At 39.1% G+C, this 576,716-nt stretch overlaps 24 protein-coding genes, 1 long non-coding RNA gene and 1 pseudogene across 44 annotated transcripts in view; 11 read left to right on the plus strand and 15 right to left on the minus strand.

The window, feature by feature from the left end:
• The window catches only part of LOC109044372 (beta-1,4-glucuronyltransferase 1), a 12,234-nt gene extending 10,029 nt beyond the window's left edge, over nucleotides 1–2,205 (plus strand). Inside the window, exon 4 of the mRNA XM_019062079.2 lies at nucleotides 1–2,205. This exon is cut by the window's left edge and continues 137 nt beyond it. Within this exon, the coding sequence (XP_018917624.2) occupies nucleotides 1–73 (73 nt within the window). The 3' untranslated portion in view covers nucleotides 74–2,205.
• Nucleotides 2,206–6,650: 4,445 nt separating this feature from the next.
• LOC109044201 (uncharacterized) lies at nucleotides 6,651–10,246 on the minus strand. Its single transcript, XM_019061781.2, has 2 exons — nucleotides 10,148–10,246; nucleotides 6,651–7,228 (listed from the first exon to the last, which is right to left on the minus strand). The coding sequence occupies exons 1-2, from the start codon at nucleotides 10,215–10,217 to the stop codon at nucleotides 6,762–6,764; spliced, it is 537 nt and encodes a 178-aa protein (XP_018917326.2). The 5' UTR covers nucleotides 10,218–10,246; the 3' UTR covers nucleotides 6,651–6,761.
• A 20,366-nt stretch (nucleotides 10,247–30,612) lies between these two features.
• Nucleotides 30,613–46,202, minus strand: LOC109044354 (protein tumorous imaginal discs, mitochondrial). Of its 2 annotated transcripts, XR_002010282.2 has the most exons (9): nucleotides 45,964–46,201; nucleotides 44,783–44,991; nucleotides 42,734–42,994; nucleotides 41,054–41,222; nucleotides 38,777–38,908; nucleotides 37,157–37,350; nucleotides 34,617–34,827; nucleotides 33,587–33,725; nucleotides 30,613–32,831 (listed from the first exon to the last, which is right to left on the minus strand). XR_002010282.2 is itself a non-coding variant. In XM_019062058.2 (8 exons), exons 1-8 carry the CDS (start codon nucleotides 46,130–46,132, stop codon nucleotides 33,643–33,645), a joined length of 1,428 nt encoding a protein of 475 aa, XP_018917603.2. In that variant the 5' UTR covers nucleotides 46,133–46,202; the 3' UTR covers nucleotides 33,586–33,642. The 2 variants fall into 2 exon arrangements, 1 of the variants encoding a protein (XP_018917603.2); XM_019062058.2 differs by lacking the exon at nucleotides 30,613–32,831 and having other exon boundaries at nucleotides 33,586–33,725; nucleotides 45,964–46,202.
• A 2,430-nt stretch (nucleotides 46,203–48,632) lies between these two features.
• On the plus strand, nucleotides 48,633–101,523 carry LOC109032162 (cubilin). The gene is made up of 9 exons (XM_072305490.1): nucleotides 48,633–49,950; nucleotides 57,792–57,907; nucleotides 67,555–67,720; nucleotides 79,831–79,959; nucleotides 88,420–88,556; nucleotides 90,990–91,164; nucleotides 92,544–92,657; nucleotides 94,836–94,957; nucleotides 96,665–101,523. Exons 1-9 carry the CDS (start codon nucleotides 49,910–49,912, stop codon nucleotides 97,657–97,659), a joined length of 1,995 nt encoding a protein of 664 aa, XP_072161591.1. The 5' UTR covers nucleotides 48,633–49,909; the 3' UTR covers nucleotides 97,660–101,523.
• On the minus strand, nucleotides 100,543–111,578 carry LOC109037214 (uncharacterized). 3 transcript variants are annotated; one of them, XR_011900691.1, is made up of 3 exons: nucleotides 110,684–111,578; nucleotides 101,530–101,707; nucleotides 100,543–100,682 (listed from the first exon to the last, which is right to left on the minus strand). XR_011900691.1 is itself a non-coding variant. In XM_019051768.2 (2 exons), exons 1-2 carry the CDS (start codon nucleotides 110,822–110,824, stop codon nucleotides 105,926–105,928), a joined length of 1,914 nt encoding a protein of 637 aa, XP_018907313.2. In that variant the 5' UTR covers nucleotides 110,825–111,547; the 3' UTR covers nucleotides 104,383–105,925. The 3 variants fall into 3 exon arrangements, 1 of the variants encoding a protein (XP_018907313.2); XR_011900692.1 differs by having other exon boundaries at nucleotides 100,549–100,682; nucleotides 101,540–101,707; XM_019051768.2 differs by lacking the exons at nucleotides 100,543–100,682; nucleotides 101,530–101,707 and adding an exon at nucleotides 104,383–107,698 and having other exon boundaries at nucleotides 110,684–111,547.
• On the plus strand, nucleotides 108,509–138,963 carry LOC109037211 (uncharacterized). Of its 6 annotated transcripts, XM_072305491.1 has the most exons (7): nucleotides 108,509–110,601; nucleotides 118,887–119,015; nucleotides 126,007–126,143; nucleotides 128,708–128,882; nucleotides 131,002–131,115; nucleotides 132,563–132,684; nucleotides 134,375–138,963. In XM_072305491.1, exons 2-7 carry the CDS (start codon nucleotides 118,948–118,950, stop codon nucleotides 135,367–135,369), a joined length of 1,611 nt encoding a protein of 536 aa, XP_072161592.1. In that variant the 5' UTR covers nucleotides 108,509–110,601; nucleotides 118,887–118,947; the 3' UTR covers nucleotides 135,370–138,963. The 6 variants fall into 6 exon arrangements, with proteins under 6 accessions (XP_072161592.1, XP_018907311.1, XP_072161594.1 ...); XM_019051766.2 differs by lacking the exons at nucleotides 108,509–110,601; nucleotides 118,887–119,015 and adding an exon at nucleotides 123,955–124,684; XM_072305493.1 differs by lacking the exons at nucleotides 108,509–110,601; nucleotides 118,887–119,015 and adding an exon at nucleotides 124,744–124,951.
• A 6,197-nt stretch (nucleotides 138,964–145,160) lies between these two features.
• On the plus strand, nucleotides 145,161–155,670 carry LOC109044423 (uncharacterized). Its single transcript, XM_072305494.1, has 6 exons — nucleotides 145,161–146,449; nucleotides 150,379–150,637; nucleotides 152,410–152,659; nucleotides 153,421–153,540; nucleotides 154,167–154,301; nucleotides 154,905–155,670. The coding sequence occupies exons 2-6, from the start codon at nucleotides 150,379–150,381 to the stop codon at nucleotides 155,089–155,091; spliced, it is 951 nt and encodes a 316-aa protein (XP_072161595.1). The 5' UTR covers nucleotides 145,161–146,449; the 3' UTR covers nucleotides 155,092–155,670.
• Nucleotides 155,671–161,182: 5,512 nt separating this feature from the next.
• Nucleotides 161,183–175,393, plus strand: LOC109044588 (UDP-glycosyltransferase UGT4). 5 transcript variants are annotated; one of them, XM_072305482.1, is made up of 8 exons: nucleotides 161,183–161,333; nucleotides 162,308–162,536; nucleotides 165,023–165,262; nucleotides 166,132–166,387; nucleotides 168,434–168,758; nucleotides 171,519–171,744; nucleotides 172,982–173,201; nucleotides 175,079–175,393. In XM_072305482.1, coding segments are annotated over exons 2-8 (1,563 nt in total). In that variant the 5' UTR covers nucleotides 161,183–161,333; nucleotides 162,308–162,535; the 3' UTR covers nucleotides 175,374–175,393. The 5 variants fall into 5 exon arrangements, with proteins under 5 accessions (XP_072161583.1, XP_072161585.1, XP_072161584.1 ...); XM_072305483.1 differs by having other exon boundaries at nucleotides 161,198–161,333; nucleotides 162,323–162,536; XM_072305484.1 differs by lacking the exon at nucleotides 162,308–162,536 and having other exon boundaries at nucleotides 161,197–161,333.
• Nucleotides 175,394–176,268: 875 nt separating this feature from the next.
• LOC109044587 (venom carboxylesterase-6) lies at nucleotides 176,269–198,732 on the plus strand. Its single transcript, XM_019062397.2, has 10 exons — nucleotides 176,269–176,639; nucleotides 182,661–182,813; nucleotides 184,393–184,537; nucleotides 188,347–188,532; nucleotides 189,486–189,682; nucleotides 190,198–190,351; nucleotides 195,489–195,676; nucleotides 197,115–197,253; nucleotides 198,080–198,218; nucleotides 198,496–198,732. The coding sequence occupies exons 1-10, from the start codon at nucleotides 176,445–176,447 to the stop codon at nucleotides 198,647–198,649; spliced, it is 1,650 nt and encodes a 549-aa protein (XP_018917942.2). The 5' UTR covers nucleotides 176,269–176,444; the 3' UTR covers nucleotides 198,650–198,732.
• On the plus strand, nucleotides 177,222–179,473 carry LOC140225586 (tigger transposable element-derived protein 6-like). Its single transcript, XM_072304919.1, has one exon. It carries the CDS (start codon nucleotides 178,206–178,208, stop codon nucleotides 179,169–179,171), a length of 966 nt encoding a protein of 321 aa, XP_072161020.1. The 5' UTR covers nucleotides 177,222–178,205; the 3' UTR covers nucleotides 179,172–179,473.
• Nucleotides 198,733–198,874: 142 nt separating the features above from the next.
• LOC109044395 (UDP-glycosyltransferase UGT4-like) lies at nucleotides 198,875–213,871 on the plus strand (annotated as a pseudogene).
• A 129-nt stretch (nucleotides 213,872–214,000) lies between these two features.
• On the minus strand, nucleotides 214,001–235,868 carry LOC109044397 (protein phosphatase 1L-like). The gene is made up of 8 exons (XM_072305354.1): nucleotides 235,521–235,868; nucleotides 231,305–231,528; nucleotides 229,126–229,285; nucleotides 226,894–226,983; nucleotides 224,833–224,952; nucleotides 221,504–221,650; nucleotides 216,493–216,500; nucleotides 214,001–216,041 (listed from the first exon to the last, which is right to left on the minus strand). Exons 1-8 carry the CDS (start codon nucleotides 235,732–235,734, stop codon nucleotides 215,490–215,492), a joined length of 1,515 nt encoding a protein of 504 aa, XP_072161455.1. The 5' UTR covers nucleotides 235,735–235,868; the 3' UTR covers nucleotides 214,001–215,489.
• A 7,388-nt stretch (nucleotides 235,869–243,256) lies between these two features.
• On the minus strand, nucleotides 243,257–246,023 carry LOC109044440 (uncharacterized). The gene is made up of 2 exons (XR_011900645.1): nucleotides 245,793–246,023; nucleotides 243,257–243,756 (listed from the first exon to the last, which is right to left on the minus strand). It is a non-coding gene; the product is annotated as an uncharacterized lncRNA (long non-coding RNA).
• Nucleotides 246,024–254,380: 8,357 nt separating this feature from the next.
• On the minus strand, nucleotides 254,381–263,723 carry LOC109044638 (UDP-glucosyltransferase 2). Its single transcript, XM_072305075.1, has 6 exons — nucleotides 263,324–263,723; nucleotides 261,361–261,602; nucleotides 258,570–259,156; nucleotides 256,654–256,879; nucleotides 255,738–255,957; nucleotides 254,381–254,668 (listed from the first exon to the last, which is right to left on the minus strand). Exons 2-6 carry the CDS (start codon nucleotides 261,497–261,499, stop codon nucleotides 254,383–254,385), a joined length of 1,458 nt encoding a protein of 485 aa, XP_072161176.1. The 5' UTR covers nucleotides 261,500–261,602; nucleotides 263,324–263,723; the 3' UTR covers nucleotides 254,381–254,382.
• A 663-nt stretch (nucleotides 263,724–264,386) lies between these two features.
• On the minus strand, nucleotides 264,387–288,897 carry LOC109044379 (uncharacterized). Of its 2 annotated transcripts, XM_072304965.1 has the most exons (10): nucleotides 288,617–288,897; nucleotides 288,024–288,108; nucleotides 286,297–286,429; nucleotides 284,686–284,863; nucleotides 281,782–281,889; nucleotides 280,608–280,725; nucleotides 271,114–271,257; nucleotides 270,428–270,609; nucleotides 269,097–269,273; nucleotides 264,387–264,988 (listed from the first exon to the last, which is right to left on the minus strand). In XM_072304965.1, the coding sequence occupies exons 1-10, from the start codon at nucleotides 288,764–288,766 to the stop codon at nucleotides 264,599–264,601; spliced, it is 1,665 nt and encodes a 554-aa protein (XP_072161066.1). In that variant the 5' UTR covers nucleotides 288,767–288,897; the 3' UTR covers nucleotides 264,387–264,598. The 2 variants fall into 2 exon arrangements, with proteins under 2 accessions (XP_072161066.1, XP_072161067.1); XM_072304966.1 differs by lacking the exon at nucleotides 281,782–281,889 and having other exon boundaries at nucleotides 264,388–264,988.
• Nucleotides 288,898–289,237: 340 nt separating this feature from the next.
• On the minus strand, nucleotides 289,238–310,100 carry LOC109044399 (uncharacterized). The gene is made up of 10 exons (XM_072304967.1): nucleotides 308,561–310,100; nucleotides 306,503–306,587; nucleotides 304,954–305,086; nucleotides 303,517–303,694; nucleotides 302,701–302,808; nucleotides 301,471–301,588; nucleotides 300,561–300,707; nucleotides 299,155–299,336; nucleotides 293,940–294,113; nucleotides 289,238–292,392 (listed from the first exon to the last, which is right to left on the minus strand). Exons 1-10 carry the CDS (start codon nucleotides 308,693–308,695, stop codon nucleotides 292,084–292,086), a joined length of 1,569 nt encoding a protein of 522 aa, XP_072161068.1. The 5' UTR covers nucleotides 308,696–310,100; the 3' UTR covers nucleotides 289,238–292,083.
• Nucleotides 310,101–313,323: 3,223 nt separating this feature from the next.
• Nucleotides 313,324–326,612, minus strand: LOC109044400 (bone morphogenetic protein 1-like). The gene is made up of 9 exons (XM_072304968.1): nucleotides 325,470–326,612; nucleotides 323,838–323,970; nucleotides 321,402–321,579; nucleotides 320,138–320,245; nucleotides 318,302–318,419; nucleotides 317,384–317,530; nucleotides 316,941–317,122; nucleotides 314,915–315,088; nucleotides 313,324–313,937 (listed from the first exon to the last, which is right to left on the minus strand). The coding sequence occupies exons 1-9, from the start codon at nucleotides 325,534–325,536 to the stop codon at nucleotides 313,554–313,556; spliced, it is 1,491 nt and encodes a 496-aa protein (XP_072161069.1). The 5' UTR covers nucleotides 325,537–326,612; the 3' UTR covers nucleotides 313,324–313,553.
• Nucleotides 326,613–347,827: 21,215 nt separating this feature from the next.
• Nucleotides 347,828–358,047, minus strand: LOC109044597 (uncharacterized). 3 transcript variants are annotated; one of them, XM_072305029.1, is made up of 4 exons: nucleotides 357,863–358,046; nucleotides 354,453–354,672; nucleotides 352,834–353,400; nucleotides 347,829–349,974 (listed from the first exon to the last, which is right to left on the minus strand). In XM_072305029.1, exons 3-4 carry the CDS (start codon nucleotides 353,365–353,367, stop codon nucleotides 348,982–348,984), a joined length of 1,527 nt encoding a protein of 508 aa, XP_072161130.1. In that variant the 5' UTR covers nucleotides 353,368–353,400; nucleotides 354,453–354,672; nucleotides 357,863–358,046; the 3' UTR covers nucleotides 347,829–348,981. The 3 variants fall into 3 exon arrangements, with proteins under 3 accessions (XP_072161131.1, XP_072161130.1, XP_072161132.1); XM_072305031.1 differs by having other exon boundaries at nucleotides 347,833–349,953; nucleotides 357,863–358,042; XM_072305030.1 differs by lacking the exon at nucleotides 354,453–354,672 and having other exon boundaries at nucleotides 347,828–349,974; nucleotides 357,863–358,047.
• A 19,668-nt stretch (nucleotides 358,048–377,715) lies between these two features.
• On the minus strand, nucleotides 377,716–384,879 carry LOC109044609 (uncharacterized). The gene is made up of 4 exons (XM_019062430.2): nucleotides 384,717–384,879; nucleotides 383,181–383,361; nucleotides 380,410–380,627; nucleotides 377,716–379,055 (listed from the first exon to the last, which is right to left on the minus strand). Exons 1-4 carry the CDS (start codon nucleotides 384,774–384,776, stop codon nucleotides 378,234–378,236), a joined length of 1,281 nt encoding a protein of 426 aa, XP_018917975.2. The 5' UTR covers nucleotides 384,777–384,879; the 3' UTR covers nucleotides 377,716–378,233.
• A 32,104-nt stretch (nucleotides 384,880–416,983) lies between these two features.
• On the plus strand, nucleotides 416,984–427,566 carry LOC109044601 (probable cytochrome P450 6a13). The gene is given in 7 exon segments (XM_019062421.2): nucleotides 416,984–417,138; nucleotides 419,158–419,643; nucleotides 421,397–421,518; nucleotides 421,521–421,808; nucleotides 423,337–423,564; nucleotides 424,835–425,086; nucleotides 427,266–427,566. Coding segments are annotated over 6 exon segments (1,521 nt in total). The 5' UTR covers nucleotides 416,984–417,138; nucleotides 419,158–419,179; the 3' UTR covers nucleotides 427,433–427,566.
• A 3,209-nt stretch (nucleotides 427,567–430,775) lies between these two features.
• LOC109044615 (alpha-amylase-related protein) lies at nucleotides 430,776–445,240 on the minus strand. Of its 2 annotated transcripts, none has more exons than XM_072305481.1 (11): nucleotides 444,978–445,240; nucleotides 444,018–444,212; nucleotides 442,447–442,607; nucleotides 441,828–441,999; nucleotides 440,697–440,812; nucleotides 439,635–439,765; nucleotides 438,821–438,937; nucleotides 437,598–437,716; nucleotides 434,413–434,620; nucleotides 433,334–433,461; nucleotides 430,776–432,291 (listed from the first exon to the last, which is right to left on the minus strand). In XM_072305481.1, exons 2-11 carry the CDS (start codon nucleotides 444,195–444,197, stop codon nucleotides 431,935–431,937), a joined length of 1,689 nt encoding a protein of 562 aa, XP_072161582.1. In that variant the 5' UTR covers nucleotides 444,198–444,212; nucleotides 444,978–445,240; the 3' UTR covers nucleotides 430,776–431,934. The 2 variants fall into 2 exon arrangements, with proteins under 2 accessions (XP_072161582.1, XP_018917983.2); XM_019062438.2 differs by having other exon boundaries at nucleotides 444,018–444,201; nucleotides 444,981–445,239.
• On the plus strand, nucleotides 435,315–458,967 carry LOC109044626 (hatching enzyme 1.2). Of its 2 annotated transcripts, none has more exons than XM_072305488.1 (6): nucleotides 435,315–436,427; nucleotides 450,182–450,344; nucleotides 452,246–452,419; nucleotides 455,117–455,431; nucleotides 457,707–457,846; nucleotides 458,658–458,967. In XM_072305488.1, the coding sequence occupies exons 1-6, from the start codon at nucleotides 436,299–436,301 to the stop codon at nucleotides 458,736–458,738; spliced, it is 1,002 nt and encodes a 333-aa protein (XP_072161589.1). In that variant the 5' UTR covers nucleotides 435,315–436,298; the 3' UTR covers nucleotides 458,739–458,967. The 2 variants fall into 2 exon arrangements, with proteins under 2 accessions (XP_072161589.1, XP_018917994.2); XM_019062449.2 differs by lacking the exon at nucleotides 435,315–436,427 and adding an exon at nucleotides 446,134–447,144.
• A 9,172-nt stretch (nucleotides 458,968–468,139) lies between these two features.
• Nucleotides 468,140–478,471, minus strand: LOC140225701 (uncharacterized). The gene is made up of 4 exons (XM_072305394.1): nucleotides 477,498–478,471; nucleotides 474,455–474,610; nucleotides 471,440–471,696; nucleotides 468,140–469,118 (listed from the first exon to the last, which is right to left on the minus strand). The coding sequence occupies exons 1-4, from the start codon at nucleotides 478,324–478,326 to the stop codon at nucleotides 468,810–468,812; spliced, it is 1,551 nt and encodes a 516-aa protein (XP_072161495.1). The 5' UTR covers nucleotides 478,327–478,471; the 3' UTR covers nucleotides 468,140–468,809.
• A 19,930-nt stretch (nucleotides 478,472–498,401) lies between these two features.
• On the minus strand, nucleotides 498,402–530,947 carry LOC109044403 (uncharacterized). 3 transcript variants are annotated; one of them, XM_019062107.2, is made up of 33 exons: nucleotides 530,763–530,947; nucleotides 530,095–530,375; nucleotides 528,978–529,040; nucleotides 526,854–526,941; nucleotides 525,632–525,785; nucleotides 524,873–525,047; nucleotides 523,354–523,528; nucleotides 522,416–522,582; nucleotides 521,532–521,676; nucleotides 520,221–520,387; nucleotides 519,064–519,240; nucleotides 518,548–518,655; nucleotides 517,675–517,827; nucleotides 516,796–516,963; nucleotides 515,834–515,956; nucleotides 515,312–515,443; nucleotides 514,405–514,566; nucleotides 510,807–514,099; nucleotides 510,225–510,381; nucleotides 509,641–509,845; nucleotides 508,673–508,773; nucleotides 507,664–508,041; nucleotides 507,037–507,159; nucleotides 506,082–506,213; nucleotides 505,034–505,302; nucleotides 504,289–504,459; nucleotides 503,948–504,108; nucleotides 503,265–503,395; nucleotides 502,566–502,753; nucleotides 500,479–500,708; nucleotides 499,766–499,944; nucleotides 499,093–499,193; nucleotides 498,402–498,622 (listed from the first exon to the last, which is right to left on the minus strand). In XM_019062107.2, exons 2-33 carry the CDS (start codon nucleotides 530,278–530,280, stop codon nucleotides 498,442–498,444), a joined length of 8,343 nt encoding a protein of 2,780 aa, XP_018917652.2. In that variant the 5' UTR covers nucleotides 530,281–530,375; nucleotides 530,763–530,947; the 3' UTR covers nucleotides 498,402–498,441. The 3 variants fall into 3 exon arrangements, 2 of the variants coding, with proteins under 2 accessions (XP_018917652.2, XP_072161629.1); XM_072305528.1 differs by lacking the exons at nucleotides 526,854–526,941; nucleotides 528,978–529,040; nucleotides 530,095–530,375; nucleotides 530,763–530,947 and having other exon boundaries at nucleotides 524,873–525,073; nucleotides 525,632–525,933; XR_011900698.1 differs by lacking the exons at nucleotides 498,402–498,622; nucleotides 499,093–499,193; nucleotides 499,766–499,944; ... (1 more) ...; nucleotides 502,566–502,753; nucleotides 503,265–503,395 and having other exon boundaries at nucleotides 503,967–504,108; nucleotides 505,038–505,302.
• Nucleotides 530,948–531,085: 138 nt separating this feature from the next.
• On the plus strand, nucleotides 531,086–557,781 carry Cat (Catalase). The gene is made up of 10 exons (XM_019062381.2): nucleotides 531,086–531,266; nucleotides 550,135–550,306; nucleotides 551,484–551,625; nucleotides 552,369–552,519; nucleotides 553,637–553,816; nucleotides 554,364–554,555; nucleotides 555,415–555,567; nucleotides 556,110–556,342; nucleotides 556,660–556,792; nucleotides 557,323–557,781. Exons 1-10 carry the CDS (start codon nucleotides 531,213–531,215, stop codon nucleotides 557,419–557,421), a joined length of 1,509 nt encoding a protein of 502 aa, XP_018917926.2. The 5' UTR covers nucleotides 531,086–531,212; the 3' UTR covers nucleotides 557,422–557,781.
• Nucleotides 557,782–562,695: 4,914 nt separating this feature from the next.
• The window catches only part of LOC109044405 (BBSome complex member BBS7), a 21,613-nt gene continuing 7,592 nt past the window's right edge, over nucleotides 562,696–576,716 (minus strand). The window contains exons 7-15 of the mRNA XM_072305355.1: nucleotides 574,998–575,082; nucleotides 574,428–574,545; nucleotides 570,126–570,243; nucleotides 569,201–569,353; nucleotides 567,528–567,730; nucleotides 566,779–566,943; nucleotides 564,285–564,394; nucleotides 563,640–563,873; nucleotides 562,696–562,852 (exon numbers count right to left, since the gene is read on the minus strand). Of these exons, the coding sequence (XP_072161456.1) occupies nucleotides 562,722–562,852; nucleotides 563,640–563,873; nucleotides 564,285–564,394; nucleotides 566,779–566,943; nucleotides 567,528–567,730; nucleotides 569,201–569,353; nucleotides 570,126–570,243; nucleotides 574,428–574,545; nucleotides 574,998–575,082 (1,317 nt within the window). The 3' untranslated portion in view covers nucleotides 562,696–562,721. The remainder of the gene's footprint in view (nucleotides 562,853–563,639; nucleotides 563,874–564,284; nucleotides 564,395–566,778; nucleotides 566,944–567,527; nucleotides 567,731–569,200; nucleotides 569,354–570,125; nucleotides 570,244–574,427; nucleotides 574,546–574,997; nucleotides 575,083–576,716) is intronic.

Below are 576,716 nucleotides of genomic sequence, written 5' to 3' on the forward strand. Positions count from 1 at the left end.
CCTGCAGTACAACAGGATCGTGAAAGAGGCCTCAAAAGAATACGGTGTGAATGAAAAATGCCGAATTCACTGAGCGCTCCGCTTTCATTTCGACACATCATCGAGACATCGCACTAGAAAATGTAATCGCTTTTCCCAAGGAGCATTTTTCGTCGGAAAGATCGCGATATTTTGAAATTGAGTTGCAATTGTTTCACGATTTTTTGGCGGTAAAATCACTAGGTATCAAACCGAGTTTGAATGTCTGAGCCAAACGCAACAGTGCGGCCAGCGCGAAACGCGTAGCGCCTACAAGACTGCGCGGATACTTCACGCATTGCGCGTACGGACTGTGGTATTCGTGCAATGCGTGAAGTATCCTCCGTGGTGTACGCGCAATGCGAGAAGTATCCATGCAGTCTTGTAGGCGCTAACACACGTTCCGGTCGTTCCGCGCTGGCTGCACAGGGGTGTTTGGATCTAATATTCAAACTCGCGGAAGCAGAGTTTTTCAACTCATGATTTTGAAATGTTTATGCACTTGGTATGGATTATTGTCATTTGGAATGATAATGTAAGTAAAATGCAACTAAATTCCTCTCTTTTTTCACGTGTTTATTAACGCACACGAGAAAAGTTCCACCTAGCTACATGAGAGGATTTCCAGGGCTAGAGATAAAAGAATAAAGAAAGGAGACGCGGAAGGGAGGAAAGACCCAGGTAGCATTTTTCAACGGAAAAATCGCGATAATTATACATTAAGTTGCGATTTTTTAAAACTTTTTTGGCGATAAAGTTGCTAGAATTATCAACGTCAGAGTGATCATCCGCGATCTTGTCGCAATTTTTTCGCATTAAAATTGCGGTCGATACAGTCGAAATTTTATCTGAATTTATTAAGATTTTTTGTTCGACAGGTAATACTGCGATGAATCGCCGTCAATAAAATCGTGATTTTATTGCAAATTTATGCGGTAAAATCGCAGTTTTTCATCCGATAATATTGCAACAAGTCGACATCGATAAAATTGCGATACATTCGTCCATCGAATCGCAACTCACGCATCGCGATCACTGCTATCTGGGATATGTAGATGGAGCGAAAGGGCTGTAACAAACATTTTGAAAAATTGAGTTTTTTTACATTTTCAATTAGCCTAGAAAAGGCTTCATAGTGTGCAAATATAGGCCAAATTAATTGTTTAATGATATCTAGCCGCAGACCAAAGGATGCATAGTTTCAAAATCGCGAATTGTATCACGTCTGAAGTGATAGGGCCTAAATCTTGATGATAGGGAAGATTAAGCCATTATTCGCTCAGTCGTCACACAGTGGATCGAGTAAATGGGAGGGGTCGGACAAATTGTGGAAACTTTAAACGCTTATAACTCCTTTGTTTACGAAACTTTGAGGTTCTGGCAGTGGTGACATTGGTTTCCCCGTGAAATTTTCTCCGAGAGGCACCCCTTGAAACTAAAAAAGTGAATTAAACATCAAAATTCGCAGTTTTAGTCAAAAATTTCATGCGCAACCTCTCTGATTGGCTCGATCCACTGTGCGTCAGTGCTGCACGGATACCTAATCCTTCCCCGTTAATGTACCTTCGGTACCTAGCTTTTAAGCTCCGTGATAAATTCTCGATCCAACGAACAAGTGCCATGAATGGTGATCTATTATCAATATCTGTACGACTTCAAACTAAGAAAGTAAAGACTGGAAAACACCAATGAATGTAGGTCGCACAATGGCATAATACCGATACGCGACCTTCCAACTCTGGGAGATAAAGCGAACAATAGAATTGACATTTGTTTTTTGACAATGAAAGCAAGCGTTGGAGCGTATTTATTTCACTACCCTCGACCGCAAACAGCATCATACATTTAATTACGTCCGTAGTGCAACTTTAGGTTTTTTTCTTGAAATTTCCTGTTTGGTACCTTGAGAAGCATATAACTTCTAAAAATATTCATATACAAACTGAATATTTGTAATTTTTAGGGTTGAAGAGAAAAATTAATTGTTCACGAAACCCTAGGTTTGATAGTATTGTAAATAAACTTTTTATAAACACCAAATAGCTGAATCACGAAACCCTCCAATTTTTACTGTTACCTATCGTGTGATATTTTAATTTTTTATTGGCAGGAAAACTATCGGTTTAGTCATTATTAAATTGTTTCAATTGCAACGTATACAATAAAATTAGTTATTGTTAGAACTGATATGGTTTCTTCTTGTTCTTCTTGTTCTTATTTTTTTTATTTTTTCTTTTTATTTTTTTTTTTTTAAAATCCCTTCTCCTCATATTCTTTGAATACTCTCAGATATATCGAACCCCTTTAGAAAACTGAGCCAGAAATCGTATTTTTGTTCTCAGAAAGGTCACTAATTTAATCGAAACCTCCTAAGTGCATTGTATCGTTACAAATGGAATTCAGAAATTTTCACGGTTGATGTATATACAACAATTAGCCTGCGCTGGATTTATATTACTCGTTTGCCTCGTCTCATCCATAAGCGGATCCAAGGAGGGGGAGGTGTTAGGGAGCCTCCCCCCCCCCCCCCCCGAAAAAAAGGAGGGAAAGAAGGAAGGAACGTGCGGAATGTTCGGAATGTCTGGATCCGCCTATGGTCTCATCTCCGAGTACCTCAAATTTTACCTCTGAAGTAAATGGGATGTAATGCGCAAAGCGCCCCCCCCCCCTGCTCTGTTTGCTGTATTTACTGTAATGTTAATAAAAATAAATAATAAAAAAACGAGAAGAAAAATCCAACATGAATATGTTGGAAAGGAGTGCCGAATAACTGAAATATTGGATACATACCTACTATTTTCACGTCTTTGCTATTTGTATCAATTGGAACTTTTTACTAAATTTGGGAGAAAATATTGATGCATGAACGTTGAATGTAAATTAATTTTAAAAATTCCGTAGAATTATCTTGATTATAATCTGATATGCGGAATTTACGCGCAACCGCGATTTGGACAGCTGCCGTGCATCGAAATCGCGTTAAGTTAATCTCTTTGGATTTCGAACTGTACCCAACTTCTCTCTTATTCGGCCGATTTTTATAAATGAGGCCTCTTTTTATTTTTATTTTGACGGAGAGTGAGGAAACACTCGCGAAATAGACGGAAAACAATTTTTGTGAAAATTTGGTGGATCCTGGCGTCACGGTGAGTAGTTGACGGCGCTACACATCGCCGGCAACACGGCGTCTTTTATTGCCTTGCTCGAAACCGGACACCCAAAGCGAAATCGGGAGATAACTGCAGTGGTTTAAGTGGATTTCTGCAGGAGCACATGGTATAATGAGTCACGTGAGGCTCATCACAGATTGCACTTACAGCGCAAGACGCTCATTGGCTAGAAATTTTTGGCGGGAAAGAAGCTTTTAAAGTTGAGTCCTCCGAGCGTGGTAAAGCTTACATGAGTTTTCTGTCGAATGAAATAATACGGTTTTGACAGGAAAATATTTTCAAGGGTTTCCAATTAGCAGTTCATTCGGTTTTTTGGTAAAAGACCATCAGGGCTTGACAGTATAACGGTTCAAAGACAAAAAACAGGTCCGAGGAAAAATATATTTGGACGGCCCGTTGCGTTGAAAAGCACTGGTTGATCGGTGTGCTGCACTATGGTACATCCGAGTGATTGCAAAAAGCGAGCCCTACTAGCACGCTTAAAAAACCCAAATAGCGCAGATTCATTAGCGGATCCAGCAAATTGGCAACATTGTCTTTTCTCCATTTAAACCTATGGAAATGTATCGATTCTTGGTGGGGCCAGGTGTTCCTACAAGAATCGATTATTAAGCATAGGTTTAAATAGAGGAAATCTGGTGTTGAAAAATTGCTGGATCCGCTTCTGGATTTCAATAGATGAGCCCCGCTAAAAATGATGAGTAGGCTACTCAGAATTTGCCGACTCACATTGGTAGAATTTCCTACTTATATGAGTAGAAATCCTACTCATATCACTAGAATATTCTACTCATAAGAGTAGAAAACTTCAACTCGTATGAATTCAATTTTTTTCATTTTTCAGAAGAGGTGTTTTTGACCAGGAGACACCGACATAACATATAAATTTGAAAAATAAGAACATTTTGTTCTTAAAATGTTTTGATGCGGTGACTAGTTTCTGAGATATCGGACACGGTAGATTCAACGCTGAACTCATGTGTGTTGAAATCTCTACTGCTGTGATAGCGAAGAGAGCCGTAAGTGCAAAAATGAAGTTCTGAGAAAACGGGCTCAGAAGCTTCTGACCGGAACATTTTATTGAAAGAAGCCTCCATTCTTTGTCAAATTGCCACTAATCGTCCGGAAGACTCCTAGAAATCGTATGGATGATTAAAAACCGACTGATTTTATTTCCATTATGCAAAAAGGTATTTTTCATTTTCATGCTAGGTTACTGTTAGGCAAGACAGCCGCAAGTGCTATCTTCTGCATGCTTTCGTGGTTGAATTTTGGACGCACAACAAACACAGTTTCAGGTTAGAAATTGGCAGAAGAGGGCGGCACTTTACTGTAAAGCACTGTTTTCATTGGCTCTCATGCACCTGTCGCTGTCTTGAAAAAACTATGTCATTTTTTGAGCACTTACAGCTTTCTTATACGTCTCGTTTTCATTGAAGTAGGATGAATTTTGCTGTTTAAGCTGTCTCAGTAATTTCATCTAGAAGAGTTTAGACGAATTTTGAAGAAAACTCGATTTCGAAAATTTTGCACTTACGGCTCTCTTCGCTATCACGGCAGTCTAGTCATATGAGTTGGAATCTCTAGTCATATGAGTCGGCGAAAAGTGAATAGAGAAATTCTGCTCATGGGTGTTCAATTCTATACACATAAGTTGAAATTCTATTCATCTGAGTTGGAATTCTACTCATATGAATTGAAATTCTATATTCATATGACTTTATTTTCTACTCATTTGTACTCACCATTATTGGCAGGGAGGACGTTTTTGAGGGTGATGGTAACGGCCAACCATCTCGCGAGGACAGAGAGGATCTACCAACATGCAAATGGACGTATTTCTATCAAACAGACCTATGTGCAGGTGAGAAATATAGGGTGTGCTCTAGAAAGCTGCATAAAGGAACAATGTAAAAGAGGGCGTGATTCCTTTTGAAGATTGGAAAAGCGGGATATTACATTCTATCAAACAGACCTATGTGCCAACTGGACGTATTTCTATCAAACGGAAGTAAGCGCCAATTTGAGTTCCTTGTGAGGAATTTAGAATGCCGGATAGCGCGTTCTGTCACTGTCAAACGGACCTAAGCGCCATGGAAAAGCATTGCGAGTATAGGACGGAATAAGCCGAATACGTCCAACTGAATGCGGGATTCATGAGCCGCGGGCATGGGATGAGAGCGTTATGGACAGGGCTCATGAGTTAAAGCGCCCCGACGACGATCCCCCGTTGCGCCTTTGCTTTTTCATTGCCGCTGACGTCACTGGCGCTTTATTATTCCCATTCACTCTTATGGCCAGAGAACTAACGAGCACACCTCACCTGGCATATTTCTCACCTCCACATAGGTCTGTTTGGTAGAAATACGTCCAAATGTATCAGGTAGCAATATTTCCAAACTAGGGGGCCGTGCCCCCTGACCGCTACGCGGCCCAACCCCCGGGAGGGCGCCTTGCGCCCTCAGGCCCGCTTCGCGGGCCCTATACGCATATGTATAGGCGAAAATGTTCTTCCATCTTAATACACCATTTTGTGTTCGAGCTGCATCGATTTCAAAATTATTGACGTAACACTCAGATTTGTAAATGATGAGGAATAGCTGGATGTACATACTTTTACAGTCCACTTACTGGATAAATTTCCATTTATTATGTTACTTTTAAATACTTAATTAAAAAAAAAAATCGGATTTCGACCGTTAAGAGTTAATAATATTTGGTCCGTCCCGACGCGACGCAGTGCCTGCCTTCTCACTTTGTATCTGCTGTTTATCTGCCGTAAATATTAATAGAAATCCAGCAATCAAGTGAATTGACCAATGCTACAAATCGAAGCCGGAAGAATGCAGGAAAAATTGAGTTAAACCTTATACCTTGGACCTTGAACCTTGAACCCTGAGCGATGCACAGTTCCTCAACTCTTCGAATGAGGAGCCCTTCACGAGATTTTCCATTGTTTTATTGTTCATTCGAGTCACTCAGGTAGAATCCCACACCTTGACGTTTCTAGCGGAAACGACATATCTCTCACGCTGTTAACATTGGACTTGTGTGACACGAGCTTTAAAAGCTCTACAACATAAAAAGTTCGGGGTTTTATAATTTTTGGCGCATCTATGTCTACTACAGATGACATACATATGAAGATCATCCTTATCGGTCCGGCAGTTCGTCAGAAATAGTGCTTCCAAGATTTTGCTTGTAGCTGTATAATATAGAAGACTAGAAATTATTTTCTTGACTTTTCAAGCGGATTCACGTAAATTGAATTTACGGGAGGGGCGGGGCCAGTGGCGTGGCGTGCTTTGCGATATATCGATTGGCATGCCGTTTAAACCTATGGAAAAGGATCGATAAATAGGGTGTTCGCAGCGAACACCTTAATAATCGATTCTTTACCGTAGGTGTAAATGACATAACAATCGATATATCGCAAAGCACGCCACGCCACTGGGCGGGGCGGAGAAATGAAAAGAGGTAGATGGATGTAATTTCTAAGATTACAATATTTTATGTTAAATAGGTTACACTACATACTACCATTATTCCGACACACTGCACTCTCCACATATATTATTTTCCATATCCTCCAATTCCTCCAATTCCTCCATTTCCTCCATTTCCTCCATTTCCTGTATATCCTCCATTGCCTCCAACTCCTGGAGATACATACGTCGTTTTCGTGTCTCCGTTGTTCCTATTGTACATGTAAGGTGCTGCTCCGCCTTGCGAAATTGCTCCGCTGCCACTAGTGATTACATTCATACTACTTGAGTTATCCCGAGAACTCGTATTCGTGTTGTCATTATTAGAATAGCTCGTATTACTGGACTCGGAACTGTTCATTGCATTATACCCAGTGCCGTTGGGAGTATTAACATTGTTTGAGCGGGTGCCCGAGGCATTTTCAGCCGTGGTTGTCGTGTCCGTCGGAAACGCCCCGACCGTCACGAGTGCTGCCACAACCAGCGTCAGAACAGACCAACCCGACACATACATCGTCAGCAGCGAGATATCCAGCAAAACCAATGTTTGTTTCTCTGGAACATGAATAAGCAAAAAACGTACTTCGACGGTGTAGGTAAGTCTGGAATCGCATAACTCGGTTAGAGACGTCGCAGGCTTCCTGTCATACATTATTTTTCAAACGGGAAACTACCATAGGCGGATCCAGCGATTTGGCAACACCGGATTGCTTCCATTTAAACCTATGCTAAATAATCGATTCTTGTCAGAGCACGTGGCCCCTTCAAATATCGATACATTTCCATAGATTTAAATGGAGAAAAGACAATGTTGCCTATTTGCTGGATCCGCCAATGGAAACTACTCAACGGCAATTCTTTAAAATCGCCGTGATTTTTCTTCTCTATGCGAAGAAAATTCTGCAAAAACCTCGAGGAATGATGTCGATTTGTTCTCTTTTAAAATTATAACATAGAGGCGGGGGATTTTCAGACACTGCAAACGAATTATGCGATTGCCGACTTGCACCGTTGACTTGCATATTACCCAAGTAGCATTTTACAACGGAAAAATCGCGATATTTTGAAATTAAGTTGCCATTTTTTGGCTATAAAACCCATAGGATCATCAACATTTGAGCGCGATTATCCTCTTCTTGTCGCAATTTTGTCTCTAAAAATCGCGTTCGGTGAAATCGAAATCTTATCTCCATTTTTTGACCGATAATGTTGCTATAAATCGCCGTCGCTAAAACCGCGGTTTTATCGCAAAATAATGTATGCGATGAAATCACGATTGCTCGCAATTTTTTATCCGATAATATTGCAATAATTCGACGTCGATGAAATCATGATACATTCTCCGATCAAACCGCAACTTATTACGATCATTGTTACTTGTTACGCTTTTACGAGGGTCATTCCTTAAAGTAAGGTTTCATCATCACTATTACCTAAGCTCTCTGATTCCCTATATTTCTCACTTTTTGTCACGGTACATCCTACCGTTCTACAGGAGCAATGGACCACTAGACAAGGTACGAATTTCAGCATTCTGATACATGTTTCTCAACCAAAATTTCACGTAAAACACGATGCACACAACGAAAATTACAAAAATCAACTTCTTACGAAGCTATTTAGTGATTCTTGATGCGTGAATTCAAACCACCCGCTCATGAAAACTCAATGCTCTACGTGATTCACATCGCTCATAAACGTTATCATGAACGTCTCTGCGATAAAAAAATCTGGCAACTTCAATCTTGACACTTTGGCTCAGCTATAGCAAATTACTTATAGTTTGAAAAACACATGGTGGGAAATGAACATTGCTCGATTGAGATGATTGCTGAAACCGTTGTAGTGCGCGATTTGACTCAAGTAGAGCTTTGAGTTTCTTGTGAGCGGGCAGTTCAAATTCCCCGTAACCAATGAGAAATAAAAATGTTAATAGCTTCGTTAGGAGTTGTTTTCAGTAATTTTCGCTGCGCGAATCGTGTTCTACGTGAAATTTTGGTTAAGATGCATGAATCAGAATGCTTAAATTCGTACCTTGTCTAGTGGTCCATTACCATTATTTTTACGACTATCGACGGGCGACAATGGACCACTAGACAAGGTACGAATTTCAGCATTCTGATACACGTTTCTTAACTAAAATTTCACGTAGAACACGATGCGCACATAGAAAATTACCGAAATTAACTCCTTACTAAGATATTTGATGATTCTTGATGTGTGAATTCAAACCACCCGCTCATTAAAACTCAATGCTCTACGTGATTCACATCGCGCTCTAAACGTTATCATGACAGTCTCTGCGATGTAAAAATCTGGCAACCTTAATCTTGACGCTTTGGCTCAGCTGTAGCAAATAGCTTATAGTTTGAACAACACATGGTGGAAAATGAACATTGCTCGATTGAGAGGCTTGCTGAAACCGTTGTAGTGCGCGATTTGACTCGCGTAGGGCTCTGAGTTTCTTGTGAGCGGGCAGTTCAAATTCCTTGTAGCCAATGTGAAATAAAAACATTAATATCTTTGTTAGGAGTTGGTTTCAGTAATTTTCGTTGTAAGAATCGTGTTTTACGTGAAATTCTGATTAAGAAACATGTATCAGATTGCTTAAATTCGTACCTTGTCTAGTGGTCCATTCCTAGATAAGTCCTCTCTATTGAAATTGTGGAAATAGGACCCAATTTTTTTAATTTTACTTGATGCAATTGTAAATTTTTCGAGGTTACAGGGGGGGGGGGGGGCTGTCAAAAAACCGCAAATTTAGCGTTACTAATTTAGGGAAGGCTCCCATGTGGCAAATAATATATTGTATCGAAGTAATATATATAGGTACAATAATCGGAAATGTTTTTGTAAACCCACGGATTACAAAAACGTTGAGTGATCAGCGGAGTTTCACAGTAGGTATATGTATTTTTCTGAAAATTAAAGAAGTTCTAGGAGGAGGAGATTAAAGTATAATCGGCCGATGAAATAAGTGAAAAAAAGGAGCGTGCACACTTCACCGTAAACGTGACATTTAAGGCGTAGCATTGTAGAAGGTGAATTTTTGCAAACTCTGCGAATGAAATAGACAACTTTGATAAAGAATTTGAATCGAGGAATACCCCGTCTTTTATGAAAGTTTGGTATTAGAAAACGACACAAGTAAGAGGTAAATTTTGGTGACGTAGTTTATTTCCTCCGCTGGACTATGTTGAATTCATTGCCAATGGTGTTAAGAGCTAATCTTTCTTTAAAAATGTAGGGCACTTTTCTGCCATCTCGGAAATGAGCTTTTCGCTGTATAATCGCCTCAACATTCCATTCTACTATTCTACAACACGACTCTAGTGGCGAGTTGAATATGAATCGCGCTCGCTATGAGTTGACCACTGAAAAGAAAAAAAGAAGGAGAAAAGAAATGTTTCCGAACATTTCAGTTTTCTTCATAAGCCAATTGATAGTAACAGAATTTCAATAGTGTTTACTTACCAGCAAGAGACACCAAAACCACTAATCTGCTTCTTGAATTTCCCTTCTTTATATAGGGGGCGTTTATCATCGGCTTTGTTAAAGTTAATGAAACGATGGTTACCTAAGTGCGTCCGAGAAGAGATAGATCCGTGCAACCATGAACTACATTCCTTTTAGTATTATCTCGTGGCATTGTTCCTCTTTCTGACCCTGGAGACATGCATTCTTCGGAACTGCCCGCCCCTCCCCCTTCTCCATTCTTCAAGATTTGCAGAGATAGGTACTTAAAATTCGAAGGAAAAAGTCAATGCAAAATTTTAGCACTTAAGGCAATCGAATGCTAGTGCTCCCATTTCCCGGAACTAGTTCCGAATTTCGGAAATTTTGAGATTCTCCTGAATTTTTCCCGGAGCTTTTGAAATTCCCGAAAGGTTCCGGATCTTTTGAATTTTTCGAATCTTTTGAAAAAATCTAAAAAGAACCCCGGAACTTTTGACGGTCATTGAATGGGAGAAATTGAAACAAAAAAGTTCCGAATTCCGGAACTTACGACGGTCAAGGAATAAGATCATTGTCAAACGCTCTTGAAAACATTACGAAAAGCTGCAACTATCGGGTTGTTCATCATGTTCAATTTGAAAAGCAATGTCCCCTTGAATGGACCAGTTGCGTAAAGGACCATTCAAGTATTACGTGACGCACTTTTTCTGATTTTTTAACCCCCATCCCTCCTTGTAACGCACCCGTAACAAAGCCATACATTCCCCCTATAAATTACGTAAGACTGACCTGAATGGCCTGACCCCTCTTCCCTCCCTCCGTTTAAAAAAATCAAGCAAACGCTCTGAAAACGGCTTGAAAAAAAACCCGGTTTTTTGGAGTTATTTCGCTGAAAGACGAAGGGAAGTTATCGACAGAGAAGAGAGGTGAGAGGGTGAGAAAGTGTCACACGCGGTGCGTCGGCTGGGTCACGCGCCGAATAGATTCGATCGAGAAGGGCGCGGGATTTTTAATTTTTTTCACGTTTTTTTTGCGAAGTTTTTTCCCCCCAGTACGCGGATTTGTTATGTAACGCTGGGCTTGACTCCCCTCCCCCTAAGTGCGTAATGTAACACTTGGGTTACTAAATTGCGTTTTGATCATTTGAAATTCGCCCAAACGCCCACTTTTCTACATGCCTTAGAGACGGAATATATATCGCCCTTCGGAAAGCTTGGTTTATGACATCATGTGCCGTGACAGTACACACCACGTTTTCTTCCACCTTGGATCCATCAATTAACTAAAAATACGTTTGTACTGGTTTACAAACCTGAATCACGGATGAAACCAGGGTGGAAGAAACCACGGTATGCAGTGGTGTAGCGTGGCGTGCTTCGCGACCCTGGTAAAAATTGGCAGTAGAATCTATGTTCCAAAATACCATAGACCTACAGCCGGCTGTAAGATTTCCAATAGCTTCAATAGCCGGCTACTTAATTTCTTATAGCCTTTTATAGCCGATGGCGATTAAGCACTAGCCCGGCGATATAGTGTATGCTAAACGTTACTAATTACGGATGCTAGGGCTTAGTGAGTTTTTGGAATACTGCTCTCTTTTTGGGCCGTAGTATCTTGATTTATTTTGCGAGGAAAGCTCCGTACTTTTGATGGATGCCTGCCATTTCTAACATATTAGAGCGCCTTCAGTTTCATATGATACTGTGCAATACCTCTGGTGTGAAATAGTTGCTTCAAGCGCCGTGGTACGCTGCGGCGCGGCGCGGCGGGCGGGCAGCCAGCGCGGAGCGCACATTGGCGCCTACAAACTTAACAGGGATACTTCACGCGTTGCGCAATGCGTGAAGTATCCCTGTTAGGTTTGTAGGCGCTAGTGCGTCGCCGCTCCGTTTTGTGTTAGGCTCTAATATTTAATCTGGCGGAGTCAGCTAGCGTTATTCAACTCATGATTTTGAAATTTTTGCACATCCTTTATGGATTATTCTCATTTTAATTGATGAAAAAAAATATGTATTAACGGAAAATATAATGTGTGTTTTGTAAATATTAAGGTGGTATTCCGGTTCAAACTTAATGATTTCCAAAGCACACGAATTTCTACACAATTTCTTATAGCCTTTTATAATCGATGGCGAAAAAGCAACAGCCAGGCGATAAAGTGTAAAGCCCGGCGATAGGAAATATAGCCCAGTTGCATAATTTTTTATCGCTTCTTGTAGCCCGGCCGTATGATTTTCTCAGCATTCTACAGCCAGCTATATGATTCTCTGTAGCCTTCTTTAGCCGGATATAAGAATTCCTATGGTATTTTGAAACGCAGCTCTTATCGCCAATTTTTACCAGGGGATACGGCGATTCATCTGCTATCTAAACCTATGAAAAAGGATCGATAAATGCGGTGTTCGCAATGGACACCTTAAAAATCGATTCTTTACCACAGCTCCAAACGGGGAAATATTGATAATCGATCATTCACGCCTCGCTACTGACGGCAGGCATCACCGTGATGGAAGGCGACGAACTAGATGTTTTTTGAAGGGCATTATCTTTGTTTATTTTGGCCGTGGGAACTTGGTTTTTGGACGGATCTTATCATTTTTCGATGATCAATTTTAACTGAAATAATCAAAACACGACTCTATGACTAGTGCATCTGACCCATTAATTCTAGCAGTATCGTCCATGAATCCTCATGCATCACCAGGTAAATCTTAAAGACCCACAATTACCCACTTAAAGACAATCAACCTCCCAAACCACGTATCTCGGTTTAGTTGCGACTTCCTGCAGTCTTCCTGTCATACTTTAATTTTTTATTGAATAACTATTCAACGTCAATTCTTCACGACTTTCTCGATTTTCCCTCTTAGTACTAAGAAAAGTCTGAAAACTTCAAGAAATGATGTTGAGTTGTTCTTCTTCAAAAAAGTAAAAAAGGAGCGAAAATTTTGAAACATCGCAAACGAGATACGTGATTTGAGCGTCTCACCGTCGAAACCCGTTCTTGTAATGCTATCGTGCTAAGGAAGAACGCCGTATGAATATTCGAGAGTTGCCAAATTTCCTTCGATAAAATGTTCTTTTCCGAGGAAACTTAGCACCCTTGAAATTTTCAGAACTTTTCGGAAGAATTGCGAGCAAAATTGTCTGAAAAATTGGCAGACAAATATTCATAAGTTGACCGAGAAATTCGTGTTTTATCAAGGGAAATTTGGCAACGCCTGACGGTTCATACGGCGTTCTTTGTTTAGCACGGCAGAATGGACCACTAGACAGGGAATCAATTTTAGCATTTCGATCCGATGGATCGACAGCGAAAGTCCGCAACCACGTTCTCGGAACACCTATTTTTTTAGGAAAGCGAAAAAATTGCGTCCACATTCCTCATCTTTGAAGGAGGAGGGAGAATGATATTCTAATGGGATGAAGATTGCTTACTTTCAATCCACGAATGAATGAAGAAATGGACATGGCTGAACTCCTTTGCATGGAGGGATATGCTGAAAATAACAAAATTAAGACATATTTGATATGCGATTGCGTTTATATCGAGTCACTTTCTTTTCAATAACGGAATTTACTACGGTAATACGGTGATTTGGCCAGTATAGCCCCAAAATTCCTTTAAATCGATTGTTTTTCAGGAGCTCTATAGAATGTTTTTCATTTTTTGCTTAAATCACTCAATAGACACTGCTCTTCAAGAATCCGAAAAGTTTTTGCCTATGGTACTTAGATCAAAAAATTTAAACTCGTTCGAATGGCTTTCTAGGTTCACAATAAACGGTCTTGTGGAGGTGTGCGGTAGACCTCGCAGCGTTGGATCGTGAATTCCCCATATCGACGGTGAAACTACCAAACCACGTATCTCGTTTGCGGTGTTTAAAAATCTCCGCTCACATTTTATTTTTTTGAAGTAGACCAAATCAATATCATTCCTTGAAATTTTCACAGAATTTTCTCCGCATGAAGAGGAAAAATCACAGAAATTTTCAAGAGTGGACGTTAAGTAGTTTTTCATTTAAAAAATAAAGTATGACAGGAAGTCTGCGACGTCGCAAACCGAGATACGTGGTTTGGTAGTTTCACCGTCGATATGTGCTGCTCATGTGCTAATTAGGTTGATACATACGAATCAATGACGAACCTTATCAACACATTGTGTTGGCGTTCACAGCTTGTTAATTTGTTTGTTTGTTTGTTTGTTTTTTTTTTATTTACGATACAAATGAATTGCATTTTGCAAAAAGGAACCAGGAGCTTACAATATTGCAGCTCCTTTCGCCTTGGAAGGAACACCTCATTATCTCTAAACAATTTATATTTTACTCACTACCTAACTGTAAATTTCGGACAAAAATTACCATGTAAATTTCATATTTTTTCAGCATATAAATCGTTATGCCGCAATGGGTTAAGTTGCACAATCTAAGCAACATTACAATGCTCTTGGTTTCTTTTTGCAAAATACAATCTGGATATGTACCACCAAGATACAAAGAGCTACTATATCGATTGAAAATTCGGGTGTCTCCAAGAGAAAACAACCGCGTTAACTAAATTAGCACTTTTAATGTAGAATCCCTGCTAAAAATGTTCCGTGTGGATGATTTCCATGAAGTTGATTTCCATGAAAAAATGACACGGAAAAATGGAACAGGAAATATTTCCATGTGGCTGATTTCCGTGTGACTGATTTCCATGTGGCTTATTTCCATGAAAATTTTTCATGGAAACGAAATCATTTCCGTGAAAATTTTTCATGGAAACGAAATCATTTCCGTGACAATTTTTCATGGAAAGAAAACCATTTGCATAAAAATGATCACAAGAAGGTTTCAGTACCATCCAAATTGCTCACGGAAATTAAATAAATCTTAGAATCAAGACAAAGGAGACAAGCGTCCCAATGGGAGCACATGATATTTGGACCATGCAGACATGCTCAGTAAAATAGAAAATGAACAAACAACACTCACCAACTCGCTCAAGTCTGTAATCCACTGGGTCAGAAAAATCCACTTGAAGACAATGAATCCAAATTTCCGATTAGAACTGGTGCAGGTACGAAGGAACTTTTGAAAACACGATGAGTGCATTGTAAAAATATCTAAAGCACTCTTTAACGTAAGAGAAAAATTAGCACCATGATTTAATAGCTGATCGATACAGAACACCACTCTCAGAAAAGCACTGACACAACACGATTTTTCAGTTTAGTTTTAGAGGAGAAAGCATTTTTCAAAAGATGCGACATCATAGATCCACAGCTTAAATAATTTCACGATTTACTACGATCATTGATGATATTAAGGTAGCCATCGATTCTCTACCCGACGTTCCTTCCACACATGACAGGAAACATCTACAGGCATAGAGCAAATGGCACTGAGCAGCAATGTACATCTGATAAGGCAAGCTCCTGGAAGTGTCGATCTGCAAAAATACAAAGCGGGAGACAGATCATCAAATTGATCTACCTATGGTTAATGGCCGTCCTTGGAGACAGACAATAAACTACGTAACAATATATCAACCACCTTTTGATAACAGAACGAATTTAAAATGAGAGCAAGACCCTTCCTTATGGAGGGAGGGCCAAGAAACATTTAAAAACGGAACATTTTACAACTTACAGGTCTGAGCCACTGAATATAATACATTCCACCAGTCAATAAAATTTTAAATTTTGAATGTTGATGGATAACCTGATTGCCAGTATACATTGAGTTGAAACCAGTTGAAACATCTGATACGTAGAGCGGTTCATTCTTATAGAGGCTTCCGAAGTAGTTCCAGATAGGTACTTTAAAATTAGACACCGGTCAAATGTAGTACAAGAGAGGAAATGGGTGCAACAAAACTTTAATTGTCCTTGATTCTTTTGAAGACACAAGGAAAATGCAGGCAGTATGAGGATGTTCCAACAGACTACCTATAATAGCACTCGCCTGCAAGAGTTGGGAAGTTTCTACTTGTGATGAAGTCCGCGGATAATAAGATTTGCACTTAGAGAGTGCAACAGAAGATCCACCATCTTGATTCTGGTCTTTCCCTTCAATGCTAAATAGATGAAAGATTATCTCCCTTCCCACGGAAGGAGTGGATAGATTTATTAGACGTAGACTCTTCGATCAACTTCGTAACCACGGTTAGGAATAGCACATGGTAGTAAATGCATTCGCAAACCAAGAGAATAGAATTCACAATTACCTCGCTCGTTAGAACATATCGACTGAATCGTAAATCGGCAAAGAAAATTAAACTCGAGTTACTTGATCAGTATAGCTTGACATGACAAATGTGTAATGTAAGTACAAGGTGACAGGCTCATACTTAGGTGTGTCCGTCGTCAAGAAGTGAGAAGAGAGATAATTTACCTGTGTTCGATGAAACTGAGTATAGTCAAGTAGACGCCGATAATACAATCGATTCTTCGTTAAGAATCATGAAAAGTAGATCAAATTAAGTTTTCATTTTGAAATTCACGGCATGGCATGGCTAGGCTGGCTGGGTGGATTGAATTGAACAATGGTCCGGATCCGGAGTTCCGAGTGCGAGTTGGACATCGAACAGTTGGACGAGGGACCATTCCGCGGTTCCGCCTTTTGCCTTTTTATCGAGGTTGCGTATGAAAATGAGTGAAAATCAGCCGCTATAATGATTATAGAAAGCCAGTTTTTGTATTTTAATCCTTTTGAAAACATTTGCCTGATAATTATTTAGATAATAAATACAACCCTGGAAGTATCGGCAAGGAACGATTATTCCAGGAACTAGGAACATCTTCACAAAAGTTAGGTTATATTTATCAATTTACCTCTCACTCACATCACCACATCACCTCAAGTAAGTAATTTAATGAATAATTTTTCACTTTCACACCTTTCACAAAAGAATCAAGGACAATTAAAGTTTTGTTGCACCCATTTCCTCTCTTGTACTACATTTGACCGGTGTCTAATTTTAAAGTACCTATCTGGAACTACTTCGGAAGCCTCTATAAGAATGAACCGCTCTACGTATCAGATGTTTCAACTGGTTTCAACTCAATGTATACTGGCAATCAGGTTATCCATCAACATTCAAAATTTAAAATTTTATTGACTGGTGGAATGTATTATATTCAGTGGCTCAGACCTGTAAGTTGTAAAATGTTCCGTTTTTAAATGTTTCTTGGCCCTCCCTCCATAAGGAAGGGTCTTGCTCTCATTTTAAATTCGTTCTGTTATCAAAAGGTGGTTGATATATTGTTACGTAGTTTATTGTCTGTCTCCAAGGACGGCCATTAACCATAGGTAGATCAATTTGATGATCTGTCTCCCGCTTTGTATTTTTGCAGATCGACACTTCCAGGAGCTTGCCTTATCAGATGTACATTGCTGCTCAGTGCCATTTGCTCTATGCCTGTAGATGTTTCCTGTCATGTGTGGAAGGAACGTCGGGTAGAGAATCGATGGCTACCTTAATATCATCAATGATCGTAGTAAATCGTGAAATTATTTAAGCTGTGAATCTATGATGTCGCATCTTTTGAAAAATGCTTTCTCCTCTAAAACTGAACTGAAAAATCGTGTTGTGTCAGTGCTTTTCTGAGAGTGGTGTTCTGTATTGATCAGCTATTAAATCATGGTGCTAATTTTTCTCTTACGTTAAAGAGTGCTTTAGATATTTTTACAATGCACTCATCGTGTTTTCAAAAGTTCCTTCGTACCTGCACCAGTTCTAATCGGAAATTTGGATTCATTGTCTTCAAGTGGATTTTTCTGACCCAGTGGATTACAGACTTGAGCGAGTTGGTGAGTGTTGTTTGTTCATTTTCTATTTTATTGAGTATGTCTGCATGACAGATGTCATCCATTATTACTTTGCATGATGCATATTTAGCTGAAAGATTCTCTTTACACATGCCTAGTGGAAGATACATGTGGGTTTGGAACTGCTAACATGCGAACTTTGAAAAACTACGCTGCTATGATATAGAAAATCCTACAAGTCCAAGAAGGTCTATGCGCTGATATCAATTACATACTGACATATACCCGTCAAACAAGTTCCCATGGCTGTCATAGATGGCCTGCCCACAAAGTATGTCTGAAAGGGTGGCCCTAATTTTCATCAGGGAGCTTTGAGTACACCATGTACTTTTTAAGATTATTGTGCTTATTATTGCTTTCACTTGAGTGTAGATGTAAGTACATACTAAGCTTTTATCCATCATACATTTTGGCACATTTCTTTAATTATTGAGCTTCATAAAATTTCAGGTACTTGATTTTCAGGGGCTGAGATCGAAATCATATCATTAAAAAAAATTGGTTCCAGCAATTCTTTTCAAATTCTTTACAAAAAAATTTAGAGGATTTAATAACTGAAGATAAAAACATAACATGCTAAACACTACCTTCTGATGAAAAAGTACTTAAGTGATGACCAAAATTGAGACTTTTTTCGATCACCCTGATATGGGGATCTTCTTCACCTCCTTTCTAAACATACGCCTGAGAAGAAAAAATTTGACTGCTAATGCAACCCGCAACAATGATCGTATAGCTCTTCTTTCGGTTTTTTCCTTTTTCCCTTCATTCCCCCCCCCCCCCCCCTTCCAAAACTTGAGATTTTTCCTTTTCATGTCATAATGAGCCCATAGCACAGAAGTTTTCAAAAATGATTGGAATTCACGAAATTTCATTTTATGAAGTTACATATAAAATCTTGCATCTCTGGTTTGAACCGTATACCGAGTATAATTCCTTGGCGCGCACCTTGCGGAGCGCCTTCAACATCGTAGTTATGCTTCAAACGCGACACTCACGCTCCGATGTGTAATTTTCGCATGTTGCGCATGTCGGAGCGTATGTCCAATTTAGAATTGCCCAAAAATTGAAAGATTTTAAAGCCGCGAAATTCATGTTTAAATCCGCAATTTTTATTTCCATGCCGAACTGAGAAGGGGATTTTCAATTCCATGAAGGCTTGATGGAAATGACTTGGTTTCCGTGTGAGTTGCATGGAAGTGCTATGAGTTCCATGTCGAGCTCACAAGGAAATATTTTCATTTCCATGAAGACTTGATGGAAATGACTTGGTTTCCGTGTGAGTTGCATGGAAACGTTATGATTTCCATGTCGAGCTCACAAGGAAATGTTTTCATTTCCATGACGGCTTGATGGAAATGACTTGGTTTCCATGTGAGTTTCATGGAAACGTTATGATTTCCATGTCGAAGGACATGGAAGTCAGACGATTTCCATGAAATCACATGGAAATCGGGTCATTTCCACGTGAATCCACATGGAACATTTTTAGCAGGGATATACTAAACAGATTCTTTTTCATATTCCATTTTTTTCATTTTTCTGAATTACTTGCTCAGGTGAAGGTGTTATACACGCAGAGGCGGAGAGAAGGAGGAAATATGACGAGTGTCTCGTTCAAAAATGACAGAGGGGGAAAAAGTAAACAAGCAGGAAGCTCCAACGCATTGGCGTCGGAGAGCGGCTCTGGGGGCAGTAGTTGTAGTCAAGAATGAGGGCCTAGACACATTTTGTCATTGATGTACAATCCGACAACTGTCGATTCATGTTTTGTAACTTAGCAGATTTACGTAGCCGGTGTATAAATGTGTATTGGGCTTTGATATGGCGAATACATGGCATTATCACTTGTTGTATACTTTTAATTTTGAAAGCTCTTTGGAGGTCCGCTTCCTAAAAAATCTCTGGTTGATAAGTCGTTTAGCGAGGCTGCAAAAAATTTGCATTTTTATATCTGAAAGTGTAGGTATTGGTTTTTTTTATATGTTTTTTTTGGATTGCTGGAAAAGTAACGCATACTTCTATAATTTAGGACTGAGTCAGGGAAATATAAGGTTCGTTAAATAGTAAATATTCCTAGTACCGTGTGACACTATTGTTAACGAAAAGTTTTTGCAACTTGTCAAAGAGGTTGTTGAATGATCTTCGAATAACTTTTGATGAGCTAGAGGTAATGGTTCTATCTGCAGCTCGTGGACTTCTGTACGATATTGTCCAGAATCATCTAAATTTTCAAAAAGTGTCCGCTTGTTCGATACCCAATTTGCTCATTCATGCATACAAGGAGAAGCGCATGAAAGCTTTAGCAGACATTTTGGAGATGAATCAAGAATTAGATGAAGAATTTATGACTTAAATCACGGCACCTTAATCACGGGATGACCTTAATTACGGCAACTATTTATTGTCCATGAGATGCAGATGGTTCCATTTCCCTAGCTCATCAAAAGGTATTCGAAGATCAATTTCATCAGCCACCCGTACGAACCACGTTTCTAGTGACCCGTACTTGCTTCGCACGTATGAAACATACAATCAGAGAAAACAGAATTCATCTTACAATAATCAATAATCAGTAGGACATGAATCGTTGCGATGTATAATACGACATTATAATGCGGCATTACTATTGTAATTCATTTTAATGTTTAGGGGCATTATAAATCATTATTGCCACGTCGGAATGAAATGTTGTAGACTGAATTGAAAAGCATGTTGGCAAAATTTATTATAAAAATAGTATAACATGTAGGTACATAACATAAAGGTAATACAAATTAAATGATTAGAGCGTGTATATTTCATTACATTATAGGTATATTACAATCATTTTTGTCATTGTTGGAAATTTTGATAGTTTGAATTTTGATAGTTGATAGTTGATAGTTTGAGAGTTGAAAATTTGGTTATTTTATTTAGTTAAGGTGATTCGATAGACGCCATATTTTGTGTCAGAATGGCATGCGACATATCCCATCAATTGGTTCCATTTTTTCATTTACTCATCATTTTTCTCCAATTTTAAGTTTCGCAATTCTGTTTTCAGGAGACTAAAGCACTCACTTATCAATTTGTATATTTATATTGAGTTAAGGGTAGAGACGTATTCCTCACCGGAATTGAGGAATGGAGGTGTTACAGTAAGTCCGGCATTAGGTTCCATTTCGACATCAGCGACGATCAACGCTACGATACTGGAAGCCAGTCTTCCGATATTAAATCCCTAGCGGGGAAGAAAAAAAATGCCTAGATTTCGCTAAAAATCCCTAAATCCCCAGATTTGCTCAAATATACTTAAAAATCCCTAGATTTTGCAAAAAGCGCCATTTTTTTATGAAGAATCATGATGTCATTCGATGTAGCGATTTGCAATATTTAAATCTGATTGGCTCGTTTGAATTTTGGCGCTCTCTGAAAGCAGTGCTAATCCAGACCAATAAAATGAAAGAATATTAGTTGATTTCTTATTATTAACAGGTTGAATGCAGTTGAATGTCAAGTACATCGAAGGACGCAATCGTTTTAATTTCCGGCTTATTTGCGGGGAAAATAGTGTTGCCAAAAAGGCCTACAAAATATAGATGAAAAAATGTTTTCGATTGTCGAAGCTAGAATTGAGGTTAAAAAGTTGATTTTTGGTAACTTTACCTCATCAAAAAAAAAATCCCTAGATTTCCTGAAAAATCCCTAAATCCCTGGAAATTCCGGAAAATCCCTAAATCTAGGAATAAACTCTTAGACATCGGATGGCTGTTGGAAGCATTAGAGTCAACATTTGAAACGCTGCTGCAGAATTTGCCGGGAGTATAATCGAGTGTTGAAAGTCAGTAGAATTGAACAATGTAATAATTGCTTTCCGAAATAAGCGTTATAATAAAAAAACAACGAATCTGAACTGTTAATACTGGAACACACCTTCTGTAAATGTACCTTGCGAGAGATAAGTAAAAAAATAGATGTACTGGAGGAGAAGTGCTTCTCCACAGAGTTTGAAGAAGGAAAAAAATGCCCAAATTTACTTACTTCAGCATTTTCGGCAAAATCACTGCAATTTCCGAACCTTTTTCTGGCCAGGGGCCAAAATTAAATGATTATGAAGGGCCACTTAGATGTTGTAGATAAAAATAGGACTGTTGAAAAAGTCGCCGTTTTCAATAAATATGTACCCGGAATGGAAGACATCTAGGGGAAAATTGTTACGATTTTCCGATGCAAATATTTTCCTACAATCTATTTTCCTGCGTTTTGGGATTATACGTACTAAGCAGGCTAAGGGCCCGTTCGCCAAAACTAATCGGAACTGTATGAATGAATTGCTCCTTTTAAAAATCAAAACAATATCGAATTGCGATATATTACACAGTTAAGATAGGGCTATGTCCTGTCGTAAGCGGCGACATAAAGTCGATATCATTTCAATAATCGCCCCAATGGCCACGATAGTTGTTAGACGTTTACGGTTTCCCTGGTAACCTTTGTTTGCTATCAGCTGATATCGAGTAAATGACTAGGAAGCTCCAACCCAGTGGTTAAAGCTTCCTTAACCGCGAAAAACTTTAAATTCAAATTTTCAAATTTTGAACGTAAAGTACATTTTTTCCATCACGAGATAAAAGCACAAACAAGTTTTGAATTGTTGACTGTATCACCATGATTCCAAAAATACAATACACAACATAGCATTGACTAACAATAAAACAGTATGCAATAAAATAAAGTCATGACAAGGAACATAGCCGAAAATGGCGCCGATTCCCATCAACCAACGCGCGGTCTCTACAATGTAACATGCTGCATTGATACTCCCCAGCTGGGACCGTCCGGAATAGCAGCTCTAGTGCAAGCACCAGAGCCGCTAAAATGTAAGAAAAAAATAAAAGAATGCACGGAAAAGAATGGACCATTGATGATGCCATGGTTCACGCGTGGCTGTGCGAGGTCGTCTTATTGTCTTTATGACGCGCCTTTCGGTGTCATTTTTTGTCTTATTTCGCATATTTTTGTATTGTTTGAGAAGATAATTTGGATTGCATTTTGCGAAAAGGAGCCAAGAGCATCCCAATGTTGCTATAGGATTGTGCAACTTACATTCTTTGCAATAGATCACTGAAATCATCATCCAAAAATTAAATTTACAAAGTATTAATTTTTGTCATGAATTTATAGTTTATTGAGAGTAAAGATAAAACTTGTTTACAAGATCAGCTTAGCAATGTTTGCAAGGTAAACAAAGTTGCACGATCTTAGCGACATTTGAATGCTCTTGGCTCCTTTTTGCAAAATGCAATCCATTTCATCCTCTACAATTTTGCATTTGTGGTTGTTTTCTCAAACTGCCCAAAGAGTTACGTCATTTTGACGAAATTAAGGTACAATATTTCATTTTTTGGAATACTGCCCCCTCTGGTTTTGACGCCCTTTCGGAGAACTAACTTTAACCAACTTCAATGCTCCTTAAAGCGCCTTTTACTGTCCCCTCGAGGGTCAAATTTTAAAAAACCAATTAAATGCACCTAAAATCTGTCTTATTCAACATTCAAATGTCCAATCTGTAAGGTACCTATCGACAATTAGGTACCTGGATGTAAGGAAATTTTACCCCTGATTTTTTCTTAGCTTCCTCAGCCAATTTTTTCCCGACTCTTCGCTAATATGACGGTTTTTGTCGGATTATTTCGTATTATCTAAGGGACAAGCACTAGCGTATCCTTTAAGCAACTTTTGAATAATGGGAGTGCACCAATGAAAAGCTCGTCCCCCAATAATTCATTAAACGCCGAGGAAAACAGTCATTTTCTGCGGAGAACCGCGAAGCCATTGGACGACTTTTCTACTTTTCAAATTTTTGATTGAAACCAGGTGAAAAGAACCCATGGCTTGCAAAAATGGAAATTTCCTTGAAGGATAGTTTGGTAGAAAATTGAAAAATTGGACTCATCAGCGTTGGCAATGACATTTAAGACTCATTGACCTTCAACCGCATTTCATACAATGTAAACCTATCCGGTTACTAAGCTATAACGTCTTAATCAGTTCTCTATGCAGATTTCCTGTTTTTTGTTGTGTTTCAGGCGCCCTTCGGTCAAATACCTTCGGCATATTTTTTGGGAGGAAAAGTGGAAAAAAAGTACTTGAAGTCAAAAGATAATAAAATTAAATGAAAAAAATCACTCAGACGTGTTAGTCCGTGTTTATCCACATGTGTCGTGTCTCGGGTAATAATACGCACAGTAATTTCGAAGAAAACTTCTGTGGGGAAGGGAGTAGCAGGCGAGAGAGCGGCTTAGAGCTTTTGAAGGGCTTTAGAAATTTTGAGATTCTTTGGGTAACGAAGAGACTTCCAGGGATGTAGAGATTTGAAGTAATTTGACAATTTTTTTTTTTTTTTTTTTTAGGTCGTCAAATTTTTAGGGGAAATTTTTTAGGATTGGGCTGGGGTGGCTGCCGCCACCTAGAATCATTGAAGGATTTGAATGGGTTAGTTACGCTGGTCACCAAATTGTTTTGATGCTTGATTCTTGTAGACTAGCAATCTGTCCAAACAGCAACTTTCTACTTATACAGTATTAACCAAAATATCGCCCTTTGAAAAGTCGGATATTTGACATCATCTACCGCGGTAGTGACACCCTTGGTTTCTTCCACCTTGCTTTTACACTGAAAAAAATGGTATGCTGTTTTTGCACCTAGGATGTCAAAAATGTGTCTGGTGATCCTAAGATGCTGCCTTGATTGCCCACGCAGTTGAATTTGCATTCATAGGATGTAAAGTTAACTGCGGGGGCAGCAAAGGCAGCATCTTGGGATCACCGGACACATTTTTGACATCCTAGGTGCTAAAACAGCGTCTTATTTTTCATCAGTCGGTGTGACGCACATTTGCACTGGTTGTTCAACTTGAAACTCGGATGAAATCAAGGTGGAAGAAACCAAGGGTGTCACTATACCGCGGTGGATGATGTCGAATATCCGACTTTTCAAAGGGCGATATTTCGGTTAATACTGTACGTAGAGAGTCGTTGTTTGGACGGATCGCCAGTGTACAAGAATGAATCATCAAAACAATTTGGTGACCAGCGCAATTGATCCATCAGGGGATACAAAGTTAAAGTAAGAATTTCCTATGCTTTTCCCATTAATTTCCCCTGGAAACTCAAGACATACTTATAGTTGCCATATAAAGTTGCTCTCTGAAGTTGCCGAGCACAGGACATCTTCAGAGAAGGTCCCTCGTGCTCTCCAAGGCTTCAGATTTTCTGACCCCCCCCCCCCCCCCCCCTCCCTCCTCGTAAAGCATTTCCCTGGTAAAAATTGGCGACAAGAGCTGCGTTTCAAAATACCTACCATAGGAATTCTTATAGCCGGCTAAAGAAGGCTACAGAAAATCATATAGCTGGCTGTAGAATGCAGAGAAAATCATACGGCCGGGCTATACGAAGCGATAAAAAATTATGCAGCCTGGCTATAGTTCCTGTCGCCGGGCTTTACACTTCATCGCCTGGCTGTTGCTTTTTCGCCATCGATTATAATAGGCTATAAGAAATTGTGTAGAAATTCGTGTGCTTTGGAAATCATTAAGTTTGATACGGAATACCACCTTAATATTTACAAAACACACATTACGTTTTCCTTTAATACATATTTTTTTTCATCAATTAAAAGGAGAATAATCCATACAGGATGTGCAAAAATTTCAAAATCATGAGTTGAATAACACTGACTCCGCCAGATTAAATATTAGAGCCTAACACAAAGCGGAGCGGCGGCGCACCGGCGCCTACAAACCTAACAGGGATACTTCACGCATTGCGCAACGCGTGAAGTATCCCTGTTAGGTTTGTAGGCGCCAGACGCGCCGCAGCGTGCCACGGCGCTTGAAGCAACTATTTCACAGCAGAGGTATTGCACAGTATCATATGAAACTGAAGGCGCTCTAATATATTAGGAATGGCAGGCATCCATCAAAAGTACGGAGCTTTCCTCGCAAAATAAATCAAGATACCACGGCCCAAAAAGAGAGCAGTAGTCCAAAAACTCACTAAGTCCTAGCATCCGTAATTAGTATTGTTTAGCATACACTTTATCGCCTGGCTGTTGCTTAGTCGCCATCGGCTATAAAAGGCTATGAGAAATTGTGTAGCCGGCTATAGAAGCTATTGGAAATCTTACAGCCGGCTGTAGGTCAATGGTATTTTGGAACACAGATTCTACTGCCAATTTTTACCAGGGTTCGACGGTGTTAGTCGGCAATAACATATAGGTAGGTTCGCGACGTCACATACTTCCTGTCATACTTCATTTTTTAAACGGAAAACTAATCAACGACAGTTCTTTCAAACTGCGCCGTGATTTTTCTTCTCTGTGCGAAGATAATTAAATTCTGCAAAAACTTCAAGGAATGATGTCAATTTGTACTCCTTCAAAAAAATAACGAAGAGGCGAAGATTTTCAGACACCGCAAACGAGTTATGTGATTGCCGACTTACACCGTCGATTTATGTTGTAGGCACCTACCTTTTCACCAGTAAAAGTTATAAAATGGTATAACACTCGAGCCTCGACCTTCCCCCTTCTCCGGAGCGTCATATATTTTATGAACGGACCCCACGCTACAGCGTAATATTTTACTTGATGTGACAATGCGCAATTTTCCTTGAAAAGAACATTGTTTGAAAACTTTGTTCGCGCGGCTTAAAATTCTGAGTCAAAGATGCTGTTCCTTCCTCTAAAAAATTCTCCACTAGCACAGCACGGGGCACGAGACACGACAAAAGCACAGATAGATCTGAGATTAATTTTGCAATTTCCCGCGAAGAATTGTGTTCTTCAATGGGTGCCCGATAGGGAGCGAGATTTTTTTAATCCGTCAATCCACTTGGTCGAAGGCTGACGACATAATCTACCGTGCTAAGTAAGAGCGCCGCGCCGTAGATCCATTAAGATTTTTCTTCGTTTTTTGGAACTTAACGCTTTATAAAATTGAAACTGTTTTACCCGTGCACCTAAAATTTTCAGGTTAAGTTCTTGATAGTATTTGCGAAAGAATTCTGTAAAAACATTGTCCCAAAGTACACAATTTTTTCTGCTATGATACATTGTTTCCAAGAAATGTAAAACGGTGTTAACCTACGGCGTTCTTGCGTTGCAATGTGGTCTGATTTGTTCAAAAAACCTTTCACTGGCAGGGCCGGATTAAGGGGGTGGCCACATGGGCCGCGGCCCATGTTGGCAAATTTGGGGGGCGGCAAATTTTTCAATTTTTTTTAAATGTAGGTAGGTATAAAAAAAATCGGATTCAGAAAAAAAATTTTCAATAAGAAAAGGAAACAAAATATCTTTTTCCTAAGAGTATAGTCATTTCTAATTTGGTCGTTTTTCGGCGATACAAGAGACAGTATCTTTAATTAGTCGAGATAAGAGAGGAACTAAACACGCAATTTGGCCTGCTGGAGTCCAGCGCAGAGAGGAATGATGACGAGGACTTGAGATGAAAAGGACAAGCCCTCGGCGGCGCGGCGCGGCGGTCGGCATGTAACACATATTAGCGCCTACAAGACTGCATGAATACTTCACGCACCGCATCAAAAACAGTGCGGTCAGTACAGGAGCGGTTGGCGTGAAACGCATAGCGCCTACAAGACTGCAGGAATACTTCATGCATTGCGCCAAACACAGTGTGATCAGCGCGGCGCAGCGGCGGAAGTTAAAATTATTAAACCACGCATTTATGTTTGTTCTTTCATAATTTTTTGGTTCATTTCTTATAAATGGAGGAACTTGCCCACACAGAGATAGGTTTACGGAACTTAACTTTCGCGTCAAGTTCCGTGGAATTTTGTAACTTTTTGAAATGTATCCAACACGAGCAGGTAAACGCGTCTTATGCACCCCTCCCCCTCCGGCACGTTCACTTGATGGTTTTTATTGATGTTTCAAAACGAATGAGAGGAGGCCCTAGTAGCAGAACCACAGAAGGAAAAGATAAATATTACGTACGAAAGTTAATTTTTTTATATAATGCATGCATACAAAAGTGTTAAAAGTGAACATTTTTATGTAACCATTATATAAAAAAATGTTATAATTTTCGTGAGCTTTTCGCGAACATACTAAAAATTCTTCTAATTCGCGAAAAGCTCACGAAAATGATGACCTATTTTTTTATATAATCGTTACATAAAAATGTTCACTTTAACACTTTCGTATGCATATGCGTTATATAAAAAAATAAAAAAATGTGTGTTTAAAAAAAATTACCTTATCTAGCTTTTATCATTTTTCATATATTACGGTCAGGTCTGAACTTTGATTTTTCTTTTATATAAGCGTTACACGTTTTTTTATATAAAACGATCATTTAGATAACAGATATGTTTTTTTTATACTTTTTTTAGAAAAGCAAAAATTTGTTGTGCTACTAGGGGGGCGGCAAAATACAGGCGGCCCATGGGCGGCAAGTAGGTAAATCCGGCCCTGTACACTGGTGGGTTCGTTATATTTTCCACCGCGTATTGATTATACGGTCGTGAACCGTTGAAGAAAAATTTTCCTGTTCTATTCCCCAAGTCCGCCCATTCCTGGAGTTTTCCCTGACATTTCCGCGTCCCTTAAAATTTGCCCAATTTTCCAAATGTGTATGCATTGTGATTAACGTACCATTGATCTGATCATTGTGATTTACGAATATTTCCCTTCCAAGTCAATCTTTGTTCAGTATTTTCATAAAATTGTAGGGTCTCTGGTAATTCTTTATCAATACCTAAGCGAAATATTAACCACATTAATTGGTCGCACTCACGTCTCTTTTTCAATTTGAATAAATACGCAAAGCTCCCTATTTTTGTGCAACGGCGACTTACGAAATGCAATAAGTGCCGAATTTTACTATCACAAGCTGAAACAATTGAAGGAGCTCCGGCGTTTTCAATGACTCGGTTCGGATGCAACTATTCGTGTTCGCTGGATGTCCGTGTTGCATACATAAAAATTGCAGGCGCTTTGGCCCCTTTAGGCACAACGTGAGAAAGCGGTTGTTAATGGAGATGATGAATGTGTGAGGAATTTGCGATTTGACTGTTGATTCTCATGTAAAAGTTCGCAAGAAACACGATGGTGCCTCTGGTTTTCTCTAAAATTAACTCCCAAGCTCAAAAAGAAAAAGCAAATACATTGACAGGGCTGCCACTTTATTTGGGGACTCCAAAACTGAAAACACGGCAACCCTGCTGATGTATTTGTTCCCTATCTTTGCATGGAGAGTTTGTCTTGATGTAGAGGTGGACTCTCAGGATAGCGTGGGATATCCCCTCCATTTTGACCTCAACTTGAGAGCTTTTTTTGGGCTTGGGAGTTAATTTTAGAGAAAACCAGAGGCGCCATCGTGTTTCTCGCGAACTGTTACATACCTAAGAATCAACAGTCAAATCGCACATTATCCTCACACACGCAACATCTCCATTGTAAATGTTAACGAAAATCATTCAACGAAAATATTCCCACCAAGGCTTTGCGAGTGTCAACCCTGCAAATTACGATTGATGAAATGTCCGCTATTTGCGCTCAGAATGCGATTAGTGATCAGAATTTCTACCAAAATTCATGCTTAACAACAGTGAAAAGTCCCCCCCCCCCCCCGAGGGGTGGGTTCCTTGGATGTCAGGTCGGGCACCCTCGGGGGGGGGGGGGGGGGGGGTTGGGCTCCTTGGATCACGAAGGGGGCAGGCCTGGAGGATTGGGTCATACTTGGATGTTAGGTGGGGCAGCTGACGGTAGGTTGGGCTCCTTGGATGCCAAGTGGGGCACCCCTCAATAGGGGTTGGACTTCTTGGATGCCAGGTGAGCCTCCCCGGAGGCTGGGCTAGTTGAATGCCGGGTGGGGCACCCCCGGAGGTTTTTCTCCCTAAACAAATTGCAAATTACATTGCCGAAATTCGTATCCTGTTGCCTTGGCCAATAATGCCTTCAATTACCCGGGTATGCAAAATGACTGTCGTGACGCACGAATAGTGGTATCAGAATTTTGCATTAACATTACGGAGTGGGTTGAAGGCGCTTTTCCGTATCCTATTTGAGTGGCCTCGCACGATGATGTTGACCAAGAATGTTCAGAATTATGGAGTCTTCAATCCATCTGTAATTTTGAAAAATGTCCGAAGGTTACCTACTATTTTGATTATTAAATAATAATATTTTTTTTTGTCCGCAAGTCTTCTTTGAAAAAAGAGAGCCGAAAAGCTCGGTTCAGATCGTGGTTTTTGAGTCTTCTTGCTTTGGCCATCGTATTCTCATGTCAAAATGAGAGAGTCGCCATTCACAAGATCGCAACTTACTCAAAAGCAGTTGTGATTTCAATAGGTAAGTTTTGCACGGATAAAATGAGCTTTCGTGGATGAACTGGACTGTGAATAATCAAAATTAACAACAGGAAAAACAGAAAGAAACTCTACCGAAAACAAGTCAAGACAAAAATTGAATCTGACTCCAAAGAAACGATAGGCTGTTCTTACCAAATTATTTCATACATAGAGCGTGGAATTATGGAAACTTTTTGGAGACAGAGAATTCCTGGAAGGATAAGCAAGCTAGAAATATCATCCGCTAAATGCAATACTACTAGAAAAATTGGAGGAAAAAATGAATGGGCGTTGAATGACAGAAACTAAAACATAAAGAAAACTTGACTTCTTTATTTTGAAAAATTAGGTATTTACAAAATTCAACAATTTCCAGTTTTGTTGCTATCTAGGCAATAACAGATTTTACAGTAATTACAAAAGAAATCATGATTTGAAATAAACATTGATGTAAAGAACAGATAATACTAACACCGGTTGATGGTAACAAAATTTAAGAAGAAAAAGTGTACAGTTTGCGAAAGAGATTTAAAGAGATCACTCTAGACACTTATTTTACACTAGATCTCTCTTGGTGTTCTTCTCAAAAAGGCGATTAGTTAATAATCTTGGCAAGAATAATCTTCTTGGCTCTGGAGGAGTCAAAATATTTTTTCATTCATCAGAAGAATTGATTTTTAAAATTACTGCGACATTTCACAATCAATAAATTTTTCTTAATTTCTGTGTCGTACTTTTACTAATTTCTCACATACCTAGGTATTCCTTGTATTTTTTTGGGCATGAGGCTGGAATTTACAAGGATTTCTCTAACTGAATTTCAGAGATGAAATTCAGATCTTCTGAGACTGAAAGGTACTCAAGCATATTACTGTTATAGGTTCTGCGATTCATAAATGGATAGGGTTACGCAAGCAGTCATGCCTACATTGCAGGGTTTCAAAATCTCATCTCCTACATTAATTTTTTGGAAGGAAACCAACCAACATCCCCACTCGACAAATTTTGTAATTTTCCTTGCCCATTTGAAAGATATTTTCATGAAATTATCAGAAAAAATTTAGACAGGAGATGAGAATTTGAAACAATGCCATGTAGATGTGACTGTTTTGCTGAATTATCTACAAATGCTAGAGGTGAAATTCATGCCCAGTCAAATGGGCAACACATTTTTCTACATCAGCGGTGAAATTTCCAAACCTTATACCTCCGTTTGCAACGTTGAAGACTTCCTGTAATACTTCATTTGTTTAATAGAAAACTACACAACGTCAATGCTTGAAAACTTCCAAGATTTCTTCTCTTTGCGAGAAGAAAATTCTGTGAAAACATCAAGAAATGATGTTGATTTGTTCTCCTTCAAAGAAATAAAATGGGAGCGGTAATTTTAAAATAATGCAAACGAGATACTTAGTTTGGAAGGCTTCACTGTTGAAATGAAATGCAGATGGAAATGAATGTACAAGTTTTTGAATTTGGAAAGAGGGAAAAATACTCTTTTGCAAATCCTTCCTCCTTGCAAAAAGCAAAAATAGGGTTTTTGAAACAGAGAAGAACAAACCATATTTTTTAAAAACACACATTCATGGAACTATTCAGACAGACAGAATAATGCCCACTTTACGAAACCTTGTACCGAGAAACCGTAGAATAAAATTATTTTAGAGTCCAATTTAAACGGTCAAAATTTTTGTTCAATTTATATAAGATGGAAAGCTGGACCATGCAATAATGACAAGAGAACATGACAGTTGGATGAAAAGTAGAACGGAAACTTGAATCAGACATCAACTTCATCTTCCATCCACAGAATGGAAACTTGAATCAGACATCAACTTCATCTTCAATCCACTTAGCGCCGAAAATTGGTTGTTATGTGGATATCGCATGGCAATGGTTACCTATTGAATAAAATGTTCCTGTGTCAAACATTCCATTAAACTTTTTGCTCGCTTTTGTTGGATTAGAGTTCACATTGGGCTTAGGACACAAAAGAAAAAATTCTTTTGGTGAATTTTAAAGAAGAGTTTTCTTTTCAGATGAAGATATGATTATACAAGAAAGTTAACTTTAAAATAGACGTGGTTACTTTTAATTACTAAGAAATCTATGCATAACATCACAGCCAAATCAAATAGTCTAGATCTTAATAGTTAAGCTTGATAGCTTTCCTGGTTCATTATAGATTAGGGAGGTGTACATAACTACATACATACATTAAGAAACCAAAATATTTGACACAAAAAATGCCATAATATATGAGCTCTGTGGAGATCTACTCTTCTACTAAAATCACTGAAAACTAATTTTTTTTAATGCATTCCTAACTTTATTTTTGATGCATCTTTAAACGTTTTATCTTTTCAAAAACATTGGAGGGATTGCAAGGTTTTGCTGCGAAAAAAACTTTTTCCTTTTTTCAAAAAGTTTTTTTTCAAAAAACCTGACATTCAGTGATTTTTGTAACATCAACGCATTGCTCTGAGAATTGCCTGAATGTAGAAAGTCTCCTGTGGTTCCGTAATATTCTTCCTGAAAACAAGAGACAAAATTCATTAATAAAAAGTGAAATTAATTCTGATGCTCAGGAAAATTATCACTCAGCCTACTAAAATTACTATAGAGCAGGAATTTTATTTGTCTTATGAAATTAGTAGTTGAATGAGGTTGAATTGGTGGGAATATACTAACAATGACTTTTTTCCACAATTACAATTAACTCAAAGATAAACTATCCTATTATAATAATGACTGAGGTGTTGTGTCAAGAGTTTGAATTTCCGGTAAAAAGGCAGAGAATATTTTACAAATCAAAGAAATGATTTATTTAAGAAAAAATAAAACAACACTGGACCTGAAAGAATGTTTTGACTATGATAAAAGTTCACTCGCACACCTATCGTAAAAAGTCCGAACACTCTCTTGATAGGCTCATACTGCTCAATTACACAACCCAGGAGACAATGCCCAGGAGGCGTTCAGACCTCTTAAGATAGGAAAAGATTTTTTTGATAGAATTAAAGTCCGTTTAAGAATAGGTAGATTCTATACTATACGGGTATTTCCCCATGCCTGGGAACACTAATTATAGAAGAAGTCTGTTGGGAAATCTTATTTCATTCATTGAAGGCTTCTTCAAATAATGTAGATGGTATACAAAACACAAGAGGAAGATTTCACTAATGGACAAAAACTAAATTTAGAAACGGAGACATCTAAAATCACACTTAATAAGAACAACTATAAAATTTGAACTAAATACAAACTGAGAGGTTGTACGCACTTACCATTTTGATCTTGGGTAAAATTTTAAAACTAAAGACTAGCATTATTCTGTTAACAATTAGCCGAAAAGAGAGTTCTTTATCCTCTGTAACAAGCTCTTGGACTCTTTATCTTCACCAGCCATACTTTTTTCTTCTTTACCTGGTTGTCAAACAATAAAATGGAAAGAGTAAAGTGAGTTTGTGATGACTTCAAAATCATTATGCATAGGCCTGAGCTAAGTAATTTATTGGATTAGGTTTTACAGAAATTATTCTCTGAATGCGACCTGAAAAGGGTCTCAATCAACAGAACCAAAATGGACTACAAAACAAGATACGAAATCAAGCATCACAAATTATTTCCCTGTCTAGATTTTACAAGGAATGCAGTGGATACCTGACAACTTTTTAAATTCAACTCTTAAGTCATGCTCATGAGTGAGGGAATAACATTTTTCGTTTCAGTTAATTCAGTTTTCAGTCGAAGTGAGCACTAAACTATTTTTGGTGTATTTTACAATGAACAAATTTTCCTGTGTAATTCCTTCTTTTTTAAAGAGGATTAAGGATACCTTGCATGGACATAACAAGGGGGGGTCACGGGGGCCTGGCCCTTCCCAGAATTGAAAATAGCATAATTTGCCCCCTCTCCTCGTAAATCTGGATGGTGGGAAAAAGCCTTCATCAAAGATATTGTAGGTTGAGTTTTAAATGCAAAACACAATGCTCATTCAGTTGGTATTTTCTAAAATGTGTGTCATAGGAGCCTCAAAATGCGCCCAAGCTGAGTTATTATTTCAAAAATTTTCCAAGAGGGGCCCGCCAGACTCCCATCTGAACTGGGACAGGGGGTTTTCCATATTCCTAGACCCTCTAGTTGCTAGGGAAGGGGCAGCAGCAAAATAACCTAGCTACATATATGGTGCCTTGATATAGACGAGGAAGGAAATGTAATTGAAACTGAGCTCTGGTTATTTATCTAGTGTACAGGTAGGTCGATTTCAATGCCTAATTTGGCCAAAAATTGTTTTATATACAAAATTTTAGTTACCTTTGGTGGCATCAACGCCTTGCACATGACCTGGAGTATCTTCTTCCAGCTCTGCGTATGCTTGTATCAGCGCCTTTTGTTTTTCCGTTAAAGACCCTGGTGCTTTGATTTTTATTTGCACCGTATGGTCACCGTAGCCTATGGCATCAATTTTTTTCAGACCCTTGTTTGGTAATATGATACTCTGATGTGAAGAGGTCCCAGGTTTTATCTGAAATGAAAGAGAAAAACTTACATGGCAGGTAATGAAGAAAAATGTATTGATTATTATGGTTTAAAAAAAAACCTTGTTTATTTTCTTGAGTTTGGAATTTTTAATGAATCCATTTTTTATACTCATAATTTTTACAGTGATGTTCATGTAACAACCACAGTATCTTTCACATCTAAATTTTGATCTCAGTTCGGAACCCCTGGGCACTCATTTCCTCCAAGGCAATAGAAAATTTCAAAATTGTCCTCTTTTTCTTTTTCCGGAGATGTGAAATGATAACCTGTAAAATCACGAACTTACATTGGTTTGGAATGGTTGAGGAGGATGTTTTTTTATTAGAAAAGATTACATTCAATGATACACTTGGACAAATGTATGCCAAAGGGAGCTACGTAAAAATTAATAAATTAAAGGGAACTATGTAAGTTCCTTTGCAAAACATATTGACAGTGAAACTACCAGACCACACATCTCGTTTGCAATTTTCAAAAATCTCCGTTCCTATTTTGGCTTTTTGAGGGAAGACAAATAAATGTCATTCCTTGAAGTTTTCACAGAAGTTTCTTCAAGGACACAAAATCGCATGAGTTTTCAAGAATTGACGTTGAGTGGTTTTTCATTTACAAAAATAAAGTGGGACATGAAGTCTGCGATGTCACAAACCAAGGTATATGGTCTAAATTAGAGTTGGGCCGAAATGGAATTTTCGCATCACCGGAACCGGATCCGGATATCGGTTTTTTGTATCCGGCCGGATCCGGATATCGGAGAATTCAAAAAAGTATCCGCGCGAAAAATGTCGCGATTTTTGAGGTTAAGTTTACTCGACTCACGATCGGTCGTAGCTAACAAAATTCGGGCCTTGAATTTCTTTCCTTATTTCTAGAGTCACAATTGCAATAGTACAAAAATCATGGTTGACAAATAATATGTGTCATAAATATAGCAAGGCAGTTTCTAGCTTTTTGCAGCTGTGCTCATATGTTCAGCAGGAGGGTGTTATCAGAAGTCAGAAATGTAAACAAAACAAAAGTGGAAAACAACGCTGCCAATCTGACACTTTTGAAAGCACCGCCGCCACATGCCAATCCAAAGTCACAGCAAATCAAAGCCTGTCTTGACGGAAAATTATTCGGTCAATTTCTGTTGATGAGAATCTCTAAATGAACGAGAGAAGTGGATGTTTCAACCGATCACAAACTTAATTGGCCTTTGTTTTGATATCCGGGTCCAAAAACCGGATAGCGTGATTATCCGGCCGGATCCGGATACTCGCGAATATCGTATCCGGCCGGAGCCGGATATCCGGTATCCGGCCGGATAATCCGGCAATCCGGATAATCGCCGGATACCCAGCCCAACTCTAGTCTAAATGTTTCAATGTGGATATGCTTTTGCTTTAATTCATTTGTACAGAGTTCCATTTAGCATAAATACACCCATTTATTGTTAGTCAATGGAAACTGAACGTAACCTATGGAATTCCTATTATTATTGTGAGCCCAATATTTATCAGGGATGTATTTTTAGCGTTCTGTGTCATAAAACAAATAGAGAGAGAATAACACAACTTCAATAAGCTTGAATAGATGATGAGCAGTTGACTTTCACATGAAAGTATAAAGGTAAACACAATACATTTTTATACATTACTTTGAAGTAACCAATTTTTTTGGCAAAAAAAAGGTTTGATTCTTCCATTTCTTTTCATGTGTGACATGAAAGAAGATAAGTTCCTCAGAGAGGTCCTCTCAAGAGGAAATTTTTTAACAGAGACACAATGGAGCTCTTGCATGTGTCAGGAACTTGCGGTTTAAGTGCTGATTCCGAAGTAAAATTTCACGAGAAACACGATGGTGCTGCTGGTTTTCTCTAAAATCAACTTGAAAGCTCAAAAAAAGCTCTCAAAGTTGAGGTTGTAATGGAGGGGATATCTAATGCTACCCTGGGAGTCCACATCTATAACAAAACAAACTTTCTGTGCTAAGATAGGGAGCAAATACATTAACAGGATTACCACTTTATTTGGGGACTCCAAAACTGAAACACAGCAACCCTATTAATATATTTGCTCCCTATCTGTGCATGGAAAGTTTGTTTATCATATAGAGGTGGACTCTCCGGGTAGCTGGGGATATCCCTTCCATTACAACCTCAACTTTGAGAGCTTTATCATGAGCTTTGGAGTTGATTTCAGAGAAAACCAGTGGCACCATCAAGTTTCTTGCGAAATATAACAAAAGTGTAAGTACTTGAACCGCAAATCCCTCGCGCATGTAAGAGCTCCATTGCTTCGAGCAAAAACAATGAAATATTGAATAATTACAAATATTGTGTGGTCTTCATAAATTCCTTCGATTCGTATTGTGCCGCCAAGGACTGCCTGAGATATGGATATTTCTGCATCTGTAAACACATTTGCTCCTTCTCGCCGGAAATATGCGGATGGGTCAACTTTAAATGTTATGAATAATTCGTTGTCATTCACTGACATTCGTACTGTCTGGCCATCTGCCACACCTAAAATGTTGAAAGAAAAAGACATAAGACACAGTTGAGGTTAGAATGATGAGTTTGCCAAAAATTTATTTAAAAGAGAGAAGGACATGATTTTTTAAATACTTTTGGCTCCTAATCTTACTGGACTCTCTTCATGATAGTGTAAACATAGGAATTACTTATGAAGGCTGAAAAACTGAGTGAAAGATAAGTATTTTGATTGTCAAATTAAGGAGACATATCTGGATTGCAGGGTTTTAAAATTTTTGCACCAAATCAATTTTATGAACAATCTTTGGTGGAAAAATTTCTAAAAATATTTTTCAAACAGCAAGGAAAAGCAAACAAATTTTTGGGTAGTAAAAATGTTTAGACATCCTACAAGAAAGTAAACTAGGAGAAAAAATCTGTAACACCTTGCGATACAAGAGCAAGTTTTATAATAGTATCAAAATCTATTTTATCTTGTAATGTTGACTGAGATTCTTTGTGGCCTTAACACTTAAGATCAAAGTATATTCTGAAGTTTCTGACATAATTTTCTGTTTTCATCTTTTCCACCGAGTGTAAACTTGTTGAGATTTATAAAAAAAGAAAAAAAAAATCAGGACGGATTTTATATCGATCTTATTTTTTGGATATGAGAGTTTTTATCATGCTAATGTTTCAACTAGCCTAAACATTTTGAAAACTCCTTATATTCTCTACTTTTTTTTATCATGGTACTCACATCTCTTTTTCGCCCGATGTGAATTTTCCTTTGATTTTCAAAATTAAAACACTACGGACAATTCACATCGGGTGAAAAAGAAATGTGAGTACCATGATACAAGTGCAACCTGATAAAGAAAAAAAAACAAAATCGACTTTTTATCTTTTTATTTCAAAAAGGTGACATTTTCATATTTTTTGCACCTCTTTCCGAGCAATCACCGTTCACCTCGCGGTGATTAGATATAGAACACTTACTTAGATGGAAATGCTTACTTTTAAGACACATTTTCATAGCTTCCTCATTACTTCACACAATGTGCAGGTTGAGAACTCGACAATCTCAATTGAGACTTTTGCTTCCAGAGCCTAACCATCAATCTTTATTGCTCTAATTGTTTGAATCCTCTCCTGAAATATAGCTTTATAACAACGTAGAAAAACCAAGCTGTTTCAAACTTAACCAAACGAAGACTTATCAAAAAGAGGCCAGGTGCTGAAAAGTTAATTTCAAGCAAGACGCATTTTTATTCCAGAGAACCACCACAAGACAGTAGCAGTACTGATTATCTTTCAGATATTATACACACTTCTTGAGTGTTGGTAGCTTCCAGTCTTTCACGCAGTGTGCACTTGGAATATAGTGCCATGCCTGACTTAATTTTCGATTTTCTGGCACTTTGTCTGTTGTTGATGTCAAGTATCAAATTGAGAACCCACATTACGGATCACTCACCGGGTGGTACAGGTATTTTAACAATCCTTTTTGCTACAACTTTGCCTTTGCCCGCACATTCGACACATTTGAGCCCGATGAAGACACGGCTGCCTTGGCAATGCCCACATGTTTGTCGTATAACGAATGGACCTGTTGACAATATGAAGCACAAGTAAAGAATGTTACGTCTCATTGCCTTGATTCAAATGTTGACTAGAGGTACAGTTAAAAATCACAATAGTTACAAAATACAGTCTTCAAATTGTTGATACAAAATTCACCCCTTTCTCAGTAGAGAAAAATATACAACTGATAGGCCCTGTCTGTATTTTGGTATTAGCTTTGTAAGAACTGAAACTCGAAAGACCGTACGTTTCAGGTTTCGAGAGGAGAATCTTAAAATCAATTAGTGAGAACAAGATGTTTATTCAGGATATAATAGGTGACTCCATGAAGTAAAATACCGAGGAAATACACTATTTTTGTGTGTGTGTAATAATGAATATTTTTTAGAGAAAAAGTAGGAGAAAAGTAACTTATGTCATCTGATTGGCTCTTCATTTCAATTCAAAAAGTTATCAGACAAACTAAAGGCTCTTGTGAAATTGAGGCATTCCATCATTTTAGCTGGTGCTACATGTGCACAGCCTAAAACTTCAAATTGTCATAATTTTATTCAAAATTCCTGAAAATTGAATGCGAGGGCAACAAGAACTTTTCTTATAATTGCTGTTTCAATACCCGAAATTGGATTCCATGAACTCTTCGTCTCTTTTGCAAAGGACCTTGCCCCAACTGCATTTTTCCAGTATTTGTAACTTACGTTTTGATATTTTGTGAGAGAACCATCACATAAATTATTTGGCCATTTTCGTTGAATTTCTTTATAAGTAATTTTGAGAAAAGACACTAAAATATTAGGACCGATTTGTGCTGAGTTTCTCTCATGAAAAAAGAAAATGTTAAAAGAATACTGTAACAGGGCAAATGAGATACGTTCCTTTGAGAGAAGACGATGAATTGATTAGATCAAAATATTTGATGAACAGGGAATCGGGGTTCACATTTTTTCATCAATTTTAAACGTCAAGAAGAAAAAAGTAAAATTCAACACATGATGAAGTTGAAACAGGTTTCAAAAATATGCAGGGTACCCTCAAGTGCCTATGAGATTCAAAATTGATTCTCTCAGCCTCCTATTCAATTTTTTTTTCCATCAACTGAGCCCTGAAGAGTCCAAATCCAGCATTCTAGGTAGATCATAAAATATTTTGGAAGGAGTCACAACTATTTTTCAATTTTCAAACAACTTTCGGAACTTTAAGAGGGGGCAAAATTCATCTAACTTTTTGTTAAATTGAGACAGGTCGACTAAATATCAAACCAGAGAGAGACTTAGAAGTTTGGCTATTTTCCATATTTTAGGTATACACTTACAATTGAATTCCATGGCTTCTTGGGAATATTTTAAACATGTTAGATAGGATTTGTACTGCAAATTGTTTCCAACCACCTCTTACACTAAGAAATGTCCTCATGACCAGTGTCTGTTCCTTTACAACTTGTGAGCCTAATGTAGGACTTATAGGAGGAAGAAATAAAAAAAAATCCCTGCCTTGCATTACTCTGGGCTAAGGATGACCTGTTACGCAACTTTAACAAAGGCTGTTAGATATACATGATAAAACTAGAACAATTCTTTCGCGAGGGTTTTTTTTAAAGTTCTGCTTAAACTTTATATCTTTAAAAGGAGACTCACATACATTTTTGTATGATATTTTTCACAAATATTTTTTATTGGCTGGAGAGAAAATCACGTTGAACTTAAAAAATGAGAAAAAGTTAGTTTTTATGTATTAAAATAAAAAAAAGGAATTTAAAATACTTATACAGAAAGTTTGCTACGTTGTATACTGAGCAATGTTTTATTATGGAAACCTTCGTAACTTGTTAGGCTGAACAATGAAAATAAATGAACTAAGAAAAAAAATGAATAAACTCAATAATTGCTTAGATACATTGGATTACTCAAAACCAGATGGATTGAAAGAGTGGGATAAAATTTTCAGAAATAACAAACTACATATGCACAGAGCCGACTAAAGCGCTACAAGAGTGGCATGATAGTAGTAGTAGGGTACTACATACTTAAAAAGATAAAAACAAAACAAAAAGAAATTATCAACAGACGCCAAAAATTCAGATTTTTGAAAAATCGGGACGTTTCAAGGTCCAGACTACTTGGGGCTGTTGCGTTGTTTTCATTGTCCCATGAAATAGTTAAAATATACACACCTTTGCTCATCGTCACAGTCCCAGTGCCATCACAATAAGGGCACATCATGGGTTTGTATCCTAATTCACACTTGCTTCCTTTACACCTGGGACAGGGGTCAACTACATTCACTTTCACTTCTCTTGTACAGCCTCTAGCAGCTTGAACGAAAGATAGCTTTAGTATGATCTGTGAACAAATAAACTAAATTAAAAGAGACACATACAGGCTTTTTGCAAAAATAAGGAGTTGAAGCTTTGTTTTGCTCAAAATAAATTTTTTATTTTGAAGAGCATCTGATACCTCGATTATTTTTGAAAGAAACTTGTGCCATTTGAAGGTTTTCCCTAATGTTCAAAATTCTCTGGCATTTCCCTGTACCTTCTGACTGTGGTGATCCTGCAATTTGCGTGAAATAAGAAAAATAATTTTTTTCTTGGGTTTATTTTCAACTGAAAACTTCATAACATGGTAGCAGCCATACCTTACTTGAATTAGAAGCTCAACCATTAACGAACTTCTTGCACACATCATGAGGTGTAGAGTAACTTTCAGATTTGGTCGGTGCGTTCACCAAGATTTTAGAGCCATTTTCTTTCGGAAAAACTCTAATTACTGCTCTTGTTACAACAGACCCATTTTTTTCTTGCATTGCTGCAAAGTGTCAAAGAGCTTGTGTTTATGAGCATGGTTTCCTCATCCAGTAAAATTTCCTATTATGATTCCTGCATTATCTGTCTTCTTGGTCACCATAAGTAACCTCGAATTCAGGGTTGCCGCAAAATTTAGGAAAATGAGAATCCTTTACATTCCCTTAACACACTTTGGTAAAATTCCCTGCCAATGGGCCTGTTGCAAACTTTTGCTGGAGTAAAATTGGATGTTTCTATCAGTAAATGGCTCAAAAATCACGGTGAACGCATTGGCAAAGTTTGAGGTACACTCCTAACTTCACAGTCTGCGTAAGAAATTTGCATTTTTTTGAGCTTCTCACGTCAAAAACGATACTGCGGCACAGGTCAACATTCTGTTAGAGAAGTCGTTCCATTCAACCCTTTTGCGATTGCAATACCCAACATAGCTGACGCTTCCGCACGAAAATCGCAATCGGGAGCACAAGTTCAACCAAAACTGATCTTTAGCAGTGCACAGAAATCGTGAATATAAACACTCTGGGTTGTTAACAAATGGTTAGAATCTCGTCCAGGCACATGTGTTTTAGCAAATTGGTGTCGGCCATTTCAAATATTGTGTAGAATCCTAGTACACAGGGGTTGGATAGAACGACACTTCTAACGAAATTTTCACCAATGTGGTATCGTTTTTGAAACGGGAGGCTCACAAAAACGCAAATTTCTTACGCAGATTGTGAAGTTAGGAGTGCATTTCAAACTTAACTGATGCGCTCATCGTGATTTTTGATATATTTACCGATACAAATAACTCTCATTTGTGCTCTGGCAAAAGTTTGCAACAGGCCCGTTGAAGATATGCCAGATGGTTGAAAAGACAAAATTTGAAATAGTCTTCATGCAAAATTTGTGGTTTGAAACGTCAAAATTTTTTTAGAAAGCGAATAAAGGTAACTTAACAATTTTTCTCTGACACTTCCATAATTTTTCGTGACATTTCCTGGTATTCCCTGACTTATGGGCAATCCTGTGTGAGTGAAAAAGAAAGCTTAACTATCCAGAACTAACCTCTTGAGCAGGACCAAAACCAAAATGTGACCTAGAAAAATCTTCCTCTGATACAGAGAAAGGACCTCTATCACCAAAGATTTTCCGAAATAATTCTTCCGGATCTATGGATGAGTGAAACTGCCATTCACCGTAAGTTTGGTAGGATCCCTGTCTCCCTGGTCCTTGGCTTCCTGGAGATGAGCGCCCTTGTCTATCCATTTCTTCTGAGGTCTGACCCCATGAGTCATATTGCTTCCTTTTTGTATCATCACTCAAAACCTAAAAAATTAACATACAGTATCAAGTATTGAAACAAACAAATCGATGGCGTAAGTCTGCAATCACATATCTCCTTTGTGGTGTCTGAAAAGTGAAAATCTCCGCCTCTATGTTATTTTTTTAAAGGAGAGCAAATTGACATCATTCCTTGAAGTTTTGGCAGAATTTTCTTCGCACAGAGAAGAAAAATCACGGCAGTTTTAAACAATTGTCGTTGAGTAGTTTTCCGTTTAAAGAACTAAGTATGACAGGAAGTCTGCGATGTTGCAAACCAAGTTATGTGATTGCCAACTTACACCGTTGAAATATGCTTAAACTGTACAAACATAAAATTGCTTTGAATCGCAGGAATTTGACTTGAATGCAAGCAAAGAAGTTCAACAAAAAATGGATGGGTTTAGGAATGTAGAAAATGCCCAATTTTGCAATCCTCACATTGCAGTAAACATGAGCAATATTGAAAAATGATCAAATTTTTTTCTTTCTCCTTTGATAGGTACCCCAAAAAGTGGGAAAAATTACACATTTTGAAGTGAAATGGGACATTGTGCTAATAAATCAGACATTTGGTTGGGAGACTAATTGAAAATATGACCGCAAGGCAATAATGCCGGACCACAGCAAATGATTGGCATTTTAAAACTTTTTGCATCCCTGGGATGTAAATAGGCAATTATTTATAATTATACTTTCATGAATATTTCATTGAATAATCTTAATGACAAAAGAAAAATTAGAAAAACATTTTCAAGTGATTCTGTTCATTTGTTTCGCAGGAGAAAATTGAATAAGTCTCAGAAGTTAAGCATAGCTCAGAGAGTCTAAGCACACATACCACTGATGAAGTTGACCTAACTTCTTGCTCCATTTTCAGTTCCCTAGACTAGGAGGATTTACAAGTAGAAACGCGCAAGCCAAGTTCTAGCATTTGGGAATCAATGAGAATGGGATAACCATGGCAAGGGAATTAGAATTCTCACTCAGCAAGATTGAGAGATTGCTGAGACCACCTAGCTAATTTGTCATTTTTCAGACAAAGGAACGTGACCCCATGCTGGTGGTGGCAAAATTATCTCAAACAATTCTATTATTTACAGAAATATGACGGGCAGCTTTTGTCCAACATTTTGCTGAATATTTATCAGAATTAGAGGAAAAGGCTGTGGAATTTTCAGTCAGAAATGCAGCGAGATTTTTTAGTAAAATATAATTTACAAGTGAGCATTTTGCACCATTGGAATTTAGTTACGTTCTATCATCTGGGGAACAGCAAATCAGTTTACAAATAAACTATGAAACAAATAACCTATGAGGACTTGGCAGAAGAATGGTTTGTGTTCAATTTAAATGATAAAGCATTACTTACAGAAAGTTAGGCAACATCTCATATAGATAGGCTGATTCTGATTACATCCATCCCATATTCCCATTGACGTACAATACAATCTAGACCGCACATTAGGAACTTTCGGCGAGACGATAGGCAACCGGGATTGCAATACGTGCCGAGTCAATGGAAATGCCAGTCTTGTCTGTGCTGTTGCCTGGCACGCTTTGTATATCCAGGTGTATCAACTAGGCTGAAGGCGCGTCTTTACCCTGATTAACCTCCCTAGTTGTCTTACCTCCCCCGCCTAAAGTTGGGCCTTGTGCGCAATCTAGGTTGTGTTATACGTCAATGCAGAGTCCCCTCAAATGATTGATAGGAAAATGAAGAGAGGTTCATCGGCGCTTTTTGAATAACTTAATCTACAAGTTTTAATTGCCTTTTTAATAAGGTATACTTACTTCGTAAGCCTCTGAGACTTCTTGGAACTTCTTACTTGCGTTAGGATCAGTTTTATTCTGGTCCGGATGGTATTTTTTTGCCAATTGATAGTATGCTTTTTTTACTTCTTGGGGGCTGGCATTCCTCGGAATTCCAAGGATATCATAGTAATCCTTCCCCAGGAGAGATTTTGATGTGTGGAACTGATTTCTGGGGTGCTTTCCTAGTGCTGGAAACAAACATTATGATGAATAGAAGTTGAATAGTTGAATAGAAATTCAAAGCACCTGCATAAAACATAGGGTGATTTGCCCTGGGTTCTTGGGACGGTCAAACTAATATGCAATTGATCACATCGATAGAGTCAAAAATCTTCGCAGATTTTTACTTCTTAGCCAAAAAAAGAACAATAAGCTCTAGGACATGAGCCTTATGAATCATTCTCAACCAAAAAAATTGCAGAACATACAGAAATGAAAGCAGGATTATTCCTATAAAAACAACAATGCATCAACACAGTTATCGAACTTTGTGACAAATGTAAGGTTTTCTTCCAACAAGAATCCTTCTTTCAATTCTCAGAATTTTGAAATTTTTGGGTTGATCATGATCCTTAGGCTCACATACAGGGGATGTCATCTTCTGTTTAGCTAGAACGTCAAAATCTGTAGAGATTTGACTTAATCGATGCAATATACAGAATGCCAGTTCAACCAAGCCAGGAACTCAAAATGTATTACCTTGGAATTTGTTCTGGTACTCTATAGATACTTAATGGCGGAAACATTGCAATAACAATTCCATTTCTATGTCTTATGACTGAACGAGTCTCAAGTTATCAAAGAGTATCACACAGCTCATCATGACTACGATCCTTCAATGGATTGCATAAGAAACATTTTAGCAAACCATTATGAATGTCTCAGGTGCAATTGGGCCTGATATTACTTTTGCATTCTAGGGAGAATTATTATTAACCATATTTCATAGTAAATTCGGCTATAAAATGGAATACGGGGGATTCACCAGGTATAACCTCAATTGCGCACACCGCACCTTTCGAATCTTGATTTGATAAGATGGGAACTTCTAACCTGATCAAATAGACATAGTTAGCAAAAGTAGGGCTCTGAAAACCGATATCTATACAAAGAGTTTCAAAAGCTGTCACATAACGCAACTAAAAGGGCTTATCACTCACAATTTGAACTTCTGAGGGTAGCATCCTTCGGACGAGATGCTTGGGTCCAATACGAGTCACAAGCACATTTAGAAAGAACACTGAATGACTGTTTGCTAATTATCAAACTACAGTTAACGATACTTGGTTTAATAACTAAAAACTTGGTTAAAATCCGAGTTACTGCCATGGCTCGGGTTTTTTGCTCTTGTTATCAATTTTATTTACATTCGCGGGGCGCACATGTGCGATGATCGATGTTGATGGAAGGTGACGCAACGAGGGACGAATTCCAGAATATTCGAATTTTTAGCGGGAATTTTGAATTGACGGAGTTCCCCCAACAGGAGCGACAAGGCGCGGGGCCTTGTCTCCACGGGACGTTTTCATGGGATTTGTCCCAAGTTCGAATCGCAGGAATGAAACTACTGGGATTTTTCCCAGTTACCGTCTCCACGGGACGGGGCTCATACAGTCCTGCGACTAGTTTTCGCGGGAAGATAAATTGGTTAAAGTCAAGTAGGTATTTAACCGGGATTAAAATAATAATTGCACTCAATTGACAATTAGACACATTATTTTAACTACAACAAACATTAACAATGTAGTAATGAATAAAATATCGCACAATTCTTTTTCACTTCTTCTTCTTCTCTTAGTGGGTCCTAGGGGTACAAGTACCAAACTTGGTACTGGGAAAAATATTGATTAACTCAATACTTTTCCCAACTTCGTAAGTGGGATTTTTCCCTGGGACAAATCTCGTGAAACGGCTCGTGGAGACAAGGCCGAAGAATCTCACGAACCGCCCTGCGCCGTCCGCAGCGCGCATGTCGCACGACCTGCCTTTATTCATCTAGCGTTGAGAGTCCACTTATTACTTCCCACGACCAGTGTGTAATTTTAAAAGTCAAATTTAAAAAAAAAAAATTACACGATACACGAGTTTCTCCGCCAGGGAGCTCTCCCCGCAAGAAATTGCTCACTACCCGCCCGCGTCGGGGGCGCCGCGGCGCGGCGTGCTGCCAGCGCGAGACGCGCACAAACGCCTACAAACCTAAAGGGCTACCTCACGCATTGCGCAATGCTTGAAGTATCCCTTTAGGTTTGTAGGCGCCAGTGTGAATTTCGAGCTGGCAGCGGCAGCTCGCCGAGGCGCAGCGAGCCATAAACTTGCCCACAGTTAATAGGTTAGGGTGTTGAAATGTAGGCAATTTGACATCAAAGTCGAAATTAGCGACTCAAAAAACATCATTAATATGTATAGGGCTTAAAATCAACCTCGGAACATCCTCGTCGTCTTTTATACATTATGATGAATGGCATCAGAAGAGACCGTTTTGAACTAAATTGTACAATTCACAATACATTCCTCAAAGTTTACCTGCATGAAACCATCCTTGTTGCTTTTTTCTCTTTTTTTTCTCTCAGTATCATGTGTCTTATTGAGGTTTGAGTTTCCCACCTTAAAATACTCCGTAAACCATATTTTACTAAAAAAGCGCCGAGATAGGATTTTTTCTCCTATTCTGTTTCAACTAAAAATCCCAATCAGTGCATTAAATCAAAGGGAAGCACACATAGTTCCGTTCAATTTAGTTTGTCATGCATCATCGATGCCCTGTTTTAAAAATTTTCAGGAACTATTCCTGCGAGATGGAATGAGTTTTCTCAAGACATACTTAGTAACTTATATCTCAAAGTGGCTTTGTTATGAAGAGTACAAATTCGTCAAAAACTGGAAATTGAATATTTGCGGCGCTGGAATACGTTCAATTGGACCGCCTACCTTGAGCAGAAAGGAACCAAGCCACCTTCAGTTATTACCAAATTTGACCGGGAAATTTAGTTTTTTATATGAAAACCATGACCAAGCAATTGGTATGGGATGGGCATGTGCAGAGAATGGCTGATACCAGGTTGCCGAGGAAGGAGTTGGAGTGGGTTCCCCCAGGTAGGTGACGGAGAGGGCGTCTAGCCGAACGGTGGGTACAGGGCATCCGTGAAGAGATGGAGAGATGCCAGCTTCGGGAGGATCTCTACCATGATAGATTCCTGTGGAGAGTAGGCGTCGCAGAGCGCCCTAGCGCGCTACAAAAGCGGCTTAACATACATGTATGAAAACAGTTGTGCAGATAAAAGCGGCTTAACATACGTATATGAAAACTGTTGTGCAGATATTTGTGAAAATTTCAGTGAAATTTTTGCTTAGCGTGAAGCAAATTCCTCAAAATTTTCTAAGGGATCCGCACAAACGTTGTCTTGTAAAAAAGTGTTTTTGGCAATTGCTGATGTGGCTTGGTTCCTTTCTGCTAAACGCGGTCCAATTAGCCTGTCGTTCTCTCTCATCTCATGGCAACATCTAAGTACTGCAGAACCTGCTCGGGAGGTGACCCCATCCGAAATTTGGATTCGTCATCGCTTTCTGATCGAGTGATCATGCCTTGCAACCGCGCAACGGTGCCGTTTCGCGAGGGGATATTCCGATTTTAACATCGATTACAATATAAAGGAGGCGGATTTTACTGAGGAAACGGCAACGCTACATTGTGGCCCTGTGATTCGGAGAGTAAAAGTTTCCACCACTATTTTTCTTGCTTTCCCTCTCTTTCTCTCGGGGGCCGTGGGGGGGGGGGGGGGGGGAATTCTGGATTCTGCATTTCCTCTACCAGCTTACCACGTGCAGTGTTTTCCCTGCTCGCGCGCGATATCTACGTTTTGAGATTCGAGCGATTTTTGCGGAATTAATTTCCTCTCAGTTTTAAATTTCTTAGTTTAGTTGGCATAAACAGCTAACAGTGTTTGCAGTAACAGTAGAATAGGTCGATATTTTTTGCAAACCGCGGAAGCTCCGAGCACCGAAAGTCCACGCGATTTTCGACTTCCGAAATCGAAGATTCCGCTTCCGCAATTTTTTTTCACAATTTACGGGATCAGGGATTAGTTTCCAGAGATTCCAATTGTCTATTTTTTTATTTTTCTCAGAATTTTCAAAGGAGAATTTTTTCTTCGCCCCACAATTTGATCACTCAAACTTTTTGGTTTAGCTGAAGTTCGATTCAAACTTTCAAATTCGTCGTGATTTGTTTGTGCGCTCTCGCTATTTTTGGATAGCTCGATAAGAGAAAGTAATTAGAATTGGAGAAAAGCTTGAGACTTTTGTGTCACAATTTATCATATCAGAAAGTGTTTTTCAAAAGTCTCAAATTTGTGTACTTTTTGTTCTCAATTTTTTTGGATTTGGCTGTCGTTAAATCATAATTTCAAACTCGTCGTGATTTTTTTGTGTGTTCTTAATACTTTTTGGCAACTCGGAAATAGACAGTGATTGGAGGACTGAAAGTTAATGCATGTACTTAAACTAGCTAGTGTCGGAGCTTTATGAACGACACATCTTTCATTCATTCTGAAATTGAGTGAAAGTTTGCAATTTTTGAAACCAGTTGATGCTGCACGAAATGACGGACCGCTCTTTCCAGACGCATTTCAACTCTATTTGCCGCAAATTTTAGAGTACGCGAATGCAAGGATAATTAATCTCCATGTTCTTCAATTTTCTGGACCAATAAAATTAAAATTACATCAAAGCATTCGGAAAATCAACGAGAAAAAGTTTAAATTATAGATTCTCATTTGTTCACATACTGCCAAGTGTCATTTTCGAAGGAACAATTATTTTTAAAGTGGACAATATCTTCTAAACTGAATTTGTTCCCCTTTTCTTTATTTTGAGAAAGAAATATTTCATTTTTCAAAATACGTGCGCAGACTATTCAACAACTAGCCTAAAAGTTATTGAATACGATTTTGAGTGGTTTCTGTTCGAGTGCTTTTGATTTTAAAAAAGGAAAATGTGCCGGATAAATTCTGCGATCCGATGATTGACAATCCGAACAGTATTGTGCATTTGAAATTCATCGAATAAAAACGAATCGGGTATGCCCAACGCCAGAGTGTCTGCACTTCCATGAAATATACTTCAAAATTCCATGAAAATATGTCAGTATTGTAAGTATTATTGTATTATTGTATTATTGTATATTGTAGTATTATTTTTTCATTCATTAAGTATAACTCAACCGTGTTTCGCAGCAAGTAATCAAGCCACTTTTGCTATTACCAAATTTAACCGGGTGATTCAATATTTTGCAAGAGAACGTCTGTGCGGATTCCGTTAAAATGTTTAAGGAATTTGCTTTGAACTATGCAGAAAGTTCACTAAAATTTGCACAAATATCGGCACGACCGTTTTCAAGAATAAATTAAATTGCTCAATTAAATTTGGCAATTGTTGAACGTGATTTGGTTCATTTCTGCTTAACGCGGCCCAATAGATTTTAATTTGTTTAGCGAGAACACTTATCAATTTCAAGTCAAACTTTTATGTGGAATTTAAACATGTTGGGGGACAGTCACAGGGGCTTTTCATTGAAACATTTTGTTATTGCTCTTGACGATTTTTGTATGTGTACTTGTATCAACAGTTTACTCGTGTTTCGTTCGGGGCTTGCATTGCGAAAATTTCATGCAATTAATTTTTTTCATTATTCCAAAATGACACGTGTGCCCGCTACCGTGGTACCGCGGTGCTCTTCGTCGCAGCATCGGCTAATCAGAGGCGGATCCAGCAATTTGGCAACACCGGATTTCCTCTATTTAAACATACGCTAAATAATCGATTCTTGTCAGAGCACCTGGCCCCTCCAAGATTCGATACATTTCCATAGGTTTCAATGGAGAAAAAACAATGTTGCCAATTTGCTGGATCCGCCAATGCGGCTAATCGACGGTGAAACTATCAGCGGGTCGAGTATTGAATCGTTTATCGAATGCTATTGATCGATAAATCTATATCTCAGCGATGCTTTCTATCGATCATCGTCGTTCGATATCGATTCAACTGTCGAGTCACTGACCACGCATCTCGTTTGCGGTGTCTAAAAATCCCCGCTCCCATTTTGTTTTTTTTGAAGGAGAACAAACCAACATCATTCTTTAAAGTTTTTATGGACTTTTCATCGCGTAAAGAGGAAAAATCATGCAAAGTTTATAGAATTGACGATGAGTAAGTAGTTTTTAATTTAAAAAATTAAGTATGACAGGAATTCTGCATCGTCGCAAACCGAAATACGTGGTCCGGTAGTATCACCATCGAAATGCTACAGCCTGTGTCACACTATCAAAATACTCCATCAAAATGTCACGGTCAAAAGCTGCGATTGGAACTAGTCATTGTATTAGCCAATCACAACACCTTACCTTGATATTTTGATGGTTAGCTTTGATAGTGTGACACAGGCTTTTATCCGCATAGGAAGGAAAAGTTTTGCGACCCCCGCAGTACTCCGCGCCTACCTATGGAGAATGGGTATCGACGAAGGGCCTGTCTAATAAAATAATTAATAAAAATATGTAATTGAAGAGGAGAAAATCCGTCAGGTTTTATGAAATGTTTCATCAATCGAAACGACAATAATTCCAACAAACTGTACAAAAACTTCAAAATTATAAGTTCAAAACCACTTACACCGCAATTTTGAAAAATCGCGTCAAACATGGTGAGCGGTGACGGTGAGGCCCGCGGCGCGGGGCTAGCGCGTCCGGCACAGAACGCATAATAGCGCCTTACAAGACCGCAGGATACTTCATGCATTGCGCGTACAGCACTGCGCGCGCGACGCATAGTTAGCGCCTTACAAGTCTGCACGATACTTCATGCATTGCGCGTGTACCACGGTGCGCTATCAAGTCGTTGAAAAGTCATATTTTCTCGGTGTCGAACCCACCCCGGTGTACACCATTTCCAATCGGTGCACACCGCGAGCTTGCAATCCTTGGATCACAGAATTGTAGAGATTTTGCAATCCTGTATTTTTGTCCGTGAAATTACAATTAACGAGTGGAAATTGCTCGAGTTGGAATGCTGTTACGTTCTATTGCCCAAACCCAGCCAACGTCCAGGGAGAGAAAGAGGACATTTTTTCTTTTATAAAAAATGTGGCAAAATAATGCGACCAGAGGGCCCGCAGGGATGAAGTCCCGAGTCGACCATTATGGAGCGAGCCCGCAGGCGGGCGTTGAACCCCAACTCGGCGGACCCCTGACAAGCCGGGGCTCACAGCCCGGAGCCTAACACCGCGCTATCTCTGTGATACCCCGACTTAATGGCTCCGGGCTCGGACTCGTCGCTGAGGGGGAAGCTCGCCGATCGTGGTTGACGCTGTTGCTCCTCCGCAGCCGCCGGGCAGGTCCCCGGTCTGTGTGCCGGGTCGAGCTGTCGGTGGGTAGTTTAGCGTGCCGCGTAAGACCTCGGGTCGGAGCCAGGTCGTTTATGTGACACCTTTTAACGGGCCGCACGTGGTTTCGTGAGGTGAGATCTAGCCCCCGTTGCTGGGAACGGCATCGCCGGGTACCGTCGTCGGCGCCCACTCATCTCGAATTTGGCAACCTTGATGCTGTGTGTTTTGACTGCAAGGACGAATATAAAGAACTAATCTGGCCTGTTTGCAAACGTTTGCAAATCATGCGTGCGCATCCCTATTGAGGCGTGAGGCGAGCCAGGTCATCCCCAAGACCAATCCACACAGGTCAGTCATTACGCATATTTTTGAAAGCCACTTCCCCACCCGGCCCCAACTTGGCGACACTCAATGCTACGTCATAATGGGTGCTCCCATAAGAAACACATTGCAGGCACTGAATACTACGTCACTGCGCAGTAGAGTACCAAAACTCGTCCTCGGGAATGACTGACCTGTGTGGATTGGTCTTGACCATCCCCATTAATGAGGAGGACCGTGCTACCTGCCAAGCCGGCGGTGGTCCGGCTGCAGATACCCTTGAACCGAGTCTCGATGTAACAACCCAAAGGTTTTCTAGAGTACGATATCCCGTAAGTGACCGGGTTTATTTTGAACGGGCTCTTCGGAGTCTGTCCCCAACGAACCCGGCTGAAGCTCCCGGGCCGCCCGGAATCGGATGGCCCGGACGTTATGGAAATTTGGTCCGAGCTAGACTCGGCTTCTGACCCCGTGAAGCTCGGATGAAGTTCCTGGACTCATCGGCGATAAGGCACGACTTTTACGGGAATGATGATCCCGTACTGACTCGGTTCCAACGCCGGACCCATTTTTTCAGTATTCGGGGGTGTTTTGGAAACATTTTTATACAAATGATTTCGACTGCATCTTGGAGGGTCGACTGAGATGCTGCTCAGAATATACCCCTTGTGGAGGGGGGTTGGGGAGCGAAGCGCGCGACTGAACTCGAGCAGCGAAACTGGCTTGCGCAAGTCGCATTGAAACGACAGTTCCAAAATATTTTGGAGATTTTTTCATGCCAATGAGGCCGACTGAATACCCGAAGGGGGCCGAAGGTTCACTTAGATGGAGCACCGAAAATGTTGTAAGGGAAAGGAGGCCTCTCAATCCACACCCTCCGTCACAATAGGATCTCTCAGCATAGGTCTGTGTGGCACTCATACTAGTAATAAAGGGACACTTTTATGGAGGCTAGGGCGATGAAAACTGAATACCATTTCACGCATTATTAAATTTTCAGCATTTCCTGATGCATCTCAGAATTTTGGTGAGGGGAGGGGTTAGTTCCTTTAGAAGAGAATAAATAAAGAGGAGGATTACAAGGTTAATTCTCGGTAGGTTTTGCAGGAGACAACAACTGCGCCAGGGCTCAAGAGCCCAGGATAAGAAAAACCAAAAGTGATGGGTTAGACACACACAAAGGGCTTATTCACAAAAGTAACATTTTACAACCAGAGCACTAAACGGCAGGGACACGAGTACTGATGGAGGGAACCGGTATCATCAAGAGGGGACTAATCAGGAACTGTGATAGAAACAATGAGCTGGAGACAATCAATTTATAATGAAAGATAATCTAGGCCAATTTGCGTCACAGACGGCAAGTTGGATCAGAGGGGAATTTGACATTCGGCGCGAGCCGTCGAAATTGACTTAATGAGGCATTTTAGAGAAACAAAGTCCATATTTAGTGTTGATATTAGAATATTGCACTGACTAGCGGACATCGAGCAGAAGTCCGTGCGTGACAGTGTTGTTGTTTCCATAGAAAAAGGAAGAGAATATAACTCCTCCCTTGTTAGACTAAAATCGGAAGTCTAAGGAAAAAAGGGCTATCCCATTTTCTATAGAAAATGGCAGCAACAGAGTTTCAATCCATACTTTCAGGAATAATAACGGATCATCAGAGAGGCCTAAATCCGGTGACCTTTTCCGTCTATTCCTCCAGGAGGGGAGAGGGGAGAGGGTCCAAGGTCAAACGCACGGACCGCCATAACTTTTGAACAAAGCAACTAATCAAATTGATCTTGGGCTCAAATGAAAGCTCTCAACAAGACTGTTAAGGATCAGCTTGTCCACCTTCTTGCAACCCGGGCGACCGCGCTTGCTATATTCGCCACCAGGGCGCGCTCGGCGCTGTTCTGCCGTTGCGGTCCCTTTTAGGGCAAATTAAAGGCCACAAACCGCGACCTTTCGCCTTTTGGCGTGATGGGCACATGACCCATGGACGTCCAACCCGTCTTACCGGGATTTCAAGCTGAAGGGCTCAAATGGAGCCTTTTGGCAGCGCTCCGTGCGCGGCCACCCCGTCAACGGGGCCCGCACCCGTTTCACCTGGGCTCTGCCCACTTCTTTCGCCAATCACTTGCGTTCATTGTATCAAGTCTCTTCATTCTCCTGACTACCGAGTTCATTGTCTCAAGTTCTTCCTACAACTACCAGTAAGTACAAGTAAGTATTCGGAGCTGCTAAGCATTTCGGCGCTCTTTTCCTTCATTCGGCGCTACGTTCTTACGGCGCTAAGATTTCTTCTACAAGGGTTACCACGACTTTCGGTACCCTTCTTCGGCGTCACGTTCTTACGGCGCTAAGACTTCTACAACAGGGTTGCCACGTCTTTCGGTACTCTGCTTCTCTACTTTGGCGCTACGTCTCATACGGCGCTAAGACCTCTTCAACAGGGTTGCCACGTCTTTCGGTACTCTGCTTCTCTTCTTCGGCGCTAAGCTTTACGGCGCCACGAACTCTTCCTTCAAGGGCGATTCTCAATCTGACGCCCCCTCCTTTTTCTCTCTTTCTCTCTTTCTCTCTTCGTCACATTCTTTCAACCCCTTCGTCAATCAACAACTCTTTCTCACTCCACATATCTTCATCTTTCTCTTCCTAAGTTATTCTTGTTACCTTGCCTTTTAGGTGGCTGCCTGCGAGACTATCCTCGGGATGACTTCTTTTCTTCTTCTCTTTCCTATCCCACTTTTCTAGGTGTTCTCTAACAAAGACCTTTCATTTGATGTAGTTCGCAGCTAGTAAGTTCAAGATGATACTTAAAACTATTTCGGGCAAAAACCTATAGATGGTCCTCTTCAAATTCTTCGACGGCTGGTAATATATTTTTACATGTTCCGCCACTACAATTACGACATATAGCCGAACAACAGAGCCCTTTTTTAAAACATTTACAGTTTGTGCCGCAACCAGACTTACAGTTACAGGAGGTCATCTATATAACATCATCAGGCGCAAAATTTAATGTAGAATGAATAGGTAATGGAAATTTTCTTTCATCGCTTCCCTCTTCTTCCCTCCATCCCCACTCTCTCGGGTCAAGAGAACTATTTCCAAGTCAAACTTGAATTTGATAGTAAACTCTAAAGCTATGCTGTTTCGCCGCTAATGATGTTGGTGGAAGAGTTACCATCTCAATTTTAGATTTTAAGGACATTTTAGCAACTTTCCTTGAATACATTATGAAGCGCACACTACACATTTAGCATCGCTGCGCGAGCTGCCATTATCGTCAAGACGCGCCGTGGCGTTACGGCTTAATTAGAACTGAAAGTGCAAATATGAACTGGCTAAACAGTGTCGTTTCTAATCAAGGAAGCGTGCAGGGGTCTCTAAAATTATTCCCGTAATCAAGTTGAGAACGACAAATTGCTCGGTCAAGGAAGCGTCGTGCCACGTCGAGCGACAAGATGATAATCAATTGGACTACATTTTGCAATTTGGAACTTTAAATTCAGGCTCTTCTGGAAAAACACTTATGAGCATAGGGAAATTAATGGCACATACTTTGTTTTTAAACCGGGTTAGAATTTTTAGTTCCAAATTGCAAAATCTAGTCCAATTCCACTCCGGAATCTAGCGATTTGATGGTAAGTACATCCAATGAATCTTTCAATGGGCCATTAGGTAGGGTATGTAAGAATTAAGGTACCGCGAAATCTACTTTATGATCAAATTTTGGACTAGTAGACTTGTATAATATTGGACATTCCAAAATTAAGAAGATGTTGATGAAAGGAGAATTTTTGATCAATTTCTATTTGAATTTTTTTATAGATTAAGTGTTAGTTTTACTATATTTTGAGTTTATTTTTAATTTTTATTCTAGGCACATTAGCATATCGACGGTGTAAGTCAGCAATCACTTAACTCGATTTGCGACGTCGCAGACTTCCTATCATACTTTATTTTTTAAACGGAAAACTACTCAGCGGCTATTATTTAAAACTCCCGTGATTTTTCTTCTCTATGCGAAGAAAATTCTGCAAAAACTTCAAGGAATCATGTCAATTTGTTCTCCTCTAAAAAAATAACATAGAAGCGGAGATTTTCAGACACCGCAAACGAGTTATGTGATTGCCGACTTACACCGTCGATATGCTTCGTCGATTATGTTATTTATTCATAAAGTCTAATATTCTCTATATGATCAATGGATTTTTATTTCCGTGGGTTAATAGTCTAAGTTTTCTCCTAATTCACGACGAGAAAATAATGAAAAACGAGACAAAATCTTATGTAGAATTATTGGTACTTTTATGATCATTTTAAGGACTTAGCTTCACGCATCCATCTTCCAGTGACGGAAAAAAACATTTCTCTTCTATTACTTCTCCTTATTTTTCTTCTTCCTCTTTTTTCCTCTGTTCCTTTTCCCTCTCATTTCTTACATTATAAAAATTAGCTTTCTATCACACATTTATCTACGATATAACTATGCAGAGCGGCTAAAGTTGATGTGCACGTTGGCCAGAATAGTTCTTTTGGTTAAAACCGTGCTACTGAAGGAAAGAGGAGGACGATGAAAAATAAAAATAAAAAAATAAAAAAAAAAAAAATCGCGATGCTGATGAGGTGCAATAAACGTGGATTGCTTTGCGTGCCGCATAACATCGTTGTCGAGAACAAACCCTTTGTTTTCATGACACCCTCTCCAGTTTTATGAGGTGGGCACGCTGTATTTAACTACTCACTCACCACCTTTGTACAGGAAATGTTCCCGTTCTCTCTCTATAATTAGATTGAGTTTATTAGTGTAAAAATTATCCCAAGGAACTCCTTTTGTTTTTCTTTATTGCTTCCCGTAAGCTTATAGTTAACGACAAGATTCAGAATGTTCGATGCCATGCTGTGTTCAAAGATATAATTCCCAGTAGTTTCACGTTCAAATTCGGATGCGAAATTACAATTTTTGAAACATGAGGCCCTAGTGATAAACATTTTGTGTTAAATTCCACGCAGACTTCTGAAACCAGGTTTATCAATTCATAGTAAATTACATCGGCTGAGAAGTAGGAACAACCATCAAAACCAAAAATAAAGCAATTATTGTGCGTATCACATTTTTTTGTACAAAACAAATTATATACAATAACAGAAACAAACAAGCAATTTGTATTATTGAAAGAGTTTTAAATAATTTACACGAATAGGGTACTTCCAATATTGGAGGGTTTCTAATTATATATGTTCGACGCATATTTAAACCATAAGTGATTCTGACTATAATTTTTTCTGTTACAGGATTGAGGAGTCAACAATCAGATCGCAATTTTTGGCATACTTCAGCTTCTCATCGAACAGCAGTCCACAAGGGGTGAAATTTCAGCCCAAAGGTGGTCGCAGAATGCCCGACACAGGTAAGAATGAGTCAATTTGTGTTTGCATAAGGTACTTTACGTGTTATCATTTAAAACGAAAGCATCCTACAGTGCCGCGCGTGTATTATCTACCAAAAAAGTTTACATTTATCACGAATTAAGGTTACTGAAGCCTTATAAACAACCGGTTTTTGACTTTGGTCGACAATCATTGACAAACGCACGTTCCGTTTTTCCGGCCTGTTTCTCTCGACTTCTTTCCCTGTTTTCTTATCCCTCCTCTCATCTCATCTCTTACCCCGATGTCTCTTTTTCCTAGTTTCGCAAATTCTTATAGTACCCTAGAGCCAAAAGATACCCAACTCCATTTTAGTATTTTAGAGATATCAGGGGAAAACCGCGCGCCAGTCCCATTGATTCCAATTTTAATCGCAATTTTTAAAACTCTGTATCTCATGACCGGCGTAAGATAGAGCTGTCAAATTTCCCAAAAACACGGAACCGTTAATCGAGATTTTTGAGATTGAAAACGCCACTAACTTGATTTTTTAAAAAATGTGAGTTAGTTACCTTTGATTCTGGGGTACTGATATATAAAGCAGTGTGACTACAGACACCTCTACTTACCCTCTATATATTCTGTGAATACATTAATAGCCAAAGTTGCTGAATGACTAGTAATAATAACTAACTAACTTTTCCGAGAGTAACACGCTTTTTCGAATCTTCTTCAAATTTTATTTGATGCTGGATTTGATAATTTTCCCATTGAACAGTCGATCCGACGTAATTATTTTCTGAGAACAATTATTGTCATGAGCCGCCAAATTCGTACGAAGTTTTTAACTCTGCCCCCGCTACAAAACGGACAAAAGCGTTCGCAGCTAAAATCTACGGCTCGCTCAATATTTAAAAAGTTTCAATTCCCGACCCCCTTTCAGCCTTTGAAAAAAGGGAAAAGTTTCGGATGAGGGTGCAGGCGGGGTAATGAGCCACACTGAAACTAACCCCCCCCCCCCCCCCAACTGAGCCCCAACTGTTTTCATGTTTCATTTTTACCAATTTACATTTTGTGACGGCTCGTTGGTGTATGTTTCTCTACCTTTCGTTCCCCCCCTCGTCCCTTTACTTGATTCAAAATTGGCCCATTAATTATTCGAACGGTCTTTATTGTAATGCTGGAGCAAGTTGGGCTCACATTTTTCAGGAGGCATGTGCTTGCATAGTTTGGAAATAATGAAATAATGAATTTGAGAGGACAGTATTGCCACGTGGGTAACGCTCTCTCAGAAAACTATTCATACTACGAGCGATTATCGATTTTCTCCCATTTGAAGCTGTGATAGAGAATCGATTATTCAGGTGTTCATTGCAAGCACCCTGTTTATCGATCCATCCCTATGGGTTTAAATGGTAGATCAATCGATGTATCGTATAGCACGCCACATCACTGCCAAGGCTGTATTCAACTATTGGCGAATCTAGCAAATCGGCACATTATTTTCTCTCCATTTAAACATATGGAAATTAATCGATTCTTGGAGCGACCAGGTGCTCTGACAAAGATCAATTATCCACCATATATTAAATGTAGAAATGCTATTGTTGCTGGATCCACCTGTGTATTCAAATCAAAAGTCTCTTCGGTATTTTTAATCCTCCTGGAACTATAGTCCATTTGCTTACAACTTTGCAATACAATTTTTGCTTGACGACGGTTTCGCCCTATGGTTCCATCTCATCTATAAAAGTCAATACTAGAGGTAGGAGGTCCATCAGAAACAAATGAATTCCATGTGTCCTAACGCTCAGTATGAAGGAAATCCACCCCTTTCCTGTTACGGGCCGTTCAATTAATGCATAAGGAATTTTAGCCGACTTCATGAATGATCTCCCTTTCCCTTTTGTAGAGCAACCCTATAAGATAACTTTTCAGCACCTCTTTGAATTAAGTAAGCTTGGCCTCACCCCATCCTCCGATTTTTGGGGAAATAACTGAAAAGCCTGAAACAAGTAGGACAAATTATTAACATTGAAAAAATAATATTTTAAATTGGGACGTTTCTGTAAGACTGATCTCCTCTTCTCCCTTCTTCCCTCATAAGACCCGATATAGTCAGTTCAGACCCCCCTTCACTGTAATTTGCTTACATAATACTTGAACAGCCGGAAAAGCTTACGATTTCTCGTACTAGAAAATTTAAAAATTGCATCAGACCATGAGTGGCTCCAAGGGGAGGAGGGGAGGCTGCCCCCTAGATATACCTGGCCCCTCTCAAGAAATGTGAAAGATTGAGACAAGTAAGTGCGTGATATATTCTTCATCTTAGAGACGTTGTATTTGGATCAATTTTTTGGTGAAAACAGCTCAAAGTAACTCCTGAGACGACTCAATTTTGCAAAATTTTCGCAGAGAGGCCACCCTCCGAACCTCTCTTCAAACCTACGAAAATTACTCGAACTCTCATCTGGAGCTAAGGAAGTCTCCCAGACGCAGGCAAGCCTCCCCATGCGGGCTGGATTTATGTGCCCCCCCAGATTCCCCTTTGATGAGGTGCCCTTCTGCCCTCACTAAAAGTTCTTAGTTCCGCTCATGCATTACCCGCCTCATGCCTAACATTTTCCGAAAAACTTACTTAGCCTCGCTTGCCGACGCGACGGGCCGAGTATTAAAATTGATAGACAAAGCTATAGACAAATACGCGCTAAAAGGAATATGGAGGAATCCTACAGGTGGAAGCGGGTGGTTGCAATGACCATAGGTGGTAAGTAATAGACCAACTAACGGCAACCTACAAGAGACCTTATGGTTAGTCGTTCATTTTCTCCCTTAGTCAATGGGAACCACCCATTTCAACCAATAAGATTGCTCCACACTCTCAATGTCTTCTTTTTCTACTGCTTTTGCTTCGTCTATCAATTTCAATAATCAGCCCGCTGGGAGATGATTTCAACCAGGTGCAATGGAATCGGCTCTGAACCAAGAGCCCCTACGACTTGTCCCTAATCTGACATAAAGGCGTATCTTAATTTCAACCTGAGCCCTATTCTCCGTATGAATCTATACTTACCGAGGCTCATGTGAAAAAATATATATGCCCTTACGTCAGGGGACTGACGACATATGGACGTATTTATGCTAGAAGGAACTAAGTTGCATGTAAACCCCATGCACATAGTTCCTTTTAGCAGAAATACGTCCATATGAGGGACTTGGAGGACGAGGCGCATATGTGCAATTTTTGAAAAATTGAGGTATTAATGATCTAAAGTATTACTGGACTTGATGCATATTCTGTGAAAAATTCGCTCCCGAATTCTAATTTTAAGGATCAAAAAGTCAGTTTGAACTTGATTTTCGCCGTAAAGATCCATGTAATTTCAAAACTTCAAACATGAATAGAGACTTTGCAGGTGTCTTAAATTTTGTCAATTTTATCTTTAAAATGACACTGCCAGGAAACCTGAGTACGAGGATGAACTTAGTTTCTAAATTTGACAATTATTGTAGAAAATATGACAAAATAACTTAATCTGCTAAAAGACATGTGTTTAAATGGAAAATGCCGCCAGATGACGTCATAAGGCGGCACATTCTCTCAATTTGAAATCTATTTTTCTCCAATTTCCCATGCCGGAAAAAAATTATGAAAAATACTGCGAACTCAGCTCATTGGGCACTCTCAGAGGCGGATCCAGCAATTTGGCAACGCCGGATTTTCTCCATTTAAAGCTATGTTAAACAATCGATTCTTGTTGGAGCACTTGCCTCCTCTAAGAATCGATGCATTTCCATAGGTTTAAATGGAGAAAAGCAACGTTGCCAATTTGCTGGCTCCGCCAATGGGCACTCTCAGATGAAGCAATGCAATTTCTGTGTGCAAATTCTCCATTTCTTGGAATAGCAAAAACTGCTTTTATGCGCCACGTCATCCGGGCCAGGCCTGCCACAAGGGGGGGGGGGGGGGATACTGGGTCCTTGGTACCGGGGCCCGGGCCCTGGAGGGGCCCGTGACGCAGGTGACAAACCACTACGAATTCATGTGTAACCCTTGTCTCGTAAGGAAAAGTGAACAAATTACCCTAAAAATTCCGCAAAAGGTGAATAAAGTTTCAAAAACACACTAGGGCACTATAAAATTGTTCTTACTTTTTTAGAGATTTCTATCTATTTTCAAGATTTTGAATAGGTATATATAGAATGATTTTTTTAGTAACTGCATTTCATTTTCTTCCGTTGTCGGATGCTTAGAGGCTCCTGTCTGGGCATCCTCGACTTCAATGGCTCAACTCCCTCACTATAGACGTATGCAAGGGGAGTCCAGGGGGCCCGGCTCCCTCTAGAATTGAAAAGTATCATCTGCCCCCCTCAAAAAAAATGTATAGATGTTTTGAATGCAACAATTCGAAAGTATTTGGTGCTGAAAGTAAAAACAAGCAGGAAGCTCCAACGCATTCGCGTCGGAGAGCGGCTCTGGCGACAGTAGTTGTAGTCAAGAATGAGGGCCTAGACACATTTTGTCACTGATGTACAATCCGACAACTGTCGATTCATGTTTTGTAACTTAGCAGATTTACGTAGCCGGTGTATAAATGTGTATTGGTCCTTGATATGCAGAATGCATGGCACTATCACTTGTTGTATACTTTTAATTTTGAAGGCTCTTTGGAGGTCCGCATCCTAAAAAATCTCTCCCACAGTATTTTTTTTAACTTGTCGTTGTGATTGGGCGCCAATTTCTTTCAATTGAGTGATCATCTTCTTTTTTTGTCAAATAACTAGTTTGTACAACAATAAGACTGAAACTGACTGTAACTGAAATTTTGTCTTTTTAGATATTTGGTTATTTTGTATTTATTAGATTGTATATTTTCACAGCCCTGTGATAAGAAACTTTGGAATGCATGGTTGATAAGTCGTTTAGCGAGGCTGTAAAAAATTTGCATTTTTATATCTGAAATTGTAGGTAATGGTTTTGAATATCGAATTGCGATATATTACACGGTTAAGATAGGGCTATATGTCTTGTCGTAAGCGGCGACATAGAGTCGATGTCATTTCAATAATCGCCCCGATGGCCACGGTAGTTGTTAGACGTTTACGGTTTCCTTGGTAACCTTTGTTTGCTATCAGCTGATATCGAGTAATATGACTAGGAAGCTCCAACCCAGTGGTTGGAGCTTCCTTAACCGCGAAAACTTTAAAATTCAAATTTTAAAATTTTTAACGTAAAGTACATTTTTTCCATCACGAGATTAAAGCACAGACAAGTTTTGAATTATTGACTGTATCACCATGATTCCAAAAATACACTACACAACATAGCATTGGCTAACAATAAAACAATATGCAATAAAATAAAGTCATGACAAGGAACATAGCCGAAAATGGCGCCGATTCCCATCAACCAACGCGCGGTCTCTCCAATGTAACATGGTCCAATGATACTCCCCAGCTGGGACCGTCCGGAATAGCAGCTCTAGTGCAAGCACCAGAGCCGCTAAAAAGGCGTAATTATTCTGCAGAAATTGATGGAAAATCTCCATCATAAGAGCTTCAAAATGCGTCCATATAGATTTAAAATTTCAAAAATTTCCCGAGTGAGGCTCCCCGGACCCCTCTCTGCGCTAGGGGCCCAGGCCAGAAAACTGGTACCCCGAGATGAGATGTGGCGGGCCTGATCCGGGCACCTCTTATGAGAACCGCGGCAGCGCCGGAGCCAGGGCTCACATGGGATTCGAACTCGAGGAGCCCGAAAGTCACGCAATTTCATTTTTAATAATAACTTCCTAAGCAGAAGTTCCGCCGCGAGTTTTAATAACGTCCCCGATGTATCTCTATCATTTAACTCGAGCCGGGCCCCGCCCCCACCCCCTGCTCGCTCATTGGAAGTTGATGCATATTGGATCTGTCGAATCCCCCGATACCGCCGGAATTATTACCACCGCCGAGGGGGTGGGGGCGAGGGGGGGAGGGGGGGCAGGGCGGTACAATAACTTAAGATTCGCGGGTCGCAAAGATTGCGAGGGCGGTATTGTTCGTTGCCGAATTTGGCCTCGCTCAGGTGAGAGCTCGAAAAGTTTTCGCCGGCACGTGCGGGGGATAAAGACGGCCGCGACGTCGCCGTTTCTAGTGGGGGAAATAGGAGCACTTCGGGAGGGAATGGGTGGATCTGGCAACGGCGCGCGGTTATCAGGCTCGCTTCAGGTGGGTGGGTTGCGGATCCAGATCGAGAAGTTGGAAAGCGAGCGGAGGAGCGAACTCTTAATGAGGTCGGTAAAAAGTGTCTGGTTGGTTTGTATGGGAGTCGTGTCGATGGATCCGGCCGGTCGGCTGCCGAGTTTCCAGCCTGCGAATCTTTTGGATAAGACTTGTGTTCTGCCGTGCTGAGGAAGAACGCCATATGAACCTTCAGACGTTGCCAAGTTTCCTCCAGTAAAAACCGAAATTGCTGGGAAAATGGAGATGTTGCATGTGTGAGGAATTTGCGATTTGACTGTTGATTCTTATGTAAAAGTTCGTGAGAGACCCGATGGTGCCACTGGTTTTCTCTGAAATAATCTCCCAAGCTCAAAAAAAGCTCTCAAGTTGAGGCCGAAATGGAGGGGATATCCCAAGCTATCCTGAGAGTCCACCTCTACATCAAGACAAACTCTCCATGCAAAGATAGGAAGCAAATATATTGACAGGGCTGCCACTTTATTTGGCGACTCTAAAACTGAAAACACGGCATCACTGCTAATGTATTTGCTCCCTATCTTTGCATGGAGAGTTTGTCTTGATGTAGAGGTGGACTCTCAGGATAGCGTGGGATATGCCCTCCATTTTGGCCTCAAGTTGAGAGCTATCTTTGAGCTTGGGAGTTGATTTCAGAGAAAACCAGTGGCATCATCGTGTTTCTCGCGAACTTTTACATAAGAGTCAACAGTCAAATCGCAAATTCCTCACACATGCAACATCTCCATTGTGAATATTATTTTCGGAAATTTTCAAAAAATTTTGTACGCAATTTAATCTAAAATATCTGAAAGTTTCGAGGAGAAATATACATACGTTTCTTTAAAAATACATGTTTCATTGAAGGACATTTGGCAACTCTCGAATGTTCATACGGCGTTCTTTCTCAGCATGGCAGTGTTGTTGTGCGTTGCGTTTGGATCTGGGTTTCATTCCGTGTGGTTGCGCGGTTAAATCAACCACAAGAGCTATGATTTTACTCAGTTTTATGAATCTTGTTTAGGTTCTTGAATTTTTCGAGTCCTATAGCCGCACGGTGGGTCGAGTCCATAGGAGAGGTCCGACAAAATTTGGGAACTTTAAAAGCTTATAACTCCGTTCGTACAAAACTTAAACGTGGCTCCATTGATTTTCTCGTGAAATTCGCTTTCAGAAGAACCTCTTATAATTTAAAATGTGACGAATTCAACATCATTTGCAGTTTTAGTTAAAAACGTCATCTCCAACCTCTCTAACTAACTCGATCCACTCAGGGCTGGATTTAGGGGGTGGCCACATGGCGGCAAATTTAGGGGGCGGCAAATTTTGCAATTTTTTTAAATGTAGGTGTATTAAAAAAATTGGACTCAGAAAAAAAATCACAAACGAGAAAAGGCGATAGAATCTCTCATTTCCTGAGAGTGAAGTAATTTCTAATTTTGTCGTCTTTTGGTGATACAAGAGACAGAACTTTTAATTTTGTGGAGTTGAGAGAGAAACCAAACACACGGCCTGGAGCGGCGCGGCGCGGAGAGCAGTGATGACGAGGACTTGTTTATGAAAAGGAGAAACCCTCGGCGCGGCGCAGCGCGGCGGTCGACATGTAACACATATTAGCGCCTACAGGGCTGCATGAATACTTCACGCATCGCGTCAAACACAGTGCGGTCAGCAGCGGTCGTCGTGAAAAGCATAGCGCCTACAAGACTGCATGAATACTTCACGCATTGCGTCAAACACAGTGCGTTCAGCAGCGGTCGTCGTGAAAAGCATAGCGCCTACAAGACTGCATGAATACTTCACGCATTGCGCCAAACATAGTGCGGTCAACGCGGCGCGGTGGCGGAAGTTAAACTTATTAAACCGAATCTATGTTTGTTCTTTCATAATTTTTTCGTTCATTTCTTATAAAAAGAAGGCTTTGTCCACACAGAGATACGTTTACGGAACTTAACTTCCGCGCAAAGTTCCGTGAACTTTTGCTAGTAGCGTTGACAGGGCTTTCGCAAAAAATGTGTCCAACACGAGTAAACGCGTCTTATACGTCCCTCCTCCTCCGGCACGTTCACTCGATGGCTTTTATTGATGTTTCAAAACTAATGAAAAGCAAAATACAGGCGGCTCACGGGCGGCAAGTAGGTAAATCCAGCCCTGGATCCACTGTTTGCGTCTTAACACGGAAAAAATTAAATTTTTGATTTAACGATTCAATTGGTAAGGAAAGTGACTGCAATATTTCAACGTAGATTTCACCAAAAAATGCTTCTTTAACCACCCCCGCAGTTAAATTAGCTTCCAATAGTGGTTAAAGTAGCATTTTTTTGGTGAAATCTATGTTGAAATATTGCAATCACTTTTTTTTTGGCAATTGAATTGTTAAATCAGAAATTTAATTTTTCCGTGACGGTAAAACGCTGTATGAACCTTCAGATGCTACCAAATTTTGATTGATGAAACATGAGTCGTCCGGCAAACTTACAAATGTTTTCTTCCAATTTTTCAGACAATGGTGTTCTCAATGTAATCTAAAATATTCAAAATTTTTAAGGAATTCATAGTTTTCTTCAAAAATACATGTTTTATTCGGGGAAATTTGGTTGCTCTTAAATGTTCTTACGACGTTCTTCCTCAGCACGGCAGTATAGGAGCTCAAAATTGCATTCATATTTTGCACCGAAGAGATACAACCAGACGATAAAACTCAGTTATCCTTCAACTCAGTGGTTATGCAATTTTAGTTACCCTGGACAACTCCAAATAGTTGTATCACGTAGTTTATGAGTCTTGCTCTCACTGAAAAAAAGTGCTGTTGTCACAAACCAGAATTTCTGGTTGTATTTCGCAACCAGATTTTCCGGTTGATTTAACCAGAATTACAGTTGACTCAACCAGAATTTGGTAGGGTCAACCAGACGTCTGGTTGAGTCAACTGTAATTCTGGTCGAATCAACCGGAAAATCTGGTTGCGAAATACAACCAGAAATTCTGTTTTGTGACAACAGAACTTTTTTTCAGTGTAATTACCTGCGCAAACGCGAACGTGAACGTAACCAGTGGCGTGGCGTGCTTTGCGATGGATCGATTAATCTGCCTTTTAGACCTATTGAAAAGTATCGATAAACAGGGTGTTCGCAGTAAACACCCTAGTAATAGATTATTTACCACAGCTTCAAATGGGGAAATATCGATAGAGTAACGCTAAAAGAGACGTTTGCGCTTTTTATTTCAACCTTCACAAATAATGTTTAGTAAACGTCATTGTTTTACAATTTTGAATTTTAATTGACTGGATGGCTCAACCTCTGTAATATTGGTAGCAGTCTCTTTATATCTTATTTTTATTTTATTTCTACTACCTAATGTACATAGAACATGAGAGGAAGGTCAATATTGGAAATTTCGTTCTTCGTACTTCTGTCTTGTTTTCCTAGCACTTCAGATATTTACAGCAATGTTTTTCTGTTCTCAGAATGCGACTGGCTGTACCAAGACATCGGGTGCCAAGACTGCCTGCTAGCTACGCCGGGCTACCCGGGAGTGTACCCGTCGCACATAACCTGTCAATATCACCTTACGACCACCTCCATTCTCACGAAAATACGAATCAAATTTCTCTCGCTCAAACTCCCGCATAAGTAAGTGCCATGAATAATTCAAAGCCGCCTTTCTCTCATTCTTCTTGCCGAGTGTATTTTTCTCCCGAGAGCCTATTCCTATTGCAAGCATTTATTTGCGTTGACACTATTATTGTCCTATTTTTTTCTTCGTTTTTTCTACACTCCGGAAACAGTCGCAAGAATACTCCAGAGCTATTTCACCTGGAAATTTCCAGGTGCATTCGTTTCACGCACTTTGTGAACCGAATTTTGAAACTCACGCACTTATTTTTGAGACGGTATGACGAATTTGACGAGAGACGGCGTGAGGATACCACTTTACGTCGTTTCCCAAAAGAGGGGACCTGACTCCAAATTTCCCCTCGCAAATTGCCTGTTAATCAAGAGAATCTTGGGCATTTCTAACTGAAATCTTCCCTGATTTTTCTCTAAATTCCAAGCAAAAACAGATATGTTTTGGATACAAATTGCTTACGTACATTTTTGTAAAATAAATTAATTGTTTAAGTCAATTTGGCAACCTTGGGATGGAGTTACGTTCTTTCGTGCGGGAGACGACAAATTGTGAGTTGTGACGCTCGACCCTGTGGCGCTGTAGCCCAGATGCGGGAGGAAAAATAGCGGGAAAAATTGGGATACACGGTATTATTGTTTTAAGTTGTTCATTTGGGTACAAAGAACGCTCACAAAAAAATCCCCATGAATCCGAGTTTTGCTAAGCCCAGGGAAGGGAGGGGAAGGGTCAAATTGGGGTATTTTCGGGTTTTTCTTGACTTTAGCGCTTCATGTTGCTTTGAGCGCAAAAAAAAAGATTGCATTCAATTTGAACTATCGTGAAATGCCTAACAATGAGTGTGCCTAGGACTTCCGATCCCCTCGGACCCCCTCCCCCCCAAATTACGTTATTTTTTACCCTAAAATCTGGATTTTCACGTGTTCCCATCTATTGCGGTATTAATATAGGAGTCAATGCAGCAATGCTCTTATTTACTTTAAAACATCCTTGAACTTGCAACAAAAAGAGCTCCAAATACTCTTGGCCTTACTTCCGTCACCGTCCCTTTACCCCCAAATAGCCCTCCCACCTCCCCGACTATCCTCCCCTTTCCCTTAATTAGGTCATTGGAAAAAAAGTAGGTACACTCAATATAAAATTTCCGAGTAGAATAAATGTGTGCGCCCCATGCAGCCGCCCTCCCCCCCCCCCGTTCCCCAACCTCCGCAAAAATTGATTCGTCCGATTTCTGGTTAGATGACACTGTGCAACTGCACAAAAAGGTAGAAAGTGATCCTCATTTGGTTCGACGCGCTGAGTTGGATGGTGACAGGTGATCCCCGTTTTCATGCATCGCATTCGTACCGAGTGTAAAGGAAATCGCTTCGGCAAATTTTTCTCTAGGTGGGGGGGGGGGGAGTTAACCGGTACGGCAGCTTTATATAGAGTAATAAAATCTAAAAAATCTAAAACCTTATTAAAAATAAACGACTTGTCGAATCGGATAAAACAGCAATGAAATATTCAGTCACCCTCAAGAGAAGAGATGTTGAGAGAAATGTTCGGTTTCAGTAGCTCAAAGTATGAGAATCTTTAAAAGTCACAACAGAGGCTCTTTTTTTAAAAACGTGTCGGGGACTTGGAGCAGTTGGGAGAAGTTTTTAACAAGAAGATAAACTTGAGAGTCATGGTGGGGAAAAATACGGCGATCTTCTTCAGATTTAGCGGCTTAAAATACACGTGAAGCTACCAATCAAAGACCGCCAGAAATTCCAGTTCTTTTGTATTTGGGACAAAAATGGCTGATAGTGCCTCTTTTGGCCGGGAAAATCGGATTCTCCGGAAAATTAAAAGGTTATTAGAGAAAACGGTCATGGTCATATTCGGTTCAAGCAGCTCAAGATGCACAGAAATTGGTACACTGAGGAGACCAATAAATTTGTTTGTGCATTCTGAACAGGAAAATTTCCGCAGAAATACCGAAAGTGCAAAGTCAATTTTCCGATGGACATCAGCTTCTCCGGAAAACTGGAAGGTGCGAAGGCGATGCATGAAAACGGGGGTCACCTGTCACCATCAAACTCGACAGTGGCGTGGCGTGCTTTGCGATATATCGATTGTAATGCCATTTAAACCTATGGAAAAGGATCGATAAACAGGATGTTCGCAGCGAACATCTTAATAATCGATTCTTAACCATAGGTTTAAATGGCATAACAATCGATATATCGCAATTCACGCCACGCCACTGAAACTCGACGCGTCGAACTAAATGAGGGTCACTTTCTACCTTTTGTGCAGTTGCACAGTGTCATCCTACCAGGAGTAACATCGGACGAGTTGAAATCAATTTTTTCGGAGGTTGGGGAACGGGGGGGAGGGCGGCGATTGAAAAAGCTTGTAAGGTGAAACAAATAACGACTATAACCTTTGACTTCGCTACTCAGATTTTTCAGCTGTCTCTCGGGGGAAACTTTGCAAGTCTCTGAACGTTGATCGATAATGCTTTAAAACTTTTAATTGCACTAAGAGCTGAGCAGGAGAGTATGTGTTCATTAATTTCGTAGGAGATATACGCCAGGAGAAAGGAAAGCAAGTTATCTCATATATTGGGTAAATACCGCATTTTAGTATCTTTTCTCTTTAAAATGTGAGGAAATATGAGAAAATAGTCATTATAACGATTAATGCTTCTTTGCATTGTTTTCTTTTCTGTGAAAAATTTAATGAAAATTTAAAGTTATTCTGAACCAGCAAGTAAAAACTTTCACGGTAGAAAGACATTTTTTTCGACACCAATAATAACTCCACATTACTTTCAAAACATCTCTTACCTCTCTTCCCTGTTCTGCAATTGTCGCTAAAATTGCTGAGAACATAATCAATCCTCCCTTTCAAATCACGGAGGATGGGCCTCCCCAATTTTTAGAAAATAACGGAGAAAGCTTAAAAAAGGTTACAAAAATTCTTCACTGCAATCGAGAAACGTGATCTGGTAGTTCAACGTCGATATACATGGTGCAGACAATCAGCAAGCGTTGGCAATTTGCAAGCGGCACGCGTGTTAACTCACTAAATTGCAACAATTCGAATCTACATAGTAAAGGTAGCATCGACAAAGAACCATAAAATCACAACCACGGCTTGGAGCGCCTTCAAATCCCGGTGATACTTTCAGCTTTGCCAGGCAGCTAGTTTAGTTACCCATAGGAATCAAACCTAACTTATAGGTCACTGATTCCAATTCTCGTGCTCGCGAGTGTGCCGGGTAGTGCCCAGTAGCGTGGCGTATATGATAGAATCGATTATAAGGCGTTCGTTGTGAACACCCTTTTTATCGATCTTTTTCATAGGTTTAAATGACGGATCAATCGATATAACGCAAAGTACGCCATGCCACTGGTAGTACCATGCCTTTATGCAGAAAAAAGCGATTGGTTGAATTCTTATATCATAATTATATTCTCTATTCCTTTGCATCTGAATTTTACATTTTATCCCATTCAACACTGATAGATTGCAATTTGCCGGCGATTGCTAATTGCCTGCGACATATCGTCACCTTCCCGGCAAAGTATCACAAGCGCCATGCGACGTTTAAAAATTTCCGCCGCCATTTTATTTTTTTACAGAGAAATCGTTCAACGAACCTGTCCGAAAATTTCACTGAATTTTCTTTGTGCTGCCGATAAAATTTACTGAAATTTCCAAACAGATTCAACCAAAAATTTCTCAGTAAAGAAATAAAATGGCGGCGGAAATTTGTAAACGTCGCATGGCGCTTGTGATACTTTGCCGGGAAGGTGACGATATACAGCCGTGCTAAGTACGCCGTATGAACATTCGAGAGTTGCCAAATTTCCTTCACTAAAATGTTTATTTTGGGGGGAATTTATGAATATTTTTCCCTGAAATTTTCAGTGACTACGGTTGAAATCGAGAGCAAAATTAACCGAAAAATTGGAGGAAAAATATTCATAAGTTTACTAGGAAATTTTTGTCTCATCAAAGGAAATTTGGCAACGCCAGAGGGCACATACGGCGTTTTTCCTGAGCACGGCAGTATACTCCCCTCCATCAGTAACACGGCCATCATTACACGAATCGAACAAGAGAAGTTTACATTTCTTCCGGGGATGAAAGTGGTCCGACGAGGAAATTTCATTTTCGTTAGTGAGCGATGCTGTTGTATTTTTAAACCCCTCGCTTCTCTTCCCCGGTCCGACTTGATTCAACCCGTCTCTGTTGCTGATCGCTCACCAACACCGGAGCGCCGAGAGCAAACTATCTCTATCAACTGGCAGCGCATTGTTTTTATAGGAGAAATAAAAAAAACTCCCGCCGACAGTGTTGCCGATCCACACGTCAAATCCGGCCACTCCCTCCGGGTTTCCCGGCTGACCGGCAACGCCGCCCGGCGGTCTAAACCCTCGTCAAGGTATTCTTCTTCGTCCGTTGACTCTCATTCAAAATGGCGTGTCTGAACGCTTGCGTCTCTCCGGCGTAATGGTCGGTCCGAAGTCGGAAGTTTAGTGTCCTCCGTCGTTTTAAACTTTTCTTCTGACGTTTTCAGCGTGAAGATTATTTCCTCGTTTCAGCAGCCCCCTCCCCTCCCCCCTCCCGTTTCGCTCACCTTAAATTTTTAATGGTTTCTCCTCCGACCCGGGACCGTCCCGTCCGCTGACGCTCGGAGGGACAGCCGGAAGTTGGGAATGAAGGGCTTTTAAGCTGTGTGAATGGCGTTTTAAGGGACCGCGGGATCTGCTAATTCCGTTTTTATTGGTCGAGGCGCTTCTGCCATTGTCGTGAATATTTGAGTGTGGTCTGTTATTAGTTAAATTGAATCAGGGAGCCCCTTTGGTGACTCCAAGGCAATGTAATTGCATTGTTGGATACAGGGGGTTACCCCTGGTTACTTCGCAGTCGAACCCCCACACTACGGGCTTTTCGTGACCTAGAAAATCATTTTTGCTGCGTTGAAAAACCTGGGTCATAATTCGAAATTTTGAAGACAGTTATTATAGACTTTGAAATTATTAGACTTCAAGGCAATGAAAGGAAATTGAAATTGTATTGTTGAATACAGGGGGGGTCAACCCTGGTTACTTCACAGTCCAATCCCCACACTAAGGGCTCCTCGTGACCTAAAAAAGCATTCTTGCAGCCTTGAATTACCTGTGTCATAACTCGAAATGTTGAAGACAATTACAGACTTTAAATTTATTAGACTCTTTCGTTCAAAATTTAGCGAAGGTCGAAAAATATCATGGAAATTGGTACAGTGGATCATTATTTATAGCTCGGGGACACAGGCCAATCATTCAAACGGTAATGTATCCCATTTCCAAGTTAGTGAAATGATATGGTTTAGGTATTACACATGGGCAACTATTTCGACTCGGCGGTAATGCTAGGTTGCATACCACATCCAGAGCAGGGATTTTGCACGATTTGTGAAATTGTGAATGCAGCTTTATTATTACACGCTGCAATGAGCAGACAGTAAAATTATGGGCTCTATTCGAGATATGTGCGTATTCCATGACCGTAATCGAATATTTATAACTCTCCCATCTTTATTTCAAATGTCTCACTCTTGGTTTGTTCAAAAAAGTATGTGCAGGATAATTTACTGCATTCTTTGATTCTAAGGCACAATTCTAAGGAAACGATTTAATTTACGGCAACTTGCGTAGTTTCTCATGTAAATCTGATGCTGTAAAAATTGCATCTAACTTGACAGTTTTTTCAAGTAAAGTGCCCGCACGAAACATACTGCTTACAAAAATTGAACTACATTTTGCCATTCGAAACTACAATTTCGGGCTCATTATAAAAACGACTGCGTGCCATTAAGTTTCCTCTGCAGATAGGTGTTTTTATGTGGATTGCATTTTGCAAAAAGGAACCAAGAGCATTCCAATGTCGCTAGGAATGTGCAACTTTTTCTACCTTGCAAATATGAATTGATCATCTTTACAAGTTTTATCTTCACTCCCGCAATAAACTATGAATTTAACACGAAAATTACCTTTATAAATTTAATGTTTTGTGTGACTTCCGTCATTTTCTTGCAAAGAATGTCAGTTGCACAATCCTAACAACATTGGAATGCTCTTGGTCCCTTTTTGCAAAATGCAAATCCATGTAAGAACTAGACATTTTGGTTCATCACTGCAAAATGTACTCCAATGTTTGTGTTGCAGAGGGCTCTTGTAAGGTATTAGTCAGGAAGGGGTTTTTTCCGTAAAGCGAAACCCTGCAACAACAGCTTCGCTTGTCACGTGGATTACCCGGATAATCCCTGTAACGAGAGCTTGTATCGGAATTCATGCATATGAAGGAAACGCGTCTACTTCCCGGAAGAATTACTGTAAAAGGAACATAGTTAACAGATCCAGTGGAAATCGTCGCATTTTCACTCGTCGCGCCGGTGAAATGGTCTGAATTCTCCTCAGTTTGACTGCAAACGTTGTGAGTAAACACACTCACTTGCACGAAGATTGATCGCAAACTACCGACAATCGATATTTTCCCATTTAAAACAATGGTTAAGAATCGATTCAAAAGGTGTCGGTGCAAACACCCTGAAAATCGATCGTTTTCCATGGGTTTAAATGGCAGATTGATCGAACCATCGCTAGCCATAGAGCATCTCTGATTGATTGCAAAGCGGAGGGATGGTATGTACTCACATACAGCTGACAAAAAGCGCTGATGGTGAAACATCTGACAAAGCGATTTTCTTTGGAAATCGGGGATATCTGCGCGAATGCAAAGTGACACGGCTGAAAAGAAAGCTCTTTGTAGAGCTGCTATTATTTGCATTGAGAATTATACATTACTGAAAAAAAGTTTAATAGTATGAGCCGAAAGTTCCGTGTTCTATATTGTTCGAATCATTCGGTTCGTCAAATTGGGGATGAGGTTTTCGAAATTGAACTGTTAGATTAAATCAAACTGAAAATAGAAGTTCAATTAGACGAGTCGAATGTGCGATCTTGTGCATCGATAGCTCGATTGCCATATCGACGGGTAAACTCATGAAAGGCGCACCTTGGTTTGCATAGTTGTAGACAAGTAGTCATGCTTAATTTTTTTATTTGAAAACTTATCATCGTAGTTAATTGACTTCCGGTACTTTTTCATTGATATGTTTTAAGAATAATTTCGTGGGAATTCTAAGCCATGCATTTTGACTCTTGCCCTATAAACATTTTTTCGTCCTAATTCTTTTGATGCGGATGACCACAACAGTTTGAGTTAATCCAAACGTGAAATTACGCAGCACTGGAAAAAAAAACCACATTGGATCTAGAGTCCAGACTCTTAAAAACATCGACAAGAAAAAGTACTCCTGATTCAATCAGAATCTAGCTTAAATCAAGAACCAAGCCTCTTAATTTAAGCGCATTTCGTTTTGATTCAAGCTTAAATCTGATTGAATCAAGAGTATTTTTTCTTGTCGATGTTTTCAAGAGTCTGGACTCTTGATCCAACGTGTTTTTTTTTTCCAGTGAGGTGTGAATGTTATTCGTTGTAAGAGCCGTCTTCAAATTGGACCACTTTAATTAGGAAGGAACCAAGCCACATCAGCTATTGCCAAATTTATTTGTTTACATAAAAACGGTTGTGCGGATTTTTGTGCATGGTGCGAGGCACATTACTTAATATTTTCAAAAGAATCCGCCCAAAAGTTCTCCTATAAAAAATAGATTGCCCAGTTTTTGGCAATATCCGATGTGGTTTAGTTCTTTTCTGCTAAACGCGGTCCAGTTGACCTTTACTCACACTTGGTCTGAAAAAAACACAATCATGTTTAATTAAAAAAGGGCGATCACGAGACAGAAAAAAACTCACCGCTGGCAGCAAAGTGAGAGTTTCGAAATCATCGAAATCTCAGTTCTGTAACTGCCCGTAATCGCGCGCGTTAAACGAAACGATAAGCTGATTGTGAGTAGAAAACCAAAACTCCTGCATTGCGCAAGGTATGCAACCTAGCATCACCGTCGAGTTTAAATAGTTGCCGTGACCCAACTGATGGCCAGTGTTGGAAGTTCGAGAGGAATATTATTTCTCGGTGCGATCATGGGGATTCATTTTCGTTCAGGGAAATGTAAACTTCGAAATTTTTCGTTTTGATCCCTTCATTATTAGCAGCTTCGGTGAGTGGGGCCCATCTGCTAAATTCCCTAGTTATAACCCAATTTTGAGGACTGTTCTTGTTTAAATAAGAGGAAACGCAGTCGTCGAATTTTATCGCGAAACTCGACTGCGTTGCAATTAATACTGCAGGCTGTCCTAGATTGAAACGCCACTTGAAAAGTACGTTAGCCAAGTTCATTCTAATAAAATAGGTATTTCCTGGAAAACTTGTGTATTGAATCTTTTAGCATTTGCATAGAATTTCATACGCATTTTTTCTACTTTTCCTAAAAATTTTAAGGAGAAATATTGACCACATGTTCTTTTTTTATTATCCTTTTTCCTTTTCTTCTTCTTTCTCCCTCACCCTCCTCTTCTTCTATTCCTCCTCTTCCTCTCTTCTTACTGGGGATGAAAGCCGGCATTGTTTCCATTTCTCGGACGGTCGTCCAGGTATCCTCATACCTCGTGGTCGTCCAATCATACAAATTTCGGCTAGCTTCTCATCCTCCAACCCTATCTCATAAAATTCTTCATATCGTCGCCTTTCGGCCAAAGTGTCAGCAGCGCCATGCGAAGTTTCAAAATTTCCGCCGCCGTTTCATTTTTTTACAGAGAAATTGTTGGTTGAATCCGTCCGAAAATTTCACTGAATTTTATCGGCAGCACAAAGAAAATTCAGTGAAATTTCCGGATAGCTTCGTTGAACAATATCTCTGTAAAAAAATACAATAGCGGTGGAAATTTTGAAACGTCGCATGGCGCTGCTGACACTTTGGCCGAACGGCGACGATATATAAAAATTCCGTCAAGGGAAATTCGGCAAGAATCGAACGCTCATGCGAGGTTTTTCTTCAGCACGACAGAGTGTACTTGTACATGCAAAGGAAGAACGCCGTATGAACATTCGAGTGTTGCCAGATTTCCTTCGATAAAATGTTCATTTTTAAGGAAAGTTATGAATATTTTCCCTTGAAATTTTCAGGACTTTTCGGTGGAATTGCGAGCAAAGGTATCTGACAAATTGGAAGGAAAATATTCATGAGTTTACCAGGCAATTCGTGTTTTATCAAAGGGAATTTGGCAACGCCTGAAGGTTCATACGGCGTTCTTCCTTAACACGGCAGTGTACTCGTACGTGCTTCGTGCAGATCGGAATCAATCGATCGGAAAAGCGCGCGACGCTGGCTTGTAAACTTGCACTTACGCGAAACGACGCTTGTTGCCTCACGGTCGAGAGGAGAAGTCATTACCGAGTAACGTTCGAAATCATTGCCTTTTACACGGCGAGGTGTATTCTAACTGCGAACTCGGTGGCTTATAAACCCATACTGCCATGCCAAGTAACAGCGCCGTAAGAACATTCGGGTGTTGCCAAATTTCCTCTCAAAAGTAGAGTCCCTTTATACTGAGAGACAATGTGAATCCATTTCTGATCGGTTCCCGTATTTGAGGCCTTCACAGTGTCACAAACGGGAACAAAGATTACATTTTCACCGATTGCAAAGATGATAATCTGGAATGGACCAGGGAATTACGGGTTCGGCAAGGAGCAAACGGAATGAGAGAAGGAACGGAGAAGGGAGTTTGAGAATGGGCCGATCAAAGATTACGAAAAACGTTCAATTTCTGTAATCTTTGTTCCCGTTTGTGACTCCACGAGGGGATGTTATCTTGAATCTCAGTATGAAGGGACTCTACTCAAAAGTATATATTTTTGAGGAAAGGCATGAATATTTTACCTTGAATTCTACAGACGTTTTACATCGAATTACGAACAAAATCCCGTGAAAAATCGGAGGAGACATCTTCACGAATGTTCCTGAAAATGGAGATGTTGCATGTGTGAGGGATTTGCGATTTGACCATTGATTCTCACGTAAAAGTTCGCGAGAAACACGATGGTGCCACTGGTTTTCTCAGAAATCGTCTCCCAAGCTCAAAAAAAGCTCTCAGAGTGAGGCCAAAATGGAGGGGATATCCCGCCCTACCCTGAGAGTCCACCTCTACATCAAAACAAACTCTCCATGCAAAGATAGGGAGCAAATACATTAGCAGGGTCGTCACTTCATTTGGGGACTCCAAAACTGAAAACACGGCATCACTGCTAATGTATTTGCTCCCTATCTTTGCATGGAGAGTTTGTTTTGATGTAGAGGTGGACTCTCAGGGAAGGGTGGGATATCCCCTCCATTTTGGCCTCACTTTGAGAGCTTTTTTTGAGCTTGGGAAACGATTTCTGAGAAAACCAGTGGCACCATCGTGTTTCTCGCGAATTTTTACGTGAGAATCAATGGTCAAATCGCAAATCCCTCACACATGCAACATCTTCATTCTGCAGACGTTTTAGATCGAATTACGAACAAAATCCCGTGAAAAATCGGAGGAGACACCTTCACGAGTGTTCTTGAAAATTCGTGATTTGTAGAAAGCAGTTTGGCGATGCCTGATGGCTCATACGGCGTTTTGCCTTAGCACGGCAGCAGTGGCGTGGCGTGAATTGCGATGTATCGATTGTTATGCCATTTAAACCTATGGTAAAGAATCGATTATTAGGGTGTTCGCTGCGAACACCCTGTTTATCGATCCTTTTACATAGGTTTAAATGGCATAACAATCGATACATCGCCACTGCACGGCAAAATGGTGGAATCATTTTTGTAGTTCCGCCTCACCGTTATGCTCTGTTACATGAGCCCCCCCCCCCCCCCGCTTCCGCAACCCCGATTATTTCATACCTCATTTTCCGCTTTCATCGGGGGCAATAAAAACGCTTGCATTTACCCCCCCCCCCCCCCTCCCTCGAGCATTTATTTTATTCATGCAGCTTTTCAGATCTTTTACGGCGCTCCCGTCCATCTTTCCACGCTCTATTACGCCGTCATATCTCGAAAAGTCGTCTCGAAGGCGAAGGAGCGTAAGTCCATTCCAAGATTGCTTGATTGACTCGAACAATTGATTTTTTTGCAAAAATGTACCCGTGCAATTTTAATCCAAAAGTTTTCTGATCATTGCATGAGACCCGAGGAAAACTAGTGAAATTTTCAGTTTAATATGCCCAAGATTTTCCTTGTTCGTGTGAAATTTGCGAGAGGAGAGTTCGCAGCATTGAAATGAAGTTCTGTTCTTACGTGGAAGAAAAAGAGGTAGGAAAACAGCAAGAAAAGTAGCAAGAAAAGGAAATGAGGGAGGAGTAAGGAAAAGAGAATAATTCCTTCTCTCCTGACAGTTGCGTTTCTCACGAAAATTTCGTATAATGCAATCGAGAATTTCCATTGGTTAAATTGGCAGAATTTTTTATTCGACGACAGAAACTTTCTTATGCCCTTTGCACACATTGCAAGTTTTAAGTTGAAAGTGGGGGTCATCGATGAGTGATGCACCGATGACCCCCACTTTCAGCAAAATACTTGCGACGTGTGCAAAGGGCAATATCTGAAGAGGCGAAAAAATTTCTCAGGGATGCCATGGGTGGATTCTCGGGCAATTTTGGTTGTTAAACCCAACATGACATCCGGTAATTCCTGGATTTCACAAACCCCCAGAAATTTCGTTTTTCTGTGAGAACTGAAACCTGGAAAATCCTCTCTTCCTAAGAAATGACGGATTTAGCGCTAAAAATCCGCCATGGTACGTTTTTCCTGATCCTTCCCTCATTTGAACTATACTGCCTTGCTAAAGAGGAACGCCGTATGAACATTCGAGAATTACCACATTTCCTTCGATAAAACGTTTATTTTTGCGGAACGTTATGAATGTTTTTCCATGAAATTTTCAGGAACTTGAGTTGAAATTGCGCGCAAAATTACCTATCTGAAAAATTGGAAGGAAAATTTTCACAAGTTTACCAGGAAATTCGTGTTCTATCAAAGGAATTTTGGCAACGCCTGGAGGTTCATACGGCGTTCTTCCTTAGCACGACACAGTAGGCCCGTGATATGACTTTCCATTCATTTCAATATTTATTGATTTGTTTATTTTCTTCCAGTCACTGTAGCAGTCACCACATCAATATTTACCAGGGTCCAAACAACAGTAGCCACCTACTGATGACCATCTGCTCTGATAAAGAAGAGGAGCTCGTTTTCTCAGGGCCTCATCTTTTATTTGAGTTTAAGTAAGTTCATTCATCGCTCTTTTGTGTTTTAACTACTAATCGATGTGAAATATATTAAGTGACTGCATGTTAAGGAATACACTTTGTGTGCATGTCATATTCTGAAGATTCTGAGCATATTATAGGTACCAGAAAATCCCCTGGATTTATAAAAAAAAAAACTGAAAATTAATTGAAAAGGCCGAACAAATGCCGGGCTTGCCCCTTCCTCCGCCTCAAATGGTGCGTATTGACAGCACAGATGACAATTTATTGAGTACATAATTAGATCAAGGATCTCACCCAACACGAGCGTATTCAAATCACGCGCCACTGAATGTATGACCGCTGTTTGGACCAATCACAAAGCTGCATTGCGTCGCACTAGCGCATGCTGGCGAGTTAGTATAAATCGCATACACGGTAATTCATATACTGGGTGTCTGATGGGTAAATTGCATACTAGCATCAAATAGTTGGTTGGTGGGTACCGAACATCAAACTGTACTCTTGTTATGATTTGTAGCCTAACCTCATTTCGGAAAAGGCAAAAGAGCAATATAGACAGCAGAATTTGACATTTATTATTTGAAATGTCGATATTCTTGAGAATATCTGAAACACATCTCACCCTCGGACCCTCAAGGAAGAAGAGATGGTGATAATTAATTAGAGATTAATAGCCAATAAGGTGACTAGGATGGTCCGAGAGTCGTTGATTATTTTTGATGTTTGGTACCAAGCAACTTTTTTGAGGGTTTACAACTTTACAAGAGATAATTAGAACAAACTCAACAATTTCACAAGGCCGCTGAAGTTATCTTTCTATCACCTTCCAGTCTTTCTCCATGGCCATGACCAGTTGAAGTCAGCAGAAAGCGGCTTTTCAGGGTACTAAAGTGTACAAATAAAGCCTAATGATGAAAAGGAAAAATTTTAGGAGGCAGAGGCCGAAGTTTTGCTGGGGTCTCTCCAACAACTCAGGTCTCTGATAAGTTGGACAGCGATAGCAGAAAATGTAAAACCTCAAATACGAGACTATTTTTCTCTACTTCCATTGTCAGCTGCGACATAAGTTACAGGAGTTATTAACGACATAAGATGTTACGACAATTTCACTTACCTCTGCTCAAAGATAGAGTGATGATGTTAGTTACCAAGGATTGGAGCAATTGCCACTAGTGGCTTGTTTTAGAGGCTGCCAATAAGGTTTCTTGAAACCAAGCAAACCTGCAGTTTGACTTGCTGTTATCATTTATCCAAATGCTGGGTTATCAAGAAACTTTCAGTGGCTAAGCTTCCTTGTCGGGGACTCCTTATACTCCCGTTATCTCTTGATTTCTCAACTGGAGTTCGTAGGGTCTTCAATTTAAAGTGTGAACAAACTAGCGTCAAGCCAAATCAAGCTGCCAGGGCACAGGGCTACACACGTATTGAGAGGAATGAGACGTAACAAGATGATTCATGCAGGATGAACAAATTGGCCTGACTAAATTATGTTAAGTAAACTGTTGAGATCAAACATCAGACCTTTTGGAAGATTTTTAATGAAAATAAGAGTAAGCTGTTCAAGTGACTTGGAAAGAACAGATACGAATGAAGTCAAGGACGGGAACCAGAGCCGGATTTAGGTTTTTGCCGCCTGGTGCCCAGAAAATTTTGCCGCCCCCCCCCCCCCCCTCCAGGACTGGGTAATATCTTATAGAAACACGCGATGCGCACGGAATGTGAGTTTCAAACAAGTCGGTCATTTTGAGTTCACGAATGACGTTTCCAATGCTCATGCTGGGCATTGGATGTTCTCCCAGTAAAGTGTAAAGTCTCCGAATACGTACTTCACTTCAAATTAATTTTTTTTAATTATAAGGGTTCGAAAAAATGAATGATCATTTAGGTATTCCTTTGTAACCACTACAGTCCTTTTCTTTGATTATTGTCCCAGTTTGATTTTTGTTGCCATCTTGAAGTTTTGTGACGTCAGGCGGGTTCCACTTTCGCAAGCGAATCTGTTGTAGCGCACATTTCAAATCTTCGCCTGCTCTCATCAAGATGAGGACGAGAAGCAGCATTGTTTGATACATAAGTGAGATGACGATGAGATATAAATTATCCGTCACATTCCTTCCCAGAAATGTGCCTGTTCCAGCTGAATTTAGTTTTTTATTTCTGAATGATAAAAGAATCTCAAAGGATCGAAATATGACTAATTCCTAGCTCTGTAGCTTGCAAGATAACACCCTTACCTGAGTTATGAATTTTTCCAGTATCGTTGAAATATAAGTAGAGTACCTAGTAGCGGCACCCAGTGTCACAGTATGTCATATTTGATGTAGGTAATTCTCATCCAAATAAGAGAAGAATAAATATTTACCTTCATTACCACCAAGTAGACGAAAGTTCCACTATGTGAACTTAGTTGGCCAATAAAAATGCAAACAATGAAGCAATTATTTTTATTTCCTGACTCCAAATGGTAAGAATTATGGTAAGAATTCTAAGGCATAGTAAAAACTGTATTTATCATTCCTCAATTAATACAAGGTTGACTGTTTGCATGGAAATGATAGTACATTAGTTGGCTTATGTATTATTCTAAACTTTAGATTAAGTTGATGAAGGTAGCAGGTTATCGTCAGCAAGAGCCGTTGATATGAGTATGTAGTTTAGAATGGCCGATTTTTAATTCTTCCAGAGGAGCATCATTAGCATTTAATACAAAACTCTCTGGGGTCTCTGGATACTATGCCACCTCTTATCAAGAATGTTTATGCTAATTTTGTTGCTATATGGTGATGGGAGAGATAATTTCAAGATTATTTTGGTAAAAGTCGGACAAATATGAGGATGCCAAGTTTATAAGAAAATCTCACAAACCAAAGTGAAAATTGTTTCATGCCTCTGCAATTTTCAGCTTCGCGCTAGGTTTTCGCAAGAAGGTCAGCACAGCGCGCTGATCAAACTTTTGTGGAATTTCTTGGTAATTTTAGAATGTGTGCCGAAGTCACAGTAAGTATTCCACAAGAATTGCAAATCTGAAAAATCTAGAAAAATAACAAGTACCTCTCAGCCTCCGCGCAATTTGCACCCCTGCTAACTAATGTTGGAGAATAGAGAACACTTTACCCTCAAAACATTACTCGCACTGATTTTAAACTAATATGTGATTATATGTGTACGATGGTGGATCTGAGCTGTACTTACTTACCAAACTTTGTTGAGCTAAGTTGTTACTAAGGGGAAATTCATTAACTGCTGCCAAGGATTCACAAACTCTGACCTTGATAAATATTTCCGACATATACTTGAGATACAGTCAGATGTTTAGAATTCTGGACATTCAGTTATTGTTCACATACAAAAGAAATTGACTTACAAATACAACCGTTTTATATTTACATAACTGCTCGACAGAACATACCGACAGTTGTGATTAGGTTCTCAACAGCACTCTGATAGCGGTGATAGCTAAAGGATCCCTACCCTGCGGCAAAAATGGAGTTGATTGAAATTTTGATTCACATGGTGCTAATGCTGTCAAGACAAAATTACACTCCACGCACAGTCAAAGAGTATTTTGATAAGTAAGATTATCCATTAAGGAAGTTGCACAAATCACAAATCAAACCGAAGGACATGGACAAACCAAGGAGCCAGCTCAGAAACTCGGCGATTCAGTTTCTCTCACTGCAAGAGGTGGAACCATCCAAAGTACCACTAATGTTAAGTTGAAGGGGTGAATTACTTATTTAAAGAGTGATAAGTCATTTTGGGACTTTTCCGAAGAGATTTAAAGGAAAAAATTGGAAAATGTTGAACTATAAAATGAACGTAAACAATCCGCCATTATATCAAAGCTGACGCACAAATGAAACAAGCGCTAAACACAAGGGGAAAAAGTACATACGTAGATAGATTTTGATTTATAAGGAAAATGGTGAAAAAGTTAGGAAATTCATATTGGAAATTGAAGCTTTAAGATATAAAGAACTTCAGATAATTAATACAGTTTACTTAGAAACGGAGTTAAAGAAGGCAAAGTTAAGGAATCTCAGAAAGAACAGGGTATTTTGTAGGAAAGGGTTGGTAAGTCTAGTATTGAATCGACGTATCGACATATCGAACAGGGACTATCGCTAGTCTCGAAAAACCCCTGTAAAATACACACTAATACTATAAGCTGTTATGAGGAATCTTATGGGAGCGCACTCACACATACAAAAAATCGCTTTTTCAAGCGATTTTTTGCAAGAGAACAAAGCAAAACTTCACTAGCGATCGAGATTTTTGCGAGATTTTTACAATGATTAAACGGCCAGGGTGAAAGGAAAGTTCTCTCCAGTTGATCACTGGGAGAACAAAACACACGGCAAAAGCGAAATCCGATTCTCCGATAGTCAGAAAAATGCGCATCTGTGCTGGAAAGTGTTGCAAACAAATATTTTAGGCAGAGGAAATGATTCTTCAAGGATTGAGGATTTGAGACACAAAAAAGGCGAAAATGAAAAATTAAATTAAATGTGGATGCTAAAGTGCGAAACCTCGTATTTCCGTCACGTTGTTCCAGAATTTCCGCTTCTATTTAATTTTTTCAAAATGAAACAAGCAAACTTTTTATGGATTGAGATTTATAATACTCTGCTTACAGGGAAAACATTTCAAGAAATTGCGTTGACTACTTTTCATTGAGTAAAGTATCACAGGAAGCTTGGGACGTCGTAAACGGAGATTCGTGGTTTCGCACTTTGGTCATCGATGAACCTACTCAAGTTTTCGAAAAACTTACAAATTAATTTAGTTGAGAAGAAGACGGCCCTCCCCTCACAGTTCATAGAGCCATAGGCGTATCTAGGTCATTTTGCTGCATGGGGGACTGCCCCCACCACCGGGGGGTCGGGGGGATACGGAATACCTCCAGCTTAGAGGGGAGTCCGGGGGGCCTCCCCCGGAAAATTTTTGAAATTTAAAAACTCTATTTCAGCGCATCTCGAGGCATCCGTGGCGCTAATCTTCTTTCAATTTCGTACAAAAATTAGCCAGTTTTATGCATTTTAAGGTTAAAATACTTTCAAATCGTATTAGGCGGCAAATTTGCCGCCAATTGGAGTTGCCCATGATTTTCAGAGAGGATTGAGATGACTCACCCGGAGATGGAATCAATTCGAAATGGAAGTCAGTGCCCCGCCGCTGCCCAGTAGTTTTTCCCTCATTTTTTTCTTTCTCCTTCTTTTTCTACGAGAAAAAAAGAAAACTCCGAAATTTGCCGCCCCTAAAAATTTGCCGCCCGGTGCCATGGCACCTTGGGCCCCCCCGTAAATCCGGCTCTGACGGGAACGCAAGACACTTCGGTACAGGAGCTCCACATGGATGAACTTTGACGGATATCTGGAGACACAAAAACTAAAAGAGCTGACCCACTGGCAAGACACTACTGAAATTGTAGGACTGTATCTTTAACTTATTTAAAATTATTAAAAATTGGCCTCTGTCCTTATTAGGATTGACGAACGGTCACTGCCACAAAGATTGACATAAAATATTCGGGACTCCTAAACGGGCTGCACACAGTTCTTCACTAGAATTTTTCAAATTTTATGGACTCAACAATGTCAGAATGAACTAAGTTCTTCTCAAAGACACTTAAAATTTAAGCCAACAAACTGGTTACATTACCCCAAAAAGCTGGACAGTCTGTGGATAGTATCGATAATTGGCAATCCACCTTATCTAGATGTGAAATATTAGTGCAGAAATAATTAATATTCCAAATGAGAATTATTGGTGGTATTAGGTTAAATAAATTCCTTACATTATTTATAGGAAAGAAGGGCTATGAAATTATGAATGATCGGAAATCAGAATGAATTTCGCGATCGCCCGACAGTTTGACAAACTGGCAAATTATATGAATTACCCTCTCACCATCCATCTGTATATGATTTATCTGATTTCGACGGGAGTATATGATTTATCTTGTATACAATTTATCTGCCCCCCATGCTGGCGCGAGTCGACTGTTCAGCAGAGATTCCTTCTTGAGCTCGGAAGGTCGGGATGACAAAAATCCTGCCGAATTTCCATCGCAAACTGTCTGGTGCGCAATCGGGAGCATCGGTGTTTCCGTTCTGCAGACTCACTGCACTCCCCACGCGCTGCAGGATTTTTGTCAACCCTCGCCTGTCGGGCCAAGCAGGAATCTTTTAAACTCAAACCAACTTAAACGCCTTTTTTTTTAAAGGAAATTCTGCATGATTTCTATTCTATTATCTATATGATTAGGAATTCTAAGTAATAAAGACCATAAGGAATACAAAAAATACAAATAAGGGGCCGTCCATAAATTACGTAAGGCTCTTAGGGGGAGGGGGGGGGTCTATAATAGCCTTTCGGTGCCTTACGAGAGGGGAGGAGAGGGCACGGCTGAGCCTTACGTCAACTTTTTAGCCTATATTTCAAGAAAATGCAAAAATCCATTTTTCGTCAGGTTGATAATAAAATTCAAGATGAAATAGAGGAAATCAGGAAACCATCGATTGCTGACCGATCGAACCATGTCCTATCATTTCTTTTGATTCCCACTTCTCCACTCATTCTCACGATGATGAGTGGTGATTTCATCTTTACGTTAACCTTGTACTTTTAACTATTTACTCCCAAGGAAAAAAAAAATCTTCAATTTTGCTCCATATTTTTGTTTATTAAACTAATTATATCATGAATCTTTCGTGTGAACTTACTCCAGAAGTTTAATTTCACTTATAAAAATTGTGGCTTAAAAATTTCATTGTTTTCTAACGGGAAACGTAATGCTTCGATCTACGATAACTGAAAAAAAAAGGGGGGGGTTATTCGAGCCTTACGTAATTTTTAGAGGGGGGGGGTTAAGGGATGCCTTACGGTGCTGCACAAGGAGAAGTATGGGGGTCTAAAAATGGGGAAAAGGTCTTACGTAATTTATTCTAAAGGATGTTAACTGAACACTATGTTACATTAATTTCTGTCTGGAGTCTGCTTTTTCCTCCAATAAAAAACAAGTTTATTGGACGGCTCCTGTATACCCTTATACAGGCACCCTGAACCTTGGATCCAGAATTTTCTCTGAAGCAAGAGGAGCCCTTTTCAATTACGTTTCAATCAAAATGTAACCCTCACTCTTATTTTTTGGAAAAAATCCCTTCGATGCACTACGCGGCATTTATAAAATAAGATCAAGTCGTAAAAAAGTATCCTCCTGGCGGGCGCGAACCTCAATTATTGCTGCAAGCAGGCAAGCATATTTCCATCAATCCACCCCGCTACGCTGATACATTTGATGAAATTGCCAGTACATAAGGCAAATAAAGTTCTTTCTTTCTCCACCAGAGCTGAGAGTAGAGACGCATCGGTGACACGCTCTTGCTTACTGATGATCTGCGGCAGGATTTTTGTCATCCCTAACCTTCCGAGCCAAGAAGGAATCTCTGCTAAACTCAAACGCCTGCTGGCGCATGCGCACTTGTTTTGTTTGGGTTTTTGTAACTCGCTTCATGCTTGATAACAGAACTTAGTCCCAGTGATAACACAGCTTTTCCCGGTTACTCAATAATTTTACAATTAGTAATAATAAATCGTGAAGTTTATAGTGACAGTAATTGTTTGTTAGTTGACAGCACGCCTCGTGACATTATTATTTCACCATGCATACCAAGTATAGTGGCGTAGCTTAAATGTCATCTCTTTGCAAAGGTTTTCCTCATAGACCGCCTTTGAACATGAAGATCATGATATTGTACCGAGACATGATAATGAAGACCAGAAATTTTCTCCTTTTCACAAAGTTTATCAGACAGGAAAACAAACCTGACTAGCACTAAGAACCATGATTAGTTTCAAGCATTATATGCTCCATTCAGGTACCAGGTGACCGTGTCAATCAATTCATTTCAATCCATGATCAATCCCTAAATTTTTTTAAATGAATAGGTGCCGATTAAGTATGTTGCCTCAGCCAGTAGTAACCAGTCTGTTCCAGGGTTTTTTTGTGCCAAATGACACTGCTTAGCCCTCCTCTAATTTTTTCGCTAACATTCAATCTTCTCATAGACTCACTAAAAGTAATGGCTGCATCATTCTTGCGGAATTCAGAATATCTTATCTCGGTGTTAAATGGCCCCTATCAAAACAATAAAGCATAGCCTCAAGTCGGAGTTTTATGTCGAGCATTTACTTAGTTGTTTCACTACGCAATCCTCAATATTAAATCACTAAGATGTCAATGACTTATCGAAGACAAGTAACTTTGATTGCAAAAACACTCAGATGCCTTCACCCCCTTGCCTTTAATACAGTGAAGTTATGTATCTGTTTAATCAGAGCCTTCAATCAGCAATGGAACATGTAGAATGACATAGTCACTGAATCATTCTATCCTAGTCCCACCTTCTCTGTGCACTAGTACTTGTTTCAAGTCGTAAATTTCCAAGTAACCTTCTTTTCTTATTTTAGGGGAGGTCCCTCAATACCGCCTTACGACTACCGAGGATTTCTTGCTTCTGTTTCCTTCATCAAGAAAATGATACCTACAGTGATGACGACTGAAACTACTCCAGCATTAACGACAGAGCTGCCATACACTGCCAGGAGTAAGAATCCTCATTCACTTTAATTTCACGTAATTGTGGCATCCATCAAACACACACTTGTCAAATTTTATGTACTCTGCCAATATAACCATTACCATATATTGATGGTGAAAGTACCAGACCACTTACCTTGGTTTGCGATGTTGCAGTCTTTGTGTCATACTTTATTTTTTAGATGAAAAACTACTCAACGTCAATTCTTTAATACTTCCGTGATTTTTCTTCTCTGTATGAAAAAAAATCTGTGAAAACGTCAAGGAATGATATTGGTTTGTTCCTCATCACGAAAATAAAATGGGAGCAGCGATTTTTAAGCACTGCAAATGAGATACGTGGTATGGTAGTTCCACTGTCAATATTTGTTCACCAGTAGTGCTGCAAAGAATTTCAATGAACCATGTGGATTTAGAGGGATACTAGTGCTATGAGAATATGCTGAACTCCAAGTATGCTGCATCAGCCTTCTCTGTGAAGCTTTTGCCTATCTCTTTGAACAATTTGATGGTCAAACTTCAAAACCATGTCTTCGGCATCGAAGACCTCCTGTTACACTCAATATTTTCTTTTGAAAAATTGTCACCTTGATTTCTTGAAAACTTTCTTGATTTTTCCTCCTGCTCGTAGAATATTCTGTATGAGGGTGGTTTCATGATAACTGGAATAGTTTTATCGCCGCAACAGACAACACATTTTTGGTCATATTTTTAGTAGGAATGATATAATCACTCTAATTTTTTAGCATTAATCTACACAGGGTTACGTGTGATAACGCTTTTGAAAGATTTATCGCTTTACTTTTAAATTGACTTTACTTACTTTACTGCAATTTTAATATATAAATGGCCGAAAATGTGCTGTCTGTTACGCCGACTTTTTTAACCGCCCAACAGACAGCACATTTTCGGAATTTACATAATGTTGATTGAGAAGTAGAGGAAGAAATATTAGAAAACGTTATAATACGTAATCCTTTGAAGACTAATGCAAAAAAATTCGAGTGATTATCATTTCTACTAAAAATATGACCGAATAATGTGGAGTCTTTTACGGCGACAAAACTATTCCAGTTATCGTGAAACACCCATGAATCTCAAGCTATACCTACAGTTGGCCTGTTTCTCTTCAAAGAAATAAAATAGGAGTGGACATATTGAAACATTGTAATGGAAATGCATGGTTTTGTACTGTGGCCATCCAGTTGCACCCGCTTCAACAAGTTGCTAGTGAAATTCTAATGACACAAACCAAATAAGGTGTTTCAAAACGTAGGTAGGTATACATTTTATATTTCTGAGGGAAAATTTCAGCCTTGATGGTGCAGGTCATGGTTGAGCAAGTTTGCTGCCAGCACTGGGTTCCTGAACTAGATTCAATCCCGGGAAATTATGGACTTTGAAGAACATTTAGAAGTCAGTCAGTTGATGGATCACCATTGGATAATTTCTGTGAGAGGATTAAGTTTGATTTTGGCTCACTGCCAACCCTCATCTCAACAAAAAAATACTCTATTGGGGTGACAGTGCACCTACAACCGAAGGTTTTCATGTTGGTAGCAATGATTGCCACATCCAAAATTCTCGACCCAACCCTCATCTAATTATCACCTGAGGCATCATGTCCGTCAACTTAGACACCTACTGTAATAGAAAACACCAACATTTTTGTCTAAAAATTTTCCTAAATGTTCTTCCTAAAGTGGAGGAAATTCCAAGAGAAAATATTGGGTTCCTAATTTTTCCGGAAAAAAATTAAGTGTCCAAAAATTTCCTGTATCGCAAGCTGAGATGGATCCATTTATTAAGCCTTACCTACCTATGCAATTTAGTCGGTTTGAATATCTGGTTGCCCAAAAATATGTTTCTTCTCAAATGCACTTTCAAGTGAGAAAATGAAGGAGAAAACAGGAGGAGAAAAATGAATGAGTTTTTTACTTAAATTTTTTCTCACTGGATCATATTTCTTTATCACTATGAGTCACCAGTCTCTATTCTAGAGTCCTGCCGCAGAAAAGTTCTGTATGAGCATTCAAATGTCGCCAAATTTCCCTCAAGAAAATATTTATTTCTGCGGAAAGTTATGCATAATTTTTTTTTTTTTTTTAAAGTTTCAGATATTTTATATTAAATGGAGAACAAAGTCATCCAGAAACTTTGAAGGAAAATACAATTTTCCATGTTAATTCGAATTTTATTTGGAGAGGTATGGCAATGTCTGAGGGCTCATACAGCGTTTTTCTATAGCTCGGAATTATTTTTCTCTAAATAAGCTTGTAGTGCAGTCAATCATCAGATGGAGAACATCCTAATTGTTGGAGAAGTTCTTACCTCCACACCTAAAAATTCTTGTATCTTTAAAATTAAGAACTCATGAAAGTGTTGCTTTTTATATTTTTTTGGAAGTATACTATTTACCATATTATGTGTTTGTTTTCAGTGGAAAGTTACGGTAATAATTCACACAATGGATGTGGGATCCAAATTCTTGCTAATGACTCGAGAACAGGTCACTTTAACTCCCGCCCTCTGGAACACCATCGTAATTGCTCCATCGTTTTTGTGGGCAATCCCAACGATGTCGTCCATCTTTCAGTATTTAATTACAAATTGAAGTAAGTTTTCTTTGTAATGCCCTGTGCCTGGTAATTGCTTTGTGCCAGTAATTCGGGAATAGAAACGCTTTATCCACTTTTGGCGTGAGTGTATTATGGATGGAACTAAAATTAATCCTAATTTACCTTGAAAAAAAAGTATGTCCCAGGTGTGCAAGCTGAAAAGACAGGGACATTACAGGAAAAATCAGGGAATTTTGCAGGTTCGCTTCGGAACTTAAGCTGATACCATACAACTTCAGAGTGCCTTTTTCCTCAATTTAACTCTCTAGCAGTTGAGATTTTTTCCATTCAGAAGTCAGTGCAATCTAAAGAAAAAAAGCCGAAGTGGAGATTTTGATTGAAGACCAGAGAAAGTCTGAGAAAATTTATATTTCGAAGTCAGGTTAAAGCAAAAATGGTCAAAAAATCGGAAATTAAAATTTTTTTTAAAAACTCTGAATAATCTTGTAAAAAGTTTGACAGAGCCAAAGTTTACGTTTGTCTCTACTCAAACTGTGAGTCAGGTACAGTACGATGAATCAAAGAAGAATCACATCATTACTGCAGAGAGTAATCCAAAAACTTATGGAAAGTCCTAGATCAATTTCAGGTAATACAGCTCATAGGCATTGCACCTACACTGCAACTGTAGCTCTCAAAAATGATTTACTTTTGGTGCAGCTTCAAAGCATATAAGCTATATGCGTTACTCCCACCTTCTGTTAGTGCTCAGTTGTGTGCAATATAATCTTTTAACTGCGGCCTCTAACCAAAGTGCAAACACGTCTTGACTATACGACTGGCTAGCTGTAAATGGTTGCTTGTTAAAATGGAAAAATCACAAAAAGAGGACTACATAATGAAAAGTTTAACTTGCGAACCTGAGATTCATTTTTTCACATTCCATACCTACATGGAAAAACATTCTTAGAAAATTTCAAGGAAAAAGTTCATGAAGTTCTCCTTTAAAAAGGTAAAATTTGAATGGAAAAAATGGTGCCAATAGAGGCATGTACATTTCAACTATAACCATCGATATCCTCCTTTTTTTTTAAAGAAACAAATGTTACCCTCGACTGTCACAAGTTTCTTATGATTTTATTCCAATAAACGTTAACAAAAATTTTACGTACAGTTTTAATTTTGCATTTTACCTCATGTTTCCCAGTAACACGAAAACTTTTGTTTGTATTTCACAAAATTTTGATGCCAATTTTTTTTTCATTTTTTTTTTTTCATAGCTTTAAATTCTGCATCTATTTCAAATGAATAATCCACAAAAAAGTTCCCCACTTTGTATAGAATAATAATTTTCTAATTTGAAGCAACAGTCTCTCCAGGTATAAACTGTTGTCTCCTGGTATTTTTATACTTATATGTTTTTCTCTGTTTCTCAGAGCACCTGCTTGTCAGTCTTATTTGGAGCTGTATGACGGACCGATAGGAGGAAATAAACCAATGAAGCGTATTTGTAGCCCTCAGACAAAACATGCTCGTGATGCTAGTGGCAAGTAAGTTATCCTGCACCATCATTTCGGCACCAATCTGTTAGTTTGGAAGATACTGTCACCTCCCATTTGTCAAACTTTTCAAGGTTACCCATTCATGAAAATTACTATCTCATACAAACGGTGACAATTTTTCCGGCGAGGCAGGCCTCATCAGACTTGTTAAGGAAGGAGATTTACATTTTCTGACTACAAATTGAAGGGGAAAAAAAGGAAAAAATTAATGATAATAATGGTGATGTTTCAGGGTCAGGAGGTGAACATAGCTCCCTTCCTTTACAACCTTTTGCTGAATTGAATTTTTATTTTAGAAAATAACAAATGAGATAGCCTTCATTGGGTTGCGCACAATGTCTAGTGTTTTTATGGAAAAAAATTAATGAGAATAATGGTGATGTTTCAGAGTCAGGAGGTGAACATAGCTCCCTTCCTATACAACTTTTTGCTGAATTGAATTTTTATTTTAGAAAATAACAAATGAGATAGCCTTCATTGGGTTGCACACCATGTCTAGTGTTTGTATGGCCATGGCAAAAAATCTAGTGCAGCGGTCGTCGAAGTAGGAGCTCTTGCTATGAATCAATGGGCCAAAAAAAACATGCCTTATCAGTCTCTATTTTGTAAACAACGCACTTTACAAGGAAACTCAAGAGACCTTTTTTCTTCAAGAACTCTAGAACAGTCTAACTTACATACCAAGAACATATTTTTATCTATGTTAAACATAGAGGAAAACATGTGGTGGCACAAAGCATGACACTATGTATCCATGAGAGGAGGTATACTCAGTGGCTCTCGGTAACCTATAAGACAAATGTAGGAACAAAATAATAAGTACATATTTTCTTTTTTTTTTTTTTTTTTCTTTTTTGAAAATGAGGGAATTCTGCCAAAGAAAATTTAAACCAAGAGACAAAAAATAAAAACTTTAAAATTTCTACCCGGGAAATGAATTTAAAAAATATAATCAAATTTAAAGTGGCAGCCATCAGGAAAGCATGGCTTGTAATTGCTCAATAAAAGAAGTAGATAGGTAGCGCAAAGCGCTGCAGGGTGAGGACCAATTTTATCCGCAATGATATAATTTGTATTTTTTTCGTACACAGCTGTTTAAGTAAAGTATAAAAAATGAAGAGACAAAATTGTGAAATAATTCTAAGAAAATATAAAAATCATGTGCGATTCTCAGTATTTTTTTATGAGGATGGTTGAGCCACTTGTGAAAAGCACGGTCTTTTGAAAAAAATGATTTTCCTTGAAGTGTTTCCACCGACAAAATGTGTCCCAAAACAGCTTTTTGGAGTTGAAAAATTCCTACATTTTCCAGGAGGCAGCCCCCTTCCTAGATCCCTCCTAGATGCAGCAGTATCACGAGGCAAGAGACCTCTGATTACAAGGAGAATTCCTATTAGCTTATTGTTACAGGAAAACTAATAACATTTTCAGTCAAAATTTTTCTCAGCACCCAAAAAAATTATCTTTAACTGCCATAGGTATGTAGAGAGAAGAGCTCAAAATCAGCCTAACAAGGTAAGAAAAGCTAAAAGAATGATTTTTAAGCTTGCTCGATCCACTATTTGCTGACCACACTTGTTTGTGTGGATGAGGGTTGGGACAAGACTTTTGAGACAGCCCATGTATCCATGAAAATATGAACAGAAATTTTGTATATTTTCAGTACAGAATCTAATGTTCATTATTAATTTTTTAATATTTTCAGAAAGTATGTCTTTTTGGATCCTCCTCCAAAGATGATTTCCTGAAATGAGTTTTTTACTTTTCGAAGAGCTTAAATGCCAAACAATCATGAGATCTGGAATTCATGACGGATTTTAGGAACGAAAGCTTGTGAAGTTTTGGTGCTCATACTTTTCGGAAAATACTATGTTCACATCGCATCACTCTTACTTAGAGTCATTGAGGGCAAATCATAAATGCATGCTTTTGCATTTATAATTTCATTTTTTAAACAATTTTTTCAAGTACAACAAGCTATCTATCCATGTTAATTCATTTTTTTCAGCCTCATGTGAAATGAAGAAATTTTCCTGCTTTGGCTTTTATTTCTAGGCCTTTTTTTTGTACTCCTCATCATTTGCGCAGCAATATTACTCATAGTTTATTCATTTAGTTCTCCTCTAGGAATCCTTGATAATCAGTTGATGCGATTTATTTTTCCAGGTTTCACTCACATGAAACTTTGATGTCTTCAGGGAATACATTCTCTATTCTTTTGCACCGTCTCTTGGGTGAAACTTACGCAGACGTAGAACATATTGATGGAGCGTATGCCTTTCATGATGGTAAGAATTTTTACTTCAAAAGTAGTACTGCCCTAGAAACAATGCCTGTTCAAAATCAAAATTTAAAAAAAAAAAATAAAAAAAAAAAAAAACCTGAGCAACTGATGGGAAAATTCAACTGTGACGAAAATGTCAATCTTTGATGTTTTGTAAAGCAAGTGAAAGTCTTCATAGACGAAAAGAAGCTATTATTATGAATTTTATTAAAAAAAAGCCCTGGATTTTATGCACATTTTTCACAATTTTTACTTTAGTACTTAATTTTTGTCGATTTACGAGGAGATTACAAAAAACTATCTTGTAAAGTTTTATTTGAAGTTGAGTACATTGATTAGTCCAAAAATTCACTAGAATTCAATGTTAATTTTAAGGTGTGTTACAAGATTCAAGCAATATTTAAAAGTGAGCAGAAAAGTAATTTGAAATTTATTTTTCAGTCATATTATATAAAAATTAGTGATAAAATTGCTTCTTTAAGTTTTTTACTAGTTTTTTTTTAAAAAAAAAAAATTAAAATGGAAAAAGAGAAAATACGCAAGGAAAATAACGTGCCCAAACAAGCTGTGAAAGTGATAAGCAGATTATGGAGGTATAAATGTCTCCTAGAAATTCCAGTGTTTGGTTTTGAACAATAAGATTCCCCTTCAAGATATTTTCAAGAATCTTTCAGTGATCTGATGTCATCTATGAACACCAGGTAATTCAGAAAGTGTAAAATGAAACCCTCCTCCTGATGTAAGATAACTCCATTTGAAAAACACAGTCAATTAGTGCCAAGTCAAGCTTTTATTGAGACCAAAAGTTACTGAAATCAAATGTTTCTTTGGTCTCTTGACATTTTCAAAATGAACAATGTAATAAAACAGGGTTCAGGTTAATTTACACTGATTTTCACAGAAGAGAAGCTGCTTATGTTGAAGAAAAAAGCTCCAATTTTTACGAGGCTAATATTGTAAAACAGGACCTAAAGGTATTATTGGACCTGTTATACCAGAAGAATATTCAGTAAAGTTTTTTTTTTATTGAAATAATGATTATCTGCCAAAAAGCCATAGTACAATCTACTTACTTTATCGGTTTTTTACAAAACATTTCTTTTCATCTGCATATTACAATTAGCTTAAAACTAGCACAGATTTTGTTTTACTCTTGAGATGTAGTATCTAGGATTTTTCTCGTCCCACAATCATAGGTCATAGGTAAATATAGTTAAGACTGAGCGTCTTTGAAAACAAATTTTTTGACACAACAAGCTTTTACTGTAATTATGAATGTGGATCACTTTTTTTTAGAGCTAATGTTCCAAATAATTTTTTTGAAAAGTTATCTAAGATTAAGTCATCACAGTTTTTTTGGACTGTATTAACGGCCACAGTGTGAAATCATGCACCTTTGTTTGCAACAACAAATAATTTGTTGTTGCATGTACCTTTGACTTCCCGTCATGCTTTATTCCTTTCTAGGAAAACTAGTCTACGTAGTAATTTGAACATTTCTGTGATTTTCCTCTCTGTTAGCAGACAAGGTACGAGTTTGAAGCTATGAAGTTGACTCGTCTCTCTTTGAAAAAATAAAATAGGAGCGAACATTTTGAAACATTTCAATTGAGATTTGTTGTTTCACACCATCAATATTGTAGGAATTGGTGCATTTTGTTTTTTGTAATTTAAATCAAGCCCTAATGCTAAATCTGTGTTCATTTTTCAGAACAAAAAGATGGTACATTAGCACCGGACACTCTATGCAACACCGATTATTATGGTGAAAACAGCCTATCAAGTGGTCAGATAACGAATCCTGGAAACCAGCAAATATACTGGAATGTTGAGGGTCGTTTAGTATGTGCACATCGCTTTATACCAGCTCTCAATCAGAGCATCACGCTCAAAATCACATCACTCAAACTGTCAAACGAACCTGGGTGCCAAACTGAATGTGGAGACGCTGGTTGTCGCTGCAACACTGATCTCGTGTCTCTCTCCCATGTCGATCATCTGTTATTCATGCATGACAATGGTGCCCAAATTTCTTGCCTTTGTGGCAATTTTCACGAAGACTGGCTACCCGTCTCTATCAGAAGTTGGTCCCCATTGAGGCTGGTCTATTCCGTAGCTCACTACAGTTGGACTGCTCAAGGATTTAATTATAAGACTGATTATTCTTTTAATTTAGATGGTGCCTGTGGTCATCATGTCATAAGTAATCACTCAGGTTCTTTGCATTCTACACGAATCGTTGGAGGAGGTGAATTAAATTACTACTATCACCAAATGTGTTCGTGGACTTTAGATTCGAATGTGGATAGACAACTAACTCTAGAATTAGCGACATCTCAAAACCGTCCTTGTACAGCGTGGAATTTCACACTGTACGAATATTCAGAGGGCTCGTCAGATCATCTAGGGCCCATCATACATACTTTCTGCCCGCGAGACAAGCACAAAGTGTATAATCTTGCTTGGAGGCTCAATGTTGTTGTTATCAAACTGACAGCAATGACGAGGACGCTCCCGCAGTATTTCATAAAATGGCAGTCACAAGTCGTGAGAGCAAATACCCGAATTTCGGGGCAGACATCCTCAATTTTATCATCTCCCTCATCGTCCTTCTCGCACGCAATGCCCATTAGTAGGAGCCCTCTTAAAGCCATTTTTCTAGTATTTATTGTTAATTTACTGAGTTTGCACTTTGTATATAGGTGAGGTCACTCTCGTTGAAATTGTTTGACAAGAGTTGTCAAACTTATGTTTGTACATTCTAAATTGTTATTGCTTGGGAAAAATCAGGGTCCCTTTGGATTTTCAAAAATATTTTCTCTGTAGATATGTTTCCAAAACAGTCCAGCCGTTTTTTTTTTTTGTTAAAAAAAAGAACCCATAAAACACGAAAGAAAAAGTTCAGATCTGGGTCAAGAACTTGCAGCCAATCGTGATAAGATTTTTGCAAGGACCTACAGATTGATGAGCATACTTGTTACTTAGATTTTTAAGTTGAAATATACCGAAGTATTAAAAACAGTAGTTTAACTATTTCTGCACGAAAATTGCGAAAGTAAGTATAAATATTAGCATATTACCCTCTAACTTTTTTCAGACATCCTGATTGAATTATTCTATGTGGAGCGAAAAGTTAATGAAAGTTAAAAATTGAACAGTCACAATAGTTAACCAATATCAGAGCACAAAATTTTAGGTACTTTGCTGAACATCTTGTTTCGGGTTATTTAAATTTTGTTTTTTATGGCCCTCTCAAAGAAGCTGCATGATTGGTCATCACTGCTTAACGAGTATGTTAGTATACAGCTCTACCGAAGAGAGCAGTATCTAATGCTCAAATTCTCAAAATTGAGGTTCCCTTAAAATTTTTCTAATCCAATTTAGGTGAACTCACTGATTCAATTAGAGCAAGTAAATTTGTCCCCCATGTACAAGAACAAGACCTATTAAACAAAAATTGACTTTGTTTCATGCAAAATAGCAGTTAATGGGCATTAATCTACCTCGCAGCTGTACTTATTGAGTGTAATGGTGCCCTTTTCTGGCGATTTCTAATCCTAAAATTTGTTTGTTGTTAGTCCAAAATGCAACCGTAAAAGCATGCAGAAGATAGTACCTACAATTGTCTTACCTAACATGATAATGGAAAAGGCCCCCCAGATACAGTCGAAATTGAATTTGCCGATTTTTAATCATCAAACGATTTCCAAGAGTTTTTTGGATGATCGGTGACAATATTACGAAGGACGGAGGCTTTTTTCAACAAAATTTTTTCTTCAGACACTACTAGGTCTATTCTCTCGAATCTTCATTTTTGCACTTATTTTCTTTAGTAACCCTGTATTTTCGTGTGTAAATAGCAATAGGAGCTATTTAAAATTATAAGGACTCAGATTTGAGATGTCTTCGTTTTGGAGACATTGGGCTAATTGTTGAAATTGATAGACAGAGCTATGGGCAAAGAAGACAAAAGGGATGTAGAGGGATCTTATCGGTGGAAGTGAGTGTTCGCGATAGATTAACTAACGGCAACCCACGAGAGACCCTACAGTTAGTCCATTATTTTCTCCCTTAGTTTACAGGAATCGACCATTTCAATCCAAAGGATCGCTCCATACTCCCTATGTCCTCTTTGTCTATCAATTTCAACAATGAGCCTACAGAAGAATGTTTCGTTAAAAAATTATCACTTATTCTCTCCTTCAAAGATATGAGCGTTGCTACAAACTCTGTTTATATTAAACGGTCCACAATTTTTAACTATGAAACTATTTCTCCTAATGATCGATATGAAATTGATTGATTTTGATGTAACTGATGAGTTATAAATAGAAACTCGTTAATACTGAATGAATAAGAACCAGGATCAATAATTTTCAAATGGAATGCAAAGGTTTTCAAAACTGCAACTAGCTCATGAAACGTGAAAGGAGGACCAATATTTTACCCCTCCGTGTATGGCTTGGTCAGAATTTAAATGTTACGATATCTGTGATTTCTTTTAATGTAGAATTTTTCTTTGTATGCTGATGTTTTTCTGTATTTGTAAATTCTTAGAAGAAATTCGATGGCCAAAGTGCAAAAATATGTATCTCCATTTGCAACGTTGTAGACTTCCTGTCCCACTTTATTTTTCCTTTGAAAAACTAGTCATCGTAATAACTTGAAAATGGAGATTCGTGGTTTCGCACTTTGGCCATCAGATCACCCAAGAAAGTGAATTGTTTGGCGAATCATCAATTTCATTGCCACTTATAAATTTTTCTAATGTTACTCATTCAAAAAAACAAAAAACAAAAAAAACAATGGAAATACAGTGAAACAGTGAAATACAATGAAAGACAAACATACAATGTAACAGTGAAAAAAAATAATGAACCTCCTCCAGTTTTTTTTAAGTTGGTGTGTGGTTGCGGACAAGGAATAGTTTGATTTCAGTTCTTTTAACTATTGTGAGCCCTGCCTTGCCAAGGAGTAATGCCGTATGAACCTCCTAACATTGCAAAATTTCCTTAGAAAAATCTTGAATTTTCAGGAAAATCGATAGGAACATGTCTCCAAATTTTCAGAGAATTCGGTTTGTAATTTGAACTAAAGTGTCTGCAAATTTAAAAAAAAATGTTCATATCCTAAAAAATAAATATTTTCTAAGAGGACATTATGCAACATTCGAATGCCCGTACGCTGTTTTCCTTAGCACGGCAGTGCACTGATGCTGTTGCATCAATTTTATGACACACGCCTAATTAAAAGAATCTTATCTTCAGCTTAATATTTCAATCATTCCAAAAAAAGATGTATGAGTAGATGTAACAGAGATAATTTGGACCTGTAATGTATGGATTTTTCTTTTAAATGAAAAACACTCAAAGATTTACGGCAGAATATTGAATCCCGCTGTGAATCACTGATTTTCCTGGTTTTTCGACAAAAAGGAAAATTTACCAGTGAAATATTTTTATTTTTAGCTGCTCTCAAAAACAAATGTGACTATTTTCAGAATAATTCATGTTTGGGGCTCAAAATTACTGAATTGAATCGCAACTGTAAGTTTTTCACAGGCTCAGCTCAAACACTCAATTTATTCTTTGGGATACTTAAGGGTGTTGTGTGTTTAAAACTCCATTTCAGAAGTACCTCTCATAAATGTTACTTTAAAAAAACTGGAAAAGCATTTCCAGGGTTACTTGTAGTCTGGGAAACTTGGAAAGTCAGGAACTCACAGCAACCTGGAAAAGTCAGGAAATTCATTTGAAAAGTTAGGGAAATTTTGCAAGCAGCATTTAACAGAAGGCAGCATAATTAGAAGGAAAAAAGTCAAAATGGAAGGAGAGTCAGGGAACCCGACAATATTTGAATAAGGGGAAAAGCGAAAATAGTTTAGAACAGAAAATGAAGAATTTATGGAAACCTGGAAACCCTGGTTTTCCGTCTATGTAAATTTTAACATTTTCCTGAAGGAGTTGTCTTCTAAAAATAGACAAGTTTATTGTTAAAAATTTTTACTTCTGGGTAAACGGTCTTCTTGAGCTTATGATCTTCAGTTAGAAGAGACTTACAGGCACCATTATTAAAAAGAGGTATGCCCATCAATTAAATTCATGTTCCATCCAACATCTTCACCCATTGTTTCTTAGCATACCCAGGGATATCACAGAGAAAAATTCCTCATTTTTTAATATTTCATACCTAGCTGTTTTTAAACTAAAAAAGAAAAATATATGTTAAAGTTTGTATTTAGGCACTATTAATTTTAGCTGACAGAATTTCCATTGTTGAATACATTTTTAAGTGCATTTTGTCTTTTGTGTCCCTATGTAGCTTGTCGGTTTAACTCCCAACAAGATAATCTACCTGTGAGCTGATTATTGAAATTGACAGACCAAGCGATGGACAAAGAAGACATAGGAAGTATGGAGAAATCCTATTGGTTGAAATGGGTGGTTCCTGTAGACTAATCAAGGGAGAAAATGACGAAAATCATGAAAATTATGGAAAGCGGATGATTGAAATAGACAAAGGAGGTACGTAATAGACTAACAACGGCAAGCGATGCGGAACCATATAGTTACTCACCATTACGTACCTCCTTTGTCTATTTCAATCATCCACTTCCACTTCCACTAATAGGATCCCTCCATATCCCTCTTGTCTTCTTTATCTATTGCTTTGTCTATAAATTTCAATAATCGGCTTTCTGGGACACACCATGTAGGAAGCTCATCGTAATTGTCTTTTCATTTCTTTTTTGCATCTGTAAATGAAATTTATATTTTGAAATAAAATACATGATTAAAAATATATCTGTGTAAGTATAATTTGTTAAACAAAAGAGCACCCCAGTAAAAGCTTGTTGCTGAGAAGTTATCCTTTTCTCAACATTAGCTAGTGAAAATCATGAGCTAAATAATCAAAACTCTATTTTGCATTTTTCCTCCATATTGACGGTAAAACTCTAATGACATATCTCGGTTTGCGAAGTTGCAGACTTTCTGTCATACTTCCTGACAATGTCAATCCTTGAAAACTTCCATGATTTTTCCTCCCTGTGCAAAACAAAATCTGAGAAAACTTTGAGGAATGATGTTGGTTTGATTTCTTATGAAGAAATATAACAAGAGGAGACATTTTTTAACATGGCAAACGAGATGCGTGGTTTGAGATTTTCACAGTTGATATACTTTATTTCTGCACACACCTGAGAATACAGCAGTTCCTGGCTTTCTGAAGGTGCAGTGTTGAAATTAAACTCTCATAGATGATAATCTTTCCTATTGCTTAAATGGCTTAATTATAGCGAAGTAACTTCCGCGAAGTGCGTAACAGTTTGTAATGTAATGATATATGAAGCTCTACTATTTTTCCTCTAATTTTGAAATAAACAATTTCCCCTATTGTAAGAAAACGGAAAGGAAACAATTGAAACTTTTTGAGAGGTTTTAATGTAAGTATTATGAAGGAAACAGATGCCAGAAAATTATTTTGAAATTCACTGTAATAAAATTGGATTTGCTTTTTACAGATGCTTCTTCCAGATTTCACAATTTTTCACTAAAACGCATTTACATTTTTTCGATAAATTCTTTTCATTCTCCACGCATTTCCTGAAAGGTTTCATGGCATTCTTGACTCAGCAAGTTAAACTAGTCATCAAAGGTATCTTTAAACATAAGAGGATCCAGTTACATCTATCCGAAGGGTGGAGGGAGAAAAGGAGTCTATGGAGAGGAAAATTCTCGAATTTTAAAGCACCTGATAGGCAATTTGAGTCGATTTTGTCATTAATAATGACCAAATATAAATATTCTTCTTTCTTTCCTCCGTTCCGGCTTCTAAATAAATGGATATTGCACATGTTACTACCTTCTTCCTTTCTCACCTTTTTAATCTCTTTTTTCTGGGCGGAAGGGGGGGGGGGGGTGCTCGCTCTTTCCGCCCCCCTTGGTTCCTCCAATTCCTTTAAAACTGGCACAAAGAGTGAGGTAAAACCAGGTTAACTGGTGGTGAAACCAGACTTACTCTATCCCTGAAACTTTTTTACGAGCGTTGAAATGAAGATTATTTGCCCTTCTTGTTGGTTTTTGTGACAGTAATTAAAGCTACAAATCATCAGGGGATCATAAGCCTTGCAGTGCACCCTAAATAGGTATTCAATTCTGTGAATCTTACACAAGTTCCTGTTAGTAATTTAAAATGAAGACAATATTGTACAATAACAAATTACAGGTCAAACCAAAGAACACATCGAAATATAATGATGCCACATTTTTTTCATGTGTGATGATACTTTTTAAAAGATTTCTAAAAATTAAAGAAAGAAGTAAAAAAAGAAACAAAGTAAAAATATTATTTTTAAAGACCACTGATGTCAGTTTGAGGATAAACTAATTGTATCATGAGGTGGCATTTTTCACCTCAGAGTTCTTCATATGAAGAAACTGACCGTTTTTTTACCTCGTATTAGAATTCATTCACATCATGTACATCCAAATAATTTTGTCTCAACCAATGTGTAAGCATATCCACTTCTGCTATGATTTTTTTCTGTGCATTTTTGAAGATTGTGATACCTACTTGTGATTGAAAACTCACAGCAGCCCTCCCTGATCGTCAAATAGTGAATTAACGTACTTGGCGTATTGGCAATTAACAAAATTTTTGCCTCTACAGTATTTCTGGGAGTTTCCACTCCGCTTACGTCGGAGACACTTAGGTCAGTGCCACTTACATCAGAGGCACTTGCCTTTGGAACAGACTTAGGTCTGTTAACCCTGACGTAGCAGATCAGCGCCCGGCAGCACTGACATCAGTGTTTAGGTCTGTTCCAAAGGCAAGTGCTACAGATCTGAGCACTTGCCATTTTTACCAGGGGAGTGGTTGATTCAGCATAACGATATTGCAGACAATGGTAAGAGTATACCGCTTTGCTGAATTAGCATAACCACAAACTGCTGTTTCTGCAATCCAAAAATTTTGCAGCTTTAGGAAAATGCTTGGCGGAATCAGCAAACCTCTTTTTTTAGAATGAACCAAACATTCTTGCTTTTTTATCATAGCGTTCGACAGACCAGGAAACCTTGTTTTGCAGAACTTGGAAGAAAAATTTGTTGCTTCAGCAATTTTTCCCCCCGAAATAAGCAGAATCAGTTTGACTTGACGATTGAGCAAGTATAGTGATAGAAATTTAATTTGCAGTTTTGCTCAACTGGCAAAATGTGTTGTCCAATTAGCAACCTGTTGATTTTGCTGAGTCAGAAAATTGAGCTGCAGATTCAGCCATAATGATTCCCCCCCCCCCCCCTCCCAACTTCTCCCATCACAGCTTTCATTGTAATCTACTTAAAGTCAACAAGTTCATTAATAGATTGACTTTTTTCCTCCCAATGTATAGCCTACTAAACAAACATTAACGGCCTGGATGTTTCTCTTCAATAACTATTTTGCGTTTATTTTACTTATATTTTTTGTCAACTTAATTTGAAACTAATTCGTGAAGAATGGCAATACATTTTCTATTGAAAATATGACAAAAAAACAACTCAAACTTATTTATTGAACAGAAACATCTTGTTAATGTCTGTTGGATGGGCTAAGAATACAGAGAAAAAACATCAATCTATTGATAAACTTTGTATTTCCTCTGTAGATTACAATGCTACCTGTGATAGGGAAAGTTTGAAAATTCAATATTGATAAAAATACAGTTTAATTTGGTACGGCCGGGTGTAAGCACAGGAAGAATAGTCACTATTGTGAGCTACTTAATGCAAAAGTATCGTAACTCCATTATTTCAATGTAGCAAAATTTTTGTGGACACATCACTTAATTCATAAACGAGGAGCAATTCCTAATTGAATAAATGAAATTATATTTAATTATATTAATAATAATATATTATATTAATTCTACTAGTAATAATAATATATTAATAATAATTATATTATTAAATGAAAGTGACTTGCCTCTCTACTTTCGCACAAGAGGAAAGTGGGGAAAAGTAAACTCGCTTCATCACAATTTGGATACACACTTTCAGTCATTTTCAAGGAATGAAATTGATAATTGCAGATGGGGCTTAGGTAAATGCTGTAGATAAGTCGAAAAAAATTATAAAAGAAGGGGAAATTTATTAAAGAAAAAAGAAATTATGAAAAATATGACACAGTAAAAGAAAAAATTACTTGACATGAAGTCTTCAGAAAGAATGTAAATCAACCGCTATGGTTACAATTAGGAAAAACTACAAATGAGAAAGAAAATATTATCAACCTATTTTTGGAAAAGGTTAACATCTGATTAGAAACAAAGCAACAGTGTCAAACAATTAAGGGTTGACATTTTGAAACTTACCTATTTTTTTCAAAAAGGAGAATGGAAATACTTTTTTTCTCTGTTCAAAACCTTCAAGAAATTTATGAAAAAATTGAACTCTTTTAATTATTAATTACAGCCAGATTCGCAGGACACTGAGCAATTCACATTTCAAAATATTCGATCAAATTTTAATAGTTGCAAACCCGTCTTCAAGGAGTCAAAAACAAGTTGTTAAGAGAAAATGGAGACACTAGCTTACTGTTGCTAAAATTTCAGATTTACTAACACAGTGCAATGAAAATTTTGCTCTGAGTATCACATTTCATCAGTCACATGATTTGGCAGAAAAATTGTCAAATTACAATAAATTGGCAGACCCACTAAACAGGAAAGGAACAAAATTACACACATAACATTTCCAATACTTCGCAATCAAGGCTTCAAATAAGAAATTGCTGTGCCAGCAACAATTGAAACAATTCGTCACTGACTACAAATACAGTACGGGGGGAAAAATAAAGAAAACCAACTTAAGAGAAATGAGAACTTTTAATCGGGAACACGGAGAGAAAAGTGTCAAGCACTACAAGCTGTTATTTGGAAACATTTTTTTGGATATCTTCCTTTACTCTGGCTTTATGGCTTTATGGTCGGGACTTAATGGAATAGATGTGGTAAATATTGCACGATGGAATGGATTAAAAGAGTAACTTTGTCATGAGAATAAACCAAAGCTAATACTGCTACATCTACCAGATTCTGCGATAATTTTTTTTCCGCTTCTTTACAAAACGCATCCCAAAATGTTAGCATATGATTTTTAAAGCTTTCCGGATTCTTTGTCTTAAGGGAAACCCTACTCAAGAGAATCATAAGTTGGACTCCTTTTTTACTTTTTATTTCGTAAATCGTGACATTTTCACCCAGAATAATATAATGATGAAAATGCCCCCTCGGAAAGTTGTATTTGACAATATCTAGGATGCGCTCCGAAGGTGACTCAGCATCTGTCCCCGTCAGGGGAATTTCGTGAAATTCGTGGATATGCGAATAATATTCGGCCAATCGTTCCTTATGCCCTTCGAACGTCGTGTTCAAAAACAAATCGAGGGTCACATTGGAGGCACCCACGTTAATATATGTAAAAATACGTTCAAACGTTTCAATAACCTCTTCATTCGGAATCTTCACAGTGCAGTAACCACCTCGAGACTCGGAATGCTGGAATGGCGCTTCATATGTCAAGTACCCAGTCTGCAATAGGTAGGACCAAAAGTATTCTTCTCTGTCATAAATTTCTTCTAACAGCATGTCAGTTGTAAAAGGGACGACGATTACCCTCCTGTCTAGCAAAGATTTTGTTGTCAGTTGGATCTGGACATCATGGGATCTTACAAATTTGACGAAGCCGACGTAATTACCCGTTTCGACCCAATAATTATCCAGAACACCTGATAGCAGACTTTGGCTGACAGACCAGGGGTTATACATTAAATGGTTGCCCATACGGTACCCGTTGTATTTGTTTTTTAAATCGGTTAAAAACTCGGGTGGGTATGTGCCACAGGTTCTAACAAGGCTTTCGGTCTCTGCAGTGGTAAACCCAAAATACTCGCTGAATTTTGGGTTACTGATTGTTAATACTTCTTTATTGTTGAAGGATGAAGAAATGTCTTTTGAAATGTCAAACACGCCCATCAAAACACCGCGTCGAACGGGAGAATCATCAGATTTAAACAACATTTGGAGCAAGCATTTTAGAATATCCAATAAACCCTTGTATTGTGAAATATTTCGTTCTATTAATGCATGCATGATAGGAGTATCATACTCATCGATAAGGACCACCACAGAATTCGTATTATTAGTTTGCTTTTGCGAGTGTTTTTGTAGATATTTGGCGAGGTTTCTAATTGCATCAATGTAAAACATGTCCCCTTGTCGTTCACCCGTAGTGACCCTATCGTAATAAACTTTCTCCCTCCGACTTAAATATGGACTATCTAATAAGTATGAATACGTATTATATAAGTTGCGAGTAAAGGAGCGGAATGTTTCATCATTGGACGATGCTCCGAAAGTGCGCAATTCACTGAAATCCATATAAAGCACCGGGAATTTCCGGTAATGCTCATCAAAAAATTCCCGATGCTTGATGAATATATTATATCGAGTAAAATCAATTTGGTCCGGGTAATTATCCCAGAAGAAGGCTCTCATCGCAGACAGCATCAAAGACTTCCCAAATCTTCTGGGCCTCGTAATCAGAGTCGCGAAGTTATGACTTGAAAAGATTGCTTGAATGCCGTCTGTTTTATCGACGTATGGATGATTGGATTTATGAACCAGTAGGAAGTTGGGAGCTCCAATGTTTGATCCTCTTATGATGGAATTTTCCCCACAATGTATTAATGGGACATCATCGAGCGCCTGAAACAAATACAAACTTTATATTAAAAAAAAAACCGGCGCTCCGCGCCGGTTTTTGGGAGGAGGGGGAGCTTCGCCCCCCAAAGCCCCCCCCCCCAGGACACACGCTTCGCGCGCGTCTTTTCAGGGTCGTCTGCACATCTAGTTTTTCTTCTTTTTAAGTGTCCCGCGCATCCACCGCGGGAAGGAAGTGTATTTCCCGAAGTGGGATTTTTGTAGTCATAAAATCGTACGTCTGTAAGTCATTTGTGTAATCGATAATTTTTTCCAGATATTTCTTTTCCTTGGGCCGCTGTGCCACGAACAGTTCTTCTAAAAACTTTCTTCACCTGACCCACTGTGCGACGCGCAGTTCGTCCAAAAGCTTCCTCTCCCTGACCCACTCTACGATGAAAATTTTGTCGAAAAACTTTTTCCCCCTGACCTACTGTGCGACGATCAGCTTGTCCAAAAACTTTCTCCCCCGACCCACTGTGCGGCCCTGTTCTGGCCAGCTCCCCTCATGCCGCGCACCCCTCGCCTAAAACTTTCAAAGCTTGCCATTTTTAAACGGCTCAGCCGATTTAGCTCAAATTCAATACCAAACCAGTCCTAGGGGAGAACTACCACCCGTAAAAATTTCAGCTCAAAATATTCATTTTCGCTCGAGTTATCGAGTGGACAAGATTTGACCTCCCCCCACTTTCAAGCCCCACCCCTCAAAATCTATTGCCTCAAATTTCAATTTTTTTTCTCAGAATAGTAGTTCTAATGAGTCTCTACTAAATGCAAAAAAATTGGTCAAAATATCTTTCAACGTTGAAAGATATTTTGACCAATTTTTTGAAAAATACACTAGAAAGAAAATATCTAAAATCTATATAGAAAATACTTAGAGTCTATATAGAAAATACACACCAAAAAAGGAAATGCACTAATACACATTTATTGAGAGTTTATCAGGCTACAGCGTTAGCGGACGCTTTTTCTGGAGGTTCCTTGACGCTGGTCTTGGGGGCCGTTCAAGTTTTACGTACGTAATGCACCTTTTCAGATTTTGTGACTAACATGTAACGCAGCCCTACATACTCCTTTCGAATTATATGTAATGCTGGACTCCCTCCCCCCCCCCCCCGCCACAAATTCTCAAGCAAATCAAGAAAAAACTGAGAAAATAGCTTGAAAAATTCGGGTCTTTTTTTCCCCCCTTTTTTATTCAGATATTTCGCTGAAATAAGAGACTGATGGATTTGGGATAGAAGAGGGGGTAAGGGAGTGAGTAAGTACGAGTGCGACACGCATTACGTCGGCTGGGTCACGCGTCAAAAATTTTGACTCGACCAAGATGAACGAGACGAGTCCACCACCGCGAGAGGCTTCCTTCAATACTTTGACTCAATAGTCCAGTCAATCTACGATTTCACCTTGCAAATTTTGCAAACAACTTTCTGGCATATGTATCCCATCAAAAAACACTTCCGCACGGAAAAAAAATTGCTGATTCAACAATTCAATTGCTAAAAACAGTGAGTGCAATGTTTCAACGCAGATTTTACAACAAAAAATGCTTCTTCACGGAAAAAAAAAGTATGAGACACATACTCACGAATTGATTTAGATTTACCATACTGTGAGGTAAAAAAACGGCACAACTATACGGCTTTTCATAAGAACTATATCAATCATGAGAACTTCACCAAACACAGATCACGGTAACATGACCCATCGAACCCATGGTAAATCGAACTCAATTCCCGCGCGCTGCGTGACGTTTTCCCGCGCTTTGCATGCAGCGGTGCTCGTTACCCGATAGTATGGTAAACTTCCCTCCTAATTTAACGGTCACCTCTTGTGTTGTAAAACACTCGCTCAGATTATCATAGACACCTTCGAAAATAGTGGATATTTTACTTACATTTTGATTCGAAATTCCGTTACTCGGAAGCAATGGCATTTGAAGAAAATTTCAACGAGAAATAGCAGATAATCGTGTCCCAAGTTCGAATCGCAGGAATGAAACTGGGATTTTTCCCAGTTACTAACCGTTTCCGCGCGACGGGGCAAGATCTATCCATACATGGGTATCCATTTATCCAGATATGGGTCAGTCGTTCCCAAAACCAAAATGAGAATCTTCTGCGTAGGAAGTTAGTATTACCGGCGCAAAAGCCAATGGGAGGCGGCTACATATGTATTGTTGAATCAGTTAAATTTCTTAATTTTAAATTGTTTAAAACTTTTTGAGAGGCGAAAAGAACGTGTATAGACATTAGCTTTCAGGGTTTCGATTTGGCCGAATTTACCTTTTTATATTTTTAAATGATTTTTGGAGTTAGCGCTGTACGAGCTATTTTGTGAGACTCGATTTGTAAAAATGACTGCTCCAGAGTCAACTGTAAAAATGAAAAAAACAAAAAAAAAAAAAAAAAAACTAACAAAAAAAAACACACAAATTCGGCAAAATCGAAACCCTGAAAGCTAATGTCTAATCATTATTTTCGCCTCTCAAAAAGTGTTAAATGATTGAAAATTAAGAAATTTAAATCATTCATTAATAACAATTTGTATTCTCCCTTTAAAAAGGCATTGTTTCCGACACTTCTAGTTTTCGCGGCAGCAATAATGACGTCACGATCCAATGTACAGGGGCGACCCCGAGCGGGGAAATCTGCGCAATGACTGGCTTGTACTGCCGTGCTAAGGGAGAACGCCGTATGAACATTCGAGAGTTTCCAGATTTCCTTCGATAAAGTGTTTATTTTTTTTTTTTTTTTAGAAAAGCCATGAATATTTTTCCTTGAAATTTTCAGGAACCTAGGGGCTTCGGGGATCCCATCCTTTGCAGATGGTCGCACGAGCTGACGGGGACTCACCCTCCGCCGCACGGGGTCAATATCCTCTGCACAAGGTGGACTTCCACTAGGGTTAGTACTATTTGCGTAAAAAATCCATTATTGTATGAGCTTTACGTCTTTTATTTGCGAATTTGAGTACAACAGCACTCACCTCATACTGATGGAGGGCAAAGAGCGTTAAGATAAGGGGCAGAAGCTGCCTCATGTTGATACTATCAGCACCGGCCGGCGATCTCACAAACACTGAACAGAACAGATCGTGGAGGTCGTGGAGTGAGGCAGCCGAGATCATTAAGGTGGATCTACAGAAAAGTTTTCAGCGCTCCGCCACCACGTCGCGCTAGCAGTCAAAGAGGGACTACTATGGAATTATTTCCGTAAACCTTGCGCGCGTTCACGAAAAAAGTCGGCGCGTGAGCAGCAGAGTCGTCGCGTGAGCAGTAGAGTCGGCGCGCGCAAAGAATCTTCGCGCGCGCGAAGAAATCTCCCCGCGCGCGAAGTAATCTCACCGCGCGCGGAGAAATCTCCAAGGTCACGACAATACCTCGCGCGGGCGAAAATCTCTCGCGCGCGCTGCTACAGAGCCTTATCAAGGTCAAGACACGGCTGCCAAATGTAGATTTAATTTTAGTTTAATAGATATGCATAAACTGAAATCAAGTGGCATCGATAGTTTCCCGATGTTGCCAACTCATTTCGAGTACGATTCTTATTAGCGTTCACTTATTTCTGTCTTTTGTCTAAAGTGGAAGTTTTTTATATAAATTTCTACCAAGTGATCATATATATTGTCAATCCGAGCTAAGCCGTTTAAAGAAAGAATAATAAATAATCCTTTTTCTTCCCCGGGTAACCCTACCTGGCAGTACCTTCGACAATCGACTGTTACCATGCTATTACCAAAGACTTTTAAATGTGAATACCTGTTGATAAGTGAAAAGTCATATGATGCTATTATGTTGGAGTGCTTCACATTAATTTTCTCAAAAATCAGACCCAGCTACTTATAAGCCGCTACATAGACGTGCGACACGGCGACGCCCCCCCCCCCCCCCCCCAAAAAAAAAAAAAAAATTCGAAAGAGGGTTTTCTTCTTCGTAAATTTTATCAGTTCTTTAAAGAGTTATTTAAGAACAAATGGGCCACTAAACGTTGTGTTTTTATTTAATATTCTGAAAAAAGGATGTGAGTAGACTACGTGATGATTTATTGCCTGCCTTTGGAGCCAAAATCCCGGAGGAGCCGGTGATTGGTACCGGATGACATCATTCGGTTAGGCGCGAGACTAGGGGGCGTTTTACATTTGCGGAAAAGTTGCCCTTAATGAATTGGGTATTTCTCAGTTTCTCAGTTACTGCTTCGCGTTTTAAATGTGGGCATCGTATTCAAAAGTAAAAATTCTTTCATGGTTTAGTAACCCATTGTAATAACAGACGTCGCATAGGGTCGAAGCCTTCATCGCCTAATGCCGAAAGTATAGAATAAGACACAAAATGCTAATAAATTAATCTTCATTGTATGCAAATAAAAATAGAGGGGAAACGTACAGTTCCGAAGTCAATTCGAACATTAACTTAACTGGCCGGAAAAAATGAAGGCGCAAAATGGAGGAAAAATATTTGAAGAGACTAAGGAGAGAATCAATACATACTTAAATAGCCTTTCGTAATAAAATTGAATGAATTGCATGGACGGGGGGACAGATATGTGATTCGCAGAAGTCGCGACTGTAACTAAAAAATACGTAAGTAGGTATACGCAGAGGTACTCAAACGAGGGTGTATGGGAATTTAACATGCTTCCTGTGGAAATTAAGGCATCATCATCAAAGAGAGCCTTAAAATGCCTTTATAGTTTATTGATAGACTTAATGAAGATGTGGTAGAAACTCAATGTGATGCAGTAGGTAGGTATATTAGTGTATTTTCCGGAGAAAATAGACTATTGCATTTTCCCATGATGTCGGGCCCAGACGTGAAACCTTGTGAAGAGCACCGATCACGGGTGGTAGATCACGAAAATATATGCCATTCAAATTCATGTGTACATATGTATGTATATATTTTTAAGTTAGTTTTTTTTTATAGTTTGCTTAAAAGAAAAAAGGAAAAAAGGGAGAAGAAAGGAAAAACTGGGAAAAGAAAGAAGGTTAAACGTATTATAAATTCAAAGGATTTCCGAAAGAAAACAGTTTTTAAATTAAATAAGTTAAAAATGTATGCACGTAATTAATATAATGGGGGGGGGAGTAAATTGTTAAGATTGTTAAATATTATAGGTATTAAAGAAATAAATAAATTATTAAATAAAGCATACATGAATCAATAAATTAAAAAATACATTAATTAATAAATAAATAGTAGTAGTATATAGAATTTATTCGGCTCCAAAGCATGTTTCGGCTAAGGCACCTGAAGCAGGAGGAACATAAAAATTTGGGAAATTAAGGAAAGAAAAACGGCACAGGAATAAAATACAAGGGAAATAATGTTAAAGAACTTCTGAGCAAAGTAGGATAAGAGAAGAAATAAAAATTTTTAGCTGTGGAGTATCAATAAATGTAAGGATTCTTGACTGCTCTTTACTAGTGAAACTAGTCTCTTTCATTTTTAATAGAGTACCTTGTATAGCGAGAGTTATGGACAGATCGCTTGATGGAGAGCTTAGGGCCCAAAAGTGCAGCCACCCTTCTGAGCAACTTCTAACACACGAAATTTCACTGCCAGCCTACAGCTTTCAATTCTAACCAAGATGGCCAAGAATGTACATAAATGAGCGTTCTTTCGCAAAAATAAGTAAAATTGTGCAAAAAGTAAGCCAATCACATGCTTTATAAACGACGGTTCGTAACAATTGTATTTGTAAATCGCTCTGGACATTTGAAATTCATAGGTTGGCTGCATTTCTGGGCCCTAACTTTATTCGCGGAGGCATCGGTGAAGGCCTGATGACTTTTCGGAGTTTCACATCTGTCTATACTCTCGCTATACAGGTACTCTAATTTTTAACAGCTTGGCATTCATAATGTTAGCTCCAAAGCGTTTCATGGCTGTAAGGAACGAAAAAGGAATAGGGTTTAACAATTTAAAAATTAATAAAAAGCCTAGGTTCCCTACTACACAAGGATTGCCATGGTGGAAAAAATCCATTCCTTTAGTTGCCACTTTCATTTTATTACGTATAGTATCTACATACTCTTGACTTCATTTCATTTCATGTAGGGAAAATAGTTTATTTTCGTACTTAGAGAATCGTATACATATTTTTTTTTTTTTTTTTCGTTATTTAAATGATAACAGAATGTTACAGCGTATCAATGAGTTAACTCATATCGCATTCGTTGCTGTAAGAGTTCCTTTACTTACATTATTCTTTTTCATGAAAATTACATTTCCCCCTTCAAATATATACATATTCACATGTGCTCAGGAAAACACGTCGTTATTTTGAATCTCCCGCTGGTCCTATTCATATTTCCTCAGGGTTTAAACTGACATGGCAACTATGTCACTCCATCAATTGGTTAAACTTTAATTAAAAAGACGTTTGGCAACATACAACCTCGAGCCATGCGATCCTACATGGCGCGCGGCGGGTTTGCTCTCGCGCGCGTCGAGTTACACCTCGCGCGGAGAAACACTGACAGCGCGCAGCGATACCTATGTCGCGGGCGTCGAGTTTTACTTCGCGCGGAGGAATACTGGTCGCGCGCCGACTTTCTTTGTGAACGCGCGCGAGGTTTACGTGCTCCGCGCCGGGGGCGCAACCACGCGCCGACTTTTTTCGTGAACGCGCGCGAGGTTTACGGATATATTTCTATACAGAACCAGCAGAGATCGATTCGGAGCGAGTCGAAAATCGGCCGAGCTCCCGGGGCGTTATGCAACCCGGCAACGATGCAACGATGATGCATGGCAACCGAGATGGACTTTTGGCGAAGGTCTGCTGGGATATCGAGAAGAGAGCGTATCCGCAATGAAAAGGTACGCGAGATAATGGGTGTGGAGAAGGACATCGTGCACGATATCAGGTCCAAGCAGTTGGTCTGGTATGGACATGTGCGAAGGATGGCAGAAACTCGGTTGCCCAAGCAGGTCTTCGATTGGGTTCCTCCCGGAAGGCGACGGCGTGGAAGTCCTGCAGTGAAAGGTTGGCGACAAGGGGTGGAGGAGGAGATCAGAAGGTGCCAATTGCCTGATGATCTCTGGGAGGATAGAGGCAATGGCGATTGGGCTTCGCAGAGCGCGAGGCGGCGCTATAAAAGCGACTTTATGTATGTGTGTTTAATTAAAAAAGGGCGATCACTAAACAGAAAAAAACTCACCGATGGCAGCAAAGTGAGAGTTTCGCGAGAGGACATAGAAATCTCAGTTCTGTAACTGCCCGTGATCGCGCGCGTTAAACGAAACGATAAGCTGAGTAGAAAACCAAAACTCCTGCATTGCGCAAGGTATGCAACCTAGCATCACCGTCGAGTTTAAATAGTTGCCGTGACCCAACTGATGGCCAGTGTTGGAAGTTCGAGAGGGATATTATTTTTCGATGCGATCATGGGGACTCAGTTTCGTTCGAGGGAATGTAAACTTCGAAATTTTTCGATTTGATCCCTTCATTCTTAGCAGCTTCGGTGAGTGGGCCCATCTGCTAAATCCCCTATTTATACCCCAATTTTGAGGACTGTTATTGTTGAAATAAGTGGAAACGCAGTCGTCGAATTTTAACGCGAAACTCGACTGCGTTGCAATACTGCTGTTCTATAGGTTAAAATTCCACTTGAAAAAATACGTTGGCAAAGTTCATCCTAATGAAACAGGAATTTCCTGAAAAACTTGTGTATTGAATCTTTTAGCATTTGCATAGAATTTCATACGCATTTTTTCTACTTTTCCTAAAAATTTTAAGGAGAAATATTGACCACATGTTCTTTTTTTTATTATTCCTTTTCCTTTTCTTCTCCTTTCTCCCTCATCCTCCTCTTCTTCTATTCCTCCTCTTCCTGTCTTCTTACTGGGGATGAAAGCCGGCATTGTTTCCATTTCTCGGACGGTCATCCACGTATCCTCATACCTCGTGGTCGTCCAATCATACAAACGGCTAGCTTCTCATCCTCCAGCCCTATCTCATGAAATTCCTCATATCGTCGCCTTTCGGCCAAAGTGTCAGCAGCGCCATGCGACGTTTCAAAATTTCCGCCGCCGTTTCATTTTTTTACAGAGAAACTGTTGGTTGAATCCGTCCGAAAATTTCACTGAATTTTATCGGCAGCACAAAGAAAATTCAGTGAAATTTCCGGGAAAGCTTCGTTGAACAATGTCCCTGTAAAAAAATACAATAGCGGTGGAAATTTTGAAACGTCGCATGGCGCTTGTGATACCTTGGCCGGAAGGTGACGATATATAAAAATTCCGTCGAGGGAAATTCGGCAAGAATCGAACGCTCATACGAGGTTTTTCTTCAGCACGACAGAGTGTACTTGTCCATGCAAAGGAAGAACGCCGTATGAACATTCGAGAGTTGCCAAATTTCCTTCGATACAATGTTCATTTTTAAGGAAAGTTATGAATATTTTCCCTTGAAATTTTCAGGACTTTTCGGTGGAATTTTGAGCAAAGGTATCTGAAAAATTGGAAGGAAAATATTCATGAGTTTACCAGGCAACTCGTGTTTTATCAAAGGGAATTTGGCAACGCCTGAAGGTCCATACGGCGTTCTTCCTTAACACGGCAGTGTACTCGTACGTGCTTCGTGCAGATCGGAATCAATCGATCGGAAAAGCGCGCGATGCTGGCTTGTAAACTTGCACTTACGCGAAACGACGCTTGTTGCCTCACGGTCGAGAGGAGAAGTCATTACCGAGTTACGTTCGAAATCATTGCCTTTTACACGGCGCACAGTGGATTTGAGAGAGGTCGGACATGAACTTTTTGAATAAAGCTGCAAATTTCGACGTTTATTTCGCCACATTTTAAATTGTAGGGGGTGGCCCTGAAGGAAAATTCCACGAGAAAACCAATGGAACCACTTCGAGAACCTCAAATTTTTGTATAAACGGAGTTACAAGCTCTCAAAGTTTCCAAATTTTTTCCGACCTCTCCTATGGACTCAATCCACTGTGCGGCGTGGTGTAATCCAAGTGCGAACTCGGTGGCTTATAAACCCATACTGTCGTGCCAAGTGAAAAAGCCGTAAGAACATTCGGGTGTTGCCAAATTTCCTCTCAAAAATATACATTTATGAGGAAAGGCATGAATATTTTACCTTGAATTCTGCAGACGTTTTAGATCGAATTACGAACAAAATCCCGTGAAAAATCGGAGGAGACATCTTCACGAACACTGAAAAAAAAATCTCGGTGCGTATTCACTAAGAAAAGGGTACAATTGCAAGGAATTCAGGTTCTATTTGATCCCAGTTTTCTCTTGGTAAAATTACCATTCATGGAATTGGTAATCTTACCAAGAAATCTCGGTAAAATTATTGAACTTTCTCGGTAATTTTACTGGACATTGATTAAAACGCCAATATTTTTTATAGACTGTGGTAGAATTACCGAGATAAAATGGCAAAGTTATCGGGAATTGATTACCAATAAAAGTAGTATTCTTACCTGAAAAAAAAGTAAAAATACCAGTTTTTAGGCAAGCTTACCAGTTTGTCTTGGTAAAATTACCAATAATTGGTAAGAAAAATGAGATAGTAAAGATACCAACGGACCTTGGTAAAAACGCCGAGAATTTTTTTTCAGTGAATGTTCCTGAAAATTCGTGATTTGTAGAAGGCAGTTTGGCGATGCCTGATGCCTCATACGACGTTTCTCCTTAGCACGGCAGCAGTGGCGTGGCGTGAATTGCGATATATCGATTGTTATGCCATTTAAACCTATGGTAAAGAATCGATTATTAAGGTGTTCGCTGCGAACACCCTGTTTATCGATCCTTTTACATAGGTTTAAATGGCATAACAATCGATACATCGCAATTCACGCCACGCCACTGCACGGCAGTATGGTGGAATCATTTTTGTAGTTCCGCCTCGCCGTGATGCTCTGTTACATGAGCCCCCCCCCCCCCCCCCCCCCCCCTTCCGCAACCCCGATTATTTCATACCTCATTTTCCGCTTTCATCGGGGGCAATAAAAACGCTTGCATTTACCCCCCCCCCCCCCCCTCCCTCGAGCATTTATTTTATTCATGCAGCTTTTCAGTTCTTTTATGGCGCTCCCGTCCATCTTTCCACGCTCTATTATGCCGTCATATCTCGAAAAGTCGTCTCGAAGGCGAAGGGGCGTAAGTCCATTCTAAGATTGCCAGATTGACTCGAACAATTGATTTTTTTGCAAAAATGTACCCGTGCAATTTTAATCCAAAATTTTTCTGATCATTGCATGAGACCTGAGGAAAACCAGTAAAATTTTCGGTTCGATATGCCCAAGATTTTCCTTGTTCATGTGAAATTTGCGAGAGGAAAGTTCGCAGCATTGAAATGAAGTTATGTTCTTACGTGAAAGAAAAAGAGGTAGGAAAACAGCAAGAAAAGTAGCAAGAAAAGGAGATAAGGGAGGAGTAAGGAAAAGAGAATAATTCCTTCTCTCCTGACAGTTACGTTTCTCACGAAAATTTCGTATAATGCAATCGAGAATTTCCATTGGTTAAATTGGCAGAATTTTTCATTCGACGACAGAAACTTTCTTATGCCCTTGTCACACATTGCAAGTTTTAAGTTGAAAGTGGGGGTCATCGATGAGTGATGCACCGATGACCCCCACTTTCAGCAAAATACTTGCGACGTGTGCAAAGGGCAATATCTGAAGAGGCGAAAAAATTTCTCAGGGATGCCATGGGTGGATTCTCGGGCAATTTTGGTTGTTAAACCCAACATGACATCCGGTGATTCCTAGATTTCACAAACCCCCAGAAATTTCGTTTTTCTGTGAGAACTGAAACCTGGAAAATCCTCTCTTGCATAAGAAATGACGGATTTAGCGCTAAAAATCCGCCATGGTACGTTTTTCCTGATCCTTCCCTCATTTGAACTATACTGCCTTGCTAAAGAGGAACGCCGTATGAACATTCGAGAATTACCACATTTCCTTCGATAAAACGTTTATTTTTGCGGAACGTTATGAATATTTTTCCATGAAATTTTCAGAAACTTGAGTTGAAATTGCGCGCAAAATTATCTGAAAAATTGGAAGGAAAATTTTCACAAGTTTACCAGGAAATTCGTGTTCTATCAAAGGAATTTTGGCAACGCCTGGAGGGTCATACGGCGTTCTTCCTTAGCACGACACAGTAGGCCCGTGATATGACTTTCCATTCATTTCAATATTTATTGATTTGTTTATTTTCTTCCAGTCACTGTAGCAGTCACCACATCAATATTTACCAGGGTCCAAACAACAGTAGCCACCTACTGATGACCATCTGCTCTGATAAAGAAGAGGAGCTCGTTTTCTCAGGGCCTCATCTTTTATTTGAGTTCAAGTAAGTTCGTTCGTCGCTCTTTGTGTTTTAACTACTATACGATGTGAAATATAGTAAGTGACTGCATGTTAAGAAATACGCTTTGTGTGCATGTCATATCCTGAAGATTCTGAGCATATTATAGGTACCAGAAAATCCCCTGGACTTTAAAAAAAAGGTAAAAATTGAAAATTAATTAAAAACGCGGAACAAATGCCGGGCCTGCCCCTCCGAGGCCCGCCACAAGCGGGATGATACTGGGTCCCTGGTACCGGGGCCCGGTCTCCGGAGGGGGCCCGTGTTACCCGTGAAAAACCACTACGAATTCACATGCAACCGGTGCAACCCTTGTTTCGTAAGAAAAAGTGAAAAATTTACCCTAAAAATTTCGCAAAAGGTGAATAGATTTTCAGAAACACGCTGGGGCACTGTAGAATTCTTCTTAAATTTTCAAAGAAGTATACCTCTTGGAGAATTTCTATCTATTTTCAAGATTTTCAGTACAGAGGGATATTTTTAGTAACTGCGTTTCATTTTCTTCCGTCGTCAGATGCTAAGGGTCTCCAATCTGGGCATCCTCGACTTCAATGGCTCATGGCTTAACTCCCATGGCATAGACAAACGAAGGGGGAGTCCAGGGGGGCCTGGTCCTCATAGAACTGAAAATAGTATCATATGCCCCCGCCCCCCCCCAAAAAAAAAAAAATTTCTAGATGTTTTGAATGCAACAATTCCCAAGTATTTTGTGCTGAAAGTATTAAAAAAAAAACATAATTATTCCGCAGAAATTGATTATGGATAAAATTCTTTATGGAAGCTTGAATATCCGTCCAATTAGTCGTATAAATTCTAAAATTTCACGGTGGATGCCCCTCGGACCCCCCCCCCCCCTTCGTGCTTGGGGCCCGGACCCTAAAACTGGTACCAGGGCCCGAGATGGAATGTGGCGAGCCTGCATGAAGACTATATCCATTTAAATCTTCCGTCACATTCATACGGCGCAATGATACAACTATTTGAACTCTCGTTTTGCATTGCTCATATTCTGTTGTTATACTCCGTGCCACTTGTTTATTTTTAATCCTCGTAGAAAAACCACCCATTTGTAAATACAATTTTAGCTGAAGCGCACTTCAGCTTTGCATTCACCACTGCAAAAATGTCAAAAGAAATCGACACGCCCAGCGTGCATGGAGGCTATTTCCATTTAAATCTTCCGTCACATTCTTACGGCGCAATGATACAACTATTTGAACTCTCCGGAATGCGTGAGGTATCACGCCGCATTTGAAGGCGTTTTCAAATCAGCCAAGTTCCGATACCCGGATTATCGTTTTGCACAGTTCATATTCTTTTGTTATACTCCGTGCCACTTGTTTATTTTTAATCCTCGTAGAAAAACCACCCATTTGTAAGTACAATTTTAGCTGAAGCGCACTTCAGCTTTGCATTCACCACTGCAAAAATGTCAAAAGAAATCGACACGCCCAGCGTGCATGGAGGTTATTTCCATTTAATTCTTCCGTCACATTCTTACGGCGCAATGATACAACTATTTGAACTCTCCGGAATGCGTGAGGTATCACGCCGCATTTGAAGGCGTTTTCAAATCAGCCAAGTTCCGATACCCGGATTATCGTTTTGCACAGTTCATATTCTTTTGTTAAACTCCGTGCCACTTGTTTATTTTTAATCCTCGTAGAAAAACCACCCATTTGTAAATACAATTTTAGCTGAAGCGCACTTCAGCTTTGCATTCACCACTGCAAAAATTTCAGAGGAAATCGACAAGCCCAGCGTGCATGAAGGCAGGCTCGCCACAGGGGGGATACTGGGTCCCTGGTACCGGGGCCCGGGCTCCGGAGGGGGCCCGTGTTACCCGTGAAAAACCACTACGAATTCACATGCAACCCTTGTTTCGTAAGAAAAAGTGAAAAATTTACCGTAAAAATTTCGCAAAAGGTGAATAGATTTTCAGAAACACGCTGGGGCACTGTAGAATTCTTCTTAAATTTTCAAAGAAGTATACCTCTTGGAGAATTTCTATCTATTTTCAAGATTTTCAGTACAGAGGGATATTTTTAGTGACTGCGTTTCATTTTCTTCCGTCGTCAGATGCTAAGGGTCTCCAGTCTGGGCATCCTCGACTTCAATGGCTCATGGCTCAACTCCCTTGCCAAAGACAAACGAAGGGGGAGTCCAAGGGGGCCTGGCCCTCTTAGAACTGAAAATAGTATCATATGCCCCCCCCCTCAAAAAGAAAATTAAAATTTTCCAGATGTTTTGAATGCAAAAATTCGCAAGTATTTTGTGCTGAATGTAGAAAAAAAAACATAAGTATTCCGCAGAAATTGATGGAAAAATTCTTTATGGAAGCTTGAAAATGCGTGCGATTAGTCGTATAAATTCTAAAATTTCTCGGGGGATGCCCCTCGGACCCCCCTCCGTGCTTGGGACCAGGGCCCGATATGGGATGTGGCGGGCCTGGCCCCTCCCCTCTTCCTCCGCCTCAAATGGCGCGTGTTGACAGCACAGATGACAATTTATTGAGTACATAATGGACTCATTTAGTCGTGACGTCATAGCCAGCATTGATTCCTTCGACTACGGTCTCGGGTTCCAAACAATTGGCTGTCCTTGTTGCACTAATGGCGTTTCCCCGTAAGAAACGACTTTCAAATTTCAAAACGAATTTTCGACCTTTTAAACGCCGGGAACCCCAGAGGTTGCTCCCGAAATCGATTTTAAAGCGTCAAAATAGGGGGGTCCAACCTTTAAAACGCCTCAAATCGACCAATTTTACCCGAGTTATCGCAGTTGAAAACAGGTACAAAATCATCAGTCTGTCTCTCTCTACGGCCGTTTAGCTGTTTACAGACAAGATTGAGGTTAGAATCATCTTGAATTTTTCCATTTTTCTCGTTGAAACTCATGATATTCCCTCTCAACAAGTAAAATTTATCAAGAAAAGTTAGTTTCCAGTATCATCAAACTATTTCTATGCGCTCATGGATCGACAGAGTCTTAATTAGTGATGAGTATGGCTTCGTGGTGAAGCGTTACCGTATTACATACAGCATTTCTTCAATCAACGCTCAGTCTAGCCTTAATGCGGTGATTGTTGTCAATTTTTTCCTCTCTACTGCACGACTTTACGCTCATGAACGGAGACATAAAAAGGAAAGTGATGACTTGAGTTTTTCTGACTCTGAATCTCATGGTTTTGTATCTCTGTCTCCGAAATCATCGGGGGTCGTATTGCTCCCCAGCTATGCAGATTTCTTCAGATCGCTCGCTCAGTCTGCCTCCTTTGTGAAGTCTAATCATGCTTTAGTTATGACCAGTAAGATCCTCTTTTCTTCAGCATACTTTAGAGTGTATATTGCAGTTGGAAAATACAGTGTTTTTCTCGCAGTGTCCAAACTACACTTTTCTCATTTGACGGCTAATAAGAGCTCATGATGTGAGCGACTGCATGGCATAATAGATCAGATCATCCAGGACATCATCATGCTTTTCCAGAACTCTTGTTGTTTACAAGGTTAATGGGCTCCATTAATGAATGTGTAACATTGTTGTGGAAAAGCACGTCGATAGTCCGTCGGAGCATCAGAAGATGATTCTCATTCACCTCAAGCCTGTCACTCCTTCTGCAAGATCCTATGTCCTCCTAGGACAGTTCATTTACCAAGTGATTCATGCGTAGAATATACAGCATACGTCTTCTCCTATTGTAAATATATTTAAATCAATACGAAACACGTGGCAAGATGATTAGATCTTAGGCAGCATTCGTGCCAGATTGTTCCGATGCAAAACTTAATTTAAGTTTCCTCCTATTAGTTTCATGGTTTAAATTCATAGAGAAAATTTAAAGGATCAAACAATGTGTAAGTTCTAAATGCAACAACACTATTACATCATTGGGTCTGGAATACTGGGTCACACGTTGTCATTTCTGTTGCTCTAAGCTTTCAGGTGATTCGTCAAGCTCAAATGATGTGGTCGAACTGGCATGCGATATATCGTATCTTTTAGGTAAAAAATCTCGACAGATTTTGAATTTTCAGCAAAAAAAAGGACGATAGCCCCTGCGCATGAGTCCAAAGAATCATTCCAAACCCACGAATCGGCAAAATTCAGAGAAATGAAAGGAGGATAGTGTTTGGAAAAAAACCTCGCATTCGATTCAGCTATCAATTTCTGTATCGAATGCGAGGTTTTTTTTCAAACACTATCCTCCTTTCATTTCTCTGAATTTTGCCGATTCGTGGGTTTGGAATGATTCTTTGGACTCATGCGCAGGGGCTATCGTCCTTTTTTTTGCTGAAAATTCAAAATCTGTCGAGATTTTTTACCTAAAAGATACGATATATCGCATGCCAGTTCGATCGCGTCACTTGAGCTTGACGAATCACCTTAAATTTCATGCAAGTCTCTTCTCTCATTATCTTCGGTATTTTTTGCCAAACCTTTTTCCAATTTAGTTCCTTCTCTAAAGGAAACTGAATCTGATTCAAAACCTTTCAGTCAGAAGTGGAAAAATTTATCAAGTCATGGGGGAAGATGACTTTCAAAACTTATTAGCTGGTTTACGTACTTACTATAGGAAATGGCGTTTGCTGTACATTCTGGGAATGAATAACTTGGTAAAGGAACAGGCTTGAAGTGAATGAGAATCCTCTTCCGATGCTCCGACGGACTATCGACGTGCTTTAAATATATTTACAATAGGAGAAGACGTATGCTGTATATTCTACGCATGAATCACTTGGTAAATGAACTGTCCTAGGAGGACATAGGATCTTGCAGAAGGAGTGACAGGCTTGAGGTGAATGAGAATCATCTTCTGATGCTCCGACGGACTATCGACGTGCTTTTCCACAACAATGTTACACATTCATTAATGGAGCCCATTAACCTTGTAAACAACAAGAGTTCTGGAAAAGCATGATGATGTCCTGGATGATCTGATCTATTATGCCATGCAGTCGCTCACATCATGAGCTCTTATTAGCCGTCAAATGAGAAAAGTGTAGTTTGGACACTGCGAGAAAAACACTGTATTTTCCAACTGCAATATACACTCTAAAGTATGCTGAAGAAAAGAGGATCTTACTGGTCATAACTAAAGCATGATTAGACTTCACAAAGGAGGCAGACTGAGCGAGCGATCTGAAGAAATCTGCATAGCTGGGGAGCAATACGACCCCCGATGATTTCGGAGACAGAGATACAAAACCATGAGATTCAGAGTCAGAAAAACTCAAGTCATCACTTTCCTTTTTATGTCTCCGTTCATGAGCGTAAAGTCGTGCAGTAGAGAGGAAAAAATTGACAACAATCACCGCATTAAGGCTAGACTGAGCGTTGATTGAAGAAATGCTGTATGTAATACGGTAACGCTTCACCACGAAGCCATACTCATCACTAATTAAGACTCTGTCGATCCATGAGCGCATAGAAATAGTTTGATGATACTGGAAACTAACTTTTCTTGATAAATTTTACTTGTTAAGAGGGAATATCATGAGTTTCAACGAGAAAAATGGAAAAATTCAAGATGATTCTAACCTCAATCTTGTCTGTAAACAGCTAAACGGCCGTAGAGAGAGACAGACTGATGATTTTGTACCTGTTTTCAACTGCGATAACTCGGGTAAAATTGGTCGATTTGAGGCGTTTTAAAGGTTGGACCCCCATATTTTGACGCTTTAAAATCGATTTCGGGAGCAACCTCTGGGGTTCCCGGCGTTTAAAAGGTCGAAAATTCGTTTTGAAATTTGAAAGTCGTTTCTTACGGGGAAACGCCATTAGTGCAACAAGGACAGCCAATTGTTTGGAACCCGCGACCGTAGTCGAAGGAATCAATGCTGGCTGTGACGTAAGACTAAATGAGTCCATTAGATCAAGGATCTCACCCAACACGAGCGTATTCAAATCACGCGCCACTGAATGTATGACCGCTGTTTGGACCAATCACAAAGCTGCATTACGTCGCACTAGCGCATGCGCACTTGTTTTGTTTGGGTTTTTGTAACTCGCTTCATGCTTGATAACAGAACTTACTCCTAGTGATAACACAGCTTTTCCCGGTTACTCAATAATTTTACAATTAGTAATAATAAATCGTGAAGTTTATCGTGACAGTAATTGTTTGTTAGTTGACAGCACGCCTCGTGACATTATTATTTCACCATGCATACCAAGTATAGTGGCGTAGCTTTAATGTCATCTCTTTGCAAAGGTTTTCCTCATAGACCGCCTTTGAACATGAAGATCATGATATTGTACCGAGACATGATAATGAAGACCAGAAATTGTCTCCTTTTCACAAAGTTTATCAGACAGGAAAACAAACCTGACTAGCACTAAGAACCATGATTAGTTTCAAGATTTATGTGCCCCATTCAGGTACCAGGTGACCGTGTCAATCAATTCATTTCAATCCATGATCAATCCCTAAATTTTTTTAAATGAATAGGTGCCGATTAAGTATGTTGCCTCAGCCAGTAGAAACCAGTCTATTCCGGTGTTTTTTTGTGCGTAATGACACTGCTTAGCCCTCCTCTAATTTTTTTCGCTAACATTCAATCTTCTCATAGACTCACTTAAGTTAAGTAGTGGCCGCATCATTCTTGCGGAATTCAGAATATCTTATCTCGGTGTCAAATGGCCCCTATCAACACAATAAAGCATAGCCTCAAGTCGGAGTTTTGTGTTGAGCATCTACTTAGTTGTTTCATTACGCAATCCTCAATATTAAATCACTAAGATGTCAATGACTTATCGAAGACAAGTGACTTTGATTGCAAAAACACTCAGATGCCTTCACCCCCCTTGCCTTTAATACAGTGAAGCTATGTATCGGTTTATTCAGAGCCTTCAATCAGCAATGGAACATGTAGAATGACATAGCCTCTGAATCATTCTATCCTAGTCCCACCTTCTCTGTGCACTACTACTTGTTTCAAGTCGTAAATTTCCAAGTAACCTTCTTTTCTTATTTTAGGGGAGGTCCCTCAATACCGCCTTACGACTACCGAGGATTTCTTGCTTCTGTTTCCTTCATCAAGAAAATGATACCTACAGTGATGATGACTGAAACTACTCCAGCATTAACGACAGAGCTGCCATACACTGCCAGGAGTAAGAATCCTCATGCACTTTAATTTCACGTAATTGTGGCATCCATCAAACACACACCTGTCAAACTTTATGTACTCTGCCAATATAACCATTATCACATATCGATGGTGAAAGTACCAGACCACTTACCTTGGTTTGCGATGTTGCAGTCTTTGTGTCATACTTTATTTTTTAGATGAAAAACTACTCAACGTCAATTCTTTAATACTTCCGTGATTTTTCTTCTCTGTATGGAAAAAAATCTGTGGAAACGTCAAGGAATGATATTGGTTCGTTCCTCATCACAAAAATAAAATGGGAGCAGCGATTTTTAAGCACTGCAAATGAGATACGTGGTCTGGTAGTTTCACTGTCAATATTTGTTCACCAGTAGTGTTGCAAAGAATTTTAATGAACCATGCGGATGTAGAGGGATACTAATGCTATGAAAATATGCTGAACTCCAAGTATGCTGCATCAGCCTTCTCTGTGAAGCTTTTGCCTATCTCTTTGAACAATTTGGACTACATTTTGTAATTTGGACCTATAAATTCCGGCCTGGTTTAAAAACAACGTATGTGCCATTAGTTTCCCTATGCACATAAGTGTTTTTTCAGGTGAGCCAGGATTTATAAGTCCAAATTGCAAAATGCAGTCCATTTGATGGTCAAACTTCAAAACAATGGCTTCGGCATCGAAGACCTCCTGTTACACTCAATTTTTTGTTTGGAAAAGTTGTCACCTTAATATCTTGAAAACTTTCTCGATTTTTCTTCCTGATCGATGAATAATCTGTATGAGGGTGGTTTCACGATAACTGGAATAGTTTTGTCGCCGTAACAGACAACACACTTTTTGGTCATATTTTTAGCAGGAGTGATATAATCACTCGAATTTTTTTGCATTAATCTACACAGGGTTACGTGTGATAACGCTTTTGAAAGATTTATCGCTTTACTTTTCAATTTTAATATATAAATGGCCGAAAATGTCCTGTCTCTTACGCCGACTTTTTTAACCGCCCAACAGACAGCACATTTTTGGAATTTACATAATGTTGATTGAGAAGTAGAGGAAGAAGTATTAGAAAACGTTATAATACTTAACCCTTTGAAGACTAATGCAAAAAAATTCGAGTGATTATCAGTTCTACTAAAAATATGACCGAATAATGTGGTGTCCTTTACGGCGACAAAACCATTCCAGTTATCGTGAAACACCCATGAATCTCAAGCTATACAGTTGGCCTGTTTCTCTTCAAAGAAATAAAATAGGAGTGGACATATTGAAACATTGTAATGGAAATGCAGGGTTTTGCACTTTGGCCATCCAGTTGCACCCGCTTCAACAAGTTGATAGTGAAATTCTAATGACACAAACCAAATAAGGTGTTTCAAAACGTAGGTAGGTATACATTTTATATTTCTGAGGGAAAATTTCAGCCTTGATGGTGCAGGTCATGGTTGAGCAAGTTTGCTGCCAGCACTGGGTTCCTGAACTAGATTCAATCCTGGGAAATTATGGACTTAGAAGAACATTTAAAAGTCAGTCAGCTGATGGATCACCATTGGATAATTTCTGTGAGAGGATTAAGTTTGATTTTGGCTTACTGCCAACCCTCATCACAACAAAACAATACTCTTTTGGGGTGACAGTGCACCTACAACCGAAGGTTTTCATGTTGGTAGCAATGATTGCCACATCCAAAATTCTCGACCCAACTCTCATCTAATTATTACTAATTATCACCTAAGGCATCATATCCGTCAACTCAGACACCTACTCTAATAGAAAACACCAACATTTTTGTCTAAAAATTTTCCTAAATGTTCTTCCTAAAGTGGAGGAAATTCCAAGAGAAAATATTGGGTTCCTAATTTTTCCGGAAAAAAATTAAGTGTCCAAAAATTTCCTGTATCGCAAGCTGAGAATGCTGAGATGGATCCATTTATTAAGCGTTACTTACCTATGCAATTTAGTCGGTTTGAATATCTGGTTGCCCAAAAATATGTTTCTTCTCAAATGCACTTTCAAGTGAGAAAATGAAGGAGAAAACAGGAGGAGAAAAATGAATGAGTTTTTTACTCAAATTTTTTCCCACTGGATCATATTTCTTTATCACTGTGAGTCTCCAGTCTCTATTCTAGAGTCCTGCCGTGGAAGAGTTCTGTATGAGTATTCAAATGTCGCTCAAATTTCCCTCAACAAAATATTTATTTCTGCGGAAAGTTATGCATAAATTTTTTTTTTTTTAAGTTTCAGATATTTTATATTAAATGGAGAACAAAGTCATCCAGAAAATTTGAAGGAAAATACAATTTTCCATGTTAATTCGAATTTTATTTGGAGAGGTATGGCAATGTCTGAGGGCTCATACAGCGTTTTTCTATAGCTCGGAAATATTTTTTTCTAAATAAGCTTGTAGTGCAGTCAATCATCAGATGGAGAACATCCTAATTGTTGGAGAAGTTCTTACCTCCACACCTAAAAATTCTTGTATCTTTGAAATCAAGAACTCATGAAAGTGTTGCTTTTTATATTTTTTTGGAAGTACACTATTTACCATATTATGTGTTTGTTTTCAGTGGAAAGTTACGGTAATAATTCACACAATGGATGTGGGATCCAAATTCTTGCTAATGACTCGAGAACAGGTCACTTTAACTCCCGCCCTCTGGAACACCATCGTAATTGCTCCATCGTTTTTGTGGGCAATCCCAACGATGTCGTCCATCTTTCAGTATTTAATTACAAATTAAAGTAAGTTTTCTTTGTAATGCCCTGTGCTTGGTAATTGCTTTGTGCCAGTAATTCGGGAATAGAAACGCTTTATCCACTTTTGGCTCGAGTGGATTAGATATGGATGGACCTAAAATGAATCCTAATTTACCTTGAAAAAAATTATGTCCCAGGTGTGCAAGCTGGAAAGACAGGGACGTCACAGGAAAAATCAGGGAATTTTGCAGGTTCGCTTAGGAACCTCAGCTGGTGCCATTGGAGAGAACACAAACAACTTCAGAGTGCCTTTTTCCTCAATTTAACTCTCCAGAAGTTGAGATTTCTTCCATTCAGAAGTCAGTGCAATCTAAAGAAAAAAAGTCCAAGTGAAGGTTTTGAACGAAGACCTGAGAAAGTCTGAGAATATTTATATTTTGAACTCAGGTTAAAGCGAAAAAGGTCAAAGAATCGGAAATTAAAAAAATTATAAAAACTCTGAATGATCTTGTAAAAAGTTTGACAGAGCCAAAGTTATCTCTATTCAAACTGTGAGTCAGGTACAGTACGATGAATCAAAGAAAAATCACAGCATTAACGCAGAGAATAATCAAAAAACTTATGGAAACTCCAAGATCAATTTCAGGTAATACAGCTCATAGGCATTGCACCTACACTACAACTGTAGCTCTCAAAAATGATTTATTTTTGGTGAAGCCTCAATGCCTATTAGCTATATGCTTTACTCCCACCTTCTGTTATTGCTTAGTTGTGAGCAAGATAATCTTTAACTGCTGTTCCTAATCAAAGTGCAAAAACGTCTTGACCATACGACCGGCCGGCTGTAAATGGTTGCGTGTTAAAATGGGAAAATCACAAAAAGAGGACTACGTAATGAAAATTTTAAATTCCGTCAAAAATCACCTATTTCTTGTAAAATCATAGCAATAAAAAAATAAAGAGCAAAAAGATTAAGGTGGGAAAATTCATCACTGTGAACATTTTGAGAAAAAAAGGGTTCACACAGAAGAATTTCTCTTTTGAAAAATAGGAAGACTAAAAACTAGCTGCATCTTTGGTAATGTGGTTTCTTTAAGATTTAACCTTGTAAAATTGGCGTGATAACCAAATCCTTCTGTACTTAGATTGTGTAGTACTTATACTGTGCCTTAAAACTGAAATTTGGCAAAATACTGCATAAATAAGAAGTGGCATATGACATGAGGACTACAATCTTAAATTTACTTTAAATTAACCATATGAGGACATTCCTACCAGTGGAAGCACTTAAAAATCACTTAAAAGTCTTAATGAATGACTAGTAAATTTCAAGCGTGCAAATTTCTGGAAATCAATGCATGTTAAAATTTACAGTTAGGATATCAGTGGGTAAGGTTGAAAGGCACAGATCTATTGGGGTGTTTCAACAGTCCTAAGTCTTTTTTTTTTTTTTTTTTTTTTTTTTTTTTTTATTTTTAACAGAGTTGTATCTTGTTACATATAATGTTTCTCTGTTTTTTCAAGTCCTGGTCAGTCACTCCTCAATACAGGACTTTTCAAAATAATATTTTTCTTTTAATTTCTCTTCAAAAAGGTTACACTGAGATAATACTGTAGGTATTAAAAAAACAAAACAATATACCAACCTGAGATTCATTTTTTCACCTTCCATACATGGAAAAATTTCTTAGAAAATTTCAAGGAAAAAGTTCATATAGCTCTCCTTTAAAAAGGTAAAATTTGAATGGAAATTTACAATGATGCAAATGAAGGCACGCACATTTCAACTGTAGCCATCGATACCCTCCTTTTTTCAAAGAAACAAATGCTACCCTCTACTGTCACAAGTTTCTCATGATTAAATTCCAATAAACGTTAACAAAAATTTTACGTACAGTTTTAATTTTGCATTTTAACTTAATTGCAGTTTATTTCATGTGTCACAGTAACACAAAAACTTTTGTTAGTATTTCACAAAATTTTAATGCCAATTTGTTTTTCATTTTTTTTTCACTTCTAAAATTCTGCATCAATTGAAAAATCTTCAAAAAAGTTCCCCACTTTGTATAGAATAATAATTTTCTAATTTGAAGCAACAGTCTCTCCAGGTAGAAACTGTTGTCTCTTGGTTTTTTATTCTTATATGTTTTTCTCTGTTTCTCAGAGCACCTGCTTGTCAGTCGTATTTGGAGCTGTATGACGGACCGATAGGAAGAAATAAACCAATGAAGCGTATTTGTAGCCCTCAGTCAAAACATGCTCGTGATGCTAGTGGCAAGTAAGTTATCCTGCACCATCATTTCGGGCACCAATCTTTTAGTTCGGAAGATACTGTCACCTCCCATCTGTCAAACTTTTCAAGGTTACCCACTATTGAAAATTACTGTCTTCTACAAGCAGTGACAATTTTACCAGCGAGGCAGGCTTCATCTGAATTGTTATGGAAGGAGATTTACATTATTTGACTATAAATTGAAGGAGAAAAAAAATAAAAAAAATCAACGAGAAAAATGGTGATGTTTCAGAGTCAGGAGGAGAAAATAGCTCCCTTCCTTTACAACTTTTTGCTGAATTGAAATCTTATTTTAGAAAATAACCAATGAGAAGGCCTTCATTGAGTTGCGCACCATGTCTAGTGTTTGTATGGCCATGGCAAAAAATCTAGTGCAGCGTTTGTTGAAGTAGGAGCTCTTGCTATGAATCAATGTGGGATTCTTACTATTTTTTTATGAGGATGATCGTCTCCCTTTTGTGGAAAGCAGAGAGTCTTTTTGGAAAAAGGATTTACCTTGAGGTGTTTCCACCGACAAAATGTGTGTGTGCCGACAAAAACAGCTTTCGAATTTGAAAAATTCCTACATTTTCTAGGAGGCAGCCCCCTTCCTAGATCCCTCCCAGGCGCAGCAGTTTTATGAGGCAAGAGTTGCCTCTTATTACAGGGAGAATTCTTATTAGCTTGTGCGTTGCAGAAAAACTAATAAAATTTTCAGTCAAAATTTTTCTCAGCACCTAAAAAATTATTTTAAACTGCCATAGGTATGCAGAGAAAAGAGCTCAAAATCAGCCTAACAAGGTAAGGAAAGCTGAAAGAATGATCTTTAAGTTCGCACGATCCACTATTTGCTGACCACACTTGTTTGTGTGGATGAGGGTTGGGACAAGACTTTTGAGACAGCCCATGTATCCATGAAAATATGAACAGAAATTTTGTATATTTTCAGTACAGAATCTGATATTCATTATTAATTTTTTAATATTTTCAGAAAGTATGTCTTTTCGGATCCTTCTCTAAAGATGGTATTCTGAATTTAGCTTTTTACTTTTCGAAGAGCTTAAATGCCAAATAATCATGAGACCTGGAATTCATGACGGATTTTAGGAACGAAAGCTTGTGAAGTTTCGGTACTCATACTTTTCGAAAAATACCATGTTCACATCGTATCACTCTTACTCAGAGTCATTGAGGGCAAATCATAAATGCATGCTTTTGCATTTATAATTTCATTTGTTAAACAATTTTTTCAAGTACAACAAGCTTTCTATCCATGAAAAGTAATTTTTTTCAGCCTCTTGTGAAATGAAGAAATTTTCCTGCTTTGACTTTTATTTCTAGGCCTTTTTTTTTGTTCTCCTCATCATTTGCGCAGCAATATTACTCATAGTTTATTCATTTAGTTCTCCTCTAGAAATCCTTGATAATCAGTTGATGCGATTTATTTTTCCAGGTTTCACTCACATGAAACTTTGATGTCCTCAGGGAATACATTCTCTATTCTTTTGCACCGTCTCTTGGGTGAAACTTATGCAGATGTAGAACATATTGATGGACCGTATGCCTTTCATGATGGTAAGAAATTTTGCTTCAATTTTAGTACTGCCCTAGAAACAATGCCTGTTCAAAATAAAAATTTAGAAAAAAAGGAAAAAAAAAAACCTGAACAACTGATGGGAAGATTCAACCCTGACGAAAATTTCAATCTTTGATGCTTTGTAAAGAAAGTTAAAATCTTCATAGATGAAAGGAACCTATTTTTATGAATTTAATAAAAAAAAGTCTTGAATTTTATGCACATTTTTCACAATTTTTAATTTAGTACTTAATTTCTGTCAATTTACGAGAAGATTACAAAAAACTATCTTGTAAAGTTTTATTTGAAGTTGAATACTTTGATTAGTCCAAAAATTCACTAGAATCCAATGTAAATTTTAAGGTGTATTACAAGATTCAAGCAATATTTAAAAGTGAGTAGAAAAGTAATATGAAATTTATTTTTCAGTCATATTATATAAAAATTATTGATAAAAGTGCTTCCTTAAGTTTTTTACCAGTTTTTTTTTAAAAGTTAAAATGGAAAAAGAAAATACGCAAGGAAATTAACGAGCCTAAACAAGCTGTGAAAGTGATGAGCAGATTATGGAGGTATAAATGTCTCCTAGAAATTCCAGTGTTTGGTTTTGAACAATAAGATTCCCCTTCAAGATATTTTCAAGAATCTTTCAGTGATGTGATGTCATCTATGAACATCAGGAAATTCAGAAAGTGTAAAACGAAACCCTCCTTCTGATGTAAGATAACTCCATTTAAAAAACACAGTCAATTAGTGCCAAGTCAAGCTTTTATTGAGACCAAAAGTTGCTGAAATCAAATGTTTCTTTGGTCGCTTGACATTTTCAAAATGAACAATGTGATAAAACAGGGTTCAGGTTAATTTACACTGATTTTCACTGAAGAGAAGCTGCTTATGTTGAAGAAAAAAGCTCCAATTTTTACGAGGCTAATATTGTAAAACAGGGCCTAAAGGTATTATTGGACCTGTTATACCAGAAGAATATTCAGTTAAGTTTTTTTTTATTGAAATATTGATTATCTGCCAAATAGCCATAGTACAATCTACTTACTTTATCGGTTTTTTACAAAACATTTCTTTTCATCTGCATATTACAATTAGCTTAAAACTAGCACAGATTTTGTTTTACTCTTGAGATGTAGTATCTAGGATTTTTCTCGTCCCACAATCATAGGTCATAGGTAAATATAGTTAAGACTGAGCGTCTTTGAAAACAAATTTTTTGACACAACAAGCTTTTACTGTAATTATGAATATGGATCACTTTTTTTTAGAGCTAATGTTCCAAATAATTTTTTTGAAAAGTTATCTAAGATTAAGTCATCACAGTTTTTTTGGACTGTATTAACGGCCACAGTGTGAAATCATGCACCTTTGTTTACAACAACAAATAATTTGTTGTTGCATGTACCTTTGACTTCCCGTCATACTTTATTCCTTTCTAGGAAAACCAGTCTACGTAGTAATTTGAACATTTCTGTGATTTTCCTCTCTGTTAGCAGACAAGGTACGAGTTTGAAGCTATGAAGTTGACTCGTCTCTCTTTGAAAAAATAAAATAGGAGCGAACATTTTGAAACATTTCAATTGAGATTTGTTGTTTCACACCATCAATATTATAGGAATTGGTGCATTCTTTTTTTTGTAAATTAAATCAAGCCTTAATGCTAAATCTGTGTTCATTTTTCAGAACAAAAAGATGGTACATTAGCACCGGACACTCTATGCAACACCGATTATTATGGTGAAAACAGCCTATCAAATGGTCAGATAACGAATCCTGAAAACCAGCAAATATACTGGAATGTTGAGGGTCGTTTAGTATGTGCACATCGCTTTATACCAGCTCTCAATCAGAGCATCACGCTCAAAATCACATCACTCAAACTGTCAAACGAACCTGGGTGCCAAACTGAATGTGGAGACGCTGGTTGTCGCTGCAACACTGATCTCGTGTCTCTCTCCCATGTCGATCATCTGTTATTCATGCACGACAATGGTGCCCAAATTTCTTGCCTTTGTGGGAATTTTCACGAAGACTGGCTACCCGTCTCTATCAGAAGTTGGTCCCCATTGAGGCTGGTCTATTCCGTAGCTCACTATAGTTGGACTGCTCAAGGATTTAATTATAAGACTGATTATTCTTTTAATTTAGATGGTGCTTGTGGTCATCATGTCATAAGTAATCACTCAGGTTCTTTGCATTCTACACGAATCGTTGGAGGAGGTGAATTAAATTACTACTATCACCAAATATGTTCGTGTACTTTAGATTCGAATGTGGATAGACAACTAACTCTAGAATTAGCGACATCTCAAAACCGTCCTTGTACAGTGTGGAATTTCACACTGTACGAATATTCAGAGGGCTCGTCAGATCATCTAGGGCCTATCATACATACTTTCTGCCCGCGAGACAAGCACAAAGTGTATAATCTTGCTTGGAGGCTCAATGTTGTTGTCATCAAACTGACAGCAATGACGAGGACGCTCCCGCAGTATTTCATAAAATGGCAGTCACAAGTCGTGAGAGCAAATACCCGAATTTCGGGGCAGACATCCTCAATTTTATCATCTCCCTCATCGTCCTTCTCGCACGCAATGCCCATTAGTAGGAGCCCTCTTAAAGCCATTTTTCTAGTATTTATTGTTAATTTACTGAGTTTGCACTTTGTATATAGGTGAGGTCACTCTCGTTGAAATTGTTTGACAAGAGTTGTCAAACTTATGTTTGTACATTCTAAATTGTTATTGCTTGGGAAAAATCAGGGTCCCTTTGGATTTTCAAAAATATTTCCTCTGTAGATATGTTTCCAAAACAGTCCAGCCGTTTTTTTTTTGTTAAAAAAAAAAAAAAAACCATAAAATACGAAAGAAAAAGTTCAGATCCGGGTCAAGAACTTGTAGCCAATCGTGATAAGATTTTTGCAAGGACCTACAGATTGATGAGCATACTTGTTACTTAGATTTTTAAGTTGAAATATACCGAAGTATTAAAAACAGTAGTTTAACTATTTCTGCACGAAAATTGCGAAAGTAAGTATAAATATTAGCATATTACTTCCTAACTTTTTTCAGACATCCTGATTGAATTATTCTATGAGGAGCGAAGAGTTAATGAAAGTTAAAAATTGAACAGTCACAATAGTTAACCAATATTCGAGCACAAAATTTTAGGTACTTTGCTGAACATCTTGTTTCGGGTTATTTAAATTTTGTTTTTTATGGCCCTCTCGAAGAAGCTGCATGATTGGTCATCACTGCTTAACGAGTATGTTAGTATACAGCTCTACCGAAGAGAGCAGTATTTAATGCTCAAATTCTCAAAATCGAGGTTCCCTTAAAATTTTTCTAATCCAATTTAGGTGAACTCACTGATTCAATTAGAGCAAGTAAATTTGTCCCCCATGTACAAGAACAAGACCTATTAAACAAAAATTGACTTTGTTTCATGCAAAATAGCAGTTAATGGGCATTAATCTACCTCGCAGCTGTACTTATTGAGTGTAATGGTGCCCTTTTCTGGCGATTTCTAATCCTAAAATTTGTTTGTTGTTAGTCCAAAATGCAAATGTAAAAGCATACAGAAGATAGTACCTACAATTGTCTTACCTAACATGATAATGGAAAAGGCCCCAAAGATACAGTCGAAATTGAATATGCCGATTTTTAATCATCAAACGATTTCCAAGAGTTTTTTGGATGATCGGTGACAATATTACAAAGGACGGAGGCTTTTTTCAACAAAAGTTTTTTCTCAGACACTACTAGGTCTATTTTCTGGAATCTTCATTTTTGCACTTATTTTCTTTAGTAACCCTGTATTTTTGTGTGTAAATGGCAATAGGAGCTATTTAAAATTATAAGGACTCAGATTTGAGATGTCTTCGTTTTGGAGACATTGGGCTAATTGTTGAAATTGATAGACAGAGCTATGGGCAAAGAAGACAAAAGGGATGTAGAGGGATCCTATTGGTGAAAGTGAGTGTTTGCGATAGATTAACTAATGGCAACCCTTGGAGAGACCCTTCAGTTAGTCCATTTTTCTCTCCCTTAGTTTACAGGAATCAACCATTTCAATCCAAAGGATCGCTCCATACTCCCTATGTCTTCTTTGTCTATCAATTTCAACAATAAGCCTACAGAAGAATGTTTCGTTAAAAAATTATCACTTATTCTCTCCTTCAAAGATATGAGCAATGCTACTAACTCTGTTTATACTAAACGGTCCACAATTTTTAACTATGAAACTATTTCTTTTAATGATCAATATTAAATTGATTGATTTTGACATAACTGATGTGTTATAAATAGAAAGTCGTTAATACTAAATGAATAAGAACCAGGATCAATAATTTTCGAATGGAATGCAAAGGTTTTCAAAACTGCAACTAGCTCATGAAACGTGAGAGGAGGAACAATATTTTACCCCTCCGTGCATGGCTTGGTCAGAATTTAAATGTTACGATATCTCTGATTTCTTTTAATGTAGAATTTTTCTTTGTATGCTGATGTTTTTCTGTATTTGTAAATTCTTAGAAGAAATTCGATGGCCAAAGTGCAAAAACATGTATCTCCATTTGCAACATTGTAGACTTCCTGTCCCACTTTATTTTTCCTTTAAAAAACTAGTCATCGTAATAACTTGAAAATGGAGGTAGTACATGGTTTCGCACTTTGGCCATCAAATCACCGAAGGAAGTAAATTGTTTGGCGAATCATCAATTTCATTGCCACTTATAAATTTTTCTAATGTTACTCATTCAAAAAAACAAAAAAAAAAAAAATGAAAATACAGTGAAACGGTGAAATACAATGAAATACAAACATACAATGAAACAGTGAAAAAAATAATGAACCTCCTCCAGTTTTTTTGAAGTTGGTGTGTGGTTGCGTACAAGGAATAGTTTGATTTCAGTTCTTTTAACTATTGTGAGCCCTGCCTTGCCAAGGAGTAATGTCGTATGAACCTCCTAACATTGCAAAATTTCCTTAGAAAAATCTTGAATTTTCAGGAAAATCGATAGGAAAATGTCTCCAAATTTTCAGAGAATTTGGTTTGTAATTTGAACTAAAGTGTCTGCAAATTTTAAAAAAAAATGTTCATATCCTAAAAAATAAATATTTTCTAAGAGGACATTATGCAACATTCGAATGCCCGTACGCAGTTTTCCTTAGCACGGCAGTGCACTGATGTTGTTGCATCAATTTTATGACACACGCCTAATTAAAAGAATCTTATCTTCAGCTTGATATTTCAATCATTCTAAAAGAAGATGTATGAGTCGATGTAACAGAGATAATTTGGACCTGTAATGTATGGATTTTTCTTTTAAACAAAAAGCACTCAAAGATTTACGGCAGAATATTGAATCCCGCTGTGAATCACTGATTTTCCTGGTTTTTCGACAAAAAGGAAAATTTACCAGTGAAATATTTTTATTTTTAGCTGCTTTCCAAAACAAATGTGACTATTTTCAGAATAATTAATGTTTGGGGCTCAAAATTACTGAATTGAATCGCAACCGTAAGTTTTTCACAGGCTCAGCTCAAACACTCAATTTATTCGTTGGGATACTTAAGGGTGTTGTGGTTTAAAACTCCATTTCAGATCGTTTATCCTCAAGTACCCCTCATAAATGTTACTTTAAAAAAAAACTGGAAAAGCATTTTCAGGGTTACTTGTAGTCTGGGAAACTTGGAAAGTCAGGAACTCACAGCTATCTGGAAAAGTCAGGAAATTCATTTGAAAAGTCAGGGAAATTTTGCAAGCAGCATTTAGCAGGAGGCAGCATAATTAGAAGGAAAAAAGCCAAAATGGAAGGAGAGTCAGGGAATCCAACAATATTTGAACCAGGGGAAAAGCAAAAATAGTTTAGAACAGAAAATGAAAAATTTATGGAAACTCGGAAACCCTGGTTTTCCGTCTATGTAAATTTTAACATTTTCCTGAAGGAGTTGTCTTCTAAAAATCGACAAGTTTATTGGTAAAAATTGTTACTACTAGGTAAACGATCTCCTTGAGCTTATGATCTGCAGTTAGAAGACGCTTGCAGGCACCATTGTTAAAAAGAGGTATGTCCATCAATTAAATGTTCATGTTCCATCCAATATCTTCACCATTGTTTCTTAGCATACCCAGGGATATCACAGAGAAAAATTCCTCATTTTTTAATATTTCATACATAGCTGTAAGAAAAGTATATGTTAAAGTTTGTATTTAGGCACTATTAATTTTAGCTGACGGAATTTCCATTGTTGAATACATTTTTAAGTGCATTTTGTCTTTTGTGTCCCTTTGTAGCTTGTTGGTTTAACCCCCAACAAGATAATCTACCTGTGAGCTGCTTATTGAAATTGACAGACCAAGCGATGGACAAAGAAGACATAGGAAGTATGGAGAAATCCTATTGGTTGAAATGGGTGGTTCCTGTAGACTAATCAAGGGAGAAAATGACGAAAATCATGAAAATGATGGAAAGTGGATGATTGAAATAGACAAAGGAGGTACGTAATACACTAACAACGGCAAGCGACGCGGAACCATATAGTTACTACACCATTACGTACCTCCTTTGTCTATTTCAATCATCCACTTCTACTAATAGGATCCCTCCATATCGACGGTGAAACTACCAAACCACGTATCTCGGTTTGCGACGTCGCAGACTTCCTGTCATACTTTATTTTTTAAATGAAAAACTACTTAACGTCCAGTCTTGAAAATTTCTGTGATTTTTCCTCTTTGTGCGGAGAAAATTCTGTGAAAATTTCAAGGAATGATATTGATTTGGTCTACTTCAAAAAAATAAAATGTGAGCGTAGATTTTTAAACACCGCGAACGAGATACGTGGTTTGGTAGTTTCACCGTCGATATCCTTCTTGTCTTCTTTGTCTCACAGCAAATTCTGAGATAACTTGGAGGAATGATGTTGGTTTGATTTCTTTTAAAGAAATATAACAAGAGGAGACATTTTTTAGCATTGCGAACGAGATACGCGGTTTGAGATTTTCACAGTTGATATACTTTATTTCTGCACACACACCTGAGAACACAGTTCCTGGCTTTCTGAAGGTGCAGTGTTGAAATTAAACTCTCATAGATGATAATCACTCCTATTGCTTAAATGGCTTAATGGTTTTGGCGCGGAGTAACTTCCGCGAAGTGCGTAACAGTTTGTAATGTAATAATATATGAAGCTCAACTATTTTTTCTGTAATTTTGAAACAAACAATTTCGCATATTGTAAGAAAACGGATAGGAAGCAATCGAAAATTTTGAGAGTTTTCAATGAAGATGAGTATTATGAAGGAAACAGATGCCGGAAAATGATTTTGAAATTTACTCTAATATAATCGGATTTGCTTTTTGCAGATGCTTCTTCCAGATGTCACAATTTTGCACTAAAACGCATTTACATTTTTTTGATGAATTCTTTTCATTCTCCATGCATTCCCTGAAAGGTTCCATCACATTCTTGAATCAGCAAGTTAAACTAGTCATCAAAGGTATCTGAAAACCTAAGAGGATCCAGTTACATCTATCCGAAGGGTGGAGGGAGAAGAGGAGTCTATGGAGAGGAAAATTTTCGAATTTTAAAGCACCTAATAGGCAATTTGAGTCGATTTTGTCATTACCTAATAGTGACCAAATTTAAATATTCTTCTTTCTTTCCTTCTAGCTTTTTAATAAATGTATATTGCAACTTTTACTACCTCTTTCCTTTCTTACCTTTTTAATATCCTTTTTCTGGCGGAAGGGAGGGGGGAGCACACGCTCTTTCCGCCCAACTCGGTTCCGCCAAATCCTTTAACACTGGCACAAAGAGTGAGGTAAAACCAGGTTAACTGGTGGTGAAACCAGACTTACTCTATCCCTGAAACTTTTTTACGAGCGTTGAAATGAAGATTATTTGCCCTTCTTGTTGGTTTTTGTGACAGTAATTAAAGCTACAAATCATCAGGGAATCATAAGCCTTGCAGTGCACCCTAAATAGGTATTCAATTCTGTGAATCTTACACAAGTTCCTGTTAGTAATTTAAAATGAAGACAATATTGTACAATAACAAATGACAGGTCAAACCAAAGAACACATCGAAATAATGATGCCACATTTTTTTCATGTGTGATGATACTTTTTAAAAGATTTATAAGAATTAAAGAAAGAAGTAAAAAAGAAACAAAGTAAAAATATTATTTTTAAAGACCACTGATGTCAGTTTGAGGATAAACTAATTGTATCATGAGGTGGCATTTTTCACCTCAGAGTTCTTTATATGAAGAAACTGACCGTTTTTTACCTCGTATTAGAATTCATTCACATCATGTACATCCAAATAATTTTGTCTCAACCAATGTGTAAGCATTTCCAACATCAAATTTAGTAACGCTGCGCTGTCGGTAATTCTACCGTAAATTTAAACCGCTCCAGCTTCGCGCCAGACTGGATGATGATGTCATCCAACACCAATCAGAGGCAAGTCGCGAGCGGGAAAAAACTTGAACCGACGCCGACGCCACGCCATTTTCAATTTTCATTTCTCTTTGCATTTCTCCAGCGAGTCGACTGTTCAGCAGAGATTCCTTCTTGAGCTCGGAAGGTCGGGATGACAAAAATCCTGCCGAATTTCCATCGCAAACTGTCTGGTGCGCAATCGGGAGCATCGGTGTTTCCGTTCTGCAGACTCACTGCACTCCCCACGCGCTGCAGGATTTTTGTCATCCCTCGCCTTTCGGGCCAAGCAGGAATCTTTTAAACTCAAACCAACTTAAACGCCTTTTTTTTTTAAAGGAAATTCTGCATGATTTCTATTCTATTATCTATATGATTAGGAATTCTAAGTAATAAAGACCATAAGGAATACAAAAAATATAAATAAGGGGCCGTCCATAAATTACGTAAGGCTCTTAGGGGGAGGGGGGGGGGGGTCTATAACAGCCTTTCGGTGCCTTACGAGAGGAGAGGAGAGGGCACGGCTGAGCCTTACGTCAACTTTTTAGCCTATATTTCAAGAAAATGCAAAAATCCATTTTTCGTCAGGTTGATAATAAAATTCAAGATGAAATAGAGGAAATCAGGAAACCATCGATTGCTGACCGATCGAACCATGCCCTATCATTTCTCTTGATTCCCACTTCTCCACTCATTCTCACGATGATGAGTGGTGATTTCATCTTTACGTTAACTTTGTACTTTTAACTATTTACTCCCAAGGCAAAAAAAATCTTCAATTTTGCTCCATATTTTTGTTTATTAAACTAATTATAAGTATCATGAATCTTTTGTGTGAACTTACTCCAGAAGTTTAGTTTCACTTATAAAAATTGTGGCTTAAAAATTTCATTGTTTTCTAACGGGAAACGTAATGCTTCGATCTACGATAACTGAAAAAAAAAGGGGGGGGGGGTTATTCGAGCCTTACGTAATTTTTAGAGGGGGGGGGGGGGTTAAGGGATGCCTTACGGTGCTGCACAAGGAGAAGTATGGGGGTCTAAAAATGGGGAAAAGGTCTTACGTAATTTATTCTAAAGGACGTTAACTGAACACTATGTTACATTAATTTCTGTCTGGAGTCTGCTTTTTCCTCCAATAAAAAACAAGTTTATTGGACGGCTCCTGTATACCCTTATACAGGCACCCTGAACCTTGGATCCAGAATTTTCTCTGAAGCAAGAGGAGCCCTTTTCAATTACGTTTCAATCAAAATGTAACCCTCACTCTTATTTTTTGGAAAAAATAACCCTTCGATGCACCACGCGGCATTTATAAAATAAGATCAAGACGTAAAAATATATCCCGCTGACGGGCGCGATCCTCAAGCGACGTTATCAGAGGACGAGTATTTTACCACCAGTCTTCTCCAACTGGATGAGAGGGATGATGAAATTGCCAGTACATAAGGCAAATAAAGTTCTTTCTTTCTCCACCAGAGCTGAGAGTAGAGACGCATCGGTGACACGCTCTTGCTTACTGATGATCTGCGGCAGGATTTTTGTCATCCCTAACCTTCCGAGCCAAGAAGGAATCTCTGCTAAACTCAAACGCCCTTTATTTACATTCGCGGGGCGCACATGTGCGATGGTCGTTGTTGATGAAAGGTGATGCAACGAGGGACGAATTCCAGAATATTGTTGGAATATTCGAATTTTTAGCGGGAATTTTGAATTGACGGAACTCCCCCAACAGGAGCGACAGAGCGCAGGAGGGGAGAATCTCACGAGCCGCCCTGCGCCGTCCGCAGCGCGCAAGGCGCACGACCTGTCTGTATTCATTTAGCGTCGAGAGTCCACTTATTACTTCACACGACCAGTGTGTAATTTTAAAAGTCAAATATTAAAAAAAAAAATTTTAAAAAAATAAAAATTAAAAAAAATGTACACGATGTACGAGTTTCTCCGCCAGGGAGCTATCGAAGAAATCGCTCAATACCCGCCCACGTCGGGGGCGCCGCGGCGCGGCGTGCTGCCAGCGCGAAACGCGCACAAACGCCTACAAACCTAAAGGGCTACTTCACGCACTGCGCAATGCTTGAAGTATCCCTTTAGGTTTGTAGGCGCCAGTGTATATTTCGAGCTGGCAGCGGCAGCTCGCCGAGGCGCAGCGAGCCATAAACTTGCCCACAGTTAATAGGTTAGGGTGTTGAAATGTAGGCGATTTGACATCAAAGTCAAAATTAGCGACTCAAAAAACATCATTAATATGTATAGGGCTTAAAATCAACCTCGGAACATCCTCGTCGTCTTTTATACATTATGATGAATGGCATCAGAAGAGACCGTTTTGAACTAAATTGTACAATTCACAATACATTCCTCAAAGTTTACCTGCATGAAACCATCCTTGTTGCTTTTTTCTCTTTTTTTTTCCTCTTAGTATCATGTGTCTTATTGAGGTTTGAGTTTCCCGCCTTAAAATACTCCGTAAACCATATTTTATTAAAATAGCGCCGCGAGATAGAACTTTTTTCCCTATTCTATCTTCAACTAAAAATCCCAATAAGCGCATCAAATCAAAGGGAAGCACACACAGTTCCGTTCAATTTAGTTCATCATGCATCATCGATGCCCCGTTTTAAAATTTTTCAGGAACTATTCCTGCGGGATGGAATGAGTTTTCTCAAGACATACTTAATAACTTACATCTCAGAGTGGCTTTGTTATGAAGAATACAAATCCGTCAAAAACTGAAAATTGAATATTTGCGGCGCTAAAATACGTTCAATTGGACCGCCTGCCTTAAAGCAGAATGGAACCAAACCACCTCCAGTTATTGCCAAATTTGACCGGGAAATTTAATTTTTTATATGAAAACCATGACCAAGCAATTGGTATGGTATGGGCATGTGCAGAGAATGGCTGATACCAGGTTGCCGAAGAAGGTGTTGGAGTGGGTCCCCCCAGGTAGGCGACGGAGAGGGAGTCCAGCCAAACGGTGGGTAGAGGGCATCCATGAAGAGATATGGAGAGAAGCCAGCTACCGGAGGATCTCTACCATGACAGATTCCTGTGGAGAGTAGGCGTCGCAGAGCGCCCTAGCGGGCTATAAAAGCGGCTTAACATACATGTATGAAAACAGCACAGAGTACATAGAGTCGTAATGTAAGTGGGAGAGCCGGCGCCACTTTTAAGCATTTTCCAGGTCCCGAATTCCGAGACTCCTGTGTGACGCCGGGTCACTTTTTCGATACATGATCGATTGTTTGCGATACACGGGTACTCGATCATCCGATGTAAACAAAGAGGATAGGAATCACCACGTATTCCACGCCGCCATTTTGGATCGAACATGTATCGAAAAAGTGACCCGAACTCGGCGCACACCGGGCTCGGAACTCGTCGAGCGGAACATGGCAGCTCTCTCATTTACATTACGACTCTATGTACTTTATGGAAAACACTTGTGCAGATAAATGCGGCTTAACATACATATATGAAAACGGTTGTGCAGATATTTGTGAAAATTTCAGTGAAATTTTTGCTTAGTGTGAAGCAAATTCCTCAAAATGTTCTGAGGAATCCGCACATACAAACTCTTGTAAAAAAAAAATGTGAAAATTGGTAATAGCTGATGTGGTTTGGTTTCTTTCTGCTAAACGCGGTCCAATTAGCCTGTCGTTCTCTCATCTCATGGCAACATCTAAGTACAGCAGGACCCGCTCGGGAGGTGACCCCATCCGAAATTTGGATTCGTCATCGCTTTCTGATCGAGTGATCATGCCTTGCAACCGCGCAACGGTGCCGTTTCGCGAGGAGATATTCCGATTTTAACATCGATCGCGATGTAAAGGAGGCGGATTTTATTGAGAGAGCGGCAACGCTACATTGTAGCCCTGTGATTCGGAGAGTAAAAGTTTCCACCACTATTTTTCTTGCTTTCCCTCTCTTTCTCTCGGGAGCCGTGGGGGGGGGGGGGGGTCTGGATTCTGCATTTCCTCTACCAGCTTACCACGTGCAGTGTTTTCCCCGCTCGCGCGCGAAATCTACGTTTTGAGATTCGAGCGATTTTTGCGGAATTAATTTCCTCTCAGTTTTAAATTTCTTAGTTTAGTTGGCACTAACAGTGTTTGCAGTAACAGTAGAATAGGTCGATATTTTTTGCAAACCGCGGAAGTTCCGAGCACCGAAAGTCCACGCGACTTTCGACTTCCGAAATCGAAGATTCCGCCTCCGCAATTTTTTTTTCACAATTTAAAGGATCAGGGATCAGTTTTCAGAAATTCCAATTTTCTATACTTTCTCGGACTTTTTAAACTGAGAATTTTTTCTTCGCCGCACAACTTGATCACTCAAACTTTTCGGTTTCGCTGAAGTTCGATTCAAACTTCCAAAGTCGTCGTGATTTGTTTGTGCGCTCTCGCTATTTTTGGATAGCTCGATAAGAGAAAGTGATTAGAATTTGAGAAAATCTTGAGAATTTTGTGTCACAATTCATCATATCAGAAAGTGTTTTTCAAAAGTATCAAATTTGTGTACATTCTGTTCTCAAATTTTTTGGATTTGGCTGCCGTTAAATCATAATTTCAAACTCGTCGTGATTTTTGTGTGTGTTTTTTATACTTTCTGGCAACTCGGAAATAAAAAGTGATTGGAGGACTGAAAGTTAATGCATGTACTTAAACCAGCTAGTGTCTGAGCTTTATGAACACCAAATCTTATATTCATTCTGAAATTGAGTGAAAGTTTGCAATTTTTGAATCCAGTTGATGCTGCATGAAATGACGGACCGCTCTTGCCAAACATATTTCAAGTGCACTTACCGCAAATTTCAGAGTACGCGAATGCAAGGATAATTAATCTCCATGTTCTTCAATTTTCTGGACCAATAAAATTAAACTTACATCAAAGCATTTGGAAAATCAACGAGAAAAAGTTTAAATTATAGATTCTCATTTGTTCACATACTGCCAAGTGTCATTTTCGAACGAACAATTATTTTTACAGTGGACAGTATCTCTAAACTGAATTTGTTCCCCTTTTCTTTATTTTGAGAAAGAAATAATTCATTTTTCAAAATACGTGCGCAGACTATTCAACAACTATCCTAAAAGTTATTGAATACGATTTTGAGTGATTTCTGTTCGAGTGCTTTTGATTTTAAAAAAGGAAAATGTGCCGGATAAATTCTGCGATCCGATGATTGACAATCCGAACAGTATTGTGCATTTGAAATACATCGAATAAAAACGAATCGGGTATGCCCAACGCCAGAGTGTCTGCACTTCCATGAAATATACTTCAAAATTCCATAAAAATATGTCAGTATTGTAAGTATTATTGTATTATTGTACATTGTAGTATTATTTTTTCATTCATTAAGTGACTCAACCGTGTTTCGCAGCAAGTAATCAAGCCACTTTTGCTACTACCAAATTTAACCGGGTGATTTAAATTTTTGCAAGAGAACGTATATGCGTTAAAATTTTTAAGGAATTTGCTTTGAACTATGCAGAAAGTTCACTAGAATTTTCACAAATATCGGAACAACTGTTATGATGAATAAATTAAATTGCCCAATTAAGTTTGGCAATTGTTGAACGTGATTTGGTTCATTCTGCTTAACGCGGTCCAATGGGCCTGTTAGTCCAGGCGCCTGGTAAGTCTACCTGGAATTTTGGGTACACAGCGATTTTTTTGGCCTACTTTATGTTTTTTGGGTCGCTGAATCCGAATCTGAAGTTTCCGCACGCGTATCTGGTGAGCATTTTCCGCTATTTTGAAAAAATGGCCTAAAAAGGCCTTTTTTTGCGGTTTTTTTGATATAGCGGCTACGGATGAGGAAAAGTTCCGGATTTAGCTAATGTTTTGAATAGCTGACATAATTTGGAAGAAAATGGTGTATACATATGTTAGGTTTGCTTAAAAATTGAGGAAGATACAGCATCGTGAACATCGCGCCTATTCACGTTTTCGCGGCGCACCCGTCAACGCGCGATCCGGCTCGCCGCGGTCAGCCAAGTTCCGAAGCGTTCTAAAGTTCCGAAATCCGAGGTTCCTCAATTTTTGAGCAAACCTAGCATATTTATATACCATTTTCTTCCAAATTTTGTCAGCTATTCAAAACATTAGCTAAATCCGGAACTTTTCCTCATCCGTAGCCGCTATATCAAAAAAACCGCAAAAAAAGGCCTTTTTAGGCCATTTTTTCAAAATAGCGGAAAATGCTCACCAGATACGCGTGCGGAAACTTCAGATTCGGATTCAGCGACCCAAAAAACATAAAGTAAGCCAAAAAAATCGCTGTGTACCCAAAATTCCAGGTAGCCTCATTTTTAGCTACCACGCGCCTGGACTATGTTGCATGCAAGAGATACAGCCATGCGATTAGACTTTTTAGAGGTTAAATGGCACGAAAATTACGATGGTCACATTAAAAAAGTCTGAAATACACTCCTTACTGCGCAATTTGTGTTGTGAGGAACGCGCTTTTTCAAATTTCCCGCGTCTGGGGGCAGCTTTCTAACGGAAACAATAGATCGTATTCGATACATCAAACGGGTGAGATTGTATCGATATCGATTGGTTCAAAACATAAACATAGCCTCAAAAGTAAATTCAGAAATCTGAGAGAACGGATCTTTTGAAACAGATTTTTTATTCTTTTGAGTACCAAATGCCAATGCAAAGTGAAATTGTCAGGAAATTTCTCATTTGCAGCTTTTCCAATTAAAATCCTTTAAGTTTGGTTCGAGGTTAGGTTCTATTGTTTTGAACCAAACGATACATCGAACCGTTATCGAATACGGTCTATTAACGGCAACTCGCGGCTATTTCCGGTCAACTAAAACTGACAACATAACCTAAAAATCGGAGCTCGTGACATCGTGAATGAAATGTAGAAGGATTGCGTTGGATATGTAAAAGTTGATCGATTTGGTTACCGCATAAAGCGTATATGGACCACTGTAGGAGATCACGTTGGGTTTGTAAACAAACTGAAGGCAAAAATAACAACAACAACAACGACACGGCATCTTCCGGAAATCACCGAGCCCGCCGTCTGCTCGTTTTCGGTGATTAGAAAACTGCCCCCAGACGCGGGAAATTTGAAAAAGCGCGTTCCTAACAACACAAATTGCGCAGTAAGGAGTGTATTTCAGACTTTTTTAATGTGACCATCGTAATTTTCGTGTCATTTAACCTCTAAAAAGTATATTCGCGCGGCTGTATCTCTTGCATGCAACAGGCCCATTGATTTTAATTTATTTAGTGAGAACACTTATCAATTTCAAATCAAACTTTTATGTGGAATTTAAACATGTTGGGGGAGAGTCACAGGGGCTTTTCATTGAAACATTTTGTTATTGCTCTTGACGATTTGTGTATGTGTACTTGTATCAACAGTTTACTCGTGTTTCGTTCGGGGCCTACATTGCGAAAATTTCATGCAATTAATTTTTTTAATTATTCCAAAATGACACGTGCGCCCGCTACCGTGGTACCGCGGTGCTCTTCGTCGCAGCATCGGCTAATCAGAGGCGGATCCAGCAATTTGGCAACACCGGATTTCCTCTATTTAAACATACGCTAAATAATCGATTCTTGTCAGAGCACCTGGCCCCTCCAAGATTCGATACATTTCCATAGGTTTAAATGGAGAAAAGACAATGTTGCCAATTTGCTGGATCCGCCAATGCGGCTAATCGACGGTGAAACTATCAGCGGGTCGAGTATTGAATCGTTTATCGAATGCTATTGATCGATAAATCTATATCACAGCAATGCTTTCTATCGATCATGGTCGTTCGATATCGATTCAACAGTCGAGTCACTGACCACGTATCTCGTTTGCGGTGTCTAAAAATCCCCGCTCCCATTTTATTTTTTTTTGAAGGAGAACAAACCAACATCATTCTTTAAAGTTTTTATGGACTTTTCATCGCGTAAAGAGGAAAAATCATGCAAAGTTTATAGAATTGACGATGAGTAGGTAGTTTTTAATTTAAAAAATTAAGTATGGCAGGAATTCTGCATCGTCGCAAACCGATTAAATCCGTGGTCCGGTAGTATCACCATCGAAATGCTACAGCCTGTGTCACACTATCAAAATACTCCATCAAAATGTCACGGTCAAAAGCTGCGATTGGAACTAGTCATTGTATTAGCCAATCACAACACCTTACCTTGATATTTTGATGGTTATAGCTTTGATAGTGTGACACAGGCTTTTATCCGCATAGGAAGGAAAAGTTTTGCGACCCCCGCAGTACTCCGCGCCTACCTATGGAGAATGGGTATCGACGAAGGGCCTGTCTAATAAAATAATTAATAAAAATATGTAATTGAAGAGGAGAAAATCCGTCGGGTTTTATGAAATGTTTCATCAATCGAAACGACAATAATTCCAACAAACTGTACAAAAACTTCAAAATTATAAGTTCAAAACCACTTACACCGCAATTTTGAGAAATCGCGTCCAACACGGTGAGCGGTGACGGTGCGGCCCGCGGCGCGGGGCTGGCGCGTCCGGAACGGAATGCATAATAGCGCCTTACAAGACCACAGGATACTTCATGCGTTGCGCTTACAGCACGGCGCGCGCAACGCATAGTTAGCGCTGGAGACCCTTCATAGAGAGAGTTGAGACAACGCGGCTTGTGGATGTCACAAACGGGAATAAAGAATACACAAATCGAAAGTTTACTGCAATCTTAGTCTTTACTGCAAACTCCTAACGAAGATATTAACGATTTTATTTCACATTGGTCACGAAGAATTTGAACTGCCCGCTCACAAGAAACTCAAAGTTCTACGTAAGTCAAATCGCGCACTACAACGGTTTCGGCAATCTTCTCTATCGAGCAGTGTTCATTTTCCACCAAGTGTTATTCAAACTATAAGCAATTTGCTATAGCTGAGCCAAAGCGTCAAGATCGCGGTTGCCAGATTTTTATATAGCAGAGACTGTCATGATCATGTCATGATGAGCATTGAGTTTTCATGAGCGGGTGGTTTGAATTCACGCATCAAGAATCATTAAATATCTTCGTAAGGAGTTCATTTCGGTAAATTTCGTTTTGTGCATCGTGTTTTACGTGAAATTTTGGATAAGAAACATGTATCAAAATGCTGAAATTTGTAACTTATCTAGTGGTCCATTAATTGGAAATGTCCATATCATCCAACAACCTCGTGCTTTTTTTTCCGTGCTATGACGGCAGTATTTTAATCCATCTCGGTTGATGACTCTGTGCAGATGTTGTTATCCATTCTGTGGCGAGTTTACATGCTTCTGTGGGTCTCTGAAATGTGGAGCGATGAGGCGCAAGCCGGGGGTTGGCGGGTCCTCGCCGAGGCCGGCCCGGAGACGTCCACCCGCTCGGCCAAGGACTTGCTCAAGGAACACAGAGCCCACGACATCCTCCCCACGATCCCCTCCATCAGGGACAAACCCTTCAGCTACAAGCCCTTCGTCCTCAACAAGTTCCATACCAAGCACTCCAAGAACAAAACCGGTGAGTCCAGCTGCCTCCTTAAAAACGTTATATAGCCACACTACGGGTCGGTTGTTGGAATCGATAAACAAAGCTATAGACAAAGGTGACAAAAGAGGTATGATTAGATCCTATTAGAGTACCTTTATAGACAGAGTATGGCCATTTCTGTTCCGGTTTTTCATTGGTCGCGAGCGAATAGGCTGACACGATGCTCTTAGGGCCGTAAATAAACAAACAAGATGGCTGTTATCAGCAAGGAAGTTTGAGGTTCTGACTCTAGGCCAATAGGTCCCGGGTTCGAATCCCGGTGGTGGCGACAAATTTTCATGGAACTGACGAGTGGATCTGCAGAAACAGATTCCACTCGGCCTTAATCCCTGAAAATTTGAAAGCCTGGAGCATGGATGTGCCTAAATCCCATGATGTCTAAGGACAATAAATACTGTCTATCGATGGCTGTAGGTTCCAACGGAATATAAGCCACTAAACCAGCAAAAAAAAAAAAAAAAAAAAAAAAAAAAAGTTTGAGGTTATGCACATCTTACATCCTCCTGTGATAAAAGTGAAAGGCGATTTAACAATGTTTTCATGTGTGTTTCGTGTGTTATTCGTAGATATGCTAGTTTAAATTGTTACTGCCGTATAATTGATATTTTTTTCAAATTTAGCCTCTTATCAATGATACAGAGAGTCGCCATCTTGTTTGTTTATTTACGGCCCTAAGAGCATCATGAAGCCTAAAAACTCGTTGACCAATCAAAAAGCGGAACAGTTTTCCTGTAGTAAAAAGATACGAATGGCCATACTCTGTCTATAAAGGTACTCTAGATCCTATTGGTAGAAATTGGTGGTTGCATTGGACAAAGCAGATAGACGGACTAACGGTAACCCACGAGAGACTCTGTATTTTGTCCATCATTTTTTCCCTTAGTCTACACTGAAAATGAAATTCCGGCCGTGGGAGCCGCAATTATGGGTTATATGGACATACCGTCCGTTCCGGGCTCAAAGGCCGAAACTTCCGGCTGCTGGAGGCGTAGTTTCGAATGCTCCGGGCTCAGAGGCCGAAGCTACGGCTCCAGCAGCCGGAATTTTCGGCCTTTGAGCCCGGAACGGACGGTATGTCTATATAGCCCGTAATTGCGGCTCCCTCGGCCGGAGTTTTTTTTTTTCAGTGTACAGAAACCACCCATTTCAACCATAGGATCGCTCCAATAACTCCACACCAAGCACTTCAAGAACAAAACTGGTGAGTCCAGGTATCTCTTCAAAACATATAGCCATACTGGGCGAGTTCATTGTTGAAATTGATGGACAAAACGATTGACAAGGAAAACCTAGGGAGTATGGAGCAATCCTATTGGTTGAAATGCATAGTTCGTATAGATTAAAGGAGGATATGATGGACTAACTGTAAGGCTCTCGTGGGTTGCTGTTAGTTAGTCTATTACCTACTTTCTTTGTCTATTGCAACCATTAATCTCTGGTACTAGGGGACAAAAATCAATGTTGCAGTGCTTGTAGGATGTAGGGTCCAAATCTCTTTTTTTTAAGTTCAAAATTTTGGTAGTGTTTTTTTCCAGAAAATGAAGCATCGATAAAAATTTGTAACGTTACGCTACGGAGGACAAATAAATCAAATTTTCAAAAAAAAAAAAAAAAAAAAAAAAAAAAAAAAAAAATCGTTGCTACTTAAACGTAAGTAAATTGGGGGTATGCATTAAGTAAAAGGGATGATGAATTAATTTAGCATGACAAAAAACATGTTTTTTTTTCCTTATCTCTGATAGATCCATACACCCGAGTGACACTACCAAAAACCCAGGCCCAGGAGAACAGCTCGGGGAAGAAATCGACGACGCAACAGCAGTCGCAGGCGCAGCCGCAGGGCCAGTCCTCGAACGTGAAGCAACCGCAACCAACTCAGGCCGTGCAGACGACGGCAGCAGCCCCACAGTCACAGCCCCAGGTGCCCGATACCCCTCGGCCAGCCTGTGCCAGAGAGATGAACTTCTGTATGCACACCGTTGATTACCCCGAGTAGGTTCCAACTTATTGTGATATCTTTAGAAATCACTCGTTGTGATAGCTTTAGAAATCAGTCGTTATGATATCTTTAGAAATTACTCGTTGTGATATCTTCAGAAATCACTCGTTATGATATTTTTAGAAGTTACCCGTCGTGCTATCCCTGGTAAAAATTGGCAGTAGGATCTGTGCTCCAAAATACTATAGACCTCCGGCTGTGAGATTTCCTACAGCTTCTATAGCCGGCTATACATTTCCTATAGCCTTTCTTAGCCGATGGCGATAAAGCCACAACCAGGCGATTAACTGCATATCCGAGCCATAGGAACATAGGAACATTGGCACTTTTTATCTCATTGTACCTAAAGAAAGAAAAAAAAATAAAAAGAAACGCTCCAAAACGACTTCAATTAAACTTAGGAAAAATTTAGTACAGTGTGTAAGATGTCCGGATATTTCAGTTGGGTATCCTTGCATCCCATTCTGGACAAGGCTAGTTGCCAACAACGAAGGGGATCGTTTTATCGAATGCGGGAATTTTGAAATTCCTCGGAAACTGGATGATGATACATCCCAATAATGCACGCAAATAGGCCACCGGATAAGGTATATGAATCAAAGCAACACGCAATGTCTTTTCTGTTCAAAATTTTGCGGGAAATTTTGAATTCTCTGGTGCGTAATTTACTCATTTGTTCATCAAATTTGCTGTGTAACTTTTTTTAAAATTTTTGTACTTTACTCAACTAAAATTACCCAAAATAATTTTTCAGTGACCGAGTGCATGACACGATTGACAGCTACTACGATGAGGTACGAACGATCTACAATGAGTTACATCAGTACTCAGCAGAGGAGTTCATTACCGATGACAATGTCACGCATAAATTCCGGTGAGAATCCATCAAAACCGACATATTTTCTTACCCTCCACGTATGAATATGAATCTGAAATATTTCAGAAATGCTACGCAAACGCAAAATAAGCTAAATTGCTTTCAAAAAATAACGAGTATCTACATCTCTCTACAGGCACGATGATACTTGAAAGATGTTTTTGAAATATCTCGGGAAATTGATGAAATGTTTATGAGACGTTTGTCTTAGACGAGGAAAACCGAAACATCTCAAGTACTACTTTTGAAACTTTCAGGGTAAATGATATAGTGACATGCATGATGCACTTCTAAAATGAGTTACAGTCATTCTTTAGTAATTTAAAAAAAGTTTAAAAGTTACAATACATTCTAAGTTTTCATTCAATTTTAAATGTCATTTTCAAAACACACAAATTACGTCTTTTGTATCGTCTGTTTTAAGAAAAATTGTTGATTCGTTTTTTTTCAAGATATTGAAACATAAGCGACGACGTAGTTAGTAGTCAGTCGCAGTCGGAAAGACGCGTTTTTCTACTTTAACCGTCGATCTCGTAAGTATGTGCATTCGGCCCTGGCCTAAAAAGCAAAAATAAACGTATCAGCACATAAGAACAGCCTAAGTGTACATTTTTCTGTTTTAGCCATAAAGGTCACTTCGTCTGCGAATCTGAAGTAGCCTACATCAGAATCGGATGGGCTCTCAATTGGAAGAATAAATGGATGATAGTCATCAACACGGATAAGTATCCTCAGAGCGTGAGGATAGAAACTTGCAAGTAAGACAAACTTTTTTATCATTTGTGATCTCATTTTCACCTGTTCACCTAGGCCACGTCCGCCATCTTGAGTTTTGGTATTTTGTAATTTTGGCTAAGAATTCGGGTCTCTCGTAGAAAAATATACCCTGATATCGAGTTTCACAAAAATCGAACAACCAGGAGCCGAGATAGTATTTTAGGGAACGTCCGCCATCTTGGATTTTGGAATTTTGAAAATTTGACTTAAAACGAGTGACATCCAAAATCTATGCTCAGATTCGGATTCCTCACTAAAGTTCGATGTAATTTCATGTATCATACTGTAGCATAGGCCATAGCGTAAAGGAGATCGGCTGAACGTGTGCATACAAATAATAACATATCAGTCCAACATGACAACAAGGGTGAGGGTAACTAAGTGTGTACGCAGATGAGCAAGAAGAAGTTCATGTTCCAAAATTTTATAAATTATAATATGTATTTTCCAAAATAGTTCGACTAATAGTTAAACTTTGGGATGTATCGATCGCATCCAGAATGCATCGCACAAAAACTAAAGATTCACCTTAAACCGATTCGATGCTCTTTTCGACTCACCTTTGGTCTCCATCTCTTTTACAGGTATCCCAATGGAAAATGCGAATACTTGCCTCCATGCTACAAGTCGATGTGTATTCAAAGGCAAATGCCTGTGAAACTTTTGGCCATAGACCCAAACAAACCTCATCATAGACCTATGGTAGACGTCTTCCAAATTCCTACGTCCTGCGCTTGTTTCGTGGAAAATTTTCAGTATAACAGTAACTGATCAAGCCTGTCTTTATTTTCAAAGCGATGAAATGATATCTCTTTTTTTGTATAGTTAGTAGCTCTCTAAAACAAAACAATTTAAGTGACTCCTCTTTGGGTCATGATATTCTACAAAGACAATGCATTTCAACTGTAGCACATTAACACATTCACAGTTCACATGTTTAGTATTTCATCTAAATCCCAGAGTTAATTTTATAAAAAGTTTTTTCTTTTCGCAATAATCGATAGTATCTGGAACTTTATTTTGACACAAACTCCGATTTCAACGGAAATCCTCAATTATTTGCAACGAAATTCTACGCTCTTGCTAATGAAATTACTCATACACACGATTGTAGAAGCAATACTTTCAACTTCATTTTTACGAATCTCAAATGCTGTGAGTTATAGAGTGTGAAGCAACTCAGGCTATATCTCCTATATGATATGATATTTGATAGGTTACCTTTTTGTAGATACGTTATGTTCCAACGAAACATTACCAAAGATGTGGTTACTCTGCCCTTAAGTCAGCCAAATATTTTCATATTTTTAAACAGTGTCATAAAACAAATAAATGGTACTCTCATACATATGAATTTCTATTCACTGATATAATATTTTTCCCTTTCCACCCTTTTGAACCATTTTCCTCTCTGATACTATTCACTCATTATGTTTGATCCGTTTTGCTGGAACAAGTTTGAAACACAGAAGCTGTGCACAGTACGTGATCACACATGGAAAGTGCGATAAAAATATTGAAATAATGAGATGCGAAGCAATAAAATTGCAAATTATTAACCGTGGAATTGCAATATTTTTGCATCGCTAGGTCGCGGCCCAACCTCCAAGTGCATCGCGCCCTAAAAGTTGTGCGTAACGCGTTTCCCTAATGATTTCATCTTACAGAAAAGGTATAATTTGGTCAATAAATGATAATTTTAAACCATAAATAAGAAACCGTACCACGACCACGTACCCGAAAAGATGGGCAGTTTGCCAAGCAATAAAAAATCTAAACTTACTTCAATTTTAAAGCGATAAATTTTAATAAGAAGTGCCCCTTCAATCAGTAGATATGCAACATACACAACAATCCGGTGCAGTGACAATGTTTGGACCGCATTTTGCAGAGAGGAACCAAGTCACATCAGGTTTTTATTTTTAAGCAAATTTAATTTTTTCCAGAAAATTCACTAAAATTCGCACGAGAATCCACACAACCATTTTCATGTAATAAATTAAATCGCCCAATTAAATCTGGCAATAGCTGATAAGGAATTGGTTTCTTTCTGCTCAACGCGATCCAGCTCAACCAGATAATTGTAATTTATTGCAATCAGACTTCTTGGAAACCTGACTAAGAACAGTAGTCGTTATAGTTTGGCTGCAAATGTTCGTGCACTTGGAGTTTTTTGTCTTTAGACAAGTGCACGTGCTGAACTGCAATCGGAGTTTCTCTCTTTCTTTCGTTTCTAGCATGCAGTCTTTCCATTTACTCCTGTTCAGTCAACCGCGTGTTTTTTTGGGACAACGAACCATCAACAAAAACCGATCGGCTTTGAAACTCCGATTTCGTCGCTAAGCTCTTAGCGGATTATGTAAAACAAAGTGAAACAAGAGCAAGAAGCTCGACTGAGTGGAACAAGAAAGTGAAAATGGAGGTGAAATATGATGGCATCCCGAGAAAAACCCGGGACGGAGCTAACGGCAAAACCGAAAGTAATTTGGTGACTCGATGAAATCTGATCGTGTGTCAGCTATTTTTCATAATTGCTAATGAATAATTACGATGTCATCCGGCGGCGGGAGGGGGGGGGGGCGCCGAAAAAACGGAATGGAACGATTGTTTGATTGGGATTCAAAGAATCAGCACCGTGATAGACAAAACTACCGTGACAGCTCTAGAAGATTAAGGCGCGGTTGCCATATAATTGTGCGAGGAGAGTTTTTTTCAAGGGGGAGCAGGGGTAATAGTAGGAGTGAACAGATTGGCCCAGATATTCCGGACCACATTTCACCAAAAACTGCTGTTTGTCAAACCGCCGTTAACACCTACCAAGCGGCGAGTAGGCCTTCGGCCATGCTCGGCAATCTTCGTAGCCAATCAGGTTGCCGCTCGCCGCCCGTAATCTCGAAGAAGGTTCGGCTCCTACAACACCCTACACTTTTCGAATTTTGGATTTTGGCATTCGGCCTGATTCTCTTTTCCTTTTTTCCGTAATTAATAACAATAAAAAATTCATTTAATCATTACTTAGCGGCACCTTGTCCAATTTGTGCCTAGCGCCTCTACAACTTTGCAAATTTGGACGTTACCTTTTGAACATTTCATCCCTTCCCTTTGAAATTACTTTGAATAAGTACACTTCACATATCACAAGGGACTTTTATCTGCATATTTACTTGGCTTTATTCGCAAAGGATCTTTTAAGAAGTAAATTCTTTCGATAACTTATTGGGGATGGTCAAGTCACCAATTAGAGGCCGTCATTCCATGCCATTATTATTACAGGACTAGGTTTCTTACCTATAATTTGATGGGCACCGTGAGAATAATAGATAACCGTATTTGATCCGTGCCTTAAAAAATGAACTGCTGGTGGCAGAACCATCTTGGTGATGTTCATTAGGAATTTTAGACTTTATTCTATTTTTTCAGCAGATGAACCTTACATGGTAACTTGTAAAGTTTTGCCTCATTTTCCTTGAGTTCTACCTAGTTTGATGCCAAAAAACAAGAAAATTCATGGAGAAACGTGCCTTAAAGGTGATAGTTCCCCCTCATACTTACGATCAGAGTTCCAACGGGAAAAATCTTGTTGTCATAGGTAAATACGGTTTCCATTGCTTCTTCAGCTGTTAATAGACAACTATGCGGGTTTGCTGGAGAATTTGGTGACTGCTAGGATTGTTAATTAGTATCTCCGAAGCCTGGTTGTTATAGCTAAACTTAAAGCATTGGCTTCAACGCATCGCAAAACCAGAACCTTGGAGAGACCAGTGAACATCCATGAGAAAGTGAGTGAGGAGCAAGGTACCTAGCATTGTACATCCGTCTGGTTTTCACAACTACCGTTCCTAGGGATTTAGGATTCAGATTAGCACATCAACCAGTAAGCTTTTCTCCCAATCATCTTGATATAGAGGCAGCTATGCAAGGCGCAGCCAGGTAGTCCAATGCTCAAGCCACTTAATCAACACAAATATTATCCTAACTTACAACAAAATGACTTGTTTTTTCTCTAACAATGGAACCGGAAAATGTTACTTTGAATGCGCGAGAAACTTCTTTGGTCGAGATGAAGAAACGTAAATGAAGAAATGAGTCCGGAACATCTCGACCAGTTACAGGCCGCTTTGTTTACATTAGGAGTCTGGAGTATCTCGCCGCAATTTCACCTGAAATCACCATGAACAGATCAACGGGGTAACTGATATTTGATTTTACGAAAGGGATAAATGTTAGACGCGGACGAAAGTTCTTTTGTCGAGGTGAAGAAACGCTAACGCTGAGAAATTGAGTCTGGAACATCTCGAGGAAGTCCGCTCTGGGTACGCTTTGTTTATGTCCGGACTATGTCGCCGTTCGTTTGTTTACATTAGGAGCGAGTTTGACACCGATGACAGACTATGGTTTTTGATGAAAATTTGGTCTGGAATATCTGGGCCAAACGCAAAAACCCAATTGTAGTATTTCATTTCCTATTTCATAGGAATTACAGCTCAATAATAGTTGACCCAAGAGCTGATAGACCCAAGACCAATATATGCTACCCAGTGATAGGATAAAAAAAAAGAATCTGTAGTCATTTGAATATTCCATTTTTGACAGTATCAAAAATACTTAGCGAGAGCAAGGGGCGATATTTCCAAAACACAAGGAAATTGGCTTCTGACCGCTCCGCAGTCCAACAACCCCTGGTAAAAATTGGCGATAGGAGCTGCGTTTCAAAATACCATAGGAGTTCTTATAGCCGACTAAAGAAGGCTATTGAAAATCATATAGCTGACTGTAGAAAGCGGAGCAAATCATGTAGCCGGGCTATACGAAGCTATAAAAAAGTATACAGTCGGGCTATAGTTCCTATCGCCGGGCTTTACACTTTATCGTCATTGGCTATAAAAGGCTAAAAGAAATTGTGTAGAAATTCGTGTGCTTTGGAAATCATTAAGTTTGATCATACGGAACTACCTTAATATTTACAAAGCAAACATTATATTTTCCTTTAAAACATTTTTTTTTTCATCAATTAAAATGAGAATAGTCCATACAGAGTGTGCAAACATTTCAAAATCATGAGTTGAAAAACGCTGACTCCGCCAAATTAAATATTAAAGCCTAACACAAAGCGGAGCGGCGACGCACTGGCGCCTACAAACCTAACAGGGATACTTCACGCATTGCGCAATGCGTGAAGTATCCCTGTTAGGTTTGTAGGCGCCAATGCGCGTTTCGCAGCGTGCCGCGCCGCAGCGTGCAACGGCGCGCGGCGTCTGAAGCAACTATTTCACACCAGAGGTATTGCACAGTATCATAAGAAATTGAAAGCGCTCCAACGTATTAAGAATGACTGGCATCCTTCAAAAGTACGGAGCTTTCCTCGCAAAAAAAAGATACTACGGCACAAAAAGAGAGCAGTAGTCCAAAAACTAACCAAGTCCTAGTATCCGTAATTAGTAACACTTAGCATAAACTTTATCGTCTGGCTGTTGCTTAATCGCCATCGGCTCTAAAAGGCTATAAGAAATTGTACAGCTGGCTACAGAAGCTATTGGAAATCTTACAGCCGGCTTTAGGTCTATAGTATTTTGGAACACACATCTACTGCCAATTTTTACCAGGGACCCGAAGTGCTTCGTGTCTCATGGGTTACGCCTTACTCTTAAGATTTTATATAGTAGAGTAAGGTATTAATATCGCTAGTATTGAGGGAAATCCAAAAGATACCACTGCGTGTAGATTTTATAAAATATCTGTAACTACTCCAGATGAAAAATACTAACAAAATAAGTGACAATCAAAACTTACTTTCGCATAAGATATTTTAGAGAAAAAAGACAAGTCAAATGCTCATAAATTATGTAAAAAAGTGTTGATGCATTCATGAATACCTAATTCATTTAGGTTAATATTTAAACTTTTGGCAACTTTATCGAGCAAAAAATATTTGAAAAAGAGGAGAAAAATAATTAAATGAATAGCTCGAAAAATTGTGTAATAGCATCCCCGCACTTATTTTTAGTTTGTGAAATTCAATGTATAATTTATTCATTTAGTGAATTCTGCATCAATTTAATAAAACCTTTTATATTTTTCATTCCTGTCCAACGCAATCTTGAGCACTCATAACGGCGAATAAACAGTTTAGCGTCAAATTATAAACAAACATGAACAAACATCATCATCATTCATATCGGCAAACTCAATAAACACTTTAATGTAACAAAATTAGCCCCCCCCCCCCAAAAAAAAAAAAAAAAAAAAAAAAAAAAATTACATAAGAGAATTATAAAATTTATGAACAATCGAAACATCTTTAAACGGATTAGCTAAGTTGCACTAGCCGCCAGCAAAATCTCGCGAGCGATCAACCGAAGCCCGACCAGCGCCGGACAGTGGATCGCGTCAATATGAGAGATCGGACAAGATTTGGAAACTTCAAGAGCTTGTAACTCCGCCCATACAAAATTCTGAGGTTCTAAAAGTGGTACCATTGGTTTTCTCGTGAAATAATCTTCTAGATACACCCCTTGATTTTTAAAATGTGACGAAATAAACATCAAAATTTGCAGTTTTAGTCAAACATTTTATGTCCGATCTCTCTATTTGACTCAATCCACTGTGCGCCGAATTGCACCAGTGCATCTCAAACAAGACCAAACTGATATAAAATCGGATAAATGTCATCTCTTAGTCGATGCATTTGAATATCAATTAATGTTACTTCTTTTTTACCGGTGAGAAGTGTACTCGGTTCTATCTCTTAAAATTCTCCGTTTTTGAGGCGTTCATACAGTGTCCTCACCAGTAACCACGTCATCCCACTCTTCAATTTTTCTGACACCTGTGCGTGGCGCACGTTGACCGATATCTAGGAGAATTGCTCAATCTTTCGATGAGGCTGCACCAATCACTGCACTGGGTCGCGTATCTATCAGTCGAGCCTCGTTTTTATACCAGCCTCCTCATCTATCGTGCTTTGTTTGATATTACCTCGTGATAGTTTATTTACCTACGGTGTTTTATTCTTTGTATGTGACTACATTATTAAAAAAAATAATACTCTGTTCTTTTATGAAACATTAGTTGAGTCATTTGACTCGTAGAGCGAGCTAAAGAGGTTCCAACATAGACGCAAATGAAGGAATTTAAAGCCGATTAGAGTTCATTTGAACCGCGAGTTTATCAAGAAGGATTCAACCCATATAAAGTTGGAACTGAGATAAAGAGGTTTAACCCTTAGATGACTAACCATTTTTACCTACACGAATGCCCAACCCGGGCCTTCGAGGCCCGTATTGAGAATGTATGGTTATTTGATAGCTGCGATACTTTTTTCTATGTTTTTTCAAGAATTTTATGATTTTCATACTTCGTCTTCTAATACCAAGGTCCCAAATTCTCCTTCCACCCATAAACTGCCCCTTCCCCCTCTAAATTTCCCCCTCTCTCCCCAGTCACCTCAGATCTAGGAGCCGCTCATTATAAACACATTTTTTTATATTTCAGTTGTATTCCTCCAAGACTCGATGTAGAGAATAAACTTTAACTCCTCTTCTCACAGACTAATTTTTTTTCGGCTTTGAGCTTATGGCAGGAGAAAATATACGATTAACGCAACTCAAAAACACTCTCAACTCAATTATTTCAAAAATATGGGTCGGTTCCTTTCCGATAAACTCTGTCCATTTAGAGTCAAATGAGATTGATTCTGGTTCTAATTCAGATATACTTATCATCACTGGAAAGAAATGCATGGTTTATGCACGATGATTCTTAAAGGCCAACAAATATGTCTCCTTGAATCAAACATGATGTTGTTTGATGTAAGCTACTTTTTGCCGGACCAATGTCATTTAGTTTTATTATTCTGTTCCTACAGAAATTCAGCTTGTCTTGAAAAAAAAAGAAAAAAAATTCTTTGCGGAAAAACGAATCTTCATATTTGAGTCAATCAATGTTTTTTTTATGTAAAATGAAATTGAATTATGAAAATTTTAATTAGAAACTCTTGGTCAAGATGCGGTGAATGTCCGCAAATTTTGCATGACTGTGAGATCTGCAGGAATGCAGAAATAAGGATGATTCGACTTTTTCGAGAATCAAAGCGGAACAAGTGATGAAAAGACTGAAATTAGAATGACGTACATCTTCCTCAAGCAACACGACTTTAAATAGGAGTTTCGTCTCTCTTTCATCAACATTTCATTCATCACATCATTTTCCATTATCAAGTAAGCTCTGAATTTTCCCCCCTTTTTTGTGTCTATTTCGAATGTACGCATGAAATGGCAGCAAAACTTTATGAAGTTGGAGGCATTAAATTCAAAGTATAACTTTTTAATGTTTAGATCTAGTCTCCATTATGCCATAAGTCAGATTTATGAGCTTCAATTTTTCTAGAATGTCCCCCTCTTTTGCTGTTGATAATACTCAATAAACTGAGCCAAACACCTCATATTTGTGTTTATTTAATTTTTATTTTTCAGCCCCGTCCTCGGATAATTTCTTTTCTTTTCCGTGTTAAATTTCTCATGCTGATATCTATGCCATTTGATGGTGATACTCCATGGCCTTTCATTCTAGTGCTTCAATAAAGAATCTGCATGTGTCTGAAATTTGGCGAATTTCGTGTTTAAGTGGAAACTACTGAGTCAACTGAACGCGAGGATACCCTTGGTTCATAAATTAAACGATTAATGGAGAAGATATGACAAAAATGATCTAATTTGCCGAAAGAAATGTGTTTAACTTGGAAATGCCTCTAGATGACGTCACTATAGGCAGTGCATTTTTTTCACTTTTAAATCTATCTCCTACGATTCCCCATATCAGAAAAATTGTAAAAAATATAGCGAAATCAGCTCTTTTAGCACTGTCAGAAAATAAGTAATTAAAAATTTGCGTGAAAATTCTCCATCACACTACATTTTTGTTAAGGAAACATATCGATAATGTAACTCCCAAGCTACGTATCTCTATAAAATGGACTGCATTTTGCAATTTGGAACTATGAATTCTGACCCGGTTTAAAAACAACGTACGTGCCATTAGTTTCCCTATGCACATAAGTGTTTTCTCAGATGAGCCAGAATTTATAGTTCCAAATTGCAAAATGCGGTCCAAATAAGAGTCACCTTTATACCGTGCATTACATTTATTTTAGCTAAATTTGTACATACGCTCGAGGCATTTCGGGATTACCCCATCTTCAATAACTGCGTATCTCTATTTGCGACGGCGTTGACTTTCTGCCGTACTTTAGTCTTTAAATGGAGAGCTCCTCAACGTCACTTTTTACAAACTTACGGGATTTGTCTCGTAAATACGAAGCAAATTCTGAGAATACTTCTAGGAATGATGATATCGATTTCTTTCCATACGAAGAAACCAAACAGGAGCGGAAATTTTTCAACACCGCAAACGAGATACGGACGTATTTATGCTAAAAGGAACTATGTTACACATAAACCCTATAAACATAGTTCCTTTCAGCATAAATACGTCCATACATGGTTCGGGAGTTTCACTGTCGATATTGTAGTGTCAAGTACACTTTTCGCCCTGTCGCTAGCAGGGCCGGATTCACCTACTTGCCGTCCATGGGCCGCCTGAATTTTTCCACCCCCTTCTCATTTGTTTTGAAACATCAATTAATAGATCGTATTCGACAGTGGTTCGATGTATCGTTGGTTCAAAACAATAGAACATAACCTCAAACAAAAATTTTAGGATTTAATTTGGAAAAGATGAACATGAGAAAATTCCCAATACTTTCACTTTTCATTGCCATTTGGTGCTCGAGAGATTAAAAATTCGATCACATAAGACCCGTTACCTCAGATTTCTGAATTGACTTTTGAGGCTGTGGTTACATATTGGACCAATCGATATCAATGTAATCACACCTGTGTGATCTGTCAAATACGATCTATATAAAACCATCAAGTGAACGTGCCGGTGGGGTAGACGCGTTTACTCGTGTTGGGCACATTTTTTGTGAAAGCCCTGTCCACACTAACCAAAGGTCAGTTCCGTAAACCCATCCCTGTTTGGACAAGGCCTTCCATTTATAAAAAAACGAACGAAAAAATTATGGAAGAACAAACATAAATGGGGTTAAAAATTTTAACTTCTACCGCCACGCCGACTGCACCATGTTGGCGCAATGCGAGAAGTATTCATGCAGTCTTGTAGGCGCTATGCGTCTCAAGCCGACTGCTGCTGACCGCAGTGTGTTTGATGCAATGCGTGAAGTATTCATGCAGTCTTGTAGGCGCTATGCGTCTCAAGCCGACTGCTGCTGACCGCAGTGTGTTTGATGCAATGCGTGAAGTATTCATGCAGTCTTGTAGGTGCTATGCGTTTCATGCCGACCGCCGCGTCGTTCTAGGTCTAATTGCGTGTTTGGTTTCTCTCTTAACTCGACTAATTAAAGGTGGTGTCTCTTGTATCACCGAAAGACGACAAAATTAGAAATTACTATACTTTTACTCTCAGGAAATGAGAGATTTTGTCGCCTTTCCTCGTTTGTAATTTACTTTCTGAATCCAATTTTTTTCTCTCTTTTTTTGATACCTACATTCAAAAAGATTGCAAAATTTGCCGCCCCCTACATTTTGCCGCCATGGGCCGCGGCCCATGTGGCCACCCCCTTAATCCGGCCCTGGTCGCTAGTAGCCTTTTAACTTCAAAATATGACAAAAATTCTCTGTTCCAGTGATGAAATTCTTGCTCGTGTTGACCGCTCTCAGTTGGCCACTAGACTCTTGTGGTCACAACATTCTGGTCTTCCTACCCAACCCAATGTGGAGTCAGTATAATCAAGTTGAGTTACTTTTTCATGCTCTGGCTAAGCGTGGGCATAATATGACTGTCGTCAGCCCGTATCCGCCCAAAAACAAGACGACAAATTTTACGCATATCCTGCTGTCGGCGGATCGTTGGGTTAAAAATTCACGTAAGTAACCTGTGCTTTTTAAACTTCGGAATAATTGTATGAGTAAGAACTACACATACACAATATCTCCAAAAATAACCCCGAATTCTTTTCAAGTTGTTTTCTCGGCGTTTTCTTGAGTTTTTGAAAATTGGGGAGGGGATCAAGCCAGCTTTACGTAATTCCAGGGGGGGAAGGGAGGAGATGCAAGGCTACGTTACGGGTGCTTAACCAAGGGAAAGGGGTGGGATAAAACCCGGAAAAAATGCGTTACACAATATTTGAACATCCCCTGAGTTACTCTCGTGGATCACCTCAGTATGCTGCCCACGGGAAAAAATTGAATGTTGATTTAGCATTTATACTGTTAAAAAATTGTGCGACAAGTATCGAATGCTGATTTTACATTAAAAAATGCTAACTCAACATTCAATTTGTTCATTTAACTGTTGACGTAGTTAACATCGCATTTTTTTTTATTGTAAAATCAGTATGTATACTTGTCGTACATTTTTTTAACATTATAGATGCTCAGGAAACATTCAATTATTTTCCGTGCGCGCGTGCTAAAGAAGGACGCCACATGAGCCTTCAGGCGTTGCCAAATTTCCTTTAATAAAACACGAATTTTCTGGTTAACTTATGAATATTTTCCCTCTACTTTTTCAAATAATTTTGTTCGCGATTTCACCTAAAGTTCCTGTAAATTTCAAGGAAAAATATTCATAACATTCCTTAAAAATAAACATTATATAGGAGGAAATTTGGCGACTCTCGAATGTTCATAAGGCGTTTTTCCTTAGCACGGCAGTATGCTAATACGAGCTAAATAGTGTGGTATTTCCATAGATTGTTTAAACCGCCTGCCATCATCTGTTTCATTTTTCTAGCAAATCAGAACATGATGGAATGGTCTTTGTCGAATAGAGTGGCAAGCAGGAGCGAATGGAAGGACATCAGTGACATGATCGTGCCGCAGGTCCTCGAATCCACGGCGTTCCGCGACCTGACCCACGGCGACAACAAATTCGACCTCATTTTCATGGAGCTTTTCTTTGCACAAGAGGCGTTGGTCGTTCTCGGGCACTTGTTCAACGCTCCCATCGTGACGTATTCATTTTACGGCTATGATGCAGACATCCTCAGGTGCGAGATAAAAACTGAAAGTTAATTTTTTGAAATTGCACGAGGCTTGAAAATTTTGCAAATCGTCGCTCCTATGACAAACGGTGGATCAAGTCAATCAGAGAGGTCGGACAAGAAATTTTTGACTAAAATTGCAAATTACGATGTTTAATTCGTCACACTTTAAATTTTGAGGGTTGCTACTGGTAGAAAATTTCACGAGGAAACCAATGGAACCACTTTTAGAATATCAAAGTTTTGTATAAACGGAGTTATAAGCTTTTAAAGTTTCAAAATTTTGTCCGATCTCTCCCATTGACTCGATCCACTGTGCGATGTCGCAACTCACAAACCGCCCTGCTAAAAACGACTATTCATGGTAAATGGACACAGGACACCCGCCACCGCGCCAACCGGACTGTATTTGGCGCAATGCGTGAAGTATCCCGGCAGTCTTTTAGGCGCAATGCGTGAAGTATTCCGACAGTCTTGTAGGCGCTGTGCGTTTCTCGCCGACCGCTACTGACCGCACCGTTTTTGACGCAATGCGTGAGGTATTCATGCACTCTTGTAGGCACTATGAGTTTCACGGCGCCAGCCGCTACAACTGGCCGCACTGCGTTTGACGCGATGCGTGAAGTATTCATGGAGTCTTGTAGGCGCTAATTTGTGTCTCATGCTGACCGGCGCGCAGAGGGCTCCTCCTTTCCATCTCAAGTCCTCGCCATCATTGCTTTCTGTTAAATTGCTCCAGGCTAAATTGCGTGTTTGGTTTCCCTCGCAACTAGTTAAATGAAAGGCACCGTCTCTTGTATGTTACCGAAAGACGAACCAATTAGAATTACTATACTTCAACTTTCAGGAAATGAGAGATTTTTCGCCTTTTCTCGTTTGTAATTTTTTTTCTGAATCAGATTTTTTTCTTGATACCTACATTTTAAAAAATTACAACATTTTCCGCCCCCTAAATTTGCCGCCATTGGCCGCGGCCCCTAATTCCGGCCCTGATTGCATAGCCATTGAGCTGAAGAATTTTTAAGTTTTGACACTTAAATCACTTGATGTGCACAAAATGAGAATCACTTTAAAATCTCAAAGTTTTGATTTAGCGGAGTTATAAGCTTATAAAGTTTCCAGATTTTGTCTGACCTCTCCGTGATTCGATCCACTGTGTGCCGTATCTGCATCTTCATACGAGCCCTGGAAAGCAAAAAGTCGTCATACGGAGAGCTGCGGGCCGATTATTGGAATAAATCGAGAAAGTTATCGGAATATCGACAAAGTCAATCGGAGAATGTGTCACGATTTTATCGACAAATTGCAATAGTATCGGACTAAAAAATTGTATTACAATTGCAATTTCATCGTCGGCGGTATCGCAATTTCATCAATATCTTTTGTTAGATAATATCGCAGTATTATCGAACAAAGAATCTTGATATCAATTTAAACAGAAATACGTCCAATTGGACGTACTTGCAGACTTATGTGCAAGTAAGAAATATGGGGTGTGTTCTAGAGAGCTGCATAAGAAACAATGTAAAAGTGGGCGTGATGCCTTTTGAAGAATTGGAAAAGCGGGATTTTACATTCTATCCAACAGACCTATGTGCCAACTGAATGCGGGATATATGTATGAGCCGCGGGCATGGCAAGAGAGCGTTGTGGACAGGGCTCATGAGTTAAAGCGCACCGTCGACGAGCTCGTCGTCGTAACGCGTATCGTTCGTTGCCTCTGATGTCACTGGCACTTTATTGTTCTCATTCACTCTTACGCAAAGAGAACTAACGAGCACACCCCATATTTCTCACCTCCACATAGGTCTGTATGGTAGAAATACGTCCAATTGATCAACTGTTGACGATCCTACAGATTTTATCGACAAAAAACCGTAAAATATCGCGATTTAATTTTAGAATATGGTGATTTTTCCGCTGAAAAATGCATCTTCGGAAGTAAGGTAAATTCGACTGGTAAAATCGATGATGGGCTTTTCAAAAATTAATTGTGACATTGATCCAAATACACTAATCGTGGTTTTAATAGTATTTTCTATTTGTGTTCAGGTACTCCGGTGCCGCAAACGCTGTCGGATACCTCCCGTTCAAAGAACTCGAGTACGCAGGTCCGATGAGTCTCGGCGAAAGACTCGAAAACGCTTGGATTCAGTACTCGAACATGCTCTACAACGAGTATTGGTACTACCCGCATCACGACGTCCTATTGGCCAAACACTTCCCCGGGCCACTGCCTCGCATCACGGATATGCTCAGGAATGTCTCGTTGTACTTCCTGACCGGAAACGCTGTCTTGGATGGGGCTAAATTGTACCCGCCGAACGTTATCGAGATATCCGGGCTACATACTGAGGATCCAGCCCCCTTGGATGAGGTATGAACTTATCATTTCGCCGGCCAGATTCCCTGGTAAAAATTGGCGATAAGAGCTGCGTTTCAAAATACCATAGGAATTCTCATAGCCGGCTAAAGAAGGCTGCAGAAAATCATATAGCTGGCAGTAGAATGCGGAGAAAATCATACGGCCGGGCTATACGAAGCGATAAAAAAGTATGCAGCCGGGCTATAGTTCCCATAGCCGGGCTTTACACTTTATCGCCTGGCTGTTGCTTTTTCACCATCGATTATAAAAGGCTATAAGAAATTGTGTAGAAATTCGTATGCTTTGGAAATCATCAAGTTTGATACGGAACCACCTTAATATTTACAAAACACACGTTATATTTTCCTTTAATACATATTTTTATTCATCAATTAAAACGAGAATAATCCACACAGGATGTGCAAACATTTCAAAATCATGAGTTGAATAACGCTGTCTCCGCCAGATTAAATATTAGAGCCTAACACAAAGCGGAGCGGCGACGCACCGGCGCCTGCAAACCTAACAGGGATACTTCACGCATTGCGCAACGCGTGAAGTATCCCTGTTAGGTTTGTAGGCGCCAATGCGCGTTTCGCGCTGGCTGCCCGCCTGCCGCATACCGCAGCGTGCCACGGCGCTTGAAGCAACTATTGCACAATATCATACGAAACTGAAGGCGCTCTAATATATTAGGAATGGCAGGCATCTATCAAAAGCACGGAGCTTTCCTCGCAAAATAAATCAAGATACTACGGCCCAAAAAGAGAGCAGTGGTCCAAAAACTCACTAAGTCCTAGCATCCGTAATGTGACGTGACGTTTAGCATACACTTTATCGCCTGGCTGTGAGTTGCTTAATCGCCATCGGCTATAAAAGGCTATAAGAAATTGTGTAGCCGGCTATAGAAGCTATTGGAAATCTTACAGCCGGCCGTAGGTCTATGGTATTTTGGAACACAGATTCTACTGCCAATTTTTACCAGGGTTGGCGACACCGATAAAAAAGTGAAGTTGATTTAACATTATGGATGTAAAAAAAAGTAATGAGAACTTAACTTATAAGATGATGAACTACCCGCCACAGCAGATAGTTTTATATCTTGGCATTGTTAATGAAACTGCTGTGGCCGGAAATCCAGTATTTTAGAAGTTCTTGCACACTTTTTTTACACCCAGAATGTTAAATCAACTTCACTTTTTTTTCGGTGTGGTTGTTAGCGCGACTTACTCTAACAATACTGCCGTGCTAAAGGTCCAGTTACACGATCAAATTGAGCCATCAAATTGGGCCTCTCATTGGTCGCATCCTCACCTCAGGTCTTTTTCCACCAATCAGAGCTTCAGTTTGATGGCTCAATTTGATCGTGTAACTGAACCTTAAGGAAGAACGCTGTATGAGCCTTCAGGCGTTGCCAAACTTCCTTTGATAAAACACGAATTTTCTGATTAACTTATGAATATTTTCCTTCTACTCTTTCAAATAATTTTGTTTGCAATTTCAGCTAAAGTTCCTGAAAATTTCAAGGAAAAATATTCATATTGTTCCTTAAAAATGAACATTTTAAAGAAGGAAATTTGGCAACTCTTGAATGTTTATACGACATTTTTCCTTAGCACGGCAGAATAAGTCAATTGGATCCGGGTTTAAATTTCGACACATGTTTTCACGGATTGGAGAATTTGTACATAAATGATGTATTGCTTCGTCTGAAAGTGTTCAAAGAGCTAATTTTGCAGTATTTTTTATGAATTTTTCTGATAAGAGAAATAGTATAAAATTAGATTTAAAAGTGAAATGCATTGCCTAGTGACGTTATCGAATGGCACTCCCCATTTAAACACATGTATCGCAGCAGATTAGATCATTTTGTCGTATCTTCTCCAATAATCGTTCAATTTGTGAACCGAGGAAATTTTTGTACCAAGTTCTCTTAGTATAGTTTCCACTAAAACACGAAATTCATCAAATTTCATACACCTGCAAACTGTCTATTGACGAATAAATCTGCTGAAACAGATACCCATCACTTTCATAGCATACATTTCGGTGAGCAGGGCCCCTTCAATTAGTAGGTAGGCAACTGACACAACACTCCGATGCAAAAACCGCATTTTTACCACAGATTCGGAATGTATTGAAGCTGAGGCTACTTGAGTACCGCGAGAAAAGTCTTTTTTGCAATATGCTGAACACAAATTACGCCATTGGCGGATCCAGCAAATTGGCAACATTGTTTTTCTCCATTTAAACCTATGGAAATGTATCGATTCTTGGAGGGGCCAGGTGCTCCGACAAGAATCGATTATTTAACAAAGATTTAAATGGAGGGAATCCGGCGTTGCCAAAGTGCTGGATCCGCCTCTGAACGCCTAGTACAAAGGATATTACTTACGTTACTTACCTTTTGCAATAAAAAAAAGAATCATAAATGCAGCGTTCCCATTTCCCGGAACAATTTCCAAATTTCTGAACTTTTGAGATTTTCCTGAATATTTCCCGGGACTTTTGAAGTTCCCGAAATATTTCGGATCTTTTGCTTTTTCCGGAACTTCTCGGAGCTTTTGAAAAAATCTAAAAAGAATCCCGGAACTCTTGACGGACATGGAATGGGAGCACTAAATAAATGAATAAGTAAATAAAAATAAAGCGTATCCGAATGGCCTTCTTCAAGCTAGCTCTCTTCAATTTTGCCCTTTGCTTTTCCATTGCTTTATTTTTAGTCGTAATTTTTTTTTTTTTTTTTAAATTTTTTTTTTGATCTCTCTACAGGAATTAGAGCTAATTATGAGCCGATCAAAGAGTGGAGTAATTTTTTTCAGCTTTGGATCACTTCTGAAAGCAAGTAACATGCGGAAGGAGGCAGTTCTTGCGTTCTTATCCGTTTTCAAGGAATTACATCAAACAGTGCTTTGGAAGTCAGATTTGAACCCTTCCGAATGGACTATTCCTAACAATGTCTATGTGCGGAAATGGTTCGATCAGAAGAGTATATTGGGTAGGTATCCATCATGTTTCCAAATTCACTTTGGGTACCCACATGAAAAAAAAAGACTCGTAACTATCACAAATCTCATAGTGGATTCCAGTTTCAGATTCCACTTACTGATTTAGTTGAGGTTAAAATGTTACCTTCGCGGTAACAATTATTTCTGTTTCGGCAACCGGGAACGATAACAATTATGCAATGTTACAGGAACCATAATTATTGCTTATACACAGATAACATTGCAACTATGACCAGAAAAGTAGGTTGGGCCTAGCATCGACCACTTTAATGGCGTAACCTTAGATATTTTTTAGAGGACTTTTTCACGTGGAAAGCGGAAAATTATAAAATTCTTGATTCAGACCTTCAAAAGTATTCAATTTTCCGTTTTAATCCATAATTTGAACAATTTCCTAATTTTGGAGAAAAAGTTCTCTCCCTAGACTCCTAAAATCTTGCCAAATTCATTTTAAGTACCCTTCGGGATCTGGTCACTGGTTCCTACTAAACAAAATCATCTAGATTTTTTTCAGATACCCAGCCCTAGAGTCTCAATACTAGACAAAAATCCGACCAAAGCTAGAACCCACCTAAAATCCAGGTGATGCCATTGGTTCTACCTCTATACTGCCGTGCTAAGGAAGAACGCCGTATGAACATTCGAGCGTTGCCAAATTTCCGTTGATAAAACATGCATTTTTAACAAATTTCATGAATATTTTTCTTTGATATTTTCAGATATTACAGATTGAATTGCCTACAAAATTGTCTGAAAATTTTAGAAAATAAAATTCACACAAATCACGAAAATCACAATTTTCTCAGTAAATTCGGTTTTTATCAGAGGAAATTTTGCAACATCTCAAGGCTCATACGGCGTTCTTCCTTAGTACGGCAGTAAAGGCATGATCACTAAGCCGATTTTTCCAGGAAGAAGGCCCTACACTGGGAAAAAAACACATTGGATCTAGAGTCCAGAATCTTATAAACATGGACAAGAAAAAATACTCTTGATTCAATCAGATTTAAGCTTAAATCAAGAACCCAGCCTCTTAATTTGAGCGGATTTCCTTTTGATTTAAGTTTAAATCCGATTGAATCAAGAGTATTTTTTCTTGTCAATGTTTTCAAAAGTCTGGACTCTAGATCCAATGTGTGTGTGTTTTTTTTTTTCCCCCAGTGTACACTCCCTACAGCCCTTTTGATCCTACATGCTTCAGTTGATTAATTTGTCTTTCCTAACTAGCGCATCCCAACTGTGTCCTGTTTCTAACTCATTGTGGCATATCAAGCACGATGGAAGCTATTCGTTACGCTGTACCAGTTGTTGGGATGCCGTTCTACGCAGACCAAAATATCCACGTCGCTTACGTAGAGTATTTTGGTTACGGAGTCCACTTGTCCTACAAAAATTTAACTGAAAATTCTTTGCGCTGGGCATTGAAAACTGTTCTAGAGAATCCCCGGTAAGTTTCATTGAATACAGAATCAAATCTAATCTTGCCAGAAATAGAGAGCTAGAGAAATAGATAACTTCATAGAGAGGTTCCTATAAAATACCTACGTGACGCTGCTCTGAACCTGCGTTACGGGTGGTTTACAGAGGAGGTCCAAGGCCACACGGAAAAATTTAAATTGCTGATTTAACAATTCAATTGCTGAAAAAAGTGACTGCAATGTTTCAACGTAGATTTTACAAAAAAAATGCTACATTATCCACCCCCGTGGTTAAAGTAGCATTTTTTTCGTAGAATCTAAGTTGAAACATTGCAGTCACTTTTTTTAGCAATTTAATGGGCCTGTTGCAAACTTTTGCTAGAGCAAAACTAAGAGTTGTTTCTTACAGATAATGCCTCAAAAATCACGATGAGCGCATTGGCAAAGTCTGAAATGCACTCATAATTTCACAATCTGCGTAAGAAATTTGCGGTTTTTTGAGCTTCCCGCTTCAAAAACGATACTACGGTACAGGTGAACATTTTGTTGCAGGAGTCGTTCCATTGGTGGCAATACTCATCATGGCCGACGCCAGTCCGCCAAAACACGTGTGATGGGACGAGATAACACCTGAACAGGATTAAACCAGATAACAATCGGCGTGTTTACGTTCATATTTTCCTCGCCCGCCTTAATTGACCTTGAACTCTCCTCGAATTACGCGAGGAACTGCGCAAGCGTCGGCCATGATGAATATTGCCGACGATGGAGCGACTCCTCTAACAAAATGTTCACCTGTGCAGTAGTATCGTTTTTGAAGCGGGAAGCTCAAAATAACGCAAATTTCTTACGCAGATTGTGAATTTATAAGTGCATTTCAGACTTTGCCGATGCGCTCATCGTGATTTTTGAGGCATTATCTATAGGAAACAACTCCTCATTCTGCTCTAGCAAAAGTTTGCAACAGGCCCATTGTTAAATCAGCAATTTAATTTTTTCTGCGCATGCCACTTAATGACGCCTTTCGCCATATTCTTTTACTTCTTTTTATTTTCAAAGTGGGTTTATTTCATTAGTTTACTTTTCCTTTTTATTTTATTTTTATGTTTTTTCTCTTTACTTTCATCATTCTCCTTTTTTCTAAAAATGAATAACTAAACAGAGGGTCCGACCCTTTATTTTGCCTTTCATTTTCTTTTCCATTTTTGCCCCCATTTATTTAACGTTAAACCTCCATTCCTTTTACTTTCAGCCAAAAGTCTCTCAGTGCGTCATTACCTTTCGATACTTCTATGATTTTGAAGCACTGATATTGTTACTACTACTAAATTTTCGCGAAGCTGTATAAAATTTTGTATACATTTGAAAGTAGAAATGTATTTCAACTAGGAGGTCACGCCTTCTGACCGCTTTGTGGTTCAACTTCTTGAAGCGGCTAGTTTTTCAGCTGTTGTCCATTTCGCCTTACTCTCATGATTTTATATTATTTATTTCAATTTAGTTAATATTTCAAAAGTTCAAGTAAAAATCGTTATCATTCAAAGGTCTCAAATTCTTGACGCTCGGTATGATTGAGCAATCACAGATCATGGGGCGTAACAGGGGCTGTATAATGATTGACCAACTGCACACCTCGAAACACGGTATTCTCGTCGGCAGGCGCAGTATAGGCAATTAGCACATCGGCTCGTGTGTGGAACGGTGTTGCATTTGAAGTATCTTGACGATGTCGAAGGCGCTACATCGGGTATGCCTGTTGTTACCGTCGATAATTTGAATGCGCACTTGACCACTCTTGATGAACGCATGTGACTCGGTTGCACGGCCACTAATACTATGGAAACGTCCCAAAAATAATGTTTTTGGAATTAATTCTTTCACAAACTGGATATTTCTATTGTTTCAGGTTCAAGGACAACATCAGTAGGGCCTCGAAAGTGTTTTCAGATAAACTGATGTCACCGTTAGACACGGCTATTTACTGGATAGAATATGTCATTCGACACAAGGGAGCACACCATTTAAGACCGCTGGCGGCTAAGATTCCCTGGTACCAATTATTCCTCTTAGACGTTGTAGCTGTATATTTATTGGTGTTCGTGGTGATAATTTATCTCGCAGTAAAACTACTCCTGTTTTTCCTCGGACAAAGTGCACAGATACCAAAATCTTCAAGCGACAAAAAGAAAAAACAAAAATAAAACCGCGTCTTATTCCGAAACTGTGTTTTTATAACTGCATCTATACCTCGTCCTCATACACCCTGCATACCTCATCTTGCGAGTTTTCCTCAAATCTAAAAATAAGACATCTTCACGCGGAGAGAGACGGCAGTGGCTGAAACCATGTGCCACACAGGGGTCGAAATAGAAAAGACTGAAACAATTTAGACTTGAAAATTTTTTCCGGGTACCTAGCATTTATTTTTTCAAAAATTGATGGAAACTGAGAGAAAGGTTTCTTTTCAACAATGTATATCTATTAATTCAGTTTTTTTCACAAATTATACAGCAAAGGATATACCATTCTGCTGCGGAATTTGATTCACCTACATAGAAACACGTAATTAATATTTGGGTATTTTCCTTAGTAGTTACATATCTCTCAGTGCCAGTTTCTAATCTTATCTATCGCAAGTGTTTACTTTATAGACCAATTAAAATTTTTAAGCGGATTGACCTCACACTTATCAAGACTGCAAATGCAAGAATGCAACTTATTTCTGTTTTCAATTCAGATTATAGATAATTAATAATCATTTCATGGCTAAAATCGAAGGTATGTGTCACCAAGTTGTGTAAATAGCCTGTGCATCTTATAAAAGTTACGACGCGACAGTGAAAACGAATTTGACCTTTTAAGTCGTCGCTTGGCTGGCATAAGGGCGTAACTACCAATTGAGATGAGTCCGAAGAAGCATTGAGTTGAATGGACGACAGGGTTCACCGCGAAGTGTAGTTACGCCCTTATGTCGGGAGGGCAACGAATAAGTCTTCACTTTCACAAATCAAGAACTGATTAGGAACGCCAATTCATGAAAATATTATTAGATAATACATAGATCGTCTAAAACTTGATATTTGAAATGTTAATTGGTACATCTTCATTATTTTCCCTTACTCCTCTTCTTCAGTTCTTCTGACAATCTTCCAATTTTAATGAATAATGCAGTCCTCAGTTTGCTGCTCCGAGTCCAGTTTAATTCGCATTTTTGTTTTTATTTTTCAATGAGCCAATTTTTACAATTTTTATAAACAAACAAAGTTTGCATCATGGAATTGTTTGTCACATCAGTGGTGGTTTCAATTGTTTGTCAAATAGTTTTAAACACTCATGCAGTTGAGATCTCGACGCGGAGCGGTGTGGTGATTGGGTCTAATCACCTTCGAAGTCGAAGCGGAGAAGTAATTTACAGTTTTACAGGTATCCCTTACGCACAACCACCGATTGGAAGACTCAGATTCAAAGTAAGTAAGATGTAATGTAGCCAGGGGCGGACTGGGACGGAAAAATTCACCGGGAAATGTACAGTCAAACCGGCCCGCAAACCAAATGGGGGTCGGGGAGACACTCCACAGAGAAAGGGGGGTCCGGGGGCCCTCCCCCGGAAAATTTTGAAAAATTAGCACCTCAAGAAGCCATTTTTAAGCGCGAACATACGCAATTAGAGTCACAAAATATTTGCAAAGTTGGCTGCGACCGTGGAGCATAAGGCAGCCCCGTGGAACAATGGAGGCCCGTGGAGCCTCACCCTATTTTATAAGAAAGTGACAGTTCACTAAGATTTTATCCCATTTCTCCACATACTTTTAGACAATGGAGATAAAGAAAGAAAAAATGAAAGAAATTAGTAGTAGTAGTAGTATTAGTAGTATTAGTAGTAGTAGTAGTAGTAGTAGTAGTAGTAGTAGTAGTAGTAGTAAGATTAGTTTAGTTTAAAGCGGTGATTTAGCATCTACGGCCATTTACACCTCTGTGTGTTCACATGGAAATCAAGGTTACGTCAGTGAAAATACAAAAGGGTTGAGGGGGAAGAAAGTAGTAGTAATACTAGGGGGCTACGCCCCCTGGCCGCTACGCGGCCCAACCCCCTGAAGGCGCTCCGCGCCATCAATGGGCCGCTTCGCGGCCCTATTTTTACCCCCCTATCAGTGTTAGTTTTATTTTTCCCCTAAAAAATTACGATATGAGGTATACTTCAATTTTAAACTTTACTTAAAATTACTTTAAAATTAAAAGGACGCGTTTTGGAATGACTGCTTGATGAAATATTGCAGTAAAACAATAAACAATGATAGTCAAGCAAATGTTCTCATGATTCGGGATTCGAACCCACACCGAGCTCAATGTGGATGCATTCGTCGTCTTAGACGACTCGGCCACCGCTCAGCGGGAGAAATCAGGTGCGAATCTTGTGTAGATAAGGGTAGAGCTGATGCGCAGGCTTCACAGCTATTGCGCAACCTCCTCGACCACTGCGCATCCTCCCGCGCATAGCGGTAGCAGTACCGGAGCATTCTGTAAACTCACTTACTTTTATAACGTGATTTTAAAAAAAACCTGGGTCCTTTTTCCAAAATTTGATTACAGCGGGCTCATCTAGGGCCTAATACCTGTCGATTTACGCAAAAATCATGGAAATCGGCCCGGTAGAACGCTCAAACGAACTACAGTCGAACCTCGATAACTCGAACCTCGATAACTCGAAAACCTCAATAACTCGAAGAAAATGTCCGTTCCCTTCCGCAGAAGGCCAAAATCCTCGATAACTCGAAAAATTTGTTCCGTTAACTCGAAGACATTTGAGGCTCATTTGTACCTCAGTAACTCGAAGGAATCGGCGGTTTACCTCTATAACTCGAAGGCAACTATCATGTGTCAAATATGTACCTCAGTAACTCGAAGGAATTGGAGAAAAACCTCTATAACTCGAAGGATGCTTCGGCCCAGATAATCTCAAGGCGGCCGCAGGCAATCAGCGGTGGCAGGTTAATCAGTTTATCATCAGTGAATGTTGTGACGCGTTAAAAAAAATGCGCAAGTGTTCCGCGTTGAGTGTCGCCCAAAAAGTGAGCATATTGGAGGCGGTGAAAAACAGAGGTGCGAAGACAAAGGAACAAATTGCTAAAGAGTTCGGTATCCCACCCAGCACCCTCTCAACGATATTAAAAAACGAGGAGAAGATCCTTGAACTTTCAAAAAGTGACGGGGCACGTGGCTGCAAAAGGAAACGGGAGAGTGAATTTTCTGATGTCGAAGAGTGCCTGGTTGTGTGGATTAAGCAGTGCCGGGACAAGAACGTGAGCATAGATGGTGCATTATTGAAAGAAAAAGCCACATTTTTTGCGGAATCACGAGGACATGCAAACTTTCGAGCAAGCAACGGTTGGATGGCTAATTTTAAGAAAAGGAGCGGTCTTACTTTCAAAAAAGTTTGCGGTGAGAGTGCAAGTGTTGACGATGGAATTTGCATTTCATGGAAGGGTGAGCTACGAAACCTTATTGCATCATATTCACCAGATAACGTATTCAATGCTGACGAAACAGGCCTTTTTTTTAAGTGTATGCCTGATAAAACTTTAACTTTTAAAGAAGAGAAATGCCACAAGGGGGGGGGGGGAGAAGACAATGAACTAGCGGAGTGGGACTCTCTGGGCACGCATTTCATGCTTGAAGGTTGTTCATTTGAAGATTTTGTCGCAATTGATAACGAAGTTGCAGTGACTGGTTTGCTGAGTGATGAGGATATACTTGCCTCTGTTTCGGCAGATAACAACGAAGAAATCGACGAAGAAGATGACGAGCCTCTTGTCACAAAACCAGTGGTGCCAAATAAGCAGGCAAAGAGCATACTTACTACACTCCGAGATTTTGTGGAGCAACTGCCTAATGTTAGTGATGATGTTTTTTCTGCTTTGGTAACACTTGAAAATGAGGTAGATAGACACCGTTTGCAACACTTGCAGCAGAGCAGAATAACTCAGTTTTTTAAAATTTAATTCTTGATCTTTGTGTACATATTTTTTCCAATAATAAACCATTGTCCTACCCCGATCGGTTTTTAGTTCCTACTTTCATTCCCCAATATTCCCTTATTATGATAACGTAAAACAAAAAACGGTTTTTTTTCTAAATTGACCTAGCACCAACCTCGAACCTCCAACCTCGATAACTCGAATTTTTCATCTCCAAACCTTGTTAACTCGAAACCTCGATAATCTCGAAACCTCAATAACTCGAATTTTTCATCGCTTCCCTTCAGCTTCGAGTTATCGAGGTTCGACTGTATGACAAAAAGTATAAATTTACATTGTTTAAATGGGAGAATTCGTAACTTTACCACGTAATATAAAAAAACCTGGGTCATATTTTGAAAATCTAAAAAAAGTTGGCTTATCTAGAGACAATTGCCCGTCGATAGCCGCAAAAATCATGAAAATCGGCCCGGTAGAACGCTGGAACTAAGCGTCACCAGTTTCGTAAAATTAAGAGGTCTCGGAGCTTATAGTATAGATAGATAAGTTTATTTTAAAGCGGCCCAAAATACCAACCGGCCCACCGGGATTTTTCCCGGTATTCCCGCCTGCCAATCCGCCCCTGAATGTAGCATAGCCACGCATGATGCTTCGGAGTGCAGGTTAAATTTAATTTGATTGCACCCACCTCAAAATCTCAAGTCAAAGGTTTAACCAGGGTAATTTACGTGCTTTTAATCAAATATCAAAGTATTCACTGAGAGAAATCAATGGCTTTATGAACCACTTGGTGGTTCATATGGGGTTATAGGACATTTCGTCAACGATTTTTTGTCCGCGCACCTGTTTTTTTCAATAATTCGTCACCTTCCAGGCAAAGTATCACAAGCGCCATGCGACGTTTAAAAATTTCCACCGCCATTTTATTTTTTTACTGAGAAATTGTTGGTTGAATCTGTTCGAAAATTTCACTAAATTTTATCGGCAGCACAAAAAAAATTCGGTGTAATTTTCGGACAGCTTCGTTGAACAATTTCTCTGTAAAAAAATATAATGGCGGCGGAAATTTTTAAACGTCGCATGGCGCTTGTGATACTTTGCCTGGAAGGTGACGAATTCACGTCCACGCGTTTTTTCGGCACGGGAGTTTTGGTCCACGTGCCAGTTGAGACCCAAAATTAATTGGCCCACATGGAAATACAAACGACAATTGCTCACAACGTTTTTGGATGAAAATATAAAATGTCTTAGAAGAATGAGGATTTGCTTGTTTTTTTTTGTTTTGTCTGTTTGGTTCGACGGAGAATAATATATAGTTGAGAGTTTTGGTAAAATGGGGGAGCGTCAATTCCATGAGACAAAATTCACTAAAACTCTCTACACCTCTTTGGTGTAACAGGACTTAGTTAACTTTCAAGATTTTCCCACTTTGTATACCTGAACCGGATAAGCCTCTATATTTGCCTCATCTAAAGGCTCTTGGATTTTTCCAGTGTACGATAAGTATCTTGATTTATTTTGCGAGGAAGGATCTGTACTTTTAAAGGATGCCTGCCATTCTTAATACGTTCAATTTCGTATAATACTGTGCAACACCACTGTTGTGAAATAGTTGCTTCAGGCGCCGCCGCACGGCGGGCGGGCGGCCAGCATGGAACGCGCATTGGCGCCTACAAACCTAAGTGGATACTGCAAGCATTGTGCAATGCGTGAAGTATCCACTTAGGTTTGTAGGCGCTAGTGAGCCTCTCGCGCTGGCAGCTTAGGCTTATATATTTATACTCGCATGGTCAGCGTTTTTTAACTCATGATTTGAAATGTTTGCACACTCTGCATTGATTTTCCTCATTTAAATTGATGGGGAAAAATATGTATCAATTTATCAAAGGAGAATAATAATGTAATGTGTGTTTTTTAAATATTGGTGGTTCCGTGTCAGCTTTAATGATTTCCAAAGCACTTTAATTTTTTCTTTTACATTTTGTGCTTTTATTGTGCTGCAGCGAGTTGTACGCGCAACCAAACGCTCAAAATTTGACGTATTTGACTTTAAAAGATCGATGTTCATATGGGTTAAAACTAAAGATTGCGTGCGGCTTCTTGGTTTTTTCCCTCTTTTATTCATTTTTGCAGTTTCTGTCGGCACAACTGCTGCTTATGGAGATTAATGTCGCTTGGAAAAGGTTTTACAAATATTCGTCACGTTTTAAAAATATAAATAATTTCAAAATGAAGTAATAATTTCGTAAAGAAAAAATTAAAAAAATAAAAAAAGTACCTATGCATGTATGAGGTATATTGTACATCGAATATTTTAAGGATAGAAATAAAACCAAATATTCACCAATGAAAATTTAAAAATATGATTCAAAAGGAGAAAGTATTAACATTTCATTTAGAAAATTAGCAACCATAATAACACCTCCTTCTCTCTCAATTTCTCATTTCCGTATTGTCAATATAATTTTACATACCGACCAAAATATAACGCTTGGACCCAGTCACCGTTGCTTATTTTACGTGTATGGGCGTAAACTACTGGACAAAAAAGGTGCGCGGACAAAAAATCGTTGACAAAATGTCCTGAAACCTCATATGGAACTCCAATAATAGTCGCAAACGAACTAAAGATTCTCGGTCTGTGAACCATACTAAGGTATATGTGAGTTAGTATATTTTAAGACATTCAGCGTCACATGCTATAATGATTAAGGGAGGCTTAAGGCAGCACTCAAATTACCATCATAAAAAGAACAATTTTTGGCAACTTCTAGTAAAATGCAGCAGTATAACTCTGGAAATCGACCCATGCAAAGAATTCCAATAATTTACCTTATGCATAAATACAAAATACGAAAGAGATGATTTTGCGATAACTGTAAAGTTGAAGGTAAGTAGGACTCTATTGTAAAATTTTTCAAAATCAAAGAATTTGTCTCTCCGTATTCTATACTTTTTTCCGTGCCAACTCATCGTAGTCCCTCGAAAATATACATTTCCAGAATTAGGTATACTGCTGAGTATATTGAGTAAAATTTCCCTTTCTTTGATACTATGTATTAAGGGCTCCTCAAACTTCCCTTGATCACGATGTAAACTATTTATATAGCCTTCGAAGATAGGAGCTGTTTAGAAAAAAAAAAACTATGATTATGACCCTTTTGGATTTTGACTTCCGGAGAGGGGGAAATGAAGGGGGAAATGAGAGTAGGCTCAAATTTTCTCTTATGAAGAATCGAATTATAGTCTTCACAATTAATCAAGAATTACTGCATATGTGTGATGAGGTTCTATATGCAGATAGAAGCTCTTATGGATGAGCCAGAAAAAGCCAGTCTCTTGTTGCAAAATGCAGGCCAAAAGACTTGCGCTATTGATAGTTACATAAATTGTTTCCAAGATGTTTCACGCAAAAAAGTGATTGTCCCTGATCTGGAAACAATTATCTAAATTACAGAAGAGGGTATGATGTGCTTGTTAATTTTTGATTTTTGTATCGTTGTTGTGCTTCAGGTATCTGAACCGGTTATACCATGGCAAACACCATTCAACGCTACGGAAAAGTGTCCCGTATGTGCGCAGGTAAAACGGATTGGATCGACACCTGGAAAACTAGAAATCATCGGACAAGAGGACTGTCTCCGTCTCAATATATACTCACCTGCAGTAAGATAGACTGTCATTAGTTTCTATACTTTGTATGAATGATACTTTAAGAAAAGTAAATTAACGATGATGAAGAAAGTAAAAGGAAGAGCATAATATGGGATCATGAAATGGATTAATCATAATTAATGCGCGGCATCAGCAGAAAAAGCGAGCTTGATGAGATTAAAGGGAAAAGGGCACCAAATTTTTTACCTTCGGTGATAATTGTCATCGATATACCTAATGAGGCAAAACATCTTGGAAAAATGAGAGAGAAAAATTAAAGATTAATTCCGACGATAGTGATGGTGTTCTGAAGTAAATAGTGAGAATGTAGTACTTAATGTTCAAGATGATATAAAATGCCAAATATTTACAACGCGCACTTAAATGATGATTGGTCCATGCGCTGAAATCAAGCAAATTGCTGCTGGATATAAGCGACTTTACTCTTGAAATAAGCATCTTTCCCCCTTTGTCCAGGAGAAATATCTTTCTCGAAACAAATTCATTAATTTTTTCCCTTGCATCAAGGCACTATTTTCTCCAGTGTTGCTGAACGCGCTTCCAGAATTTGATTTTAGATCAAGGACTGCACAGGCAGTTCTACGTGGACCTACGTGAAACCATAAGCGGAATTGGAGGTGACACTAAAGGTGTGAAATTGTCAAAATTAAATTTAATTGAAATAAAGTGTTAACTATTTATTTTTCTACTTATTGTAAAAATTTTATATATTACATGAGCAATCGACTGTAAGCAATTTCCGATCTATTTCCTAACTTTTCATTTTCGAAAAATCGAGATAATTGGGGAAGAACAGAATAACCCGATATAAACCGTGAAATTTTTCTCCTAAAGATTACGATTTTCAAGTTAAGGTGATTCGATGGACGCCATATTTTGTGTCAGAACGGCATGCGATATATCGCATCGGCTCCATTTTTTCAGCTGCTCGTCGTTTTTCTCCAATTTTGAGATCGCAATTCTGTTGTCAGGAGACTAAAGCACTCACTTACCAATTTTAACAAAGAAATTCAACGTAATAAAGGCGTGGTTTTTTTTAGAGAGAAAACACAGCATTCGATACTGATATCGAAACTGCACTCGACTGCGATATTTTCTCTCTAAAAAAACCACGCCTTTACTACGTTGAATATCTTTGTTAAAATTGGTGAGTGAGTGCTTTAGTCTCCTGACAACAGAATTGCGATCTCAAAATTGGAGAAAAATGACGAGTAGCTGAAAAAATGGAACCAATATGATGCGATATATCGCATGCCGTTCTGACACAAAATATGGCGTCCATCGAATCACCTTAAAAATATGTCAAAGTAGCGTCCGTGAGAGATTCAATTTTCAAAATTTTCCGGAAGAGGTCCCCCAGAATCCTCTTTTACCGGGGGGGGGGGGGGGGGTTTCCCTCAGAACCCCCACTCACGCGCCAACAAGATGGTTCTGAATCTCTCGGCACCCACAAGCACAGAGGTCTATGAACCGCCTATACCAAGGAGTCTTCTTTTATTAAAATGGATCATATTTTCCCCGCTAATTTCTTTCAAAAATGCTTTTAAATTCCTCTTCGTTTTGAATTCAGCTTGATGTAAAGAAAAAACTTCCTGTCATGCTGTTCATTCATGGCGGTGCTTACAAGATGTTCTCCCCTATGGCCGAACCACAGTTTTTGCTGGATGAGGGGAACGTGGTGCTTGTTGACCTCGCCTACAGGTTAGGTCCTTTAGGTACGTAAATAACAGCGTAAATTCTTATTGTAAAAAGGTAACAGCGGGCAATACTATAATTGAATACCACCAGTTAGGTAAGAAGAAATAACGAAGCAATTCTAGACCTTTTTATATTAGGCAGGATTTTTATTTTTTTCTTAGCGGGAGTATATTTGGGACACTACTACTACTACTACTACTACTACTACTACTACTAATACTACTACTACTACTACTACTACTACTACTTCTACTACTAAAAATAATAATAATAAGTCGCTCTAACAGCGCTTCTGTGCACTCTGCGACACCCAACCGCCACTGACAGCGATCTTGCCAGAGCTCTTCTGGCAGATCGCATCTCCTCATTTCCATCCTTAATATTCCCTCAAACCACAATTTGGCAGGGCGTCCTCTACGTTTTCTGCCAGAAAGGACCCAATCCAGAACCTTCTTAGGCAACCTATCATCTGGCATCCTTTTTTGCACATGCCCATACCAGACAAGCTATTTTGTGAAAATGTCATGCACTATGTTGTTTTCGACGCCCATGATTCCACGTACCCTTCCATTCCGAAATTTGGGGCATCCTTGTGAAAAAAAAACAGTAGATTGCTTTCTCCGTGACGTGCAAAAAGTTACGTAAATGAGAGAAGCTTTTAAAATCTTCATACGTACTTTTTGTAATGCGTCTCAAGGCATACCTGGGTGAATTCAAATAAGGGTCAAATTCCAGGTTCTATTTCCTCCCAAAATTTTTTTCTGAATTTTTGGGCAAACCAAACTTTATTTTGACTATCATCAGGTGTAGACTTAGGAAATATGGCTCGTCGAGCTTAACAGTTGGGCTTAAACCCGAATTTCCACCGTCAAGTGTATCACTTCCCAAAATTTGCCGTAATTTTGCCGGATTTCCTAAATTTTCATCTCAAAGGTGACATATAATACTTTTCATTAAAAATTGAACACAATTGTCATAAAAGCATCGTCGAGCACTAAATTAAAGCATAATTGAAAACATGTAACCCTTTCATAACTTGCAGAACCAAAAAAATCAAGAAAAAATTCATCCGTCATGAAAGATATCTGGAGCTTATTCTGCTTGTCTTTTAGACAGTTCCGTCTGTTTATCAAAATGCGCACTGTTTTCGTTTCACACGAGAAGAAGCTTTTATTTCTTGGAATATTGCAATACAAAATGGATCAAAAACACCGAATTTTAAAACTTCTAGTGGGCGTGTACCCGCTGAAGTGGTGATAAAGCCAGGAAAAGTTTGAGGACTTACATTAATATAACAATTACACCGGTCAACTTTTTTTTTTTTTTTTTTTTTTTTTTTATTTTTGATTTTCCGAAGATTAGCCAATGGTTCCAGAGTAGATTTTTGGCGCTGACTCAGAAGAACACATCCATTTACCTGTATCGATGCGATTTATCCTGGGAAAGTTCGGAATTTTTCCGGAGAAATCGGAATTTTCCTTAAAAATCTAGCTTTTCCAGAAGAGTCAATTTGCCGGGAGAATCTTTGCATGATGGAAAAAACACAGGAATTTTTCGATTTCGTAGCCTAAGATACATAAGAAACCCTATTGAACCCCTATTAAAATTTCCTTTCTTTTCCTTATACCGTGGTTTTCCGGTCCAGTTTCATTAAAATCAATTCATTAGTCACCGAGATAGTGTTTTAAGCCACGGCCACCATCTTAGATTTTCGAAACTCGGAAATTTGACTAAAATTCGAGTTCCCCACTCAAAAATACCCGCGGCGCATGGGTACCAAGTTTCGCGTAAATCGATTGATTAGGCTCTGAGATAGCATTTTAGGGCATGTCCGCCATCTTGGATTTTTGAATTTTAAAAATTTGACTAAAAATTTAAGTTCCCCATTGAAAAGTACCCCCGGGTACCAAGTTTCACTTTAATCGACTGATTAGGTGCTGAGATAGCATTTTAGGCCACGTCCGCCATCTTGGATTTTCGAATTTTGAAAATTCGACTAAAAATTCGAGTTTCCCATTCAAAAATATCCCCGGTCACCAAGTTATGCGTAAATCGATTGATTAGGCGCTGAGATAGCATTTTAGGCCATGTCCGCCATCTTGGATTTTCGAATTTTGAAAATGCGACTAAAAATTCGAGTTCCCCATTGAAAAATACCGCCGTGTACCAAGTTTCACTTAAATCGGTCGAAAAGAGCGCCTACAGGGCTTAAACAAACAATTAAGTCTCAGTTGATTAGGCGCTGCGATAGCATTTTAGGTCTTGTCCGCCATCTTGGATTTTCGAATTTTGAAAATTCGACTAAAAATTCGAGTTCCCCATTGAAAAATACCGCCGTGTACCAAGTTTCACTTAAATCGGTCGAAAAGAGCGCCTACAGGGCTTAAACAAACAAGTCTCAGTTGATTAGGCGCTGCGATAGCATTTTAGGTCTTGTCCGCCATCTTGGATTTTCGAATTTTGAAAATTCGACTAAAAATTCGAGTTCCCCATTGAAAAATACCCCCGGGTACCAAGTTTCACTTAAATCGGTAGAAAAGAGCGCCTACAGGGTTTGAACAAGCAAGTCTCAGTTGTAACAGTTTTCCACTCTGTCCCACTACACTGGGACATGGGACAGGATGGAAACATATGGGACAGGATGGAACGGGACAGGATGGAATGAGCTGTTTTTTAAGCTTATCTCTAACAGTAAAGACAATTTTGGTGTTTTTTTCACGGAATATTTAGTAGCACGTCCCAGAGGATCGGAATAAGAGAAAATTTTCCCTAACGCACACTTCGAAAGTATTTTACGAGCTGATATTAGTGTGTGTGTATGCTTGACGCCCTGTTAGTTATCGTGTGTAGCATTCTGTTTGGCATCATTAATGGCGTTAATCTTGCACACAAATTTGCGAATTTCAGAATTTTTGCCATCTACGACGTGTGAACTATTCAATTAAAACAAAAAAAGTCGTTTTTGGAAAAACCTCAACGTTACGGCAATCATTTAGAGCTCATTACATCGTTGCCATGTCTCTCCTGATTGTTGCTGACTGTTGCTCGGGACAATGATTCTAGCGCGTGAAAAAGTTATTGATGGAGCGAAAAATAAATTGACATATTTTTTTTCTCAAATTCAAAAGCATTACCTATCATCTCCGATAAAGTTTTCTTAAATAATCACTCTAGTTATGCTGCAACATCGATTTAAAGTCAAGAACCAGGCACGGGGGACACGCAAATTTGGGACAAATGTAGGCAATTTGCACATTCAAAGTTCTCCTAAATTTTTATTTCAGTCCAAATAAAGTGGGAAATAGCATGTAATAGTCAACAATAGTGTGGAAAATGAGAAAAAAATTTGATCTGCCCATGTTTCTCAGATTATGACGATTAAAACAGCTCGGGACACCAAATTAGACGCTTATTTGAACTCACCCACCTAGTGCAAAATTTATAATACCGAAAAAAAAAAATGAAAATGAAAACAATAGCTTTGAAAGAATTTAAGACAAAAAAACCATATAACTCCACGGCTAGACTTCTTACGCTCTTTTCTTTTCTTGTAAATTCTAGAATTGACTTTGTGATGTCCTTTCCTGTCACTTTACTGTTCAATTTCGCATTTGAGAGCATCTCTCTATTCATTATAGTGCAGGGGGAGGGGGGCAAACGTGAAAAGTAGGTATCTTCCACCGCAAACTGCATGTCTCAGCAGAAAAGATCCTTTTATAATTTTCAAATATCTACAAATACGACCCAAAACCCATGCCCTAGTAGAAATTGCGCAATGCGCTCACAATAATTGCTTTTTTCCGAAAGTTCGAATGATATTTTGCAGGCTTCCTGACAACTGGTGATGAAGTTATACCTGGAAACTTAGGACTGAAGGATCAATTGCAGGCGCTGAGGTGGTTACACGAAAATGTAGAATATTTCGGAGGTGATCCAAATACTGTTACCGTGTTTGGTGATAGTGCTGGAGGTGCTAGCACTCATATTCTCCTTCTTTCCCCTCTCTCCAAAGGTTAGTGTCCTAGAGGAATAATCATTTTACGGTTTTTGAAAACTAAGAACTTTTGGTTATTCCCGTTGGAAATTCATTTTTCCTGCTCACTTCCGCGAGAGGCTCACTGGCGCCAACAAACCTAAGTGGATACTTCACGCATTGCACAATGCTTGGAGTATCCACTTAGGTTTGTAGGCGCCAATGCGCGTTTCGCGCTGGCCGCCCGGGCGCCCGCCCGCCGCGCCGTGCGCGGCGCCTGAAGCAACTATTTCACAAAAGAGGTGTTGCACAGTATTATACGAAATTGAACGTATTAAGAATGACAGGCATCCTTTAAAAGTACAGATCCTTCCTCGCAAAATGAATCAAGATACTTATTGTACACTGGAAAAATCTAAGAGCCTTTAGCTGAGGCAAACATAGTGGTTTATCCGGTTCAGGTATAAGAAGGTGGGAAAATCTTGAAAGATGATTAAGTCCTGTTACACCAAAGAAAACACATAAAAAATCTCGTGGAGAAGTAACTAAAATTCATTGTTTTGGTTGAAAAGTGCGCCATGATGAATTGTGTTGTACGTGCAGTTTTAAAATGCCGCTTAAATAGACACATTTTTAACTGATCTTAACTGATGCCAATAAAATATTTGATCGGTGTTAGTTCCAATCAGTGGAAAATTTAACTATTCAGCTGGCTCATCGACACTGTGCTACTGGTCACTTATTTGGGTTGTAAATTTCATTTTGCTCACCCCAAAATTGACAAACTATTCTGAAACTATACATTAACTTTGAAGGCATTCTTGGATTGGTTTTGGCCAAAAATAACTTTAAGTCTCCCATAATTTCTGTATAATGAGTCCTGCGGAGTGTTGGATGGAAGTGCAGAATTTTCCCACCGCGGTGGGGGGAAACCAAACTATTCAAAGTGAATCAATCACGCTCTAACACAGAAATTTCCGTCCTTGTATCAGGATTACTGCATCGTGGTATATCTATGAGTGGAACAGCCGCTTGTCCTTGGGCTATGGTATCTCGCGAAAGGGCTGCAGACAGAGCAAAAGCTCTTGCTCTTTTAGCCGGGTGTCCTGCTGGGCCGTCAAAGGAACTTCTTAAATGTCTACAAGCCTTGCCCCTGAGAAGCATTTTAGCGGTGGAAAAAAAATTCGGGGTTAGTATTTTTGGTAAATTTTCAAGCTGACTAATAACTTTTAGATGCACTTCTGCCAAACGAAACTATACTGCCGTAATAGCGAAGGGATCACTAAGTGTCAAAGTTTCGAAATCGAGTTTCCTTCAAAATTCGTCTAATATCTCTTTTGGATGAAATCATTAAATAGCTAAAACAGCAAATTCATCTTAATTGTGCGAAAACTAAACTTATAAGAAAGCCGTAAGTGCGCTCAGGCAAGAGCAGTATAAGTGACATAATGCTTCCAGAAAGCCGATGGAGACAGTGCTTTTCAGTACAGTGCCACCCTCTTCTGCCAATTTCTAACCTGAAAATGTGTTTGTTGTGTGTTCAAAATGCAACTTTGAAAGCATGTAGAGGATAGCACTTACGACTGTCTTGCCTAACATTAGCCTAACACGAAAATCAATTGAGTGATACTTGTTTATGTATTATATATTGATTTTTTAATTGACTCATTTTTCATTTCTGCTTCAATTGCGTTTATGTCACAGAATGAATACATGTTGCCCATCGCATCATTTGGACCAATAATTGAGGGACCAAATGCTCAAAATGCATTATTGTCGGATGACCCCGGAAAAATTGAATCGGAGATTCCCTGGATCACTGGAATAACTTTTGCCGAGCATTTGGGTTATACATCAAGTGAGACAATTTTTCTAAAATCGTAACTTTGAGATACTTAATAGTCGAACGAAGTATAAGGGGTAATTAGTCTTCATGAGGTTTTTGGTTTTCATAAAGATAAAAGAGGAATTAGTGCGGTCGCTTAGCTCAAAAATGCACGATGATACGCGGTTTCCGGCTACCAACGTGATTTTGGTCTTAAAATGACCGTTAGACCCTCCTGATTCAGAAACCACCGGGAGCCACCCGCGCTCCCCCCGTTTTCCCCCCCTTTTGGCCGCCATCTTGGAAAATGGCGGCCAAAATCGGGTTTTTTCAAAATATCTCGAGAACGGCGGCAGATATCAAAAAATTTTCTGAGTTAAAAAAGATTCAGCGTGAAAAAGCGGTATGAATGAAGTACTCATACGTGAATAATATGAGAGAAGGGAGGGGGGGGGAGGGGGAGGCCCGCCGCGCCGCTGCGCGCTCCTCTGCTCCTCAGCTGTCTTGCGAAAAACTCGCTGTTCCGGCGGGCGCGCGTCATCACCCGAGGCAATGCGCCCTCTGGTAATCAAGCAATTAATAACTATGTACACTTGAATCTTCCCGCCTTTTTACTTGCTGTGCTCTGGATAGGTTGGTAGATATAGACAAATTTGACAAAAAATAGGTAAGTTTAATTCAGAAATAAACTTTTGCTAAACAATTTGAATACAAGTGGGAGGAAAATAAGTGCCTTATCGATCTATTTCTTTTTAATGGAAACCTAATTTGAAATTTGGTTCATTTTAGACTTTAGCGGTATCATTGGATGTAGGGTTCTAAGCGGCTCAGATTCAAATGACTTGGAAACTTGTGTAAACCTGTGCACCGCTAACGTAATTGATGGAGCTGTGTTGGTGCATACCTTAAATAAATCAAATGCTAAAACATTCTCCGAATTCTCCATAAAAGTTTTTCAGTCAGCAATTAAGCGCAAACTGCAGAGCTTTGACAGGGTTGATATTGTTTTCGATAGATATCCACCTTTTATAGCTTAAAATCAGACACAAGAGAGAAAAGAGGGTCCGGAAGAGAAATTCTCGTAAAAGGTTCAATGCCTATACTGAGAAATTTTGTCTTGCGAAAAACTCGCTGTTCCGGCGGGCGCGCGTCATCACCCGAGGCAATGCGCCCTCTGGTAATCAAGCAATTAATAACTATGTACACTTGAATCTTCCCGCCTTTTTACTTGCTGTGCTCTGGATAGGTTGGTATAGACAAATTTGAAACCAAAGTAGGTAAAGCACCTTATATAAAGAATGGACCACTAGACAAGGTACGAATTTAAGCAATCTTATACATGTTTCTTAACTAGAATTTCACGTAGAACACGATTCACACAACGAAAATTACTGAAACCAACTCCTAACAAAGATATTAACGTTTTCATTTCATATTGGTTACGAGGAATTTGAACTGCCCGCTCACAAGAAACTCAAAGCTCTACGTGAGTCAAATCGCGCATTACAACGGTTTCAGCAAGCTTCTCAATCGAGCAATGTTAATTTCCCACCATGTGTTGTTCAAACTATTAGCAATTAGCTATAGCTGAGCCAAAGCGTCAAGATTGAGGTTGCCAGATTTTTATATCGCAGAGACTGTCATGATAACGTTTAGCGCGGGATGTGAATCACGTAGAGCATTGAGTTTTCATGAGCGGGTGGTTTGAATTCACGCATCAAGAATCAATATTTATCTCCATAAGGAGTTAACTGCGGTAATTTTTTTCGTGCGCATCGTGTTCTGCGTGAAATTTTAATTACGAAACATGTATCAGAATGCTGAAATTCGTACCTTGTCTAGTGGTCCATTAATAAGAAATAAATATTTAAGTATGAACCGTCATGAATGAACATGCAAAATTAGTCACGAACAGGTAGGAAATTAGAGTCAGTCCTGACAGGTTAGTACGTACGTAATTCTGCTTCTCCGTAGAAACATCAGAGTGCCTCCAAGTAGAAATAAATCAGCGTGACAAAAATTAAATTTGTATAATTATAGGTTTGTTATTACAAAAAGAAACGAAATTAACTGAATAGACCCAACGGGTTGGGTGTCTAACTCGTTGGGTGTATTGCAACAGTCTCGAAAAAAAACTAAAATAAAAGGAAATATAAAATACAAATAAATGTTAATAAAATACATTTTTGACTGAAGAGTAAATGGACTACATTTTGCAATTTGAAACTATAAATTCTAGCCCGGTTTAAAACCAACGTACGTGCCATTAGTTTCCCTTCGCTTATCCGTGTTTTTCAAGAAGAGCCAGAATTTATAGTTCCAAATCGCAAAAGGCAGTCCAAATGTTTGGCATGAGAGGATAACTTCTTTCGGTATTCATGACCTAAGTTTTGCAATAAACTAGTACGATATTAGTGCGGTTGTTTGAAAGATGGATTCAAAATTAGAGTGCTTCGGGCCAGTAAGTTGGAAATGCAAACCTTTATGAGCATTGCCCATCACATAAACAAAGTGCTGTGCACTTTAAATTAAAGCGTTGGCACTTGCAATTTTTTATACACATTGTTTTACATCCACAAGATATTAGCTCGTAGCACTCTTTCGAAGCCTCTGATAGGGTGGTCCACAGTGGCACGATGGCAAGTCCCTTAGTGGTCTCAGTTCTACTTGTCCAACCCCAAGATTTCACATCGGGAACAACTGAATTCAGCTCCAAGCAATGCTTCCAAATGTGAGTATGGAGCATTGCTCTCCGCAAATGCTGGCGCAATGCTTCCTCAGTGGGAGGAATGTCTCAACCGATCGATTTTTTTGAGTGTACAAGACTCTCCCGCATTCATTGACGGATTTTGCCTGGCTGGACGAGTCATAAATAAAAATAGTGAAGAGCTGAATTTTTTCAAAATCATTATTAGAAATTTCGTTACACGATGAAAGCCTCAAAAATGTTCCAGTTAAATCATTCTCCAATTTATTCAAGATACTCCACGCCTTCGTCTTGCCTTCGCCGTAGAAAGACGATACGGAGTCACAACCTGTAAACGCATGGAAGAATGTCAGTGCGTTGCGCATATCCGGCGAGATTTTCGATGTTATTTTAGAAATTTGGATTAAACTCCTATTTTTCCAACTCCATATTCTACGAACAGGTCCTGCAAACCGAATTCTTTCAAAGTTTGGAACATAGAAGTTGCGATCACGATGACATCAGAATCCACAGTACTGAGCAGTACAAACTTATAACCAGATCGAACAGCATTCTTAATATGAATGAAAAGTCTAGTATCTGCCTCCTCGTGGAAACACGGTGAAATATCGGCGCTTGAAACCAAATTTCCAGCTGAAACGATCGATATATGTCATCAGTGCAAATGACGATCTTACCCATTGTCTCCATAGATTCGATGTTTTGTGCGAATAATTGAAATAACTGAGTCTTGTTACGATCAACTTCCAAGAAATGGCCAAAATTTCTCAGTATAGGCATTGAACCTTTTACGAGAATTTCTCTTCCGGACCCTCTTTTCTCTCTTGTGTCTGATTTTAAGCTATAAAAGGTGGATATCTATCGAAAACAATATCAACCCTGTCAAAGCTCTGCAGTTTGCGCTTAATTGCTGACTGAAAAACTTTTATGGAGAATTCGGAGAATGTTTTAGCATTTGATTTATTTAAGGTATGCACCAACACAGCTCCATCAATTACGTTAGCGGTGCACAGGTTTACACAAGTTTCCAAGTCATTTGAATCTGAGCCGCTTAGAACCCTACATCCAATGATACCGCTAAAGTCTAAAATGAACCAAATTTCAAATTAGGTTTCCATTAAAAAGAAATAGATCGATAAGGCACTTATTTTCCTCCCACTTGTATTCAAATTGTTTAGCAAAAGTTTATTTCTGAATTAAACTTACCTATTTTTTGTCAAATTTGTCTATATCTACCAACCTATCCAGAGCACAGCAAGTAAAAAGGCGGGAAGATTCAAGTGTACATAGTTATTAATTGCTTGATTACCAGAGGGCGCATTGCCTCGGGTGATGACGCGCGCCCGCCGGAACAGCGAGTTTTTCGCAAGACAGCTGAGGAGCAGAGGAGCGCGCAGCGGCGCGGCGGGCCTCCCCCTCCCCCCTCCCTTCTCTCATATTATTCACGTATGAGTACTTCATCCATACCGCTTTTTCACGCTGAATCTTTTTTAACTAAGAAAATTTTTAGATATCTGCCGCCGTTCTCGAGATATTTTGAAAAAACCCGATTTTGGCCGCCATTTTCCAAGATGGCTGCCAAAAGGGGGGAAAACGGGGGGAGCGCGGGTGGCTCCCGGTGGTTTCTGAATCAGGAGGGTCTAACGGTCATTTTAAGACCAAAATCACGTTGGTAGCCGGAAACCGCGTATCATCGTGCATTTTTGAGCTAAGCGACCGCACTAAATGGACAATAAGGGAGGAGGGAGCGCAAGGAAGACAAACAAATAATGTACTTATTTTGAACTGTGCCCTAACGACAACGAAGATTATTCACTAAGAGATAGAAGTAAAGAGAAGGAAACAAAATAAAATTCATGATTTATACGATTTAAAGAGAACATTGGATATTGTAAAGGCTAATAATGAATTTCAGGTCTCATTTCTTTTTCCAGTTGAGTTACAATCATACTATTGTAGTAAAAAATAGTTCGATTCCGATGTTAATTCTTTGGTGCCGATCAGTGGCGAGGCATAAATGATCGATTATTATCGATATTTCCCGATTTGAAGCTATGGTAAAGAATCGATTGTTTAAAAGGGAGTTGCGACAACTCTGTTTATTGAATATTTTCCTTGGGTTTAAATGGCAGATCAGTCGATATATCGCAAAGCACGTAACGTCTCCGGGGCCAATAGAAATGTTTCATTGTTTCCAGAATCAAAATAATCGTGACCACATTTTCACTCATTCTGAAATTTTTACTTGTGACATTTTTTACCCATGGACTTTTTTACTTTGGACATTTTTGTACTCTGTATATTTATTTTGGATATTTTGTCTTATTACCGTGACCACAAGAATAACATTGTAACTAAGACCAAAAAGTAGGTGGGGTTAGTAGCAGAAATGTTCAGAATTATGCAGAATGCGAAATGTTTTTGTTGAGAAATAGAATTGACGGTGATTTCATTATTTTACAGAATTTTATGCGACAGTTAAAAAAAATGGACTGAACTTGGAAGAGGAGCTCGATGTATTCTTGGAGAGGTGGCTTCTGGAGGGATTTAATATTCCAAGAGAAAAAATTTCCTCTGCAGCATCACGGATTAAAGAATTTTATTTTGGAAATTTGCCTCTCAGCAGGAACACTCTGGAAAAAATGGATGACGTGAGAAAAAGCAAAGTTCCCTAGTTGCATGTGTTTGCGGAATTACTTTTTTTTATTTACGTTATTCCCGTTTTTCCGGGCGAAGTTTATTTACAGTGGTTGGTGATTTTGAGCAAGAAATTGTAGTTCAAAATATACAATTTCTAGGCAAAATTGTATTTCCGAATTGTAGTTCCAAATGGTCACGCCATCGATGAGCAACGATAGGGAGCTGATGCGTAAAAGTTGTCCCACTTGCATGCTTCTATTTAGAATTTTTCATAAAAATATGCCATTAAAGAGAAGAAAATAAGTTAGGTTTCATGTAATGTTTTATCATTTGAAACGACTATAATTCCAACAAATGTACGAAAAATTCAAAATCATAAGTTCAAAACCGTTCACGCCGCAAGTTTGAATTATCGCGGCAAACACAGTGCGGCCGGCGCGGGACTGCCGGGAACGGCACGGAACGCAAAGAAGCGCCTTACAAGACCGCAGGATACTCCATGCATTACGCGTACAGCACGCGGCGCGCGCGACACCTAGTTCAGCGCCTTACAAGTCTGCAGGATGCTTCATGCATTGCGCGTGTACCACGGTGCGCGCTCAAGTCGTTGAAAACTCGTGTTTTCTTGGTGTCAAACCTACCCCGGTGTACAACATTTCCGAAGAGTGCATACTGCGAGCTTACAATCCTCGGATCACAGAATTGTAGAGGCTTGCGATCCTGTATTTTTTCCGGTAGAAATATAATTTACGAACTGAATTTTTTCAAGTTGGAATGCTGTTACATTCTGTATTTTTTCCGGTGAACATGTAATTTACGAGTGGAATTTTTTAAATTTGGAATGCTGTTACGTTCTATAGTCCGGAAAACGTCGAACTTAGCTAACTTCCTGCAGGGAGAGAAAGTGGACATTTTTTTTTTTATCACAAATATGACAAGCTTCCCAGGGAGATATATCCTTGGTGTCACATTCACACAAAAATGTACGCTGGCAATCTGACCTAACCTATTGAAATTTTTACAAAATGGCTTACGTACGCCTATTACTGGTATCGAAAAATTATGGGGGGGGGGGGAGGGTCCACTGCGGCACCACGATGGCTGTTGGTAATTTCCCGGGCCGCTTTGAGGAGCCATTCCGCCTCTGACTCTTGTTAACTTCAGCTTTCAACACTTTTCTTGAAACATTCTCGACTTGAGACACCCTCAATCTCTCTCAAACAATATCTGCATAAGAATGAGAAAAGTAGATTAAATTCCAATTCAAAAGGCACTTGAATAGCCACATGAACCCTCTAATCCGTCTTAAATGCCCCAAGCAGTAACTTTGGGACAGAAGGACACCTTTACGTCGGAGATCAAGGATTCATTCTCATCTTTTCTTATAACTATTTTTTTCACTTCAATACTGCAAGCATACCTTGAAATGAACGTTTCTAAAATTTGCAGATTATCGGCGATGGGTGGTTCCTGATGGGTCTCATTGACGCTGCATCGAGGCACAAAGGGGCAACGTATCTTTATTACTACGACTACTTGCAGCACAATGTTTCTTTTGCTTCTGTGATTGGATCTGGTTTGAGTAAAGGTTAGTTTTCGTAAAAAATTCTAATTGAATATCTTACACTGAAAAAATTATGGTAACATCTACTTTATGTCTACGTGGTTTTTTACACCGTGATACTATTTAGTGAAAATAACCAGAATAGTAGTATTTACCAGCACCTTGGTGATACATACCATAATGTTGTAAATGCTACCATAGAATCTGGTGTTCATTACCATACTCGTACCACTGTGTCAGAGTATGGTAAGTAAAATATACATATTTTTTTCAGTGTAGAAAGAAGAAAGAAATATAGAACAAGTTTTCTGGAACCCATTCATAGGGAACGAGTATTTTTTGGCGGGAATGCGGATCCCAACCACTCTACTTTCTAACTTAGTCTCTTCAATTTTGTAAAAAAATAGGGGTATGATAACTCAATCTAACATCATTTTTAGAGATGAATAGGGCTGCATACAGGTACCTTACGAGAGGGAGAGAAACAAAATTGGGAAAAAACCCTGGCATTTCTGTAATCATTTGTGCAGGACCTTAAAGAGAGGAGTATAATTAAAAAATCGAATCTTTTATGCTAATAAAGTGATTAAATAAAGAAATAAACCAGTATACCAGAATACGCGTTTTGGGACCAGAAGTTTATTATCTTGGATGCGTTTCGGGAGAAAGAAGAAGAATGAAGCTTCAAAATTCACTCTGTTAGTTTTCCTCTAAAATCGTAACTTATATTCAGTAATTTAATCATTTAATCACTTAGACTCCTAATGTTTAATTATTTATGTAATCATGGTTTTATTTATTCATGTATTACATTTTGATATACCTCTGTATGATTTGATTTTTTGGGCAGAGTTGCGCGCAGGTCATCAAGACGATTTGTTGAGCATTTTCCCAATGACCTCCTTTTTCCCTGATAGAAACATGTCCGAAACTGACTTGCAAGTCTCGAGAAAAATGGTGTATCTTTGGACTCATTTCGCCAAGTATGGGTACGTTATCATTCTCTTTTTCTGTTAAATGTTTATAATAATGCCTCAAAATTAGTTAATATTGCGACATGATTCGCAGCATTTTTACTTAATGTATGTTCTCTTACATGTGCAGAGCCTGTCGTTCGAGTCCATAAAATTTTCTTTTGTCTCTTCTTTAAATAGATAAATGTCATGCAATCCAAATACCTATACTTGTTTTGTTGGTGAAAACGAAACATTTTTTTCAAATTTTTCTGGGCAAAACTGATTGATCATTTATTTTTCCTTCTTCCAGAAATGTCTCTACAAATACAATGACTCAATGGGAGCCGATCGAGAGAAATACTTCGGAATATAAGTACTTATACATTAACGCAACAGACTTCACGCTGAAGAGTGATTTATTGGCGGATAGAGTCAGCTTTTGGAGGTCTCTCAGAAACTTATAAGGAACGCACGTACATCAGACTTCGTAAAATGTCATTAACTTTTATTTAACTGTCCAAATATATATGTTGTTGGCTTCTAAGAATTTGATTTTTTACAAGAGCGAAGAATCAAGAACAAGAATCAAGAATCTGCATCCTTTGTGCTGAGGAGCATAATTGAACGGATTTAATATGGATCAGCGCGAATTCACATCTTTCATATTCTATTTTTTCCACAAAAGAATTATCATCATCCTGACTTAAAATTGTGTGGGCTTATTGTTTGTGAGTTTGAGATAGCGCACAGAAAGTTTCGAGGCATTGTATGAGATTTGATTTTCTGCTAAAAAATTAAACGTGAGAGAAAATGAGGAGGCATGAAATGAAGTCAGGAATTCGGTCGAATGCGTCAAATTCAAAGGTTTTCATCATTATCAAAGAAAAGAAGAAGAAAAAATTATTTTTTTTTTTTTTTTTAATATGACAAATGAGAATCGTTCCAAAAACTCTAGATATTTTTCTTCATGCTGATGTATTACATTGTGCACCAGGATTACATTTTGCAAAATGTAAATACTTCTCCTGGCTCATTCATAAAAGCACCTTCTTGCACAAAGGTTACTCATCGTTTCTGAGACTGCAAAAATGCGGATCGCGGTTTGCAGCAGTAGACTTCCCAGAGGCGGATCAAGCAACTTGGCAACACCGGATTTCCTCCATTTAAACCTATACTAAATAATCAATTCTTTTCGGAGCACCTGGCCCCTCCATGAATCGATACATTTCCATAGGTTTAAATGGAGAAAAGACAATGTTGCCTATTCGCTGGATCCGCCAATGAGACTTGCTGCCTTACAGTTTATTTTATCCGTGAAAAATATACTCAACATCATTTCTCGATACCTATGATTTTCCTGAATTTTCTTCTCTACATTAAAAACTCCCCTGAGAAAATTCCAAGCAATTAAGATGGTTTGTTCTACTTTGATTAAATATAATGGAAACAGAGACTTGGAAATCTCGCAAACCAGTTTCGCATTTTTTTAGGCTCCCGTTAATACGACCTAACTACTAATGTGAGCTATATTAGAACATACCTATGATATTACTTTCCTTATCAAACGGAACAGAAAAATCTGTTCCAAAATTAGATACTTCAATTGTTAATCAAACTGTCAACTTCAAAACTTCAATGACTATTCCCTCTCAAGAAATAATTTTTGAAAATTTGATACTTCAATACTTCATCAACCTGTCAATTTCAAATCTTCAACGACTCTGTAAACTCCTATGTGCTCATCTTTTCCTCTAAACTTTACTTTCAGTGATATATTTCCACTTGAAAAGCTTTCCTTCCCACTTTTAGAACATCATCGATATAAAATTATCATGAGATTCCACTTGAACTCAAAACCACACCACACACCACCCAAAACCACTCCAGTTTAAATGTATCTTCCATTCAGTTTTTTGAGCGCATTTCCTTCTTCAACGTGTATCAACTTGTATTTGAGATAATCAGCAGGTTTTGATTACTGTATAACAATGCTAAAATTGGCGGAATATGATAATCGATTGAAGTGCTTCGAAATTCTTAGTGTCCAATTCTGCTAATCATAAAAGCTGCACATGAAATGTTGGTACATTTCCGGAGCTGATTAGCGGCTGTCCATAAATTATGTAATGCTCTAGCAGAGGGCAGACGTATGAGCTTGCAAATGGGGGAAAAACCGCCCGCATCCGAAAAACTTATATTTTTCCCTGACCATTCATATGAATGGGTCCTAAAAACCGAAAATTTACTTTATGCGTGGTTGCCAAGTCATCTAAAAAAATCGATGAAATCGTTGAAAAATACGAGGCGCGTTCGGTCGCAATCGCGTTTTTTGCATTTTTAAGGGCATGTGGGAGGCTCAAAAAATATGTTGATCTAAAAATTAAGTAGCACACCTAAAATAAATACTAAAAGTGAGTTAATTCTCCAAAAATCAGGACTCTAGCCTATCTCCATCATGCTTAAACAGTGCGATGGAATCAGGAAAAACAGCTTAAATCATGTGATTTTTTGACACAAAGTGCAGAGGAGGCACCCCAAGATACTGGTTTTTCGAGGAACGCTTTGGCACACTTTAGTTTGATGCCTAGGCGAAACTTTTTCCCTCTATACGTTTTTGAAATTCGAAAGTCGATTTTTTTTTGACTAGCCCTAGTGTAGGTGATAGGTGTTGCATTGGCCGACTGGCGCGCTTTGTTAAACCTACCACAGGATTTGGCTCGTGTTCTTTAGGATTTGGCTGAGAATCAGACACTAGATTCTGATAATTCCGAAGTCCAACGTTGATACAACAGTCATCGATCAAAAAAATTATCCGTATCCAGTCGCAAAAATTCGTCTTAAATGTATTCATGCATATAAAACAGCAAGTACTTTTTTTCATCACACGGGGAATTTTCCAACCCTGGTAAAAATTGGCAGTAGAATCCGTGTTCAAAAATACCATAGACCTACAGCTGGCTGTAAGAATTCCAATAGCTTCTATAGCCGGCTACAAAATTTCTTATAGCCTTGTACAGCCGATGGCGATTAAACAATAGCCAGGCGAAATAGTGTATGCTAAACGCTACTAATTACGGATGCTAGGACTTAATGAGTTTTTGGAATACTGCTTTCTTTTTGGGTCGTAGTATCTTGATTTATTTTGCGAGGAAAGCTCCGTACTTTTGAAGGATGCCTGCCATTCCTAATATGTTGGAACGCCCTCAATTTCGTATGATACTGTGCAATACCTCTGGTGTGAAATAGTTGCTTCAAGCGCCGTGGCACGCTGCGGCGCGGCGCGGCAGGCGGGCAGCTAGCGCGGAACGCGCATTGGCGCCTACAAACCTAACAGGGATACTTCACGCGTTGCGCAATGCTTGAAGTATCCCTGTTAGGTTTGTAGGCGCCAGTGCGTCGCCGCTCCGCTCCGCTTTGTTTTAGGCTCTAATATTTAATCTGGCGGAGTCAGCGTTATTCGACTCATGATTTTGAAATGTTCGCACGTCCTGTATGGATTATGCTCCTTTTAATCGATGAAAAAAAATATGTATTAAAGGAAAATATAATGTGTGTTTTGTGAATATTAAGGTGGTTCCGTATCAAACTTGATGATTTCCAAAGCACACGAATTTCTACACAATTTCGTATAGCCTTTTATAATCGATGGCGAAGAAGCAACAGCCAGGTGATAAAGTGTGAAGCCCGGCGCTTGGAAATATAGCCCAGCTGCATTATTTTTTATCGCTTCGTATAGCCCGGCCGTATGATTTTCTCCGCATTCTACAGCCAGCTATATGATTTTCTGTAGCCTTCTTTAGCCGGTTATAAGAATTCCTATGGTATTTTGAAACGCAGCTCTTATCGCCAATTTTTACCAGGGAAGCTGACGCCTCTGATTGAGCTGTAAAAATTCGTACGAACTCATTGGATGAATCCACAGGAACCATTTTTTGTTTTTTCCAATACGCCTTGGAAACACCCTCAAAAAATTCTGAAAAGTCCGGTCTTGAGCGCGCGTCGACGCGCCGCACAGTGGATCGAGTCAATTAGAGAGGTCCGGCATGACATTTTTGACAAAAACTGCGAATTTTGATGTCTAATTCGTCTTATTTTAAATTTCAAGGGGTGGTTTCAGAAGAAAATTCAACGAGAAAACCGATGAGACCACTTTTATGACCTCAAAGTTTAGTATACATGGAGTTATAAATGTTTAAAGTTTCCAAGTTTTGTCCGAACTCTCATAATGACTCGATCCCTTGTGCACCGGGAGGACTGGGTGAGGCAAAGGATCGCTACTACTTCCCCTTGCCCAGCCCTCCCGTCGCACATTGGGTGTGCGGCGCGCACTGTTAGCATAAAACCAAAAAACCGCCGAATACATGATTATCTTCCACAAAATCCGATTTTGCATAGTGCGACAGCACTGAAAAAAAATTCTCGGCGTTTCTACCAAGGTCCGTTGGTACCTTTACCATCTCACTTTTTTTTACCAATTATTGGTAATTTTACCAAGACAGACTGATAAGCTTACCTTAAAACCGGTATTTTTACTGTTTTATCCCAGGTAAGAATACCACTTTTATTGGTAATCAATTCCCGGTAACTTTGCCATTTTATCTCGGTAATTCTACCACAGTCGATAAAAAATATTGGCGTTCTTACCAAGGTCCAGTAAAATTACCAAGAAAGTCAATAATTTTACCGAGATTTCTCGGTAAAATTACCAATTCCATAAATGGTAATTTTACCAAGAAAAAACTGGGATCAAATAGAACCCTGAATTCTTAGTAATTTTACCCTTTTCTCGGTAAATACACCGAGATTTTTTTTTCAGTACATGTTTCCTCTCGTAATTTGGTCTCCTTCATTCGGAGATGGCTTTAGTTTTGCTCTGATATGTAAAAATTCTCCGGGAGCCGATGTTCTATCGGAAAATTCCCCGTTTGTAGAAAAAAATTCGATTTTCCGAAAAATTGGTGGGTGCTGGAGGAAAAAGAAGGAAATTTCAGGGCACAAAGCAAAATTTGCGAATGAATCAACTTCTAAACCACCAGCGGTTTTTTCAAAAACATGTTATCAGCTCGTGTTATTTTAAAAAAATTTAACCATTTTTTTTAAATTTGGCTGCAGAATATTTCTGAGTTTAAAAAAGAAACTTCCATGAAAGGGACGACTTAATTGCATAGTTTTAGTTTTTTTTACATGGAATGTGTTGTAATTTGATGATTAGAGTCAAGAAGTAGATAATTTCATTGCAACACGTAAAAAAATATCCGATAATGTAATTATTTTCTCGAAAAAAGGCGATAAGAATACTACATGTATATTTTCTGTCAAAATTTCTGGATAAGTTAAGAAAGTTCACAGTACACGCCCAAGAACAATTCTTGATCAGATTTCTTTTCGAAAAATGAAACACGAGCGGCAATTCTTAACATCGCAATTAGAGCCGCGTATTTTTTTATTTCCGCTCTATTTACTTGCTCTACGAGAAATTTTGGCATTTGTTGTTAACGACCGGCATGGTGAGCGTTTTATGTGTCCCAATTTTGAGGGGAAACTCATGTAGTATGCAGCATTGTAAATGTCGCAGGCAATTAGTCAAATCAGGCGTGTTATCAAATGCCCAGGCAGTTAGTGAAACTTTGACGAAGGAAATTTTGTAAATTTATCGCGAAGAGCTTACGAGTTTTCAATATATTTTGGGGAAAAATAGCTCATCAAATCGAAGAACTCGCCTTCTTGTTCCTTCCTTTTCAAATGATTCTTAAATTTAAATGTTAAAGTCGTAAAAGTCCTGGGTTCTAAGACATGCTGAAAATTCCAAGATAAATGCTCGTTTAGGAGCGCTAAAAACTGTTTAAAATACTATTGTGTAATACACGTTTTTATTCAGAATTTTTTCTTTCGATCAGCAGCAATGAATTATTTTGTCTGTAACGAGAAGAAGAATCAGAATTTTAATTTAAGTTGGATTTATTGACTATTTTCCCAGGCATTTGACAAAATGTCTGATTTTCCTATTGCCTGCGACATAAATATTTCAACTCTGAGTTATTGACACCTCTTCTTTATTATTGTGTAAACTTACAATTCACAAATGAAGGATTTCTTACAACTAGATTTTTTCTAATTATTCTGATTCCCTGTTATAGCCATGAACTTGCCTTTGTTTGCACTGACATTATTATGTCTGGCGGTTGGCTGTAACTCTCACAACATACTGGTGTTCTTACCATTACCAGGCTGGAGTCACTACGTCCAAGTGCAACCAATTTTTCAGGCATTGGCAGAGCGCGGTCACAATCTAACTGTTTTAAGTCCGTTTCCACCCAAAAAACCGATAAAGAACTTCAACCACATTTACTTGGGTGTAGAAGGGTGGACTCAAGTGATGGGTAAGTTTTGATCTTACCTTTATTAACCCTCTATGGCATGAGTTAATTTTAGATCTCAGATTCTGGGGGACCAGTGTTTGAAACCCAAAGGCGCCAACGCGCCAAATACGCCGAAGAAATTGGTCATGGCGCTTAAAAAATGAAGGTTCTGCGCCATCGTGGCCCCTAAAAATCCCCAATCCTGAACTGCATTTTGCAATTCGGAACTATAAATTCTGGCTCTTCTGGAAAAACACTTATGTGCATAGGGAAAGTAATGGCACATACGTTGTTTTCAAACCAGGCTAGAATTTATGGTTCCAAATTGCAAAATGTAGTCCAATTAAAGTCAGTCTCTCTCACCCGGGTCGGCTTCCAGTTAAGTAAAGTTTTGTTATTCTTTTACTTAATCTGACTCGGAAGCTTGATTTACTGAAATTTCCTTCGATACTCGCATTTGAGACAATTATTTACTGTAGAAAACACTTACCTCAACACGAACCGAGTATTTCCGAAAAATTAAGGGCATCTAAACGTTGGAAGAATAGCCGTTTTTTTCACCTAGGACACCTAACCGCCCAGCTTATTCTTTGCTTTTAAGTCTTTCAGTTTCAAGTGTGCGTCTTAAATTAAACTCGCGTTGAAAGTGCACGTAATTTTAATATCGAACACTCACCCGTTTCAGCAGTTCCCACAAGACGCCATTTATTTTGTTTTTTTTACCACGGGTTCCTAACCTCCTGCGCTGGAAGGCATGGGGGAGTTAGTATTGCCCTAAGACACGGCAAGAAAACAGGGATGTATGTCTGCGGGCCGATTATTGAAACTGATAGACAAAGCTATAGACAAAGCGATAGACAAAGAAGACACAGTAAGTATAGAGCGATCCTATTGGTTGATATGGCTGGTTCCTATAGACTAAGGAAAAACAAGCGGGAAAGTTCTAATACTGTCGTATTAGAAAAGCGCTCAGGTGTCAGTAAATGTATTTAATGAAGAAAGGACGTATAAACTCCGTCGACTTGGCTGGGAAATGGAAATAAAACATCAGCTGATAGCAAACAAAGGTTACCAAGGAAACCGTAAACGCGTATTTTTGTTTCCCGAAAATGAGCTCACCGTTGAGCTCATCAGGCGCGTTTTTTTTAGGCTTCATTTGAGTTCAACGATCAATTTCGATAAGAATTACTCTACCGTTAAGAAATGTTCTTATAGACAAACGATCGAAACTACCTGCGCATTACGTTGAAAGCATAAAATACAGTTTTCACAGCTTTATTTATTTTAAAAATGGACCCCCCCAAAAAGCCTACACATCGATGAGCTGATGCGCCATTTAAACGCATTAGCACTAAAAAGCGCTGCCTATCGGCTGAGCGCTTTAAATGATGGACTAACTGTCGGGTCTTTGGTGGGTTAGTCCATTACCTACCTCCTATGCCCATTGCCACCACCCGCTCCCACCAATAGGATCCCTCCAAATCCCTTTTGTCGTCTTTGTCTATAGCTTTGTCAATCAGTTCCAATAATCGGCCTGCTGTTAGTCTATCATTTTCTCCTTTTGTCTTTAGGAACCACCCATTCTAGCCAGTGGGATCGCTCCATACTTCCTATATCGTCTTTGTCTATAGCTTTGTCCATCAATTTCAATAATCAGTCCGCAGGTCGATTTTCAGTTTCCCTCACGTATCATGCACGAGTAACCGCAGTGCACTGAAAAAAAATTCTCGGCGTTTTTACCAAGGTCCGTTGGTACCTTTACCATCTCACTTTTTTTTACCAATTATTGGCAATTTTACCAAGACAGTTTTAAGCTTACCTAAAAACCGGTATTTTTACTGTTTCTCTCAGGTAAGAATACCACTTTTATTGGTAATCAATTCCCGGTAACTTTGCCATTTTATTTCGGTAATTCTACCACAGTCGATAAAAAATATTGGCGTTTTTACCGGGGTCCAGTAAAATTACCGAGGGAGTCAATAACTTTACCGAGATTTCTCGGTGAAACTACCGATTCCATAAATGGTAATTTTACCAATAAAAAACTGGGATCAAGTAGAACCCTGAATTCTTGGTAATTTTACCCTTTTCTTAGTAAATACACCGAGATTTTTTTTCAGTGTATGTCTGGTCGATTTTCAGTTTCCCTCACGTATCATGCACGAGCATTGGCGGATCCAGCAATTTGGCAACACCGAATTCCCTACACTTAACCTATGGAAATGTATCGATTCATAGGGGGCCAGGTGCCCCGACAAGAGTCGATTATTCAGCATAGGTTTAAATGGAGGAAATCCGGTGTTGCCAAATTGCTGGATCCGCCTCTGTGCGCGAGTAACCTCAGTGTGCGTTTATTCGCTTTCAGCCGACTGGAATCCGACATGGTCATTCAAGTTCAGGCACCCTGTCGAGCTCCTCCACGTCTGGCAAGACATGGCCGACCTTATCGTCCCGGGGGTGTTTCAATCCGCCGCCTTCCGGAACCTCTTCGGCTCCAAGTTCGATCTCGTCTTCCTGGAGCTCTTCTTCGCTCAGGAGGCCTTCGTCGTCCTCGGACGCCTCTTCGACGCCCCCATCGTCACCTACTCCTCCTTCGGCTACAGCCCGCAGATCCTCAAGCTCGTCGGCGCCACCAACGCTTTCAGCTACCTCGCCCATAAGGACCTCCCCTACGCCGGCCCCATGAACCACTGGCAGAGCCTGGACAACGCCCTCATGAGCTACCTCACCATGATCTATGTCGACTTCTTTTATTACCCTGTCCACGATATAGTCATCGCTGAACACATACCTGGTCGGCACCCCCCATCACAGAGATGCTGCGAAACGTCTCCCTCTTCCTCCTCCAGGCTGACACAGCCATCGACGGTGCTAAATTGTATCCGCCCTGCGTTGTCGAAATTGCCGGGCTGCATTTGAAGGACCCAACGCCGTTAGATGAGGTAAAGTGCATCCCCTCTATTCTTTTCTATTTAAAATCACCAGACGGCGCACGGTGGATCGAGTCAATGGAAGAAGTCGGACATAAAATTTTAGACAAAAATTGTAAAATTTTACGCTTATCTCATCACGATTTTAATTTTAATGGGTGCTTTTTGTAGAAAATTTTACGATAAAACCAATGGAGCTATTTTTATAACGCCAAAATTGCATATTAATGAAGATAGACGCTTTTAAAGTTTCTAAATCCTGTCCGACCTCTACCAGTGACTCGATCCACTGTGCGGCGGGCTCATTATCAAACTTGCTAGATAAAGCTACAGACAAAGGGGAAATGGAGTGAAGATAAGGCAAAGTGTATCCTATCTCTTCTTTTGTCTTTGAAATTACAGGAGGAATGGGTTTATTATCAAAATTTATAGATAAAGCTCTAGACACAGAGAGGATGGAGAGAAGATAGGGTAAAGTGTATCCACTATCTTCTTCTCTCTTTGAAAATTTCAGGACGGTGGGTTGATAATGAAAATTGATAGATAAAGCTATAGACAAAGGGAAAATGGAGGGATCCTATTGGTTGGAACAGATGGTTATCAAAGACTCAGGGGAAAACGATAGACTTACTGTAGGGTTTCATGTAGGCTGCCATTATTTAGTCTACCGCACTCACCTCCTATGCTTAATACAACCGCTTGCTTTAACCAATGGGATTGCTCCATTTTCAATCGGTCTTCTTTGCCTATAGCTTTGTCTATCGATTTCAATAATCAGCCCGCAGAGTGCGCGGGAGTCCTCTCAATGTCCGGCGTGAAAACTCCAGCCGCGATGCGGAGATTCACGTCGCACCAGGCATCGGGAGCATACCTGAGAGCATCGTACTGTAAAATAATCATTGCGTCAAGAACGCGCGTTAAAAACAATAATATTGGAGACTTAAACGCAGATTAAGATAGAAGTCGACGCGGCCAGACGTGAGTCACGACCTCGTGGACATCCAATTTTGACGTGACGAGTTGGAATTGGATGATCATAGTGACTTGAGTCGGAGACAAAATTAATATTATCGGAGACTTAAACGCAGGGGTAAGAAAGTAGGCCACGCGGCCAGACGGAAAGATATTACTTCGGGGACGAGGACAAGGGAGTCACGACCTCGGGGACATCCAATTTTGACGTGACGCGTTGGAATTAAATGATCATAGAGACTTGAATCGGAGATAAAATTAATATTATCGGAGACTTAAACGCAGGGGTAAGAAAGTAGGCTACGCGGCCAGACGGAAAGATATTACATTGGGGACGTCAGATTTGAACGAGACGTGTTGGAATCAACAAACATAATTAGTTAGTTTAAAAAATGGTTCGACATTTTGTTTTAATGTGAAAGCTAGAAGACAAAGTAACCCAAACGTGTGGTCAATACGATACTTTTTGATTAATGTTTATCTGGATTTTAACCTTTCGATTAAAAAATTCCATGTTCGTTAAAAATAAGCAACATACCGTCAAGAGCGAACCTGCATAGCTTTAGCGATATTCCAATGCGCTAGTTACTCGAAAGTCCGAATTATAGTACGCTATTACTTAGTATTTATCGTGTGATAGCGAGAAAGACTGTGTGAGAAATAAGGGTGTTAACATCCTCAAGCAGTGTTCGAGACTAGCAGGCGCCAACGCGCCAAATGTGCCTTAAAAAATCGGCCATGACGCCTAAAAAATGAAGGCTCTGCGCCAACGTGGCCCCTAAAAATTGCCCCCTAAAAATCTGGATTTTCATAGGAAGTCGCATAAAGAAAGGAAAACAAATCCATTTGAATTGAAAAAACTCGGAATTTTCAGCACTACAAGTGAAAGTTTTTTCTATATTCTTCACGATTTCATTCTTAGTGCTTTTGCCTTTCCCAAGTTACAGGTACTTACTTGTTCTGTTACGAGAACATTTTACGTCTAACTTTTCACTAAATGCGCCGTAATAGGCAAAAAGTCAATTTGGCCCCTAAAAAATCTTCAATGACGCCTAAAAATCGGGCTTGATGCGCCACATGACTCCTAAAACTCAGAGGTGAGTTTCGAACACTGATCACTTAAGCCTTACGCTGCTACATTTCGTCAAGTTGATTCAATGAAAAGCGCCTTCAATTGAGTTTGACACTATGCAACACATGGGAGCTGAAATATTTGTATCAGGAAGACTGTGGTCCACTGCTCACTCAGCAAGTGACTACGTGCATCTAAAAATATGTTTCCGTATTTAATTATGATGACTATTAATTATTTTTTTCATTCTTAATGATATTGTATTCACTCAACATCTTGCGTCTAATTTTTCACTAAATGCGTCGTAATAGGCAAAAAAGTCAATTTGGCCCCTAAAAAATCCTCAATGACGCCTAAAAATCGGGCTTGATGCGCCGCGTGACTCCTAAAACTGAAAGGTAAGTTTCGAACACTGTCCTTAAGCAATCGTATACCCGTAAATTTCTAATGGACCACTAGACAAGGTACGAATTTAAGCAATCTGATACATGTTTCTTAACCAGAATTTCACGTAGAACACGATTCACACTACGAAAATTACCGAAATCAACTTCTAACGAAGATATTAAAGTTTTTATTTCGCACTGATTACGAGGAATTTGAACTGCCCGCTCACAAGAAACTCAAAGCTCTACGTGAGTCAAATCGCGCACTACAACGGTTTCAGCAAGCTTCTCAATCGAGCAATGTTCATTTTCCACCATGTGTTGTTCAAACTATTGGTAATTTGCTATAGCTGAGCCAAAGTGTCAAGATTGAAGTTGAAGATTTTTACATCGCAGAGACTGTCATGATAAACATTTAGCGCGCGATGTGAATCACGTAGAGCATTGAGTTTTCATGAGCGGGTGGTTTGAATTCACGCATCAAGAATCATTAAATATCTTCGTCAGGAGTTGATTTTGGTAATTTTCGTTGTGCGTATCGTGTTCTACGTGAAATTTTGATTGAGAAACATGTATCAAAATGCTGAAATTCGTACCTTGTCTAGTGGTCCATTGTGTACTCCTGAATCCCTCTCACTAATTTTTTCTCAGGAATTGCAATCGATCATGGACAACGCGAAGAGCGGAGTGGTATACTTTTCTTATGGCTCAGTCGTCAAAATGAGTCATTTACCGAGGGAAATGATCGAAGCATTCCTCACGACTTTTGAGCGACTTGATCAAGTCGTCCTCTGGAAAACAGACTTAGACACAACAGATGTAACGATTCCACGGAACGTTCACGTGAAGAGATGGTTCGCACAGACTGGAATCCTAGGTAATGTGGACTACATTTTACAAGAAGGGAGTGGCTTATTTTAGTAACAGCGTATGAGCCATCACTTAAACTTTAGTCCGAGAGCCCGATGGCATTTTGCGACAAACACGTGACACGAGTTTTGACCACTTAAATCAAAAGCTGTACTCAAATTGACACTGAGAATGATCATTGGCCACGTTGTGGGGTGTGCCAACAAGTGGCTGACAACCATTTTCCGTGTCGGTTCAGATTCAAGTAGTCAAGACTTGTGTCCCGAGTTTGTCCCAAAATGTCGTCGGGCTCTCGGACTACTGTGCGGATACACTGGTAAAAAAACCTCTTGATTCAAGAGTGCAGTTTCTTGTCGCCGGATTTAAGAGTCTGGACTCTTGTTTCAATGCAAAATCCGCTTGAATCAATGCAAAATCCGCTTGAATCAATGTAAAATCCGCTTAAAACAAGAGTTCAAGACTCTTAAATCCGGCGACAGGAAACTGCACTCTTAAGTCAATGCAATGCGGCATTGGTCCAAGAGGTTTTTTTTACCAGTGTAGCTCCTTTTGTGGATGAGTCATAAATAGTAAACCATGACTGCAAAATTCAGAGTCTATTCCACTTCATATCCAATTTTTTTAATAGCAGTTGGCTTAAAAACACGTTTTGATTCAAAAATAAAATGAACTGCGTTCAGCAGAAAAGAACCAAACCCTATTAGCTATACTGTCAAATTTAATTCGATGGTTCAATTGTTTACGTTGTGCGAATTTTAATCAATTTTCTGCATAGTACGAGGCAAGTTCCTTACAATTTTCAAAGAAATCCTCACAAACGTTCTTTTGTAAAAATTGAATTGCCCGGTTAAATTTGGTACTAGCTGCAATGTGGCTTGGTTTCTCTCTGCCGAACACGGTACAAATGTCAAGAGAGACTGGAGCTATAATGACTGAGGGTTTGTTGTTCGGTGAAACGAATAGTTTTAAGAAAAAGCTTTTTATAGTGTTCAACATCTATGCTCGAGTTTTAAAACTTATTGGATTAAGTAAATCTTGACGCATGTACGTACTCTCAGTTTCGCCGCCCAATGAGAGGACACTGTCAAGTGTCAAGTTCGGATTTAGGAACTTTCATATTTCAATTTCTCCCATTTCATGACCGTCAAAAGTTCCGGGATTCTTTTCAATTTTTTTCAAAAGCACCGAGAAAGTTCCGAAAAAATGCAAAAGATCCGGAACATTTCGGGAATTTCAAAAGGTCCCGAGAAAAATTCAGGAAAATCCAAACAGTTCCGGAATTCGGAACTAGTTCCCAACTTCCCGGAAATGGGAGGACTTCCCTCAAACTTTCCTTTTCTGGCGATCCGCGGGACCAATTTCTATGTTCATTGCGGCTATCGGTAGGCAAGAACCTAGGAATAAGCCCGTGAGATGTTGCATGTGTGAGGAATTTGCGATTTAACTGTTGATTCTTATGTAAAAGTTCGCGAGAAACACGATGGTGCCACTGGTTTTCTCTGAAATCAACTCCCACTCCCAAGCTCAAAAAAAGCTCTCAAGTTGAGGCCAAAATGGAGAGGATATCCCATGCTATCCTGAGAGTCCACCTCTACATCAAAACAAACTCTTCATGCAAAGATAGGGAGCAAATACATTAACAGGATTACCACTTTATTTGGGGACTCCAAAACTGAAACACAGCAAACCTATTAATGTATTTGCTCCCTATCTTTGTATGGAGTGTTTGTTTTGATGTGAAGGTGGACTCTCAGGATAGCGTGGGATATCCCCTCCATGTTGGCCTCAACTTGAGAGCTTTTTTGAGCTTGGGAGTTGATTTCAGAGAAAACTAGTGGCACCATCGTGTTTCTCGCGAAATTTTACATAAGAATCAACAGTCAAATCGCAAATTCCTTACACATGCAACATCTCCGTTCCCTTTACATTCTGAAAACATGTGCTGTCTCTGTTAAAGCTCATCCAAACTGCAAGTTATTCGTAACGCACGGAGGTCTCTCCAGTATGATGGAAGCAGTTCGTGCTGGCGTGCCTGTGGTGGGCACTTCCTTCTACGGTGATCAAATAATCAACTTGGCCAACGCAGAGTACCTCGCGGTTATGGTCTACACGTCCATTATACCAATCTAACGCAGCAATGGTTAGAGTCGGCTATCAGGAGGATCGTTAACGATCCCAAGTATGTTAATTTGGTTTTTTGTTCTAATTTTGTAGGTATCTTTACATTGCGGATTTTTGCCTTTGCATTTTATTTCGAAAAGAGCTGTGCCTGCAGTCAGTTACGACGCTTCGTTTGAGGATCACACTTTTGTGTCATGCCTCAAGTCATATTCATGACGGCGCTTAATTCTGTCTCGGATTTTGCGGGCTGTTAAGTTGGGTTTACTGACGAGTCTGATCTACTGTTGAAGTCTGAAAAGACCCAAACCGGTATAGATCTCTCGGCGTGACCTCAATATTCCAATGCAAACTGCCTAAGCTGAGCACTCTCTCCCCCTCAGTTTTGTACTGGTTCTCATTACAGTTTAAGAGAGAGAGAGAGAAAAAAGATAGATTCTAATTATAATTTTTGGAACTTTTTGGTTTTATTTTTCCCGCGAAACGGTGTGGACCCTGCAGCACCGTTTCTCCACCTTGTTACATACAGATCGGGCTACTTCGTGTTTTTTCTCATTAGCTCAAAGAGTTTAGTATGAGCTCATTCAGATGCGAAAATATTTATTGTAGTTCTTAATCTTGGACCCAATTTAGTAATCCAGCCGGTTCATCGCTTAATATGTTCCTTCTTTGCTTTCAGATATAAAGAAAATGCACTTAGGCGGTCCGCTATTTTCAATGATAAACCAATGCCGCCTCTGGAAAACGCTGTTTATTGGATAGAATATGTCATCAGGCACAAAGGTGCCCATCATTTAAAACCCATAGCTGCTCATATACCGTGGGATATGCTGTTTCATTTCGACGTTTATCATCTGTTCCTGGCAACAATCCTTGCTCCAATATGTGCTCTTTGTATGGGTGTGTTTTGCCTTAAAAAACTGTTTTCCCGAAAGTCAATAAAAGAAAAAACAAATTAAAACAATCAATTATTTTGCAAGATGTCTACTCGCAAATAGCAATTTTTATTCTTATTAGGACACGGTCGAGCATTTTATATACTGAAAAACTCACTGCCCAAGTGGCAGTAATCGTAATAAATGGCGATTTCATCGGTTGGTTATCGCGATTTTATCGGTGGCAATATATCGAGATATTATCGCATCAAAAATTGTGATATATGGCGATTGGATCGCTACAAATCGCAATTTTTGGTTCGATAAAATCGTGATCAATTTTCGTCGATAAAATCGAGATTGAATCGTCGTTTATCGCGATTTTTATTTCAAAAATATCGCGATAAATTTTCGGGCGATAAAAGCGCGATTTTATCGCGATAAGATCGATGATAATCGCTCAGATGTTGATGATCCTGGCGATTCTATCGTCGATAAAATCGCAATATTTAGCGATTTGTTCGTTAAGAATGCTACTTGGAACTCGCCACTCAAGACGCGCGTCTAGCTCGCAGGTGTATCTGCCCCTCAAAGGCCTGGATACACGCTCAAATTCCCATCCATTTCCGATCAAATGGTGACTGGTGCGCACCATCTACCAAAAATTTTTTGTGACCTGCAAGAAAAGAACTGAAGACATGCTTAGGGCAACTGAGATGGACTTTTGGCGAGGGTCTGCTGGGATATAGAGAAGAAGCGTATCCGCAATGAAAAAGTGCGCGAGGTAATAGGTGTGGGTGTAGAGAAGGACATTGTGCACGATATCAGGTCCAAGCAGTTAGTCTGGCATGGACATGTGCGAAGGATGGCAGACGTTTAGTTGCCCAAGCAGGTTTTCTATTGGGTTCCTCCTGGAAGGCGACGGCGTGGACGTCCTGTGAAAGGTCGGCGACAAGGGGTGGAAGAGGAGATCAGAAGGTGCCAATTGCCTGATGATCTCTGGGAGGATAGGGGGCAATGGCGATTGGGCGTCGCAGAGCTCGAAGCTGCGCTATAAAAGCGGCTTTACCCAAGTAACAGCGGTTGCAACAACTTGCAAAAAAATCGTTTGATTCTTGCAACTAGTAGATTGATGTGCAGATTGCCTACTCTCTCCCCCGAAGGAGCTACCATTGTTAGAACTAGTTGCAATTAAGTTGAAACATGTTTCAACTTCAAAGTATTGCTGGTTGCCTATCTTTAGATTTTAAACAACTTTGGTTCAGCAATTTTGCAATCTCAGCAGGTTGCAACTTTGTCTTCCGATCAGATCGCCGAAAATCGGCACTTATCGACCAAAAGTTGACCTAAAGTTGAAACTTCGTTGCAACTAATACCAACATTGTTTCAACTTGTTGCAACTTTTACATTGAAAAATGCTACTTGGGTATGTATGTATGATGGAACTGTGGGTCTCATCCGTCATCTGATTTCCACACAGCCGTGCTTCTTGCATGCTTACTTCAATCAACACGCTGTTTCGATTGATTTTAGATACCAATTTAGATAACTCTCGACCGTCATTTTTGTCATCATTTTGATGGAAAGAGCGTGTGTCCAAGCCCCAAGAGCTCCATACTTGGACAGACATGTCCGTACTCTCTCTGTGTAAGCATACCCAGGGCCCTGAGTCGCCACCGTTTTTTGGGAGTCCATGAGACCCATAGTAGCAATGCACTCCCTTTAAATGTACTCTACAGAAAGAGAACTATTGGAACTTTTTTTACTGGAAGGTGATTTTCTAAAACCCTTCCGACCTCCAAATACATTCTTCAAGAACGGCACTCGATCTACCCATCGTGTCTTTACCGCTGCCCGAGTTCCAATCGTTTGTTGATCCGCTGCAGGTTTATAATTCCTCGGCCCAAAGCGGCCGCCATTGAAATTAATCACCAAAACCGTGATATTGTCTTCGGAACCTAGTTGATAAGCTAAACGTACCAAATCCCTCGCTCCGAAATATGGCTCGGTGAGCTTTTCTTTTACGAAAGCTACGACCTCTGCGCTGCTCAACTCATCGTAAAGACCGTCTGTCGCCAAAACTAGGAACTGCGGTTTGTAATCCGAGAGATCGAAGGTGAAGATTTCCGGCGTTGCGATCACGCGATTGAAGCCTTTAGCCCAGCGGTCACCAAGCGTTCTGGATACAGCTAGACTCCCATCCACCCGATAAGTGCCATATTCGTCTTTTTCCACCCGTCCGAACATTCTAGTGATTCTCGTCTTTTCTTCTTTCTACAACACAATAATCTACATTAGAGCACCTCTACAAGGAAACTTATGACTATTGGGTCTCATTAATCCATTAATCCTGAAAGTGAGAGCCCAAGAACATCAAATATAGAAGCTCCGAGGCCTGCATATCTAGTAACGAGCTTAATTCCAGCGTTCTACCGGGCCGATTTTCTTGATTTTTGCGGCTATCGACAGGCAATTGTCTCTAAATGAGCCCGCTTTATTCAGATTTTGAAAATACGACCCAAGTTTTTTTATATTACGCGGTAAAGTTGCGAATTCTCCCATTTAAACAATATAAATTTTTATTTTCTGTAATAGTTCGTTTGAGCGCTCTACTAGACCGATTTCCATAATTTTTGCGGTTATCGATAGGCGATATTCCTTAGATGAGCCCGCTGTTATAAGATTTTGGGAATATGATCCAGATATTTTTTATAATAGAGTATACCTGGTAGCCTAGAAAAGGGGCATTTGAAATTCCCGCCATTTTTAATTGGCGAGAATTTTCAAATTTTTCGGAAAATTGAACTAGGCGGGAAATTGTGAATCTTTGCATGATCTGTTGGTATAGGGCAAGATAAGTGAATTAAAGGTATGCTCCTTTACTACAGACTCCCCAAAAGTAGAGAAACGCTCCGTTCTGTTCGTTTCGTTTCGTTTCAGCTAGACGCACGGAGACGTAAATTACCGTCGTAACGTTTATTTTTTCCAAAAATGTACCTAAGTTGCACAATCTCAGCAACATTAAAATGCTCTTAGTTCATTTTTGCAAAATGCAATCCAATTGGTTGTTGCTGCAAACAAATAGTTTTCCACAACCTGCTATGCAATGCTCCAGTGACCACGTAAGTTGGCCCGAGTACAAACTTTTCGGGAAGAAAGCCTTTCCCTTTCCTGGTTTTTCACTTAATATCCGCCCGAGTTTCGCATAACTTCCGTTTCTCCTCATCGCAGCTTCCATCAAATCGCAATTGCCCGGAAACTAGGACCGCACATCTTATCTGATAAAATCGTTCGCCCTTTAGACCGATTCTGGGGGATTAGGCTAGACTAGTCGATCAGTCAACTGTTGGTCTAATTTCATTACGTGAACGCAGAAGGAAAACGGGGTAAAAAAACATTAATGTGTGATCAATTTTAAAGGACAATTCTGTAATTTCTCCTACGATTTTAAATAGATTAAAACGCGTAATATCCAAAATCTAAGTTCAGATTCGGATTCTTCGTGAAAAATTGATGCGATTTCATGTATCATATGTTAAAATAGCGTGAAGGAAAAAGGTTTAATGACGTAAAAAAAACACTAATGTGTGATCAATTTTCAAGGACAATTCTGTAAATTCTCTTACAATTTTAAATAGATTAAAACGCGTAATATCCAAAATCTAAGCTCAGATTCGGATTTCTCGTGAAAAATTGATGAGATTTCATGTATCATCATTAATATAAACTTCGAAGGATTCAGACTTTCAGCGATTCTACCTTTTTCTTTTTCACTCGAGAGGTTGCCAGATTGTGCGATAAATGTGAATATTTTACATGGATTTGAATTGGAAAAAGTGCTAAAAAAGCAACTTATCTGGCAACAATAGAGTCCGGGAGGGACGAGAGGCTGCCCTCCTGGGAAAACCCATGATTTAGCCGGAAATTTCATTGGAACAATTGATTCCGTTTGAAGCATCAATTGTATACTAGGGGAAAGCTATTTTCAAATAATGATTGTAAATGGACAAAGATGCTACAGAAAAGGAAAAAGGTAAGGGAAAGGAAATGAAAGGAGGATATGATTACTAATATGCAATCAGAGAGAATAAAACAAAAACATCAGAGAAATTTATACCTATGCGATGAAAATATAAGAAAAAAAAACTCGAGTGGGCTCATTGCGATTCGGAACTCGAACTATACTATCGTTGGGCAGTTTTTAGACCCCTACGCCACCGATAATCTTCTTAAGAGGTGAAGATGAACTTTCGCTACTTCAGCGAGTCAAATCGCGGAAGGAGATCCATGGATTGTCTTTTTTCGCCACCCGAAGGGATGACGTCCCAGTCAAATGCGTTTTTGAAGAAATGATCAATCCCCATCATCGCTTCATCTCCACACATCTATTCATAAGCAAATGATGGCACGCTCCGGCAACAAGGTTCTATGACGAAATCATTTTTGCCTCCAGAGTCTCCAAAATGTATACATCTTAGTGATCTAACGTCCAATCACTGAGAAAAATGGCTCGCGGAGCGAGCCGAATTTCACTCGCGTAGCGAGAGATCGGGGGTCCAGGGGGCGCAGCCCCTCGGCTGGCCGTGACGGACGCGCAAAGCGCGTCCAGAACGGCTAGTATGTTAAAATAGCGCGAAGGAAAAAGGTTTAACGACGCGTATAGATTCTGTCATACTACCCGTTTGAACTACGCCGCCGCGCGGGTCGCCCGAGTGAAACCGAGCGGGGAGGCGCCGGCCGGCGCTAACGTTCTGTTTCGTTGCGAGGAATTTCTCACGATAAATATTCTTATTCTTCCTCCTCCGCTGACCCACTGAGCACTAGCCATGTTGCCACGTTGCATTAATATGCTCGAATCAGTATGCCTACGTTACGTCTCTTTCCTTCACGCTATGATCAAGTATGATACATGAATTTGCATCGATTTTTAACGAGGAATCCGAATCTGACCTTCGATTTCGGGTATCACGCGTTTTAAGTCAGATTTTCCAACTTCGAAAATCCGAAATGACGGACGTGGCTTAAAATGCTATCTCGGCTCCTGTTCGATGGATTTTTGTGAAACTCGGTGTCAGGGTATGATACAGGAAATCGCATCGATTTTTTACGAGGAATCCGAATCTGAGCTTCGCTCTTGGGTATTACCCGTTTTAAATCAAAATATGTCAAAATTAAAAAAAATTCAAAATTCGAAAATCCGAAATGACTGAAGTGGCTTAAAATGCTTTCTCGGCTCCTGTTCGATGGATTTTCCTGAAAATCGTTTAACGGGGGTATTTTTCGACGGGAAACTCGAATTTTTAGTCCATTTTTTAAAATTCTCAAATCCAAGGTGGCGGACGTGGGCTAAAATGCTATCTCGGTTTCTGTTTGTTTGAGTCTTGTGAAACGCGGTATCCTATGGTATTTTTCAACGGGAAACTCGAATTTTTAGTCGATTTTTGAAAATTCTCAAATCCAAGATGGCGGACGTGGCCTAAAATGCTATTTCGGCTCCTGTTCGATGGATTTTTCTGAAACTCGGTGTCTGTGGGTATTTTTCGACCGGAAACTCGAATTTTTAGTCAATATTTAAAAATTCTCAAATCCAAGATGGCGGACGTGGCCCAATATGCTATCTCGGTTTCTCTTTGTTCGAGTTCAATGAAGCTCGGTACCACATGGTATTTTTCGACGGGAAACTCAAATTTCTAGTCAAATTTCCAAAATTCGTAAACCCAAGATGGCGACCGTGGCCTAAAATGCTATCTTGGTTCCTGTCAGTTTTTGTGAAACGTAGTATTAGGGTGACCCATTCCAGTCAAATCTTCAAAATTTGAAAATCATGATGGCTAGAAACCAGAGCATTGTATGGCGGGTTAAGAAAAAATATTTTTCGCAGGAACAAGTAACCCGCTTTTTCAAAAATAGCAACTTCACACTCGCATAAGTATAGTGAAGAAATTTTAAGCCAGGATATTTTTTAACGGACGGTACGTATTCGAGTACGTATTCCCAAAAAAACCGTAGGATTGTGAGTTTCAGACCAACGGAGGTGCCAAATTTCCGCCATTTTGAGATCCTTCAGGGGAAAAAGTGTCAGGGGTTATCCCCTAAAATTGTGGTACTACGCCAATTTGTTGGAAGATATGGACATTTCCTATTAATTGTGGTAATATCGGAACTCAAGTTGGCATAGTACCGCAACATTAACATAATTTATCGGGGCACTACCGTAGTTGATTGGAAATGTCCCTGTCATCCAATAATGAACCCAATATCGTGCTTTTTCCGTGGGAAAAACTTGAAACTTAGCTTTGTTTCGTTTATGAATTTTTGGCCATAAAATCGCCGGGATTATCGACATCTGAGCGGCTATCCTCGATTTTGTGCCTAATGTATCTCTATAAAATCACATTTGATGAAATCGAATTTTTATCTCAATTTATCACGATTTTTTTTTTAATATTGCGATAAATCTCGTCGACAAAATCGCGATTTTATTGATATTTTATGTGATGTAATTGCAATTTATCGCTATTTTTCATCCGATAATTCGTCGTTTCTTGCTCGAAAGAACGTAACTCCATTGCAATGCTGCAACATTGATTCAAACAATACAATTTTTTCATCAAAAATATACCTGTAAACTTTTTGTTCAACTCGAGATCCGAAAAAAATAACCAGTTAAAATTTCAGTTGAAAATTCTCAAAATTCCCCTGGTAAAAATGCAATTTGCGAGGGGGAAAGCGACAATGGAATGTAATTACGTTCTTTCGTGAGGGGAACGACGAATATTGCAAAAAATCAACGTTGAAAAAATCGCAATGCAATCTCCGATCAAATTCCAACTTATTATTTCTCACAGAGAATGGCGCAAAAGTCACGCATCGGAAGAGTCTGAAGTAGAATCGTTTTTGAAGCTGGAAGGTAAAAAACGCATATTTCTTCAGCAAATCGTGAAGTTAAGTGTCGCCCAACATCACGATCTGCTCAAGAATCATGCGTTTTTTTAAAGCTCCCCGCTTTAAAAATGATACTGCGGCACAGATGAACATTACGTAAGAGGAGCTGTTCCATCCAACCTTTGCCCACTAGGATGCTACGCAATATTCATCATGGCCGACGTCAACCCACCAAAATCACACAAAACACAAAAGAACGTGTGGCAAAGTCGCTGGTTGGAAAAAACCAGAAAGAAAGTGGGGGTGCAATGAAAGCTCTGTATGAGAAAGGAATAGTAGATTTAGTTGGAGTAGAATGCGCAAGGAGGGATGATGCAGTGGAATGAGTAGCCAGGGCTGCCATAGTCAGGGAATACCGAGACAATCGGAAATGCGAGGGAATTTTAAAAAGTCAGGGAAAACCTTGAAATGTCAGGGAAAATATCGAAAAATTTGCTGGGAGAATTGTTGGGTCATCTTTATTTGCCATCTGGAATGGGTTTGACATTTCGAACAACACATTTTGTCTGCAAACTATTCCGATATTCTGGTATATTTTCGATCGTCAGGGAATTTCACCAAAATGTATCAGGGAAATGTCAGGGAATTTCATTATCTGAATTCTGAGGCAGCTTTGGAGCGGACACGCCCAGCTTAAGCTCGCACTAAGCTTATAATTTTATAATATAGAGTACGATACACTGTTATTTCCAATACGTCATAAACTATGCAAGTATAAAATAATAATGTCAATAATGTCGTTGTGCTGGAGATGGTTTTGTGCTAGGAAAGTTGGTTCAAATGATTATTGCTTTTGATTGAACTTACCCTATCAGGTTTATGATCAAATGACAAGGGTACTGCGTCCCCCTTAGAGTCACACATGACACCCCGGGAATCTCCCACATTTGCCACGATCAGTTGTGATCCTTCTATCACTGCTACCAGAGCCGTCGTACCTTCGGAAAAATTGACATTTGCGATATTAGTCAATGATTGATCATAGTGGTGGAGACTATGCTGCTGATTCAGCCGATACTCCTTGATCGTCAAAACTCACACTTTCTCGGCGACGCACAGAGGATCAGGTCAATTGAAGAGGTCTTACAAAATTGGGAAACTTTAAACGCTTATGACTCCGTTTTTTACAAAACTTTGAGATTCTAAAAGTGGTTCTATTTGGTTCGTGAAATTTTCCTTTAAACCACCCCTTAAAATTTAAAATTTGACGAAATTCAAATCCATGTAAAATATTCACATTTATCGCACAATCTGGCAACCTCTCGAGTGAAAAAGAAAAAGGTAGAATCGCTGAAAGTCTGAATCCTTCGAAGTTTATATTAATGATAATGTTTCAAAAAGCACGATGACCGCATTGGCAAACTCTGGAATGCACTCCTAACTTCACAATCTGCGTAAGAAATTTGTGCTTTTTTTTAAGCTTCCCGCTTCGAAAAGGATACTGCAGCACAGGTGAAAATTTCGTTAGAGGAGCCGTTCCATCCAATACCTGCTTAACATGGCCGACGCTTTCGCGCGCAAGTTGAGGAGACCACGAGGTCAATCAAGGCGGACATCCATCAACGCGAGAAAAATTTGGATGTGAACACGCCGACTGTTATCAGGTGGTTAGAAACATCGTCCCATCGCATGTTTTTTGGCAGATTAGCGTCGACTATGTTGAATATTGCGTAGTATCCTTGTGAGAAGGGGTTGGATGGAATGACTCCTCTAACGAAATGTTCTTTTGTGCCGTGGTATCGTTTTAGAAGCGTGAAGCTAAAAAAAACGCAAATTTCTTATGCAAATTGTGAAATGAGGAGTGCATTTCAGACTTTGCTGATACGCTCATCGTGATTTTTGAGACCCTTTCTATGAGTAACAACTCTTGTTTTTGCTCTAACAAAAGTTTGCAACAGGCCCATAATGACCTGGAGAGTCGTATCGCGTCTGACTTCTAGCCACTGCGGTTAACCTCTATCGCCAAATGAGGCATTTGGGGACTTGGCTAACTAAAAAGGACATTGCGAAGGGCTTTCTAGGGATAATGGACCACTAGACAAGGTACGAATTGCAGCATTCTGATACATGTTTCTTAACTAAAATTTCACGTAAAATACGACGCGCACAACGAAAATTACCGAAATCAGCTCCTTTCAAAGATATTTAATGATTCTTAGTGCTTGAATTGAAACTACCCGCTCATAAAAACTCAATGCTCTACGTGATTCACATCGCGCGCTAAACGTTATCATGACATTTCTGCGATATAAAAATCTGGCAACCTCAATCTTGACGCTTTGGCTCAGCTATCGCAAATTGCTTATCGTTTGAAAAACACATGGCGGGAAATGAACATTGCTCGGTTGAGAAGCTTGCTGAAACCGTTGTAGTGCGCGATTTGACTCACGTAGAGCTTTGAGTTTTTTGTGAGCGGGCAGTTCAAATTCCTCGTATTCAATGTGAAATAAAAACGTTAATATCTTCGTCAGGAAATGGTTTCAGTAATTTCCGTTGTGTGAATCGTGTTCTACGTGAAATTCTGGTTAAAAAACATGTATCAGATTGCATAAATTCGTACCTTGTCTAGTGGTCCATTTGAACGATTGAGTCACTTCGAGGGCAACTTAGATGTGTTCTTACCGAAAAATGAGTTAAAATATTGTCTCAAAGATATAAGATTTTTCACTCACTTATTTACCAAAATCCCTTAAATGTTTTGAGAGGCATCGAGTAGATACACGGAAGAGAGGGGACAGACTCCACTTAGGTCATCGCGGATGGAAAAATCGCTTACCGTATATGATTACATTTCATTTAGCCACGGCTCGTGGCGCCACGCAGCAAAAATTGTTGCGTTTAGCCACAAGTTATAGGTGCTGTGTGGCTAAATGAAACATTCAAAATGAGTGTGGCTAAATGCAACAAATTTTGTTGCGTGGCGCCACGCAACAAAAATTGTTGCATTTAGCCACAGATTAGTGAGATAGATTTGAGTTGACTCATGAATACTGAGGGTAATCTTCTAGGCGAAGCATATTAGATTAGGTAAAAGACAGCCACAATTCAACATATTGTTAGCGAGGCCCACGTCGCGTCGCATCGGACCTGACCTAACCCAACCTAACCTAACCTAACCTAACTTAACCTAACCTAACTTAACCTAACCTAACTTAACCTAACATAACCTAACATAACCTAACCTAACCTAACCTAACCTAACCTAACCTCAGGTGGATTAGGCCCTGTGGCGCTGGGCCCGGATTTTTTCATGCGCTACTGAGCGACGCGGGCCTCGCTACCCGATGCGCGCCCGTAATTCAGGCGATAGGCAATCGTGAGTTGTGGCGCTCGGCCCTGTGGCGCTGCTGGGCCCGGATTTTTTCATGCGCTGGTGCGTAGTGCCACGCTCGAAAGTTTATCAAAGTTGGTTGGACAGTTTTTTACGAAAGTCAAAGATGAGCGGAAAGTCAACTGTAAGCAGAACTTTGTGGCAGGTTGCACCAGCACTTAAGCGGTTTTAAACATAAGGGAAATTGAGGATTTTGCAGGAATTTTAGCCGAGATCCGAACGTGGCGCCAAGATCTGTGGCTCATTGCACTGTAGCCCTGTTGGCTGCGGTGTGCAATGAGCCACAGATAACTCAGATCACACATAACTTCTGTGGCTAAATGCAACATTTTTTGTTGCGTGGCGCCACGCAACAAAATTTGTTGCATTTAGCCACACTCATTTTGAATGTTTCATTTAGCCACACAGCACCTATAACTTGTGGCTAAACGCAACAATTTTTGTTGCGTGGCGCCACGAGCCGTGGCTAAATGAACAGATACCACCGTATATCTAACGCACATACAAAACTCAGATTTTCTTCATATTCGTTGTCTAGTATATACAGGGATTTTTTCATTCCTCCGCTATATCATTGGATTGTATGTACTTGCTGTCGATACAAGTAAGTATCGACTTCCTGTTTTTATTTTTATTTTTCTTATTTCCAAAGTTGCCATCGCAATTTCTGCGCATCACGTTATCTCTTTTGATATATCTTCCTAAACATACTTTATTCAGATTGTTACATATTAACTTTGTTCAAAGGAAAAGTAAAACACCATTCTCCATTGTACATAAAAAAATTACCTGACCAATCACCATGCGCACGTGTCACCTTGCGAACATTTTTGTCTTCCGATAGGATGACACTGAATAGAAGCTTTTCATAGTTAATTGACCCCTCCGATGTAAGGTAATTTCGCAAACCTACAGGAATTAAAAGTCAAGAGATCATTTTTTTTACATTCAATGGCATATTGATGGTGATAAACGGCAGAAGTGCGTTTCGTGATTTTTGATGGTTTTGAATTAGCTGCATAAACATGTTGTTGAAGATGATTTCTGTCTGCCATCATGAGACGATAGTCGAAAAAAATCGGGAAGCCGCCAAACCTTAGAACTTCGCGTATACCTTCGGACTTAGTTGCAGAAGTGCGTTTATCGTTCTGGCGCTGGCGCCTTCATTTGACTCGGCGTGCCTCACGCACAATGCGCGCTCTCAACCATTAGCAGTACATCAGCTGATCAGTTGTTTTTTTTGTTTTCATTTATTTCCTCAATCTCCAATACCACCTCCCCATACCTTTCAGCGCAGAAAGAGGAAAGGAGCTGGTTGTAAAGACTAAAATACACGTCATCTGAAACGAGACTGCTGAAACGAGTGAGTGTTTGAAATGAAAATGGACCACTAGAGAAGGTACGAATTTAAGCAATCTGATACATGTCTCTTCACCAGAATTTCACGTAGAAAACGATTCACACAACGGAAATTACTGAAACCAACTCCTAACGAAGACATTAATGTTTTTATTTCACATTGGTTACGAGGACTTCGAACTGCCCGCTCACAAGAAACTCAAAACTCTACGTGAGTCGAATCGCGCACTTCAACGGTTTCAGCAAGTTTCTCAATCGAGTAATGTTCATTTCCCATCATGTGTTGTTCAAACTATTAGCAATTTCCTATAGCTGAGCCAAAGCGTCAAGATTGAGGTTACCAGATTTTATATCGCAGAGACTGTCATGATAACGTTTAGCGCGCGATGTGAATCACGTAAAGCATTGAGTTTTCATGAGCGGGTGGTTGAATTCACGCATCAAGAATCATTAAATATCTTCGTAAGGAATTAATGGCTTAATGGCGGTAATTTTTGTTGTACGCATCGTGTTCCACGTGAAATTTCTGTTACGATACATGTATCAGAATGCTGAAATTCGTACCTTATCTAGTGGTCCATTACGGGCAAAAATTTCAACACAACTATTTAAGACGCGCACTTGAAAATGAATGGGAGACTCTGAACTTTTAAATTTAACCGGTGTGGTGTTACCCCTGTGCCGCATCAGAAAAGTCTCTGAGGACAACGGACCCTCAAATTTGGATTCCTATGGGTCGATTACCCATAAATACACATTTTTTCCGAGTCTCCACGTCAATTTAACGAACTTGAATTTTTTTGAAAGGGGGCTCTGTCCCCCACCTTTAGGGGTCGGTATTTTGGACACGGTTGGGCCGATTTTGAATTTTTGGTGTCGATTTAAGTTGAAAATTTCCGTACGTTCTGATTCCGATGAATAATTTCAAAATTTTGACATAAACCCTGACTTTTGAAGTACGGGCCCCCCTTTTACCCCTCAAGGGACCCAAGGGGGCTGTGGGGCCATAAAATACAGATTCCTTGGGGTCAATTTCCTATTCATCCCCGCGATCCTGGACTTCGTGCGACCCAAATTAACCGAAAGAAAGGTCTGGCACGGTAAGTCTGGGCCACCCTGTATATGATAAAAAAACACTTACCTCTACACAGGACGATTATTTCCAAAAAGTTACTTCCATCTTTACATTTGAAGAACAGCCGTTATTTCTACCGAGGATACCATGAATGGATACCATGAATGAGGGGGTGAATAGCAAATAATTTCTTCCTATGACCTCACGAAATATGTGAAACGTGATATTTCTACGTTCAAAACGGCGTTGGAGTTGGCAACATTGAAAGCCTTTCCCTTAGCTTAAATTTAATTTCAGGAAAAGCGGCAAAATGCAGGCAATCTCATTTTTTACATACTTTTCAGAAATGACCTAAAAACATGCAAAAATCCCCCTCCAAGAATTCAAAATCAATTAATTTTGTCATAAACACTTACGAGCATCTTCATATTTTGATTTTAGCCATCCCAAACCTCTTGTTATTTTCTTTGATTCATCTTGCGCGGTTTTTCTCTCAGGCCGTGACGCTGGAAAATAAAACTTGTAAAAGAAAAGGCTCAGCGGATTGTGCAGTGATAACATTGCGGTATCACACGAAAAATATAGGTTTGCTGCAAACTTTTGTCAAAGCGAAAAAGGGTTGCCGGCCAGGTTGACCTAGCGGTCAGCGCGTCCCGTCTGACTCAGACCAATACTGCCGTGCTAAGGAAAAACGCCGTATGCACCTTCAGGCGTTGACACATTTCCATTTTCAAAACACGAATTTCCTGGTAAACTCATGAATATTATTCTTCCAACTTTCCAGATAGTGTTGATTGCAATTTCCTGAAAATCACAAGGAAAGATATTCATAACTTTCCTCAAAAATGATCATTTTATCGAAGGAAATTTGGCAACTCTCGAATGTTCATACGGCGTTCTTCTTTAGCACGGCAGAATAGGTCTCGGGTTCAAATCCCGGTGGTGGCGACAAATTTTCATGGAACTGACCGGTGGATCTAGGGAAACAAATTTTTCTTGACTGTAATCCCTGAAAATTTGAAAGCCGGAGCATTAATGTCCCAAAATACCCCTGACGTCTACCACCAATAAAATAATCTCAATATAAAACTCATGTCCATGGATGGCTGTCCTAAGTTACTGAATAAACGGGAATAGAAGCCCCCCCCCCAAAAAAAAAAAAAAAAAAAAAAAAAAAAAAAAAAAAAGGTGCTACCCGTGGCGAAGATCTCTTACATCATGAAGTGGACATCAAAAAAGTTTGAGTTCACCCAAATTTTGAAAATATATACTTTCATAGTTTGCACTTTTTTGAGCTTACCGCATCCAGAAGTTTATTACGACGAGGTATAATTTGATACAGATGAGACACCGCAGTTTCACTGACCCCACGTGAACTTCAGAACGGCTGCCGTCATGTTTCGCACTTTTTTATTTTAAAAAGAAGTAAGTAATGACACGTCTATCAAACGTCTCCCCTCCCCTATATTTCACATGAAGTATGATGAGTAGGCATATTTTTTAGGTGACTTTTTAGTTGAGGAACTTTGTCAAATGACGACTGTCATTTTTACCTTTGCCTGGAGTTGTGAAACCGTATTGACTCATGTGTTTCACATTTTATCTTTGACGTTATACATCCTTTTTGAAACGGGAATCTCAATAATGCTAGAAAATTTAACGCAGATTGAGAGGTTAGAAGTGAATTATAGACTTTTGTGATTTTTATGCCGCAGTTGCTTTAAAACGCTGTAACAGCTTGGAAATTAAGTTGAATTTGTTTTGAGGACGCATAATAGTTAGATCTGAATTCCATCTTGAGTCAAATTAAGAAAACTTACTTTATGATACATTTACTATGCCATTTATTTCTTTAACATTTCAAAGTGATCAGGCGGAAAGAAAAAGAACGGACCTCAATATGAAAATTACCACTGTGACCGTTCCGAAATTACCACTTGCATACGGATAGAAGCAGTGGCGTGGAGTGAATTGCGATATATCGATTGTTATGCCATTTAAACCTATGAAAAATGATCGATTATCAGGGTGTTCGCAGCGAACACCTTAGTGATCGATTCTTTACCATAGCTTCAAATGGCGAGATATCGAAAATCGATTATTCACGCCACGCCACTGGATAGAAGGACATAAATAAGCACGATATTCATTTTGGCTGTAATTTGGTAGCAATCTTAAAAAAGAAAATCGTGTATTGATATCTGGCGTATTATAGAGTGATTGAACATGGAGAGATTTTTCATAATTTTCCTCCATATTTAGAAATCTTAAATACTTTGACAATTTTCGAATCGGTTTCGTCGGTAAGTATTTGTAAAGGTCAACCCGCAACTTCCATCGATATACCTGCATTGTTTCCTCGTCAAAAATTAGTGTCTCAAGAGTTTCGTATCATTTGAGCTAACTAACATCCAACCTTCTTTCATACTGAAAATTGTTGATCGAGTTAATTTAAATTGAACTACATTTCGCAATTAGGAACTACAATTTCTGTCCAAGTTTAGAAACAACGTATGTACCATTAATTTCCTTATCCTGATAAGTGTTTTTACGGATGAGCGAGAAATTGTACTCCCTAATTGCAAAATGAGGTCCAATTTATCTTTACAAATCCACTATCACTGAAAGAATTTAATGTCGTGGCTTACACTCAGCATTGGATGAGAACGACTCTAATATTATTGGTGAGCTGGTTTTTGAATCAGAGCCTGAGTTGGATGATCTTGTTCCCATGGTAAATTTCTTCAAAGCTGCTACTTCATTTGCTAAATTTTTGAGCAAATTTCTCCTCGCAAGTAGCGAGGCTTCCTGTAAAAAAAGGTGAAGAATTTTAGAGATTACTTGGTAAGCCACTTCATGACACTTCATGACACCTCATGACACTTCGTGACACTTTATGACACTTCATGACACTTGGGCGTCATCGCCAAAACACACTAAGGCATGTAATCCCTTTTGCCCTCTGCATTATTCCTCTCGAAATATTCTCAGAGGAGTAGAAGGAAATTTCAGGTAAAAGTGAGATTTTGGAGGGGTTTGCAAAATACCACGTTCGTACGACGCCAAGAAACTAACTTGCTGACCTTTTTTACAGCCCCCAGAATCCCCCCTTTTACTGATATTTCAATTTTTCCGATATTAAGACTAATAATTTACCACATCAAATATGGATGCATACTAATTTTCAATTTTCATGAGATTAGGTGCATTATACCGTTGCCAAAATACAGGAAAAACATTTAATTTCTCAGACCCTGAAGGGGAGGAGGGCTGTAGCCCCCTTAAAGAGCATTTATGGAAAAAATGGAGGAACAATTCTTATAATGATCCCTAAAACATGCTCCTACAGTCTGGTGGTTATTTCGCCGCCTCTTATACAGAGTGATGCAAGGTCAAACCACCTGGTGGTTTGACCTTGCATCACTCTGTATAAGAGGTGGCGAAATAACAAGACGAGTCATCTGCGCATCGCGTTTTATGCCAAGTTTTTTTCGAGTTTTTTTCACGTTTTTTCATTCGTTCACCCGCCAGAGGCCAAGATAGAAAATTCAACCTAACGAACGTGGAAAATTCGGAAACCGTTGAACTCGATACCGAATGAGACTTTTTTTTTTCAGCCCTTAACTTAGCACGCAATTGCCACTCGTTTCTGGTCGTCATTTTCCCGTCAGTTGACGTCAGTTCGTCGAATCCGGATGTCGAACTCATGACGAATCTGATTAAGTGTCATGGAAGCGCCTACTTTGTCGTTGTGGGAAAAAGATACCGCAGGAACTTACGGGAGTTGCCAAATTGCACCTGATAAAACATGTATTTTCTGGAGAGTGTTTAAACTTATTTCGTAAAATTTTCCCTAGGCTAGGTTGGTGCACATTTCAGTATAATCTACTGATTAAAAACGGTCATATCTTGTAGCTAAACAATTATGCGGCAATACTGCCCAAACAATATTCAGCAACGATGCCTAGAGCTCATCAGTGGCCTGACTTGACTGGCTTGTGAGGTTAAAAATTGTAAAAAATAAATAAATAAAAATTCAAATAAAAACTAGAAGGAAAAATAAAAATTAAAAAAGAAGCATACAATAATAATTTAAAATTATAGAAAAACCGAGAACGAACAGAAATGTTCGTAGGGAGCTCTCAACATTAAACATCCTCAACATTTGTGGTCGAAATAAAAAAGCGAGTTTTGACGGATTGGCGATTTTTGCATAGAATGAATAGACCACGTCAAAAGATTTTTTTAATTATTCCATCTGGGAAGGGAAGTTTAGTGGTACCAGTGGTGAGGCGTAAATGATCGATTATCGATATTATTCCATTTGAAACTATGGTAAAGAATCGATTATTAAGGTGTTCGTTGCAAACACCTTGTGTATCGATCCTTTCCCATACGTTTAAATGGCAGATCAATCGATATATCGCAAAGCATGCCACGCCACTGGCCCGTTACCGTTGGGCATCGTTGACGATGTCAAAACCCAGTTTTTACCATTATTAAGTAAATATGATGGCAATATAAAGACTTGCGCCGAATCCTGAATTTTCTTCATAAAAGTATTTTACGCCGATCGCATAAAAGGGTTGGTTATTTGATCAGTGCCTTCCTTAATTATTTTTTGCAATAAAAATTGGTTTTGCTACCAGGAAACTAGTTGCGAGGTGTGAATGATCGATCGTCGATATTTCTCCTCATTTGAAGCTATGGCAAAGAATCGATTATTACGGTGTTCGTCGCGAACAGCCAGATTATCAACCCTTTTCCATTGGTTTAAATAGTAGATGAATCGATTTATCGCAAAACACGCCACTGTAGGAAACTTACTGCGCCTCCATGCCCATCATAAATCCCGAAGAACGATGCGCCGCCGGTGTCTCGCGCGTTAGAAGAGATATCGAAGTTATCTTCCATATAAAGTCGAGGTCCTATCGAAGTGTATGAAGCCACACTATCCCATTGTGTTGCTCCTGCGGGCCACCCGTCGTAATTTTCAGTATCCGGTTTCCGAATTTCCTCAAATGAAATACGAGGACGCCAAAATGTGGGATCTTGTTGATGAGAAAAGAGAGAGAAAAGAGGGAAATTATGAAAGGATACAGCAGAAAATAACAAAGCTCGAATATACGAGCAAATAGGAGGGAGTAATTCAAAACATGGGTAAACAAGGCTGAAGCATTAAAAAATACTACAAGGCAGGACATTTCGAGCTATTACCAGCTCATTTTCAGCCGCAAAAAACACGAAAAAATAAATAAAAAAAATTGAGTGGCGACCTGATCCCAGCCGATACCATGTAGCCACTCAAAAAATGGGTAAACAAGGCTAAAAATTTAAAAAAAAAAACCCTGAGAGGCAGGGCGTTTCGAACTGTTACAAGCTCATTTTAAGCTGCAAAAAACACGAAAAAATAGGTAGAAAATTTAGTGGCGACCGATTGACCCCAGTCGTTACCACGTGACCACTGCTAGAAACGTCCTGTCTATTAGTGCGCTTCTCAATGGTTTAGCCTTATTCGCCCATGTTTTTAGTCCCTCCTTATTTCAAATTATTAAATAGGGCATCAAAACAACACCCAAAAGCAGTATATTACCAGGAGAGATTAAACAGCGAATTTCCATCAAACAACCCTTAGATGCCTAAAACGAGTCAATTTTATCAGGGGTTTGCTAACAAATAGATCGTAAAAAAAGAATTAGACATCAAATCGTAAAAAAACTGAAGAAATCGAATGTCCGGAAATTCTTTGAGAACTATCCTTCGAAATCCCGGCCGGATCAAACTGACACGACAATCTCTTTCAGGCAGTGGCGTGGCGTGATTTGCGATATATCGATTGATCTGTCATTTAAACCTATGGAAAAGGATCGATTAACAGGGTGTTCGCTGCGAACACCTTAATAATCGATTCTTTACCATAGCTTCAAACGGGGAAATAACGATATATATCGAAGCACGCCACGCCACTGCTTTCAGGGGAGTTATGTTGCCGGTACGTATGAGCTTTAGATTTAGATCTACAAATATTTCATGGTAAAGAATCAGCCATCGAATTGGGAAAAAAGAAGAAAAAGTCGAGCATCAACACGGAAAAAAATTAAGTGTTGTTCGCATTTAAATTGTTAAAAAAAGGCCCGTCAAGTTTGGAATGCTGATTTCACAATACAAAAATGCTAACAAGACATTGATATTTGTTCGTTTTACAGTGGGCGTAGTTAAGTTAGCATTTCTTAAAATGTAAAATCAGCATTTGAAACTTGTCGAACATGTCATTAACAATATAAATGCTAAATCAACATTTAATTTTTTTCCGTGAACACAACCAAAGATAGGAGAGACATAGTCGGACCTCGTTAACATTCCTACCGAATTTGAGCCAGACCTCACAATGCCGGCGTAGAGCGGGACATTGCGAGTTCACGCCTCGCGCCAAGGCGCCTTCAATTCTGCAGTTGCAACACGGATATCCATCAAGCTCGAATAGTTGCATCTCTGCGCCGTCATCAACGAGCGTCCCTCACATTGTTCTATTTCCATGTTGTGTTTCTTCCGTTTGTCTTCTTCTTCTTCTTTTTGGCGCATATACGTAGATATCGCCTTTGCGATCGTTTCGACCCCCTACTCGATAAAATAACCGAGTCCCTTAGTTCCTTACCGGAAAGTGACTCACGAACGTCTTTGGTTTTCCAAAGCGTGTAAAAAGTTTACAAATCCGTCAGTAATTATGAATTCAAACTTTTTTGTCAGCCTGGGGCTTTCTAGTTTATGTGCAATGAATACCAAGACTCTACGTTACTTTTTTTTTTTTTTTTTTTTTTTTTTTTTTTTTTAAACGTAAGACTGCTCCGCGCTAATTTAAATTATGCATATATAAGCAAAACCAAACGAACTGATTTTTTCGATTTTATACGGAAAATTGATGGTTTTTCGGGATTGAAATTACTTATTATTGTTTCATGAAAAATAAATGCACCCAAAACGACTGTAGCATATTGACTTTTACATATTTCCACTCACTAAATTGATTGGTAAATTCAACGAGTGGGTATACATCGACCTGGTATATCAAGTTGCTGCGATTTTTTTACGGCAGATCGGTAGATTTTCGGGATGTAGATTGCTCACTTTCAATTCATGAATAAATAAAGCATGGACATGGTTGGACTTCCTTGCATGGAAAGACGTTTAAAATAACAAAATCAAGACATATTTACTGCAATTGCATTTATATCGAGTCAATTTCTTTCCAATAATATAACGGGATTTATACTATCGGTGATTTGGGTATTTTAGCCCCAAAATACCTTAAAATCGACTTTATCTTTCAGGATTTCGACAGAATTTTTCCTTTCTTCGCTTAAATTTTTCCGCAGCACTTTTCTTCAAGAATCTAATGAGATTTTGCTTGAGGCTAGATCAAAAAACTTAAATTCGTTCGAATGGCTTTCTACATTCACAATACACGGTCTCGTCAAGGTGCGTCGTTAACCTCGCAGTGTTGGATCGTAAATTATCCTGTTGTGCTGCTTGCCTATTTTGAAATCTCTGTAAATGAAAACCAATGAGGTTGATATGTGCGAGTTAAAGACGCGCCTCATCAACTCATTGTGTTGGAGTTCACTGCTTGTTTTTTTTATAGTACCTACGTGATCAACACAGCATTATAGGTAGGAGAGAAGTAACCGGACACCTCAGTAATGGCATAGAGCGGAAAATTGCGAATTCATACCTCACGCTATCATGCCCTCCGTTTCTCTGATGAAATACAAGGTATAGACAAGGTAGACATCCTCCAACCACGAATAGTTGTATCTCTGCGATGTTACCATCGCGTGTTGAGGTGTCTATCTTATTTTTGAAATTTGAGAAAAGTTACGGCTAAGTTTGTCAAAACATGCTACGATGTGAACAAATGAACGATCATTTGAGAAACAAACAAAAAAAAGTTTAGAGGTCTCTCAAGCTCCCCAAAGGGTAAACGTCTAAAAATGGAACACTAGACAAGGTACGATCTTAAGCAATCTAATACATGTTTCTTCACCAGAATTTCACGTAGAACACGATTAGCGCAACGAATATTACTGAAACTAACTTTTAACGAAGATATGAACGTTTTTATTTTACATTGGTTACGAGGAATTTGAACTGCCCGCTCACAAGAAACTCAAAGCTCTACGAGAGTCAACAAATCGCGCACTACAACGGTTTCTTCAAGCTTCTCAATCAGAGACAAGAGACCCTCCACTGGCCTCCTAGCGACAGGTGGAAGCTTTTACTTTCGGGGTTTCAACAATTCCTTATGGACAATTACTAGGGAGCAACAGTCATCACCCTAGTTTCGGCTGTTGACTTACCTACATGGTCGATGATGAGCTTCGGATGACGTCATGAGCCAAACAAGTTTCCGAAACGTCGGCCATTTTCGGCTTGCTTGCAAAACGAAACTGCCAACACGTTGTTGAACATCAACCATGTAGGTAAGTCAACCGTGGAGTGCTGAAGTCCCGAAAGTAAAAGCTTCCACGATGGCCAAGATACTAGTGGAGGGTCTCTTGTCTCTGTTCTCAATCGAGCAATGTTCATTTTCCACCATATGTTGTTCAAACTATAAGCAATTTGCTATAGCTGAGCCAAAGTGTCAAGATTGAGGTTGCCCGATTTTTATATCGCAGAGACTGTCATGATAACGTATAGCGCGCGATGAGCACGCGTAACGCTCACGTATTAAAGCATTGAGTTTTCATGAGCGGGTGGTTTGAATTCACGCATCAAGAATCATTAAATATCTTCGTAAGGAAGTAATGGCGGTAATTTACTATGTGCGCATCGTGTTTTAGGTGAAATTTTGGTTAAGAAACATGTATCAGAATGCTGAAATTCGTACCTTGTCTAGTGGTCCATTGGTACTTTAGTGAAAGTTGCGTCGTGTCATGGAATTTTTTTTTACGACTCACCCGTTTTTTCTCAATCCGGGATCTCATTTTTTTTCCACCCGTTTGATGTATCGAATACGATCTATGTATTTGTTTGGAACCTTCCTCACCTGCAACATAATCTGATAAGAGCGCTCGGTGCGGGGAGGATCTTCGATATCGTGACATCAACCCTGCCACTTGTACCGTGCACTGGAATCCAGTTCCATCCGACTCGTATGCGACTCGTGTGCATCCTGCATTCCCGAAGGACGAACGGACTCGAGCACTGATCGGATGACGGCAGAAACGATTCAAAACACCTTTGCAGTACTCGTTCGCCATATCCAGGGCTTGTGCAGAATCACTGTCCCTTAGTTTACTGCATGGATCAATTTTGTCGGCAGCCTGTACAACAAATGCCGTATTACCGAAGAGAGAAGTCACGACCGAAGATGGAAAATTTCATGAAATTTATTCGCGTGATTTTATGTGTGAGCGTGAGATTTCTTGGAATTTTTTTTTTTTTGAAGGAATTTTACTTAAGTATAACGTAACTACTACAAGTATTTCTTTGCATCTATCTACATTATTTAAAACTAAACACTGAAAAAAAAATTCCGGCTGTGGGCGCCGCAATTACGGGCTGTATAGATATACCGTCCGTTTTGGGTTCAAAGGCCAAAAATTCCGGCTGCTGGAGCCGTAGCTTCGGCCTCTGAACCCGGAGCAATCGAAGCTACGCCTCCAGCAGCCGGAATTTTCGGCCTTTGAGCCCGGAACGGACGGTATGTCTATATAGCCCGTAATTGCGGCTCCCACGGCCGGAGTTTTTTTTTTTTCAGTGAAACTAAACGAATTGCACTAAAACATAGTAACGTTAGCTAGTACAATGATTTTCTAAAAAAAAAAACAGGAATTGTAAAATTCTCTGCCCTCTTTTTAAAGAGATATTAAAGTGAAATTTAACAACATTTATTGAAACTTTTGGATGCATTCAGGAGGCCACTAAACTCCTAAAACCAGTGAATCCAGATTTTGAAATTTCACATTCCATCTCTGGTTAGTAGTCATGACCCAATCAGTTTGTTCAGACATTTTTTACGGATCGTATGCCATACTGGTTCGATATATCGTTTAGCTCAGAACAATGGAGCACAACCTCAAACAAATATTTTGAGATTTAGGTCAGAATAGCTGAAAAAGAGCAAATTCCTAACAACGTCTCTTTGCATTGCCGCGTAGTACTCATAAGAATCAAAAATCTATGACAAAACATCCGCTTCAACAGATTACTCGATCGACTTCTGAGGCTACGTTTACATGTTGGACCAATCGGCATCAATACAATCTCATCTGTTTGATGTATTTAATACGATCTAGAATTCTTGAAGCCTGAATTAATTTCTGCCGTTATGTAGTGTTTATATTTTGTAAATCAATACGGCATCTTGTAAAATTATACTGTCGCTAAATAAAAAACAAGAAGAAAAAATCCAACATGAGTATGTTGGAAAAGCGTGCCGAATAACTGAAATGTTGGACAAATACCTCTTATTTTCACGTCTTTGCTTTTTGCATCAATTGGTACTTTTTGCTAAATTTGGGAGAAAATGTTGATTCATGAACGTTGAATGTAAATTAATTTTAAAGATTCCGTCCAATTATCTTGATTTTAAGCTGATATGCGGCATTTGCGCACGACCGTGATTTGGGCGAACTGCCGTGCATCGAAATCGCGTTCAGTTAATCTCTTTGGATTTCGAACTGTAACTTCTCTCCTATTCGGCCGATTTGTACAAATGAGGTCTCTTTTTATTTGTACTTCAACGGAAAGTAAAGAAAAACTCGCTAAATAGACGGAAAACAATTTTTGAGAAAATTTGGTGGATCCTGGCATCACGGTGAATGGTTAATCGGTTAATCGCCTCGCCGTCTTTTATTGCCTTGCTCGAAACCGGACACCCAAAGCTATATCGCGAGATAACAGTAGTGGTTTAAGTGGATTTCGGCAGGGGCCATGGTTAGTACATATGAGTCACGAGGCTCATCACAGATTGCACTTACAGTGCAAGACGCTCATTGGCTATAGAGTTTTGGCGGGAAAGAAGGTTCTAGAGTTGAGTCCTCCGAGCGTAAGAAAGCTCCTATGAGGTTTCTGTGAAATTGAATAATACGGTTTTGACAGAAAAATGTTCTCAAGGGTTTCCAATTAGCAGTTCATTAGATTTTTTGGTAAAAGACCATCAGGGCTTGACAGTGTAATGGTTCAAAGACAAAGAAACGGGTGCGAGGAAAAAAGTATTTGGACGACCCGTTGAATAGCATTGGTTGATCTGTGTGCTGTACTATGGTACATCCGAGTGATTTCAAAAAGCGAGCCCTACTGGCACGCTTAAAAAAATAACAGTATGGTAATGGGTCACTAAACTATGAACGACATTTGCCTTGTGAATACATGTTTTCTGAAAGTAAATGACGCGTATGACACGATGCGCACATTGAAAACGCGAAAAAGTTGCTCAATAGCCAAGAAATATGCAGTTCAAATCGCTCATCTCATCCGCAAAAACACCCCGGTCTCGCGCCGAACCGAATGATGTCATTCGGCACTAATCAGAAGCGAGCACGGGTTTCTACGACTTCCGTCAAATGCCTATCTACTCCTCGTATGTGAAAACAATAGTATAGTCAAAATTATATAATTAGAAATATAGAATCGAATCTCCTTTCTGTTATCTGCAGTAAACAATTAAACAAGCACAATTCCACATTGCAATACATTTTATATTAACAAACATCAGTGGGAAATGAGAGGAGATTACAATTTGACTACCGCAGTGTATCCCCAGCCCCACCGTTAGTTTCCCGCCATTCGGGTGCGTTGGAGATGTCTTGCAGTTTTTGAATTTTTCAAAAACTGTTTTTCCCGCAATTTCCGCTCCATAATAAAGCGGAAAAATCGCCGCATTATCTACTCACCCAGTGCTTTCAGATTTTTAAATAAAATGACCAAGGTTTAGTAACCCATTGTAGAGTTTTTTTGTAACAGTCAAGACTAGCATGAATTGTTTTTGAAGATATTTACAAATTTTTCCCTTACCATGACTGCAACTGCGTGCGAAGTCAGCAGAAGAGACACAAGCTGAACAAAGTGATCCGAAAACATGACGAAAAGGGATTGGCTTGAAAATAAACCACCACGCACACTGAACCACGTGTTTTATGTTTTGAAAGAGCAGATTATTAACACCAATAACATAATAGCACTGAAAGTAATGATCGAGAGTATTAAATGAAAATGTACGTCCAGCCCAGTGGAAGTATTTCATATGAATAAGCCGTTGATGAATGATTAAAGGGATACTGATACGCCACAGACATTTTTTTCACTCTTTATATTTGTAGTTAATGTTGCCGAGAGCTTGCGTGTGTAGTATATGTTTCCGTTGAACAAAAAAGAAGAGAGGCACATCCTCCTCCTCTGAATACTCAGCTTTCAGACGTGAAGCAACTTCAAACGTGGAAAATTTACAGCTGAAAATTGACGACTCGAGGAAAAAGTGACACCTCATCCGAGCACTTGCGTAAATGCTTAATTTAGAGGTGTAACGATACAATTCCGACGATGAATTCCCGATGTCACGGAAGGAGTATGCGCGTATACTACAAAAAAGTTTATTATCAGATGATGCCTGATAGGTTTCATGACGTTTCACGGGGGAAAAAGGTTTATTGCAGATAGGAGTTAAGGTGATTCGATGGACGCCATGTTTTATGTCAGAACAACATGCGATATATAGCATCGATTGGTTCCATTTTTCTAGCTGCTCGTCACTCTCCTCGAATTTTGAGATCGCAATTATGTTGTTGGAGACTAAAAAATTCACTCACCAATTTTGATAAACAAATTCTATGTAATGAAGACGTGGTTTTTTTTAGAGAGAAAATATAGCATTCGAGTGCAGTTTCGATATCATTATTGAATGCGATATTTTTCCTATAAAAAAACCACCACTTTATTACTTTAAAATTGTTTGTCAAAATAATAATAATTGTTTGGTAAGTGAATTCTTCAGTCTCCTGACAACAGAAGTGCAATCTCAAAATTCGATAAAAATGGCGTGCAGCTAACAAAAAGGAACCAATTGATGCGATACATCGCATGTCGTTTTGACACGAAATATAGCGTCCATCGAATCACTTTAAAATCAAATAAACATAATCCAGGCTACGGTCAAGTCATTTACATCACACGCAAATCGAGCCGAGCATATCAGAAATGTCTACCACTTCAAAGGTGTGGATTCGATCGAAGAAAAAAACTTGAATCGATCGAAGTAGACTGATCGACATTGATTCGATCGACAAATTATTGGAAAACCGGTGTCGATTCGATCGGCATGAATCCATCAAAAAATAAAGTGCGGGCCCCGTCATATATGCGCAACGCATGAAGTGGCATGCAAACTTGTAAGGCGCCACTACGCGCTGTGTGGGCCGTGCTGGACGCGCAATGCATGAAGTATCCTGCGGTCTTGTAAGGCGCTACTATGCGTCCCGCGCCGTGCGCGCCAACACCGCGCCGCGCCAGGCGCACTTTGTTTGACGCCATTATTCAAACTTGCGGCGTGAGTGGTTTTGAACTTATGATTTTTAAGTTTTTGAACAGTTTGTTATATTTCAAATGATAAAACATTACATAAAACCCAACCAATCTTCTCTTCATTTACATTTTTGTAAATAATTCTTAATAGAAGCATGCAAGTGAAGGCTCATACGAGTTGGCTCCCTCCAGCGATGCAATGGCGTGACCATTGGACTACATTTTTCTATTCGGACCCACAACTTTTTTCTTAGACACACTCAATTTCACCTCATTAACAACATACGTAACGCAAAGAATAGCTGTCTATTCTTGAGTCCCTTTATACCCAGAGTTAAGACAACTCACTTTTGGTTGGGCTGAAAGTGGCCTAAAAAAAATCCAATTCTGATTGGTTCTCGCTCATGGAGGCCGAAACGAGTGCACCAACATGGCGGTACCTCGAATGTGAACAAGAATAATGAAAATATTACCTAATTGTGGTTTATCAAGAGTAAATTGTTATTTCCATCGGTCCAAAATGGAAATAGATTAAGAAATTATTCACAAACCAATCTCATTTTCTTTCTAATTGATCAATTTGTTGATGTTGTTGTTTTTGCGTGACAGACATCGCAGGATTCCTGATCCTTATCCCTCAATATCGTTCGTTTGGGTGCACTCGTTTCGGCCTCCATGGCCAGCCAAGGCCGGCTGCCAGTCAGCTGCTAATCGAGTTGTCTTAACTCTGGGTATAACGGGACTCTAGTCTATTCTAATAACACACATGTATTCCACCAAAATCCCTCCCCCCATAGTGTACATGTATCCATATTGTACGTACCACAAACCTCTATAAAGCAAATGAAGAATGCTTCACCCCTTGGTGGGTATCGTTAACTTGTGGTTCGCCTTAAAGTCGCCGTGTTAGTATACAAATTCACCGGAAAGCGCCACAAGAGGATTAAATAGGGGGGGGGGGGGGGTAAGGGGTACAAGGATCGCGCTCCGCACCATATACATCTAGAATAGATCTATTTCTGGAAACTTCCTTGGTTTTTCCTCTCTGTATATAGACAACTGTGTAAAAACTTCAAGGAAGATCACATACTTGTTCTCTTAAAAGAAAAAAATTAAAAAAAAAGAAGAAAAAATGGGGGGGGGAGTTTTGAGCACCGCAAACGAGATCTGTGGTCTGGTAGTTTCACCATCGATATGGCAGATATGGAAAGGGACGAGAAATCGGCAGTATGTTACAAAAAAGGCAAAAGTGTCAGATGAGTAAAAACTTTTAAAAACATAGGCATATCGACGGTGATACTAGTAGACTATACGTATCTCGTTTGCGGTGTTTGAAAATATCCGTTTCCATTTTATTCTTGTGAAGGAAAGCAAACCTCCCTCATTCATTGAACTTTCCACAGATTTTTCTTCGCACAGAGAAGAAAAATTGACGTTGCCAATTTAGATAGTTTTCCATAAAAAAATAAAGAATGACAGGCGGTCTGCGACGTCACAAACCGAGATACGAGGTTTGGTAGGTTCACCGTCGATATGGCAGAGAAAGCTGCAGTATCTTACTATATTACAAAATCCTAAGCCCTAAAAGTGTGAGGCTCTGTTCCACGCTGTCCTGAAGTTACGTCTGAGCGAGAGTATGGAAGTTTTACGGAGATGTAACACGTTATGTGCTGTAGCACGGCCTGATTTCATTTTTTCGAATTTTTCATTTTAAGCCAAGTTATTGCGAAAAATCTGCAAATCTATTTGTGCCTATTTCGTGACTAATATTGATCCTACGAACTTGAAATTCGTCATGATGAAGGAGCGAGCTGAATTGGTTATGCTGAAGCTTTTTGTTCATAAAATATTTATAATTGGTCGGGTTTTTGCGAAAAATCTAAAAAATTCACCGTGTCTATGTGAAGGTGTGCAGAGCATACCATTGAACTCTCTGCATAAACCTTTCTACTCATTGATGGAGCCTTACACGCACACGTGCACCTCGCAGCCCAATTTTTGGAATTTTCAGCTAGACGAGAGTAATTGCCTTTTTTCCAAATTTGCGAAACTGGGGCAAAATATTTGGTTGTCAGATCGCGCAGAAATAGCACGAATTCCCTTGGAAGACAAATGAGCGTCTTCGATATTTTTTGGGACAGACGTCGGTTCCTAGAGGTTCGCCCGAGCTCTTCGGTGTGAATGAAAGGTGAACGCGTGGAGAATCGAAGGAGGCGATCGGAGCAGTGCCTTTACAGATGTTTCTTTTTGGCCTGGTTACACGATCAAATTCCCGTCAAAATCCGATCAAAATGATGACGAAGATGGCGGTCGATAGTTATCTACATTGATGAGTAAAAGTAATTAAAAGAGCGTGTTGATTGAAATAAGCATGAAATAAGCACGGTTGTGTGGAAATTAGATGAAGGATGAGCCCCACAGCTCCATCATCTACCATCACATTTTTGCAAGCCGCAGAAATTTGATGGTAGATGGTGCGCACCAGTCACCATTTGAGAACCTAACCGAACCAGAACCTTGGCGCGAGATCTGAATTTCGACAATTTTACAGTGTACAGGGTGATCCAGGGTTAAATGGCCAGACTGCAGGAGCGTGTTCTATGGGTCAATAAAAGACTTTTTTGTTGTATAAATTTTTTCCCAAAAGTGCCCCTAGTCGGAGCTACGGCCACCCCCAAATTTCGGAAAGTAACTCATTTTTCCTGAATTTTGGAAACAGTTGTAAACCAAATCTCACGGAAGTTAGATGCCCCTGCAATTTTATGCCCAGAAATCATAAATGATCTAAAGCAAATTGAAATCTCAATTTACAGAGGGGGTTTGGGGGTGTTTCGGCTCCTGCAGTCTGGCCGTTCAACAATGGATCATCCTATATAAAAGGCCGAAAACAAATATGACCTCCTGCTGTTGATAAAAATAAACAAACACATCATCTCACTAAAATTGGATGAATTTTCACTCTTAGCGAGTTTTGCGTACATAGAATTCGTTCACTTTTTTCAACGGGGGATGGTCATATTTGTTTTCGGCGAGGACTGACAAGCTCTCGAAATTCAATTCTCGCGCCACAATTCTGTTAGCGGGAGCAAAAATGTTGCGTTTCGGCCGCAGCCACAGGGGCTGACAAAGTTATACTTACGTTTTGGGCACAGAGCTGCTTTTTGCTCCCAGAAGATCACTAATTTAAAGAAAGAGACCAGACAAAAGGGCCTAGTCAAAAGGTTGAATAAGGGAAAGAATAAGGGGGAGAAGATGAATATGAATGATATATAATATTTACTAGTGAAATGGTTGAAAACGATTACAAAAGTAACACATTATTGTATGATTATTTCCTCAATATTTCAAACATTTTGTCACATAAATATATTGTAGATCCAGACAGGGCTGACAAAATTTTTAAAACGTTAAAAACGTTACTCCATTTCAATTCTGTGTTTTGGTGTAAAAAGCTTTATTGGCAAGGTATTCACTGTAAGGTATGTACTGGATTTTTTTATACCACGATTTGATTTGGTTCCCAAACCCCGCAAAATGGAGAACGCGATACACCCCGGATTTAAAGCTGGATGAATACTCTCTTTTGACAGCCTTGCGAACAGTTCTGTCAGAGTGACAGATACATTTGAACTTGTATACCTTGCCCACAGCCACTGGTTGTGGAGTATCTTCCGTGTCCCTTATCTTGAACATTCCGTACCATTCGTTGCAGCGTTCTTGACACTTTCCTTTATCCTTGTAGAACCACCCACCGTCATGCTCTGCAACCAAAGATGGAGGGTAATTTTAAATCGAATGGATCAGTTGCGCCGGTCCTAGAATCGTGTAGAATTTTTCTCGAATTTTGAGATCGCAATAAATTCTGTTGTCAGCATACTAAAGAATACACTTACCAATTTTGAAAAACAAAATCAACGTAATAAAGGTGTGGTTTTTTTTTTTAAAGGAAAAATATCGCATTCGGGTGCAGTTTCGATATTAGTATCGAATGCTATATTTTTCCTCTAAAAAACCAAGCCTCCATTACGTTTAATTTGTTTGCCAAAATTGGTACCTACGTGAATTTTTTAGTCTCCGACAACAGAATTGCTACCTCAAAATTCGATAAAAATGACGAGTAGCCTAAAAAAATGGAGCCAGTTGAAGCGATACATCGCATGTCGTTCTGACACAGAATATGGCGTCCACCGGATCACCTTAAGTAAAGGGCGATATCCCCCTCAATACTGTCATGCTAAGGAATAACGCCGTATGAACCTTCAGGCGTTGCCAAATTTCCTTTCATAAAACGCGAATTTCCTGGTAAACTTATGACTATTTTTCCTCCAAATTTTCGGATAATTTTGCTCGCAATTCCATCGAAAAATCCTGACGATTTGAAGGGAAAATATTTAAAAATTTCCTCAAAAATAAACATTTAATCGAAGTAAATTTGGAAACACTCGAATGTTCATACGGCGTTCTTTCTTAGTACGGCAGAATACTAAACGTGGAAACTAGGCGTTTGGACGGATAAAACGCAATCCTGTGCCTAGCGCAACTAACCGATTTCAAAAGTAGGTATGCTCTAGCAATTTCAGACCAATGGAAACTTCACCCCCACATCATCTACACGGACACTCGCAATTGGACGTATTTCTGTCAAAAGGAACGGAAGGCGGGTGAGAAATATGGGGTGTGCTCTAGAAAAGCTGCATAAGATACAATGTAAAAAGGGACGGGACTCCTTTTGTGGAAATAGAAAAGTGGGATTTTGCATTAAATTAAACTAAGCGCCTAAATACGCGGCACACATGAGCCGTGGGCATATGACAAGAGCGTTGTGGACAGGGCTCATGAGTTAAAGACTTCCGACGCGACGGCGAGATCCTCGTCCCTGTTGACGACGCTGACGTCACTGGCGCTTTATAATTCCCATTCATTCTTAAGGCCCTCAACTATTGAGCAAACCCCTTCTTCCCCACCCTTCTTTGGTTCCCTTTGGCAGAAGTATATCCTATTTTTCTTTTTATTTACTGTAAAATGGCAACACCGTTTCGTACATAATCTTTTGTTTTTTTATTTATTTATAAATGGAAGAGATGTTTAGATGATATCTCAGTTGAGGATCCAACGGCCAATTATTAACAAGTTTGGGAATTTTATGAGGTTTTATTTGGACCGCGTTCAACAGAAAGGAACCAAGCAACATCAGCTATTGCCAGATTTAACTGGGCAATTTATTTTTTTACATGAAAACGGTTGTGCAGATTTTCATGCAAATTTCAAAGAATTTACTCCATAGTGCGAAGCGAATTCCTAAACATTTTCAAAAGAATTCGCACAAATATTTCCTCGTCAAAAATTATGTTTCCCAGTTAAATTTGGCAATAGCTGATATGGCTTGGTTCATTTCTGTTAAACGCGGTCCATTAAATGATTATCAACACCCTGTATCCACACACTGAAGGCTGAGTTGAATCTGAGATCCTTGAATCCTGGTAAAACTTGTGAACGTTTTTCTTCAAGTTTTTTAGATAATTTTGTTCGCAATTTCATCCGAAACTCCTGAAAATTTGAGAGAAAAATAATCATAACTTTCCGTCAAAATAAACATTCTTGGGGAAATCGAGGATGGATCGATTCGAAGGAAATCTGGCCAATCTCGAATGTTCATACGGCGTTCTTCCCTAGTGCGGCAGTATAAGAATGAGGGGTTTAAGAGGTCGAAAATGATAGGAAACAATGAAAAACAATTTCATCGCATGACTAATAAAAATAAAAGATAAAAAAAAATTAAAGAAAATATTTGGCACACTTTTAATAAAACCGCGGAAATCAAACTTCGACTCTGCATCCTTCCATATTGTGCACATCACAACAAACACTATGAAAATCCGATGTACTTTAAACCGCATTATTTGAACGATTCACGAAAAATTCTTGAGATTCCAAACCAAAGGAATCTCGAGGCAAGATTGAGGTGAGATCCGCACAGCAGCTGCCTAGCCTTGTGGTCTCAAAATGATTCTGGAACTTTTCTCCATCCGAGAGAGAGTTTCAAAAAATTGATTCTTTTACACTTGCACGGAACTCTACGAAAAAATACTGTGCAAAATATTAAACACACGAGAGGAGAGGCGTGAATGATCGATTTTCGATATTTTCCCCTTTTGAAACTATGGTGAAAGAATCGATTCCGAACACCCTGTTTATCGATTCTTTTCTATACTGCCATGCTAAGGAAGAACGCCGTACGAGCATTCAAATGTTGCCAAATTTCCTAATCGAAATTATTTACACGGAAAAAAATAGGTTGTCTCTAACAGCTAATGCGGTATGGTTGAAAAGTAAAAAGCCGTGAGAACCAACAAAAATAGTTGGATTCACCAGCCACGTTGACCGATGTGACCAAGCACGAATCCAATTTACCTATACGCCTAAATTAAATCCGACTGTTGCATCTTTTAGTGGTGCAACCAGCAATGTATGTTATCATACCCTCACATGTAGGCCAAGCCAGCAAGAATATTACGGCGGATGTCACTGTGGCTGAGATGGACGGATTAACCATCTTGACAAAGCTGATCTGGCCATCACAAAGGCGACCCAACCATCAGGTACTGTCAGCGCGGTGAGAGTTCCCGCCTGGCTAAGCTGCGGTCCGCCATTTTTCCTTTGTCACTCAGTACTCAGTTACGAGTTCATCACGTTGTTGTTCGGAGTCTGTGCGCTTGGCTTTATTTATCTATATTAATCCATGTGAATTTACGCGTAATTTGCCCAAATTCGTGTTCGAATCGTTTCTACAGCTACCGTCTTCTCTTTAAATCTATCTGTTTTAACTTTCCACGCATATTTTCCGAGATTTCCTAGTTACCTGTATCGACCACTTTTTGGAGGTTATAAGAGTTGCTGCGATGAATCTGGCTAACAAAATGTGTGAATTCTGAAAACTTGAAGGGCGTTTCGCAAAATTGTTCTGTTATTTAGTGAGTGTCGGTTCTGTATAAAGTCATTGCGAAAGCGGGAAGATACGGAAGTCCCTTGAAAATGATAGACCAGTGATTATTGAATACTTCGTTCGTATATCTATTTGTGTTAAAATTTTAGAGAATCAAAATACTCTGATGCAGAGTAAAATTTTCCTGGGATATTTGTTGAATATAAGCTTTAATCAAAATTTGACAGTTTCTGTCCCACCGTGAACTGTGGCAATTGGTACTGCGTGTAGTTTATTTTTTTAGGTATATTTTGAACTATCTATCTACTTATTATGAAATCAAACTTTTTGTGAAACTGATTTAGTCTGTAAATGATTCTTTGACGGTAAAAACAAGTTTCGTTTTGGTATCATTTACTTGAAATCGGTGAAGCAATTATCTGCTATTTCTCGTCAAATTTGCTTTAACTGCCAGTAATTGTATGTGTACCGGAATTTTTAATCAAAAAGTAAGTAAAATATCTACTACTTTCATATCAAATTTGTTTCTGATAATTTGAGTTAATATTTAAAAATATATGTTGAGTGGATGTTAGAATCCATAAAGTTCGTCGGAGCATCTGGAATTCGGGAAGCTTGAAATTACCATACTACGCAGTCGGAAACGCCACACTAGCATGGTGTCAGCCGTATCGTGTAATTTACAATACTGATATATTGGTAACTAACTAAACTGCGCAGCTTCATTGGAAAAAAAAGCAAGAAGACAGCATGGTTAATAATAACCAAACACTGGTAAATCCGATCATATTTTTTTTTGTAGCGTGTGTAGTAGAAATAAAAAGTATAATAAAGAAAAAAAACAGGCTGTGCGATTTAAAGAAATGAAACAAATGATCACAAATACAAATCTAGATTCGAATTCAGTTATCAAACTCAAGCAGATCGACGTTGACGGTTAAATATAGATTTTTTGTGCTCCTTCATCATCGGTCGTCATAGCTCAATCGTTAGGGTGTTAGGTTAGGATTAGGTAGGTCCAGGTTCAATCCCAAATAATGGGTTGAAAAAATTCTATCGTAGTAAAATAAGTTGAGTAAATTAACAAATTTCATATTTTTCATTTTTACAATTTAGCGTTCTCAGATATTTATTTTACGGGGCTCCTGGCCCCCTATTTTCCATTAAAAGCCCCGAAAAATTGTAGCAATGACCGCTGTCCATTTTGGCAAAACTAAGCGGGCATGGTAGCCCTCAAAATGGGTCACTTTGACATAATTGCTGAGCGCTGCGGCCGAGCGCTCGGGTTGATCTAACCATCTCCGCAGGGCTGACCCAGCCGCGCGGCATGAAGGCAGCGTCACTACCTGCTGGTTGTCGATCTAGCCAACAATTTGGTTGGCGCGGTTTTCAGCTTTCGAAGATGGTCGAATCGACCATCTTCATGGCTGCACGAGACAACCTTTTTTTTCCGTGTATTTTTGAGGAAAATTCTGAATATTTTCCCTCGCAATTTCAGACTTATTAGATCAAATTACGAGCGAAATCTTCTGATAAATCGGAGGGGAAATATTCACAAATTTTCCTGAAAATCCATGGTTTGTCGAAGGAAATTTGGCAACGCCTGAAGGTTCATGCGACGGTTGTCCTTAGCACGGCAGCATAGCTTTAAATGGCAGATCGATCAATATATCGCAAAAGCTCCACTCGAAGCGAGACATTTGTTTCACATTTCGTCGTCTCTCGCACGAAGGAACATAACCCCATTGCAGAGTTGCCAAATTGACTTAAAAATTGATTTATTTAAAAACGTTATACCCGTGCAATTTTCATCAAAAATTGTTTTGATTTTTGAAAAAACTCAGAGGAAAAATCCGCTGCATTCTCAGTTAGGAATACCCAAGATTCTCCTAGTTACTAAGCAATTTGCGAGGGGAGATTCGGCAACATGGAACTAAAGTTACGTTCTTTCGTGAGAGATACGACGATTTTGGGATCATGGAAAATAATACGTGCCAAAAGAGAAGCAAATGCAGATACAATCATCGGAGCGTGTTTGTTCTTTTTTCCCAGCAAAGCACAGATGCACATGCAATTGTTGCGTCACGGATTGACGGATCTTTGACGCGGATCATTTCATTTGCTCTCTCGTCTCTCCGAATGAAATTTCTCTATTTTTGTGGGTCTGCGGTGTTTTGGCTCTGCAACTTTCAACATTCACGCACGCAAATTACCAAACGTAAAAAGTTGTTTGTCAGCGGAGACGAGGCAAGGCTCATTGGTTCCCGATATTTCTTCGTTTCACTTACGAAAGAACGTAACTCCAATTCAATGTTGCCAAATTTGTCCGCGCAAATGGTTTCAGGACATTTTGTCAACGGTTTTTCGTCCGCGCACCCATTTTGCCCAGTAGTTTAAGTCATTGTGTAAAATTGGCATCAAAGACTTGGTCCAAGCGTCATGTTTTATAGTCCAAGTGTAATAGTGCTAATATTGAAATGAGTAAATTGAGAGAGAAGGAGGTGTTGTTATGATATCATTTTGTAAATAAAATGTTACTTTCTCCTTTTGATTCATCATTTCAAATTGTCATTGGCGAATATTTGGTTTTATCTTTATCCTTAAAAGTTTCGAAGCGACAGCATCGGCATTAATCTCAATGAGCCGTAGTTGTGTTGAAAGGAACTACATATATACAAAAATGAATCTTAGAAAAAAAAGAATCACGCAATCTTTGGTTTTAATCCGTTTGTACATAGATCTATTAGAGTCAAATACGTCCTATTTTAAGCGTTTGGTTGCGCGTATACGCCACGCTGCAGCACAATAAAAGCACAAAATATAAAATAATAATTTAAAGTGCTTTGGAAATCATTAAATTTGACACGGAATCATCTGAATATTTACAAAACACACAGTATGTTTTCCTTTGATACATATTTTTTCCCCCGTCGATTTAGAGGATAATTCATGCAGAGTGTGCAAACATTGCAAAATCATGAGTTGAAAAACGCTGACTCCGCGAGTTTGAATATTAGATCTGAACACGGGTCGGAGCGCTGTGCTGCCAGCGCGCGTCGCGCACTGGCGCCTACAAACCTAACAGGGATACTTCACGCAGTGCGCAATGCGTGAAGTATCCCTGTTAGGTTTGAAGGTGCCACTGCGCGTGTCCCGCTAGTCGCAGTCGCCCGCCGCCGCGGGGCGCCGTACCACGGCGCTTCAAGCAACTATTTCGCAACAGAGATGTTGTACAGCATCATACAAAATTGAAAGCGCTCCAACGTATCAAGAATGACAGGTATCCTTTGAGAGTACGGAGCTTTCCTGGCAAAATAAATAAAGATACTACGGCACAAAAAGAGAGCGGTAGTCACAAAACTCACTAAGTTCTCGCGTCCGTATTTAATAACGTTTGGCATAATTTTTGAATTTCATCAGAGCAAAATGACTCAATTTAGGCAGAAACGTTCTTGAGTATGCCGTAAAGGAGATTTTATTTTAATCAAGAATAAAATTGCGGAATGAAAGCGGGTTCCTGCTCGACGTATAAGTGACTTTTCTTTTTATGTAAGCATACGTTCTTCTTTATACAAGCGTTATTTTTTTTATTGATTCATAAGGAAACCTTAAAGGCGGTAATTAAATAAATCTCTATACATTTTGAAGCACACTTCCGACTTTTTAAGAAGTAGAGCGAAGTAGTGGTGCGTGGTCTGAGCAGCATCAAATCGAGCTTTGCTAAATTTCCTTTTCCTTTTAATTTTTTAAATTTTTGGTTTCTCTCTCTTAATTTCGATTTCTTTCCATCTTTTCTTTATGGCGCCCAAACCTAGGCTTCTCACTGCAGTTCGTCCGCCACGTCCCGGTACCGAAGTAGCGACGGTGGATCTTCTTCCAAGGTTTCCTTGTTGAGGCCTCGAAGACCTGACTCTGCTTTGCGCCGAGACGAATACTTTTGGGCATGTGCACTATGTGGACTTTGTTCCTACACGTGGACCAACTGGCTTTGGGTCTTAATAGGTACGTGGAGGAAACTCTCCCACCGAAAAAACGCGTCGACGTAAACAACTGGAAAAATAGGTGCGCGGGCAAAAAATCGTTGACGAAATGTCCTATAACCGCGCAAATCGAACTTTGACCAGGAGAATTTTGATAATTTCTCATGAGAATTTCACCCGTATTTTCTGTGATCCCGTGCAAAAATCAGACACATTTTTTACACAAATTTGGCACGTACTTCGTTGTAAAACTTGCATTGTTTGAGTCAATTTTGCAACCTTGGAATGAAGGTACGTCCTTCCGTGCGGAAAACCTCGATTAAGTCATTTCAGCATATCGATGGTGAAACTGCAGAAATGCGTATTTTGATGTTGCAGACTTCCTGCCATACTTTGTTTGCTACACATTAAAAACTACTGATCGTCTCTCTTGAAAACTTAAGGGATTTTTTCCCCCTATGTTGAATATTCTGCCAAAATTTCAAGCCATGATATTGGATTGGTCTCCTTTTGATTCAAATACAACATGAGCGGATATTTTTAAGCACCGCAACCGAGATACGCATTTTTGCAGTCTCGGTAAAAAAATCGATAAATCGAAAATTCGAATCAATGGAGGAATATTCGAAGTTGGGTTTGAACCCAACATGCAACTATTTGAACTCCGCGGTGGGCCGGGTTGCATACCCTCGTGATTGAAGGCGAAATTTGAGATCTGCCCAGAGCTTCCGCGATAGGGCACATGTGCAATGAGTGTTTTCCTCCATCGTGACGTCTCACAGTGCGGTCCTTTTTGGACAAAAATCAAAAATTCACAACTCGACATCTGAATATTTTTTTCGGAATTTGTGATCTTAAAGATATTTCTGACTTACAATGATGGTTCATTTTCAAATTTTCCGCTCAAAACTACCTCAAACGAGGGTAGAAAGTGGGCAGGAAGTGGGTCGGGAATCACTGGTCCATAAGAAATACACGGGAAAAAGACGTCAACTTCAAATGATGATTTCTCGCTTAAAACGCAAAACGGTGTGGGTAGTTGACATTTTCTTAATCCTCAGATATCCAACTTCAATTCTTTGAAAGAGATCTTGCGAATTTCTGCGACTATCAGAGATATTTGAAGTTAAAGTTTGGGTGTTTCACGTTGCTTTTACATTGTTAACATAGGGCTAATTCGAGGTTGCCAACTTCGAATGAACTTTTCTCGAAAAATATGCAAAAACAACCTGAGATATAACATTTTCTTATTCCTCGAGTGTTTTATTTTAATGGTGCCAAAGGGTTTTCCTATGTCGGTGCTATTATCTTCATTAATGAAAGATAAGTGTCTTTTGCCGATTTTTTTCCGCATCGTCCATGAGAGTGCCGCACTGTGCGTCTGCTCGGTCAACTATTTGGACGTTTTTGTTGCACATATTTTTACAGCTATTCTCACAAATGGAGATGTTGCATGTGTGAGGGATTTGCGATTTGACTGTTGTTTCTTATGCAAAAGTTCGCGAAAAACACGATGGTGCCACTGGTTTTCTCTGAAATCATCTCCCAAGCTCAAAAAAAGCTCTCAAAGTGAGGCCAAAATGGAGGAGATATCCCGCCCTACCCTGAGAGTCCACCTCTACAGCAAAACAAACTCTCCATGCAAAGATAGGGAGTAAATACATTGACAGGGCTGCCACTTTAATTGGGGACTTCAAAACTGAAATCACGGCAACCCTGCTGATGTATTTGCTCCCTATCTTTGCATGGAGAGTTTGTCGTGATGTAGAGGTGGACTCTCAGGGTAGGGTGGGATATCCCCTCTATTTTGGCCTCACTTTGAGAGCTTTTTTTGAGCTTGGGAGATGATTTCAGAGAAAACCAGTGGCACCATCGTGTTTCTCGCGAACTTTTACGTAAGAATCAATGGTCAAATCGCAAATCCCTCACACATGCAACATCTCCATTGAGATGCTTACTCTGCCATGACAGCGAAGAGAGCAGGTAGTGCATTTCTATGTGAGCCACGATTAGCACATGGTTTCATGTTTCTCGAGACTCATCCCAGTATGCACTTACTGCTCTCTTCGCCATCACGGCAGTAAATTCGATACACAAACTCGGAATTAGGAAAACGAACCCTGCGTAAAACAATGCAAGAATATATACGAATATGCAGCTATTTTAAATCGGCGGTGAGCCACTTTCCATATGCTTGAAGAAAACACTGATCACAACTCTGCCGTGTTAAGCAAGAACGCCGTATATCCATCAAGATTTTCTTGCCTTTTTTTGAACTGAACACTTTATAAAATAAAAACTGTTTTACCCATGCACCTCTAATTTTTAAGTGGAGCTCTTGTTAGTGCTTGCGTAAGAATTCCGTAAAAACATTGTCGCAAGGTACACAAGTTTTTCTGCTATGATACATTGTTTGAAAAAAATGTAAAATGGCGTTTACGGCGTTTTTGCGTTGCACGGCAGAACTGTATGTATAGATACTCTATCCAGAAAGCCGTGCGTTGAGAGCGCGCACGGACTGTGGACAGATCTTAAAACGCCGGCAAAATTTAGTGTATGCAACCCGGCCCATCGCAAAGTTAAAATAGTTAAATGTTGGGTTTGAACCCAACTTTGTATATTATTTCACTATTCACCGTGTTGTTTTGAGTTGGAAGAGCGTTCTGTTATCGACGATGTTAAAATAAATGCTCAGATTTTATCGAAATGCCAACTATTTTTCTTAGTTTATTCATCTGAACCGCAAACCAATTATTGGCGTGGTCTGACATCGCTTATACAATTTTAGTCTTGGATTTTAATACTTGGTAGCAGTAGAATTCTCTGGCCATTTTAGAAGCAATAAATGATGTGCCGTTTGTATATGCCTGTGAGGATAAAGCATATATGTGCTTCAATAAATGAGCCAGAAGTTTTACTTCTTCTTCTTATTCTACTGCGAGTGACTAGAGCAAAGGCCTGACTGTCAGGTCATCTGACAACGAGCATATTAAATTACATAAATCATTAAAACAAAATAGTCGGTAGACATAAAGGACTCGTCAAATATATAAAAACAGCAACGAAATATAAGTATTAGTTCCTTGTATAAAAATAAAGGCCATGCTCAATACATTGAATTAATGACGATCGATAAGTAAAGGAAATTTTTCGTATACTTTTTATCACCAATGGTGTAGGTATTTCAAGCTCGTGCTAAGAGTATCCATTTTGCCTTTCATTTAGCCAAATGTATATTATACAAGTATTTTCTTTCTATAATTCCTCGATGACGAACTTTTTTCAAGAGAGCTCCCCTTTTTTCACCAAACCGAGTTTAGATTATTTCTGCAGAAAAGTAGTTTGTCATTCGCGACCAAGGATTCTGTCGTTCAAATTAATAATCGATTAGTTCATTTATTTGGCTCATTGAGCTGAGATTTTTTTCATGTGAAGAAATATACATCCCATAAAAATAGTCGCTTTTAAACAGTTTTATCTTTCAAATATTTATTCTTATCAACAAGTTTTTTGACAAAAAATGAGACAAGTTTCACAATGAGATAAAGGCCTATAATAAAAACAGCTGAATATACAGTGATGACGTCTATTGAGAATAATTCATACCAAGACATATGAACTGTCAATGGTTTTAAGTGGTGAGCTCCTTTATGCCTTATGACGTACTCAATCCAATAAATAGCTGTATCAAGTGACGATTTTGGTTTATCAGTAAAAACCTTTGAAGCTCTTTCTATGTTTTTCTTGAATCTGAAAAATAATACCACTTACAGTTAATATACGGATACCTGCATTATGTTATCTTCCCCGTTTGATGTTACTGCTCGAATACAAATTTAGATAAGGGGTTATAGCAATGTTTCTTCACAGGGTGTGAATAAAGTAGTACTCAACAAGTTATTTTCTTTCCATGACGATAATTATTCTTAAAATCATCTCTTTGACAAGATATATTTATATCCAAAAGTAACATTAGTTGAATGATAAAACTACAAATGACGTCATTTGTATGAACTAACTTTCATTTGATCTGTGTCAATAATTGGAGAGGTCGAGCTGTCATTTTGATTTCCGCTTCAAAATGGAAACATTTTTGAAAATCGAATGATCTTTTCTCCCTGATCTTAGAAGCCGCTGTTACCCTAACCGGAGCTAAGGCGTTCTATACCGCTACAAGACTCTAAGGGTGGCAATATTGCGCTGAGGAGTGTCGAAAAAGGATCACGTTCTAATATTCACTTGGCTAATATCTTCTTACAATCATACTTGTTTGTTAGTTAGTTCCTGAAATTACCTGATGTAACCGGAAATCGACGATGCATAAAACTACCAGACCATGTATCTCAATTTACGACGTTACAGACCTCCTGTCATACTTCATTTTTAAATGAAAAACTCCTCAACGTCGATTCTTGAAAACTTACAAGATTTTTCTTCCCTCAGAGAGGAAAAATCTGTGAAAACTGTAAGGAATGATATTGTTTTGTTCTGCTTCAAAGGAATGAAATGGAAACGGAGATTTTCAAACACCGCAAACGAGATACGTCTGATAGTTTCACCGTCGAAATGCTGAATACTTCAAGTAAAAATATTCACTCCCAGTCCAAGGGGCCAAATAAATAAATAAATAAATAAATAGATAGATAGATAGATAGATAAATAAATAAATAAATAAATAAATAGATAGATAGATAAATAGATAAATAAATAAATAAATAAATAGATAAATAAATAAATAAATAAATAGATAAATAAATAAATAAATAAATAAATAAATAAATAAATAAATAATCAAACAAAAATCGATACGGGAACTTACCGGTGATCTGTTAAAACTGTGCTAACGGCCCATCGTAACGATTTTTGAGTCAAATTTTTGTAAGCCAGTCTTAGTCCGTACCCAAAGTGTTCGGCATTCGCCGTGTTAATAATTTGGTCAGAGAAGAAGGGCATTCCTATCACCGGCACAGCATGACGGATTGCTTCCAACATGCTCGAGAGTCCCCCGTGAGTCAGAAATAACACGCAATTCGGATGCGCTAATGAAAGAAAGGAATTCAATTAAAATAAAAAAATAAAATCGAAAATTAGTAAATATCCATGATCGATCCCCTAACAGTAGACCAAAAAAATGTTTCAAAAACGCCTTATACAGGTCAGTATAAAATAATTAATAAAACGACCAGAGGAAATTTAGATAAAAGCTCTAAAAACCCTCCTAAATATTATAAACGTTTCTGATTAAAAACTAAAGACAATAATTAACGTCTGACGTCTGACTAAAGATAATTAAGTGTTGTTACAATACCTTCCTTTTAAAATCAATTTTAAAATATGAAGAACAAAAATTATTATCGTTAAAAATACATCGAAAACGATTGAGAAAGTTGAAAATGTTTAAATGTGTAACTCACTTGCACTTTTTAATATTCTGAGTTACCAATGAGCAATGGCAAGTGAGTTACCCATTTTAACATTTTCAACTTTCTCAATTATTTCTTATGCGATAAAAGCTCCCCTCGAAAGTACATCGAAGACGATGCTATAAAACTTTTTCAACACGCTTAAAATAATTACAAAATGACTTAAGAACTTTCTATATGTTTAAGTTACTTGACTCGTTTAACAATGCTTTTGAAAAAATATTTCTCAGCGGCAAATTTCAGATTTTTTTTTTTTTTTTTTTTTTTTTTTTTTTTTATTGAAGCAATCCGAACAGGAGGAGTTAAACTTACCCAAAACACTTGACTGGTCAAACCAATCCCTTAAATGAACATTTTTTGGCATATCCAAATCTGAAGTATTAAAATCTGATTTCCAAAGTACTGTCTGGTCCAATTCGTTGAAAACAGTTAAGAATGTACGAACATCCTCTCTCTTGAAAAAGCTAGCTTTCAGTATTGACCCGAAGCTGAAATAAATTACTCCATTCTTTGCTCGGTCCATAATATTTTGTAATTCCTGCAAGGTAGAAATAACACGAAAGCAACCGAATGAGTAGTTTCCTCAAATATAATTGTTTTGAAGATCGCAAGCTTGAAATAGATTGGAAGTGCGTCCGAAGATTAAAGAGTCATAAATGTTGCAGATAATGTTATGGCGTTACTGCAACCGCTGATAATATACATTATATCGGCGTTACTTGGTCAATGTAAAACGTTGATCGTTTCAATTAAGACGAATAAAATTTTTGGCTGCCTTGAGACATCTAAAATCTTCATTGTTTTGGCCTTATGTAACTAGAAATCATAGTGTTGTAAATGCGGTTTTTTTTAAAAAAATTAGAAAAATTGAAAAATTATGGCTGAAACTTTTAGTCCCCGCATATAGTCACAGCTTTCATAAGGATCTCAAAGAGTTAAACTACTTACTTTTGAAATGGCTGTATAGTTTCAAATTGATACTCTTTGTATAATTTTGTCAAACAGGTGTGCGATTTGATATTCGGAAAATTCAAAAATCATTGCAGATCAAGCTATTAAGCTATACTGCCGTGCTGAAGGGGAACGCCGAATAAACTTTCGGGCATTGCAAAATTAGAATACCTGTTTAGCGAGAGTATGGACCGATATGAAGCTCCAAAAATCTATCAGGTCTTCACCGATGCTTCCGCGAATAAAATTATGACCCAAAAGGGCAGCCAATCTATTAATTCAAATTATTCAGAACGATTTACGATATGATTGCTTACTATCTTGTTACGATCCGTCGTGTGTATTGCACGCATTTGACTTTAGCTGATGCGTAAATTTACTCATATTGCGAAAGAATGCTCATTTATGGACATTCTTCTTCAACTTGGTTTGATATCGGAATCTGAAGATTGGCACTGTCATTTTGTGTGCTAAAATGTTGGCTACCACTTTGGGCCCTAAGCCCTCCATAAGACGATCTGTACTCTACGATCCATGCACTCACTATGTAGGTACTCTATGCCAAATATCCTCTAAAATAACGCGAATTTTCTGTACACTGAAAAAAAAAAGTTACGGACTGTATACGGTCATACGGACATACCGTCTGTTCCGGGCTCAGAGGCCTAGAGTTCCGGGTGCTACGCCCGGAATTTTCGGCCTCCGAGCCTGGAACGCGGACGTTATATCTATATAGCCAGTAAGTACGGCTTCCACGGCCGGAGTTTTTTCATTGTGTAAATTGTGAATAATTTTCTTCCAATTTTTTTAGACTTTACTCACGATTTGATCTGAAAATGTTAAGGAAATCCTTTTATTTGGTTCCTAAAAATAAACATTGCATCGGGGGAATCTAGCAACGTCTAAATGGATTACATTTTGCAATAAGGAACCACTATCACTGACTCTTCCATAAAAGCACCTTTCTGCATGGGGAAACCTATAACATATATCGAGGGTGTAAGTCGGCAATCACATAACTGGTTTGCGTTTCCTCTCTGTGCGATGAAAATTCTGTAAAAACTTCAAGGAATGATGTCAATTTGTTCTCCTTTGAAAAAAAGAACATAGAGGCGGAGATTTTCAGACACCGCAAACGAGTTATGTGATTTCCGACTTACACCGTCGATATGTTGTTTCTAAAATTAACCAAAGATAGTGGTTTCTTATTGCAAAATGTGGTCCAAATGTTGATACTGCGTTTTTTCTCAGCATGGCAGTATACGAGAAGTCCATGCCTCGTCTAAGGGTGCCGGGTCCTTGAAATGTATCCCCGATATTTCGACTACATTCGGAGGATAGAGCTTAGCCCCGTCCAAAGCCGTGTCAGCCGTAAGGAAGTGTAGTGATACATTCCTCAGCATATCTGTGATGCGCGGGAGTTGCCCGGGAACATACTTCGCCAGGAGAGCGTCGTGCTGGGGGTAGTACCAATACTCGTTGTAGATCATGTGACCAAATTGGACCAATGCGTTTTCTAGTCTCTGTAGGAGGTTCATCGGCCCCGCATAGTCAAGTTCTTTGTATGGAAGATATGCAACGGTATTTGTAGCTCCGGCAAATCTGAGGATATCGGGTCTGTATCCGAAACTGGCGTATGAGACGACCGGGGCTTTGAATATGTGGCCGAGAACGACCAGTGCCTCTTGCGAGAAGAAAAGCTCCGTGAAAATCAGGTCGAATTCACTGTCGCCTCGAACTAGGTCGCTGAAAACGGCCGACTCGAGAATAGCTGGCATCTCTATATCAGCTACCTCCTTCCAGTCCTTCACGCTGAACAACGCATGTGGTGAATCCTGTGTGAGTTCTATGATATTGCGGTTTGCTAGAAAAAATAAACATACTTATAGTGTTGAGGCTGGGTAACATTACAAATGAGTCCAGCTGAGCAGCCTGATTCTTGAAATTTTTTGTTTGTCGGGACGACATAGATAACATAGGTTAAAAGGAAGAGCGTGATAGGTCGGCTATGTCTTATCGCTGTTTTGTCGTGCCTATGTCGGGTTGAACTCACGACAAGCTAACGGCACCTCTTAAGGTTCCGACAGTATGTCGTCCATTCCAACTGACAAAGGCACGACAAAGCAGCGATGAGACATAGCCGACCAATCACGCTCCGCCTTTTAACCTATGTCATCTATGTCGTCCCGACAAACAAAAAATTTCAACAATCAGGCTGCCAAATGTTGAATAAAAATACATACCCTAGGTTGACTGTTTAAGAAAAGCTGTGAGTATAGTGTGCAAAATTGAAGTGAACTTTAATGACGTGAATCTTGTAATTTTATCACATTGGGGCTTTTACAAGACTTCATGCATGATGTTGGGAATTGCTTTTAACAGTGCATTTTTATGAGGTCGAAAAGCTAATCATGTGTATCGGTATAGTTTCTAGAACCCGAATACGAATTTTTTAACGAGGTTAAGCCAACGGTTTTGCACACCGGGGCCGGATTAAGGGGGTGGCCACATGGGCCGCGGCCCATGACGGCAAATTTTGTAATTTTTTTAAATGTAGCCATAAAGAAAAATCAGATTCAGACAAAAAAATTACGAACGAGAAAATGTGACAAAATCTCTCATTTCCTGAGAGTATATCTCTAATTATGTCCTCCTTCTGTGATACAATAGACAGCACCTTTAATTAGTCGAGTTAAGACCAAGAGAAAAACCGAACGCGGAATTTGGCCTAGAACGGCGCGGCGCAGAGAGCAATGATGACGAGAACGTGAGATAAAAGGAGGAACCATCGGCGCGGTGGTCGGCATGTAACACATATTAGCGCCTACAAGACTGCATGAATACTTCACGCATTGTGCCAAAGACAGTGCGGTCGATGCGGTCAGCAGCGGGCAGCGGGAAACGCATAGCGCCTACAAGACTGCATGAATACTTCACGCATTGCGGCAAACACAGTGCGTGCAGCAGCGGTCGATCCGAAACGCATAGCGCATGTAAAACAGTAGGAATACTTCACGCATTGCCTGAAACACAGTGCGGTCAGCGCGGCGCGGCGGCGGAAGTTAAAATTATTAAACCACATTTATGTTTGTTCTTTCATAATTTTTTGGTTCATTTCTTATAAATGGAGGGCTTTGTCCATACAGCGATAGGTTTACGGAACTTAACTTTCGCGCCAAGTCCCGTCAACTTTTGCTAGTAGTGTTGACAGGGCTTTCACAAGAAATGTGACCAACACGAGTAAACGCGTCTTATACGCCTCTCCCCCTCCGGCACGTTTACTTGATGGTTTTTATTGATGTTTCAAAACGAATGAGAAGGGGGCGGCAAAATACAGGCGGCTCATGGGCGGCAAGTAAGTAAATCCGGCCCTGTTGCACACATTATTTAGAGTACTATCGAGAAGCTCCGTCGGTCACCCTAAAAATGTGTGCAAAACCATTAGTTGGCTGGACCTCGTTAAAAAATTCGCATTGATTGAATCGTAGCCAATGACAAACTTTTGTCCTTAGAATCTATGGCATTCCGTTACTGCGTAGAGGTATTAGCACTTCAAAAAATTATGGGGTTTACAATTTGTGCGTGACATGTGTCATATACACATACAGGGTGATCCAAAAGTCCTGTAACACCAGTTCCAGGCATCACTCCTGTAACTTGTGAACAACTTGAGGTAAAATAAATGTTTATTAAAAAATTGCTTCACTCGCACTTGCGGTAAAAATTTTAGTAGAGACGCGCCTCGGGGCCTAGAACCCCATCATCTTTTTTTTTTTTGTTGTTGTTTTTGTTTTTGTTTTAGGCTTTATGTCCGGGGGATACTGCGGCCTTGGAAGCCCCATCATCATTTTTTTATCATATTTGACTTGCGACGACTCCCCCCCTCCCTCCCACGAAGTTTCTTTAACTTGAGATAAAGACTTGAAATTTTGTGAGTACTCCTAGGTCGAAGAAAACTACCTTTGGGGACTCCCGAAATTTTAAAGGGACCACCGTGAGACGGGACAAGAATTTTTTGAATAACCTTGTAGAGAAGAGTAGGAAGTCACCAGTATGAGTCATACTTACGCATTTGACTAAGAAATTTGTCCGCCTTTAACTGAATATGTCTATAATTTGGAATTTCCTTTTTGGGAGGGAACGGGCTGACAACAGTCATGTTGTGACCGCGAAGCGCTAGCGCATGGAGGATTGGCTCGACCTGCATGTAATGGCTCCAAAAACAAGTTGGCAAGAATACGAGGATATTATGAGCATGATAGCCTCCTTGCAAGCAGAAGCATATCACAAAAATTCTTGAATATTCATGCCTGTAACAAAGATTTATCCCGGGGTTTAGCCCTCTACTTTTTACAATACTGCCGTGCCATGAAAGAACGCTGTAAGAGCCATCAGGCGTGGCCAAATTTCCTTTAAAAATCATGAATTTTCGGTAAAATTTGCGAAAAATTCTTCTCCGATTTATCAGAGGATTTCGTTCGTAATTTGATAAAAAAAAAGTGTACGACATATTCAAGAAAAAATCTCCATAACTTTCTTCGAAAATATTTATTTCCAAGGAGAAAATTTGGCAACATTCAAATACTTATACGGCGATTTTCCTTACAATTAGCACGGCAGAGTAGGACTATTTTGAGTAGTGGCTCTGCGGGCTGATTATTGAAATTGATAGACAAAGCTATTGACAAAGAAGACATAGGGGGTATGGAGCTATCCTATTGGCTGAAATGTGTGGTTCTTGTAGACTAAGGGAGAAAATGATGGACTAACTGGGTTGCCGTTAGTTAATCTATTACCTACTGCCTTTATCTATTGCAACCACCAAGTTCCACCGATAGGTTCCCTCCATATCCCTTTTGTCATCTTAGTCTATAGCTTTGTGTGTCAATTTCTATAATCGGTTTGCTGTTGTGCTCACACACCATACTTTACAGATAAAAACATAAACTGAATTGGACTGCGTTTAACAGAAAGGAACTGAACCACATCAGCTATTGCCAAATTTAACTGGGCAATTTAATTTTTTACGCGAGAACGTTTGTGCGGATTCCTTTGAAAATGTCAAGGAATTTGCTTCGAACTATGGAGAAAATTCACTGAAATTTGCACAAAAATCCGCACAACCGTTTTTATATAAAAAATTAAATTGCCCCTTAAAATTTGGCAATTGCTGATGTGGCTTGGTTCCTCTCTGCTTAACGCGGTCCAATCCGTGACAACATAATGCTGGACTTGCATACCACCCCTTCCACTACATCACCCCTACCTGCTGATTGCTATCCTTTCTCATACAGAGGTCTCAAACCATTTGCAGCTTTCCGACCACTTTTAGCCAATATTTTTTGCGACTTTTGCGGCACGTTCTTTTGTATTTTGTGTGATTCGGCTAAATTTTTTTATGTTCTTTCATTTCTACTTTTTTTTACTTTCTCGTGTGATTCCTGGGATTTTCTTAGTGATTCGTGAGGTAGTATTTATCATATTATTTTCTTCCTCATGGTAATGCATCATAATTATTGACTCCCTCGACAATCCTGAGCAAATTATTCTTCGTGGATCACTTTTAATAAAATTTGTTTCTTTTGAACTGTATAGTATCATCATTATTAATTTCCCAAAAAATTCCGAGACTGTGTTGGCAATTTTTTTTATATTTCATCTCTTCTCATAGTTTGGAAAGTCGTTTTTGGCTTTCGATAGGATTATAGTCCCTACATGAGCCCACTCTATTTAGATTAAACCACGTGGGCCCCATAGGGCCCGTCGCTTCCTCGTATGAATATAATGTGACACAGTACATAAACATGATTATCACGCCAAAACGATTCTGGAACTAAATGTTGATCACAATGTTTGAGCTTCGTTTGAGGTCAACTCCGTGACACATTTTGCACAGTTTGTGCTATCAATTTCACGCGTTTTCTTTCCTGGCGTCCCTAAGCAGAGCGAGGAGAGGGGATATATAAAGTAGAGAAACTTAGCCGCGTTTATGATGGAACCACGTATCGAAAATAGATATTACTCAGCTTACCTGAGCGACAGGATCCCTTGCCTCTTCGATGCTTGTAATTTTATTATTGTGGAAAAAAAAAAAAAAAAAAAAAAAAAAAAAAAAAAAAAAAACACTGTCGGAACTTTTATCGGGTGTATGATAGCGCGCACGACTATGCTCTTAACATTATGTCAAATCTTATTAAAAAAACAACAATACGCCGTTCTCGATGGGATTTTTTGTTTGTTTTTTATATTAAATTTATAAGAATCGAAACTGCGTAAAGGAAGAAAAAAGTAAAACTTGGTATCGAAAATGGACATTTGCGAGTAAAACGATAACAAATGAAAACTTGAGTAGCTGCCGCAGAGTGTCATAACTTCTGAAGATAAATGTAGCCGTGATCCACATTCAGACTGATATAGACAAGACGATAAGTGGGCTGGTTGCGAATCAACTGCTAGTATGGCCCAACGAGACTTGTTACCAGTTTCGTTTTGCTAACAAGCCGAAGTTTGGGAAACTTTTTTGGCTCATAACGTCACCCGAGGCTCATCATCCACCATGTAGGTAGGTCAACTGTCAAAGAGTGATGACTGTTGCTCCCTTGTAATTGTCCATAAGGAAGTGTTAAATCCCTACTAGGTAAATATTTCAAACAGTAAAATTATCTCGGATCACATTATGACGCAATTAAGGTACGTGATGTCATCGATTAGTTTCGAGCAACTCTTCTTTCCTTCATATTTTCACATGTCCTCCGACTACGTCACATACCTTGTTTCTCTTCTTTCGAAGCCACGCAAAACCCCTATCAAGAAGTTGAAACACGGAACATACATCGCGCTGTTGGAAACGCCTGCATAGTGCAATTATACGTGCTCAGAGGATATGCGGGTTGCATCCGGCACCCACTGAAGGCGGTCTGGTTTTCGAGTGCTTAGGATAAAATGATCGCACCAAAAATTCGTTATTGCTTGATTTGCACCTAGTTTAGTGAGGTGTGGGAACAAGGCAGGTCACTCATAGGGATTATGAACCGAAAAAAAAAACATGTTTGCAGTTATATTCTTCTATAAATAGATATCAACGTATTTTTACATTTAAAATTAAAATATTGGTGCAATACAAATGCTCTCGACTTGTAAGTTTTGTTAGTAGAGAAAATTTGCAGACAATTAGCTTGAAACATACTGTCAACTGATTTTTTCTACAAAATTTGCCTCGGTTGCATTCTTATTTTTTTGTTCACTCTATCAAACCTTGACCACAGTCAAGGTTTGCACACTGTGCAAGAACATAGCTCGACTCTCTCTAAGTTCTTCGGCGGGGGGATTTATTACGATTCTCCACATCAAACGATGAATGCACATTGTTTAATGATTTTCCTTGTGAGATGGAGGAAGACGCCATACTCGAAATCGAAGGCGTCACTTTGGCGGATCTCGAAGGCTTCCTGGAGAACCATCTTAATTTGGTGCTGGGAAAGCAATTATTGAACCAACTGGATTTCCTCTGAGAATTGCTTCGGTTCAAGTTCGTGTCAGATCTCTGCTGGTCCAACCGGTTCAGGTTCGTGTCGGATCTCTTTGAATCCGACCGGTTCAGGTTCAGGTCCGCGCATGGCTTGTATCGAACTTCGAAGCCGTCAATTTTTACCCAATGCTCGCCGACCCCTTCCTCCAAAATTGAAGCAAAATCGAGCTGAAAATTACAAATCAATTCTAATTTAAATCATGCTCAGCATCATGGCTTAATTTGCGATTACGTCTTGATTAGAGATACTCACATATTATAAGCGCTCAGCGGACAGGGAGCCTTTTTTTATTTTAACCTGCCTCTATAATTCTGCCGTGCTAAGGAAGAACGCCGCATGAAAATTCGAGAGTTGCCAAATTTCCCTTGATAAAAAATGTATTTTTGACAACATTCATGCATATTTTTCCTTAAAATTTTCAAATATTTCAGATTAAATTGCGTAAAAAATTGTTTGAAAATTTTGGCAAACAATACTAGCAATTTTCCCATTAAATTCTGTTTTTATCGGAGGAAACTTGGCAACGTCTGAAGGCTCTTACGGCGTTCTTCCTTAGCACGGCAGAATTGGATTGCGTTTTGCGAAAAGGAACGAGAGCATTCCAGTGTTGCTAGGATTGTGCAACTCACATTCTTTTGGTACAAAATCTCTGAAATCATGCAAAAAATTAAATTTACAAAGGTAAATTTCGGCTTGAATTTATAGTTTATTGCGAGTGAAGATAAAGTGTGCGCGCAGGCACGTAATTTCAAGCGCGCAGGACGGAGAGCAGCACCGGGTTGTAAGGCCGGCGATGGAAGCTCATCCGAGCGCTTGAGTGGACTGGATCAGGCGGTGAGCGCCTGATAGGCAGGCAATCCGCGACAGTGGGCGCGGCGTCTTCAGTTTGTGCGCTTGAAGCGCGGTGAAGACCCCCAAGGGATACCCCCAGGGCTTGCCTAAGCGAATCGCTCGGACGGATATCGCGATGAGGCGATTGCGGGGTTGCTCCGTGCAGCGCTGTAAGCGGCCAGGCACGGGAGCCACTGTGGAGTCAACGGCGTTGGGAGCTGGACTGAGAAGTCAACAGCGTTGGGAGCCGGACTGAGAAGTCGACAGCGTAAGAAGCTGGACTGGGAAGTCGACGGCGTTAGGAGCCGGACTGAGAAGTCGACAGCGTAGGAAGCTGGACTGGGAAGTCGACGGCGTTAGAAGCCGGACTGAAAGTCGACGGCGTTAGAAACCGGACTGAAAAGTCGACAGCTTAGGAAGCTGGACTGTGAAGTCGACGGCGTTAGAAGCCGGACTGAAAAGTCGACAGCGTAGGAAGCTGGACTGTGAAGTCGACAGCGTTGGGCGCTGGACTGGATGCTTTTACTTGAAAACCTGAAAGAGAAGTGGTGAAAATTCACTTACCAAGGTGCTCAAGCTTGGTTGAGGAGTGAATGGTGGATCACACTTTGCATGGGCCGCGCCGCTGGGATGCCGTCAAAATCAGACGACGGGCGAGAGCGGCGGAACGTCTAAAGCTGGGTGCGTCAACGCGATCTAGCGGACAGCGGCGTCGCGACGCCGCGAGGTAGGGCGCGCGGGTTGCGGGGGGCCGCGGCCGCGAGAAAATGAGCGCGGCGGCGAGGAGGGGGGAGCGCGGGTCGCGGGGAAGGAGAGCGACCGCGGCGCGGCGTCGGCCGACGGCGAGGCCGGTACTGGCCGAGCCATGTTCACGGCGTGAACATAAAGCTTATTTCGGCGATCAGTTTACATTTGTGGGGTGATAAAAGTTGCACAATCTTAGCGACCTTGGAATGCTCGTGGTTCTTTTTTGCTAAATGCAATCCAATTCTATTATACTAGTGGAAACGCATTCAAACGGCTCACCAGATCAACAACAAGATGGTGGGAGAGGAACCTCACATATATAGAATGGATTGATCTGTGGTACCTTTATTTAATACCTTTGAAATCAGCTGCCAATTTAGAAAGGTTTAAAAATGCTGTGAAAATTAAGGTCAAAATGAAGAAACTTTGAAAATAAGGTAGGTAGAAAAGGCGGAACAACGAGATGGTTCATGCGAATCAGCAGTAGTATTTTCCGCATCCGAATTTCCCACACGTGATTGCATTCTCTGTGAATTTTATTCTTTCAATCAAAAACGTTGTTTGGAAATCCCGTGATTTCAATTAAAATCGTTCGAAAAATTCTTGTAAATTTGTCAGCAAATCTGTGCGTATCGTTTTAAAAATATTTATTGAAATTAAAGCATTAACTGCGGTTTGCAACGTTGCAATCCAGGTAAATAAGCTCCTTTTCGCGTGGAACCATCGATATTTGAGTTCCTTCACGGCAGGAGTGACATACAACTATTTGACCACGGGTGTAAGCATGTTGCAGCTCCGCCATTTAGAAGGCGCGTCAAATACGAAAAGGTCTTCACCGCCCTGCCGACCCTCGCTCGCGGGACGAATGATAAAATCGCTGCTACACTTAGAAGATGCGTCATTATTTATGACTCCCTTCTAATTTTCAATATAAAAAACCAAAATAATTATCCTAACAGCTACGATGTAGAATTAAAGAGCGTCGCTTTTTTTCGGTAAAAGCAAAAAAAGGAAACCAGGACTAAACATTTCGACGAAATTTCCCGTGATTTCAATTAAAATCGTTCGAAAAATTCTTGCAATTTTTTAAAGAAAATCTGTGCGTATCTTTTAACAGATATTGATTGAAATTGAAGCATTAACGATGGTTTGCAACGTTGCAATCGAGGTGCAGAAGCACCTATTCGCGTGGAACCATCAATACTTGAGTTCGTTTACGGCAGGCGTGACATACAACTATATTTGACCACGGGTGTAAGCATGTTGCAGCTCCGCCGGATTGAAGGCGCGTCAAACTGCGAAGATGTCTTCACCGCCCTGCCGACCCTCGCTTGCTTTCGACGAAATTTCCCGTGATTTCAATCAAAATCGTTCGAAAAATTCTAGTAAATTTTTCAGCAAATCCGTGCGTTTCTTTTAAAAAATATTGATTGAAATTGAAGCATTAACGATGGTTTGCAACGTTAAAATCGAGGTAAATAACCTCCTTTCCGCGTGCAACCATCGATATTTGATTTTGTTTACGGCAGGCGTGACATACAACTATTTCACCACGGGTGTAAGCATGTTGCATCTCCGCCGGATTGAAGGCGCGTCAAACTCCAAAGATCTCTTCACCGGCCAGTCGACCCTCGCTGGCGGGACAAACGCTAAAATCGCTGCGACAAATACTGCAGGAATAGTTGAACAAATCACCGCAAACCGCGCTCCAATATCTAGATCTGGTACCTCTTGCCGGTGAGCTGGTACCTTTGCCCCCCAAAACTCGAAAACAGTGCCTATACTCAATCTGAAATTTTAGTATGTGTAAAGGGTCACCCTAAGGATGAAAAAAAACCTCACTTCGACCCCAATTTTGAGGGCCCAAAAATGGGCCACTTTGTGCATGGCTCTTTTCGTCGCCACATTATTTTTAGTCCTATTTTCCTTTTTTTTGTTTTTACCGAAAAAAAACACGGTCCCTGATTCTAAATCGTAGCTATCAGGGTAGTTATTTTGATTTTTCATGGGAAAAATTAGAAGGGAGTCATAAATAATAACGCGTCGTCTAAATGTCGCAGCAATTTTAGCGTTCGTCCCGCCAGCGAGGGTCGGCAGGGCGGTGAAGAGATCTTCGCGGTTTGACGCGCCTTCAATCAGGCGGAGTTGCAACATGCTTACACCCGTGGTCAAATAGTTGTATGTCACGCCTGCCGTAAACGAACTCAAATATTGATGGTTCCACGCGAAAAGGTGCTTATTTACCTGGATAGCGACGTTGCAAACCACAGTTAATGCTTCAATTTCAATCAATATTTTTAAAAAGATACGCACAGATTTGCTGAAAAATTTACAATAATTTTACGAACGATTTTAATGAAAATCACGGGAAATTTCGTCGCCACATTATTTATAGTCCTATTTTCCTTTTTTTGCTTTTACCGAAAAAACCTCATAAAGTAAAGTAAGTAAGTAAAGTCAGTCGCTTTTGGCCCTTTTTGTGCATGGCTCTTTCGTAGAGATATTTTGGTTGATTTTTTTAATCTTTAAAAAAGAGGAAAACAAATATATTAAAATAAGGCATTGCAGGCGCCTCGACACGTTGAAATTTAAATACTTAGACTTTTACTTCAGCCATCGATAAGATAAAAAAATGAGCTATGTGCATCCGTAGAGATTCGTCCCTTACCACATTGCAGATTAAAATGACTGGCTTACCAAAAATGGATTTAAAACGTTCACAGGGATCGAGACTTGAGTCCATTTAGTGGCCGTTGATTTTTTAAGGAGTCGACGACGATACTCTACACCATCGGACCAAATTTCAGACGAAGATTTCGCGCTGTTATCGAGAAATCTGGAATCCAAAGGTGACTCCAGCTCCACCTTCTTCAACTAAAAAAACACGTATAAAACAAGATTCATAAATAGATAATTAAAAATAATAATCAAGTCATGTCTAATTTCCAGACGCACTACACTGATTCAATTGATTCGTCATTCTTCCGATAGTCCAGTGCCTAGCGAAAGCTCTACAAGTCTTACTATCCCTCTCAACAACTTCATGTAAAATATTATGAATACATTGAAGAAAAGTCTAAAATCACCAGAAAAATGAGACAATGGGAGGTACTTCTTTACTGTTCACATTGAAACCAGTTTATTCAAACTTTCCCTTCGATCTTGAAGAAACCAAAATCACAGTGGGTGAACTCGACCAAAGATAGCACATATTGTACGTCGCTCCTACAACGCATTCTGACTTCAGCGACACCCAAATGCTGTTTATGCCCCACATATTGTCACCTTCCGGCCAAAAAATCACAAGCGTCATGTGACGTTTAAAAATTTCCACCGCCATTTTAATTTTTCCAGAAAAATTGTTGGTTGAATTTGTTTGAAAATTTCACTGAAGTTTAATCGGCAGCGCGAAGAAAATTCAGTGAGATTTTCGAACAGCTTCGTCGAACGATTTCTCCGGAAAAAAAATGGCGGCGGAAATTTTTAAACGTCGCATGGCGCTTGTGATACTTTGGCCGGATTGTGACGATATCTTCTCAAAGTTATCGGGCAACAGATATCTCCTCATCGACGCCCTGCCGTTATCCCCTCATTGGGCATCACTGTTGCGAATCATGGCTAATCAGGAAATTATTCGGAAAGTCAATAAAAGTTTTCGAAAAAAATTAAAATTGTAAACAATTTCAAAAACTTTCAAAATTTAAAAGTTTAAAAATGTCCGGGAAACTAATAAATTTTAATGTGCGTGAATAGTGTTGTATCTCTCCTTCACTTTACATAATCACTCATCATAAAAGCAAAAATAACTTAGTAACTGCGAATCATGGCTTCTTCGGTAATTATTCGGAAAGTCAATAAAAGTTTTCGGAAAAAATTAAAATTTTAAACAATTCCAAAAACTTTCAAAATTTAAAAATTTAAAAATTTCTGGGAAAATAATACATTTTAATGTGCTTGAATAATGTTGTATTTCACCTTCACTTTACATAATCAATCATCATCAAAGCAAAAATAACTTAGTTACTAACTTCAAGTTTATGACGTCCCTTCCCACCAGTTTTGAACGAGTACTTAAATGTGACACATCCCTCTTGGCCGCGGATGCTGTGGTTAGGGCTTGTGCCATAGAAACCGACGCTCCAGATATGATCCACAGTCGTCATTTTTTCAACAGAGTTTACAGACCAAATTAGATATCCTCCCTCGGACTCTTAAAAATAGAGAGCAATTCAAGAGTGATTGAATAACGCTACACTGAAAAAAAAACTCCGGCCGTTGGAGCCGTACTTACGGCCTATATAGATATCACTTCCACGTTCTGGGCTCAGAGGCCGAAATTTCCGGGTGTAGTACCTCGAGCAGTCGAAACTACGGTTCCAGCACCCGGAACTTTCGGCCTCTGAGTCCGGAACTACGAGATGTCTGTATAGCCCGTAACTCTCTTTTATCAGTGTAAGAACACAGGTCACATCTCCATTTAGAGTTTTGAAAAAAGACATAGTAGTTCAGTTTTCTTGCGTGCCTCTCTCGAATTTGCTGGTCACTAAGGAAAACTGCCCGGAGACTTGGACAATTTGGAAAAACGGGCTACAAACTACGCAAGTTAGGCACTAAGGAGTGGATTCAAACTTTTTTGAAAGTTCCAATGCTGATAAATTCAGTTTGTCTCGTTCACTTTTACCAAGATGCCATGTCTGCGAAAATGTTAACACACCTGTTTTTAATCGTCTCCGTGTCCTTTCATGCCACACCCAATTTTTGTCATCATTTTCATGGCGCAACAATCCCTTGAAACCGCAGTCGTTAAGGTCAAAGGAACAAACAACATCAAATGGGAGTCTTGGCTTTTGAAATGTTCCTAAAAGGAAAAAGAGGGAGGGTAACATTTAACACACTGATATTTAATTTTAACATACGGTTTAAAGTTCGGTCGCAAATCGTCGTTCCTCCGGCATAGGCGTATCTATTTTTCCATATGAGCACCGAGGGGCATGGATTTATACGAACAGCACGGCTCAAGTGAAATTCGAGACGAGCATTTACGTCAGAGGAGCGGTCTTGTGGGCTCGCATTTGCCACACACATCAAATGGACGTATTTCTGCCAAACGGAACTATGTGCATTATGACGTGAGCCCTGTTATGCGTGTATTCTTATGGGTCTCAGGGCTCATGTCTTAATGCACATAGTTCCGTTTGGCAGAAATACGTCCGAATAATACAGTGTATACCGCGGGGAGAGTTCGTGCTCTTAGTCTGGCAAGATTGATGCCTATACGGTGAAATCGAAGGCGAAATTCAGGTGAAAGGATCTATGAGAAGCCTCTCGCATATGCATATCGTCACCTTCCCGGCAAAGTATCACAAGCGCCATTTTTACCGAAATTGAGTTATGAATAGTTCCGAAATAACGAGATGCATTTACATACGAAAATAATCATTTTTTTTACAACAAATATGTAGAAATATGAATAAAAGTCGATTAAAGTTGATGTACTTTCGTATCACAAGCGCCATTTGGGAGAAAAGTATCACAAGCGCCAAGTTCGGCAACCGCCTACCTTTCTGATTGTTTTACAATATTTGTCACGGCAGTCTTCGGAATGACTTGAAACTAAATTATTTTCGCATGTAATTACATCTCGTTATTTCGAATATAATATTTTTTTTAGACTAAATATAAATATATATATATATATGAGTCGCTTTTATAGCGCTCTTTGGCGCTGTGCGACGCCTAATCGCCACAAAGCTCGGTCTTCCCACAGGTCATCAGGGAGTTGACAATCTCTTATCTCATTTAACACCCCCTGTCGCCAACCTCTCACTGGGCGTCCCCTACGTCTCCTCCCAGGAGGAACCCAATCAAGCATCTTTTTTGGCAGCCTCTCTTCCGTCATCCTATTGACATGACCATACCAAACAAGTTGTTTGGTCATGACGTCGAACACGATGTCATTTTCGACTTCCATTATCTGACGCACTCTATCATTACGGACCCGATCTCTCCTAGAAATTCCTGCTGACCTTCTCCAGAAATCCATCTCCGTTGCTCTTAGCATATCCTGTGTCCGTTTCTTCAGCTGCCAAACTTCACATCCGTATGTTAATATACTTTTGACTACAGCGTTGTATATCCTCCTCTTGTTATCTTTGGAAATCCGCTGATCCCAGAGGATTCCATTTAAAATCGCTATAGCCTTCCTTGCTAAGGTGTTCCTTTCCCTGATAGCTTGATCCGTCCTTCCATCCTGGGTCAACCGCACTCCCAAGTACTTAAAGTGCTCGCAGCCTTTGATCTGCTGCCCATCCTCCAACTCAATGCTTTGCTGATCACCGCCAAAAGTCATCTTCTCAGATTTGGATATGCTGACTTCCAGACCCCACTTCCGATACTCTTCTACTAGCTTGCGCATCATGTATTCCGCGTCATCTTGATCTTGAGCAACCACCACCTGGTCATCAGCAAAGCACAGAGTAAACAGAGTTTCGAGATCACCCAAGGGGACACCCATACCAGAGCATTTCTTTTTCCATTCTTTTAGCACGCACTCGAGATAAATTTTAAATAATGTTGGCGACAAACAACATCCCTGTTTTAAACCCTTAGTCACATAAAATCCCGCTGACAACCCCCCATGGCACTTAACTTTGGTAAAACTCCCTTTATAAAATCGCTTAACAGCGTCAATCAACCCCCCGTTAAAATTCGATTTTTCCAAGGCCTCCCAAAGTTTCACCAACGGCACGCTGTCATACGCCTTCTGGAGATCCACAAAAATTAAATGCAGTTCCTGAGCTACGGCCATTTTCTTCTCAATGACCTGGACAATAACAAAGAGGTGATCTATCGTAGACCTGCCAGCTCTAAAACCAGCCTGCTCCTCTGCTTCGTGATCCTGCCATTCGTCCTCGATCTTCGCTTTCAGTATCTTCCCGTACACTTTGCTTATTGTCCCGGTCACTGAGAGCCCCCGGTAGTTGTTACAGTCGTCCTTCCTTCCCTTCTTTTTGTAGATGGCCTTGATCCAAGACTCCTTCCACTCCCTTGGTACCTCGTCACCCCTGATGCATTGTTGCATCAGTTTTCTGAGGCACTCAAAGAGCTTGGCAGTCCCGTACTTGACCAACTCGACAGGAATCCCACCAGGACCCGGTGCTTTGTCATTAATTAGCTCTTTAACCGCTTTAATTATGTCACAAGTGTGGATCTCCAAGTTGTTCATTCTTCCGTTGTCCGTGCTGTTGTCTCGAAACTCTGGGCGCCTTTCCGTCAAAAGATCTTTAAAATGATCCTCCAGTTTTTTAAGTGATATCGGAGAAACGATGTCGCGCTTCATGTCTCTACGTAAACCTTTAATTAACTTCCAGCTCTCAGCACTTTTTCTCCCCCCTAGGTAGGTGTTAATTCTAGAACAGTTGCTTTCCCAAGCTTCATTCTTCTTCCGTGTTATGAGGCTCCTAACTTTAGACTGAGCTTTCCTGTAAGCAACTTTATCTTCAGTCTTTTTAGACGACAGAAATATAAGGTGTTTTTGCCTCTTAAGATTTATCTCGTCTTCAATTTCTTCATCCCACCAGTAAGGATGCTGGTATTTATTACTGGTTTTGTGAACACCTAGGGCTTCTTTCGCTGCAGAGTGGATACAATCTTTGATGAACTGATACTGCTCTTCCGTGGTACCCGAGAGTCCATCCCCCAGCTTCTCATCTAAGCGTTTCCGATACAGAGCCTTGACACTAGGGTGCTCCAAACTTTCGATGTTATACCATACTTCATGATTTTGCGTTCCCTGACTCTGCTGTTGCTCAGGCATTGGCTCTTTATCTTTAATCCCTTTAACGGGAAACGCTATATCTGCTCGGAGGAAATGATGATCACTGCCGCAAGAGAGTCCCCTGCACACTCTAACTTGCTGCAATTTCAACTTAGTAGTGTGCTTTACAATTACATAATCGATGATGGATTTCAATCCTCGCGTTGGCTGGACCCAGGTATACTTATGGATGTCTTTGTGTTGAAAAAAGCCATTCAAAATTTTCATCTCAGTTTGAGAACAAATTGAGATGAGCCGATCACCGTTATCATTAACAGCATCCTCCCCAAACGGTCCAACAACTTTACAGTTTACTCGTCGTCCCGTTCTGCTGTTCAAATCACCCATAAGAATGGCTTCCCTGCCAGCACCAACGTTCAGTATTTCATCATTCAGATCTTCGAAGAATTGGTCCTTACATGCGACAGTGGCATCATCATTTACACCGTATACTCCGAGCAGCGTGATCTTATGTCCGTACAGGTTAAGGTTCATTTTGATAATGCGCTGGTTGACGGCCTCCCAAGTGCCCACGAACTTACGTAGGCTTCTCCGCAAAAGTATTGCTACTCCTTGCTGAGCACGCTGATCTTTGGCTACGCCGCTGTAGAATAGATCATAGTCACCGTAATTCTCTGACCCGTGCCCTTTTTTCTTGGTCTCAGTAAGAACAGCGACATCCACTCCAAGTTTCTGAATCTCCGATATCACTTCCGGTAACTTATTTGAAATGCCTTGGACATTCCACGTCCCAAATACCATTGTCCGTTTTCTCAATTTTTGTCGACGTGTCCGTTTAGTTCTAGTGGTACCGAGGCTTGTATTGTTAGGTCGTTTAACAGTAAAACTTTTTACAAGTACCGGGGAGTTAGCCCGATGACTCAACCCCCAACCTGGAGGACCAGGGTTTGATTTCGGAGTTGCCTCTCCTAGACAGGTTGCTTTCACTTCAGCTCAGAGCCCTGTCTGCCCTTCTAGCAGGTGGTTCATACGCCCAGAGGCCGGTGACCATCTCCACTGCCCCCTTTGAGGCAGGGGCTACCAGCTGGGGTCCGCAGGATTGCTAAACCTGTGACAACAGTCCCCCATACGGGCACTAAATATAAATAAATATTTAAAATACTCCATTGAAGTTGACGAACTTTCGTATCACAAGCGCCATGTAAGAGAAAAGTATCACAAGCGCCAAGTTGGGAATAATCGCTCATCTTTGAGATTGATTTTCGATATTAGTATCAACAACTTTTGGAATGACTTGGAGCGATTTGTCACCTTTCGGCCGAAGTATCACAAGCGCTATTTTTATTAAAGTTGAGTTATGGGTAGTTTTGAATTAATAAGATGCATTTACATACGAAAATAATATTTTTTTTTAGATTAAAAATGAAGAAATATGGAAAAAACTCCGTTAAATTTGATGGGCTTTCGTATCACAAGCGCCAATAGATTCTCAGAGTGCCCCGAGAAGCCGATATCACAAGCGCCAATTTTCAAAGAAAAAACCCGTTTTTTTAAAGAAATTTTTATTAAAATTCGAAGCAGGGAGGTGTGCTGGATCTATATTTCAAGTTTCAAGCCAAACATCCGTCTTTTACGGACGCAATTCAGTTTTTTGTGTCTCTTTGAAAAGTTGGCAAAGTGGCGCTTGTGATACTTTGCCGGGAAGGTGACGATATCAGGGTTGAATAAAAACCACAAGCGACGCAAACGCCTTATCTGATGTGCATTAGTGGCGAGGCGTGAATGATCGATTATCGATATTCCTCCATGTGAAGCTATGTTGAAGAATCGATTATTAAGGTGATCGTCGCGAACGCCCTGTCTATCGATCCTTTTCTATTGGTTTAAATGGCAGATTGACCGATTTATCGCAAAGCACGCCTCACCATTGATGTAGGCGACTACTCGTGCTCTCCAGTAAGTTTTTTGCGAATCCTGGAAAATTGAAGAAAAATTTCATATAAATAGAATTGTTGGAAAATTTTAACTAAGGTATTTTGTTCATATTTCAGAAAAGCTGTAATAAATTGCCAATGAAATCTTGCAAACAACAATCAAATAAAATATTACATAAATTATCAAGGCTATTTACTTTTCATTAGCATACCCGAGAAAAAATGGATCATTCAAGCTCATTGAAAAATGAACGATCCGGATCATTCAATTTGAATGAGTTTTTCGTCAGCTCATTCAAATTTGAATGATCCAGATCGTTCACTTGATCATTGAATTTTAATGCGCCCGAATGAGCTTGAATGATCCTGATCATTGAATTTCAATGAGCTTGAATGATCCGGATCATTGGATTTGAACGAGCTTGAATGATCCGGATCATTGGATTTCAACGAGCTTGAATGATCCGGATCATTGGATTTCAACGAGCTTGAATGATCCGGATCATTGGATTTCAACGAGCTTGAATGATCCGGATCATTGGATTTCAACGAGCTTGAATGATCCGGATCATTGGATTTCAACGAGCTTGAATGATCCGGATCATTGGATTTCAACGAGCTTGAATGATCCGGATCATTGGATTTCAACGAGCTTGAATGATCCGGATCATTGGATTTCAACGAGCTTGAATGATCCGGATCATTGGATTCCAATGAGCTTGAATGATCGTGATCATTGAATTCCAACGAGCTTGAATGATCCTGATCGTTGAATTTCAACGAGCTTGAATGATCCTGATCGTTGAATCCCAACTAGCTTGAATGATCCTGATCGTTGAATCCCAGCCAGCTTGAATTCTCCTGATCGTTGATTTCCAGTGAGTCAAGGTCTCGGTCTGATGAGAATCTATTATAAAAAGATTGTAAATAGTATAGAAGCAAAAGTACATGGGTATCCATTCTCACTTTGCAGTTTTTTTTCAACAGAAAAATGAAGGGGAAAAAACCAAAAAAACATATGATGATAGGAAAAGTTAAGAAAACACAGACTCACCAGAAGTTTATCCAATTCCTCCAGAAGTAAGCTCATCCTCCGCCCTATTACAGCAACAGTGTGAATGTAGGTACTATAATAAAAGTAGTTTGAAGGTGAAAATTTTTGCTACAAACCATCTCCCACACGCTGTCAAGAATTCAAACCACACAACAGTCATTGTGGGAGAGGCTCGTAGCTTTGCCGCCGAGTTGCAGAGCTGCTGCGGGGATTCTTTCCATCGACAACTGAAAAATTTAACTAAAATGGAACATATTAAATTAACAGCATAACCAGAAAAATGTTGAATTGAAGAATTAACCGCGCGTTTAGAATTGCATAAGCGATGTCGCTGTTTTACTCTGATTTAAAAGAAAGAAACAAGCAAAAATTACATTGGGATACAGGGGTATAAAATTGGCTTTGTCTCTGAAATAATTAATTTACCTTAGATTGTGCTTTGAAGTGAAATAAGGCAATAGTACTTACAATTTTGTGCTTGCGTGTTTGTTCAAATGAAGCGTTATCGATGGAGAAAATATTGAAGTAAAATTGTGTCCTCGGAACACAAAGCAGTGCATTCGATGGCTGGAGCACAACTCACAGGTACAAGGTAAGTTTATACTGATAACTTGTTAAACAGTCCAGCGAAAAAACAATAAATACATAGAATTTAAAGCAACACAGACGAAAAACCTGAGCGGCGACACGCTAATGATACGCAGGCAGCAAGACTGATCAGACCAAGTGGCGAATACCGCGACCCCTCGGCCTTTACAGGTTCGGGGGTGGAATTTCCATCTTCCTTGGCTCAACGGTCATCTTCTTTTGTTTTCTTCACGCAGCAAACGAGTTGTGGGAGGCGGGGAAGTAACGGCGTTGCCACATTGCTGAAATATTTTCCCATCCTCCTGTCTTAAGGATTGCTATGATTATGTCAATTTCTCGTCTCTTTTTTTTATATTATCATGTAAGGCTCATTTTTTTTACTGTCATAAGGCTAATCTTAAGAATTTTCAGAAAAGCTAGTGAGAGAGGCCCTACTTTCCTCGAAAATTGAAATCCTCTGTTCTGTAATTTCTCTTCTATGTCGCTTTAAATTCTATTTATTGTTTTTTTCCCTTGACCGTTTAACAAGTTATCAGTATGATGTTACCTTATACCTGTGAGTTGTGCTCCAGTCATCAAATGCACTACTTTATGGTCCGAGGACACAATTTTACTTCAATAAAATTCTCTCCATCGATGACACTTCATTTGAACAAACACTCAAGCACAAATTTGTAATTACCTACTGCCTTGTATCACTTCAAAGCACAATCTAAGGTAAATTAATTATTTCAGAGACAAAGCCAATTTTATACCCCTGTATCCCAATATAATTTTTGCTGGTATCTTTCTTTTAAATCAGAGTAACAGTGACATCGCTCATGCAATTCTAAACGCGCGGTTTATTCTTCAATTCAACATTTTTTTGGTTATGCTGTTATTTTTATATGTTTCTTTCTAGTTAAATTCTTCAGTTGTCGATGGAAAGTATCCCTGCAGCATTGCCGTGCTAAGGAAGAACGCCGGATGAACATCCGAGAGTTGCCAAATTTCCCTTGATAAAGCATGTATTTTTGAAAATATTCATGTATTTTTTTTTCTAGAAAAGTTCAGATATTTTAGATTAAATTGCGTACAAAATTGTCTAAAAATTTTGGAAAGTAATATTCGCAATTTTCCCAGTAAATTTGGTTTTTATCGGAGGAAACTTAGCAACGTCTGAAGGCTAATATGGCGTTCTTTCTTAGCACGGCAGAGCAGCTTTGCAACTTGGTGGCAAAGCTACGAGCCTCTCCCATCATGACTGTTTTGTGGTTTGAATTCTTGACAGCATGTGGGAGATAGTTTGTAGCAAAAATATCTACTTTTATTGAAGGTACATTCACACTGTTACTCTAATAGAGCGGATGATGAGCTTACTTCAAAAGGAATTTGATGAAATTTCTGGCGAGTCAGTGTTTTTGAACTTTTCCCTTATTCCTTCATTTTTCTGTCGAAGAAAAACTGCGAAGTGAAAATGGCTACCCATGTGCATTTGCGTCTATACTTCTTACAATTTCTTTATAATAGATTCTCATCAGACCGATACTTGAATATCCGAATCTGCTGAAGTGATCATATCATTGTGGTAGGTCCCAGAGTTTGACCCGATTGAGTATTTATTAAAGTTACATAGCAAAATTATATTAATGTAGAATAGTGGGAGGTAAAAATTATCCAAGTGACCCAATCAGACGCTGGCATAGTAGTGGCTTATTCAACTTTAATAATCTGGATCGTTGACCTAATAAGCTTGAATGAGCTAGCATGTTGGGCCGTTCAATTTTAATGCTCTTAATGATTCAGCTACGATAAGCCTGATCATTGGCCCAATGAGTTTGAATAAGCCGATTAATTGAATCATTCAAATTGAATGATCCTGATCATACAAGTTGAACGATCCAACAAGTCGGCACATTCAAATTGAACGATCCAACAAGTTGGCACATTCAAGTTGAATGATCCAATGGGCCAGCGTATTCAAGCGCATTGGGTCAAAGATCCGGATCGTTCGACTTGAACGATCCGGATCATTCAAGTTGAATGATCCAACGAGTCAGCGCATTCAAGCTCATTCGGGATCATTGATGCTCATTGAAGAATCATTCAAACTCATTCAGGATCATTGAAAATCGAACGATCCTGAATGAGCTTGAACGATCCATTTTTTCTCGGGGATACTTGAATATCCGAATCTGCTGAAGTGATCATATCATTGTGGTAGGTCCCAGAGTTTGACCCGATTGAGTATTTATTAAAGTTACATAGCAAAATTATATTAATGTAGAATAGTGGGAGGTAAAAATTATCCAAGTGACCCAATCAGACGCTGGCATAGTAGTGGCTTATTCAACTTTAATAATCTGGATCGTTGACCTAATAAGCTTGAATGAGCTAGCATGTTGGGCCGTTCAATTTTAATGCTCTTAATGATTCAGCTACGATAAGCCTGATCATTGGCCCAATGAGTTTGAATAAGCCGATTAATTGAATCATTCAAATTGAATGATCCTGATCATACAAGTTGAACGATCCAACAAGTCGGCACATTCAAATTGAACGATCCAACAAGTTGGCACATTCAAGTTGAATGATCCAATGGGCCAGCGTATTCAAGCGCATTGGGTCAAAGATCCGGATCGTTCGACTTGAACGATCCGGATCATTCAAGTTGAATGATCCAACGAGTCAGCGCATTCAAGCTCATTCGGGATCATTGATGCTCATTGAAGAATCATTCAAACTCATTCAGGATCATTGAAAATCGAACGATCCTGAATGAGCTTGAACGATCCATTTTTTCTCGGGTACACTTTTCAATGTTTGAATTAAGTTAATACGTCGTTTTTCCTTATATGGTAGATTAGAGACCTTACCTTCACACCGGTAAAGGTCGTTGATTCTTCTAAAGTCACCAGGAGACAGTTGAGAGGGCGGTTTCGTAGGAACAACACGTTCCGTTTTCGACACCAAGGTTTTAAACTTCTTACGATCCTATACGGCCGGAAAAAAGCAAATGAAGGAAATTAAATATGGAAGGAAGACTGCACCGTCAAAAACCGAGATACCTCGTTTGAGAGTTTTATCATCGTTATGCCTATAAGCACATCCTGGTATTCATGCCGAAATCACACGCTGAATGTGGTCTGAATGGAAGTCATCGGCCCGATGCCTGAATTTTGCGTGTGTCCCGCAAAATTGAACAACGATTCCCAGCAAACGTCGGATAATGTCGGATTTGTCTGAAGTATTCGAATAGATTTGACAAAAATCTGGATGAAAATAACTCGAATTTGCGAAATTTCAACCGCTAAGCGATGACTGTTGACTTCCATATTCAGCCGCCAAATTCCGCGAGTGATTCTGAGATCTTTTGCATTGGTTATTAACGTTATGCACTTTTTTGAAATGCTAATTAAAATAAATGTAAGGTTTTACTTGCAAAAAATCTTCGCTCAACAGTTCAACTGGGCACGCACACCGAACCGTATCAAAACCTTCTTTGTTACACCCGCAATCGTCAGAGGCTATTTGTGCCAATGCACGGAGACCAAAGTGTCATAGCGGGGAAAAAAATAAAATGAAATAAAACATGCGCCTGCAGTTAACATTGGTGTCAGGAATTCTGCTGTACTAAGGAAAAAAGCCGTATGAACATTCGAGAGTTGCCTTTCCTTCGATAAAGTATCTAATTTTGAGGAAAGTTATGAATATTTTCCGATAAATTTTTCGAGAACTTTAGGTAAAATTGCGAACAAAATTATCTGAAAAATTAGAAGAAAAATATTTACAAACTCTCCCGAAAATTCGTGATTTACCCAAGGGTATTTGGCAACGCCTAAAGGTTCATACGACGTTCTTCCTAAGCACGGCAGAATTGCTGAAGGGTGTAACAGCAGCGGAGCTTTGTATGTACATATACTTGCCTCTCCTTATCGGCAGGTTTTCGTTACCTGCCGGTTTATCGATTGAAAGAGAGGGAAAAACACGTAAACAGACTTACGACTAACGACTTACTACCGACTGATTTACTAACTGCGTGAAACGTACTTTGGAATCAGCAGTGTCATGATACATCATGATAGAGCCATAATCAAAAGGCTCTCCCAATAAATTCGTGTTTTCTCTGTCGGCTACCTCGAAACCATCGCGCGATCCCTGAAAAAAAGACGATGATCAAAATGTTGGTAAACTTGTAAATATTCAACCTCATCCCATTCCACCTATAATAGTTGTCCCACCTTCCCACCTATAATAGTTACCCGACCTGTGTCGTCAATTCTTCCGTTCACGATAACTATCGTTAAATTTACGTTAGCTGATTCAAATTTTGTCCATTTTGGTCTGATGAAGAACTGTATAGATTTTCGGTTAAATCGCATTTACCGTTTACTTATAAACGGTAATTAACGTAAGTACCCTACTTACGCTGTTTTCCACCAAACTGTTTTATGAAAGTTCCATTCCTTAGTTTCCTTGGTAACCTTTGTTTGCTATCAGCTGATGTTTTATTTCTATTTCCCGGCCAAGTCAGCAAATTTTATACTTCCTGGTATTAAATATGAACCGGGTTCATTTAAGAGGAACAAAGCCGAAAACCGAAGATTTGCCGTCAAAAAGCCGGCAATGCAACATGCCTGTCGTGTCGCACGAATGGTGGTATCAAAATTTCGCATTCAGAGTACATAGTGTCTTGAAGGCGCTCCTCTTTATCATATCTTAGTGACCCTGTATAGTGATGTTAACCGCAAACGTTCACAATTTTCGAGTATTAGATTAGGCCGTAACTTTGAAAAATTAAAGATGTTCAACTGGTCGTGCCGTATGTTCGAACCTTGAAGTATCACGGAGAAGAAAAAAAAAACACGGTTATTCGACGATTACCACGGTAATAATGTCACACGGAATCCCAAGGTAGTGGAACCGTGGATTTTGGTAATATTATTGATGAGCATAGTAGCATAACCATGCTCATAATAGTATGTTTGTGCCCACAGTATTATTACGGTGAACAAGGTCATATCACCGTGCTCATCGTTACAAGAATCAAAATCCACGGTTTTGCTACCGTTGAATCCCGTAAGACATTACTACCGTCGTAACGGTAGAAGAACTGTGTTTTTTTCCGCGGTGGGTTTTATGGGAAAATTTCCCAGATTTTTTGGTTTATACTTTTTCTTTCGGCCTTAATCCTATTTTAGGTAGATTTCGTACTAAGGGAACACCAATACGCACTGCTGAATATTTACCCAAAAGAGTGTGGCACCGAGGGGGGAGGGGGCAGGGCCGGATTTACCTACTTGCCGCCCATGGGCCGCCTGTGTTTTTCCGCCCCTTTCTCATTCGTTAAGTGAACGTGCCGGTGGGGGAGGGGTGTATGAGACGCGTTTACTCGTGTTGGGCACATTTTTTGTGAAAGCTCTGTCAACACCAACATAAGTTCACGGAACTTTACGCGAAAGCAAAGTGAACCCGTAAACCCATCCCTTTTCGGACAAGGTCCTTCATTTATAAGAAACGAAGTGTAAGAACAAACAAATGTGGTTTAATGCTCGTAATTTTAACTTCCGCCGCTGCGCCGACCGCACTGTGTTTGGCGCAATGCGTGAAGTATTCATGCAGTCTCGTAGGCGCTATGTGTTTCACGTCCACCGCTGGCACCGCTGCGGACCGCACTGTTTGACGCAATGCGTGAAGTATTCATGCAGTCTTGTAGGCGCTATGCGTTTCATACCGACCGCTGCGCCGAGCAGGGCTTCTCCTATCCATCTCAGTTCTCGTCATCATTGCTCTCTGCGCTGCGCCGCTCTAGGTCAAATGGACCACTAGCCAAGGTGCAAATTTTAGCATTCTGATACATGCTTCTTAACCAAAATTTCACGTAAAACACGATGCGCACAACGAAAATTACCGAAATCAACTCCTTACGAAGATATTTAATTATTCCTGATGCGTGAATTCAAACCACCTGCTCATGAAAACTCAATGCTCTACGTGATTCACATCACGCGCTAAACGTTATCATGATAGCCTTTGCGATATAAAAATCTGACAACCTCAATCTTGACGCTTTGGCTCAGCTATAGCAAATTGCTAATAGTTTGAACAACACATGGAGGGAAATGAATATTGCTCGATTGAGAGGCATGCTGAAACCGATGTAGTGCACGATTTGACGCACGTAGAGCTTTGAGTTTCTTGTGAGCGGGCAGTTCAAATTTCTCGTAGCCAATGAGAAATAAAAACGTTCATATCTTCGTTAGGAGTTGGTTTCAGTAATTTTTGTTGTGCGAATCGTGTTCTACGTGAAATTCTGATTGAGAAACATGTATCAGATTGCTTAAATTCTTACCTTGTCTAGTGGTCCATTGCGAGTATGGTTTCTCTCGTAACTAATTGAAGGTGTTATCTCTTGTAATAAATTCTCTTGTGACAAATCCCCCACCGGGGGGTCTGGGGGAATCTGGGAAAATTTTCAGGATTTTAACCCTGTTTTAACATCACTTTTTAACGATTTCAGTCATGGAAAATGATAAATAGCTTTCCACTATTTTCCCCCCAAAAGACTTTTAAAAAACGGAACACTGTTTATACAAGACCGAATTGAATGTTTTGTTTTAAGTATGAGTGGGAGAAAATCCACTAACTTCCTGAAGAAAAAATGAGATAATTGAGAGACGCTCGAGGCATTGGCGGATCCAGCAAATTGGCAACACTGTTTTTCTCCATCTAAACCTATGCAAATGTATCGATTCTCGGAGGAGCCAGGTGCCCCGACACGAATAGATTATTTAATATAAGTTCAAATGGAGGAAATCCGCTGTTGCCAAATTGCTGGATCCGCCCCTGGCTCGAGGCCCTTTCGTTCATCCATTTCGACATACCCATTACTATACAGGTGATTTCCTCATGAAAAACCATCCTTGACCTCGAATATTTACTGTCGATTCTTACCGCTTCAAGGTTGTCCCAAATGACCTCGACGTAGTGATCCCGATCCGGGCGGCGGTGTTCATCCTCCAAACCTAAGACATGTCCCAACTCATGCAGGACCGTTTTTTTCTGAAACTCTCTATAGAACACAGATAAAACTTGCATGCCGCCTTTTCTCCCGAGAATTGAAACGGAGGCGCTGCCGAAGAAAAATACCGTTAACATGAAACTTGTCAAAAACTTGTAAAAGTAGAGTCCAGTGCAGCAATTTCAGCAGTAAGTATCTCAGTTTCAATAGCATAATGGGATAGGCTGGTTTGGTGATTTTTTAACATGCCGTTTTGGAAAAGTAGAGAATTTCTTGAGTTCAAACTTCATGCCCGGGAATTTTCCTGCACTTTAAACTTGAACTACATAATCCCGCAAAAAACGAGTCCGTGCTTCGAGCTATCATTTAAATGCGCGTCACCGAAAATACCAGAATGGAGTCGAAAAATATTCCTCTCATCACGATCACAACCCTGATTGAGCGCGCTGCAGACTATAGACGCTATCAGTGTCATTTCACAGAAAAGCAATTTACATAGATTCATTATCATTGGTTGAATTGAAAGAGGTTACGTCGTTGTTGCCTTTTGGATCCAATTTGATATGATGGAGAATCCCCAAAGTGACGTCACCTCACGTGAGTCACGTAATCGGGATGTTGGAGGCGACGAGAGGGCATATTTTCGGACGTCATGTTCAGTGACGTGGCGTGCTTTGCGATAAATCGATTGATCTGCCATTCAAACCTATGGAAAATGATAGATAAACAGGTTGTTCGCAATGAACACTTTAATATTCGATTCTTTACCATAGCTTCAAATGGGGAAATATCGATAATCGATCATTAACGCCCCGCCACTGGTCACTTTCGCTTTCTCGGAAATGCGCGTTTGGATAGTTGCTAAAAGTACGCTGCTTTTTAATTAATTATTTTTTGGTCAGTCAGCATCGTTTGGGAAAGTGTGTGAAAATGTTTGTGAGCCAATATGCCATATCTACTTTTCAAATTTGAAAAAATTAAAAATTACTGAACAAGCTTGTCAAGTACTATTTTAGCATGTTTTGTTTTTCAGTGTCATCACATTATTTTATAAAATCCCATGTAGCAGAATTTCAAGATAAATGGTGATAAATAAACTTTATATAGTCGATTTATTTTCTACTGATTTTTATGGAACTTCTACTAAATAGCAATTTCAATCTACAAGTGAAACACTAGCTTGCTATTTATAGTTATGTCTAATTTTTGAATACGAAATAGCTATTTGATTGCAATATATCGCTAGGAGATCGCTAGTTTTGGCAACTATTTTTGAGTATAATTAACACCCAATTTTAGAATTTATAGTAGCTACTTAATTGCCATTTATCACTATCGAATTCCTATTTCTGATATCTCTGCCACATGGGACATGGAAGAATACGAACAAGATATCATAAGACATAAATTTAGATAGTAAGCTTTGAGGCTAAGAAGTAAATATAATCTTTGAGAATTAAGATTTGTTAGAAAGTAATAGCACTGGTCTATCATTCTAGAGGCACAGTTTTTCGGAGAAAAAGATTTGTGGGTACAAAACTTACGTTTCGAAAATATAGTTGTTTTGAATGTACACATAGTCCAATTCCCCGCTTCGTTCCTTAAATCGAACGCAGGATCCTTGCATGATATCACGCATGGCGTCCTGCACTTTTTGATACTCGTGAAGGGTCGTCCCTTGAAGTAATAAAAAATTAACCGTCAATTGCCAGAAATTATAACCTATTTTTTCCTAAGGAGTTATAAGACACTTTTAAATCAACGTTCAAAAAGTGAAGAAAATGATGATAATGAGATTTATTCGCATGTGTCGCCGTGAATTTTGCTGCGAGGATGAATTCTGAAGTATGTTTACCCATTTAATATCTCTAAAATTTTTGATGTTAGAGAAAAAACCGTACCAGCCTTAGAAAGACCATATCATCAGCTTTCTATAGTTTTTAAAGTACATAATGTGCGAAGCAATGACAGGTTTTCCATAGCCACCTCATGTCTAAATGTGCCCACTTTAAGCCCTGGTTAGCCAATAGTAGGTAAGCCAATTTTTAGCCCTGGTAAAAATTGGCGATAGGAGCTGCGTTTCAAAATGCCATAGGAATTCTTATAGCCGGCTAAAGAAGGCAATAGAAAATCATATAGCTGGTTGTAGAAAGCGGAGCAAATCACATAGCAGGGTTATACGAAGCGATAAAAAAGTATGCAGCCGGACTATAGTTCCTATATCGCCGGGCTTTACACTTTATCGCCATCGGCTATAAAAGGCTGTAAGAAATTGTGTAGAAATTCGTGTGCTTTGGAAATCATTAAGTTTGATACGGAACCACCATAGTATTCACAAAACACACATTATATTTTCCTTTAATACATATTTTTTTCATCAATTAAAATGAGAATAATTCCTACAGGATGTGCAAACATTTCAAAATCGTGAGTTGAAAAACGCTGACTCCGCAAGATTATATTGGAGCCTAACACAGGGCGGAGCGGCGTGCTGCCAGCGATAAGCGCGCACTGGCGCCTACAAACCTAACAGGGATACTTCAAGCATGGCGCAATGCGTGAAGTATCCCTGTTAGGTTTGTAGGCGCTAAAGCGCTTTTCGCGCTGGCTGCCCGCCCGCCGCGCCGCAGCGTGCCACGGCGCTTGAAGCAACTATTTCACACCAGAGGTATTGCACAGTATCATTCGAAATTGCAGGCACTCCAACATAGTAGGAATGGCAGGCATCCTTCAAAAGTACGGAGCTTTCCGCGCAAAATAAATCAAGATACTACGGCCCAAAAATAGAGTGGTAGTCCAAAAACTAACTAATTGTAAGTCCTAGCATCCGTAATTAGTAACATTTATAATACACTTTATCGCCTGGCTGTTGCTCAATCGCCATCGGCTATAAAAGGCTATAAGAAATTGTGCAGCCGGCTATAGAAGCTGTTGAAAATCTTACAGCCGGCTTTAAGTCTATGGTAATTTGGAACACGGATTCTACTGCCAATTTTTACCAGGGAGGGTATTGTATGTGCACGCTTATAATTGTTTGATTCTCGTAAAATCACACAATGGGTCAGTATGCTAATCACAGAATCGTGTTTTAAGGCTTTATTCTTTTAGGCTGTAGTTCATCGTTCAGATCATGACCACAGCCCACTTCATTATATTACTAATCTGTATTTTTAATGATCGATTTCCGCTTTGCCGTGACATAGAATTCATAGCAACTGTGCCAACTCTCCTTGACAAGAAAAATTTCTGAATAAATACCTAGTGTACTTACAGATATGATCTTCCATTTTGTAGATGACAGTTGCTCCCTTCCACAATCTCTCCTTCTTCTTCAGCATATTTTTCTTTCGCCGCAACTGTGAAACAATCCATTTTTATCAGTGATTTGGATTTCATTTAAGAATCATGAATGATTAGTAATTCTATTTGATCCCTAGATCCCTATAAAGATCCCTAATTGTGCTCTTTGATCACAATTTGCCTCGATTAGTCTTAAGCCGTCCTCTAGTAGCGTAGTCTTTCTTGAAGTTTATTCATTTACATTTTTAGTCTTTCGCCTCCTAAACCAACATTGGGGCCCCTTGAATTTGTTTTATATGATTTTATTTTTTACGAAAGACGTACAGTTATCGGAGTTATTTTTAAAGAGAGCTGCAATCGAAAATGAAACATGAAAGTACAGAAGGTATATCAATTATACGGATCTATCTTCGATGGATCGATCTTCGATGAATCGATCAATTCGGACAGAAATTTTTCGTTTTTTCTCCAAACTTGAATTTGGGAACCTTTCGTCTTTTTTACTATAAATTCCAAACTTCTACTATTGGTTTTTTTAGTAGGCTTTACAATGAGCATCATTACCGTTGGATCTGCACTATTGCGCACCGCCGCAAACTCGTCTTCAACTTGTAGCACTTCACCGTTTGGCAGAATGTCAGGACGCCCACCGACCTCAGCCGTAAGGGCGAAAAGGACCATCCCCACAAAAATCAACATCGAACCACTGATCATCAACAAATTGGGTACCGGACTGACGATACTGCAAAAGATGATCTCTACATCAAGGTTTTTTTCGGGCTTGTGATTACCCTTTGAAACCGTCAAGTGTCAACCTCTGGTGTTTCAGATGAAATGCTTCATTCGCGATAATGCGTTAGTTTTTGCGTATCCTCGTATCCCCATTCATGTGCACGCTTTTTGCGTACTTCACAGAAAGCTCAAAATCAACCTGATTGTCTTTTGAGAGAGACTTTGACGCACACATTTTTTTAAAATCTGAGTCCCGATTCAGAGCTTCGGAGCCGCATTGTAATTTTTTCTGTCGCGGTTTTAAATAGTGGCTGCTTGTCGCCACTTAACGTATCGTGTATCAGTTAACGTTATAAAAAAATGACATTTCGTCGAATTGGGTGACGAACGATGGGGGGAATTCATTTTTCCCCGAATTTCCGGCTATTTTCTGTTCTTTATAGACCGGTTTGTCACCCCCCCCCCAAAAAAAAAAAAATTCATTTGAACTTGCGCACTAAGAATTTTAGCGCCGTAATGAAGTCAAGACAAAAAGGCTTTTTTTCTCTCTTTTTTTTTTTGCTGTTCCCTCAACAGCCATGCCTCTCATATAAAAATTTGACACTCTGGAGGGAGGAAGGTCGGACTGTGAGCCTGCTTTCAGAATCCAGATAGGGCGGCCAGGGCAGCATTACGTAACCTTAAGATGAGGCAAGTGAACGACAAGGTAGTACAAACCAGACTCCCCTTCACATTCATCTGTGGGAGGAAAACTCGAATTTGTATCGGTCCTAATGTCGTTATTAGTGGCCCGTACTTACTTTCACTTTGCTGCAACCCCTTCCTAGCAGTTCCTAAGAGTAAAAACAGAAGGAATCCATTCCGGATTGACTCTCGTATTTAGGCCTCCACTGTATTAGGACCATTGGCGGATCCAGAAACTTGGCAACACCGGATTTCCTCAATTTGAACCTATGGAAATATATCGATTCTTGGAGAAGCCGGGTGCTCCGACGAGAATCGATTATTTAGCGTAGGTTTAAATGGAGGAAATCCAGTGTTGCCAAATTGCTGGATCCGCCTCTGATTAGGACACCTCATTGGCAGCATAGAGGGAAGCATTACGAGTTCATTTCTCACGCCATCGCGCCTTCAATTTTGCAGACGCAACGAGGAATTTCACGAAGCACGAATAGTTGTATCTCTGCGCCGTCATAACGCTTGCCCATTTCTTTGCTCTATTTTCATATTGTGTCTTGGTTTCGTTTGTCTTTTTTTTAGAGGTGCTTCAAGGGATGCGTGAGCAACGCAGCCAAAGATAGGACATAAAAATCAGGTCTCGTTCTTTAACTTTTCTCGCAAATGTGAGGGTTTCAGGTCATCCCGTCAACGATTTTTGTCCGCGCGCCTGTTTTGTCCAGAAGTTTAGGTCCACGCATGGAATGAGCAACAGTTACTTGGGCCAAACGCTATATTTCAGTCCGTATGTAAAATTGTATTGACAATACTGAAATGTGAAAATCGTGATAGAAGGGGGTGTTGTTATGGTAACTCATTTTTTCAATGAAATGTTACTTTCTTTTTTTGATTCATCTTTTGAAATAGTCATTGGTGAATAATTGGTTTTATTTCTATCCTTAAAATTGTTGATATAAAATATACATTTCATAAACCCCCTTTTTTTTAAGAGAGAATATTACCTCATTTTAAAAACATTTACATTTTCAAACGTGGCAAATATGTGTGAAACCGCTTCCAAGCAATGGCATCGATATAATTCTTAATGAGCCGAAGCTGTATTGAAAGGAACTATACAAAAATGAATAAAAGAGGGAAAAAACCCAAAAAGCTCGCAATCTTTGGTTTCAACCCATTTGTGCATTGATCTTTTAGAATAAAATACGTCCAATGGGCCTGTTGTAAACTTTTGCTAGAGCAAAAATACGGGTTGTTCCTTATAGATTACGTCTCAAAAATCACGATGAGCGCATCAGCAAACTCTGAAATGCACTCCTAACTCCGCAATCTGCGTGAGAAATTTGCGTTTTTTTAAGCTTCCCGCTTCAAAAAAGATACTACGGCACAGGTGCACATTCCGTTAGGAATCGTTCTATTCAATCCCTACTCAACATGGCCAACACTTCCGCGCGCAAGTTGAGGAGATATCTATCAACGCGAGAAAAATGTGAATGTAAACACACCGATTGTTATCAGATGGTTAGAATCATCGTCTCGTCACATGTATTCTGGCGGATTGGCGTCGGCTATGTTGAATATTGCGTAGTATCCTGTTGACCAGGGGTTGGATGGAATGACTCCTCTAAAACGAAATGTTCACCTGTGCTGTGGTATCGTTTTTGAAGCGGGAAGCTCGAAAAAACGCAAATTTATTATACAAATTGTGAATTAGGGAGTGCATTTCAGACTTTGCCGATGCGCTCATCGTGATTTTTGAGACACTTTCCATGAGTAACAATTCTTATTTTTGCTCTAGCAAAAGTTTACAACAGGCCCATTTTGAGCGTTTGATTGCGCGTGCACAACGTTGCAGCACAGTAAAAGCACAAAATATGTAAAAAAAAATGCAATTAAATTGCACTTTGAAACGGTAAAAGCGCTAAAAATGCTTTGGAAATCATTAAATTTGACACGGAACCACCATAATATTCACAAAAAACACGTTCATATTTTGTTTTTTTCATCACTTTAAATGAGCAAAATTCGTGCAGAGTGTGCAAACATTTCAAAATCATGAGTTGAAAAATGCTGTCTCGAGTTTAAATCAGTGGCGTGGCGTGAATTGCGATTTATCGATTGTTATGCCATTTAAACCTACGGTAAAGAATCGATTATTGAAGACTTCGCTGCGAACACCCTGTTAATCGATCCTTTTCCATAGGTATAAATGGCATGACAATCGATATATCGCAAACCAGGCCACGCCACTGGTTTAAATACCTATTAAAACCTAACGCAGAGCGGAACTGTGGGCCGGCGTGCTGCCGGCGCTTAACACGCACAGGCACCTACAAACCCACAGGGATACTTCACGCATTGCGCAATGCTTGAAGTATCTACTTAGGTTTGTAGGCGCCAATGCGCGTCGCTCGCTGGCCGCCCATCTGCCGCGCCGCATCGTGCCACGACGCGGCGCCTCTAGCAATTTTTTCACGACAGAGGTGTTAAACAGTATATCATAGGAAATTGAAGGCACTCCACATATTAAGATTGACAAGCATCTTTCAGAGTACGGAGTTTTCCTCGCAAAATAAATCAAGATACTACGGCACAAAAATTGAGCGGTAGTCCAATAACTAAGTCTAACTAAGCGCATTTCGTAATGATCTCCTTGGTGAACTAGAAGGAGAAGACAGATATGATCTCGAAGGCATCCTTTTTGCGGATCTCGAAGGCTTCCAGGAGGGCCATTTCCATTTAGTAGAGGAGAAGCAAGTCTTGAACCAACTGGTTTTCTTCTGAGAAATTCTTCGGTTCTGAGTCGTGTCGGATTTCTTTGAATCCGCCTGGTTCAGGTCCTGGTTCGCGCATGGCTTGTATCGAACTTCGAAGTCGTCAATTTTCACCCAATGCTCGCCGACTCCTTCCTCCAAAATTGAGGCAAAATCCAGCTGAAATTTACAAACCAACACTGAAAAAAAAGGATTGCGCTAATTCACCAATTTAGGGTGGAGCGAAATTTGCTTCACTTCGTAAAGCTTTCTTATCCGTGCACGGTGTTGAATCAAGTGAACGACTTGCACGAATTGCTACACCGATTTGCTACATCTGCGCGTCTTCATGCACTTAATCTTGCATCGAGTGGCTTGGAAGTGTAACCGCATTTTTTGGTATTGGTACTTTGCGAACAGTAGAAATAGCTCAATAGTTAGGCTGAAATAGCGGAATTTACGGAAAAATAGCAAAAATTACGGAAACATAACTAAAAAGGTAACAGACGTAGCTTTTCAGAGAGCAAAATCACCTACACGCGTGTGTGTAAGTTAGCTGTTTGTGTAGCGATTTTACCTGCATGGTTTGCACGTTCGTTTTTTTAGCTACACCATGCCATGAAATACCCGCGTGCACGGCAATTTCAGCAATATTTTTTTTTTTTTTCAGTGAATGTTAAAGAGGAAGTGTTTCCACCAAACATAACTATGTACAGGTGGAGAGGGTGGGGTGCTGGGGTGTGCTCGTTGGTTGAGGGTGGTAAGGTGAATGGGGATTATAAAGCGCCAGTGACGTCAGCGCGACGATGAACCCGCCGAACGACGATCCGAGGCATTAACTCATGAGCTCTGTCCACTACGATTTAGATCTATGTCTACGGTTCATGGGTTCCGCATAGAGTTGGCGCATAGTAACGTTCGCTGAATTGAAAAGCGAAAAAAAAAATTTACATCCTGCCAAACGGAGCTATATGCCAACTTTATGCGGGACTCGTGAGCCGTGAACAATTGGACTGCATTTTGCAATTTGGACCTATAAATTTTGGCTCATCTGAAAAACACTTATGTGCATAGGGAAACTAATGGCACATACGTTGTTTTTAAACCGGGCCGGAATTTATAGGTCCAAATTGCAAAATGCAGTCCAATTGATCATATGCCTTGAGCGGTTTGGGCAGAGATCATGAGTTAGTGCGCTTCGGATCGTCGTTCTGCTCCTTCATTGTCGCCGCTGACGTCACTGGCGCTTTATATATCCCATTCATTCTTACGGCTCTGGACTAACGAGCAAATCCCATCTTTTCCACCAAAACATGAACTTTTTGTTTGGTAGAAATAAATTCTAGTGCAGCACCATATTTTTTTGTCTCTCCTTCACTCAAAAAAAGACGCAGTATGAGCATTTGAGGGTCGTTAAAGTCCTCGGAAGAAGGAATAATTCTCAAAAAATTCATTAATATTTTCCTCATCGATCTTCGGACATATTGCGGATTGAATTGTGTGAAAAATGAGCAATTGGAAAATTACTGAACTTAAAGCAAACGTCACATGTTTTCACTTCAAAATCTTACGTAGAAGAAAAAATAGTTTTGGGCATATATGGGTTAACACGTTGCAATCGAACTACGCAGTTTTTTACTTTAGCCATGGATATGACACGACAATGAGCTTTGTGCGACCATAGAGATTCGTCCCCTCCCATATAAGAGATAAAATGGCTATCTTACCAAAAATGGATTTAAAACGTTCACAGAAATCGATGCTTGAGTCCATTCAGCAGCTGTTGGTTTTTTAGGACTTCGACGACGAAATACATTAACGGACCAAATGACAGACGAAGATTTTGCGCTGTAATCGAGCCAACCGGAATCCAGAGGTGACTCCAGCTCCACCTTCTGTAACTAAAGCAGTAAATAATTTAGAACAAGATATAAACATTGACAATCAAAAATAAAAATTAAATCATGTTAATTTCCAGATACATTACTCTAATTTAGTTGCTTCTTCATTCTTGCGACAGTCTAGTAACTAGCGAAAGCTCTGAAAGTCTTACCATCCCTCTCAATATTTTCATGCAGAATATATATTATGAATGTATTGAAGAAAATTCTAAAATCACCAAAACAATCAGAGAATGGGCGATGCGCGCTTACTGTTTATATTGGAATCAGTTTATCCAAACTTTTTCTTTTTGATCTCGAAGAAATCGAAACCACTGTAGGTAAAATCGACCAATGACATGCATAGACGTTGCTCCTACAGTGCGCACTTTGGTATTTAGTGACATTACCAACACGCCACATACCCAAGTAGCACTTCTCATTGGAGAAAAGCAGTGGTATTAGTTTGTTAAAGAAAAAATCACAAAAGTAATATAAAACAAGCAATGAACTCCAACTTAATGTGTTGATAAGGCGCGACATTAACTCGCACATATCAACCCCTTTAGTTTTCATTTACAGAGATTTCAAAATAGGCAAGCAGCACAACAAAAGAATTCACGATCCAACACTGCGAGGGCAACGACACACCTGACGGGACCGCGTATTGTAAATGTAGAAAGCCATTCGAACGAGTTTAAGTTTTTTGATCTGCCTCGAGCAAAATCTTATCAGATTCTTGAAGAAAATTGCCACGGAATAATTTAAACGAAGAAAGGAAAAATTCTGTCAAAATCCTGAAAGATAAAGTCGATCTAAAGGTATTTTAGGGCTAAAATACCCAAATCACCGGTAGTTAAATCCCGTTATATTATTGATAAGAAATTGACTCAATATAAATGCAATTGCATTAAATATGTCTTGATTTTGTTATTTTAAACGTATTTCCATGCAAAGAAGTTCAACCATGTCCATACTTTATTCATTCATGAATTGAAAGTAAGCAATCTACATCCCGCAAATCTACCGATTTGCCGTAGAATATCGCAGAAACTTGATATACCAGGTCGATGTACTCACTCGTTGACTTTACCAATCAATTTAGTAAGTGGAAATATGTAAAAGTCAATATGCTACAGTCGTTTTGGGTGCATTTATTTTTCATGAAAGAATAATAAGTAATTTCAAGCCCTAGAGTGAGAAGCAAATTTAAATCATAATTACCGACGGATTAGTAAACTTTTTATACGCTTCGGAAAACCGAAGAAATTCGCGCCAGCCACTTTCCGGTAAGGAACTATGGGACTCGGTTATTGTATCGAGTAGGGTGTCGAAACGATCGCAAAGGCGGTATACTACGTGTACGCGCAAAAATTCCTTGTTTTAAAAGCCATCAATTTTCCACTTAGCCATCAAATTTGGCTCTAAACCAGTTTAAAAATTGCAAAACACACTGTATATATTTTCCTTTAGCATGTGGTTTTTAATGTAAATAATCCGTACTGAGTGGACAAGAATTTCAAAAGCATGAGTTGCAAAATGCTAACTCTCCGATTTTGAGTATTAGAGCCAAGCTCAACAGTGTGGCCAGCGCGTAACACGTGTTAGCGCCTACAAGACTGTATGAATACCTCACACATTGCGCACACAGACCGTTGTGTGCAAGCAATGCGTAAAGTCCTCCGTGGTGTACGCGCACAAGACTGCATGGATACTTCTCGCAATGCGAGAAGTATCCATGCAGTCTTGTAGGCGTTAACACGCGTTCTGTGCTGGCTGTACACTGCAAAGGTGTGTTCGGATCTAATATTCAAACTCGTGGAGTCAGCGTTTTTCAACTCATGATTTTAAAATGTTTGTGCACTTAGTATGGATTATTGCCATTTGAGATAATAAAAAAATTAGGTGTGTAAAATCCAACTAATTTCCCATGTTTTCTCACATTTGCATACCTCACAAGGAAAAAGATTCATCTGACTACTTTAGATGATTTTCATGGCTAGAGATAAAATGATATGGAGGGGAGACGCGGAAGAGATGAATGGCCCAAGTAGCATTTCTCAACGGAGAAATCGCAATATGTTGAAATTAAGTCTCGAATTTTGTATGATTTTTCGGCGCTAAAATCGCTGTAGGATCCTCAACATTTGAGCAACTATCCTCAATCTTGTCGCAATTTTATCTCTATAAAATTGAGATGCTATCTCAATTAATCAAGATTTTTTGCTCGAAAATATTGCGCTAGATCGCCGTGTATAAAATCGCTATTTTATCGCTAATTAATGCAATGGCACAGCAATTAATCGCCATTTTTTATCCAATAATATTGCAATAAAAGGACATCCATAGAATCAGGTTACGTTCTCCAATCAAATCGCAACTTTCTTCGACGACTGCTACCTGGGTATCGACGGCAGAACTACCAGTCCACATATCTAGTTTGCGACGTTGCAAACTGCCTTTCAGACTTTAATTTTTAGATGGAAAACTACTACAACGTCGATTCTTTAAAACTTCAGTGATTTTGCCTCTCTGTGTAAAGGAAAATTAGTGAAAACTTTCAGGAATGAGAAATAAAATGGGAGCGGAGAGTTTTAAATTCAGCAAACGAGATACACAGTCTGTTAGTTGTACCATCAATGAGCCCCACATGCCATCCTTTCATGTGATGTTCCCGTTGCCAATGATGGCTAATTAGGTAATTATTTGGAAATTCAATAAAAGTTTCCGGGAAGTTAAACAATTGTAATGTCAATAATTATATTGTGCTTTTCTTTCACATTACATGTCATAAGTATGTGTAGGTAAATACCTACTTTCCCGTTTCATTTTTGGCTTATCTTAATTCTTAAAAAACTCGAATAAGTGAGATTTCATGTTTTATCTACTTTAATAAAACTAACTCCACTAACTATATTACACTATGTTTTTTTCTATGTTAAGATTTTTTTTTTCATAATGGTTAGGCCAATAGTTTTTAGTGGTCCGATAGGGCTTAATAATTGTGTTATTAAAAGAATAATGGGCTATTCTTTTATAATTAATATTTTTGAATTATTTATAGATTAAAAATTAGACTAAAATTGTTGTTTGTTTATAAGTTATAAGTATATGCTTAGGTGATTAATCAATCTACCAAATAAATATAGTGTTTTCTAAATATATATTAATCATTTTAAACTTAACCAGATAAAGTCACTTAAAAAGTTAATAGTATAAGTTTATAGACTTAGTATTAGACTTAGTAGTTTATAGACTTGAGTATCACTGGATTTCCTCCTTTTCTTGGATTCACGATTGAATGAGTAGTAGTTCATTATTTTTGGTACCTCCCTAGTAGCATGATTCACTTTCCCCTTCCTAACAAATGTATAAGAAATTAATACCGGTTATATAAGCACCATTTTAACTAAAGTTTATATATTGTGTATATAAGTTTTATATAAAATGCCCATGAAAAGAATTATTCATATTTTCAGAAGATAACGTTTATATAAAATTTATATAATTCAGGAAGGGTTTTTCTAAATTTTCTTTATACGCATAGTATCCTTTTGCTTAATTTGCTTAATATAACTGTTATATAAATGACCTGAATGACTTTAACGTAAACCTATCTCATTTTCATGAATGATGATGATGATCTCATTTCAATGAACACCCTCGACTCTCAGACTGCGTGGGATAGGCATTATTAGAGGTATTAGTGGCTCCGAGACGAGTTAAAAGGGGATATTTCGGCACACAATCCGAGGAGCCCTGTTACCTCAGTTGGTAGCGTGTCTGGCTCATAACCCTGCCCAGTTAGACAGCAATATTTTAAAAATATTTTAAAAATATTGAAATTTAATATATTTTTAAAATGTTTTTCATGTATTTTTAAAATATTTTCAAAAGTACTTTTGAAATACAATCAATGAATATTTTTAAAACATTTTAAAAATATATTAAAAATATAAAAAATTAAAATTTTTAAAATAATATTTTATAATATTTTTAAAGTATATCATAATTATTTTTGTTAATATTTTAAAAATAGTATTAAATATTATTTTAAAAATTTTAATTTTTTTTAAAATGTTTAAATTAATATTATAAAAATTTAAAAGAAAAAAAGGAAATGATAATAATAATAAATAAATATCATAAATACATCGACATAAATTCAAACTAGAAATAGGCCCAAATAATTAAAACTGGAAAAAGACGCAATTATAAAGTTAAAAAAAATAGAGAGAGAGAGAGAGTTAAAAAAATGAGAGTTAAAAAAAATAGAGAGAGTTAGAAAAAATGATAGTTAAAAAAAAGAGAGAGCTAAAAAAAAAATGAGAGAGAGTTAAAAAAAATGAAAATGAAAAAATTACATCATGAAATAAAAAACAATAAATAAATAAATAATAAAGTCTGGTAAAATATCATAAGAATCCGTCAATAAACAAACATATTACGGACTCAGAGGCCTGCGATAGTTAAGAGATTGAATTTAGGGGCCCATCCATATCAAGCCTGGCTGGTTTGGTGGTAAAGTACTGGACTTCGGATTGCAACCCCATCCCGAGGCGTGGGTTCTAATCCCGACTAGGACGCCGCGGATTTAAGGTAAGTCACAACTCTACGATGATCCACCACCTGGTAGTAACGCATATGAAAACTTGCACACTTCATAACTAGAGTGCGCTACCAGCCAGGAAGAATAATGAAAATTCATATTATACACTGTTTGAATTTGGTTATATAACTTTTATACTAAGGGTTACATAAAAAGCTTATTAATAATGTAAACTTTTAACTAAAAAACTTTACATCCATTACATAAACAATGAATATTCTTTAGCTTGTGGTTATTTACGGTTTATACTTTTAAAAACAAATTTTTTATATAACTCTGCTACTAGGGCTTGGTTTTAAATTTTTAATTATATTGATAATCTTAATTTTTTTTCTATCAGTTTCTTTTCTTCAGTTTCATTTCTTTTCTTTCAGTGTCAATAGACATAAATAGACTTTCAAACTTCTTTTCGATCCTATACGCAGCAGTTGCAAAGATAATTTAGCTGCTAACCTTAAGCGTGTGGCGTCCAATCCCGCCAGTATTGAATGAGTACTTGAATTTGACACATCCCTCTCGGCCGCGGATGCTGTGGTGAGGGCTTGTTCCATAGAAACCGACGCTCCAAATATGATCCTCAGTCGTTAGTTTTTTGACAGGGATTACAGACCAAATCAGGTATCCTCCATCGGGCTCTAGAATATAGAGAGCGAATCAAGAGTTCTTGAAAAATGTTGAGCACAAGCGCACGATACATAATTGGTGCGCATCTTGCAAAAAGGAACCAAGAGCATTCCAGTTTTGCTAGAATTGTGCAGCTTACAATCTTTGTAATATAATCACTAAAGTCATGCAAAAACTTGATTTCACAACGGTGGTTTCCGTCTAGAATTCATGATATTGGGAGTACATACATTATTTTGAGTCTCCACGTCAAATTGGACTGCATTTTGCAATTTGGAACTATAAATTCTCGCTCATCTAAAAAAAACACATATGTGCACAGGAAAAATAATGGCACATACGTTGCTTTTAAACCGGGCCAGAATTTATAGTTCCAAATTGCAAAATGCAGTCCAATTGACGAACTTGAATTTTTTTGAAAGGGGGCTCTGTCCCCCACCTTTAGGGTTCGGAATTTTGGACACGAACGGGCCGATTTTGGATTTCTTTGTGTCGATTTAAGTTAAACATTTCCGTACGGTCTGATTTTGATGAAATAATTTCAAAATTTTGACATAAACCCTGACTTTTGAAGTACGGACCCCCCTTTTAATCCCCAAGGACCGTCAGGAGGGCTCTAAAACCATGAAATTCGGATTCCTTGGGGTCAATTACCTATTCATCCCCGCGGTCCTGGACTTCGTGCGACCCAAATTAACCGAAAAAAAATGCCTGGTACGGTAGGTCTGGGCCATTCTGTATAATCGAAATTGTATCTCAAATTATCACAATTTTTTGTTCAATAATATTGCGACAGGGTTGAAAATTATCAATCAGATGTTGATGATCCTAGCGATTTTATCGCCAAAAAATCTTTGAATGAAATCGCAACTAAATTTCGGAATATCGCGATTATTTATTCGAAAAATGCTACTTAGTTGTTTACCAATTTCTCAAGATCCGTCGATGAAACCGCGAGTTAATTGCAAATTCATGTGATTAAATCGCAGTTTTTTTACTTGATAAAATTGCAGTGAATCAATGTCCATAAAATCGCAGTACATTCTTCGATCAAATCGCAACTTATCGCGATCACTGCTACTCGGGCCAAACCCCGTTCTCCGTATTTTTTATGGGCCAAGTTCATCCGCTAAATATAAAAGCTTTATTTATAAAGCCCCGATGAAGTAAACATACTTTTACTTCGTTCACTTCCATCTCACTAAAGAGCTAGACACATGAACAATGAAACATACCTGTTGTTGAAAAACCTCGATATGGTTTCTTTTTCCTCTCCCAAATACGTTGACGACGTTCAAAGCGGCGCAGCCCTTTGAAACCGCAGCTATTATCGTCAAAAGAACAAGCAACATCATATGGGAATTTCGGTTTTTGAGCTATTCCTAATAAGGAGGAACGCAAAGTAAGAGGATTAATGACTGTATACAAGTGTAATTTTTCAATCAAAACACGGTCCAGGATGACCGCTTATTTCCCAGATTGATCAAAATTCGTGCAAGTTGGAGGACTGATGCATATCTAGTAACATTTTAGGCAAATTGCAGGTGACAGAATCCATGATAAGCCTAATAAATGAGGGTTATTCCAATCATTAATCATGTAAATGTGGTATCCATACAGAGAACTATGGACTGATTTAGTGACTACATCATTCGATACAATATCGATCATTAAGGTTCAAATCAAAACGAACCAATATAACCAATGTGCGCATTTTTCATGAGTTTTTTGTGATAATTTATATTATAATTTAGTATTTGACCGTTAGTAAATTAACTAAAGACTCATTGAACACGAGAAATTTCAATTGTAAGGAACTAATGGACGTATTTCACCACCATGCCGCAAAGGACGCGAATCAGAAAGAAAGTTATGTGTTTCTTCATATTTCAATGACGTAGTCACTAAATCAGCCTATTCACAGTGCCTAATAAGTTTGTTGCCATACATTCGAACGGTGTACTGTAAATATTTTTCATCGGAATTTTCAGATACTCTGTAGGAAATTGGCGATCAAATCCTCCGAGAAAACTTGAAGGAGGAATATACATTTTCTAGAAAATTTGGTTTTTACCAGCATACATTTTACAAATTCCGAATATTCATGCGTCGTATATCCGTACCGCGACAGATTAGGCAACTTACCCTCGCACCGGTAAAGGTCGTTGATTCTTCTAATATCACCAGGAGACAGTTGCGTATTCGGTGTAGTAGGCACATGATGTTTCGTTTTTGACACCAGAGTTTTTAAATTTTTAGGATCCTAAGTAGCAGTGGGAAAAAATGAAAAACAATTAAGGTTCTCGAAAAAAATAAATGAATAAAACTGCTGTAAACTCAATGTAAATGGATGTCTAATGGGTGTCCTGCACTTAGGAAAACGTTCTTGTTAAGTACGCCGAGACAGGAATTCCTGTTGAATCAACTGGAAATCTCTTCACAGCAAATAAACGCCTGTTTGACAAAAAGGAACAACCTTTAATACCATGAAATTACCTGGTATTAATTCCAACGAGACATTTCTTTCACGGCTGATCCAAAGGCTAAAAATATTACTCTTACATAGGGAGTTTCACCGGATGTAGAGATGGACTGTGCACTCTGTTAAGAAGTAGATAAATCTCCTTCATCAATGCCTCAGCTTTAGCGGTTTTTTTGAGTTAGGAAGATGGTTTCAGAGCAAACTATTCCACTGTTATTCCTTCGCTTCTCTGTGAATTTTAAATAGGGTACGAGTTTCATTGCTGAGGAATGGTTTCTAACTTTTCGAAAGTACCTATCTTGATTTTTGGGCGATGGTTTCTACTGAGAATCTAAAAATATCGATGGCCAAAGTGTGAACCCACATATCTCCGTTTGTGACGTCACTGTCGTCCCGGTCATACTCCTTTTTTTAATCGGAAAACTAGTTAACTTAATTTTTTGAAAACTTAATGATTTTTTTTCTGTATTAGAAAAATATTCGATTTCTATCATATATTTGACTTGCTTTTCTTCGAAAAAATTAAATGGAGATAGATTTTGAAACACTGCAATGGAGATACGTGGTGTCGGACTTTATGAATATATCTGTAGCTCTTGTCTGAAACAGATCATTTCCATAAAAACTTGTTTAAAACCTCCCCGATGTACACCTGGCGGCTGAATGTTGAAATTGATAGACTAAAGCTATAGACAAAGAAGACAACGTGGATATTAATTTAAACAATCAGCCCGCTGGAGTTTACATCGATTTTAAGAGCCACTCTTACGTGCAAAAGCAGCGTAGCTTTCTCTTCGGGTTTCCAGCGGGTTTTGGTCATAAACATGTTTACCGTTTGAAAGAGGAGAAAAAAAAGTATGGTCTAAACTAAAAAGAACATAAGGTAAAATTACACTGGAGTAGGCTGTATCGTGGTACATCATAATAGACTTATAATCAAAAGGCTCTCCCAATAAATTTGTTTTCTCTCTGTCGACAAGCTCGAAGACCTCAGATGTTCCCTGAAAAAGAAAAAGGTGACAAGTTAGTTAACTTTCACTTTCAATCTCGATAATGACCGTCTGGGCGTGTTAAAATAATAAACTCTGTAGTAGGTATACTTTTCCTCGCCAAAATTTTACGCAGGATACGGTGAACGCCTCGAAAATCTTCAAATTAATCTCATGTGTAAAACCATCGCAAATCTGTACTTCTGCTCCCCAGAGCAACTTAATTCCATCTTCATGTAAATTCATGTACAGTGGATGAAATAAGCTTCCCACATTGTACATTTTTTTTGACAAGTTTACAAGTGCCGCACAGTGGATCGAGTTAATAAAAGAGGTCGGACAAAGTTTGGATACTTTAAAGAACTTATAACTCCGTTTACACACTATTTTGAGGTTCTAAAAGTGGCTCCATTGGTTTCCTCATAAAATTTTCCTGTAGCAAGACCCCTTAAAATTTGAAATGAGACGAAATAAACATCAAAATATGCAGTTTTAGTCAAATATTTGATGTCCGACCTCTCTAATTGACTCAATCCAGTGTGCGCCGCGCCGTGGCATGCTGCGGCGCGGCAGGCGGGCAGCCAGGGCGCACGGCGCCTTGGCGCCTACAAACCTAGGTAGATACTTCAAGCATTGCGCAATGCGTGAAGTATCCCTGTCGACGTTTGTAGGCGCCTAGGCGCGTTTCGCACCGGCGCGCCGGCGCGCGTCGAGTCTTACCGCTTCAAGGTTGGCCTTCATAACCTTGACGTAGCGGTCTCGATCCGGTCGTCGATGCTCATCCTCCAATCCCAAGACATGCCCCAACTCATGCAGGACCGTTCTCTTGTCAAAAGCTCCAACGTGAATATTTAAAACTTGCATGCCGCCTTTTCTCCCGAGATCTGAATGAGAGGATCTGCCAAAGGAAAATGCCGTTAATAATGAAACATGTCTGAAGTTTGATTGGCTTCTTGCCAGATGGAAGTAGAGTCCCTTTATACTGAGAGTCAAGACAATGCGAATCCATTTCTGATTGGTTAACCGGATTTTAGACCTTCACAGTGTCACAAACGGGAATAAATATTACATTTTCACCAATTGCAAAGATTATAATCTAGAATGGACCGAGGAATTTCAGGTTCGACAAGGAACAAACGGAATGAGAGAAGGAACGAAGAAAGGAATTTAAGAATGAGCCGATCAAAGATTACGAAAAACGTTCAATTTGTGTAATCTTTATTCCCGTTTGTGACTCCATGAGGGGTGTTGTCTTGACTCTCAGTATAAAGGGACTCTAGATGGAAGTATAAATACTCAAACAAGCGGGAAAATCGAATACATGAGTAATTGGGAAGTCAGTGCTATTTACGGGCATAGAATCAAAATTGTACGCGTTAATAAATTGCGTTTTTTTTAAAGAAAAAGAAGAAGGAGGAGGAGGAAAGAAAGAAGAGGAAATGAAACGACCTGTGTCCCGCCCCCTCCCCTCCCACTCACGCGATCCCTTCCCTCCGTGGATTCGGTCTTCAGCCATTGGAATATCTCAAATACTGGAATGCTACAACTATTCAAGCTTCCGTGTGTTGCTCAGTATCATTCTCCATTGAAGGCGTTTTTTCATTCCTTGGATCGGGCTTTTCTTCTGACCTCATTCCTTATTCCTCTCTCTCTCTCTCTCCTCCCTCTCTCCCCCTCTCTCCCCTCTCTCCCCCCCTCTCCACCTCTTTTGAGTTCAATTGCTATTTTAGTTATCTGTTAATAGTCCCAATTTTTAGCAAAATGGGGTAGCATTACTTATTTTTCAGGGCGACCACTATCTTTGGAAACCTAACCTAACTCGAGGTTTACGCAAGTTTTTTATTCTTCCTTTGAATGAAACATAATCCCTATTGGTCAAGGTTCAGCGCAATGCCCGTGTAGAAGAGATACATTTAGGAAAATTTCGTCTCTATCCGAAAGGACAGTGTTCAAAAAGTAATAACTACAAAATGCATTTATTTATCCTCTGGGGACGAAAACTACAGCTCATCTCTTGGGCGGTTGTACACCAAGATTTAATAGGTTTACCTGCGTAAACCTAACATTTGTGCGTTTCAAAACGTTACAGAGTTCTAGGATTGGTCAGCCATTCTAAAGGTAAAGTTATGTGAAGTCAAACAAAATCGTTGAACTTACGCTTGAGAAAATTCGTACTCGATGTACACGTAGTCTGCTTCCCCACTCCTCTCTTTAAATCGAACGCAGGTTTTTTGCATGATGTCGCGCATAGCGTCGTGCACTGTTCGATACGGGTGTTGAGGGGAGGTCCCTTAGAAGTAAGTAAAACAAGAGAAGAACCTCTAATAATCACCGATTAAAATATTTCTCTACAATCTAAAATTTAAAGACATAGGATTGCATTTTGCAAAAAGGAACCACTAGCATTGCAATGATGCTAAGATTGTGCAACTTCATCTTCTGCAATAAAATTGCGGAAATCGTGAAAAACTATGAAATTTAGATGGTAATTTTTGTCTTAAATTTACAGTTTTTAGCGAATAAAATAGAAACTATTATTGGATAATCGGGTTTTTCCTCCAAGACAAAAGAAGTTGCACAATCTTAGCAACATTGCGATGCTAGTGGTTCCTTTTTGCAAAATGCAATTCAATGGACGGCGTAAATCCGCTATCACATATCTCGTTTGCGGTGTCTGTAAATCTTTATGATGACCGTTAATCCCAAATGAGGTCAGTTGGTCGATGGCGGGCCAAAAATAACCTAAAGTTAAATCAATATATGTGAGTAAGAGAATTTGAGCAAAAATCAACCTAGAATACTTTTATTGCGCAATTTTATTCAGGCGAAGCCCTATAATTGAATTTCAAACTTGTCCCGATTTCTCTGCCAATCGAAGAGTTTGCATGAATTTGCATCATTTTTTTTCTAGCACTCCGTCTTTACGTCTTTGGGCTATACCCTAACTGCCAACTACAAATAAAAAATGACTTCGTACGCAGTAACTTTACAGGAGCGTGTTACACACTGCGCAGATTGCTCGCTATAATTAGTGGAATTCAGACTTTTTTGAGGCGCCCATCATAATTTTCGAGCGAATTTACTCTATCAAAGTGAATTCACTTGGCTTTATCTCTTGCGTAAAACAGACCCATTAGTCTGCATGCTATAGCACAGGAACCATTTAGAGCCCCTTTATACCGAGAGTTAAGACAACTCGATTATCAGCTGACTGGCAGCCGGCTTTGGCTGGCCATGGAGGCATAAACACCGGCATGAATCCAAATTTTACCTCCATTGGTCCCTGACACCCCCCTCCCGTTTTCCAGAGAGTCCGATTTTTCCGGGGAAAAAACTTCTCTGAACTGTCCCCACCTCCAGGGAAAATTGAAAAATTTTCTGAATGTGTGATACATCGATTCTCGTGTAATTTGAGCTCGAAAACCCGAATATTACCTCAAAAATCCGGTAGTCCCCACCATTTTTACGAAAACTGGAGGTTGATGGGAAAAAACGGAGGTCGCATCAGGAATCAGCGCCTCAAAATACATGAGGATCACCTTATCTCGTCCGGGGGACATTTTTGTCATTTTTTTTTTTTTTTTTGTTTAACAGTGAGTCTCCTCCTCCATACCAACTCTCTTACACACACACACACACACCCTTATTCCCAGCTCAGTCTCACCTACCCACACATGCACAAAAAAACCATTAAACGTTCACTTACAAATGAGATCTCGCATTTTGAAAGTGACTACTGCTCCTCCCCACAATTTCTCCTTATTCTTCAGCATGTATTTCTTCCGCCGTAACTTAGGAATAGATAAAAAAGGAAACATTCAAATTCGAGAATAATTAGGTCAATTTAATATCCTTCATTTTTCAGAGAAATCCTGCTATTTTGAAAATATCCAGAAGCGTCAATATTAGATACGGGTAACGACGAATTTTTTTTTTTTTTTTTTACTTGAAAAACTTCGATTTACGCGTTGTATTGTTTTGTATTCCCTCGTACGTAGTCCCAGAGGAAAATCTACCAAAAAACTAAGAGATTAACAGAAATGCACGATTGCGACTTACAAAATATTTCGGGCTGATCGCTGCAGAGAAAATGTTGTTGAATCCCTCAAAATTAAAAAAATGATATTTATAGCCTTTGTCTTTCTTTTTTCTGGCATATTTTAATATTAAATAAATTTCGTTATCTGTTTCAGGAGACTAATACGTCCTCTATATGTCACTCTCTTCTACACCGATGAGTTACGTATTTCTTGAATGAAATTACATTTTCTTATCTTCTTATAGCTTGAGACGTATGGGATTACAATCAAGTAGGGTGGTAGGGAACTTTAGATGCGTGAATTCTAATTTTGTTTATACTTACTACAAATATTTATGCTTATATTGTATCAATAACCCTGTTTGATTAAAGTATATATTACGACAAGTTTTCCCGCGACGTCATTGCATAAGTGCTTAAGCATCAAACCTACCTAAGGCACGGAAATATAACTACGTATTCGAGAAAAATATAATAAATACATATTGCATACTATGTTTAGCTTCTGATCTGATAAACAATTTTTGAATCGATCGAGATATATCTATAACCTAACCAGTGGCGTGGCGTGAATTGCGATATATCGATTGTTACGCCATTTGAACCTATGGTAAAGAATCGATTATTAAGGTGTTCACAGCGAACACTATGTTTATCGATCCTTTTCCATAGGTTTAAATGGCATAACAATCGATGTATCGCAATAAAGCACGCCACGCCACTGAACCTAACTATCGCCTTTAATATTGCCACATTGGTAGAAAACCCAGTAAAGATCATAAATTGCGTATCCATTTAAAAATCACATAATAATATATCGTCTCCTTCCAGTCAAAGTATCACAAGCGTCACGTTACGTTTAAAAATTTCCGCCGCTCTATTATCATTTTACCCACGAGAAATTGTTGGTTGAATCCGTTTGAAAATTTTACTGAATTTTATCGGCAGCACAAAGAAAATTCAGTTGAATTTTCAAACAGCTTTGTTGAACAATTTCTCTGTAAAAGAATAAAATGACGGCGGAAATTTTTAAACGTCGCATCGCGCTTGTGATACTTTAGCCGGAGGGTGAGGATATGTTTCGCGATGAACTTTGAAAGAAATTAATTGGATCGCATTTGGCAAAAAGGAACCAGCGCGATTACAGTGGTAAAAATGTTACGTACTCATAGTTATCAAAAACATCTCCCAGAGTAGGAAATCGTTTTTACTTGCCACCAAAAAAATGTCACTGATGAAGGAAATTAATTGTGTTAATTTTAATACTATACATATATTAAATATTTTCAAAAGACAAGGAGAAGTTGCACGATTTTAAAAACAGTGAACTTGCGCTGGTATTCCTTTTTGTTAAATGTAATTCAATTGTTTCTGCTCCTCGGATTTAGAAATTAATTGTCTGTTTTACTACACTGAAAAAAAAAACTCCGGCCGTGGGAGACGCAATTACGGGCTATACAGACATACCGTCCGTTCCGGGCTCAAAGGCCGCAAATTCCGGGTGCTGGAGCCGTAGCTTCGGCCTCTGAACCCGGAGCAATCGAAGCTACGCCTCCAGCAGCCAGAATTTTCGGCCTTTGAGCCCGGAACGGACGGTTTGTCTATATAGCCCGTAATTGCGGCTCCCACGGCCGGAGTTTTTTTTTTCAGTGTTAGAAGTTCGAAATACTGTCTTTCTCTCTTTTGAGGAAAGATAGGTGCATACCACTGCAATATCAGCATTACCATTGGATCCGCACTATTGCGCACCGCCGCAAACTCGTCTTCAACTTGTAGCACTTCACCGTTTGGCAGAATGTTAGGGCGCGCACCAACCTCAGCGGTAATGGCCAAGAGGACCATCCCTGTGAAAACCAACATTGAACTACGAATCAACAAATAAGGCAGTAGACTGACGCGACTGTGCTGAAATAGACGGTCGAATTTGAGTTTAGAGTTCTTTTCCCGCAAGTCATTGCGACACTGATTACTAATGAACAACTTTCTGCGCAATTTAAAGGCGGGTATTGGGCCTAAAGTGCTTCAATTTTTTTTTTTTTTTTTTTTTTTTTTTTTTTACTTTCTTGCGAGCTATTGCGAATCACACATTTTTTGCGCCCGCATGTCAATGATCATCTTTCGTTTGCGTCATCAACATTTTGCTGTCGTAGTGATGAGTTTTTTGTCTGTCTGTTTATATATAGAAAAAAAACTTATCACTTATGGTGTTATCACGTCATTCGTTGAACTTTATTTAATTTAATTTAACTTTATTTAATTTAACGAAAATGTATTTAATTTGATTTAACTTTATTCAATTGAATTAAATTTTATTCAATTTAATTCAACTTATTAATAATGATGATTCGTGTAAGACACGCAAATTAGGTATCGATGGGATGGCACTAGAAACGACTTTAATAGTTGTTTGCGAAGCTGATAGCTAATCTCGATCCTGATATCAAATATATCTTTGTTGGCACTTTGAATACTTTGCTTTTTGGCAGAAATATAAAAAAAAGAGTTTGATTAATATGCGCAGTAGAATACAGAGTAACGCAAATATCAGGTTGAAATTGAAATATCCCGTTTCTTCCGTTGTATTACACGCTAAATTCAACGTCAACTGCTTTACATCCGAAACTTTTTTTAAGTGTGCCAGTAGGGCTCGCTTGTTGAAATCACCCGGATATACCATACAACAGCGATAAGTACACCTATAAACCGACGCTATAAAAGCATTGGTTTATCGGTGAAATTTACCTTACCTCTCGGAAGATTCACCAAAATGAAATGTCCGTGAACTAATGAACACCAATGACTTAAAAAATATGTAAGGTTGATCGTGCGCTGTAATATAAAAGTTATTTTTTCAAGAGACATTTCAGTGTTTTGGAGTAGATTTCCCAGGAAGAAAAATTTATTGGTGTATGGTGGATCCTGATTCAGTGTAGTCAGCGTGCAGACCAGACTCCACTTCACATTCATCTCTGGGAGGAAAACTCGAATATTTATCGACCCTAATGTCGTTATTAGTAACCCGTACTTACTTTAACTTTGCTACAATCCCATCCTGCTAGCTGCTAAGAGGAAAGATAGAATTAATCCATCCCTGATTAACTCCCGTAATTTCGGTCTTCACTGTATGAAGACACCTCATTGGCAGCATAGAGCGAAGCATTACGAATTCACTTATCGCGCCATCGCGCCTTCAATTTTGCAGACGCAACAAGGAACTCCACAAAGCACGAATAGTTGTATCTCTGCGCCGTCAAAACGCGAGTCCATTCCTTTGCTCTATTTCAATTTTGTGTTGGTTTTGTTTGTCTCTTTTTTTAGAGGTGCTTCGAAGGCTGCATGAGCATCACAACCGAAGGGAGGAAATAAAAATTTGGGCCTCGTTCTTTGACTTTTCTCCCAAATCTGAGTGACACCTCACTCGCAGCGTGCCGGAGAGCTGCGAGCTCACGCCTCACGCTATCGCGCCTCAAAAATATGCAACATGAACATCCATTGAGCACAAATAAGTGTATCTCTGTCCTGATTAATGATCATACAAGGGAAAACAAGTTCAGACATCTCTGAAGCACCCTTTAGGTCGCGCGTCTAAAAAATTGTATTTTGGCGAGAGCTGTGTCGTGTCAGAGGACTTCATTTGACGACCAACCCTAAAAGTTTCAAGCCGGGTCAAATTTACCCGACTGCTCATTATCGGGGAGTCACACAAATCGGATGAGGGGGATCACAAAGCGCCAGTATGTTACTACGTAGGTGAAAATGTCAAATTAGTATTCCTCACCTTCAAAAACATAGAAGTAGGGACAATATTTCAAAAACTATCAAAATCGATGTATTACATTACCTACGGATCAATCTGTCCCGACTTGAGACTTTGTGTTACAAAAAGTCTAGGGCACGAAAATTTCTCCGCACGTAACGAAGGAATCATCCGGGTCCTTGAACTTCTTCAACCGTCATACGTAAAAACGCCGTATGACTATTCGAATGTTGCCAAATTTCTTCTTTGAAAATATTTATTTTTTAAGAAAGTTGTGAATTTTTTCCCTTGAAATATTCCGACTTTTTACATCAAATTACGAACGTAATGCTCTGAACAATCGGAGGAGAAATATTCACAAATTTTTCTTTAAATTCGTCATTCGTCAAAGGAAATTTGGCAGCCTCTGATGGCTCTTGCGGAGTTCTTACTTAGCACGGCAGCCATGTGTTTCATGTCTCTTTCACCATTTTTATATTGTTTTTGTTCCCGTTAGTTGCTTGCAATGGTGCGCTAAGGGGCAATTTATTGAACAAAGCAGCCGAGGAGAGGAGACGTATTCGGATCCCGTATTCTAACGATTTTCCCGAATCCAAGTGATGCGACACCTCATTGGCAGCACATAGAACGGAGTACTGCAAGTCTGCAAGTTCGCGCTTCGTACCAACGCGCCTTCGATTTTGAAGATGCAACACGGATAGTGAATCAAGCACGAATTGTTGTCTTTCTGCGCTGATATTATTGTGCGTTGAGGTTTCTCTTATTTTTGAAATTTACGAGAAGTTAAAGTTCACTATGTTCAAAATACGTTATGATGTATAACATAATACTGATACGTCATGATGATAAAAATCAATAATCATTTGACAAAAAAGGGCGTTTAAGGTCTCTGAAACACCCTAGAGGGCGCACGTCTAAAAATTGGTATTTTGGCAAGAGTTATATCATTTCTAGGATTATTTTTTATGACTATACCCCTAAAGATTCCAAGTCGGATCAGAACCCGACTATCTCTTTTCGCGGAGTAACCCAATCGGAAATTTGACCTTGGGCAGATCGGAATAATATTGTGGCAACCTTAGCGAGATTGTGAGCATATTTCAACAGTAAGGTTGGCCTGAGAATCTTGGTACAATATGCCATCAATACTGGATATATAACCTTAGTATTTTAATATTGCACCAATATTAGCAACATTAGAAATCCAACGTCAGATGGTGCTCGGTGATTCCAAGATTGTCACAATGTTGTCACAATATTGGTTATACAATATTGGTAAACTAATACTGTCGTAGAGTTATGTTTTCAATATTGCAGTAATATGTTAGTTTTAACATTGGCGCATTATTAAAAAAAATACTGAACATAGGCTTCTGCTTATAATATTGACACAATATTGACACAATATTAGGAAAACAAAATTGCTAAAATAATATCGAGACGATGTTATCTCTGTGATACTGCGGTATTGTTATTATGTTAACATTCAATTAACGTTAGAACAACAAACATAACAGGCTTCTGTTCGTAATATTGTCATAATATTGACACAATATTGGATATCTAAAACTGCTGAATTGATATTATGCTAACATTATTTTTACAACATTGTAGTAATATTCGCACTTTAACATTGTCACAAGATTAAGAAAATAAACATTTTAGGCTTCTGTTTCTAATATTGTCATAAGATTAACACAATATTGTGCGCGACGAGCACAATTCGACCGCGTTTGCTATTTCCGCCACCAGGGCGCGCTCGCCGCGGATCTGCCGTTGCGGTCCCTTTAAGGGCAAATTAAAGGGCAAAAACTGCGACCTTTCGCTTTATGACGTAATAGGCACATGATCCATAGGCGTCTAACCCATCTTATCGATATTCTTAGGCCAAGGGCTCAAATGGAGCTTTTTGGCAACGGTCCGCGCGCGGCCGCCCCGTCAATGGGGCTGGTTCTCGTTTCGCCTGGGCAGTGCCCGTTACAAGTGGGATCCAAGTTGAATACTTCAGCCAGTGCAAGCAGCCAAGGAAGTAGCTGACTTAGGAAGGTTCCTCGGCACTCCAATGTTCCGTATGCCTACATTGTAGGCATTGCGACGCTAAGAAATTTCTTCCGCGAGGACGGCAGGTAATACGGCGTTCTATCGCCTACCTTGCCTCAGAGGGAAGATTGGAAATCCAAGCTTGTCTCAGAGGTAAAATAAATATCCTGCCAATACTATGGCAATATTTTAACATCAAGACTATGGCAACATCATGATCAGAATAACCGCTGAACAAGCTTGGAGCAATATTATTAACATAACATTGTCACAATATTGAATATCCAAGTTTGTCTCGGAAGTAAAATAATGTCCCACCAATATTGTGGCAATATTGTCAGGATAGGCTTGGAGCAGTCTTACAAACCTAACCTTGGCACAATCTTTGGGCTCAAGCTTGTCCCAGAGGTAAAATAAATGTCCTGCTAACATTGTGGGAACATTAGCAAGATAAGCTTGGCAACTCTATTCAAATGTGAAAAAATGTCATACTAAGCTTGTACCAAGGTCAAATTTCCGATTGGGAACATGTGATTGATTAAGGGAGGGGGGGGGGGGGGTTGAAAAAGTGTCAGTTTTTTCTGAAAAGATGGAAATGTCAAAAAAAGTATTTCTGACTCTCAAAAACAGAGAAATAAAATGGATAATACTTCAAAAACTATCAATATATTGCAATCAACGTACTAATATATGCATTTGAATCAATGTATCAATGTATTTGTTTTGTTGTAAGCAATACATATATCTCATATCAACGTCTTTTTACTTTTAATCATAATAATAAATAAAAGTTTTCGGACTTTGAAATTTTGTTAAGAGAGAGCATTCTCAGACAATTAGCTTCAAACATTGACTGATTTTTTCCACAAAATCTGATTTGGTTGCTTCTTATATTATTCGATCTTTTGAATCCCGACCGTGCTATACACAAGAGCGTTGCTTTATCCCCGCTCTATTTCTTTGGTGGGCGGAGGATTTGACAGGATTGTGACCATCAAACGGAGGAAGCGTATCTCTTAATGATCTCCTTGGTGAAATAGAAGGAGACGACAGGTAAAATCTCGAAGGCATTCTTTGTGGGGATTTCGAAGGCTTCCTGGAGGACCGTTTCAATTTTGTCCAGAAGCAAGTCTTCAACCAACTGGTTTTCTTCTGAAAATTGCTTCGAATCTGAGTCGTGTCGGATCTCCTTGAATCCGACGGGCTGAGGCTGAGGTCCGCGCATGGCTTGTATCGAACTTCGAAGTCGTCAATTTTCACCCAATGCTCGCCGACTCCTTCCTCCAAAATTGTGGCAAAATCCAGCTGAAAATTCCAAACCAATGTTAAAGGGGACGTATTTCCACCAAACAGAATTACGTACAGGTAGTAAAGATGGGATGCGCTAGTTAGGGTGGGGATTAGAAAACGCCAGTGACGTCAGATGCGACGATGAGGCCATGAAACTGCGCTCCAAGCCATTTTTTCATGAGCCCTGCCCACGTCGCTCCACGCACATGCCCATGTCTCATGAGTCCCGCATACAGCTGGCGCATAGTAACGTTCGCTGAATGGGTCAGTTGCGCTGGTCACAGAATCAAGTTTTGATGCCTGATTTTTGTAGGTCAGCTAAAAATAATAAGATCTGTATAGACAGCAACTTTCGACGTTGAATAATTGCCAAGATATCGCACTTTGAAAAGTCGGGTTTTTGGCGTCATTAACCGCGGTAACGATACCCTTGGTTTCTTCCACCTCGCTTCCATCCGAGCTTTCTTTGAACAACCAGTGTAAAGTTACGTCATACTGTATGATACAAGCAAGGTGGAAGAAAGTAAGGGTGTCACTACCGCGGTGCATGAATGACGTCAAAAACTCGCCATTTCAAAGGGCGATTTGTCGGCTAATATGGAACGTAGAAAGTTGCTGTTTAGAGAGGTCTATCAAAAAAAGGTATAGGAGGGGGCGAAGCGAGGCGCTAAGAGGCGGCTCTTACAACATTAAAGGAACTTTTTTTCACATTCAAATACCCTGTGAGTAATCCAAATTTTTATGAATTTTCTTCCCCCATTTTCAAAAAAAAATCTCAGGTAGCTTCAAGAAGACATTTTGGTTGGTTGTTTACTTCCCGACAAAAATGACAGTAAAATAATGAGAAAATTGGACATGGTTGGCGCATTGACATGTTGCAATCGAACTACGCAGTTTTTTAACTTTAGCCATTGATATTGTAGGTTAATGAGCGATGTGCGACCATAGAGATTCGACCCCTCCCACATTAGAGATTGAAATGGTCATCTTACCAAAAATGGATTTAAAACGTTCACAGGGATCGATACTTGAGTCCATTCAGCAGCTGTTGATTTTTTAGGAATTCGACGACGAAATACACTATCGGACCAAATGACAGACGAAGATTTTGCGCTGTAACCGAGAAATGTGGAATCGAATGGCGACTCCAGCTCCACCTTCTGTAACTAAAGCAGTGAATAATTTAGAACAAGGTATAAAAAATAAACATTGACAATTAAAAATAAAAATTAAATCATGTTAATTTCCAGATACATTACTCTAATTTAGTTGCTTCGTCATTCCTGCGACAGTCCAGTACCTAACGAGAGCTCTGAAAGACTTACCGTCCCTCTCAACATTTTCATGCAGAATATTATGAATGTATTGAAGAAAATTTTAAAATCACCAAAACAATCAGAGAATGGAAGATGCGCGCTTACTGTTTACATTGGAATCAGTTTATCCAAACTTTTTCTTTTTAATCTCGAAGAAATCGAAACCACTGCAGGTAAAATCGACCAATGACATGCATAGACGTTGCTCGTACAGTGCGCACTTTGGTATTTAGTGACATTACCAACACACCACATACCCAAGTAGCACTTCTCAACGGAGAAACGCAGTGGTATTAGTTTGTTAAAGAAAAAATCACAAAAATAAAATAAAAAATTCCGTGTTTTAATAGTCATCAAAGGCTGTGAACTAGTTAAAAGATTGCAAAACACACTGTATATTTTCCTTTAGCCTATAATTTTTAATTAAAATATTTCGTACCGAATGGACAAGAATTTCAAAAGCATGAATTACAAAATGCTAACTCTGCGATTTTGAGTAACAGTGCGGCCAGCGCTTAACACGTGTTAGCGCTTACAAGACTGCATGAATACCTCACACATTGCGCATATAGACCGTCGCGTCGTGTGCAAGCAATGCGTGAAGTATCCTCCGTGGTGTGCGCGCAATGCGAGAAGTATCCACGCAGTCTTGTAGGCGCTAATACGCGTTCTGCGCTGGCTGCACACTGCAAAGGTGTGTTCGGATCTAATATTAAAACTCGTGGAGTTAGCGTTTCTCAACTCGTGATTTTGAAATGTTTGTGCACTTGGGGTGGATCATTACCATATAAGATGATAGAAAAATTAGGTGTGTAAAATCCAACTAATTTCCTATGTTTTCTCACATAGCCATCACTCAGAAGCAAAACGATCCATCTAACTACTTTAGATGATTTTCATGGCTAGAGATAAAATAATATGGAGAAAGGACGCGGGAATGGATAACCCAAGTAGCATTTCTCAACGGAGAAATCGCGGATATGTTGAAATAAAGTCTCGAATTTTGTATGATTTGTTGGCGCTAAAATTGCTATAGGATCTTCAATATATGAGCAACCATCCACAATCTTGTCGCAATTTTACCTCTATAAAATTGAAATATTTTCTCCATTAATCAAAATATTTTGCTCGATAATATTCCACCAAATCGCCTTCATGAGAATCTAATTCATGAGATGAAATCGCAATTTATGGCAATTATTTATCCGATAATATTGCAATAAATCGACATCCATAGAATCACGTTACGTTCTCCAATCAAATCGCAACTTTAGGATCGCTGCTACCTGGGTATTGACGGCGGAACTACCAGACCACGTATCTGGTTTGCGACGTTGCAGAATTCCTGTCAGATTTTATTTTTTAGGTGGAAACCTGCTATTACGTTAATTCTTAAAACTTCCTTAATTTTTCCTCTCTGTGTACTGAAAGAATCTATGGAAACTTTAATGAATGATATTGCTTCGTTCTCATTCGTAGAAATAAAACGGGAGCGGAGAGTTTTAAACACCGTAAAACAGAAAACACAGTCTGTTAGTTTTGCCATCGATAAGCCACACATGCCATCCTTTCATGGGACGGCCGCGTCGCAAATGATGGCTAATCAGATAATTGTTTGCAAATCCAAAACAAGTTTCCGGAAAGTAAAAAGTTGTCTTTCCGATCCATACGCTACAGGTGCAAACATAATTTATCTGCTAACCTTGAGCGTGTGGCGTCCCTTCCCGCCAGTATTGAATGAGTACTTGAATTTGACACATCCCTCTCGGCCACGGATGCTGTGGTGAGGCCTTGTTCCATAGAAACCGACGCTCCAAATATTTTCCTCCGTCATCAGTTTTTCGACAGGCTTTACAGACCAAATCAGGTATCCTCCCTCGGGCTCTAGAATACAGAGAGCGAATCAAAAGTTCTTGAAAAATGCTAAGCACACCGGAGGCGTGGAGTGCTTTGCAATGTATTGATGTATCTGACATTTAAACCTGCAGAAAAGGATCGATAAACAGTGTTCCCGCAAAAAAAAACCCTTAATAATCGATTTTTCGGAAAAGCACTTTTTATAAAGCTCCAATGAATATACTTTTAGTTTGCTTCGTTTCATCTCGCTAAAAATCTATGCACATGCACATGAAAAATTGAACTCACCTGGTTTTGAAAACCCTCGATATGGTTTCTCTTCCCACTTCCATACACTTTGATTACGTTCCTCGCACCTTAGCCCTTTGAAACCGCAGTCGTTATAGTCAAAAGAACAAGCAACATCATATGGGAATTTTGGCTTTTGGTCGATTCCTAATATGGGGGAACGCAAAGTAAGAGGATTAATGACTGTATACAAGTGTGATTTTTCAATCAAAGCACGGTCCGGGATGGCCGTTAATTTCCCAGATTGATCAAAATTCGTGCATGTTGGTGGACTGATGCATATCTAGTAACATTTTAGGCAAATTGCAGGTGACAGAATCCATGATAAGCCTAATAAATGAGGGTTATTCCAATCATTAATGATGTAAATGTGGTATCTATACAGAGAACTATGGACTGATTTAGTATGACCACATCATTCGATACAATATCGATTTTTGGGTTCAAATCAAAACGAACCAACATAACCAATGTACGCATTTTTCATGAGTTTTTTGTGATAATTTATATTATAATTTAGTATTTGACCGATAGTAAATTAACTAAGAACTCATTAAACACGAGAAATTTCAATTGTAAGGAGCTAATTGACGTATATTTCACCACTATGGCGCAAAGGACGCGAATCAGAAACAAAGTTATGTGTTTCTTCATATTTCAACCAAATGACGTAGCCACTAAATCAGTCTATTCAAGGTGCCCAGTGAGTTTATTACCATACATTCGAGAGGTTTGCTGTAGGTATTTTTCTTCGGAATCTTCAGATACGCTGTAGTAAATTGTCGATCAAATCCTCCGAGAAAACTTGAAGGAGGAATATACATTTTCTAAAAAATTTGGTTTTTATCAGGATAAATTTTATAAATTCCGAATATTCATGCGTCGTATATTCGTACCGCGACAGATTAGGCAACTTACCCTCGCACCGGTAAAGATCGTTGATTCTTCTAATATCACCAGGAGACAGTTGCGTAGTCGGTTCAGTAGGCACACGATGTTCCGTTTTTGACACCAGAGTTTTTAAATTTTTAGGATCCTAAGTAGCCGTAGGAAAAAATGAAAAACAATTTAGGTTATCGAAAAAATAAATGAATAAAATAGCAGAAATGTCAATAAAAATGTTTGTCTGATGAGTCTCCTGCACTCAGGAAAACGTTCCTGTTAAGTATGCCAAGACAGGAATTCCTGTTGAATCAACTGGAAATCTCTTCACAGCAAATAAACGTCTGTTTGACAAAAAAAAAACAACCTTCAATACCATGAAATTACCTGGTATTAATTCCAACGAGAAATTCCTTTCACGACTGATCCAAAGGCTAAAAATATTACTCAATATGGTCATTATGAAATTGCAAGCCCATACAATTACAGGGACGAAATATTCATTTAAGAGATACTATTATCGCAATGTTACGCTTGTAAAATATATTCTCTCTCTATGCATACTTACATAGAGAGTTTCACCGGATGTAGAGGTGGACTGTGCACTCTGTTAAGAAGTAGATAAATCTCTTTCATCATTTCCTCATCTTTAGGGGTTTTTTTTAAGTAGCCGCGAGAAAAAATGAAAAACAATTTAGGTTCTCAAAAAAATAAATAAATAAAATTGCAGTAAGTTCAATGTAAATGTACGCCTAATGAGTCTCCTGTACTTAGGAAAACGTTCCTGTTAAGTATGCCGAGACAGGAATTCCTGTTGAATCAACTGGAAATTTCTTCACAGCAAAAAAATGTACCTATGTTTGACAAAAAGGAACAACCTTTAATACCCTGATTCTACCTGGTATTAATTCCAACGAGAAATTCCTGTCACGTCCACGGCTTATTAAACAGCTATTCTGGTTGATCCAACAGCTAATATTGCTCATTATGGTCATTATGAAATCGCATGCCCATACAAGTAGATGGGCGAAATGTTCATTTGAGAAATATTATCATTGCAATGTTACGCTTATAAATGTAATCACTCTCTATTCATACTCACTTGGAGAGTTTCACCGGATGAAAGGGTGAACTGTGCACTCTGTTATAACGTAGATAAATCCCCTCCATCACTGCCTCAGCGTTCTGGTGATACTATCATTTTTAATTGGAAAACTAGTTAACTTAATTTGTTGAAAACTCAATTGATTATTTTTCTCTATGAAAAGAAATTTCTAACTTTATATTTGACTAGGTTTTCTTCGGAAAATTGAATGGGGGCAGATATTTTGAAACACCGCAGTGAAGATACGTGGTCTCACACTTTAGCCATAAATATACCTGTCGCATTCTTCTGAAACAGACTCATTGCTGAACACGTACCTTAAAACTTGTTTAAAACCTCCTCAATGCCCACCTGGCGGCTGATTGTTGAAATTGATAGACAAAGCTATGGAAGAGGAAGACAACAAAGATATGGAGGGATCCTATTGAAGCGGGCGATTGCGATGGACAAAGGAAATTGGTAATAGACAAACTAATGGAGACCCACTAGAGTCCCTGTAGTTAATCCACCATTTCTCCCTAGTCTATTAGAACCACCCATATCAACCAATAGAATCGCTCCTTACTCCCTATGTCTTCTTAATCTATCAATTTAAACATTTCGCTCTCTGGAGTTTCCATAAATTTTAGAGCCACTCTTATAGATGCAAAAACAGCGTAGCTTTCTCCTCGGTTTTCCAGTGGGTTTTGGTCACGAACAAGTTTACCGCTTGAAAGTGGAGAAAAAAAAGTAAAGTCTAAACTAAAAAGAACATAAGGTATAATTACACTGGAGTAGGCTGTATCATGGTACATCATAATAGACTTATAATCAAAAGGCTCTCCCAGTAAATTCGTTTTCTCTCTGTCGACTTTCCTGAAGTGATCGCATCCTCCCTGAAAAAAAGGTGACAATCATAGTTAGTTAACTTTCACTTTCAAACTTGATAATGAGCCTCCACTCGAGTGTCCAAAGTGTGATTTTCTCGTTTGAAGCAGCGCAGCGCTACTTGAAAGGCCCACTGAGCGGCCGGTCGGTCGGCACTTTCGGTGGGCCTTTCAAGTAGCGCTGCGGGAAAAAAGTGAATTTTTGAAAGTATCTGTAATTTTTGGACTCGGCGACCCTCAAGAATACCTAAAAATGTATATTGCACGGTTTGGACATAAAATCTGATCCATTAACACCCAAAGCCGGCTTTGGAACCATATTTTGGCGCGCGAAAATCGGTCAGCGCGCGTTGAGCGGAAACATTAATCGCTCACAACTCCGAAACCGTTCGGTTCCCCAGCTTATGTGACCACTCGTTGAATGCGGAAAAAGACAACCAATTAAAACAATTGGTTTTGGTGCAAATAAAAAATTGAGATCTTTGTGTATCTTTCGTTTAAAATAAATTTTCCCGACTCAGAAACTGAAAAAGAAGCACGTATCGACGGTGAAAGTCGGCAATCATATAACTCGTTTGCGGTGTCTGAAAATCTCCGCCTCTACGTCATTTTTTTGAAGGAGAACAAATTGATATTATTTCTTGAAGTTTTTGCAGACTTTTCTTCGCATTGAGAAGAAAAATCATGACAGTTTTAAAGAATTGCCGTTGAGTGGTTTTCCATTTAAAAAATAAAGTATGACAGGAAGTCTGCGACGTCGCAAACCGAGTTATGTGATTGCCGACTTTCACCGTCGATATGTTGTTTGAAAATGTGATTTCCGGATTTTGACCTTTGAGATCTTAAAGTATGCAATATTTGACGATTTTTCGTCCAAACCGGACCTCGATATCTTTATTCTTTCGAAAGATGTCGAGGTCCACAGGTTTTGACTTCCACCCCCCCCCCCCCCATCTAACACCCCCCCCCCAACTCTTTTGGGGATCTGAAAATTTGGGAAAAGAAGAACTCAAGCATGACTAATCGATAGACGAAGTTTGAAGGAATTCTACAGGGGGGGGGGGGGGCGAAAAAGTCGTTTTTGCATCAAGCTCTTGCAGTTTTCGTCAGATATTTTATGTCCGATCTCTCTAATTGACGCAATCCACTGCGCGTTGAGTCTTACCAAATCAAGGTTGGCCCATAAAACCTCGATGTAGCGGTCTCGATCCGGTCGTCGATGCTCATCCTCCAAACCCAAAACATGCCCCAACTCATGCAGGACCGCTCTTTTTTCAAAACTCCAATTGCTAACAGCTAAAACTTGCATGCCGCCTTTTCTTCCGAGATGAGAATGAGAGGCTCTACGAAAGAAAAATGCCGTTAATGCGAGACTGGTAAATAAACGTGGTTGAGTTTTCGCAAAATAAATGTAGAAAAGCACACTGGAAAAAAATATGGTAGATTTTACCATACTCTGACACAGTGATACAATTATGGTGAAGAACATCAGACTGTATGGTAGCAATTACCGTATTACGGTAGGAATCACCTGAGTTCTGGTGAATACTACTATAATTCTAGTTATTTTCGTTCAATGGTATCAATGTGTAAAAATCAAGTAGACTAATAGTAAAAAACAAGGTGGACAAATGGTGCTGGGTCCGCACCATTTCGCGGGGAAAACAAAACCAAGAAGATCCAAAAATTTTTGCCAAGAATTTTTGGAGTTTTTGGAAATCCCCGCACCTTGCAACAGGCCCATCGTGAATGGTGAAGTGAGAATTGTAGTGTTCTTTATCACATTGCTAGTTTATTTTACTATAATTTTACCTGACCTAATCGTACTTTAGTAGTATGTCACCATACTTTATAGAGGGGCCAAAATCAAGTGTTAGTGCAGTCAATTCCACCAGTCTTTTTTCCAGTCTTAGAGGGTGGCCCACCGGCGAGGAGGGGGTCCCAAAAACATATCAGCACCCCAAAAATTTTCCACCTAGACTGACACTGTATATGCAGCAGATCCAAGGTTTCATCCTCCAAATCTGCGACATGCTCAACTCATGCAATCGCACTTTTAACGAACACTAAATTGGGTATACTGTTCTTTACGGTGGTAGCCACCCTCTTTCTGAGAAGAAAGCTTGAATTGCTGCACGAAAACAATGCCATTACTAATGAAATAAGTCCAATGCTTGATCGCCTTCTTGCTAGATGGGAGTAGCTCTCTTCCATCCTTCTCCCACCCTCCCTCCCTCCGCAGATCTGGTCTGTAGCCAATGCAGCCACCGAAAATCCTTAAATAATGGAGTGATACAACAATTCACGCTTCCGTGTGTTGTCCAGTATCATTCCCAATTGAAGGCGCTCTTTCTTTCCTTGAATCGGGCTTTCCTCCTGACCTAATCCCTTATTCCTCCCTCTCTTCACCTCTTTTGAGTTTAATTCCTATCTCAGTAATTTTTTAGGCGTCACACTTCTTGGAAAAATGAGGTTGCCTCCTCAGCATTATGTATTTTTCAGCACAGACACGTTATTCAGTGGTATACGGAAAAATCCGAACACGATGTTATACGCATATCGACGGTATAAGACCGCAACCACGCGTGGAAGTAGCTCTCTCCCTCCCCTCCTTCACCTCCCCTCCCCCCGCAGATTCGGTCTGCAGCTAATGCAGCCATCGAAAATCCTTAAATAATGGAGTGATACAACTATTCACGCTTCCGTGTGTTGCCCAGTATCATTCCCAATTGAAGGCGTTTTCTCTTTCCTTGAATCGGGCTTTCCTCTTGACCTAACTCCTTATTCCTCCGTCTCTTCCTCTTTTCATCTCTTTTTAATTGAATTCTACCTCGGTAATTTTTTAGGCGTCACACTTCTTGGCAAAATGAGGTTGCCTCCTCAGCATTATGTATTTTTTAGCACAGACACGTTATTCAGTGGTATACGGAAAAATCCGAACACGATGTTATACGCATATCGACGGTATAAGACCGCAACCACGTCTCTCGGTTTACGACGTCGCAGACTTCCTGTCACATTTAATTTCTCAAATGATAAAACCACTCAACGACCATTCTTAAAAACTGCAGTGGTTCTTCTTCTCAGTGCCAAGAAAATTCTCCGAAACTTCAAGGAATGATGTCGATTTGTTCTCCTTTACAAAAATAAAATAGGACCGGAGATTTTCAAACACCGCAAACGAGATGCGTGGTGGCGAACTTACACCGTCGATATATTTAGACGTCAAGCTTTGAGGTTTACACGAGTTTCCTCTTCTTCTATCTTTGAATGGAACCTAATTCCTACTGGTCAAGGATTATCGTTTTGCCCGCGTAAAAGGGATTCATCCAATAAAAATTCGTCTTTATCGGGAAGGACTGTGGTCAAAAAGTAAACTACAAAACTCGTTCAATTATCTTCTGGGGATAAGAACTAGCTCTGTGCCCATCTCTTAGGCGGTTGCACAGGCATCTCTTCACGCCAAGATTTAAATATTATGTCTACTTATGAATAAACCTAACATTTCTGCATTTTAAAACGTTACTAGAGTTCCTGGACTGGTCAGTCATTCTATAAAGGTATAGTTCTCAGTAAAATCAAACACAGTCGATGAACTTACCTTTCTACAAATTCGAACTTGATATACACGTAGTCTTGTTCCCCACTCCTCTCTTTAAATCGAACGCAGGTTTTTTGCATGATGTCACGCATAGCGTCTTGCAATACTAGATGTCTGTGATGAACGGAGGTCCCTTATAAGTATGTAAAACAAGAGAAGAACTGCTAATAATCACTGGTTTAAATATACATCTACTATCTAAAGTTTTAAGACAAATAAACTTGTTCAAACCCGAAATTATGTGCTTTTCAAAGCGGTTTGGTGTTTTTTTTTTTTTTTTTTTTTTCCAGCGTTGATGGCTTGATGAGACGGTGAAAAGACGGGTTTGGGGCGCTAACATTATGTTGTTGCGCGCGATTTTATTCACGCGTATGAAAGAAATAAAATGCAATTAGGACCAAACAGCTTTTTCGATAGACAAGAATGGCGATTTAGTGTTGCAGGCATATTCTCTTCGAGGATTTTTCTCACCTTACGCCTGATAGTGTCACAGTAAAGCTATAATGTCTCGCGATCAAAACTAGTTATCAAAATAACAAGATCAGGTGTTGTGATTGGCTTAGTCGATGATTTGAACTAATCACAGCACTTTATTTTAACATATTGATGGCATGGTTTGATTGTGTGACAAGGGCTTAAGGATTTCCGTAATATCCGATTAGATCCGAGTAAATATATTCTTAACCTGTAAAATCGCACAAAAATCACGTTCAGCACGTCAAAAAAGTCTGAAATCCACTCCTTAGCGAAGAATCTTCGTAATTTATAACACGCTTTTTCAAGTTTCCCGCGTCTCCGGGCAGTTTTTCTTTATCACCGCCGACCGGGTTTATCCAGGCAGAGAAGTTAGAGAAACTGACCCGAGTAAGCAAAAAATTTCACTAACTTTTTCTACTGCACGATTACAATGGTTCTCAGACGTTTTTAATTTTCCTTTCTTTACTTTACAAAAACAAAAGGTTTGAATCACTTCGAATCTCACGATAGGAAAGTTTATAACAGTTCGCGAGATTGTTTGTTAATATAGATAAGGTCTCCCTCCGGGCAAACATAACTGTTGACCACCAAGAAAAAATTCTCGCATATGCAGTAACTTTAAAGGAGCGTGTTACAAACCACGCAGATTGCTCGCGATAAATAGCGGATTTCAGACTTTTGTCATGTGCCTATCGTAATTTTTGAGCAAATTTACCTTATTAAAGTGTATTTACTTGGCTGCACCTATCTCTTGTCTGCAACAGACTTATTAGTCTGCACGCTTTATAGCACACTAATCTACTGTGCTAAGGAGAAACGCCGTATGAACTTCCAGGCATTGCCAAATTACCTTTGATACAACACGAATTTCCTGGTAAACTGATGAATATTTTCATTCCAAATTTTCAGATAATTTTGCTCGCAATTTCACCTAATGTTCCTGAAAATTTCAAGGAAAAATATTCATAACTTTCCTCGAAAATGAACATTTTATCGAAAGAAATTTGGCAACTCTCAAATGTTCAAACGGCGTTACTTCCTTAGAACGGCAGTTACAGCCTCCGTACCAACTCTCTTACACACTTACACACCCTCATCCCCTCCCACCCTCACCCACCCACACTTTCACAAAAAAACCATTAAACGTTTACTTACACATGAAATCCTCTATTTGGAAAGGGACAACTGCTCCTCCCCACAATTGCTTCTTGTTATTCAGCATGTATTTCTTCCGCCGCAACTTGGGAATAGATAAAAAAGGAAAAATTCAAATTCGAGAATAATCAGATCAATTTAATACTCTTCGTTTTTCAGAGAGATCCTGCTATTTACGCCAACTACGTAGGCCTTTGAAGGCCGCTTTCTACTCTTCTTGCTCTCCCTCCTCACCCTGTCCATCGAGTATCTTAAAACTTATTTTATTAGAATTTTCCCACTTACAGACTTTGAACTCCAGCACATCGACCGTCTCATTCCCCCTCCTCACTCCGTCCATTAAGCATCTTAAAAATGATTTTATTAGAATAAAGAGGATATCTTTATACTGATTTTCGCCCTTAATTTTGCCGAATAGGTAGAAAACCCAGCAAAGATCAAAAATGATGTATCCATTTGAAAAACACGTAATAATATCGTCATCTTCCAGCCAAAGTAGCACAAGCGTCTTGCTATGTTTAAAAATTTCCGCCGCATTTTTATTTTTTTACAGAGAAATTGTTGGTTGAATCCGGTTGAAAATTTCATTTAATTTTATCGGCTGCACAAAGAAAACTCGGTTAAATTTTCGAACAGCTTTGTTGAACACTCTCTCTGTACCTAAAGGAATAAAATGGCGGCGGAAATTTTCAACTGTCGAATGGCGCTTGTGATACTTTGACCAGAAGGTGACGACATGTCTCGCGATAAACTTTGACAGAAATTAAATTTTCCTGCTCTTCGGATTTAGAAATCAATTGTCTTCTTTACTAAGAAATTCAAACTACTATCCTCCTCTCTTTTAAGGCAAGTCTCTTTAAAGGCTCATCTTTATAGGTAAGGGCATACCACTGCAATAATTATCATTACCGTTGGATCCGCACTATTACGCACCGTCGCAAACTCGTCTTCAACTTGTAGCACCTCACCGTTTGACATAATGTTAGGGCGCCCTCCGACTTCAGCCGCAATGGCCAAGAGGACCATCCCCATGAAAACCAACATCGAACTACGGATCAACGAATAAAGCAGTGGACTGACGCGACTGTGCTGAAGTATGGACGGAATTATCTAATGAGCAAAGTAGTGCGCAATTCAAAGGCAAATTATGGGCCTAGAGTGCTTCGGGGATTTTTTCCATCTTTTTTTGCGATGCCTTGACGCATAGGTACATTTTTTGCGCCCGCAATTTCGCATGTCTCGCATTATCTTTTGATGAGGTCCCTACCGTTGAGATAGACTTGAAAGGAAACTATGTATGATGAAGGCCTGTGTTACAAATATTATAATTTTTAGCAGGATTTCATGGCTGGTTCTTGCGATGTATACATATGTACATTCAAGTCGCTTTTACAGCGCGCACGGGCACTCTGCGACACCTAATCGCCATTCTTGTCTATCGATCTAGAGGTCATTTGGTAAATGGCATCTTGTAATTTTATCTTGAATGCCATCTATCCACGGTTTTGCTGGACGTGCCCTACGTCTCCTCCCAGGAGGAACCCAATCTAGTAGCTTCTTAGGCAATCTGCCATCCGCCATTCGTCGAACATGACCATACCAGACAGGCTGTTTGGTCATGATTTCATGCACGATGTTCTGCTCGGCGTTCATGATCTCACGCACTCTTTCGTTCCTTACGTGATCCTTCCTCGAGATTTCGGCTGATCTTCGCCAGAAATCCATCTTCTTGGCCTCCATCTTCTCCAGGTTCTTGCGATATCGTAGGGCAAATCTTTACATGTTTAAAAAAACCTAACGGTAGGAATGTAGATTTACAATGTTGCATCACAAAACGCAGCCTACATAAATTTAAACCAAGATTTTCGTCAAATGCTAGTTCATCAGAATTTCTTATTTGAATCGCGCTTTTGAGAATTTTGCGGAATCTCAATTTTTCCAGGTAAATTCTGGAAGTGAAGAGAATAATTTTTTTTTTATTACTATTTGAGAGACCGGTTTCATTGAAATATTAAAAGAGACGCGAGGCTTTAACAGAGCACGAATTGAAGATACGTACATGAACATTGCTTTGACCGGAAGAAATTTTTATTCCCTTCTCATGTTTATGTAAAATTTCGTACAGTCGTCGTGTCCCGTTATAGCGTTTCTCGAAATATGTTTTTCGGTGATTTTTCGTAATTCGAATTTCCATATCCCGGTCAACAGCCCCCGGACTGGTTATAACGAGAGATGACTGTACTGTAATTTCGTCCGTGTGAAATGACCTGTTAGTATTTTTCAGTAGATGAGATACATTTTTACTTTCGTCATAAAAGACTCATTATGTGGCATCATCCTTCAAGCTTTTGGTCGAACATTAAACGGACCGACTTCTTTAGAAACGCTACTAGTAGCATTTAAGCCTACGCAAAACTCAATCTTGAACAAATTCTTAGTCATATTCACGCTCTAAACACGTATCCTCCACTTTGAATTTTTGACATGAAAAAATTTACAACTAGTTCAATTCAAAACTACTCTCGACTACTTTTTTTTTCTTCTCTCTCGCTACTAAAAAATACGACCGAGTGCTTTTTTGTTAAACTCGGTCTGAACGTGATTTGATGGACGCCACATTTTGTGTCAGAACGACGTGCGATTTATCGCATCGATTAGATACATGTTTTCATCTACTTGTCATTTTTCTCGAATTTTGAGGTCGCAGTTCTGTTATCATGGGACTAAAGAATTAACGTACCTTTGACAAACAAATCCAACTTGATAAAGGCAGGTTTTTTCAGAGGAAAATTATCGCATTCGATACTGATATCGAAACTGCACTCGAATGCGAGATTTTTGCTTTAAAAAAACCCTGCCTTTACTACGATGAATTTGTTTGTCAGAATCGTTGCGTGCTTTAGCACTTTGTTAATGAAATGCTAAGGCACTCAGAGATGAAGCAAAAAAGGCTTTCTTTTTTGGCGAGGCTTTTAACACGTTACCTCGAAAAGGTACGAAATAAGTTCTTTCTCTCTCACAAGCTGGTATGAGGAACGACTCCTTAAATTAGGCCTCAATTCATCAACCCCTCTGACGCAAATTATTTAAAATCTAAAATTTTCCGTTCTAGAAGTCTAATTCGGAAGACGGGAAAGGCAGACGAAATCCCTCGACACTCAAAAGACCCATTTCGTTCCTACACCATGTGAGAAAAAAATGTCAGAGACGGTAAGTTTTGCTGAAAAATAACAATACTACAAAATGTAAGAGATGGGTGAAATAACACTAATGGGATGATATCCATAGATTAAGGCGCCATAAGAATAAACCACTAAAAAAGTGGCCCGAAGTTTCAGGCACAGAGAGGTAGAATAATGCTGAGTCCACACTATTCTATGGGGAAATTATAAGGAGCCGTCATAAACGTCACCTAAGTGGGAAGGGGGGTGTCTGACATTGGATGACGGTAGGCGACAGGGAAGGAGGGGGGGTCAAGCCAAGGATGACGTAAGCTTTCCTGAAGGCAAAAAGACTGAAAATACTGGCTTGAAATTTGAGATGGAATTTTTTTTTTTGAATTTTTCGATAAATAATTCCTATTCTCAAAGCAATAAAGTTTGCGTCATTTAATTTTTCAGCTAGTGATGTATCATGACCTTAATTATTTTTCCTTTTCCTCAAATCTCAATAAAATGAGTTATTCATGCTCTTAACGCTGCCAACTATATCCACTGATTTTTATCGATTTCCTGCGTTTTTCCCTAAAATGAGGGAGGGTACACTAAGGATGATGTATTTTTAAGGGAGGTCTAGCAGTGGATGACGGTTGGATGCGGTGAGGGAGGGAGGAGTCGAAAAAATGAAAAAAATTGGTGACGTAATTTATGGACCGAAAAACATAACCCCTGACGTAACCTAAACCTAAGACCGGAAAAATCCAAAAATTTCAATTATAGTAACATGTATATGTAGTAGTCGTCCAAATTGTAAGAGGCGCTGTTTCAGTTAAGGAAAGGAAACGAGGAGATATTATCTAAAAGTTGTAGGATTTTGTCGTAGGGGCAAACGCATAAAGCGTGATAAGAGGGCGCCGAAAAAGTATTATTTGGGCGTAATATATCTTAGGGAATTGAAGTGAGGTGCCTTTTCCGATTAACCCTGTAGGCAAATATTTTAAAGACGAGCGCATAGGAAGCGTCAGATTATCCTTATGAAGTCGCCAAACTTTCAGAGAGGAGGTATATTTTTAAAGAGCATAACTCAATAAACTGAAGGGAGACTTAAAGAAGAGAAATATAAAATTCATTAAAGTGAAATGTGAATTTCAGACTTTTTTTATAACGTTCTGATGATTTGTTCACTATTTCACCCAGCGCAGCGATGATCTTTTTTGTTCTGGCAAAAGCCTACGACCGCAGAATTTATAGAGAGTTTTATAGTTATTTTACTAATTATTTTATCTCATTCCTGATTGACATCCGCATTTTTGGCCTCCTGTATTAAAACACCTCATTGGCAGTACAGAGCAGCATTGCGCATTCACTGCTATCGTCGTCGCGCCTTCGATTTTGCAGACGCAACAGGAACATCCACCAGGCACGAATAGTTGTGTCTCTGCGCCGTCATAACGCGTGCCCTTTCATTTGCTCTATTTTCATTTTGTTTTGGTTCCGTTTGTCTTTTTTTTAGAGGTGCTTCGAAGGCTGCGTGACCAACACAATCGAAGGTAGGAAATAAAAAGGGCCTCGTTCTTTGACTTTTCTCCCAAATCTGAGTGACACCTCACCCGCAGCGTGAAGCCCTCAATTTTTCCGCATATGTAGAAAACCTGGCAAAGATCATAAACTGTGTATCCGTTTGGGAAAAAAAAAAAAAAAAAAAAAAAAAAAAAAACGTGTAATGATATAGTCACCATCCGGCCAAATATCAAACGCGTCATCATGCGAGTTTCAAAATTTCCGCCATAAATTTATTTTTTTACAGAGAAATTTTCGGTTGAATCCGTTTGAAAATTTCACTGAATTTTATCGACAGCACAAAGATAATTCAGTGAAATTTTCAGACAGCTTTGTTGAACAATTTCTCTGTTAAAGAATAAAATGGTGGCGGAAATTCTTAAACGTCGCATGGCGCTTGTGATACTTTGGCCGGAGGTTGAGGATATGTTTCGCGATAAACTTTGACAGAAATTAAATTTTCCTGCTCTTCGGATTTAGAAATCAATTGTCTTCTTTACTAAGAAATTTAAACTACTATCCTCCTCTCTTTTAAGGCAAGTCTCTTTAAAGGCTCATCTTTATATGTAGGTAAGGGCATACCACTGCAATAATTATCATTACCGTTGGATCCGCACTATTACGCACCGTCGCAAACTCGTCTTCAACTTGTAGCACTTCACTGTTTTGCATAATGTCAGGACGCCCACCGACCTCAGCCGCAATGGCCAAGAGGACCATCCCCATGAAAACCAACATCGAACTACGGATCAACAAATAGGGTAGAGGACTGACTCTACTGAGTTGAAATAGACAGTCTTATTTGGGTTCAGAGTTCTTTTCCCAATATCACTGCGACACAAATAACTGTTGAGCAACGTTCTGCGAAATTCAAAGGCAGATAATCGGCCTGGAGTCTGGAGTGCTTCGATTTTTTTTTTTTATTTTCTATTTTCTGCGAGACATTGACGCACTCTTCTTTTGCGCCCGCATGTCAATGATCATCTTTTGTTGAGCGGTACCAAAATTTCGCTGTCGTGGTGTTGAGATTTTTGTCTGTCTGTCTGTCTATATATAGAGAAATAAACTTGTTAAAAGCATCTAGCGGAAAAAAAAAAAAAAAAAAAAAAAAAAAACTTAATTTATTTTCAATATTTAATTTACTTTGACTTTGTTTAATCTTATTTAACGATATTTAATTTAATTTAACTTTATTTGATTTAATTTAACTTATTAATAATGAAGATTCATTTCTTCACGCATTCCGGAGAGTTCAAATAGTTGTATCATTGCGCCTTAGGAATGCGAAGGAAGATCAAAATTGAAACCGCCTTCATGCACGCTGGCCTTGCCGATTTCCTTTGACATTTTTGCAGTCGTGAATGCATAGCTGAAGTGCGCTCTAGCTAGAATTGTATTTAGCAAGTGGGTGGTTTTTGTACGAGGATTAAAAATAAACAAGTGTTACGGAATAAAACAAAAGAATATGAACTATGCAAAACGATAATCCGGGTATCGGAACTTGGCTGTTTTGAAAACGCCTTCAAATGCGGCGTGATACCTTACGCATTCCGAGGAGTTCAAATAGTTGTATCATTGCGCCTTAGATATGCGACGGAAGATTACAATTGAAGCCGCCTTCATGCACGCTGGCCTTTTCAATTTCCATTAACATTTTTGCAGTCATGAATGCATAGCTTAAGCACGCTTCAGCTATACTTGTCTATAGCAAATAAATAGCAAAAATTAAAAAGCAGAGGGATGACGTAGAGGAACACTACAGACCCTGTCTAATACCAAGAAGTATAAAAGAAAATGTTGCCAGTACTTAGTTGTCAGTTCCGTTTCTCGCCAAAATGCGACCTTGGCTTTGGTTTTTCTTTCTCTTGTGTTGTCTGTTTGTTTTCTGCGGTTCGGTGAGTCTTTTTCTTCATAAATGTATTAAATATCTCTACAGGGTGATCCAAAAGTCCCTTACCACCCCTTTAGCCCCAAGGTTCTTAGCCTTTTTAAAGGGGGTTCCCTTGAAATTTTATGGGTTCAAAAAGTCGAGTCTTTATCTCAATTTATTCAAAAGTCACAGGGATGATGGGAGGTGCTGGTAGTGTGGACTTAAGACCCTTATCACCCTGTATAATAATAATAAAAAACAATATTAGAAAAACACAGAAAAACCTAGAGGAAAATCACGTACAGTAAAAAGTATGGCAATGCTTATGACTCAAACGTAGGACGTTTAGTTGCATGGTGCTTTGAGAAAAAACTTTCGATTGAAAGGACTATTAAGTTCCGTTAATATGGAACACTAAAGTTTTGGATCATACACGTTGAAATTTGGTCAAAACCGTAGTCTGCGGTAAAATATTCGAACTTTAGCATACCTAACGAATGCATTTGTTACGTGAACTAAAGTTTGGCCGCTATGACCAAAAACGACGGTTACCTGCACAAATTAGTCGAGAAGTAATCGGCGAGGAATTTCAGTCTCTATCACCTATTTAAAATTTGTGTTACCTAGAAATTAGATTTCCAATACTTTGACAGGCTACTAAGAGGTAATTTTGCAACGGAAACCCCAATAATCGATTTTTTACCGTGGTACTAAATAGGCAAATATCGATGGCCAATGAATCGCGCCTCGCTACTGATGTGGTGAGTCGTCTCTGATTGGCTGCAGTCCCCGCCAATTTCCGTGGTCTCCTGGTGCCCAAATTTTTATTCCTTATTGCAACAAAAGTAGGATCGCGGTGAAATAACTCAAGAGCGAAAGAAAATTCTAGAATAGGAAACTCGAAAAATTAATTTTCAGAAATATTCTAAAGAGGATCATGGGAAATTAGTTCCACGTTTTCCTTTTTTTTCTTCGAGAAATATAAATAGTCATTCAAATTTTACATCGTCAGCTTTTCCCATCGACAAGCAATCCTTCCGTGCTAAAGAAAAATGTAACATGAAAATTCGAGTTTTGTCAAATTCTTTGCAATAAAGTGCCCATTCTTTAGGAGTCATGAATATTATTCCTTGAAATGTTCAGGAGCTCAGATTAAAGTGAAAATACTTTTTTTTTCTGAAAAATTCAACAAAAAAATTCACTAGTTTTCTAGGAAAGTCGAATTTTACCAGGGAAAATTTGAGAAGATTCGACTTTTCATGCGACAGTTCTCCTCAGCGTACGGTAGATTGAAAACCCGCAAATAAGTACTTCGCGATTCTTTGAATCTGTGGCACGTCACCTTTGGCAACTTGTTGATGAAATGCTACGGCACTCGGAGATGAAGCAAAAAAGGCTCACTTTTTTATGACTTTCTTTCTTGCCATCTTTGTTTTGCTATTTTTTTCAGGATTTTTACACGTTCTTTAAAAAAAGCACGCACAAAAAGTTCATACTCTCTTTGCCGCACTTGTATATAGAAACGGCGACTCCTTAAATTTGGCCTCAATCCATCTAACTCTCTGACGCACTCTCTTTAAGATCTAAAATTTTTCGTTCCAGAGGTCTAATTCAAGAGACGGAAAGAGCAGGCCATAAATTACGTCACTTAAGCGGGAAGGGGGGACTGGGGGGTGTCTGACATTGGAGAACGGTGGGCGGCGAGGAGGGAGGGAGGTCAAGCCAAGAATGACGTAAGCTTATTTGATGGCAAAAAGGCTGAAAATGCTTGCTTGAAATTTTAGGGGTATTTTTTTTATTTTTATTTTTTTATTTTTTCAATAAATAATTCCAATTCTCAAAGCAATGAGGTTTGCGTTATTTAATTTTTCAGCGAGTAATGTATCATGGCCATATTTTTCCTTTTTAGAAGGACACAGCATATATTTGATACTCAATAAAAGAAATTATTCATGTTTTTAACACTGCCAACTTAGTTAGGCAGTTACTTTTACATCTCGACATTGTTAAAGTAACTGCTGCAGCAGTTAATTCAGCACTTTCTGAGTTCTCGCACACTTTTCTTACATCCAGAATGTTAAATCAACTTCACTGCCTCCGACCTATAATCCTCCGACCTACAATCCTCCGACCTATAATCCTCCGACCTATAATAGTTACCGGACCTAAGTCGTCAATTCTTTCGTTCACGATAACTACCGTTAGATTTACGTTAGCTGATTCAAATTTTGTAATTTTGTCCATTTTGGTCTGATAAAGAACTGTATAGATTTTCGGTTAAATCGCATTTACCGATTACTTATAAATGGTAATTAACGTAAGTGCCCTACATACGCTGTTTTCCACTAATCTGTTTTTATGAAAGTTTCATTCCTTGGTTTCCTTGGTAACCTTTGTTTGCTATCAGCTGATTTTTTATTTCAATTTCCTTTTTTTCATTTTTTTTTGTTAATAAATCATTGCTAGGTTAGTTTTAATTTTTTTGCCAGCATTTATTCTACCCCCCCCCCCCTCAATTTTCTAGCTCCATCACCCTTACCCCTAAACTCATTTTTCTATCGAATTTATCATTTTTTTATGGCATATCTTGCTCCCCTACCACCATTTTTTCGTGCTTATAGATATTTGAGCGGCCTCTAGACCCGTGACTCGGGCATTTCGCTGGTTTTCTCTAAGCAGCGGCGCAATGCTCATTTTTGTTCTGGCAAAAACCTATGATTGCAAAATTGCTAGAAAACTTTGTGGCACTTTTACCAATCATTTAATCTACATACATAAAGTCGCTTTTATAGCGCCGCCTCGCGCTCTGCGACGCCCAATCGCCATTGCCCCCTATCCTCCCAGAGATCATCAGGCAATTGGCACCTTCTGATCTCCTCCTCCACCCCTTGTCGCCAACCTTTCACAGGACGTCCACGCCGCGTCGCCTTCCGGGAGGAACCCAATAGAAAACCTGCTTGGGCAACCAAACGTCTGCCATCCTTCGCACATGTCCATACCAGATCAACTGCTTGGACCTGATATCGTGCACGATGTCCTTCTCTACACCCATGATCTCGCGTACTTTTACATTGCGGATACGCTCTCTTCTTGAGATGCCAGCAGACCTCCGCCAAAAGTCCATCTCAGTTGCCCTAAGCATGTCTTCAGTTCTTTTCTTGAGTTGCCAGACCTCACTCCCGTAAGTTACGATACTCTTCACGATGACGTTGTAAATTTTCCTTTTGGTCTCCTTGGAGATACTCTGGTCCCAGAGAACCCCATTTAGCATCGCGATAGCTTTCCTGCCTTGCACATTCCGATCTTTAATAGCCCGATCCAAATTTCCGTCCTTAGTTAACCAAACTCCTAGATATTTATACTCTTCACAGTCCTGAATTTTCCGACCATCCTCCAGTTCAATGCTTTGCTGATCACCACCGATAACCAACTTCTCCGTCTTAACCACATTTACTTCCATTCCCCACTTTCGGTATACTTCCACTAGCTTCCGCGTCATGTAATTCGCATCTTCTTCGTCCTGAGCTATTACCACCTGATCATCAGCAAAGCACTGAGTATAAAGGGTGCCATCTTCACGTAGCGGGACGCCCATTCCCGAACAGCATATTTTCCATTCCTTTAAAACTTCTTCCAGGTACACTTTAAATAAGGTTGGCGACAAACAACACCCTTGTTTCAGTCCTTTAGTAATTAAAAACCCCAACGATAAGTCCCCATGCGATTTAACCCTAGAAAAAGCCCCGCCATAAAATTCCTTAATAGCACTAATTAGTCCCCCACTAAAACCCCTTTTGTTTAAGGCTTCCCAATCTTTTCCCAATCATTTAATCTCATTTGGACGTATTTCTACCAAAGAGACCTATGTGCAAGTGAGAAATATGGGGTGTGCTCGTTAGTTCTCTGGCGGTAAGAGTGAATGAGAATAATAAAGCGCCGATGACGTCAGCGGCAACAAGACCGGTCTCCGCGGTCGCCGCCGTCCGCCGGCCTCCGCATAAACTCATGAGCCCTGTCCACAACGCTCTCTTGCCATGCCCGCGGCTCATGAGTTCCGCATTCAGTTGCCACATAGGTCTCTTTGATAGAATGTAAAATCCCGCTTTTCCAATTCTTCAAAAGGAATCACGCCCACTTTTACATTGCTTCTTATGCAGCTTCCAAGAGCACACCCCATATTTCTCACCTCCACATAGGTCTGTTTGGTAGAAATAAGTCCATTTATAGTAAATGATTGACATTCATGTTTTTTCCAATTTTTTTTAATGATAACTTAACTGTGGGTTGTAATTTTCAGCACAAAACACGCTATTGGCAGAGTGTTCCGTCATAATTCAAATGCCTCAGGCGACCAGTCTCCGAGGTCTCAGGGTAAGGTGAATTTGCTGTATTTTTAAGTGTTAAGCTACGGTTCCACAAGGAGCGCGCGATGCGGCCAGAGGCGGATCCAGCAATTTGGCAACACCGGATTCCCTTTATTTAAACCTGTGTCAAATAATCGATTCTTATCGGAGCACCGGGCCCCTGCAAGAATCGATACATTTCCATAGGTTTAAATGGAGAAAAACAATGTCGCCAATTTTCTGGATCCGCCAATGGATGCGGCATTTTGGCCACGCGACCCAATTAAATGGTTTTTACTCCTGTCCGTTTGCGAGTAACGGATTAATCGTAATCATTATTCGTCAAGGAATGAGAGTTAGATCGCACTTATCAAAAATGAACCAGCGTGATTTCAGTGTTTCCAAAATCATGCAACTTCTTTTTTCTTTTAAAAATACCTAATATATTGTCATTTTCCGGCCAAGGTATCGCAAAAGTGCTTTACGGCGTTTAAAAATTTCCGCCGCCATTTTATTTTTCTTACAGAGAAATTGTTCAACGAAGCTGCCGGGAAATTTCACTGAAGTTTCTTTGTGCTGCCGATAAAATTTAGTCGCATTTTCAAATAGATTCAACCAACAATTTCTCTGTGAACAAATAAAATCATGGCGGCGGAAATTTTTAAAAATCGCATGGCGCTTGTGATACTTGCGCCGGAAGGTGACGATATGTACAGTATTAACTTACACAGTAATTTTCCTTTAAAATTGACAATTTTTTGGTAGGTTGCCAAAACCTTTTGCTGCTCTGTGAGATTTTTTATATAGTTATGAAGAAGCAACATTTTTACGACACTGTAAACGCGCTGGTTCTTTTTTGCTGAATGCGATCCACCTAAAAGTAACGTCGTGCCTGAAGTCATGTCCAGTTACCTGGTTAGTGTTGTGCTAACACGAGCAAAGAATGTTTGAGGAGAGGTTGCCCGAGCAAGTTTTGGATTGCCGTATCTGCATGTACTGCAAGAATGTCACAGGAACGTTTAGGGTGCGATTCGACTCCAATTTATTATTATGTTTTATGAGCGGAAAGTTTGAAATTGATGCAACGAAAAACGTTAGTTATCTTTGTTTGGCGTTGCTTTCAGTAATTTTTGTTAAAAAATTGAGTTCTACGTGAAATTCACATATAAGACAATTTTTTTACAATGCTTATCCTCAACTTACGTAGTGATCAATTGGTGAGAATTCTTCAAAATTCGGTTAAAATGCTTTGTGCATGATCAGACCACATGTGGACAGATCACAATGTGGTTTTAAATTGTAAATCAAAACTGTCCTGCAGGTAAAAGCGATAATATCAAAGTGATGTATAACCACTAACAACAATTTTAAACGTCAAATGCGCGTTACAGTTTCAAGAGACTTGACCGCGGGGTAAAAAAACAACAACGATGATTCAGTTGATCATTAAGAGTTCCCGAATATGTTGCTATTATTTTTGGAAGACCTGCACATGATAAACGCGCGCGTTTAAATCGTTTCAAGTGTCTTTGGGCGGGAAACGATACATGTTCTGGTAGTTTCACCGTCGATGACATACTATACTGCCGTGCTAAGGAAAAACGCCGTATGAACCTTCAGGCGTTGCCAAATTTCCGTTGGTAAATTACGAATTTTCGGGGACATTGGTCGATATTTTTCCTCCAATTTTTCAGATAATTTTATTCGCAATTTCACCTAAAGTTCCTGAAAATTTCAAGGAAAAATATTCATAACTTTCTTCAAAAATAACTATTTTCTGAGAGGAAATTTGGCAACTCCCGAATATTCTACGGCGTTTTTTTTCAGGACGACAGTTTAAGAGTTCCGTTGCCCATGAAAATACATAAGTCGTCTTTTTTTAAGCCGTCGGTCGCTATCAGTCGCCGTCGCTGCGCAATCATTCGTGTTTTGTTTCGTTGATGCCATCAGAAATGGGCGGAGCTCAGTTTGTCAAACTGAGCTAGACCATCAGTCACGTGACGTCATCAGCCGCAATCACTCGTTATCTGAGTCCGGATTGAGATATTGCGAGCGATTGTCGTCTTCTGTTGTGATAACAAAGTAAAGTTGTCTGTGATTGGATAAAGAAACAAGACGACGGTTCCAACGTTAAGACATTGGAGAGCGTTCAACCGTAGCACCTCGTCAATATGTAAAAGTGGTTTTGCGCGGACGGAAGAGAGCGCTGCAAGACGCTGCGCTGTTGAACTAAACGTGGAGCGTAACCTAGGAAACATACATCTATATAAGAAATGACTTGTCTTCATAGAGTAAAATTTAGGGGTTATTAGTAAAGGGGTACTTTGTGCCCAACAATTTTTTTTAGATCTCCGACGACTAAAAATTTGAACGATCCTTGAAAGAGTCATTAAATAAAAATACGTTGCAGAGTTTTCAAACGTACAGATATTAATTTCTCAAAGACAAGCCTACAGGCATTACATAAAGTGGACAAAATTGGAGTAAAAAGGTAGAAATGGTACATAAAAAAATTGAGAAAATAGGTGTTGCTTCCCGCCACAAAAAATGGCGCCGATTCCCGCGGAGCAGTGCGGACCTTTACCAAGTAATTATTACCGCGAAATTGAGTAAATTTATGCAAAAACCGAGTCAAACACGTGCTTAATAAAGGACGGTTCGTAACAATAGTATCAGTAAATCGCTCTGGATAATTGAAATTCATAGGTTGGCTGCCTTCTTGGGCCCTAACTTTATTCGCGGAGGCATCGGTGAAGGCCTGATGGACTTTCGGAGTTTCAGATCTGTCGGTACTCTCCCTATACAGGCACTCTATAGTCCACTAACATTCCGTCTAACTTCCCAATACAGGAAAACCCAAACTGAAGCCGAAATCAAGCAGAGACCGCCGCCGCCGTCGTGAGAGACAAACATCGTCATCTTCATCATCAGCGTCATCGTCATCGTATTCGGATGGTTCACCGACACGACCAGGATCACATCCACCCAGCTTTCAGCCTCCGGTCCCCTCCGAATTACTTTCTACAACCGCACCGGCTTCTGATTACCTTCTCTCTTTGGTCAAGGCCCGTCCCCCGAATGCAGATTACGAGGTCCAATCCACACATGGCGAAAAATGCACCAAATTGCGAGTTCTGCAGCCATTAGATGAAGATAGGTTCAAGTACAAAGAGTATGCCCCGTCAGATAAAACGTTGCTTTCCGTGCTTATCCAAGTTCTTAGAGATCTTGAGGAACCGTCCACGTCTGCACTACCAGTGCTAATAGACGTCCATGAAGGTAGGTTGAAAAGTCGTTAGGGGTAGAGTCCCTTCATACTGAGAGTCGAGACAACACCCCCTCATGGAGTCACAAACGGGAATAAAGATTACACAAATTGAACGTTTTTTGTAATCTTTAATCGGCCCGTTGTCAAATTCCTTTCTCCGTTCCTTTTCTCACTCCGTTTGTTCTTTGCCGAACCCGTAATTCCCTGGTTCATTCCAGATTATAATCATTGCAATCGGTGAAAATGTAATCTCTATTCCCGTTTGTGACACTGTGAAGGCCTAAAATACGGGAACCAATCAGAAATGGATTCACATTGTCTTGACTCTCAGTATAAAGGGACTCTAGTTAGGGGGAGTGTATGTTTAAAATTAAAATTTAAGTGGAAGTGAAGGTTCTTGAAAAATCACGCCGCGTGAGCTTTGCTGTGAGTAAAGCACGCAGCTGCAAACCCTGTTGGAAAGGACCTTCCAAAAGTCCGTTAAGAATAAAAAATGGACAAAATTTTACCCATTTTTACGAGATTTAGAGGGGTAATGCATTATTTGAAAAGTTTTTGAGCCGCATGTTGCTTTCAAGTATAATTAGGAGTGAGAAAAGCGTATGCCAAAGATGCATAATTTTTATAGTTTTATTTTTGAAGTGCTAATGCATTTCAAGACTCTGTCCCATCATCAGAGCTGAAAGATACATTGCCAAGTTATTTAATGAAATGCATTAGCACTTCAAAAATAAAATTGTAAAAAGTATGCATCTTTGGCACACGTTTTTCTCACTCGTAGAAATACATTATCCTTGTCGTTCAAAAATTAATTGACATTGAAAATAGATCAACAATAATGTGCTATTTTTCCAAACGGTGGACTAGCGTAAACATTGACGACTAAGGGGCCGCTCATAGAATAAGTAACGCTAAATTTTGGATTTTCACCCCCTTCCTCCCCTAAGGTACGCTCTTATGACGTCACGTAGAGCCCGTCCCTATCCTTCAACACGTGAAATTAAATCGCTTAACGCACTCCTCCAGCCACCTTCTCGTATAGAGCGTTACGTATTTATGAACGGTCCTTTATGGCATAAAAATAAGACTGAAATGAAACCCTTTTTTTCTCAGGTCGTGGCTATCGGACACAATTATGGGTACGCAGGTCAGCCTATACGCGGCCTTACGCACCGCTGCCATTATCAACATTGCCGGAGAGTTTTAAACCATTCATATACTGGTTGAACGAGAAAATTTGGCTTGGTAAGTTCTTATTCTTCTCATTAACTTATTATTATAGGCCACTACAACAAAAAGTCACATTTCTCTCCTTCAAAATATCCAAAACAGCAGGGCCGGATTTACGGGATGGCTACATGTACCACAGCCAATGACGGCAAATTTCACAATTGTTTTAATGTGGGTATAAAAAAATCGGATTTAGACAAAATAATTACAAACGAGAAAAGGCGACAAAATCTTTCAGATCCTGAGGGCATAGTAATTTCTAATTTTGTCGTCTTTTGGTGATAAAAGAGACAGCACCTTCAATAAGTCGAGTTAAGAAAGAAACCAAACACGCAATTTGGTCTTGCACGGCGCGGCGCAGAGAGCAATGATGACGAGGACTTGAGGAGAGAAGGAGAAGTCCTCGCGCCTCGCCTCGGCGGGGCGGTTAGCATGTAACACATATTAGCGCCTACAAAGACTGCATGAATACTTCACGCATTGCGTCAAACACAGTGCGGTCAGCAGCGGTCGGCGTGAAACGCATAGCGCCTACAAGACTGAATGAATACTTCACGCATTGCGCCAAACACAGTGTGGTCACTTTGTTCTTTCATAATTCTTTCGTTGATTTATTATAAATGAAAGGCCTTGTTCACACAGAAATTGGTTTACGGAACTTAATTTTCGCGCAAAGTTCCATTAGCTTTTGCTGGTAACGTTGACAGGACTTCGCAAAAAATGTGTCCAACACGAGTGAACGCGTCTTATGCACCCTCCCTGTTGCACGTTCTCTTGATGGTTTTTATTAATGTTTCAAAATGAATGAGAAGGGGGCGGCAAAATACAGGCGGCCTATGGGCGGCAAGTGGGTAAATCCGGCCCTTCAAAACAGATTTATATTGCAGGACAGAAATCAACTCAAAAACGAGATATTGACGAATAATTTTAAAACAGGTTAATTGGAAATCGTAGTATACGGATTGTTTCATTTGCATGTTTACCCCTTGAAAAACGTTATTCGTAATCACTTCCATATTGCTCGTAAATTGATTTCCTGACTTCCCCTTGTGTGATTAGTTTCCTTCTTGAAATGTTGAAGTGAAATTTAGTTGCACGGTGCTTTAGTTTAATGCCATGTAAAGAGAGCCACTGGGTGGATCTAACCACAATGAAGATAATTACATCCAACCAAATCCAATAAAAATATAGTTTTTAGGTGAGAAAAATCGATTGTTTTACATACATTTGAATGGAAGAAAATCCGTGTTCCCAACTTTCAATAATCGCCATAAATTCAAATTCGCAATACTTGCAAATATTTTTCTGTTGTATATTTTATTTTTTGAAGTGGGAAAATCTTGTCATACCTTGCAGAATGTGCGTATTTCTTTCTGATTGTATATGTATGAAGTTATTCCGTTGAATTTTATTGGAGATTCGTTGCAATTGTCCGTTTTTTTGGGTGCGACGTTGAGGATCTTCTTAAACTTCCCTGAAGTAAAATGCAATGACTAGATAACTAATACCTATTTAATGACTATTTCATTTAAAGAATGGCTTCGAATATGGCTCTAAAGGTAAATTAAATACAATTATGTTGTTGTTTTTTTGACGACAGCTGAAAACCCAGATAACCCAGGACGACCAGCCTCGGATCAGCTTCTATCTCGAGTCAAGGCTCTTCCAAAGGAATCATTTATACCAACAGAAGGGGACAGTGCTATTCACATTTCGGGATATGGAACCGATGAGCTTCGATTCGCGGAAACCCTTAACCCTGGGGATGGCACATTGCTCAGAGTACTTAGAATGGCCCTTGGACTCGAGGATTCGTCGGGACTGCCGGTCCTTACAAATGTTTTGGAAGGTGAGTGATACATTAAACGAAGGTGTTTCTCGGAGGGTGTGGATTTGATCAACATGAATCGATCGGAAACCAAAGACATGAATCGTTGACGTGAATCGATCGACACTGATTCGATCGACAAATGATTGAAATACCGGAGTCGATACGGTTGACACCGATGAATCAAAACAAACGTTTTGGAATGTGAGTGATACGTTAAACCTAGGTGTTTCTTGGAGGGTGTAGATTTGATTAACATGAATCGATCGAAAACTAAAGACATGAATCGTCGACGTGAACCGGTAGACACTGATCCGATCGAAAAATTATTGAAATACTGGAGTCGATACGATCAGCGATGGAAAGTGAAATTTCATAAGGCTCGAATAAATTTCACAAAAGTTGAAATTTAATAATTTTTTCAGAGTTATTGATTAAACCTTTAGAGGTCTGAAAGCGTTTCAGATGGGCTTCCTGTTGATGCTGCGGTATTATGCTACTCTACTGAAGGTGCCAGACACAAAGAGGGGGCAAAAAAGGAACCTCGGAGAGAAAAACCCCTCAACTAAACGAAAACATTTGCAATGCCCGAATGTTCCTGGCTGCGGTAAAAAATTTCAAAATTTTGAATAACAGTTTTTAGGCGTTTCTTAGCCGCCTGAATGTATCCCCGAAAGTTTCAATAAATTTCATGAAATTTCACGCGTGAAATTCCACTCAAAAAAATCTCATGAAATGTTTCATCTCTGGATACGATTGACACCGATAAATCGACCGAAAAATCCATGAATCCATCGACAAACTTGTGAATCGATCGACAAACCTGTGAATCGACCGAAAAACCTGTGAATCGATTGACAAACCCGAGAATCGATCGCCTAAATCCGTGAGTCGATCGAAAAGCCCGTTTTTTGTTCGACGAACCCAGGAATCGATCGAATTTTGTCGATCGGTCGATTTTTATTTTTCAATCGATGCATTCGATCGCATCCATACCCTCCGCGTCTCTTGAGATCGTAAGCGGAACTCGATGGACGCCATATTTTGTGTCAGAACGGCATGCGATATACCGCATCAATTGGTTCCATTTTTTCAGCTACTCGTCATTTTTCTCCACTTTCGAGATCGCAATACTGTTGTCAGGAGACTAAAGCACTCACTTACCAATTTTAACAAAGAAATTCAACGTAATAAAGGCGTGGTTTTTTAGAGAGAAAGCATCGCATTCGATACTAATATCGAAACTGCACTCGAATGCGATAATATGGCGTCCATCGAATCACCTTAACAGCATAGGCAGCAGACAGGATAAGTTGTTTGGTACGACGGCACATGTTCTTTCATCAAAATCTCACGTACAGCACGTGCGTTGAACGCAGTGGCGATTCTTGAGAGTTGGTAACATTGTAGTTCCTCCATTTGAATGCATGTAAAATAATCGATTGACAAATTGATTGGGGATTTAAATTAACTTATACGCAAATTGAATTTCCAATATTTTTATCATTTAGTCTGTAAATATCACGTTTAGTAGATTGAGACAAGTCCTATGTCTCAAAGAGATATAAAGAAAATTCCATCTTATTTTTATATAATGAATCTCGAACAAAAGGAGCCCCTTCAATCAGCGGATGAGCAACGTGCACAACGTTCTGACGCAGTAGCAATAATTTTACCATGCAATCGCAAATGGTCCTCTAAAAAGGAAAAGAAATTGACCATTCTCACACACAAGTTCCCATCAAAATTTCATTTAGACGACGGACACCTAAGAAAATTAAATTAAACTCATAAATAAGAACGAACGTTCCCCGATAAGTTCGAAAATATGCTACTGTACAAGATACGAATTTAAGCATTCTAGATGTATATTTTCTCTTCTAAATTCAGGTAATATACGAATCACGCAACAGAAATTACAAAATTTTACTTTTCACTGTCATACTCACGTTTTTATTTAGCAATGGTTTCGAACAATTTGAATTCCCTGCTCACGAGAAAAACCAGAGTCTATGTGAGTCATACGGTGCATTGCAATGATTTCGATAGGATTTCTAATCGAGCAGTGTTCCCTCTGCGCCCTGTTTTGTTCAATAACTGCAACAGCTAAGTTATGGCGCCGCGGTAAAGGTTGTCATATTTTCATACCGCGATGACAATTTCGGTAATGTTTAATGTGTGAAGTAATGTAGAATGCAGATTAAAGTTTTTCTCATGAGCGAGAAGTTTGAGTTCATGCTCGAAAAAGAAACCCCGTATAGTGTCAGTCACGGACGCATAGTTCCAAGAAATTTAAGAATCCTCAAAACCTTGAAATACAGAATTACCGGCTCATCTATGGCTTTTCTTCATATTTCCTTTTTTTTCAAATTTTAGTTCTTCATTAATTCCTCTTTCTCCCACTTTCTATTATCTGGAGGTTTGCCCGTGTTCTAACAAATGTTTTATTTTTTACCAATTCAAAAAATGCAGTAGAGTATTGCTGACTTGCGATCAGTGGCCCTTCAATTGCACTATCTATAACTGAAGTGCTTACTCTTCCGAAGTATAAACAAAAAATAGTAAAAAAATAAAAAAAAAAATTTAAAAAAAAAACAAACAAAAGGAGAATGAAAAGACTGAGAAAAGTATCTCGGGGTATTTGCAATCTTAGTCGGTTATGTTTGTCACTCTTTTTGTAATTTTTTATCAAAATGCTCAATGAGTGTGGTGCTAGGCTCGTACACATATTTTTCGGAAAATATAAGCACTTCCCTGTAATTTCATCCGTGTCGGTGAGCTATACGTTGTAAGATAACGCAGAATAAAACCAATTCTTTCTAGTTCCTACCACAAGGTGGCAAGATTGGATTAGAAGATCAGCTATGAACGACTCGAAAGCACCTTTTCCCGCGGAGCCCATGAAGGAGTTACCGGAAAGTTTTAAGCGATTTTTATCCTTGGTGAATGAGGAAATATGGCGTGGTAAGTACCCATTCCATTTATACTAATATTTTTTCCGATGTTGAAACAGTTAAATTGAGATGATCAATAGATTGAGATGGAATTTCGATTTTATTAAACTCGTGTTTATAGAGATAATATTGTGACAGGATCGAGGACTATCGCTCAAAAAATGTTGATGATCCCAGCGATTTTATCTCTGTAAAATTGCTGAAAAAAATCCCAACTTAATTTCAAATTATCGCAGTTTTTCCGTTGGAAAATGCTACTCAGGATAGATTGTCCCTAGTTGCGATTTCATCACATAAATTTGCAATACAATCGCGATTTTATCGACGGCAATGTATCGCAATATTATCGAACTTGACTTTCAAGAGCTGAAATTGCGACGAGATCAAGGAAAACCGGTCAGATGTTCTTAGTCCTGGCGATTTCATCATCAAATAGTCGTAAAAATAATCACAACTTAATTTCAAAATATCGCGATTTTTCCGTTGAAAAATGCTTATCGGGATAGATTGTCCCTAGGTTTTCTACATCGATATTTTGTAAAGCTCTTAAAGTATTTACTCTGTCTAATGGTCCATTCTTGAACGCTTGTTTTGTTTCTCAACAGATAAAGCGGATGCTGCCTCTCTTCGGCTTATTCCTGTTGAGAAATCACCTGTGGAGTCGATGCGATCTTCTTCTAAAAACTTCTAATAAAATTCCTGATTCTAACATAATTAGTAAAAACCTAGTTTTAATACGCTTTTGCTCACAACGTAAAGATTTTAAGTTGGAAAGAAATAAAAATAAAATAAAATTCTGCATCAAAGCTCGTATGTTTTTATTCTGCATGAAAAAATATCAAGATTGAGTTTACATGCTCAAGCTCATTTGTACAACTTAAGATTCTGTCTTTTTAGCAGGACATATCTCTGAGTATGAGGTTTCACCTATCCTCAAATTCGAATCTGCAGTGCCTTTCGGCCGTTTTTACTTTCTCAGGCGTTTTAGCTCTGGTTTTTACCTCCATGAAAACCAATGGTGTAGGCGCACCTTTACCTGGAGAAAATTTTGTTTTGTTGTAACGGAGGTTGGCAGGAGGTCAAGAACTTCACCCAAGTCCACTCGCGAAAATTCGACTAATCACTGAGGACTTGGTAGATCTGGTGAGAAGCTATATGATTGGTCCGCACTGCCCAAGTAGCATGGATTGCAATTTCATTGCAATGGATTGTGAGTTGATTGCAATTTTTGCTTGTTGCCTATACGTTCATTTGAAGGCGCTTAAAAAGTTGCAATTTTATTGCAATAAGTTTGCAAGAAATGTAGATTATGCTTGTTGCCTAACCTTCTTTTTCAAGGCACTATAAAGACTGCATTTTCGGTGCAATCATGTTGTAACAAATTCACGCCATGTGCCTGGCATCCAATTCTCTAGTTGTTTTAAAAGTTTTTCGACTTAAATGTCTCACCTAACCCATATAGCCCAACATATTTTGAAAATATTGTCACCTTTATCAAAATATTTTCATGGCAATATTGTAATTAAGATATTTTCAAAATATTTTTAAAGCATTTTAAAGGAATATTTTGAAAATGTTACAAAAAATATTTTTAAAATAATTCAAAAATATTGCCTGTAAACATGCATGTTAAAAATATTCCTTAAGAAATTTTGAAAATATTTTAAAAATATTTTTTGAAAATATTTTTAAGTTCTCAAGTTAGTATGTGGTGTAATTTACACCGGTGTAAATTTAGTGTGAGTACCTATTACTGATATCGAAAAAAAAAATAAGACAAAAAAAATATGAAAAAAATAAATAACACGAAAAAAAATAAATAATAGGCAAAAGAAAGGAGCCTGAGAAAAACGCGTTAATCAAATCTATGATGAATGTTGAGCCACGCACTGACGCAATGCATGCGATAACAGCCTTAACAGGCGTGATTTCAACCCAGCTCATCATCAGCCCCCTGTAGCTCAGTGAAGAGTGCTCCGCTACGACATTCGCGGGTCGGGTTCAAGCCCACTCGAGGGCGTCCGTATTTTATGCTGCTAAACTCGTAGGACATTAGGTAAGCATGGGTTCGAATTATTATAATTTCCCCGAAAATTTAGGGTGAAATTTAAAGTCGTCAATATTGAAATTTCTTTGCAAAAAAAAAATTGCAACTTTTTTACAATGAGGGGGTCAGATGTTGTAAATAATTGCAATTTTCTTGCAAGAAAGTTGAAATCATCTGGAAATTTTATTTCATTTAAATTGCAATTTTTTCGTTGCAAAATGCTACTTGGGTGATAGATGGATCTGTCGCCCCACTAATGGCACCGATGTCAGTAATGTCATCGGACTCAGGAAATTTATCCAATCCAACGAATAAATTCGCTTTAAGGTGATTCTATGTGATCTAGGGGCGAGATCTGCCACCAAGCTGCGCTGCCTCACGGCTTACGTTTTTGAGAGGCAATAACGATCGTAAATGTACAAGATAATGCAAGAAACTGATCCATAACGCATGTCAGCATTAATACTGAGTATAGAATGACATCAAATTTGTGTAGATTTGTGTAAGAGAGTCATTATAGCGCTATTTCTCTCTTACACATTGAGTCAATGGACGACGTCCGATTGCAATTTCATAGGTAAAAATTTACCATGAATCCTTACAAATTTGATGTTTGTGCTTACAGTATTAATGCTGCAACACGTCACGGATCAGTTCCTTGCATTAACTTGTACGTATTGATAATTTTTGCTTCTCAAAGACAAAACCGTATAGCAGCGCAAGTACACTGAAAAAAAAAATTGGTAGAATTTACCATTCCTTCACGCTGTATTTCACACAGCGTTAATTCAGAGTCAATTCTGACAGAAGAAAGGTACAGATGCAGGTGGATTGCATTTTGCAAAAAGGAACCACTAGAATTGCAATGATGCTAAGATTGTGCAACTTCATATTTTGCAATAAAATTGCGGAAATCCTGAAAAACTATGAAATTTAGATGGTAATTTCTGTCTTAAATTTACAGTTTTTAGCGAGTAAAATAGAAACTATTAATGGATAATCGGGTTTTTCCTGCAAGACAAAAAAAGTAGCACAATCTTAGCAACATTGCAATGCTAGTGGTTCCTTTTTGCAAAATGCAATCCAGGTAACCATTCCTCTGGCAGAATCGACTTGAGGATTGTTAGAATTTACCATTCCTTCACGCTGTGTGAAATACAACGTGAAGGAATGGTAAATTCTACGAGTCTTTTTTTTTCAGTGTTGTGGCGACTCTCGTCCCTAGATCACATAAAATCACCATAAGACGACAGATCATAGGCTCAGAGTGTTCACCGTCAAGTTGGTGATGTCGCCCTCACCGACGATCTCGACCTGAAGAAGGACGGGGTCCAGCTTGAAGAAGACGAGACTACTACAAACGCGCGTCCCGTTAGAGGCGTACAATTCGAAACAGGATCTATCATAGAACGCACAGAGGTCGATGCTAGTAGTGGACTCGGGTATAACAGCAGCCGACACCTTATCGGTAAAAAACCGCTGTCTGAACCCCTTGGTCTTCCCGCGGTCGACCCACAACTGTCCATTATTGGCATCGTAGCCCCATTCAAGCTGCTCGTCGAACGCACTCTGGAGGTAAAGGACAACGCGACTCCCACGTTTCAAGTTCACATTCAGGCAGATCTCCAGGGGTTTATTGCCCTTGGGGAGGACGCGCCTGCTGTTGTCTCCATGTTCGACCGCCGCCCGCTGGACATGGTTTAAAAGAGGTGTCTGCGCTAGTATGAGCCCGTTGTCTGCCGTGGGGACCAACCTGAATGTCCGCGGGAGTGTCATCATCCCGCGCCACCCGGAATCATCGGTCGCCGTCGGGGTTTCGTTGCAGTACTGCCAGTTGCTGAGCCACGCGATGGCCGTCGGAGGGTCCACGTTGGAATAGAACTGCAGGGCGTAGTTGTCTTTCCCGAAGTCGAGGGGCTTCGTGGCGTAGTCGTCCGGGGTGAAGGTGGTGCCGTCGAAGTCCCCGACGAAGTACTGGGTGGTGCTGCCGCCCTGCGGGGCGCCGGGGTTGATGGAGATGAAGAGGACCCATTTGCGGCCGCCGCCCTCGGTAGGGAGGCGGACGAGGTTCGGACACTCATAGTTGATGCCCTGGTTCCCGGCTTTGCAGAAGTCGCTCAGTTTTCGCCAGTGAATCAGGTCCGCTGAGCCGTAGAATCGGATACAGTGTTCGCCCGCCAAGGCTACCGCCATCTTGAACTCCCCGGTTGGAATGTGATAGAATACCTGAAGGCAGTCAAGGGCAGTCTTTGTTTTAAACGTCACACAGTCGATCGCGTCAATGGAGATGTTGCATGTGTGAGGGATTTGCGATTTGACCATTGATTCTTATGTAAAAGTTCGCGAGAAACAGGATGGTGCCACTGGTTTTCTCTGAAATAATCTCCCAAGCTCAAAAAAAGCTCTCAAAGTGAGGCCAAAATGGAGGGGATATCCCACCCTACCCTGAGAGTCCACCTCTACATCAAAACAAACTCTCCATGCAAAGATAGGAGCAAATACATTAGCAGGGTTGCCACTTAATTTGGGGACTCCAAAACTGAAAACACGACATCACTGCTTATGTATTTGCTCCCTATCTTTGCATGGAGAGTTTGTTTTAACGTAGAGGTAGACTCTCAGGGTAGGGTGGGATATCCCCTCTATTTTGGCCTCACTTTAAGAGCTTTTTTGAGCTTAGGAGATGATTTCAGAGAAAACCAGTGGCACCATCGTGTTTCTCGCGAACTTTTACGTAAAAATCAATGGTCCAATCGCAAATCCCTCACACATGCAACATCTCCATTCGTCGTTCCCCACACGAAAGAACGTAACTTTAGTTCCATGTTGCCAAATTTCCCCTCGAAAATTGCTTAGTAACTAGGAGAATCTTGGGTGTTCTTAACTGAGAATGTCACGGATTTTTCTTCAGAGATCTTTCAAAAATCGGAACAATTTTTGATGAAAATTGCTCGGGTATAACGTTTTTAAATAAATCACTTGTTTAAGTCAATTTGGCAACCCTGGAATGCGGTTGCGTTCCTTCATGCGGGAGACGACGAATTAGAGAGGTCGGACAAGATTCGGAAACTTTTAAACGCTTATAACTCCGTTCATACAAAACTTTGAGATTCTAAAAGTGGGTCCATTGGTTTCCTCGGGAAATTTTCTGATACGAACACTCCTTGAAATTTAAAATATGACGAAACGAAGATCAAAATTTGCAGTTACAGTTAAACATGTCTTGTCCGACCTCTTAGATTGATTGGGTTTTTTAGAATAAAAATATTGCATTCAAATATTTCATTGCAATATTGCAGTTAATGAGATGAAATTGAGGGTGCCTAAGAAAAAAGTTGTGGGTCCGAATAGCAAAATTTAGTCCAATGGTCACGCCATTACAACGCTGGAGGGAGCCTACTCGTAGCCATTTCACTTGCATGCTTCTATTAAGAATTATTTACAAAAATGTAAATGAAGAGAAGAAAATTGGTTGGGTTTTATGTGATGTTATATCATTTGAAATCTAAAAAACTGTACAAAAACTTAAAAATCACAAGTTCAAAACCGCTCACGCCGCAAGTTTGAATAATGACGTCAAACAAAGTGCGGCTGGCGCGGCGCGGTGCTGGCGCGCACGGCGCGGAACGCATAGTAGCGCCTTACAATAACGCAGGATACTTCATGCACTGCGCGTACAGCACGGCGTGCAGCAGCGCGTAGTGGCGCCTTACAAGTTTGCATGATTTTTCATGCGTTGCGCATATATGTCGGGGCCCGCACTTTATTTTTTGATGGATTCATGCCTATCGAATCGACACCGGTTTTCCAATAATTTGTCGATCGAATCAATGTCGATCGGTCTACTTCGATCGATTCAAGTTTTTTTTCTCGATCCAATCCACACCTTCGGAGTGGTAGACATTTCTGATATGCTCGGCTCGATTTGCGTATGAATGACTTAACCGCAGCCTGGATTATGTTTATTTGATTTTAAAGTGATTCGATGGACGCTATATTTTGTGTCAAAACGACACGCGATGTATCGCATCAATTGGTTCCTTTTTGTTAGCTGCACGTCAGATTTATCGAATTTTGATATTGCAATTCTGTTGTCAGGAGACTGAAGGATTCACTTACCAATTTTGACAAACAATCTTAAGTAATAAAGTGGTGGTTTTTTAGAGGAAAAATATTGCATTCAATACTGATATCGAAACTGCGATATTTCGAACTCGAATTCGATATTTTTCCTCTAAAAAAACCACGCCTTTATTACGTTGAATTGTTTGTTAAAATTATCAAGTAAATTTTTTAGTCTCCCGGCAACAGAATTGCGATCTCAAAATTGGAGAAAAATGACGAGTAGCAGGGATGCCATGTTTTCAGTTGTGGAGTCGCCAAATAAAGTGGCAGCCCTGTCAATGTATTTGCTCCCTATCTCTGCATGGAGAGTTCGTCTTGATGTAGAGGTGAACTCTCAGAATAGCATGGGATATCCCCTCCATTTTTGCCTCGACTTTAGAGCTTTTTTGAGCTCGGGAGTTGATTTCAGAGAAAACCAGTGGCACCATCGTGTTTCTCGCAAACTTTTACATAAGAATCAACAGTCAAATCGCAAATTCCTCACACATGCAACATCTCCATTGGCACTTCCTGATCTCCTCCTCCACTCCCTGTCGCCAACCTTTCACAGGACGTCCACGCCCCGCCGTCGCCTTCCGGGAGGAACCCAATCGAAAACCCGCTTGGGCAACCGATCGTCTGTCACCCTTCGCACATGCCCATACGAGACCAACTGCTGGACCTGATATCGTGTACGATGTCATTCTCATCCACACCCATTATCTCGCGCACCTTAACATTGTGGATACACTTATTATAATAATGAGGGGAAAAAACCACTAAGAAGTGGCCCGAACTGTATGTAACAAGGTGGAGAAATGTGCTGGGTTCATACCATTTCGCGGGGAAATAAAGCCAAGAATGCAAAAATTAAAATTAATTTTGACTCTAATTTTAATTTTTGGAATTTCTCGCTTCGTTTCCCGCGAAATGGTGTGAACCAGCACCATTTCTCCACTTCTTATTATAATAATTAACTGTGTTAAATATCATGAGCGTTACCTGCGGGTCTCGGAAAGAGGAGGATCCTATGTCGATGACAGGGTTCCCTGGATACTCCGCGAACGTCCGCCCATTATCGTGACTGATGGCCACGTTCTGCGTCTGCGTCCCCGTGTCATACGAGCGGGTGTATATAGCCACGAGCGAGTCGTTGTAAACGACGCAGCTACCACTAAAGGGCATCGAATTGTTGTACTCGAAGAGAGCAATTGGAAGGGGCTCCCAACGGATGAGGTCTCGGCTCACGGCGTGGCACCAGTGAACGTGGCCTACGATCGGAGCGTACGGGTTGCATTGGTAGTAGAGGTGATACTCGCCCTTGTACTCGACGAGACCATTCGGGTCGTTCATGAAGCCGTAGTGTGGGGAGTAGTGGAAGTACGGACGCCAGCGGTCTTGGTTCAGGGGGAAGATGGACCCCAGGACGGAGGGCCATAGGTATAGGGTGAGTATGGCCACGGTGAATGAGTCCACGGGACACCCAGGGACGCACATTGCTCTGAGGACGTGGCTTTCTGGATGCTGGGTGCACATCGTTTTGGGCTGGTGCTGCTCTCCGGGAAAGATCTGCGAACACAAAACATTGTATCAAGTAATCGATTCCCTGCTAAAAATGATGAGTAGGTTATTCAGAATTCGCCGACTCATATAAGTAGAATTTCCTACTTATATGAGTAGGAATCCTACTCATATCACTAGAATATTTTACTCATAAGAGTAGAAAAGTTCAACTCATATGAATTCAATTTTCCTCATTTTTCAGAAGAGGTGTTTTTGACCCGGAGACACCGACATAGTATGTAAATTTGAAAAATACATTTGTTCTTAAAATTTTTTTGATGCGGTGACTAGTTTCTGAGATATCGGACACGGTAGATTCAACGCTGAACTCATATGAGTTGAAATCTCTAGTCATATGAGTTGAAATTCTATTCATATGAATTGAAATTCTATGCATATGACTTTGATTTTCTACTCATTTGTACTCACCATTTTTAGCAGGGTTTGGCAACCGAATGATTGATAGCTCCAACCTATATGTTCTTTGTTCTATCACTAAAAGTGAATATTGTTAGAATGTTGTTGTGAATGATTTCAAAACTTAGTAATCAAGCGGCTTTTAAGACTTACATAAATCCACATTTCCACATTTTCATTTTTTATCTCTCCTTCGCTGAAAAAAAAATACGGGCTATATAGACATACCGTCCATCTCGGGCTTAGAGGCCGAAAGTTCCGGGTGCTTGAGCCGTAGCTTAGATTGCTCCGGGTGCTGGAGCTGTAATTTCGATTGTTCCGGGTGCTGGAGCCGTAGTTTCAATTTTCGGTTGCTAAGCCCGAAACTTTTGACCTCTGAGCCCGGAATGTGAACGATATGCCTATATGGCCCGTAAGTACGGCTTCTAAGGCCTGAGTTTTTTTTTTTCAGTGTTTTTGAGGTCCTGGAAAGGAGGATGTCACATATATGTATGACGTTTAAAATTGCAGTAAAATTTATTCCTCCTTGTTGTTAGTGTGCGAAAATTAAAGAGCAATAAAGACATGAAGGGACCTTACATTAGAATATGAAGGTGGAAGCTTTTTAACATTGGGACTTTAAAATTTAACTGTTGGCTTACCCATTTGGTAGGTGTTTAATAACAGGTTTTGATATAGGATTTCGTTCGATAAACGAGCTGGAATTCGGTAAACTTTGTACGTTGCAGATTGAATCACTCCAAGGGAATCAGTCAAATAGCGGGTAGTTCAAAAGTTCAAGAGCTATACTCGATAGTAGAAATAAGTTTCCCGGAAGACTCTCACGGGTGAAGTGACGTTTCCCCGAACAATCTCAAATGGCTACAAAAGGTGAAAAAATATTGGTTATAAAAAGATGAAGCCTTATATCTTTCGATGAGGTAAAAGTTTCCACCTATCCCTAAAAGGTTAGTATTTTTCCTTGGCTCTGTTTAAAAGATCATGTAATCTTTTCCTCCAATTACATCGAGAGACTGAATATATTTTTCCTTTAATCGCTTCGCTGATATTTTTGCTATGAAAAAATGGAAAAAATCATTGCATATCAATCACAAACAAAATTCGAAGGAGAAAATCATTGAAGCCACACAATAGATTCGCTTCTAAGATAAACATTTCCCGAAATTGACTTATTTCTCATATCGCTGGCGTAAGAAAGCCACGAAGTGATGAAAGAATCGGCAAGGAATTCCTACGCAGAATCCCTGATAATGACTGCTTTAGATTAAAATGCTTCAAAGCAATTATTTGTGATCAAAAGCTGTCCGCGTTGCATCCACTGGTAAGTGAAGGCGCTTAATGCCCCACGATTTAACGCACACAATGGGAGTCAAGAATTGGTTGATCGTGATCATGAAACTAATACTAATGAGATATTTCTCTTGTGAGCGATAAACAAGAGACTTAGTGTGTTTGACTCTCCCATATCACAAAGATTTACAAGACTGCATAGCTTGCATTAAACTAAGCACAAGGACTACCTCTAATCAAACGTTGTTGGGATGAAACACTTGAGAGTCTTTATGGTTCAGTATTCTTTAAAATATTCAGATTAGATATATCGCAGGCAAATAGTGAAATCAGGCATTTTGTCAATCGCCTAGGCAAATAGTCAAATATTCTTGCGTGGAATGCGATTCTGATTCTTTTCCTGAATTAAGGAAAAATAATAAATTGCTCCAGTTAATAAGAATTTTCTGTAAAAATATGGATCGTGCAATAATGTTTAAAACGATTTTTAGCTCCTGAATAAACACTCATCTAAATGGTATCAGCATGTCATAAAAGACAGAATTTTTAAACTTTTAACATTTGAATATATGAGAGGCATTTAAAGAGGAAGGAACAAGAAGAGTTCGTATATTTGATGGGGTATTTTTCTCAAAATATTAAAAATTCGTTAGCTCTTCGCCATAAATTTACAAATTTTCATTAACTGCCAACATTTGACTATCTGCCAAGGCATTTGATAAAATGCCTGATTTGACTAATTGCCTGCGACGGATAAGAGCTGAAATTCAATATGGGTGATTAAAGGGGCTGAGTGAAAAAAAATCAGTCAGAAACGTTCTCCGCGTGATCCTACTAAACTTACTGAATAAATGTTTTGGCATATCAATAGTGGTAAATTTTAAAGATTTCATACGCAAAGCAACTCCCTCAAATTCAATGATAGATAATTGAATTGAAAATATGATCGTGTAAATATTTGATCAATTCGATGATTAATTTAATTAATTAAAGTCATATTTTCAAGTTTTGATAATTTTCGGAACTTCACGAGCAAAAATTAACGAGCGGGATTGTTTGCACCACATGGATGAACTTGATTTCAACGATGTATTACTACTAGACTAGACGGGGTGAGAATAAAAACAATACCTATCGCAAGACAACTTTTCTCATCAGACTTTAGTTTAAATTAAAATCAGAATAATTCAAACTTTCAAGTATAAAAGAACTACCCATAACATGACTCTAATTAGCCCCGAACTTACCGTTTACTAATTGGTTAGAAAATTTATAGTTTTGGATTTCATTTAAATTGTCTTCCTCTTTTAAGTTACACTACTTTACAAGTGTTCACAAAAAATATTTTATTGCAACACATGTTGAAATCAGTTCGGTGCCCGATTTGACTCAAGTAGTGCTCAGTTTTTTGTCAAGTGGGAGCTTCCAATTGTGAAACACAGAAAGCGCTAATTAAACTTTTAAACTTTAAATTTGAAAATTTTCAAAGATTCTTGAAATTATACAGGGTGATCCAAAAGTCCCTTCCACCCCCTCTAACTTTTTACCTAATTGAGGTAAAGATTTGAAACTTGGGGAATATTCCTAGGTCAAAGGGAGCTACTTTTTGGCCCCCCTAAAATTTTCAAGGGGGCCCCCCTTGGGGGGACAACGGCCCCCAACTTTTAATTTTCAAATGGGAAGACCCCCTTTGTGATAGCTCGTTCGAAAGAGCATAAAAAAAAAAAAAAAACTTTTCGCGCAAACCCGAAGTCAATATCTCAAACCGTTTCAAAATGGCGGCCGGTTAAAGTTCAAAATGGCCGAAAATTCACACCGGTTATTTGTCGATGGATTTGCGCGAAAGTCGGTTTGTAGGGGTACTTTGACACGAGAAAAACGAATTTGACGTTAGATTTTTAAAAAAAAAACGGAATTTCCAAAATGGCCGCCGGTTAAAGTTTAAAATGGCCAAAAATTGTCACCTCGGTTTTTTGCCGATGGATTTGCCTAAAACTTGGAATTTGAGAGTATTTTGGCATAAGATAAACAAATTTGAACTTAGATTTCTAAAAAAAATCAATTTTTGGTCATTTTGAACTTTAACCGGCGGCCATTTTGGAAATTTCGGTTTTTTTGAAAATCTAACGTCAAATTCGTTTTTCTCGTGTCAAAGTACCCCTACAAACCGACTTTCGCGCAAATCCATCGACAAATAACCGGTGTGAATTTTCGGCCATTTTGAACTTTAACCGGCCGCCATTTTGAAACGGTTTGAGATATTGACTTCGGGTTTGCGCGAAAAGTTTTTTTTTTTTTTTATGCTCTTTCGAACGAGCTATCACAAAGGGGGTCTTCCCATTTGAAAATTAAAAGTTGGGGGCCGTTGTCCCCCCAAGGGGGGCCCCCCTGAAAATTTTAGGGGGGCCAAAAAGTAGCTCCCTTTTACCTAGGAATATCCCCCAAGTTTCAAATCTTTACCTCAATTAGGTAAAAAGTTAGAGGGGGTGGAAGGGACTTTTGGATCACCCTGTATAATGAGGTATGTATTGCGATGCATACTCGTAATTTGACTGCATTTTGCAATTTGGAACAATAAATTCTGGCTTTTCTGTAAAAACACGTATGTGCATAGGGAAACTAATGGTACATACGTTGTTTTTAAACCGAGCTAGACTTTATAGTTCCAAATTTCAAAATGTAGTCCAATTCTTTACCTTATCAGGTTCATTTTAGGAAAAGCTTTGACAACAAATTTGAAAATTCGAAGAAAATAACTCACACATTGTTGGAATGAAACGTTAGAGCTAGCTAAAGTTTCCAGGAAAAAATGTTGATGGTCATGGCAGAAACTGTCACTTTTGAAACTACCGAAAGGATTGTGGATCTATTAAATGTTCTGTGGTGCCACGCTAAACTTTGTGTGCGTAGGGTACCATCTGTTCCAGTTGTTTTGAATCTGTTAACCCCCCTCTCAAGGGGCTTGATAATTTGTAAGTATCCAGATAACAAAACTTCATCTTGTAAAGCCGGGAAAATCCGTCAGAGCAATATATTCATTCTAGTTCTAGAAACAGCTTTTTCTTTAAGGAGGCTCTGATTGGCCCACATTGAGATTAATGAGGTCTTCAACATGAGAGCGGTTTTTACGAGCTTTCGATGAAATTCAATTGAATAACTTTGAGCATGGATCATTTTAAAGGATTGTAAAGATTCGGATGTAAAGTTGGCTGTAGGTGCTTGACACAAAGCCACACTGAAAAAAAAAAACACATTGGATCTAGAGTCCAAACTCTTGAAAACATTGACAAGAAAAAATACTCTTGATTCAATCAGATTGTTGCTTAAATCAAAAGGAAATCCGCTCAAATTAAGAGGTTTGGTTCTTGATTCAAGCAAAAATCCGATTGAATCAAGATTATTTTTTCTTGTCAAATTTAGTAAGAGTCTGGACTCTAGATCCAATGTGTTTTTTTCCCAGTGCATTAAAAAACAGAAAAAGAAGAAGAAGAAGAAAATATTCGGATAGCGTTAAGTGAACCAGTTGGGTATAGGTTGGTTTCCTTCGAAAAGAAAAAAAAAAAAGGATGTATGATTATATTTTAAAACACCGCAATCTAGATTTCACTGTTTTGCTCGACTCTATCCGGTCAACACAGCAAAAAATAAACATAATAAAATATACATTTTTCTTATTTTCGCAAACTTCAAGGAAAGACAGGCCCAGCCAATAATTTTCAAAATTCAAAGTACTTTTGGGTTGTTTTTCACATTTTTCTTGGCAGCAAATCATCATAATCCATTTTAAGGCTTCTCTTTCAAAATTATCCTGTTGAATTCCAAAACTTGTCACTTCTAATGAGTCTACATATTTTAGAACCCTCTCCAATCACAATCTGAGTCACTTACTGTCCTTCTTAGGAAAGGAGATTTTTGAGGAACAAAACTATTGATGCGGACCTGAGCCTTGCAGTGAGAGCATAAAAAAAATGCTCGTGACTGTTTAAATCCATATAAGTCAAACAGTGACGTGGCGTGAATCGCGATGTATCGATTGTTCTGCCATTTAAATCTATGGTAAAGAATCGATTATTAAGGTGTTCGCTGCGAACACCCTGTTTATCGATCCTTCCCCATAGGTTTAAATGGCAGAACAATCGATTTATCGCAAAGCACGCCACGCCACTGAAGTCAAACCATCCTCTCTTCTCCGGATTCGAAAAATACATATACGTCACAGCGAGCTATGATTTCATCATTAGGAGATTAGGAAATTCAATCGTCCTTGTTGTCTGTTTGACGTTCATCTTCAAAGTTGATTCATAAACATCTACCGAATAGCAAAACAAGTAAACTTACCATAAAAACGATCAACAAATAAAATTCCCGCATGATTTGATTGAGCCAAATATACGATTCACAATTCTCAAAGTTCATCTACGTATAGCTCATCTTAAATTCATCCGGATATACAAAATAAAATGCACCAAGGAGTGCAAATAGTTCTCTATAGTCAGAAAATATACAATTATCTCGGCCAACGCTTTTAATTCGATTTATCGTAAACGAAGGAACCTTTTGTCGGTTTCGTCCATCAGAAGTTCGCCTGCAACTTGCGGGATAGGCAACAAGCGTACCGATGAGATAATGAAGATCTCTTCTCAAAAAACATGCCGACGCGCGACGGCGCACTATTGATCGAAGAATAGGGCAGACCGGACATGAGGTGATCATGTAATTTTAGACCATCTCATGATGCAGAGATATTTGTTTCCCAAGGTCATTTTCCACGCAGAAGCTTAATTTTGTAAGAAAAAAGCGTTGAAATCGACAGTTTGCATGATAAATCAGTTTTTCATCCCAGAAACCTGTGGAAAGAAGGTTCTTGCGGTAATTTTAACACTGATCTGCACCTAACAAAAACGCTGCGAATGTGATTGTAGAATCTTGTGTATTTTTTAGCGCTGAGTCCAAAAATTACCTACATTTTTCCTATACCCTCTCATTTTACGGAAAATTAAGATTTTCTCCAATATCACATTTTCCGCTCGAAATTAAATTTTCCGGGAGACTGGTGCGTGATAGTGAAAAACATAAGTTGTTTTCGGATTTAGCAGCCCAAAATACATTTCAGACCACGTATCGTATGCCTGAAAAATGTTCTCTACTTTATCTAATAACGATTTCTTTTCAGTGAAATGACACAATCCGTCCATATATAATTTATAAAATAGTGAAAAGTAACCTGACTAGGTCAAATTAATAAAATATTAAAAAGTCACTCACTAGTCAGAAACATGTTTTCCGACTCGACTTGCCGAGTGACTTTTGAATATTTTATTAAGATAATAGAGTAATCCATATGGACGCCAAAAACGGCCTTAACTTGATGTTTTCAAAAACGTCTATTTAATAAATCAGTGGCGTGGCGTGACTTGCGATGTATCTATTGTTATGTCATTTAAACCTGTGGTAAAGAATCGATTATTAAGGTGTTCGCTGCGAACACCCTGTTTATCGATCCTTTTCCATAGGTTTATATGGCATAACAATCGATACATCGCAAATCACGCGTATTTAAGCGCACGCACTCGATACCTAATTCTATTTTAATAGATTGCCCCACTCCTCTTCAGACCCTACGCAATAGAACGCCCGACAAACGCTTCGCACGTTTTTTATGATCACAGATAAGGACCACTTTCCTCACGTTTAAGCACTTCAGGGACCGCATATTTTTAATTAGCTCCTTAAATCTTTATGCGCAAACGAAGTGTCGTGTGAAATTACCGTTCAAATATTTCGTTCCTATTTAATATCTTTTTCGGAAGAACGAACATTGGTTTTGTCACTGGAAAATAATCTCCGTGTCAAATCAGCAATTGGACGGAGGTAAACAGAAAGGAACCAAGTCACATCGGGATCGAACCGAGAAAAAGAGGTTTAAAGTTTGACTCCTGCATAAGACTCAATGTAAACGATAAACTTCAAGTTCAATTTCAAAATTTGCAAAAGTTAAAGTTAAAGTAAAAGTAAAAGTAAAAGTTAAGTTTGCAAAATTTGCTCCAACAAAAATTTTGAATTTTTAGCTATAGATAGTAGAGCAGTGGTTGAGTTTAAAACCACTCATAATTCAATTTTTTCCAAAATGTGGGTTGGTTCCTTTCTGCTTAACTCAGTCCAATTATTACTACATTGAAGTCGCCCCTCTCTTCCTCTCTCAACTTTTTTAAGAGTGAGTACTCTCGTGTGTGGAGATAAGAGGCTTCCATGCATCAGCGTTGAATTACCCGCGGCAAAAACAAACTTTTTTTCCAGCGTTAGTCATCAGAAGCTGAGCCACTAGCACTCACAAATTAAGCTTGACATTAATCGTGAGGGGATCAACATGGATCAATGGGTGCCTTTATTACCATAATGTCGATTATATTGCTCTATTTGCAGTATGAAAGATAAAAAGATCTTTTAATGCAAGTACTTACGGCTATGATTATATGCTTTCATGAGAGCTCCGAGGACTGCTTTGCTGATCTCCCCTATCCCCTCCTCTTTTTTCTGGTTTTTCTTATTTTTTTAATTAATGTCATTGATGGATCTATACAGACGAGGAAAAATAGCTTTCATATGCTGCCGTGCTTAGGAAGAACGCCGTATGAACATTCAAGAGTTGCCAAATATCCCTTGATAAAACATGTTTTTACGACGAAATGCATGCATATTTTTCCTTGAAATTTTCAGATATTTTAGATTAAATTGCGTGCAAAATTATCTGAAAAGTTCGGGGAAACATATTCACATATTTCCTAATTAAGTCGCTTTTTATCGAAGAAAACTTGGCAACGTCTAATGTCTCATACGGCGTTTTGGGCGCTTCTGGGTACCAGATGCGCCCTTTCCAACCGTTCGACTCCCCCGATGTAACATGTACTATACTACATGCCCTTTTGCCTTATGGGTAATGACGCCATTCTGGTACACCCGGAAAATTGGATTTTTTTCTGCATCTGGTATTCGTAAAAGTTTTCGTGAAATGTTTTGCTTTTAAGCATAACAATCTCGCACGGGCGTATTACCTGGTTAAACTATTTTGGGGCTTCGTCATGCTTAAATGCCTCATATTCGAGGTTGTAGTTTCAGATTGATTCGAAAAAATCAAGAACAGTCACGTGATCTCTTCATTTTAGTGACGTATTACTGTGCTATTTTGTGATTGGTTCATTTTCTCGGCGCAGCATCGTCAAGCGTCAGCTGTTTGCGGCCAAAGACATAAAGACGGAGCGCTCGTATCTAAAAGCACGGGGAAAAAGTGAAGCTAGGTTCGGCGCTGCGCGCTTGTGTGAGTGTGTAAATGAGCGCGGGAATCCATGGCGGCAAACGGAAATTTGATTTGAACTTGTCCTCTTGATTTTTCCTTATTTCTTCTTCGAAACGTGTTTTAAATGCTTAAAACGATTATATTAAGAAAGTTCGGTCTGCGTCCTAATATATTACACCTACTTTTGCTCGGTAACAGGCAGTAATCTCAGATAAAGTTAGTTTTTCTTCTGCTTATGGTGGTTCTGCAGGTTCAAACAGGCCGTTACAGTTCTAGATCTACGTTACTCCCAAATGAAATCAGTCGGTCGACGACGGACCGAAACTAACCTAAAGTTAATAAAATATGAGTGTGTACCTGAATTTGGGCAAAAATCAACCTAAAATACTTTGTTTCCGCAATTTTATTTATTAGTTCCCGCCCTACATTTGAATTCAAACTTGTCCCGATTTCGCCGCCAATCCTCTAGCCAATAGTAGAGGTGATTGAAAAGAAGCTCTAGAAGCTTCATTTTTTGCTTTTAGTGCTCCGTCTTTATGTCTTTGTTTGCGGCTCTGGGTTGAAGGTTTAAGGTTATGTCAGAGAGAATAGAAAGTTAGAGGCCCGACTCGATGCTAGGTAACTGAAACAGATGCGCTCGCAGCGCGCTCGCTGGCAACGTACGCAACTACTATTTTCTATTGTTTTCCAGAGACTAGCGGCGGGTATGTTGCTGCCGGACCACCTTCACGTAGGCAATTTGTTATACATCGTCCGTCCGCAATACTCTCGCTTGGCCGTATGAAAACGTTCCTCGCATGCGCAGTGTTAAAGAAGCGCCCTCCGACGCTTTGGCGTTGGAACTGCTTGTTTTCTTTGCACGGCAGTATAAATGAAGAACATTTAGCGAGACGGAAGGCGAGAGCGCTATGTACAAAATCGACTTTTCCCGTTAACCGGTTAATCAAAATTTTTGAGCCAATATGCCTGGTTTAAGTTGAGCATGGGTAGCTGTCTGCTGGAAAATGCACATTAATATATCAAAAGACTGAAAATCTAGATTTTGGCATCATTTAGTACAAAAATGATTTGAGAGGGGAAGTCTCCCTCCCTTTGAGAAATTCATAATAAAAATGTAATAATAAAATTCAAAAATAAAAATAAATTTTCTTAAAAAATGTAATAATAATAAAAATAATTTTTAAAAATGTATATATCATAATAAAATTCAAAATAAAATTCGTAATAATCGTTGGTGGCATAGCAGGGAACCTTGCGAGTTCATGCTTCGCGGCTCACGCCACGGCGCCTTCAATATTGTAGATACAACACGGACATCCATTAAGCACGAATAGTTGTATCTCTGCGCCGTCGTCAAGGTGCGTCCTTTTCCTCGCTTTATCTCCATGTTTTGCTGGTTCCGTCTGTCTTATTTGTTGCAGTACTTCAAGGGCTACGTGAGCAACACAGCTGGAGATAGGAAAGACGTAATCGAGCCTCATTTTTTGACTTTTCTGCCGAATCTGCGAGCGACTTTTCATGGGCAGCGCAGCGTGGAGCACGACTCGCGCCATCGCGCCTTCAATTTTACACATGCATCACGAAACCCATCTAGCACGAGTACTTGTACTTCTGCGCCGTCATTAACGCGCGTTAAAGTGTCTCTTTTTCCGAAATTTGAGAAAAATTAATGATAATTTTACTCAAAATGTGCTATGATAAGTCATGAACATTTTTTTAAAAAATTAATAATAAAAAAATAAACTGCCACGCTTAAAACACATCGATGACCAAATAAAGAAACAACGTATCTTTGTTTGAGACGTTAAAGACTTCTTGTCGTACTTAATTTTTTGCTAGAAATCTAGTCAACGTCATTCCTTGAAAACTTTCTCGATTTGATTGAATTTTCGTCTATATTAGCAGAATATTCTGTATTTTTAAGCTTTAAAGTTGGCATGTTCCCCTACAAGAATATAAGATAGGAACAGAAATTTTGAAACACGTGATTGACATACATGACTTTGCACTTTGACTGTCAATATGACAGCTAAATTTATCCGTAATAGTCCATCAACAAAAGTGGCTGGTGCTTGGTGCTCAACAGTCCAAAATTTGTTTTTCACTAATTTTCCGAGAAAACTTTTCAGAGGCATATGACTGACAATCATTAAGATACATAAAACTTTAAATTGAATATGAAAACTGTCAGTGCGCGACAGGATCTCACAATGACCTGAAAAAATTTCAACACGCTTAGAGCTGATACGGCACAACTAGACACAACACAACAGACTTGTCAGTTTTCCTTGAGCAAATGTTTACAAATACCGACTTAACTTAAGTTAACGAAAGCTTGGATTATATTAATAAACAAAAATATTAGTAAAAAATATAAGTAGCGGTTTGTTGATTCCGACTTTCAATCGATGAAAAAAATTCCCACGGGTGGAAATTCTCGACTTATCAAGGTCATGCTACGTACAAAAACATGTAAAGAACGCATGACTACTAAATATGTCCATTATCGTCTACAAAGGAAAATGATTTTCCGAACAACGAAAGACGAAAATTTTTCGTTCTTTCAGTTTCAAGAAAATGTATTCAACGTGCTACTGTCAATCATTGGGATTGATCAAACTTTAAAGAGCATTGTCGTCAAGGTGCAAATGATAAACACAGCTCTCACTACGTCCTAGAATATGTCACCGCGTTTAGGACAGAAACGTCAAAAAGTTGTAATATTTTAGCGAATTTGCTTTGTGAGATGTAATATTTCAGCGAATTTGATCTGTGCACGTTAATGCGCGCAGCATATGAAACAAAGAAAAACTTTTAGTGCGGTGAATATTTTCAACTCTAAATGGACCAATATTGTTAAATCTTTAAATTGCTTTCACTCATAGCGATTTTTTGACGTCTTTATACGAGTAGCAATCAAAAGTGGTGCAATTTTGACTAGACTTGTACTTTGTTGATTATTGAAACATTTTAGAGTAATATCATGTATACAGAATCTCCCAAAACCTCCTACGTCATGAATTTCCTCAAAATTTGTTCACCCTGTAATATACAAACCTTAATTTTTGCATGACAAGTTTTCCTTGAATGCACTGATCGGCCATTGCCGATAGACGGAAATATGTTATATTTCCTATCGTGGATTTGCAACTGTTATTAAAAAAATTAACTCTAAAGCATCTGCTTGACGATCGATCACAGCTTCTTCACAACGTGAACAGCTTAATTGAAAAATTGTTTTAATTCTAAATCCCTTTTTTAAATACTTTTAATCTATCTAAAGAAGTAAATTTATATAAATCTAATTCATCACAACTTTAAAATAATAATGTGTTGACTTGAATCTTTTGAATTCGGATAGTAATTATAGGCATATGACTTCTAAATTTTACGCTCGCACATGGATGCATGTCGATAATCAGCAATGAAAATGTGTAAATCTACAGATCTCCCGCAAGGCCTTTTGCATTCAAACGGAACTTCTAAACGTATTTGGAGCTCCTTTAATATAACTTTACAACTGAGAGTCCTGCTCATCTTTTTATTACCGAGAATCGCTACTGCGACTCTCGGTGCTCACTCCAATGACCACTTGACTCTAAGCTACAAAAACGATTTGACGTTGAAAATTTGTCGAGAGATTGTGCATCTGTCAAAAAATCGGCAATTCCACATCGTCGACCTACGGAGAAACCCACCGGTTACTTCTCTTGTTCGGAGCTTACACGAGAGTTCCATTTCCACCGTTTCGATACGCCATCACAGCGAATTGAGTCTTTTTTCACGGAATCGAAATCAAAAAAACCTCATTATCTTTCTTACGGAAACCAACAACATTTTCAGTTTGATTCTGACGACCGCTTCTCATAGAAATGAAACGAGAATTCCTGCCAACTTCTCGTATACGAGCAGCAATTCTTATGCCGAGAATATTGTCCAGGGAGAACTACCGAATTACTGCGTTACGTACGACTCAGTTGTTGGTTCCGAGCAAGTAAATACCAGTTGTAACTACAGATTGAATTTAACTCCGGCAGAACTTAAAGGTGAGTCTCCTTTGACGGACCAATTACTCTCATTTACACGGGGACTCTACTCGCACAATATCTGGAACTATAAAAATTGCATTGTCTTCATGGTTGATCAGAAAAGTTGGAGGAAGCTCACTTCCAAACAAGAGCGTCCAGGAATTAAGAAATCTCAATATTCGTTCAGCTCCGTACTCACCAAATCGGATGAAATCGAATCTCGCAACTTAATCTTTCTCTTTGACGTATTCTGGCGGTTCTTCAGGGGACACCGAACGACCATCTGCTTCAAACAACACTGCATTTGGTACGATCGCTCTGAACGGAGTCTCCTATTTTATGGAGGATCAAAAAACGAGAGATACTTCGATTTTACCCCTCCAGTCTTTCAGGACCGGATGAGCGACGATTACGTCTACAAGATAGGCATTGGTCACGCTCTTCATTTCAGCAGATTTGACTTTAAAACACCCCAGCTCTTCGGAGAACTCTTGAATTTGATTTTTGAACGAGATATCGAACACTTCATGCTAGATAAAAGAGATGCCTTGTATGGTGATGCCGGTCTGCAGCAAAATCTCGATCTTATCATCTACGAGGGAGGTTATATTTTGGAAGAGTCGGAGATCTCCCAATTCCACCTGACACCAAGTTTCGACTCCCTGTATTACTGCATTCTGGCCCCTCGCCGTGGGTTCATGCCACAGTACCTCGTGGTCGTCAAGTGCTTTTCGCCTCCAGTCTGGCTGGCCATACTTATAGCGCTCGCTACTTCGTGGCTCATGCAATGGGCGTTCCAGCGGTTCCAAGTCAAGTATTTCGCTCATTTTTATTCGGACGCGGAAATATCTGCGTTCGAAGACTCATCACCATTCCTCGCCATTTATTCCTACTTCCTTAGCGGTAGTCCACCGTTTTTGCTCCTGGGCAAATTCCTGACCGGGAAGATCTGCTTCTTCGTCTTCACGTTTTTCAATCTCATCATCGGAACCGTCCTTCAGAGTGGGCTGACGACATTGCTGACTAGTTACGTGCGGTATTCCGACATCGAAACCCTGGCAGAATTGGAACAATCCGGACTTTACATACAAACACAGAGTGTTGAGGCAATTTCGGATATCTTGGGCCAGTCTGAGCACGCACTGCTGAAACACCAACTAACCGACAGCAGATATTATTACGAACAACAAACTGCAATAGAACTCCTGTATGAGTATAACCATAATAATATCCTTTGCGATTGGACATCACCGAATTTGACGGCTAAATCTAACAACTGCACCGAGAAGATCAGCGCACTGGAGAAAAATATGGTTTCGATGACGGGTGTGGACGCGTATTTGGCCAGGACACCTTATTCATTTCTCACGGCGAAGAATAGAGTTACACCCAGAGGATTCTTTAACTCCGCAGAGATCGAGTTCCACCTGATTGGCGAATGTTTGACCACGTACCCGATCTCGTACATGATTGTCGAGAATTCCATCTTTACTGAAATTTTTGATAAAAAGATGAGCCAGTTAATCGAAAATGGATGGACGGTTAGCATTTTATCCTCCGATTTGACAGAGTACTACTTTGAATCATTTCCACAAAGATACGATGGCGAGGGATCCCTTAGGCCATTCAGTATGATCGATTTACAGCTTGCGTTTATAAGTCTTGGTGCTGGACTTTTGGTCAGTTTCTTTGTTTTTTTAATAGAACTTTACTGCGGCTGGTCTAAGTGAATGTATAAAGGCTGCGTCCTAGGTGCATGATCAAAAAGTTTTGAAGTTGATATAGAATTTTTTCGGAAGCTACAATCTGCAATGACCGATGATATATTAATTTTTGTGCTAATTTAATTCGGTCTTTTTCAGTATCCATTTAAAGTTGCATAAGTTCAACTTTGGTGGCACAGCAAAATGATACCTAATTTAACATTCGTAATTGTTCAATAAAGTGAATGAGGTTCAAAATCCTCTCATAATGTTTGAGCTGAATGAGAAACGGAGCATTTTTTCTCCTCACAAATGAGTGTCTTTTCCTTACTGGTATAGTCAGAAATACGTAGATGATAGCTCATAGGTAGTCAAGTTTAAAAGAGACAAAGTTTTACCATTAGGTAAGTCTAGTCTATTCTTTCTATGAATGAGCGTCGTAAATGTTAAGGCATAATCCATAAAGTATCAGCCTTAATTTTTAAACAATAGTTTCTGCTTGGAAATAGTTTCTCTAATTATAATAAGAAACCCTAATTTAGAAACATTATAACTTGTGAATCATTGTATACTTTGTAAATAAACTGCTTCTGAACGGCAAATCACATTTTGTACACATACAATTTGTATCAAAGAATCATACATAAATCGTCATTTCGCGCTTCCGTAGCGTCGAGTAATTGCGTGAAGTTCATCAGGGCAAAAAACGCCTTAAATCACGCTTGATACTGTGCAACACACAGGAGCAGATATATTTGTATCAAAGAATCGAACCCAACGTCAAGTGTAACACTCAACTTCATTGATCGTCGCGTCGCGTCGTCGGCTTTGCCTCGTTGAGTGTAGTACATCAAGGCAAAAAACGCCTTCAATCACGCTTGATACTGTGCAACATACAGGAGTTGACATATTTGTATCAAAAAACCTAACCTAACGTCAAATGTAAGATCGTTTTAATGAGGAACCGAAAGAGCGAAAGAGCCGAAGAGCCGACAAAGAAACTTGATTTTTTTTTTTTTCTTTTCAGTTTGTAAGAATAGTTTATTCACAAAGTATACAATGATTCACAAATAATAATGTTTCGAAAGAGCCAAGAGCCAGGTCGTAAAGTCTCATTAGTAGGATGGGCCTTCAAGAATTTTGAAAATAATCCAACTTAAGTTATCAAGATAATTTATTCACCTTTTTTCAATTCAGATATTTGACCTTATAAAATTTCCTGAATTGTATGTGAATTGCTGGACAACGAAGCAGCCAATAGGTGGAAAAATCAGGTATTTTCTTAAACTTCCTTGAAAAATAGGGGAGGGATCAGTTTTACGTAATTCAAAAAGGAGAGTTTAGAGGTTGTCTCTAGGGTGTCATACAAAGGGGCTAAAAAGCCCGCCAAAACGCCTTACGTATGTGATATTTGAATATGCGAAGCATCATCACGTTGGTACCAACTATCAACTTTGTCAAAGGAATTATTAGCTTTTTTTGGAGCAGAGATGAGACCAGAAAATGAGATAATCTAGGAAATTTTCCCCTTTAAAAATAAAAATTTCAATTTCGCAAAAAATCCTGAAGTACCGATTTTTTTATATTATTACATCAGCGTTATCTAGCGCTGAGAAGTGAGTCAAATTATCTCTTACATCCTGGCATGATCCAAAACTAAGCCTGTGAATTCATTGTCAAACCCTATTGAGTTTTTTACAGCAGAGAGGTCTCCTCATTTTAGTGCTCTCCATACCCACTTCATATTCTGTGAGACAAAGCTGCAAACTGCAGTAGATCCACAAATCTACGCTGAGTTAACCGTTTGGCACTCTAACTAAATAATTAGTCCTTAACATACACCGCAGGTTCACACTGTTCGAGTGAAAATATCCATTTTACATAAAGAAACCGTATCAATCGTCAAGACGGTGTTTCGGTAGTTGCTTCTTTTGGCTCTGAGTCTTACAACATCTTCATGCGTCTAGAGAAAGCTGTTAAGCTGTTTCAATTTTTTACTGAAGCAAAAATAAAAGTTATGTCCCGTTACAAATTATTTTCCTCCTTTTGTTTCTTTTTTTTTTTAAATTCTCAACCAGGATCAGCCATTTCTATGCCAATAAGGAAGTCTTCCCTTCCCATCTACAATTGAGATGTTGCATGTGTGAGGGATTTGCGATTTGACCATTGATTCTTACGTAAAAGTTGGCGAGAAACACGATGGTGCCACTGGTTTTCTCTGAATTCATCTCCCGAGCTCAAAAAAGTCCACGTCTATATCAAGACAAACTCTCCATGCAAAGATAGGGAGCAAATACATTAGCAGGGTTGCCGTGTTTTTAGTTTTGGAGTTCCCAAATAAAGTGGCAGCCCTGTCAATGTATTTGCTCCCTATCTTTGCATGGATAAATTGTTTTGATGTAGAAGTGGACACTCAAGGTAGGGTGGGATATCCCCTCCATTTTGGCCTCAACTTAAGAGCTTTTTTTGAGCTTGGGAGTTGATTTCAGAGAAAACCAGTGACCATCGTGTTTCTCACGAACTTTTACATAAGAATCAACAGTCCAATCGCAAATTCCTCACACATGCAACATCTCCATTACATGAAAGTCAAGTGCTTTAAATATCCTTTCAAGATATCGGACGTAGTATTTGAGAGCAAAAAGCAGGGAAAGTAGTGAGGTGATAATAATTCAAGAAGCTTACAGTTTGCTTCTTTTATTAGTCCGTGGATTTAAATGGTCTCGTCTTTTAAAATTTTATAAAGTCCATATTTTGATGATTTTCGTTTTAGAACCGAAGAAAAGAAAGGTAATTTGATCGTCAAAAAAATAACGTGCCCAGTTTTTCCTCAGCCATTTCAACACAGAAACAATATTGGCCCTGGGGGTAGTCAAAATATAAGGGAGGTTTTATAGTTTTTTTATGAAAAATCTGCAATATAGCGCCAGGAAGAAGTAGTTTCTACCTGCAGCCAAATAATATAAGTGGTATGATCAGTGCCGTGGCGCGCTTTGCGATATATCGATTGATCTGTCATTTAAACCTATGGAAAGGATCGATAAAAGACTGCTCGCAACGAATCCCTTAATACTCGATTCTTTATCATAGCTTCGAATGGAACAAATATCGATAATCGATCATTCAGGCTTCGCCTGTGCGACTTGTGAATATTTGGCATCTTGGCTGGCTGATCTTGAGATGTTTTTCTTTAAAACAATTTCATTTTCTGTCTCTCATTTTTGTGATTAGATTATCATCGACGACGTATACATCCTATAAGACGTATCAAGTAAATTTGGAGGTCACCATGTGGTAAAAATGACTAACTAAATGATTTAACACCGGCAAAATATAGATCAATCAAATTTCCTTATTTTTCACTCTGTTATTGTGCATTACTCAACCGTAGACTAGATTAGATAAATTAGTTAAAATTGTCCAGAATAATCAGATAAATGTAGCCAGAATCAAGGCAACAGTAGGAGTAGCCTAATATTCTGTTGCCCAGCAATTCACATACAGTTCAGGAAATTTTATAAGGTCAAATATCTAAATTGAAAAAAGGTGAATAAATTATGTTTTTAACTTAAGTGGGATTATTTTCAAAATTCTTGAAGGCCCACCGTACTCATGAGACTTCACGCCTTGGCTCTTTCGGTTTCTCATCAAAGCGATCCTACATTTGACGTTAGGTTCGGTTTTTTGATACAAATATATCAACTCCTGTGTGTTGCACAGTATCAAGCGTGATTGAAGGCGTTTTTTGCCATGATGCATGTGCTACACGCAATGAGGCAAAGCCGACAACGCGACGCTAAATGAAGTAGAGTCTTACACTTGACGTTGGGTTCGATCCTTTGATACAAATATATCAACTCCTGTGTGTTGCACAGTATCAAGCGTGATTGAAGGCGTTTTTTGCCCTGATGTACTTCACGCAATTACTCGACGCTACGGAAACGCGAAATGACGATTTATGTATGATTCTTTGATACAAATTGTATGTGTACAAAATTTGATGTGCCGTTCAGAAACTAGGGGCATAAGCGTTTCAGCAGGACAACCAAACCTGGTTCGCCTGAATAGTGGCCGATGAAAAGAAGGAAATTTGTGCTCTGAATTATCTATCTATGTAATAGCAGAAAAACTTGTTTTTTTTCTTTTTTTTTTTGGTTTGTAAAAATAGTTTATTCGCCAAGTATACAATGATTCACAAATAATAGTGTCTCTAAATTAGGGTTTCTTATTACAATGAAACGAACTATTTCTAAGATAAAAATATTGTTTACAAATTAAGGCTGATACTCTATGGATTATGCCTTAATATTTACGACGCTCATACATAGAAAGAAGCGATTGAGAGAATTGATTAAACTTATCTAATGGTAAAACTGTGTCTCTTTTAAACTTGACTACCTATGAGCTATCAACTACGTATTTCTGACTATATCAGTAAGGAAAAGACCCTCATTTATGAGGAGAAAAAATGCTCCGTTTCTCTTTCAGCTCAAACATTATGAGAGGAATTTGAACCTCATTTACATTATTGAACATTTACGAATATTCATTTTGCTATCAGTATGATGCGCTACAAAAATTGAACTTATGCAACTTGTAATGGTTACTCTAAAAGACCTAATTGAATAAGCACATGACCTTCGGTCTTTCGGTTTATAGCTTCCCGAAAAATTCCATATCAATTCAAGTGGCTCACTGATTCCCGAAACTTTTTGATCCTACCGCGTATGCACCTAGGAAGCAGCCTTTATACATTCACTTAGACCAGCCGCAGTAAAGTTCTATTAAAAAAACAAAGAAACTGACCAAAAGACCAGCACCAAGACTCATAAACGCAAGCTGTAAATCGATCATACTGAATGGCCTAAGGGATCCCTCGCCATCGTATCTTTGTGGAAATGATTCAAAGTAGAACTCTGTCAACTTGGAGGATAAAATGCTAACTATCCATCCATTTTCGATTAACTGGCTCATCTTTTTATCAACAATTTCTGTAAAGATAGAATTCTGGACAATCAGGTACGAAATCGGGTACGTGGTCAAACATTCGCCAATCAGTTGGAACTCGATCTCGGTGGGGTTGAGGAATCCTCTAAGTGTAACTCTATTCTTCACCGTGAGAAATGAGTAAGGCGTCCTGGCCAAATACGCGTCCAGACTTGTCATCAAAACAATATTTTTCTCCAGTGCGCTGATCTTCTCGGTGCAGTTGTTAGATTTAGCCGTCAAATTCGGTGATGTCCAATCGCAAAGGATATTATTATGGTTATACTCATACAGGAGTTCTATTGCAGCTTGTCGTTCGGAAAAATCTCTGCTGACGGTTAGTTGGTGTTTCAGCATTGCGTGCTCAGACTGACCTGAGATATCCGAAATTGCCTCAATACCTTGTGTTTGTATGTAAAGTCCGGATTGTTCCAATTCTTCCAGGGTTTCGATGTCGGAATACCGCACGTAACTAGTCAGTAATGTCGTCAGCCCACTCTGAAGGACGGTTCCGATGATGAGATTGAAAAACGTGAAGACGAAGAAGCAGATCTTCCCGGTCAGGAATTTGCCCAGGAGCAAAAACGGTGGACTACCGCTAAGGAAGTAGGAATAAATGGCGAGGAATGGTGATGAGTCTTCGAACGCAGATATTTCCGCGTCCGAATAAAAATGAGCGAAATACTTGACTTGGAACCGCTGGAACGCCCATTGCATGAGCCACGAAGTAGCGAGCGCTATAAGTACGGCCAGCCAGACTGAAGGCGAAAAGCATTTGACGACCACGAGGTACTGTGGCATGAACCCACGGCGAGGGGCCAGAATGCAGTAATAAAGGGAGTCGAAACTTGGTGTCAGATGGAATTGGGAGATCTCTGACTCTTCCAAAACATAACCACCCTCGTAGATGATAAGATCGATGTTTTGCTGCAGACCGGCATCACCATACAAGGCATCTCTTTTATCTAGCATGAAGTGTTCGATATCTCGTTCAAAGATCAAATTCAAGAGTTCTCCGAAGAGCTGGGGTGTTTTAAAGTCAAATCTGCTGTAATAAAGCGCGTGACCAAAGCCTATTCTGTAGATGAAATCGTCGCTCATCCGATCGTGAAAGACTCGAACGGTAAAATCGAAGTATCTCTCGTTTTTTGATCCTCCATAAAATAGGAGACTCCGTTCAGAGCGATCGTACCAAATGCAGTGTTGTTTGAAGCAGATGGTCGTTCGGTGTCCCCTGAAGAACCGCCAGAATACGTCAAAGAGAAAGATTAAGTTGCGAGATTCGATTTCATCCGATTTGGTGAGTACGGAGCTGAACGAATATTGAGATTTCTTAATTCCTGGACGCTCTTGTTTGGAAGTGAGCTTCCTCCAACTTTTCTGATCAACCATGAAGACGATGTAATTTTTGTAGTTCCAGATATTGTGCGAGTAGAGTCCCCGTGTAAATGAGAGTAATTGGTCCGTCAAAGGAGACTCACCTTTAAGTTCCGCCGGAGTTAAATTCAATCTGTAGTTACAACTGGTATTTACTTGCTCGGAACCAACAACTGAGTCGTACATAACGCAGTAATTTGGTAGTTCTCCCTGGACAATATTCTCGGCATAAGAATTGCTGCTCGTATACGAGAAGTTGGCAGGAATTCTCGTTTCATTTCTATGAGAAGCGGTCGTCAGAATCAAACTGAAAATGTTGTTGGTTTCCGTAAGAAAGATAATGAGGTTTTTTTGATTTCGATTCCGTGAAAAAAAGACTCATTTTGCCGTATTGGCGTATCGAAACCGTGGAAATGGAACTCTCGTGTAAGCTCCGAACAAGAGTAGTAACCGGTGGGTTTCTCCGTAGGTCGACGACGTGGAATTGCCGATTTTTTGACAGATGCACAATCTCTCGACAAATTTTCAACGTCAAATCGTTTTTGTAGCGTAGAGTCAGGTTGTCATTAATGTGAGCACCGAGATTCGCAGTAGCGATTCCCGGTGATAAAAAGATGAGCAGGACTCTCAGTTTCAAAGTTATACTGAAGGAGCTCCGAATACGTTTTGAGGTTCCGTTTGAATGCAAATGGCCTTCCAAGAGATCTGTAGATTTATGCACTTTCATTGCTGACTATCGACATGCATCCACGTGCGAGCTTAAAATTTAGAAATATTGTGCGTATATTTACTATACTACCGAATTCAAAAAATCATGTCAACACATTATTAATTTAAAGCTGTGATGAATTAGATTTATATAAATTTACTACTTTAGATGGATTAAAAGTATTTAAAAAAGGGATTTAGAATTAATACAATTATTCAATTAAGTTGTCCACGATGTGAAGGAGAAGTTCTGGCCGGTCGTCAAGCGAAAGCTTTAGAATTAATTCCTTGAATAACAGTTGCGAATCCACGATAGGACACTAACACGGTATCAGTTTTTCATTTTAGATCGTGCAAATCTGTCATATTTCCGTCTTTAGGCAATGGTCGATCAGTGCACTTAAGGAAAAATTGCCATGCAAAAATTTAGGTTTGTATATCAGAGAGTGAACGAATTTTGAGAAAATTTATGACGTAGTAGGTTCTGGGAGATTTTGTATACATGAAATTACTATAAATTGTTTAAATAATTAACAAAGTCACAAGTCTTGTCAAAATTACACCACTTTTGGTTGCTACTCGTATAAAGACGTCACAAATCGCTATAAGTGTAAGCAATTGAAAGATTTAACAATATTGGTCTAATTATACAGTTGAATATATTCAATGCACTAAGAGTTTTTCTTTGTTTCATATGTTGCGCGCATCAACGCGCACAGAGCAAATTCGCAAAAATTTCACAACTTTCAACGTTTCTGTCCTAAACGCGGTGATATTTTCTAGGACATAGTGAGAGCTATGTTTATTATTTGCACCTTGACGGCATTGCTCCTTAAAATTTGATCAATCCTGATGATTGACAGTAACACGTTGAATATATTTTCTTCAACTGAAAGGACGGGAAACTTTCGGTCTGTTGAAGATTAATCATTTTCCTTTATAGGCGATAATGGACATATTTAATAGTCATGCGTTCTTTAAATGTTTTTTTACGTAGCATAACCGTGATAAGTCGAGGATTTTTTGCATGTTTTTTTTTACGTAGCATGACCTTGAAAAGTCGAGAATTTATTTCATTGATTGAAAGTCAGAATCAACAAACCAATACTTATATTATTTACTAATAGTTTTGGTTATTAATAATCCAAGCTTTCGTTAACTTAATTCAGTATTTTGTATACATTTGCTCAAGAAAAACTAAGAAGTCTGTTGTGTTGTGTCCAGTTGTGCCGTTTCAGCTCTACTCGTGTTGATATTTTTTCAGGTCATTGTGAGACCCTTTCGCGCACTGACAGTATTCAATTTAAAGTTGTATGTATCCTAATGATTGTCAGTAATCTGCTTCTGAAAAGTTGGGCCGTTGAGTACCAAGCACCAGCCATTTTTGTTGATGGACGATAATGGACATTTTAGCTGTCATGTTGACAGTCAAAGTGCAAAATCATGTATGTCAATCACGTATTTCAAAATTTCTGTTCCTATCTTATATTCTTGTAGGGAAATAAGCCAACTTTAAAGCTTAAAAATACAGAATATTCTGCTAATATAGACGAAAATTCAATCAAACCGAGAAAGTTTTCAAGGAATGACGTTGACTAGTTTTCCAGCGAAAAATTAAGTACGACAGAACGTCTGCAACGTCTCAAACGAAGATACGTTGTTTCTTTATTTGGTCATCGATGTGGTTGTTTTTTTTTTCTTATCTTTTTACGGAGCGTGACTTTGATTGGTCGAGAATTTCAGCCGGCACGAGAAATTGCTTCATTGATCGAAAGTCAAGCAATATGTCGTCACCTTCCGGCCAAAATATCGCAAGCTGCATGCGACGGTTTAAAATTTCCGTCACCATTTTATTTTTTCAACGAGAAATTGTTCAACGAAGCTGTTCGAAAATTTCACCGAATTTTCTTTGCGCTGCCGATATAATTCAATGAAATTTTCAAAGAAATGCAACCAACGATATCTCTGCAAAAAAATAAAATGACGGCGGAAATGTTTAAACGTCGCTTGTGATGCTTGGGTCGGAAAGAGACGATGTGCGCATTTGCTCAAGGAAACCGAGCTAAGAAATTAGGCACCCTCAATTTCCTCTGCTGAAATGCAATCGGTACGTCTCTGATCGTTGCGTTGCTTGTGGCCTGCAAATGACATCGTACGTTTTTTTACTAACCAGGAACCGTGAAATCTTTTCTATTTACCAATCTGAAACCAGGATTTCAACAACAAAATCTTTCCGATGCTCTCCAATGTGAAAAGTGTATACATTTATGTCGTACTTTTTAGCTTCATACATTCCTCTTTCAATTGTTTCAAGATATTTTCTTACACAGAGAGAAATTTCGACACAAAAGTTTGATTCATACGGGGAGTAAAACACAAAATCAAGAGATAATGCCAGCTATGACGTGCTGGCACACCGTTTACTATGATAGTTCACATAAAATTAATACACAGCAATAATTTTTCCAAGTGTAAAATCGGTAATTTGGTGGATGTGTGAGGAAAGAAATAGTCCGGATTCAAAGATGCATCGATCGAACTGTATTAATGTCATAATACTCCAGCGGAACCCTCCGAGATCAATTAGACTTGACTTTACAATAAGGATAGAAGTACAAATTTTTGGCTCATTGATAAAAGCACCTCCCTACATTGGAAAACTAATTGCACCCATATTCGTTCTGAAATGAGCCGAAAATAATGGCTCTTCACTGCAAAACGAATTCCAATTTTCCTCCGCGTCCAAGTATTGGCGGATTCAGCAAATTGGCAACATTGTTTTTCTCCATTTAAACCTATGGAAATGTATCGATTCTTGGAGAGGCCAGGCGCTCCGACAAGAATTTACCGCCTACCTGACATAAGGGCGTAACTACTTTCTGCAATGAGCCTTGTCCTCCATGGAATTCAATGATTTTCCGGGCTCATCTCACTGTGTAGTTACGCCCTTATGCCAGCCAAGCGACGAATCGATTATTTAACATAGTTTTTAGTTGAGGAAACCCGGCGTTGCCAAATTGCCGGATCCGCTGGCATTTAGCCATCGAAATGTAACGGATGGGGGACGAAAAGTCTCGGCTCCTCTTTTTTCGGTTCGCTCGGGACTAGTTTTTTTGCCATCGGGGGTTGTGAAACTTTCGAGAAATTAACCCTGCTGCTGTCTCTAATGCGACCACTAAACACGAACGGGGTGAAGAAAGCCTGACCACGACTAGGTGTCGGTGGACTTGAAGAAACCATTATTCGGTCAGGGGCAACCCTACGACTTGAATTCGGACTGGAGACAGGTTCGAATGGGCCGATAACGTTGCCAAGGTCTTCCTCGGACAGGGTAGTTTTCACAGGATTTCTTGAATTCGGACTGGAGACAGGTTCGAAAGGGCCGATAACGTTGCCGAGGTCCTCCTCGGACAGGGTAGATTTCACAGGATTTCTTGAATTCGGACTGGACACAGCTTCGAATGGACCGATAACGTTGCCAAGGTCCTCCTCGGACAGGGTTGATTTCGCAGGATTTCTTGAATTCGGACTGGAGACAGGTTCGGATAGACCGATAACGTTGCCGAGGTCCTCCTCGGACTGGGTTGATTCCGCAGGATTTTGTTTCTCTCTCATAGTCTCTCCGAAGCAGCCCAGTTTCTGACCGACAGCCAGCGCGCGTTTGACGGTTTGCAAAGCGCGGGTGCCTTCGCGCAGGACGTTCACGGCGGAGTCAGCGCTGTGCTGGATTTGGTAGATCTCGCGGCGGAAGGCGTTACGGACAGCGGAGAGTTTGTTGTACGCCGACCGCTTCACGTCACTCAGACGATAGCCACTGTTCCTCGTGTTCACGCCTTCGGCGACTTTTCTGAAATCCACCTGTTGGCATGTAATAAGTCTCACTAATCGGATCGCATTCAGCAAAAAGGAACCAGCGCGATTACGGTAAAATTTTGCTTCTTCATAACTTTCTAAAATAATCCAGAATAGCAGTTAGTTTTGGCTTCCCACCAAAAAAATGTCAATTTTAAAGGGAAACAATTGTGTAAATTTTAATACTGTATGTATGTTAGGTATTTTTCAAAGAGAAGTAGTTGCACGATTTTGGAAATACTGAAACCGCGGTGGTTCTTTTTTGTTGAATGCTGTCTGACTGGTATATGATCGAATCTCAAACTAAAGTTAAAAGCAAGCTGATACCGCGCAAAAAAGCCGCAACTGTACAGCGTGCTGATTATCGAAATTGAATTACAAAGTTGTAGACAAAGAAGACATAGGAAGCATGAAGCCTTTGAATTTCAGACAGACATAAATTAATATAAAATTTAACACTCACTAGTCCGAGGGTTTGTTAATCCGACTCGTTTCGACAATGGACCACTAGACAAGGTACGAATTTCAGCATTTTGATACATGTTTCTTAACCAAAATTTCACGTAAAACACGATACGCACAACGAAAATTACTGAAATTATTTCCTTACGAAGATATTTGATAATTCTTGATGGGTGAATTGAAACCACATCGCGCGCTAAACGTTATCATGGACGTTCAGCGATATAAAAATCTGGCAACCTCGGTCTTGACGCTTTGGCTCAGCTATAGCAAATTGTTTATAGTTTGAACAACACATGGTGGGAAATGAATATTGCTCGATTGCGAAGCTTGCTGAAACCGCTGTAGTGCGTGATTTGACTCACGTAGAGCTTTGAGTTTCTTGTGAGCGGCCAGTTCAAATTCCTCATAACCAATGTGAAATAAAAACGTTAATATCTTCGTTAAGAGTTGGTTCCAGTAACTTTTGTTGCGCGAATCGTGTTTTACTTAAAATTTTGGTTAAGAAATACGTATTAGAATGCTTAAATTCGTACCCTGTCTAGTGGTCCATTCCAGTCATCTTCAGGGACGCGACTCCTATGATTAACAAACCCTCGCGACTAGTGAGTGTTAAATTTTATATTTTAGTCTGTGACTAGTCTAGTACTTTTCAAAAGTTTTTAAATTTGAGAAATAAATGAACTTTGACATTTTTTTTTACAAAACTTTCAAATATACGCTTGATTACTGGACCAAATTTCTCAAGAATGAATCACCATCTCAGGGTCATTTTAGGAGCAAAATGTGCGCCATTAGTTTCCTCATAAATATAAATGGTTTTATGGATGAGCCAGAAAATGTGCTCCTCGTTGCAAAATGAATGTTGATCAAAATAGCAAGAAATATACATTCATACCTGAGACTTGTCTTTCTTCAGATTTTCCAAAGCGTCTTCGAAATTTTCGTCGTTGTTCCACGGGTCATCGTTCGTTACCTCGATACTCTTCTTAAGGGACTCAACCTGCTCCGAGAACTTTTTGGCAGCCTCACAAATCACATCTCTTACACCGTCTGCTTTACTTTTAACTATGACGGATGAGTCAGTACTCAGAGCTTTCCTTAAGGCATTTTCAACTGCAGAAATGATTTAAGATTGAAGTGAAGGCAATTAAGGGCCAGAAGCGGAGCCAGCAATTTGGCAACAACGAATTTCTTCCATTTAAACCTATGTTAAATAATCGATTCTGGTCAGAAAACCGGACCCCTCCAAGAATCGATACATTTCCATGGATTTAAATTGAGAAAAAACTCTGTTACCAATTTGTCAAATCCGCCAATGGCAAGAGCTTAATGGAATAATTAAAGAGTTTTGATTATCGATACTATGACCGATAGTGGGATTTTGTAGGTTAGCGAAGGTGGTACGGTCATAGAGCATTACGGTGGTTTTTCAAAGCTTTGAAGGACAATTCAATAGTCACGCAATCAATAGATAAAATCTGAATTTTAGGGCTTTCCTTAAAAATATCCAAGCATCATATAACGCTGTTTAGGACGTTAGGTATTTGTGCACGATTTTTTACCCGGGAAAATTTTGAAACAGCTTTATAAACACGTCCCGAGTAAATACTGCAAATCAGAGGGCAAAAACATGTGTGATATTCACTCGAGGCGTACTTTTGGAATGATTTGAAAGTATTCCTCGGTCTTTTGTGTACTTGACGTACCGAAACATGATGTGATACTCAGAGATATTTGATTAATATCCTTCAATCCAGAAATTATCAACTGATCCATCGACCAAACAATCGTTCCAAAGTGCCAAACATCCACACATTCAGACGTTGAATCCTTTTAGGTAGGAATTTCAATGACCTAACGTATTTTGGTTCAAGGAAGCAGCGTCAGCCGCACATATTTTATACACATTTCTCAGCATTAATAAAAAAAAAATGTGACACAACATAAATTCAATTGCTTTTCTCGAAAATTGTTGCTGTGAAATATTTAATTCGTTATTAAGTAAAGGATTCGATCAGGATGGAAGGATGGATAGAGCAATTAAGGACAGGATCATCCAGGGCAGGAGAGCCATCGCGATGCTGAACGGGGTGCTCTGGGATCAAATCATCTCAAAGGCAAACAAGCACCGGATATATGATGCCATCGTTAAAAGTATCTTGCTCTATGGTAGTGAAGTGTGGCCTTTGACGAAAAGAACGCAAGAAATGTTGAGGGCAACTGAAATGGATTTTTGGCGGCGATCTGCCGGCATTTCGAGACGGGACCGTGTCCGTAATGAGAGAATTCGCCAGGTGATGAAGGTTGAGAAAGATATCGTGCACGACGTCATGTCCAGGCAGTTATGCTGGTATGGACATGTGCAAAGAATGTCGGAGGAGAGGTTGCCCAAACAAGTTTTGGATTGGGTACCACCTGGGAAGAGGCGACGGGGACGTCCCGTAAAGGGTTGGCGGCAGGGCGTTGACGAAGAGATGTTGCGGTGTCAGTTGCCCGATAACCTCTGGGAAGACAGGCATATGTGGCGTTTGGGTGTCGTAGAACGCCAGAGTGCGTTATAAAGCGACTCTATATATATATATTAAGTAAAGGACGCATTATTGTTAAAGCATTCTCAAGGTGAAACGCGCTATTTAAAAAAAAATCGGTTCGACATGATCTAACGTCACTTAATATTCTATGTAATCAACATCATTGGCAGCATAGAGTGGATCGTTGCAAGTTCGCGCCATCGCGCCTTCAATTTTGCAGACGCAACATGGACATCCATCAAGTACGAATAGTTGTATCTCTGCGCCGTTACAACTCTCGTCCGTTTCTTCGCTCTATTCAATTATGTATTTTTCTCCGTTTGTGTTTTTCGTAAGGGTGCGGTTCGAGCGCTCTGTGAGCAACACAGCACGAGAGACGTATTCGGGTTTCGTTAACTTTTCTCTCAAATCTGAGCGAATTAATCAACTCACGGACAGCATAGGGCGAGGCATTGCGAGTTCACGCTTCACGCCATGGCGCCTTCAAGTTTGCTTCTATGCAACATGGACATCCATCAAGCACATATAGTTGTATCTCTGCTCTCTCATGAACGCGCCTTATGGTGTTTCTTCTTTTTGAAATCCATTTTATGGTATAAAATACGAAAGCTGGTGTTTTTATTGTTTCCGATTTTGCTTGGAATGACTGTGCAGTATTAAAAACAAAATTGCAAACAAAAATTGCGAAGCTATATATTTTTTTCGTTCTGTAAAGTCGTCAAATTGCAGATAAGGGGTTTTGTTCCTTTGGTATCGATATGCGATGTTTAATTTCAGCCATTAATGTTTCCCAATTACAAAACATCTCAAGTGTCCAATTATCCCATAATGGAAACATGATTTTTTGGCCCGAGGTTTTCTGTATATTCCCTAAATCTACCTGTCCTTGTCCTATGTAACTTTGCAATTCTATATAGGTGGATTGCACTTTTAAACAATTTTGTAGCTTCTTAAAGCCTAAAACGGCGAATACTGTCTAAAGTTATATAACTATGGATTTTGCGTGGCTTTTTGGGATTGTCACATTTTTATCCATTTTCTGCCATATTATTTTATTTTCAGAGCTGCAAGAGCGAAAGATATCCTACCGTGTGGGTTAGGAGTGTTATCATAATACAGTGAAAAACTTGAGTACCTGATTCTCTGTTATTTAGACGGCTGATTTGAGCGAAAGCCGCTGAAATAGGGCAGGCCGCAGCATCCTTCCAAATAACATGCGAAACTTTTTGAGCCACGGAATCAGAATCTAGAAGATGTGCGTCTCTCGAGAATGAACTTCTTTCTGACCCATACGTGTTGCCGGAAATTCCAGAGAGCTGCAAGTTATGGTTTTTAGTAAGTCTTTCAAATAAAGACACAATAACTTATGGTTAACTATGGTTATGGTTTTTAGTAAGTCTTTCAAATAAAGACACAATAATGATATTCAACTTCTCAATGCCCTCCCACTTACGTTGAAACTATCTTTCAAGAACGATCATCACAGAGCATTTCTAAACTTTTAAAAAATACCGTCAAAATTCTGCATTCTACCATCTAAATAAGTTCCTTGAAAAAGTTAATGAAACCTAGAGAGGTGATGAAATATTACTGTTTCTGATGATTTTATAAAGAAACTAAAAACTATCTATGTTTCATCTGAATTTTGATTTACAATTTGAAACAATTTAGTTTTGGACGGACCTTGGATATAAGATGAGATCATTTCCTTCTCAATATTGGTTCATAGTGCTGTTTAGAGAACTTGATTTAATTCCTTCTTTGATGTACCAAGAGTTATAAAATTAATCACAATCTCGACTCGACTTATGATAAAATACCGCGGTGGATGACGCCAGTAAACGAATTTTTCAAAGCGCGATATCTCGGTTAATATTGAACGTAGAGAATTGCTGTACGTACAAATTTAATTATTTTTAGCCGATCTTCAAAAACCAAACATGAAAACACGATTCTGTGCCCAGTGCAACTGACCAAAGTGGCATGGAACTTAAGAAAGAAACTAAAGATTGGAAATTTCAGTGAAATATTTCATGAAATTTCACGAGGTTGTGAAATATATCATATTTTTCAGGGGCTAGAGTATGCAAACCGCACAAAAATAGAAGAAAGCCACAATTTTTACATTTTGGGAAACATGAAAAGGAACCGGTTTTTTTTTTTCAATATCTTTCATACATTTCTGAAATTTCAAGATTTTATTTTTCATGAAATTTTGCCATCCTGCAACTGACACATTGTGTCAGAGCAGCGCTCCAGCGACTCGAATTAGAACTTGAAATGAAGAGTCGATTTACCACCGGGTCTCTTGCACTACTAAAATACAAAACCACAAGTCTTGCCCTTTTTAGGAATTTACGAGGATATCGACGGTGAAACTACCAAACCACGTATCTCGGTTTGCGACGTCGCAGACTTCCTGTCATACTTTATTTTTCAAATGAAAAACTACTTAACATCCAGTCTTAAAAATTTCTGTGATTTTTCCTCTTTGTGCGGAGAAAATTCCGTGAAAATTTCAAGGAATGATATTGATTTGGTCTCCTTCAAAAAAATAAAATGTGAGCGTAGATTTTTAAACACCGCAAACGAGATACGTGGTTTGGTAGTTTCACCGTCGATATGGAGCGTCTCTGTAAGGTTCTAGAACTGATTTAAAATGAGAACGTACCTGTAAAATCAGGACCAGGTTCACCACGCTGAAACCACCCGCGATATTAACACCCATCATCAGGCGTCAAACCAACATGAGTGGATCGTATATACACCTTTTAATTTTACTTTTATAGCAGCTGACGGAATAGGTTAATTTCATTTTTTCTCCCGTCCCGTTCAGAAGCACGCAATTAACTACCTGATTTGTCATGTGTTCGTAGGAATTGCAAGTGGCGACGATTTTTTTTTTGCTCAATTTGCGAATCATTAGGTAGTTTATGACGTAGGAGGTTTCATTAGCGTCAGTGTATGACTGCCATACTGAGGAAAAACTTCATATAAGCATCAAAACGTTGCCAAATTTCTCCCGATATAAGAGTCATATTTGAAGGGATTTCTGAATTTTTTTTCCTTGACATTTTTAGATACTGTAGACTTTATTGCAAAAAACAATCGCTCTCAAAGAATACAGAGTATGTATACATTTTCCAGAGAATTCGTGCTTTGTCAATGGAAATTTGACAATTCCAAAAGGCTCATACGAGAGTTTTTTCCTCCTTTTTTTAGCACAGTTCTACGAGCTCTTCGAGGTCGCAACCTTTGCGTAGGCTGAACCGATGAAAAGTCGGAACCTTAAAAAAAGTTCTATTCGGGGAAAAGTATGATTTTAAACTGAACTTTCCAAGGAAAAACGCTTAAAAACCTGACAAATGGATCTCGTTACGCAGAGGAGAACTATATTTTTTGAGCTGATGTTACATTAGACATATGTATTGTAAATGTATTAGTTTTTCCATGCGAATAAGTACTTTTATGAATGGGTAAATATCTTAAAGGACCAGATTGATCTGGGTTTCCACAGAATTTAAAGTAGCATTATCTGCGGGTTGATTTTTGACATTGACAGACAAGGCGATAGACAGGGAAAGCGTAAGGAGTATGGAGCGATTCTATTGGTTAATTTCGGTGGTTCTTACTGCCTATGGGAGAAAGTGGAAAAATAATGTCTCTCGTGATTTGTTGGCTCCTTTGTATATGCCAACCACTCGCTTCCGCCAAAAGGATCCGTCCATATCCTTTTTGTCTTTTTTGTCTATCGCTTTGTCTACTATTTTTAACAATCAGCCGCTGGTTCCCTAGATGATCTAAACAGTAGAGTAAGGTAATTTAAAACCTGATGGGGATATTTCTTCGCTTCATGACATTATGCGAAAGGAAAGAGGAAGTTTGAGATATTTTTTGAAAATCATCGGTGAGAACCCACATTTTGACTACATTTTGCAATTTGAAACTATTAATTCTAGCCCGGTTTAAATACAACGTATGTGCCATTAGTTTCCCTATGCACATAAGTGTTTTTCTAGAAGAGCCAGAATTTATAGTTCCAAATTGCAAAATGCGGTCCATTTTATATTCGGGTACATTTAGCGCGAGAGCAGCCCAAAAAATGCATCAAGGAGACATACATTTCTGGGAAAGATCCCCTGAAATTTTTGGCAGTGTGAAGTTCAGACCACTCCTAGAAAAATTGGTGCCAAACCAACCCTTCGATTTAAACAGCCTATACTTTTATGGATATGCCGGGTGCCACTTGTGCCAGGAACCTCCCTCTTTTTCCCTTTACCTATTTCATTCCACTAATCGTAAAGTCCCTATGGACGCCTAGACAAGGTTTGAAGTTAAGCATTCTGATACATGTTTTCAACCAAAATTTCACGTAAAATACGATTTGCGCAACGAAAATTACTAAAATTGACTCTTCATTGAGACATTTGATGTTTCTTGACGCGTGAATCCAAACCTCTCGCTCTTGAAAACACAATAGTCTAAGTGAAATAAATCGCACACTAAACGTTACCATGACAATCTCTGCGGTACGAAAATCTGGCAACTTCAACATTGACGCTTTGGCTCAGATAGAGCAAATTGTTTACAATTTGAATGATATAAGGTGGGAAAGGAACAATGCTCGATTGAGAAGCCTGCCAAAACTGTTGTGAGTCGCAAATTGACTCACGTAGAGAATTGCGTTTCCTGTGACCGGGCAATTCAAAATTACGGTAACCAATGTAAAATGAAAACGTCAATATCTTGGTTAGGAGTTGATTCCAGTAATTTTCAATGCAAAATCATGTTCTACGAGAAATTCCAGTTAAGAAACATGTAACTTCGTATTCGTGTTCCCGACTTCAGCCGTCGATTTGCAGAATGATGACTCGGTGCAGTGCTAATTGGACGTATTTCTGTCAAACGGAACTATGTGCATTAAGACATGAGCCCTAAGACCCATAAGAATACATCCATAACAGGGCTCACGTCATATTGCACATAGTTCCGTTTGACAGAAATACGTCTAATTTTGTAAGTGTTCCGCGGTCGAAGGAAACGACTATTCGGAGCCCCAAAAATTTTAAATGGACCACCCTGAAAAGGAAAAAGGACCTTGAGGGTTATAGAGATGATGCAGGATTCTTAGAATACCCTGTACAAGTAATGAACAGATGTACATTGATGAGATTCTGTTGAGATTCTAGCTAGATCATGCCCGTTTCTGATAATACGTGTGTTGTTTTTGTTTTGTTTGCTTCTTTCGCGTTAGCCATTGCATGAATAAGAATTCAGATTAATTTGGAATTTTCAGAAGTTAAGCCAACCTCTTTTAACTACACACATAGGGTGTCAGAAAAGCACTGCTGGTTTTCTTTTTTCGGACGAACGTTTGCAGATGTCAAAATGCGGTTCGCGTAATTTTAAAGTGCTAGTAATGACTAATAAAACGAGACCAATTCGAGCTTTCTACGTCAAGAATTGACCAAATTGCAGCGTTTTGACAATGACGTTTCGAGCTGGCCCATCCAGGGTTTTTTAGCATTTTATCCTGAGAAGAAAACAAATCTTTAAAGAATCAAAACTTTTATTAAGAATATGCGATCGAATGAAGTTTGAAACATAGTTTCACTCAACGTGACGGCTCTGAACCGATGAAGTACGTGAGAATGTTGCCAAAAAGCGACTAGAGATGAAGGAGTCATAGCTCGTGCACGAGGACACCGCCTGGCCTACTCACACACGGTTCAGTTCACCATAGAGTTTATGATTAACCTCGGATGTCTCGGATGACCTGGATTGTCTGTCTCCGCACTTTCCATATACAGTCCGAATATCGCACCCAGATACTTTAGGCCGTTTTTCATGTATGAGGCAAAAGATTCAACTCCGTCGACGATATCGAAAAAGCTGTTGAAACTTCCTTCAACAATCTCAGGAATGAATACCTATTATTCGAAAAAAACCTGTTCGCGGAGGTGGGAAAAACGGTTGCGGCACTGTACAGAAAGTGAATAAGGATACTTCGAGAAGGTAACTTGAATCCAGACAGACGTCCAGTTAAGAAGAGTAAGTGGTAGCAAGCTTAGTACAATTCTGCAATTTTTTTTCCACTTCAAATATCCCACGACGGATACTCTTGCGCTTTGCCGTCCCTATAGTCCCATCCTCCCTCCGTCTTAAATCAAACCTGCTTCATGTAACCGTTGTTTGAGACCATCAAATTCGGTTCACCTGCCGGGAATCAAACCCGGGACCTCCCATCATGGAGCAAGCGCCGCAACCACACTACACCACAGGAGACGGACAAAATTGATTGAATAAAACCATTCGAATCTTAAGATCCGTGTTTTCTTTTCAGAAAAAAACGCGCTAAAAATATGGGCGAGGTCAGCTCGACGTGTTATTTTCAAAACGCCGTAGTCTTGTTTTATCCTTCGTTATCAGCACCTCTGCGTTACATAATCCGCATTTTAATGTCTGCCACCGTTCGTCTGAAAAGGAAACGAGCAGTACTTTTGGAACACACTATGTATATAATGCTTCTCACACTAAGGTCGAAACGAATTGGCAGAATTTCCCGGTAAATATAAAAAATGGATATGATGCCCCGCTAAAAGCTTTTTAAACACCATTTTAGAACTTTGAAGCTTGATGGAATAGGCGCAAAAATGGTATAATGACAGAGGAGGCAGTAATCGGTTTTTAGTGATTTAAAAATGTGTTCCTATATAATATATCTTGAGTAAAATTATCCGCCAGTCTTCATCATTCGGTCGGAAAACTTTATCCTCCTGAGCTCTTTTTTTGGTTATTCGAGTCATTTTACCAATTTTCTCCCCTGGAGAGAAGCACTATTCTGACACTTGTCATGCTTGTGGGGTTCTCTTTTAAGGATGAAACCCCAAAAATATATTTTTCCGAGTCATAGTTTGTTTCTTCTTACATCGTTACTTTTATACCAACATGGAGAAGCGGTAAGTTAGAACAATTGACCAAAACTTGGAGGAGCATCTTCGCAACTTTTATCAGCAATTGAGTTCGTTCATTTTAATTTATTACTAGGTGGTTACACTTCCTGGCTGCCGAGCTTCACCCCCAAGCGTTTCGCGCCTCAGACGTTAAACGTTATGCGTTACCCTATTGGCTTATCCTGGAGTATGATTTGTAATTTCCTGGTTAATGTAGGTGTCAAATGTTTCAGGCATAACATTTTTTTTTAAATTTCCCTATAATTGGTTATCCATTGTAACATGGTCAAGCCATGGAATTGCTTTGTTCCACCCTAATCTGTTACACCAAAAAGTACACAAATCCAAGAAATCACTCGTGTTTTTCTGTTGCCAACTTCATATCGATGGTGAAACTACCAAACCACGTATCTCGGTTTGCGACGTCGCAGACTTCCTGTCATACTTTATTTTTTAAATGAAAAACTACTAAATGTCCAGTCTTCAGAATTTCTGTGATTTTTCCTCTTCGTGCGAAGAAAATTCTGTGAAAATTTCAAGGAATGATATTGATTTGGTCTATTTCAAAAAAATAAAATGTGAGCGTAGATTTTTAAACACCGCAAACGAGATACGTGGTTTGGTAATTTCACCGTCGATATGTCCATTCTGTCACGCTGAGAGCACGAAATTATACCGATCTACAATTAATGCTTCATAACGCTTTTTCCTAGGACAAATGGACCGAGTTTACCAGAAAGGAACCAACCCACATTTTTGGAAAAATTGAGTTAAGAATGTTTTTGGGTTTCACCGGCCGTGCATTTTCTCCTGCAAAAAATTGAAAGTCTAGGAACAAAAAAATTGTTTTGAAATGAGGGGTTGCAGTTTATTTCTTACTTTGAGCCTTGTGCAGGTATAAAAATTCAAACCTCTTTTTCTCAGTTTCAACTTAATATAGGTTCGTTCCTTTCTGATAAACTCGGTGCAAATGTGAAGTCAGTTGACACGGAAATTATTCTTCAGGATATTTGTGTGTTCTCTTGAGGGAAACTCAAAATCGAATTATCCGACTCATCTCGAAGAACATTGAGTTCCGAGCACAACGTCATATGATTGGGTTGCAAAGGTACGCAGTTCTGAATTGCCCGGAAAACGGTGTTTTTTGTTGGTATTGTGGCCTTATTCGCGAACAAAAATTTCCTTAGTACCCAGTTAAAATTTTTATGATCATCATATTATGAAGAACATCATGTTGACGGTGAAACTACCAGATTATGTTTCTTGTTTGCGGCGTTTGAATATCTCCGCTCCTATTTTACTTTTTTGAAGGAGAACAAATTAATATCAATCCTTGTAGTTTTCACAGAGTTTTCTTCGCACAGAGAAGAAAAATCACGGAAATTTTCAAGAGTCAACGTTGGGTGGTTTACAACTTGAAAAATCAAGTATGACAAAAAGTCTGCAACGTCGGAAACCAAGATGCGAGATTTAGTAGTTTCGCCATCAATATCCGTACTTGGAGCGAATCAAATGTATAGCGCGTTCTTTAATATTTCCACGAACGTTAGACAAAAAAGGAAAAAAATGTCGATTTTGAAACAACCTATTTCCACTCGGATGCTATATACTACTGTCATACTAAGGAAGAGCGCCGAATGAGCCATTAGGCGTTGCCAAATTTCCTCAAACAAATCACAGATTTTCAGACAAAATTGTGAAATTTCTTTTCCGATCTCCAGATTCTTTCGTAGTTTGATTCGAAAACTCTGAATATACCAAGGAATAATATCCATAACTTCCTTCGAGAGTAAATAATTTCTGAGTAGAAATTTGGCAACATTCGAATGCTCTACGGCATTTTTACTTAGCACGGCAGACTACGTCCATTTTCTCATAACTTCATTTTCGCACATAAGCTCTCTTTGGTAACACACTGAAAAAAAAGTATCACAATCTCAACTATACCTCCAGCTGATTTTGGCGCCAACCATAAGAGTAGTTACACCCGCTAAAAGTGTAAAGGCACCGGCGAGCGGTATAGTTTATCCAACCACTTTTTTAGCCCACTTGACTATACCTCTGAAGTGTGCAACCTGCAACTACTCCTAATATGTGGCGCCAAAATCAGCTAGAAGTATAATTGGACGTATTTCTATCAAAGAGAACTATGTGGAGGTGGGAAAGATGAGGTGTGCTCGTTAGTGCTCGGGTCATAAGAATGAATGGGAAATATAAAGCGACAGTGACGAAGCCGTCGTCGCGGCTCCTCGTGGTGGGCATTAACTCATGAGCCCTGTTCACAACGCTCTAGACCCATGCCCATGGCTCATGCACTTTGTACATAATTCCGTTTGACAGAATGTAAAATCCCGCTTATCCAGTTCAGCAAACGGAATTGTGAGCCAACTAAATTTCGGCACCCATGAGCCATGGGCATGGGTCTAGAGCGTTGTGAACAGGGCTCATGAGTTAATGCCCACCACGAGGAGCCGCGACGACGGCTTCGTCACTGTCGCTTTATATTTCCCATTCATTCTTATGGCCCGAGCACTAAAGAGCAGACCCCATCTTTCCCATTTCCATATAGTTCTCTTTGATAGAAATACGTCCAATTGGGATTGTGATACTTTTTTTCCGTGCTCGCTGTATCACTTCTCTCACTTGACGTTCGCAGATGGAACCGGACGACCCGTTTACCGTGGCCCTTAGAGCTTTGGAACTTAGCGATCGTTGCAAAAACCTCCCGCTGCAACCGGAGGCCGGGTCGAATTTCGACAGGGAGTGTCTTGAGGCCTTCCTCACCCTGGATAGAAGCGGACACAACGTCTGCTTCGATTGGAGCTTAGCAGAATGCCGCCGAATCCCGAATACCGAGACTCACCTATGCACCGCTTTTGTCCCAGAATCCCACGGATACAGATCCTTCGACGACTGCGCTCCGATACTACTCAACGTAACGCGTGACAGACACAGCAGTTTGATGACGTGTCTCACGGGGCGGGGGCAAACATCCAAGAGAGGGACTACGGGTGCTCAAAGTTTATCTCGCGGTAACTCAAACTTCGATGTTTCACAGATTAAAAGATTTGGTATTTCAAGCATCTCTGAACTTTATGGTGAAGGTCAATCATCACGCTTCGATGTTACACAGATCAAGAGACTTGGTATCAGCCCCTCTGATTTGGGTGGTCAAACTCATGGTTCGGGTCAAGGTATGCTTTCTTATGCAGTCGTTTAATTTTTCCCCAATTTCAGCGACACTCAACAAAAAAAAGCGTCGTTTTGTTATCGTCAAGTTTAAGGTGATTCGACGGACGCCATTTTTTATGTCAGAGCGACGTGCGATATATCGCATCGATTCGTTCCATAATTTCAGCTAAACTTATCATTTTTTTCGAATTTTGGGATGGCACTTCTATTGTCATAAGACTGAAGAATTTATGTATCAAAGTTGACAAAGAAATTCAATTTAATGAAGGCGTGGTATTTTCAGAGGAAAAATATCGCATTCGAGTGCAGTTTCGATAGCAGTATCGCGTACGATATTTTTCTTCTACAAAACCACGCCTTTATTGCGTTGAATTTCCTTGTCAAAATAGGTACATGAATTCTTCAGTTTCATGACAACAGAAGTGCGATCTCAAAATTCTAAAAAAAAATGAGAAGTAGCTGAAATTATCGAGCGAATCGATGCGATACATCGTGCGTCGCTCTGACACAAAAAATGGCGTCCGTCAAATTTAAGTTAAAAAAAGATAACAAAACAACGTTGTTCTAACTTACAAAACAAAAGTTTACAAGAAGCGACGCTTTAAGTCAGAATAATATCTGGAGAGAAACTTTTTTCGGTGTTAATATTACGCCTTGGAAAATTTCCTCGGGTCCTCGAATCCAAATGGACTCCCCCGCAAGAATACTGCCATTTTAAGGAAGAACGCCGTATGAACATTCGAGAGTTGCCAAATTTCCCCGGATGAAACATGTATTTTTGAGGAAACTGGTGCATATTTTTCTTTGTTTTTTTTAGATAATTTAGATAAAATTGAGAACAAAATTGTCTGAAAAATTGGGAGAAAAATATTTACCAACTTTCCTGAGAATTCGCGGTTTACCAAAGGAAATTTGGCAACGCCTAAAGGTTCATACGGCATTCTTCCTTAGCACGGCAGAATAGGACGTATTCGATTTGGTTAATTGACTAAAATAGAAATTTTGATGGAACCATAGGGTAACGTAGCTTGGTTTTTTTTAAAAAACCGCCAAAAACCCTCATAAAGTTACCGGACGCTCCAGGAAATAAGCCTATAGATGTCAAGATGCTCAAAGATTGCGGAACCTTTCATGATTTCAGGGGTTGGCGGAAGTAAAATCCCAATGGCATCCCACGAAAATACCGGTAAAGCCCGCATCCAATGTCCTCTTTGCACTAGAACGTACAGCTGTGAGAGAACGTTATCGGGCCACTTGCCAAGTCATGAAGGAAAGACTTACTGTGAGATATGCAAGACAGTTTTCACGACTAAAGCCACATTCAATACACACATGAGAGAGAAACATAATATAGGTGAACTTTGTTCAATTTCTTTATCATGTATTAATCATCATTAAAGCTGATATTTCTGTTGAAAATAATATTTTTTTTTCCAAATGGACTACTAGACAAGGTACGAATTTAAGCAATTTGATACATGTTTCTTAACCAAATTTTTACGGAGAACACGATTTGGACAACGAAAATGAACGTTTTTATTTCACATTGGTTACGAGGAATTTGAACTGCCCGCTCACAAGAAACTCAAAGCTCTACGTGAGTCAAATCGCGCACTACAACGGTTTCAGCAATCTTCTCAATCGAGCAATGTTCATTTCCCACCATGTGTTGTTCAAACTATAAGCAATTTGCTACAGCTGAGTCAAAGCGTCAAGAATAAGGTTGCCAGATTTTTATATCTCAGAGACTGTCATGATAAACGTTTAGCGCGCGATGTGAATCACGTAGAGCATTGAGTTTTCATGAGCGGGTGGTTTGAATTCACGCATCAAGAATTATTGAATATCTTCGTAAGGATCTGATTCCGGTAATTTTCGTTGTTCGCATCGTGTTTTACGTGAAATTTTGGTGAAGAATCATGTATCAAAATGTCGAAATTTGCACCTTGTCTAGTGGTCCATTGAACGTATTTCTGCCAACCGGAACTATGTGCATTATGGCGTGAGCCCTGTTATGCATATATTCTTATGGGCCGCAGGGCTCATGACATATTGCACATAGTTCCGTTTGGCACAAATACGTCCAATTGAGGATTAAATAGTCTTGCCGTGGCTCAAGTTCTTGAGTCCCCAAATTTGTGGGAGTCCTGTAATGTACGAGGATCGTCCAGAAATTAAGTTTACGCAACGCCGCTCAAGGAAAAACAATCGTTTACGTACCTAAGTAAAATCACGCACTGAACGTTACATTACAGTCTCTGCGGTATGAAAATATGGGCAATCTCAATTTGTGTTCTTTGCCTCAGCTGTTGCACATTGTTAACACTTAGAACAATACAAGGCGGGAATGGAACACTGCTCGATAAGGAAGCCTGCGAAAGGGTGTTGTCACGATAACTGGAATATAGTCCAGGCGCCTGGTAAGTCTACCTGGAATTTTGGGTACACAGCGATTTTTTTGGCCTACTTTATGTTTTTTGGGTCGCTGAATCCGAATCTGAAGTTTCCGCACGCGTATCTGGTGAGCATTTTCCGCTATTTTGAAAAAATGGCCTAAAAGGGCCTTTTTTTGCGGTTTTTTTTATATAGCGGCTACGGATGAGGAAAAGTCCCGGATTTAGCTAATGTTTTGAATAGCTGACATAATTTGGAAGAAAATGGTATATAAATATGCTAGGTTTGCTCAAAAATTGAGGAACCTCGGATTTCGGAACTTTGGAACGCTTCGGAACTTGGCTGACCGCGGCGAGCCGGATCGCGCGTTGACGGGTGCGCCGCGAAAACGTGAATGGGCGCGATGTTCACGATGCTGTATCTTCCTCAATTTTTAAGCAAACCTAACATATGTATACACCATTTTCTTCCAAATTATGTCAGCTATTCAAAACATTAGCTAAATCCGGGACTTTTCCTCATCCGTAGCCGCTATATCAAAAAAACCGCAAAAAAAGGCCTTTTTAGGCCATTTTTTCAAAATAGCGGAAAATGCTCACCAGATACGCGTGCGGAAACTTCAGATTCGGATTCAGCGACCCAAAAAACATAAAGTAAGCCAAAAAAATCGCTGTGTACCCAAAATTCCAGGTAGCCTCATTTTTAGCTACCAGGCGCCTGGACTAATAGTTTTGTCGCCGTAACAGACAACACATTTTTCGGTCATATTTTTAGGAGCAATGATAATCACTCAAATTTTTTTGCATAAATCTTTATACAGGGTTACATGTTGGTTATTTAGAGATTTATTGCTCAACTTTTCAATTTTAATATACAAATGACCGAAAATGTGCTGTCTGTTACGCTGACTTTTTACCTTTTGACAGACAGCACATTTTCGGAATTTATATAATATTTATTGAGAAGTAAAGCAATATATCATCAGAAAGCGTTAAAATACGTAATCCTTTATGAATGAATGCGAAAAAATTCGAGGATTATCATTTCTACTAAAAATATGACCCAAAAATGTATTGTCTGTTACGGCGACAAAATATTTCCAGTTATCGTGAAACCACCAAAAAGCCGTCTTGTAGTGCGCGATTTGATTCAAGTAGACTTTCATTTTTCTTGTGAGCTGGGAGGTCAAATTTTCCGCAACCAATATGAACTAAAAACGTTATATCTTAGTCAGAAGTTGGTTTCAGTAAAATCCGTGGTGCGAACCGTGTCAACGTGAAATTGTGGTAAGGTATGACATGTTTTACAATGCTTGAATTCACACTTTCCCTAGTGGTTCGCCCTAGAAAATGGAGGTGAAAAATTGCAGAAAATCAATATTTTTGATCCCTTACAACCCGTTACTATATAGAAAAATTTGACTTTTCACCATAAGGCACGTTTCTCCCTGCTGTGTCACATTCGGTATTTGATTGAATTTATCGTTTATGTCAATCATACGTATGGAATAAAATAAATTTAAAAGGCCATAACATTGCAAAATATATAATGTATTAACAAAAACTTATATTACAGCTGGAAACAGCTTTCGGCCATGGCTCATCTTTATAGTAGCTTAAGTCGAACAAACAAATCTATTCAAATAATAAGATTAGATAGACTGATTTTTTGTAGGTACTTAAGCTACCAAAGATGGGCTACGTCTGAAAGATGTCTCTAGCTGTAATGTAAGTTTTTGTTAATTAGGTATATCATTTGCAAGTTTATGACTTTTTCAATTTATTTCATTTCATTTGTATTTCGCCTTGCTCATTGCAAACATGTTTAATTCCTTGCATTTTTATTTCAGGAATCATAAGTATACCGAAGCCTAGAAGTTACGCTTGCACCAAATGCTCCAAAACTTTCACAAGCAAGTCTAGTTTATCTAACCACAAACCGTATCACACTGGCGCTACAGTTTGTCCGCATTGTAACTACCGTTTCACAGACAGGAGCGGTCTCAGGAAGCACATCGCTGAGCAGCACAAAGGAAACCAGCCAGCGCCGCCCAAATGATGTCTATAAGCTGTTTGAGTAAATGATATCGGCCTGAGAAAAAAAGGGGGAAATGGGGCTCATTATTGAATGACTTGATTTGTGGGGGGAAATGAAGTTCGTATATGAAATCAGTAGGTTTGTGGGGTTTAATGGGGTAGTCAGGCCGATATCATTTCTCGGAGGCCAAAAACTTTTGAACTGACTATTTTTTAGTTCTCATCATTAAATTATATTCATGATATACTGGATACCTTTTCATCATGTGAACGTTTTTTTCTGAATACCTATCGTTTTGTTTGGACTCGAAGTGCACATATTTTTCAATTTAAGCACGCAAAACGTTTCGCAAAATAAGAAACTACACAGAGAGAAATTTCAACACAAAAATTCGGTTTTACGGAAAGTAAAACACAGAATAACCCTGGGCTTTGGCTGACATTTTTGAGAGAAAATGCCAAGTAGCTTTCTTGAAGAAATTTAATAAAAAAACGGGTGGTGAATATCATCATTGCAATCGAAGGAATGCATTTCCCCAGTCTATCTCAGGTTTTCATGCGCTGAATTCCTCGCAAACTGTGCCAAAATCAACATAAAGTTTGTGTTGGTTTGTGGTTCACTTCCTATATTAACCAAAAGTAACCCAAGAATACAAATGTTTTTATTAGTAATGATGTCAAGATATTGCAACTTCTACGTTTACAACAAATGAACAAGTAGGAGATCAATAGTTGAAATTTACGGGGAAGTTATCTCATTTAGTTACCATTTTTTCAGTATACGGATGGATAGGTAACTACTGTTCACATTTTAAAGACTCTCTTGCAAGAATTGCAAGGTTGCTCATAGTTAAATCTTATCATCGTTGCAAAAGTGCCAGACCTTTTATCTTCGATTCCGACGTTGCAGATTTCCTATCATCATATATGTGAGCTCCAAGACCTCTTAAATTTGCATATCTGATAACTTAGTTCTAGCGTTCTACCGAGCTGATTTTCATTATTTTTGCGGCTATCGCAGGGCATTTGTTTCTAAATGAGCCCGTTTCATTTAGATTTTGAAAATATGACCCAGGTTTTTTTGTATTACGTGGTATCTGTTTGGTAGAAATACGTCCAACTCTTGATGAATAGAGTCGAAAAATGCGTAACTCCGATTGGGGCTTTGGAAGTCTCCGCTCATAATTTAATTTTGAGAAAAAATAAAATCTGAGTCTTTCAAACGTTGCAACTAGGATACGAATTTGTTTACTTTTACCGAGGATTTGTAAGATATTTCGAATCTGGCTAGGAAACACGCTGATACTGCGTGATTCGAAACGTACATATTCTCCGCATCTGTGCACAAGAACTTCGGTTTGTGCAGGTGCTACGGTGTACAATTGTACATCTATTGTTTTTTTTACCATAAATCTGAACACGAAGCAATTTAAATAAAGTCAAAAATTAAACCTGCCTCCTCTTTGAACTCACTTTTTTCTATGCTTTAAGCTGAGATTCATGCGAATTCGTAGAATTACCCAGTACTTTTTTAATAGTTTAGTGAAATCGTTGCATTTATTCGAGGAAAAGAATCTGGAAAACGGACCAGACACCATAAGAGCTAAATGAGAACCATTTAAAAAGCTTTAATGCTCAACTCGAAGCATGATAAGGGGGGGGGGGTATAGTGAGAGAGGAGACAGCTATTAATTGTAAACGGTAAAAAAAAAGATGCTTCTACGGTACTTTTTCGTGAACTTCTTTATTCGATTTTTTCGTCATTCATTTGTGAGTAGTTTTCATTTTGAGCTCTGTCCTTCAGCAATTCAATGTGATTCTACGAATCCCTCGTCAAGAAACAAGCAGCATTCTTACTTTATTCTTGAGGGGATTTGTTTATTAGAATGAAGCTCCAAAAAAGTGTTTTTCTGAGCCATACTTGCTTCGTTTTTACATTGCTTTTTTTCTACCATCATGGAGAAGCGGTAAGTCAGGAAAATCGCCGAGAACTTAAAGGAACGTCTATCTTTGTGTCTGTCATCGCTGAAGGCGGAGCCAAGTTTTGACAAGTATTATAACCATCCCAAAATGTCTCAGATAGTTCTTTTGTCTATCTTTACTGGGTTTTTTAGTACATTATACAGTTTAGCATGGCCCAGGGCATATGACATCATTTTTTTTACTCAGAGTAGTTCTAATTTATATCTTACCAGCCATGCCGAGGGCATAAAATTTCCAGTCTTTGCTATTCCGCAGCGCTGTTTATTGGGGAGGGGGGGATGAAATAATCGCGGCTCGTAACTTATACGCCACGGAGTATTTTGTGGGAAAAGAAGCTAAATATACAACACTATAAAAAGCCGAGACGTTCCGACTCAAAACTGAGTAATTTTCAGTCAGAAAATAAATTGAAAATTGATCGATATCGACGAAAAAACTTGAAACCTCCATGTTGGTGGCCGAGACCCGAGGAAAACAAACAAATATCAGTTTTTATAAGTTTGTTTTTCTTTGATCATTTTTAATTTATTTTCAGACTGAAAATGACTCAATTTTGAGTGAGGTGTTTTAGTCACAGTGGTCTTGAAGCAACAATAATGCGACAAAAATGTGCCCAAACACGGTTTGCAGGGGGTAACTCTATGATACGCGTGGACTTAAAATCGCAAAGAATCAAAATATCGTCTGATCCTCATTTCGAGGTATCGCAATTTAAAATTTTCATAGTAAATGCAAGTTTTCTACTGATTCTGATCACATTTTTTATTTATTTGATCATTGAATCGGTGTTGATCGGTTCACATTTTTATTTTTCCTTCGATTCATGTCCATCGAATACATACCCTCTCGTTACATACAGACTACCTATCATACTCTTTTTTTTAACTGAAAAATTCGCCTTCTCCTGCGACTGCAGCAATTGTTGTTACGAATATGTTATGCGTACTGATTTCAGCTCAATGTATACTCGAGTCTCTGAAGGCGTTTTATGTGCGCAAGTAGCGCAATCTGTAGGAGAACGAACGAGGTAAGAAGTGAGCGATTCGTTCAATCCATGTTTTTCTCCATTAGAGTCCTCTACTTTCGCACATTGAATTTAACGCCTTCAGAGAGGTAAGTATGTAATGAGCTGAGGATAAGCACGCACAACTTATTCTTAACAACAATTGCTGCGGACGCAGCCGATGGCGAATTGAAAACAGCCCTTCAATACAAATTATAAAGTAAAACAAAATACAAAAATAAAATATACCGAGCTACAAATTTAAGTCTTGGCAGAATTTTACTTAGGATTGCACCTTGACCTCCAAGCCCTTATTTCAAGTGGATCATGTGTGTACTATATGCTCGAAGACCTCTTCAATTTGCATACGTGGTAACACCTAGTTCCAGCGTTCTACTGGGCCGATTTTCATGATTTTTACGGCTGTCGACAAATAATTGTCTCTAGACGAGCCCACTTTATTCGGATTTTGAAAATATGCGTAAAAGTTTGCGAGAAACACGATGGTGCCACTGGTTTTCTCTGAAATCAACTCCTAAGCTCATAAAAAGCTCTCAAAGTCGAGTCAAAATGGAGGGGAGAGACGCTATCCTGAGAGTCCACCAAGACAAACTCTCCATGCAAAGATAGGGTGCAAATACATTGACAGGGCTGCCACTTTATTTGGGGAATCTAAAACTAAAAAAATGGCAACCCTGCTAATGTATTTGCTCCCTAGCTTTGCATAGAGAGTGTGTCTTGATGTAGAGGTGGACTCTCAGGATAGCGTGGGATATCTTCTCCATTTTGCCTGAACTTTGAGAGCTTTTTTTGAGCTTAGGAGTTGATTTCAGGGAAAACCAGTGGCACTTTCGTGTTTCTCGCGAACTTTTACATATTGATCGATGGTCAAATCGCAAATTCCTCACACGTGCAACATCTCCATTTCTCTTTTTATTGACTTGTAGATGGATTCAGGGGGCTGGACCCAAGTACTTCAATTTTCCACGCCGCGTCTTACCAGTGCAACTACATCGGGCCCGAAACGAACTGGGCGGTCAAGGCGGCCGCAGCGCAAGCATGTGAAGAGGTTTTCACCGCTCTGGATAGCCTCGGACTGAACACCTGCCACGGGTGGTACAAAGCCAAGTGCCGCCCCATCCCCGACTACGTCAGCTACCAATGCTCGGTCAAGATCCCTGCCTGTTCATTGATCGAAGGGATGCAAAGGGCTAGGACCGTCATCGAATGCGCGCCAAGTCTCCTCAGACCGGGACCGACTGAAAGACCCCCTTCTAGACCGTCTTCGCCAAGCTCTAGTCGGAGATCCCGCCGGAGGGGTAAAGAGCCTGTCGAGGGAACTAGTCGAAGATGAATAGAGATGTTGCATGTGTGAGGAATTTGCTATTTGACTGTCGACTCTTCTGTAAAAGTTCGCGAGAAACACAATGGTGCCACTGGTTTTCTCTGAAATCAACTCCCATGCTCAAAAAAAGCTCTCAAAGTTGAGGCAAAATGGAGAAGATATCCCACGCTATCCTGAGAGTCCACCTCTACATCAAGACAAACTCTCTATGCAAAGATAGGGAGCAAAAACATTGACAGGGTTGCTGTGTTTTCAGTTTTAGATTCTACAAATAAAGTGGCAGCCCTGTCAATGTATTTGCTCCCTATCTTTGCATGTAGAGTTTGTCTTGATGTAGAGGTGGCCTCTCAGGATAGCGTGGGATATCCCCTTCATTTTCGCCTCGACTTGAGAGCTTTTCTTGAGCTTGGGAGTTGATTTCAGAGAAATTCAGTGGCACCATCGTGTTTCTCGCAAACTTGTACACAAGAATCAATTGTCAAATCGCAAATCTCTCACACATGCAACATCTCCATTAGCTAAAATAGCACAATGACGCTTTAAATATGTTTTTAAAATATCTCCTGATACAATCAAATGTTTCGCAGATCATCGTTTCCCAGAAGAAAGAACGTAACAGAATCGGAGACAAAAGACCCTTCACTGGCCTCTTGGCACAGGTGGAAACTTTTACTTTTGGGGGCTCAACACTTCCTTATGGGCAATTACAAGGGAGCACCGTAGAGTACGTAGAGTCGTAATGTAACTGGGAGAGCTGGCGCTATGTCCTGCTCGACGAGTTCCGAGCCCGGTGTGCGCCGAGCTCGGATCACTTTTTCGATACACGTTCGATCCAAAATGGCGGTTGTAATTCCTACGTAAAAATACGGCGGCGGTGGTGGTGATAAAATACGTGGTAATTCCTATCTCCTTCGTTTACATCGGATGGTCAATCGAAAACAATCGATCATGTATCGAAAAAGTGACCCGGCGTCAGACAGGAGTCTTGGGATGTGGGACCTGGAAAATGCTTAAATGTGGCGCCAGCACTCCCACTTACATTACGACTCTATGTACTCTATGGGGAGCACCAGTCATCAGATCATCACCCTTTTCTCGGCTGACGCAATCTCGTTTTTGTTGTGTTATCAGGGCCGGTTCAGGGGTTACAAGTCCATCACAAACCGGAGGTTCATTACTAGCTCTAGACCCTCCATTCCCACCGAGCGATTCCTTCCCTGCAAGTCCACTCAATCCGCAAGGTCCACCAGTCACCGCGCCTCCTGGATTCATCCTAGACAACAATTATAGTGTGGATGATGTTCATGGTGCGGGTCAATCCCGCAGTCGCAGTGGTTCATTCTCTGGAAGTCCCTACATTCCATATCCGCAGTTACCGCCGGGACTCGTGGTCGATCCCGATTTCAGCGTGGGTGATCAGGACAATGCGTTGCCGCCCGAATACATCGTGGACCCCTCTTTTAGTGTAGATGACCAGGATAATGCAAATTCACAGTTTGATATGTACTCGGGAAGCGGAGCTTCATATTGGGGATCCGAGTTTGCAGAGTATGGAGGTGTCAGTGTTGCGGATGAAGCAGCAGGTACACTGTTAAATATTTCCGAGTGCACGATTACTTTGAGTTTTTATTTTTCGATCAAAGTTTTTTTGCGCCCTCTCACTGAAAAAAAAATCTCGGTTTATTTACTTAGAAAAGTGTAAAATTACCAAGAATTCAGGGTTCTATGTGATCCCAGTTTTTTCTTGGTAAAATTACCATTTATGGAATTGGTAATTTTACCTAGAAATCTCGGTAAAATTATCGACTTTCTCGGTAATTTTACTGGACCCCGGTAAAAAGGCCAATATGTTTTATCGACTGTGGTAGAATTACCGAGATAAAATTGCAAAGTTACCGGGAATTGGTTACCAATAAAAGTGGTATTCCTACCTGAATAAAACAGTAAAAATACCGGTTTTTAGGTAAGCTTACCAGTCTGTCTTGGTAAAATTACCAATGATTGGTAAAGAAAGTGAGATGGTAAAGGTACCAACGGACCTTGGTAAAAACGCCGAGAATTTTTTTTTCAGTGCTGAAAGAAGGTGACGGGGCGGGGGTGACTCATGAAGGGCGGCGGCAGGGCGTCGATGAAGAGGTGTTTCGTTGTCAGTGATGTCAGTTGCCCGATAAACCCATCCCAGGGTGGCAAAATGTCATAAAAATAAAATCTTGAAATTTCAGAAATTTATGGACGTATTGCAAAATACCGGTTGCTTTTCATGATTCACAAAGTTTAAAAATTGTGACTTTCAGCCATTTTTGTGTTTGAGTGCGGGTTGCATACTCTAGCCCCTGAAAAATATGAAATATTTCACAGCCGGTTTCAGGACATTTTGTCAACGGTTTTTTGTCCGCGCACCTGTTTTGCCCAGCGGTTTAAGTCCTTGTGTAAAATTGGCATCAGTGACTTGGTCCAAGCGTCATCTTTTATAGTCCGCGTGTAATATTATAATGACGATATTGGAAGGAGTAAATTGAGAGAGAAGGAGGTGTTGTTATGATAACTCATTTTGTAAATGAAATGTTACTTTCTCCTTTTGATTCATCATTTCAAATTGCCATTGGTGAATATTTGGTTTTATTTTGATCCTTAAAATTTTCGAAGCGACAGCATCGGTACTCATCTCAATGAGCCGTAGTTGAGTTGAAAGGAACTACATATATAAAAAAAAATGAATCAAAGAAAAAAAAAGAAACACACAATCTTTGGTTTTAACCCGTTTGCACATAGATCTATCAGAGTCAAATACGTCCTATATTGAGCGTTTGGTTGCGAGTACATCACGCTGCAGCACAGTAAAAGCACAAAATATAAAATGATAATTTAAAACGCTTTGGAAATCATATAATTTGACACGGAATCATCTGAATATTTATAAAACACACAGTATGTTTTCCTTTGATAAATATTTTTCATCGATTTAGATGAGGATAATTCATGCAGTGTGTGCAAACATTGCAAAATCATGAGTTGAAAAACGCTGACTCTGCGAGTTTAAATATTAGATCCGAACACGGGTCGGAGCGTTGTGCTGCCAGCGCATGTCGCGCACTGGCGCCTACAAACCTAACAGGGATACTTCACGCAGTGCGCAATGCGTGAAGTATCCCAGTTAGGTTTGAAGGCGCCAATGCGCGTGTCGCGCTGGTCACACTCGCCCGCCACCGCCGCGGGGCAGCGTACCACGCCCCTTGAAGCATCTATTTCGCAACAGAGATGTGAAAGCGCTCCAACGTATCAAGAGTGACAGGCATCCTTTGAGAGTACGGAGCTTTCCTCGCAAAATAAATAAAGATACTACGGCACAAAAGTGGAGCGGTAGTCACAAAACTCACTAAGTTCTCGCGTCCGTATTCAATAACGTTTGGCATAATTTTGGGCGCTTCTGGGTACCAGATGCGCCCTTTCCAGCCGTTCGACTCCCCCGATGTAACATGTACTATACTACATACCGTTTTGCCTTATGGGTATTGACGCCATTATGGTACACCCGGGAAAATTTGATTTTTTTCTGCATCTGGTATTCGTAAAAGTTTTCGTGAAATGTTTTGCTTTTAAGCATAACAATCTCGCACGGACGTATTACCTGGTTAAACTATTTTGGGGCTTCGTTATGCTTAAATGCCTCATATTCGAGGTTGTAGTTTCAGATTGATTCGAAAAAATCACGAACAGTCACGTGATCTCTTCATTTTAGTGACGTATTACTGTGCTATTTCGTGATTGGTTCATTTTCTCGGCGCAGCATCGTCAAGCGTCAGCTGTTTGCGGCTCTAGGTTGAAGGTTTAAGGTTATGTCAGAGAGAATAGAAAGTTAGAGGCCCGACTCGATGCTAGGTAATTGAAACAGATGCGCTCGCAGCGCTCTCGCTGGCAACGTACGCAACTACTATTTTCTATTGTTTTCCAGAGACTAGCGGCGGGTATGTTGCTGCCGGACCACCTTCACGTAGGCAATTTGTTATACATCGTCCGTCCGCAATACTCTCGCTTGGCCGTATTAAAACGTTCCTAGCTTGCGCAGTGTTAAAGAAGCGCCCTCCAACGCTTTGGCGTTGGAACTGCTTGTTTGAATTTCACCAGAGAAAAAATGACTAAATTTAGGCAGAGACATTCTAGAGTATGCCGGAAGGAAGATTTTATTTTGAATCAAGAGTAAAATCGCGGAATGAATAAGTGGGTTTCTGCTCGACGTGAGTGACTTTTCTTTTTATGTAAGCATATTTTCTTTTTTATACGAGCATTGCTTTTTTTATTGATTCATAAGGAATCCTTCAAGGCGGTAATTAAATAAATCTCTATAAATTTTGAAGCACGCTTCCGACTTTTTAAGAAGTAGAGTGAAGTAGTGGTGCGTGGTCTGAGCAGCATCATGATCAAATCGAGCTTTGCTAAATTTCCTTTTCCCTTTAATTTTTTAAATTTTTGGTTTCTCTCTCTTCATTTCGATTTCTTTCCATCTTTTTCTTTATGGCGCCCGAACCCAGGCTTCTCACTGCAGTTCATCCGGCACCGTTTCGGCAGTGACATGGCGTGCATTTCGATATATCGATTGTTATGCCATTTAAACCTATGGAAAAAGATCGATAGACAGGGTGTTCGGGGCGAACACCTTAATAATCGATTCTTTACCATAGGTTTAAATGACATAACAATCGATACATCGCAATTCACGCCGCCCCGTCACTGCGTTTTGGTAACGAAGTAGCGATGGCGGATCCTTTTCCGAGGTTTCCTTGTTGAGGCCTCGAAGACCTGGCTCTGTTTTGCACCGAGACGAATACTTTTGGCCATGTTCCCTTTTGGGTCTTAATAGGCACGTGGAGGAAATATTCCCATCGAACAAACGCGTGGACGTAAACAACTGGAAAAATAGGTGCGCGGACAAAAAATCGTTGACGAAATGTCCTATAACCTTCACAGCCTCGTGAAAGTTAATGAAATATTTCACTGACATTTTCAAACTGTCATTTCTTTCTTACGTTTCATGCCACCCTTACCCACATATATAGTATGACCCATAAATAGACCTCCAATATATAAGAGATAAGAAGCTTGCTGTGGTAAACTCTTGAATATTACCAATATTTTCATTATTAATACTGCCACTCTATCGACAATTTTCTTACATACACGAAAATGTCCTTGTGTTTGGTTACTTCCGGTTAGATCAACCAAAATGATATGGTTGATACATTATATTTCTGGCCAAAAACCGCAATGTTTGGTTCGACCGAGACCGAGAGACTCGGAGACATCTCAGGAATGAGAAAGTGTCCTCCTGACCTTGTGTACTCGCACTGCTAATGGCTATAGCGTTGGCTGATGCTGATGGCGGATTTTCTGATGCTTGCTTATTGTTATTTTTCTCACTGTGTAGCGGATGAAAGCCAAAGCGTAACGCCTTTCCAGTGCCTTGAATGTAAGAAATATTATAAACATCTTGAATCTCTAAAAGGGCACTTGAGACTCCATGAACACAATCGCCGAGGCAAGAGTTTTTGCGAGCGTTGCAATAGGAAATATTCAACTCCGGCGTACTACCGCTATCATTTGCGAACAGTACACAACGAAGGTAAGTCAATTTCCTGCTCAGAAGAGTTTAGCGTGTACTAGAGGGCTTAGGGCCGAAAACGGCTGCCAGCCTTCTACCGCACAGAAGTGCACTGCCAATCCTCAGATTCAAATCCAAACCAAACCAAGATGGCCAAGATTATTCATAAATGGACTGCGTTCAGCAGAAAGGAACCAAGCCACATCAGCAATCGCCAAATATAACCGAGCAATTTAAGTTTTTGCGAGAGAACGTTTGTGCGGATTCCTTTGAAAATTTTAAGAAATTCGCTTCGCACTGCGCAGAAAATACACTGACATTCGAACACAAATCCGCACAGCCATTTAAAAGAGGAAATTAAAGTGCCTAATTAAATTTGGCAATAGTGATGTGGCTTAATTCCTCTCTGTTTAAAGCGGTCCAAATGAGCGTTCCGCAAAAATGAATAAATTCATGCAAAATAAGTCAAATGCGTGATTTGCAAACGGCGGGTCATAAAATTGTGAAAATTAACCGTTCTTGATAATTTGGATTCATAGATTGGCTGCCCTTTTGGGCCCTAAGTATATTCGCGGAGGCATCGGTGAAGGCCTGAAAGATTTTTGGAGTCTCACATCTCTCGCTAAACAGGTACTATAGCGTGTATCGCAATTTTTTTAAAGCTTTTTTTTGGGGCAGCAGCTTTTGGCAGTTAGGAATATGCTTCTTTTTTTGTGCTTTGGTCATGAATCTAGTCACTCTTTCTGTGCTCAGGGTCATGAACCTAGTCACTTTTTTCGTAGTAATTCGATGCGTGTTCATTTTTTTAGTTTGAATAACTCAAAGTGATTCTTAGAAATTATTCAGTTCGTCTGAAAGCTCCCAAATAGTTCTAGTAATAGTTGATGTACTCGATTTAACTCCATGCGAATCTCACTCTCCATCATGTTATCACCACTTTCAACACACTGCGCACAGTGGGTCGAGTCAATGGGAGAGGTCGGACGAAATTTAGAGACTTTAAAAGCCTATAACTCCGGTAAATCAAAATTTTGAGATTCTAAAAATGGTCCCATTGATTTCCTCGTGAAACCCTCTCTAGAAGCACCCCTTACATTTTCAAATGGGACGAAATAAACATCAAAATCCGAAATTTTAGCCAAAAATTTAATATCCAACCACTCTCTATTGGTTCGCCCTACCGTGCTGTGTAAACCGTTTTAACACACGTCATGCATGAGCCGTCTGTTGACTTGTCAAAAGTTTTAGTAGAAATTTTCTCCAGTTTAACGTAAAACTTTTATTACACCGTTGCTCTCATACTTGTGCTTGAAAGACTCAAAGCGTGATTTAACACGCATACTCACCGTAGTGGTTTTCTGGAAAGTCAAAACCGCATGGTTTTCTTGCGCGAAATGTGAAGTTAGAAAAAATGTTTATACACGCTCTGTATGCGCTCGTCGTGATTTTTGAGTCATTCGCCATAAAACATGATGCTCATTCTTTCCTCGCTTCGGCGAAAGTTTGCAAGTTATTCAGAAAATCTTGTCTCTAATATTGTAGTATTTTGAAAAATTAAAAGAGGTATACTGGCCATTTTAATATCCGGTTTAAAAAACCGGAGTATACCTCTTTTAATTTTTCAAAATACTACAATATTAGAGACAAGATTTTCTGAATAACTTGCAAACTTTCGCCGAAGCGAGGAAAGAATGAGCATCTTCATTTATGGCGAATGACTCAAAAATCACGACGAGCGCATACAGAGCGTGTATAAAAAAATTTTCTAACTTCACATTTCGCGCAAGAAAACCAAGCGGTTTTGACTTTCCAGAAAACCACTACGGTGAGTATGCGTGTTAAATTACGCTTTGAGTCTTTCAAGCACAAGTATGAGAGCAACGGTGTAATAACAATTTTACGTTAAACTTTATACACCCCTTTTATATGTATGTCTAATTATACTATCAAAATACAGCTAGACGACCTATTTTTAGTTAAACCCTTAGTAGGTCACAAATTCACAATATAACGATCATCAGTTAACTATTGTTCATTATGTCGTCTGCAAGTAGCAATGGTCGGCAAAATAAAACCTATTTGGGTATACTAGAAAAATACCAAAAATCAGATTTAAGAAAATGAGATTAAAATACAGATTATTGCATACTTGGCATTGAAATAGACGTTTTTTCTTGAATGCATGCGGTCAAGTAACACACTTGCACTTACGTGTACCTAATGAAATCTGTGGCCTTAGTTGGGTTCGGTTCGGATAGGCCGATAAACTAACTGCGTGGCAAAGTGGAGAGGATCACACGAAACTGAAGGCGCCCGATGCCCAGATCATGCTTTTGAAGTTTTTTACAAATGAAACCTTCACCATGTTATTATGAATACTTGCGATTTGACAACATGGTTGCTATTCGCAAATTGCAGGCGATCAGTGGCTGCTCACGGCATATATTTTGGAAAAAATGAAGCACGGTTCAAGGAATTTTAGATGAATGTTAGTAGATGAGTCATGCTGCCACCAAATGCGTGTCTATTTTCCAGAACCAGTGTAATCCATTAATTTTTAAACAGCCGTTTCAGTGATGGAGTACCATTTTTGCTGGATGACATTTTGGCTGGATACCTCCGAGGCCTCATAGTACCGCATTTTAGTTGGGCACAAAAAATAAAAATTTCCGGCTTTTGTCGAGAATATTATGTACTGGCTAACGACTTTTCCGGCTTTTGCGGAGAATATTTTGTATTGACTAACGATTTTAGTTATTTATCCTGATTTCTCTTGTAAGGGAATATACGTACTTTATTAATGATGAATCCGTTTTTTTACAGGTCCTCAGACACTCGAACAAGGTCAGTCAAAAAATAAGCTCCTTTTGTTTGATTTCAGTGAATAATGGTTAAATAAGGATGTCAATGATGGTCAAAGATTAATTCCTGACAATCCTTGATGTAGAATCTTTGCAAAATTTGAAGTAAATTGACTGCATTCCCGTAATAACTGGTATTTCGAAGATTTCACAAAATTCGAAGTTAAAGGATGTTCCGGGGTTAAAACGTCAGACAGCGAGACGCGTCTAATGGGTCAATTAAGACTTTTTTCCACATTAATTTTTTTAAGTGCATCAAGACACGGTCACGGCCTTCAAATGTTTTTTTTATGTTCATTCAATCATTTCTCTGTGTACCTATCTGCGTCACAGGTAAAAATCCTGAAGATGCGACCACATTCTTCTTCTCTTCATACCTTAAAATTACAGCCCGGGTAAAAATGGCGAATCGAAAGACTGAACTATATTTGCTTTCAGAGGTTACGAAACAAGAGTCTACTACTCAATGGTTTAAAAAAAAAAAAAAAAAAAAAAAAAAAAAATCTTGAAGACTGCAGGCTCTCGGGGTTGTTTTTGTCAGTAATGTATAACGTGCGTCGACTTGAGAAGAATCGATGCTTAAATATCGTCAATTTTTTTTTTCTGAAAGTTTCATTTTTCTTTTTCAAAAGGTTACGAATGTGATAAATGCCCTGCAAAATTTAACACGTCGAAGAAGCTGAAAGATCACAGACAAATTCACGAAGGAGCTACGATCTGCCCTACTTGCAAGAAGTTCTTCGGAACTGTCAGTGCGAAGAATAAGCATATGAAGAAGCACTCGGGAGCAAATTAACCACGAAACCGATTAATTTTAAACTGTTTTCCAGAGGGCTGCGCCCTTTGGTAATTTTTCGGCCCAAACCCCTTCCCTCCTTCCTTTCCTCGTGCCTTTAACCCTAGTCTGTCAAACATGGGTCATTTTTGACTCGGCGCGGCGTGCTGCCAGCGCGGAACGCGCACTAGCGCCTACAAACCTAACAGGGATACTTCACGCATTGCGCAATGCGTGAAGTATCTCTGTTAGGTTTGTAGGCGCTAGTGCGCGTGTCACGCTGGTCGCTCTCTCCGCCCGCCGCGGCGCGGCGCTTCGTAAAAGAAATGCCAATTTTTCACCCGCTTCCCCTGGAAACTTTACCTTCACAAATGGATTGCATTTTGTAAAAAGTAACCACTAGCATTGCAATGTTGCTAAGATTGTGCAACTTCTTTTGTCTTGGAGGAAAAACCCGATTATCCATTAATAGTTCCTATTTTACTCGCTAAAAACTGTAAATTTAAGACAAAAATTACCATCTAAATCTCATAGTTTTTCACGATTTCCGCAATTTTATTGCAAAAGATGAAGTTGCACAATCTTAGCATCACTGCAATGCTAATGGTTCCTTTTTGCAAAATACAATCCAAATAGCTCCACAAAAACATTAAATTATATGAATTTAAAAGAAAAACCACTGAAAAATAAAGTGCGAGTAGCTAGAGCTTTTTTTTCACGACTACCGTGAGAACGACAACACCAGGTCAGTTTTGACCCGTCTCCCTTTTCCTGCGGAATTTTCGGATTTTTTTTTTTTTTTTTTTTTTTTTTTTTTTTTTTTTTTTTTTTATTTTTCAACGACCCATGATGATGCTGCTATCATACATACATAAAGTCGCTTTTATAGCGCCGCCTCGCGCTCTGCGACGCCCAATCGCCATTGCCCCCTATCCTCCCAGAGATCATCAGGCAATTGGCACCTTCTGATCTCCTCCTCCACCCCTTGTCGCCAACTTTTCACAGGACGTCCACGCCGTCGCCTTCCGGGAGGAACCCAATCGAAGACCTGCTTGGGCAACCGGTCGTCTGCCATCCTTCGCACATGTCCATACCAGACCAACTGCTTGGACCTGATATCGTGCACGATGTCCTTCTCTACACCCATGACCTCGCGTACTGTTACATTGCGGATACGCTCTCTTCTTGAGATGCCAGCAGACCTCCGCCAAAAGTCCATCTCAGTTGCCCTAAGCATGTCTTCAGTTCTTTTCTTGAGTTGCCAGACCTCACTCCCGTAAGTTACGATACTCTTCACGATGACGTTGTAAATTTTCCTTTTGGTCTCCTTGGAGATACTCTGGTCCCAGAGAACCCCATTTAGCATCGCGATAGCTTTCCTGCATGCCTTGCACATTCCGATCTTTAATAGCCCGATCCAAATTTCCGTCCTTAGTTAACCAAACTCCTAGATATTTATACTCTTCACAGTCCTGAATTTTCCGACCATCCTCCAGTTCAATGCTTTGCTGATCACCACCGATAACCAACTTCTCCGTCTTAACCACATTTACTTCTATTCCCCACTTTCGGTATACTTCCACTAGCTTCCGCGTCATGTAATATGCTGCTGCTGCTGCTGCTGCTATCATCCCTGAAGTAAAATCGAAGCCAGAGATCATCCTATATGCTATGACAAAACTAAAACAGGGGTTGATGCGATGGCTCAAATGGTCTCGTGCTATACCTACGGTCAGACCACCGACGCGACGATGGCCATTTTCGTTTTTCATGAATATGTTGAAATATTGGCTAATCTAAACTTTGGAGAAAAAGAAAATATTAGGCTTATAAGTCTAATTTTAGGTTTCCCTGATGTAAAAAATCACTTGAAATACGTGCATGCATTAAAAAAACTAATAAAAAAAGAAGATCCTGTGTATTTTAAATACGGGTCTAAACTGACCCGGTATTGGCAAACTAGTGGAAAAAACTTGTTTAGCATACTAGGGTTAATGTATATACATATATTTCATTCCGAATACATCCATTCTGTAAATATAATTTATTGATACCTACACGTCTCTTAGTAAAATTTGCTTGAACAGTTTTGAATGTTACAGTTTTTTGTAGCGTGTCCTTACCCTCTCAAGAATTTCCCTGACCATTGCTTACAAGTGTGTCTGCAAGAGTAACCTCTTGAAAAAATGAAATCGATTTATGAGAACCTGTTGTAACATGACTGGGTGTTTCACTGGTTTTCCTTTCGTTATCCAGACGATCTATTCTTGGGTAGGTTCCTTTCCGTAAACCTCTCGCGGGCGGGAGACGTTACCGGAGGGGGGAGAGTCATGTGAAGCGGGCGCATCGGTTTGCGGCGCGGGTCTGTCATTTCCGTAAACTGCTCGCGCGGGAGACACATTTCTTTTATTTGAGCGCGGGGGCAATATGGCGCCCACGTCGGTTTTTATCTATCGAGATATCGATTCATCCTCGACGTTGCCAAGTGCTGTTTTACTAATATTTTGGTGATATACTAATATTTTGGTGATCGATCATGTTTTTGAGACAGACAGTAACATTGAAACAACCCACTACACTTACAGGCTGGAAGCATGGTAAAAGTTGGGTTTGTTGACTAGCCAGAACTCATGTCGGAACTTTTTTGAAGTACTTGAACTTGCAGAACCCGCAGACAAACAGTTGTGGAACATGGTAAGACTTCAATACTTATCTGTAATTCAAATATATTTGTTTAAGCCCAATGGTTGTATAGGTGTCTATGAATAGAAGCACAAGATAGTATTGTAGCCTCGATATCAAGGCTACAATACTATCTTCTGTTTTTATAATTCAAATGAGGGGCTTGGAGGTAAAGGCGCACAAGTGCAGTTTTTGAAAAAATTGAGATATTAATGAGTTCAATTATTCATATTTTAAGGTCATGCTTCTTTGTATGCTTTAATAGATACCGATGATGTTGCTACCAAAATGGTCTATAGCTGATGATCAACGTATTTCGTCCAAAATTAATTATTTTCGTCCAATATAACTGCAGATAGATATCTTTCGAAGCACATAAACAAGATGTATCGTCTGTCTCAAAAACATAAGTAAAACAGCACTTGGCAACGTCGAGGATGAATCGATATCTCGATAGATAAAAACCGACGTGGGCGCCATATTGCCCCCGCGCTCAAATAAAAAACAAGTTAGATTTTGCAATCGCTAGCGATAGCAATATTCGTCATGGGAACGTTAGCTTCTGGGATATGAAAATGTTAAGGTACAGTTCGTTTGTAGTATCTTCTGAATTGAAGGGGCTATGTAATTTTGTGTTGACATCTCTTTTTTAACATTTTTAATTATTTTCTTTGCATACAAGAAAGCTGTTATGTACCAATTATTTATTTTCGTTGGATTATATATGGTTTTCGGAAGTTAACGCATTTAAGTTTCAGGTTCGCTTTTTCGGCGTAAAGTATACATAAGGTGTCCCAAAAGCACCGGGACTTGTTCTGTAACTTCGAAAGTAAGATAGATACAGACATGATCTTGATCTCATTTTAAAGATCAACTCAATACCTATCGATTAAAACCAAGATCAGCTCAATCGGATAAAAATTGACCGAGTAATGGCAATTTGAAATCAGTGAGGAAAGTTTACCCCTACGGTTTTTAAGGAAGATTCTTCATCGCCGTGAATCGAAAAATCGGCCAGTAAAGTGATGCTTATTGTGTTTTTTGATTTTCGAGGGGTCATTTATCAACATTTTGTCAGTCTGGGAGGGGGGGGGGGGAATTGGGAGTTTATGCCGATGATACGCTCGTGCTAGCAGCGTCGAAAAGTTACAGGGAGGCTCGTTTTAATGCTCAATCCCACCTAAATAGGATTAATAAATGGACTAACAAAGATAAAACAAAACTAAATGCGTCTAAGTTGGTAGAAATTGTGTTCACCAACAGACCTTTTGTTCACATTCCTCTTCATTTAGGAAATTCTGAATTTCCTCGCGACACAGTCGCCCGTTATTTAGGCCTCCATCTGGATTCCAGGCTCAAATGGGGTGCACACATAAAGAAAAAAGTCGAACAATTAAGACTTAAATTTCACGATATGCAGTGGCTGATAGGCCGCAAATCCAAGTTACCCTTAGAAACCAAAGTGCTCCTCTACAAGTCAATGTTGAGACCGGTTTGGAGTTATGGATGCCAGTTGTGGGGCTGCGCATCCAAATCTAACATTAAAAAGATAGAAATCGTCCAAATGAAAATTTTACGAAGCATTTCAAAAGCCAGATGGTATGAGAGAAACGTGGATATTCGCGCTGATCTCAACATTGACTCTGTAGAGTACTACATAACAAAAATGTATAACTCTTATGAAAATAGGTTGCATTGGCACCCCAATCCTGAAGCGCTCGTACTTCTCGAAAAAGACCGATGCATCCGAAGATTAAAACGTCGTAAACCCCACGAGCTTGGAATCCAGGGGTTCTCAAAATTTTCCATCTTTTAAATCAATGAGCCTCCTTGCGCTTTTCGAACGCAATTAGGGGTTCTTGGGTCTTTGACCGATCTCGGTCTCCCACCGTCCAAGTTAAATCAAAAAGACGCATTTTTACTCTAAAGAAAAATTGTTTTTATTTTTCTCCTCACTACAAAGAGGGTGTATATCATATATTAATTTGTTTTAATATATTCCTAGTTACTTAGCTAAAACAAATATTCGTAACATAGTATAAGTTTATCTTATAAGTTAAATTTAAGTTTTTTACAGATGTATCAACATCTAAAAACCATCCTGTACATATTATATTTTGTGCAAATAAAAAAAAAAAAAAAAATATCAACATTTTGTACCATCAAACACAACAGTTGACAGTGCGTATTATTGCAAAGTACTAAAGGAGTTGAGAATGCACATTTCCCGGAAACGGTCGGACTTGAACGCTTCGTGGATACTCCATCAAGACAATGCGCGGCCTCACACATCGAGCTTAACACGTGAATTTATGAGTAAAAATGGAGTTGAAACAATCCCTCATCCCCCTTATAGCCCTGACTTGGCTCCATGTGATTTTTGGATGTTTCCTACGCTTAAAAAGGAGCTTCGCGGACGAAGATTCGTATCGAAGACCGAAATCCAGAATGCAATTCAAAACTTCTTCAACTCCATCCCAGAGGAAGAATTCAGGAAAACAACGTTGGATAAGTGGCAAGAGCGCATGAAAAAGTGCATCCGGTTTGATGGACGGTACTTTGAAAAGCAAAAGGAAGTTATGGAAGATTCGGAGGAAAGTGGATACGAATATTAACTTTTTGAATTCTGGTAAGGGAAAAATCTTCCTAAAAACCGTAGGGGTAAACTTTCCTCACTGATTTCAAATTGCCATAACTCGGTAAATTTTTATCCGATTGAGCTGATCTTGGTTTTAATCGATAGGTATTGAGTTGATCTTTAAAATGAAACCAATCATGTCTGTATCTATCATACTTTTGAAGTTACAGAACCAGTCCCGGTACTTTTGGGACACCCTACGTATGATATGTTTACTCTACACATATGCCCGAATACGCATCATAAGGGACCTATGTGCTTCCTAAGTTGCCAAGTATTAATTATTGTTAGATGATTGGTCTAAAACATTCAATACAACCAGTAAAAATTAAGTGTCCCCTACGAGATTCGAACCCCCGCTCGCACAAAAGAATGCTATACTACTCGCTCGAGGATGGTGCCGTAGTCATCTGAGCCATATCGTCACACGGAGAAACGGTGAAAAAAGAAAACAGTTAAGTGATCTCGGACGCTGAGCGGGGCTTCACAAAAGAAGTCCTTGAGACTTTGTCCACTGACGTGATATGTCAGGACGGAGTAAGCGCCTTTCTCTGTGAGACATTGTTTGCCTATGCCCCCATGTGTCACAAGGTTCATCTCAACATGCATTTGCTATCGCGGCAGTAAACTGAGGCAATATTTCTGTATTCATGGATTAAATCCATCAATCGAGTTCTGATTTTGGCTCATATATCCGTAACGGGTCCTCCAGAGCAATTTTCCACCGTGTACGATGGTTATTATTTCTTTATATCTATGTTTAAAATTTGAGGTGGGATAATGGCGGCTTCTCAAGAGCAACGAGGTAGGCGATCTTTTGCACCAACGAACAGAAAACTGATGGCGAAAAATAACCAATCGGAACCTCCCAAAAAAAAGAATTTGCCTAAAAACGGAACTTCGTGGCTCTGCGCAGATTTACCAGTCAGACACGACATCTCAAGGTGGAAAAAAACTCGCTGAAAGCGAATTTTAGCAATCAACACAACTTGACGTAGAGACATGATTGGCTAAAAAATACAACGGTTTTTGATACATCGGAAAATCAACCAAAAAAAATCGGAGACTGGGCGATACGCTCAAGGTCGCAGAGGTATAGGGAATCCCATAGCGAAAGCAACGGAACGATTGTAATATCATGGGGAACTCCGTTCACATGACAAAATATGTGTCTCCCGCGCGAGCAGTTTACGGAAATGACAGACCCGCGCCGCAAACCGATGCGCCCGCTTCACATGACTCTCCCCCCGCCGGTAACGTCTCCCGCCCGCGAGAGGTTTACGGAAAGGAACCCATACTTGGGACATGCGCCACGTCCAGCCATTGAGTATTTCTCTTACATCTTGTTTATTTTTATCAGGTTCAAAGTTGTTGAGTCAAATCGACACCACTTTCAGCTCGACTCCAAAAACATCTAAATTTCATCATTTATGAGATTCGATATTTTTACTGATGCTTTTATCATAATGACTATTCTTGGGCTTCAACAGCATCGTGAACTGAGTAGCATAAGGTTTATTAGCGCGATGCGAACGCACTTCAAAACAAGTAGGTACAAGATTCTGGAGTGCGCCATGTGTTAGCGATTGATATATCCCACCATTCAGTCAATTTTCTTCCGCTGCGAAGACGCAAGTAAGTGTTCATAGATAAATCTATGCACCAATTTCTCCGTAATATTGTGCAGAAACTTACAGTTTAATAAGTAGCATCTGTGTTACGAGCAAAACAAATTCATAACTCCACATAAAATAAATTCAGGTAAAGTAAATGGACATTTTTATAAATTTTACTGATTTGAAATATCAAATTTTACTTCCTCTCTGATGATCAAAACATGAATAATTGATATTATGTGTTCAGCAAACTAAAATTTAGCAGCATTCTTCTATTTCCTAATGTACATCGATGGCCATATAGTCGAGGAACTAGATCGAGCAACTCTTATTGTGACGTCATGAGTCTCAATTCATAATTTATATTTTCTGACGACGAAAAAACCAACCAGCCAACAATTTCTCTGTAATTTTTTTATCTTTTCTAAAAAATATTTGTAAAGAGTTTCATAAAATGGTTTTTTCCCCTTAAAATATAAAAAATTATCAACGATTTTAAAATCAAGCGATTAAGATATACAATGTCAAAATGCAGCCACCAAAATGCTCAATCTGTCTGTACCTTTAAAGAATCTTAATTACTTAATAAAACGCCTGCCAGATTGAGCCTAAAGAACTTTCATTTCAGCTAAAGACGCTTTTTGGGCACAGCCCATCTTCAGTTTGTTTGATTCGCTTGCTCCTTAAAAAATGTTTGTACCTAAGCTACAGAAGATTGGCTATATGCCCGAAAGGCATCTTTAGCTAAAATGTAAGTTTTATTACTTAATTAAATATTATTCGGACCTACATACATTCAAGTCGCTTTTACAACGCGCCTGGACGCTCTGCGACACGTAATCGCCATACTCTTGTCTATCGACCCAGAGGTCATCTGGCAAATTGCATCTTTTAATTTCATCTGGATGCCACCTATCTACGATTTTGCTGGACGTCCTCTGCGTCTTCTCCCAGGAGGAACCCAATCCAGTACCTTCTTAGGCAATCTGTCATTCGGCAGATGACAGATTATTTGGACGTACTTACACTAAAAAGACACGGAAAAAACGAGTTCAGGGCTAGTACCTGCGCGGAAGGTCCCAGCCTTAACCGGGTAGGCAAAATTGCTTTACCTCAAACCCCATAGGGGCAGGCCCGGCGGCGCGGGTAGAGCCCAAACCTACCTGCTTCAGGGTTCAGCCCTACTTGGTAAGGGCTGGACCCTGTCCAGTTAGAGCTGGGCCCTACCCGCGCAGGGCCTGCCCCTGCGAGGTGAAGCAATGGGCCTGTTGCAAACTTTTGCTAGAGCAAAAATAAGAGTTGTTTCTTATAGATAATGCCTCAAAAATTACGATGAGCGCATCGGCAAAGTCTGAAATGCACTCATAACTTCACAGTCTGCGTAAGAAATTTGCGCTCCCGAATTTGAGCTTCCCGCTTCAAAAACGATACTACGGCACAGGTGACAATTTTGTAAGAGGAGTCGTTCCATCGTCGGCAATACTCATCATGGCCGACGCCAATCCGCCAAAACCAGGCCAAAACACGTGTGATGGGACGAGATAACACCTGAACTGAATTAGATCAGATAACAATCGGCGTGTTAACGTTCATATTTTCCACGCCCGAATTGATTGACCTTGAACTCTCTTCGAATTACGCGCGGAACTGCGCGCAAGCGTCGGCCATGATGAATATCGCCGACGATGGAGCGACTCCTCTAGCAAAATGTTCACCTGTGCCGTAGTATCGTTTTTGAAGCGGGAAGCTCAAAAAAACGCAAATTTCTTACGCAGATTGTGAAGTTATGAGTGCATTTCAGACTTTGCCGATGCGCTCATCATGATTTTTGAGGCATTATCTATAAGAAACAACTCTTATTTTTGCTCTAGCAAAAGTTTGCAACAGGCCCATTCTAGGGCCCAGCCTTAATCTCGTTTTTTCAGTGGAACTATATTGCACGCAAAACCTAGTTCCTTTTAGCATAAATACGTCCGTTTGCAAGGTTATGGCTCTCTAAATCAGTTATGTATTTTATTTCATTTTATTTTATTTCCAGCTATCTTCTTCAGGCACTCAGCATGGATCTGCCCATCTCACTGAACTCGGCACTAGTGCTGACGACGGCCTCTCTCTTGGCTTGGCTATGGGTGCGCGAGAAACTCAGCTACTGGTCCAAGCGGGGCGTCCCTTTCGTTTCCCCCTGGAGGTGCCTCGTGGCCACTCTAGCTTTCACGATCAAACGGAAACCCTTCTACGAGATCTTCCTGGAGCAGTACGAGGCCCTGCGAGGCCACCCGTACGGCGGCACCTTCCAGCTCCTCAACCCTGCTGTCATCCTCCGGGACCCAACAATGATCAAGGAGTGGCTCGTCAAGGGCTTCAACAACTTCCACGACCGCGGCCCGGAACCGGACGAGAAGGTGGACAAGCTCAGCGGGAACCTCTTCCAGCTCACCGGCGAGAAGTGGCGCGTCGTTCGGCAGAAACTCGCTCCCGTCTTCAGCTCCGCCAAGCTTAGGATAATGTTTCACACTTTGAAAGGGTATGCATAAAAAATTGCCGTGTTCATGATTCCCTTTAAAGTTCTATGTGGAAAGAGCACGGGCATGTGTAATTTTGAAGTTGGATCGTGCTGCCGTGCTCAGGAAAAACGCCGTATGAACATCCGAGAGTTGCCAAATTTCCTTCAGACAAATTCTCATTTTAAAGAAAGTTAGAGATTTTCAGATATTTCAAATTAAATTGCGTACAAAATTGTCTGAAAATTTTGGAAAATAATATTCACAATTTTTCGAGTAAATTTGGTTTTTATCGGAAGAAGCTTGGCAACGTCTGAAGGCTCATACATCGTTTTTCCTTATAGCACGGCAGTATACGACGCGACGCGTGCGTCTACATCAATCAGTTTGCCAATAAATTAAGTTGCTAACCCATATGTGTCGGTAGAGCTACAATTAATTGGAAATGTCCATAGCATCCAACAAATTGGACGTATTTCTGCCGAACGGAACTATGTGCATTATGACATGAGCCCTGTTATGCATGCATATATCGTCACCTTCCAGGCAAAGTATCACAAGCGCCTTGCGACGTTTAAAAATTTCCGCCGCCATTTTATTTCTTTACTGAGAAGTTGTTGGTTAAATCTGTCTGGAAATTTCACTAAATTTCATCGGCAGCACAAAGAAAATTCAGTGAAATTTTCGGACAGCTTCGTTGAACAATTTCTCTGTAAAAAAATAAAATGGCGGCGGAAATTTTTAAACGTCTCATGGCGCTTGTGATACTTTGCCTGGAAGGTGACGATATTCTTATGGGTCTCAGGGCTCATGTCTTCATGCACATATTTCCGTTTGGCATGAAATAGGTCTAATTGGGGTAGTACCGCACTTTCAGGGGATAACCCCTAACTTGTTTGACCGCATGACACTGAATCTCGAACCGTCGATATATATGTCGCAGGCAAATAGTAAAATCAGGCTTTTTGTCAAATGCCTAGGCAAATAGTAAAATATTCTAATTTAGATTGAAATTCTTATTCTTTTCCTAATTTTAGACAGAATAATGCATTGCTCCTGTCTGAAAAAATTCTCAGTAAAAATTTACATCACACAAGAGTATCTTAAACGATTTTGTGTTCCTGAGCTGACAATTACCTTGAAATTTTTAGCATGTCCTAAAATACAGACTTTTTAAAATTTCAACAGTTAAAAGTATGAGAAGCGGTTGAAGAGGAGGAGCTCAGAAGAGTTCTTAGGTTTGATGAGTTATTTTTCCAAAAATAGGAAAAACTCGTGAGCTCTTCGCCATGAATTCACAAAATTTTGTAGACCGTCAAAATTTAACTGTCTGTCTAGGCATTTGACAAAATGCCTGATTTGACTATTTGCCTGCAACAAATGTATCAAGCCACTACATCAGCGCACTCGTGCGCTCTGCGACTTCCAATCGCCATTGGAACAGACCTTCCCACAGATCTGTAGCTTCTATGTACCACATGTAAAATAAACAACACTGGAAAAAAAACACATTGGATCTAGAGTCCAGACTCTTAAAAACATCGACAAGAAAAAATACTCTCGATTCCATCAGATTTAAGCTTAAATCAAGGACCAATCCTCTTAATTTGAGCGGATTTCCTTTTGATTTAAGCTTAAATCTGATTGAATCAAGAGTCCTTTTTCTTGTCAATGTTTTCAAGAGTCCGGACTCTAGATCCAATGTTTTTTTTTTTTTTTTTTTTTTTTTTTTTTTTTTTTTTTTTCCCAGTGAAATAAATGAATTACTTGTTGCAGATGCGCGGAAGAGCTGAGCGCTCACCTGCGCTCGCGCTGCGGTGCTCGCGGGGAAACGGAACTGGACATCAAGGACCTGGTGGCCAACTACACGATGGACGTGATCGGAGCCGCAGCGATGGGGTCCAATGCAACGCCATCCGGGACCCGGAGAACTGCACGATGAAGGAGGTGGCGCAACGGATGTTCCGCTCCGACTTCCGATTCGCATTCTTCCAGTTCCTCGAGATGGTCCACCCGAAGCTCCCAAGGCTCCTGGGTCTGACGCCGAGGGATAGGATGGTTCAGGACTTCCTCGGCCAGGTCACGAAGGATGCTATGGCCATGAAGCAGCAGGATGCCCACGGGGACAGGAAGGACTTCCTCCAGCTGCTCATGAAGTACAGCCAGGAGGAGGATGGCGATGCCCAAGGTGAGTGGTGAATAACTGTCGTATTCGTCCATTCAAAGACATCGGATCAGTACTGCCGTACTAAGGAAGAACTAGAGTACCTGTATAGCGAGAGTATGGACAGATCGCTTCATGGAGGGCTTAGGGCCCAAAAGTGCAGCCACCCTTCTAACCAACTTCTAACGCACAAAATTTCACTGCCAGTCTGTAGATTCCAATTCTAACGAAGATGGCTAAGAAAGTACATAAATGAGCGTTCTTCCACAAAAATGAGTAAATTTATGCAAAAACTAAGTCAAATACGTGCTTTATAAACGATGGTTCGTAACAGTTGTATTAATAAATCGCTCTGGATAATTGAAATTCATAGGTTGGCTGCATTTCTGGGCCCTAACTTTATTCGCGGAGGCATCGGTGAAGGCCTGATGGATTTTCGGAGTTTCACATCTGTCTATACTCTCACTATACAGGTACTCTAGGAAGAACGCCGTATGAACATTTGAGAGTTGCTAAATTTCCTTCAATTAAGTGTTCATTTTTGAGGAAAGTTATGGATATTCTTCCTTGAAATTTGCAGGGACTTTAGGTGAAATTGCGAAGAAAATAATCTGGAAAATTGGAAGGAAAATATTCATAAGTTTACCAGGAAATTCGTGTTTTATCAAAGGAAATTTGGCAACGCCTGAAGGTTCATACGACGTTTTTCCTTAGCATGGCAGAGTGGGCAAGGCACGAAGTTAAGCTTTTTGGTAAATATTATTTGTCCAAAATTTCACGTGTAACACAATGCGCGGAAAGAGAATTAAATTGCAATTTGATTTCAATAAATTTATAATTTCTTCACCTTTAAATTGCAATATTTTTACATCATTTAGTCGATAATCCGATTTTATACACTCAACACAATGAGCGCTAAGTGTCAGAAAAATGCAATGCGATGAAAAATCGCAACTTATTTTAATTTTGTTGCGATGAGTTCCAATAAATGTGGCCCCTTCAAATAGGAGCTAGGCAACATACACAACACTCAGTGGAATTGCAATATTTTTACAATGTAATTGCTCCTTATTGCAATCTGTGCTACTCGGATCGATGTATGGAAATACGCTGCCGTGCTAAGGAAGAACGTCGAATGAAAATTCGAGAGTTGCCAAATTTCCTTCGATAAAATGTTTATTTTTGAGGAGAGCTATGAATATTTTCCTTGAAATTCTCAGGAGCTTTATGTGAAATTTCGAACCAAATTATCTGAAAAATCGGAAGTAAAATTTTCATTAGTTTACCAGGGAATTCGCGTTTTATCGAAGAAAACTTGGCAACGCCAAAAGGTTCATACGGCGTTTTTTCTTACCACGGCGGTACGGGTCGATTGAGCCCGAAATGGGACTTCGCGTATAAAAATTATTGGGCATCTAAACGCTATATTGGATGAAAAGAATGTTTCTCATTTTATTTCTATTTATTAATGTTATTTTTTTATGTTTTATTATTTTTTATTTTTATAATATAATTATTTATGTTTGTTGTTTCTTATTTTATTATGATGTAGATTCGATTATAACGGAAGGAGTGATAATGGGAGTGATCGCTTCGTTTCTCTCTGCCGGTCTCGAACCTGTGTCGGCCACGGTGACTTTTGCCGCATACGAATTGGCTCACAATCCTTGGGTCCAGGAGAAACTATTCAACGAAATTCAAGCGGTCAAGAAAGAATCCGGTGGGGATATCCAGTTCGATGATCTTAAGAAACTCCATTATTTGGACCAGATCGTCAATGGTGAGCGAAGTCTTGTTTATATGAAGGAGCCAGAGGCGGTTCCAGCAATTTAGCAACACCGGATTTCCTCCATTTAAACTTATTTTAAATTATCGATTCTTTTCGGGGCACATGGCTCCTCCAAGAATCGATACATTTCCATAATGTTGAATGGAGAAAAGACAATGTTGTTGGTTCTATATCCCTTGCTGGTATAGACGTGGCAACGTTGGTTTATAAAAAACAGTGGTGTTGTTTTTTTTTTTTTTTTTTTTTTCAGGGCCCTCGGAAAAAAAGTGCATCGTGCCATAATGACCGTCTCTGCCCTCTATAATGTGGCCAATTTGCTGGATCCGCCAATGCGCAAATCTCAAAATTTTATATAATATCTCTTCGTCCTCTCAAGTTCATTCTGATGAATTTTAAACGGACACTCAAATCCTCAGTTTGCACTTGCATGGCGGAAAATATTAAAACTTGTATACAATTTTTTTTTTTTTTTTTTTTTTTTTTTTTTTTTTTTTTTTTTTACTAAAGAGGGAATATCTTCGAGGGTGGTATCAGTGTCAATTCGGCAAAATGAAGTTATTTAAACGCGAAAACGGGATTTTTCCAGAGAATGCGATGATTTGGGAGACAACTGCGTGTTAATGTCGGCGAGCACAGTTTTTAGGCATGCTATAGTTGCAGATCTATGTATTTTTTTACCTCTGACTTTAAAAATGATATCAGCTCTTTTCTACGAGTAGCATGTGCCGTTGTTTTGAAACATCCCATTCCTCTCAGAGACTAATTTTTAACCAGGAGAACTTTGATTTTCTGGAAGATTCTCACGTGAATGGGAAGGACGGATGAAATTTTTGAATTCACCACTAATTATCCATAAGGATTTTCTTCTTGGATGTAACCATGTAGCATAATCAATGAAGTGAACTTGATGTTGTGCATGATAGTTAATCACAGCATAAAATAATATTAAGATAAAAACAAAGCACCTAACCTTTTCAGCTGTGATCAGAATTGTGAATTTTGTGTGGTCCTAAGTCCCACAGATTTATTTAGGTCGTGGAAGGGACCTAAAATTTCCTGCAACAGAGTTAATCTGCCATCAAAGAGAAGTCCGCCACGGGTTTTAAATGACTTTCAAAGTAAAAAAATTATTCATTTCCATGGAGAGTAATTCTTTAAAATGTATTCTTCTTGTAGCTCATTTATAACGCATTTGAAATGCATATTTTTGCGCTTTCTCAGATAAAAATGTATTTACCTGATGTTTCGTTTTCATGTACAGAAACTCTGAGGAAGTACCCCATTGCTCCGGCTTTGGCGAGAAAATGCACGGAGGCATTCCAAGTTCCTAATTCTAAAATAGTGATAGAGAAAGGCACCTCTCTAATGATCTCAACATGGGGCCTCCACCGTGATCCGGAATATTTCCCCGAGCCAGAAAAATTCGACCCCGAAAGGTTCTCAGAAAAGAATCTTGACAAAATAGTTCCGGGGACGTACTTGCCATTCGGCGAGGGACCTCGATTTTGCATCGGTAAGACTCTAATATTGTCGTTCTTCTCTGTGCGAGGAAAATTCTGCAAAAACTCCAAGGAATTATGTCAATTTGTTCTCCTTTGAAAAAATAACATGGAGGCGGAGATTTTCAGACATCGCAAACAAGATATGTGATTGCGGACTTACGCCGTCGATATGGATCACATACCCAAGGAGATCGAAAACACACTTGTGGCTATAATTTTCCACATATGTGCTTTTCAAGTATCATGCAATCAGGAAACGTTCGGTAGAATGGAGAAAATCTGCGTTTTCTTGACTTGACAGAGCTGAGACCTGCAAATCCCTACCGACAAAGCTCTGATAGTAAATTCAAGGGCTCTCAATGACATCACCCAGTGAGATTTCTTGTAGTGGCTCGATTTATAAAAACGGAAACGATTTCATCTTGAGTATTTCCGTATCATCCCATACCTAAAATTAGTTGCTCGCCCAGAGTACGTAATCACTGTTTATGTTCGAGCACTTGCATCAGCCACTCTCTATGGCTTTTCACTCGGACTTTACAGGACTCTTTTGTAATTGCATCATTGTATCTGCTGTTTCACGACTCTAAAACCCTTTTTGACACCCTTGCTGTTAGGTGACGCCTCACCTATCAGCATGTGTACAAATATTGCTTTCCACAAGTGTTATAATTCGATTTTGATGGCGTGTCGATGACATCAAGACTTGTTTACATCTCCTGTTATCAAATATTTTTTATTCTGATCCCTGGTCAAACTAGTTGTTATAGATTTTTATATTTCTCTTTTTTTTCTTATTTCCGTATTGGAACACATAGTATCAATAGGCCACAAGGGCACTTGTGACCAGTCTGAAATTATTACCCTACAGAATAGCCCTCTTTGAGCCGCATCCAAAGAAATAAAAAAATTAATTGACAAAGAATGTATTTTTGGGAACCAGGGTGAATTTACGCGCTGTAATTTTGAGAGCGTTTGAAGAATGGACTAAAATAGAGAGACACCATTTCACTCAGAGGTATCAATTGAGAATTTTAAAATTTGCCTCCTTTTACATGAAATGTGACCTCCAAATAAAGTTTTAAAGCTTCATCAGTATAAGGTTAAGATAAAAAGCAGCATTAATCCTAATGAGACATATAAAGACGGAAAAAAACAAGATCGAAAAACAACTTAATTTTCTCAACTAGACGATTCGTGCGATCATACCGACCACGATATTTTAAACTAGCTGTATAATGACACCGGTCCTGAGCTGTAATCTAGGCTTTAGCTGCAATATGAACCATCGTGCTAAAAATTCGTCACAGTTGCGTTCTCTGAAAGTTGGAGAAAGTGACTTTTTCATCTTTTGATTCCCACATGTATTTATTTTCCGACTGATAATACTGTCATGTTAAGGAAAAACGCTGTATGAGCATTCGAGAGTTGCCAAATTTTCTTCGATAAAATGTTCGATTTTGTGGAAATTCATACATATTTCTCCTTGAAATTTTCAGGTGTTTTAGATTCAATTGTAAACAAATTCGTCTGAAAAATTCGATGTAAAATACTCACAATTTTCTAAGTAAATTCGTTGTATATTGAATGAAACATGGCAACATCTGAAAGCTCATACGGCTTTGTCCTTCCGCGGCAAAATAGCCGAGTCGTCGGCCAAAACTCTCCGGGTTCAATTTTTTTAAAGCCCTCTGCCTCGCATTTCTACTGTATGTATCTAATGTATCTCTATTCAATTAATCATTCATCAAATCTGCCGTACTGAGGAAAAACGCCGTATGAACCTTCAGGCGTTGCCAAATTTCCTTTGATAAAAAACAAATTTCCTACTAAACTCATGAATATTTTTCCCTCAATTTTTTAGATAATTTTGCTCGCAGTGCTCCCAGAAAGTTCTAAAAATTACAAGGAAAAATATTCATACATACATACATACATACATACATTCGAGTCGCTTTACAGCGTGCCCGGGCGCTCTGTGACACCTAATCACCATCCTTGCCTCTCGATCCGGGAAAAATATTCATAACTTTCCTCAAAGACGAGCACTTCATTGAAGGAAACTTGGCAACTCTCAAATGTTCATACGGCATTCCTCCTTAGCACGGCAGAAATGAACACTCGTCGATTCTTTGTCTTTCATCAACTCAAAGCACATCATGATTTAATATTAATAATTTCGTGTTACAGCGCAACGATTGGCTTTGATGGACGTCAAAACAATGCTCGTCACTTTAGTATCAGACTACACACTTCACCCATGCGCCAATACTGTGAAGCGATTTAAAATGGACGTACACTATTTCACTCTGAGTCCAGACGGTGAAGTACGGCTGCGACTTAAAAAACGTAACTGATCTAAAGCGTAGGACGGAACCACAGCCTTATTCCTCTTAAACGCACGCCTTTTAGGTATAGACTTAAGGTGTGATATGTTTATTTGTAAAAATAGTATAGCAATTTGCATTATTCAAATATATTTTTTATGGAATTTTTGTGTTGTTATTAATTAATAAGAGCATTTTGATCAGAAGGTGCCAGTTGCCTGATGATCTCTGGGAGGATAGGGGGTCCTAGGACATTTCGTCAACAATTTTTTGTCCGAGCACTTGTTTTTTCCAGTAGTTCAAATCCACGAGTTTTTTCGGCAGGAGAGTTTCGGTCCACTTACCAATTATTAAGACCCAAAGTTAATTGGGCAACATATAAATACAAACAGCATTTGCTCACGACGTTTTTGGATGAAATGTATAATGTCTTGAAAGAATGAGGGTTTGCTCGTTTTTTGTTTGTTTGGTTGGCCAAACGGAAACAAATATATAATTGAGAATTTTGGCGTCAATTCCAAGAGGGAAAATTCACTAAAACTCTCTACACCTCTTTGGTGCAACAGGACTTAATTATCTTTCAAGAATATCCCATCTTTTTATACCTGAACCAGATGAACCTTTTGATTTTCCTCAGCTAAAGGCTCTTAGATTTTTCCTGTATACGATAAATTCGCGACGGCGCCGGCGTGCCGCGGCGCTTCAAACTACTATTTCGCCATGAAGGTGTTGCACAGTATCATACAAGATTGAAGGCACCCGAACATATCATGATTGATGGCATCTTTCAAAAGCACGAAGTTCCCTCGCAAATTTAATCGAGTGACGACGAAAAAAAGAGAGCTGTAGTCGAAAAACTTGCTAAGTCCTAGTATCTGGATCCAGTAACGTTTAGTATGGTTTTTGAACTTAATTAGAGGAAAAAGTGACTTGATCTAAGCAAAAATATGCTCAAATTTACCGTCGAGAAGATTTTCTTATAAATCCATAAAGAAAATAATGCCTATTTAGAGAAAAAAGGATGCTTAAATAAAAAGAAAAGTCACTTGGATCAAGCAGAAACCCGCTTTCATTCAGCTATTTTATTCCTGATTCAAAATAAAATATTCTTGACGGCATACTCAAGAATGTTTCTGCCTAAATCGAGTCACATTTTTCTCTAATGAAATTCAAAAATTATACTAAACGTTATTAAATACAGATGCCAGGACTAAGTGAGTTTTTTAGATTACCGCTCTCTTTTTGTAACGTAGTATCTTAATTTATTTTGTAAGGAAAGCTCTGTACCCTTAAAGGAAGCTTGTCATTCTTGATACGTTGGAGCGCCTTCAATCTCGTATGTTACTGTGCAACACCTATGTCGCGAAATCGTTGCTTGAAACGCCGCAGCACTCCGCGGCGCGGTAGGCGATCAGCGTGACACGCGCATAGGCGCCTACAAACCTAACAGGGATACTTCACGCATTGCGCAACGCGTGAAGTATCCCGTTAGGTTTGTAGGCGCCAGTGCGCATGTCGCTCTGTGTTAGGCTCTAATTCTTAAACTCGCGGAGTCAGCGTTTTTCAACTCATGATTTTCTTCAACTTCATTAAAACATTATCATACATAAACATCCACATTTAAATTGATGGGGAAAAAATGAATTAAAGGAAAATATAACGTGTTTTGAAAATATTAAGGTGATCCTGTGTCTAATTTAATGATTTCCAAAGCTTTTTAATTTTTCTTTTATATTTTGTGCTTTCACTGTGCTGCAGCGTGGTGTATTCACAACCAAACTCTCAAAATTGGACGTGTTTGACTGTAAAAGATCGATGTAAGAGTGGATTAAAACCAAAAATTGCGCCCTCCTTGGTTTTTTCTCTCTTTTTCATTTTTGTATAGTTCCTTTCAACACAAGTGCGGCTCATTGAGATTGATATCGATGCCATCGCTTGGAATAGGTTTTACAAATATTTTAAAAATATAATGTTTTTAAAATGAAGTAATATTATCATTTGAAAAAATGTATATATACACGGTATATTTTAAATCGACAATTTTAATAAAACCAAATATTCACCGATGAAAATTTGAAAGATGAATCAAAAGAAGAAAGTAACATTTCATTTAAAAAATGAGTTACCATAACAACACCTTCTTCTCTCTTAATTTCTAATTCGATATTGCCAATATAATGTTACATACGGTCTGAAATATAACCTTTGGACCAAGTCACTGTTTCTTAATGTATTTTACGCGTGGACGTAAATTACTGGACTAAACAGGTGCCCGGACAAAAAATCGTTGACGGAAACTTGAAACCTGGCGATTGGGAAGCGCAGAGCGCGAGGCTGCGCTGTGAAAGCCACTTAATGTACATATGTATTTTGTACCAACACTGCTTTCAAACAAAATACTTTGTCATAAATTACGTGACAATGACTCAAAGCAAGGGTCATGCACGGTAAAAATTTGGTGTATTGTGCAAATAGATTACTGATTTCATGTCAAACAATCCAGCAAGTGGTGTACTGCAACAAAATTGAAGATAATAAGTGGAATTTTAAAATTAAAGATGCACACAACTAAATGTTGGTGTTTAATATTGACTGACTTGGTGAATGCCTACTGCAGACTGAGCATATTGATGTATTGCACACAAGAGACGTTAGATATCAAATGACTAGCTGATATAAATCAGTTCTAGTTTGTGATGTTCGGATGGTTTTTCGTATACACAATACCAGTGTCATTGGAGAGAACATCAACTTGGTAGGTGTTTATAACATCATTGAGTAAGCTGGATCGATATTAACAAATCATATTTTCAATTTTAATAATTTATTTTGACAGGAATAAAAATGAGCATGATGACATAAGAATTTGTTTTATTTCTCTTGACATTTTACGCAGTTGCGAAGCGTGAATGATCAATTATTCTCGATATCTCCCAATTTGAAGCTTTGGTAAAATATTGATTATTGTGGTGTTCGTTGCGAACACCCTGTTTATAGGTCCTTTTCCATAAGTTTAAATGGCAGATCAGATCAATCGATACATCTCAAAGCACGCCATGCCACTGATTTTATGGCAATTAATAAACATGTCCGTTTTGGTAGTAAACATGCGCTGACGATTTGAAACCTTTCAATTGAACTGCGTTTTGTACAAATTCAAATAAGTACTTCCATGGATGAGTGAGGAAAGTACTAGTTGCTTCAAAAATGTTATTTCTTCTGCCATATTTCAGTGTATAATGCCATTTTGAGAACACAAATTCATGAACACACCGCGGACATTCGTTGACGTGCTGTTTTGGTACCCACTTTTTTCGACAAATACATCTGTGAAACGTGCAAGGAGTATCCAAGGAAAAAAAGCACATGACTATTATGTTTAAAAGTTTTTATTAAATGATAAATCGGTCACTTTTTTCTATGGAAGTTGAGCACTCAATTTGTGAACATCGAATTTGGTATCAATTGTACATGACGGTAGCTCCTTGAATTGTTTTATTTCTAATACATCACAGTTTATGTCTAAAGTAATGTAGCATTCGAATTTACGATGGAAAAAAGGGACATATCTTTCGAAACCCTTATTTCTTCTAGGAAAAAAATTCCGCACACTCCGGAATAAAAGTCATTTTATTATACTTGCGTCTTTTATGTCTATCAATTTCAATAATAATCAGCTGGGTCGCTTCTTTATCCATCGCTTTGTCAAACGATTTCAATAATCAGCCCGCTGGAGGATGAGAGTATAAGCACCGACCGTATCACCTACATCTAACTCCATCGACGAATCCCAACATTAAACTCCGACCAAATACGTTTGACTCAAATCGGTACAACGAAACGATGCCCACACTGGAAAAAAAAAAAAACACATTGGATCTAGAGTCCAGACTCTTAAAAACATCGACAAGAAAAAATACTCTTGATTCAATCAGATGTAAGCTTAAATCAAGAACCAAGCTTCTTATTTTGAGGGGATTTCCTTTTGATTTCAGCTTAAATCTGATTGAATCAAGAGTCCTTTTTCTTGTCAATGTTTTCAAGAGTCTGGACTCTAGATCCAATGTGTTTTTTTTCCAGTGTTGTTTATTAGCCTTGTTTGATTATAATTTTAATTCACCCATTGACTTAAAATGACGGCTCCCAGCCGTCTGTTGATTGTTCGCGTTATTTCGGCGATTCTCCGGTAGATTGCGCTCTCATCAATGTTTATATGAGTAGTGTGGCCACTCTATGACTTATTGTGTACGGTAATTTCTTGTTTTGCAACGGTATTTTCATATTTCTGTGCGTTTGAACATGAAACAACCTCAAAATTTTCTGATTTTCGCTAATTTTGCGATTTTTGCGACTTTGACAGCTGTAAACCACAATAAAAAAATCATTTCGTTCAAAGTTTCCACCATTTTTTTCAAACGTTGTATTGTGAATGCTTATTGTGTCAATTTTCACCCTTAGAGAAAGAATTTCTGGATTATTTTGAAGTGTTCAAAGTTACTGATTTTCGTCAAATTAAATCATTAGTCAATGGGTTAAACTACAAGTTGGATTTCTCGGTTGGACTTGGACTGCCTGCAGAGGAACCACGTGACAACTCCGACGCCGACGACGACCGCAACAGCGAGGACGATCCACCCGATGGTCTCCACGATGGGGTTGGGGGTCTCCGGATCCGGGTACTTGGACTGGAGGCTGATGGCCAGGTAGGGTGGCTCGGTGGCGGGGGCGGTGCAATTGTTCGACGACCGGATCATCCCCGGTAACGAGACTTCGATACTCCCGTCTTCCTTCACTTCCACCCTCCGCTTGAGGCCGCCCATGCACATCTGGTGGTGCTGGCAGAAGTAGCCCGTCGCCAGGTCGCAGTACACGCCCGCGGGTAGAGGCACCTGCGTGGAAGAAATGGGTCACTAGACAATGAAAGAATTTTGACTTGCAAATATATTACACTGGAAAAAAAGACACATTGGAAATAGAGTCCGGACTCTTAAAAACATCGACAAGAAAAAATACTCTTGATTCAATCGGATTTTTGCTTAAATCAAGAACCAAGCCTCTTAATTTGAGCGGATTTCCTTTTGATTTAAGCAAAAATCTGATTGAATCAAGAGTGTTTTTTCTTGTCGATGTTTTCAAGAGTCTGGACTCTAGATCCAATGTGTTTTTTTTTTCCAGTGGTTTACAAAAGTCAATGACGAGTAAAACCAATACCGCATACCCATACTGCCGATTGCCGAATTTCCTTCGATAAAATTTTCATTTTTGAGGATCGATATGAACATTTTTCACTGAAATTTTCAGGAACTTTAAATAAATATAAATATTTAAGGAGCAAAAATATTTGAACAATTGGAAGGAAAATATTCATAAGTTAACTGGGGAATTTGTGTTTTATCAAAAGAAATTTGGCAACGCCGCATTGTGATACTCCCCGCTGCCGTGAGAGAGTATCACAGTATGAACCTTCAGACTTTGCAAAATTTTGGTGGTAATTCTTATATTCTTTTTTTACATCGGATAGCCGATCGAAAACAATCGATTCTGTATGGAAAAAGTGACCCGACGTCACACAGGAGTCTCGGAATTCGGGACCTGGAAAATGGTTAAAAGTGGCGCCAGCTCTTCCACTTACATTACGACTCTGCGATCTCTATGGAGATGGAGATAAAGAATCGCTACAGCTAACGTTGATGTTAGCGCCTGGATAAAATGGATACAACTATACGTACTTTTTGGATGTGCTCGTTGCCTATGCAACGCGTTTGAAGGCGTTTTGGTTTCCGTTGCGCACACTATGAGCAAGCGCATCTAGTTCATGAAATATTCTGAATGCAATATTTCGTGCCCCGATAAGGATATTATCAAGAGCTAAAAGGACACTTAAGGATTAAAGTTAATGAGAGTTTACAACTAAACCAATTCGTGCACTACCTTGAAAGTTTGTTTTAACGACTTCACGTCTGCGTTGAATACAGCGAAGCCTTTTTTGCCCCTGATAAATGCTGCTTGAAGAGGAGATCCGTTTGTCCAGTCACTAAACCATGTCTCTACCGGTGCGTCTAAAATGCGAAACAAAGGCTGATATAGAAAGGAAGAAATTTGCAAGTCTCGATGTTTTTCGTGCATCAAATAAAGTTGGTATGTATCGTCGTTTCCCTGACGAAGGAACGTGACTCGATTCCAAGGTTGCAAAATTGCCTCAAACCATTCCATTTTTTACAAGAATGTACCTGTGTAATTTCCGACCAAAATTGTGCTGATTTTTGTTTGAGATCAAATGAAAAATCGGTAAAATTTCAAGTTAGGAATGCCCACGATTGTACAGTCAAAATTGCAATTTGCGAGGGGAAAGTCAACAATATTGAAATGTAGTCACGTAACGTGGCGTGGCGTGAATTGCGATAGATCGATTGTTATGCCATTTAAACCTATGTCAAAGAATCGATTATTAAGGTGTTCGCTGCGAACACCCTGTTTATCGATCCTTTTCCATAGGTTTAAATGGCATAACAATCGATATATCGCAAAGCACGCCACGCCACTGGTAACGTTCTTTCGTAGGAGAAACAACGATATAATCCCACTTTTAGTAGTTTTTTTTCCTTTTCTTATTTATATGTTTTTGTTTTTTTTTCCTTCCTTGTTCTCTCCTGCAAAGGTGTCGCTGGCCGTGGTTGCCAAGTCACTGCTTCAAAATGGACTAATATACTACTACTTCCTGTCTTATCCTTTTTCTCCATCTTCCTTTTCATTCTATTTTTCTTTTTCATTTTATCTCTTCTTGTGCGTGTTAATTAGTTTGTTCCGCTCTATTCGACATGTTATTGTTCCTTCTTTCTCTTTTTTATCAGTTAGACAACAACATTTTCACAAATATTTATACAAATCCGTTAAAAGTATATTTTTTAACATATCAATGGTGACGAAAAATGACGGAAACTTGAAATGATCGGAATCAAGACGCGCATTCCTTTAAATTTCACCACAACTATTCTCAGTCATGGAATCACCTTGAACAAAGTTAGTGAAAAACTTGATAATCCACTGAAGAGGTTTAAATCTGTGTTCGCACATCCAGCCGTCAGAGCAGTTTAGAGGGTTCTTAATCTCCTCTGTTTCCTCATTCATTGGCGGTCCTGCGTTCTGATCCGTATAGCTGTAGCCTGAGAAGATGCTAGGTATGTCCGTTGTAAATGTCAAAATAAATGCGTCCACGACCTGTGTATGCAAAATAAAAATAACTTGCTAGTTTTTTTGTCTCATTTTTTTGCAGGCCATTAAGTAGATGGATCAGACTCAATCACAATGGGCATCTTAACCTGAGTCATCTGGAGAATTCGGAAGACGAAGAGTAAGCAGAAGAAGAAGAGAGAGAAACACAGAAACAGAGGAAGAAGAATGGAAAAGAGGAGAAGGAGAATTAAAAAGAGAATGATACAAAGGGAAGAAGGTAAACTAAAGAGAAGGAGATAGAGGGAAGAGGGAGAAGTAGACGGAAAGAGAGCAGGAGACAAAAATGTAGGAAATGAGGGAGAAAAAGGAGAAAGAGAATTAAAAATGGAAGGAGAAATGAGAAGAGAGGGAGATTAAGCTGAGAGAAGGAAGAGCAGAAATAGGAGGAGGGAAAGGAGGCAAAGAAGAATAAGAACAAGTACATACAGAAGATGAAAAAGAGGAAGGGGAGGAAGAAGGAGAGAAAGGATCTGACGAGGTAGGAGAATTTTTTTCTTTTTTTTCTGCTCCATCTCTTCTCCTTTCTCTCCTTCTTTTCTTTTTCTTAAATCTCTTCTCATTTACCACTATTTCCTCTTCCTCCTATTTTTTTTTGTGAATCATTCCTCCTCTCGCTCTTGCTTTTATTTTTCTTTATCATCCATTCTCGTTTTCTCCTTTTACCTTTTTTTCTCTCTTAATTTCACTTATTATTCTTCCTCTCCTCCTCCTCTTGTTCCTCTTGTGCGTATTCTCTCCTGTCTTCTTCTACATCTCTTCCATCAGATTTCCTCATCTGACATTTCGACGGTCAAAGTACGAAACCACGTATCTCCGTTTGCAAAGTTGCAGACTTCCCGTCATACTTTATTTTTTCTTTGGAGATCTAGTCGATCTATTGTCTTGAAAACTTCCTTGATTCATCTTCCATGTCAGAGGAATATTCTGCAGAAATGTCAAGCTTTACACTTGAGTTCCTGCTCTTTGAAAAAATAAAGTAGGAGCGGAGATTTTAAAACATCTCAAAGGAAGTACGTGCATGGTGTTGCCCTTTGGCCATCAATATGATGAGAGTCGAAACACTCGAGTCTGAACCGTTCTCTTTTGACACAGTAGATACTAATTATACAAAACATGAGACTCATTGCTAAAATGTAATTTTACGAATGAAGTTGAAAAAAATTGAACAATTTCAAGTGATACTCTTAGATTGCATCACTGATTACGCATTTTGCGAATACATGAATGAATACCGCGATTTTTGCACACGGCACTCCTTCCTCTCCTCACTTCGTGGCGTACTGAGCGATATATCGAGTAATCTAAACCAATGGAAAAGGATCGGTAAACAGGCTGTTCGCAACGAACACCTTAATAATCGATTCATCCCCATGGCTTCAAATGGGGAACTATCGATGATCGATTTTTGCACACGGCACTCCTTCCTCTCCTCATTTCTTGGCGTACCTTGCGATATATCGAGTAATCTACCATTTAAACCAGTGGAAAAGGATCGATAGACAGGCTGTTCGCAACGAACACCTTAATAATCGATTCATCCCTATGGCCTCAAATGGGGAACTATCGATGATCGATCGCATTCACGCCTCGTCACTATGGTCGCGTAGCCCACGTTTCATACGGTTAAGAGGGCTGTCAACTCGTGATTTCTTCTTGCAAACTAATGATAAAACCAACGCACAGGCCTCGAAAAAGTCATCTCGGTGAGGGCTTTTTCAAATATGCGGTACATTACAGTGGCGTTTTCTGGCTAAAAACGAAAAGAACATGCGCTGCGAAATGTGCGCGGAAGGTAAGTTCGCCTTCAAAATTCTTTTCGCCTTTTGTGCAAGAATAATTATCTCATCGAAAACGTTTGTCTACGTCGCCCACAAATCTTGTTTTACAGTGAGTTACGATAAGTTCATCCCATCCTGACTATGTTGATGTTTTATTTCCATCCAAGTCTATCTGAAATGAATTTCAGTAGCGTGGCGTGCTTTGCGGTATATTGATGATTGATCTACCTACCATTCAAACCTATGGTATTAGATCGATAAACGAACACCCGCAATGAGCACCCTGTTTATCGATTCTTCACCACAGCTAATCGATCATTGACGCCTTGCCTTTAAAGAATATTGTAGATAAAAATAATAATAGGACTATTTTTGCTAAAAGAAACTATTGTGCACGCAAACCATATGCAAATAGTTCCTTTTGGCATAAACACGTCCAACTCATCTCAATCTTTTTGGAGTCATTACAACCCCCCCCCCTTCCCCTTCGTGGACAGAATCAGCTCCAGTGTGAAATGCATTCCAGATCCATTCCAATATTTCTTACGATGAACACTATATTTTAAGGAAGTAAAACTCGAAAATACCACAAATTAGGATTAGTGTTACAAAATGAAGTAGAATTGGTTCGATACAAAGCTAGGTGGGGAGGGAGCTCTCATTCTTGGACTGGAAAGTATTATATCTTTTCGTGACTCTAAATTTTAAATTTTGGTATTTCCGACTTTGATTTTACACGGAGAAAAAAACTTCGTGCGTGGGACCCGGAGTTTAGGTCGTATGGATCTCTGAAGTTTTCGGATTGAGCATCTGAACACTTTAGATCTATCTGTCGAGGTTCGGATCACACATCTGAAACTTCAGTTTTTACATCTGAAGTACTTCGGTTTTCACATCCGAAAAACTTCGGCTCTCACATCTGAAGTACTTCAGATGTAGGAACTGAAGTTTCAGATGTGTGATCCGAACCTCGACAGCTAGATCTAAAGTGTTCAGATGCTCAATCTGAAAACTTCAGAGATCCATATGACCTAAACTTCGGGTCCCACGCACGAGGTTTTTTTCTCCGAGTACTTCAAATAGTTTGAACCCAGCATTATTAAACTATCCTGTGAATTTCTAAAAAATAATTTTGAGATTCCGGATGTAATTTTGACCTGTGAAGTAAGATAAAAATGTATCACCTGCTGTACTCCGCTACGATCTGGTTCGCTTGAGAATCGGTCGATCCATTCCCTACGTTGCTCGTCTTGATTTGACGTCAGTGCCACTCTTTTTTTACTCAAGTATCGTGGCTGCTTGACTGGAAAATAGAGAACACAATGAAACCCTTTGACTCTTAGATGCCCGAGCCAGGTCGATCTACAAAATTATTGATTAAAAAAATCGAGGTACAAGCCAAAATAAATACTATATTATAAAATTTATTTTAGCTTGTGGATCGATTTTTTAAATCAATAATTTTGTCTTTATAGCTTAGCCAGCCAAATTTGACATTAAAACGTATCAATCTACAAATACAACTTAACAAATTGAAAAAAAACGGGGCTCACGGAAATTTTCTTGACAACTACCGCTCGAAATTCCAAACTATGTCAAATTGACCGTAATACCTCCTCTAGGAGAGTTGCGGGGTTGGTACAAGCTACAAGCTACGTCTACAAATACACCCTAAAAGAAGAATTAGACATCAAATTGAAAAAAGTGTCAATATAGCCGAGGATAGAAGAGACGTATTCGGACCTCGTTTTTCAACTTTCCTCCCTAATCGGAAAGACGCGACGCCCCATTCTCAGCATGGAACTAAGCATTGCGAGTTCACGCCTCGCGCCTGCAATTTTGCTGATGCAACACGGACAGCCATCGGGCACGAATAGTTGTATCTCTGCGCCGCCGTCATCAATGTGGATCCCCTTCCTTGCTCTATTACGATATTGTGCAAATGTACGTTTCCGTTTGTCTTATTATTGTGGCGGTGCCTCAAGGGCACGAGAACAACCCAGCCGAAGACCGGAGAGACGTAGCTGTACCTCAGCAGAGGCGGATCTGGCAATTTGGCAACACCGAATTTTCTCCATTTAAACCTATGCTAAATAATCGATTCTTGTCGGAGCATCTGGCCCCTCTAAGAATCGATTCATTTCAATAGGTTCAAATGCAGGAAATCCGGTGTTACCAAATTGCTGGATCCGCCAATGTACCTCAGTTTTAACATTTCTCCCGAATCTGAGCGACAATTTTTGGAGGCATAAACGGAGGAGATCCTCTCTTTGGAAGATTTTTTCGATAACTTCCCGATGGAAGTAAATTACTTTTGAGGTTAGAGTGCACGTGTACTTCCAAACATTTTCTAAGAAGTGTCAAGGCGTATCTAATCCCACAAACTTTTGGAAACCCTTCGTCTTACCGTATTGGTAGATGCTTGCCAGGGATGAGTCCATTTTCTTGAAAACCCTCTTGACTCTTGCTAGAAACTCAAATTCATACTCGGATCCGATGTCCTTGTAATCATCTTGGTAGGAGCCTGGAATGAAATATCACATTTACGGAAAACGGTCATGGAGTATTTGAATAAAGCTGAGAGGAAATCGGTATCTGTCATCTGAGTCCAAGATATTCTATAAAATCTGGAGAGTTTGAAACCCTAAGAACGCAAAAAATATCGTAGTTTCAGGCAAGACAGCAGTAAGTGACATTGACATATTATTTCTCAAGAGAGCCAATGAAAACAGTGCTTTCAAGTTAAGTGTCACCCTCTTCTGCCAATTTTTAACCTGAAAATGTGTTTGTTGTGTGTCCAAAACGCAACCACGAAAGCATGCAGAGGATGGCACTTACGACTGTCTTGCCTAACACTAGCCTAATATGAAAATGAAAAATACCTTTTTTGTATAATTGAAATATAAAATCAGTCTATGTTTAATCATCAAAACGCTTTATAGGAGTCTTTCGGATGGTTAGTAATAATTTGACAAAAAACGGAGGCTTCTTCCGATAAAATTTTCCGGTCAGTAGCTTCTGAGCCTGTTTTCTCAAAATACTTCATTTTTGCACTTGCTGCTCTCTACACTATCACGGCAGTCAGTTGGGTGTTATTAGACAAAATAGCCGGACAATAAATAATTCACTTCCCCTCCCTCCCTCCATTCCCTCTCTGCGTATAAAAATAGAAAATAAAAGAAAAGTAAAAGAAAGTAAAAGAAATATAATCTGCATCTCACCATCCTCATCGTGAACTTCTAGCATCCACGTTGGTCGAAAAGTGGTTTTCCCATCGTTCAATGACACATCTCTCAATTTACTGTAAATTGCTTGCAAATCCTTCGGCCACATATGCATGGCTGCATCTACCCTAGGAATTAGTAATAATACACGTATAAAATAAATGTAATTTTACGAAGGAGGAATAGCCTTGGAGCACAAATGTTCGGGTTATCAATTTTTATCACAGGTTTTAAAAAAAAATTCAAAAAAATCGATTTTTTTATTTTGAAAAAAATATATCTGATATTGCGAACGGCAACTGCACGTAGTTGAGTTCATCTTTCCTCAATAGGAAGCGTGAAGTTTCGACAATTTTAAGCTCCGACTGCGATAGTTTTTTCTACTAAAAATTTCAAATTCCCCTATGTTTATTACGATTTTCGGCTTCGTCATTGATACCCGAAAAAATTATACAAATTTGCCACCTAGATCTTTAAAACGGACCATGGCAGGAACTGATCATTAAATTGTTGGATAAGAGAAATTTAGAATTTCATCTGATAATGTCAAATAACCTGGGGTATTTAAAAAAATGTATATAGAACTAGCTCATATTGAAAAGCTCATTAAGGCGTTATTATTTCGTCACTTTCCGGCCAAAGTATCACAAGCACCATGCAACGTTTCAAACTTTCCTCCGCCATTTTATTTTTTACAGAGAAATTGTCTGTTGAATCTGTTTGAAAATTTCGCTAAATTTTATTGGCAGCACAAAGAAAATTCAGTGAAATTTTCGGACAGCTTCGTTGAACAGTTTCTAGCTCTGTAAAAAAAATAAATTTGCGGCGGAAATTTTGAAACGTCGCGCTTGTGATGCTTATGCCGGAAGGTGACGATTTTTCGATGGACGAAAAAATTATAAAAATTGGCCCAATAGATTCCTAGAGATAATTATGACTAAAAACTAAAATTTCAGGAAACCAGAGGGATTTATGATTCTTTCGTGTATGTATTATGCAGTTCCAATTTGGTGTTGTGATAATATCACGGAGTCATAGTCAGGAGATAAGATTTCATACCGGAAGCCGGCGACACCATAAGAGATTAATTTGTTCAAATATTCCACAATCTTTCCTCGGACGTATTCCTGTGACTGATCCACATCCTGCAGACCACTTAACTCACAATTCCGTACCTTAATGAGACGAAGAAAAATAAATGGGGTAAAATGAACGATATTAAAAAGTAATCGTTGCAACCACAGAAAATCAAATATAGATCTATTTTCTCATAATAATAAGTACAAATAGGTTGATCCCTCTTCTATTCGTTAAATTTCAGAAAAACGAAAATTTACGCTACAATAAAAAGTTCGGGCGCATGGAATGAAGTTTGGTTTACATTGAGCACCGGAAGATCAGAGAAAAACTGAGGTTTTTGGCCATTGGAACCGAATTTTGATAAACTGAACTAGAGTCCGGTCTTTGTGACCGAAGCTTCGATTACCCGACCAAAAAAATGTTGCTGTTCAATGTGGAGCGAAAATGTCTCAACACCCAACTTCAACGTCCGATGCAAGCAAAACATGACGGTCCTTTGTGACACTCTTTGCGTCGAATGATGCAGGATTTATCCCTCTGAGCTGTGGCTCAGTTACACCTATCTCATATTAGTAGCTTTGCACCTCTAGAGCCCCTTTGCCTATTTCTGTTATAAAGTACGTCACTATACGGACATAACACGGATTTAATCGGAATCAGCTTAACTGGATTTCACTTTGTCTAATTTCTTCTTACGTTTTGTTTTGTTAAAAGCAAACTGAATAACACAATGCCTTGAAACTTTTTGATGATTTCCCTAGGATTTTGAAGGAAGAAAGAAGAAGAAAAAAATAACAATAAAAAAACAATATTGCAAGTTGGATTATCTCCTAATTTTCTTTTGAAGAATAAAATACGAGTGGAAATTTGGTAACATCTAGTGCAGTTGGGCGCATTCTGCAAGTTGGCGATGCTGTTTTTTCCTCCATTTAAATCTATTATAAATATCGATTTCATGTGCAACAAGCAGCCTAACCAAGAATCGATTGTTTTTCATACATTTAAATGAAGGTAATTAGTGTTGCAAACTTTCAAGAATAGGCACTTTATTGTGAGGTTTGCCACAACAATTTGCAAACAATATTATATGTAGGTTTAGCCTTAAATTACCGTTATTTTGTCCTTCCAATTTATTTGACAGGTGGTGTGGAAATTTTCTCGATTGAATCCAAGGCCTGGGTATGATTTGAAGTTTACGTCAGCTCTTGTACCACCCACTCCTTCTACCACTCCGCCATATATAGAACCAGTTGCATGATTGAGAACAGTATCCACGTACACCCTGAATAATAAAAATTATACTCTTTAATTCATGCGTAGTTGAGGCCTAAAAAAATATTAAAAACTGGGGATCTAATTGTTAATACACTTTTAATTTTTAGCACTAAGTTCGGATGTAATCTTCAGTCTTCTAAAAGATTTCTGGAAAATCAAATTTCTTTCTGAAATGGGTATAGCGATTTTCGAGAAGAATGCATTTTTCTGCAAAATTGATGCACGACAGTGGAAAAACCTAGGTCACTTTTTGAGATAGTAGCCAAAAACGCACAGTAGGACAGAATATCGGACGCCAAGAAGATTTTCTCCGCTGCTGTGCCTTTAAAAGAGGTTTTTTTAGTCAAATGGCATAAAATCTGCTTATGCGCCGTGTGTAATTGCGGTTCACTCTGAAAGGAGAATACAAAGCCGGAAAAAATTCAAAAATTAGAATCAGAGTTATAACCCTAACCTCACATCGTTCTTGTTGCACTCCTCAACCATCTCTTTAAACTGTTGCTCCGTGCCCAGCCTAGAGATTATATCCCATGACAATGGTTGGTATCTTTCATACCAAGGTCTCCTGATATTACCGGCCTTTTTGATCAGTATATGTTCATTGACGGACTGCACCTGCAAAAATCGAGATTGCACAAAACTTTAGGATACACTCTGAGGTTTGAATATCATCTATTGAATCATCTATTGTCACCCATCCCAAGTAGCAGTGATCGCGATAACTTGCGATTTGATCGGAGAATGTATCGCGATTTTATCCACGTCGATTTATTACAATGTTATAGGATAAAAAATTGTGATTTCATCGAAGAAATTTGTAAAAAAGCATGATAAATTAAGGTAAAATTTTGATTTGATGGAACGCGATTTTATAGAGATAAAATTGAGACAAGATTTAGGAGTATCGCTCTGATGTTGATAATCTTAGAGATTTTATTTATTGTAATTTCTGTACAGAAAACTAATAAATATTGAAATTTAAAAAAAAAAAGTATTGCCAAAAAATTGTCAAAAACATCGCAATTTAATTTCAAAATATCGTGATACTTATTTCCTTTGAAAAATGCTACTTGGAACTGTCTCTATTGAATGTCACTCCCAAGTCTCATCAGGGAGGCGAGAGCTCAGGTCAAGCACGGTTCGTAGTTGAGTGGTCAAAATGTTGTTATTTAATGAATTCAAGAGGCTTCCGTCAATACTCCACAAAGAGAGTATTTTTAAAGTAAGTGCATGTTTAAAATATCTATAGAACTAGTTACATTCAATCATATTGATGACAAGGCTCTTCAACGGTATACACTTGGTCAGTGGGTCAGTTGTACTGGTCTCAGTATGGTGTTTTGATGCTTGATTCTTGTAGATTAGCTCAAAATAATAAGATCTGTCGATTCTGCAACTTTCTATGTTCAATATTAATCGAGATATCACGCTTTGAAAAATTCAGTTCATGACGTCATCCACCGCGGAAGTGACACCCTCGCTTTCTTCCACCTTGCTTTCATCCAAGTTTCACGTTGAGTAACCAGTTATAATGTGTGTCGAATGAATGTAAGGTAGAAAAAACCAGGGGTGACACTACCGCGATGGATGACGTCATAAACTGAATTTTTTAAAACGTGATATCTCGATTAATATTGAACGTAGAAAGTTACTGTTTGGACAGGTCTTATTATTTTTGGCTGAAGTACACGAATCATCGAAACATGATTCTGTGACCAGCACAACTTACCCATTTGCAAATCTCTGATTTTTGAAAATTGAATCGTGCATTTCGAAAAAGGTCAAAAACGAGTAAAATCATTTTTGCGGGAACGCAAAAACATTACCAGAGAGAGAAAATTAGAGTGCAGGAAAAATTGTCTCTTCGGTGTCGAGGGACCACAACACGAAAGAGAAATTATAAGCCCTGTAATTGAAACTTGTTCTCATAAATTGTTACCATAAAAAAATTCACACAAAATATAGCGTCCATCGATTCACTTTTTAAATACTTTTAGAAAATAAAATGCACGGACAGGAACTAACCAAGACGCCTCCAAATTTTTGGGGGCCAAGAACCATTTTGCATTCCTCTTTGATGGCGTTGAATGGCCACTCGAATAAATGAACGATGACCCGTCGATCTCCACTCATGCCTGTGTCAAATTGACCCATCGTTGAGTGCAAACATAATAGAATAATGATATATTTGGACAGCAGCTCCATCTTCCTGTAATCAGATACGACCAGTTGAATTAAATACCTAAAGAAACCTCATCTGTAAAATATACTAAAATTTTATATTATTTCCAAATGGGATAAAAATTGGGACTCCTCATAGAAAAAAAAGCCCTCAGTCCACAAAACTCAAGATCAAGTACTTGATATCTGTACAAAGAGGATCATTAACCGAACACTTGGAGACAAATAATGTCGAACCATATCTGCGTTGTGGCGGCTTGAAGTTTGCAGTTCAAAAAACGTTGTTTCAAAGAAACCTTCTTAATATTTTAGCCTGATCGACCATAATATAGGTGCTGAGCTCAAGTGAAATTATATACTCTTCTTTGACACAAAAATGAATTAAACAGCTTGAAACTCAGTCTCTATACCACTGGAGCGTATACCTTAAAAATCTGAAAATTCAATTTTTCGACCGCATACTCCACAAAAATGGACGGATTCATCATGAAGGGAATACTGCACATTGTATGAAAGCAAAAAGATCTAAGTGTCTAGGATTTTAATCAATAGGAGTTTATAAGGATTTAGGATTTTATTGGCATTTTGTATTATATAGGATTCAGTATTTTATAGGGTTTTAGGATTTTATTGGGATTTATGATTTTATAGGGATTTAGGATTTTTAGCACCTTGTTGATAGCCAATTTGCGCATAGTTCCATTCAACAATATAAGTATAATTATCTTGTTGAATTTACGAAAGCCCCACTTATTTGCGCAGTCGCCCTCTTTTCTGGATAACTGATTTAAATAGTGTACATCTTACCTGAATTTTAATGATCAGAATGAAGGTCCAGTTGAAGTGATACCAATCGCGGGAGTGAAAGTAATCACAAGAATTAGCAGATCAATCGCGCACATTCATATCGACTCATCTAGTTTTTCCCTGAGAAAATAATTTTCACATGAGTCACGGAAACGCGCACGTTGAGAGAAGGCAAAAGTAGTTAATTGGCGAGTCCGTATTTCGATCACGTCTCGATAGAGTAAGTAATTCAATACAGTAAAATATGACGAGTCTTACATCCACAGATTGAGAGGTGAATTTTCACAAGTGTCAGATAAGAGGAGTGTTCGCAGTAGCGGTAAATAATTTGTTCGACTTAAAATCTCAATTGACTCGAACGGTTGCTTTCGTTGTATGGTACCTCTTAATTCTTATTGCTCAAAAGTTTGAAATGGAGGATAATTTAATTTTTGTTGATTGTAGTGGCGCGACGTGAATGATCGATTATCGATATTCCCCCCCATTTGAAGCTAGGTAAAGAATCGATTATTGAAGTGTTCGTTACGGACACCCTGAACCACCCCCCCACACACACACACTCTTCCTCCCTCACACACACACCAAAAAAATCAAAATAGGGTAAAATAAAGAATTTTCAGTTCAACAAGATCGTTTTAAAATTCGATGAGAAATAGCCCCAAAAACTTGCTTTGATTCTGCTTAAATATTTCTTATTTAAATGTAGATATTGTTTAAATGAAATCAAAGAAACAAATCGGTCCTGGTACAGTGGCAATTTCAAATGCAATTACTTGCAGGTAGCACATTCCATTATGACCAGTCATTTGCACGGAAACGTGCAAAATTGAATGTGCTCTTTGTCTTGTCTCCCCATTAGGAAACTTAGATGCAACTATTCATCCTCAAGGGATGCCCGTGGTGCCTACTTACAAAATTGAAGGCGTTCCGGCTTTCCCGATGGCAACATTTATAGATCAAAATATTTGTGCTCTTGATATGTCCGTGTTATTATTTTCTGTGATTTATTGTTTAAATGAAATCGAGTAAATAAATCTGTCCTGGTACAGTGATGATTTGCAAATGCAATTACTTGTAAGTAGCACATTCCATAATGACCAGACATTTGCACGGACACGTGCAAAATTGAAGGCGCTCTTTGTCTTGTCTCCCCATAAGGAAACTTAGATGCAACTATTCATCCTCAAGGGATGCCCGTGGTGCATACTTACAAAACTGAAGGCATTTCGGCTTTCTCGATGGATACATTTATAGATCCAAATATACGTGCTCTTGGTATGTCCGTATGTCCGTGTTGCATAAACACACAACTGAAGGCACTCGGAGTTTTGTAACAATAACCCTGGATGTAGCTTTGTTCGTCCTCAAGACATTTCGAGGCATGTATGCTGGTTGCATACACACAAAATTGCAGAACGCCGTAGCTATTTCATTCCATTACCCGGCTTTAAGCGTGGACCGAGAGTAGGAAAAAGGAACGATGTATATAAAGATCGAACAAGAAATAAAGTTGAAAGTGGTATTCCTCTAAAAGACCCAATGTGAGAGACAAAATTCAAAGACGATGTTTTGTTTATTTCAAATATTTTCTTCACTTCAAAATTTTGTCAGGAAAAAAAGTTAAGCTTAAAACCACCGATAACCTTTTTTTTGTTTTTTTTCCCTAAATATGACTTAATGTTAACTTAGTTCAACCTGGTGCGTTTAAAATTGCGTGTCCATGAGACACAGTTCTGACATCAGGTGAGTCAAGCAGCATCAATGCGGCAACGCCGAAAATAGTGCACCTAACGAAAAAAAATTTTATTAAAAGCATCCGATATCACTTTTTCCCTCTTCGCGAAACACGACCCTTTTTTAGGTTTTTTGACACTTATGACCGCTTGATCCGAACTCAAAATAAATCCTGGTACGACTGGCCTTACACATTCAGCTCTGCTCTCTCAAACAGAGGCCACTCAATTCATACATGAGTCATTACTCGACCATAAAATTGTATGCATCGCGGCGAGATGTGCGGTGGTGTTACTACAATTAAAATCCGGACGCCGAAATTACGACGATGCTTCGTCAGTGTCGTGATCTCCTTCCCAGTCAAGCATCGAAACTCTATTTTTCATGCTGCATCACTAGTGACCAATTCCATTTGTGTGTGCATCCGCAGGTAAGGTACTTTAACTATACAGGATGATTCAGGGTTAGACGGTCAGACTGCATCAGGAGCGTTTTCTATGGGTCTTATAAGACTTTCTTGTTGTATATAGTTTTTTTTTTTTTTCCAAAAGTGCCCCCAGTCGGAACTACGCCCCCCCCCCCCATTTCGGAAAGTAAATCGTTTTTCCTGAATTTTGGCAACGGTTGTGAACCAAATCTCATGAAAATTTGTACTTCTCTGTACCTGAATTCATAAATGATTTTAAAAAAAAGATGTAAGAGAGGGGGTTTGGGGGTGTTTCGACTCCTGCAATCTAGCCGTTTAACCCTGGATTACTCTGTATCAGGATGGCAAAATTTCATGAAAAATACAATTTTGAAATTTCAAGTGAAATATTTCATGAAATTTCAGAAATTTATGAAAGACATTGAAAAATATCGGTTCCTTTTCATGTTTTGCAAAATGTAAAATTGTGACTTTCCTCTATTTTTGTGTGTTTGAGTGCGGGTTGCATACTCTAGCCTCTGAAATATATGATATATTTCACAGCCTCGTGAAATTGCATGAAATATTTCACTGAAATTTCCAATCTTTCATTTCTTTCATACGTTTCATGCCACCCTGCCCTGTACATTTCTTCCGTTTTCTTTCTCTATTCTTCTTCGGCTGTACGTATTAATAGCTAAATTTAAAAATCCAAGCATTTTTGATTGCGCAGACACTTCCTAATATACTCCATTTTTCTATGGACCATTGGTGAGAAATTCGCATGTTGTCTCTCCAAAATTTCACGCATTGGCGGTTCTAACAATTTGGCAACGTTGTTTGTTCTCCATTTAAACTTATGGAAATATATCGATGCTAGGAGAGGCCAGGTGCTCCAAAAAGAATCGATTATTTGACACAGCTAGGTTTAAATGGAGAGAAGCCAATGTTGCCAAATCACTGGATCCGCCTCTGATCTCACGTAGAAAACGATTGATACAACTGAAGGCTTTAGAATCAACTTTTACACAATTTGATTCGAGTATACTCGTGTCTTTTTCAAGAGCGGGATATTCAATTTTTTGTACAAAATTCTAAATAAATACGTTACTTTCTTGGTTTGAAATTAACAGCAGCTATTTTCGTTGCACTAATCGTGTTTCACGTAGAATTGAAGCGCTAGCTGGGTGCAAAAAAGGACATTCCTTGGTAGTGGTGACTCCAAATCTCCGCTAACGTTTCATCCGTTATGATTAAAGCTAATGTATGTAGTTCGTCGTGACTTTTACTGAATATTCTTCATAATTTAGCAATGCTGAAAACGTAAATTTTCAGGAAATTCTCCCGATTCTTAGTTTCCTCTCGGACGGATAATGGCACTGAAGATTCTAAAACACCGCGACCTAGAAATGCCCTTTTTGCACCCAACGCCCCAATGATATTGGAGAGGAAACCTGTATCGGAATGATTAAATTCGTGCCTTGTCTAGTAGCTCTTAGCAACGCCTATGCTAAGAGCAACGGAGATGGGTTTCTGGAGGAGGTCGGCAGGAATTTCTATGAGAGATCGGGTCCGTAATGAGAGAGTACGTCATATCATGGAAGTGGAAAATGACATCGTGTTCGACGTCATGACCAAACAGCTGGTCTGGTGCGGTCATGTCAATAGGATGACGGAAGAGAGGCTGCCAAAAAATATGCTTGATTGGGTTCCTCTGGGAGGAGACGAAGGGGATGCCCGGTGAAAGGTTGGCGACAGGGGGTTATGGATGAGATGCGGGAGTGCCAACTCCCTGATGACCTGTGGGAGGACCGAGTTTTGTGGCGATTAGGCGTCGCAGAGCGGCGGAGAGCGCTGTGAGAGCGACTCTTATGTAAGTATGTCTAGTGGCCAGTGGCGTGGCGTCCATAGGTTCGCAGTGTTCGCAGAACACCTTAAAATACTTTGAAACAATGAATAAATTATGGCTAAGAATGTGGGAAGCAATACAGAATACAGAATAGTAGATCGCAAATAAGTATCGGGCGCTTGGCTTCCGATAGCGGCATGTTGCGCGGCGGAGAGAGAAAATCCTGTGACGCGTGGTCCGCACCGGCTACCGAACCTGGATGATCTGCGTACGGTGAGGAGAGAGAACCTGGGTGAAATGATGAAGGGGCAAAGGGTACACGAGAGATGAGAGGCACCGGCGCGCGGCGCAGAGCGGAGCGTGAGCATTTGGTTCGGAGACGAGTGCGGACCGCGCTCGTGGAGGGAACACAGCAGAGAGAAAAGGGAGGGCAAAAGAACGAGAGAAGAGAGCCGCTCATCAGTCCAGCTGTTTCCTGTATCAGTGGTCCGCAAGGGTTTGCGAACCGCCGAATTTCCTCTATTGTCGCAATCAGACGCTGAATTTAGCACCTGAATGTGGAAGTCAACAGTCATCGCCCAACGGCTGAAATTTAGCAAATTCGAGTTATTTTCATCCAGATGTGTATCAAATCTACTCGAATAGTTCAGACAAATTCAAAATTGGTCCGATGGTTGCTGAGAATCGTCGCTGAATTTTGCGCGTGACGCGCAAAATTCAGGCATCGGGCCGATGACTTCCACATTCAAGCCACATTCAGCTCCCACATTCAGCGTGTGATTGCGGTGCCAGCCGCGATTCGCCCTCCGCTTCCCCCCCTGCGCCTGCGGGCCGCATCTCCCAGTTTCACAGTCTCCCTCTCCCACCTCTCTCTGCAGGTGCGTGTTGCGAAAATACTTCATCATTTAACAAAATAAATTACAGGAAAACGATCGGTAAAAAGAACATTTCAATGACAATTTACCGGCACAATTTCACCAGAAAGGGTTAAAATCGTGTTCTTGCGGCTTCATTTTTTAAAAAGTTTCCGGGGAGGCCCCCCGAACCCCCCTTTAAGGAAGGGGATTGAACCTTTCTGACCCCCCCCCCTCCCCCCTAAAGTTAACACTCCTACCGAACGCCTACCAGATATAGTCACGCCACGCCACTGCTAGTGGCCCATTTGAAGTTTGATCAGCAAAAGATTTTCTACTAATTCTTCGTAAATTGCAGAAAAAGACGATGGGTTCGTGGCTCATATCCCTTGCGGCCATGTTGCTCAACGCTTCGAAGCCTATTCTGCCACCACGAACCTCAACCTCCAATGAATCTGAATCGGATCCCTGTAAAAGGTTCACACGCGCAGACGTCGCGGGACAAATGTTAACTGTCCGAGGTAAAACACTTTTCCTTCATAATCTTAATACTCAACTGAAGGTTTGAAAATCAACTTTTACACAAGACGAGTGGACTTGTGTCTTTCTCAAGAGCGAGATATTCAATTTTTTGTAAGGATTCTTAATAAAAACGTTACTTTCTTGGTTTAAAGTTAACAGCAGTTATTTTTGTTCGCTTTTTTCGAAGCTTAAGTAGTCGGGCAGGAATGCACTAGTTAGACGCATTTCGCCTTGAAGTTTAAAACTTGCTTGTGGTGGAGTATCTCTAATCTACAGAGAAAGAATGGACACTTCGTTTCGTGGGAACTCCCATGATGAAAAAAAATTTGGTCTGAGGATGAAAGGATTGTTGTCAATCATTGACGATTATCATCTACAGAGACAAGAGGAGGTACCCTACTAACTCCTTTTACTTCTTTTACTTTACTTTTACTTCTGAGGATTCAACATCTCCGTGTGAATAATGAACCGTGCTGAGGAAAAACGCCGTATGAGCCCCTAGGCGGTGCCATATTTCCTTTAATAACCAACGAATTCATTGGGAAAATTCTGAATAATTTTCTTCCAACTTTGCAGAAAGTTTTGCCCCTAATTTAATCTAAAATATCGGAAAATTTTAAATAAAAACATGCATAACTTTCCGGAAAAATATATGTTTTATTCGGAGATAGTTGGCGACTCTCGAATGTTCGTACGGCGTTCTTCCTTAGCACGGCAGTGTACTAGAAAGATTTGCAATTTAAGTGTTTTTCCCTCATGTACAATTTCATAAGAAACATCATCTGATGGTGACACTGCGAATTCCCAGGCTTAATTTAGTTTCTAAAGCCACAAAGGGAAATTATGGTATTTTGCGTACACCTTGCAAAACTGCCTATGAAGTCCACCAATACATATTACCCTCGCGATCCCCAAGGTTTACTTCCCTTCTACTGCCAATTCGACGGTATATCGTCTTTTCTCGGGCGAAGGACCGTAACTTCATTCCAAGGTTGCAAAATTGACTCAAACAATTCGATGTTTTAAGAGAACGCACCTTTGCAATTTTTGTCTGAGAATGTTCTTATTTTCGCATGAAATCAGAGGATGAATCGGTGGAATTTTCAGTCAGAAATGCCAAAGATTTTCCTGGTAAAAATTAAATTTGCGAAGAAATGTTTGGCAACATTGAAATGCAGTTACGCTCTGTCGTAAAAGGAACGACAAATTATGAGGGAAACGGACAGTTTTTCACTGCACTGAAGAATGGACCACTAGACAAGGTACGAATTTTAGCATTCTGATACATGTTTTTTAACTAAAATTTTACGTAAAACACGATACGCACAACGAAAATTACCGAAATCAACTCCTTACGAGGATATTGAATGGTTCTTGATGCGTGAATTCAAACCAACCGCTGACCCGCTCATGAAAACTCAATGCTCTGCGTGATTCACATCGCGCGCTAAACGTTATCATGACAGTCTCTGCGATTTAAAAATCTGGCAACCACAATCTTGACGCTTTGGCTCAGCTATAGCAAATTGCTTACAATTTGAACAGCACATGGTGGAAAATGAACAGTGCTCGATTGAGAGGCTTGCTGAAACTGTTGTAGTGCGCGATTTGACTCACGTAGAGCTTTGAGTTTCTTGTCAGCGGGCAGTTCAAATTCCTCGTGACCATAATGTGAAATAAAAACGTTGATATCTTCGTTAAGAGTTAGTTTCAGTAATTTTCGTTGCACGAACCGTGTTTTACGTGAAATTCTGGTGAAGAAACATGTATCAGATTGCTTGAATTCGTATCTTGTCTAGAGGGTCCATTATGAGGAAAGTGGGCAGTTTTTCACTCCACTGAAGAATTGTTTTCTGAGTTACGCGCTTTTTTAGTTTCACCATCGATACTTCATTTCCAGAATCAAGAATTGATCAATGGACGCCTGAGAGCGCGGGGAATATTTGGGAGATGAGTGGACTTTTCGAGGGTGACATTATGGTAGATCCAAAAGATCTTACTCGTAATGCAGTCAACAATACTTCGAAGCGGTGGCCGAAAGCCATCGTCCCCTACGCATTTCATCCAGATTTCCGTGAGTATGCAACCAGTGGTGATTCTTTCAAGTTGGTAACCCTGTTTTTCCTCCATTTAAATGGATGTATTTCTATCAGTGACCCAGTGAGAGGGTGGTAACAGGGGGTGTTAAATGAGATGAGGAAGTGTCAAGTCAACTCCCTGTTGACCCATAGAGAAAAAAAAGGAGGTGTTTGCATCTTGAGGATTTGTACCCACCTACGTCATCAATGTAAACAAGACGCTCGTTGAGGGTTATGTTGACGCTGTAAAAACGGACCATAATGTCCGATTTTTTTTACTTAAATCAACTCTTTATATAATTTCAAGCACTTTTTAAAGAATGACTTTTTCCCTTAAATTACACCATTTCCAAGAAAATCGACAGGATAAAAACGTCGCTGTACCCAATGACGTCATCAAAGCTATAGATACTCTATGAAAAATTCCAAGATGCCCGAAATACAAACACCTCCTTTTTTCTCTATGCTGTTGACCTATGGGAAGACCGAGTTTTGTGGCGATTAGGCGTAGGAAAGCGCCAGAGAGCGCTTCAAAAGCGACTCATGTATGTACGTATGTATGTATTTCTATCAAACAGAACTATGTGCAGAGGAAAAGATGGGGTGTGCTCGTCAGTGCTCGGGCCATAAGAATGAATAGGAAATATAAAGAGCCAGTGACGTCAGCGGCAACGACGAGAGAAACGACAATCGGGAAGGCGGTCTTTAACTCATGAGCCCTGTCCACAAGGCTCTAGATACATGTCCACGGCTCATGCACTGTGCATACAGTTCCGTTTGATATAACGTGAAATCCCACCTCTCCAATTCAGCAAACGGAACTGTGAGCCAACTAAGTTCGGCACCCATGAGCCTTGGGCATGTATCTAGAGCCTCGTGGACAAGGCTCATGAGTTATAGACCGCCCTATCGTCGTTTCTCTCGTCGTTGCCGCTAACGTCACCGCCGCTTCATATTTCCCATTCATTCTTATTGCCCGAGCACTAACAAGCACACCCCATCTTTCGTCCAATCGAAGAAGATTAAGGATGATATCTTTTTTAATAATCATGGGTTCCTCACAAGGAATGCTTGAGAAAAATTCGTCCTTTTCTTTTCCAAATAATCTTTATTAAATTAGGGAGAGGGCATGGTCGAGGTCTGGTCAGAAAAATACTGAAAATACCCACGCTAACCCAACCTCTTACATCCAACATTGGCCTCTTCCTAATTTAAAAAGGTCCGAAATAAAAAATTAATTGCGAAGGAAAATTAATGAACGGATTTTTCTCGCGCATTTCTCGGGAAAATATTGTGAATGCTCGGATCCGACCCGGATTCCAGTGGGCCATGAGAGGAAGCCGGTCGAACCCGTGTCGGCGTGCTGCCAACGCGGAACGCGCACTAGCGCCTGCAAACCTAACAGGGATACTTCACGCATTGCGCAATGCGTGAAGTATCCCTGTTAGGTTTGTAGGCGCCAATGCGTGTGTCTCGCTGGTCGCTCTCGTAGTCGTCGCCCGCCGCGCCGCGGCTCCTCAAGCAAGTATTTCACAACAGAGGTTGCACAGTATTATACAAAATTAAAGGCGCTCTAACAATTCTAACATATTAAGAATGACAGACATCACGAAACATGATGAATATTCATCATGTTTCGGTAGACACTGCCTGTAAACGTAACTCCTGATTAGGGCCCGAAAAATCGTGTTTTTCAGTAACTTTGAGGATTTGAAACATGCGCGTGCACAGTTTTTAGCCCAAATCTGATAATTTTACGTGAGAGAACACTAAAAAATGTGTACTAAAGCAAATTTGCATTCGTCTACATGCAATAATGCGTGCCCTAAGTTCAGGGCGAAATATCGTAAAAGCCTGATTTGCTGAAAGTCGTATTTTCGCGGGCCTCAACTTTGGCGCCATTGCGACATGGGTAAATTTTTTTCTTTAACCCCCCCCCCCCGTTATTTTTACATAAAAAGGAACCGATTGCAGGGTTCCGACCTTAGAATTTCTCAAAAGTCCAAAATAAGGGCCACCCTAATCAGCCGCGGCGCCTCAAGCAAGTGTTTCACAACAGAGGTGTTGCACAGTATCATACAAAATTAAAGGCGCTCTAACAATTCTAACATATAAGAATGACAGCACTAACGAGCACACCCCATCTTTCCTAGAGTCCCTTTATACTGAGAGTCAAGACAATGTGAATCCATTTCTGATTGGTTACCGTATTTTAGGCCTTCACAGTGTCACAAACGGGAATAAAGATTACATTTTTGCCGATTCCAAAGATTATAATCTGGAATGGACCAGGGAATTATGGGTTCGACAAGGAACAAACGGAATGAGAAAAGGAACGGAGCGAGGAATTTGAGAATGAGCCGATCAAAGATTACGAAAAACGTTCAATTTCTGTAATCTTTATTCCCGTTTGTGACTCCATGGGGGGTGTTGTCTTGACTCTCAGTATAAAGGGACTCTAATCTTTCCCACCTGCACATAGTTCTGTTTGATAGAAATACGTCCAACCCAACCTAACCTATCCTAACGTAACCTAGCCTAACCCAACTTAACGTAACCTAACCTAAGCCTAACCCAACCTAACCTAACCTAACCTAACCTATCCTAACCTAACTTAACCTCTACCTCGTCCTTTTGTGGCTGAAAAATGTGCCCTATTTAAAGCTCTTTGATTTGTTCACCTACTTCCCCAGCAAAGGAAGGAAGAGATATGGTGCTGAAAGGGATGAGCGAGCTGGAGGCGGTAACGTGCGTTCGGTTCAAAGCCTACCAGCCGGAGGCGCACGATTCCTGGGTGGAGATCCAGGGCCCGAACAACACGCGTCGCTGCTCATCGGCGGTGGGTCGGAGGGGCGGTAAGCAGAAGCTCATGTTAGCCCCCCGGTGCTACGCCCACGGATCCGTCGTCATCCAGCACGAGCTCCTACACGCACTCGGGTTCTACCATCAGCATTCGGCCATCGAGAGAGACCGCTACGTCAGCATCCGCTGGAAGAATATTGATAAAGGTACGTAAACCCACGGTGCCGTGCTGCGGGCCGATTATTGAAATTGATAGACGAAGCTATAGACAATGAAGACAAAAATGATTTGGTGGGATCCTAATGGTGGAAGTAGGTGGTTGCCATGGACAAAGGAGGTAAGTAATAGACTAAAACTAACGGCAACCGACAAGATACCCGACAGTCAATTCATCATTTTCCCCCTTGGTCTATAAGAACCACCTGTGTCAACATATAGGATTGCTGCATACTCCCTATGCCATCTTTGTCTATAGCTTTGTCTATCAGTTTCAATAATCAGTCCGCTGAGGAAGAACGCCGTATGAACATTCGAGAGTTGCCAAATTTCCCTTGATATGGAAGATATAAAACACCAATATCTTTCTGATTAGTTGAAAAAGCTCAAACTTTCATATTTTATTATTAATAGTGTATTATTATGAACTAAATTGCAATTTTAGAATGGAGATGTTGCATGTGTAAGGAATTTGCGATTTGACTGTTGATTCGTACGTAAAAGTTCGCGAGAAACACGATGGTGCCACTGGTTTTCTCTGAAATCAACTCCCAAGCTCAAAAAAAGCTCTCAAGTTGAGGCCAAGATGGAGGGGGTATCCCACGCTATCCTGAGAGTCCACCTCTATATCAAAACGAACGCTCCATGCAAAGATAGGGAGCAAATACACTGACAGGGCTGCCACTTTATTTGGGGACTCCAAAACTGAAAACACGGCAACCCTGCTAACGTATTTGCTCCCTATCATTGCATGGAGAGTTCGTTTTGATGTAGAGGTGGACTCTCAGGATAGGGTGGGATGTCCCCTCCATTTTGGCCTTAACTTGAGAGCTTTTTTCACGCTTGGGAGTTAATTTCAGAGAAAACCAGTGGCACCATCGTGTTTTTCGCGAACTTTTACATAAGAATCAATAGTCAAATTGCAAATTCCTCACACATGCAACATCTTATTGACTAACTAGCAATCTTATTAAATAAAGTGCCCGATAAAAGGATTAAATTGTAAATTTGATCATAAGAGGAAAATAAATAAAGTTCTTAAAGTTAAATAAAGTTATTCAATACTGTTAGGTTAGGTTAGGTTAGGTTAGGTTGTATTTTTGACACCGTTCATGCATACACATACCCATGTTGTCGTGCTAGGGAAGAACGCCGCATGAACATTCGAGAGTTGCCAAATTCCCCTTGATAAAACATGTATTTTTGACAACATTCATGCATACGTTTCCTTGAAATGGACATTGGACAAGGCCTTCCATTTATAAGAAATGAACGCAAAAATTATGAAAGAACAAAAATAAATATAGTTTAATAGTCTTAACTTCCGCCGCCGCCGTGCCGCGCAGACTGCACTGTATTTGGCGCAATGCGTGAAGTATTCATACAGTCTTGTTGGCGCTACGCGTTTCACGCCGACTGCTGCTGACCTCACTGTGTTTGACGCAATGCGTGAAGTATCTATGCAGTTATGTAGGCGCTAATATGTGTTATATGCCGACCACCGCGCCGAGGGCTTTTCCTTTTCATCTCAAGTCCTCGTCATCATTGCTCTCTGCGCCGCGCCGTTCCAGGCCAGATTCCGTGTTTGATTTCTCTCTTAACTCGACTAATTAAAGGTGTCGTCTTTTGTATGTATCTCCGAAAGACGACACAATTAGAAATTACTACACTCTCAGGAAATGAGAGATTTTGTCGCCTTTTTTCGTTTGTAATTTTTTTTCTGAATCCGATTTTTTTTATACCAACGTCTAGAAAAATTGTAAAATTTGCCGCCATGGGCCGCGGCCCATTTGGCCACCTCCTAAATCCGGCCCTGCATTCATGACGGAATTGACTAAAACTACAAATTGGATTTTTTAAAATTTTCAGGGAAAACCCCGGACCCCCCTCCCTCCCGTTCGAAATGTCTAGATCCGCCTATGATGTGCAGGAATTAAGTTTTTGCATCAATAGAGCACTAGATAATGTACGAAATAATACAAATAAATTTTCTTTAAATCTAAATAATTTTTTGAGCAGTATTGGAACCCAAACTAAATTCGTCAAGAATCTAACGTGTCAATATATGCAAAATGTTAATCCGACCATCTTCGAAACACGTCCGATTATCCACATTTATATCCAAACAATTGTTCACAGATTTATAACCAATGATAGCTACTTATTCCCCCCCCCCCTTCCTTCCTACATTTCTCTCTTTTCTGAAATGCAACAGAATTAGTGGGTTTGAAACTGACTTCCTGGCATATTTGCATATTTTTTCAGCAAGTGTAGGTAACTTCTGCAGTCGGACGACCGAAAACTTTGGTGTGGATTACGATTACGCAAGTATCATGCATTACAGCCCAGTGGCTTTCACCACCAACGGCGAAGAAACTATCGTCCCGCTCAAGCGAGACCAAAAGGTAAACAATTCTGTAGAACATTAGGGTGTAAGGTAGAATTTAACATATTTTTGGCACCACAGTATTATCAAATTGTTCCGTAGAACAAGATGAATTTATGAAAAATTTATGCATTTTTTGTTTGTTAGGCAGCCAGTGCTATGGGTTAAAAAATAAAAATTGTTAGTCTCACATTAACATAAAAATTAAATATCTATTAGTCGAAGCTTTTCGGTCATTGACTCTATGGCCTTCGACTACTAAAAACTGAATGTGTATGTTAATGTGAGTTAACAATTTTTATTTTTTAACCCACAACACTGACTACCTAACGAACCAAAAATTACTTGCTTACATTACGCCCTCAACTTTGAGAGTTTTTTTTTTTTGAGCTTGGGAGTTGATTTCAGGGAAAACCAGTGGCACTATCGTGTTTCTCGCGAACTTTTACACAAGAATCAATAGTAGAATCGCAAATTCATCACACATGCAACATCTCCATTTTTCAAAGCGCGATATCTCAGTTAATATCAAACGTAGAGCAGAGCTGCTGTTGGGACAGATCTTATTATTGGCTCGTCTGCAAGAAACAAGCGTCAAAACACGATTCTGTGACCAGCGCAACTGACCCATTCAAACGACTACAACATAAGTAATAATACCAACTACGGCTTTAAATAACCAAATACTCTTGAGCATAAAACATTGTTCAGCGACGAAAACTGAATATCGATATTTTTTATTACAACCGCTTGATCGCGGTGCTGAGAAATTTGAGTTTACACTCTCAGGCGGATATGCACCTCTTATTAAAATTATTTTCGTTTTCCAGGCTCAAGCGATGGGTCAAAGGCAAAAGTTAAGTGCGGAAGACATACTTAAAGTTCAGAAGATGTATTCATGTCAGACCTAATGCTCAATGAAGCCCCCTACCTCCAATATTCTGATTTCCCACAAAATCTCTTAATTTTCGGATTTGGATCGGATCGTGGCACTCATGTTTCTTCATCGCCATCATTACATTAGTTGGTCGATAAACGCCAATTTTAAACATTTAACAAAATGAGTTCCATGTAAGAGGGAGATACACAATATGCAATGCAATGAACAATTCTAACTTATTTCAATTTTATTGCGATCAATTGCAATTAAGGAGAGTTCCCTCGATCGGTACATAGGCAACATACACAACACTCCAATGAAATACTAATAATTGTACCATGTAATTGCAATTTATGGCAATTTGTGCTACTCGAGTCTGTTGAATGTTATAGAGAAGAAAAAGGAGGTGTTTATATCTGGAGGCATCTTGGATTTTTTTGATGACGTAGGTTGGCACGGAGATTTTTATCATCGATTTTCTTGGTAGTGGTGTAGTTAATGGATAAAATGCATTATGTAAAGTTTTTGAAATTGTGTCATGTCTTGAATTAAGCAAAAACATTGGACGTTGTGGTCCATTTATCATGCTTCGAATTCCGGATTTTGCTAGAGTACCTGTGCCGACCTACGTCACGGGGTAAACGGGCGGGCGAGGGTAACCAGCGCGACACGCGCATTGGCGCCTACAAACCTAACATGGATACTTCACGCATTGCGTAATGCGTGAAGTATCCCTGTTAGGTCTGTAGGCGCCCTTACGCGTGCCGCTCCGCTCTGTGTTCGGCTCTAATATTTAAACTCGCGGAGTCCCGTTTTTCAGCTCTAGATTTTGATCTGTTTGCACACCAGTGGCGTGGCGTGAATTGCGATGTATCGATTTGTATGCCATTTAAACCTATGGTAAAGAATCGATTATGAAGGTGTTCACTGCTAACACCCTGTTTAATGTTTATCGATCCTTCACCATAGGTTTAAATGGCAGAACAATCGATACATCGCAATTCACGCCATGCCACTGTTGCACACTCAGCATGGATTATTCTCAATTACATTGGTGAAAAAAATATCCTCAAGATGCGAACACCTTCTTTTTTCTCTATGGTTGAATGTGGTAGAAATTACTTGTCTTTGCTGTATGCACAGGGGCTGTCTTCATTGTTTATTAAAAATACAACCCTCTAATTTAAGGTTGGGGAAGAAACGCGGACAAACAATACCCTTTTTAGTGCAGCGATTATAATGATCGACAAAAAATGGAAACAAACAGAGTAAACTACATTTGAAAAGGTAACAATTATTTTTATTGGTAATAAAATATGGATCTTTTATTAGTAACAAGCGAGAATTTCCAATTCTACCCGACACGTTAGCCTTTAATTTTCCGAGCCTGCACTGAAAAAAAAAATTCTCGGCATTTTCACCAAGGTCCGTTGGTACCTTTACCATCTCACTTTTTTTAACAATTATTGGTAATTTTACCAAGACAGATTGGTAAGCTTACCTAAAAACCGATATTTTTACTGTTTTTTTTTTAGGTAAGAATACCACTTTTATCGGTAATCAATTCCCAGTAACTTTGCCATTTTATCTCGGTAATTCTCCCACGGTCGATAAAAAACATTGGCGTTTTTACCGGGGTCCAGTAAAATTACCGAGAAAGTCAATAATTTTACCGAGATATCTCGGTAAAATTACCAATTCCATAAATGGTAGTTTTATCAAAAAAAAACTGGGATCAAATAGAACCCTGAATTCTTAGTAATTTTACCCTTTTCTTAGTAAATACACCGAGATTTTTTTTTCAGTGTGTACCGAACAACCCGGTCTAATGTGGAGTAAAATTTTCAATCGATCCCAAACGTAATTTTGAGGAGTTACACGTTATGTCCGCCGCTTGGGAATGATCAAGGTGTGGGAAGAAATCTCAGCTTCTGCATCGCTTTATGGCACTGCAGCCTCTAGTGTAAGGGTTTGCAGCTCCAGGTTCCTTTGGTGGTACTGGTACAGGCCCTCTATTATCAGGATGCTTAAGATTGTCGTACCTTATTGTGTGTACGATCCTCCGCTTAATAAGTCTCTACAATGTGCAAAATAATGAATCGGTCAAATTGATACAAAAAGACGCAAAGATTCCAAATTGATTAAACTTCATCATCTCGATGAAAGGAGGTATTGTGCATGGTCCAAAAGTTCCAGCGTGGAACGGGCAAATGGCATTTGAGTATACAGGGTGATCCAGGGTTAAACGGCCAGACTGCAGGAGCCGAAACACCCCCAAACTCCTCTTTAAATTGAGATTTCTATTGGTTTTAGGTCAGTTATGAATTCAGGGCATGAAAGCACAGGAGAGTTCAAATGTTCGTGAGATTTGGTTCACAACCGTTGCCAAAATTCAGGAAAATCGATTTACTTTCCGATTTTTTTTTTTTTTTTTGGGGGGGGGGGGGGAGACGTAGCTCCGTCTGAGGGGCACTTTTGGAAAAAAACTTTATACAACACCGTGCTACAAACTACCGTTACGCAAAGATGAGAGATGCTGAGAATATGTGCTGACGTGATAGATGATATTATCATTCACGAAAGGTAATGTCTCCAATAGGTAATATAATACAAACTTTTACAGATCTAATCATTATTCATTGATTTGTACACAATTCAGCTCTCAAAACAAAATTCTAGGACGAGGACAACCGACCCATAAAAAGGACGTCTTATCATGGACGAGTCTGATTATGACGCGTAAATAGGCTTCCTTGTTACAATTATTTTAAGAAACTGATCTAGGTGCACTACTAATTTTTTACGTACCTCCTTAAGTGGATTTCTTCTTACAAGAATTCCCCCACCTTCATCGGGAAGTTCTGACAATACAAAACTGAACACCTGTAAAAAGAGGGAAAAATCCTATCTTGTAAAAATTTTGAATATTAAGAGGGAATATGCAAGCTATGACTTTGTAGTCTGACAAAGTATCACGATGCGATAATGATGCAATATCTCGAAAAATGCATGAAAAACTGTCCATGAGAAGCATGCACTTGTGGCTTGTGTTGCTCTATTTCATGTTTGTATCAAAATTGATATTATACTGATAGTTCAGTAGGAAAAACGGTACCATGTCAAAACTGATTTTTTTTAAGAAAAAATATTAAAATAAATGCGTGAAAAAAGCTCTGCAAATTAAAGTCAAATATTCTGCAGAAAACTCTCTCGCAGATCTTGATAATTTTACAAACATTAGTATTTGTCAGTGTTCAACAGAGAAAAAGGAATCGTTTGCTCTAACAATTTTCTTTGTAGATTTTAGGTCATGCCCACTTTCCTAGTCGTGGTTGCAATGTTACTTTTGTGTTAGAATTTACAATGTGTATACATACATTCATGAGAAGAATCGGGAAAAGAATCCAAAATATTTGAGACATGCCTGAAGTCGTGAACCTCTCCTTAAAAATGTTGATTTGAAACAACAGTTATTTTCAATCCCGCGAGCACAGATACTTCTCTAGTTGTAGTTTAATTCATTTATACAGGTGCACTAGGCATGGTGCTCTCTCTTTCACGCACGAGAGATCAACATATGATTCATCTATCGAGGTAATTTTTTATACACATTTCTGGATTTCCCTGTCTCGTAAATAAGTTACCCGAATGAAGAGCTTTGTATGAAGATTGGCGCAGTGATGATTTTCTCAATGTGTCATCACTGTTTTTAGTGTTTTTCCTCGATTTGGGTGCAAATAAAACAATCGGTTCCAAAAACAAATAGATATCGATGATGTGACAGACATTTAAACGAACGAGTTTCTTCGTTGCCAACTTTCAGGATCGCCTTTGTACTGACACTATTCTGTCGTGCTGAGTAAGAACACAGTATGAGCTTTCAGACGTTGACAAATGTAGCTGGACAAATCTTTAATTTTCGGAAAAAGTTGTGTATATTTTTCCTCCAATATTCCAGAGAATTTTGCTCATAATTTGATCTAAAGTGTCTGAAATTTTTGTTGAAAAACACTCTTAACTTTCTTCGAGAGTAAATATCTTCTGAGAAAAGACTTGGCAACATTCGTTGGCTCTTACGGTGTTTCCTTGGCACGGCATTATCGCTCCCCTATTCTTACTCCACCGCTACCCTTGAACTTCTAGAGACTAGAAACCCAGAAAACTTTCTTGAGTCTAGAAACCATTCATAGGCAGGGTGAGTATTTACTTCCGTCATCTGATGACGAATAGATGCTGGCTGTGTATCTACGTGAGAAAGAGATTCCGGAGGATTCGGAACTGTCCCAAATGGACTACATTTTGCAATTCGGAGCAATCAATTCGGTAATGTAGCATCGCGTCCATAATATTGGACTCCATGATCACTTATAAAATGTTTGGTTGCTCATCACGTCCAAGATCTTGGATTCCATGCTCACTTTAATTAGGGATAATTTTTTAGAAAAATCAATGTGAGCATAACGTCCAAAATTGTGGGATACAGGTATTCTCTGACAACACACGAGCATATGGTCTAAAAATTTACTTCGACAATTTTCGTGAAATAAATACGTAAAATGTATTTTCGTAAAAAAAAATTTGCACTGTTTAGGTTAGGTTAGGTTAGGTTAGGTTAGGTTAGGTTAGGTTAGTTCAAGTTAGATTAGATAAGAGAAGTATACGATTTTCTATCATGATGAACTTTAAAACTAAGAAAGGTCTACTTGCTATTGGACTCCATGCTCAAGCAAAGAAATGAGAAGTTTAGCGATGAGCATGGAGTCCAAGATCTTGGACGAGATGAGCAGGCAAGTATATCAAGGGTGAGCATAGAGTCCAATATCTTGGACGCGATGCTACATAATCCTAAATTCTAGCTCATCTGAAAAAACACTTATGTGCATAGGGAAACTAATGGCACATACGTTGTTTTTGAACCGGGTCGGAATTTATAGCTCCAAATTGCAAAATGCAGTCCAAATCATCCGAGCATAAATCCCAGCAGTGCTCCCATTTTCCGGAACTAGTACCAAATTTTGGAACTCTTGAGATTTTCCCAATTTTTCCTGGAACTTCTGAAATTCCCAAAATTTCCCGAAACTTGCTCGGAACTTTTGAAAAATCTAAAAAGAATCCCAGAACTTTTTACGGGCATGGAATGAGAGCACTGATGAATCCATTCATTAATGAATGTACAGATTCCGCGGACCAAAGATCATCAAAACAATATTTACCTTTTTATACTCCCGATAAGCTATAAATTCAAGACGAAAATAAAGTTACCTTCGTAAGTTTAAATTTTTGAATCATTTCAGTATTTGATTGCTAAAATATTGGAATTTTTTTGGTTCCTTTTTGCAAAATGCAATCCAATTTGAGCATTCTAATATACGTTCCTTCTTCAAAATCCAAGTAGAATACAAATTGCACAACGCAAATTACTAATATCCACTTCGAACCAGAATGATGAAGTTCTCACTCAGTATTGGTTATGGAAAATTTAAATTTCCCGCTCACAAGAAAATCGAGAGTTCACCTGAATCAAATTGCGCACTACAACGGTTTTGGCAGTATTCTTGCCTAGAGTACCTGTATAGCGAGAGTATGGACAGATGTGAAACTCCGAAAGTCCATCAGGCCTTCACCGATGCTTCTGCGAATAAAGTTAGGGCCCAGAAATGCAGCCAACCTATGAATTTCAATTATCCAGAACGATTTACTAATACTATTGTTACGAACCGTCGTTTATTAAGCACGTGTTTGACTCAGTTTTTGCATAAATTTACTCAATTTTGCGGAAGAACGCTCATTTATGTACATTCTTGGCCATCTTGGTTAGAATTGGAACCTGCAGACTGGCAGTGAAATTTTGTGCGTTAGAAGTTGGTTAGAAGGGTGGCTGCACTTTTGGGCCCTAAGCCCTCCATGAAGCGATCTGTCCATACTCTCGCTATACAGGTACTCTATTCTTGCCCCGAGGCGATTGAATAGACCGTATTCGATAACGGTTCGATGTATCGTTTGAATCAAAACAATACAACATAACCTCAAACCAAACTGTAAGGATTTAAGTTGGAAAAGCTGAAAATGAGAAATTTCCTGACAATTTCACTTTGCATTGGCATTTGGTACTCAAAAGAATAAAAAATCTGTTAAAAAAGACCCGTTCTCTCGGATTTCTGAATTTACTTTGGAGGCTATGTTTATGTTTTGAACCAATCGATATCGATACAATCTCACCCGTTTGATGTATCGAATACGATCTATAACGTGCAAATACCTAAAACGAAGCGCCGTTACTGAGGTTTTCGTACTTTCATATTGCGAAAGACTGTCGCGGTGACGTTTAACGTGGTATTTAACTCAAATATCTGATTTATTGTTTTTTCTTTAAGTGGGGAAATTAAGCTTTTGCGTCGAAAAACTTTATATACTGATTAAAAATTATACCTTCGGTTATTTGTATCGAACAAATCGTGTTTTGCGTGAAATTTTGATGACATAACTTACATCAGGATGCTGAAATTCGTATCTTGTCTAGAGCCGTCTAATGAGAGATCAAAAATCAATAACTCATTCTGTTTTAAGAATGTCAGAATCCTTAACAAAAGCTATAAAAACGCCAAGCATCTAGCACATGTAGGTATATATTCACTATCCAGAGTGGCTATAGCCAGGATGGCATCAGTCTTCAAATTCCCTGTGGAAACGCGACGCATTGACATAAAATGGACTGCATTTTGCAATTTGGAACTAAAATTTCTGACCCGGTTTAAAAACAACGTATGTGCCATTAGTTTCCCTATACACTGAAAAAAAGTAGCTTCGTTCAAGCATGATGATTCTTGAATTTGCCGCCAAGAATTTTTTTTAATCTTGCTTAAAGCTGACTTTTCCTTGATATAAGAAAAAGAATGCTTGGGTTAAGCAAATAAGTAGTTTATATTAACCAGCAAAATTATTGATTTAGGAAGAAATACTTCTTGGCGGCAAATTTAAAATTATTTTTTTCTCAGTGTATGCACATAAGTGTTTTTCCAGAAGAGCCAGAATTTACAGTTCCAAATTGCAGAATGTACTCCAAATGTGGTACTGTGGACAGTGCCGACGTAAAGAGTGATAATTTTCCTAACTTTCACGGTAAATACGAATAGAACGTTGAATTGCACAACGTGGGAATGTAAGTAAATATTTCGACGGGTCTCACCTGTATTTAAACAGTTGGATAAATGCAGACGTTAGAGATCTGAGAGATTGATCCATACGCCTCTCATTCTGGCGGTATTTTAAACTTCCTATAACTTTAAACATATGATTTTGACACACCGTTGCGTATGTCTGTATTCTTAGTTGTAGCGGCATATCGATGGTGAGACTACAGGAATACGTATCTCGGTTTGCGGCTTTGCAGGCTTCCTGTCATACTGTATTTCCTATGCTGCCGTACTAAGGAAGAACGCCGTAAAAACATTCGAGAGTTGCCATATTTCCATTGATAAAATGTTCATTTTTGAGGAAATTTATGAATACTTTCTACTGAAATTTACAGGAACTTCAGGTGAGATTGCGAACGAAATTATCTAAAAAATTGGAAAGAAAATATTTACAAGTTTACCAGGAAATTCGTGATTTGGCAATTTTCTGTAGGCTCATACGGCGTTCTTCCTTAGCACGGCAGTATGGGAAACCACCAAACGTCACATCGACGGCGTAAGTCCGCAATCACGTATCTCGTTTGCGGTGTCTCAAAATCTCCACCTATATGTTATTTTTTTTAAAAAAAATATTGACATCATTCCTTGAAGTTTTTGCAGAATTTTTTTCGCACGGAGAGGAAAAATCACGGCAGTTTTGAAGAATTGCATAGTTGAGTACTTTTCCGTTTAAATAATAAAGAATGACAGGAAGTCTGCGACGTCTCAAACCGATTTATGTGTTTGTCGACTTACGCCGCACCATCAATATCCTAAAAACATGCGTGATTTTTATTCTCTGTGTGATGAATATTCTGTGAAAATTTCAAGCCATAATGTTGGTTGGGTCCGCTTTTAAAAGAATATAGTATGAGCGGAGATTTTGAAACACTGCGCAACGGAAATACGCATTTTTTGCAGTTTCGTCGTCGATGCGGGGAAATAAACACAGTTGCTGACGGTACCGCGCCACGAGGTATCCATCCGTTTTTTACGAGAGAAACACCAGAGATTAAAAAGAAAACGAATTGATAATAAAAAGTCGGCACACGCACTGACTCCATTTGCGTGTCGCCCTCCGTCATTAAACTTTTTTTAAACTGATGCGTCACATCATTTCCGAGTTTCCGAAAGAGAATTCGGAACTGAGTGTGGTTCCGAGAGCACTGGGACAACACAGGACATGATGCGCCTTCAGTTCGAGCGAATAGGCAAAACCAGATTATTCAAGTTGATATGGATCCTGTACCGCTTAAAAGGAAAGAGGTTAAGCGCATTCACCATTGTATGATATTCGACGATTGTGCATTTTTTTTAAATGATATTCGACTTCTTCGTTGGTCTCACCGGAGACCAGCGGAATCCATCATTTTTAAAAATATTGTGACACGAAAATTTTACTAATGAAGCGTAATAAGAGAGGATGATATGAACGTATCGAAAGTATGCTTCACAGACCAGTGATCGGCTGTTATCACTTGGCAAAAACCGGCGCACGTGAACTTCACCATATTTATTGGTTTTCAACAAACAGTGACCGTTAAATAATGATGTAATCCTTGGCAAATATCTATTACAAGAAAAATCCTATAAGTAATACCACTAATTTCTGCATTTGTATCAAAGCAATGCCACTCGCCAATTTTGAAGAAGTAAATAAAAATCCAGAGACAAAATTTTGTAACTGATCGCTAATCACTGTGATTACCGATCGTAGGGGTTTCCCTGTGCGTAGCACGGGTTTCCTGCTAGTTCTTAATATGTTAGAATTGTTAGAGCGCCTTTAATTTTGTATGATAAAGTGCAACACCTCTGTTGTGAAATACTTGCTTGAGGCGCCGCGGTGGGCGGCGAGAGCGACCAGCGTGACACGCGCACTAGCGCCTATAAACCTAACAGGGATACTTCACGCATTGCGCAATGCGTGAAGTATCCCTGTTAGGTTTGTAGGCGCTGGTGCGCGTTCCGCGCTGGCAGCACGCCGCGCCGACACGGGTTCAACCGGCTCCTTCTCATGGCCCACTGGAATCCGGGTCGTACCCGTGCATTCACAATATTTTTCCGAGAAATGCGCGGGAAAAATCCGTTCATTTATTTCCCATTGCAGTTAATTTTTAATTTCAAATTCACCTCGGGACTTGAATTCGATTTTTGCATTGATGCAATCGATGTCAAAAACGTCCTCCTTCACCAGATTTTTTGTTTTGTCACTTCTATCTGTTGTTGTGTTTTGTCAATTCAAGTCTGCTGTGTTTGCAATTTTCTACGTTTTAGTCTTTTGTATTTTTTTATTTTCTTCTTTGATTTCATTTTAAAAAAATCTGAACTCTGATTGGCTCCTGCTTTCACCGATCATCGGCATCACTCAGCATTTATCAATTCATTGGATGAATGATATTCGATCGCGAAAATTCGCCTGTTGTCGTCTTCTGTCACAGCGCATGGTCACAAATCATGGTTTGTCCTAAAGTCGGTCATATGGGTAAGAATAGATTAACTCCTAGTGACAATGATCAGATTTATTGAGAAAGTCACTAATAATAATTACAATTAAAAAGAAAACATGTTTATAAGAGAGATTCACAAAGAATAATATGCTCAGGATCCAATAATAACAGTGGTGTGGCGTGAAATGCGATATATCGATTGTTACGCCAATTAAACCATGGGAAGGATCGATACACAGGGTGTTCGCAGCGAACGCCTTAATAATCGATTCTTTACCATAGGTTTAAATGGCAGAACAATCGATACATCGCAAAGCACGCCACGCCACTGAATAATATCTTAATCAGGTCCAATATCTTAGCAGTAGGCTTTGAACTTAGAATGTAAACGCATAGGCCTTCGGCTGCAATTCTGTCAAATTGTAGTTCCACCATGTAAAATACCAATAAAGTACATTTTGTTCAAAAAAAGAAAAAAAAATCTTAATCCATTAGGGGATGTTTCCGTACTCTAAAATTGCATACCCTCCCAATACGCGTCATCGGCCAGCTCGTCATCCTCACCACCGGCAGCTTTCCCTTTCTGAAGCCAGAAAGTGTGGAAGTCCTGATTAACGGAGTACGGATTCGGCCACCCCCTCTGTCGAAGAGCTGCTGCCATTGCAACATGAACTCAGCGTGGCTCAGTATTTGCACTCTCGTTCCGTAAAACGCGATTTTCAGCCAGTCTAAAATGTACTGGACTGAGGTGTACGGCTGGTTCCGCAATTCGTTGAACGAGACGGAGTTGACCTGAAAGAGGTTACAAAGCTTGACATCGACAGTGACACTTAAGGCATGTGCGTAACTAATTACGCTGGAGAAAATAAAACGCCTTCAATTTTGTGTGTATGGAATGAGGACATTCTCGGAGCACGAATAGTTGTATTCAGGCGTTATTGAAGGGGAGTCTGTTGTTTTCTTGTAAGCCTATTTCCGCAACGTAAATGTCAAACCATTTCATGTGCCATTTTCTCAATCTATACTTGACGGATTTTCAATTTTTATTTTATTTTCCTGATTCTTTAGAATGGCTTCTTTCATTTCACATATCTTTTTTGATACATCGAAAATTTGATTTGTAATATATTTTATTCATTTATTGTAATACTTAAAATTGAAGTAAAAAATTAAATACACAGAAAAATATTGAAATTCAAGTTTTAGCGAGGCTGTTTATGATTTATAGGTTAGTTTTTCTCGAGGCTCCTTCTCAGTAAACCTGACTGTCTACACTGTGGGAATTTGCCCGTGAAGGCGGGCACACTACCGTTGGCGTATCCAGCAAACTGGCAACATCGTCTTTTCTCCATTTAAATCTGGAAGTGTATCGATTTTAGGTGGAGCAAGTGCTCCGACAAGTATCGATTATTTAGCATAGGTTTAAATGGAGGGAATCCGGTGTTGCCAAATTGCTGGACCCGCCTCTGCACACTACGCAAGACAAATTACGCAGATTGCGCTACTAGGAGGTAGATTTCAGACTTTTTTGATGTGCTCAACGTGATTTTGATGCAATTTTACGTGCAGAGAAATAATCTATTCCTTTGGCTGTATCTCTTACGTGCAACAGACCAATGTGATTTTCTCCGTAAAAAGAATGATCTGTGACAATTTTTAGCTATGATGTTGACGCATTCTCCTCAAACAAGTTAAAATAGGAACGCAAATCTGAAAACACGGCAAATAAAGCATGAGTATCGTATGAACGTATTTCTGCCAAACGGAATTATGTGCATTAAGACATGAACCCTGAGACCCATTAAAATACATGCGTAACAGGGCTCACGTCATAAGGCACATAGTGCCGCTTGGCAGAAATACGTCCAATCATATACTGCCGTGCTAAGGAAAAACGCCGTATGAACCTTCAGGCGTCGCCAAATTTCCTTTGAAAAAACACGAATTTCCTGGGAAACTCATGAATATTTCCCCTCCAATTTTTCAGATAATTTTGCTCCCCATTTCACCGAAAAGTCCTGAAAATTTTAAGAGAAAATGTTCAGAAATTTCCTCAGAAATTAGCAGTTTATCGAAGGAAATATGGCAACTCTTGAATGTTCATACGGCGTTTTTCCTTAGCATGGCAGTATGGTGCGACATCAAAAACGCGCATCTCGTTTGCGGTGTTTCAAAATTTCGGCTCCAATTTTATTTTATCAAAAGCGGGCGAATCATCACTATTGCTTGAAAATTTCACAAAATAGTCTTCTTACAATGATTAAAAATCGGGAAAAATTTCAGGGCATAAAGTTTTGTCTTTTTCCATTTACAAAATATACGTTGGTAGAAAATCTGCAGCGTCATAAACCAAGACACGCGCTATTGGAATTTTGCCGACGTTGAAATTGTTTTTTCAAAGAGAGAGAAGGCGGAAAAAATATAAATATTATTGGAGACTTAAACGCAGGAGTAAGAAAGTAGTCGACGCGGCTAAACGAAAGTTATAATGCCTTATGCATAACACATGGAGCTCATTTTGTTATGTAATTAAAACCGGTAGTTATTGACCAAACGATGTACATATTTTGCATGCAAATTCATGGTAAAAATCGCTATTTCATTTCAATATTTTCGTTGCACTGCGTTACTCAGGACAAGGCCTAAAACAGCTGAGCCTATATAAAAAAAACCCCTCCAGTGACAATAATCTCCCCAAAAAATTACTATATTCCTGATAAAAATAACAGTAGGGTCTGTGTTCCAAAATACTATAGACCTACAGCCGGCCGTGAGATCTCCTACATCTTCTATAGCCGGCTAGACAATTTCTTATAGCCATTTATAGCCAATGGCGATAAGCCTACAGCCAGGCGATAAACTGTACATCCGGTAACGAGAAGTTTAATTTTTTATCATTTTTTATGGCTCGGCTATACGATTTTCTTCGCTCTCTCCAGCCAGTTATATTATTTTCTATCGCCTTTTATAGCCGGCTATAAGGATCCCAATGTTATTTTGAACGCAGCTCCTGTTGCCGCATATTATCAGGGATACCTCTCTCCATTATGAACTCTAGTGATTTATATTCTAAGATTTTTGATATCCTGTTAGTCAAAACCAAACTATTTTACCTCATAGTGGTCCATGAGAAGGTAGAATTCGTACGCCGTTTTACAGTTGCAGGCAAAGACCGGCATATGGTCTTCGTTGAGATAGGGTGCTGGGTTTTCTTTCACCTCGCCCTCAACCAACCGAACCAGCCGTCCACACGCGAAGAATTCCGCGGGGTCCACTGGTGGTGGGGTAACCTCGGGGGGCACGAAAGCAAATCCCCATAATTTATGGCAGCGAATTATGCACTCCTGTTTCAGTGTGGGTGACTCGATCACTAAAAGGAAAGGATTTAAGGTTGCTCATTAAACAGTTCCTTTCCGCCAACGAGAAGATGTTTAAATTTCGTGAATTTAGAGTTGTACTTGTGGTCGTTCCCTATTCAGCACCATTGGCGGATCCAGCAAATTGGCAAAATTGTTTTTCTCCATTTAAACCTATGGAATTGTATCGGTTCTTGGAGAAGCCAGATGCTCCGACAAGAATCGATTATTAAATATAGGTTTAAATGGAGGGAATCCGGTGTTGCCAAATTGCTGGATCCGCCTCTGTTCAGCTCCTGTGACCAAAGAGGGTTCGAGGAATGCCTTAACGTAGCATCATAAAAGGAATAATATTTGCAAAACTTGAGTAAAATTAAGCAATACGGTTTCGGAAATAGGTCTTCAAAAGGGATTACAACGAGTTACCACTAAAAAAAAGAAAAAACACAAAATACAAAACAAAATAGATTGCATGTTTCGTAAATTTTTAGGTAGGTTTGCACAAATCGGTACATTAAATTTTGTCAAAATCGTAGGATTTCTCCCCCTCATGTTGTACTGATTGTAGAAGTTTACCCTAATGATCTCTTGTAAGGGCCCATTTCTAAAGATATACTGCCTAATCGAGATTGACAATACAGGTCCTTTTTATGATTCTATTTTGAGGGCTTCCTTACACCTCTCTTAACCACAATGTTATAAACTAAATGAGGCCAGAGGCGGATCAAACGATTTGGCAACATCGGATTTCTTCCATTTAATCCCATATTAATTAATCGATTCTGGGTCGGAGCACTTAGCCCCTCTAAGAATCGATATATTTCCTTAGGTTTAAATGGAGAAAACAACGTTGCCGATTTGCTGGAAAAGTAGTCCAGAGCCGCGTTAGAATAACCTTGACGTGGTATTCTATTTAAATTCCTATTAAATCAATCTTCCTTGCTTGCATTGATTAAAATATTCAATAACCATGCGATTTCAGAAATTAAGTATCATGAATTTTCTCTTTTGTTAAATTGCCCTCCTATTCTTCTATTCTATAGTAAAAATGTTAGTTGCCTTCATTTGGCCCATACCTAATATATTTTCTTATTCTTTCCTCTATTCGTTTGCTTCCAAACTTTTTAAATTTTTGAAATTCCGTGTCGAATAATTTCACCTGCACAATAGACCTAATGAGTCCTAATGAGACCTAATAGTCATAATAACCGCGTGACAAAAAAAAAGCGCAAGTGTGCAAAAATTCGCGACAAACTGCGTGACAAAAATAGTGCAAAAAAATGCAAAAGATGCGTTTGGAAAAAAAAAAAACCAAGTAAGAGAGTGGTTCCAAAATTCATTTAGTTATGGAGTTTCCCTCGTCAAAAGGTCAAAGTTATTGTAAAATCATGTTTTCAACGTGAAAAAGGTCGTTTTTGCCTCTAACATTTAGTCTCGTGGAGGGATTCAACGTCAAACCTTCTTTTTCCCGTTCAAACGAACCCGTTCACTTGGTGCGATTCTGTTAAAACGACGGTATAACTTACACCGTGTAAGTCCGCATCCACGAATCTCGGTTTGCGACGTCGCAGACTTCCCGTCGTACTTAATTTTTTAAACGGAAAACTACTCAACGGCAATGGGCCTGTTGCATGCAAGAGATACAGCCGCGCGAATAGACTTTTTAGAGGTTAAATGATACGAAAATGACGATGGTCACATTAAAAAAGTCTGAAATACACTCCTTACTGCGCAATTTGCGTTGTTAGGAACGCGCGTTTTCAAATTTCCCGCGTCTGGGGGCAGTTTTCTAATCACCGGAAACGAGCAAACGGCGGGCTCGAAGATTTCCGGAAGATGCCGAGTCGTTGTTGTTGTTATTTTTTCCTTCAGTTTGTTTACAAACCCAACGTGATCTCTTATAGTGGTCCATATACGCTTTATGCGGTAACCAAATCGATCAACTTTTAAATATCCGACGCAATGCTTCTACATTTCCTTTCACGATATCACGAGCTCCGATTTTTAGGTTATGTTGTCAGTTTTAGTTGACCGGAAATAGCCGCGAGTTGCCGTTAATTGTTTCCGTAAGAAAACTGCCCCCAGACGCGGGAAATTTGAAAACGCGCGTTCCTAACAACGCAAATTGCACAGTTAGGAGTGTATTTCAGACTTTTTTAATGTGACCATCGTAATTTTCGTGTCATTTAACCTCTAAAAAGTCTATTCGCACGGCTGTATCTCTTGCATGCAACAGGCCCATTCTTTAAAACTGCCGTGGTTTTTCTTCTCTGTGAAAAAAATTCTGCAAAAACTCCAAGGAATGGTCTTTATTTGTTCTCCTTTAAAAAATACGATAATATAGAGGCGGAGATTTTCAAACTCCGCAAACGAAATAAGTGATTGCGAACTCACGCCGTCGATATATCTTGACGAAAAAACATGAGTTGCTTCAATTTTCACTGCATATACGGTACCAAAAAAAACATTCCGGACTCGGCAAACTTACACTCTGCCTGCCAGGTTGGCCTAGTGCGGTCAGCGCGTCTGACTCTCGGTCTATAGGTCCCGGGTTCGAATCCCGGTGGTGGCGTCTAATTTTCATGGAATTGACAAGTAGATCTGCTGAAACAGATTCTCCTCGGCCCTAATCCCTGAAAATTGGAAAAGCCTGGAGCATGGATGTGCCTAAAATCCCTCGATGTCTACGGACAATAAACATGGTCTAAAGTTGGCTGGAGGTGCTAGACACGAAGCCATTAAACTAGCAGAGGGAGAAAAAAAAAAACTTACACTCCACTCGATCTTCCTCCAATAAAGGGCCACAGTGTTCTTCAATCCACTTTTTGGAGCGCTGTTCTGCGTCCTGCGATCGGGGCTTGAATTGTTCATTGTGAACGTCTTCCAATAACGCCAGGAAATCATTTTTGGGAGGAGCTTCCTTATGCGCTATTCAAACAGACAACGAATCAAATTAACGAAAACGGCTAAACTTATGGTACCTATAGAAGACCTCCATGTATCGTGCAGTGGATCCTCCTTAATGGTCCTTAATTTTATGAGTATGGTTCGACCGGCTCGGAACTTATAAGCCTTGAGCTTGTTATCATTGAGAGAAATTAAACAAAAAAAAACACACATAGGGTTGTATTCATAATCGTTCTTCAGACAGAGCTCTTCCTTGTAAGGTCTCATATCGACGGCATAAGTCCGCAACCACGTATTTCGTTCGCAGTATCTGAAAATTTCCACCTCTATATTATTTTTTTGAAGGAGAACAAATTGACATCATCCCTTGAAGCTTTTCCAAAACTTCCTTCGCACAGAGAAGAAAAATCACGGCAGTTTTAAAGAATGGAAATGTTACATGTGTGAGGATCTTGCGATCTGACTATGGATTCTTCTGTAAAAGTTCGCGAGAAACACGATGGTGCCCTGGTTTTCCCTGAAATCATCTCCCAAGCTCAAGAAAAGCTCTCAAAGTTGAGGCAAAATGAAGGGGATATCCCTCGCTATCCTGAGAGTCCACCTCTACATCAAGACAAACTCTCCATGCAAAGATAGGGAGCAAATACATTTGCAGGGTTGCCGTGTTTTCAGTTTTAGAGTCCCCGAATAAGTTGGCAGCCCTGTCAATGTATTAGCTCCCTATCTTTGCATGGAGAGTTCGTCTTGATGTAGAGGTGGACTCTCAGTATAGCGTGGGATATCCCCTCCATTTTGGCGTCAACTTGAGAGCTTTTTTTGAGCTTGGGAGTTGATTTCAGAGAAAACCAGCGACACCATTGTGTTTCTCGCGAACTTTTACATAAGAATCAATAATCAAATCGCAAATTCCTCACACATGCAACATCTCCATTGTCGTTGAGTAATTTTCCGTCTAAAAAAATAAAGTATGATGGGAAGTCTGCGACGTCGCAAACCGAGATACGTGATTGCGGACTTACACGTCGATATGCACGGGAAAAAAAATATTTGCTAAAATGGCAAAAAATGGTTTTCGATTTCTGCAATTCGCTTTTTTTGCCAGAATGCCCACCCTCCTGTCGAGAATGGCAAAACAATTTGCAAAAATAGTAATTTTATTGTGCGAAAATAGCAAACTAAAATTTTGCGAAAATAACATCAGTAGTTTATGGTGTTATCGCTAAAATTGTCGCTAGATTTGCAAAATGTTTGCCGAATTAGCGTATGGTTTTGCTCTTTTTACTAATTATTTTGCTGAACTTACTAAAATCAAACCGCTACTTTAGCAATCTCAATATTGCGATTTTCACCACCTCATAAATTGCTGTTTTTACAAGATATATAACGAATGTAGCGTTATTATTGCGATTATAACAGTTAAAAAAACTATTTGTACCATTCAATTTTGCTGAATTAGCAAATTGTGTAAAATTGCTGATTTTGCAAAATTATTGCTAGGTTAGCGATCTCATTTTGCGATATTCGCAATAGCAAAATACAACCGTGTGCGCGCGCTCTAGGAGACGCTTTTGGTACTGATGTTCTTTACTGGTACCAAATATTATAAAGAATCCATTAATGAACACGCATATTACGGACTCAGAGGCCTGCGATGGTTTAAGAGATTGACTTTAGGTGCCCATTCATATCAAGCCTGGCTGGTTTAGTGGTAAAGTGCTGGATTTCGAACATCAACTCCATCCCGAGGCGTGGGTTCTAATCCCGACTAGGACGGTGCGGATTTGAAGGTAAGTAGAAACTCTTCGATCCATCTTCTGCACTAACGTAACTGTACATTCGAAAGCAATATAGTACTGAAAACGTCTCCTAGAGCGCGCGCACACGGTTGTGTTTTGCTATTGCGAAAATCGCAAAATGAGATTGCTAACTTAACAATAATTTTGCAAAACCAGCAATTTCATTCGGCGATTTTCGCATTGCTCATACGTGGGTGTACTAGCAATTTCACATTGCGAAGATCGCATTTTTTCATTTTGCTTTTCAAGCAAAAATTTGTTTCGCTGTTTTACCACCCACATTGCAAGTCCCGTTTTTAGCAATATGAAATTTCTATTTTACCTACCCTCCTGGGTATTACAGCAATGTTTTTTTTTTTCCGTGTGGTCTACATGGTGATTAAGGGAGGCTTAAGAAAAGTCTGAACATATCACTATATAAAGGACAGTTTTGAGGACCTCGAAAAATATTTAACCCTATGACTTAGAAAATAGACCCTTGCAAGGGTTTACGACGATTTGGCTTCAGAGAGAATTTCAAATACTGAGGAAAAAATTTGACCGGTTTCGGACATTTTAAGGTGGATACAAACCTACCGTCTTGTTAAAATCATAAATTTTTTGCTTCTATATTTTTAATTTTTTTGTAAATGCATACCATTTCGATTCCTTCCAAGATTCTATTTTCAAATTATACTGTGGAACTTCTAGACCGTGCTTGTGGCCAGCGTCTTTTACTTTCAAGCGCATTTCGCGCACAAATTAAGAAAGAATGGATGAAATTAAAACTCTCTTCTAAACCGAAATTCGGTTTTTTTACCAAAAACTTAAGGTGAAAATATTGGTGAGCCGTGTGAATCGAAGATAAGTGGTCTTTAGAATAATTGAAAATTGGTCTCTGACTCATTTCATTCATGTGCTGTATCTTTTTCTTCAAAACTACACACACGTTGTGATGAAAAGGATTATATTTTGCAATAAGGATCTCTGGCTCTTCCATGAAAGCACTTTTCTGCAAATGGAAACCAATAGCATGTATGTTTTTTCTAAAATGAGCCAGAAATAGTGGTTCTTTATTGCAAAATGAGGTCCAACTACTGAACTACTGAACTTACAACAACTGTTGTACTTACAGAAATATTTGAGCAGTTTAGTCTGTAGTCGATAGAAAGCCACTTGATGAGGGTCGTTTGGGTCCACATTCGGAGCTAATGCGGGCTGGAGACCCTCTTGGACTTTCGGCGGCCTCTTCCAGTCTGCAAGGTTCAGTTTGAACATCCGTCGATGTGGAGGAGGATTTTGCTGGCGGTGGAGGTGTTGGAGATACCGGAGGCTTTGAAGGTTGTGGTTGTGGTGCATCCTTGGTTGTAACATGAGCTCGCCAATGATGAAAATGAGGACCTTGCCATTTTGGAGGTGCTGGAGGCGGTGGAGGTCTGGGCGGAGACGTGGGTGGAGACTTAGGCGGAGATTTTGATGGAGACTTTGGCAAAGACTTTGGAAGAGACTTTGCCGCAGACTTTGTCGGAGAAGATTTTGGTGGAGATTTTGGTTGAAACTCTTGCAGAGACTCTGATAGGACTTCGGTAGAGGCTTTTGTCGAGACTTTGGTGGAGATTCGTCTAGAGACTTTGGCGAGGACCTCGGTGGAGATTTAGATATAGGAATAATGTCCGGACTAATTTGAGGTTTATGAAGACTGGTTGAAGGCTTGGAAGAATGAGCGGGAGGATTTTGAGGATCTTGCGCTGGAGTGTTCGTTTTGGATTTCGTTCTGCTCGGACGTACAGGTGAGATTCGGCCGAACCGTTGAGTATTCGCTGAGGAGAACGTAATCGCGGTCGCGGCGAAGCTGATCTGTCCCGTTTGGGTGAGCGTGATGGCGAACCGGTTGGTGAACCAGCTCGTGAACCGGTTGGCGAACGTCTCGGCGGAGAGGGAGGTGAGTGTGTGCACGAACATCTTGGGGTTGCGACGATGTCCTTTAGAGTCGAGGCATCGGGTTTGAGTAAACAAGGGGAAGCGATGGTGCACTTAGAGGAAGGTAACTCGACCGGTGTTCCTATGGGTAGTTCCCAAAACGACTCCTCTAGCTCGACGTTGACTGTAATGGAGATATTGCATGTGTGAGGAATTCGCGATTTGACTATCGATTCATTTGTAAAAGTTTTGCGAGAAACACGATGGTGCCACTGGGTTTCTCTGCGCTCTGAAATCAACTCCCAAGCTCATAAAAAGCTCTCAAGTTGAGGCCAAAATGGAGGGGATATCCCACCCTACCCTGAGAGTCGACGTCTACATCAAGACAAACTCTCCATGCAAAGATAGGGAGCAAATACATTATAGCAGTGATGCCGTGTTTTCAGTTTTCGAGTCCCTAAATAAAGTGGCAGCCCTGTCAATGTATTTGCTCCCTATCTTTGCATGGAGAGTTTGTCTTGATGTAGAGGTGGACTCTCAGGATAGCGTGGGATATCCCCTTCATTTTAGCCTCAACTTGAGAGCTTTCTTTGAGCTTAGGAGTTGATTTCAGAGAAAACCAGTGGCACCATCGTGTTTCTCGCGAACTTTTACGTAAGAATCAACAGTCAAATCGCAAATCCCTCACACATGCAACATCTCCATTGAGTAAAATGGTATATATCATCAACTACGTGCGAGAATGGAGAGAAAAGTGATGCACACTTTGTAATGGACCAGTTGCGATGGTCACAGAATCTTGTTTTGGTGTTTAGTTCTTGTAGATTAGCTGAAAATAATAAGATCTGTCCAACCAGCAACTTTCTACGTTGAATATTAGCCGAGATATTGTCCTTTGAAAAGTCGTGTTTTTGCCGTCATCCATCACGATATTGCATAACATGGTATGTGTTACCGCGGTGGATGACGTCATAGATCGAATTTTTAAAAAATGCATGAGAGAAAATTACACAACAAAAAATGTGGGTAATTAGGCTAATTCTGGTTGGAGAAGCAAAGTTTTTTTCAAGTTCTGTTTAGGTCCTTCCCTAACTTCATCATTCACAAAGGATATTTGGTCTGGAAGGTGTCTTTTTAAACTTAGAAAATTAATAAGTCGCAAGGAGCCCAATGAAGGCTGTATAGAGGATGCGATAAAGTCACAAATTTTGTTTTTACGAGACATTTTTTAATACGTTGAAAAAGTGCGGTATCGCATTGTCATTGGGCCGCGATAGGTCAGGTCATACACAAGCTTGACGAGCTTGAATTTTCAAAGTATCCTAAGGTTTGTAATGAGTCGATGAGAATTGATCACTATGCTCCTTTTCAAAAATGAGTGAGCAGAGCTTGATTTCTAAGTCAAAAAATATACAAAAGCATCTTTTCTCACGTTATTGGTTGTATTTATGAGCTATGTCATCGGAGGTAGTTTTTAATACTGAATTAATGGTTGATTTGTTACTCTGAAAAAAATAAGCATAGATATCCCTATTGCAAAGTTGGATATTTTCGGAGGCACCAAAATGGCATTTTAGGCAACTTCCACGATCTGAGATTTTTTAATTTTGAAAATTTGACCGAAAATTTAACTCCTGCGTTGAAAAATACCCCGCTTCACCCAGTTTCACAAAAATAGATCGGACAGAAGCCTTATATCGAACGATCAGTGGGGCTCTACACAGTGCTGAACGATACCGGATACTGGTCAAGTTACGCGTACGTCGGGCGCCTTCATTTTCGTCTGATACTGTGCAATACTTCCAAGGTGGAATAGTTGCTCGAAGCGCCTTCAAGAGTATTGATTCGACCTTATGGCAGAGCCATCGGAGGCAACGATTTATAACGCTGAGAAAAATACTTTTTATTCAATATTTTATTATGATATGCTTCTTTGCTATCGTATGAATCAGTTGAATGAAACGTTGCAGATTTACCTGCGCAAGTAGAAAAGACAATATTAATTGGAAAACAACTTATGAGACGTTGAAAAAATCTATACGTACCATCAATGGATCTTTGTCTGTTTGGCCTACGACGCACACCCGCTACGGCATCTGAAAAACCTGAAATACCAAATTTTCTGTAACGGATGCTTTTGCCATAGACGGAAGTAGACGATCCCTCGTCAAATCTTTTTGAAAAATATACGTCTGTGACTTCTTTATGAAAAAAAGATAGTTTAAGACTTAGGGCTGATCAAACTCTCGTGAGACACAACAACTCTATTTGTAAATAGAAGTGTTCTAAAATTAAATCAAAATAAATTGTGATACATTACCACGCAAAATGAAATAAAAATTAAATTAAAATTGAAATACAAGTTAATGCCAGGTGACAAATTTGGAAAAATCCTAACGTACCTCTCATTCTGCCGTGCCATGAAAAACTCTGTAAAAATATCCAAGTGTTGCCAAATTTCCTTAGATTAAATATAATTCTTTGGCTATTTTTGACTTATTTACTTCCTTCTCCTCTGTATGGCATTACGACGGTGAAACTACCAAACCACGTATCTCGGTTTGCGACGTCGCAGACTTCCTGTCATACTTTATTTTTTAAATGAAAAACTACTAAACGTCTAGTCTTGTAAATTTCTGTGATTTTTCCTCTTTGTGCGCAGAAAATTCTGTGAAAATTTCAAGGAATGATATGGATTTGGTCGACTTCAAAAAAATAAATGCGAGCGTAGATTTTTAAACACCGCAAACGAGATACGTGGTTTGGTAGTTTCACCGTCGATTACGTATTTTCTTGACGGCTCCGGGCTCCGAATGATGAACGAATGATGATTACGTTGAATTTTTCGGTCAAAATTGATGAGTGAATTCCCTAGTCTCCTGACAATAGAATTGCGATCTTAAAATTCGAGAAAAATGACGAGTAGCTGAAAAATTGGAACCAATCGATACGATACATTACGCATGTTGTTCTGACACAAAACTTGGCGTCCATCGAATCACCTTAACTTCTTATTCTAACTAGCGGCCCATTCGCGTTGTTTCAACCATAAACATTCACTAATTTAAGGTATACAAAAAACTCGTTTACTTGATCGAAGTAATGTAAGTATCTCAAGGAAAACAAAAGACCTGATTTCAAAGATTTGAATGATTCTGATCCTAGATTTGCAAGTCTTTTCGCCTTTTCCGTTACATCTGAGGTTAAACCTGGAAAAACAGAATTACATTTCAGAGAATGCGACCAAAGCGATGGTGTTCGCCAAAGATTTCGCAATCTAGCTGACGATTATCATATTTTTTTTTTTTTTTTAAAAAAAAAAATAGATGAATGCATATAGCAGAGATAAGAAAAAAATACTAAAAATGTGACCTGAATAAAACCAAAGTAACAGGACTGTAGAATTTCAGTACCTCAATCTTGCATTGATACTCTTTGAGTACAAATTTTTTAATCAAATGAAATTATTGGAAGTTTTGGCCTTGATATGCCCTCACAATAGTGTGGATTCATGAAGAAGGACAATGTGAAACAGCGCTGTTTCGTGGCACGCACATTATTCAAAGGGACTTTCAAAGTGGCAATGTGTGGTTGAATCATTGTGCCTGGCTCCATTAGACATTTGTTTATAATTTAGGAGGAGCATTCGAAGCATTCTGAATTTTTGAAATTTCCTGAGTTGTCAAGTGTAAACAACAAATTTCACTGCAAAAACTGATAAAAGAAAAAAATCAAACCAACGGTAGATTGATTTTCAAATCTATTTATTGACTTACTTGTTGGTATGAGTTAGTCTCTTTGATAGTGTTTCAATATGATTGCTTTTGCATCATATTTACGTTTATTACATTACTTACTACTTATTTACATTCTAATTATCTTTCATTCCCTTCCCACTTCTCGTTGTATGGAACTCACTTTGAATCCGCGATGGTTTTTTACTCGCATCAGTTTTGCTGGTGCCTGATGATGAATAGCTCCTGAAACTGGAATCTCGGCTAAGGAAACTAGGCAAACTCCCAAACTTTTTACTTGACAAATTTCGAAGACTCTCCAAACCACCAGAGATCTTACCTAAAAAGAAAAGAAAAGAAAATATTGAAGGTATGACTGAAATAGAAGCTACACGGAAAAAATGAGATTTGGGCTGGGCCCTAGAATTGCTTCATCTCATGCCCCACAGGGGCAGGCCCAGCCCTACCTGAAGTAGGTAGGTTTGGGCTCTACCCGCGCCGGGCCTGCTCCTATGGGGTATGAGGTAAAGCAATTTTACCTACCCGGTTAGGGCTGGGACCCTCCGCGCAGGTGCCAGCCCCAAACTCGTTTTTTCCGTGTAATACCCCTGCAATCCCAACTTTGACGTTGATAAAATCAGTTGCGCGGGTTGAGACCTCTTTATTTAGACATTTTCTAAAACTTTACTTTAATTCAGAGCCTATCTTTGCAAATTCGACCACTTGGTCTCCCTCAATTTAAATTTATTATTACAGATATGCATGAGGCAGGCGTAGGCTGCCTCACCCGCACTGGAAAAAATCATTAATATAAGTAAACTTCGAATATTTAAAAGACATACTTTAAATTAAAACGAAATTCGCTTTGGTTTAAACACATTTTTTTTTAAATGTGCACGGTGTTTGCCAATCGATTTACGTATGTATAGTCAATTGGTTATATCAATGTTACGAAGCGAGATTATCGCCTTTTCATCGAACAGATAACGATTCACCCTCCCCGGTGAGCTTGTTGCCTATACGGCAAATTTGAAGGCGGATCTTAGTGCGCAATATCTGCTGATAGGTTTACGATTGTCTCCTGGCTCTGTCAAAGTTATGGAGAAAGATAAATGCATATTTTTTCGAATACTTAACAATCCTTGTTCCCCGGAGGGCAAATTGCCTATGCAGTAAAATTGAAGGCGGATCTTGATTTGAAGGTTTACGATTCATTATGCACTCATATGAAATGTTTAAAATGCGCATATTAAAATTAAACGATCGTACATCCGTATGACTCGGACAGTTTCTTAAGTTATTGTGATTAGTTAAGATCGAGGAATGAATAACAAATGTATAAACGACTTACGCGTCAGTGCAGCTTTATAACCCAAGTTTACTTGATTTTGTACAGCTGCAGTAACAGAAATACAACAAGATCAGCGAATATGCTCTAAAATGAACAAGCATTGTATCAGCTAAATCAGGAGATCTTACTAATCAAAACTGATACGCGCACGCAAAAAACACAAGTAAAAAATCGAAAAGAATGAGGAGAGTAAAATATTGCTCATGTGAATTAGCAATGTGAATCAACTGATAACTTCAGAAAGGGGTCATTTCCCAAAGTTTGATAAACTGAGATTTTACGTGATTCCTCGAAGGTTACACAAATCAGCTCGTAATGTTCGTGGCTGATTTTACAGTAAACTTTCCTTCCCCCTCTCAAAATTAACGCTAGTGTATTGTTTGACCAAAAATATAGGAACATTGTCTCTCACAACTTTCAAGCCCTTGGGTTTCACCGGAGATAAAATACTGACTTAAATTTATCGTCAAAAAGATTTCCTCTTGAATCAACGATAAAATTGCTTGAATTAAGAAGATGTACAGGGTGTTTCGACCACCCATACCAGGCTTTTTTCTCGCGTGTTTTAGGTCACACGAAGTAAAGGACCGCGAGATTAAATTAGAAATTTACCCCCAAGGCATCCGAATTTCCGAAAGATGGTCCTTGAGGGGAGGGTGAAGAGGGAGTCACATCCTAAAAATCGATATTCCCGACCGAGTTGCGATTCATTTACATCAGAAATGAAAAGTAACGAAAAATTTCACTGTAAATTGACGCTTAAAGATCCAAACTTGGCCCACCTTAGACCCAGAAATGACCCATTAAAGAGGGGGGCAAGGCCTTATTCACAAACTTTGTGGTCGCAAAATCGACGTACCTTATAGATTCTGCGGGAAAATATGATAATAAAATGCAGGTATCAATTGGACGTATTTCTATCAAACGGACCTAAGCGCCATAGGGTGAGAAAGGTAGAGGGGGGTTTGGATTGGCGGCGGAATCGGGCGTCGGGCTCATTCCGTCCTATACTCGCAATGCTTTTCCATGGCGCTTAGGTCCGTTTGACAGAACGCGCTATCCGGGATTCTAAATTCCTCAAAAGGAACTCAAATTGGCGCTTAGTTCCGTTTGATAGAAATACGTCCAATTGAGATTTTCAGATGAAAGACTTTTAAAAACTTAAAAACAAAGAAAATTACAAACCTGTTAATTCATGGACAAATGAGAGGTTGGTAGAGAGTGCTAAGATGACAGCTAATGACATAGCCCTCATTTTTCCTACGAAAAAAAGAAAAAATTAAAAAAAAATAAATAAATAAAAACAATTACAAACCGACGTCGGCGTTTGCGAGTTTCACGACAGTCAATTCAAACTTCCATTTCACAAAAATTCGATATCTTGTTGAATCAAATTGAGCACTGAACTAATCTAATATGTTTTACTGTATAAAAGTGTGTTTTTCGGGCCTGAAGTGTTTCTCGACAAGTTCAAAAGTTCTGTAAACTAGAGGAAGAGAATTTCTCGTCAGTAAAAACGCCGATCAGAATTTTGCAAAGGAGGGGTATCGGATAAGGGCCGTTTTTTGCCTCACTTCAAAAAATCATCTGAGCCCATATTTTAAATACCCCAGGCTAGGTGAAACATGTTTGTGCGATTAGGCATCTGAAGGGAATCGATCAAACTGCCACTGTATTCCACTAACGAACATTAAAAAAAAAAAAAATCTGGGAAGATGAAAGTACAGGATGTCTGAAAGATTAACTACCAGGCCACACAGAAGCATACCTTGCAGGTCAAAATGAAACTTCTTGCTTGTACAGTTTTTTTTTGTTTTTTTTTTTTGTTTTTTTTTCAAAAACGCAGCTGGTCGAAGCTACGTAGCTTTTTAACTTATGGGAGGTTGGCCATTTCTTCTTAATTTTGAAGATGACTCGGACCAAAATTCATGAAAAATTTCAATTTTTCAGCCTCTAAAACATAGATTTCATCAATGACCTCAAAAATATCGAGAACTCAAGTCATAAGGAGATGGGAGGAGTGGGAGGGTCTTGAACCTTTTAGGGTAAAGAGCTTGGTAACACCCCCCCCCCCTTGGACCTAAAATCCCCGTATGGCTTGAAATTTCGATAGTTTTGAAGGAATCTCAAAACATAATGAGGGGCAGCTAGAGACGGAAAACAAAATTTCACGTCATTCCACGCCCTTGAACATTTTTTTTAATATATGCATTGGCACGGTCACCGAAACTGTTATTACTTCAGTTTTCATTTTTTTCCCTTTCATACTCGTATTTCACCGGTCATTAGCATTATCATCTCAGCATACCATAGTTTGCACCTTGATAAATCGACGATGAAACTCCGGAAAATCTAATCGCGTAGGTAATAAATCTACGCTCTCATTCTATTTTTATGAGGGGGAACACATCAATATCATCCCTCAAAGTCTTCACAAAATTTTCTCGGCACGGAGAGGAAAAATCGTGGATGTTTTAGAGAATCGACGTTGAATAGTTTTTCACTTTAAAAATTATCAGTGGAAAGCTAATTCAACCACCATTTTTTATCGTAAAATCTACAGTGGAACATGTCGGACACTTTTTTTGAACTGAAAAAGTGTTAAATCAGATATTTCATGTTTTCCGTACGAACCCTCAACGTCTTCGAATTTTCAAAATCGAGATGATAGATTAACTTTTTTCATGGCGGTGGAAGACTCATTTCTTCCGTCGGAAAACATGTATGGCCTTCGGGTGAAACCTTTTTAATTGGCTTTTTTCCTGGGTGCTGGATTTTAATTCCATTAAGCCTCTCTTTCCGCTCACGTTCCTCCTAATTGGACGTATTTATGCAGAAAAAACCCATGTTGCATGCAAACTCTATGCACATGGTTCCTTTTAGCATAAAAATGTTCAATGCCAACACGTAAATGCGCAACAGTGTTGTTGCTTTTTATACGTCTAAACGCGCATCACTTACCTTCCTGTCAGACATTCAGAGTGTAGGTACGCTTCTCATTTTTGAAGCGAAAAATTAACGCTGACTGATCTAAATTTGAACCATAAATACTTAAGAGAAAAAAGTTGAAAAATTCCTCTCTGTTGACCCATGACTTATAGTTTTCGTGCCTCGCACAACTTCGATGTTCATTCCATGTTTCGGAGAATTTTTAAGTGTTTTGATGCATATTTTCGTATATTTTCCTTGAGCATGTCTGTGAGCATGACTCGTGTTACGTATTTTTAATACATGGTAACTTTCGTTTTTGCCAAGGGGCTTGTACTGCCATCCTTTGTTTTCAAATCCGTTGTCAATTTTCAACAAATGGGGATCTGGTTTCAATACCACACAAAATGCAGTGTATACCTATGGTTTTTCATAGTTTCAATGTCAATGCACATCTCCTGTCAGGCTCTGAAAACTAACATGGTTGGTTTCACGATAACTGGAATAGTTTTGTCGCCGTAACAGACAACACGTTTTTTGGTCATATTTTTAGTAGAAATGATAATCACTCGAATTTGTTCGCATTAATTTTCAAAGGGTTACGTATTATAACGCTTTCAAATGATTTATTGCTCTATTTCTCAATTAATATCATGTAAATTTCGAAAATGTGCTGTCTGTTACGTGGTAAAAAGTCAGCGTAACAGACAGCATATTTTAGACCATTTATATATTAAAATTGAAAAGTAGAACGATAAATATTTGAACACCGTTATAGCACGTAACCATGTGTAGATTAATGCAAAAAAATTCGAGTGATTATCATTACTACTAAAAATATGACCAAAAAATGTGTTGTCTGTTACGGCGACATAACTGTTCCAGTTATCTTGAAACCACCCTCATATCAAAATAGTTGCCTAACCGGTTAAATAGGTCAGTTACGCCTGTCACAGAATCGTGTTTTGGTGATTGATTCTTGTGAATCAGTTAAAAATAATAAGATCTGTCCAAACAGCAACTTTCTACGTTCAATAATAACCGAGATATCGCCGTTTGAAAAGTTGGATTTTTGACGTCATCCATCGCGGTACTGACACCCTTGGTTTCTTCCACTTTGCTTTCATCTAAGTTTCATGCTGAGAAACCAGTGCGTCACTGACTGATGAAAGCAAGGTGGAGGAAACCACAGGTGTCACTACCGCGATGGATGACGTCAAAACCTGACTTTTCAAAAGGGCGATATATCGGTTAACATTGAACATGGAAAGTTGCTGTTTGGACGGATCTTATTCATTTTCGCTGATCTACAAGAATCAAGCATCAAAACACGATTCTGTGACCAGCGCAACTGACCCATTTGGGCTAATACTGTTTTCAGTCACAGGGGTACGGTTCGTGGTTTACCTTTTATTGTACTGCATACTAAGCATAATAAGCAGATGCTTTAACGTGTAGTTGCGATTGCTGCAGATAATTATTTGATAAAAAGTGACTACGCATAAGAAACACCTTCATTGAAAAAAGATGTACTTCCTTGAATGGTTCAGGGTTATAGGTAATATAACCGCGTTTGACAGAGAAGAACCATGCCACATCAGCTGTTGCTAATTATTGGGCAGTTTAATTTTTTACATGAAAACAATTGTGCCCAGATTTTCGTGCAAATTTCAGTGAACTCTCTCTACATAGAGTGCAAAGCAAACTTGAAATTTTCAAAGGATCCGCACTAAGGTTCTCTCGTAACAAATTAAAATGCCCATTTAAACTTGGCAATAGCTGATTACGGTGGTCCTTATTTTGGACTTTTGAAAAATTCTACGGTCGGAACCGTGCAATTGGTTCCAATTTACGTAAAAATATAGGGGGGGGAGGGGGGTAAAGAATATTTATTACCCATGACGCAATGGCACCCAGGTTGAGGCCCGCGAAAATACGTCTTTCAGCAAATTAGGCTTTTACGATATTTCGCCCTTAACTTTGGGCACGCATTATTGCATGTAGACGAATGCTTTACGACTTTAAATATTGAACCTAATCTTCTGCTATCGAATATGAAAAATCATGGAGAATTTAAGTTTTATGTTGACCAGCTTCTCGAAAGAAAAATAAAATTTCTAACGAAGTCTGCAACGTCGCAAATGCAGAAACGTCTCCCATTATACCCAAAAATATCTATGAATAAAATTGAAGGCATTATGACTGGCGTCTCTCGACTTATATTCGTCTGTAACGGTAAACAATGGGACGCGTTTGCTACGGCGCCTTGATACAACTAAACAACCTCGACGGATGTCCGTATTGCGTTCAAAAAATTGAAGGCGTTTTGACTCCCTGCTCATACCAAACTACCTGTAGTTGATTCGATCGACAAACGCGTTGGTCGGCGGTGACGGGGACTTGATGCAACTATTTAAGCTTGTTGGATGTCCGTATCGGTCCGACTGAAGTGCGAAACCACGTATCTCCATTGAGGTAATTCAAAATTTCCGTTCTTAATTCATCTCTTCCATGAGGAACCATCCAAATTTACGACTTTAAAGATTGAACCGAATCTTCTGCTATCGAATACGAAAAATCATGGAGAAATTATGTTTTATGTTGACCAGTTTCTCGGAAGAAAAATAAAATTTCTAACGAAGTCTGCAACGTCGCAAATGCAGAAACGTCGTCTCCCATTATGCCCGAAAATATGTATGAATAAATTTGAAGGCATTATGACTGGCCTCTCTCGACTTATATTCGTCTGTAACGATAAACAATGGGACGCTTTTGCTACGGCGCCTTGATAAAACTATACAACCTCGATGGATGTCCGCATTGCGTTCAAAAAATTGAAGGCGTTTTGACTCCCTGCTCATACCAAACTACCTGTAGTTGATTCGATCGACAAACGCGTTGGTCGGCGGTGACGGAGACTTGATGCGACTTTTTAAAATTTTTTCGGATGTCCGCATCGCACCGACTGAAGTGCGAAACCACGTATCTCCATCGCGGTGTTTCAAAATTTCCGTTCTTAATTCATCTCTTCCATGAGGAACCATCCAAATTTACGACTTTAAAGATTGAACCGAATCTTCTGCTATCGAATACGAAAAATCATGGAGAAATTATGTTTTATGTTGACCAGTTTCTCGGAAGAAAAATAAAATTTCTAACGAAGTCTGCAACGTCGCAAATGCAGAAACGTCGTCTCCCATTATGCCCGAAAATATGTATGAATAAATTTGAAGGCATTATGACTGGCCTCTCTCAACTTATATTCGTCTGTAACGATAAACAATGGGACGCGTTTGCTACGGCGCCTTGATAAAACTATACAACCTCGATGGATGTCCGCATTGCGTTCAAAAAATTGAAGGCGTTTTGACTCCCTGCTCATACCAAACTACCTGTAGTTGATTCGATCGACAAACGCGTTGGTCGGCGGTGATGGGGACTTGATGCAACTATTTAAGCTTGTTGGATGTCCGTATCGGTCCGACTGAAGTGCGAAACCACGTATCTCCATTGCGGTAATTCAAAATTTCCGTTCTTAATTCATCTCTTCCATGAGAAACAATCCAAATTTACGACTTTAAATTTTGAACCAAATCTTCTGGGGTCAAAATATGGTACGATAAATTTAATTTTTTTACCCAAGAATCTAATTGGTCTGATGTGTAATTGCTGAAATTTTGGTTCATTTTCATCGAAAAATGCGGGAGATATGAAATAAAACGTGAAAATACCCCAAAATTCCCCGAAAATGGGTTTTTCGGGGCTTGAGGGGGGATGGTTGGGGTCAAGAGGTAAAAATTGCCCAAAACCATGTTTTTAGGACCTCCTAAAAGGGTTTAGATCATAAAATTCAAAATCCGTGAGGAGGGGCATTTTGGTGCCCTTACCCAGGGATACCCTTTGCACTAGTACATATATTTCAGTGTTCTTTCACGTAAAATCATCAAATTTGGGTTAAAATCTGTGCAGAAGCATGTTTCAAACCCTCAAAGTTACGGAAAAACACGATTTTGCGGGCCCTAATCGAGAGTTACGTTTATAGGCAGTGTCTACTGAAACATGGTGAATATTCATCATGTTTCAGGATGATTGTCATTCTTAATATGTTAGAATTGTTAGAGCGCCTTTAATTTTGTATGACACTATGCAACACCTCTGTTGTGAAATACTTCCTTGAGGCGCCGCGGCGCGGCGCGGCGGGCAGCGGGAGCGACCAGCGTGACACGCGCACTAGCGCCTACAAATCTTACAAGGATACTTCACGCAGCGCAATGCGGAAGTATCACGCTAGTACGCAGCACGCCGACACGGGTTCAACCGGCTAGGGATACTTCACGCATTGCGCACTAGCGCCTACAAACCTAACAGGGATACTTCACGCATTGCGCAATAACGCTGACTCCGCCAGATTAAATATTAGAGCCTAACACAAAGCGGAGCGGCAACGCACTGGCGCCTACAAACCTAAGAGGGATACTTCACGCATTGCGCAATGCGTGAGGTATCCCTGTTAGGTTTGTAGGCGCTAGTGCGCGTTCCGTGGCTCAACCGGCTCCCTCTCATAGCCCACTGGAATCCGGGTCGGACCCATGCATTCACAATATTGTCCCGAGAAATACGCTGGAAAAATCCGTTCATTAATTTTCCTTTGCAATTAATTTTTAATTTCGGACCTTTTTAGATTAGGAAGAGGCTAATGTTGGATGTGAGAAGTTGGGTTAGTGTGGGTACTTTCAGTATTTTTCTGTCCAGACCTCGTCCATGCCACTTTGTACTCCTTCTCCCGAATTGAATAAAGATTATTTGGAAAAGAAAAGGACGAATTTTTCTTAAGCATTCCTCGTGAGGAACCCATGATTATTAAAAAAGATATTATCTTCCCTCGAGGGAAGTAGCTGCTTTGAAAACTTGCTCATTCCTAAAGTGTCTATTTACTTAATTAGGTGCTTGCTTAACATTAAGTCCAAAATAGTATTTTTGAAATTGCAAATACTCAAATCCAATTTTACCATATACCAGGAAAGAAATCTTAAACTTGGAAAAACAAGAGAAGAAACCCTCAGAATGCTTCACGGACAGTAAAAATAGATAAAATTCTTCTTTTTTTTTTTTTTTAAATGAAAATTCCTTACCTGGTGTATATTTAAAAGTTTACTGAAATGCTTACGATTTGAAAAATACTATTTTGGACTTAAAGTCCACTTGATTGACTTTAGTCAATCGATCATATAAATGAAAAACAGACAATCAGGGGTCATCAAGTTTCCCAAATGGCTAATTGATGTCATGCTTTTTTACTGGGTATACATATTATCTGATTATATTTGAAATTCATTGTATGCAATGCGAAAAAGGTACTATTTTGGATTTCGAGTCCAGCAGTTGTGTAAGCGAAAAAGTAGACAATCAGGGAGCAGCAAATTTCTGTGATACATTTCAGTCACGTTTTGATACCATACAATTATCTTTGGGACTTATTTTGATAGCACTTGCAGAAAAAAGGGGAGCATTACTTAAATGTAAAACCTCTTCCACAGACTCAAACAATCAAACCCATATCACACTATCTTTTCTAAGCTGTTTCTTGACCTCTAGCATTTCAAGTTATTGTGAAAGTTAGAATCATGTGGGACTAAAATGACTTATGATCTACAAATCTGGAGAGGGGTGAACGATATAAATAGTGATTCATGCATATTCTTTTCTTGAAATTTTCAGATATTTTAGGTTAAATTGGGTACACAATTTTCCTAGTAATTTCGGTTTTTATCGGAGGAACGTCTGAAGGCTCAAACGACGTTCTTTCTTAGCATGGCAGATAACTTCTGCAGATTAAAGAAGACAACTCTGACTTGGAATATGATTATAGAAGTGTCATAAACTATAGCAAAGAAGCTTTCTTCAGGAATAAAGAGGACACGATTGCTTCGCAGGTAAGCAGCTGCTGTGAGTTCAATCACCGAACGGACAGATCTAATTTTCATGGGATATTTAGGGTGTTGGTTGTACAGCTGTCCACAGCAAAAATTCTATAACTCCACTCCAAATGTTGTACTTTTCTTCCACACATACTGTCCTATTACAAGAAAACCTAATTGCCAGAAGACTTCATTTACTCATATTGAGTTCCTAATAGTATGACATAGTCGACTCAAAAAAAATTGATAATGAATATTTGTTCACTTCATTGTGAAACAGTATTTTGTCAGAATATGATTGAATAAATGTTGAATGGAGTTGCCTACCACGTTTTTACTTTACACAGCAACATAGGAGGGGTATATGACATTCTCATCCCAAAAAAAACACATTAGCATCACAATGTTGACGAATAGCATCTTCAAATCGACAATCGATGTAGAAATTGTGTTTACTGTGGACAGAGGTACACTTTTATTTTTTCATTCTTTTGGTTCATCCAGCTTTCTGTATGGAGTCTTTCCTACATTTTCCAGAATCATCTTCAATAAACTCGTTTTTTACTTTTCAGAAACCGGATGTGAAGTTTGATGATGCGAAAGGTTTCAGAGAGAAGGTAATTCTTAAAATTCAAAGACTGCACTCATGTGACCAAATTTGAATTATAAACTGCTGAATGTAACAGCAAAAAATTAAGTGTCTCAGACTTTTGTAAGAGATAAGAGGAGGTAACTTGTTAAACAAATGGGCCAGTTTTTATTTTACTACTCTTCTTTTAATCCATACAATAAAAAGCATTCGGTGTTGATCATTCGAGCGGTGCGGTCGTGGTCGTGCTCTCGCCGGAGAAGCTTTGACTTTCGAATCGTGCGTAAACGGGCGAAGTCCGCTCATCGCGGTCGGACAGCGCGCGCAAGGCGCGGATGCCGTGCATAACGGCGCGAAAACGTAAACAAGTGCGGTGATATCTTATGTCGAGTTCGCATCAAATATGCAAACACAATGTTGTTTGTTATTGGAAAGACAGTCGGTTCGTCGGCTGTGAAAAGTGCCTTGCCCGAGGAAGACTGGCTCTCCCCAGAGCGAGTCCGTTGAAAACTCAAACACCTACACCTACAGCGATGCCAAATGCTGAAAATATAAACCCGTTTCAGAAAAGTTCGATTCTTCCAAGATCGCCTCCTGGGGCATCAGGGGAAAATAAGCCCGAGAATAATGCTAAAGCTAGCGCACAACCCCTTCCGGACAGCGTTGGCGGTTCGAATAAAGGGGAGGTAGAGACAATTCTAACCACAGACCCTGAAAGTGTCAAGGGAGACCCTGCACTAAATGAGAAGACAAAATTGTTTATTTTGCAGTCGATTTCTGCTGTTAAGTCACTGCACGATGAAAACATCCTTGCAAAAAATTTTATCCAAGAGCAAAAGGCCCTCATGGATAAAATACAGGCCGAAATTAAGGAGCTTAAACTAAATAAGTCGCAACCTCAAGTGGCCGGCGGCTCTAAAAATAAGGGGAAGACATTCGTGACTGTCAACAAGGAAATTCCCCAACAAAACGGCGGGAAATTTGGAGCCCTGCTGCTAGATGCGGAAACGGATGATGATTTTTCATCAGGTGACTGGCCGAACTACAATTCAGATCCGGAGTATCAAGACCAACGAAGGACGGCGGCAAAGAAAGTTAAAAAAACTACAAAGAGGAAAAGGAAGCAGGATCAATCCAGCCCGGACTCCAAAGACGCCTCTGGAAGTGGAGCAGACGTCCAAGCTACACAGGATAAGTCGAATAACTCTAAGCCTGGCGATAAGTCTAATACCTCTAATCCTAATGATAGGTCCCCAAAAATTCTACCACCCCCTCCCATTAAAGTGGTAGGAATTAAAGATTATCAGGAAATTAAGCGACTTTTGAAAGAAGCGTCTGATAAAGAAGAGTATGTTTTAAAATTTTTAGGTAGTGAAACCTGGAAGGTAAATCCCTCTAACGACGAAACTTTCAGAAAAATCTCTGAAAAATTAAACGAAAGAGAAGTACAATGGTATTCTCACTCCAATAAAAACACTCGGAACATCAAAGTTGTATGCAAAGGTCTCCCCCCCTCCATACCTGAAGATGAAATTGTCTCGGATCTCCTTTCAAAAAATTTCAAAATTAAATCAGCCGTTTGCATGAGAAAAAGAGTAGAGAAACAACAGAAAAAAAATGAAAAAACAATTATGCCTATGGATACTGATCCTGAATCTGCTACCCCCCCTTCAAACTACCCCTTCGGTAACAACATCTGAAAATCAAACTACAAATGCTAAACCTATCAAGGAATTCGAACTCATAAAAATACCAGTTCATCAACTTGATTTTGACCATTCAGAATCAATAGAAAACATCTATAAGATCAAAGCAATTGCTCATACTATTGTTCAAATAGAGCCAATGAAGATAGATAATAAGATAGTTCCACAGTGCCGAAGATGTCAGTGTTTTTCGCATACTCACAACTTTTGCAGAAAAAATCCACGATGTGTCAAATGCGCAGGCAAACATTTATCTCCTGAGTGTCCTTTTAAAGGTCGGATCTTAAATCCAAAATGCGTAAATTGTGGCGCGATCGGTCATCCCGCGAGTTATCGCGGATGTCCCTTCGCGAAAGAATTTCAAGTTGCACGAAAAAAGCAACTCCAAGCTAAGAAAAACTCCCCTGATCAAAAAAGTTTTCCGAAACTAGGGAAAAATATAACAACTCATGCTCCTCCAAAGAAATTAGATAGGACTTTTGCTCAAGCATTATCAGGCAATACAGCTAATCCGGCAACACAGGGCGCAGGAGACAGTTCTGCCGCTCTGATCGGTGTCTTATTACAAACAATAGAAACTTTGAATGCTCAGCTCAGAGTTCTCACCGAGAAAGTGAGTAAACTTGAAGCTAGCCAGAAAAGATAAACAAAGAAATGAATGACTTTTTTAAATTGAATTGTGATTCATTGACTAATCAGAATTTCTTAATGTCTCAACAGGAAAATTATCCAGAAATCAATTTCGATGATGTTAAAGAGCTACGAGCAAAGACTAATTGCAAGTCATTAAACATTATGGCATGGAATTGCGGCGGACTGACCCGGGTGAAGGCCGAAGAATTCAATGTCACGCTAAGGGATTTCAATGTGGACATAGCCCTATTATCGGAAACCTGGTTCACCAGGACCGATTATAAAAGGTATTTTGCTGGATATAAAATGTTTAACTCATTTCATCCAGCAAATAAGCACAGAGGTGGGTCTTCCATTTTAATTAAAGAAAACATTACTCACAATCTTATCAAGATGATAGAGACAAATGCTTTTCAAGTTGTAATCGTAAACGTGCAAACTGAATTAGACTCTTTCAACATAGCCTCAATATACACTCCACCCCGTAACATCCTCTCAACTGAGGATTACACTGAGTTTTTGGAGGAATTAGGCCCAAAGTATCTGATCGGTGGGGATTGGAACGCTAAAAATCCTCGATGGGGATCCAGGAGAGATAACCCTAAAGGCGTATCACTCCTAGAAGCAGTTAATTTGGTTGGCGGGAATTTTATATCCCCCGGAAAACCGACAAATTTTCCCACTAATCCAGGCCACCAACCTGATCTAATAGACTTTTTTGTTTTTAAAAACATAAATCTTATTGACCACGTCTCATGTGATACCTTAATGTCTATGGAAAAAGGTCATGCAAAAATCATTCTGGAGATTTTTACTACTCCAATCCTTGATAATCGTCCCCCCTCAATTTGCTCTAAAAGAACAGATTGGAAAAATTTCAGGTTAGATCTAGAAAATTTAATTGACAACAGCGTTCCAGTCCTCACTCCAGAAGATATTGACAGGGAGTCGGAGCTGCTGGTGGAAAATATCAGATCCTGTGCAGCAGCCAATACACCTGTAGCTGTAAATAACATAAAACCTTACGCTATCCCAAAGGAACTTCTAAAGCTTATTCGTTTAAAAAGAAAAACCAAAAGAAAAGCAAATTTCACCCATTTTCCTGAAGACAATTCAAAATTTAACAGATTAAATGCAATAGTAAAGAAAAAAACACAAGAATTTTTAAATTACAAATTTAAAAAATTTATTAACTCCTTGTCTCCGTCAGCAGATAAAAACTACTCTTTATGGGCAGCCACAAAATATTTAAAAAGGCCAAAACAGTTAAAATTCCCAATCAGCAAACCTGACAATACATGGGCAAATACAGATGCTGAAAAAGCAGAGGTTTTAGCTGATCACTTTGAAGCCGCTTTTCAACCGCACGAAGACCTGGAAACACTATCTGACTCTGATGTTTCCACCGGCAGTTCTGACTCAGATTTGCAGAATGAAGGGGAAGTGTCCACATTGAAACCCCGAAAAATCAAAAAAATCCCACCAATAAAAATAAAAACCATATCTCCCTCAGAAATCATTAAAGAGATAAAAGGTAAAATTAAGGCAAACAAAGCACCTGGATTTGATAAAATCTCAGGACTGATTTTGAAGAACTTGCCTAACAGGGCAATAATGAAATTGGTCTCAATCTTTAATGCTGTCATTAGATGCAAATATATTCCCTCTCAATGGAAGATAGCGGAAATCTTCGTCCTCTTAAAACCAGACAAACCTCCTACAGAGGCTGCATCTTACAGGCCAATTTCGTTGTTGCCTGTTATCGGCAAACTCTTTGAAAAACTGTACATTAAGAGATTGAACGAGATAGTTGGCAAGCAAAATCTAATAATCGACGCCCAATTTGGTTTCCGAGCGAAACATTCTACAATTGATCAACTTCATAGAATAACTAAATTTATAGAAGACTCCCTGGAAAAGGGAGAATACTGTGTGGCGGTTTTTCTTGATGTAGCGCAGGCATTTGATCGTGTCTGGCACGAGCGCCTCATCGGAAAACTCTACAAAATGCTCCCATGTAACCATGTTGAACTCCTGTCTTCATTCTTATCAGGTAGACAATTTAGAGTGCGATATGAAAATACCACCTCAAGTTTCAGACCAATAAGGGCAGGAGTTCCGCAAGGTTCCTGTCTTTCCCCCCTTCTCTATTCCCTTTTCACCACAGACATCCCGCAGTCTGGGAGAGGGGGGAAACTGGGAGTTTATGCCGATGATACGCTTGTGCTAGCAGCGTCGAAAAGCTACAGGGAGGCACGTTTTAACGCTCAATCCCACCTAAACAGGATTAATAAATGGACAAACAAAGATAAGACCAAATTAAATGCGTCTAAATCGGTAGAAATTGTATTTACCAACAGGCCATTTACTCATATTCCTCTTCACTTAGGAAACTCTGAAATCCCTCGCGACACAGTCGCCCGATATCTCGGCCTCCACCTGGATTCCAGGCTCAAGTGGGGTGCACACATAAAGAAAAAAGTCGAGCAATTAAGACTTAAATTTCATGATATGCAGTGGCTGATTGGCCGCAAATCCAAGTTATCTCTAGAAACCAAACTGCTCCTCTACAAGTCAATGTTGAGGCCGGTTTGGAGTTATGGCTGCCAGTTGTGGGGCTGTGCAGCCAAGTCAAATTTAAAAAAGATAGAAGTCATACAAATGAAAATATTACGAAGCATTTCAAAAGCCAGATGGTATGAGAGGAACGCGGATATTCGCGCCGACCTCAACATTGATTCTGTAGAGGACTACATAACAAAAATGTACAACTCTTACGAAACTAGGCTGCATAGGCATCCCAACCCAGAAGCGCTTGCGCTTCTGGAAAAGGACCAATGCACCCGAAGATTAAAACGTCGCAAACCCCACGAGCTTGGAATTCAGGGGTTCTCAAAATTATCCTTCTTTTAAACTGACGGGCCTCCTTGTGCTCTTCGAACGCAATCAGGGGCTCTTGGGCATTTGACCGGGTTCGGTCACCCGCATTCCATGTCAAAGCAAAAAGACATTTTTACTTTGAAGCAAAATTGTTTTATTTTTCCCTCCTCATTTTTCAGAGGTTGTATTTCTCTCCATATAAATTAAAAAAAATGTGTGTAACCTAGTATAAGTTTATCTTATAAGTTAAACCCAAGTTTTTTAAAGATGTATCTTACATCTAAAAACATTCTGTACATATTATAACTTTTGTACAAATAATAAAAAAAAAAAAAAAAAAAAAAAAAAAAAAAAATACAATAAAAAAGGAATCAGAACTAGAGTTAGAAAGTATATATTGGCAACAAAATCATTAGAATCACTTAACTCCAATGAATTTTTTGGCAGCATAGCCAGGGAAGGAGTAGATAAAAAGTACAACAAAATAGACAAGAGCAAAAAAAGTGACGACTAATTTATGACGCCAAATAAAAGGAATTATTACATACTCGAACACGCTGAAAATTCCAGTAATCCAATTCCAGGCTATCTCTGGTCGGCTGGAAAAGAACAGAATTCCAAAGGGAAATTAATACGGCGAGGATTTGTGGATCCATGGACAAGAATAGAGAGGATAATTCCATGAATATAGATACAGCTGTATCTAAATTAAGCTTAATTTCTGGTACATAGAAAACAAGTTTCTATACAAATAGAATTCTTATAAATCTCTAGCTTTGCTATCCCCACCAGTCACATGTAAACATGCAAGAGAAAAGTGACCTTGGTACTGGAGAACTTGAAATTAAGAAAGTAAAGAAAGCCGAAACTAAAACTAAAAAACTCAAACTCACAAAAAATAATTAAAATCACCGATGCGTTTCGGGGCTCCCCAGCCCTTTCTTCAAGGCTGAATTCCGACTGATTCTGTGCTGTCTGCATAACGCAGTGTTTTCAGAGGATTTACCCCCTCCCCCAAAAGAAAATTGGAATGATTTTTGAATAAACTTATGGACTAATGAATACTCACTCAGGATATGGTAAAGCATTTGGCTCATCATGGCCACGTCCTGCTGGATTCTTTTTGGCCTCCTGCATAGTCAGCAGCTCGATTTCTGCCTCAAGCATGCCCTGAAAATACACAACATCTAAATGTATTTACTTTTTTTCTATTTCTTTAAATTATTATAGGCACTAATTAATAACAGATACTTAAGAAATTATTCATTTGCAACATTTTAGAGGCGTTCAGTGGACCACAAGACAAGGTATGAATTTGAGCAATCTGTTATGTATGATTTTTATTCACTGTTTCGAGAAAGACATAAGACAATAATTACTCATATTAGCTCCTGACCAAGATATTAACATTTATATTTAGTACCAGTTGCGCAAAGTTTGAATTTCCCACTCGTAAGCAAAACTTGAGTCTAAAGTTAAATGGTCTCGGAGTAGAGGGAAGAGAGATTCTTGATGTTTAACACAAAATCTCTGGGATATTACACCAAGTCTCTGGAATATTCCATAATTTTTTAAGGGCTTTTTTTCTCTTTGATGAGTGCCAGTGTTCCCTAACTCTCCAAGTCCTGGACACCATGATCTTGATCCAAGATCTTGGTATTGAACACCAAAGAGAAATTAAAAGTTGGGTAATCCCTTTTAATTGAGACACATGCCAGATAATAGACAGTTGTATAATTTACCGTTATTATCCTGTTACTTTTATTTTTTGTGCTCCTATCTGTGAGCGGCCACCATCCACGGACTCTCCTTTCCAAGAAAAGATTAATGGTCGGTGCCTCATGATCCAGCATCTTGAGATTAACGTTGCGGTGAGCATTGGCTGGTTTTGGCATTTTCAGGAGGTCTAAAATTATTTTTCCTGAAGGCATCAGAGTAAAAAAATGTGGTTTTAGGTAGTTGTGTCAGAGTACGTATAAGACTTAAATATTAGGAGACAAGTACTTTTGAACCTTAAAAAAAAAAAATGTACTTAAAATTTGTCTTAGTTGCAGGACTCAGCTAACGCCTCAATAATATCAATTTAACATTAGACGAAAAAAAAAAATAACTTGTGCAATGGTTTAAAAATTGAAATCCGCCAGTTGCTTTGAGGATCGTGTTCTTGGTTCTAGATGAAAAGAATTGACTGCTAAAGAAACGGGTTTCTGATATTAACAGTCAAAAGTTCAACTAAAGAAGGTTTTTTGTGCGATCTTTTAGTATTCTCTGACATATTTTGCTACTTGTGATACATGAAAAGCCGAGGATCAAAAGCTGCTACCTTTATTTCACTGTCAAAAAATTTGGCAGTTGCTTTAATTTTTAAAAAGATTAACGAAATTATTTATTATGTAACATACTCTTCTAAATTTTTTTGCGGAGCATGATAGGTTCTGTAAATAAAAATGAATACCTATAAAATCATCGCTTAAAATTTTGTCGCTATCCCAAACTTGAAGATGCAATCTTGGTGGTATTTTGCGCAGCTCTGAGCCAAACATTGTATCTTCGTAAGTGTAGATCATTTTTTCTGCTGCTTGCCAGTGGAAATCAAAAATGAAACGCCAATTAAAGTTGCCTTCTCCCGTTAAAGAATAGTAGTGAATGTCAGTCTTCTGCGTGTCACCTTTCCCAGTTAGCCACCTGAAATGAGAATTAGTAGTTAAATATTAAATGAACTCCTCACTAGTGGAATATAGGCCCAATAGTGAATTGCATTGCACTGTTTTGGAACGTAAAATTTTAAATGAAGAGATCAAAAGGACACATTTAAAGAATTTCAGTCCCAGAAATATTTTACGCTCATTCATGTGAAATTCAAGCAGAATGGGGCAGAGATAAGGAATTTTGCAGAGTTGTAATGTGATTCAGTGGCGTGGCGTGACTATATCTGGTAGGCGTTCGGTAGGAGTGTTAACTTTAGGGGGAGGGGGGGTCAGAAAGGTTCAATCCCCTTCCTTGAAGGAGGGTTCGGGGGGCCTCCCCCGGAAACTTTTTAAAAAATGAAGCCGCAAGAACACGATTTTAACCCTTTCTGGTGAAAATTGTGCCGGTAAATTGTCATTGAAATTTTGTTCTTTTTACCGATCGTTTTCCTGTAATTTATTTTGTTAAATGATAACGTATTTTCGCAACACGCACCTGCAGAGAGAGGTGGGAGAGGGAGACTGTGAAACTGGGAGATGCGGCCCGCAGGCGCGCGGGGGGGGGGGAGCGGAGGGCGAATCGCGGCATAGGGGAAATTCGGCGGTTCGCAAACCCCTGCGAACCTCTGCTATAGGAAACAGCTGGACTGATGAGCGGCTCTCCTCTCTCGTTCTTTTCCCCTCCCTTTTCTCTCTGCTGTGTTCCCTCCGCGAGCGCGGTCCGCACTCGTCTCCGAACCCAATGCTCACGCTTCGCTCTGCGCCGCGCGCCGGTGCCTCTCCTCTTTCGTGTACCCTTTGCCCCTTCATCATTGCACCCAGGTTCTCTCTCCTCACCGTACGCAGATCATCCAGGTTTGGTAGCTGGTGCGGACCACGCGTCACTGGATTTTCTCTCTCCGCCGCGCCACATGCCGCTGTCGGAAGCCAAGCGCCCGATACTTATTTGCGATCTACTATTCTGTATTCTGTGTTGCTTCTCACATTCTTAGCCATAATTTATTAATTGTTTCAAAATATTTTAGGGTGTTCGGCGAACACTGCGAACCTATGGACGCCACGCCACTGATGTGATTTCATTAACGTAAAATGTTGTAAAGAGACCTGTTCCTAAACCTATTTAAAAGTTAAAAAAATCAATTCTAACGAGAGATAAAGTTGATCAAAATCTGATTAATCAGCTGAGATGACATGGCAAGGCAACATTGGCAGCTAAGTTCAGCCAATCAGCAAACGCTGTTTTCCTGCTTGGTTAAGTCATCAGAGCCCGCCAAAAATATAGTTTTACACTGCTCCCATTTTTGCGGTTCACGGTTTCTTTGCCTTCTAGGGTTTGAAAGAATCTTAGGGGACTCTCTTGAAAAGTTCGTTTTAAAAATTAATTGAAAAATCGGTGTGATACAATTTTAAGGCTGTAAATGCTTCATACAAAATGTAATTGTTTTTTGAGTTTTTTTATTTTTGATGACCTTCTCCCTCAAGGTTCAAAAGCATTTTTCAACAAAAATATCTGTCTTACATTAAATTGGTTTTCTGCTTCTACCGGTGAGTATATGATAGAGGTTAAAATTCGACTACATTTTGCATTTCAGAACATATTATTTCAGGCACTACTTCAGGAACAACACATGTACTATCAGTTTTTCTACAGAGATAGGTGCTTTTAGTGGTGAGCCAGAAACAGTGGTTCCTTATTGAAAAATGTAATCCAATTCATAAACGCCAAAATTCTTTAACATGAATATTGAGAGAAAAAATTCACTAGTAAGCTAAATGATACATAGTCAAGAACATATTGTGAAAAGTAGGAGCAAAACGGCTAGAGAACAATACAGATAAAGACGAGTAGGAATACCCTTGGACATAGAGATCTGAGTGCTTGTCGCTGAAAATTGCCTCGTCTTTCAGAGCGCAGTTGGCTGTGTTCAGAATTGAAACTCGTAGCTGCATTTCTATTGGCTTTCTTGGCTCGATGTTTACGATTGGTTTGAGAACTCCACCTGGCTCCTTTGGGAATATATCAACCCACATTTCCAATTCACCCTTCAAAAAAAGGAGGAAAATTGATGGGTCTATTTATATACACGACAACAATACTAGTTACATATATACTTTTAATCTGTATCCTTGACCATCCTTCGGAAAAAGGACCATTGTAAAAAGAGGAATATTGTCCAGGACAGCAATCTTTGTTAAATTGCTTTGAAAAATCAGAATTTGAGTTGTAGAAAGAAAGCATTTCTTCTGTATTCTACAGAATGAATTGCGAGCAGTTAAGTTCAATTGTGTGCAAATAGAAGGTGTTCTGTTGTTTATTGATTAAATGTATCAATTACAAGTATTTCCCCTTATAAATTTTACCTTAATTCCTCCCAGTTTTCCTGGTTTCACAGTCCAGTGAATACCTTGTAACTGACACCAGCGCAACATCAGGTATTCAACGAAACAATGTTGGGATCATATTTTAAGAAAATTTCAGATTTCTGAGAGATAGAACGATTCCAAACTTAGCAATTAAATTTAAATTATACAAAATTCCATTTGGTTCACTTACCTGTGCAACACCAGGTTTGTCTCGTCGATATAATGATCGTGTTTCAACATGCTCTGGAACCAAACAGTAACCAATGTACGGTAACTCATGCCAACGCCGCAAAACTGATAATGCAAGGTTTTCTTTGATATCTATTGATAAGAAGAAAAAAATTGAAACAATGCACATTTAAAGTAACAAAAATAGAATATAGGTTACCATTTGTGGGAGAAAAAATTTTCAAAAGGCAATTTTTGTTAAGTTGGGTAAAAAAAAATGATTGTTGAATTTCCAGCAAAATGCTCTCTATTACCTAGAAACACCGAAAGACAGAATAAGGGTAGTTTGGTTGGCTTGCTTGCCATTAGAGAGCAGAAAATTACACTTTAATTTGTGAAATTCGGTCTCTGAGCGAGACTCATTGAAACTTTAAATTGTATTTTCCCAAAACTCTTTTCTGTCAAATTCAAAATGTCAAAACTCTGGTTTAGTTAACATTTTTGGGTTTTTCTATAGGGTTGCCACAGATTTTTTTGCTCTATTTGCAGAATATCGTGTTTAAATTTCAAGCTATGAATTATCCCCTTCAAAAAAGGAAGATAGGAGCAAAAATTTTTAAGGGCCCCAATTCAGATATGAGATTTTGCACTTTGGCCATCAATATTTTACTAGCTTTAATTCTAAAAATCTGACGATTAATTTACCTTCCGGTTTGTCACTTTCAACCCTCGTCAAATGAAATCTTTTGGAATTAATTATGACCGATGAATAATAGTAGGTGGGCCCACGAGCTTGATGTCTATTGCAAAGTAGCTGCAAAATCTCCGTAGGTTTCATCGTGTCTCTCCATTGGAAAGGACCGCTCCTGCAAGATGAAAAAACCACATCTCAGGAGTAAAAAAAACCAAAACTAAGATTGAATGTTTTAGTGAGAGAGGTGAAAAATTAAAATTTTGAACTTAAATCTGTCTATAATTTTGGGAATACAAAGATGTGCGAAGAACTTGTAAAATACTTGTAAAAATAAGTGACGAATGGTACTTACGAGTAGTATTTCTGTGAAAGACCGCAATGTCCACGGTATCTGCTGTAATACCTTTCCTCTAAATCTAGAGTTGTTTCACCAATTGTGTCGTCAGGTTTGAATTTATCGAAATCCATGAGCTCCACTGTCAAAGAATTATCTCTTGGAAACTTTGCTTCGATCTCAAAACATCTGAAACATGAATAAAAGCAACTGTTTTGAAGCTGCATACCACGATTTTCAAGATGTATTTTGCATGCGATGGAAAGAAAATAATGTACGCAATGATAGAATGAAGTGCAGAGAATGAAGAATTTGACCAAAAATGTACTGAGGAGAAGATATACTAGTAAAAGAGGGGGAAAGGGATTCAACGTTACTGACTAATTTACGTTCAGGGTAAAAAGATCTTCCATCTAAGTGATAAAATTTAGAGCCTATTTGGCAGAGATTTACGACAAAAGGAGAAAAAAAAATGCTCAACCAAACAATTTGCACATGACATAATAGGTTTGCAACAAAAATAACAGAAATACTGGAATGTAAAGTCAATATGACATACTATCAGATCAAAATAAATTAACAAAACAGATTTCCATGGCCAAGGAAAAATTGTTTGCCAGATCAAACCGTCAAAATAATTGCAGAATTGAATGTTTTATTGACCTGTGCACTGTAATGATAAGAAGAAACTGTAACTCTGTCAATGAAAATATTTTTTTAAAAAAAAAAACAAAAAAAAAGACCAATATTTTAAGAGCCATACTTGCCAAAAATTGGATGAAGATCTGACGGGACGTATTCATTCCGATTTGATGCAACTTTCCGATTCCCCAAGCGAATGTTGACATAAGGGTCAGCCTTCAGTTCCCAATCATGTGAGTGGAGGTTATAAGCTCTAACGATGTACACTCGTACCACTACTGGTTGTTTCATGCTTCTTGGATAATGGCGCAAAAACCCTAAAGAGGCATCATCTCCATGTGTCGTTACAAAATGGTTTTCTGGGACAGGGGGTGAAATAACGATGGCACCCTGTTTAGATGGAAAACAATTTCTACTACTTAAAGATTCAGGTTGTGTTGAGACAATATCAAGAGGAATAATACTCCTGACATGAAATTCATGAACATCCTTGAGCCATGGAGGTCATGCGGTGATTTTTCCCTGACTGAAGTTGAGCTGGCATTCGATATCAAGCATTGATAACATGTTATCTTATGGTCAAACCGGAGAGGGAAGGAAGGGACACTGGGACAGCTCTATTTATAACTTTAAAAAAATCATTTGAACCAAAAATTTGTCAAAATGAAAACAATATCTGTATTTACAAAACAAATTGTATTTCCTGTATCAAATGCAATATTGTTTTTGTAGACAAACTTCTTTTGTGCTTCTTTGAATTTGTAATTATTTTGTGATGCAGATGATTCTCAAGACACAAGAGTAGGGGACTACTGATTTTTTCACATACCACTCAAATTCCACTCAGATATTTGTTTTGTGTCATTGAAATTAACAACTGACCATGAGATTAAAACCTAAAATCCAAGTTTCCTCCGCTAGCAAGACTTACTTTAAGTTTCCTGATTCATGCTCGTACAGACTTCCAGAAAAGGAAAAAACGAATCTTCATGATCTCAAACATGAAATAAAATGTTTTAAGCGTCCTTTGGGATAAGTGCAGGACAAAATTTTAGAGAAGTTCACATTCATTGCTTTTTCAGGATACTGAGAGAAGAAATACTGGAGTTAAAAAAATGTCACTATAAATATCATACGAATGACTGAAAGTACATGAATTCAATGCGCACCTTAAAAATGGCTGTTACATTATCTCTAGGATCCATGCTAACCGGCTGTCCAGTTTTGTGAAGTGGGTAGTTCTTGAAAACATCTTGAAACTCATGAAACTCAGGCTGCTTTTCCAATTCATTGTTATAAATCTTAGCAAAGAAAAATAGATGGAAATAATCGTAAACATATGCACTGAACTGTTGATAAATGATCAAATACATTCAACATGCCAAAAATTAACAGCCCTTACTGAATGTAAAATGTGTGGCCTTTCAAGTATTGTGTAAGCTAAGGGGGAAGGTGAGGGGGTCCAAGCAGGTGATATGTTATGTGAATGTGCTAAGAATAAACGTTAAAAAATCAGTCATGTGGGAGATGTGAATAATCTGTACATCCACAGTCATTTTCACGTAGTTTACCATCAGAGAACACCTAATCAAGAATAAAATGGAATAGAATAGGAGGACACTTAAATTGTACGCTAAAAGATGGGCCATGCGCCTTCTGCAGGGGAAATTCATTGGTAAATGAGGATTGAAATACCTGATCAAATTATGGAACAGCGGGTAATTACATCTGACCGTGAACTCTGATTCTCAAATGTAAGGATTGTTGTTCTTTCATACTGGATGTAGATAGACTGATTGAATCGGGACGTGCAAAAACCGCTAATGTCCATTTTTCCAGTCTTCAGTTTTTTTTAGTTGATAATACTTTTAAAGAAATGATACAACCATAAAAGTGATTAAAGGACTCGTTTAGGAATTAAGGTAACCTGGAGACGAGTATTAACGCCTTTTTGGTGGTTGCATTCAACTACGAAAAGTATCATCAACTCAAAAGAACTGAAGAGTAGAAAAACGGACATTGGCGGTTTTCGCATGTCCCGATTCAATTGTAAAACAGACTTGCTGACACCCTGTATTGGAATTAATTCTTGAAATTGAGACTAGTAAAACGAAAAACACGTACCACTAGGCCTGCTTTAACCATGTTCTTCTTGGGGATTCGTCTACACTCTGTCGGCAAATCTTGGCAACAATCGCACATGAACACATTCATTTTGTTCTCAAGCCACAGTTTATTTTTCTTCAACTAAAAAACGGAGTTAAAAAAGATGCAAGATAAATTGAGATATTTTAAATGATTTATAGAATTTTTACACAGCATTGTAATTTCGTAGGTATATACTTAGACTCATCATCTACTCCACATGTAAATGGGCTAATTTTGAGTCAAGTAGACTACCTATCGTATTTCTTGTTAGCGAGGAATTCAAATTTCCTGTAACCAATGTAAACTAAAAACGTTAATATCTTGAATTAGAATTGATAATAGTAATTTCTATTGTGCAAATCGTAATTTTCGTGAAATTTTGGTCAGGAAATATGTATCATGATGCTTGACTTTGCTCCTTGTCTCCCAGTCCATTGACAATGGATAGGATGAGTACACAGAGACAATGAGAGAATTCTGGATCAGGTATGCAAAAGCCTACCCTAAGTCCGAAAATAAGAGCAAAAAATGATGTTCCTCGCAGCTCCACGACTTTCTTCACAAGAAATTATTCAGAAAATTTTTCAGAGGATTGTGACTTACTTCACCCATGGTTTCGATTGAATTGAAATACTTTGTCCACCAATCTTCCGCATTTACGTCCTTAAGCTCATACAGCAATGGAGTCTCAAAGGTAAAGTTATCCAATTCCAGATCACTTGACTCTTCGGACTGTTCGAAGATCCACCGACAAGGTGCCCATAACCATGAGAAGTGCGAGATGATTGCTGTGACATGAAAAACAACTATAACCACTATGGAACGAAGAAAATAGTAGAGGAAAAATTGTTGAAGTACGTCATCAATTGCACTTAAAAGCATGTGAACTTTAAGCCACATCCACTTTGGAAAATTGTACGCCTGTCTTGCAGCTGCTTGGACTTTCGGAGCGATGTGAGTACTGAAAGATTTGGGCTCCTCCTAAAAAGAAAGAAAATTCACAATCTGAAATTATTTGAAGCAATGCCGAAAAAATAAAAGAATGAATTGAACTATTATACTTAAAGATATTGAGTTATGGTTAAGCTAAATGAAGGCTTGCTTTGAGAGGTATTGGCCTCTTTTTCTAACCCTTTTCCCAATACAGATGCAGCAATTGCGTTTAAGGAAACCGCATCCTTCCAGCAGCATTTTCGCAGTTACTCAACAACACCACAGAAGCTATTCACATGTGGCGGATATTGTGTGTATTCACATTTGTGGCTCTATCTTTAAGGAGGATCTTTAGGCAAGATTCATGATCTGAGCAATGCAATACACATAATATCGGTTCAAACAAAACCAAACCCCACAAAAAATCATCCTGATTCTTAATCCTCCATATTAAACTAAGCCTTGCTCTCTGGAGGGAATTGCTTTGGAAGGAATAGACTAGTTCCACTATCCACATGGTTGCGTTTTGATGGTTTTGATGGTTGTAACTTCACAAAAAAGTAATAAAATCCATCAGAATGCCAAGTTTCTTCCGCCCATTAACTAAACAGCGAACTTTGCAACATTCTAATACAATTTCAAGCCTGCTAAATTTTGATCTACATCAATGCTCTTTTACCTGGATTTGAATTGACTCCTTCTGTAAAATTAAAGGTTTGATTGAAGACTCTGCTGATGACTCTACATCTACTTCTGTCCTTTCTCCATCTGCCTCAGTTTCTGGGAAAAATTTAAGAATACGAAAAATTAATCATATGCTTTCAGATATTAATATTCATCCAGCCGCTGCCTGCCGGTGAGTTGGTGACTGTGTTCTACAGAGCACTGTCAGTGAATTTGTTACTAGGATTCAGCACTGAATCCTAGTAAAAATTACCATAGTGAAAAAACCATAGGACAAACACCTATGGTTCAGAGATAGATACCAGGGGCTAAGGATGGCCAATCAGCCTGACATTCATCTCTGCCTGAATCAGAAACTTATGCCTCTCTGGTCTCTGCTTTTAAATTTTTGAAAGCTACAGCCATAGTATAGGCAAGCTCCCATCTGCTGGATGCTCAGTTTTCCATCAGACTGATGTGAGCTGTAATTTGTAATAAGTGTGATAATTTTTCTACCATTCAAATACAAAGAATGTTACTCTTGGAACTTGCTTTTTAAAAGATGTAATAGTAGGGGTATTGTCTGTATCACCTCATTTTCCCCTACTTTTTCTCATTTTATGATTTCAGATTTTTTGGAAAAAATTTGGCATACCTAAATTTGAAGCTTTCATTGCAATTTTTTTTCATTTTAATAGCTTCTATACAAGAGAATACATCTTGAGTCTGCAAAAAAAAATAATGGCTGAGAACAAAAAAGGAAAATCAAGGACTTCAAGACATCAAGAATGATACTACCAAAAGTTGTACCCAAGAACCACTTTTCCTCTATAAAATTACAATATTTCTTGAAATATAACCTAGGGTTGAGCCTAACAACCCCACTTTTTGAGACATAGAAAGATGCCAATTCAAATCCCCTCCCTCCAAATGCTTTCCATCTTGCTTAAATTTTTCCCTGAATTTTAATTCTCTAAGGCTTACCTGATTGAGCAAGTTGTTCCTGCTTGATAAGAACCTGATTGGCATTGCGCTCTCGATTCCAGTCTTCAACTTTTATCATTCGAGCTTTGAGATCATTTAAATTTTTGATGACATACCACCCTCTCAGACGCTTACGCCCACAAATGTTCAGTGAGTGGAGTTTGATGATGGCGGAGGGCTGGTATAAATGTTCTATCGGCAATGTCTGCAACATTTGATCAATCAAAAGACAACATTATTTGGCCTGAACACATTTTGATGGCATCTAGCAGAAGGAACCGACATGATTACATCATGAGACTTGCAAGTTACCCACTTGCAGTTTATTCTTCTAGCTACTTTGGGGGCTTCTCCAGTCTTTGCTGGAAACTCAATCACCAAACTTTTGACTCATTTTGACAAAAACTGTTCCACTTGAACAATCTTATTTGCAACATGCATTCTAGCAGCTTTTAAGCAAGAAGCGCCCACTCTCCTCATGAACTTCCAAAATATACACCTCTTTATTCGATAAAGTATTCTATGGAATAAGCCTTGATGGCTCCTTTATTGAATACATTACAGCAGTAAAATCCATCACTCACAATGCTGATTTTAGTCGGAGCTTGATCGAAGTTCGGATAGTTTTGAACATTCCGGATCCTTTTTGATTCGACTGACAGATCTGCAATTGTGACGGTCACCGTTGGAAGTATCAGGGTTTTTTTCGTGTTTCTCAGACCCCAAAATAAGATCTCCAATCTGTTAAAAAAAGTCAATGATGTAACAACATAAATTAGCATAATGATTCTGGACTTGAGTGTAAAGAAAAAGTTCAAAATATTGTAACATCCCTCTTTATAAGCTCGAAAAGAGTGAGATAAAGTAATTCATCTAAATTAGCATTATGAGAGTCAATCACATTCTACCACATTTTTTAGAAAAACACTAAATTTTTCTTCTGCTCAGAGCAAAAATTTGATTTTTTCGTTTTTACTGATAATTGATTGATGTTAAGTGTAAGACACCAACTGCAGAATGTAAAATCACAATGTTCTCGAAGCAAGAAAGAAGAGGTCCTGGTTTCCAACACCAATTTTCCTATTTTTCTGGACATTTTACATTCCCTGATGGATCTTGGTTTATCTAGGTTCTCGAAACCAAGTCTTACTTGAATGGATTCTTACCGATAATTTTGAACAATGGGCCTGATTCCGTGTGGAATCCTTAGTACTTCAGCATCGTAGCGAGCCACGGCATCTGACCTGGATAGAACGTTGGTGGATGTGGCACTCGTATTAAATACTGACTCATAATACTGATACTCTTTTTCTATTTTATCCAGAAAATTACTCGAGGATCGGTCCGTTTGAAGACGAGACTTTTCTTTCGTACGGAGTTTGCGCGGCTTCTTCAATGACTGGATTTTTGAACCATCTCCTGCACTGAGAATATCTTCGGTCGTTGAGATCGATGAGTTTGTTAATGTCGATGATTCTCTGTCCACAACCTCTATGACGGAATCTGGACTGGGCCTATTTGACAATGGATCAAAGGAATCTTTCCGGTTTTTATCATCTAATGCACTTACATCAGTTGGGCCTGAATTCGGATCATTTATGACAGGGGTGTTTTTCGGCAGGAGTTTTCTTTTAGCTGCTGCATATGACTTTTTTACTTTCCTGCCGAAGTTTTTTCTTATATTTTTCAGATCTTTTCGTTTAGAACCCTGGTCGATTTGCCGATCAGAATGGTCGGATTTGAGGGACTTGGAGCGATTCGACACGTTAATGACTGTTTCTCTTTTATCTTTAACTCCATTAAGTTTGACAGATCGATTTGTTTCATGCGGCTCATTTTTTAAATCATGCTTTGGAGAAGAGTAAGGTTTATCCAACATCGAGTGCTGATTAGGATACGAAGAGCTAAAAAAATTCTTAAGAGAGGTTCTTGCACTTGGTTCATTCTTGAATTGCCTGCCCCTGTTTTTCACCTTAGACTTTAGTGGATTTTTAAATTTTTTTAACCGATTGAATGATTTTTTTGTTCTCAATTTTTCCTTCTTGGGTCTTTTCATACTTTGCAGTTTAGACGTTTTTTTATCAACTTTATTACGAGCTACACTTTTTTTAGCCTGCAGGGTCTTTACAGGAGCTGTTTTCCTACTTCTTGAGGGCTGTGTTTTCTCAAAATCTTCCCCTGCAGAATTTCTGGTGAGTTCTACGCGGAATGTCTGTTTGGAGAGCTTGCTGGACCAACTTTCTTCACTTTCTGGACTGTCATCGAAAACAACCCTTTTTAATTCAAGATAGTCATGTTTGGAAGACAATTTCGTTAATTTTCCTCTGGTTTCTAGAAATAATTCTTGAAAATTGTTACTAGCATGCACATTTTTCTGTTTAAAAAATAGGGGCCATCTTTTATTTTGTTTTACATTGAGAGATCCACCGTCTTTCCCTGCCCTCAAGTTCTTTTTCCAAGTTTTAAGTTTATCAACTCTTTTGGTTCTCTGTGACAACGGCAGATTATAGAAAGATTTACTATCGAAATTTTCATACTTGTTTCTAATGCCACTCCAGCTCAGAAAATTTCGAACCATCCCCGAGGCAGTTTTGGCGCTACAAGAGTGCAAACCTTGACCAATTTTGTGTAGAAAACCTCTGCGTTTGATTTTGTAATGAGATTTAAATCTAGAATAAATAAACCTTCTTGTCATGATTGATTCTACTGTCTTTATTGGTGCCGCCCCAGAAATAACATATCTCCCTGAGATACTTTTACGCTTGAAGCAATTTTTTTTGAGACAGGTCTTCATTTTTGCAACTTGATTTGTAAATGCATTTTCATTTTTCCCCATGCAATTCTGGAACTCTGTATTTTCTGTATTACTTTTATGTAAATATGAACGGTCTGACCAGTTTATTATTTCTTCTTGTTCTGCATTGCGCTTGTGGAAATAAATATTTTCTTCAGATCCTTTCTTTGTTATCTTTAACTCAAAAAAATCAAATTCCAAGGGAAAAGACTCGAAGTTTGTTCCAAAGACATTTGCTACTTTCCGAAGCTGTTTCAATTGCCGATACGATGCTGTTCTCTGTAATATCAGTTGTTTTCCTGTCAAAACCTTGTTTTTCTCAAAAGTTGAAGACTGAGTAAAGTCAGAACTGTTTGTGTTGTTAAAATCAATATTCTTCAGATCTTCAGGACTAAAATTCCTCATTTTGCTGACCTCATCAACCTCATGTGTTGTTTCAAGAGAATTTTCTGGCAAACATACTTCATTCTCAAATGAATTGTTCGTAATTCCCTGCATTCGACACTCAATAACGTCAGTGTTGGAGAGATTTACATATTTAATGGATTCACCTGATTCATTGGTGGATTTTGATTCAATTTCAGATTTTTCGAGGTCTTCCTGAGTGACAGTTTGCGATTGTTGTAAACCACTTTCTGTTGATACGCCCATTGTATTCTTTTCTAAAAGAGATTTGAATTTTTCAGGAACGACAAATTCCTCTCTGACTTTGTAAGTATCATGATTTTTGTTGAGTTGCTCCAATTGTTCGGAAAAAGAAGGACTGGGCGTTGGCAGTTTTTTCAACAGCCTTTGCTCTTGTAAGACTTTTCTGGATTGCCAAAGCTCAAATACTGCATCTTTTAACTTTATTCCAGCTGGGTCCTTCGTAATTTCTCTTTTCCCATTTTGGAAAGTCTTGGGAGACTGATTGCTAACAAGTAACTCCTGATTAAACAAATTTATTTGAGGATTGTCTCTCACCTCATTGCCAAAATGGTTCTTCCGTTGCAAAACTATTTCATCCGATGACTCCTCCACTGAGGAAATGGTAGCAGATGTTCCAAATGATTCCTTGATCCGTTTCTTATAACTGACATTTCTGATTCTTTTTTCTCTTTTAAAACGTCCAAACTTAGGAAAAGGCCTCGTTTTAGGTCTGTCCATCATGCTACCTCCTCCTCTTTCCGAAGTTGATCTTCGGACTTCAGCAGTCTTTTTCGAGACAGAATTTTTGTCTGAGGCATCTGTCTGATCATCAAATGGTATGTTTCTAAAAGGCGAGTGTAACTTTTTTTCTGGAGCCCCCGCTTTCGGAGGAAACTCAATGACCATGAAACTTCCACTACTTTTTACGCCCAAATCTCTGCGTTTGAGTTTTTCATCTGCATGACGTCGTTGAGTAGTTGCACTATTTGAGTATTCTGAGCTGACCGATTCCGAAGAGTTTTTTTTACTTATCTGTTGCATTTCCTTGTTAGACAATCTGACACTGGTAGGAGGGACATCTTTTTTCAGCATTTTCTGCGAAGTTTCTTTCGTTCTTGGAGTGTTTTGGAGATTACTCTGACTTTCATGAAAAACAGATGAGTTGGATTCAATGATTTCTTCATAAGAAACAGAGCTATCGGTTTTTTTTAAAACTGAATTCTTCTCTGATTCTAGAGATGAAGCATCATCAGAGATCTGAAATTTAAAAACGTGATTAGAGAATTAATCAAACAAATTTCTGACACAAACCTGATCGGTTAAGGATGTATTCTGAAATACTTTATTGCTGCATTCCTTTCTCGTTTCTCCTTTAGAAAACCTAAAAAGCACACAGGCTTTTTTACCACCTTTTAATTTTGTTTCAAATTATTTGTAGGGGTCACTCTTCCACATTTAAAAACTCGAACACAAGTTTAATTTGAGTCGATGTTCTAATAAAAATAAGTTCTTTTTTTTAATTCCCTGACTACCTAGAAAACAATTTTTAAAAAAATATTCACCTGATGGTATTCAAACAAAGCCAAAATTTCTCCAATCCGTTTATTATAACCATCATAAATGCTGTACCAGTCCATTTTTGGCGGAGATTGGGGTTTGTTTTTATCGGCGAGCAAATGCACGACAGGCAAAGCAGTAGCAATACCAACAAGTTTTTCTTGTTCCTGTAAAATGATAAAGCGACAGAGAATGAATGACCAAAACATACTTCAGATTTCACGATTCTTATTTCCAATACGATCATGGTTTAATTACATGTAACAATAGAAAACAGTTACAGGTAGTTGGTACTTACAAGTATTTTTTTTTCTTTTTCCTTTTCCTTTTTTTTTTTTTTTTTTTTTTACGAAGAAAATCGAGATCTTAAAGCACTATTAAAAAAAAGACACCAAAAAACAGTAAGGAAAAAAGTAAAAAAAAGTGAAAAAATAAAACATCTTCTCATGGGAACTTTTTTTAAGCTGGAACAAAAATAGGCGTGACCAAACCTGTGAGAAGGGACTTTATCTCCTAGGAAAAAAAGTACTCTTAACTTTTCGCAAACACTTAAACCTTATTTTCCTACGACCTAAAAATTTTGTCTTGGAACTTCAGGAATAATATCTCCTTTAATTTTTGAGATTTTAGGGTGAAACTTTTACCAAAGATTCCAGAATTTCTTCCTTGATGCAGTTGCAAAAAGTGAAGGAAAATTTTCCCCTGGAAGATAAGGTCCCTTTTCACAGATACGATCACGAGAGATTCTCAAATGAATTGATCAACAATCTAATGAAATAAACAAAACAAGGAGACATTTTTTTTCATAGATTTTGAGTTGACCTGAGACCCTATCCTCAGGAGAGGCATAATTTTACATGGATTTGCGTCAGTTTAAAAGGATGTATGAGGAACAACGCTTTGAAATTTTACCTCCGAATTGTGAAGCAGCTCAATGACAACGGCTGGTGGATGTTCCTTCAGGTAATTACTGCTGCGGTGACGAACAATTCTGTTAAACACGAGCATTTCATCCCAAATTGGTGTGACAGAATGTTTCACAACCTAAGAAAATTGTCTTCTTGAGGGATTAAAATTAACGGAAAAATCAATCCAAATATTTGATGCTTACAGAACTTAGGTGTAATATGATTTTTGTCATATGTAGGGATTTATATACTACGTGTGGCAACAGTTTTATTTGTGAGCCCCTGTTTTTTTACAGAGCTATTTAGCTATTTCAGTTGCTGAAAATATTGTGTAGAACAATAATAATTCTGTGGTGGATAAACCAATTAATGATTTCAAAAATTCAAAATATTTTAGAAAAATCCTTCAAACGTGGAGCAAATTGTAAAGCGCCAGTTATTAAATGATGATTTATTTTGTTAACTGCCGACATTTTTTTGCTCAATTGAGGCATGCATTAGAAGTTTTCAGAAACTTGAGGCTAACCTGTGTTGTTTGTGTTTCGCTCGCCATAACAATTCTGATGGATGGGTGAAAGTGGTCGAGGCCTCTCCTCAAATTCCTTAGTTCAAATTGGCCTTGATAGATATGGGCTCGACATTCAAAGATCTGAAAAATAGATGGTTGAAAAAGAAAATTAAACAAAATGAAAAAAAGATTCTTGAAGCCATCTGATGAGCAAATCCTTCACACAACTCCATCAAAGCCTCAGAAAGGTAATGCCATTACAAATAGATTATGGTTTAGCGGTTAGTGATTTTGCCAAAGTGCATTGTAATGAGGTTATTTTTGCCATTTTTTAACAATTTAGTGATTGAAGTTCTCCTTTTATAGTTCTAGGATATCTGGAAGTCTAAAAATTTGATGTCACCATCAGAGTCAGTGCTAAAAAATTTTGTGTTGAGTAGACTTTTGTCATCTTGACTTATTTAAGGACCTTGCAATCTGAGCTTAAATTTGCTGATTTAAGGTGACTTAAAAACAACAAAATTTGTTTTCTCAGGTGGATTCCTACGCAGATGAACTTTTGAGAAGTAGCTCCTGTGAATACAGCCTTAATTCTTCAATTTAATGTGATTATGTGATAATTCTCACATTTAAAAATGGCAGTTGATGCTTATCTTTCATTAATCTCTGCCTTCCACAATTATGGTGTTAAAACATGAAATGAACTACATTTTGTAATAAGGAATTACTATTTCTGACTCCAATTAGAAACAAATTAAATATCATTAGTTTCCCTGTACAAGTAGATCCTTTTAAGAACAAACTAGATATGGCAGTTCCTTATTGCAAGATTTAGTTTAAATCATGGTCCCTTTGGGAAACCTGTTGTACAGAATTAATTAAGGTGTATGCACCTCTTGTATAACATAAATTCTACTGCATAATACAGAATGTGAAATTGCTTTTGTAGAGATGCCACTCCTTGCAAAATGAAAACTTACACTTGAGTTTGGATAGCGAATATACCGAGGTAATTCATAGAAACCAGACAAGTCCTCGCTTCCTTCTGGTAAACGCTCTAAACATTTTCCAATATTTGCTGCCAATCCAAGCCACAGATATATTTCAACCTTACCGTTCACCTCCAATTGCGCATCTTCTGTTGTCCGCTGGGACAAAAGAACAGTAATATACATGAGAATGATGTTCAAACCCTACAATATTGCACAATCACAGGTGCTGATAAAAAAACTGATTCCTGCAGTGAACCGCTTTGAATATAGAATTGAAAAAACTAGAGACAGGAGGTTCAATTAAACATTATGAATATTGAATTATTTTTGATAGATACATGTTCATTTCTTTCATGAGCTAAAATGTGGTTGAATTCATGTCTAAACAACGACTTGCTTGAGTGTACCTACAAATTCTATTAAATCTATTTATTGATGACTAAACGCAAAAAATTCGCACCTCAAGTGTAACATTTAAAAAAATCTGCTCAGGTTTTATTTTTTTAGAGGAAAACTAACAATTGAAAATAGTTATTACACATTGAAATTTTTGGTGAATTTTCTTTACTCATTCTAGTTAAATCGCACACAATTGCAAGGAAACATTTTGATAAGATATCTTTGAGGAAAATAAAATGTGTTCAGTGATGTTTAAAAGTTTCGATTGAGATGCCTGTAGCCGTCAATATGTACATCAGACAGGATTAAATTAATCAGTAGAATTTTAGCCTCGATTTGCTCAAAATAAAACATAATAAACATTTTGCTGGATTTTGAAATTGTTCAGAGGCGAACTTCAAAGAGATACTTTTCAAAATATTTTCACTGGATGCAATGAGAAAATTGACAAATTCCAGATTTTCTTACCTTGAAAAAAATAGTTAATACTTTCCCGCAAGATTTTCCACTCCAGATATCATTATCGGCATGCAGTATATCTTTGGCAGGAATCCTGCAGTTTGAAATGAGCTCCTTGTTTTTCCACAAATTGAGGACTATGTCTGGAAACGTTTCCTGGGGCTAAGAAACAGAGAAAAATTTAATCAAACTAAGAAATGGATTAATATTTTTCATCACTTACTATTCATTACTTCAATTTCAAGACATTAATCAAAATAATGGACTTTGAGTTAAAAATCGGAAAAGATCAATTTTTAAATAAATTTTTGACATTTGAGTCTTTTGGAAAAGGTGGAACTTCAGAAAGGATAATAATTTTAGCAATTAATGTTTCCTCTTCAAATTGCTTGTAAAACAGAATTCATGCAACGATGATGACTAAAATTAACTCCTTACCAAGATATTAACATTTTTATTTGTCACTGATAACAACAATGAAGCTTTGCTTTTCGTTGGCAAAAATCTAATTTTAAAACACTCAAAGCTTCTGCAAAAAGAATAGAGAGAAATTATTTTTTGACATGACTCAACAAAAACTGCTCGACCTGAAAAATTTGCGTTCGAGAATCAAGGTGCCTTTTCCTTAGGCTAAATATAGCTTGATATTTTCCCTGCTGTAATGACAAATTCACATCAAAACTTGGGTAAATAAAGTCTCTTTTAACAAGTCTGATAACAAAATTTTTGGATCTGCAGAATTGATTATCACTTGTCAAGATGAACTTTATGCCGCGGTTTTCGACTTTTATACTAACATTAGATACTGAGCAAAGTACTTCTAGACGATGTATCTCTAATAAAAGATAAAATGAAAAATAAAACAGTGTCGTTTTAACTCACATCATTGACAAGCTCTTCAATGTGACTCAGCATACCACATGCTGTATGAAATTTTTCAGTGATGGTTTCTTTCCAGTAATGTGAAGATATTGCTTTGATGATTGATTCCTAGGAAGAATTTCACAAAAGAACAGTTTCAAAATAGTAAATTTGATTTTCAGTTGGATGGACTTAAATGGAATCAGCCCAACTGCTCTTCACGCTACTTAATTTCCTCTCAAACGAGTCCTCAAGTCCTCCTTCCTCAAGTCACACGAATGTATAAAACATATTTATTAAATTTTAAAAAAATCATGAATCAGAACACAAGCCTTTCACTTTTTAAGATTAACTAAGCCTTTTATGCTTTAGGACTTTGACATCCTGAGACGATGGGTTAAAGAATGAAAAGTGCCAATTTGTTTTCATTACAACCAAGTAGTCTCAATTTAGAATTTTCAAATCAAAAATGAGTAAAATGACAAGTATTTTCCTTCAAAAGGTTTAGACTAAAAAATGAAAATATAAGAAACTTACAAGAAGTGCTTGGAAAGCCCTTGCCCTAGTTTTATCCTGGTATGTAGAACCAAGAGGGAGAGACTTATTATCACTGCACATAATTCTGAGCTCCTCCATCATTTTGTCCAATTGTTCGTGAGCTAAAGCTAAGTTACCCACACATATTTGTTTCCTGGATGAGGAAAGGCCTTTCCTCTGGACAAAAAAAACAGACAATTTTGAATAATTCTTGGAAATAATGTAAAGTCAATGCTTAAAATTAACACACTGAGCTACATCAAATTTCAGCCGCGGAGAAGATGTTCAAAGTTTTATTCATCCCAAAAATTCAATGTTAGGGACAAAATTCAACGACTATTTTTACGTTCCAAACATTTTTACTCAATTTTTAATATTTGAGGGAGAAATTGAACGACTAGTCAAATACGGAACTACAACTCATTTTAGTTTGAAATGCTACAGGGTGTATTTCTGTTTAACTCAGCTCTTATTATGTCTAAAGTTTTGGGGTAGTCCACGGAAGATTTGAAAAATCTTTGCGCCAAAGCGCAAAACCTTGTATCTCTGTTAGTGATGTTGCAGACTTCCTGTAATGCTTCTTTTTTGGAATACTATTCAACTTAATTTCTTGAAAACTTCCTTGATTTGTCTTCTTTGTTAGCAGAGTATTCAATAACAATTTTAAGCTATATAATTGGCTTGTTTTTTCTTGGAAAAATAAAAACAGGGGAAAAAATTTGAAACATCGTAATTAAGATGCGTGGTTTTGCACTTCGGCCATCGATATGCTTCCGCTAAATTATTTCCACGGAATTTCAGTCAATTTAGAATCATCAAAATTAATTGCATTTTCTGCTTTGATTTTTAGGGAGAGCGTCCTCTAAATACTCTACGCATTTGAACGAAATATATAAAATGATTTGCAGAACAAAAATAAATGCAACAGTTAAATCAATTGCAATGGTTCGTGATTACTTGTCCTCTTTGAGAATTTTTTCTTTCCTTTATGTTAGACTAGCTATTACATTTAACAATGGTAATCAATGGAAGAACAAATGATCACAAACCCAGCACCATAAAATGTTTCCTTATCAAGTAGAAAAAAAAATCATCAGCAACAAGAACAGTATTGATAAAGTTGACAAGCCTATAAATTTGAGGAAACAGTTTATTACCATCAATGATGCCATTTTTTCCAAACTATTGGACATGTAAAATCGGTATTGAGCGTCTGGCCAAGAGGATCTCAGAAAAATGCATGGCTTAAATTTCCCAATTCTCAAGGTCCAAAATCCGCCAACACTGGGTTCACATTCCATTTGTAATGTTGTATTAAACGACTCTGCAAACAACATAGGGAACACAACTTGTTGAAGATGGGTTGGATCTCAATGTGCATATCGACGGTGCAAGTCGGCAATCACATAACTCGGTTTGCGACGTTGTAGACTTCCTGTCATACTTTATTTTTTAAATGGCAAAACTACTCAACGGCAATTCTTTAAAACTGTCATGATTTTTCTTCTCAATGCGAAGAAAATTCTGCAAAAACTTCAAGAAATAATGTCAATTTGTTCTCCTTGAAGAAAATGACGTAGAGGCGGAGATTGTCGGACACCGCAAACGAGTTATGTGATTGCCGACTTTCACCGTCGATATGTAAGGATATACAATAAGAGAACATATATTGTGGTACTTAATTTTGCGCCCCTTTCAGTGGTTCATTATGATAAATGTAAAGAAAAACAAGGAACGGATGTAATAATGAGTCCCATAACAGCAGAATTAGCTCAGAATAAATACATAACTGTTATTTGACTGTTCAAAAATTATTCAAATTGGTCAGTTGCCCTGGTCACACAATTGTATTTTGATAATTTGAACTTATGGCTACGCAAAAATTAATACAATTCATGCAAGCACAAAATTTCTACAGCAAAGAGTGATGAGAATATCGTCCATCGAAAAACACAGTGTATGACGTCATCAATTGTGGTAATGCATACCATGGTTTCTGCCACCTTTCTTGCATTAGTATTTGATATCAAACAACCAGAAGCAACGTGCAGCTCACTGATTGCTAGAATCCAGAAGGGAGAAATTATGGAATGCACTACCATGGAAGGATGTCATACATTGTGTTCCTCCATGAGCAATACCTCTTTCAATACTGGACATAGAAACTCGGCGTTTAAATAGGTCTTATTACTTTTTTGCTGAACTTGAATAATCAAATCAAGATTCTGTGACTAACACTGGTGACCCATGAAAAATGGTGATATGCTTTGAGATTCAACTCTTTGAAACACAAGTCGGATAAATGACACTTAAGAGAAGGGTGAGCCTGCGCTCTGAAAAGTACAATCAGAAAATCACTTCAGTTCTGGACGAATAACAATTGTTCCGTTACTAAAGGAAATTATGATCTTGACTGGGTATGGGAAACAGAAATATTTTTGACCTCAAAATTTATATTCTTCACTGACCTTCGTTCTGAATGACTGATCTACCATGACTGCCTATGCTCATAGAGACACACAGATCCTTTCCTGGGCAGAGATTTTCCCGCAACATTGAGACTTCAAAGATTGTTCCAAAAACAATGTAATCCATGAAAGTTAAGTTCTCTTTCTATGAAAAGAGACGAAGCATTAGAAATGCCAAAATTGTACTTAAAAATGAAAGGAATATCAGCTCTTCGTCTCACATAAATATTAATCAATTTTGAGCTGATGAGAGCATTAAAGCAAACAATTCACCAGGCAGTGCAATATGTGTTCTAAAAGGACGGAGAAGACCTTTCTTTAAGAGGTTTTATTTTGAGAAGTGTTCAAAAAATGTTAAAAACATGAACAATGTAATGGGCAATCATAAGCATACAGTCAATATAGAATTTTCTCTAAAATTATGGGGCAGATCTTTCACCTGTCTTCTTCAATGCAATCAGTGCAACTCCTTCCAAAAATTAAATGGTTGAAATAAGTTTTAAATTTTAAATACCTGATAAAATTGATCATTTGTTTTGTTCCTTGTTTTGTTCATAAAATTTTCGAGCGTACTTCATGGGAAAGAGCATTTCACCATAAAAATCACTGTGACTTTCAGTGGTCAGAAATATTTTCTAATGTTGAATGTTGGGGATAAAGGAATTCACCTTTGACTGACATCATGAAAAGAGACAGGAGAAAGTCATTATGACATATTATTGTTTGCTGCATTTGCTGTTGCACTCTGATTTTAAAAGTTAAAAGAATCTCTTATAACAAAATTTTTGAGATCCCAAAAATTTATGATAAGTTTTAGATGGTACATAGGGTAACACATAGAACTTTGTTGTGGATTGGACGATTTAAAACAGAGAAAAATTCACCTCATCAAAACCAGAGAGTTGGTGTTTTTGAAAACAAACCAGCATATGTCTGGGGAGTAACGAACTGTCCATTTTTTCACTTGTGATTGCCAGCAAAACAGATCCTTGATAAAACCTACTGTCATCATAGAAATGAATGTACGCTGGACCAAAAGAAGGCAGGTATCCTGAATTTTAACCCCAAAAAATCAAGATCAATTTTCAGAAACACAATAAATGAGGAAACAGTACTATCAAGCTTAAAAATTAGTGTTGTAGGAAAAAAAGTGGAGGCAGAATAATCCACAAGAAGGCGGAACTATCATGAAGAAATGGCATGAGAGGTAGATCATTGATAAGGATTTGCGTTTCTTTAAGAAAAATTATTCCAACTGATTGACAATTGAAGAATTGGAATAAGGCATCTACACAAAATACAGTATGAAACACAGCACATAGTTTATTTTCAAAATTTAACGAGGAAAACAAATCACACAATAAGAAGTTTGGACGCTGGAAATCAACAAGATAAAAATATTCACAACTGACATTGGTTTAGTGGCACAAATACAAAGGGTTTCATTTTTATAATCTGACTTCTGTTTGATCTGTACATACATATTAAAAATATATGTTGATATCTCGTTCAGATGTTGAAATCCAAACTTCTCACTGTGCCAGTCATTTTCTGAGTAAGATTTTGATGAGAAACCTCTTTTTTTTTAGTTCGAACCACCACTAGCAGCTCATTGATTGTTTTTGTAAATAACTGTACAAAATTTTTAGTTCTGAAATTTCCACAATTATGTTAAACTCTTTTCGCAGTTTTTTTTTTTTTTTTTTTTTTTTTTCTTTATGACTCCCAAGTTCATGTTTATCTTTTAATTCCTTAATTCAAGGAAACATAATACACATAGAGTAATTTCTGTAAAATGTACAGATAAAAAGAATTTGAATACCTGTTGCAGAACAGTACCATATATCTTTCATGAAAATCATTCTGTAGCAAACCTCATCACCGTTTATCCTGACAGACAATTTGATGACTTGGTACATCGGAGGGTAAACTTCTGTGAAAGTGAAAAGTTCGTCCCAGTAAACTTTCTTGGCATTCATTTTACTTGATGTTGAAACCTGTACACATCCAAAACATAGAGAATGAATTTTCTTTTAAATAATAAGGAAAATCACATGATATTGATTTACTGGCAGGGACAGTAAAGTATTAAATTTGTTTGTGAAAGAAAAAACAGATGAGCAGGCACATATTGTCAAAATCAAGGGATCCCTTTGAATGGTTCTACTTCGAAATTTAATGTAAGAGACCATAACAAAATGATGGCTGAACAATTCTGTGAGAAATTTGAGCAACTGCGATTTGAGAGAACTAAAATTTACTGAAGTTGCTGTTAATTTGGCGAAATTATCTACCAACGAATATTGACCATTGAATTAATACAGGCAAAATATTGGCCTGTGGTGACTTAACATGCAAGAAAAAACACTGACCTGCCTGATTATCATGTTTTTTTTTTTATTTCCTTGTTTTAGCTTTGTTTTCTGGTGTGGACCCAGCATCATTTCACCACCTTGTGACTTAACATGTTAACTGCCAATTACAAACGTTTGACACTTCCTGCAGCACAGCGAATATGCTGTTATGAGTACCCAAGTTTCTATATGCTCCAAGCAGGAGCAAAGGATCTGATGATCGGGGCTGAGAAAAAATTTCTTCCACACAGTGTTGGCAGTCCGCAATCTCCAATGCATATATGTACATGGAAGTGTTGGACCCTCAGCAATGGCAAAGCACAAATACTGCTCACCAAAAATGTCTGACACATTGTTGCTTTTCTGACGTAAGGGCTTATCTCAATTACCATGTGAACCCTGATTTACATATTAAATGCTTACTGGGGCTCATTTAGAAATTGAGATACGCCCTCACGTCAGAGGAGCAACGACATGGGGCCCAGGGGTGCAAAAAGTTCTTTGCCTTCACATTTTTTAAGGCAGCCTTTGCATTTATTGAGGTTGCCTTCACATTGCTGTCCACATAAGACTTGTGCGCTTCACTGTTTCCATCCCATAAAAAAGCGCGCTTCACTATTTCCTTCCTATAAAAAAGCACTCTCAACTATTTTTTTTTTTTTTGCATAGGAGCATTACATAGTTTCCTATGCAAAAAGCTATGCACTTAGCTGGTTTATGCTTTCTACCTTCACATGTTTCCCCTTTTCCAGGGTACATTCACATTTTTTTACCCCTTTTCAGGCGCTTTCACATTTGCTCCGCAATTGGCCGATCGAGCACTTTCTACGACCTCGATGGAACGGAAAGGGTTCTGCAGAAACGTCATTTGTTCAGTCCTTAGTGGTCATTTGTTAAAAGGAATAAAGTCATAAACTCAAAAGTGAAACACAATGTTTGATACATGGAATTTTGCATTAAAAATGTGAGACAGTCATTGGTAGCTACCTTAAAGCCAGCGAACGAAACAACCAAATCAATCTTTCCAGAATGAGTGGGTTGAGGATCAGTAGCTAGGGTTTTTTTGTGATGAGACTTGAAGTTGCTTCCTGAATAGATATAGATTTTGTAGACACCAATCATCGGGTCCGCAACGTCTCTCGGACAGGGCTGGAGCATGTTCCTTCCGGACAAGAGTATGGGTCAGCGCTTAATGTTACATTCAATTGATTAAATGAGAGTGATAGATGCTAAATATGTTGGCAGTGAAACTAAGAAAAAATGTTGAATTAGGGGTTCCAAAATTTCCACTTCAAATTTGCTTTTTCAGCATGATTTATGTCCAAAAATAATCTTGGAAAAATAGGCATTGGTACATTGCACACAATCTTGTACAATACCGATGATTAATTACTCTTCAAAAAAGTAAAATATGACAGAAAATGAGAAAAGGCACGAACAGATGAACGTGGTTTTTATGTTTCAATTTTGATAATAAAAGAATATTAATTGCATACTGAATGTAGGTAAGTGCATTAGAAATTGGAGGTCTCGCAATTTAAAAATAAAAATTGAATTGCGGCAGAGGTAGTTTTATCATTCGAACAACAGATTCTTACAGATACTTAGCTCTGATGGTTTTGAAAAAATTTATATTGTTTAAAATAAAGGAAAATTCAGAGACAGATTTTCAATTTTGTGAAGTATATTCACTCCTTGGAAGCAAGCATAACTAAAAGGATTGAGATATGTACCAATGAAACATACCCTTGAATGAAATCAGTGTCACCCTTAAAGAACGGAATACGCATGAATTCACCTTTTTCTAAAATTGCGATGTCTACTTTTAAGTAACCTTGAACCTGACTGCTGCTTTTATTTGGATGCGTTAAAGGTGCCCACTTATGATAAAACTGATGATCTGTAAAAGGAAAAAGTAAAAACTTGATGAGAAATGTTTCGCAGTCACAACCAAAAAGATAATGCATAAAAAACAATCATGAATTTGTAAAAGTGAGGGGCTTGGTGCTCCAAATTTAAATATTTAGAGATTCATTATTTAATAAGTACTTCATTTTAAATGAAAAAAAATTAAAACGTGTTAAATAAAAAACCAAACATTTGCCTCTTTGTATCAATTTAAAAATTTTTCACCCCAATCAGCAAATGATCAGCTCTGAAATTTAAATTGATGCGACCCTAACACTCTAGAATTCAATGCCAGGATTAGGTACTTGCTCTACAACACCAACTTGCAGAGCCATTTGAACTGGTTCTAGAAAATTATGCTATCTTTAACAGGCATAAAAACATATGCAAATATTCAAATTATAGAGCTTTTTAAAAATTTCTTTAAAAGGAATTCTCCATGACACTTCTTGTTTCTTCTAAGTTCCTCTGTGATTTGAAATTTTTCTAATTTAAAAACCGTTTGATTTGAAGAAAATCTTCCTTCCTTCTACTTACGGATTAGAAGCTTGCATTCACAGATCACTGAAAATTTCTAATAATTATTGCACACCTTAATTCACTATTTCAAAATCTCTATTTCTGTTTACTTTCTATGAGAGAAGAAGAGCCTCTTCCTTGCTTTACATATTTGTGGACTATTCTTTGAAAAGAGCAGAATTTTTAAAAAAAGCTTGCGTCCATGAATTTTCCGATGAATGAACAAAGTATGACGAGAAGTCTGCAATGATACAGACTGAGACTCATGTTTCCCTCGTTCAGCTCAATAGTTGGACTAGGATTAACCAACAGGATAAGTATCAATCATACTCTAAACAAGCAGACGTAATTTTAATTTAGACTTCAAGGACATAATTCAAATTTTTACATTCAAAGGATTCCTTGAAAAGCTTTCATTTCTCTCCAAAATACTTGTTGGTTCCCGGAGAACCCTACGCACTTTTCATTGCAGAAAAACGAGCAACTTTTATATCTTACTGCAGAAAAGCAAAATATAATATTAGCAGGGAAGAGATATTACGTTTTTGTATCCAAACTAATCCGAGATCCATCCTGATATTGCCAAGCATTTTCTGGATACAGAGAGCTTTCCTCGAACCCAATTTTATCTATAAAAAACAATAAAATAAATAATTACCAGGTGCAAAGATGATCATTAAAAAAATTGGGTCATTAACAGGACGTTGGTAACTAAAGTTGAACAATGCATGCATCAGATTACAATGATACCAGTCTCTACCTACAGGGTGAGCGAAAAGTCCCCGACCCCCCCTCTAACTTTTGAACGCATGCTTGTATCGAAACGAAATTTTGAGGATGCTCCTAAATCGATAAGAGCTACTTTTTGGCACATCCAAAATTTTTGGGGGGCGCCCCCCCGCGAGGGGCGCACACTAACTCGAAATTTTCAAATGGTAACCCCCCTCTTGTGATACATCGTTGGAAAGGTAATAAAAAAAGAAACTTTTTGGCGCAAACCGGAGGTCGCTACGACTTTTCGTTCTCGAGTTATTCTCGGTCAAAGTTCAAAATAGGCCAGTTTTCAAAAAATCATAAGTCCGGTTCAGAAAGGTGCAGAAAGGCAAACGAGGCGGCAAAATTCTCGGCAATGCATGTACTTTCAGAAAAAAATCGTCAAAAACCTTATCGTCTGCGCCTAGAGTGATTTTAGCCCCCCCCCCCCTCCCGCGATTAAGTGTCTTTCTTGCGGGAGGGGCGGCCAGTTCACTCGAGGCGGAAGTAGGTACCTGTTTGAAGGTAACTTAGCTACCTGACGGAGCCCAGACTATTTGGGGGGCGGCACTCCCCCCCCCCGCCACACCCCCTCCTTCCCGTGGAAGAATGATAGTTTTGTTTAGAACCGTCGATTTTCCGTCCCCTCGATTTAGAGGAAATTTGCAAAAGTTGGAACCCCCCCCCCCCCCCCAAACAGTCTGGGCTCCGTCAGGTAGCTGAGTTACCTTCAAACAGGTACCTACTTCCGCCTCGAGTGAACTGGCCGCCCCTCCCGCAAGAAAGACACTTAATCGCGGGAGGGGGGGGGGCTAAAATCACTCTAGGCGCAGACGATAAGGTTTTTGACGATTTTTTTCTGAAAGTACATGCATTGCCGAGAATTTTGCCGCCTCGTTTGCCTTTCTGCACCTTTCTGAACCGGACTTATGATTTTTTGAAAACTGGCCTATTTTGAACTTTGACCGAGAATAACTCGAGAACGAAAAGTCGTAGCGACCTCCGGTTTGCGCCAAAAAGTTTCTTTTTTTATTACCTTTCCAACGATGTATCACAAGAGGGGGGTTACCATTTGAAAATTTCGAGTTAGTGTGCGCCCCTCGCGGGGGGGCGCCCCCCCAAAAATTTTGGATGTGCCAAAAAGTAGCTCTTATCGATCTAGGAGCATCCCCAAAATTTCGTTTCGATACAAGCATGCGTTCAAAAGTTAGAGGGGGGGTCGGGGACTTTTCGCTCACCCTGTATATTCAATTTTATAGGGAAAATTGACAAGCAGTTTCTGATGAAATTTCTATGAATTTTTTCCACTTATTTAAGAAAAAAAAACCCCGCAATATGACATGGAAACGTTCTGATCATTTTTTCTTGAAGAAAGTATAACATAATCATAGATTTCTAATCATTGTGGTTGTAGTATTATTTTTTCTCATTTAGCCATCGATGTATTAGGAGCAATCTTGGGACGTGAGACAAAAAGATACAGATGGCCAAAAAGTTCAGCAGATTTTGAAGTTGAAAAACTTAGTTGTCAACAAAAAACCTTGTCCGTGGTAGGGGGATATTTTTTTTTTTAAAGAAATATGTAAAGATCATCAAAATTTACATGTGCTAGAAGTCTTGGAATCATCATGTATTTCCATTCTGCACTGCTCGAGGATTGTGCAATGGGGACAGATCATAGGTCGTGCAATACAAATTTCTATTATGGTTTTGATTTCTATTAAAAAATAGACTTGCAAACTTTCATCCAGTATATGTGAAATTAAGTTCCACAATCTATGCTACGAAAAGTGGCGGCTGAGGTGTTCAGTGAGATGAATTTTTGCCTGAGTAAGGGCCAGTTCAGTGTGCCAAAAGCAGATATTCCTGGAATGAAGGACATCTTTACCAAATGCATACAGTATAAACTTACACTTAAGGTTAATCTTTTTTCGAGCAATGAGTCCAGGGGTAGAAAATAATCAAAAGTGAAGAACTGCAAAAAAGAAAAATACAGAGAATTACTATCTTACAAAATGATAATGCAGGAATATTTCACTCAAAAAGGGGAAGAATGGATTTCAAAGGCATTCCTCCCTTTCCGTATCTTTCAATGAGAGCATTTGACTGTAATTGGAATGTAGATGTAAAAAAGAAGCTGCACAATAAAATGGTGGAATAAGTTGTTTCCTAGACGAAAAAATGTATCTTGATTGCGCTGTTTCAGTATTGTTTACAGAATTTTACCTTTTTACAGGAGAGCTCACATGAATTTGCCTGAAATTTCCACAGATTTGTCTTAACCCTTGTGAGATCAGACTCTAAAAATTTCTAACAAATTTCTGCGATGGTTCTTCCATGAAAAAAATGAAATGTTTGTAGAAATACTGAAAGAGCATAAAAGAGATGTGTTCTTTTGTACGGGAGGCAGCAAATAGAGCTGGGTCCGCACTGTTCTGTGAAGACATCAGAGCCAGAAAAAACCAAACATTAAATTCAGCATATATATTTAAATAACGCCTGATCAGTGCTAGTGCAAGATAGAGGGAGGAAAATTAGCTCTGGCAGATACACTGAAAGATCTGAACCAGTTTGGCTCTTTCTTCAACCTGTCGGCAGATTACACTCCAACAGAGAGCTCAGCTTAGTCTCCTGTAAAATCCTGGATGAAACTCAATGAGCATCACAGACATGATGTCAAGCAAGGCACTGAAGTGCAATCCTTGCTCCATCTACCGTCAGTGCTAAATGACTCCCAGGACCAAACAAGGAAAGAATCTGAAAATTCATTATCAGGCTTCAATATTTAATTAGATTATACACAACCGCTAGATAGCATAATGAACCTTCGTTGTTCAATTCTCTTAAGATGCTAGTATCATGCAACAAGATGGAAGTCAAGTGTCTGATTCATACCAGGAGCCCGAAACTTAAGTGTTACTGTCTTTAGCTAAGAATGCCTACATACATCAAAAGAGATCAAATGACTGGTAAGTATTAAGATGAAAATATTTGAAGAGGCTTATAAAATAGCAAAACAAAAACAATACCTCGTTGAAGAATGGTCTGCTTGTGTTTCGCTGGGTCTGGGTCAGTCGAAATTCACTCCCAATTTTGACAGAGACGTAGGAATCGGAGTGCTGCCATGCTAAGTTCTTGGCTTCGATTACATTGATAACAACAGCAAAATTCCGTGGGCGCTGCGATGGAGTTGTTATGAGATCACAAACCTCCATTCTTAGGTCCAATAAAATCCTCCTCTTACCTTAAATAGACAGACATTCATGTGACACCGTGCAAAAATGACTTAAGGCAAAGAATCATGAAGCTCCTGAATTTAAAAAAGAAAACCAAATATCGATTGACATTAACATCAGCAAGATAACTTCAAAATTAAGTAAGTAAGCATAGATAGATAATAAAATAAAATGAACATATGAGCCTCAAGATTAGTAGGCAAAGGATAAAAGTTACAGTGCCGTATTATATTAAATTAAAATACTTGCTTTAATGGCTATTGATAATACTGTTGTTGATCTATCTGGTTCTTTGGGCACATGACAAAGCGTACAGGTAAACACACACAAAAATATCACACTTCACATGCTTGTTGATAGTTTCAGTGGATATTATCATATGATTGAAACATATGATTCCGAAGAAATTCAGATTTCATTATTTCAAAGCATAATTAGGGAAATTTCAACTGTTATCTCACCTATTCACTAGATGAGGACTTCAGATGGCTGTTATCATCTGTTTGCAAAACTTCCTCAGCTCACAGAAAATTGTATCTCACATGTTGTGAATCTGGTTCCCGTATGTTGCGGATGTAATCTTAACGTAAGTACCGAGTAAATCAAACTGATAAAGTTAAAATTATCAAATTCTGGAGAGAAAATCAAACTAAAAATCAAACGCTAAAAACGCACGAGTTTCCAACGAGGTTTTGTTTACAAACTTTAGCGGTGAACTGCTGCTGCTACCTAGCGATTGAACTTTCAACAACTCTGACGTAAGAATTCTAGAGTGGGAGATGCTATTGGTCGTTCGCTTATCATTCTCCTACTCGATCCCCGCAGCTCACAAGTCAAGCTTTTCTAGTCCCGTGAAGTGCTGTTTTCTCTCTGCTTTTAAAAAACATTTTGGTGAAAAATCTGAAGGGACAATGGCCCGAGATCCGGCATCAGATCAACTGAACAGCTTTAAACACTCTGTCAAGGTAACTTCTTATCTGTCGTGTCATCATTCACATAACCTCATTTTGAGCATTATGATAATATTTTTCCATAATTACATCACACCAGGATTCTCTCAACTATTTTCATCATTTTTCCTTACTTCCAGGACTCCCAGCTCTACACAATAGAGCGGTTCATAAAGTGTCCGTTTTCAGGTTTTCATTTTTTGTCATGTAAGAGTCTACGATATCGTCAAGTAATTTCAGGTCTACAAACACATCTAGACGTTGTCCCACGACCGAGACTACGACAGTGCGTATATCTGCTGCCTTCAATTTAGTATTGAATGTAAATATACGAATCTAGGTGTTGTACCTATCTTCCATTAAAATTCATAAATACTGTGTTTTATGCGACATGGCCATTGTAACTTAAACGCTAATCCTCGCCTCTTCCAAGCATAAGTGCAGAAGATGTGTTGATTAATTAGTAGGTGTTCATGATTTGGGTGAATATTTATTCTGTAAGCATTCAAACGAGTAGAAGTTGATGCATTTTCGATTTTGGTGATGTACATTCAAGCGTACCTACTGCTTTGTGAAAATAATGCAGAATATTTGCTAGGGGGCCGTCCACGAATTACGTAAGGCACTTTTTCCGATTTATAGACCCCCTCCCCCCATAAGGCACTCGTAAGGCTGGCCTGGACCCCCCCTAAATAATTATGTAAGGCTGGCCAGACCCCCCCTCCCTTTATTGTTTAAATGCATAATTTAATGAATAAATGGTGTTGAAACAAATCGGTATTGTTTTAAACACTACTAATTGCTACATAACTATTCTGGGAAGCGCGAGTAGTTATCAAACATGACTGTTTCTATCTGCATAAACTTTGATAAAGCCTTTTAAAAAGGGTAAAACTATCGACAGCTATCGTGAACTTTAGGTTCGCCTTCAATTTCGCCGTGTAGGCAGGCCCGCCACAAGGGGGGGGATACTGGGTCCTTGGTACCGGGGCCCGGGCCCTGGAGGGGCCCGTGACGCAGGTGACAAACCACTACGAATTCATGTGTAACCCTTGTCTCGTAGGAAAAAGTGAAAAAATTACCCTGAAATTTCCGCAAAAGGTGAATAAAGTTTCAAAAACACGCTAGGGCACTATAAAACTTTTCTCACTTTTTTAGAGATTTTCAAGATTTTGAGTATATGCAGAATGATATTTTTAGTAACTGTGTTTCATTTTCTTCTGTTGTCGGATGCTAAGAGGCTCCTTTCTGGGCATCCTCGACTTCAATGGCTTAACTCCCTTGCCATAGACGTACGAAAGGGGAGTCCAGGGGGGCCCGGCTCCCCATAGAATTGAAAATTATCATCTGCCTCCTCAAAAAAAAATTTATAGATGTTTTGAATGCAACAATTCGAAAGTTTTTGGTGCTGAAAGTAAACAAAAAGGAGTAATTATTCTGCAGAAATTGATGGAAAATCTCCATCATAAGAGCTTCATAATGCGTCCAAATAGATTTAAAATTTCAAAAATTTCCCGGGGGAGGCCCCTCCGGAACCCCCCTCCCCCTCCCTGTGCTAGGGGCCCGGGCCAGAAAATTGGTACCAGGGCCCGAGATGGGATGTGGCGGGCCTGCGTGTAGGCAACAAATAAACAAGGAAGTGCAAATAACTATCTGCTCGAGAGACACCCACATATCGTCCCCTTCCGGCCAAAGTACCGCAAGCGTGATGCGACGTTTAAAAATTTCCGCCGCCATTTTATTTTTTTACAGCGAAATTGTTCAACGGAGCTGTCCGAAAATTTCACTGAATTTTCTTTGTACTGCCGATTAAATTCAGTGAGATTTTCAAACAGATTCAATCAACAGTTTCTCCGTAAAAAAAAATTGCGGCGGAAATTTTGAAACGTCGCATGGCGCTTGTGATACTTTGGCCGGAAGGGAACGATATCTCCCTCCGTGCATGAACTTCAATACTGAATGCGCAACCTTTTGGCAGATATTTGGAAATTGGTGGTTCGCCTTCGATATTGCTGCATAGGCAAAAAATATACCGGGGATTGCGAATCGGTTCGAAAAACTCACGTATCTCGCTCGCTGACCTACGGTGCAGCAGAATTCTTCAGCTTGAAGGGCCCGATAGGATAAAAGAAGTGGATTGGAAAAGGCAGTGATCCCCTGTCGGAAGCAGGGCCGGATTTAGGGGGTGGCCTCATGGGCCGCGGCCCATGGCAGCAAATTTAGGGGGCGGGAAATTTTGTAATTTTTTCAAATGTAGGTATAAAAAAAAATCGGATCCAGAAAAAAAATTCCAAACGAGAAAAGGCGACAAAATCTCTCATTTCCTGAGAAAACCGTAATTTCTACTTTTACCGTCTTTCGGTGATACAAGAGACAGCACCTTGATGATACAAAAGACTGCGCACCTTTAATTAGTCAAGTTGAGAGAGAAACCAAACACGCATAGAGCGGCGTGGCGCAGAGAGCAATGTTGACGAGGACTTGAGATGAAAAGAAGAAGCCCTAGGTGCGGCTGTTGGCATGTAACATATATTAGCGCCTACAAGACTGAATGAATACTTCACGCATTGCGTCAAACACAGTGCCGTCAGCTGTCAGCAGCGGTCGGCGTGAAACGCATAGCGCCTACAAGACTGTAGGAATACTTCAAGCATTGCACCAAACACAGTGCGGTCAGCGCGGCGATGCGGCAGAAGTTAAACTTATTAAACCACATTTATGTTTGTTCTTACGTAATTTTTTTGTTCATTTCTCATAAATCGAAGGCCTTGTCCACATAGAGAAGAGTTTACGGAACTTAACTTTCGCGAAAAGTTCCGTGAACGTTTGCTGATACTGATAACAGGGCTTTCGCCAAAAATGTGTTCGAAACGAGTAAATGCGTCTTATGCACCTCTCCCTCTCGGGCACGTTCACTTGATGGTTTTCATTGATGTTTCAAAACGAATGAGAAGGGGGCGGCAAAATACAGGCGGCCCATGGGCGGCAAATCGGTAAATCCGGTCCTGGTCGGAAATCTGAAAAAATTTCCATCCGAAGAAGTGGAAAAAAGTCTTTTAAATCTAGAGTCCAGACTCTTATCAAATTTGACCAGAAAAAATAATCTTCATTCAATCGGAATTTTGCTCGAATCGAAGGAAAAATTAAATTACCTAAGAGCCTTGGTCTTCGATTCAAGCAAAAATCTAATTGAATCAAGAGTATTTTTTCTTGTCAAGTTTTTAAGAGTCTGAACTCAGGATTCAAGAGACTTTTTTTTCCAGTGAGTGGTGTCGAGGGCGTTTTCTACCAAAGACCCGTAAGCACTTTCCAGATAATAATGATTCTGTGCTCAACCCTTTCAGTCCGCGTCAGAACTATCTTCTAGAAAAAAATCAAGTAGGCCCAGACAGCTCATTTTCTTGCACAATAACCTTGAATCCTTGGTAACTCAGACGCAACTTTGTGAAACGCTTCTTTTGTTAGTCGAATGTCCGTATTCTTCAAGGGATTGGAGGGAGAGGTTTGCCCCTATAAAATGCTTGAATTGTCATCAGCTATTAATCAAAGTCAGTTCCTCAATATTGGGCTTGAATGATGTGGGCTTTCACCCCTTAATTTAACTACGTCTGCCGGTCTGCATATCATGCGTAGTTCAGCTTTGCAGCACGGATTCAAATGTTGACAGCAAGTTGTAACTTCAAAAGCTTTTATTCGAGAAAGTATGTGACAAAGAAGTTTAAGAGAAATTACATTGGGTTTTTCGTGAAATTGTCCTGCGCAGGAACACCCCTCGATATCGAATTAGTGATGAAATTAACATCAAAATTTGAAATCTTAACCAAAAATTTCATGTCTGACTTCTTCTATCAGCTCGTTCCTCTGTGCGATGTATGAATGCGATGAATGAGACATTTCGGTATCACAGCAGGAAAAAAATTTAAGGCGCTCCATCTATTTCAATGGCTAGGTCTGGATGCAACTATTCGTGTCCTGAGGATGTCTTTGTTTCGTATCAAAAAATTGCAGGCGCTCTGGTTTTCTCATACACAACGGATATGGCTAGGCTACGGTTGTAAATTCTCAAGGGTTACCTCCGTTGCATTAACAACACTGGGGAAAAAAACACATCGGATCTAGAGTCCAGACTCTTGAAAATATTGACAAGAAAAAATACTCTTGATTCAATCAGATTTTTGCTTAAATCAAAAGGAAATCCGCTCAAATTAAGAGGCTTGGCTCTTGACTTAAGCAAAAATCCGATTGAATCAAGAGTATTTTTTCTTGTCGATGTTTTTAAGAGTCTGGACTCTAGATCCAATGTGTTTTTTTTTCCCCAGTGAATCGTGTCTACTCTGAAATCTTCGAAATTAAACACTAGACAAGGCTCGAATTTCAGCATTCTGATACACGTTTCGTAACTAAAATTTCACGTAAAACACGATGCGCACAAAAACAATTATCGCAATTATCTCCTCACAAAGATAAGTATTTAATGATTCTTGATGTGTGAATTCGAACCACCCGCTCATGAAAACTCAATGCTCTACGTGATTCACATCGCGTGCTAAACATTATCATGACAGTCTCTGCGATATAAAAATCTGGCAACCTCGATCTTGACGCTTTGGCTCAGCTATAGCAAATTGCTGATAGTTTGAATAACACATGGTGGGAAATAAATATTGCTCGATCGAGAAACTGGTTGAAACCGTTGTGGTGCGCGATCTGACTCACGCAGAGCTTTGAGTTTCTTGTGAGCGGGCAGTTCAAAGTCCTCGTAACCAATGTGAAATAAAAACGTTAATATCTTCGTTAGGAGTTGGTTTCAGAAATTCTCGTTGTGCAAATCGTGTTCTGCGTGAAATTCTGGTTAAGAAACATGTATCAGAATGCTTGAATTCGTGCCTTGTCTAGTGGTCCATTTTCACTATTTGGCAACATTGCAGGTGCCACACACGACTCATCCGCATCGATTCCGAACATTTTATGGTAAGCACTATTGTAAATGCATCGTGGGAGACCCTCAAGATCTAACAACTGCAGTTTTTCGTTAGGGCCTTGAGCATATGGAAATCAGAGCGCCTGCACTTTTTTGCATATGCAACATGGACATTCTGAGAGCACGAAAAGTTGCATTCAGACCTAGTCATTGAAATAGACGGAGCGCCTTAATTTTTTTCCACCTGTAATAACATTTATTTCCAAATTTTTACTGTGGAGTTCTACTAGAGGCTCGTCAGTGGCGATTCTTGAAAGTTGGCAACACTGTTTTCCCTCTATTTAAGTGTCTGTAAAATAATTCGTTAGGCTGCTTGTCTCATCTAAAATCGATATTTTTAATGGATTTAAATAGATTATAAAAACACTAAACAGCGTTGCCAACTTGCCAAATCGCCACTGGGGCTCGTAAAAATTGTTGTTTTTTTATGATGCTGTGTTGAAGAGCTTAATCTCAATGTAAACTATGTAGAACCGTCCTAAAAACAGGAAGAGCTCGAGGAACGACTGTGAATTAGTGGCGAGGCGTAAATAATCGATTTTCGATACTTCCCCATTGGAAGCTATTGTAAGGAATCAAGGTGTTCGTCGCGAACTACCTGTTAATCGATTCTTTTCCATAGGTTTAAATGGTGGATCAATCGCTTTATCGCAAAACACGTCACGCCACTGCTCTGAATACTGGTCTGAGTGCGAGTAAAAGTTTTTCAAGCTCAGTTTTGCAACAGCTTCACTCTCAGTTGTTTTTTTCACTTTTCGTCGATTATCGATGCTTTATCTGAGACGTTATTGACGCATGCTAATACATCAAATCGCGTTGTTGCCAAACTCGAGGTTTTGTTTTTCTCTCGTTCCCCGCGCTTTCAATGATAAATTAATATATTCCCGTATTATTTGGCAACCGCACCTACCGTTAGACTTCTGTTCGATCGCAGAGAAGAATGCGTGTTCGTGTGTGAGCTTTCTCACCGGGCAAGTGTTTATTGTGTGGAAAATTCGCACGCGATGAAAACTTTGGGAAGGTCAGTTTTGCCTCGTTAAGAACAGGGTTGCCATGGTCAGGAAATACCGGGAATTGCCAGGAAATACTGGGAATTGTCAGGGAATTTTAATAAGTCAGGGAAATGAAAATGTCAGGAAAAATTGTTAATTTGCCTTTATTTCTTTTCTAAAATGGGTTTGACGTCTCGAACAACACATTTTGCCTGAAAACTATTTCACATTATGTATTTTTAAGCATGTGGCAGATCCTCGATTGTCAGGGAATTTTACCATTTGACAGCGAGATCAGGGAAATGTCAATTTCATTATTAAGGGGGGTTTGGGGTTGCGTCACAAAGCGTCACAAGAGAGAGATAGGTCAAAAATGCCGACCAAGTGCGTTACGTAATTTATTAAAGCTCCCCTTGCTGTTTATGCGTTATTGCTGTTACGAATACTCGCAAATCAGTAAGTAATACGCTCATTTCTCTGCAAATTCACTTATCTCTTCATCATAACGAATGTCGGATCCAGACGTGGATCAAAAGAGATCAGTTATTGATTTTTTTATGTGAAAGCTCCCTTACAACCCTTCCTTAATTCCAACAACTTATTATCTCATGGCCCACGAAATTCCAAGACGAGAACAGCGAGTGGCCCTCTTGAGAGACACCTGTCTGAAATGAGTAAACAATTCAATGAGTCAGCTAATTGAAGTAAGCTCTTTTACATAACAGCTACTGCCGCGTTGCTGAGTTGACAGTTTATCCGTCCATGCTTGTACTTGCACCACTTTAGTTCCAACGCGTGACCTTAAATGATGGCATTGAGAGGTCATGAGTTTAAACTACTCAGTGCATGAGCGGCCACTTAATGTGAATCTATAGCGAGGGTATGTAAAAATACTGGCATCGAAGAAATTTTTCTGAAATTCTAGCTTCAATTCAAATGTTTGGCAGAAAAGAGATCGTTTTCGCCTCAAACTTACGTTGAAAATGAGGCCATTGAAAGTGTATTTCCCATTAAAAAGTCCATAAACCAAGGGCGTTTAGGTTCTCTCATAGTAAGGAATACCAATCTTAGCAACGCCTGATGGCGCGGCACTTACTGTGTTCTCAGATCTTCATAAGTGCCATTGTTGCAGTAACGTGACGTGCTTTGCAATGAATTGATTATAGCGTTCCAACGTTAAAACCTACGGAAAAGGATCGATTTTAAATGTGTTCACGCCGACCTCATTTACAATCCATTTTAAACTTCAAATAGTGAATGATGGGGATGATGATTCATGCCTCGCTACTGATTTTGCCTCCAATGCAAATAAGTTTTTTTATTGATGAACTAGAGATAGTAGTTCTTCATACAAAATGCAATCCAATACTCTCCAAAAATGGAGGGTGTGGATTTGATCGGCGTGAATCAATCGAAAAATAAAAACGTGAACAAATCGATGTGATTTGATCGACATAACTCAATCGATTCACGGGTTTATCGATCGATTCATGGAGTTGTCGATCGATTCATGGCTCTATCGATCCATCGCCGGTTTTGTCGACCGGGTCGCTAAGTTGTCAATAAATTGTTGTCGATCGGTTTGCTTTTTTTATCTTTCGATTGATTCCTGTCGATCAAATCGACACCTATTTTTTAATCATCCGTGGAGCAAATCGGCGTCGACCGGTTCACGTCGATCGATTTTCGTTTTCATTTTTTCATCGAATTCATAATGCCATACCCTCCATCCAAAATAGCTAACTCTAGTTTTAGTATTGACCATCAGGGTGTCTACAAGTCCGGAATTTCCGGAAAGTCCGGATTAAGTACTGATTTTTAAGGGCGGTCCGGAAGTACTGAAAAAGTGCGGAAATTCCGCAAAAAGGTCCAGAATTGTTTTTAATTTTTTGTAATTTTTGTCGCAATTTCAATTTTTTTTAAAATTTTCTAATTTCGTCAAATGGAGGTAGTGAAAAAGTACGAAATATTTGTGTTGGAGGAGGTACTGAATTTCTCGAGAATGCAGTGAAATAGTACCGTAAAAGTACTTATTCTTGACCAGCCTGTTTTAGTAGACACCCTGTTGACCATCCGGTATGTAACTTACCCGTATCCCGGCGGAAGTAGGGAAGTCTTCGGGGTCGATGTAATTCGATTTCGAAGGTTTATGGGCGTGACCCGTCCAGCGAAACGGCGACCGGTCCCGTGGCCGAGAAAAGTCAGATTTTGAGCGCGCGGCCGTGCGTGCGCGCATACATGTATGTGTGTCCACGCGGGTGCGTATAAGCCGTGTTCCGTCGAAGGTCCAGTCTAGGTATTCAAAGTCGGCATAATGTCAGTAGGTGAAGCGGTGTCGCTAGATCGCCTCTCTTGCTCTTATCCTTTATGTCTACCGTTTCGAAGAAGACAGCAGGTGACCTCTCTCTTGTCGACACACGATGTTTCAGGGGTTGAACGACCATACCGCGGAGTCCGGATCATAGAGAAGGGATGGTTGATGTTAGGGCACCCATATACGGGAGAGTATGGGGATGTTGCATGTGTAGGGGATTTGCGATTTGACCATTGATTCTTTTGTAAAAGTTCGCGAGAAACACGATGGTCCCACTGGTTTTCTCTGAAATCATCTCCCAAGCTCAAAAAAAGCTCTCAAAGTGAGGCCAAAATGGAGGGGATATCCCACCCTACCCTGAGAGTCCACCTCTACATCAAGACAAACTCTCCATGCAAAGATATTGAGCAAATACATTGACAGGGCTGCCACTTTATTTGGGGACTCGAAAACTGAAAACACGGCATCACTGCTAATGTATTTGCTCCCTATCTTTGCATGGAGAGTTTGTTTTGATGTAGAGGTGAACTCTCAGGGTAGGGTGGGATATCCCCTCCATTTTGGCCTTACTTTGAGAGCTTTTTTTGAGCTTGGGAGATGATTTCAGTGAAAACCAGTGGCACAATCGTGTTTCTCGCGAACTTTTACGTAAGAATCACTGGTCAAATCGCGAATCCCTCACACATGCAACATCTCCATTGCCATTTCTGTACCGCTCTCTGATTGGTTCATCAGTTTTGGGCTATTATGGAGCTCCAAAGTTGGCCCGATGTAAACAAATCCGACCCGGGGAAGAACACGTATTATCGGCTGAGAAACGAATGAAATCACACTCAAAGTTTAATTTTCGGCAAAAATATCCATTCAAGTTCGATCCGAACTCAATGCAGAAGTTGATCATAAAAAAAATTCCTTACACATCCAAAATCACGTCTAGAATTTTGTAAAACTTTGTCGCCATCTGTTTTGTTTACATTGGGCCAAACTAAGAGCCGAGAAACTGGGGTTTGTTTACATTGGGCCAACTTGGGAACTCCATGATAGCCGACCAATCAGAGGGCGGCACACTTTTTCTGTAGTAAAAGGATTGAGATGGCAACTCTCTCCCGTATACAGGTGCTCTAGTCGATGTAAACTAAGGGAGGAAATGATAGACTGTCTACATGTTCTCTCGTAGGTTGTAGTCGTTAGTTTGTCTATCATTCACCTCCTTTGTCCATTGTAACCACCCGCTTCTATACGAATAGGATCGCTCCATCTTCTCTTTGTCTATAGTTTTGTCTATCGATTTCAATATCACTCCGCTGCGGGGAAAATAGGCTCCGGAATGAAATTCTTTTCAAAGACCACTTTGATACGTCGAAACGTGTGGTTTTGTTGGCAACATTGACCCAATTTTGTGGGAATGATTCGCTTCATCTTCTCTTTGTCTATAGTTTTGTCTATCGATTTTAATATCACTCCGCTGCGGGGAAAATAGGCTCCGGAATGAAATTCACTTCAAAGACCACTTTGATACGTCGAAACGTGTGGTTTTGTCGGCAACATTGACCCAATTTGGCGGGAATGATCCGCTCCATCTTCTCTTTGTCTATAGTTTTGTCTATCGATTTCAATATTCATCCGCTAAAAGGAAACAGGCTCCGGAATGAAACACACTCCGAACATCACTTTTACACCTCTAAACGTGTGGTTTTGTCGGCAACATCGGCCCAATTTTGCGGCGGGAATGATGAGGGAGGAGCCTGTGGCTACCGGTTGATCTCATTCTGCGATCGGTTGATCCGTCTAATTGCGAGGTTCGCCGTCTAGTCTCGTCGACGAATCGGAAGGACCTTTTTTTCTCCCGCGGATCCTGCATTGTTCATGCCTGTGCCTCTTCGCCGCCGCTCAGTGGGCTCTGCTCGACAGGCCGCGGCCAAGCCTCGGAGACTTTAACGCTCGGCACAAAAATAGGCGGCGCCGAACCGGCAAGTCTGCCGCGATAGCAAAGAGAGCAGCAAGTGCAAAAATGGACCGCGTTTAACAGAAAGGAACCAAGCCACATCAGCTGTTGCCAAATTTAACTGGGCAAGTCAATTTTTTACGAGAGAACGTTTGTGCGGACTCCTTTGAAAATTTTAAAGAATTTGCGTCGTACTATGGAGAAAATTCACTGAAATTTACAAGAAAATCCGCCCAACCGTTTTCATGTAAAAAAGTAATTCGTCCAATTAAATTTGGCAATAGCTGATGTGGCTTGGTTCCTCTCTATTTAACGCGGTCCAAATGAAGTTCTGAGGAAACGGGCTCAGAAGCGTCTGACCGGAACATTTTATTGAAAAAAGCTGGGTTACCTTCGTCAGAAAAAACTGGGAAATTTCAGGGAATTTTAAAAAGTCAGGGGAAACCGGGAAATGTCAGGGAAAATGACGAAAATGCCTGGGAAAAATTGTTAAATCACCTTCATTTGCTTTCTGGGTTTGAGATTTTGAACAAGAAATTTTGCTCGAAACCTATTTTCAATTATGCCCTCTTAGCCATCCAATCCATCCTGCAGTTGTTGAACTATGTGTGTGTCATACTATTGAATGATGTCATACTATATGAACGCTTGAAAATTGCTCCTGTAACCCATTTTAAAAACTCATTACGACTGTGTTAAAATGGCATTACTGTGCGAAGCTTAGTTCCGACTTAAAATCTCTGTCTTGGATGACTCGGTGAATGTTCGCTAGTCGTCCTTTCTCACGGTCAGCAAGAATACGCGCCACATAATTGTCGATTTAGTGGTGTAGATTCACCTTAAGGTTAAGGTATATGTCCTACCAGCTCTACAGCGCTGAAAACGGCCTCATCCTCACAGCCTCTGTAGCTCTCGGCAGCTGTAGTATACAGGGCGATCCAGGGTTAAACGGCCAGACTGCGGGAGCGTGTTCTATGGGTCAAAATAAGACTTTTCTGTTGTTTAAAGTTTTTTTCCAAAGGGCCCCGGGTCAAAGCTGCCGTGCTAAGGAAGATCGTCGTATGAACATTCGAAAGTTGCCAAATTTTCATTGATGAAATGTTTATTTTTGAGGCACGTTATGAATGTTTTTCCTTGAAATTTTCAGGAACATGAGGTCAAATTGCGAACAAAATTGTATGAAAAATTGGAAGAAAAATACTCACATGTTTACTAGGGAATTCGAGTTTTATCAAAGGGTATTTGGCAACGCTTGAAGGCTCATACGACGTTTTTCCTTAGCATGGCAGAAAGCTACGCCCCCCCCCCCCCAAAAAAAATCGGGAAGTAAATCGTTGTTCCTAGATTTTGCCAACGGTTGTAAACCAAATCTCATGAAACTTTGTACTTTCCTGTGCTTTTATGCCCTGAAGTCGTAGATGATCCAAAAAAAATTCGAAATCTCAATTTAAAGAGGGGTTTGAGGCTGTTTCGGCTCCTGCAATTCGGCCGTTTAACCCTGGATCATCCTGTACAGGTTGCTAGAGACTTACAAACCGGGCACATCCAGAGGAAAATGCCATAGCATGAAGGTCATGCGTGTGTCCGGAATTTGCGATTCAAGTATACTGATTCCTGCGTAAAATTTCGCGAAAAATACGATGATGCTACTATGGTGCTCTCTGCAACGAACTCCAAAGCTCAAAAAAACTCTCAAAGTTGAGAGAATATCCCACGCTATCCTAAGAGTCCACGTCTGTATCCAGTCAAACTCTCCATGCAAAGATAGGGAACCAATACATTAGCAGTCGCCGTGTTTTTAATTTTGGAGTCTCCAAACAAAGTGGCAACCCTGTTAATGTAGTTTCTTCATGTTTTTCTGATGTATTCGTTCCTTGTCTTTGCACGAGGAGTTTGACCTGATGTAGAGGTGGAATTTTAGGGTAGCGTGGGATATCCCCTCCATTACGACCTCAACTTTGAGAGCTTTTTTGAGCTCCTCCATCACGACCTTAACTTTGAGAGCTTTTTTGAGCTTTGGAGTTCGTTTCAGAGAAAACCAGTGACTCCAGGCAGTATATCGCTACCGCAAAGATCCGCAACCGAAGACTCTGGCTATTGGCGATTCTCTTAAGTTGGTAATATTCTTTTTTTCCTCAATGGAGATGTTGCATGTGTGAGGGATTTGCGATTTGACCATTGATTCTTATGTAAAAGTTCGCGAAAAACACGATGCTGCCACTGGTTTTCTCTGAAATCATCTCCCAAACTCAAAAAAGCTCTCAAATTAAGTGAGGCCAAAATGGAGGGGATATCCCACGCTACCCTGAGAGTCCACCTCTACATCAAAACAAACTCTCCATGCAAAGATAGGGAGCAAATACATAAGCAAGATTGTCATGTTTTCAGTCTTGGAGTCCCCAAATAAAGTGACAACCCTGCTAATGTATTTGCTCCCTATCTTTGCATGGAGAGTTTGTTTTGATGTAGAGGTGGACTCTCAGGGTAGCGTGGGATATCCCCTCCATTTTGGCCTCACTTTGAGAGCTTTTTTTGAGCTCGGGAGATGATTTCAGAGAAAACCAGTGGCACCATCGTGTTTCTCGCGAACTTTCACGTAAGAATCAACAGTCAAATCGCAAATTCCTCACACATGCAACATCTCCATTTACGCCTTAACAAATAATCGATCCTGAGGAACGTAGCTTATTTCATCTGAAATCGATTATTTACACAGGTTTAAATGTAAAAAACGCAGGATTGCCAACTCACAAAGGTCCCCGACCGCGCGGGCGAGCGCTTCCGTCGGCGACCCTGCACTCGAATCCGCGTCTTGAGCGACATTGAACTACATTCGAACACGAACTCATCGCTAGAACAGCGTAAGCGTCAACGGGAATCGCTCGCGGATAGGTGTTTCTTAATCTCCCGCAACTGACCTGAGTGCTCGCTACCGGCGGCCGAGATATAAATCAAACGACCACCGTGATTCGCGTTCCAGCGGCCGACGTAACAATGACGGGTTCGCATCGGTAACCCACGCGCGCTTGAGGATGGAAGGTCGAGAGAGAGGAATAACAAGCAGGGATAAGGATTAAGGATACGGTCAGGCTCAGGGGTTGCCGTTTGGAAGGTTTCTCGCCCGTTCGGCCACGAGATGGTTAGATTCGATATTATGGGATCGATTATTCTTCACGTAGGCTAGAGTTGAATGCAGTGCTCCTCCCACCTCCCGGAACTAGTATCGAATTTCGGAAATTTTGAGATTTTTCTGAATTCTTCCCGGAACTTTTGAAATTCCCGAAGTATTCCGGATCTGTTGAATTTTTCGGAAATTTGGAAAAAATCTAAAACGAATCCCGGAGCTTCACATTACTGCTCACATACTTCAGCTTCACTCCTCATTGAATGTGTCAACTGGAATAGTTAAAAGCTAGTGACACATAACAATACGACTATCAAAAAAGTGATAGTACTAACTCGCACGAATGATTCATTATTGATTATAAATTACTCCAGCTTTCCTAACAATCATCGGAATTTTTGAGATTTTCATGAATTTTTCCCGGAACTTTTGAAATTCCCGAAATATTCCGGATCTGTTGAATTACGGAAATTTGGAAAAATCTAAAACGAATCCCGGAGCTTCACATTACTGCTCACATACTTCAGCGTCTCTCCTCATTGAATGTGTCAACTGAAATAGTTAAAAGCTAGTGAAACATAACAATAGGACTATCAAAAAAGTGATAACTCACTCGCACGAATGATTCATTATTGATTATAAATTACTCCAGCTTTCCTAACAATCAACTGATGTCCGATGCTGGGTGATTCACATCAGCCACTGGATGAGAGATGAGAGTTCTAATCATTTTTCAATGTGCGAGATTTCCATGAACTAGCAAGCTCTCGAAAATTAAAGTTCGAATCAAGAATGTTCGAAGGAATGCCTTCACACATCAGTCCTCATGGCTGATTCTGCAATGCACCGGGAGAAACAATGGATTCGATTGTAGCAGAAATATAGATCGTATTCGATAGTGGTTCGATGTATCGTTTGGTTCAAAACTCAATAGAACATAACCTGAAAGAATGTTTTATTTTTTTATTTTTGCAGTTTATTTGGCTTCTATTCCAGTTAAGGAATCTACAGCCATCTATAGACAAGAGTTTAACGTAGAGATTAATTTTTTATTGTCGGTAGACATCAGGGAAATTCTGGCACATCCATGCTTCGGCTTTCAAATTTTCAGGGGTTGAGGCCGAGTAGAATCTGTTTCTGTAGAGTAGATCCACAGTTTCGTGAAAATTTGTCGCCGCCACTGGGGTTCGAACCCGGGACCTATTGGTCTAGAGTCAGACGCGCTGACCGCTAGGCCAACCTGGCCGGCAACCTCAAATAAAACTTACAGGATTAAGATGGAAAAGCTGCAACTGAGAAAATTCATAACAATTTCATTCTTCACCGCTATTCGGTACTCGAAAGAATAAAAAGTCAATCACCGAAGGCCCGTTCCCTCAAACTAAATTGATTTTTGAGGCTATGTTTACGTGTTGAACCTATCAATATCCATACAATCTCACCTGTTTGACTTATCGAACCCGATCTATTCTTGAATGTGCCACGAAAAGATTCATTTTTATTCAAGAAAAAAATCGCAAAGGTTTCCTTCTAATGTGAGTCGCTTCCATTTTCTGCATAAGTAAACATTTCGACGGTGTAAGTCGGCAATCACATAACTCGGTTTGCGACGTCGTAGACTTCCTGTCATACTTTATTTCTTAAACGGGAAACTAATAAACGGCAATTCTCTAAAACTTCCGTGATTTTTCTTCCCTGTTCAAAGAAAATTCTGCATGCACTTCAAGGAATGATGTCAACTTGTCCTCTTTTAAAAAAATAATATAAAGGCGGAGATTTTCAGACACCGCAAACGAGTTATGTGATTGCCGATATTTACACCGTCGATTTGTTTAATCTTTAGACTAATAGGTTTCTTCCCGACTCCAAAGAAAATTTTCTGTATTTCTGCTTAAATAAAATCATGCAAACAAGAGAGTGATACAGATCCAATTGACTTAGTGTCGAAAATTATTCATTCTGCGCGAGTGAAGTGCAGATTTTTCACTAACCAACACGCCACCCATCTCCTTCATGCCTTCTCTCTGTTGTAGGAGTATTATGTGTCGCCTAATGAATTAGCTCACCAGTTTTGGAAATTGAGCTATTAGATCGAAGCGTAGAACAAGATAATACAACCCGCAAACAGAAGATTGTAAAGTAATTAGCTAAGTGTATTAATTGCCTCTGCTGTGAATTTTATTAACTCGCCAAGCCCCGTAACAACGGGTTTGTTCACCGCTCCGAGGATGAACGAATCAGTCCAAGTATCGCTCCTGGGTGGCAGTAAATGTATGCACATCGGATCATAATATATTTCCGCTTTCACAGATTGTGTAATAGCTGACAAGCTGCCAATTGAATCACGAAATTTTAATCGCAGTCTTTCCGATGGGATTAAATGGATTAAAGTTCCTCATGGGATACTCTGATAGAAATTTTTAAACTTTTTCGCCTTGTTTTCCCCGCAAAATAGTGTGGACCCAGCCCTATTTTACCACCATGTTACGTACAGTTCGGGCCCTGTTCCTTAGTTTTTTCCTTGTTCTGCAATTAGGAACTACTAGGTCTGGCTCGGTTTAGAAACAACGTATAAACCATTATTTTCCCTGTGCACATACCTGTTTTTAAGGATGAGCTAGAAACCCCCTGGTAAAAATTGGCGATAGGAGCTGCGTTTCAAAATACCATAGGAATTCTTATAGCCGACTGCAGAAGGTGATAGAAAAGCATATAGCTAGCTGTAGAAGGTGGAAAAAATCATACGGCCGGGCTACACGAAGCGATAAAAAATTAAACAGCCGGGCTATAGTTCCTGTCGCCGGGCTTTACACTTTATCGCCTGGCTGTTGCTTTTTCGCCATCGGCTATAAAAGGCTATAAGAAATTGTGTAGAAATTCGTGTGCTTTGTAAATCCTTAAGTTTGTGCGGAATCACCATAATATTTACAAAACGCACATTATATTTTCCTTTACTACATTTTTGTTTTCATCAATTGAAATGAGAATAATCCATACAGAGTGTGCAAACATTTCCAAGTCATGAGTTGAACAACGCTGACTCCACGAGATTAAATATTAGAGCCTAACTCAAAGCGGAACGGCGGCGCACTGGCGCCTACAAACCTAACAGGGATACTTCACGCACTGCGCAATGCGTGAAGTATCCCTGTTAGGTTTGTAGGCGCCAATGCGCGTTTCGCGCTGGCTGCCCGCCCGCCGCGCTGCGTACCACGGCGCTTGAAGGAACTATTTCACACCAGAGGTATTGCACAGTATCCTACGAAACTGAAGGCGCTCCAACATATTAGGAATGGCAGGCATCCTTCAAAAGTTCGGAGCTTTCCTCGCAAAATAAATCAAGATACTACGGCCCAAAAAGAGAGCGGTAGTCCAAAAACTCACTAAGTCCTAGCATCCGTAATTAGTAACGGATAGCATACACTTTATCGTCAGTCTGTTGCTTAATCGCCATCGGCTATAAAAGGCTATAAGAAATTGTGTAGCCGGCTATAGAAGCTATTGGAAATCTTACAGTCGGCTGTAGGTCTATGGTATTTTGGAACACAGATTCTACTGCCAATTTTTACCAGGGCCGTCGTTCCTAATTGACGTTTAGTAAAACAAATTCGACAAACGCGGTTTGGAACATTCGCCGTCAATATGATTCTTTCATAATTCTGTTTTCCGTTTTTGGGACGCATACACGAAGTGGTGTGAGTCCGTGGAGGATTCATCGTGTGAGAGTGAACGCGGAATGCGCAAGAAATTCATGCTTGCTCTCCCGGGAGATTGCTACTCAAGTTCTTCGGTGACCAAACCGAAATTCAAAAGGTTTCAACAGCTCATCCTAGCTTGCTTGTTGGGCCAGTCCATCTCCACCGACGTCCATCAGTATTACCTCCTTGTTAGTTTATCCACTTGTTCAGATTGTACACAAAGGTAGATACAGCATGATTAGACAGAGAAAAATCTTCTTTTTTTCCAAAGCACGTGTGAAGCTGAGTGGATTTACATGCACATTTTCCCCTCAAAATTTTGACATATTTTTCCTTCCCCCAGAAAAATCGAGATTTTAGTCTTTTCGAGCATATTCGTCCTCTGTTGAAAATACTTTGTGAAAAAATCAGTACTCCCATTTCATGAGTCAAAAGTTCCGGAATTTGGGAGTTTTCTGTTCCGATTCCTCGCATTCCATTTACGTAAAAAGTTCCGGGATTCTACATAGGTTTTTCAAAAGTTCCGGGATTCTACATAGGTTTTTCAAAAGTTCCGAGATTCTACATAGGTTTTTCAAAAGTTCTGGGATTCTACATAGGTTTTTCAAAAGTTCCGGGACTCTACATAGGTTTTTCAAAAGTTCCGAGATTCTACATAGGTTTTTCAAAAGTTCCGGGACTCTACATAAGTTTTTCAAAAGTTCCGAGAAAGTTCCAAAAAATGCGGAAAATTTTGAGAATTCCAAAAGTTCCGAGAAAGTTCCAAAAAATGCGGAAAATTTTGAGAATTCCAAAAGTTACGAGAAAAAATCATGAAAATCCCCAAAATTCCGAAATTCGGAACTAGTTCCAGGAAATGGGAGCACTGGAAAAACTTAAACGTAAATTTTGTGTCGCAATATCTGAGTGTGAGATGAAATGGGATATTCAGGGTTGCCACACGCAGGGAATACCGGGAAATGTCGGGGAATTTTATAAAGTCAGGGACAACCTGGAAATGTCAGAGAAAAAGGTTTAGGTCTTCTTGATTTGCTTTCTAGAACGAGTTTGACGTTTCAAAGAAAAATTTTGCCTGAAAACTATTTCTAATGGACCACGAGACAAGGTACGAACTTCAGCAATCTGATACATGTTTCTGAACTAAAATTTCACGTAAAACACGATGCGCACAACGAAAATTACCGAAATAAACTCCTTGCGAAGATATTTAATGATTCTTGATGCGTGAATTTAAACCACCTGCTCATGAAAACTCAATGCTCTGCGTGATTCACATCGCGCGCTAAACGTTATCATGACGGTCTCTTGCTATATAAAAATCTGACAACCTCAGTCTTGACGCTTTGGCTCAACTATAGCAAATTGCTTATAATTCGAAAAACACATGGTGGGAAATGAACAGTGCTCGATTGAGAGGCTTGCTGAAACTGTTGTAGTGCGCGATTCGACTCACGTAGAGCTTTGAGTTTCTTGTGAGCGGGCAGTTCAAAATCCGCGTAACCAATGTGAAATAAAAAGGTTAATATCCTCGTTAGGAGTTGGTTTTAGTAATTTTCGTTGTGCGAATCGTGTTCTACTTGAAATTCTGGTTAAGAAACATGTATCAGAATGCTTGAATTCGTGCCTTGTCTAGTGGTCCATTGTGTATTTTTTAACCATCTGGCATATCTTCAAATGTCAGGGAAACAGCGGATTTCATTTTCAAAATTCTGTGGCAACTTTGGGTGTTCCTCAAGTTGGCAACAATTTCACCTATCTCTTTATCCGCGGTTTTTTTTCTAAATTGAAATAAATCTCCATGATTTCGTTTTTTTTTTTTTTTTTTCCAGGAAAAATTAACGCTAACCACAGGTCATGGAGCACCAGTCGACTCGAAATCAGCATCTCTCACAGCTGGGCCAGATGGACCAATTCTCCTGCAAGATATCACCTTAATCGATGAGCTGACACACTTTGATCGAGAGCGAATCCCTGAGCGAGTGGTCCATGCAAAAGGAGCCGGTGAGCATAATTAACTCTATCGCAAACTCCAAATCCCCTAATTGAAATTGTTGGCAGGTTTGAAAACGCCTTCAATTGTGGCGTGATACCTCTCGCATTCCGAAGAGTACGAATAGTTGTATCGTTGCGCCTTAGCAATGCGATGGAAGATTACTATTGAAGTAGCCTCCACGCTCGCCTTGTCCGTTTTGCTCTGCCGCTATCGCAATTTTGACTGCATTGTTTAAGCGTGCTCAAGCTAGGATTGTAATCAGCAAACGGATAATTCTTACAGAATAAGTAAAAACAAACAAGCCGTAAGAAACATGATTAATTAATATGAACTCAAATCAACAGTCAACTTAAAAGCACCGAAGAAGTTCTGCATTTTTTTTGCGTATGAGGTACTGAATTTTTTGCAAAGGTACTGTAAAAGCACTTAATTTTTGCCAACCAGTTTTAGTAGACATAACCTTACATAACGGCCTCGGGGCCTGAAAGGGCAGCAAACCTTCCCACCTGAAATATTCGGAACAGGATCGTTGCAAACCTGAACATTCGAAGTGAGGCAGGCCGGCCAGATTTGCAAGGATCAGAAACGAAATTTTGTTGTTTTTACCCGAAACATAAGCTAAGAAAACTTCATACATCATAACTCAGTGAATGCTTGAGAACTTAGACAAATGCGCATTCAAACGTTCCATGATATGTATGAAAACGGAAATTTACAGGTAATGGCAATGGATGATTTGACACCCGAAGTCGCTGCACTTTTGGGTCCTAACTTTAGTCGCAGAGGTATCGCTGTTGGCCTGGCGGATTCTCGGAATTACAGATCAATCCATATACTCCCAGTCTAAATCTGAACTATCACGCAGGGGCCAGAAAATGCCCCCGAAATTTGGAAGGAGGAAAAGTTTTATGGATCGAAAGTCGAAAGTCAAAGGAGTAAAGAAGGAAAATTTAATCACTTTTGAAATTTAGTGGGAAATTTTTTGGAAATTCGACGAACGGGCGCGTGAAAGTGTGAAAACTTGGGAGATTCTACACCTCTGGTCTGATTTATAATTTTTTTATTTTTCTAAACTACTCTCTCCGACGTATTAATGTTGCCTCCCTGTTTGAAGGACGGATAGTGCCACCCACATGTATTTGATATTTTCACAACAATATTCATCACCTCAATTTCTTTTTTCAGGTGCCTTTGGTTACTTTGAAGTAACGCATGATATCACAAAGTACACAAAAGCTAAAGTGTTCTCAGAAATTGGGAAAACAACACCAATTGCACTCCGTTTCTCAACAGTTGGTGGTGAAAGCGGATCTGCAGATACCGTCAGGTAACTAATAGTATTTTTTGATGAAGGGTATTACAAAGACGCGTCTATACTCTCAGTTTATATTTTTGCGATTTTCATCTCTCTTGACCGATATAGATATTACCAAAAATCAGAATGAAGCCATTAATAAGGAAGAAACATAGCAAAAAAGTCAGTTGAGGCACCGGATGCGAAAAGGGCACTTCTTGATTGCAAATGTTTCAGAATCTCTGTCGCTAATCAATCCCTTGAAGAAGAATTTAATGAATGATTTTTCCAGAATTCTCTTCATAGAAAATTGTAAAATCATGAGGAATATTCAGTAAAATTCCTAGTGAAATATTTGCATTCACTTTCCTTACAACGAATGAAATATTAGAGGAGACTCTGAAACACTACAACGGAGAAGTGCCCTTTTTGCATCCAGTGCATCAATTTTTCAATCAACTCTGGGGAATACAAATAACATGAAAATCTAATGTACCTAAGAATGTACCCTTTTGTTGATCCAGACAGAATCAGTATTTCCCATTAATGTCCAAAGTACCACAATTTTTAAATTAAAAAAAAATATTGAATTTTGGTCGTAAGTAATTAACATAGCATCATCGCTGTTGAGAAAATTTGTAATAAAATTTTTCGTGCCAAGGACCGATAGCGAATTGCATTTATGTCAAATTTTCCAGTCTAAAATCAAGCTTTTTTTCATCGATTTATAGATCTTTTACCTTCACCCACTCTTATAAAAATTGCTGTTTTTACAGAGATCCACGTGGTTTTGCTGTCAAGTTTTACACAGAAGAAGGAGTTTGGGATTTAGTTGGGAACAATACGCCCATATTCTTTGTCAGAGATCCTCTCCTATTCCCCAGTTTCATTCACACTCAAAAGAGGAACCCTGCTACCCACTTGAAGGTATGGTTTTGTGCACAATAGCAATGTTTTGACCATAATTTTGAGATTGATGACCTGACACAGAAACCCAGCTGAATAATGCTTGAAGGAAAAAACTGTAAAAATTAATGTACAAAAAGACTTTGCTCCAAAATTTTGTTCTGATGTCACTGATTTTTTTTACTTTCCTTCATCCATTTTATAGTAGCTAAAATGCAGACCTGAGATTGGAATTCCTCTACTGAAGTGTAAAGAAAAAACGCTGTATGAACATTCTAGAGTTGCCAAATTTCATCTGATAAAATGTTTATTTCTGAAGAGTTATGCATGTTTTCTCCTGAAAATTTCTGATAGTTGATCTGACCGCGAATAAAATTTTCTACAAAAAATTGAAGAAATTTACTCACCAGTTTTTCTGAAAATTCGTATTTAATCAAAGGAAATTTGTCAAAATCTAAAAGCTCATACGACGTTCTTCCTTAGCTCAGCAGTCCAGTTTTGTAATGCTGAATAAAATTTTTCCCTCTTTTTACTGGTTTTTTTTTAAAAAATTAAAAAACCTCCCAAAAATTATCCCCCTTTTACTCTTAAATTTGTTATATAATCAATAAAGTTACCTGATGATCCAAAATGAGTTCTGTTTAACTTTCCTCGTTAAATAGATGTCCAAGGAAAATTACAGCACGTGTTGAAATTTTACAAAATGTGTGAGGTGTGTTATATAATGTTTATTGCTTCTCATCACTGTGATGATGCAACAGAAGAAAACACATCCAATTCATTACCAGCTTGAAATAATTCTCTTCCTTTATCCTCTGTCACCTTGTGAACAAGTGTTGCACAAGTATTCGCCACGAGGACCCAGTCATACACTACGTCATATGCCTGATATGCCTCACTATAGGGGTGAGAGGAATAAGAGAAGGGGAATTAGGGGTCAGAAACTTTGAAACATGGCCACCCCTAATCTCTTGACGGCCCTTTAGGTATTTTTGTTTTTAAACCTTACCTCTTAATAAGTTTGATTACCTGAACCAGAGTATTCTTTTTCTTTTGCCAAGGCATTCATCTTCTTTTCCACTGGTTGTATTGTTCTCTTTGCTTCTCTTAACGTTGATTTTTTTCTTGTCACACAAAGGATGCAAACATGGTATTTGATTTTATTACCTTAAGACCAGAGACAACTCATCAAGTCATGTTCCTATATTCCGACCGAGGCATTCCAGATGGTTACCGCCACATGAATGGCTACGGATCGCACACATTCAAGTTGGTCAACGATAAAGATGAAGCTGTCTACTGTAAATTCCACTGCAAGGTAACTGAATTGCCAGGTTGAAAAATCATATTCATGATGATTTTTTACCAGTTTTACTGAAGTGAATAATATAGAATTTTACAGAATCATGTCCATTTTTTAGCATTTAGTAAGTGAGACTGCATTCCTATAACTTGATCGAGGAACTTACAAATGGTTAGATTTTAAATCAAGTTCTAAATATCATTTAAACATTTCAAATTTTGAAAATTCAATGAATTCTGAAATATGCCATATTTTACCACTAAGTTTTTTCGCTATTTTAGAGTTTGCATTTTGTTTTAATAACAAAATTTAGAATTTCAACAACTTAAGGAATAAATAATCAAATCTTCTTTCGAAGATTAATCGTTAAAAATGTGCCATTTTCCTATCAATCAATGCAGATCCATGGAGACATACCTTGCAGCATCATTTTCGATCAACATAATTTTTTAAGATATTTATAACTTTTAATTATTGTCTCATAGGCCTTGGTATTTTACTGATGCTTCAAAACTCACCTTTTGACATCACATCTAATTTTTTTAAACTAATTTTATTTCAGACGGATCAAAAAATAAAAAACCTTCCAGTTGAGAAAGCTGCACAACTTGCATCAAGTGACCCTGACTACTCTATCCGAGACTTATACAATGCCATTGCTACAAAAGACTTTCCCTCTTGGACCATGTACATTCAAGTTATGACATTCCAGCAAGCCAAGAGTTACAGATGGAACCCATTCGACCTCACAAAAGTAATTGATTTTTCTTCCTGCACAATTATCCATTTTTTTTTAACTTTAATTAGATTTCACCCACTTACAATAAGAATCAAGAATTTTACAGTTCAAGATGACAAATAAATTACAATTGGATAGCAACTGGGCCCAGGAGGGCTCCAGTCTTTTTGTTATCATCATTTGTTTAAACTTGCGTTACTGCTGTTCAAAAGTGATGCTTCAGTCTTGCAATTCTAATATGAATGATTTGACCGAATAGCACTGGAGTTTCTAAATGTTTTATGTTTTAATATGTTCCTGTGGATAAAAAGCTTACTTAAAACTAGTTTGAAGGATCTTAAATCATAGCCCAAGAAATAAAATAATCCCTCTTCAATGTGATTGTCTTGGCTAAGAGTTTTAAATTCTATTATTTGACACTCTGAGTGGAAAACAAATAAATATCAATGTCTCCGAGTGTCTTGTGGATTTTTTTTTTTTTTTTTTTTTTTTTTTACAAAGAAATGATTAAGTTGTCCGTTTCACAGTAAGCCTTGGGTTTCTGACTGTCTAGGAAACTTCAGGCTCAGCAACCTTAGTGGGGCCATTTAAAAGTGTGCAAACAACTTCTGAGAGCTTGTTCCTATACTCTTAATCTGTAGAAGTGGAAATTTTGTCGAAAGATTAGCACAAATTAGCCTGCTATGTCGACTTGGTGACAAAATGATACCCTAAACTTTGTATTTCTCTTTCAAAACGCTACACTTGCCCTCTTTTGGTCAGGGTTAAGTTAAAAAAATTTTGAAAACTGCTGTATTTGCGCCTTTAATGCTCACTGATTTATTAAGTCAAATATCTTCTCGGTAAATATCTTAATATGTGAGGTTTTTTTTAGGTTTGGCCACATTCCGATTTCCCACTGATCCCTGTTGGCAAATTGGTACTAAACCGTAATCCTGAAAACTACTTCGCAGACGTAGAGCAAGCTGCGTTCAGCCCCTCTCATTTGGTCCCTGGAATTGAACCAAGTCCGGACAAAATGCTTCAAGTAAGTTTTCCTTCAAATTTAAAAATGGTTTATCGGTAAGTTGTTTTCCAACAGCAGAATTAATCTTTAAAATGAAGAAAGTTTTTTGGATATTTAAGAACCTATTTCAGGTCCCAAAGCACTGGTCTAAAACAGCATTTTGCATATTCTTAAATTTATAAAATTGGCTTACGTTGGTATCTTAACCATGGTGCCTTTTTTTGTTTTTCTTTTTTTTTGCGCATAAAAAATGAAGCTCAATTGAGTGGAAGCCTTTAAAACTCCGGAAATCAAAGTAGTTTTCAGCAAAAATTTCACATTTCAGCTCAATGGAAGGTGTTAATAGTGGATTCAGTCTCCTCAATTTTAGCTCCGATGTTGAAAAAAACTAATGGAATTTTAAAGTTAAAAAATAACGTTAACTCAGATGTCCATTATAAAACTGGAAAGTCGGAATTTTCTTCATTTTGGTCAAGGATATCTTTTTCCTAAATTCCTTTGATACTTTGAAAATATTATTTGAATCATTACTCCTAATTTATTGGATTTTTTTTCTCCTGTAGGCTCGACTTTTCTCCTATGCAGACACTCACCGCCATAGGCTAGGAGCCAACTACTTACAGTTACCGATCAACTGCCCGTATCGCAGCCGAATTTCAAATCAACAAAGAGATGGACCTCAGACATACTACAACGAAGGTGGTGCACCAAACTACTACCCTAACAGTTTCAGTGGGCCTGAACCAAGTGGCCATGCTGCCCTCTCCAAATACTCTGTTTCTGGTGATGTTCAAAGGTGAGCTTTTTGATCTCGGTGTTACCACACAATATGTTTTTGTAATTATTTCTTTGAGAAGGGTCATTTTCACAGAAGAATTAAGTACATTAACCCAGGAATTATAATAAAAAGTAAAGAAAAATAATTGTTTTGAAAGTTTTCAACATTGTTTGCAAAATTAGTATACGATGTATCTCAATTGCAGGGATACAAAATTTCTGCATTGGAGTTTTCAAAAGAATAGTTTTTACATAGTTGTGCATGTATTTTAAATTGAATTATTTTTGGTAAATTATTTCTTGGTAATTTTTACACTGTCTTACGTCTTGCCCTAGGTATGAAACTGGAAATGAAGACAATTTCTCTCAAGCAACATTATTCTGGGAAAAGACTCTAAACGAAGAAGAAAGATGCAGGCTTGTAGCCAATCTTGCCGGACATCTAAAAGAAGCAGCCGAGTTTATTCAGGTACTTACAATCTTCTTTTAATTGGCCAATTTTGCATTCATTTTCATTCATTCATTCATTTTTTTTCTTTACCATTCTTCAGAACTTTTCTAAAATTCGATAGGTGACACAGAATTACCCATAGCAAACAATTTGTCTTTCCCGAAATCATATTGTCTCATGATTGTTTGAATTTTAAGTCAAAGTAAGATCGCCTAGTGGCAGGATTCAATCCAGTAATGAGGCTGTTAGCCGATTCAGGAAGTACTTGAAACATGGTGTCACAGCAGTAAATTTTAGGTTATTGTCATAAGAAACAGTAAACTTTCCCCAACTCTGGACACTGTCACCCTCTGGTTACAAATTATGAAATTTCTATTATCAAATAATTTTCGGAAAAAACAAAGAATCTTTTTATTAATTTTTTTAAGTTATCTATTTGGCATTTCGGTGTGTAAAACATTACATACGAATTTCATAAACAATTTTGTTTTTTTATTTTCTATGCATCTCAGCCACTGACAACAATTTTTGTCCTCCCTTTTTTCCAGGAGCGAGCAGTCAAAAACTTTACCCAAGTACACCCAGACTTTGGTGAACAACTAGCTAAAGCATTGAAAATCACCGTCACTCAAAAGTCCAGCCTCTAACTTCATCCTTCAACCAACATAATTATCCTTTTAAATTCTGAAAGGTCCTCTTGGAATCGTGCAAGTTATCTTTTTATGGCATTTCGTGCCATCAAGCAATTTTAAAATGTGTTTCGTATTTTTATATCAACTACTTAATGTTTATTCATATGCATCAGCTGCACAGTTCTTATAATCACGTTTCCCAGCAGTTGTCAGAATTGTGGTTCTTGGTGCAACGGTGATTTGTAGTGCATAATTGATTTTTTTAAGACCATCCCAGTTCTTTCTCATGTTTTTATACTTCTATTTTTATTTTTGGTAAGTGTTGTTTTTACCTGTAAGTTGAACTCATCAAAATAAATGTATTGTTAATTTTTATGCTGCTTTCCTCATTTTTCAAAATGCTCCCCCTGTTATAGAGGTATGAACTCTGATATCATATCGTTCAATTATGGCATCTGAGTTTTTGTTTCTGTTTATTTATTCTTTTCTTGTTGTGTCACGACTGGAAATTTTTATCAAATACTCCTTCCATCAAGGAGGGAACTCACAGAAATTTCCCACAATTGATGTCAATACTCCATAAAAATACGAATTATGATGAAAGTCGCCAATAATGCCAATTAAGATAAGAAAAAATCTAAATGTTTTATGGAAGGTACGGTGGGACTATTTCTTTTAACTTATACAAAGCCACGAATGCATAGTCTTGAACTATGCTATGGGCCACTTATGAACAGCTGTTAAGCTTGATGAACGATTTAATGCATGTACTAGGGGCCTGTCGCCGCTTTGCGGCCGCCAATCACTGAAAAAAAAACTACATGTAAAAAATCGTAGAACAACTGTGTTCAAGTTATTTCATAAATGAATGGATTCAAAAGCCGACGGGTGCACGCGAAAGAAAGCGTATTTATCTCTGATTGTAACGTAATGCACCACTTTTTATGACTTACTTTTGAACACCGTTTTTAAAAAACTACACACGCAGTTTTTCTAAAGAGTTCCCAAGGTTTTTTTTTTTTTTTTTTTTTTTTTTTTAAAAAAAAAAATAATAATAAAGCAACACACAGTTTTTCACGAGTTCCGAAATTTCCGGAATGATTTAAATTAAAATCACAAAAAAATTCGACTCGATATTCTTCTTTGTTCTGTTTTCTTTCTATTAGACCAAAATTAATTTATGCGATTCAAGTTTCAGAATAGCTGCATCGTTTAAATATCTTACGAGTATCTGAATCGTTGCAATTAAGATGCATATTTACCCTTTAATTGGGGTGAAAACCGGGCAGGAACCGTCGAAAGAAATGACGCGTGGGCCTAGTTTTGCGGCGAGTTTAGCGTCGCGCAAGCCATGGAAGGGAGTGCGGTCGAGTGTCGAGTTGTCGAGTCATCTTTACAATGTGCTTCAGCCTTCAATCCAGCTAGCGACGATGTGCCTGTACCTGCAGTCGAACAGTTATCGCGAATAACTCTCGCATGCGTTTGGTGCAGTGCGAGAAGTATTCATGCAGTCTATTAGGCGCTAACATGCGCTTGACGCCGACCGCACTGTTTGGCGCAATGCATGAAGTATTCTCTTGCAGGCGCTAATATGAGTTTGACGCCGACCCTACCGTGTTTAGCGCGCGATTATTCGAACTCGCGTTAGGATAATCACGGCATCGGACAGTTGGGCTTTAAAGGCCCATGTTATGTTTCGACGCCGTATGTGCACTCCAACGTTGCCTCATTTCTCCCGATAAAATATTTTCTCTGAGAAAAGTTAAGAAAGTTCTATGTTCGCTTTTTTAGATGGAATGGACAATTAAACAAGGTACAAATTTAAGCACTCTGATACATGATTCTTAACCAGAATTTCACGTAGAATACGATTCGCGCCACGAAAACTACTGAAATCAACTTCAACCGCAGATACAAAAATATCACTTTGAACATCGCTGAACAACTGATAACGAAAAACTAATGTTAAATTCGGTTTTCTCCTGCCATAAAACCCTCGAGTACTAAGGATTGTTTCTCATGGATGGGCGTATGCGTAGAAAGTCAAAACGCCTTCAATTTTTTGAACGCAATACGGATATCCATCGAGGTTGTATAGTTGTATCAAGGCGCCGTAGCGAACGCGTCCTAACCTAACCTAACTCGAGGTTCAAAATTTAAAGTCGTAAATTTGGATTGTTCCTCACGGAGGAGATAAATTAAGAACGGAAATTTTGAAACACCGCAATGGAGATACGTGGTTTCGCACTTCAGTCGGTCCGATACGGACATCCATCAAGGGTAAAAAGTGTCATCAAGTCCCCGTCACCGCCGACCAACGCGTTTGTCGATCGAATCAACTACAGGTAGTACGGTATGCGTAGGAAGTCAAAACGCCTTCAATTTTTTGAACGCAATACGGATATCCGTCGAGGTTGTATAGTTGTATCAAGGCGCCGTAGCGAACGCGTCCCATTGTTGATCGATACAGACGAATATAAGTTGAGAGAGGCCAGTCATAATGCCTTCAATTTTATTCATACATATTTTTGGGCAAAATGGGAGACGATGTTTCTCCATTTGCGACGTTGCAGACTTCCTTAGAAATTTTATTTTTCTTTCGAGAAGCTGGTCAACATAAAACTTAAATTCTCCATGATTTTTCGTATTCGATAGCAGAAGATTTGGTTCAAAATTTAAAGTCGTAAATTTGGATTGTTTCTCACGGTGGAGATAAATTAAGAACGGAAATTTTGAAACACCGCAATGGAGATACGTGGTTTCGCACTTCAGTCGCGTCGGTCCGATACGGACATCCATCAAGGGTAAAAAGTGTCATCAAGTCCCCATCACCGCCGACCAACGCGTTTGTCGATCGAATCAACTACAGGTAGTACGGTATGCGTAGGAAGTCAAAACGCCTTAAATTTTTTGAACGCAATACGGACATCCTTGCGAGGTGGTATAGTTGTATTAAGGCGCCGTAGCGAACGCGTCCCATTGTTGATCGTTACAGACGAATGTAAGTTGAGAGAGGCCAGTCATAATGCCTTCAATTTTATTCATACATATTTTTGGGCAAAATGAGAGACGACGTTTCTCCATTTGCGACGTTGCAGACTTCCGTAGAAATTTTATTTTTCTTTCGAGAAGCTGGTCAACATAAAACCTAAATTCACCATTATTTTTCGTATTCGATAGCAGAAGATTTGGTTCAAAATTTAGATTCGGAAACCACGTAAATCAACCGGTAATACAAATTGTGATTTGAATGTGCCTTTTTTAAATTTTTACCGGCCGTCATTTTGTCAAAGATAAGAATGACGACCTGAAAAATATCTTTTTATATCGTCTTTTGATTGACCGTCACGACCGGGGATTGCTATTTTATCAAAATGCAAGTCCGCAGCCCCCCCCCCCCTGTGGAGGCCCCAAGAGTAGCTTACATTGAGCCTTGCACGTCTCCAAAATTTCGTTTCAAAGTATGCATTAGGTACCATTTTAGAAAGGGTGGATGGGAATTTTGGGACACCTTACATATTTTCAGAGACTTAAACGCTAGTAGAAGTAAGAAAAAAGTCATAGACATTTGAGTCAGAGACAAAAAATACGAGTATATTCTTGGAGACTTGAACGCAGAGTAAGGAAAGTAGTCAGACGGGAGTTATCACCTCGTGTACTCTTCAGACGAGACGCGTTGGAATCAGTGGCTTGGCAGGCGTGCTTGATCAATTATCGATATTTCCCCATTTGAAGCCGAGGTAAAGAATCGATTAATCAGGTGTTCGTTGCGAACACCCTGTTTATTAGTCCTTTTCAATAGGTTTCAATATGGCAGATCAATCGATATATTGCAAACCTCGCCACGCCACACAGTGGATCGAATCAATTGGAGAGGTCGGACAAAATTTGAAAACTTTAAACGCTTATAACTCCGTCTATACAAAATTAAAGTTCTAAAATTGGGTCTCTTGGTTTCCTCGTGACATCTTTCAAAAGCACCCCTTTTAAAATGTGGCGAAATAAACATCAAAATTTGCAGTTTTAGTAAAAAATTTCATGTCCGATCTCTCTAATTGACTCGATCCACCGTGCGCCACTGGTTGGAATCGGTTTTTTTTTTGGAGATCAGAGTCAGAGACAACGTATCGATGGTTCGATCTCAGTATCTCCGTTTGCGAAGTACAGACCTCCCGTCGTCCTTCATTTTTTCCTCGGGAAACTAGTCAATATAACGTCTTGAAAATGTTCTTGATTTTTCTTCTAGGTACCTAAGCAGAATATTTCAGCTTCTGCTTCAGTTCCAAGCTATAACATTGACTTGGCTCTCTTCGAAAAAGTAAAACAGGAGCGAAAATTTTTTAACACCGCAATGAGATAAGCGGTTTCGCACTTCAGCAACCAACATATATTATTGGAGACTTATACGTACGAGTAAAGTAAGAACAGTATAGTCGACAGTGGCGTGGAGTGAATAATCGATTATCGATATCTTGCCATTTGAAGCTATGGTAAAGAATCGATTACTAAGGCGTTCGCTGCGAACACCCTGATAATCGATCTTTTTTCATAGGTTTGAATGGCGTATCAATCGATATATCGCAATGCACGCCACGCCACTGATAGTCGACGCGGTCGGACAGGAGTCATCACCTCGTGGACATCATACAGGGTTGCCACAGTCAGGGAATACTGGGAAAACCGGGAAATTCAATGAAAAATTGTTGAGCCCCCTTAACTTGCTTTCTCGAGTGGGTTTGACGTTGTCAACAACAGATTTTGCATGAAAACTATTTCTAGCTGACTTTTCAACAATCTGGCATCTGCTCAGTTGTCAGGAGAATGCGCCAAAATGTGTCAGGGGATTTAATTTTCTAAATTCTGTGGCAACCCTGTACACAGAGAGAAATTTCAACCCGAAAGTTTGGCTAATACGGGAAGTAAAACGCAAAATAACCCCAGCCGTCGATTGACAATGTCAAGGGAAAATGCCAGCTAGTTTCCTTGAAAAAAATTAATAAAAAACGATTGGTGAATACCAACGTATTTTCCCTGTCTCTCTATTGTTTTCTACGCTCAATTCACCGCAAGCTGTACCAAAATCAACACAAAATTTGTGTTAATTTGTGTTTTGCACTTCCTATATTAACAAAAATTAACACAAAGAACACAAATATTTTATCAGTGTAGACGAGACGGTAGCGTTAAGTCCAAGACGTGATGGAATCGGTTTTTCAAGAGATAATGAGAAAAGAAACAAAGTAGGGGAAGAAGGAAAGGGACGAAAAAAGATATTGAAAACAACACCAAAAAAAATATAATAATTTATTTAATAATTAAACGCAAAACAGATTGAACAAAAATTCTATGTTCATATTTGACGCCAACATATCGTTCAAATTCAAGGCTGCAGAGCTACTCATTCCTCTCAGTTTTACCCAATCTCTGTGAAGACTTTGTAGAATTCCTGTAATGAAACGGAGAATATCGAGATTAGCGGGAAAAATGAATTATTATCCCAAAGACAAAAAGTGAGCCAAGCAGACATCAACCAAAAAAGACAATAGGTATTTTAAAAGTTAGCATTCACATGGTAGAAATATGAATCACTTTCAGACAGTGGCTATGCTTGAAAGTTGGCATAAATATTTTTCCTGCATTTAAATGTATGCAAAACAAATCGATGGTGTACAGGGTGTCTAGTTTTTTTCACATTTTGGGAAATCCTGATGAAATCCTGATTTTTCCTGATTTTTGACCGCTAAATCCTGATTTCATATTTTCTCCAAACCTGATCAAATCCTGACTTTTAGCGGAGAAAAATTAACGGACGGATAGCGGATAATTAATGGAAAATAAGCAGACGGCCTACTTTTCTCAAATCCTGATGAAATCGTGATTAAATCCTGATAGACCTCAAATCCTGATAGAATCGGGAAAATCCTGATGCTAGACACCCTGTGTAAGTCCGCAACCACATATCTCATTTGCGGTGTTTGAAAATCTCCCCTTTCATTTTATTTTTTTAAAGAAGAACAAAGCGGCATCATTCCTTGCAGCTTTTGCAGAATTTTCTTTGTTCAGGAAAGAAAAATCATGGCATTTTTTAGGAATTGCCAATGCGTAGTTTTCCATTTAAAAAATGAAGAATGACAAGAAGTCTGCCTCGTCGCAAACCGAGATACGTGCTTGTGGACTTACACCGTCGATTGTTCTCTTGAAAAAAACGAAAAAGTAGAAATGGAGATACCTACCGGTCAGTTTTGGAAGAAGATCAGGATTCTTGTTGATTTTCTCGGTGATTTCTTTTTGATTATTGACGATGGCTCTATATTTTTTTGTCAAACACTCGGGTGAAAATTCAGGACCTCCAGCCTCCATGTCTTTGAGTGCCCCGAGCAACTCCTTTTGCTTGGTTAAGGAGGCTGTCTCCTCTAGCAGCGGAAAAATCAGTCGCAAGGTTTCCCTCATGCAGTTCTCCATGACCGCTGTAATATTCAAATCATGTTAACCACGCTATTTAACAGTTCTTGAGGTGTTCGTGAGAGAATATTGTACAGTTTTTCAATATGTTTATATAATCACTCAATTTACTTAGGGGGTGCGCCTCTTGAGGGGGTGACCACTTCGCTGTCCATAACCCTTCCAAAGCGCCCCCCCCCCCCCCCAAGGCGTTAGACGTCACGTGATACTCTTATAAAAATTGAATTAGAAAGAGTATAAGTAATACATATATTAAAGCGCAAATAGCTCTGATATTAAAGAGTAAGATTAGGAAATAATAATATCTGAGGTATGGCCTCTCTGGCGGGAAATAATTTTTCGTGATATCAAGATATCGTAGAAACATTTTTATATTATGGATGGGATTACAAGAAGGTAAAGAATCTGTTACTCACAGCATGAAATCTCAAGCTTTATCCTCTTCGCCGTGGCTTCTTTCGTTATAACATCTTTGATAATGGCTATCGTAGAAACATTATTAGATTTGAACTCAGCCTCTCCTCGCCTGGAATAAAATGAAAACGTTATCAAGAGCAGATAAAATTGAAGGCATTCCGGTTTTTTCGATGGTTAGATCAATGTAGATGCAACTTTTTGTTCTCGGTATGTCCCGGTTGCATACATACAAAACTGCAGGCGCTCTGGTATTCTTTAGTAATTAGTATACACTGTGTGGCTGTGACTGTCAGTTCTTAAGAGTTTTCTACGTTATATTTATACGTGCGTGTTTCGTTACGGTATTCACCGGGGAATTTTCAAATTTCGGATGAGACGTATGACACCATATCATGCCAGCGTTGCAAAATGGTACAAATTGCGGAATATAATTGATAGTAATTAGGGGAATTACATACAGGGTGAGCGAAAAGTCCCCGACCCCCCCCTCTAACTTTTGAACGAATTGAGCTAAGGAAATGAAACTTTGGGAATGTTCCTATCTCAAAGGGGACCATCTTTTGAGGGGGTCAAAATTTTGGTCCCCCCTCGGGGGGACAGGGGCCCCCCAACTTTTTTTTTTCAAATAGCAACCCCTATCTTGTGATACCTCATTCGAAAGAGCATAAAAAACTAAGAATTTTGGCGCAAACCGCAGATCAATATCTCAATTTTTGACCGAGTTATGATAGGTCAAAGGTCAAATTTGACCTATTTTCAAAAAATCATAACTCCGGTTCAAATTATCGTAAAGAAAAAAATAAGACGGGAAAATTTACCAAATTGTGTTCGCTTTTACGTAAAAATTGCAGAAATCTTTTCGATTTAATTTTAAGGGGGGGCTCGGACCCCCAAATACGTCAATTCAAAGGCCATTCAATTTTCCTGCGAAATAAGCCAATTTCCTCTGGATTTGCCTCCACATTATCTCAGTAAGGTCAAAATCAGTTCAACATTACGTTGGCAAGTCCCCAAATTTCGGGAAAAGTTAAAAAAACGAAATTTAAACGGTCAAATTTAATCACCTTAAATTTCGTTTTTTTAACTTTTCCCGAAATTTGGGGACTTGCCAACGTAATGTTGAACTGATTTTGACCTTACTGAGATAATGTGGAGGCAAATCCAGAGGAAATTGGCTTATTTCGCAGGAAAATTGAATGGCCTTTGAATTGACGTATTTGGGGGTCCGAGCCCCCCCTTAAAATTAAATCGAAGTGATTTCTGCAATTTTTACGTAAAAGCGAACACAATTTGGTAAATTTTCCCGTTTTATTTTTTTCTTTACGATAATTTGAACCGGAGTTAAGATTTTTTGAAAATAGGTCAAATTTGACCTTTGACCTATCATAACTCGGTCAAAAATTGAGATATTGATCTGCGGTTTGTGCCAAAATTCTTAGTTTTTTATGCTCTTTCGAATGAGGTATCACAAGATAGGGGTTGCTATTTGAAAAAAAAAAGTTGGGGGGCCCCTGTCCCCCCGAGGGGGGACCAAAATTTTGACCCCCTCAAAAGATGGTCCCCTTTGAGATAGGAACATTCCCAAAGTTTCATTTCCTTAGCTCAATTCGTTCAAAAGTTAGAGGGGGGGTCGGGGACTTTTCGCTCACCCTGTATACGCGATGCATGTCCTTGCGGAAATATTTTGGTGAAAAATGTGTGCCATTTGGCAACGCTGCTGTAATGTAACACGGCTCATTTGAACTTCGAGGATTTTATGATCAACTCTCAGCAGGCCCGCCACAAGGGGGGGGGATACTGGGTCCTTGGTACCGGGGCCCGGGTCCTGGAGGGGCCCGTGACGCAGGTGACAAACCACTACGAATTCATGTGTAACCCTTGTCTCGTAGGAAAAGTGAAAAAATTACCCTAAAAATTCCGCAAAAGGTGAATAAAGTTTCAAAAACACGCTAGGGCACTATAAACTTTTTCTTACTTTTTTAGAGATTTCTTCTATTTTCAAGATTTTGAGTATATGTAGAATGATATTTTTAGTAACTGTGTTTCATTTTCTTCCGTTGTCGGATGCTAAGAGGCTCCTGTCTGGGCATCCTCGACTTCAATGGCTCAACTCCCTTGCCATAGACGTACGAAAGGGGAGTCCAGGGGGGCTCCCCAGATGAAAATATCTGCCCCTCAAAAAAAATTTATAGATGTTTTGAATGCAACAATTCGAAAGTATTTGGTGCTGAAAGTAAAAAAAGGCGTAATTGTTCTACAGAAATTGATGGAAAATCTCCATCATAGGAGCTTCAAAACGTCCAAATAGATTTAAAATTTCAAAAATTTCCCGGGGAAGGCCCCCGGACCCCCCTCTGTGCTAGGGGCCCGGGCCAGAAAACTGGTACCAGGGCCCGAGATGGGATGTGGCGGGCCTGACTCTCAGTGCAATGCACCGACACGATTTTGCATGATGCATTTCCATTAAAATTTTAAAAATTTTTTCTATCTTACCTAAATTCACAGAACAACACCGTGCCCACAGAAACTGACTGGAAAACATAGCTAATCTTATCTTCAACCGGCAACTTTTCAGGCACTTCAGGCAAGCATTGACTAATCCAAGAATGAATTTCCAGAAGACTGAACGTCCCTTTTAGGGATAATGCGTGATACTCTCTGAGGAGAAGAAGAAAAGAAGAAGAAATGAGATAAATAAAAAAAAATAAAAACCAGAATAGGCATTTTCTTAAGTATCGCGTTATTTGGACTACATTTCCCAATTAGGAACTATAAATTTAAGCCCGGTTTAAAAACAACGTATGTGCCATTAGTTTCCTATGCCTGAGTGTTTTCCGAAGAGCCAAATTTATGTCAATTGCAAAGCAGTCCATTTGTACTCTACACGGGACTCCAGTTACGATGTTATGCTTCACTGTCTGGAAGCTACCCCTCACCGTATTTTGAAGGGTTCGGGTTTCGTTGCTTTGGGATGTAAAGAATTGACTTTGAAGTGCCTTACCACTATCTGTTTCTACCCTATTTAATTTTTTTGGCTTAATGCTGAAGATTCGACCAGAAAATCACGTCATTATGATAAATGCGACGAATCCGTTATTAAGAAGGCAGTGATAACAGCTAGGTAGAGATTTCTGAGAGGTTCAGTGAGTATTGCCTCCACCAGGTGATTTTAGTTGTAGACTTTTAGGCAGATTTTTTGCTGAAACTCTTTATTGAGATTAAATTACTCATGTATTCGTCACCTGAGGGTCTCGTGGTTATGGATTCTTGCATGGTGAGAGAGAGGCTTGATGTGATACTGCCTGACAGAACAGCACTTCGGATGTACAAGAGGTGTGATGTAGACTCTCATCATACCACTCTGACCCTCCGTTGTTTTAAATCGTAACTCAAGACGTGTCGTGTTAATCTGACACCGATACGTAGCTAAAACACAATTGCCACTCTGGAAACACAATATAGAAAAAAACATGTTACATCTTTTGGAAAAGAGTATTCCATCTTATTTCTTAAGCCTTATGCCTGAAGAAAAAATAAAATTTTTGACATATTTTTCTCAGTTTCAACCCATTATTGCATGAGCTAATGGCCGATTTTGGAGAAAAAATCTACATTGTACGGCACTTATTTTATTATTGAAACAGCCGGGGTCAATTTTTTCAATTTGTTTGGACATTTTGGAGATCGGACTTCTAATTCCTCCCAATAACTATTTGATGCAATGGACAACTGCCATAGAAGATTAAAACCAAAATAACCGTTTGGTAATGTCATGCAACGGTTGCGTACCGTTACGGTACGCAATAAAAGGTCAATGGACATTCCCTCCTCCTGGACTCTGTCCAAACAAGAGAGCGCAAAACTGGTGACAACGTTTGGATACGCAAATAATCCAACTCGAGCAAGTGATGTATACACAAAAAATTGAAGGCGCGTTGACTTCCCTTGCCTTTATGTTATCCCTACGTGCGCACGACTATAACAAGCAACCGTTTTCAAAGCAGCCACGTAAGACATTGATTTAGTGCTAAAAGGCGTGAAAAAAACTAGCGTCACAGTAATGGACTGAGCTAGGGAGGGGGGGAGTTCTGACGGAGTTAACCTTCGGTTCGGAGGAGCGTTTTACAACTTTTCACAGAAGTCAAACATTTTTTACTGAAGGGTGATTAGGCAAGGAAATGTTACCTATTGGGGAGACTTTCAAGCTCACATTTTTCTTAGAGCACTAGTTCGATGTCTCAAGTCAACGCCATCATAATTTTTTCACCAAATACGTATACGATCAAGGGCAAATTTGCGAATTTCGACGATTTTTGGAACTTATTTTACCATAAATGCAAAGTTGCAATTTTCTGTAAACTTGGTAAAGAAGATAATAATAGAGCTTGCAGTGACGCAGTGACGCGGGGACGCAGCGAGGCATTTTACATGGGGAGGGGGGGGAGGATTCACAGGTAAATAATTCATGGAAATCCTGGAAAATGAGGGTTCCTCAGACAAAAATTTACGCGTTGCAGCCTCACCAAAAGGCAACAATCCCTCCCACCCATCTTTGAATCTCTTGAATAGTTCCAAAACGTACCTTTCGCTCCAAACGGACCCTCCAGAAAATGCCCCTATTCCCCCATTCCCGAATGAAGTTGCGCCCGCTTCAAAAATATGAAAGATTCGGGTGAATAAGCGTAAATGGTATCTTAATGGTCCCCCTCCCCCTCAAGAGAAACCTTCTCCCGCCCTCTTAATCGTGAAATCTCTTGCAATAGCACGGTTTGATTTTAACTCCGAGAAAAAATAAGAGGAACCAAATCCAGCCCCAAAAATTTGTCACTTTAGATTAAAGCCAAATTAAGAAAAGGGGAATATAAGGGCAAAGAAATTATTTTTCTTAAATCTGATGAAGAGAGAAAGATTTTACCTCTGCATCGCAAGCGCTATGGCTGACAACTGCTGAGTTCTTGTCGATGTCCATCAATTCAATGGGTAAATCAGCTTGAACCAAAACGTTGTCTATGGTTGTTTCCACTTCAAGAGTAAGCTGGTAGGACGTATCCTCTTTGCAGAAAGTGAGCTAGCGACAGAATTTCAGCATGAGAGCAGAGTTTTTGCCAAAGTCTAAATTAGATCCAGGGTTAGGATTTATGAGATTAGTCATTAATGAAAGAAAGAATTAAGTGACATTTTGGTGATTTTTAGTGAAAAGCGCATTGACAGTGAAACTACCAGACCACGTATAATGTATATCTCGCTTTGCGAAGTTGCAGACTTCCTTTCATACTTTATGTGAAATGAGTGAATGTTGGGTCGTTTCTATTAGAGTACCCTTAATAGGAAGAGTATGGCCACTTCGGTTTCCACCTCTGGTTGGTTCAGCCATCTTAGGCTGAATGAAGCCTTCTAGGACCCAAAAATGGCGGATGCTGTAAGTTAAGGTAATACAAAATGACTCAAAATGTTGTTTCCTTTGCTCACCGCAACGAGAAATTTACCCGAATGCACTATTGCGACATCTACAAAGTTTTACTTCTAATCGTATGCAACTTTCGAGAAAATTTATCGTGGATGTACCTAGTAAAGTTGGCAGCAAGTGCGGTTGGTGATAACCGTCAAAAGTTGGCGATGACCCCCTCCCATCCTCAAAAACCAAAACAAAGCACCGTCATTTTTGGGTCCTAAGCCCCTCCTTGTGGGGCCCAGTGGCCCTACTCTCCCCATTAAGGCACTCTAGTCTCTATATGAGATGTATGGTGCTAAAAAAGAGGAGATATAAAGTCCAATGGCTCAAATTACCACTGGAGGCTGAATAGGTAGAGAGTGTCTAATCCGTTTCTTTTTTAACTTACCTTGTCCCTTATGGACAAAGGAGGGATGGTTGACAGTCCATCTGAATCGGCTTGAGTTAAATTTTGATATTTTTCTCTTTCTTTTGCCACTTTCCCTTCAATTTCATCGATTTCTGCCCTGAGCACAAAAAAGAAAGAGTGGTACTTGGTTGACTTTTACTCAAAAGGTGACACTCCCTTCGCCAAACAAGAGGGAGGACGGTAAGGGTAAGTGCGTCTATTGTCATCTAAGCAGGTTGGTTATAAGCAGTGCACCCATTCCATGTCCGTCAAAATTTCCGGGATTCTTTTTCGATGTTTTCAAAGTTCCAGAAAATGTCAGGAACTTCAAAAGTTCCGGAATTCGGAACTAGTTCCGGAAAATGGGAGCATTGGTTAGAACACTGAAAAAAAATTATCGGCGTTTTTACCAAGGTCCGTTGGTACCTTTACCATCTCACTTTTTTACAAATTATTGGTAATTTTACCAAGACAGACTGGTCAACTTACCTAAAAACTGGTATTTTTGCTGGTTTTTTCAGGTAAGAATACCACTTTATTTGGTAATCAATTCCCGGTAACTTTGCCATTTTATCTCAGTAATTCTACCACAGTCGATAAAAATTTTTGGCGTTTTGACCAAGGTCTAGTAAAATTACCGAGAAAGTTTAATAATTTTACCGAGCTTTCTCGGTAAAATTACCAATTCCATAAATGGTAATTTTACCAAGAAAAAACTGGGATCAAATAGAACCCTGAATTCTTGGTAATTTTACCATTTTCCTAGTAAATACACCGAGATTTTTTTTTCAGTGAAGTCGCTCTCCGGACTAATTTTTTGGGCCAGTTCACCTCTGACCTCCTGTACCTCCACCTCCACCTCTTGACGGAGAAAAACATAAAATCAAATGAACCAAGGGGATACACTATTGCCTTAGCGTCTGTAATTTCGGTTTCAGGACATTCCGTCAACGATTTTTTGTCCGCGCACCTGTCTTGTCCAGTAGTTTACGTCCACGCGTAAAATAAACAGTAGTGACTTCGACATCTTTTCAAATTGTCATTGGTGGATATTTGGTTTTATTTCTATCGTTAAAATTTTCAATATAAGAAACATCTTGTATATACCTTTTTTTTTCTTTCTTTCTATTTTTAAATAAATTATTACTTCATTTTAAAAATATTTACATTTTTAAAACGTGGCAAACATTTGTAAAACCTTTTTCAAGCGATATATTAATCTCAATGAGCCGTAGTTTTGTTGAAAGAAACTATACAAAAATGAATAAAAGAGGGGGAAAAAACCAAGAAGCACACAATCTTTGGTTTTAACCCATTCGTACATCGATATTTTAGAATAGAATACGTCCAATGTTAAGCGTTCGGTTTCGCGCACACCATACCACAGCACAGTAGAAGCACAAAATATAAAGAAAAAAATTAAAGTGCTTCGGTAACCATTAAATTTGACATGGAATCACCTTAATAATTACGAAAAACACAAAAAAATTATTTTACATCAATACATATTTGTTTTCCATCAAGTTAAAGAAGACCAATAGAAGATAAGCCACGCAGAGTGAGCAAACATTTCAAAATCATGAGTTGAAAAACGCTGACTCCGCGAGCTGCCAGTGCGACACTGCGACACGCGCATTGGCGCCTACAAACCTAACATGGATACCTCACGCATTGCGCAATGCGTGAAGTATCCCTGTTAGGTTTGTAGGCGCCAATGCGCGTGTCACGCTGGTCGCCCTCGCCCGTCGCGGCGAGTAACTGTTTCACAACAGAGGTGTTGCACAGTATCGTACATATTGAAGCGGCTCTATCGTATGAAAAATGACAGGCATCCTTTAAAAGTTCGGAGCTTTCCTCGCAAAATAAATCAAGATACTTCAGCACAAAAAGAGAGCAGTAGTCTAAAAACTCACCAAGTCCTAGCATTCGTATTTGATAACGTTTAGCATAATCTTTGGAATTCATTAGAGAAAAAAGTGACTCAATTTAACCAGAAACATTCTTGAGTATGCCGTCAAGAAGATTTTATTTTGAATTAAGAATAAAATAGCTGAATGAAAGCGGGTTCTTGCTTGATGTAAGTGATTTTTATTTTTATGTAAGCAGCTTTTCTTTTAAACAAGCATTATTTTCTTCATTGATTCATAAGAAAATCTTTTCGGCGGTAAATTTGAGAATATGTCTGTTTGAATCAAGTCACTTTTTCCTCCAATGACGTTTAAAAATCACGCTAAACATTATTAAATACTGACACTAGGACTTAGTAAGTGTTTCAATTACCGCTCTCTTTTTGTCGTCGTCACTCGATTTAATTTGCGAGGGAATTTCGTGCTTTTAAAAGATGCCATCAATCATGATACAATGGGGTGCCTTCAATCTCTTATGATATTGTGCAGCACCTCCGTGGGGAAATAGTGTACTCGAAGCGCCACCGAGGTACGCCGGCGCCGTCGCGAAGTTATCGTAGACAGGAAATCCGAGAGCCTTTAGCTGAGGTGAATCAAAAGGTTTATCCGATTCAGGTATAACAAGATGGGACTTTCTTGAAAGATATTTAAGTCCTGTTATACCAAAGAGGTGTAGAGAGTTTTAGTGAATTTTCCCTCATGGAATTGACGCTCCCCCATTCTTACCAAAAATCTCAAGAATATATGTATATTTTTCTCCGTTGGACCAAATAAACAAAAAAAAACTAGCAAATCCTCATTCTCTCAAAAGACATTTTACATTTTCATCCAAAATGTTGTAAGCAATTGTCATTTATATTTATATGTGGACCAATTAACTTTGGGTCTCAATTGATAGGTGGCTCAAAGCTTCCCTGCCGAAAAAACGTGAGGACGTAAACTACTAGAAAAAATAAGTGCGCGGTAGGGATGTCGATACTTATCCGATACTTGCAAAGTATCGATACTTTCGATCGATACTTAACGATACTCGGCATCGATACTCCACGATATCGATACCATGCAGTATCGATGCCAAGACCCCAGTATCGACGGTATCGATACTTAGTCTGATTTGGCCATGAAAAAGGCCTCTTTTTCTTTTTTAAAAAACTCTCTCCCCACTATTTCACCTCCATGATGCACTGTGACAAACGACGGAGTAATCAAGTTTCTCAAGATGATTATACTTCAATGAAAATGTTAAAAGCTCAGTTCGATAACTGTAGTTAAGGGCTCAAAATAGTTGACCAAGGACGCGAACAGGGCTTTTTCGAGAGAGGCGTAAATCTGGCGGAATTTAACGGCCGACAGACATACGCACACTCAGAATCACGGCATAATTTAGAAATAGTATCGATGGTATCGATACCTCATAAGTATCGATACTTCAGCTCGATGCTCGATACCGGTATCGATGCTTAGAGTCGATACCAGTATCGATACCGAGTATCGATACTTCCCTGAGTATCGACATCCCTAGTGCGCGGACAAGAAATCGTTGACGAAATGTCCTATAGGTAACCGTAATTTCAAAACATGCCGTGGCTTGGATCAGAGCTGTAAAAATCGTCGAGACCTACAACATAGGCGGATCTAGAGTCCCTTTATACTGAGAGTCAAGACAATTCGGCTCATGGATGTCACAAACGGGAATAAAGATTACAGAAATTGAACGTTTTTCGTAATCTTTGATCGGCCCATTCTCAAATGCCTTTCTCCGTTCCTCCTCTCATTCCGTTTGTTCCTTGCCGAACCCGTAATTCCCTGGTCCATTTCAGATTATAATCTTTGCAATTGGTGAAAATGTAATCTTTATTCCCGTTTGTGACACTGTGGAGGCCTAAAATACGGGAACCAATCAGAAATGGATTCAAATTGTCTTGACTCTCAGTATAAAGGGACTCTAGGCGGATCTAGACAGTTTGAACGAGGGGGTGGGAGGGGGGGCGGAGGGTTTCCCTCAGAGAATTTCCAAAATTTAATAAGCAGCATCTAATAAGCAGTTTGAGTCAATTTCATCGTGAATATTGAATAATCACCAAATGTAAACATCCTTGCTTCTTCTTCCCTCCGCTCTTTCCCTCCTTCTTTCTCTCTTTCTTTCTTTCTTTCTTCCATTATTCTTCCTCCTTGTTTAAGGGCGGACGGAGAGGCCGAACGCCCCCCCCCCCCCCCCCTATGGATCTGCCTATGACCTACAATTGAGTTTTGTCATGCTTATCTACCGATTCATTTTTTTATTCATTAAAATTCAAAACATTAAAATACATAGTATAAGCATTTGATAGAAAATTCTCTGAGGATGCTGTTGAAATCTAAACATTAACTAAACTACCTACAGGTTGTTATTTACCTTAGACGAGCCACTTTCAATTTTTCCTTCTGTGAAACGCCGATGTGGGAAGAGGAGGTCTCATTTGGACCAACAGTCTGTTTATCGACAACTTCCGTTGTTAGACCAAACAGCCAACCTAATGCAACAAATGGAAAATCTTTGAGGACCAGAGATTTTTTATTTCGTTTTACAAAATTATCTTTGATTGAGCTAACATAAGAATCGTATTAGTTCGATGGTGAAAGTAAAGAGAAATGTATCTTGATTGCAACGGAACAAAATCTCCGCCGTTGTTTTGATTGATTGAAAAGGAAGAACATTCCAATAAGGGGGGCGTTTCTCTTGAGAAATTGGGAGATTGGACCCAGATGTGTAAAATTTCGTTGCATTTGAAAATTGACGATCATTGTCAAAAGGAAAGCTGGCAATACAGGACTTATCGACCCTAACGTAATGCTCATATTTTTGTTATGGTTGATGGATCCTGAAAAAAAAATGTAAAAGATGAAAAGGGAAAGGGGGGATAGAGAGGGAGGGAGGGAAGTGGGAGAGGAGAGAAATAAAAAAGAGAAGAATTTGAAAATTAACCTGTATGAGTTGTAACTAAAATCTCATCAAATCCTGCGTTCCCAACGACTCCACCTTGGACGGACAGGATGCTTTCGTTGCAAACCTAAAACGAAAAAAAAGAAGAATTTTAATGATTACTCCTGTCATTGTTTCTCAGCGGATATTTAGCCGAGCAATGCTTAATTGTGAATCTCTCTACTATCTGGTATATGATTTGAACATAGTAAAAAATGTGAACAGCTTTTGTTCTTCATAATGTGCTTCACAATGCTTTATTTTTGTGTGAGTCTGTGTGTTGTTTTGACGCGAGGGTGGCCAATCCCAAGTAGCCCAGGTTACAATAAATTAAAATTACACAGTTAAATTGCTATGGTGTCAGAACTGTCAGAATGTTGCGCATGTTGTATTTTCACGAATTGAAGGGGCTTCTTTTATGGAACTTCATCGCGATAGAACCGAAATATTATTTCCTGATGATGCGATGCGTTTTCTTTTGTACGCAAAGGTACAAAGCTAAAACGGGCTACTTTTCCGATTGAAGGACGAATATGGCCAATTGTAAAATAACAACTGACTTTGAAAAAACATCGAACTAAGTATCAGACCTCCGCCTTGATTTAAGTCTCCTATATATTTTTTCTATTATTTACTGCTCTCTTTCGGAAGAAATTAGATAGGAAGATAGGAATAGATAGGAATAGATAGGAATTTAAGCATTCTGATACGTATGTCTCTCAATCAGAATTTCACGTATAACACGATTCTTACATCGAAAATTACAGAAATCAACTCCTAATTGAGACTTTAACGTTTTTATTTTACATTGTTTACGGGAATTTTGAATTACGCAGTCATAAGGAACGCAATACTCTATGTGAGTAAAATCGCACTTTATTCCAACGGTTATGGCAGGCATCTCAACCGAAAATTGTTCCTTCCTAACCCTTTATTACTCCAAATTTAAACAATTTGCTATAGCTGAGCCAAAGCGTCAAGATTGAGGTTGCCATATTTTTGTATCTCAGAGACTGCCACGGTGACGTTTAGTGTGCGATTTGACTCACGTAGATCATTGCGTTTTCAAGAGCGGGAGGTTTGAATTCGCGCTTCGAGAAACATAAAAAATATCTTGGTTAGGAGTTACTTCCAGTAATTTTCGATGCGCGAATTGTGTTTAACGTAAAATTTTGGTCAAGAAACATGGATCAGATGGCTTAACTTCGTGCCTTGTTCAGTGGTATCTTGTCAAGGTGAATCTAGAAATGACAATCGACATGCATACAATTGAAAAGAACCCAAGTAGCATTGCCATCTACTTTCTAGGTGGCGCTCATCAAGGAAATGTCTACTTTCTAGATAGAACAATTTTCTTGAAAGAGAATAGGTATAAAGTAGATCTAGAAAATAGACACAAGAAAATAGAAAGAAAACACATTTTTTCCTTGCATTTTTTTTAAAAGAAAACATTAAGAAATTGGCTGGAAAATAATTCTACTTTCAATAAATGTTCTATCTTTTTTTCCAAATGGGAAGTTAACAGAAAGTAGACCTATGAAATAGATCTATCTTCTTTGGTCAGACTTTTGACTCGCAATGTTTTTTCTTTCTATTTTCTGGATAACTCTCATTTTCTTTGTTTTTTCTAGAAATTTTCTTAATATTTTTTTTCTAGAAAAAAATTCTATTTTGCTACTTGGGAATTCTCAGAGCGAAAGCCTTCGTCAATGAAAAACCCAA

Source organism: Bemisia tabaci, chromosome 10 (assembly GCF_918797505.1).
Source record: "Bemisia tabaci chromosome 10, PGI_BMITA_v3".
NCBI classification, from domain to species: Eukaryota; Metazoa; Arthropoda; class Insecta; order Hemiptera; family Aleyrodidae; genus Bemisia; species Bemisia tabaci.

Excerpts from the sequence above, each read along its gene's own strand:
- LOC109044201 (XM_019061781.2), bottom strand. The coding sequence starts at position 10,217 with ATGATAAACGCCCCCTATATAAAGAAGGGAAATTCAAGAAGCAGATTA. Across the intron at positions 7,229-10,147 it reads GGTTTTGGTGTCTCTTGCTG|AGAAACAAACATTGGTTTTG; the intron begins GTAAGTAAACAC and ends TTCATGTTCCAG.
- LOC109044399 (XM_072304967.1), bottom strand. The coding sequence starts at position 308,695 with ATGTTGGTTTTCACAGGGATGGTCCTCTTGGCCATTACCGCTGAGGTT. Across the intron at positions 306,588-308,560 it reads GCAATAGTGCGGATCCAATG|TTACGGCGGAAGAAATACAT; the intron begins GTAATGCTGATA and ends TCTATTCCTAAG. Across the intron at positions 305,087-306,502 it reads CAAAATGCGAGATCTCATTT|GGACCTCCCCTCAACACCCG; the intron begins GTAAGTGAACGT and ends CTTACTTCTAAG.
- LOC109044587 (XM_019062397.2), top strand. The coding sequence starts at position 176,445 with ATGGAATTGTTTGTCACATCAGTGGTGGTTTCAATTGTTTGTCAAATA. Across the intron at positions 190,352-195,488 it reads GCATTTGGGTTATACATCAA|AATTTTATGCGACAGTTAAA; the intron begins GTGAGACAATTT and ends ATTATTTTACAG. Across the intron at positions 198,219-198,495 it reads ACTCATTTCGCCAAGTATGG|AAATGTCTCTACAAATACAA; the intron begins GTACGTTATCAT and ends TCCTTCTTCCAG.
- LOC109032162 (XM_072305490.1), top strand. The coding sequence starts at position 49,910 with ATGAAATATACTTCAAAATTCCATGAAAATATGTCAGTATT. Across the intron at positions 79,960-88,419 it reads CATCTTTTATTTGAGTTTAA|GGGAGGTCCCTCAATACCGC; the intron begins GTAAGTTCATTC and ends TTCTTATTTTAG. Across the intron at positions 94,958-96,664 it reads AGCGTATGCCTTTCATGATG|AACAAAAAGATGGTACATTA; the intron begins GTAAGAATTTTT and ends TTCATTTTTCAG.
- LOC140225586 (XM_072304919.1), top strand. The coding sequence starts at position 178,206 with ATGCGCAAGTGTTCCGCGTTGAGTGTCGCCCAAAAAGTGAGCATATTG.
- LOC109044638 (XM_072305075.1), bottom strand. The coding sequence starts at position 261,499 with ATGCAGGTCGAGCCAATCCTCCATGCGCTAGCGCTTCGCGGTCACAAC. Across the intron at positions 256,880-258,569 it reads ACCCGGCACCCTTAGACGAG|GAATTACAAAATATTATGGA; the intron begins GCATGGACTTCT and ends TCTACCTTGCAG. Across the intron at positions 254,669-255,737 it reads ACAGTTTTAACAGATCACCG|ATTCAAGAAAAACATAGAAA; the intron begins GTAAGTTCCCGT and ends ATTATTTTTCAG.
- LOC109044423 (XM_072305494.1), top strand. The coding sequence starts at position 150,379 with ATGTTGTTATCCATTCTGTGGCGAGTTTACATGCTTCTGTGGGTCTCT. Across the intron at positions 150,638-152,409 it reads GCACTCCAAGAACAAAACCG|ATCCATACACCCGAGTGACA; the intron begins GTGAGTCCAGCT and ends TATCTCTGATAG. Across the intron at positions 153,541-154,166 it reads AATGTCACGCATAAATTCCG|CCATAAAGGTCACTTCGTCT; the intron begins GTGAGAATCCAT and ends TTTCTGTTTTAG.
- LOC109044397 (XM_072305354.1), bottom strand. The coding sequence starts at position 235,734 with ATGGCGAACGAGTACTGCAAAGGTGTTTTGAATCGTTTCTGCCGTCAT. Across the intron at positions 231,529-235,520 it reads CTTATCAGATTATGTTGCAG|ATCCCACATTTTGGCGTCCT; the intron begins GTGAGGAAGGTT and ends CTCATCAACAAG. Across the intron at positions 221,651-224,832 it reads TGCGCATGGTGATTGGTCAG|GTACGACGGCTCTGGTAGCA; the intron begins GTAATTTTTTTA and ends ATTTTTCCGAAG.
- LOC109044597 (XM_072305030.1), bottom strand. The coding sequence starts at position 353,367 with ATGTGCACCCAGCATCCAGAAAGCCACGTCCTCAGAGCAATGTGCGTC. Across the intron at positions 349,975-352,833 it reads CCTCTTTCCGAGACCCGCAG|ACTGCCCTTGACTGCCTTCA; the intron begins GTAACGCTCATG and ends TTTAAAACAAAG.
- LOC109044588 (XM_072305482.1), top strand. Across the intron at positions 171,745-172,981 it reads CGATCAGAAGAGTATATTGG|CGCATCCCAACTGTGTCCTG; the intron begins GTAGGTATCCAT and ends TTTCCTAACTAG. Across the intron at positions 173,202-175,078 it reads ACTGTTCTAGAGAATCCCCG|GTTCAAGGACAACATCAGTA; the intron begins GTAAGTTTCATT and ends CTATTGTTTCAG.
- LOC109037214 (XM_019051768.2), bottom strand. The coding sequence starts at position 110,824 with ATGATCTCGGCTGCCTCACTCCACGACCTCCACGATCTGTTCTGTTCA. Across the intron at positions 107,699-110,683 it reads TTGCCCTCCATCAGTATGAG|GCGCTCGATGATGTCCCATT; the intron begins GTGAGTGCTGTT and ends TATTTGTTTCAG.
- LOC109037211 (XM_072305491.1), top strand. The coding sequence starts at position 118,948 with ATGACCATCTGCTCTGATAAAGAAGAGGAGCTCGTTTTCTCAGGGCCT. Across the intron at positions 126,144-128,707 it reads GCTGCCATACACTGCCAGGA|TGGAAAGTTACGGTAATAAT; the intron begins GTAAGAATCCTC and ends GTTTGTTTTCAG. Across the intron at positions 131,116-132,562 it reads GCTCGTGATGCTAGTGGCAA|GTTTCACTCACATGAAACTT; the intron begins GTAAGTTATCCT and ends TTATTTTTCCAG.
- Cat (XM_019062381.2), top strand. The coding sequence starts at position 531,213 with ATGGCCCGAGATCCGGCATCAGATCAACTGAACAGCTTTAAACACTCT. Across the intron at positions 531,267-550,134 it reads GCTTTAAACACTCTGTCAAG|GAAAAATTAACGCTAACCAC; the intron begins GTAACTTCTTAT and ends TTTTTTTTCCAG. Across the intron at positions 553,817-554,363 it reads ACTGTAAATTCCACTGCAAG|ACGGATCAAAAAATAAAAAA; the intron begins GTAACTGAATTG and ends ATTTTATTTCAG.
- LOC109044400 (XM_072304968.1), bottom strand. The coding sequence starts at position 325,536 with ATGCTGAATAACAAGAAGCAATTGTGGGGAGGAGCAGTTGTCCCTTTC. Across the intron at positions 320,246-321,401 it reads TATGGGCCAACCTTGATTTG|GGAGGATGCGATCACTTCAG; the intron begins GTAAGACTCAAC and ends CCTTTTTTTCAG. Across the intron at positions 318,420-320,137 it reads ATGATACAGCCTACTCCAGT|GATCCTAAAAATTTAAAAAC; the intron begins GTAATTATACCT and ends ACGGCTACTTAG.
- LOC109044354 (XM_019062058.2), bottom strand. The coding sequence starts at position 46,132 with ATGGCAGTAACTCGGATTTTAACCAAGTTTTTAGTTATTAAACCAAGT. Across the intron at positions 44,992-45,963 it reads TACCCTCAGAAGTTCAAATT|CACTAGGAAAGCACCCCAGA; the intron begins GTGAGTGATAAG and ends GTTTGTTTCCAG. Across the intron at positions 33,726-34,616 it reads AGGCGTTGATGCCACCAAAG|GTAAAGAAGAAAAAAGTATG; the intron begins GTAACTAAAATT and ends TTTGACAACCAG.
- LOC109044626 (XM_072305488.1), top strand. The coding sequence starts at position 436,299 with ATGATAAAACCAACGCACAGGCCTCGAAAAAGTCATCTCGGTGAGGGC. Across the intron at positions 436,428-450,181 it reads CTGCGAAATGTGCGCGGAAG|AAAAAGACGATGGGTTCGTG; the intron begins GTAAGTTCGCCT and ends CGTAAATTGCAG. Across the intron at positions 452,420-455,116 it reads CGCATTTCATCCAGATTTCC|CAAAGGAAGGAAGAGATATG; the intron begins GTGAGTATGCAA and ends CTACTTCCCCAG.
- LOC109044403 (XM_019062107.2), bottom strand. The coding sequence starts at position 530,280 with ATGGAGGTTTGTGATCTCATAACAACTCCATCGCAGCGCCCACGGAAT. Across the intron at positions 510,382-510,806 it reads CCCATTGTTCAAAATTATCG|ATTGGAGATCTTATTTTGGG; the intron begins GTAAGAATCCAT and ends TTTTTTTAACAG. Across the intron at positions 498,623-499,092 it reads AATGCTTTACCATATCCTGA|CCGACCAGAGATAGCCTGGA; the intron begins GTGAGTATTCAT and ends GTTCTTTTCCAG.
- LOC140225701 (XM_072305394.1), bottom strand. The coding sequence starts at position 478,326 with ATGTTCGTGCACACACTCACCTCCCTCTCCGCCGAGACGTTCGCCAAC. Across the intron at positions 474,611-477,497 it reads TAAACTGCTCAAATATTTCT|CGCATAAGGAAGCTCCTCCC; the intron begins GTAAGTACAACA and ends CTGTTTGAATAG. Across the intron at positions 469,119-471,439 it reads TTCTCATGGACCACTATGAG|GTCAACTCCGTCTCGTTCAA; the intron begins GTAAAATAGTTT and ends AACCTCTTTCAG.
- LOC109044379 (XM_072304965.1), bottom strand. The coding sequence starts at position 288,766 with ATGATCAGTGGTTCGATGTTGATTTTTGTGGGGATGGTCCTTTTCGCC. Across the intron at positions 288,109-288,616 it reads GCAATAGTGCAGATCCAACG|TTGCGGCGAAAGAAAAATAT; the intron begins GTAATGATGCTC and ends ATTGTTTCACAG. Across the intron at positions 284,864-286,296 it reads AACAACTATATTTTCGAAAC|CGCCTCCGTTTCAATTCTCG; the intron begins GTAAGTTTTGTA and ends TTTCTTCGGCAG.
- LOC109044615 (XM_072305481.1), bottom strand. The coding sequence starts at position 444,197 with ATGGAGCTGCTGTCCAAATATATCATTATTCTATTATGTTTGCACTCA. Across the intron at positions 440,813-441,827 it reads ATTGGAAGGACAAAATAACG|GTACGGAATTGTGAGTTAAG; the intron begins GTAATTTAAGGC and ends CGTCTCATTAAG. Across the intron at positions 439,766-440,696 it reads TATGGTGTCGCCGGCTTCCG|GGTAGATGCAGCCATGCATA; the intron begins GTATGAAATCTT and ends ACTAATTCCTAG.
- LOC109044609 (XM_019062430.2), bottom strand. The coding sequence starts at position 384,776 with ATGATGGGTGTTAATATCGCGGGTGGTTTCAGCGTGGTGAACCTGGTC. Across the intron at positions 383,362-384,716 it reads ACCTGGTCCTGATTTTACAG|CTCTCTGGAATTTCCGGCAA; the intron begins GTACGTTCTCAT and ends CATAACTTGCAG. Across the intron at positions 380,628-383,180 it reads TCTAAATAACAGAGAATCAG|TTGAAAATGCCTTAAGGAAA; the intron begins GTACTCAAGTTT and ends TCATTTCTGCAG.